The sequence below is a fragment of the Spermophilus citellus genome, assembly GCF_964194105.1.
Source record: "Spermophilus citellus genome assembly, chromosome: 19".
Classification (NCBI taxonomy): domain Eukaryota; kingdom Metazoa; phylum Chordata; class Mammalia; order Rodentia; family Sciuridae; genus Spermophilus; species Spermophilus citellus.
This window is the reverse complement of record NC_138201.1, coordinates 17,659,538-18,214,359: the sequence shown is the minus strand read 5'-3', so window position 1 is coordinate 18,214,359 and position 554,822 is coordinate 17,659,538. Positions and strand designations below refer to the sequence as shown.

The 554,822-nt window shown below is 49.8% G+C and overlaps 13 protein-coding genes across 37 annotated transcripts; 6 read left to right on the top strand and 7 right to left on the bottom strand.

Annotated features, from left to right (window-relative positions):
• Positions 1–8,337: 8,337 nt before the first annotated feature.
• Positions 8,338–72,568, top strand: NR2C2 (nuclear receptor subfamily 2 group C member 2). 7 transcript variants are annotated; one of them, XM_081276048.1, is made up of 15 exons: positions 8,744–8,804; positions 21,616–21,699; positions 44,631–44,741; positions 55,325–55,525; positions 57,673–57,775; positions 59,893–60,072; positions 61,457–61,604; positions 62,101–62,194; positions 64,576–64,709; positions 65,436–65,613; positions 66,480–66,601; positions 67,858–67,997; positions 68,874–69,011; positions 69,921–70,026; positions 71,551–72,568. In XM_081276048.1, the coding sequence occupies exons 2-15, from the start codon at positions 21,640–21,642 to the stop codon at positions 71,798–71,800; spliced, it is 1,965 nt and encodes a 654-aa protein (XP_081132174.1). In that variant the 5' UTR covers positions 8,744–8,804; positions 21,616–21,639; the 3' UTR covers positions 71,801–72,568. The 7 variants fall into 7 exon arrangements, with proteins under 7 accessions (XP_081132177.1, XP_081132174.1, XP_081132172.1 ...); XM_081276046.1 differs by having other exon boundaries at positions 8,745–8,804; positions 68,874–68,973; positions 71,450–72,568; XM_081276052.1 differs by having other exon boundaries at positions 8,750–8,804; positions 68,874–68,973; positions 71,551–71,693.
• MRPS25 (mitochondrial ribosomal protein S25) lies at positions 49,765–107,645 on the bottom strand. Of its 3 annotated transcripts, none has more exons than XM_081276055.1 (5): positions 107,383–107,645; positions 103,677–103,783; positions 77,554–77,641; positions 77,013–77,227; positions 49,765–50,470 (listed from the first exon to the last, which is right to left on the bottom strand). In XM_081276055.1, the coding sequence occupies exons 1-4, from the start codon at positions 107,514–107,516 to the stop codon at positions 77,035–77,037; spliced, it is 522 nt and encodes a 173-aa protein (XP_081132181.1). In that variant the 5' UTR covers positions 107,517–107,645; the 3' UTR covers positions 49,765–50,470; positions 77,013–77,034. The 3 variants fall into 3 exon arrangements, with proteins under 3 accessions (XP_081132181.1, XP_081132182.1, XP_081132180.1); XM_081276056.1 differs by lacking the exon at positions 49,765–50,470 and adding an exon at positions 59,910–60,047; XM_081276054.1 differs by lacking the exon at positions 49,765–50,470 and having other exon boundaries at positions 76,900–77,227; positions 107,383–107,643.
• A 1,361-nt stretch (positions 107,646–109,006) lies between these two features.
• RBSN (rabenosyn, RAB effector) lies at positions 109,007–132,877 on the bottom strand. Of its 3 annotated transcripts, none has more exons than XM_081275987.1 (12): positions 132,744–132,877; positions 129,636–129,952; positions 125,337–125,477; positions 122,532–122,632; positions 121,746–121,791; positions 121,487–121,648; positions 120,391–120,632; positions 118,929–118,999; positions 114,717–114,803; positions 114,167–114,269; positions 113,423–113,527; positions 109,007–112,532 (listed from the first exon to the last, which is right to left on the bottom strand). In XM_081275987.1, exons 2-12 carry the CDS (start codon positions 129,781–129,783, stop codon positions 111,441–111,443), a joined length of 2,298 nt encoding a protein of 765 aa, XP_081132113.1. In that variant the 5' UTR covers positions 129,784–129,952; positions 132,744–132,877; the 3' UTR covers positions 109,007–111,440. The 3 variants fall into 3 exon arrangements, with proteins under 3 accessions (XP_081132113.1, XP_081132114.1, XP_081132115.1); XM_081275988.1 differs by having other exon boundaries at positions 121,487–121,591; XM_081275989.1 differs by lacking the exons at positions 129,636–129,952; positions 132,744–132,877 and having other exon boundaries at positions 122,542–122,632; positions 125,337–125,376.
• Positions 132,878–148,558: 15,681 nt separating this feature from the next.
• TRH (thyrotropin releasing hormone) lies at positions 148,559–191,694 on the bottom strand. Of its 5 annotated transcripts, XR_014019874.1 has the most exons (6): positions 191,635–191,694; positions 189,465–189,564; positions 182,023–182,194; positions 171,249–171,324; positions 168,824–169,166; positions 151,420–151,546 (listed from the first exon to the last, which is right to left on the bottom strand). XR_014019874.1 is itself a non-coding variant. In XM_081276134.1 (4 exons), the coding sequence occupies exons 3-4, from the start codon at positions 150,257–150,259 to the stop codon at positions 148,847–148,849; spliced, it is 720 nt and encodes a 239-aa protein (XP_081132260.1). In that variant the 5' UTR covers positions 150,260–150,267; positions 151,210–151,546; positions 159,875–159,900; the 3' UTR covers positions 148,559–148,846. The 5 variants fall into 5 exon arrangements, 1 of the variants encoding a protein (XP_081132260.1); XR_014019875.1 differs by lacking the exon at positions 182,023–182,194; XR_014019876.1 differs by lacking the exon at positions 182,023–182,194 and having other exon boundaries at positions 190,223–191,687.
• Positions 191,695–191,804: 110 nt separating this feature from the next.
• TMCC1 (transmembrane and coiled-coil domain family 1) lies at positions 191,805–360,190 on the top strand. Of its 8 annotated transcripts, none has more exons than XR_014019851.1 (7): positions 191,805–192,036; positions 233,633–233,688; positions 237,086–237,776; positions 340,803–341,737; positions 354,682–354,817; positions 356,423–357,428; positions 358,049–360,190. XR_014019851.1 is itself a non-coding variant. In XM_081275981.1 (7 exons), exons 4-7 carry the CDS (start codon positions 237,213–237,215, stop codon positions 356,735–356,737), a joined length of 1,950 nt encoding a protein of 649 aa, XP_081132107.1. In that variant the 5' UTR covers positions 191,805–192,036; positions 203,275–203,523; positions 233,633–233,688; positions 237,086–237,212; the 3' UTR covers positions 356,738–360,190. The 8 variants fall into 8 exon arrangements, 7 of the variants coding, with proteins under 7 accessions (XP_081132107.1, XP_081132108.1, XP_081132106.1 ...); XM_081275981.1 differs by adding an exon at positions 203,275–203,523 and having other exon boundaries at positions 356,423–360,190; XM_081275982.1 differs by adding an exon at positions 203,272–203,523 and having other exon boundaries at positions 356,423–360,190.
• Positions 360,191–376,712: 16,522 nt separating this feature from the next.
• On the top strand, positions 376,713–413,448 carry PLXND1 (plexin D1). The gene is made up of 36 exons (XM_081275891.1): positions 376,713–378,212; positions 388,893–389,069; positions 389,690–389,821; positions 389,957–390,057; positions 390,139–390,268; positions 391,536–391,713; positions 391,862–391,970; positions 392,254–392,356; positions 395,291–395,395; positions 397,124–397,213; positions 397,385–397,481; positions 397,961–398,115; positions 398,658–398,809; positions 399,342–399,441; positions 399,871–400,010; positions 400,816–400,983; positions 401,065–401,155; positions 401,334–401,597; positions 401,685–401,834; positions 402,353–402,467; positions 403,231–403,338; positions 403,425–403,537; positions 404,084–404,191; positions 404,316–404,446; positions 404,527–404,725; positions 406,002–406,148; positions 406,922–407,078; positions 407,757–407,860; positions 407,934–407,997; positions 408,327–408,361; positions 408,605–408,709; positions 409,027–409,190; positions 410,246–410,393; positions 411,434–411,574; positions 411,827–411,901; positions 412,353–413,448. The coding sequence occupies exons 1-36, from the start codon at positions 376,860–376,862 to the stop codon at positions 412,467–412,469; spliced, it is 5,826 nt and encodes a 1,941-aa protein (XP_081132017.1). The 5' UTR covers positions 376,713–376,859; the 3' UTR covers positions 412,470–413,448.
• Positions 413,449–415,947: 2,499 nt separating this feature from the next.
• H1-8 (H1.8 linker histone) lies at positions 415,948–422,016 on the bottom strand (the record flags this gene model as incomplete). Its single annotated transcript, XM_081276140.1, has 5 exons — positions 415,948–416,818; positions 417,057–417,139; positions 417,529–417,850; positions 419,814–420,082; positions 421,935–422,016. 5 exons carry the CDS (start codon positions 422,014–422,016, stop codon positions 416,564–416,566), a joined length of 1,011 nt encoding a protein of 336 aa, XP_081132266.1. The 3' UTR covers positions 415,948–416,563.
• Positions 422,017–429,056: 7,040 nt separating this feature from the next.
• RHO (rhodopsin) lies at positions 429,057–433,339 on the bottom strand (the record flags this gene model as incomplete). The annotated part of the gene is made up of 5 exons (XM_081275895.1): positions 432,964–433,339; positions 432,104–432,272; positions 430,684–430,849; positions 430,285–430,524; positions 429,057–429,167 (listed from the first exon to the last, which is right to left on the bottom strand). Exons 1-5 carry the CDS (start codon positions 433,322–433,324, stop codon positions 429,057–429,059), a joined length of 1,047 nt encoding a protein of 348 aa, XP_081132021.1. The 5' UTR covers positions 433,325–433,339.
• Positions 433,340–436,540: 3,201 nt separating this feature from the next.
• IFT122 (intraflagellar transport 122) lies at positions 436,541–490,825 on the bottom strand. Of its 3 annotated transcripts, none has more exons than XM_081275892.1 (29): positions 490,697–490,825; positions 483,360–483,426; positions 481,764–481,848; positions 480,345–480,423; positions 478,710–478,786; positions 476,042–476,108; positions 475,542–475,688; positions 472,093–472,168; positions 468,186–468,377; positions 467,904–468,042; positions 466,478–466,680; positions 465,443–465,580; positions 464,049–464,213; positions 461,876–462,073; positions 457,585–457,725; positions 454,691–454,744; positions 452,431–452,592; positions 449,868–450,034; positions 448,069–448,240; positions 446,571–446,673; positions 444,570–444,710; positions 443,681–443,778; positions 441,751–441,851; positions 440,401–440,566; positions 439,822–439,933; positions 439,253–439,378; positions 437,429–437,508; positions 437,017–437,181; positions 436,541–436,637 (listed from the first exon to the last, which is right to left on the bottom strand). In XM_081275892.1, the coding sequence occupies exons 1-29, from the start codon at positions 490,735–490,737 to the stop codon at positions 436,548–436,550; spliced, it is 3,552 nt and encodes a 1,183-aa protein (XP_081132018.1). In that variant the 5' UTR covers positions 490,738–490,825; the 3' UTR covers positions 436,541–436,547. The 3 variants fall into 3 exon arrangements, with proteins under 3 accessions (XP_081132018.1, XP_081132019.1, XP_081132020.1); XM_081275893.1 differs by having other exon boundaries at positions 443,681–443,775; XM_081275894.1 differs by having other exon boundaries at positions 452,431–452,529.
• A 198-nt stretch (positions 490,826–491,023) lies between these two features.
• MBD4 (methyl-CpG binding domain 4, DNA glycosylase) lies at positions 491,024–499,612 on the top strand. Of its 2 annotated transcripts, none has more exons than XM_081276132.1 (8): positions 491,024–491,319; positions 493,056–493,286; positions 493,928–494,784; positions 497,002–497,079; positions 497,156–497,290; positions 497,864–498,013; positions 498,423–498,526; positions 499,333–499,612. In XM_081276132.1, exons 1-8 carry the CDS (start codon positions 491,231–491,233, stop codon positions 499,408–499,410), a joined length of 1,722 nt encoding a protein of 573 aa, XP_081132258.1. In that variant the 5' UTR covers positions 491,024–491,230; the 3' UTR covers positions 499,411–499,612. The 2 variants fall into 2 exon arrangements, with proteins under 2 accessions (XP_081132258.1, XP_081132259.1); XM_081276133.1 differs by having other exon boundaries at positions 491,024–491,323; positions 493,060–493,286.
• Positions 499,613–503,062: 3,450 nt separating this feature from the next.
• On the top strand, positions 503,063–516,242 carry EFCAB12 (EF-hand calcium binding domain 12). The gene is made up of 9 exons (XM_081276288.1): positions 503,063–503,449; positions 505,241–505,683; positions 506,484–506,669; positions 507,817–507,973; positions 509,705–509,886; positions 510,600–510,783; positions 513,769–513,910; positions 515,145–515,198; positions 515,839–516,242. Exons 1-9 carry the CDS (start codon positions 503,353–503,355, stop codon positions 516,095–516,097), a joined length of 1,704 nt encoding a protein of 567 aa, XP_081132414.1. The 5' UTR covers positions 503,063–503,352; the 3' UTR covers positions 516,098–516,242.
• Positions 516,243–518,542: 2,300 nt separating this feature from the next.
• On the top strand, positions 518,543–522,455 carry RPL32 (ribosomal protein L32). Its single transcript, XM_081275991.1, has 4 exons — positions 518,543–518,653; positions 519,867–519,967; positions 520,565–520,746; positions 522,270–522,455. The coding sequence occupies exons 2-4, from the start codon at positions 519,872–519,874 to the stop codon at positions 522,397–522,399; spliced, it is 408 nt and encodes a 135-aa protein (XP_081132117.1). The 5' UTR covers positions 518,543–518,653; positions 519,867–519,871; the 3' UTR covers positions 522,400–522,455.
• A 982-nt stretch (positions 522,456–523,437) lies between these two features.
• CAND2 (cullin associated and neddylation dissociated 2 (putative)) lies at positions 523,438–546,241 on the bottom strand. The gene is made up of 15 exons (XM_081275990.1): positions 546,086–546,241; positions 541,915–542,058; positions 541,455–541,609; positions 540,975–541,098; positions 540,252–540,517; positions 538,010–538,115; positions 537,742–537,884; positions 537,109–537,401; positions 535,368–535,509; positions 533,631–535,133; positions 531,535–531,630; positions 530,929–531,098; positions 529,132–529,296; positions 527,191–527,298; positions 523,438–524,682 (listed from the first exon to the last, which is right to left on the bottom strand). Exons 1-15 carry the CDS (start codon positions 546,151–546,153, stop codon positions 524,455–524,457), a joined length of 3,711 nt encoding a protein of 1,236 aa, XP_081132116.1. The 5' UTR covers positions 546,154–546,241; the 3' UTR covers positions 523,438–524,454.
• Between the last annotated feature and the right edge of the window lie 8,581 nt (positions 546,242–554,822).

Sequence of the window (554,822 nt, the reverse complement as noted above, 5' to 3'; positions counted from 1 at the left end):
GGAGGCTGGCCTCAGCAACTTAGTGAGGCCCTGTCTGAAAATAAAAAGGGGGCTGGGGGTGTGGCTCAGCGGTTAAGCACCGCTGAGTTCAATCCCTGGTACCAAAAAATGAAAAAGGCTCAGAGTTTTTCTGGTCATGCTGATGAAGTAACTGGGGACACCCTGTGGCCCAGCCTGGCACTGGGTGGGGGTGTAGAGGAAGAGGACCATGCTCCGTGTCCCCTTTGGGAATGTGCCGAGGGCAGGCAGCTGCTGCGGTCACCAGGGTGGTTGCTTTGTCTGCACCTAGTGCAACTTCTTCCTCTGATCCTCAGTGTAAAAGTTGTCCCCAAACAGAAGCCTGACATGGGGACTCTGGCCACCAAGGCCAAGGGAGGTAGGAAGAGGCCCAGATGCTACAGAAACACGGTGGAATCTTCTGTTAATTGATTCAGGCTGCGTTCGGTGGCTTCTGCGATCATGGAACATTCTCTGCCTCCTGCACTCCGTTGGTGGCGAGGCCAGATGTGCCCACACTGAGAAGATGCCTCTTTTTAGCAGCGAGTAAGAGGAAGCTGACAGAATGGAGCAGTGAGGAAGTCGGTTCTGCAGGAGGAGGCCCAAGAGCAGAGGATCTGGTAAACCCCAAATCGGTGGGCTTTTCCGACCTGCTGTCCCAGGGTCAGCTGAATTCCAGGGGCGCTTCCCAAGGCTGCTGGCTGCCACTGAGAGCCAGGGCTCCTGTCCCTGTCCACAGCCCCCAGGGAAGGATGGCCGGGCTTCCTGGGGCTACTTCTTGCTTAGAAGCTGCCTACAGGCCCTCTGCCCTCTGGTCCATGCTAATGTGCCTTCCTGCTCCAGAGCTGGTCATGGAGGGCGGCCACCAGGACTGGTGCAGACAGTCAGTGGTCCTCCAAGGCCCGAGTACTAAAGGCTTGGTCACCAGGGGCGTGCTCTTGTGGCAATGGTGGGACCTTGAAGACGGGAGGCCTGGTGGGAGGACATTAGGTCCTCTAAGAGAACGTGATCTCCTCCTTGCCCTCTTGCCTCCTGCCTTTCGAGGTGAACAGTCTGCTCTGCCATGTGCCCCCCACCATTGCCATCTGGCACCCCCACCAGAGGCCCAAAGCAACAGGTTCCCCCTGGTCTTGGAGTAGAACCTCTGGGACTGTGAGTTCAGTGAACCTTTTCTCTTTTTAAGTTAACTATGTCAGGTATTTTGTTGTAGCGACAGAAAGCTGATTAATATGTCAGCAGCAGGCTGGGAGGGGTGGCCGCTGTGGATTCATGCAGGGCCCACTCTCTGGACCAAATCTTCTAGAAGAAAACTAGGGTTTGGATTAGTGACATGCAAGGGCTTCACCTTGCCATGGATTTTGGGGATGATCTGTGATAGAATACTCAGAGGGCCATTATTTGGGCCATCTGTCATCCATGTTTTGCTAGGTATTCGAGTCAGTGGTATTGGGGAAGGTGATTTGACATTATTGATCTTGTAAGTTCCCAATCAGACAGAATTGTTAATCAGTAGCTAAACAGTACCAACCTCTACGAGCTCCTAAGAAACTCTTTCCATGATTCTTAGCAACAACTAAGCCCTGAGCACTCCGTAACCTTATTATTAAATTGAATTCTCCCCCAGAGGCCTGCCCAGATGAGTTCTGTCGTTATGCCCATTTTGCAGATGAGGAAGCTGGGGACGAGAAGCATTAGGTCATTTTTCTGGGGTCACAATTGGCAAAGCTGGGCCTAGCTAAGAGCAATGCCGACATCGGGGCTGCTCCCCAGGGTGTCTCTTGAGCTGCTCACGTGAGCAGTCGTCGTATTCTAAGCAATTTTCTGACACCTACAATGTGAATTCCTTCCCCGGAGTAAGAGACCTGTGGCTGCCAAGGACCATGCATCAGGACCTTCCCCTCCAAAGTCATGATAAACATGGCCCTAGGCCTAAATTGTGCATTTCATTATCAACCCCAAACCACAGTACACATTTTATTGTGTAATATATAATTAGTGCAATGCTACTTGAATATATTATGAAATATACTATTTTGGGCTGGGGTTGGGGGTCAGTGGTAGAAAACTTGCCTCACATGTGTGAGGCACTGGGTTCGATCCTCAGCACCACATAAAAATAAACAGAATAAAGGTGTTGTGTCCATCTACAACTAAAAATATATTCATAATACTATTTCAATATATTATAAAAAAATAAAGCTCTATTTTTATATATTTATATATGCCAGACCTACCTGCATTGCTCCTGGGCAGCTGGAAATTTAAAACCCGAAGCACATATATTTTCTTTATTTATTTTTAAAGAGATGGGGTCCCGCTGGGTATGGTGGTGCTCGGTGGTGTAATCCCAGCAACTGAGCCCCGTCCCCAGCCCTATCTTGCTGAGTTGCTTAGGGCCTCGCTGTTGCTGAGGCCGGTCTTGAACTCACGATCCTCCTGCCTCAGCCTCCAGAGCCCCAGCGGCTCAGGAGCTTCTGAAGGATGGGCACAGGGGTGGGGGAGTATCTACAGTGCTCTCTGCTTGTCACCAAATGGATCCGGGAGTTGTACTGCCTGTCAGCAGTACCTGAGGACGGTGTGGATGTGTCAAGACAGCCATGGTCCCCGCCACACAGCTGCCACCCTCCTTGTCTGAAAGGCTATTCATGGTCAGGTATTCCAGGAACTGACTCCCCCAGCTGACACAGACACACGGTGACATAAACACTGAGTTTCCTGGTCCCAGGCAGCGCTGATTACCTAAGCCCAAGCTGAAACCTCTGTGTAGGAATCACCTTGATGTGGGAACCCGGATGCTGCCCTCCAGGAGGGTCAGGGGCCTGCCTCCTGGGCTGGGAGTCCCTGGGCAGCTCTGCAGGAAGAGGGTGGCTGGTGGCTGAGTGCCGCGTGCCTACTCTGAGAATTCTAGGGCACCGTGGGACACTGTGTAACCAGGTGCATTCTAACAGTGACGCCAGGCTCCATGTCGTGCCAAGCACCGGCTTGTGATCGGTGGCCTGCAGCAGCTTTCGTGGGAAGCCTGATCTGCACACTGTCACTGCTGGAAGCGCAGGGAAAGAGCACGGGGCAGGGGGACAGTGACTGGGGGGACCTGAGGCAGGTCAGGAGCAGTCCTCAGGGTGACTTCTGAGCTGGGCCTGAACTCACAGCAAAAGGGGACTGCAGTGGTTCAGAATGGCCAGACGCAGACGTCACGACAGTGGTGACACCGGAAAGGCCATCTGGGGCCACTGACCTTATCCTCCAGTTAATAGCAGTCTCCGGGGGCCTTAAGATGCTTTCAAGTTGGGGACAAGATCAGGTCTGAGTGTTAGGAAGCCCCTTGCTCTTCCATTTACAGACTGTCCCCGGGTACAGTCTGTCAACGCTGCCACTCAGATGCCACTTGGATGCCCTCCTGCATGTTCCGTGTGGCACTGTCACTCCTGCTTAGTGTGGCATATACATTCCCTTCCCTTGGGCCCCGCCAGACCTTGGCGATGGCTTCAACAGGTAACAAGCAGAGGAAGTGACTCTATGTAACTTCTGGGGCTAAATCATAAAAATGTCTTTTCTTTTTTCTGGTACCAGGATTGAACTCAGGGACACTCAATCACTGAACCACACCCCCAGCCCTATTTTTGTATTTTATTTAGAGACAGGGTCTCCCTGAGTTGTCAAGTTGCCGAGGCTGGCTCTGAAGTCTCCATCCTCCTGCCTCAGCCTCCTGACCCACTGGGATTACAGGTGTGAGCCACATCCCCAGCCCCCACTTTGTTTTCTTGTGACACTTTTTTTTTTTTTTTTGGTTGACCTTGGGAACTTTAACACTGAGCTAAATCCCCAGTCTTCTTTTATTTTTGTGGTACTAAGGGTTGAACCCAGGGCCTTGAACATGTGAGGCAAGCCCTCTATGATAAAGCTACATCCCCATCCCCTTTTTATTTTTGGAGTCAAAAAGGGCTTCACTAAGTTGTCCAGATGGGCCTCAAACTTGTGATCCTCCCGCCTTGGCCTCCTTACTCTGGCATGCATCTGCTGTGCTGTGAAGCCCAGTCCACGTGGAGAGGCCGTGTATAGGCAAGCAGGTGTTCCCATGAGAACATCAACCCCAGACTTAGAAGGGAGTCTTGCCCATCACTCCAGTTCCAGCCACTGTCACTGCGACCATGAGGGACCTGAGACTTACCTAACTCAGCTCCTGGAACTGCAAGATGGTAATTGGTTTAAAAGTGATTTTCTTTTCTTGCTGGGTGCAGTGACGGACACCTGTAATCCCAGCAACTTGGGAGGCTCAGGCAGGAGGACTGCAAGATGGAGGCCAGCCTCAGCAACTCAGCGAGACCCTAACTCGAAACACAGAAAAGTTCTGGGGAATGTGGCTCAGAGGTTAAGTACCCATCACCCATCACACCAACGAGACGCACAAGGGGCCCTGCTTTTGAAGAGGCTCCAAATGAGGCCCAGATGTCCTGGAAGACCAAGATGGGACTGAAGGCAGAAGGAAAGAGACATGAGACTGAGATCCCCAGCACTTCACCTCCAGATTAGGGACTGCCCACCCTCCACCTTGCAGGGAGTGGGGTTATTCTCTGGAAAGAAAAACTACAAGAGGCTGGGGACTCAGATGCAGGCCTGGCTGAGAGGAGGGGGACAAGACACTTCACAGAAAACAGGACAGCTGGCATCCACGTGCTCACCAGGGGAACGCTTCCCCCCACCTGCCAGCCCTCAAGATTGAGTTCCTAGTTACACATTTCAAAACAAGGAGCATCCTTCAGAACCACCCGTGTTCTAAAAACAGGGCCAAGTGCAGATGCACCTTGCTGAAAATACAATCTAAAGTTGCCATCAGACCCCCAAGATGGAGGCCTCCTCCAACAGACCAGGATGACCCTGCCCAGGGCAACTGCAAGGAACACCTCTTCCAGGTGCAGGAAGCCCCCAGCTTAAAGGGGCCTGAGTCTCAGAGAAGGCAACTCAGACAGGAATAGGGAATGCACTCCTCCCAGGTCCTTGTGCTCCAGAGCCACTGGCCACCACAGAGACATGAGTCTCTCTGAGCCCTCTGCAAGTGGCCTGATGGGACTGACTTCAACGGACGTGGGCAGAACAGGGCTTTCTTCCTCAGAGTCCTTGAGGACAGAAATGACTATTAATAAATGTTCCGCTGTTTGCTGAGCCCGTGACTTCGTGTCAGTCACCCTCCCTGCTCAGGCCTCAGCCTCTTCAGCTGTAAAAACAGGATAATGCCGACTACTTCATGAGATTACAGCAAGATTAAACGGGATCATGGGTAAGTGTCAGGAATGTGCAATCTGGGACCACAGCTTCCGCCTGCCCCCATTCCACAGTCTCAAGAAAAAAAAAATCAAAGGGTTGACAGCAACTGTGTAAGGTTTAAATGTTTATTTCACAAGTGGGAAATAATTATATAAGCAATCCAAAGAGAAGTCTGAGAAAATGGTCACCCTAGATAAGAAAGCATGAAGTATTACAGGAGATGTGATAAAGTCCTTATACGTGGTCATTACAAAGGCAACGATTAAGCCTTCCCCATCCAGGATACAAAAGTCAGCAAATAATTTCTTAAGAAAGGGAAAGCATCATTTATTCTTTTCTTAACATCAGACCTCTGCTCAATAATTTGAAAAATTTTGTGCATCTACAACTATTGTTTAATTAAATTTGATTGTCATCGAGTCAACATATATTATTTAAATTTAAATGCACAATAATGTTGGATGGTAAACAGGCATGTTTACTGTGCTAGGTAAAAAATGAAGCTGTGATAGTTCCTGCTCTCAAGTTCACAGGGAAAAACCAATCAATTATTGACCACGGAACAGACTGAAAGAGACCTGCCCTGGGGACAGCTGGGGCAGATGAGTGTCACCCACAGAGCTCTGTGCAAGGAGCCAGAGCTCACATTCTAGCTCAAGAACCTGTTTTTTGCCGAGTTCCTCTGTAAATATAGGGACAATATAAATATTGTCGGTTTGTCACACACTGCTGCTAGGAAAAGCACTCATGGCCCCTCCTTTCCACTGTGCAGCAGGTCTATGTGAGGGCAGGGACAAAGGGAACAGCACATCCCCATCCAGGGCTCACGGTGTGGGCAGGTGCAGCTAGATGCATGATCACCCCCCACCCCCAGCTCCTGTCCCTGTAAATAAACAATCTCTGGGTGGCAGTTTGTTTTGTCACGCATGTGTGCAATGAAATCATCGGTGCAGGCCTGGAGAGCACAGAATTACCCGTGATGCTCAGCGAAGTGCTGAAGCCAGGCCCTGCTTCAGAACCCCGGGGAACTGGCAATTCAGAGGGGCACCCAGTCAAAAATCCCTTAAAGGCTGGTCAAGCAATGTTAAAAGTACTGGAAATGCAGATGCTTCTAATGAGCTCAGGAAAAGGCAAGTACAGCCAGCACAATACAACGTGCATTTTTTTGTGTGCCTACAAAGCCTATTAAGAATTATAAAGCCAATTAAAGCATTAGCCCAGTGCAGCCCTAAGGGAGAACACAGTCCCTGGGTGCGGGCACACGTGCATCTGTCTGCAAGGAAAGATGGCCAAGTCAATCAAGGGTTATGAGCCCTACCGGAAAGCTACTGCAAATGTGGCAATCAGGTGAGCTGATTTACTGCAAATTTAACACCATAAGGTACACCAGAGCCCTGGCTTTACTGAGGCATCTACAACCCTGGGCAGGTCATGGAATCTCTCTGTACAAGTTCCTGCACCTCAAGAGAATGCATGTTTATACAGAGTGCTTCATTCAGAAAGCTACAGAGTTTTAAGTGAAAAGGTTAGAAAATCATAAATCATTGAAACATTCATTACTGTTTAGATTAAAAAAAAACACCCTAGGTTCCTCTGATAACCTGTTATGGATTTGCACACATCTCTAGACCTACTTAGCATTAAATTTTTATTTTTGGAAAAAGTGAACAAAGCAGTCCATGTCTACAAGGACTTACCATCCAAATGTTGTGTTACCTTAGGTACAACATTTACCCTTTTGGGTTCTCACCCACTTCCCTGATAAAATAGGAAAAATCTCCCTGCCAGAGAGGATTTCACTGGATTCTCTCCAGGCCCCTTCCAGTTCCATGGAGTGTGGGTCACCTCGATATTAGGAATACAGCTCTTGGGCTGGGGATGTGGCTCAAGCGGTGGTGCGCTCGCCTGGCATGCGCGGGGCGCTGGGTTCATCCTCAGCACCACATAAAAGCAAAATAAAGATTTGTGTCCACTGAAAAATAAATATTTAAAAAAGGGATACAGCTCTTTCCTGCACCTTGCAAGGTGACAACAGAGTGGAAAGGAAAACAGGTGTGTTGAAAACACCTCCTACCAAAGAGAAACATTTTAAGATAGAAATATTTTAAATAAAGTATTTTAGGATCATGGACAAAATCAAAGTAGGAATCACCCAGATAAAGTCGGCAGAGGTACTGTTTAAGAACAGTCATCTTAAAATGTGGATGTGTAACCGATGTGATTCTGCAATCTGCATTTGGGGTAAAATTGGGAGTTCATAACCCACTTGAATCTAATGTATGAAATATGATATGTCAAGAGCTTTGTAATGTTGTGAACAACCAATAATAATAAAAAAAAAGAACAGTCATCTTGGAGTATTTATTCCTAATTAAAAAAGGGAAGGAAATCGATCAGGACTTGCAGCCTGCAGAAGCATGGTGATCAAGGCAAGGGGAGACTGGACACTCGGGGACATGGGGGACAAGTGCCCGCGTCTTCCCAAGCCAGTCAAAGCTGTAACCTACAAGAGCAAAGCCCAAACCCAAGCCCCACGACCCGAGAGGCGGCAGATCGCGACATTTTCCCTGGGCAGCGTCGCCGCTGTGGTCAAAGCTGCTGGGCGCACACCATCCCCCTTTCCTGGGTCCCCATCGCGGAGGGAGGGGCGGGGCGCGGACTGCGCAGGCTCGGCCGCGAGGTTCGCTTTAAAAAAACAAGAAAAAAAAAACCCACGCAGGTGCGGGGCGTTGCCCACGAGGCCTGGCTCGGGCATCACGGGCGCGGCCCGGCACCTTTAAATCCCCCACAAAAGACGCCGGCACCGAGCGAGGCCCAGAGCGCCGCGTCCACTCGGGACGCCCCTCCCGCCGCCCGCCTCCGCGGACTCGGCCGCGCCACTCCCGGCCCCGCGGCTCCCACCCGGGCCGCCCGGCGAGCCCCGCGGGGCGCCCGGGGGCGGCGATGGCAGGGAGCGCGGTCCTCGCCCGGCCGCCTAACGGCGCGCGGCGGCCGCGGGCTCCTCCCTTGACCGGCCCGGGACCCCGGGCGGCCGCGCGGTCTGAGCGGCAGGCTCCCCGGCCGCCCGCCGCCGCCGAGCCCAGGAGGAGCCGCCGGGGCCCGCAGCTCGCGGGCCGGATGGACCGGGCGCCGGCCGCGGCGTTCCGGTGCGCGCGCGCGCCTCAGCCAATCGCGTGCTCGCCCGCCCCCCGCCGCCGCGGCGAGGCTGGCGCTGGGAAGAGGAAGAAGAACATTCGCCCTCCTCCTACCAGCGCGCGGGCGGCGGCGGCGGCGGCACCGGGGTCACGAACTCTGACCTTTCACTGACAAAAACAATAACAAACCCCCCCTTCCCCGCGACCCCGGCGGCGCCCTCGGGCCCGCCCCCGCTCCCACCGCGGCGTCTCGTCTCTCCCGCCTGCTGCCCCGCGAGCCCGCGGCCCCCGGGCTCCCGCCATCCGCCGACGCCGGGAGCCGGGCCTCCCCGCGCCCTGCCCTCCGCGCCGGGGGCCGCCCGCCGCAGACACGGGACCTGCTTCGAGGCCGCTTTGGCGCCCCATCCTGAGGTAAGATTGATAGGAGGGTCGGGGCGGGCTCGGGCCGGCGGCGGAGGGGGCGGGCCTGGCGCGCGGACATGGAGGCGCCGTGGCGGCTGCTGAACTCGACCCTTTTACCTTTGCCACGGGGCGGTGGCGGCGGCGGCGCCCGCCGCTTTGCATAGTGGGCCGGGCCGCTCCCCTCCCTTCCCCGCCCGCGGCCGAGCGGAGCGAGCGGGCTCCCCCTGACCGGCCCGGCCGGCGCGAGGGTGGGGGCGGAGGGGGAATGGCCGCGGCCCCGCCTCACAGTTGGCCCTCCGCCAGCGCCGCCATTTTGTTCCCGATGGAGACAGCTCCGGCTGGGCCGGGCTCCCCTCCTCCTCCTCTTCCTCCATCTCTCCTCCTCCTCCCTGCAGTCCCTCCTTCCCTCGCTCCCCGGCTCTTCGCCCCTCCGCTTCCCGCCTGCAGTTGGCGGTCGCCTAGGCCCAACCGCCGTTTTTATGAACGGGAGGGTGGAGGAAAAGGAGGGAGGCGGGTGCGGGCCGCGACCTCCTGAGTGACAGCGGGGTTGACCAATGGGTGCTCCGATAGGAGGGCCGGGGCCTGTGGCGCCGCCCCCCCGAGGCTCTGATGATTGGCTCTGGCGGGAGAGGGCGTTCCCCCGGGGGGCGCGGGCGCCCTGGCGGGGCGGGAGCAGAGGCCGGGGCGCGGCGTGAGGCCCGGGCGGCGGGGGCGGGGCCGGGGGCGGGGCGCCTGGGGGCGCGGCCGGGGCGGGGCCGGGAGCGCGGCGTCCCCGTGCCCGGAACGCGTCGCTCGCGGGTGGCGGGGAACAATAGTAGTAAAGGTGATGAAGCGTTTTGAGTCCACGGCGCGGCCTCGTGGGGACAGCGTTTCCGAACCCGGACACCTGTCGGGGCTCCTGCGCGGGCTTTGGGCCCTGCCCTGGGCGAATCCGCTGTCCCAGGCTCAGTTTGGTGGTCGGTCCAGTGGGGAGAATGGGCGCGCTTGACCGGCCGGACCCCACCGCCCTTCCCAGGTTGGTTTGCGGGGCTCGAGGGCTGCAGAGTGGCCGTGTTGTCCCCAGCCGCCCGGAGTGGGGCGCGTGGGGCTGGGGAGGCGAGTGCGGGGCGCCGGGCTCCGCGGGCTCGGGATAGCGGGCAGCGAAGTTCTGGGCGCCACCCGCAGGACCGCCGGTCGGGCGGGAGGACAGTTAGACGGAAACACCCCAGAGGGGACACGGAGGAGGAGCCGGAGGCCCGGGACACCGGCTCAGCTTGCACCGTGAGGGTGCCGGCTTCCCCGGTGGGTCGCCAGCCACAGGAGCTGGGGGACATCGGAGGCCGGCCAGGCCTGGCTGGAAGGTGCTTGGAGATAGGTCGTTGTCCTGTTCTTCCCCTCTATCCCAGGCCAGAGGCTGCGACTGTCGCCGGGTAATGCAGAACATCTGCAGTTTGACAATAAGAGAGGGAAAGTGCGGTCTTGAGGTTAGTTGCTAGTGAGTCCCTGCCGTGAAGGGACAGCCTCAGGAAGTCACTTTACCTCGGGTTCACATCCTTCGCCAACCCCTTCTGTCTACCTTCAGTTGGGCAGATATTTGCTGAGCCCCACTCATTCCCCAGGCGGGGCCGGGGGGGGGGGGGGGATACAGAGGTAGCTAAGACCATCCTCAAGTTAACATCCCGGGTATGAACTGCCACGTCTCTGACACACTCGCTATGTGTAGGTAGGGAGGCAAAGTCCGTTTTGGGCAAATCTAAGTGTTGGGGCTGACGGCTCAACACTTACTAGCAGTGTGGTTGTGCCTAGAGGTTACTTTTGAGCCTCAGTATCCTCGTCTGAACAATAAGAAGACATTCTGTCTGGAATTGAGGATTAAATGAGTTAATGTAAGTGGAGAGCTTAGAAAAGTGCCTGGAACATAGTTAAAAACTCAGTTAAAAAGTTGGAGGTGGTTGTCACAAAGCTGTGGTTGACTTTATAGACCTTGGACTAGTTAAGGGATATCAGCAATGAAATTTATAGGTGGTGTGGTGTAGGAGCAGACGCACTGGTCAGAACACTGAGATTGAATGCTTTTGTTCAGCTAGGTGTGGCATCAAGTTCAAGTTTATATTGAAAACAAAGTGTGGAGTGTAATAGTGCTAATAAAATTATAGAGTACTTCCCAGGACTCTTCGGAACCTAGCCTGGTTCCCGCCCCACTAGAACCCATGTAACATAGTCCTTCCTCTATTCCTGTGCTCCAGACACCCTGGCCTACCCTCAGCTTCCTGGACAGGGTGGCTGACCTTCTGCCCTACCCTCTGACCTGCAGGGCCTTCACCATGAAATACTCAGAAGCCTGCCCCCCTGGTTCTTTCCTGGACTCCTAGTCTTGCAGATCTCTGCTTAAGCAGAAAAGCCTCCCCTACAGGGAAGTCCTCCCGGATTGCCACTGCCAGTCTAGATCAGATCTTTTCTTTATATTGTGTCCCTTTCTTTGTAGCCTCTATCTCACTTTGTCATTACACACTCCATTATGTGATTGTTTAATGTCTTCTTAGGTTTAATGCCTTCTGACCACACTCTAAGCTTTGAGAGGAGGAGTACCTGAAGGAGTCACCTTTAGCTATCCAGCACTTAGGAGAATCCCTGGCACATTTGTTGAGTGAATGAATTGTCAATTTATGATGTCACCAATAACTAAGCTGCTGCCTGTTAATGGGTACCTTTTACCTTTTTATGTGCTATTTCAATTAGCACTCCCAGCAATAAAATGTCTCTCCGGGTATTTGGATGCATTTAAGAAGTGGTCCTTGACTGATAGGCCTCCACCCAGAGATGTCATTACAGATCAGATGACCCATTCAAATCCTTTTTCCCTATTTGTTGATTTATTTTTATTTTTTAATGTTGGAAACAGTTTATTAATTGAATTATAAGTTTAATTACATGAGAATTAGTAAATTCATATGTGAACAAATAGCCCATATATAATTGTGTCATTTAATTCATTTGAAGAAGCAAAGCACCAAGCTAATATGATTTTCTTGGAGTAAAAAATTTCAGTCGGTTTTTTTCTTTATCACAGCAGGGAACAAACTTTTAGTAGTTTTACAGAGTTGGAGTTGAAAGTCTGTGTAGCTTAATTATAAATATTTATTTTTCCAAAAGTAAATTGATTTCATGCAATAAAATTATTGAAAATCGCCTTTTAATTGGCTACCCAAGGTTAAAAGTTGCAGAATGTATGTTAAGCTTCTACCAGAAAGTCTGGTAAATAGAACATTTGTATTGTATTTTCTTATTTTACATAACATATAAATTTAAAATAATATTTTTTTTAACCAAAAACATCCATAGTTTTGTATGTTTCTTTTACATCCTGTTCAAGGAATTTTGATTGTCATTTGTTCAACACTGGATTCCTTGAACTAATTACTCAGGGTAACCAAAGAACTGATGGTTTAATTAAAAATATTGTTTTATACCATTAAGTTTCATTCTTTCTTTTTGTGGTTTTGGTACTGGAGATGGAACCCAGGGGACTTTACCACTGAGTCCTTTTTATTTTTTGTTTTGGGACAGGGTCTCAGTTGCTGAGTCTGGCCTTGAACTTGCATCCTCCTGCCTCAGCCTCCTGACTCTCTGGGAATACAGGCTTGTGCCACTGCACCCAGCTTAAATTATGTATTTATTGCTTTCAGTAGTTGTGTTCATGATGAAGTTGATGATTTCTTAATCATGTCTTTATAGAAACAAAGAAAACCCCTACCTGCAACGACCTCCTCTGGGAAGTTGTGTGTGTGTGTGTGTACATACATATATATATTTTTTTGTTGTTTTTAGGACAGGGTCTCACTGTGCTACCTGGCTGGCCTTGCCATCTTGGGCTTCAGTGATTCTCCTGCCTCAGTCTCCCAGGTAGCTGGGACTTCAGAGTGGGCCACTGGGCACTAGCTGAAGGGTTTAGAACGTGACAGTGTGGTCCAGGGAGGCCAGGAAGACCTGGGTGGGGAACAGCGCCCACTGAAGAGGAGGGCATGGGCCGAGGGGATGGAAGCCTAGGTCGGGGCCTTGGCATGGGACGTTTGTTAAAAGGAGGTGAAAGCAGATTGAGGCCTGGATCTGGGAGCCTGGGAGTATAGCGGGGTGATATGAAGGCAGCAGGTTGGTTCAGACCTCAGCTGTCCTCCTCCCAGACTCTTGGAAGCCTGTATTGATACAAGCCAGCCTTGGGGGCAGAGCATGCTTTTTTTTTTTTTTTTTTAAAGAGGTAATAACAAGTGCTTCCTGCTAATATGAGGCCTAAAGCCCTTTAACAGGAGGGTAAAACGTTTTATTCCATTGTTACTGACAACAATCCCAAGGATTGTAACTTTAGAAATACTAATGTGTAAAACAGAATTTTGTTCAAAGATTTTCAGGTGTACAAGAGGACACCATTTTCTGGAAAACAGGACAGCTGCTGGAGAGAGGAGGAGCGAGGCTGATGGGATGAGACTCAAACTTGAGGGCTGGGTGGTTTTCACATGAGTGCTGATGGATCTGTGCAGGAGACCTTGAGTTTCCTACTAGCAGCTCACACACGCCCCTTAAGAACACCCAGCAGCTGCCTGTGTGGGGCCCGCAGCTCTCTAAGAGCTGAGACTGGACGGCCCTGGAACTCCAGGGGACTGCTCTTGTTGCCTTTCCCCCGTGGCTCTCCCATTGCTTCTGCAACAACACCTTTTTTTTTTTTTTTTTTTTTTTATTTAAACCAGGTTGATGAGGTGAATACCTTGGAATTATTGAAAAAAGTCACCTTTTAATTGCTTTACCAAGGAGATGTCAAAGTATGTCAGTCTTCATCTCAAAAGGCTGGTAATTAGAATGTTTGTTGATTTACTTAGTACAGGATTTTTAAGAGATTAAAAATTTATGATGTATGTTTCTTTTCTGAAGATGTGCAGGACAGTTTTTAAAAGTAAAAGACTTGGGGTGAAGTTGGTAGAGCACGTGCTTGACACATGGGAGGCCCTGGGTTCAGTCCCCAGCACCCAAACCAAAACAAAGGGTGAAAATGAGAAAAACTGTAAATGCACAGAGGATGGCGGGACATCACAAGGCATGGATGAGAATGTTCACAGGAATGGATGAGAATGTTCACAGAGCTCCATGCTAGGAACAATCAAAATGTCTAACAGTTGTAGATGAAAAGATCGTGGCGTAGTCACACGTACCGGAATACTATATAGTAATGAAAATGGATTAACCACTCATGGTTATCACACAAATCACCTTGAGCAAAAAAAAAAAGGCAGATATATATTATATACAGCTCAAAAACCAAGCAAAATGAACCCATGGAAATTAGAAGTCAGGAGGAGAAAGATGTTAATGCTAGTGGACCTGGGGTATACCCAGGACATCTGGGTGCTGGTAATGTTTTCTGACCTGAGTGTGTTTACACGTGTGTTCAGTTGGTGGACACTGATCAGACTGTTAATAATTTGTGGGCTTCGTATTTGCATGTCGCAGTGATTACCAGACAGGCAAGGTTTTATTCAAGTGCCTGATAAACTGTCAGGGTACAACCGGAGTGGAGCTGGGTCTGAAATTTCTGTCAGCAGTCCTGAAGCCTAAGTCACATATTTAGGAATCAGCAGTTGTGTAAATCAGTTTTTAAATGACGTACCTTTACTTCATTCTCTTAGATAATTAACTGGCTGCCTGTCACTTTTATTTTGCATTTCCTCCTTGATTTTCTCTTTCAGGAAAATTATTTTGAAGAGCACTGTGATCGAGGGGGATTTTTGTGATTCTTAAGAGTCGGAGGTATGAGTTGGACTCCTCCCCTCCTGCTTTGCTAGCTGGATGGCTTTATTTTTTATTTTTTCTTAATGTTTATTTTTTAGTTTTAGGTGCACACAATCTTTATTTTGATGTGGTGCTGAGGATCGAACCCAGTGCCTTGTGCATGCTAGGTGAGCGCCCCACCTCAGCCCCACCCTAGATGACTTTAAATCAATTGGTTCGTGAGGCTTAGTTTCCATCTGGTAGGTGGGACTAATAAAGCCTCCTCCCAAGGCCGGCCACAGGGTAAATCATGCCTGGTTTCCCACAAAGCCACAAGGTCCTCCCTGCTCTCCCTCCCTCCATCCAGCCCTGACTCTCACGGAGAGAAGTGAAGAGTCCGTGTTACGCTTGCTCTTGGCTCTGGGTAGGCTAAGAAGGAATCCTCCAGTGTACAGTGACTTACTGTAGAAGTCTCCACGCAGACAACTGTAAAACTGTCCTGGTAGCAGAGGACTCCTCTAACCTGCCATTCCCTCCTTACCCCACCGCTGCCTCAGCACCCACTGACCAATGTCCCCTGGAGGGGCACAATGGGTAAGAATGCCCGTGACCCAAAGGCCAAGTCATCTTTGAGTCTAAAAGTAACAGTTTTAATGACAGGATGTGGTACTTGAACTTGAACTCAGAGGCATCCCCATGAGCAATTTTTTTTTCTGTTGATGAATATTTGTATTCTGTTAACCTGCCACTTGATTTTTATTTCCTATTTCAAGTTTTGATCTATGATTTCGAGTCTGGGATTATGTATTTCTCATTTTGTTCCTGTCTATCCAAGTTGGTCAATTTTTATTGTCTCACAAAGACTTCTGACAATTACAGTGTAATTAAATTATACTGAATACTTAACACCTATTGAGAGATTCCATATCTAGTATTCTGTGAATAGTTATTGGGTATTGATTTACTTTAAAATATTTGTGAAGCTGGAGATGGGTGGCAGGGATGGCTGTATCACAGTGTGAATATGCTTAATGCCACTGAATTGTAAACACAGCCCAGCCCAGTGGCACACACCTGTAATCCCTGGGGGCTCCGGAGGCTGAGGCAAGAGGATTATAAATTGGAGGCCAGCCTCAGCAACTTAGCAAGGCCCTAAGCAACTTACTGAGACCCTGTCTCTAAATAAAATAGAAAAAGGGTTGGGGACGGAGCTCAGGGATTAAGCACCCCTGAGTTCAATCCCTGGGACCAAAAACAAATATAAAAAATCCGAGATTTTTGTCCTAATTCAGCGTTTTTTATTTTTGCTCAGTTGCACAGCTTAACAGTGAACTACAAATGCCCTTGGTGTTTCCATATAATACACGTATAATTAAATTTCACGTGGATCTTATGCTAAAATGAGGCGCCTGGTCCTAATTATAATACACATTTTACAGTTTGGGCTACTGCCTTTTTTTTTTTTCTTTCCTTTAGAAAGTAAAAGTGGTGCTGTCCGCTGTGCATTGCATGTTTTGGCTTTGTGCCTGAGCCTCCGAGTCCAGGACACTTGTTTAGAGGAGAGAATTCCCAGACAGTGTGCTTTCTGAATGCTGTGTGACCAGGGGCTGAACGCAGTCCATAAATAGGGACATTTCAGTCAGTTGATTGTGAGGTCAAGACGGCTCATGCATTTATCAATGAAGACAAGGGACTTTATTAATTGGGACACTGTGACTCCTGGCCCTGCCCGGGGACAGCACAGCTGGGCTGTCCTGGCCACTGAGTGGACATTCAGGTGTCCCCAGCGGGAGCCCAGGTGTCACTGCATTGAGGTCTGGCGCCCTCCTCTACCAAGCCTGCAGGGTTTCCTGGGCTGTCCTTGTGAGCCTGGAAGGGGTCATTCTGGTCACAGTGTTCCGCCATCATTCTGTGGCCCTTGTTACAGGTTTGGTGTTGGTTTGTGTTGCAGTACTGGGAGTGACTTCTAGGCAGGTGCTCTGCCACTGCGTCACCCTAGCCCTTGACTTTGTTTTGTGTTCTGTGTCCGGGTGTCATTCTTGTGCTACCCAGAGAAACTCATTAGTTCAAGTTAAGCTTAAGAACCTCCTTCATGTTGAGCCTTGGCGGATGCCCTTGCTTCCTAATCAGCCTCCTGTTTTTCTTTGCTGGGTGCAGGCATCTGCATATACAGACACGGGTTCTTTGGCTGAACTACTGATTCTCCATTGTAACAGCATCTGCCTCTCTGCCACTCCCCTCTCAAGTCATTCCTCAGCAGGAGGCCTGCTGCTGCTCAGACCACCATCCTTCCTCACAACTACCTGCCAGGTGTGAATGAGCTGCCCCTCTGCTTTTCCACCCTTCCTTCAGTGCTGGTCTAGCCCTCTCTCCTAGCAGTGTGTCACTGGCTCCCAGGGGCAGAGGGAGATGCTTCTTCCTTGAGACTGTTAGCCTTGCAGAGATGTTCTTGGTACCCTTAAGTTCATCACGGATGAGGACTCCTTGTTCTTTTGCTGTTCTTGCTGCTGCTCAGCAGTCGGTCATTGCTAGTTAATAGCTGTTTCTTAGTAAGGATTGCTGAAGGTAGTTGGACTTAGTTTAAAACTGTTGGAGGAAGATTTTTTTGGATCAATTTTTAACCTAAGATACTAAATCTTTTTTGGAAACTAGTTGGGTTCTTTTCTAGGAACATTATTGTGTGTGGATGTGATCTTTGAAGATTAGGGAGCTGAACAGGTAACTGCTAACCTGTAAGTCTATGATGCCTATCATGCTCTTTTTGGGGGGTTGGGAACCCAGGGGCACTTTACCACTGAGCTAAATCCCCAGTCCTCTTTATTTTTATTTTAAGTCACGGTCTTGCTGAGTTGCTGAGGCTAGCCTCAAATTTATGATCCTCCTAACTTAGCCTCCAAGTTGCTGAAATTACAGGTGTGTACCATGGGGATGTAGCTCAGGGGTAAAGCACCCTTGGGTTCAATTCCCAGTACAAAATTAAATAAATAAATAATGCCATGTATATAGTTACCTCTTAGCAAGTACTATTTGTCATCAAGCTAATTTTGCATAGATCCACAAGCCAAGAGGTTGTCTCTAAAAGCTTTATTTCTGCAATGGTGGCATCAAAATAATAGGGCTTTCCCCCCCAGATGTCAATTATAAAATTATGCTGTTCTAACGTTGTAATATAGACACAACCCACTGTTCCTTGGAAGCATCCCCTTTCCCAAGGTCTCTGTGGCCACTGTTGTAGTGAAGAAGCTCTTGGAGGGAGAGGCTTCTCCCCAAACATTTTTCTGAATGGGCTTGGATTAAACATCCTTCCTCTTTCTAATATCACTTAAGTGTTTCATTTTACTACTTAAGTTGTGATATCGTAGAAAAAGAAACATCTGTAGGTGAGATAGAATTTATGGCATTTTAAAAAGTAATGAAATGGGCCTAGTTCAGTGGTGACTGCTGTGATCCCTAGCAGCTTGGGAGGCTAAGGCAGGAGGATCACAAGTCCAAAGATAGCCTCAGTCATTTATCAAGACCCTGTTTCCAAAATAAAAAGGGCTGGGGATGTGGCTTAGTGGTGAAGTGCCCCCTGGGTTCAATCCCTGGTACCAAAAAAAAAAAAAAAAAAAGTAATGAAAAGGAAAATATTGTATTGAAACCATCTCTTACATCTGCTCTGATTGGATTTAAGTCTTTATGTTGAAGGCCTTAGCTTCTCTTTTAATTTCTCTTTTTGTGTCTGTTTTTCTAATAGGTGCACATTCCTCCTTGTTCATTTTTTAAGCACCTCTAAAGCTTATGTTGATGATGGTCATGGCTGTTTCAGAGGCAGAAACCCAACTCTGAAATCAGAAATTGTCAGAGTTCAAGTGTATAAGAAAAGTTGGCTCCATTCAAGTGTATAAAGAAAGGCATTTGAGATGGCCCAGGAAGTTGGCGGGGGACATTTGTCCTTCCAGAGATAAGATGTATTATAAAGTTGCTGTAATAAGATAATGGTGGTGACAAAGATAAGTGGAACAATAGTAAAATAAAGTTGAGAACCTTGGATTATGTCCACATACGGAGGGACATCTGATTTGTGTCAGATAGGAAAATAATATTGTTCAGTACATGGCGCTGGAGAAATGATTATCTATTAAAAATTAGAGTCTTACTCATTAAACTTGAGGATCAATTTGCAGATGGATCAGGAATTTTAAATGTCAGAGCAAGAATTCTTCAACATTTATATATAAGAAAACATGCAACAGTACAGTAGGACAGAATTTTCTTAACCATAAAAGTATAAGCTATACAAGAAAATGCTGGTAAATTCAGCATTATCATTATCTTTTTTTATTTTTTGTAGATGAACACATTATTTATTTTTATGTGGTGCTGAGGATTGAACCCAGGGCCTCACACATGCTAGGCGAGTGCTCTACTTCTGAGCCTCAGCCCCAGCCCAACATCATTATTATCTTTAGGTTTATCAGAGGACAGCTTAAAGGACTGGGGACTTATCTCAGTGGTAGGGGACTTTCCTAGCATATGTGAGGCCCTGGGTTCCATCCCTAGCTCCTGGACAGGGTTATAGGGAAAGACACCTTAAAGAACATAAGTAGATGAGCCAAGGGGGAAAATATCTGTAAATTTTATAATCAATAAATATCGAGGTGTGGGGGCACATGTAATCCCAGCAACTCGGGAGGCTGAGGCAGGAGGATCACAAGTTTGAAGCCATCCTTAGCAATTTAGAGAGACCCAGGCTCAAAAAAGAACTGGAAATAATAGCTCAGTGGTAAAGCAGCCTGAGTTAGTTCCCAGTACCCAAATACAACTACTACTGATGATCACAATAGTGAGTATTCAGAATACTTAACCCTTTCTAAGTTAAACAGGCTTCCTACTACTTTTCTGTAGCCTAATATCTACAGTCCCTGGCTTTTAGAATTATCTGGGGGCTCCAAACCCTATCTGAAGTTAATTGGTCCTGCAAATTTAAAATGTGCCATAAAGGTTTCTGAGTTACTAAGGCTCCATGATATTGGGCAGTCATCTGTAAAATTGACTTCAACATCAAGCCACTTCTTTTAGGGAAACCTAACGGAAAGATGTGTGTTTCTCTAGAATTGTTGTTTCCATAATCTTGACTATTTCCCTCAGAATGTTGAAATACGCAAGTCCACATACTTCTTACATCAAAGTACAATTAGAAACAATGCTAGCATCTAACAAGTGATAGTCACCAGCTGCAGCTCCGTGTGTGGTGTCCTTGCTGTGTGGCCTCTCTGGCCGGCTGTGGGTTTTCTTATTTTAACACCATTCAGGTTTCTGGTACATGGGAAGGGGTGCTATTTCCCTCCTTCTGTATTAGTTGGAAACAAATTGTAGCAATGAAAAAACATTTAATGTGTTTCCCTGTGTTTTGTTTTTTCCTTCTAAAAACAAACTTTAAAAAAAAATGAGCTCCTTATTAAAAGAGTAAATAGACTGGGGCTATAGCTTGCTGGGAGAATGCAGGAGCCCTGGATGCAGTCCCCAGAAAGAAAGGAAAGATGGAGAGGGCGGGAGGGGAGAAGGGAAGGGTGGAAGGAAACTCCGGAGGAAAAGAATGAACACCAGACCCCACCCACCCCCCAGCTTCCCACCTGACCCCGAAGTAGAGCTGAATCTGCTGGTGGTGGCCTGGTGTCGCAGCTCTTACAGGGTTCTGACGAAACCCTGAAGGCCAGAGCCAGATCTTTTGATACTTGTTGGTCACAGTTTCATGCTCTCATTTCTCTCTCTCCATTTTGGAGATAAAATAATCGGACGGAGAGTTATGATAGAAGTGGCTAAAAGTGAGTAGGACGATACCGAGAGGTGCCAGCGAGCTAAACAGCGTCACAGAGGCCCACACTCTTAGCCCTGCAGGTGGGAGCTGCAGGAAAGTGCTTTTGTAAAGTCACGTGTTCTGGGGGCCCAGTCTGTGACTGTGGAAGAGCATCTGTGTACACTGCACGCGTGGTGATGCCATGTAGTTTTCATGTGCGAATCCTGGGAATAAATCCACAGAGCTTTGTTCTCCTATTAAGCAAGAGACCTGTGCAGTCCCTAGCGAATTCTCCAGGAATGAAGTCTAGTGGGATTCCCTTGGTCCAGGATTTTCTGTGGTAGAGTTGTTGGAAAGTGCTGGGGGAACAGGGGACTGCTCCTGAGCAGAAGGGACCAGGAGTCTACTTCATAAGCAGTGACCCTGACCCAGGCTGACACGGTTTTTGATCATCAAATGATTTTCTTCAGTTTTTACAGATGGTGGTATCAGATCTTTTTTCTTGTTGTATTGGTCCCAGGGGTGTTTGACCACTGAGCCACACCCCAGCCCTTTTTATTTTTTATATTGAGACGGGGTCTCATCAAGTTGCTGAGGCTGGCCTTGAACTTGAGATCCTCCTGCCTCAGTCCCAGTCTCTGGGATTACAGTTGTGTGCCACCACCACGCCCAGCTACATTTTATTCCTCTTAGCAGAGAGCTGAATTATCTGGTTCTCTCTTCATTGAGAACTTTTAAACTGTAAGTTAGTAAGTTTATGGGTGCACGGTTCTCATCAGCCTGTTCTCTGCCGTGGTGTCTGCCTTTGTACCTGTGAGGTGTGTGACACCTGGGCAGGTTTTGCTTCTCTGGTTGCCACCAGTGACAGAAGCACAGTTGATGATAGCGATCTGGTGCTCTGTCCAGGACTGATCTCGCACCTTTCTCATATGGCCGCCTTCTTATCCAGCCTGCGGTGACAGAGCTATCCAAGAAGGCGTGTGTAATTCCCACCTCCCCGAGAGGCGACCCAAGCCCTTACAACCCAGAAGATGTGATAATTAAACTTCAGAGTCATCTTCATCTCCGTTTACCAGGGGAGGCTTTGTTTCCAAATTGAAATGTTTCTACAAATTAATTTCGGTACTTGTAATTGAAGATGCTGGCGCCACATACTCAGATACGTTCTGCCTGTCCGCCGGCTCGGCCTTCTGTAGAGGGCACAGCCCGTGTCAGATGGCACCAACGATGAATTTTGATTAGTACTATTTTTCACGTAGCCCGGTTTCTCCCACCTGATAGAAGTTGCTGCATTTTTCCAAACAGGTTCTCTAATGATCTTGCTTCACCATGGCTACAAATATGCAGGGGCTGGTTCAGCACAGAGTGGGGACCCAGCAGGTGGCTGAGGTGAGTGACGGCGGCTAGCACCATAGCTGGTACCCTTCCTGTTGAAAGGAAAGAAAAAATCAGTGTGCTCTGTTATTTCAAAATGGTCCCAAGGAAATGGTCACGTGATCCAAATCCAGAGCAGGATGCTGTGGAAGAAAGTGTTAAAATGATGTAGCGTAGCATTTGTCTGCTTGAACAGGACGGCTGCATACACATTACAGTGACTTGAAAGTTTACCGCAAGCCCCAAAGAGAGTCTGACTCTTACCAGACTCGTGGGCATAGTTGTAACTCAAAGGCTTGGCCTTCCTGTCTTGTGCCTAATACTTGGTCAATACTACCAAATCATGGAGGCCTGGGCATTCAGCAGTGATTGGCCATCTGCCATTGTCCTAAGTGCTGAGAAACACGGAGGAGAACGAGTCAGAGTTCTTCCTTCAGTGATCACGGGGCCTGGTTATGGAGTGACTGTAAACAGGGATTGAGAAATGTCACTCCACGGGAGGTAGGTGAGCCTGGAGGTGGGTCTTGAATGACAAGCAAGCACTGGACACACAGACCCGAGTGAGTGAGGTGGAGAACTTTGTGCCAGATTCTAGGAAGAAACTTAAGTCAAATATTTATGTAAAGGAGCAGAGGCATCAGCTTGGTATGTGGGGGCAGCTTGTGGTGTAAACGAGGTAATCCGGGCCAGACCTTGAAAAGCCTAGTTAATCTGTCATCATTAATAACACAGTGTGAATATTCACTGTACCAGATATTATTCTCACAATAACCTTTTGAGATTGGTACTATTGTTCTCGTCCTCATAGGTGAGAAAACCAAGGCTCAAACACATGTAGTTGGCCAAGGGCACACTGTCGCCCAGCAGAGATTCTAACCCAGGTCTGTGCGTGTTTTTCAAAGCTCCTTCAGTTAACCATGGGTTATGGTAACCAAGAGCCATGGGAAGGATTCAGGTTTGCATTTGATTAGTTTCTAAGGCAGAGACAGATTTACCAAGGAACAAACAAAGGATTGTTTTTAAACGAAAACTAAGCACATACATGCTAATTTAAACCAATAAAAATAGCAGATTTTTTCAGAATTTTAGATCCACCATTAAGTTTAAGGCAACAGTATGCGTAGTTACACGCCCCCTCCAGCAAATGCAGGTTAGTGTTAACTGAAGATGAAAGAAAATAGAGTTCACAATTTAATATAATATTTTGAAAAGGGCCATTAGCAATATGAAAGTATTGATGTTAAAGTGCTTGTATTTATGTTGCTTTAATTTATGAATGGAATAATCACCTCAAAAATAGTTGGTTTTTCAAATATTTAGGGTTATTTTATATTTTATAGGGTTCCTCATTGAGGCTGATTTGGAGACTAGTATATGGATTGCTGCTCTAAAAGGCTATCAGTTCTTTGAGAGAAGTTAAAATAGGTAAATACGTTCTGAATTATACGTTCAAACAACTTGCTAGCTAAAGTTTTCCGCCAAATGCCTGATTTCCTTCAAACAGTGCAAATTCATGTGTTAACTTGGTGCAATTGTTTGCCATGGTAAAACATGCATTTTTTGGAGTTAAAGTAATAGGGCGGGCACACTGGTTCACACCTGTAATCCCAGCAGTTCTGGAGGTTGAGATGGGAGGATCGGAAGTTCAAGGCCAGCCCTGGCAATTTAGTGAGGCTCTAAGCCACTCAGTGAGACGCTGTCTCAAAATAAAAAATTGAAAAAGGGCTGGAGATGCAACTCGGTGGTTCAAGTATCCCTCCCCTGGGTCCGTTCCCAATTACCAAAAACAAATAAAAAAGTTATCATTAATCTTGCATGCAAGAACAATCTTCCCACTGAAACCATTACCCATCGTTGTTATTTTTAAGGGGTAAGTATGTGTGTTCTTAGAAATTTTGAGCTTAATAAACTTAAGCTGCATATAATCAGATTAGTGAAGTGAGCAGGAGATCCTTGAGTAAAGTGTCCACGTTGAAGAGTTCTGAACAGTCGGTGTGGGATGGCTCATTTGGTCAGTGAACCATGAAGGAGCAGGTGCCTCTCTCCCATAGGTGCGGGGTGGGGGGAGGCCCGAAGTGAGTACTGGTGGATGACAGGACGGCTATTCCCCAGGAATTCCCTGTTGAGGGGCTGTGCATGAGATGGGCCACAGAGGAGTGAGTAGGAAGGGGCGGGATCCTGGTAGAAAGGGTTCCCCCACGTGGAGCTGTGGGCCCTGAGATCAGGCAGACGGGTGGAGTCCATGCCCTGTCACCTGCTGGTGGGTGATGTTGTGCCTTGGTTCCTCAGCTGGAAAGCGAGAGTGATAGTATTACCTACCTGTAATTTGGGATTGGTGAGAGGATTGGTGAGAGGATTCAATAAGGTAATGTGTAAAGAGCTTTTGGAAATGCCAATAATAATGTTTAAAGACTTGTACGTGAGGTAAGAGAGGTTTAGTAAGCGTCAATAGATTTTTTAAAATCATGCACTTGGTTTTTGTTTTTTTGTTGTTTTCTTTAAAGTTATGCTCTTTGTTTTGAGATGGGGTCTCACTGTGTTGTCCTGGCTGGCCTCAAACTCTTGGGCTCAGGCGATCCTCCTGCCCAACAGGTAGCTGCGAGCACAGGCGTGTGTCACCCTGCCCGGCAGTGGCATGCTTTTCCTGCAGCGGTGGGTGGTTATGTAAATGACTTTCTCTAGAGTCCCCGGATTAACTTTCTAGAACAGGAAGTTGGATGGTACAAAACAACAGCTTGATGTCTGATGTCGAAACGATTCAGTTACTCAGAGCTTAGCATAGTGGTCAGCAGTGGGGACTGCAGCCAGGTTGCCTGATCTCAGTGCTGGCCCTGAGCCTTTTCATTTCTGTGGGGTCGGTAGTAATTTCTCTGCTTCTCTTGAGACGGTGGGAGTTGGAGTCTTCTCCCTAGTTTGCTCAGTCTAGCTGGAAGTTTTTCAGTGTTGACTTGTTGATCTTCTCAAAGAACCAAAGCTTTTGGATTTGTTAATTTTTTCCCTATCACTTTTCTATTCTTTATTTGATTAATTTTCACTCAAAGCCACAATAAGTACCATTTAACATTCATTAGATTGGTTAGAATTAATTAGTGTCCTTGAGGATGCGGAGAGATTGGAGACCTTCCTCTGCTGGCTGTAGTGTAACCCCAATGCCCGTCAGCTATGGAACTTCATTAAAAAAAGGGTAGTTGACAGATAAGAATTGGCAACGGATGCAGTGAGACCTTGAGTCGTATCGAATTTTGCTTTTCATTTATGAAAGAAATGATTCTTTTTCTAAAGATGCTGTAGTACTTTTTAAACATTTAAGGTTTCCCTCGGTGACTAGAAATTAACACCTGCACACATGTAAATACACAGGCGCTGTCCCACAGGGTCACCTGCACAGAAGCACTTCTCAGCTCTGAGATATTTTGAATTAGGAGCTTTGGAGTTCACTTGCTGAAGCATTTTGAATGCCTATGAGCAGGAGGACATAAGTCACTCATACAGCGACCCTGTAAGTGGCATGTGTCTCTGCAGTAGTCGCAAGGTGGCTTAACAGATCTGACCAAGCTTTCCCCTGGTCCCCAGGCTGCCTAAGGGGCTCCCAGTGGCCAGACACTCTGAACAGGAAGATCCTGCCTTGGGTGAGAAAGTCAAATCTTACACCTTTATTATTATTTTTACCATGAAGACTCTGACATCTTCACTGCAGAAAACTTAAACTGTCGCTTCCATGTACTGGGGCGTTAGACACACAGCTCGCCCAGTGCAGGGACGGGGCTCAAGGGACAGAGCTGCTGTGGCTCAGGTTCCAGGTTTCCATGTCCTGCAAGACCCAAGTCAGGCTGAGGAGATTTGATGAGTTCTGCCCTCTTACCATCTGGACGGTTTTCATTTTCTTGTTCAAGTAGTGCACATACGTGGATCTTAAAGCTGGCTGGCTGGTGTGGACACCTCCACACTGCTGTGCACGTCCGCTGCCAGCACTTCCTTTGTCTTCCCAAACTGACTCTGTCCCCATTAAACACTGACTACCCATTCTCCTTTTCCCTGCGCCCTGGCTGCCCACCATTCTTTCTATGCATCTGACGACTCTAGGAATCTCACCTATTTTGGGACTGGCTCATATAACTTAGCATAATGTCCAAAAGGTTCGTCTGTGTTGTAGTGTGTGTCAGAATTTCCTTCCTTTTTAAGGCTGATTAATATTCCATTGGGCCACATTTTATTTATCTATCCACCCTTCAATAGATATTGAAGTTGCTTTCACCTCTTGGCTACTGTGAGCAGTGCTGCTGTGAACAGCCCCCCCCCCCCCACAGCCTCGCACAACCACCATCCTGCTTCCTATGAATGTGACTGCTTTCAAGGAGAGTCACACAAAACTTGTTATCTTGTGACTGGTTTATTTCATTTAGCTTAATATTCTCAAGGTTTAGGATCTATTCTATTTAATTGGTCTGTGTATATGTCCTGTTTATGCTAGAACTAGACTGTTTTGTAGTAAGTTTTGTAATCAGTGAGACATGTCGCTTTGTTCTTGCTTTTCAAGATGGTGCCTAGAGATGCCATCAGAATGTTGGTATAGACTTTTGTGTTTCTGAAAAGAAATCATCGGGATTTTGATAGGCGTTGCACTGAATCAGTGTGGCTTTGGGTATTTTCAGCATCTTGACAACACTGTGTCTTCCAACTCCATGAACATGGGATAGCTTTCCACTTAATTTATGGCATCTTTAATCTGTTACAGCAGTGTTTTATAGTTTTCAGTCTTTTTTTTCCCTGGGTTGTTATTTTTTAAGTATATTTACTTTATTTTTATGTGGTGCTGAGTATGGGACCCAGTGCCTCTCATGTGTGAGGCAAGCGCTCTGCTGCTGAGCTATAACCCCAGCCCTGGGGTTGTTACTTTTGATGCTGTTGTGAGTGGAATTATTAATTTCCTCTTCAGATTGTGCAGAGTTAAGAAAGGTGACTGGTTTTTTGTGTGTGGATTTTGTATCCTGCAGCTTTGCCAAACTTAGAATTTCTAACAGAGCTTTTCTTACATATCAGATCACATCGGCTACAAATGCCCCTGTCCCCTTTTTTCCCTGATTGCTTGGGCTAGAACTCTCCGTGGTGTTGAGTAGAAGTGGCCGAGGCGCAGACATTCTTGGCCCCTCCCTGATCTTGGAGGAAAATCCCCCAGTCTGCCGTCCTTGAGAGGCACTGCCATTAGCAGTGGCTCTTCACGCCAGGCCTGCGTTATGTGGAGGTGATCTCCTCTGTTCCTACTTGGCTGAGCGTCTTGATCCTAAAGGGGATTGGGTTTTCTCGGGCTGCTTTTTCTCCATCAACTGAGGATTGTGTGGGTGGTTTTCCCTCATTACACCAATAGGGCGTGTGACTGATGAGTTTAGGTGTTTGGAGCCACTCCTGCGTTCTTTAGCAAACTGCTCCTGGCCGTGCTTGCATACTCCTTTCAGTTTGTTCGGTTTGTTGGTGTGTCCCTGAGGACTGTGTCGTCATTGGTTGGTGATGGTAGGCTGCAGTTCTCCTGTGTCTGGATTTTCACCAGGTGATGCCGGCCTCATAGAATGAGTTAGGAGAGTCCCTCCTCTTCAGTTTTTGGCAGAGTTGGAAGGATGGGTGAAATTCTTCTTTGAGTATTTGATGGGATTCCCCTGTGAAGCCATGTGGTCGAGCGCTTTTCCCTTTTGGAAGGTTTGATTGCTTATTTGATCTCCTCATAGTTCTAGGTCTACTCTGATCCTCTGTTTCTTCATCAGTCTTCGTAGGTTGTGTGTTTTTAGGAATTGGTCCCTAGGTGACGTCTAGGTTGTCCAATTTTGGGGGCACAGTTACTGATAGTACTGTTTGTTATAATCCTGTTTGTTGCTGTAACATCTAATAATAACTCTGCTTTTATTTCTGACTGGGCATTTTCTTTTGACTCGCCATCATGGATGGGAGAACTTCATGGTTTAAAGGACTCGTATGCCCACATCTCTTCTCTCCATCATCCCAATAAGACTGTGTCTGTCCACCGCAGGAGCCATTGTGCTGTTGTATGATGTGCCACCTGCTTCCTGGTGTCTCTGGTGGCATTGAGACTCTGCTGTTTTCCATACAGAGACATCAGAAGAATGTTCCGGTGCTTCTTTCCTGTGGAAGCCTTCCTCCTCAGGCCCTCTGTCCTGCTCCTGCTCATGTTTCTGGCTTGGTCAGCCCTTCTCTCTTGTTTCGATTCTTTGTTTCCTTGAGTCCCTGTCTTTCTCCTGGTTTCTTCATTGCTTTTTTTCTTTCTTTGTTTCTTATGGAGAACATGCTTCCATGGCTTTCTGGGAAAAGGTGCCTGGGAGACGGGTGGTGTTTGATCTTTGAGATCTGAACCTGTCCTTATTTACTCTCCTGTGCTGAGCTGGTGGTTTAGGAATAGAAACCGAAGTTGAAAGTGGTTTTACTTCAGAGTTTCAAAGGCATTTCATTCTTTCAGCTTGGAGTGTTGCTTTGGAAAGGTCAAGGCCGCTCTGCTGTTTCTCTCTAGAAGGCCTCACTGGGCTGAGGCTGCTCTGGGGAGCTCCTGCGCCTCCCCCTGGGCGGTGCTGGAGCTGCAGCCTCCTCCTCGGGCCTCAGCCCTGACCCCCTGCCCACCCCCATTGTTAAGATGGTCTCTTTACCCCTTGGTTCTGAAGTTCACAGTTTGTCCCTTAGTGGATGCGTTTTTCAAATCCATGATGCCCAGGGCTCAGGTGGTTCTTTGGGTTTAGAAATCTGCATCCTCCTGCTTTAGGAAATTGCTTTCTACTAGTTCTCCGAGACTTTCTTCCTCAATTTTGTTCAAGACTCTTTCTAGAACTTCTGACGAGCTGGAGTCTGGACCCTTGAGCTGGCACCTTTGTTTCCTCCCGTTTCATCTTTTACTCCCAGGGCTGGGCGCCACGCGCCTGCCGCCGTCTGCAGGTTGCTTTCCTAGAGTCGGATATTCCAGTTTTTCCAGGCAAGAATTCTCCAGTTTCGTGTCTGAGAGTTGTAGGCCTTGTTGCCGCTCTCCTGTCCTTGTGTGTTTGAAAGCTGTGGCACAGGACATGGGAGGGGGGCCGGGGTGGAGGGTCACCCTTCCTTAGGTCACTGTCGGAGGCACCCTGGGCTGTGTGTGGGGGCCTTGCTGCTGATGGGCCGAGCACCACAGTGCGCCCTCCTCTCGCTCTGCCTGTGACCCATGCGGCCTCTGAGGTGGGCGTGACTAGCCAAGAGGTCAGTCACTCTGCTGACCACAGGACATCCCCATGCAAGACTGCACTTTTCAAAATCCTATCCCTTGCCTTATTTGGGTGCAATATCCTACAGGATATCTTCTCCCCAATAATAGAGGGGTTTCTGGGGTGCTATCTCTCTTGCCTCCCTTTCTTCCCTTGCCTGAGCCGTCCTTGACTCCCGAAAAAGGCATTTCTGTGTTTGTGTGGTCTTTTAGTTGCCACCCTGGCAGCTGGTGACGCATCACCTTTCCATACCTCTTAGAGGAGGGAGGGATCAGGGTTGGCTCCTTCACCGTGCAGATGTGTCGTCTCTGGGTTTGGGCTTGTTGCTCAGCTCGTCTGCACACAGACTTCCTGTTTCCTGCAGTGGACTGAGGCACGGTGTGGTGGTCGGGGTTGCTGGTCCCTGGTTTTCAGCCTGCTTAGCCCAGCTTTCTGTGAGACCGAGAGTCCTAGACGGAGCCTTCTCAGGGCTCTGAGGGGGCGTGGGCCAGCTCCTCGGCGGTGTGCGCCTCTGCAGATGTGTCCATTCTGCTGGGTCAGCTTCCACTCTGCCATCTGCTGTTTCTTGGCATTTGTGACCCCCTTATCTCCTGACTGCTCTTTTTGTCCTTGTGCATTTGGGCCCTTTTTATTATTGTTCATTTACTCATACTGCAATGTGATTTGGTAAAGAAATGGGGGTAGCAAATGTACATGTTTTCTGTATTTAACTGGAAGTCAGGAAGCACTTGTCTTTGTAAAGCAAATTGTCATTGTTCATTCATGGACTTCAAGGGGCTCCAGAAATATCCCATTCATTTATCACGAAATTGTTAAGGAGTGCTTCCTGCATGCTGGATGAAGGCTTTGCAACACGAGTTTCTGTTCTATTAGAAATAGATGGTGACTATCTCACCACAACTAAAATGTCAGGAGGCCAGGGTGCTCCTTTGGGAAAGAGACCCATGGGAGTTGACGTCTGGGTCTGTCCAGGAGGATCTGTCTCAGATGGTGGCGTTTAAATAGAGACCTGAATGGTGTAGGAGTGGTTCTTGTGAGTTTCTGGGGTGAGGCTACAGAGTTGGGGGGCATTCTAGGCAGGGAAGCAGGGGAGGACGCTTGGAATATTCTAGAGACTGTCTTCATATTCTATAGAATGTCTCCCTACAGGACAGCCCCAGTGAGGCCTGTGTGGCAGGAGCTCAGGGCAGAGGGGATAGGTCGGGGGAGAAGCCGGGCCACAGCATCTTGGCCTCACAGGCAGTGGTGACGGACCTGTATGTTATTTCCCATGTGCTGGGAGCCATCGGAGAGTCTTGAGCAGTCTTCCGGGGGTTGGATCAGGAGCCTCCAGGGTGCAGTGGGTGCGGCTGGTTCGTCCTGAGCACTAGGCTCCCTTCCTAGGGTGAGCAGGTGCATATCCTTAATCCTTGCAGTGGAATTTCGCTGGGTGGCTGTGCCTATCCTGTATGATGTCCCTGCTCTCCCTGGTCTGTATTGATTGAGCCAAATTGTATCCCCTGCAGGACTACATTGGTAAGATTTCTTCTGCTCTCTAAGAGTTGGAAAGTGGACGTCTCTGACATTACATAATGCAGACGTTTCTGAAAACCCTGTGTTCTGTACGCTAAAAATAACAGCTTATAGCAAAATAGGGCTTGGCACAGACCAGGAACTACCAGAAATAATAACCCTAATAAAAATAAAAATAGCACAGTTACAAAGATACGTTCATCCTAATAATGAAACTTAAGTATAGGATTTTGTCTTAAAGTGAAAATAGTTTTATGGAAGAAAACATGAGGAAGGATTAAAGATGCTGAATTCCTGCCTGACACTTGAGAGAAATGTATGCAATGTATAAAGACTGGGGGGAGCGCGCAGTGAGACAGAGGACAGAGGACGGGGGACAGTCCTGGTGTGAGCAGGCAACATGCACAACGCCGTCATCGTCCGTCCGTCCCCCCCCCCCCCGCCCATCCTGTGATGTCACCCAATGATACAAAGCTTTGCAGAGTTGGGAGCAGTCACGTGTGAATCGGTTTGATTTCCGCTGGTGCTCTGATATCATTTCTGTGACAGTTTCATGGGTCACACATTTAGAGAGAACTTGACAGCAGAGCATCCATCGTAACGGTGCCAGACACCCTGAGCTGTGTTACTGTGTGATCTCATTCAGTCTTAAAGCCTGTCGCTGTGTGTGCGCGAGGGCTGAGGATGCACCCACCCAGGGCCTTGCACATGCTAAGCAAATCCTCAAAATTAAAGTATGTGTTAGGGTTCAAGCCCAGGGTGCTCAGGTATCCAATATGCTCGTGGATTCTATTAGGGTAGAGAAACACCCCTGGGAACAGTGGTACGAGCTAACCCGTCAGCCTCCTGCAAGTCAGGCAGCTGAGGAATTGTTACTGAGGGGTTTACACTCTCGTGATGCTTCATCAGCCCTTATCTTTGGGGATTGCATTGCCCATCTCTTATTTATGAGGTCTTCCCTACCACATGGCCATAGTTCTTAGATTGTTTTCTGAAAGATTTAAAGTTGAACTTTCTAGATTTAGAACTTTGAGCCTCCTGGAATTGACATTTTAGCCTAAGATGAGAATTTATAAGGGTCAAGGATCCATAACTTTATTATTCATCTTTAAGAGGGTCTTGAATTTTTTCAGTCCTTTCAACTTAATTGTAAATTTTTAAGTTAATTTGTTACAATATATACATACAGAAACAACGCCTGCTGGCTTCCAAAATTGAGATTTGCAAATACTTAATCAATTTGAAGAGAATTATTTTTATGATATTGATGTTTGAGTTTACAATCCATTGTGGCAAATTTTTTTTTCCAAAAAGATCTAGCACTTCTTTGATTATGTTTCCTAATACTTTTATGATGCCGTTTATAAATATCAGATTAAAATTTTAATTTCCAGTTCTTGCTGGCATATAGAAATGCAAGTGGTTTTGTTTTTCATTTTTAAACTTGAGCAGTTTGTTCTTATTAATTCTGGTAATTCTAAACTCATTGGGTTTTGATGGCCTCTGATTTATTGGTAGTTTTACTTTTTTCTTTGTTTTTTCTTTACTATTTTGGTTCGGATAGTCTAGTATGTCAATGTCAAATGGAAGTGGCGATAGTAGGCATCATTGCCTCGCCCTTCGTCATTTTAAAAGAAAGCTTTTAGCAGCTCTGTGAGCTTTTACTTTATTAAAGACTTTTTCTTATTCTTAATTGTAATAAAAATTATTTTCTTGAGCAGATGATGAATTTTATTGCTTTTTTTTTTTTTTTTTTTGCATCCAGTAGGGTAATTATATGATTTCCCGCCTTTGATCAGTTTATGTGGTGAATTGGGTTTGTTAACTCCCCCTTTTTAAAAAAATTTGTTTTAGTTGGATATAATCTTTATTTCTTTGTGGTACTGAGAATCGAACCCAGTGCCTCACATATGCTAGGCAAATGCTCCACCACTTAGCTACAACCCCAGCCCAAGCTAATCTCATCTTGATTTTAATTTTATACACACATTCTTGACTCAATTTGTCTTCTTTCTTTCTTTTTCTTTTTTTTTTTTAATTTAACTCCAGTGTTGAGGATGGAACCCAGGGCCTTGCATATGCTAGACTAGGTAAGCACTCTCCCACTGAGATCCGTGCCCAGCCCTTTTTGTTTTGAGACAGGATTTTCCGTAAGTTGCCCTGGTTGGTGTCGAACTTGCAATCCTCTTGCCTCCACCAGCCTCCAAGTAGCTGAGATCACAGACATGCACTGCTGCGCCCAGCTCTTGGCTAACTAATTATTTAGGAGTTTTGTCTCTGTGTTCGTGAGTGAGGGTAACTTATAGTTTTTCTTGAGTTAGCATCAAGGTGTATGCTAACTTCTAAAATGGGGTGAAAGAAGATTCCTTCATTTTCTGTGCCCTAATAATTTACATGAAGTTGGAATTGGTGTTCCTGGGATGCTTGTAGAACTTGCCAGTAAAATATTAGTGCCTAGAAAAATTTTTATGATTCTACCTAAGAAATTGTCCATTTGGTCTTAAATTTGAGAACTTATTGTCATACAGTTGTTCAGAATATGCTTATTTTATATTTTTAAGATTTGAAGCATCTCTAGTTATAGCCCCTTCATCCTTAATACTGTCATTTTTCCATTATGATTTTTATAAATTGTTTTGTCTTTGATTAATTTCTGTCCTTATTCTATTTTTTCTGCACTTAATTTGTTTTTTTTTTTTTTTTTTTTTTTTTTAATTCTTAGGATGGATTCCTACCTTGTTGACTTGTTTCTTCTTTTCTAATGCAAATACTAGATTATCTGTTGTCTTCCCAGTACCACTGTAGCCACATCCATCCCCAGGCAACCACTGTTCTGTTTTGTTTTTGTTTTTTCCTGTTTTAATGAATTCACAAATTGTTTTCCAAAAAAGTTATACAAGTTCATATTCCCCCCAGCTGTGCTGCAGAGTTCTGGTTTCTCTGTGCTTTGCCAATACTTGGTGTAATCGGTATCTTTTAATCTTAGATGTGCACTAGTTTGTGGTTTTAAATTTGCATTTCTTTTATGACTGATGTTGAGCATCTTTTCTTGTGCTTATTTGCCATATATCCTTTTTGAAATGTCTCTTCAAATCTTTTGCCTATTTATTTAAATTGAGGTCTTTGTTTTCTTATTAAATTCGGGGTTTTTAAAATATATTCTGCATGCATGTTATTTATTCAGATATATTAGGAGAAAATATTTACAATCTATGACATCTTTTAATTCTCTTGATATGTCTCTTGAACAAATTTTATTTTGATGAAGTTTAATGTATTTTTTTCATTTTTATTATTTGGGTTTTTTACTATCCTATCTATCTAAAAATGAACTAATCTTAGTCCACAAAGATTTTCTCCTATGTTTTCTGTAGGTATTTTATAGCTAATTCTAGATTTCACTTCATCTTTAATCAGTTTTTTAACTTAATCACCATGTAACCAGTAGATCTGGCCTGAATGACACCAAGTTTTTGAAATTTGTTTTTAGTTGGGTGTGTTACCTCCAGACTTTTTTCCTGAGTGCCTTCAGACATATTTAACTATAGAAATATATAGTTCTTAGTTGTGGGAATTTTGTCTTTGCTTTCTGCAGTGCTGGGCCTCCAGCCCTGGGCCTCATGCACGCTGGGCAAGCTCCCTACCACTGAGCTCCATACTCAGCCCCAGGGATGCGTAGGTTTTTAAGTTGAAAGTAAATGGAATCACACTGGATGTGAGATTCTGATCAGTATGATCCCTTGATAAAGTTAATATTTTAACTGTGGCTCAAATATAGAGATACATACATAATTCTGTTTCCTATTAATTATATAGCAGTGCCATAGGTCAGGTTTCTATTTGGCCACTCCACTGTAGGTGTGTGTTTGAATTGTCGTACTGCAAGGATCATCTTTGTGCTTCTCTCCTTGGGCTCACATGTGGGAGTGTTTCTACAGACAGGAAGAAGCTGAGTTGAAAGCCCAGTCAAATTGTATCTTCCAAGTTGGGAGTGTGTGTGAACAGTTGTTAACAGTTTTTTCTTATTTTAAACACCGGGCCTCACACTGAGAGCTGGACTACTCATTAAATGAGCCCAGGTGCTGATACATTCATTGAGCATGCAGTGTGGTCCCTCGTTCCAGGGGTTTTCAGTTCCTTCTGACCTAGAGCCCGATTTTTATTAGTATATTTTAAGATGACCTTTTACTGTACCAAAATGATATTTATAGAAAATGTAGCCACTTGTACAGAAATAACTTCAAAAATCAATATATTAGCTACATTTGGGAAATAAAAGGAAAGCAGTTTGTTGTTAAACGGTGGTTCATGTCAGCGCACAGCCCTCGGGGCCACAGAGGATGCTGTGGAGAAGTGATGGTGGAAGGGGGGTAGGGAGATAAAGCTCTTCTGTAGGGGGAACGCACACAGTGGGGCTGGAGTAGAACTACTGTTGGAATAAGGAGGATGAGACTCGTATGCAATGTAAGAGAAAAACAGGAGTTGTCCAAAGGAGGCCATGAGGAAGCCTGCTGTCCCTGCAGAAGAGACGCACCTCACACAGAAGCACAGGTTCAGAGAGTCCCCCGGTGCCGTGACACAGTGAAGCCACGATCTGCGGCAGAAAACAAGCACCTTCTTTCTTGAAATCTGCCGGCATTGAGGTTCACCTTTAGTGGTGCATACTTTAAGAAGTCTTTAAAGTTGTCGTCTTTTATTGGTGTAGGAAATAGTGAATCAGAAAATGAAACCATTTTTTTCTGCTAAAACCAAAAATCAGCTTTAGAGAAACTCCTCTTTCAACCCGTGTAAGAGAGAAAACACTGTGAACCTTTGATTGAGCAAACTTAGTGAATGCAATGTTAGGTTTCTTAGCATTGCAAATAGCTAGCCAGCTGTGGTGGCACACGCCTTGATCCCAGTGGCTTGGGAGGCTGAGGCAGGAAGATCAAGTTCAAGACCAGCCTCAACAATTTAGTGAGGCTCTCAGCAACTTACAAGACCTTGTCTCAAAATAAAAAATAAGGGGCTGGGGTTGTGGCGCAGTGGTAGAGCACTTGCCTTGCATGAGTGAGGCACTGGGTTCGATCCTCGGCAGCACAGAAAAATAAATAAATAAAGGTATTGTGTCCATTGACACACACAAAAAAAATTTTTTTAAATGATAATGAATAAAAAGGGCTGGGGAGGTACCTCAGTGGATATGCGCCTTGGGGGTCAATCCCCAGTAACCCCCCCCCCCGAAAAAAAAAAACACAACTTCAAATAGCTGTGGAGATGGAACGACTCGTAGTTTACCTGCTCAAAAAACCGAGTCATCTCTTTCCCTTTAGTTTTCCCTTTTGGATTGAGATTCCTGGGTGTGTGGTAGAATCTGGAAAGTGGGTGCCATATTTGTTGAACTCCATGGCTTTAAGTTAGTGTGCATACTGGTGTCCAAGTTTAAATTTGTGGTGAATCGCAGCATGAACTTGTTTTTAATACATCCTCTTTCTCCGCCTCCTGCTGCGACCCTGTGGAAGCGTATTCGCAGCCCTCTTTCCTCCGGCTCCTTCCCTGGGCTTCTGTGCACTCTGTTCTGTGATGACGCCATCTTCTCATGCGTCGTTTGCTGCAATATTAACCCAGGTATTGAGTCTCCGTGTCCAACAGGAGACTGCCCAGGCTGGCTTAGTGACAGGTGTTCTTGCCTGAAAGCCTCAGAATCTGGGTGTCACTTGCCACCCCACCTGTGCCCTCACTGTGATTTCAGGAGGTCCCTTTCTTCAGTGACCTTGGGGGCCTGAGACTGAGACTCAAGCCTCTCTTTGGGCCTGCAGTTCTCTTGGTTTCCACCAACTGGATGAAGGAGATTAGCTCAGTTCTGTCACTCTTGTGCGTACTCGTGTGTGTGTGTGTGTGTGTGTGTGTGTGTGTGTACCTTTGTTTTATTTATTTATTTTTATATGGTGCTGAGGATGGAACCCAGAGCCTCACATGTGCTAGGCGAGTGCTCCGCCGCTGAGCCCTAGCCCCAGCCCTTTTCTTGTGTTTCGTTTGTTGCCTTCACTTTGGATGAAAGGGGAACCTTCGGAGACCCTGGATTTGTAAAAACATCAGCCTGCCACGCTGTGAGGTTGCAGGTGTTATGTGCAGATCATCTGGTTCTCCAGATCTTCCCTCCTGACAGTTTTAAACCTGCTTTGACTGGCTGGACCCCACGGTGATGTTCTGTGAGCCCTGAAGGAAGGTGATCTCTAAGGGGAAGGAGGCTGGAGGAGAGAATTTAGCAAAGGCGGCCATCTGGGTGAAGGGAGAAGTTTGTAAAGCAGGGTGCGTCTTTTCCAGAAGCAGTTAATCCTATTGTTAATAAGACAGGGTGCTTGAGCAGCTGGTGACACAGCAGGAGCATGTCGATTTTGCTTCCTTGGTTACAGGGAGTGATAGTGTACTTGACCTTCAGCAGAGCGGGGTCACAGAGAGGGCATCTTTGAACAGCCCCGTCTGGAATCTGCACTGGCGGGTTTGGGAAGCTCAGGCCTGTGAATTCCCTTGTTGGGCCCTGTTTGGCCTGGAGGCTGCTGAGGGAAAATGTAAATAAAGCTGCAGGAGCCGTTGGCATGGTAAGTGTGACAACAGGACTGCAGAACTGCCGGCTATTCCCTTCCTGCTTCTGGGTGAGCCTCTGTGTAACAGGGTACCTTTCAGTAGGCACGTGTTCCTAAAGCAGCTGGTAAAACAGCAGAGGATTCTGACACCATTGTGTATTAGAAGGAATTCAGTGTAGTGTGTGTGGTGTTCAGCTCCTGGCCAGGTGGCGTTAGGGTACACTGGAGACATCAGGTGGGGCGGGAGCTGTCTGCATGTCCTTTCTTTTGACAGGTTAATCTACCTGTGACCAAAGCACTCTGAACTGTGCTGCTGGGAACCGTTGTTGTTATGTAATAGTGGGAAGTAGTTGTTGACTTTGGGTCTTTGTTTTTGTGCCAAGAAATTGACGGGGGTACAGTTTCCCTGTTTTAAAAACCAAATGAACAGCTAGAAAATAACAAAAGCTGGAAAATCGAGTCTGGTACAAATGATGACCATTTAAAATGTTTAGCTTCTTTCCTTCACTGACTCTGTGTAAAGAAGAGCAGGATTTAAGGGCCATCCAGACAAGTAATCCTTGGGCGCAGGCTCACGGGCGACCTCCCAAGCTCTGACGGCTGTGGGGCCGAGGGGAAGCTCTCTGAAGCCCAGCAGCCTCCATCCGTCCCTGTCTGTGGTGCAGCCGGCAACGCTGAGCCGGTGGACTCTTTGCCCGATGACCCCTCCGCACCCTTGCTGTTTGATGGTCCTTTGGAAAAAAAGGAGGATGTGTCCCATGTATCTGGAGGTGACCGCTGTCCCACACGGTTACCCCCTCAGGCATTTACCTTGTTTGGAGGGGAGTGTTAAGGGGAGTTGGAGAGTCCCCACTGCGACTGGAACGTGCGTGTCTGCGCTCAGTCTTCCTGTTGAAAGTGCAGATGTCTTCACCAGGGTCTGGTGTACACCTGGGTGCCGCCAGGCAGGCACTCGCACGTCCACATATACTGAGTGACTCTGTCCTCGGCACCTTGAGCTGTTGGAGGGGCAGAAAGTGGGCTGAGGCCGGCAGAGTGGCAGGGGGAAAAATGATTCTCACCGAGTCGAAGGCTTCCAGTGTCCTGGTGTCCCGCTACCAGGTGCCCCTTTACTACAGTCCGGAGCGACTCTCGGTGGCCTGCTTCTGGGGGAGAAGAGCTCTCCCGCCTGGCTGGCTGGTCGCAGTGCTGACTGAGTTCACACCACTGTGGGGCTTTGTCAGGCCATCACTGTGGGAAGGACCGAGCCTAAAGTGCCACTCGGGAGCCACCTCCTTGTAAAGCCTCAGGAGAGGGGACTGTTGGACATTTTCCTCCCACCCTGGCACTTCCCGAATGAAGCATCCCGACGCGGAATCGCGGGGATATTTCAGGCCATTCTCTTGGTCAGAATTTGTTGCTGAGCTCATTGTCACTGTGACCCCGGCCTCCTCTCGGGCCATCTTTTTGGCTTCTCATATAAAAGGAATGGTAGAATGTGCAAGCACCCCTAGGCAGTAAGGAGGCCAGAATTCAGGGGTTGCCTGGTCCTCCACCAGTGCCCCCGCTGCGCTGCACTGTAGCCCTCCAGCCTTCTCCGTGGAGGCGTGAAGGCAGGGTCACTGCCCGGGGCTCTGTGTATCTAGCACACAGCTCCAGGGTGACAAAGTGCGTGCTTCTCAAGTGAAGCTTGGACTGTGCTCACTGTGGCTTGTTGACTTGGCAAGCTCTTGTGGTCTTGGTGAAATACTTATTGAGTACAGTTTTTTTTTTTTAACCTTAATTTTATTTATTTATTTTTCTGTGGTGCTGAGGCTTGAACCCAGGGCCTCACACGTGCTGGGCAAATGCTTTACCACTCAGCCCCAACTCCAGCCCATGAGTACAGCTGTTATGTTAAGGATCAATTTGCTCGTAGGTTTAAAGTTTACCAATGTGTGACTCGGTGAATTTCCCCAGAAAACATTTCCACGTAGCCACCACCCGGTTAGGAGTAGAATTTCCCAAAAGTCCCCAAGCTCTGAGGCGCCTCCTTAGAGGTGACCACTGTCCCAGTCCCTTGTACTATGGCTTCAACGAGGTTTTTTTGTTCATTGTTTAAAAAAAGTTGACAGCTTTACTCAGATGTCATTCACATCACCTGCAATTAATTCACCTATTTAAAGTGTCCAATTCTGTGGCTTTCACAGATCCACAAGGTCATGCACCTGTCACCACTGTCACTGTCTAATTCCAGAACATTTTCATTTCTCCAAAAAGAAACCCCAGCCCCCTGTTATCCCCGCCCCAGCCGTACACGACCACTAATTGACTTTGTCTTTAGGGGTCTGTCTTCTGGACACTCAGGTGGATGGAACCGCCCGCATGCTGTCTTGTGCCTGGGTATTTTGCTTAGCATGTGCCTCGGGGCTCGTGCGGTCCTAGCGTGTGCCAGCACTTCACTCCTGATAACTACTAAATAGTGTGCCCTGTGGGTGCGTGCCATTTTGCTCGTTAGCTGATGAGTATCGAGTTCTCATTTGGAGCCATTAATTAGGAACAATGCTGTTAGGAACCTTGTGAGCTCATTTTTCTGTGGACATGTTTTTTTTTTCTTTGAAAAATGGCACTGCTGGCTAAGTGATTTACCTCCATGGTAAACTTCCCAGCAACTGCCAGATTGGTTTTCAGAGGGACTTTGACGTTTGTATTCCCACAGCTATGTGTGAGGTTCCCTTTCCTCCTACAGCCTGACTTGCTCTCGCTGGCCTTGCAAGTCACCATGTCCTGGTGGGTGCGGTGTGGGCGTGCTCCTGGTTTTATTGTATTCCCAGTGACATCATCTTTCTGCTTATGGGCCATTTGTAGATCTTCTGTGAAGAAATGCCTGGTTGACCCTTTGATCATGTTTGATGGTGGGGCCCTGAAATGATCGGGTTCTTCACTTATTCTGGATACAAACCCTTTATCAAATACATACTTTGCAAATTATTGTTTCCCATCTGGTAGATTTTCTTTTCACATTCTTGATATTGTCCTTGAAGTGCAGAAGTTGTTAATGTTGGTGATTTTTAATTTATTTTTCTTGTGCTGCTTGTGCTATAAGTGTGATATCACAAGTTATTCGTTCTGCATTCCAACAGTTTGTCAGCATTTCTTTGAGACGGATGTTCTTGCATCCCTCATTCCTCTCTCACTACCAGCAGCGTGTGAGGGTCCCAGGCTCTTCACGTTGCTGGCACTTGTTATCGTCCGTCTGTTTTGTAGCCATTGTAGTGGATGTGAAGTGGCATCTCGCTGTCACTTTGATTTAAATTTTCCTAATAACTAATGATATTGAACATTTTCCTATGCTTATAGGCCATGTATTTATCTTTTTTGAGAAATGTCTCATTTACCCAATTTTTTTTTCTTCCAGTGGCTTTAAGAACAGACCCAAGAAGCCACTGATCTGATCATCCCCAACTCATTGCAGCTGGAGCACCACCCAGCCGCCTCCTGTGTGAGGATTTTATTATTTTTTCACATCTTGGCTTATTAAAAGTTTCTTTTATTTTTATTCTAATTTGTTACATATGACAGCAGAGAGTGCATTACAATTCATAGCACACACACACAGAGCACATTTCTTCATGTCTCTGGTTGTGCACAAAGTACAGTCGCCCATTTGTGTCTTCATATGTGTCCTAGGGGAGCGGTGTCCACCTCATTCCACGTCTTTTTTACACCCCTTGTTCCTCCCTTCTCTTCCCTCCCCTTTGCTGTCTTCTCCTTTACCCATTTTAAATCTGTCTTTTCTTACTAATGTTAATAGTTTTTAATGTATGATGTGTGGAACAAATATATGGTTTGCAAGAATCTACTCCTACTTTGTGGGTTACCTTTTCATTTTTTTGATGGTGTCTTTTGAAACACAAGTTTTTCATTTAGAAGTCTAGTTTATCTGATTTTTTTTGAGAGGGGGGGTACACTTTTGGTGTTATCTCCCCAAACCATCACCTAATCCAAATTCACAGACTCACACCTGTTTTGTTTTGGTTTTTTTTTTTTTTTTTTTTTGAGAGTTTTGTAGTTTGACTTTTACATTTCGATCTTTGATATGTTTTAATATTTTATAGGAGTCCCAAGTTCATCCTCCCACATTTAGATGTCCAGTTGTCTCATCACCAGTGAGACAAAAAGACTATTTTGCCCATTTGTAACCAAACATAGTAGATTACAAAGCCAGGGGATAAACAAGTAGAGAAAGGTTTATCACTTGTAGCAAGTATGGAGGGCACTAGAGAGAACTCTCAAAGTAGCACGTCCCTGAGCAAAGAAAGCCAAGGGGCTGCTTTTGTTTTGGTACCAGGATTGAACCCAGGGGCACTTAACCCAGCCCCCTTTTGTATTTTATTAGAGACAGGGTCTCACTAAGTTGTTGAGGGCCTCACCAAGTTGCCGAGGCTGGCTTTGAACTCTTGATCCTCCTGCATCAGCCTCCTGAGCCACTGCCCCCCGCTAGCAAGGGGCTTTTATTAGGAAGTCTCAGACCTGTTCACTATAGGAAAGTCTCGTCATCGCATGTCACACATAGGGGTGGCATATTGTCCTGAGCATGCTCAGTTCAAGGTCGTGCTTCCTCATACATTACATGTTCTAAGAATGTCTAAAGACCGCCTCCTGGGTGGGAAAGTTAGTATCTTAATGAGCGAAGTTTACTCTGTATCACCTAAAAAGGGTGCGCCAGCAAGCCTGAGTGGTCTTGGCTGGTTCCTGGTTCTGGAGTGTCCCATCTAAAACAGACAAAGTACTTAGAAGGTATATTAATAGTTAGAGGACCCCGACCCCCCCACACCACCACCAAACACACACACACACACACACACAGCCACACACACTCCTGTGGTGGTTGTTAGAAGTACCTGCCTAGTGGCTAACATGATGAATTGTCTTGGCACCTTTATCAAGAACCAGTTGAGCCAGGCGCACACTTATAAATCCCAGCAACTCAAGAGGCAAAGCGCAAGGATGACAGCCTCGGCAACTAGACTCTGTCTGGGAATGACAGAGGACTGGAGATGTGGCCAAGTGCCCTTGGGTTAAATCCCCAGTGCCACTCCCCACTAAATTACTTGAACGTGTAAAAGTTTGTTTCTGAGTTCTGTGTTCTTTTCCATTCGTCTTTGTCTTCATGCAAAGACTACGGTTTTTTGGTTTTTTTTTTTTTTTTTTTTTTAGTTGTAAATTGACAGTTGATAAGTTGATGTGTTGGGGGTACAAGGTGATGGATCTGTGAGTCCAGTGTGGAATCATCAAGATGCTCATCATTTCACGGGCTTAGTTCTTATTGTGAGACTTCCTGAAAAAGGCTGAAGAGTGTCAACGTGGTATTCACGCACCACAGTTTCTTCATCTCTTGAACTGTCGATGGCCATCCTAACTTGTCTCTTATAGATAATGGTACACTGAGCATGCAAGTACAGACGTGCCTTCCACCAACTGGTTTCAAATCTTTGGATTAAATGCCCCAAAACAGAATTTCTGGATCCCACGTGGTTTTGGTCACTGTAGGTTTTGTATTACGTTTTGAAATGAAGTCGGAGTCTTCTAGCTTTGCTCCCCGCCTGCCCACAACTATCTTGGCCATTCTGGGCTCCTTGTATTTGGAAATTGTATAAGTTTTATGATCACATGGGAGGGTGAATCTGGTGGCCCTTACTTGTGATCCCAGCTACTCGGGAGGCTGAGGCAGAGTTCAAGGCCAGCTGGGAAGGTTAGCAAGACCTGTCTCAAAATGAAAAATTAGAAGAGCCAGGGACGTGGCACCGAGGTAGAGCACTTTCCTAGCATCCATGAGCTCTGGGCAGTGCCTGGTACCAAAAAAATAAATAAAAGAGCATCCAGAATTTTGGTAGAGATTTCACTAAATTTGAAAGTCAGTCTGGGGAGTATAGCCACCTTAACGGTGTCTAATGTAATCCATGAGCACAAAGTTCTTTCCATTTATTTCAGTGGTCTCTAATTTCCTTCAGTGATGGATTATAATTTTCAGGGTACAGATCTTACAGTTGGCTTTGTTCAGTGTCTTCCTAAGTGTCTCATTCTTCTCTAGTCAGATTGTTACCTAATGTCATTTTTCAGATCGTTCACCACTAACGGGACAGCTGTAGGTCTGTCTTGTACCCTGCGACCTTGCAGCTCATTTACCAGTTCTGAGTTGTTGTTGGTGGTGGTTGATTCTGTGAGGTTTCCTGTATATAAGGCCATTTAATCTGCAGACAGAGATAGTCTCCATCATCTTCCTTCCAATCTAGATGCCCGTGTGCCCTGCCCTCCCTCTCCCGCTCTCCCTGCTTGACCTCTGGCCCCCCCAGTACAGGGCTGTCTGCAGGTGGGGAAATGGGCCTCCTGTGGTCTTCCTCATCTTAGGGGGAAAGTTTTCTTTTTTCTTTGTTTTTTGGTAGATGCCTGTTATCGGGGCTGGGGATGTGGCTCAAGCGGTAGCGCGCTCGCCTGGCATGCGTGCGGCCCGGGTTCGATCCTCAGCACCACATACCAACGAAGATGTTGTGTCCGCCGAGAACTAAAAAATAAATATTAAAAATTCTCTCTCTCTCTCTCTCTCTCTTTCTCTCCCTCTTTAAAAAAAATCTTTAAAAAAAAAAGATGAGAACTGTCTTTCTATTGCTGGATTTTGTCATAATGCCTTTTCTGTCAGTTGACATGATCATATGTGGCTTTTGTCCTTTATTGTTTTAATATAGTGTATTAAACTGTTTGATTTTCATACGTTGAACTAGCTTCGAGTTCTTTGGAAGAAGCCCATTTATCCTGGTATGTTATCCTTCATCTGCTATTGGATTTGGTTTGCTTTTTATATGTAATTTATTTATATTTTAGTTACAGGTGGACATAATACCTTTATTTTTCTGTGGTGCTGAGGATCAAACCCAGGGCCTCACGCATGCTAGGTGAGCGCTCTAGCCCTGAGCCCAGCCCAGCCCTGATTTGCTTTCTTTTGTTGAGGATTTGTTTTACATTAATATTCATAAGGAATATTGGTCTGTAGTTTTTTGGGTCTTTTTTCTTTCATTCTTGTTATATCTTTGTGGGTTTTGGTATCAGGTAGTATTGGCCTCACAGAATGAATTAGGAAACAAATGTTCTCTGCCATGTTCTGGAATTCTGTTAAGGTAACTTCATGATCTACTTTCAGCCCAGGAAGATGTCTTCCCACTTCAGGTTCCAGGTGACCACTGAGCACCTGGACCCCAGCCTCTGGGCAGGTCCTGACTACATCCCAGACCCCGGTGCTCCTGCTGGGCTTTTCCAACCCCGTTCCACTGATCCCAGGCACTGATCCCTCCAGTTCTGGTACCCTCTGGCCCGTGGTCCCTGGCAGTGTTCTTAGGAGCCTTTCTCCAGAGACGGTCACCTTAACCTTTCCCGGCTGGCTCGCACAGACGCAAACTTCCCAGGTCATATCCAAAAAGTTAGCCTGGTAGCTCTTGGAAGGTCGGGCAGAGCAAAACCCAACACTTCATGTTTCTCCCGCACTCTCAGGTGGTCTTTCCAGGGCACTCCTGTGCGGTGGCTCAGTGCTGCCTTTGCCTCCTGTGCATGTTTGTCACAGCAAAAGCAAGAGGCATGGTCCTTGGCCCCTGGGCGGCTTTCTGACCCCTTCTGATCTTGCCCACAGGTACCGCGTCCACAGACCCATCGGCCGGAATCTCCAGGGATGACCAGCCCCTCCCCGCGCATCCAGATCATCTCCACCGACTCTGCGGTAGCCTCACCTCAGCGCATTCAGGTACCAGGGTCCCTGCTGTCCCTCCCCAGTCCTTCCAAACACAAAACTGCCTCCGGATTTCACAAAGAAGTCGCACCTCTAGGGCGTCAAGTACGCTTCCACCTCATTTCTTTGAAAGACAAGAAGAAAAGTTTGTGTTCATTGAACTGACCATTGTGGTGCTGGGCAGTTGTAAACCCAGGGCCGCCTCTGGCTGGGCAGGTGCTGTCCCGCCGAGCTGCCCTCCAGCCCTGCTTAACTTATTTCTAAGAACTCTAACCCGTTATTTCAACTATTGTGATAAAGAACCATTTTGTTACTCATTTGCTTCCAAATTGATGGGCGACATGTTGGTCACAGGCTGCCCGCTTGTCTGGGTCCCACTTATCGCTGTTGCTGTCTTGGGCAGGTAACTGTCAGACTCACGTTGTCCACTTGCAGCACGTGCATATTATGCCCACCTCATAGGTTAGTGTAAGGAATCAACGGGACGCTGCTTATGAAGTGCTGAGAAGGGCCTGGCCCGGGACAGTGTCCAGTGTGTTCTACCTCTGTGTCATCCCTGTTACTACTGGTGTCATTGACCGCTAGTCACTTATGCAGGGGCGGTGCTGAGCCTGCCTCTGGCCCACTGCACATTTTTTTTCTCTGAAGGTAGGTATGTAGGCCCTAGCTGGGAGGAAGGGGCCACAGACCCTGACAGATAAAGATGCAGTGTTATCACATCAGCCGAAGCAAAAGGCCAAATCCAGACGTGAGAACAGAGATGAACAGCAGGAAGAACATGAGTTGCACAGCATGAACGTGAGAGACGCCAGGTGAGGGGTATTTGGGAATCGGGCACTGCTGTCCCAGGGAGTGAAAGCTCACACAGACAGACAGTGATACAGAGTGACTGGGGACATTCTACAGTCTGCCTGCTCTTAAGACACTTCATGGACTCTTCCTGTTATAAACTACAAACGTTTCTAATAAGTAAGATGAAACGAGTTGTTAAATGCCGTTGTCTGTTCCATGAGGTACTTACACACAGAAGCCTGGCACTTGAACTTGGAAACACAGGTTTGCAAGTTGGAAGGACCCTGACGGGGTGTTACTCTTTGCTCAGGTCAGGGGCTGACAGAGCCGTGACGTTCTCCCTTTACCCTGTTCTTATTTGCTGCTGATGAGTCGCTCCTGTGTGGGAGGTGTTGGGTTCTCGCTGCAGGACTCTCCAGACCCCGACACAGAAGCTTGCTCTGCGCAGCTCACAGTCACATTTTCAAATGGCAACTGTTTTCAGAGGGCGGGAAGCAGATAAGGGTTTCAGAGAAGGACGGGGTGGCCACCCCAGGAGACCGGGTGTGTAGGTGTCTCCAGAACGCAGCTCCCTCTGTATTATCTAAGGAGAACTTCCTGTTTTCCTAAGATGGGACGCTGGCACCACCCTTATCTATAGAGTGAGGCTCTTCCCTGCTGGCGCCCAGCCTCTGGGGCCGCCACCTTCCTGGCTGGATGCAGTCCTGTCCTCTCAACAGAAGTCTTGGGGGAGAGATCTTTGGTGCTGAGCTTGCAGTTTCTAAGGAAGACAGTCCTTTGGTGCGAGTTTTATGTTTATTAAATAACTGACAGAGTCCCATTGGGAGCCGCCAGTGAAATCGGACATGCTGAGCGCCACCACACTGGCTCTGTGAGGTTTTCTAAGTAAAATAAAGGTTATTGGCTGGTTTCTGGATTTTCAAAATTAGTGCTAGGGGTCCCATGCGGTTCTCTATCAGCTCGTGCCTTAGTGATCAACTGGCATTCCCTGAGGCCTGGGAAGAGGAGGGACGAGTTCTCTGATGTTGTCGTGAGTAACAATTCCTAGACTCCAAATGGTGGCTTCTCTCACAAGGTGGGTAGGGAAGGATTTTTTGGTTTTTGTTTTTTAAAAGGACAGCAGGCTAGACAACAGGTCGGAGCCGTGTCTGAGTGTAGAGAGACCAAGGGTCGAGTCGCGTCTATCCCCAGCCATGCGACTCGGGAAAGTGAGTTGACAGAGCTGCGCTGAGAGTGCTTATTCTATAAGTTGGGAAGGGACTAGGTGACACAAGTAGGTGAGGTAAGGCCGTTAGAGCCCCAGGAAGCCAGCGCAGTGTGGATTTTTATGGTTTATTTGTATATAATTTCAAACTTACCAAAAGTAGTCCATACAAATTCACTGTGCCTGTCACTCAGGTTTGTGAGTTATGTGCTGTCACATTCTAAATATGAGTGTATTCATTTTCTTCTGGTTCATTTGAGAACAGACTGGGGACATCAGTCCTGTGCATTGGATCTAAGGACAGTGACATTCTTACATCATGAAAATACAGTTAGCAAAATGAGAAAATACTAACACTGAAATGTGCCATTATCTGATCCAAACTCCAAATTCCCACATTTCATTCACTGTCCCAATAAAGGCCCGTGGAGCTATTTTTCCAAGGATCGATGTTATATTTTTAATAGAGATAAAAGTAATAAAGATGTCATCAGCCCAAGGTCAACACGCTTTGTTATGCAGGACAGAAGAGGGTGGGGTGCGTGTGGCAGAGCCTGTGTCCATTCGTGCCATGTCCCTGTAGCGGCTCAGAAGGCCCTGAGGAACTGGGTGCAGCGTCAGCCCTCAGGGTGGAGGGCAGGTGTGCAGTCGGGGTGCTGTTGTTTCTGGGGACACAGAGGTGTAGGGCAGAAGCCATGGGAGGACATGGAGGACACAGCACCCATCAGGTTCCAGTTTTATTTTTTTATTCATGTTTTGGAAGCCATTAAAGTAAGTTAAAAGGACACTGTGTGATAATAGTGAATTTTACATGCTGGAAATAATGAATGCTCTCCCTTTTGCTGACTTGTTCCGCCTGGGCGGACGCTGTGCAGCCCTTCCTGCCTTCTCTGTGGGCTCGAAGATTTTCCTAAAAATGTAAAAGGACCGAGGATGGAGCTCAGTAGCAGAGGGAGAGCACCCTTGGGTTCGAAGTCTAGCACCACAGAAAAAGAAAGGAAGGACAGTCGTATGCCTAACCCCAGTGACTCAGAGGCTGAAGCAGAACATTCACACGTTTTGAGGCCAGGCTCGGCAACTTAGTGAGAGCCTTTCTCAAAAAGTTACAAAAGGTCTGCGCCCAGCTCAGTGGTGACGCACTCTGGGCTCAGTCCTGGGGAGGGACGGTGGCGTCTGGCATCTTCGCACTCCAGGGTGAGACCTCGTGGCTGTCCCACCAGCCCAGGTGATAGCAGTGTTACTTCACGCTGTGCTCTTGGTCAGCGGCCCCGTGTCCCTCCCTCCTGCTGACCCCAGCCCTGGTGCTGTGTCCTGCATATCCTGCTTGGAGCCGCTTGCTCTGTGCCCTCTCAGTCCACAGCCATGTGCTGGTTCCTCTCTCGAGTGCTCAGAGGAGTTGTTGCTCGTGTGTGTTGGAAGGGTGACAGAGACCCGTGTAACAAAGTCACACTAAACTGGGCACAGAGTGAAAGAGGAGTGTCCCCTGCCTTATTGGGGTTGCACAGCTCTGGGTGGTGGGGGGCAGCTGCTGTTGCCATATTACTTTTCATTCCTTCAGCGTTGGTCTTGTCATGTAAGTCCTCAGGGACACGTGTGAAGGCATACATCATGTTTTGACACAAGTGTCAACACTGTCTGACGGCATTTTGCTCCTCCGTGTTTTTTTAAGTGTGGCTCGTCCTTGGAGATGGTTCCGTATGGTGCAAACCAGACATTCTGTTTCTCTTGAGTGGCTGCTTGATAGCCCATTTTGCCACACCGCCCCCAAAGAGGGTGACCCAGTTTGTACTCTCACCAACCCAGTGTGCACCACGCCGTACTTTTTAATCTTGTCAGTTTGCCAGATGAAATAATGTCATTGCTGTACAGATTTTGCATTTTGCTATTTACTCACATGTATATACATGTGCATGTACGTGTGTGTGTGTGTGTGTGTGTACACATATGTAAAAATAAAGCTTCCCAGGCGTGGTGTTGTATACCTGTAAGCCCAGCAGTTTGGGAGACTGAGGCAGAAGGATCACAAGTTCGAGGCCAGCCCCCACAATTTAGGAAGACCCTATCTCAAAATAAAAAATAATGGAAGGGAGGGCTAAGGATAGACCTCAGTGATGAAGCACCCTGGGTTTGATCCCCACTGTCAAAAAAAGAAAAAAAAACTGTTCAGTTTTTGAGTGACTAGGATGCTACTTAGGTTTCGTGTCCCACCTTTCCCCTGCCCCACCCCGCTGACTGTCCATCCAGTAGACTTTCTGTGTGACTTTGATTGTCACTATTAAGTGCAGTTTATGAGCCAAGGGATAAATGCGTATTTAAAACAAGACGTCTCTCTAGAACCACCCTCTGACATGACCCAGACCAGCCCGCCGGCCAAGCGCCTGCTTTAGGAGAAAGAGAAACCAGGCGGATATCAGAAGACACGCAGGGACCACGTCTAAAAAAGGAAGGGGCTGGGGCTGCCTAGCACTCGTCTCGCATGTGTGAGGCCCTGGGTTCCATCCTCGGCACCGCGTAAAAATAAAATAAAAAGGTACTGTGTGCACCTGCTGCTAAAAAATATATATATACACACACCCACACTTTAAAAAAGGAAATGATCGTGGCCTGGCTCTCACGGTGCTCTTCTTCTGTGTGGCTGTGAAATGTTGGAGTGTCCCTCTGCTCTGGCTTTCTTCCCATGGAGCCCTGGGCTTTACCTGCCATTATCCACCAGTGACTCCAAAAGAAGTGTCTGGCCAGACCTCTGCCGCGTGCTCCGTGTAGTTCCAGATATTTTAAAATTTCTCTTGAGACTTCTTCTTTGATCCGTGTTTTGTTCAGGAGGGTGGTGTTTTAATTTCTAACTGGGTGACCTTCTTGTTTCCTGAGTTGATTTCTGACGCTGACTCCATTGAGGTCTGAGAACATACTCTGTATGGTGTCCTGTCAAACTCTGTCTCGTGTCACAGTGTGGCCTCTGTCGACGGTGCTCCATTGGCGGAGGCCTGAGGAGAGTGGTGCTGTTAGATCCTGTCGAGTTGACGTGCTCTTCAAGGTCCAGTGTTTGTGTCAGGGAGGCAGTGACATTTCCAAGTAAAACTCATTTCTTTAATCCCACCTTGCAGTTCGGTCATTTCCGTCGCCCCTTACTTCTCTGTTTATTGTGCTGGGAATCGAGCCCAGGGCCCTGTGCGGGCAGGGCGAGTACTGGACCGTCAAGCTGGGCCCTGCTCCGAATTCCTTGGTGTGTTGATCCAACCTCCCTGGTTAGGTGCACGCGTGTTGAAGACAGGCCTTTTTGAAGAATCGATCCCTTCCTCATTATAAAACGCCCCTTTTTATGCCTGATATTTTCCTAGTTCTGAAGTCTACCTAGTTTAAAATTGTAGTTACTTCCCCTTCCTTTTAATGAGCGTTCACATGGTACCTCTTTATTCCAGTCTGTGTTTTATATGTAAAATGTAAAATTTAGATATTTTACATATATAGGTGCTGCTGTAGGCAGCACCTAGTTGGGTTCCTTCTCCCTGCTGCCGGTCTGTTTCAATTGGCATGTTGGATCACTCACTCTTAGTGTTATTGATGTATGTGGATCAATGTCATCCGACTCTGTAACTGTTTTTTATTAATTGCCAGAAGCTTCTCACTCTGCCTTCTCTGGTTTTGAATGAGCAATTCACATGACTCCTCTTAGGTCCTTTTTCATTTGACGTGATTTCGGTTGATATCCTGGGTTTATCATATACATTTTTAACAAATCTGTGTTCACCTGCAAATAACAAACGATTTTCAGTAAAACTGACCAAAAGCTGACAGTGTTAAACTGAATCAGAGGCATTCAGTACATCTGCACACACACCCCACACCCCAGTTCCAGAACAGTTCATTGTCCCTGTACCTGTTAAGCAGCCCCGCCCTGTGGCCTGCGGTCTGTCTCTGTGCCTTGCTGGTTCTTGGAATCGCACATACATGGAAGGTGTGTGCCTTGCTTCTGGCCTCTTCCTCTTGTTCACCCGTGTTGTGGGGCTTCTCTTTCCTGCTGTGTCACATCGGGTTGTACCTGAGTACCTTGGCCTGCTCGTCTTTGCGCAGTGTACCAGGCACTTTCACACATCACCATTTCCCTTCTCTAGACGTTCTTTTTTTCCTTCTTTTTAAAATTTATTTATTTATTCTAATTTGTTGTACATGACAGCAGAATGCATTACAATTCACAGTACACAGATGGTTGTAACAAAGTACATTGACACCATTCGTGTCTTCATACATGTACATGGGGGTAATGATGTCCATCTCATTCCATCATCTTTCCTACCCCCTGCCCCCTCCCTCCCTTCCCTCCCCTTTGCCCAGTCAAAGTCCCTCCATTCCTCCCATGCCCCCTCCCTCCATTATGCATCAGCCTCCACTTATCAGAGAACACTCAGCCTTTGGTTTTCTGGGATTGGCTTGCTCCACTCAGCCTTATCTTCTCCAACTCCATCCATTTACCTGCAAATGCCATGATTTTATTCTCTTTGAATGCTGAGTAATATTCCAGTTTCTTGATCCATTCGTCTACTGAAGGACATGTAGGTGGGTTCACACAGTCTAGCTGTTGTGGATTGTGCTGCTGTGAACACTGATGGGGCTGTGTCCCTGTAGCGTGCTGACTTTAAGTCTTGGGGTGTAGACCAAGGAGTGGGATAGCTGGGTCAAAGGGTGGTTCCATCATTCTTTTTTATGAAGATGTAGAAACGGGCTGTGCAGCTCGTGCAGGCCGACACAGTTGGAGTAGTGGGAGAGCAGGAGACCATTCTGCTCTCCAGCTGCAGAGCCCGTCCAAGGCCACACACTCGGGTATTGATGGGCCGGGCAGCAGGAGGAGGTGACCAGGGCAAGGACTGGGCAAGCTGGCCCCATCTAAAGGGGTGCGCACTGCACCCTGCTCCAGCCAGCCCGTGCCAAGGGGCGTGCATGCCCAGGTGGCCAGAGCTTCCAGTTTGTCCAGAGAACAGTGAACCTGGGTTTAAGAAGCCAAAAGTTACGCAGCAGCTAGTGGCCTGTTGGCCATCTCCTGGCAGACACTCCTTAGCTCATTTCTATCATGAAGGACAGAGTGGGAGGTGTGGGGCACAATGACAGGGTGTCCGATCACACCCAGGTCCTTTGGGGTTACAGCTGGGATAGGCCTTGGCTTGGCAGAATGGCCAGCTCTGTGGTAAGGTGGCATGCGTATCCCTAAAACTCCCCCCACACTGCACAAAATTATACAGCGAAAGCCACAAGATGCAGGGACAGGCCCGGGGCTGTGGCACGACCCTCACAGTGTGTGTGGGGGGAGTCTGGTAGGGCTGGAAGCGGGTCAGTGCCCAGCTGTGACGGACGTGGCCCTGGACCCAAGGAAGCCCAGTGGAGCGCTCGTGCAGGGGGCGTGGCAAGAGCGCATCTCATAGGTGACTGAGTGGGGGACACAGGAGGACCTGAAGTCGCATGGACAGTTGCAGCTGGCTGGCTGGGTGTGACACACAGCCCTCCCCTGGGCTGCTGATCCCAAGATCACTGAGGTGTGTGGCCTAGTGCTGCCCGTGGGAGGCACAGTGTGCAGACCAGCACAGGAGCTGTCACTCGGTCGGTCACACTCTAGAATTCGACTTTCCCTGATGTTCTGGTTCTCTGAGTGCTGAGTGGCCCAGAGGTGGCGGGCCATAGAAGTCGCACGGAGAGCAGGAGGTCCCTCAGGCCTCCCCACCTGCCGCGTGCTGCTCCGTGTGAAAAAATGACGGGTGGCCTCCTGTGTCCTTCTCCTGGGGACTGCCATAGCAGGTCACCACAGACATGCGCCTGTGGCCGCACAACTGTGTTCTCCTCAGTTGTGGAGGCCGGCAGCGTGAAGCGAAGGTGTCGCAGGGCCACCCCTCCTGGGCACCCTGCGCTCTGGCGTCTGGTGGCCTTCTTACAGGGACACTGGCTGGTGGATTCAGGGCCTGCTGTGACCCCATCTGTGCTTCCTTACGTCTGCAGAGGCCTTGTCTCCCAATAGGGTCACCGTCACCGGTCCTGGGACTTGGGTGGAGCGAGCCTGGGGAGGGTGCGGTTCTGCTCACAGAGGACGGACGTGGCCGCGCCCTCCTACCTGCCGCTGCCCGAGGCCTGGCCACAGGAGCGCACCTGCCCGTGTTGGGCCTGGTCTTTCTGTGCCTGGTGGTCAGCCTCGGGTTCCGGGGGGTGTGGGGCTTATTTTTTCCGACGGCATCTTTAGTTCTTTTTCATGTAGGTGATCTCTCAAAATGGAGGCTGCAGACATCAGTGAGGGAAGACTGTGAGCAGGATATTTCAAAAGCTGTGGGTCTTGCATTTGCATGAGCCCCAGTCTTGCGAGGCAGTGGGGGAGAAAAGGATTGTATGTGCAGCCACCAAACGCCACTGTGTCTGTGCAGACCAGTCACCCCTGTCTCCCAGCCTCCCCCCCCCCCCCCCGGCTTCTTCCCACCATCCTCTGCCACAAGGCCTGGGAAGGACCCCGAGGAAGAGACCCACTCCCCACATGTGCTAAGGGCAGCGCGTCGCCTCCAGACAGCAGGGCGTGGGCACCACTTGCCTTCTCCGTCTCGAGTCACCTGCCACAGGACATTTGGTCACAGTGGGCCACAGGCACAGTGGGGACCCTTGAGATACCACCTAGCACTGTGGCCCCCTTAATTCCTGTAAATGGTATATGCTGTGATGTCAGCACCGTGACCAAGTCACTGGCATTTCTTAGGAGTGTCCCCATCCAGCGATGCCTGGCTGCAGCTCAGTCTCAGCCTCATGACTTGGTCTCTTAAGGGGGAAAGCAGTGTAGGGAAAGGGGCATGGAGGCAGGAAACAGAAGGCAGACATTGGGCTCTGAGATCCCAGGGTGACGAGGCCCTTCCGAGGCCGTCTTGTTGATGTAAGGAGGGGTGCCTTCCGTGGGTGGCATCTGGCTGCCGTGTGCCAGCCTGTGCCCGTAGCCCCGGCTGAGCCGTGGGGAGGGAAGGATTAAAGGCTTCCCCCCACGAAGCTCTCTTCCGGGGGTCACTTTCACAGAAGGCCTGGCGGTGCCCTGGGTCACTGCAGCCGAGGGTTCCCCTCCTTCTCTGGAGCTCTTCTCCTTAGGCCCTGGAGAGCTTGTGACCCTGTGGCTGGAAGTGATGCTGTCCCGGACTCGCCCTCTGGTGGCGGTACCCGTCCCTGCACCTTCATTCCCGTTGTGCCCACAGCAGACTTTCTGAAGAGGGCGTGTGGGTGACAGGTGTCCCTGTTGGCCGGGCAGGTTGCTTGAGGGGAGCAGGTGGCCGAGGCCTGGCTCCTGCAGGCCGACTTGGAACACCTTGCATAACCCCTCGCTGCAGCCTGCGCTGCTGCCCCGGGGACGGCCTTTCTCTGAGGTCCCCGCCGCCTTCCCAGGGTCGTTTCTTCTGTTCTTAGTTCTCTGTGGCTTTCACCGTGGACTGCTATCCTCAGTGCCCGTGGCCACTCTGTGTTCCCCTCTAGAGAGGCGGCTTTCTGTGGCCCGTGTACCTGTGCTGCATACCCAGGACGGTGCCCGACGGCAGTCGTCCCTCGGTGGACGTCTCTTAGTGGGAGGGTCTTTCCTTGGTTGGGTCATTTCAGTTGCATCCACCAACATCACCGAGTTGTCCGTGCGGACAGGTGGCGCCGCTGTGCTCGGGCTGTGAGTTTGTGCTCTGGACCCTGGAGCGCCATGTCCCTATCTGTCAGAGGTGGTGACGGCAGGGCTCAGCCCACGCCCCTGCCACACCCTGGCAGTAGCAACCCCGAGGCTTCAGTGTGGGACGGGACGACCCTGCTGGTCCCAGGATGGAGAGGAGCCTAGGGCTCCAGGCTGGGGACTCCCAGGCCCGGAGAGCGGCCAGTGTTGCAGAGAAGCCATCTTGTGGGTGCAGTAAGGTGGGGACCCTGGAGGGCGTGGGCATGGAGGCTCTGGCTCCTGAATGGTGGGAGCCTCCAGGAATCGGGGTCGGGATTTCTCGCGTGTCGGCGCCTGCAGCCCTCAGTCCACCCCTGGGTCCTACATTCTGTGCGTGTGTCAGGCCTCCGCTAGCCCTGGTCACACGGCAAGGAGTCAGATGGGTCCCTTGGCCTACAGAGTCCAGGAAGTGATTTATTCCCAAATTTTTAGATTTTTTGAATTAACAACGTTTTTCAAAAGAATCAGAGCTGCCCCCATTTTATTATTCCTGGACCAGAATTTTTAGAATTGTGCGCCTTGATTTTACTTGCGTACTTTATACTGATGTGGTGCTAAGGACGGAGCCCACGTGCTGAGCAGGCAGGCGCTCGGCCACCGAGCCCAGTCCTGGGCCAGGATTGTTTTTAAGGTGAAACAGTCATCCGTTATTTATTGTTGTCTGGACGTCGTAAGCAATAGGCTTTTAATTCCAAAAATGACACTGAAGACCTGACCCCGGTGTACAGCGAGTTCCGTGCCAGTCCACATCTGGGAAGCCACCGCCCTGTCCCGCTGGTCCGCGCCGCTGCATGAGCTGCTGACACATGGCCGGCTGGCATGCCCTCGGGGACTGTGTTTGGCAGTCACCACTTCTGAGTGGCTCCCGCAAGTGCACGGGTCTCACGGTGCTCTTGTGTTGTCTTCCAGATAGTGACAGACCAGCAGACAGGACAGAAGATCCAGATAGTCACCGCAGTGGACGCCTCGGGATCCTCCAAGCAGCAGTTCATCCTGACCAGCCCAGATGGAGCTGGGGCCGGGAAGGTGATCCTGGCTTCCCCCGAGACGTCCAGCGCCAAGCAGCTCATCTTCACCACCTCCGACAACCTCGTCCCCGGCAGGATCCAGGTAGGCCGTCTGCGGACGCCTGTCCCAGGACTCGTGTCACTGAACGGCTTCCTCACTTGTCCTCTGTCTGGGAAGGCAGATCGGTTCCTTGGAAGGTTCCTTTGGGGACACACGCACAAGGCGGTTTGATGCTTTGGCTCAAAAAAAAAAAAAAAACGGCAGATAAGTGGAAGGTCCAGAAGTTGAGCCAGGGTGGCACTGAGGCCATGGAGAGGGTCGCTCTTCACAGGGGACAGCCCTGAGCCCTATGTTAAAGGCCCTCCTTGGGCTGACCACCCCACACAGCGACTTCTTGCTGCTCCTCCTGCCTTAGCAGGTCGTCCGACCTGATCCGAGAGCCTCGCTCTGTTCTGTCTCGCTCCTGTGAGCTGTGGCTCAGGGCCCCAAGTGCCTGCCTCGTCTCTACCCGGTCTGTCCCTGCTCTGGCCAGGCAGGGTGAGTTGGGGCAAGAAGAGCGGGCACTGAAGGGGGACAGGGTCCTTGCTCAGCATGAGTTGGCAGCAGTGAATTCCCAAACCCCACACTCGGAACAGGCACGAGGCCAGTGTCACATGATAGCCTAGCACAGGTGTGATCAGTCAGGGTCACAGTTTTTTTTTTTTTAAAGAGAGTGAGAGAGGGGGGAGAGAGAGAGAATTTTTAATATTCATTTTCTAGTTCTCGGCGGACACAACATCTTTGTTGGTATGTGGTGCTGAGGATCGAACCCGGGCCGCACGCATGCCAGGCGAGCGCGCTACCGCTTGAGCCACATCCCCAGCCCAGGGTCACAGTTTTTAACTTCTAAAATATTTTTGGTTTACTACTTCCACTTCTAGGTGTTCGGTGGCATTAAATTAACTGAGCTCACATTGTTGTGACACCGTCCATCTCTGTCCCTTCCTTTGTTTGAACCCAGGGGTGCTTAACCTCTTAGCCACACCCCAGCCCTTTGTGTTTTATTGTGGGAGAGGGTCTCTGTAGTTGCTGGCCTTGAACTTATGTTCCTCAGCCTCCGGAGTCCCTGGGACTACAGATGTGGGCCACTGGGCCCGGCTGTCACTCTTTACCTTCCCAAACTGAAGCTGTGCCCATTAGGAATTGTACACAGATGCCCAAGATGGAGAAATTTCAAGTCACTGTTCTGTCCACTGGGCAGTCACGTCTCCATGTCCCCTCCAGCCTCTGGCAGCCCCCACTCTAGTTTCCAACTGACTAAGTTGGGGGGACTCTAGATTCCCACCTCCTGGAAGTGCAGTTGTGCATTCTGTCCCTGTGCCTGGCTCTTGTCACTTAGCGAACTCTCTTCCTTATCAAGGCTGAACAGAGTCCCTGTGTGTGCACACTGCCAGGAGCTTGTCTTCCCGTCTGTTGGTGGACACGGGCATCGGTTCCTCCCTTCGGTTATTAAAAGTGACGTGAGGCTTCATGCACTTGTGGGACGGGGGCTTTGTACCGTGGAGAAACTGAGGGAAGGAAGGAGTGGTTTTCTCTGAGCTTCAGAACATCGATGTAGAAAAAAAATCCATTTTGAGACGGCTTGTACAGCGCTTTGTCGATACAGCCAGAATCCCGCCCTGCCTGTTAGAACACCCCTCGTTGGTGACGGGCAGACTCGGATCCTGATTCCCAAGAGGTGACTCTGTAGTGACTCCCGAGTGTGGTCCCCGTCATGCGTAAACCATCCAAGGCGGCTCGTTAGCCCAGCCACGGCTGCTTTGCACGTTCCCAGAGTGAGGATGAGTCCGTGTTCGTCGAGGTGGATAGCACCTAGAGAGTCACCTAGCAAGTCCCCTCTAAGCGAGGGCAGGTTCCAGGGCTCATGTGTTCTGCCTGGGTGAGAGGCCTCGTTATTTCATTAATGACGCTCTTCCCTCTGACTCACACGCCCCTTCACACTCTGGGGTGGCTTCATGGGATCAGAGGAGCAGCTGGAAGAACCTAGAATACCTGAGTCTTGGAGCATTTCCTCATCTGCTACTCTGTCTGCACAGTGTCTCCTGGTCCCCAGTCTCCGTGATGGTAGCCGGAGAGAAGAGTGGTCACGGAGAGCCACTGCAGAGGGTGTGGGTGAGCAGGCAGCAGGGCTGGCATTCTCCAAGTTCCCAGCTCCACGTGACTTGGCCTGGACACTGGGCTCGTGGTCACTATTGGCCGATTCCTCCTAGATCGTCACGGATTCTGCTTCTGTGGAGCGCTTGCTGGGGAAGGCGGACGTCCAGCGGCCCCAGGTGGTGGAGTACTGTGTGGTCTGTGGCGACAAAGCCTCTGGTATGTGACCCAGGTTCTGCTGGTGCGGGTTGTGGGCCAGCAGCAAGGGCCACCGTCATGGGTGGGGCAGTGGTTAACTCAGAAAGTTTGTAGGTCTCAAAAGTGGGCTGCATTGTTCTCATTGGGGTGGTGATCTAAGTGTCTCAGATCGACAGGAAAAGTCAAAACTACTTCTTACAAGGTGCAGTGGCGCACGCCTGTAAGCCCGGTGGCTCAGGAGGCTGAGGCAAGAGGATCGGAGGTTCAAGGCCGGCCTCGGCAACATGGCGATGCCCTGTCTCAATAATAAGGGCTGGGGTGCTGCTCAGTAATGAGGAGCCCCTGGGTTCAATCCTGGGTGCAGGCAGACAGGTGGCCCAGAAGGTCAGCCCTGGCCTGTGTCCTGGGAGCAGAGAGGGTCATGAGGCGGGCAGTAGTAATGGGAGGCTTGAGTTCTTGGGCGGCCTGGTTCCACTTTATTCTGTGGCAGCCAAATTCCTAGGAGCTCTGGACACCTTGTCCTGTTTGTTTAAAGAGGGGGGTGGAGCAGGCCTGTAGGAAGGCGGCCCAGGAGCATCTGCAGGTCCCTCCCGGCTGGTGCCAGTTTCTTGGCCATGGCACCTCAGGAAACCGCCCATACCCCCGCTTCGCAGAAGCCCTCACCTGCCCTGGCAGCAGGGCCACGGTGCTGCCTCTGGTCCTGATGGCCCTTTTGTGCCCACTCTCCACACTGCTGTCGCGTTGTCTTGTAGCTCCCCAGGCCCGTCTTCCCGTGGGAGTGTCTAGCGCTCCGCCCTCCCCGGCTCCCTAGTTCCCATCTTGTTGCGCAGCAAGGACGCGGGCGGGGTGAACCCAGCAGGGACAGGACACAGGAGGGCCCTACGTGTCCGGCCTCCTCTGAGCACAGAGGGCCTCTGCACAGGCCATGAGGGCCCTTGTCTCCAGGTCCTAGAGTCACGGAGACGGGGGGGGGGGGGGGGGTGGCGGGGGGGGGGTGGCTGAAGGACATGGACGGCGGGGAGGAGCCCTGAGCAGCGGTGACCGGCACAGCTGCTCTTCAGGAGCAGAACCACAGGCTGGGACGTGGCATGTGGCACAGCCCTGGCCTCCCTTGTGCAGGGCCCTGGGCTCGTCCTTGGGGCTGGGGTGGAAGCACTGGAGGCTGCGCAGCTGCACGTGGGGGAAGCGGTCCCCGCCTAGCGCTCGGCCAGTGGGATCCTCTGTGGCCACCCTAAATGTGCCCTCCCTGGCCATGTCCCTGAAATTGGGTCACCGAAACCAGGCAGAGCCAAGGCATCCACGGGACAAATGGGAGGTGATGTTGTCATGGGCTAGAGCCGCTGAGAACACAGTGCGGACTAAGAGTGTTCCCCAGGACTGTGAGCCTGGAGGGGACCGAGTACCTGACACAAGTGACCCCGAGGCCACCTTCCGATAGGGTTAGAGGTGCCTGGGAAGCTCGTGTGTGAAGTGCTGCAGGCATCGGGAGGTCGGGCTCTGAGGGCCTTGCCCAGGTAGGACGAGTGCCCTGGGTCCCCTGGGGGAGCCGAGGACAGAGGGGCTGTGGCTGCAGGGGGGTCAGGGGCCTTCTGTCCCTGGAGAGCCGGGCCTCTGCTTCCTGGCGTCCTGTCCTGAGCCGCCGCCTCCCCACGCGCCCCCTGGCCCAGGGCAGTGGTGTCTGCCACTCGGACCACTGAACTGTCAGCCCCCAAAGGGGCTCTCCCTCCTCCTCTAAAGTTGGTGTGGGGCCCTTGGAGACGCTGAAATGGTGGCGCTGACCACACGCCTCCCTTACCTCGGGCTGGGCAGTGGCCACTCTGCTTCCCGGGGCCTTCAAGGCCCTGCAGGTGGACAAGGGCGGCAGTGAGACCCCGGCCCTGAAGCAGCTCATGCCATCCTGTGTCCAGCACAGGACGGAGCCGGGGGGCCGAGCCACCCAGGCCTGCAGGCGGGGCACAGGCGCACAGTGCCCGGTGGAGTTCCGGCAGCGCGCAGGTCCCTGTTGTGCCGCGGCTGCTGGGAAGACCGCGGGGGCTCCTGGGAGGGGCGCGGCCTGGCCTCCTGCTCGGGGGGGGGGGCGCTGGTGGACGCCCTCTGCAGCCCAGGCCGCGGCCATCACCGCTGTCCTGTCCTTGCAGGCCGTCACTATGGGGCCGTCAGCTGCGAGGGCTGCAAAGGTTTCTTCAAGAGGAGCGTGAGGAAGAGCCTGACCTACAGCTGCCGCAGCAGCCAGGACTGCGTCATCAACAAGCACCACCGCAACCGCTGCCAGTTCTGCCGCCTCAAGAAGTGCCTGGAGATGGGCATGAAGATGGAATGTGAGCGGGCGCCGGAGAGGGCGGGGCGGGGCACACAGCACACGTGCTTTAACAAGAAACCCCCCTCGTGGGTCAGCCGGTGACTCAGCCAGCGCCACTGGACCTGGTCAGTCCCCGTGGCACCCCTGAGCCCTGTTCCAGAGGAGTTGGGAGCAGGACGGTGCCCCGGGGCCAGCGCCAGCTGTGGAACAAACTGCCACGTGGCCTCGGGTAGCCCCAGGGTCCCCTCTGAGAGCCAGAAGCCTGCGTCTTGCTGATGCAGCCCCCTGCTGTTCCCATAGCCCTGGGCCAGGCCTCCCGCCCAGCCATGGCGCATTGGAGTAGCTGGGGCAGGGCGCAAGCCCCCCACTCTGCTCCTGGGGACGTGGTGTTGGGCTCTGGGACCTCCCTTCCCATCAGGGGAACGGGGACAGCAGGTGCAGGTGACACTCGACCTGGCCCATGTGCTGCGTGGTCCAGGAGGAAGCAGCAGTTTTTTCAGTGTAGCCGTTTCTGTTTGTACAGGGGAAATGGCAGACGTCACTTGGGGCAAGTAGAAAAGTGTTTTCCAGAAAGTCAGAATCGTCAGCCTGCGTTCCGTAGAGTGGTGTTTTTATTTTGCCCGTGACGGGGTCCTTTCCCACGGCGGACGGCACCACCCCATTGCCAAGTGACCTTCCTTCCTCAGTAGCAGGTGCCATCCCTCAGGACAATGGCAGAAATTATTCCTTTGCCATCTCAGCTGTAACTGTGAATTCAGGATCTAGCTGAAACCAAAACAAATAGATAAATTTAAAAATATCGAGGAAGGAAAAGTAAAAGATCCAGCTGGATTGTCTGGTTAGCGGGACGTCTGGACCCTAGGCTCTGGGTTTCAGGTCTTTTTTTACCTTGGTTTGCTTGTGGCCCGTGTCCCTGTTCTCTTACTAGAGAGCTGAAGTGACAGTGGGGTGGGAAATTGGCACTCCCCAAACAGCAGGCTCGGGCTGTTCAGGCTGGACCTGGAGGCTGGCATGGTTCCAGTGTCTTTGGCTTGGGACCGTCCCCCTGCCCTGGGCTGCTTGAAGATGGGCATTTCTCGTCCTTGGGCAGAGCCAGTTCACTAGCAGCAACACGTGCTGCTCACAGACCCTGAGGCTGCAGGTCCAGGGAGGCGCCCAGGTCACCTGTGTCAGCCCCTGTCCTCTGGAGCCGTGTGCATGCCTCTGATGTGACAGGGCATCGTGGGGCCTCGCTGCCTCCTCTCCTTGGGCCGGGGAGTCCACTGTGGAGACCGAGGAGGCTGCAGCCATTGCTGAGCTCCTCAACCCTGCAGCCAGGGGGGTTCCTGAGGGAGCCCCGGGGCGTGCCGCGTAGTGACGTGGCGTGCCGCGTGGTGACGTGGCGTGCCGTGCTGTGCTTTAAGCTGTGCAGAGTGAGCGGAAGCCCTTCGACGTGCAGCGGGAGAAACCAAGCAATTGTGCCGCCTCCACAGAGAAGATCTACATCCGGAAAGACCTGCGGAGCCCTCTGATAGCCACCCCCACGTTTGTGGCAGATAAAGATGGAACCAGGTCAGTGCCCTGTGCTCCAAGGCTGGCCCAGCTGGGCATGTCTTATTCCATTCCCGCTGCCGCGGCTCGGTCACCCCCAGAGCAGTCCTGGGGATGCCTGGCTCAGGGCTCCGTCTGTCCTGCAGCGTAGGCCTCACTCGGTCAGGAGGACAGGTGTTGGTAACCTGGGATTTGAACTTAAGACTCCCATTTATACTGCCAAAGAGGAGGTGAGGTCCCAGACGGTGCCACAGGTCATTTGTACCTTCTTTTGAATGCACCTTATTGACCTGGTTTTAAGGGTCAGAGAGAAGGAGAATGGGACCCAGGACGTAGCGCAGAGAGAGCGGGAGGGACCCCGGTGATGGCGCACAGCTCGTTGTGCAGTGTGGGCACCTCCGTGTCCACGTTTCCGCCGAAAGGAGGCTGTCACCTGGGCGCTGCGTCTCGGCGTGCAGGAGGGCAGGGAGTCTGCCAACGTGCTGGAAGCTACCATGGGTTTCTTTGTCTTAAATAGACAGACGGGTCTTCTCGATCCAGGGATGCTTGTCAACATCCAGCAGCCGCTGATACGCGAGGACGGCACGGTGCTCCTGGCCACGGATTCCAAGGTGACGTTCTCCCCCCCACCGTCCTCTGTGCTGGCAGTGGGCTATCTCCCCGTGCCCCGCGCCTCGTTGGCCCTCAGAGACCTTGCTGATGGCTTCTAGAACTCCTTCAGGGCTGTGGTAGTGCCACGGTGGAGTTCAGGCTGCAGTCTGTTCTCCACTAAGTCAGACACCCAGTCCAGCACCAGCTTCCTGAGGGGACAGCTGCTGGACCTGCAAAGGTTTCTGCAGGACCCGTTCGTTCTACCAGTCGCTCTGTAGGAGGAGGTCCAGCCGGGAGGTTCACCAGAGCAGGTCAGCCGCGGAAGATCCAGTGGGGACACAGGTGTCGGCCACTCCAGGAGCTGGACAGCTGGCTCTTCCTGTGCCGATGACCAGAGCGTGGGGCTGGGTCCAGGCAGGGGGCCATCAGGTCCTTCCTGGGGTGAGCCCAGTAATAAGAAAGTAACAGCAAGGCACACACTAGAGCAGTGACTTGCTGCCACCCTCGGCTCCTTCACGTGTACATTCACGTGACACCCAGAAACTCGGGGCACATCCTCTTTTGGGAAGAGAAGGCAAACTTGAGAGCTCCTGGCTGGCCCAGGGTACAGCCTGTCCCCTCTGGTCCTCAGGCTGGGCTTTGGGTCCCCTGACCGGGAGCCGTGGCTGTGTGCTTGATGGGAGCTGATGGGCCACCGCTGTCCCCCAGCATGTGTTCTGGAGTGTGGCTGTCACTGCAGAGCAAAGGCCAGGAACACTAGCCGGAACATGGGGCTCTAGGCCACCAGGGATTCCCAGCAGTGTCTGCCCACAGCCTGGCTCCGAGCCCAGCCCACTCCTCAGTGTCCTTCAGGGCCGACTGCCCGGGGCTGGTGGGCACCTGGAGCAAGGGAGCCTCACGGAGCCCTCGGCACACGGCAAGCTGGGGGCAGGGGTGACATGGGACTGTTGTCGATACCTGGAAAGGCTCGCGGTGTTGATGTGGTTGAGACGGAGCTTCAGGGTCCACTCGCGCCCTGCCCTGTTCCCTCCTGGTGACATGGAACAGCAGGCCCCCCCCCCCCAGTTCTTTGTAAGGAGACAGAGCGCCCCGAGCAGCTGCTCTCAGAAGGGTCCATTTTATGCATCTAAGATAGTCCACGTAGCCCGCTGAGGTCCCAGAGAGAGGGGCAGGAGGCTGAGGCCAACCTCAGCCACTTCCAGAGGCCAAAGGACTTGTCTCAAACACAGAAGGGCTGGGACTGCTGGGTTCAAACCCTGGTACCCAAGACAATCTACTTCAAATAACAACGGTCCTCCCGACTGGGACTGATGTGACAACCAGGACACTGAGTCACTTTGTTTCCCCCAGCTCTTGCTGACACCTCACTTTCCTCCAGCACACGCCGCCATCCCCAGGCCCCGCCCCTGCTGGGACTTGTCACCTGCAGTCAGAATGTTGCTGTGGATCCTAGTGTTTCGTTTTGAAGTGGAGACACAGCTGGCTGTGTAGACGCGTCCTGGCTGTGTCTCTCTGGCTTCCCTTTTAACTGGAGGGTGTTCGCGGGCCGTACGGTCAAGGGGACTCGCCACCAGTGACACCGACTTCAGATGATCTCCCAGAAGGGATTGCCAACGTGCCTCCCTCCAAACCTGCCTCCCACTCCCTGGTGTCAGTTCTGTGCCTTCCACATCCAGGGCCTCTACAGTGCCCCCTCCCAGCTGGCTCCTGTCCCTCAGCACAGTGTCCAGCCTCTCCCAGAGATTGAGTCCTCATTGTCGTCGTGGGGGAGGGTCAAAAGCTGGGCGTGGTCGTCCACGTTGTACCCTGCAGCCTTCCACGGGACGTGAGATCTCTTTAGACCGAACTGCCCTGGTCCCCACAGTGCCACCAGCAGTGTCCGTGGGCTTGGATTTCCCACATCTTTGTCAGCACGTCCCCATCTTTTGGGGTCACAGCCCTCTGCATCTTCACACATGCTCATGGGCCATCTGTCTGGAGAGATGCTGTCCCAAATTCCATGTCCAGTTTTGTACTGGGTCGCCTGTAACTGTTGGGCTCCAAGAGGTCCCCGGCTGTCCTGGGGCTACCCTGTGCCTGTGTGTGACCTGCAGACTTCACAAGGTCTTGGTATTTTGTGGGTTCTCTGGTTTTTTCTGCTCTGTCTATGAAGCACCCCAGTGTGGATGAGTGACGGCCAGCGGCTCTGTTTTTCCTCTGTGTCTCACGTGTCACCTGGGGACTTGTGTGACCACTATCATAACCAAGATTCAGAAAGCTAATCTGTCACCAGAAGGATGCCCTGGTACCACCCATTTGTTCACAAGATCAAATTTTGAGTCCCGAGTCGGCGTCCCCTCCACAGTGGCCCGAGTCCTGTGCCTATGTGCTCGTGTTTAATGTCACGTTTTTCGCTCAACAGGCTGAGACGAGCCAGGGAGCTCTGGGCACCCTGGCGAATGTAGTGACCTCCCTGGCCAACCTGAGCGAGTCCCTGAACAATGGCGACACTTCAGAGATCCAGCCGGAGGACCAGTCTGCCAGCGAGATCACTCGGTACGTGGCCACAGGGAAGGACCACACAGTCGCGGTGCTGGGAGAGCGGTGGTGGCCTTTGGCATCCATCCTGCCTTCAGTCGAGGGCTATGGCGTGGTCACAGTGACACTGCATGTCTGTGCTCTCAGGTTTTCAACCGTGAGACTATTGTCCCCTTTATTCTGTGACATGGATCAAAATTGCGTGACCCGGGAGGCAGGAGGGGACGTGGCAGCGGCCTGATGTTCATCCTGCTGAGTGCCCTAAACAGCAGCAGCTCGTTCCTTCCACCTCTGGGGCTGGGGAGCGGGAGCTGACGGGGGTCACCGACTGGCTGCTCAGCACTGGCCTGTGCCCTGGTGTCGGCCAGCCAGGTGACGGAGGCTCGGCCCTCATGTTCCCTTCCAGTCTAAGGACAAAGTGAAGGTCAGGGCCAGGAGGGTGGTGTCCAGTCGGGTAGAATCCTGCATCCACTGCTGGCTGTGGGTGGCCGTGGAAAAGCCACTGGCATTAGATCTGTAACCAGAAGAACATTCCTGCCTTGGGAGGGTGACCGTGGAACACAGAAGTCATACTGGAAATCACAGCCCACTGCTGGACGCTGGCGCTGTTCTGCACCTCCTGTGTCCCTTCTGTCGCTGTGGCCCGCACCTCTTCCTCGAGGCCTTGCTGTTCTGGACACTGACTCAGCAGAGCCATGTCCCTGGGAGCCACAGGTTCACGACCTGCTTGGTTTCCGCTCACAGGGCGTTTGACACCTTAGCTAAAGCACTTAACACGGCGGATGGCGCCTCACCTCCCGGCCTGGCGGACGGCGTGGACACCAGCGGAGGGGGCAGCATCCACGTCATCAGCAGAGACCAGTCGACGCCCATCATCGAGGTCGAAGGCCCCCTCCTTTCAGACACACACGTCACCTTTAAGGTGAGCGTCTGTGGCCCGGCCACAGGCGGGTCTGAAATCATCTGGGAGCTGGTCCCCGTCCCCACCCCTGTGGTGTGGCGGAGTGGCTTGAGCAGATCTTGAGTCCAGAGCAGTCCTCCCTGTCTTGCTCGCAGTGCCACTCGATTGTGCAGGGACCCGGCAACAGGCGTGGCCTGTCTTTGCCAAGACGGGCAGTCCCCAAGGGTGGGGGCTGGCTGCTCTGCCTCTGCTCCCTGCAGAGCCTGGCTGTGGGCACCTCCATGCAGTGGAGCCCTTGGGGTCAGAGTCGGCGGGTGGCAGCCACTGCCCTCAAGATACAGAGGTCGATGGTAGCTGTCCCTGGGGCTGTGAGTGCCCAGGTCAACCCAGGACCCCTGAAGCCCCTGTAGAGACGCCTCAGAACAGGTCTCTGTCGCCTGCTGCCTTCACTAGAGAGATGACTCGGTCCCTGCTGTTGGGTGCCCTGAAGCAGGGCAGCACGTTGGCCCGCCTTTCTGGTGGATGTGTCACCTCCTGGCACCAGGGTCACCTGCACCATGCCTGTCGGTCATGGAGCTGGCCCTGGGGCCCCGGTTCCATTGGACCTGAACCTGTGGCCCAGTGAGTGCAGCAGACAATCACTGTGCTGGGGCAGTGATAGAGCAGTGCACTGTCCCAGGGGCGAGCTGAGACGTCCCCTGGGCCTCCCGACTGTGTCCCCAGGACCCTGCTTCACTGAGTGGAAAAACCTGGGGGCCGGAGCCACCCTGCTGCAGACACACTGGCTCTTCTGACTCAGGGACCCCAGCCGCCACTGCTGGTGGGATAGGACGGGGACCTGCTGCCAGGCCACTGTCCCTTGCTCACCTCTCCGTCCTCTGTTGCAGCTGACCATGCCCAGCCCGATGCCCGAGTACCTCAACGTGCACTACATCTGCGAGTCCGCCTCCCGCCTGCTCTTCCTCTCCATGCACTGGGCCCGCTCCATCCCCGCCTTCCAGGCCCTCGGGTGAGTGGCCCTTTTCAAAACATACGCCCTGATCCGTGGACTGGGAGCGTCACCGGCGGCCACCCTGCAGCAGGCCCCAGACCTCCACGAGCCAAAGGCGTGGCACCAGGAGCTGTGGTCAGGCCCTTGAGACCATGCGACTGCCTGCGTCCCCCACGCAGCACTGGTCTGTGTCCCCACACGGGCATTTGTTCCTGGAGTGGCAGGGACCGGGTTCCCTGTGGGAGATTTTTAAAACATGGGGTTAAAAAGTGACGTCCCTGCTGCCATGGATGTGGACCCTCCTCAGAGGGCTACACAAAATATGTCACCACCTTACAGCGGTGTCCCTTGGGTTTCACATACTCATCAGGCTCCAAGCTCAGGGGGCGACTGTGATGACAGGAGGTTTGTACTGAGCCAAGGGGACGCTCAGCGCAGGGGGCCTTTCTGAGGCAAATGCAGGCACAGCCTTTGTGGGGACGGCAGTTTTCCTCGGATTTTTTTTTTCCTTTTTGGTGGTGCTGGGCACTGAGCCCGGGCCTTGTGCGTGAGAGGCAAACACTTGGCCACCTGAGCTCTGTCCCCCAGCCCACAGCCTCAGAAACCTTGAGGCAGAAGAGGGGGCGACCCAGCCCCACTGGGCTGCAGCCTCAGAGCACCAAGACGGCTGCTGTGTAGGGCTGACGGTGTCCCTCCCATGGGCAGAAGTTTCCCAGAGCAGGGCTGCATGCCCAGCCCTAGCGGGTGCTCTCCCACCTGCAGGTGGGTGGGTGCACTTCTCCCCTTCAGGTGGATGCTCGGCTCCTGTCTTGATCCACAGGGTCACTCGTGACCTTGGCTATGGGTGTCGAGTACACAGATCTTGTCTTCCTAGGACAGAACCAGGCCAGGACAGCTGAGGGTCCAGCAGACTTGGGGAAGGAGGCTGAGGGTTGTTGCATAGCACGGGCCGGGCACCGTCGTGTGTGCCTGTGACCTAAGCCACTTGGGCAGTGGAGTCAGGAGAACCACAAGTTTGAGGCCAGCCTCAGCCACGGAGGCCCTTTCTCAGAATGAAAAACAAAAAGGGCTGGGGACGGAGCCCAGGGGCCGAGCAGCCTTGTCCTCAGTCCAACAGCAGAAGGGCAGCTCCCTGCTGGAGGGGGATGTTAAGTGCTGTGCTCGGTACTGAGCAGCGGCCTGGCTCCCGTGCAGCCTGTGGGCATGTCCCGGCGGAGGCCCCGGGTAGTGCCAGGTGCAGTGCTGCAGCCCGCTGAGTCGCCCTCCGCCCCCAGGCAGGACTGCAACACGAGCCTGGTGCGGGCCTGCTGGAACGAGCTCTTCACCCTGGGCCTGGCCCAGTGCGCCCAGGTCATGAGCCTCTCCACCATCCTGGCCGCCATCGTCAACCACCTGCAGAACAGCATCCAGGAAGGTAGGGCCTCGGGATGCAGGGAGGAGGGTGACCTGGCCTATGGCACAGTCTCTCGTCCCGCCACACCATGGGGGGGGGGGGGGCACTTGATTTCAAAGTAGTGGGACCACACTAGTCAGAGCAACTGGAACGGCCTTTTTGTGTAAAGAGTGATCTCCATTGTGAAGACCACAACCTCTTTGGCATTTAGTGCTCTTTTTCAAGAATAGTTGGAGCTTACAATCCCATCGTCCCTTGGTTGTCGTCCTTCCATGTGACATTCTCCAGGCCTGTCCTCAGGACTGTGACCTGTGTAGAAATTGAGGCCCTGGTGAGGCCACAGCTGGCCTCCAATGAAACAAGTGCAAGAGGGACACATACCCGCCCCTAGTCTCCTGTCATTGCTAGACACGGCCAAGTTCTTCCCAGGCCATGTGCCCAGAGCACGGCGAGGACCAGCATGTGGAAGGGGAGTATCCAGGGCTCCACATGAGCGCTGAGACCCTCTCCGTAAAGCCAGGCTCCTCCTGGGACGCGAGCCACCTGGCAGCAGACCTGAGTTTTCTTTATTTTTCAAATTAAACCAAGTAGAACCACGACACTTGCTGCAGAGTGCTGTAGGGTCACACTGTCCCGACGGCTGTCCATGTCCTGTTGAGGAGTCAGCACATGCTCCTCGGGACCTGGGGAGTTGGGAACCTTAAGGAGCTCCCCAGTGGCACCATAAGTCAGGGAGCTACCTCCCGGGTGGGCCCCAGCCTGGGGCCTTGCTTCTGAGGCCGGGTGACAGCGCAGTGGAGCGTGGGTACCTGTGCTGGGAGCAGCCTGAGGTGCTGAGCGGAGCCCCCTGCTGTCCCCGCGGTGGCCGTCTGCTCAGGGCCTGTGGTCTGCTTGCAGACAAGCTGTCAGGCGAGCGCATCAAGCAGGTCATGGAGCACATCTGGAAGCTGCAGGAGTTCTGCAACGGCATGGCGCGGCTCGAGGTGGACGGCTATGAGTACGCATACCTTAAAGCTATAGTTCTCTTTAGCCCCGGTAAGATATGCGCTGGGGACCCGGGACGCCTTCCCTGTGCCCACTGATATTTCTGACCATGATCGTGTTGTCAGCGCTGTAGCCTGCCCTGCCACTCTGTATGTCACGTGGTGTCCCCCGACAGCCACTTGACTGGCTCCTGCAAATGCAGACATTCTGTTAGTCCTGGGCTTTTACAGCTCCCGAGAAACGTGCCACCGTGTCTGGGGACATTAGGGTACAGATGACAGCTATTCAATACCTAATTAGATCCCTGGCCACATGGACTCCCGGCCAGCCTCAGCAGGTGCTCCTTGCACTCTTTGTGATCACCTGGGCTCAGTGCCAGCCAACCCTGCAAAAGTACCTGGGCAGGCTCCCCGTGGCTCTGTCCGTCCCCAAGACAGCTCGGGAGCCTGTCCCCGAGTACCCAGAGGGCGCTGTCCCTTGGCAGTTCCCGCACCTGGCTCTGTGGTGGCAGCCAGGTGTCCACATCCGACTCAGCTGGGCTTGTGCCCAGGGGGAAGAGGGGTGCCCCTTTGGAGCCCAGTTCCTTCTTGGAAACCTTGGCAGAAACTGGTGGCAAAGCTAGCATTCTAGCGACGTCCCAATGGGATTGAGATTCCAAGTTTGGGACGTCACCTTGGGAAAGCTTCATAGAAATTCGACTCAGCTGGCCGAGGTGGGCACACTGTGACCACTGTTGTCAGGAGACCGCGGGCTCAGGGCCAGCCTGGGCAACTCCGACCCTGTCTGGGAATCTAAAGATCATTTGTTAAAGGGCTGGGGTGGGGCGCAGCTTGGCCGTGGGGCACCTGCCCGGCTGGTTCCCCTTGCCGCCCCCTCCACGCACACACAGTGACCACAGTGGGGTCTGCAGGGGAGGCCTCCCCAGGGCAGAGGGGAACCCGGGGGTCCTTTTGCTTTCAGATCACCCAGGTCTGACGGGCACGAGCCAGATCGAGAAGTTCCAGGAGAAGGCGCAGATGGAGCTGCAGGACTACGTGCAGAAGACCTACGCCGAGGACACCTACCGGTGAGCTCCGCCCACCTGTCCTGTTCAGTGGACGCGGCAGGATCGCGGGGCCAGAGCTGGCTGCTGGGAGGCCTCAGAGTGCTTGTCCCTCTCCTGGGGCGGCAAGGCCCTGTCTGCCCACTGGAAAGCGCTGCCTCTGGTCCTGGGCAGCAGCTGTGTGTGACCCTAGGGGAGAGCAGGGAGTCGCACAGGTCATGCCTCCAGACACGCTGGCTGCGAGGGGTCCGGGCGTTGGGGGCTGGTCCGGCGTTGGCAGCACTAACACGGGCTCCCTGGCTCTGCCCAAGAACGGCCCCCCGCACTGCCCTGACCCCGGGGCTAGGGAATTGCTGCCCCCTTTCACTCCAACCATTTTCTGCTTTTGATCCCGTTCTGACCTCACAAGGAGTAACAGTCCAGACAGACGAAGCCTTTCCTTAGGCTTGTGTCCCCTGCCCAGAACTGCCCGGGTCCTGCAGTTGTACCCACTGCTGTCCTGAGTGCTGCTGTCCTGAGGGCACCCGGCCCTCCTGGCTGACTGCAGTGCCAAAGCCAGGACCGTCCCGCGGCCCAGCTGCAGCTTTTGTAGCACCACTGTTCAGCAGAGTCTCTGAAGCCCTTGTCCTGAGCCCAGAGTCCCTTCAGCGTGTGCAGCAGGTTCTACCACGCGCTCCCCACAGACCCCCGTGGCTTATTTCTCTGGGGCCCGCCCCAGGCTGAGATGGCCCCTGCTGACATCCTGTGCCCGGCAGCCTGTGTTGGTGTCCCTCCCCCCCGTACGCCCTGCAGGATCAGAGCAGGGAGTCCATTGTAGCCGGCTGTAGGTGCTGGTGCTTGAATGCTCTGAATGTAGTTTTTTTTTTTTAGAACATTCTAGAAAGTGCAAAGGGGACAAACTACTTCATTAAGAAGGCATCACCTGGAGCTGTCCTACCTTTAACCTTCTGTGTTCACTTCCAGAAAATTGCTTTATGTTACTGGGAATCAAAGCCCCTAACTTTTTATCTAATACAGAAGGAGCAGCGCAGTCACATGGGACACAGCAGCTACAGTGTCTGTGGCCCTCACACCAGGGTTTCTTCAAAGTGAAGCATCTTTTACCTGGATTTTGAGGCCATACCAAGTTCTAGGAGCTCCTGAGAGGCAGGGACAGCCATGAGTGTCATGGGGACATCCTGCGCCTGCTTTTTAATCGCACAGTGTGTCGTGGGTTTTTCCTCATCGAGACGTAGACATTCTTCCTGTCTTTTAGGAAGTGGCAGGCCAGTGGCTTTCTTTTTGTGAGAGCCCAGTGTTGTCACGAGTGTGACTCACCTGCTGGGTGTCCTCAGGATGAACAGGGACAGCTGCTGTTGAAGTCAGGAAAACCGGTGGTGGGTGGCGGTGGCGGCCTGGTCGCCTGAGCTGGAGGCCCTCCCGTCTCTAACGCGGCTCCCTCTTGCAGATTGGCCCGGATCCTCGTCCGCCTGCCTGCGCTCAGGCTGATGAGCTCCAGCATAACGGAGGAACTCTTTTTCACTGGTCTCATTGGCAATGTTTCAATAGACAGCATAATCCCCTACATCCTCAAGATGGAGACGGCGGAGTACAACGGCCAGATCACCGGAGCCAGCCTATAGTACCCACGCGAGCCCGCCACCGCCCGTGGGACCCGCCAGGACCGCTCGGACCAAGGGGAGCAAAAGTAGTGGTGTTTGGTATGTGCAAAGGGTGGCCGGGTCCCACCCGGTTCCTCCTGTTGACCCCAGCCAGTGGGATCCTCTCCCGCCGTGAGAAGCGTTTTCATGCCTTTTGATGAAGATTTTGGAAAAATCTTTTAACTCCATTTGTATTTAGCAATTCTCAAAGGGCAAAAAACCAGAAAAATGAAGTTTTATAATGTCAGAGACTAGTATTAAAGCAACTAAAAGAACCTAAGAGAACAGTATGTGTGTAAATATATTAAAAATGTCCTTGGAATTAATAGCTACTAATTGCCAGGGTGACAATAGCACTTTCTAAGCACTTGTTATCAAACTTTGTAACGTTAGCGACACCTGCCTGTGGGCGGGGCCACGGGAACGCGGGCACCTTTGGCTGGAGCACTGGGGACTAGCACCGCGGGTTCCGGAGACAATCATTTGTTTAGAGCGTCGTGGTTCCTCGGTCTGTGCACGTGGCTCCTGTGAACGGAAACGTGGCGACAGGGCTGACCATCGGGTCCCCTGACCGCGGTCCTGGTCTGTGGCGGGCTTCTGCGGACTCTCCATCATCTGCGCCTGCTTCTGAGGATTAGGCTGGAGCTGGTCAGACCAAACGGCGACAGGAGACCTGTCACACCTCCAGCAACAGCAGACGTCCTCAGGTCACCTCACGCTCGTGGCAGCTGCAGCCTCTGACCCAGCAGGGCAGGGTGGGCACCCTCAACCCTGGACGCCCCTTCCCGAGTAGGTGGGGAGGGGGGTTGCGTGGACAGGGACTGTGCAGCTTCTGGCGTGTGAGGACCCCTGTCCAGGGGTTTCCACCTGACACCCCGGGAGCAGGTCAGGGCTGGTGGCACGGGAGCCCAGCGGGGTGGCCTCTCACTGTCCCAGCATGTGGTGCCCAAGCAGGCCACCCACCCTGTAGAAAGCAACCCTCACCCCCAAGGGACCGTCTTCCTCAGAAATTAGTGACCAGAGTTGACACCAAAAGCCGAGCTTGGTTACCAGGCATACTGTCACCTCCATGAGCATAGTTTGCATCTGTTGACCAGGTGGCCTGTCCCCATGGCACTGGCTGTGGGCTCCAGCCAGAGGGGCTGTGTCCTCCTGGGGTGGGCAGTGCTCCGGGCTGTGGCAGCAGGATCAGGGGAGACGCATCCGCCTCGGGCTCCGTCACTAGGGCTGTTACTCCTCCTGGGCAGCAGAGGCTGGAGAGTGGCTGTGGTGGCCGATGGACTTGAGTGTTTAGGGAGGTGAGACAGGCTCCCCGAGAGCAAAGCTGGCCTGGTGGGTGTCCCTCGAGCCACTACTTCCATGTTCTTGCATTTCCGAGGGCCGCATGGTGGCCCGGGGGCCCGTGTGCCTGCAGAGGTGCCGGCCTGAGCTGCCCAGGGCCGAGCCCGGAGGATGCTCTCGGGCTCAGAAGTCCCTCGTGTGGCCAGAGCCTCAGGTTACTTAAGGAGACTCACCATTTGGGGTGCGGCCGTCACAGGCTGTCAGCATTGGGGAGCTTGTGGTCTGGGTGTGAAGACGTGAGGCCAGGTCCCCGAGGCACTCTGCATGGAGCCTGGGGGAGGACACTCCCCATGGTCACTTCTTGGTTAAGTGGCCTTCTTCCTAGAAGTAGCTCAAATGACGTTGAGTCAGGTGTTGGGGTCATGTGCGCGTACACCAGACGGGAAAAGACCCAGGCGCTCAGCCCAGTGTCACACTGGTCCCTTTCCTCCTGGAAGGTGACGTGCTGCCCAGCCTCTGCCCTCAGGCTGAGGTTTTGGGGTCCTTAAATGGGTTTTTCTATTGAATCTGGGGTGTGGTTGCCGTGCGCCCTCGTTTTCTATCTTGTGGGCACCCCGGGTGGGCAGGCAGGGCTGCACACACCCCTACCCGTGGCCACTTGGGCAGCTGGCCACGGTGGGAGCCAGACTGAGGCTAGAGCCTCGCCCTGTCCTTTGGGGACGCCTCCCTGCAGAGCACTCCTGGGTGGCAGTTGGCATCCGTGTCTAGAAGCCTCTGGCTAGTGGCATTCAGGTCCCCTAAGCCTGTTAAGTGTCCTGTGAGACCCGATTTTTCTCCAGGTGCCCTTTGGTCCTGGGAACACCTCAGCCAGTGAGCAGATGCCCCCATGTCCCCTGCCCAGCCACCGATCTCTAGGTCAGTCATGCAGCTCTGAAAATTGTCTAAACTGTGTAGATTTTGAAAGCCAAGCCCCCAGTGCGACAGGGTAGCTCTGGGTCTTTTGCACTCTAGGTTCCGGGCCACCCCCTCCTCCTGCGTCCCCGCAGTGTGCACTGGGCGTGTCCAGCCCCAGGGCTCCGCAGCAGCCTGAGTGACATACATGTGTCCATACCCCGAGTACAGAGCTGTATAGTGTGTGACAGACGCCCGCCCCTGCCCTGGACAGTTCTGACAGTTGCTCAAGGTCCCTGGTTGGGGGAGATGCTGGTTTTCCTACCTGCATCTTCCCGTGGGGAAGCCTTTCTCTCCAGACAGGAAAGGAGGGGACAGGAGGACATTTCTGTTCACACGAGGGCTGCAGCGTCCCCAGCTACGTGGCCATTTCTCAACTCGGTCACACGGCAGCTGGCAACCCAGCTGGAAGGAGCTCCCCAGGTCCCGGGCTCCACGGGGCCAGAGCCAGGCCAGGGTGCGGATTGTCCGCGGGGCCTAGAGCGAGGCCAGGACACAGCCGGAGGGTCTTTGGTGCAGTTCCCTGTCCCCTGGGGGCACGGTGGGAAGTCCCCAGGCTAAACTCCTTTCTGAAAAATTCAAATCATAATTTTCAGAAAAGAACTGGTGTTTGTCCTTAAAGCCACAGACACCAAGTTAGTGTCACCAGGTCTAACCTGACGACTCCCCATAACCGGGCTCTGAGCGGAGACCCGGCCCTGCAGCCAAGCCCAGCCTGGCGGTCACTGCTGGATGACCGGGACCCTCCCGGGCCCCAGGCTGCTCTTTTTCTCGGTGCAGCATCAGCATGTTCGAGGACACGGGGACAGTGCTCAGTGCCTTTGAGAGACGCGGGCCCTCAGCGCTCGGTGGCCCTACTTTGATGTAAAACGAAGGTGGCGCTGCTGTGGCCCTCACCTGCTGTGACAATCACGTTTGAAAGTGGCTTTCTAGCTGAAAAACGTGGAAGCCTGCCTGATACTCTGTCACCTGTCTGGCCAGCACAACAGCAGCCAAGTGACCCCAACCACTTGACGGGGCGTTAAAGGGTGAAGGTTGGGGACAGCAGACTCTCCCTTAACAGTGGCTTTTTCTTGGGAGCAGGCTCAGTTGTGAGAGTGGCAGACTTGCTGTCCTCTGTCTCACCTGTCCCCTGGGGGCCAGCGCTGGCCTGGTCCTCTGACTGCGAAGCTGCACGTGTCCCCACACCCCTGCTGTGGGTTCCCGCTAGTTGGGACTCCTGTTAAAATGTAGCCGCGTCCCAGCCCTTAAAAAGGCACCCTCCTAGAGGACAGTGCGGGCGTGAGGTTTCCTGGGACCGTCCCTGTCACCCTGCCCTTCTCTCCTTGACGCCGTGACGTTTGGACTCCGGGTTGAGACCATGTGGAGGCTGCAGCTGTGCACAGCTCCCGTCCCCCGTGAAGCGAGCGTTGTTCTGTGATGGCATTTCAATGGCATGTCCTTTTTAACCTGATTTTGTATCTAACGCTGTCCCGCCCGCAGCCCTGCGCTGTGTCCGTGGCGCTGCCGTGCATGCGCAGCTGTGTGCGTGACCCATGCTGTCTGATGTGGCCTCGCTGTGGCCCACCCTGCTGCCCACAGGAGGGCAGACCATTAAAAGTGAATTAAAGCCTCGTGTGCGCCTGTTCCTCATTTCTCCCCACCGCACTGGTGATATCTGGCCGAGGGCCCTGTGGGGACTGTTGGGGTGGGACAGTCCCCCTCTCTCCACCTGACCTTGGCCCTCAACACCTGGCAGGCAAAACCCAGGCAGCGACCTCTGTGTCCACCGCAGGGCAGCTCCTGGGTGAGGCTGCTTCAGGAGCAGGGCGGCCACCCGACCCCGTCACCAGGCCTTGAGCCACAGCGCAGCAGGCTCCTCCTCTAAGGAGATTCACTAACCAGGGTGGAGCCACCAGTGGGGGACGAGCTCATGGTCACCTGGCCTCTCATTTCACAGGTAAGGACGCTAAGGCCCCAAGTCACAGGCAGGACAACTCATGACAGCCAGATCCCCGAGTGGCACTGCCCGCCATGCCTCCTGACGACCACACAGCTGCTGTCTGCAGACCCGCCCCACGGCTCGGGACACGGCTAAGCGTCGGGCAGCCCTCCCGCTCCGCCAGTCCCTGTGGCTCAGATACATCAAAGACAAGTTGTAAACGATGACGTGCGTGATCCTCGTCCACTGCCCACGTCTCGGGGAGGGTGGCCCCAGGCCAACCACCACTCACTCCACCCACTGGCCCAGAGATGTGGCGGGTGGTCCCTGCAACTGTCCTGAGCCTGAGCCCAGGCCTCTGTCCCTCTGCACAGAGGGGCGATTGTTCTGGATCAGGGTCCCCCTCATCCTGGGAGTTCGTGTCACCAAGCCAGCGGCTGGGTTGGGGACAATACAGTGACCCTCCACACTGGCTGTGGGAGACGAGGGCCACCAAACACCAGCCCGTGAGCCTGTGGCCCTCAGAGCACCCTGTCCACTACGACTAGAGCCACAAGCCATTGCCCAGCACAGGTCCGGTGCAGAGTCACTGCAAACCGGAACCTGGACGTCAACATTTCTGGCAGATCCCTAAACCACAATACAGCTCCCACAGCCACACTGCCCGCTTCACCCAATGGCAGAGGCCACCTGCACCAGCTACCACCCTGGGGGCTGTAGGACGGGCCAGGCTGGGCCAGGAAAGAAAGGTGCCAGCCTGACCCCCACAACCACCTCCTGGCCGAGTTGCCAGGGCTCTGTGGGTGGCCTCGCCAGCAGGGGCCACAGACCTGAGTGACAGGGGCCTGCACCACAGTGGGCTGCTGCAGCTCTGCCCAAGCCAGACCCCACGCCACGCAAGGGCCACATGCTTGTTGGAAAGGCCAGCCCTCCGAGGAGTGGGAAAGCCACCAAGCCACAGGCTCAGCCATGGTGGCTGTCACCTCCCCAAGAGCAGATGACCCACAGCACTGGAGCAGAGTGTCCCAGGACAACACGGTGGCAATGGCCTCTACGCTCCCTGCCCAGAGCCCCTTCCCTGCGGCAGGACCAGAGGCACGCTGCTGCTGGGGCCACCAGGCCTTTTATTGAGCAAGGGACGGGGACATCCATGCAGCACCTCAGCCTCAGTCCAAAGGCGACTTCCGAGCACAGTCCTGGGGTCACCCCCATCTCACCACAGCTTGGTGTGCGGGCGGCTCAGTCCTTGGCGCTGGCCCTCAGGGCGGCTCTGTACTTGCCGGTCATCTCCTTGGGCAGGGCCACCAGGCCCGGGCAGGGCACCTGGCCCTCCACCTGGCACATGCACTCCCGCAGGCAGTACTTCCGGGGCCCGAAGTTGGCCGGGTGCGACAGCTGCTGCCTTTCCTGCTGCTCCCTCTGGAGGGTCTCCCTGCAGGAGCGCCGAGGTGAAGCGCAGCCCGGGTCCCCGAGGAGCCCCATACCCACCAGGTCACTGAGGGCAAGGTCACTGGGACGACAACCCCCTGCTGTCCCCAAGAGCAGCGTGCATCCTGGGGTCAGCCCTTCCCCAGGCGCGACCCCTGGAGCCGGATGTCCCCTGGCTCCAAGCCGGGCTTCACACGGGGCCTTCCAGCTGCGCTCCAGGGGCCTGTCCCCACGCCACCCCGGCAGGGATGATGTTGCCCTCTTGACCCGGACAGGCCAGCTGTGAGCAGCCCCAGCTCGGCTCCTCCCCCGTCAGTGGCGGCCACTCACTCGCTCTTCCCCAAGATCTTCCTGACGTGCTCCACGATCTCCTTGTTGGTCTTGGTCTCCACGTCCACCAGGACCTGCTCCCCGGAGTCTGGAAAGAGAGGCCCGGGACGGAGGCTCAGCTCATGCGCACAGCCCCAGAAGCTGCCACTCCATCTGCTGCAGGGGCAAGGACGCTTGTCACATGGACACACGTGTTTACAGAGCCCAGGAGGCCGCCTGGCGCTCTCCGTGCTCCCGGGATCCGAGCCGCCTTCAGGTGGGTGCCCAGCACCGCGCCTTCCAGCCAAGACTCCCCGCCGCGCAGACGGGCTTGCAGGGGCCGTGGCCCAGGTCTCCCTGGAGTGGGTGGGGCCTACACTCACACACACACTCACACACACACACACACACACTCACACACTCACACACTCACACACCACTCACACACACTCACACACTCACACACTCACACACTCACACACTCACACACTCACACACCACTCACACTCACACACTCACACACACACTCACACACACACACCCTCTGAGGATGGAACCCGGGGCTCTACACACCGAGCTCCGTCCCCAAACCCCCTCTCTAGTACCAGCCTTGAGGCCCGGGGCGCCCACCCCGCCTTTTGGTAAGGAACTATTTTGTTAGGCGACAGGAGACACAGGGCCACTGACCCGCGGCTCCAGTGCCGACCCTGCGCAAACCCAAGCAAGTGTTTCTGCAGAAACGAAAAAGCCGTCCCTGAAACGCACAGGGAAAGGTGAAGGGCTCAGAGCAGCCACCGCCTTGAAACAGAAGACGGGGAAGGAGGGGAAGGGGTCCGCTTTCCCCCGTCAACGGCACCGAGTTGGCATCACTGCGGTGGGACACGCGGGGACCGGCCTAGTCCGGGAACTGCCTGCTCCAGTGCGGCCCGGGCCGAGGTGGGCCCCGCACGACGGCGAACGTGCGCCTCCGAGACCCGAGAGCGGACTCTCAGAGCGCCTGCCCCGCACGCCCAAGGCCGCACAGAGAAGGAACCTTCTAGAAGGGAACACAGGAGCAGATCATAACCCTGCTGAACAAAGGTTTCCATCCACATCAAGAGCTAAACTATGAGCCACGACAGGTGGCTCTAAGACAGGGTGGCACGTGGATGGGACAGCTGGATTCAGCCACTAGAGGGACCCTAGTGACCACCGAAGCGGGCCTCCCTCACCCAGAGCGTGGAGGCCTTGTGTTCTCACGTGTGGAAGCCAGAGAGGAAAGACAAGCAGGGGATGCCAGGCACAGTGGCCCTCACCTGGGACCCCAGGCGGGGCCAGAGGAAGGAATGCGAGTTCAAGGCCGACCTCGCAACCCAGCAGGACCCCGTCTTTAGATAAAGAAGAAAGAAGCTGGGGGATGGCTCGGGTTAAGCACCCCTGGGTTCAAGTCCTGATACCAAAAAAATAAGTATAAAAAAATTAAGTGACAGGGGTGGGAGGGGCGGGGGTGAGGGAGACAGGAGGAAAGTGGTGGGGGTGGCCCTGGCCAAGCTGTGACACTGTGTGTGCGTATGTGACACTTCCGTCATGTGCAAGCACAATACACTAATAAAGACACAAAGAAAAAAATTAAGTGAAATAAACCACTAAAAAGTTGAACTAAAATTGAAAACTTACACACTTCCAAAGACATCATAAGCCACAAACTTGGGGATAAGGAACCTGTGCCCAAAATATGTAGCAACTGTCAACTCAAGCCAAGCTGACTTCAGAACGGAAGTGGCCAATACACCCATGAAAAAATCTTCAATTTACTCACTAGGAAAATACTAAGGAATACAATGAGGTGTCATATCAGAATCACCGAGATTTTTAAAAATGAAAACAAAACCTGCTACTAGCTGGGCCTGGTGGTGCACAACTGTCATCCCAGCAGCTCGCGAGGCCGAGGCACGAGGATCTCAAGTTCACACTCACTCTCAGCAACAGCGAGGCCCTAAGCAACTCAGCGAGACTCTGTCACCAAATAAAATACAAACAGTGCTGGGGACAGGGCTCAGTGGCCCCTGGGTTCAATCCCTGTACCAAAAACAAAGCACAACCCTGCTGCTAACTCCCACACGCAGATGCGGAACACCACTTTAGCCAGTGAAGACCAAATAGAAGGGGGCGGGAGGGGGAGCAGAGTGGATGTCCTTATTTATAGATGACACGGGCACATTGTACACGGTATCTTAAGCTATCTAGAAATAAAAACTAGAAACGGTGAGAGAGCAAGGTCGACTAAGGTGCAGAGACAGGAAGCAGCAGTCAACTGCAGTGTAATTTCAATGTGATCCTCGCCAAGCTGACAGGTCTGTGGTTTACATGGAAAAATCAGAGGGCCTCGCCGAATGAACACTACCCAATTCCTTTCATTTCTTCATTTATCACTTTTATTTTGTTTCCTGGGAGTTAATCTCAGGTCTGCTCTGCCCCTGAGCTACACCCCGGCCCATTTTTATTTCTACACAGGGATGATGTTGCTCAGGTTGGCCTTGAACTTGAGGTCCTCCTGTCTTGGCCTCTGAACTGCTGGGATTACAGTCATGCGCCACGGCGCCTTTTGAAATGCCACTCAAGTTCAATATAACGCTGCACAACCACAGGCTGCTATGAGCTTAAGGACCAGTGTCCACCAGTGAGAGGGAGGAAAAAGGACTTCAGAAATCACTGTCAGGGGACGTTGGGGTAGACACCCCAGAGACACGCAGATCTTAACCCTTTTAAAGACACGGTTCAGGGGAGCTAGTGTACCCGCACATGGGCCTCTGTACCCGGCTCCTTCCTCTAGTAGCAGCCAGAGTGACAGGGTGGGGTGTGTGCCAGCTGCTCCTCTCCATGGCTGAGTGACCAACTGTGGACCCCACACATTGCTGTCCACTTGTGTGAACTGGTTGACAGACGCAGCGTATTCAGCAGGGAAAGGAGGCTGAACACGGGGTCATAGGTCCCGAGACCTCCAAGTCTAAGGCCACACCCTACTGAGCACAGGAGATGACACAAAGTGGACCACAGGACAAAACAGACATTTAAGGTCACAGTTCTTCAAGGAAGTGTGTTAGAGTCTGTAAACAAGTCAGGATGGCGTCTGGCATTTTGCCAGGGGGAGTGGTTTGCGAGGTGGCGCCAGCGAGCCATTAAGTGTGGAGACTTGGTCGACTGCTGTATCTAGTTGATATGAATTAGATGAGCTGTGTGGGATGTATACATACCCCTCCGGTCCTACAATAAACGGCTCCCACTCCTGCTGTGTCAATGTACACAAGTTGCTCCTCGCCCCCGGATTATTTTGCTGCAGCTGGACTGCGGCACAAGTGCAGGAGAAGACCTCTGTGGCCTGGGGTGGGTGGAGATGTCCCAGGAGGGCCCAAGAGCATCAAAGGACAACAGAAAGCAGCAGGTGTCCTGGAACTCGGCAAAGTTGAAAATTTCCAACTCTGCTCATTAAAAAAAAAAAAAAAAAAAAAAAAAAAAGCCCTCCAATCTGCTAACGTTTCCACATTGTGACTAAAATACCAACAGTGACAACTCAGGGGAGGACAAGCTTGCTGTGGCTCATGGTTTCAGAGGTATGGCCGGAGGTGGGCTCAACCCAGGGTTCTGGGCCCAAAGGGACACAGGAGCATGGTGGACAGGAGTGGAGGGCAGCAGGAGCAGCGGGCAGGGGACAGAGAAGGGGCCCCGCCTTCCACAGACCCCAGAGGCCACCGGCTTCCCCAAGTTCCATGGCTGTAGTAACAGGCACCCCGGGAGGACAGCGCATCCAGATTGTAACTACAGCAAAGGACACTTTATATAAAAAGTTAAGAAAAAAATTGCCCCAACTTTTCCCCCTTAAATTAACAAAAGATTCAAGCAGATTCTTTGCCAAGGAGCCATGAGGTTGGGCACGACGGTGCCCACTGGAGGCTGAGGCAGGAGGATCACGTGGAGGAGGCCACCCCCCAGCAAGTTAGTGACGCCCCAAGCAAGTCAGTGAGACCCAAAACACAGAGCTGGCGGTGTGGCTCACCAGCAGAGTGTCCTTGGGTCAACCCCCAGGACCCGAACCCAGGGGAAAAAAAACGACCCAAGGACAGCAGGGCAGGCGGGCGGGCAGCGATGGAGACCGGGATCCGCGGAGCCGGAGCGCCGCTTCCCTGGAGGTGACTCAAAGGGGGCCCTCGCTACGACTCCGCCCTGGACAGAGGCTCAGAGGCGCACAACCCTCCTCAGCACCTAGCACAGGCTGCCAGGGCTCCCGTCAGAGGGCGGCCTGCCCTGGGTGACCCGCGGCGCTGTTGGCACCCATGCACCCAGCACCCCCAGGTCAGGAAAGCTGCTGCCACCTGGCTGGGATGCGAATGAGAGCCCGCGGGGACCCAGGCTGCCCCTGCTGGAGCCCCGGGCGGCCTGTGCGGAGCCCTGCGACACCCCTGCACAGGACAGGCACCAGGCAGGACTGGGGCGGCCAGGTGCCGGGACAGCAGAGCAGACACGGCCACACGGCAGCCGAGCGCTGCCCGGGACCTCGGTGGCACCCAGAACAGAGCCCCAGCAGAGAATGTTCCACCCGGGGGGTTCCAGTGGGGACAGCCCAGGATAGCCCGTCCCCTGCCCCCATCCCAGCCCGGCGGCTTAGAGACCAGCAGGGATGGGGGACAGCGGGTCCCTGGGCAGCAGAGGGCGAAGGGTCCAGAAGACCCCAGACCCGCCTCCCGGCAGGGCAAGGACTCAGGAGCTGATCCTGCTCCCCGCTCAGCCAGGGACAAGCAAGGGACAGGCCGGGGACACGGTGGACGGCCCCCTCCGCCAGCCACACCCACTGGCTGGGGGAGACCCAGTGTCCCCAGAAGTGTGTCTTTCCTCATTTGTACATTTTTAAAGTCACACCCCTGCCTGGTCCGCCAGGCTCCTGGCTTCCTCCCCCTTCCCTGACTTGTGCCTCCGCCCCTCCTCACCCGCCGCCCTGCTCTCCCCTCTCTCCCCACTCCCTGCCCGCGTCCTTCTCTCCTAACTGCCTTGTGCGGTGGGTGTCGCTATCCCACTGCTGGTTCCCTCGTTCACAGGGCTGCTAGGGCTTCTTCCTTCCTCCTTTCCTCCCTCCTTCCAGGGACACCACAGGCCACAGGAGCAGACTCTGCCGCCGAGCCACACTGGACCAGAGGACAGCGCTCCTTGTCCCCCACAGCTTGACACTCGTCCTCAGCTGCACCTCCACACAAGGAGGAGACACACCCCACACTACTGTCCGGGCCCACTGAACCACGAGGGCCCCAGGTCACACTGCGGGCATCCGCTGCCACAGCGGACAGTGAAGTCACACACAGGCTCAGCACACTAGGAGCACCTCAATCCAGGCCACCCCACCAGTCACAACCCAGGAATGTGGGTGAACAGGTGGAGGAGTCCACTGCCCCTGGGCCAAGACCAGGGCCTGAGGACACAGATGCACAATCTCCCCAAACCCACAGCCCCCAACAAGGGGTCCCACTGATGAGGGGGAGACAAAGAAACAGGAAGATCATGAGAAACTGCTTCTCAGAATGTCTAACAAACTAAAAGAAGATCTAAGGAAGGAATTGAGAGAGTGACTAGAGGAGGCGAAAGACCATTTTAATAAAGAAACAGAAATAGGAGGACAGAGCAGAACCCTGAGATGGGAGACAAGATCAATCACACGCAAACTCACTCCCAGACGGTGCAGAAGACGGAGCCTGGGCCCTGAAGACGGGCTACACGACCCCCACACATGGAAGGCAGTAAAGGGGGAAATCATAGCTAAGGGCTTCGGGGACAGCTTTAAAAGACCAAACCCGAGAGTCACTGGGAGGGAAGAACATGGGGATACGGAATGAAGAGGAAAGAACCTTTTCACCTAGAGCTGAGGCAGAACACGACGGCTGTCCACATGCAGGGGGCTTCTAGGACCCCAAACAGACCAGCCAGAGACCAAGTTTGCTGAGACGCACCACCATCAAAACACCTAACATGGAAAACAGGGAAAGAATATTAAAAGCCAGAGAGAAAACCAACAGGTCACATGTAGAGAGAAAGCAGTCAGGCCACTTCTGATTTGTCTGCTCAGAGTCTGAAATCAAGGAGGCCTGGGGCGAGATATTCCAAACCCTAAAAGGACACAGCCCTCAGCCAAGGTCACTAAACCCAGCAGAGCTCAGTTTCAAATTAGAGGGGAAAGTAATAACACTCCACAACAAGAAGAAATAAAGAATTCATGAGCACCAAACCAGCTCTGCAAAGAACAAAGATAAACTTCACACAGAAACAAACAAAAACCCCAAACTCCAAAGAATGGCCCACTAAGTGAGAGTCCAGACAGGACAGGACACAGCAAGACCCCAAACAGCAGGAACCACAAACACTCAGCCATGTGCTGGACATGAATGGCCTCGAGTCCTCAATTAAGATTCAGATCAGCAGAATGGATCAAAACACAAAACCCAGCTATGTGCTGTTTAGGAGAGTCCCGTCTTACAGGCAGACACCCACAGACTGAAGGAAGAAGGAGCCAAAGACAACTCCAGACGTACGACCCAAGAAAACAAGCAGGAGTGGCTATTCCCACATGGGACACTACAGCCTGGTAAGGGACAACCCAACAAGAAGACAGGGCCACAGGAGACACGTGAGCCACAATGTCCACACACAAAATCCCACAGAAAGAACACTCCACGGGCTGGGGCCATAGCGCTCGCCTCACATGGGAGGCCCTGGGTTTCATCCTCAGCACCACATGAAAAATAAATAAACAAAATAAAGATGCTGCATCCATCTACAACTTGAAAAAACATTCCATGACATTAAATTCCACATAGGACCCCAGAGTAATACTGGGGGATTTCAAAACACCCGTATCACCCATAGACAAGTCATCAAGACAGAGAAACAACAACAAAAATCCACAGAGATTTACCCAACACTAGGAATCAAATGGACTTCTACAAATATGGCACCCCAGAAGAGCTGAATTGACCTCTTCTCAGCTCTGCATGGAACTTTCCCAAATAAACCATACTCAAGGCCACGGAGCAAATCTTAGCAAAATACATAAAATAAAGACACTGATATGACCCCGTGTGTCCTATCAGATCTCAATGGAATTAAACGAGAAATATCAGCAAGAAAAATGAGAGAAACCATGTAAACTCATGGAAATTGAAAAATATTCTCTTAAATGAAGAATGGATCAAGGTAGTAGTAAGAAATGAAAACAAATTAAGAAATTCCTAGAAATGAAAAAATTCTTAAGAAGGAGAACAAGGGGCTGGGTTGTGGCTCAGTGGTAGAGCGCTCACTTGGTACCCATGAGGCCCTGGGTTTCATCCTTAGCACCACATTAAACAAATAAGTAAATAAAAATAAAGATATTGTGTCCATCTACAAGGAAAAAAAAAATTTTAATGAGAACAAAGACACAATGTATCAAAATGTCACAGCATAAAAGCACTTCTAGGAGGCCCCAACAGTGATACTGGGGGATTTCAAAACACCCTTGTAGCACCGAGTGCCTACATTAAAAAATGAGTGAGATCCCAAATCAATAAGCTTCTGTTCTATCTTAAAGGCCTTAGAAAAGGAGCATACCCCCAAACCAGTAGGAGACAGGAAATAATTGAGATCAGAGCCGAGATAATGCAATTGAGAAGAAAAAAACAGAGAATTGATGTAATGAAGAGTTGGTTCTTTGAAAGGAAATAAAATTGAGAACCCTTACTCAAACTAACCAACAGAAAGAATGAAGCAGGCACGATGGTGCACGCCTGTCATCCCAGCAGCTCAGGAGGCTGAGGCAGGAGGATCACGAGTTCTAAGCCAGCCTCAGCAACAGTGAGGTGCTAACCAACTCAGGGAGACCCTGTCTCTAAATAAAATACAAAATAGGGCTGGGGATGGGGCTCAGTGGTGGAATGTCCCTGACTTCAATCCCCGGTCCCTGGCTCCCCAAAAAAAGAGTGAGAAGAAAGAAATCAATAAGATGGATTGGAGATGAAAAAGAAGATATCACCACAGACCTCTCTGAAGTCCAGAGTACTATCGGCTCCATTTTGAAAACAGACTCTAATAAACTTAAAAATATGGAATACATGGACAAATTTTTAGACATGTATGACCTGCCAAAATTGAACTAGGAAGATACAGAAATCCTAAACAGACCAGTATCTGTTGAAACAGCAATTAAAATCTTTCCAAAAAAGAAAAGCCCTGGGCCTCAAGGATTCTCAGCTGAGCACTACCGGACCTGTACAGAGGAACTCACACCAGTTCTTCTCATAAGGAGAGGGAACACTTGCCAATACTTTTTATGAAGCTAGTATAACCCTGATCCCAAGATGCATCAAGAAAACTACAGACAATAGCCCTCATGACACAGATGCAAAAATCCTAAAGAAAACATAAACAAACCCCCACATGAAAACCACATCAAGAGGGGCTGGGCTGGGGCTGCCCTAGCACATGTGGGGCGCTGGGATGGAGCCTCAGCACCACATAACCGTAAAATAAAGGTATTGTGTCCACCTACAACTACAACATGATATTTAAAAAAATAAAAATAGAAGAAACACATCAAGAAGACAATACCCCATTCAAGTGGGTTTCATTCCAGGGACGAAAGGTCGGTTCAACATATGCAAACCAATAAATGTGACTCATCACTTAAAATTAAGAAAAAGACCACACGATCCGGTCAATAGACACAGCAAAGGCCTTTGATAAAACCCAACAGCCATTCAGGTCAGAAAGAAGCTGGGGACAGAAGGAAGACACCTCACCTCGATGCTGTAAAGGCCATTTGTAACAGACCCAGGGCCAGTGGAAAAGGGGCCAAAGGGGGATAGAAACAGGAAAAGCAGCGCAGCCACGCGTTTGCCGGGGCGCAGTCTTCCATCTACAGGACCCAGAGCCTCCCCCAAAGACTCTAGCGCCTAGAGTGAGTCTAGCAAGGTAGAGGGACACGAGTTCATCACCCACGGACCAGCGGCTGTCCCAGACGACGGCAGCGGTGCACTCGAGGAAGACACGGGCGTCACCCACGGCGACTGCCAGCTGCCAGCGGGCACAGCCAGGGCGGCCACCTCCCGGCGGTGCGGGTCCTCGCCAAGACCCACCGTCTCCCTGCGGGCTCCACCGCGAACCAAGGCCAGCAGACAGCTCCTCAGCAAAGGGGCGACCGGGCAGGCATCAGGGGACTGGAGTGGAATTTCAGGGGCACACACCAGGCTCGTCCCTCTGTCCGGGATCAAGCTACAGCGACAAAGGAAGCCTGGGGCGGGGTCGGTGAGGAGCCTGTGGAGGTCAGCTGGGCTGCGCCGCAGTGTGTGGGGCCAGCGCGAAGGCAGCAGAGTGCACCACCCGGCAGCTGCACCTGGGGCCGGTTACTGGGCACACCCACGCCGGGAGTCAGAGAGTGCGACAAGTGACCAGCGTGGAGGAGTTTACCCAGGGAAACACTGGAGGGGGACCCACCTGGTGCTCCCCCCCTTCCAGCCCTGAGACGGGTGATTGGAAAGGGCGGGAGTGGGAGGGACCGGTCTCTGAATCGGAGACCAGGAATCTTGGTGTGCCCAGGAGCCACAGTGGGCTAAGAAGGAGCGCCTGCGCCACAGGAGTGGAACCTGAAGGAGAGCCCCGCGATGGCCGCCCCGCCCCAGCACGGACTTCAGATCTGCAGACCAGCTGGCCAGGGAGGAGCCTGGAGCACCCCGAGCCTGCGCCCCGCCTCCGGAGCTCCACCTCCAGGACCAACCCTCTCACGGCCACCCCGGCCACCCTGAGGGTGGAGCAAGCACCACACCCCAAGACAACCCCGCTGCCGAGAAGGGAAGCTGAGAAACTTCTGAACCCCAACAGAAGCAGTCAGTCAACTGCTCATCAAGATTTTTTTTCCTTTTTCTTCTTTTCTCTCAAATTTCTGCCATTTTTGAAACCAAGTATTTTTCAAGAATCCGTTGTGTATTGTTTCATTTTTACTTTTTTCTATTTATTTAAAAATCTTTCATTATACATGAATTTCTTCTCTCACTTACCTGCTTCCCTGGAATCTCTCTTTTCTCCTACCAACAGCCAACCTTTATCAATCCCCCCTTCACTCTTCCTGTGATGTTTTACTCTCTCTCCTCCTTCCTCATAAGCATCACATCCTACACCACTCTCTTCTCCCTCCGTTCACCATTTGAAACTGTAAACCCTTTGCAAACCTACTGTTCACCTTGTGGACAATAATTGAACACATCATTTCTGTTTACTGTGACACTATCACAGACGTCTTAGAGGAGCTGGTTGGTTTAAGCAGTTTGGTATATTGTTTATAATGGCTGCTGTCATGGTCTCTCTCTCAAAGACAAGATACTGGAACCTTCAGGAACACCGTACGTCTACAAGTAGGAACTGTGCTGCCTCAAGTCCACACTAAATGGGTAGACACTACCCGAGAACACAAGGGGACAAACTGCCCCAAGAAACCAAGATGCTCCCATAACAGAATCCACTGACACCCACAGTAGACTAAATGACAGAAGGAGTTTAGCATGTACGTAGGTGAACTGACCCAGGACGTAAAGGATGATGTAAGCAGTGAAATCAGAGATGGAATTCAGTAGGTGAAAGATCAGTTCAATAAAAAGAGATTCTAAAAATAAATCAACCAGAAGTCCTGGAAATGAAGGAATCAACAAACCAAATTAAAAATTCACTTGAAAGCATCACCTACAGACTAGACCACTTGGAAAACAGAACCTCAAGCAAGAAAGACAAAATATATAATCTTGAAAACAAAGTTGACCATTCAAAGATGTTAAGAAACCATGAACAGAACACCCAAGAATTATAGGATAACATGAAAAGACTAAATTTAAAATTTATCAAGATAGATGAAGGCACAGAACTACAAATGAAAGGAATGCACAATCTTTTCAACGAAATAACACAAGAAAATTTCCCAAACCTGAAGAATGAATTGGAAAATCAAATACTAGAGGCTCATAGAACCCTAAATGTACAAAACTGCAGTAGACCCACATCAAGGCACATCATAATAAAAATGCCTAACATACAGACCACAGAGAGAATTTTAAGAGCTGCAAGAAAAAAATACCAGATGATGTTTAGGGGGAAACCAATCTGGATCTCGGCTGATTTCTCAACCCAGACCCTCAAGGCTATGAGGTCTTGGAATAATATGTCCAAGCTCTGAAAGAAAATGGATGCCAACCAAGAATCCTACGTTCAGCAAAATTAAGCCTAAGGTCTGAAGATAACCATGATAAACAAAGGTTAAAAGAACTCACAACTAGAGCCTGCACTGGTGAAGGCGATCCCCCACTCACTGTCTTGACAGGGTCACAGTGAGAAAAAGTGTTGGCAAAGCCGCTCTCCCACTGTCTTGACAGGGTCACAGTGAGGATGAATGCTGGCAAAGCCACACTGGTTGGTGGGTAACCGAAACCATGAGACCCTTTTTTATGTAATTGGGACTTTGCATTTTCATGCTTATGTTTCTCACAGGAGGCATGAGTATGTTAAATGCCAAACAATTAAATTTCAGATGGCTAGAACAGAACAGGTAGTTCATGCCTTGGAAGCTGTTCTGCTACCCACCCCTCAGCATATCAAGGACAAAATAAAAGGCTATTCTTCTATCTTAGTACATTGTGGACAAACCTAATAACAGACAACAATCATCCTCTGAAAAACAAACTCTGAGAACTAGCGTACCTTCACTGAGAAACAAATTCTTTGAGAACTAGTGTACCTTGACTGAGAAACAAAAGAAACTCTCTGAGAAAGCAGCTCAACCAGTTTTATGAAAATAAATTTAGGAATTAAAATAGCTTTATAAGACACAATTTTAGAATAATGTTAAAAATATTATTTAGATTCTTAAGTTTAGAAATTATTAAGTCTTTAGTTATATAGGTTTCTGATATGCTTTAAGGATGATTCATAAACTTTAGGACATTTTAAATATAAGATTTAAAGGGACTTTTTTAGATGGGAATTTTAGATTAAAAATAAAGTGCAGGTGTACTTTAGGTTAATGATTAATTAGGAGACTTAGAGTCTGGTTACGTAGTTTGACATTAGTTAATAAGAAAATAACATCTTGGGAAAAATAGTAAATCTTGGGAAAATCTGAAGGATGTAAATTGGTGACATGTTTTATTGATGAATCTGTACTTTGATGATTGTATGGCTGGGAGTCATATCCTGGAAGAATGTAGATCGGTGTGCTCTCAATCATGGTTAAGGAAATGTCATGTCTTGGCAAAGTTTTAAGTTATATAATCAATGACGTATTGTGAATCTATAATGATGAGAAAAATTGTAATAAAAAGGGGACCCAGAGAAAAGCTGCTTTAGCTCTCTCTCTGAAGATTGCTCAAAGGGAACGACTCCTGTCTCATCATTTCGCCGACGCCACTCCTCCTTCGGGACTCCCTGGACCCCGCTGGGGCTGGCCCCCGGCACTGCACTACAGAACATCCTCGATAAAATATTTAATGAAAGTGAAATGAAAAAAAAAGTGAAAACCAGCAAAGGGAGAAACCACGCTAAAGGAATAGTCAATGAAAGGAGAACCTAATTCAAATTAAAAAACAAAAATAAACCAAAATGAGTAGGAATATAAATCAGATCAATAATAACCTTGAATGTAAATGGCCTAAATTCATCAATCAAAAGACACGGACTCTCTCATTGGATTAAAAAACAAGGCTCAACAATATGCTGTCTCCAAGAGACTCACCTCATGGGCAGAGACACTCCCAGACTGAAGGGGGAAGGATGGGAAAGACACATCACTTACACGATCCCATAAACAAGCAGCGTTTGTATCCTCATATCACGTAAAGTGGAGTTCAAGCCAAAGTTAATCAGAAGGGACAAAGAAGGACATTGAACACTGCTGAAGGGAATTATACATCAACAAGACCTAACAATTGTAAATATTTATGCCCCCAAACAATGCAGCCATCTACATACATCCAACAAACCCTTCTCAATTTCAAGAATCAGACTACAACACAGTAAGACTGGGTGACTTTAACACACCTCTCTCACAAATGGACAGATCCTCCAAACAAGAACTAACAAAGAAACCACAGAAGTGAATAATCAATCAATAATTTAGACTCAACAGACATATAGAGAATATTTCATCCATCAATAAGCAAATACACTTTCTTCTCAGCAGCACATGGATCCTTCTCTAAGATAGGCCATACCTATGGCACGAAGGAACTTAGCAAATACAAAAAAAAAAAAAATACAGATAATATCCTGCATTTTATCAGATCATAATGGAATAAAATTAGAAATCAATGATAAAAATAGAAGCTAACACCTGGAGACTAAATAATACACAACTGAATGACCAATGCCTAGCAGAAGAAATCAGGGATCAAATAAAAAATACTTAGAGGTAAATGAGATATCAAAATCTCTGGGACACTATGAAGGCAACTCACTGAAGAGTTGGGCTCATTCATTATAAGAATAGAAAGTCCACAAATAAATAACCCAACATTACATCTCAAAGCCCTGGGGGGGGGGGAATCAATACCAGAAGTAGAAGACAGAAAATAATTAAAATCAGAGCTGAAATTAATAAAATTGAAACAAAAGAAACAATCCAAAAAACTGACAACAAAAAGTTGGTTCTTTGAAAAATAAAATTGATAAACTCTTAGTCACACTAATGATAAGAGAAAACTCAAATTACTAAAATTCATGATGAAAAAGGAAATATCACAACAGATGCTGCTTGTTGGGAGTCACCCTGGCTCCAAAGACTAACCTCCCCACCTGAGAAGAGCCATCCAATGGTGAGCCCTGCTGGCTCACCTGATCCTTACCCACCCATCAGACTAGCCCTGCTGGCTCACCTGATCCTTACCCACCCATCAGAAAGCACCCCAGCCAACTGTCAAACCCTTCAATCATTAAACTGTCATAACCGTCAAACCACCCCCAGATCTATAAATAAGCAGAGCTGTTCCTCAATAAACTCGCATTTTCTCCAATGACGAGCCTTATTCGTTCTTTCATTGGTGCCGAAACCCGGGAGGGGGAATCCCTCTCCCAAGGCTTGCCGTCCTCGTCCTCTCTTTCGAGCGCTGCTGCTCACACAACACCGGCGCTTCAGTAGGCAAGTTCCCCTATCGGGTTTCCCACTTCAGATGGGCTAGGCAGGGGCTTTGACCGTGATCGTCGAGAATGCACCCCACCACCACCTTCACGGTCACAGTGGACTCTCTGGAGCCCGGTTCATGAGCAGGAGGTCCTGAGGGGTGGAAGAACAGGCACTCCTCCCTCCTTCCCTCTCTCAACCACCCTTGTCCCTCTCCTGACCTGCGGGGGCCTCTTCTTCCCTCCCTGCAGACTCCCCCTTATTAAATTCTGCACACAAGATTGGCCTTACCATCAATTAGACAATCAAAGTCAATGGCCCCCAGGAGGATCCCTAGACCCCGCAGTTCTCAGAGATCTGCTTAACCCCTGCGAGTGCTCGAAAAAGTGGACGGAGCTCCCCTGTGTTGAAGCTTTTTCTCTTCTTCATGCTCACCCCGACCTATCCAGCAGATGAACCCCCTCCCTACCGACCGCCCCCATCGGCTCCGTCCAGCCCCTCAGGTGCTCTCCCTGACTCAGCCGACACCTTTGTCCCCCCCCAAACTACGTCCCTAGTGTTTCAATGGATCCTCCAGGCTTATAGCCTCACTCATCATGATATTGGCTAATACTCGCCTTCTTGAGGAAGGTGCCAGAGTCTGGGAACTTGCCGATGAAACTCACCAAGTTAATCCCAATCACCCTCCAGGGCCACTTGCTGCCCCAGATCAAACTCCCAAAACCCCAGATGGCCCTCATGTCCTTATGACATATTTCCTCTCGCAGAGCTACCCCAACATCCGGGCAAAACTAAAAAAGCTCAAACATGGTCCTGCCAACCCCCCCAGACTGAGAAATGTCAGATGCTCGCCCAAGCCCTGCAGGGTGCTTCCTCAGGTTGCTGCCCATCACCGAAAACCCCCCCAGGCGCCTGCTTCAAATGTGGCAAGGAGGGACATTGGGCCAGGGCATGCCCCGCACCACGCACTCCACGTACCTAATGCCCTAAATGTCAACAACAGGTCACTGGGGCTCTGACTGTCCTAGATCCCGTAGGAGGTCTATGGCCAGGGACCTTCTGGGCATGGCAATCAACTGACGGTGCCTTGGGCCCTTGTCCCCGGCCATAACAATCAATAGACAGGAACCCAGGGTGCGGATTCAGGTGGATGGACTCAAGGTTGACTTTCTCCTTGACACCAGGGCTACCTTCTCAGTCCTGACAGAATTCTGGGGGCAAACAGTGCCGTCCACCTCTCCTATTGTCAGGGTAGGAGAAAAGACCATCTATCCAAGAAAGACTCCCCTATTACTCTGTTCCATAGACAACTCCCCATTCTATCAGACGTTCCTGGGCCTACAACCTATTATTCAGGACCTTCTTAGCAAGGGGTCCCTCCGTCCTGCTCATTCCCCTTACAATACTCCCATACTAGCGGTAAAAAAGCCCAACGGGTCCTATCACTTAGCTCAGGACCTACGACTCATCAACACCTCCCTTAGGCCCATACATCCTTTGGTTCCCAACCCATACACCCTGCTGTCTCAGATCCCCCACACTGCCACCCACTTCTCAGTCATAGATTTAAAGGATGCTTTCTTCTCCATTCCCCTTGCCCCCGAATCACAAGATATTTTTGCCTTTACCTGGTCAGATCCCACCACCAGACATTCTCAATAACTAACTTGGACTGTCCTTCCTCAGGGATTTCGAGATAGTCCACCCCTCTTTGGACAAACTTTGGCCTCCGACCTCCAATCTTTTCACCCCCAGTGCCCCGAATCCTCCCTCTTGCAATATGTTGATTATCGTCCAGCAAATCTCTTTGCCCACCTGTGGGGAGGAAAGCACCACAGCCTTTAAGGCTACAGTGGCCCTCAGGGACTCCTTCCTTGGGCAGATTCGAAAGTCCTAGTCCTCTCACCTTTAAGACTCGGCCACTAGAGAGATACTTACCCTCCCCTTCCTCTCTCTTGCCTTGCCTCTCCCCTCTTTCCGGCCCTGGGAGTATCTGGCCTCTCCATAAGGGGTCCCGAAAAGCCTTGGCCAAGGTCTCCCACTGCTCCGGCTCCGTCCAGGACGAGAGCTTCGACTGTCAGGATTTGGTGACGACCAATCTCTGCAGTTCGAACCTGCCACTTAGGCACTCCCGATTTTTTGGCTCTAGCGGGGACGCCCCTTTTGCCAATAAATCAGTTTCCTCCTCCTCTGCGTCCTCTTCCCTCCTCCTTACACGGGTAATGTGTCTTCTCTGATGGTCGACTCTCCCCTACAATGCCTCTTGGATCACATATAGCACCCAGGCCTGGCCCACTTATCCCTTAGACAACCAAAACAGATGGCCCCTTTTTGGATCCCTGGATCCCTCCATTCTAAGGAATCTCTACAGTCACTGTGAGCGTAAAAATGGGTAAAGATGGCTTATGTGCAGGCTTTCTTCTTGCTCCGACCCAATCCTGCTCTCTGCACCTCTTGCAAACCTCTACAAATTCTTCTAGCCCGTCCAAAGGGCACTCAACAGATGACACAGTTCTCCCACTTAATTTCTTGGCCTTAAAGGGATATCGGGCCTCTCCAAAAAAGGCCCAAATAGCATGTAAAGAGGTCACATATCTAGGGTTCTCTCTCTCTCAAGGGAAAAAGGCCATTACAGTAGACAGGAAACAGCTTATTGCGTCTGTATCTACACCAAAGATATAATCTGGCCAAGGGCCCCCAAGATGAACCCCTACCCTCAGCGGCAGGGAAGTCCTTTACAGGTCCTCCTCCAGGCACCCACCCTGCATCACCCCGACCTCTCCCGACCCTTCACCCTCTATGTACACGAGAAACAGGGACAAAGTCTGGGCGTTCTGGGTCAGGAATATGGCCCCACGTTTGTACCAGTGGCCCACCTATCCAACCCCACCGTCAGGGGCTGGCCCCCATGCCTCGGAGCCCTAGCAGTGGCCCATGACCTCTAGAAAGAGGATCACAAGCTTACCTTTGGCTCCGCGCTAACCATCTCATCTCCTCACCATCTGAAGGATTTCCTTACAAGGGGCTACAGTCACTTCCTCCTTCCAGGGTTCTATCCCTCCTTGTCTCATTCCTTGAAAATCCCTCCATCTCTTTTCAGTCCTGCTCTCCATTAAACCCTGCCTCCCTCCTCCCATCTTCTCCCTCACAAGCTCCCGTCCACAAATGCCTGGAGGTATGATTTTACCCTGCCCTACCACCATTTCTGAGGGACCCCTGCCCTCTTTGGACCTCATCTGGTCCTCAGATGGTAGCTCCTTTATACACAAAGGGGTGAGAGTGGCGGGGTATGCTGTCATTTCCCTCTCATCCATCATAGAGGCCAAACCTCTCCCACCCAATACCACCAACCACCAAGCTGAACTCATAGCTGCCACAAGGGCATGTGAGCTAGCAGAGGAAAAACCCTCTCCCTATATATAGATTCCAAATACGTCTTCCATATCCTGACCTCCCACGCAGCCATTTGGAAAGAAAGGGGCTACTGACCACCAGAGGGACGGCAGTCATTAATTCCACACTTATTTCTGGCCTACTACGAGCCTCCAGGCTGGCTTCCCAACTGGGAATAATCCATTGAAAGGCCCCAAACTGACTCCTCCCTGACTACTGTGGGGAATTCCAAGGCCGATCAAGCAGCTCGATCAGCCCCCTACAGAGCTTTACTTCCTCTCCACTACTCTTCGTTACCACCGGGGAGCGGCCCAAAGATCCCCAACAGTTCACTCTTCCAGCTTCTTCACTCTCTATTCCATGTTAGTCCACAGAGCCTCACTAACTTTCCTTCACTCCTTTTTCACCTTTCCCCACGTGGTAAGACCCTCCTACAACAGATCACTTCCGCTTGTCGGATCTGTCAGAGAACCAATACCAATACTGCATTAGAACCTAAACCTTTCCCTTCTCATCAGGCCCGCAGTCATACTTTTCTGGGATGGGTTGGAGCCTTTCCCCACTTCTAACAAACGGGCCTCTACAGTAGTTGATCTGTTGCTTACTCACATAATCCCCCGTTTCGGGATGCCCACTTCTATTCAATCAGACAATGGTCCAGAATTCACCTCGCAGATAACTCAGGGACTGGCCTAGTGCTATCACTCCCTTGGCATCTGCATTGCCCTTACCGCCCCCAGGCTTCTGGAGAGGTTGAAAGGACCAATGGGTCCTTTAAAGAGACCCTCAAGCTCACCATGGAATTAAGCCTGCATGGGTCAAGGTGCTCCCCTTGGTTTTACTGCACATTAGAGCCCTGCCAAAGAAGCCTTCTAACCTCTCACCTTTCGAAGTCATGTATGGCCGTCCCTTCGTTCCTCCCGGACTGTCTACAGAACCCCGACCCATCTCCGAAACCTATGCCCTGCCCCTCTTCTTCCATCTACGCTCTGAACTCTGGTGCTATCAAGACGGGCTCCTTCCTGACCCCAGTCTCTCAAAACCCCGCCTCCTTAACACCTGGTCAACTTGTTTACTATTGCCCACCGGGGGAAAGCCCCCTCTAAAACCAAAATGGGAGGGTCCTGCTCAGGTGACTATGTGCACTCCCTTGGCAGCCAACTCAAGCTGTCTAATAACCAACCAACTTACCCCGTGGAGTCTCATTTCCAGACTTAAGCCCAGTGCTCCTACACATTCATCAGAAGAGCCAACGATCGTCACCTGTCATTAAGTACTCTTGTCATCCCTGCCCACAAGATCCCCTCAAGCTCCGCCTCTCCCGTGTCCCCCTTCTTAGCTCAATACCTAATGCTCCCCCTCATTTCTGGCCCCTCTTGGGTCCTCTCTTTGCCCTATGTCTGGCCAAGTGACCCTAAGGACCCCTCCAGCCAGACTCCCTTCTCCTCCTTAGAGACCCCCTACTTGCTTGGATCTGGCTGGTTGTGGGACCATTGTGTGTTGTCCTTCTGACAAACCACTCAGGTGTCCGGAGCATGGTGACCCCTGAATAAGTGTGAACTACCTTTATCATAAGGGAGCACTTTACCAGTTGCCTTCTGGGCCTAAGGAGGAGCGTGTGTGTTTTGTTCACCCTCCCAGTTTCGTAAGAATTTCAAGTCTCAGTATTTAAGGTTGAGGTGTTTCACATAAGACCTGGAGAGATCTGACTGCTCTCAAAGGGAAACATGGTAACAATGGGCACGGTCCTCCCTTGGCCGCCTTTGTTCAGGGCGTGAGAGAAGCTGCCTTCTTTATTACAAAGCCCGTGCTTTCTTGGTGTGAAGAGAGACAAGACCAGGGAAAGCTGGGCACAGTCATATTTCGGGACCCAAGGGCCAGAGAAAGGTCAAGAGAGAAGCCAGCTGCTTTCAGAGACACCCAGGTAGGAGGGAGTTTGAAGAGCAGCCTTAATAGAGAGGGGAGGGAGCTACATTGGACTAGGAATGAAGAGTGGAGTTGAGGGTGTTAGGTGCAGGACAGGCTGGTCTGCAGGGCATGCCAAACAAAGTTAGCTGCAGGATGACCTGGCCTCTCAAACTCTCCGTCTGGTTCTTTATCACCTGTTTGCTTCAAGCCCAAACGCCCAAGCCTCCACTCAAGGCTGAACACTTAACCCCCCTTGTGCAGCTTGCAGACCCACAGACCCCATTAGATTTGGGCTATAAAAACTCCCTGTACCTGTTCCTTCCCTTTATCATAAAGTTCATTCAGACTCAGGTGGGTAAAAAATTTCTAATCAAGCTTTTAACCAGCTTCTCCTCAGGAACTACCAACTCCTGGCTACTGATAATACTCCAGTCGAGACCTATACCAAACAGACTGACATTATCATGGATCTGTGGTGGCAAGGAACCTTCACTGATCTGGTTCCTGAAGTTATACTGGTCTTCTCTGCCCTCCTGTGGGGGCTCCTTACTTCCCTCCTCTCCGATACTCCCACACCACCCCCATCTCAGCAGGAAGCAGCTAGAATGAGTCGACACCCAATCTCATTTAGTAACAAAGAGGGGGGAATGTTGGGAGTCACCCCAGCTCCAAAGACTAACTTCCCCATCCCCCAAGAAGAGCCGTCCAATGGTGAGCCCTGCTGGCTCACATGATCCTTACCCACCAATCAGACTAGCCCTGCTGGCTCACATGATCCTTACCCACCAATCAAAAAACACCCCATGCCAACTGTCAAACCCTTCAACCATTAAACTGTCATAACTGTCAAACCACCCCTGGCTCTATAAATATGCAGAGCTGTTCCTCAATAAAGGGGCATTTTCCCCCGACAGCAAGCCTTGATCATTCTTTCATTAAATAATACACTACTGAATGACCAATGGCTAGCAGAAGAAATCAGGGATCAAATAAAAAAATACTTAGAGGTAAATGAGATATCAAAATCTCTGGGACACTATGAAGGCAACTCACGGAAGAGTTCACTTCATTGGGCTCATTCATTACAAGAATAGAAAGTCCACAAAAAAATAACCTAACATTATATCTCAAAGCCCTAGAAAAAGAACAAATCAATACCAAAAGTAGAAGACAGAAAATAATTAAAATCAGACCTGAAATTAATGAAATTGAAACAAAAGAAACAATCCAAAAAACTGACACAAAAGTCGGTTCTTTGAAAAATAAAATCAATAAACTATTAGTCACAAATGAACAGAAAAACTCAAATTACTAGAATTCATGATGAAAAAGGAAATATCACAACAGACAGTACTGAAATACAGAAGATAATCAGAAGAAACTATTTTGAAACATATTCCAATGAAATAGAAAATCTCAAAGACATTGACAAATTTCTAGAAACATACAACCCACCAAAACTGAATCAGGAGGATATACACAATTTAAACATCAATTTCAAGCAATGAAATAGAAAATATCATCAAAAGCCTACCAACTGAGAAAAGCCCAGGACCAGATGGATTCTCAGGAGAGTTCTACAAGGCCTTCAATTAAGAACTAACACCAATACTCCTCAAATTATTCCATGAAATAAAAAAGGAGGGAACCCTTCCAAATTCATTCTTTTGAAGCTAGCATCTGATACCAAAACCAGAAAAAGACACACCAAGAAAACAAAACTTCAGACCAATAATCCTGATGAACATAGAGGCAAAAATTACCAATAAAATTCTGGCAAATTGCATACAAAAATACAGTAAAAAGATAGTGCACCACGATCCAGTGGGGTTCATCCCAGGGACACAAGGTTGATTCAACATACGGAAATCAATATATGTGATTCATCAAATGAACAGACTTAGAGACAAGAATCATATGATCATCTCAATAGATGCAGAAAAGACATTTGACAAAGTACAGCACACTTCCTGTTCAGAACACTAGAGAAACTAGGCACACTAGGAACATACCTAAACACTGTAAAAGCTGTCTATGCTAAACCCAAGGCCAGCATCATTCTAATGGAGAAAAATTGAAAGGATTCCCCCTAAAAACCGGAACAAGGATGCCCTCTTTCACCACTTTCACTCAACACTGTGCTTGAGACTCGAGCCAGAGCAATTAGACAGAAGAAAGAAATTAAAGGAATACAAATAGGAAAAGAAGAACTCAAATTATCATTATTTACTGATGACATGATTCTATATTTAGATTCTATATTCTATATTTAAAAATTCCAGCAAAAAACTCCTAGAATAAGTGAATTCAGCAAAGTAGGAAATAAAATTAACACCCATAAATCAAATGCATTCCTATTCATCAGTGATGAATCCACTGAAAGAAATTAAGAAAACTACCCCATTCACAATAGCCTCAAAAAAATAAAATAATTGGGAATCGATCTGAAAACTACAAAACACCAAAGAATGGAATTGAAGAAGACCTTAGAAGATAAAATCATCTCCCACACTACTGGATAGGCAGAATAACACTGTCAAAACGGCCATAATACCAAAAGCATTAAACAGATTTAATGCAATTCCTATTAAAACTCAATGACATTCTTCATAGAAATGGACAAAAACAATCATGAAATTCATTTAGAAAAATAAGAGACCCAGAATAGCCAAAGCAATCCTTAGCAAAAGGCATCACTATACCAGACTTTAGGGAGCTATAACAACAAAAACGGTGTGGTTGGTACTGGCACCAAAACAGACAAAATGGTACAGAAGAGAAGACAGAGAGACAAAGAATTGGAGAAAAGCTAGCCTCTTTAACAAATGGTGCTGGGAAAACTGGAAATCCATTACGTAGTAATGAAATTAAACCCCCCTCTCTCACCATGCACAAAACTTAACTCAAAGCAGATCAAGGATTTAGGCACCAGAACAGAGGCCCTGCGCCTAGCAGAAGAAACAGTAGGCCCAATTCTTCACCAGGTCAGCTCAGGAACTGCCTTCCTTATTAATAAGACTCCTAAAGCACAACAAGTAAAATCAAAAATCAATAAATGGGATACATTTAAACTAAAAAGCTTCTTCTCAGCAAAGGAAACAATAATGTGAAGAGAGCACCCACAGAAGGAGAGAAAATCTTTACCACATGTACCTCAGAGCACCAACTTATAAAGGACTTAAAAGAACTCAAAAAACTTAACACCAAAAAAATAATAATAATAATCCAATCAGCAAATGGGCTAAGGAACTGAACAGACACTTCACAGAATAAATACAATTAGAGAAATGCAAATCAAAACTACACTGAGATTTCATCTCACTCCAGTCAGAATGGCAATGACCAAGAATCCTCAAAAAACTAGGGATAGGCCGGGAGCAGTGGCACAAGCCTATAATCCTAGCACCTCAGGAGCCTACACAATAGAGGAGGGAGAACGGAGAGAAGGGGGCTGGGAGGGAAGGGTCACCAAATGAAGTCAGTTTCCGTGCACATCTGAGCTGTTGGGTATCAGTGACTATGCAGAACCCTAAGGAGCTAAGACAGACAACAGAACCCAGAAACCTGCAATGAGACACACACCACTGGATGCCTTTTTTTTTTTTTTTTTTTTTTTACTGACAGGGACTGAACCCAGGACCCTGGGCATGCTAAGCACACTGCACTGCATCCAACCTCTGGAATGGCTGAAATTTAAATCTTAAAGAATAATGATCCCCCTCCCAACAGAATAACATTTTATTATTATTTAGACATATTATATGATATATACCATATTACATAGTGCTTTTTTGTAAAGATGCCCATGCCCCAATCCCTTGGAACAACCTAGGGACACGCCATCTGTCACAGCACGTGGGACTCTGCAGGTGTGCAGTGGTTTCTGCTGTTGTTTTGCGGTACTGGGGGGTTGAACTTAGGGGCTCTTTACATTTTTGATGGGTCTCGCCAAGTTGCTGAGGCTGGCCTCTAACTTGTGATCCTCTTGCCTCAGCCTCCTGGTCCCAGGATTACAGGTGTGCACCACCACACCTAGCAGATGTGCCATGGTTTTAATGTGTTCCCCCAAAGGTCATGTGTTGGAAACTCAATTCCCAAATTGATATGTTGGTGGTACTTGGAGGGGGGCCTCTGGGAGGATTAAGGTTAGGTGAGGTCAGGAGGGTGGGGCTTCCACACAGGCATCAGTGGCTCTATCAGATGGAGAGACCCCAGCCTCACACTTGCTCTCACCCTGTGACGTCCTCTGCTGGTCTAGACGCAGGAAGGGCCCTCACCAGAATTGGCCCTGCACTCTGGCATTCCCAGACTCTGGAACTGTAAGAAACAAGCTCAGCATAGGGGAGCATGTCTAATCCCAGGAGGCCAAGGCAGGAGGATTATGAGTTCAAAGCCAGCCTCAGCAACTTAGGGAAGCCCTAAGCAACTCAGCGAGACCCTGTGTTTAATAAAAAGGGCTGGGCATGTGGCTCAGTGAACCCCGGGTTCAATCCCTGTACAATTAAGGAAAACAACAACAACAAAAACCCACACAACTGTAAGAAGTAAACTCCTTTCTTTTCAGCCCACTCAGCTTGTGGGGCTGTGCTGCAGCGAGACCTGCTCAGCTTTCCCCTCAGAAGAGCTCCCTCAAGTACCAGCCAGCTGGCAGCCCCGTCACTGTGCCTCTGGGGTCTGCTGCACCCCAGGTTAAGCCCGCACTCTCAGGGACATTCTGCCCAGCAGAGATGGGACAGGCCTGGGGCTGACTCTCTCAGCTGTGTTGTCATCTGCAGCTCCCCCTCCCCAGACCTCCTGTCCCAGAGAGAGATCCGGCCATTCCCCTGCCCCGCCTCCTGCAGCCCTTTATCTTTCAAGGTCTTCTCTCCAATAAGTCTCACCCCAATATCTCAGCACCTAGCAAAAGCCCCAGCACCCTCAGCAGGGGAATGGGTAAACCACTGTGGTGTGTCCCTACAGTGGAGTATCACTCAGCAATGAAAATAAACAGAAGCCAGGAACAAAGGCTGTACCTGTGGTCCCAGCTACTCAGGAGGCCAAGGCAGGAGGATCGTTGGAGCCCAGGAATTGGAGGCCAACCTGGGCATCATAGTGAGACCCTGTCTCTAAACAAAAGCCCATGAACTAGCTGAGCGGGCTCAGTACACTCAAGGCCCGGGGTTCTACCCAACGCTCCAAATGATCAATTGCCCATTCACAATAAGGACGACAAATATCAAGAAGGCGAGGGAGAAAGAAGCCTCACGAAACACCGGACCCCCAGCCCTCCTGGTGGGCTGCAGCTCCCAGGGACCAGAGCACAGTGCTGTGCAGGGGACTCCTCTCCCACAGGGGGCACGTGGCTAGCACAATGATCCCGGCCCAAGGGAGTGGTCTTGCTGGATGACCCACCCACCTACCTTGTGCCCTGACAGTCACCCATCTCCCAGGCAGGGACAGTCTTCTGTCCACCCTCCACCATCCAAAAAGACAGACCAGGAGACCACACTTATCTGAAGCCGAGACAAAACATCTCTGGGTGAGAGAAGCCCCAGCAGGCTCGCCTCTGGGAGAGGGAGGAACAACACCAGGACTGAAACTGTGCTTCTCCACTGAGGGCTGGAGGACACAGACCAGGACAGCCGCTCCTCCATCCCGTCAGTGCCTCTGCCCCTGTGCTTCTGAGCAGCGGCTCCATAATTAACTTTATAAAACACAAGGCCTGCGCTGCAGCTGCAGGCGGGGCCCTGGCCCAGCAAGCTCCAAACCCCTGGGCTGGGCTCCAGCGCAGCCCCCAGACATTCGCGCACACACACGGGTGCCACCATCACCCTCTCTGCGCCCTGGGCCCCAGCTCCAGGTTCGTGCTGGTCAGAGCAATGATGTTCCAGCATGTTCTCTCACTAGGTTTCTCCTGCTTGGAGTGCCTCCCCAGGGCAGAGAGCCGGAGTTGGACGGGCCTCTCCCAGGGGGCCCGGGCACCCCGCAGAGGCAGGAGGGAAGGGCAGGTCCGTTCGCCCACCTGCGGGTCCCTGGAGCCACCAGCCCGGTAAGCCCTGTTCTGCCTTCACTGCGGAAGAAACGGGAGAGCCGCCGCGCAGGGTCCCGAAGACGAGGGGCCACCGAGGCCAGCCCTCTGGTCCCTGATCTGCCTTCGCTGGCCGAACTTTTCAGGAGCCATCCGTGAGCTGTGGAGAACTGAGCGCCGCTGAAGCCGCGAGGGGTAGGGACCTCCCAGCAGCAACCCCCTGCTTTTTGGCCAGCACAACCCCGGACATGGGCGTGGCTCTCCAAAATGCCAATCAACCGTTAACCTCAACACCCCTGCCACAAGGACCCCGTGTGCCCAGACCCCTCCCACAGGACCCCAGTACTGGGGACGCAGCCCAGGGCCTCACCACAGCGACATCTCCAGCCCCTTGAAAGTCTTATTTGGTTAAACAAGAAAACGCGGCGGGTAGAAAGGGGTCCGGACACAGGGCGAGGCCTTTCTGCACCACGCAACAAGAGATTGTGCAAAAACCAGCCCGTGAGCAGGAGATCACTGGAGGTGAGGCAGGAGAGGTGGGGGGAGGTGTCCAGATCGGAGGCCACCGAGGGCCCTGGCAGGGGACACGAGGGAGGTGCTTTCTCAGACCCCAACTGCTGCGGTGGAAAGAAGCGTCTTTCAGATGCCGCCCAGACGGCCCCCAGGGCCCAGCCAGGACCCGGCACTCACCCAGGTAGAAGCGCAGGAAGGGCGTCGGGGTCATGTTCTTGAACATCATGATCTGCACCCAGGGGTTCTTGTACTGGATCTGAGGAATGTTGAAAAACACGAATTTCCTGCAAATAGAAGAAACGACCCAATGTCACAGGGGTTTGACCATAAAATGTGGAGCACACATGGACCGCTCTCGAGAGTGTCCAGAGCTTGCCTTGGATTCTCAGAGGACACTAACCCGCAAAAGGCAGAACTGTAGCTGGAAAGGATCCCCCACCATGTGCCCCCCACAGTGCAGGGACTCCCGGTTATTCACTCAGGGGAAAGAAATCAAAAGCCCACCTGTGGCACACTCCCCAAAAACTGACCAAAGATTTAAAAGGAAAAATAGAATCCCAACAGGTCCACACCTCGGTCTGATGCCCGCACAGCAGGCAGTTGGGTGAAGCCCATCCAGCGGGACCCCTGGGTGTGCAGTGTGTCCAGGTCAGGCCCCAACTTTGAAATAAAGGAATGGTCTACAGTGCAGGTGTGGAGGAAGACCTTGAGCCAGAATGTTCCCAAGACGGATCCCCACAACCGCATCAGAATGTCTGCACAGCAGAGTTGACCAACAGTCAGCATTTGCCAGATCAGAAGAAATATGTTCCCAAAACATAAACCAAAGGTCCATTCCCTTGAGACAGAATCGTACACATGGTTAATAAAACTGACAGGCAAGGGCCACTGCTACGCAGCGCAGAGGAAGAGAAAGGGAAATGGCCCATTATCCTATGTTCTAGAACCTTCCCATTCAACTCATGTAAATTAAAATGATTCTTTTTCATCTTCGATGATTAACTTTTTTAAAAAAAGTTACAGAAGAAAGGAAACATTTCATGAAGAATATAAACTGGAATGGGTGTGGTGACGCACACCTGTGATCCCAGTGGCTTGGGAGGCTGAGGCAGAAGGATCACAAGTTGAAGGCCAGCCTCAACAACTTAGTGAGGCCCTAAGCAACTTAGCAAGGCATTATCTCAAAATAAAAAAAGGGCTGGGGATGTGGCTCAGTGGTGAAGCACCCCTGGATTCACTGGCCTGTACCAGAACAAAAACAACAAAAGAATATATATTGGGGCTAGGTATGGTGCAACATGCACGTTTAAGGCTGGACAATTAGAAGACCCTGTCTCAAAGAGGATTGGGGTTGTAGCTCAGGGGTAGAGCACCCCCTGGGGTTCATTCCTCAATACTGAGAGAAATATGTAGAGACATAAATGTAAATTGCCTTCACTTTTTTTGAAAGCACAGATCTATTTCTTTTTTTTTAAAGAGAGAATTTTTTAATATTTATTTTTTTAGTTCTCGGCAGACACAACATCTTTGTTTGTATGTGGTGCTGAGGATCGAACCGGGGCGGCCTGCATGCCAGGCAAGTGCGCTACCACTTGAGCCACATCCCCAGCTCGAAAACACAGATCTTAAGTCAACAATTCCACCTCTGCTTTCACACTTTCATACCCTGAGATCTACTGTGGGCTCATCTGTGACAGCCCAGGGACAGAACAAGGGGAGAGGACTGAGGAAATCAACTCTGGCAGGTCCCATCCCCAGCAGCACAAGAAAAACAAGCAGCGTACAGCCGTGTCCAGACCTTCCTGCCCCAGAGCTGACCTCACCACCTCTGCCACGCTGCTGGCCACTAGGTGAGTTCCGCTGATGGAAAGTGCTGGTGACAGAGCAGCACTTTCTTTCCCCTGGTTCAGCAGCAGGTCCCTGTCAGCAGCCCTCTGGGTCCGCCTCCTCTGCCCTGTAACCTACCGCTCAAAACCCAAGAGGGGCCTCTCTGGGTTTGTTATTACTTACATGGAGGTGAACTTGAAATTAAGAGTTGAGAGTGGCTAACTCCAGGGGTGGATCAGAGGCCCTGCAGACTCCCCACTCCACCTCTGGGCTCACCCGGTCCCTGCTGGTCACACTCCACAGCAGAGTGATTCCCAACACCACAGAACCTCGTGCAGATGAACCAGGACAAGGCCTGAAACTGCTGAGATGAAAATGTCACAAGGCTCCCAAAAGGTTTTGGTGCACCTCCCACCCCCCAGGGCGGTTCTTGCTGAAGTAAGGACAGAATTAAGGGCAGATGATGGAAATTCCAGTTGGTACCTGCTGCACTGTCCTGAAATTTGGTTGGGCCTCTTACTCCTCCACACTCAGGACAACCCTGGGAGGTGGGCTTTGGCAACTAAGAAAACTGAGGTGCTAAGTGCCCGGGGTCACACAGCTGGGACACTCAAGGCTGTGGCTGTGACTGCTCTGGGCCTCCATTGTCAGAGGTGAGCACTGACTGAGCCCTCCTACACTCAGGCCACTCCCACTACCCAGTGGACACCCTTGGCTTTGGCTCGCCTGAGGCTACAGTACTGGCCACTGGCACCTGGAATGGAGTAAGGTCTTGGGGCAAAAGAAATCCTGAGAGCCACCAGGCACAAGGGCACACTCCTGTAATCTCAGCGGCTTGGGAGGCTGAGGCAGAAGGGTCACGAGTTCAAAGCCAGCCTCGGCAACTTAGCAAGTCCCAAAGCAACGCAGGGTGACCCTGTCTCTAAATAAAAAAATTAAAAGGACTGGGGATATGGCTCAGTGCTTAAGCGCCCCTAGGTTCAATTCCTGGGACCAAAAAGAAAAGGGAAGAAAAAAAAAAAATGCGGAGGGCCCTTGAATGAGCAAAGGCTGGCAGGCGACATGGGGCCAGTCAGTGGGTTATGAAGGACTGTGTGGGCGCCCATTCTCCCCAAGCCCAAGTCCTCTGGAAGCCCTCACCCCGCTGATCCCATATAAGCAGGCCCGAGCTCTGGGCCTCACCTGCTTAGAGCAATGGCTACGAGGAGGCTTCTGGCTCTTTCCATCAACCCTGCCCTCCAAGCCCTTCCCGTGGGACACTCGCTCCACAAGGAGCTTCCTCCCACTGTGCTCCCTCCCAGACTCCCGCTCTGTCCGGGTATTTGCTCCGACCCTGCTGAAGTCCCCACATTCCAGGGTCACTCTGACACCTGAAGAGCGCAGAGACGCGCAGGGGTCAGTTCAAGCCTTTTCACTCGCCAAGTGCCACGCCCCAGTTCCCACTCCAGGCTGACCACCCCGCGTTTCCCTTAAGCGGGGACAGCTGCGTAACTCGCCCCACTGTGTGGTGACGGGCCCGCCCGTGGCAGCGCCGCCACGCCCCCAGCCCCACTCGCCACGCCCCCAGCCCCACTCGCCACGCCCCACGCCCCGTGGGCAGCGGCGGCACCTCGGGCCAGCCCCCAGAGGGGCCTCCCCATCCCTCGGGTGCCCTTAAAAATCGGCGACGTGATGCCTGAGTGGCATTAACAAGGGTTGGCTAGATGTCAACAGCCGTCTCTCTCTGACGCCTCCCCCTGGACGGAGCGACCGTCCCCGTCGGGGACACCTAGCTGGAGCAGCTCGCCCAATGCCACAGGTGGAAGAGCTGGGACCCGAGCCACGTCAGGCGTCCTTGGGCTGCCCCTCCCCAGCTCTCCAGCCACATGGGGGCCAAGGGTCCGGTGGCCTCCTCAGGGTGGTCTTGTCACACCACGCGGGAGGAAGGAGACAAGGGCGGGCCTTGCCCCGCGCCTCTGGTCACGACTGCGGGCGGCCCCGCGGCGCTCAGTCTGTTCGGTGGGTGACGCGGGCAGCGTGAGGCACGGGAACGGGTCGCGGTCCGCCGGACACTGACCTGGCGCCCTCGCCCAGCTCCCCGTGCGTGTTGTAGTTCACCGTCATGACCTTCACCGAGTCCTTGAACACCACGGTGCCCTGGGCCAGGTACTGCAGGGTGCGGCGGATGGGGAAGCGGCCCTTCATGGGCATGGCGGCGGAGGCAGGGCGGCCCGCGAGGAGACGCGAGCCGGCAGCCGTCGGGCCCGGAGTAGCTCGCGCCGCTTTCCTCCTCGCGGGTCTCCACGCCCGCACGGAATCACGGGAGGCGCCTCCCGGCAGGCCGCACGCCGCCGCGGGGCAGCCTGGGATTTGTAGTCCTGCTCCGCGGGCTGGGCGCGGGCAAGCGGGCGTGCGCGGCTCTGATAGCCACCGCCACCTGGGAGCTTTTGTATTTTCACGTTCTGTCAATTAGTCAATTCCCCACCCGCCCACGGGAAAATAATTAAATAGGCTCGAACTCTACCTTAGGAAATAAATCAATACACCTGGTACCGCTGCCAAGTCAACTGAGAGCTTGCTATTCAGCCCCCAAATCAACCCATTTTTCTCTCTCAAAATCTTCAGTTTTGAAATGAAGAGTTGGAGCCCGGAGCAGTGGTAATCCCAGCGACTAGAGAGAGGCTGAGGCAGGAGGATCGCAAGTTAAGAGGCCAGCCTGGGCAATTTAGGAGGACGTGTCTCAAAATAAAAAGGGCTGGGGATGTGGCTCAGTGGTAGAGCGCCCCTCGGTTCAACACCCAGGAGGAAAAAAAGTTCAAAGTACACCATTTTCAAATCAAAAACAAGCTGGTTTGCCAAAGGAAAAAAATGAATGGTTTGGGACCTGTACCTCTGGACCTCACTAGCGAATCTTGTGAAGGATACTTTTGCCAGCTAGTGGAGAGGCTGAGGCAAGAGGATCATAAGTTCGAGGCCATCTGGGCAACTTATTGAGATCCCCCTGCTTCAAAAGAATTTTAAAAAGGGCTGCAGGTGTAGCTAAAATGGTAGAGCACTTGTTTAGCACGTGTGAGGCCCTGGGTTCAGCAGAGCAGTGTTAAGCAAGTTTTAAAAACACGCCCACCCCCGAATTCATTTCTTCACCTATTAACTGGGTGCTTGGGAAGATTGAGGTAATCCATGCTGTATACTTGGGATTCACCGTGGCCCACAGTGAGCACTAATCATCCTCTCATTTAGCAATCCACATAGGTCCTGGGGAGGTCTGAGTTTCGAGGCCCAAGAGCACCCAACCTCTTTCCCCATTGCCCGTTTCTGCCATTTTTCTCTGAAAAGGAGGCGGTTCTCTGCACCTAGAGAATGTTGATGCTGCTTTCTATCATAGTTACTTTTCTTATGGGAATCAGTCTTTTACTTCACTGGTGACCTCAATGAAAACTGATTCACTAAATCTCCTTTCCTGAAATCAACACCAGGAATGGCAAGATAGCTGAGCACCCCCCATATCCCCCATCTGTAAAGCAGAAATGGAACTGATATCTATCCCCTGCTCAGGGCCCAGTGACCTTGATTTTTATCCAGAGGCCTTCACCAGACAGGTAACAGGGGAGTTGAGACAGTGACCATCAAGAATGGTGGATGTTTTGTGGCGAGTCTCACCGGAGGCACCGTGGACATACATACACACTCAACACCCCCAACCATGAATAGCTGTTATTTTATTGTTTAAAAAAGGTTTCAAGGCCCCAGAGTAGCACATGCACATAAACCACCTCCGACTACCTCATCAGATGACCAGCACAGTCTGCTACTCCAGTCTGTGACCTGATGAAGAGGCCAACTTCCCACTTCAGTCCCATCAACTACCTAGGCCGATGTCCAACCTTCCGCATGGCTTGCGAGGACTCAGAGGTACATTTTAGTGTCTGGACGGCAAAGCTACATTGAGTCGCAAATGAAATGAGCAAGTGTCCTTTGTGTATTAGACAGGGAAACAGGGACAGGGCGTGTGAGGGGAAGCCAGCTTCACTAGATGCCTCAGTCCCGGAAGTCTCTTTCACTATGACCGTGATCTAAGCTAGGAGATCTGCCAGTGCCGCAGGTTCATGGACCAGAGGGAGCTGCGTGCTCTGAAGGGCAGCAAGACAGTCACATGAGGTAAGAACTTGACACTGGAGTTAGAGTTCAGGGGCCAGCCTTCCTGACGTCAGCCCTGCTCTGAAATCCATCCTTCTGCCAGTGGATTCTGGGAAGTGATTCTGTCCAGGGGGCAGAGAGCTCTGGCTCCTGTCCTGTCTGGTTTCCAGGAGACCCTGGCCATGGAAGAACTCACTGGAAGATGAGCGTGGAAGAATCTCGCGAGACTGGAGGACTCTGATTTTAGTTGGGTTTAGTATATTCAGTGAGTTGGTTTTATTCTAAAGTTTTTTAAAACGCGTTTCTCAGTACGCTTGCTTACTTATGGTTACCTGGGGTTGATCTCAGGGAAGGAGATTTGGGGAATCAGTTTTCATTGAAATTACCAGCTAAGAGACATTCTCCTAAAAAAAAAAAGCAACTTGAGAGGAAGCAGCAGTTTGCTTCCCTCAGTGCAGAACCTCCTCCTCTTCAGTCAGAAATGACAGGCAGGCGCCTGCTGACCATCTCCAGAGCCCCAGAGTGACAGCATCAAGGGCTTGGAGAAGAAAAGGGGCCTGCAGTGGGCGACATCTTAGATGCCAGCCGCACACTTCCCAGAAGAGCCCGTGGCAAGGGGCTGGTGTTAGGAGCCCACCTACAGCCCTCGGGAGCAGAAGCCCAAGACACAGCGGCCTCACACTCCATTGCCCCTCATTCCTACAACCCTCTACGGGACTTTTTCTTAGGACCCCAAATCCCAGCAGGTGCTAGAGAGAGAGGAGCAGAGGGGACACAGGGGTTCACGCCTCTCGGGAGTCTGTACCCGCATTGTCTAGAGGGGTCTTCACCTGCGTGCAACAAATGGATTTCAGCTGTTACACAGGAGCCCACGGGCACTTGACCCAGAGTTAGTTAAAGGGTATAAAGTGACTAGTGGTCAGTTACTGTTCATGAACTAACAAGTGGAATTGCAGAGGCCCTGCCCAGCACTGGGCTATCATGATACCAGTCGGTCAGTGTCCTCTTCTGGCCTCCATGAGGACTGAGGCCACTTGTGGAATGATCCTGGGCTGTGCCTCTTCAAACATTGCAGTGTCTTAATACTAAAATGGTAAAACGACGTCTACCAGTGCCCAGGAAGGGTGAGCTAGAGGAGGGGGGCTGAGGAGCAGCCTTGAAAGTCAGTTTGTCCTTGACCTAGGGCAGCTTCTCTCCTGATGATGCTCCACAGAAGCTTCCTGACCTCTGATTCCTGAGACATACGCTGAGCCCCGATCAGAGTCACCGGCCAAAGCTCAGGAGGGAGGTCCCTGGGCACAGACCACGGTGCCATCACAGCAACATCTGGAGAAGCTCTTCTCCCCAACAATGCTAACATCAGAAAGCCAGCTGCTCCTGGTTCCTACAGCGCTCACAGTCAAGTTCACAGACACCCTAGCCCTGGGAGGAGCTTTGCTTTCTTAACGCATGTGCATCATCGTCTTATATGCAGAACACCCATAAAAACGGCTCCAGTTTTTATAAGTGTCCTGGACATAGGACAGTGGGAGACAACGGGTTAAACCCTTGTCATAAAAAGAGGTGCTGGCCTCTCTGGGTCCCCCTCGACTGTTACACAGGTAGGAGGCTCTGAGCAGCACGCAGGAAGCCACAGGTGAAACGGAACCCAGAGCCTAACCAGGCGACTTCTGCCAGAGCCAAGTACAACGCTGCGGAACTCATTAAAGGGGCGCCCTGCACAAGGCCACCCCATAATACTGCACAATGACTGGGACTGGGCAGCTGGGAACGGACCCCAGAGGTATACGGCGGCCATTTCTGCCCTGGCCCCGGACAGCAGCAGTGACTTAAAACTCGGTAGTAAAAATGTGAAGTCCCTTTCCAAAGGGGGAATCCCCCAATTAAAAAAAAAAAAACAAAATGTAGGGAAGCCAGCGAGTGACCTTGGCTTTGCTAGTGTGGCCCCTTCCCTTTACTAGTGGTGCACAGCACAGCAGGCCCTGCCCCGCGCCCCCGTCAGTCAGGGCCCCCCTTCTGCTTGGCCAGGGTGCACTTGAGCTCGCGCAGGTTCTCGGTCAGCACCTCCACCTCGTCCAGGCGGCCGCACTGCTTGGCGTCGAAGATGTAGGCCTTGATGTTGTCGATCTGCTGCAGCAGCAGCTCCTCCTCGATGGGCGCCTCTGCCTCGGGGCCACTGTCGCTGTCCTCGAAGGGGTTGCCAGGGGCAGGGGGGCTTGCAGACCTCGGGTGGGGACGGTCCTCTTCCTCCTCGAAGGGGTTGGGCGCCACGCCGTCGGGGCCAGTGAAGGGATTCCCGGGATCGGCCTCTTGCTCGTCGTCGTCCTCAAAAGGGTTGTACTCTTTGGGGACAGGGGCCGAAGGGCGGGGTGCGGCCTCTGCAGCAATGGGGCTGACTGCGCCCTCTTCGGTGGGGCTGGAGAGGTCTTCCTCGTCGAAGGGGTTCAGGGAAGGCACGTCATTTTGCTGTGACACAGTGGTCTGGGGGAGGATGTCCTGGCCCAGGGCCGGGGACCCGGAGGCCGCGTGGACGGGAGCTCGAACTAAGCTGGGGGAAGGGGTGTCGGGGATGGTGGCGCTCTGAACGGGGAAGGAGCCCAGGTCCAGGGCGTGGGCAAGGTGGGTGCGCGGCCCCCGGGAGGCCTCCAGGTGGAAGGGCGTCCGCGTGTGCAGCGCGGCGGCCTGGACCTGCTCCCGCTCCCGCTCCCACTCCCGCTCCCTGAGCATCTGCAGCTGCTCGCGCTGCAGGTCCTCCTCCTCGGCCTGCTTCCGCGACAGCTCCACGGCCTTCTCCGTCTGCTGCTGGTCGTAGGCGTCCTGCAGCTGCCGCAGGTTCTCCTGCAGCGTGCGCACCTCGTCGGCGCGGCCCGCGGCCTTGGCCTGCCTGATGAACGACGTGATGTTGTGGATCTGCTGCAGCAGCGGGTCAGGGTCCTCGTTCTGTCCCTGGCCCTCGGACAGCGGGAGCCAGCCCTCCGCCTTCCTCAAGGGGGCGGGGCCTCTGCGGAGGGATGCCACCTCCCCGTTGGCCGCGCGGGATGCCAGGCCACTCTGCCTCCCCTCCAGCCGTCGCTGCGACTCCAGGGCAGCCTGCGGAGACACCAGGCACAGGGTCACCACCCACGGTCGCCAGGCCAGTGGCCACCTGCACAGCTGTGGTCCCTGGAACACTCCAGTTCCCTCTCAGAATTAAGATACCCAACTGCTCGAGTCAGGTGTTTAGTTTTCAAAAATAAAGTAACGACTGATGATAAGTGAAGGGGCAGGAGTCTCTCCATCTTAGCTTCCCCAGCCATACACCCTGACCCTGACCACCAAGGGCTGTGAACCTCAACTACATGTTGGAATCTCACCAAGTGCTCAATGCACTTGAGGTAGACAAGTGCTCTAAGCCACACCCCAGCCCTTTTTGAAAATTTCATTTTGTACCGGGCATGCTGGCCAACACCTATAATCCCAGTGGCTTGGGAGGCTGAGGCAGGAGGATCATGAATCATGAGTTCAAGGCCAGCCTCAGCAATTTAGCAAGGTTCTGAGCAACTCAACAAGACCCTGTCTCAAAATAAAATATGAAAAAGGGCTGGGGATGTGGCTCAGTGGTTAAGTGCCCCTGGGTTCAATCCTCAGTACTAAAAAAATTTTTTAAAAATGTTTCATTTTGGGACAGGCTCTTGATAAGTTGCCCAGGTGCACTGCACCCAGCTACGTGCAGATTCCAAGTTTGGGAACCTCCTGATGTCTTGATCCCCTGCAGCCCTACCAGAGGGCGAGATATAAGCATGAGAGAGTCACCAAACTACTCAGAGGAAACTAGGACCTGGCAAAAAAAACAGTTATTCTGGTTTCCACAGATCAGCGTGAGGCTGGAACAGGGCAGAAAACAAGAGCAATAAGAGGTTCCAACACAATGTGACCCGCAGGACCTCCCGGGGCCCACCAGGCTGCAGCAGGAAGTGTGGCCTGGGCCCGGCCCTGCACACCTGTCTCTCCATGGCCCTCTTCCTCTCCAATTCCTGCTTCCTCTTCTTCTTCAGTTCCTCAAACTGCTCTTTGGTTGGCAGTGACATCAAGCCCAGCAGCTTCTCCTGCAGGGGACACAGACAATTTTACACTTAAACCCTTTTGGGAAAAAAGCGATCCCCAGGTGAGCCCATGGCCCTTCCATAGATCGTGTATTTTTAGCTCTTTATTATTGGTTCCCCCTTCTAGAATATCAGCTTTATGACAGCAAGAATGGGTGTCCCTCTTTTTACTACAGGACCCCAGTGCCTAGAATACTGCCTGGTACCGAGTAGGTACTCCATTAATGGTTGCTGAATAGAGTCACTCAGTAATCAAAGGAGAAAGACTAAACTCTGAGCAGTATAATGAGAAAACACACCCCACACTCCTCTTTCCATGACAGCTGTTGGAGCTTTATGTAAAAAAAGTGCTCAGGATATAAACATTTAGTGATGAAAACCAGAAGCCACCAATTTGCAAATATGCACTAACTACTGTTTGCAGAAAATGCAAAGAAGAAAAAAACAAATCTACCAGAATGATGAGTGATGACATTGGGGACATAGGATTAAAAGTATTTTACTTTCCTGTGAAATGTGGTATGATGCATTCATAATTGTAAAAAATAATAAACATGTAAACAGAAAAGAAACCAGCCATGGCACAGACGTGCCTTCTGGGGGAGTGTACACGACACCCCTGCTGCCCCGGGAGGACTTTACCTGCACAAACAGTGTGGCTGAGCACCTGATCATCCTCTGCAGGCGCAAAGTGTTCGGGTGTGGGGGAGGGTCCTGGTTCAAGCCTAAGGTCAAGATCTTCTTACTGGAACGGAACAAGAACAGCAATGTAACAGTGCAGGCAGTCTCAGAAACAGGTGTGGAAAGTGTTTGGCGCTGCCTGGCTTTCTTATCGGGAAGATGTGTAGACAGGTAAGTGACTCCACTACCATTTCCTACCCTTTGTACCCAAGACCCCAGACGCAGCTCAGGGACTGACCTCCTAAGTAGACCCAGCCTCACAGGTGAGCAACCTGAGCAACTGCACAGGGCTTGACATTTAAAGGGACCAGGTTTAATGCCCTCCTGTTGCTGTCTGAAAATTCTTAATGATGTTTAAATGGGACAGCATTGATAATTTGTAAAAGGACCTGCCATTTGTGTAGCAGATCGTGCATGCTGGAAGGACAGTGATTCCTCCTCCCAGTAATCCCCCTGGGTCTCTCTAATCCCTACACCTCAGGGAGCTGGTTTACCTTAAGCTGGTCCTTACCTTAAGGCATCTATTAGCTCATATACTTTTTGCACTTCAATTCGAAGGTCACTAGCATGTTCCAGGCTGTAGGTGGTCTCCCCGGCGCTGGGGGGGGGGGGGGGAATCAGAGAAAGTTTGATGTTTTACTATCTGGACAACGTAGAATAGAAGGATTTTCAAGTCTGGAGGTCTCACAAGGACAGGGTTCATGCTCTCGAAGGGTGTGCTGGGAGTACTGTAGCATTCTTGGGACGCACTAACAGACCAGAACTGCTTTTCAATGTACCAGTGCCAAAGGCACCAAGACTTTGGAGCCCAGCTTGGCCTCCAGAGAACTGGACAAGAGCTTTGTCTGGACATCTTTGAGTCAGGGAACATCACAAGGCTGGCCCAAGCCTGAAGCCGCTTCCTAAGGTGTCAGTGCTATTGTGGCTCCATCACTGTTCCCTTGGTGACAGTGTACGCTCTCAGGGAAAGGAAGCTGGGGAGAGCAGGTGCCGTCTCCCCTGTTCACCGCTACACTCCCAGCACAGCGCTGGGCTCAGGAAACACCTCCTGGGCGAGCGAGCGAAGGGACTTCAAGCCCTTAAGAACAGACCTCTGAGACTGCTCAGCTACGGGCGCAGGCCAGGGAGGCTCCTGAGCCCGCAATTGCGACGGGGCAGTGTGGGATACCTTCCAGCAGGTCCAGGGGGAAAGGAGCAGGAGACAGATGCTCTGGGCTGAGGCCCTCTGTGTAGGGCTCATCAGACGTGGCTACCAACATCAGTCAATGGCAGCTGAGAGGGCCCAAGAAATAGGGTTTCCTCCCCTTCCAGCTAGCTGCTAGGAGAGGGGAGGAGCGGCACCCACTGCTGCGGGCTGCCACGGGCTGCATGTGGGCCACTACGCATCACACCCGAGTGAGGAGCACCATCTGGGGTCTGGGAACTTCCCGGGGACATCTCCTCTGTGTCAGACTGCCCTGGCACACTGTGACCTCCTATTCCGCTCTGCCATGTCCCACACAGCACCAGAGATGAGTGTGACCCGCCAAGATGCCCATCAACCTGTTGAGTGTAAGACATCACCAGGCAAGACTCGGTCCTTGAAACCGTATCCCTGCCTTTAATGGACCCCCTTAAATAAAGCAGCGGAGCCATCTTCTTTTATCTAGCTCCAGCTCCCGTGTGGGCTAAACTTAGCAGGAGCTCCATTTTTGAAAATATATTTCTGACTCTTTATCTTCTGCTCTTCACTAATTATTCTAGACTTTAATTTCTCAGGTGGCTTCCACCCTCCTCGGCAGGAAGAACCACCCCCCAATGAGACACTGGCCATCACCCCTTAGCACACCTGTAACCCCAGTGACACAGGAAACTAAGGCAGGAGGATCTCAAGTTCAAGGCCAGCCTCAGCAACTTAGTGAGATGCTGTCTAAAATCTAAAAATAAAAATAAAAAAAGAGGATGGGGATGTTTCTCAGTGGTAAAGTGCCCCTGAATCCAATCCCCAGCACCAAAAAAAAAAAAAAAGAGAGAAGCAGACCTCTAATGATTAGGATTGGGGTACCCCGGGTGAGTGTGGTTCAGTGGCAGAACACTTGCTTAGCAAACTCAAGTCCCTGGGCTGGATCCCCAGAACCAAAAAATAAAAAAATAAAATCACAAAGGCCTGGAGACCCTACAATGATTTTCCTACCTCTTTTTATTGTCTCCCCACTTTTTTTTTTATCCACTGGCAGTCAGTGCTGGGGACTCTACCCCAGGGGCCTCATGCCCGTTGGGCAAGCCCTCCACCACCGAGCGTCCCCCAGCCTCCTCTCCTTGCCCACCTCTTCTGCCCTGTAGCTGGAGACAGGAAGGAAGAGCAGGGAACGGCAGGAGACCCCTACAGCAGCAGCAGTCAATAAGAGATGAGAAACACAAGGGAAGAGATGTTTCTTGCACAAACCAGCCGGGCTAGCCTCTCCTATTTCCTAAGTAGGACATTTGCAGACTCCAATGTCAGGAAACTCCTAAGGACCACAGTGGAAAAGTTCATTTTTCCTTTTTTTCTTTTTTTTGCTTTTGATTTCTGAGGTAGGGTCCCGCTGCATTGCCCAGGCTGCTTCAAACTCCTGGGCTCAAGTGATCCTCCTCCCTCTGCCAAGTAGCTGGGACCACAGGCACACATCACGTCCCTGGCTTCAAGTTCACTTTCTTTATAGGTGGGACCCACACGACAGGCCTCTTGGAACATGGCCACCAACATCAGGAGGGAAAGCCACACTTGCACTCTTTGTATTTGGGGAACAGTGTCAAATATTGTACAGTAAACATCCAAATGAAAACATGATTTTGTTCTAAACCAGGTGCATCTGTACTGCATGCAGGAGCCCAATGGGACAGGCGGGCAAATTCTGCGTATCATGACCTCAACTGCTCTTGCAGGCTGAGAAGCTTCTGGAACCTGATTCCAGGGGCAGCACCTCAGAGGCCAGCCCCCACACAAGCCCTGAGGAGGAGCACCTTAAGCAAGGAGGGGCCAGAGTATACACACTTTGTTTGCAGGTCACCCAGTGCGTCGCTGCACACTGTCATCAAACAAATGGGCAAGGCTGAGGCTCAATAAAACTTTATTTATAAAAACAGGGAGCAACAACAAGGTGGGCAAGACTGTGGAGAAACTGACAGCCTCATCTGTGACCATGGGAATGTAAGCTGGTACAGTCACTTTGGAAAACAGCCTGACAACTCCTCAAAATGGTAAACACAGAGTTACCATAAACCCAGTAAGTGCCAGGCAGGGCAGACGCCTGTAGTCCCAGCTACCTGGGAGGCAGGACAGGAGGAGTGTTTGAGTTCAGGGGCCCAAGGTCAACCTGGGCAGCACAGTGAGACCCTGCTCAAAAACAATTTTTAAATAGGAGCTGGGGCTGGGTGTGCTGCAGCACGGCTGTAGCCCAGCAGCTCAGAAGGCCAAGGCAGGAGGATCACAAGTTGTTTTTTGTTTTTTTTCCCAGTTATTGATAGACCTTTATTTTATTTATACATGGTGCTAAGAATTGAACCCAGTGCCACACACATGCCAGGCAAGTGCACTACCACTGAGCTAAAGCCTCAGCCCCTGATCACAAGTTTGATAATAAGTCTGATCACAAATTTGATCAACAACTTGGCAAGGCCCTGTTTTAAAATTAAAAATTAAAAAGGCTGGGGATACAGTCCAGTGGTAAAGCACTCTGGGTTCCAGTTAAAAACAAACCAAAAAACCTGGGATACAGCTTAGTGGAAGAGAAATGATTAGTGTGTGCCAAGTCCTGGGTTTGTTCCCAAGCATCAAAAGAAAAAGAACCTGTACGTGCATTATTCATGACAGTTGAGAGTGGAAAAGAATGATCAATGGGATAAATAAATGTGTTCTACCCACACTGCCTTCACACAAAAGAAGTGGACTACTGATCCACACCACCCCATGGGTGAATCGTGAAAGCACTGCACCCTGTAAAAGCCAGACACAGAAGACTATACGTCTGTGATCCTACCTATATGAAATGTCAAAAATAGACAAGTCAGGCTGGGGACATGGCTCTGTTGGTAGAGTGCTTACCTTGCATGCACAAGGCCCTGGGTTCCATCCCCAAAACCAAAAAAAAAAAAAAAAAAAGATAAATCCACAGAGCCAGAAAGTAGATGGGTGGTTGCTGGGGAGCGGGGGTGACTGTAGGGGTTCAGGGCTTCTTGTTACAGCAAGGAAACCAGTTAGGACAGTGGCGGTGGCTGCATAGCTTAGTGAAAGTGCTAAACATTAAAGTAGTGAAGTTCACGGGGTGAACATCTTAATTTAGAAAAAAGAAACAGGTGGTGGGCTAGATGTGGCCGGGGGGCTGGTCGGCCAATACCCGCTCCAGGCCCTGCCCTCAGAGGTGCTGCCTGTCCTCCAAGGCCACTCCTAAACCTGCTGCACCGGAAGGGCTGGGTCACCTACAGAAGCCTGCCTGATACAGAGCTCCCGTGATGGAAATGTGTGCCTACTGAAACGCAGCAGGAGGATCTCTCACAGCTGGCCACAGAAGAGCAAGGCTACAGTCAAGATTTCCATTTGGGGGCAGAGTACTGCCCATGCTTAGCGCTCACCCAACCCTGGGCTCCATCCCCGGCACCAAAGAGCCAAAAACAAGAGAAAGCTTGCCGTTTTCCATTGCTTTAGAACTGACTAGAAGGGCAGAAGATGGGTGCCACTGAGGGGCGGGGAGTGGGGGAGACTTACTTTAGTGAAGCCGCCATCCTGATGTACTCGGGGGCCTTCTGGTCGACCTTCTCCATGCAGAGCCGTAATTTCTAAGGACAAAAGAGAAGAGGTGAGCGCTGCTCTCAGGATCTGCCACCCCCACCTCGGAAGCCAGGCTGCCATCAACAGAGGTGGATGCAAAATGCTCACTTTTCTTTTTTTTTTTTTTTATAAAGAGTGAGAATTTTTAATATTTATTTTTTAGTTCTCGGCGGACACAACATCTTTGTTGGTATGTGGTGCTGAGGATCGAACCCGGGCCGCACGCATGCCAGGCGAACGCGCTACCGCTTGAGCCACATCCCCAGCCCCAAAATGCTCACTTTTCAAAATGAGGACTTTGACTTAGCATGTGCCAAGGCCTGGGTTTGTTCCCAAGCGTCAAAAAAAAAAAAAAAAAAAAAAAAAAAAGAACAAACAAAAAACCTTATGGTCACCAATTTCCTCACAGACCTACTTTCCAAGCAGAAAAAAATCTCACAGGAAGGAAAGAGGGTGCTGCTTTTGACCAGCTGTTTTTGGAGCAAAGCCAGGCTTCCAGGATACAAGCCAGGTGCCTAGCAAGACGGCACAGAAGGAACAGCTGTGTGTGGGCTCTGCTAGGCAACACCCGGCAGCGGCCAAACCCCAGCACAGGGTGCTGCCACGGCGCAACAGGAGCAAAAAGGACAGTGGCTGTTTGAAAAAAGAGAAAAGATTATGGAGTCCGCACACGGCTCAGCGCTGGGTTCGGGTAATACCACTTCCAGTAGCTTGAGGACTTACAGGATGACTCCAGGAAACAGCCCTGTGTCCTTCAGAACTGCTAACAGGGACACTTCCACCATCATTAGACAAAAATAAGCTGTGCCCCTGCTAGACTTTTGCACATGCTGCTTCCTCTGCCGGCCTGAGCTCCTGTCCCCTTCCCTCCCCCCTGCACCCCCACTGGCTGGTCCTCCTCAGCGCGCGGGTCTCAGCTGGCCACAGGAGGCTGGCCGGTCTCCCTCTCAGATGTTCCCACCCAAGCTATCTCCCCTTCAAGTGGGCCTCTGCTAAGGACGTTCTAGGATCTGGTGGTGGCCAGAGCTGGGGCATTTGAAAGGACTTGGAAGGGGACACTTTTAATCACTGGGCAGTAAACAAAGCAACCCTAAAACCTGCAAACTCAATCGAGACAGGTCTAAAGTCCCCGGCTGAGGCCCCCGCTGTTTCTAGAGCTCCAGCTTCTGCCTCCCCCACAGAATCTGGCCACCACTGCCCGGCCTGCCCTCGGACCACCACCCTCCTGCTTTCCCATGGGCAGCGACAGGTGGCGGACGGGTTGGTTGAAACATTCCCCGGGTGACTGACTCGCCCAGGGCCCTAGCAGGAAGTCAAGATGAGTCAGGGCACAACTTCCAGAGCATTCCCTAGAACCCCGAGCCTGTGCGTGGCCGAGCACTGCGCTGCCCGCGGTCACCTCGTAGAGCTTCACGACAGTGGGCGTATGCTCCTTCTCGTCCATCTGCTGCTCCCTCTTGAGCAGCGTGTCCTTGCAGTGCCCGCAGCAGCGGATGCGCTCGTCGTCCTTTTCGTCCATCACCGAGCTCACGCTGCTCAGGCTGCTCAGGCTGCCCCGGCGCGAGCCGTGGACGCTGTTGGGGGACTGGCTGGGGCTGGTGTGGGTGCTCAGGGAGTCCTTGCTGGCGCTGGTGAGCTTGTCTGTGAACCACAGAGGACAGGCGTGGTGACCCCCACCCAGGACCCCTTCCCCGCCGTGGAGGACCTTCCTCCAGATGTAACAGCTATCCCTGTTCCATGCACCTGCCCTGGCGATCTGTGACCCTTTGCGGGTAGACACTGTGTCTTTCACCTGCGCCCTGACCCAGCAGCAGGGCCACCCGCTGCAGCTGCCAGGAAGGGCTGGTTAATGTGCCCAAGAAGAAAGAGCAAGTGTCCTGAGGCAGCCCAGGTGGGAGAAGGGGCTAGTGCCACAGGGAGAGGGAAAGGTCAAGGCCAAGTGGGTCTTGTGGGGATGACAGCTGGAGGGAGGAGGCCTCGGCTTCTGCCCTGTGGACACCATGGCCAACAGTGTGCACAGGCAGCGGAGCCTCCAGGGGTGCCAATCACCCCACATGGCACAGCATCAGCAAGATGACTTCAGGAACTTTGTGTGTTTGTGTGACACCAGGGACAGAACCCAGGGCCTTGTGTACACCAGGCAAGTTCTCTGCCACTAAGGAATGTCCTTTTTATTTTTGGAGACAGGGTCTAAGAAAATTGCCTAAGCTGGCCTCCAACTTGAGATCCTCCTGCCTCAGCCTCCCAGGTAGCTGTGATTACAGGCCTGTGCCACTGTGCCCAGTTCCTACCTGATCCTTTATAAAAATGTTGCTCTGTTACAGACTACTGGACCCCTGGCCAGCAACATAGAGGGCATTGGGGACTCAGTAAGTGGACACACGAAGAGCTCATGGGCCACTGAACAAACAGGCCCCATGGCCCTGGTGGTGACTAGTGAATAAGCTGGTCCCAGCAGCACACGAGCGCCCGGGGCCTTCCCCCACGGCACGTACTTGCAAAGGGAAGGCTGATGAGCTCCATGCACTTCTTGCACATAATCGACCCGCAGAGGCGGCAGTGGTGACGGCGGTTCCGGATGCTGAACTTGCTCCCACAGTCTGGACAGAAAGGGACATCCTGGTCATTGACCCAAGGCACCACAGACTTTTCTATTGCTTTGGGGAGAACAAAGAAAAAGAAAAGCACAGCATTTCAAACACAGATTTGGTCAGGGAGAACAAAGGAACACAAAGAATGCATAAACTCCCTTACCTCGAATCTTGGCCGACTCCGTGTTCATCCTGTCGAATGCGGTGAGCTGAGCAGAGAAAACAGGGCCAGGCGGAATCAACCAGGTGACGCACACACTCCCCACCCGCCCCACCAGCACATCAGGCTCAAGTCACGTTTGCAATGCTCAAGTCTCGTGGGTTATCATCCCCAGCCCCAAAGTCACGACAGCCATTTAGCACATGATGCAGCTCTCAATTCACATCTAGAAGGCACGGCCCTGCCCACGACCCTCTTCCAGTCTTTTCTTTGTCCCATCTGAGCAATAACCAGGGTGGGCACGGATGGGGCTAGGCGGCTACTGAGAGCAACAGGGGCTCCCGATTCTCCATTCCTCATGGAAAATCCAAGTGGCCACATAGCTCTGACCTACAACGTCCACATGAAGAATTGCGCCTGTGGTGGCCACCAGGCCCACCACACAGTCACAGCCCTGGCCGCTGCCTTTCTGTTCCTCACCAGATGACACCCATCATGCTGCACTGAGTGAATGTGCCCGGGACCCCAGGAAGGGAGCCTGGCAGCCGAGTGGGCTTCAAAGGTGGGAACAGGAAGCGGGTGCATGAGAGTCTGTCAGCCTGGGCCGCTCCCTGCAGGAAAGCCAGCCCCGGCTAGAACTGTCCTCCATGTCCTCTGCACCTCTTGGGACAGCCACTTCTCTGCCTGTATCAGATGTATGCCACGTACGACAGGGTACAGAAACATGGGCCTTGTCCCCAGAAAATTTGTACTTGCAGAAAAAAAGTGTTTCAAAACAACAAAATTTACCTTCTCTAACCTGATTATTAATTTATTGACTTCAACAACGTAGTGGTCGATTCTGGCAGCTCGATGTTTTTTAAAGTCAGAAAGATGGCTCCTCACAGCACCTGGGGGGAAAGGGAGAGAAACGACCTGTGCTTTCTCCAAGGGAGCCTCTCTGCCTCCCTGCGCAGCCTCAGTGAACAGCAAAAGCAAGTCAAATTCGAGTATTTGAACTTGAACTCTCGGATTTTTAATTTTGAAAAGAATTAAAGTAAATGGGAAGAAATTTGCTAAGATGTTAGCTGTAGCCCTTGGACGCTGTAAAGTTCCTATAGCATGAGGCCTGAGACAAGAGCAAATGAGAGCTGGGACCCCGGGGCTCGAGCTGCAACTCTGCTCCATGCTGCATGAGCCTGGACGAGTCCCGCAACCTCCCTAAAACTCAGAGGATTCATCTGTAAAGCTGGCGTAACAACAGGATCTACTTCACGGGGTTGCTACAGAAATTAAGTTCAAATGTATAAAATCCTTAGAATATGGACTGCCATATGAATGTTTGTTAAATAAAAAGGGCAGTACCATTACAGGTGATTCTGTTGTTTTTTATGGTGGTACAGGAGATAGAACTCAGGGCACTCTACCACTGAGCTGTATCTCCAGGGTCTCACTACAGTGCTGAGGCTGGGCTCCAACTTGCAATCCTCCTGCCTCAGCCTCCCAAGTCACAGGGAAGACAGGCATGCACTACTGCTTCCGGCAAGAGAATACATTTTTATTAATCTTAGTTCCCATGTGGACTACAGACAGATCTCTTGAACGTATTGTTCGTGTGTGACCTGTTGTGTCCTTTGACCTACAGCGCCACATGCTATACTCTAACAAGACCTGTCTTTTCTTCCCTTCCCTTATACTTTAGCATCTAAATGCATTTTAGATTAGAATTCTTGGCAGTAGCTATAAATATTAACTTCTAAAATTTGACATGCCTTTGACTTTCCACTATTTGTGACTTCCTGTAGTTGCTGAAACAAGTTAATCAGAAAACCATCAGGGTAATCAGACACTGGCATGAAACAAGGTATCACAAAGCCAATAAGAATTCATGCGTCTAGAAGTTCTCCTGCATGATTCTAACTGACTTTCATATATAACTCATCATTACACATGTACACTTTTTTTGTTTCGGGTTTTTGTTTTCTGTATTGAGGATCAAATCCAGGGCCTTGCACACTAGGCAAGTGTTCTATAACTGAACTACATTCCCAGTCCATTTTTCTCTTATTTATTTTTGTTGCCGAAGATTGAATCCAGGGGCGCTTAACCACTGAGCCACATCCCCAGCCCTTTCTATATTTTATTTAGAGACAGAGTCTTGCTGAGTTGCTTAGGCCCTCACTAAGCTGCTGAGGCTGGCTTTGAACGTGCGATCCTCCTGCCTCAGCCTCCTGAGCTGCTGGGATCACAGGTGTGCACCACTGAGCCTGGCCCTAGCCCTTTTTAAAATTTTATTTTGAGACAAGGTCTTGCTGAGTTGCCCAGGCTGGCTTTGAACTTGCCATCCTCCTGCTTCAGCCTCCTGAGTAGCTGGGATTACAGGCATGGACCACTACTGCACCCAGCTCTGTATACTATTTTTAAAGCAATTTTCTCTTGCAATGAAAACGTTTCCACTCTCCAATATGGTAGCCTCTAACCACATACAAAAACTTGAAATGTGGTCCGTGTGCGGTTGAAGAAGCAACTTTTGATTTTATTTCAGTTTAATTTATTTAAATTTAAAAAGCCAGCTGTGGCTAGTAGTTATCAAGTTGGACAGATCTGTAGAGGCACTATGGGGAACAGTACCTGACCCTGGGGAGATATCCCTTCCTCTCTTAGAGCCTCAGTTTCCTTATCTGTAAATGGGAATGAGCATCTTCACCCCCTCCACCTCCCTGGGCTTTTGTGAAAGGTGACCAGGATCATGAAAATGAAAATAAAACAAAGCACTATGAAGGAATCAATAGCCTGTTCTGGGTCAGAAAATATTTTATTGTTTTACTGATCACCGTCATTCAACAGTTAAAGAACATGAGAAATCAGATAGTTCAGCTCAGTGTTTGCTGCATGATCCTTTTGGTACCTGCTGTACTGAGATATAATTTACATACATAAAATTCACTGTGTCAGAGGCTGGGGCTGGGGCTGGGGCTCAGTGGTAGAGCACTCGCCTAGCACATGCAAGGCCCTGGGTTCAATTCTCAGCACCACATATAAATAAATAAAATAAAGGTATTGTGTCCAGCTACAACTAAAAAATAAATATATTTTTTTAAAAATTCACGGTGTTGGGTATTCCATGTTTTTTAGTATATACCCAGAGCTATGTGACCATCACAAGAAACTGAAGAATGTCTTCATCCCATGCCCCCCCAAAATGATTACTTTGCAAAGGATGTCACAATTAACACATTTCAGTGCCTCCCACTTGGCAGGGAGTGTCCTGTTTGAGTGACGATGGACCCGCTGGTAGAGTCTACCTGGGCTGAATGGCGTCAGAAGGACCTGGATCCGTCATACCCTCTTCACACACCAGCCGTATGACCACAGGCAGGTTCCCATGGGTGCAGTGAGGACCCAGGGGGACCACACATAACAGCATTTAATGCAGGCCTGGCACACAGAGATGCTCAGCTCTTCCCCTCCCGTTCTGTCCCCCTATTAGGGCACAAGGTCTAAAAGACTAATCCTTCTGGTTTGCTGATGCTTCCATGACCTCAAACCTTATGGAGAACACAGCAGGTGCTACGAGTGGATGAGTGAAGGACGGACAGATGGATGGGTTCTTACCAAGCTCCTGGGGCTCCCACATGTAGGGATCGACCCCTCCATAGCTGAACGACTCATATCCTTGGGTTCCTGAGTCTGCTCGCTCGTCCCCTTCTCGTTTCAACAACTTGTTCTTTGCTTTCTTGGCCTTCTGCACGAAACCTTGAGAATGGAACAGACAAGACAAGTGAAGCCACAAAGCGCATCCAGAAAAATGCCAAGGGCGATCTCAAGGCCAAAGCTAACAGAGTAGTCATCCTTGTTGAAAATGCACAAGAGATATCTGGACCCCAGAGGAAATGCAGCCAGCACCCAAACACGATGCTGGCCCACGAGTCCCACGTGAGGGGTCACCTAGAGTTCACCACCTTAGACACCTGAGGCCCGACAGCAGGAGGGGTGAAATCTCACGTGATGAGGAACCAGGCTGTTGGAAGTGGTGTTTTCCTGTCTTCACTGGGTAGTAATTATAGACATTTTTCAAAACATTGACTTATACACGTAAAAACGTGTAAAACTGCCTCAATTACAGTTTTTATTTGCTCACAATGCTGTGGATGGAACCTGGGGCCTGGTGCAGGCCAAGTTCAGCAGCCTGTCACTGAGCCATCCTCCTAGTCCCGAAGTTTCTTCAAAGTCCCATTCTTCAGTACTCATTGGTCCCCCCCAGGGATCCCTGAGGGACAATTCTCCAGGATGGGACACCACCCAACAACAACCCTGTCGGGTAACTGGGCAGAGCGTCCTTCCTTCTCACTTCTGCCCTCCCGAGTAGTGAATGCATATGTGAGAATATTTCCAAAAAGCTTCAAGAAATAGACATAACACCTAGAGCAGAGCACAAGAGAAGCAGCTCGGTAAGAAGAGAAAACGAGCCCTTTCTGAACTGGGCCCTTGGATGCACCAGGTGTGACTACTCTGTGGCAGTGCGTGTCCATGGCATGCGGGGCAGGTGACAGCCCTGCTTACAGAAGAGCAGAGGACATGGCGTGGGGGAGGACCTGCTGCACTCAGGGTCACAGAGCTCACAGGCAGCAGAGCTGGGAGGCGACAGGTCACCTTTCTGAAACCAGAGGCCGACCCTCCCCAGCCAGCAAGGACACCAACTCTACCTCTCAGAACAGGGTCTCTGTGGCCTGTGTGAGGCGAGAGGCCCACTTGTTAGAACTGAACAATTCACTAGCAGGAGGAAAAAAGAATTCTTCACGTCTAAGTTGTTCTTTCACTAATATTCTTAAATCTTCGGTGACTGCTGGCCCTTTCTGCCACTAGAATCTAATAAAAAATACCAGAGAGCAGGGGATGTAGTTCCGTGGTAGAGGGCTTGCCTAGCACGAGTGAGGCCCTGGGTTCAGTTCTTGGTGCCATCAAAAAAAAAAAAAAAAAAAAAAAAAAAATCAGATAATACAAATGACACCATTACTTGAACACTTAATAGATCAATGCTGCATGCAGTTCTCATGACTCTGAAGTGTTCTGTCACTTGAATAATGCTAAAAACACCCCCAAAGCTTTCCAAAAGTCTTGGTAAACAGACACGGACGAGTTAGTAGTGAAGACAGGTGTCTTCGTTAGGAGGTGGAGCCCATAAGCAAATTCCTTGATGATCAGATCCCATGAGATTGCTTTTTCCAACTGGAAAAATACAAGAACTCAAGACACCCTTGAACATGCAGTCAAGTCATCCTCTAACAGGGGAGAGGAAACTGCCCGATGTGGACAAATGGCCCAGCGGACAGGAAACTGGAGTCAGCAAACAACACTTCACTTCTGCAAACCAGGCTGAACTGCGTGAGTTCAACAGGCCCTGAACCATCTGGAAACACAGGAAAACTGCCTGGCAATCCTCCCGGAGCGGCATGACCCTTCCAAAGGGGCCGGCTAAGAACAAACCCATCCATGTTTTAAAACCCAAAGAAGAAGCTCCGGGTGATTTTCAACTGCCTTTTCTTCTATCTACTAAATGCACTGAAGGTGAACCAGGTTTGGGGCTCGAACCCAGAGACATGTTTTGGGAATGTCTAGTTTATCTTAAAATAATAATAATAATACCGGCCTCTAAAACCTTACACCCATGTTTGTTCTTCTGGCTTTTTCTACTTGACTTAAAATATAAACTCCATAAAACGTCAGAGGATCAATAGGCAAAATAGAGAAACAGCCTGCTTTTGAAAGGGCTTTTCAAAAAGTCTTGGGTGCCAATCTTTAAAACTTTCCTCTCCTGAATCCAAAACAAATACGTTGGTGACATAAGAATTACTTTTTGACTTAAGGGATGATCATTAGTGCCACGGGAATGCTCAACTCAACCTCTGAGTACTCTGGAAGTAGAAATGGAGGAGGGAAAAAACCAAGAGGATCTTTTTTCTTTTTTTTTTCTCTTATGGGGCTGGGAATGGAACCCAGGGCCCCACTTATGCTAAGTACGCACTTTACCACTGATCTACAGCCCCAGGTCCCCAAGAGGATCTTATCTTTAAGTTTCCATTCACAAGGAACAAACATTCCAATCTATGTAGCATTCCCCAGATTCCATATCTGTTACTCCTTAAATAATCTTAAAACATTTTTTCTCTAAAAGTGGGTCACCATAGGAATCTGAGGACATTCTCTAACCTCTCTACAAACTGACGTAACCAGTCTTGGAAATATCAAGGTATGTGAATCAGTATGGGGCACACTAACACTAGAAGCTTACTGAAAACCATGGAAGCCCTTCAGCTGCCCAAAGAAAACTTACATAATTAGGTCTTGGGAGTTTTGTTCCTGTTTTCTTTTGCTGGAAGTTGCAATACATACTGTCATTAGAATACAGGGTATTTCATTATCAGTGATGCCCTGAGGAAAGAGCAGCAGTAGACTTAAGACAGAAGGTCTGGGTTCCAGACCTAGCTATGCCAATTCCTGTGTGTCCTTCATTAAGTTACTGAACATCTCTGTGCCTCACTTATTATCTGTAAAATGAGAACCACCACCTTCCTGCTGGGTGTTGGGAGAGTCAAATAAAGTAATAATTTATGTGACAGACACTCTGAAAACTATAAAGCAGAGTGTGGTCTGTTTTTGTTTTTATTCCTCCTTATAGTTATGGCTCTGCTCAAGCCTGTACAGCCAGGAGTCACCTTGATAAATCAAAGCCCTTAGGATTTTGGAAATCACTTTGTCATATTTTTGGACAGAAGTTTATTGTTTGTTTGTTTGTTTGTCTAGGTACCAGGGATTGAACCAAGGGGCACTTAACCACTGGGCCACATCCCCAGCCTTTTTGTTTTTTATTTTGAGACAGGGTATCAGTAAGTTGAGGAGGCTGGTCTCAAACTTTGGATCCTCCTGCCTCAGCCTCCTGAGCTACTAGGATTGTACTCAACCACCAAGCCACATCCCCAACTCAGAAATTGTAACTATTAATGTTTTCAGCAATTTTTTTTTTCCTTAACTGAAAAGTAAGATCTGGAGTGGAACTCCAGGGACAAAACTTTGATTAGAAGTGGTATATGATTCACATATCCCACCTAGGATCACTCCTTTCTCTCTACCCAAGAAAGATTATGAATACTGCATCCAGACTTTTAAAATCTCACGGCCTCAGGTGTGAGAAGCAAGTTAGCCGATTAGGAAGTCCCTAGGAGGCTGAGTTCCAAAGGAGCAGCAACTTATTTGGGGTTAGAACCTGAAATCCAGGAAATATAATAAATATGTGGATAGCCAAAATTATCTTTGAAAAATTCTTTCACTAACTCTCTATGACCTGAGCCAATGGAAGCTCAAAACCAAAGTTTAATTTTGGGGAGTTGTTTCTCTTTGCTTTTCAACTATGACCTTCTTTTTCCTGGGCTGCAGAGGGCAAGGTCCAGTTGAGGAAGGAAGGATGGCGGGAAGGCTCAAATTTGTGACAGACATATGGTACATAACAAGTCTCCACTTTCACAGCAAAGGAAAAACATTTCTGTCTAAATCCCCTTAGGCTGGGGGTTGGGTAACAAAAATAATCTAGCAAAAGACAAATCACAGTGATTATACTTATTAGACTCCAAGCTAGGCTCTGCTTCACTGTGTGACTTTAGGCAAAGTTCCTAACCTCTCTGTGTCTGGTATTCTCTTCAACAAAATGGGGCTCATAAGCACACAGATACTGGGAGGATTAATAAAATAAATACACAGGAGACTCTGAACAATGCCTGGCACATGACAAGCACGAGATACCCGTTTGCTACTCTCATTATCGTCATACCCTGGTGGCAACATGGAAGCCCCTGAACACTTCCCATGAGCGAAATCACTCATTGACAAAATGCAACAAGCAAGGTCCTCGCCTCTTACTTTTAATTTGCCCTCTGACATCTCGGTCCTCCCCCGAGTGCTCTTCTTCATAATGTGACTGAAGCTGATAGAAAGACTGCAGGTCCTTCAGACACAGAGGGCAGAGGAAGCCCTCCCTCACTTCCCCTGGGTCGTCCAGAGAAGCCATGGCAGTACCCCTCTCAACCCCGGGAAGGCAGAAGTCTCATGCCATCAGGTGGCGTGATTCCTTCCAAGGGACCAGGGCTCCTGCAGCATTAGCTTAACCAAGCAGCACGTGGATGTCGGGGATGCATCCTGGCCCTGGATGAGGCTTCCTCTCTGGAGCAGGAGGTGCCCTAAGAGAGGAAAGAAGAGGGGAAAAGCCAAGTCAGGCAAATTAGCAGCAATCAAGAGGGTTTTTTGTTGTTGTTCTTCTTCTCTTCACAGTTCAACAAGGGTACTTCATGTTTGTTCTGTGCAAATTTACAAAAAGAAACTGTTTCTCAAATCCTAAAACCAAGTCACAAAACCCAAGATGTGAGATCACAGGACGCTAGGAACTCAATAAAGGGGGAAGTGGATTTCCAATGATAAACAGAGCTGACACCAAGGCCCTTCTCTTAAAACTCATTCCAAATGGTCCCACCTCATCAATTCTAGGCCACTGTAGCCACTGAGGAAATGTCTTAAGTACTTATCAACAAGCTTCCATTTAACCCTTTTTCCTTGATAATTTATTTAACCACACATATTGAGCTCCATACTCCAAGGCACACATGTTCAAAATGCCAAGATGAAAAAGATACAGTATCTGCCACAAAGAAACAAAACAAGCAGGTGCAGTGGCAGAGCCTGTAATCAGGGTGACTCAGGACACTGAAGCAGGAAGATTACAAATTCAAGGTCAGCTGCAACAACTTATCGAGATCCTGTCTCCAAATTTTAAAAGTAGCCTGTCGTCCTAGCAGATTGGGAGGCTGAGGCAGGAGGACTGCAAGTTCAAAGCCAGCCTCAGCAACTTGGCAAGGGCCTAAGCAACTCAGCGAGACTCTGTCTATAAATAAAATATAAAAAGGGCTCAGGATGTGGCTCAGTGGTAAAGCGTCCTGGGTTCGCTCTCCCACACCAAAACCAAAACCAAAACCCACAAAAATCTCAGCCTTAGCTTGAGGAAGAACATTAGAAGTCTAGTGATGAAAAAGAAAGACCAGCCAAGCACAGCATGTGTGCCTGTAGTTCCAGCCAGTTAGGGGACTGAGGAAGGAGGACTGCAAACAAAGGAATTCAGGGCAGCCTGGGAAACACAGGAATACCCTGTCCCTTAAGGGGGAAAAAAGGAGGAAGAGGAAGAGCAGAATGGGGAGGGGAAGCAGAAAACTTATTTTTTGATTTTTATTTGCAGAACACTCTCTCCAATGAGCATCCTACATTTAATACCAGCAAGTAGCATCTGGGCAGCAAGGTTAATGTTCTCACTGTTTCAAAAATAAGAGGATGTGGTGCTCCAACAGATCCGGGCTTAATAAGTTACATTTTTTAAAAAATGTATTGGGTCATAGCAAAGTCACTTTCAATGATCACCTCAGAAAGACTCCCAGCCACAAAGAGAATTCAAACAGAACCATTTCATAAAGCTGAAAACTCTCTGGTCCAAGAACCTGGAGCCCTAAACCACAATATGCAGGAAGGAATATGTGTGATCCTCCTATAGATGACTGTAGAGGGCTGTGGAGGAGGGGACTGCATGGATCCTCAAAGCTGAAGGGTGGCAGGAGCTCAGAATAGGACAGACAGACACACACACACACACACACACACACACACACACACAAACACACCAGGTCCCTATTCTTTCCTTCTGGTTAAAAACCCTAGTGACTACATACAGGGTTTTTAAGAGCAGTCCAGGTCTAACCTGTTCCCTCCCCAGGTGGTGAAACACCTGATGCCCGGGCTCTGACAGCTCCTTCCTACCCACGCCATGAGCAATCATCTCTAACAACCACAAAGCCAAGGCCAAGGGCACTCCACCCAGGCCACATCCACACCTTTCACAGCTCAGCCCAAACCTCTCTTCCTCAAAGCAATGCGCCTCTAACTCAAGGAACGGACCCATCAGGGGGGTGCACCTCTCCTTCCCAGCAATTACCTCGATTTTATGATCAGATGTAAACTGACTGAATAACACAGGCTAGGTTTTCCCCCAGGGGCACAGCGCAGGGTCTGGCCCCTGCACGACAAAGCAGAATGCATCGCCACAAGGGGATGCATAAATCAACCCTAAAATCATGCAACTGCCTATGCACCCCAGAGAAATTGCCCAAAGCCACCAAAGAACACAGAGGCAAGTCCCTTATATCCTAAATTACATAAAATGTAAATGCAAGGCAACCAGGAGCCAGCCTGGTAATCGCAAGGACCCGGGAGACTGAGGCAAGAGGATGCACAAGTTCAAGGTCAGCCTGGGCAAAGGGGCAACGGGGCGAGAGACACTGTCTCCAGATAAAATAATAGTAATAATAATAATAATAAAATGAATAAAAAGAGCTGGGGAATGCAGCTCCGTGGTAGAGCGCCCCTGGGTTCGATCCCTGCTAAAGCATCAAAATAAAATAATAATAATAATAATAATAATAATAATAATAATGTAAAAATAAAACTTTCCTCTCCTGCAACTTCATGTCCTGCGCCAACGTCCCCCTGTCCCCACAGCCCCAGCCCCGGGCTCCAGGACTCTCGGGCGCACACCACCTGAAGCCCCGAGCTCCACACGACCGCGCATCCACACGTCGCCTCCACACACTCGTCGCGGAACACTCACGGTCGTGGGGCAGACGCGACAACGCCACGCACCGCCGAGGTGCCACACCAACGCCTCGGCCGCATCCCGCCACCGGAGAACCTCGCCGAGCACTCGGGGGACGGCCACCCCACCCCGGCACCCCTGCACACGCCCGGGAACCCGCACCACCGCCCCGAGCCCCGCCATCCCCGCGGCGGGACTCACGGCCCGAAAACCATAGCGCCCGCCGCGGACGTCACACCCACCGCCACCGCAGACCCCGCACACCCGCGCCGCCCGGCCCGTCTCCGTTCCCCAACCGAGCCCACCCCACGCCCGCAAGCCGAGCCCAGCCCTTTCAGTACCCCGCCGGGCTCTCGCAGGCACCCTAGGCCCGTCTTGTTCCCAGGCCCGGGCTCTGGGCCTCGGAGGTCGGCTCTCACAGAATACCGGCCGCCATCTCCATCGGCTGCTCGGCGCTCGGCAAGCGCGACTGCGGCGGCGCCCCAACCGGAAGTGAGGCTGGGAGACGCCGGTCGAGCGCCGAGCGCTCGAAGGGGGCGGAGACACAGAGGATCGGCTGCGCGGGAGTCGCTGGCTTCTGCGCAGGCGCCGACCCAATGGGGATGTGGGGAGGAGTTAGGCTCGCAGATCGGACGTCCCTGGTTCACACCGGCGACGCCTTAAAGCCAGCCGGTGCCCTCCCCTCGGTTGTCCAGATGGGGAAACGGAGACCTGTGGTACTTTGGGTCTTCACCGATGAGTGGAAAGAATTGGGTCGCCAAGGAGTCCCAACTTCACCCCAACTACGGTTCTAAATTCAGTGGAGAGAAAGTCCCTGAGAGCTAGGGACAGTAGGATGTCGCCAGACCTGGTGTAGAGCCACGTGCGAATGGAGACCTGGAATGAGGAGAATGGGGGGAAGGGGTGCCCAGTGAACGTGTCCAAATCTAAGGGACATCTGCAGCATTTATAAATGACAAGGCGACTTGAACCCCCCCCACCACCACCGCGCGCGGTGCTGCGGAGGAACAGGATTGGCCGGATCCGACGTGGTCGCCCTTTTGTGTTTTGGAATCAGATGCAAATATCCCTGGGTCCCCATAACCAGGACTTTGGGACTGAGAAGACCCTGTTGGATATCTGGGACCACACAGATCTCAGTCACATAGATTGCAGAAGTAGTACAGCCAGGACCATGTTTGGGCCCCAGGAAATGAACATTTAATTAAACCACCATGATTTTTACCTGTCATTTTATCGTTTACCAAAACCAATTTATTTGCTTAAAAAAAAAAAAGTCACCATTTCATTTACTCCAAAAAGCAGCAGTCATGTAGCCTACAGTTTGTGAATCAATTCAGAATATCATGATAGATGGATGGGTCACTGCTGTTCTTTGGATAGTTTAAAGAATTATAGTGGCCCCCAGCAGCTCCGGAGGCTGAGGCAGGAGGATCACGAGTTTAAAGCCACCCTCAGCAAAAAAACAAGGTGCTAAGTGAGACCCTGTCTCTAAATAAAATACAAAATAGGGCTGGGGATATGGCTCAGTGGTCAAGTGCCCCCAAGTCCTACAAAGAAAAAGAAATATAGTGGCAAAGTCCTGCCTGTATGCTCTACCATTTATCAAAAGCACTGTCATTATTTAATCCTTTGGGCAGCTTGATTAATATTTCCATTTTAATGATGATGACAATTAATATTTACTAAGTGACTTGCACGTGCCGGATACTGTTCTACGTATACCTTGGCCACAAAGGTATAGTTATGGGAAAGAGTGTGAGTCCTTTGATAAACCTGAAAAAGTTCATTCACAACCAGGTGTGGTGCCACACACCTCTTATCCCAGTGACTCAGGAGGCCGAGGTGGGAGGATTGCACGTTTGAAGGCAGCCTCAGCAATTTAGTGAGGGCTTGCGCAACTTAGTAAGACCCTTCTCAAAATAAAAAATTTAAAAAGGAGATTGGGCGTGGTGGCGCACGCCTGTAATCCCAGCAGCTCTGGAGGCTGAGGCGGGAGGATTATGAGTTCAAAGCCAGCCTCAGCAATTTAGCGAGACCCTAAGCAATTCAGCAAGACCCTGTCTCTAAATAAAATATAAAAAGGGCTGGGGATGAGGCTCAGTGGTTAACCACCCCAGGTTCAATCTCCAGTAGCAGAAGAAAAAAGGAAAGAGAAGATTAGAAAAAGAGCAGAAAGCAAAACTGGGCCAAGGTCCCCAAGCCACCTCTTCTTCCAAAATTTCATATACCTGTTTGCTCTTCTGAGATAAACGGTCATCATCCCACCCCTGGAAGACTCAGCGAGTCAGGGGTGGGGAGGCACCTGGAGGGCCCCAAAAATTCCTGCCTGGGGATTTATGTGCCCCAGTCCGGAGTCTGAGACAAGTTTACCCTTCATCAGAGTTGGGGGTCCCCTGGCTCCAGTTCTGACGGTGTCTCAAGATAAGCAGAGGGCGTAATGACCCAAGTCAGCCACCAGGTGGCGTTATCAGACCACCTAAACCACGCAAACAGCCCAAGTTTGGAAAGTCACCACTCAGAGCCGCCACATTGTCACTTTTGCATCTTTCTAGCCAAGTCACAAGACCAGCCTAGATTCAAACATGTTAACGTAATCACCTCTTTTAAAAAAGACCCTGTCTCCAAATATGGTCACCTTCTGAGGTTCCTGAGGGTCAGATTCCAACCTGAGAATTTGGAGGAGAACCCAACTCAGCCCCTAGCAGAGACCAGAAGTGGGCCATTTCTGTGCTCTGTCACAGACAGATGTGAGTAATAACCATTTTGCACGGAAGGAAGCTGAGACTCAGAGGGTAGGTGGCTTTGAACCCAGGACAGAAGCCTTGATCTCTCTTCTGCCATTCTCTCTGCGATGGAGTTGGGTTCTCAGCCAGACATGGGTGACATAGAAAAGGAGGTGCTCCTCTATTTGGGGGTGAACCCAGGGGCACTCAACCACTGAGCCATATCTGCAGCCCTATTTTGTATTTTATTTAGAGACAGGGTCTCACTGAGTTGCGTGTTGCCTCGCTTTTGCTGAGGCTGGCTTTGAACTCGCGATCCTCCTGCCTCAGCCTCCTGTGCCCAGCTAGGATTTCAGGCATGTGCCACTGCGCCCAGCTCCAAAGCTGCTTTTTTGTTTAAGGTAGAAGTTGTACCACTTCCTGCCTCCCCACCTTTGCAAGAGCCCTTCCTCTGCCTGGAGTTTCCTCCCCTCTTCTCCAACTCCCTATTTCAAGGGACCACACTCCCCGACCCTTCACTGCACAGAAGAGGTACTCCATCCTTTGTGAGTCCCCGATGGCTAATATGTATTTCCCAAATCCGTCACCTTACTAGACTGAACTTGTCCAAGGAGGGTGCTGGGTTGTGCCAGCCACAGTGAGAACTTGAGCAAGTTATTGAACTTCTCCGTGCTTCCATTTTCTCACCTGTAAAATGGGACAATAAGGATCCTCCTGGGGATTGTGCACGGATTAAATGAGATAATACATGCAAAGCACATAGAATAGTGCCCGGCACATAGTAAACACTCAATAAACGTGAGCTAAGCTCATTTTTGTTATTGCCCCCACCCCGTGCATTTTTTTTTTAATATTCGTGCCCTGCCTAGCACCTGCTATATGTATGAACTGATGAGTTATGAATGACCTTCACCTTCATTAGGAGAAGACCAAACATGGGACCCATAAGACTTCAGCTAGGGAAAAAAATAAATATCACCATGTACATTAAGCATTTTAATTAAAGCCTCCTCCACATCCCCACCGCCCCCGCGCTGTCTGGCCACTGCCAGCCGCTCCTATTTTTCGCTTGGGCCTGGGTGGCAGGTTTGAGGATCAGAATTTGGGACATCATCGTCTGTCTGTGTCCTGCGCCCATGTGCCAGACCTAGAGGCCTCCCACGTCTGCTTTAAATAGCATCCTCTGGTTAACTGTTAATAAGAAGCTTGGAGCAACGCTTGCTTATTATATAAGCTGCCCAAACTCCTGCGCTTTAGGGGAGAAGCCAGTCCAGGAGCAAAGCTCACCCAGGGGCAGCTACTCCTTCGGCCAGCAGGGGGCGCATGCCCCGCCCTGGGGCAACTGGAAAAGATGCTGCTGGTCCCATCTTGTCCCACCAATCTGGAACGCAGCAGGGACATGGGGACTTTTAGGGACCCTCTCTCTCCCCCAGGTGATTCTGCTTTGCAGCCACGATTGAGAACTGCGGACCCAGACAGAGAGAGGCTCGGCCTTCCTTACCTTGATGCCTGCTGGGAATGGAGCTCAGTGGGTAAAGTGGTTTCCCAGCTGGTGCCAAGGCTGTGGGTTCGAATCCCAGTATAGTTGGAATTTTTTTAAAAAAGCTAGATATGGGCTCAGCCATTTAGTGAGGCTCTGAGCACCTCTGCAAGACCCTTGTCTCAAAATATAAAAAGGGCTGGGGATGTGGCCCAGTGGCTATGCACCCTTGGGTTCAATCCTTGGTACCAAATGAATGAATAAATAAGTAAATAAAATTAAAACTACAGCTGAGGGCTGGAGATGTAGCTCAGCGGTAGAGAGCTTGCACAATGCCCTGGGTTTGAGGCTCAGCAAAACACACACATACACACACACACACACACACACACACACACACCAACTTAGATTTTGTTTGTTGTTACTGGAAATTGAACCCAGAGGCACTTCACCACTGAGCCACATCCCCAGCCCTATTTATTTATTTTTGAGACAAGTTCTCACTAAGTTGTTTAGGACATCTGTACATTGCTGAGGCTGGCCTCGAACTGGAGATCCTCCTGCCTCAGCCTCCCCAGTGGTTGTGGTAACAGGCATGTGCCACCGTGCCCAGCAACAGCCTAGTTTTTTTGTGACAGGTAATGGCAGTCATACAGTACAGATTGGAAAGGCAGGCAAGGTGATTTAGAGAAAAGAGAGTGCCCCTTTTATATGTCTTCTCCATGGCAACCACCAATCCTGCGTGTCCTCCCAGAAATAGTCTGTACATGTGAAGATAAATGCAAGAAACGTTTTGTGCACCTACTAAGTGTAGGGGAGAGGGAATTTCCGCAGGATGGAGAGCCATCTAGGGTGGCTTTGCTTGTCAGCTGGTGATATTTGGCTGTGTCTCTGTACTAAATGCAAACGTTTACTTCCTGGGGACCAGGCATGGTTCCGTGATTTCTCTCTGTGTTCCCTTATCCGCCTCCCACCACGAGTTAGTTGGGGGCCTCGGAGAAGCAGACACCAATTTAAGATTAGATGTGCAAGTGATTTATTGAAGAAAATACCCGTGAATGAAAACGGAAGGAGTTGAGTAAGGTCAACAGATTCAGCAGAGAAAAAAAATACGAGATGCAGAGTTAAGTTCGAACGTCAGACAACATTTTTTTTTTTTTTTTAGTACAACTATGTCCCGTGCAATGTGTCCCATGAGTACTTCTAGAGTCATGCAATGGGCAACAATGATATGCCACATATACCAGGGAGATCCCATAAGTGTATAATGGTGCCTGGCAGGCCCAGTGACTCTAGAGGCTGAGGCAGGAGGATCGCAAGTTGGAGGCCAGCCTCAGCAACTTAGCAAGTTCTTCAGCAACTTAGTGAAACTCTGTCTCAAAATAAAAATAAATAAATAAAATGGGCTGGGGATGTGGCTCAGTGGTTAAGCACCTCTAGAGCAATGAGGGTGAAGGGCAGATGGCCATGTGGTTAACAGTGCTTGTCCCCCCACCTGGGCTCCCTTCCTTGTCCTTGAGGCCATTGATCTGGCTCCCCAGGTACCAAGCTGTGCAGAAGAACTCTGGTCCCTGCCCAGAAGCAACAGCAGAATGGCGGCCCTAATGGGGACAAGCTCGGCCTGCAGCCGCGTGGAGGCAGCGCCCAGGTGAGCCAAGGACACTGACCTGTCATCCTGCGGTGGCCAGGCCTGGGCACAGTACTGACACCCCCTGGAGAAACCCTTGGCGCCCAACACGGCAGCCCCAGCCCACACCCCACCTCCCGCTTCGCTTCCTAACCTTCTTGGAGAACGTGAAAGTCGGCTTGAGAATTGACCAATAGCGTTGTAGGTTCCAAGCTCTAATTAGCATAAGTTTAGACCAATAGCGTTAGCCCGTTTGCAAACCCTAATTTGCATAAGTTTGGACCAATAGCAATGAGCCGAGCGGTATATAAACCCCTAACGAAGCACCCTCCAAGGTGGCACTTTCCTCCTGCAGGGCTTTGTGTAGGTTTTTCTTCAATAGTTCCTAGTGGTATTTGCTTGTGTAGTTTTGGGTTTTATTTTTTGAAAGTCTGTGAGATAATGAATCCAGAAAGAGAGAAGGGGATGGTGAGCTGTTGGGGGTCTGCTTCAACACTTAGGCAGCCGCCTGCTAGCAGGAGCAAGGAACATGTTTCATCTCAAAATTTTGGTTTTATCTTGTTCCTCGCAAACGGAGCACCCCCAGCCAGGGTTAGTGGTGTGCACCTGTAATCTGTGGAGGATCCCAAATTAGTAGAACAGCCTGGGCAAGCTAGCCAAGACCTTGCTTTAATAATAATAATAATAATAATAATAATGGCAGCTGGTGATGTAGTTCAGGGCTTAAAGCACCCCTGGATTGAATCCCCAGTCAAAAAGGTGTCATGAGGGACACCCACACATTAATTCTTGAGCTTTGGGCCCCTTTCAGAGAGAAATTAGGCTAAATTACCAGTTTCAAACCGGCAACTGTGGGTGCCTCTTCTAAGGGAGGCTGAACTTCAGGTAGCTATACATAAAATAATTTTGTGGGGGTGGCAGTACTGAGGATTGAACCCCCGGGGTAGCTAGCCACTGAGCTGCATCCCCAGCCCTTTTTATATTTTATTTTGAAACAGGGTCTCCAGCCTCAGCCTTCCAAGCTGCTAGTATTACAGTCTTGAGCCACAGTACCCAGCTCCTGTTTATTTTTTTTATTCTGACAGGATCTGCCTACATTGCCCAGGCTGACCTCAAAACTTGCAATCCTCCCACCTCAGCCTCCTGAGGCACTGGGATTATAGGTGTGCCTATATTGAGTGCCTACTGGACCCTGTGCTAGTTCCTACAGCTGTGAAGCAGAGAAAATATGTGTTTGCTGAATGTTGGAGCCAGAGGGAATTAAATTAGACACCTAGAAAAACTTCTAAGTACGACAAGTTAGTATTTCAGAAGTGGAGTGTGGGCCAGGCACAATGGCAAACACCTATAATCCCAGGAGTCAGGAGGCCGAGGCAGGAGGATCTCAAGTTCAAAGCCAGCCTCGGCAAAAGCCAGGCACTAAGCAATTCAGTGAGACCCTGTCTCTAAATAAAATGTAAAATAGGGCTGGGGAGGGGGGATCGGTGGTTGAGTGCGCCTGAGTTCAATCTCAAGGTGAAGGAGAAGGGAGGATAGGGGGTGGGGATTGAGGAAAACTGGCTCAGAAAGCATTTGAATGACAAGAGAACTGCACTACATTCTGAGCCACACTGGCTGGGGTCTTGAGCAAGAGAGGGAGGCAAAAAGATGTATTTTTTCCAGACAACATTTGGTGTGTCTAAGAAGAACCCCATGAAATTTTACAGCGTTTTTCTGAAGAGGCAGATGACCGGTGGTTACATTCTGGGGCTCAGCAGGCCCCCAGCTTGGCAGGACGGGGATAGAAAATCTGATAAGAAATAAATAAGACGGTGCCAATGTTTCTCCTTTGCCAATAAAAGTTATGCTGCAATTTGAAATTGGCTGTGTGTCTGTGGAAGGTTCGAGAAGGGGCTGGGATGAGGAAAATTCTCTTCTGTAACAAGTCCTGTAGGCTGAGTCCCTGGGCAGGAGGGATGGCCAGGGAACCCACAGCTCAGCTGTGACCTCTCATCTGCAGGGGGTGCTGGAATTGGGACCCCTTAGCAGTTGATCTCATGGGGTACCTCAAATGCAGGACTCCAGGATAGTTTGAAAGGTGGCAATTTTCAAATTTAGGGTATCAGAATTCCCTGGAGGACTTTTTTTCGGGGGATACTGGGGATTGAACCCAGGGGTGCTCAACTACGGAGCCACATCCCCCAGCCCTCTTAATATTTTATTTAGAGACAGGGTCTCAAAGAGTTGCTTAGGGCCTTGCTAAATTGCTGAGGCTGGCCTCTATAATCTGAGATCCTCCTGCCTCAGCCTCCCAAGTTGCCAGGCTCACAGGCATGTACCACTGCTCCCAACAGATATATTGCTCCTGATGAGCCTTTAAGGATCAAAAAGACTGGGGTCTACCCTGCAGCTCAGAGAGGAGCATCTGATGCCATGTGGGAGGAGGTTGGAGGGCTTCCTGGAGGTGGAGGCACCTGTATTGCATTGGAAACTACAAGTAGAGTTTAGATCAGGACTGCAAGCAGTGGCGGCACACCTGTAATCCCAGGCACTTGGGAGGCTGAGGCAGGAGGATCGCAAATTGGAGGCCAGCCTGGGCAATTGAGCCAGACCCTGTCTCAAAATTTAAAAAATAAAAATGAGCTGGAGATGCAGCTCAGAGGCAAAAACGCCTCCCTGGGTACAATCACCAGTACCAAAAAAAGTTGGATTTTGTTCTTGTTTGTGAGCAGGGAAATCCAGATCCCAGTCCTTGCTACCTGCCTCGCTCTTCTGATCCATAAAACAGGAATCCACCCTCTTGTGTCCACTAGGAGGAGCAAACAGTAAGGAGCCGGTTTAAGGCATTTTAGGAAAAGAGGCTGAAGAATGAGGGAAAGGGCGGGGTGGCCCAGTGCCAGTCCTGGGAGGCCCGGGCTCTGTCGCAGAGTCGCTGCTTTGTGCTGACAACCATGTGTTCCCAAGTGCGATGTTCCCTGAGTCATCAGGCCCAGACAAAGGGGCACCGTGGGCCCCTGCCCCCCCACCCCCACGTCGGGTCCTTTAGCTCTAATGAGAGCCGGTCTCTGCCCAGGCTGACGGCAGCCCCGTCCTATCTCTGTCCCCAGCAGGCGCTAATGAGGTGTTTGGACAGCTCCGGAGGTCACAGAACCCAGGGCCCTGGGGGAGGGATAATGAACCCGAGACTCATCACCAGCGAGATCAGACAGCGGGCACCGTGACCCCGTAGAGGAGCGCTTACCAGGACTCTCTGGAGGGTTTTTGCAAAACCCACGAACATCTATTGTAGTGGGCAGAGTACCCTGTGGCTCCATCTACCGCCAAAACCACTAGTCACTGACTTTCTGGCTCACAGGCCCCTTTGAGAATTTAATCAAAGCTCAGAACCCTCCCCCCCCCAAAAAAAAAATTAAATGCAAATTAATATCTCAATAATCCCCAAAATTGATGTTATGAATAATTGATCACATGCCAAGTACCAAGTTTAATAGTTTATGTGCCTCATTTTTTTTGTACCAGGGATTGAACTCAGGGGTGCTTAACCACTGAACCCCATCCCCAGCCCTTTTATATTTTATTTAGACAGGGTCTTGCTGAGTTGCTTAGGGCCTCCCTCAGTTGCTGAGTCTGGCCTCAAATTTGCGATCCTCCTGCCTCAGCCTCCTGAGCCGTTGAGATTACAGGTGCCACCGCGGTGGGCTCATCTCACTGAATCTTCACATAGGTTTGACCATATCTGCTTTGTAGGGGGTGGGGGGACGCTGAGACAGAGAGGTGGTTGTTCGAGGCCACACGGCTCATCAGTGAACTGGTTAGACCTGGTTAGCTGGATTTAGAGCTGATTGACTTCAAAACTCACACTTTCAACCAGCTAACTCTACGAGCACATACACATGACCATAACTTTGGAGGTAATTTCAGGTTGTGATAACCCTGAGGATCCAAGAAGCATCCTGCTGAGTGGGAGGGCCATAAATCCATTGCCACTCAAGACACCACAGGTCAATGGGAGGCGGACATGCTCCCTGGTGGTCAGAACTGCAAAGAGAGGGCTGGAAACCCAGTTGATCAGGACATCCTAGACAGTCATGTTGAGCCACCTCTTGGGTGTTTTTAAGGATGAATGGACCCTGAAGGGCATTTCCACCAGACAGAATGATCAGGGGCAAAGGCATCAGTTAAAAACAAAAACTGCAAGTTTGAAAATGGTGAACCACTAAAGGAAGTGACCACCAAGGATAGAGAACAAACCAGGAAGTTGCAGAGGCTGAAAATATCAGGTTCATAATAGTTAGGATGGATTTGGGCTGCAAGTAACAGATACCCAAGTCCATTCCATTATCTCACATAGCAAGATGAGGTGGCCCAATTCCCTACGGCTTCATGACATTGACAAGGATTTTTATCTGTTTCTGCTTTTCCAGCCGTTTTTGATCTCTGGTGTGTGCCCTTATGGTTACAAAAGGGCTGCCAAAGCAGCAATCATCAATTTGAAACATGATGTCCTAAATTTTCCTCTTTCAGCAACACCTTTCGGAAATAAGGAAAGTTATTCCCAATAACCCTACTGACCACTCAACATATCAAAACCAAGGTCTTGAGACCCAAGTTCATTCCCTACTTCTGCTACCATGTAAAATCTGTATTAGGTACAGATCTCTGGACAAGAAAGCACTGCCCATCTTTGCCACAGGCTATGCCCGCCAGCATTTGCAGCAAGTTCTAGTAACTCATCCTTCAGCGCCTTTCATCCAACTTCTTTTTGCTTCAGAATTCAATGTTTTAAGAAATAAAAGGATGGGGCTGGGGATGTGGCTCAAGCGGTAGCGCGCTCGCCTGGCATGCGTGCGGCCTGGGTTCGATCCTCAGCACCACATACCAACAAAGATGTTGTGTCCGCCGAGAACTAAGAAATAAAAATATTTTTAAAAAATTCTCTCTCTCTCTCTCAAAAAAAAAAATAAAGAAAAGAAATAAAAGGATGAAGTCCACAGCCTTATTGAAGAGCAAAGGAAAATCCTCATACATCACCCCACAGCAGTGCTTCACTAACTGAGCGCATCCAGGGGTTTATATAGCACCGGGTCCACGGCTATTGGTCCAAATTTATGCTAATTAGGGCTTGTACTAACGCTATTGGTTAGCCCTGCATCCCGTTGTGGTTTGCCTTACTATGATTGGTGGCTTGAAGTCATCAGGTTGCGCATGCTCAGTGGGATGTCTGGCTCTGCTGAGCGCTCTCCTGCAATGGGCATCTCCCCTGTGTGCAGGGCGGGGTGACAAATCAGATTGGCTTGTCCAGGTTCACCTTGGTGGTGGCCCAGGGCGCCTCAGGCCTGCATGGTAGGCTCCACGCAGCCATGAGGCTTCTTCCCATGATCAGTAGGCCGGCTGCATGGCCTGCAGACAGGGAGCCATGTCAGTGTGACAAAGAATGACACAGACACCCCTAAAACAGATCCCTGGCAAGAGAATTTAATTCTAATGACCGGCTTCCACCCATCAAGTGTCACCCCTTTGGAGACGCATTGATGCTTGATAACAAATCTAGGAAGAAATGATAGGGGAGTAGCTTTCCAGGAGGCAGCTAACAGTATCTGCTACAAGTTCTAAGCATGGAAAAAAAAAAATCCTTCATTATGAAAGAAATAAAGGGCCATTAGGGTTTTTGTTGTTGTTACTATTTCAGTACCTGGAATTCAAGTTAGAGGTACTTTACCAGCTATTTTTATTATTATTATTATTTTTTTAATTTTGAAACAGAGTATCCCTAAATTGCTGAGGCTGGCCTCCAACTTGCGATCCTCCTGCCTCAGCCTCCCCAGTGGCTGGAATTGCAGGCATGCACCACCATGCCTGCGTTATTAGGGCTTTAAGTTAGGAAATAAATGGAGTCTGGGTTTTGAAAAGATCACCCTCACCTCCCAAAGAAAGGATAGTCAAAAGACAGAGCAAGCTGTGACGAAATAGCAAGAATAGACCAGGCAAGAGGTGCTCAGTGGTACAGCTCTTATCTAGCATGAATGAGACCCTGGGTTCAATTCTAGCACCACAAAAAAGGAAAGAAAAAAATAGACTAGTGTTGGGGTGGTGAGGGTGAAAGAGGAAAGATGAGCTATGTATTTCTAGCATCATAGTGTTAATTTCCAGGAGGTTTTTAGTTTAGTTTTTTTTTTCTTATTCTCTGTTCCATTTCTATATCATTTTGTGCTGGTTTTACGGATGCTGTAATTTATCTTCTGTCTCTGAAGATACCCACTAATGCGTGTTTTCTCTTTCTATTTTAACATCTATTTCTGTTTTCAGAATTATCTTATTTTCCTCTGGGCTCAGTGTTTTTTTCTGTTTCTTCATCTTCATGTCTTTGATTTTTAAGTTGCAAATTTTCTTGAAATGTTTAGATTGTCCTTGTTTAGACTGGTCCATTTAGGAAGAAGGGGAGCCAGTTAGGTATGATCAATCCAGTCTGTTCAACCAGAAATCTCCAGAGATGTTTAATAGAATAATAAAAAGTTCCTGTAACAGCCGGATGTGGGGTGCATGCCTGTAATCCCAGCGGCTCGGGAGGCTGAGGCAGGAGGATTGTGAGTTCAAGGCCAGCCTCAACAATTTAGCAAGGTCCTAAGCAACTCAGCAAGACTCTCTCTCAAACTAAAATATAAAAAGGACCCAGATAAATGGCTCAGTCGTCACACACCCCTAGGTTCAATCCCCAGGGCAAAAAAAAAAAATTATTGAGGACCCTAAAGAACTTTTCATTATATGGATTATAGCTATTGATATTTCCCAGAGTAAAAATTAAAAATGAGAGTTTCTAAAATATGTATTAATTTATGATAGCCATAATAAATCTATGCTCTGTTAATATAAACATGCTTGTGAAAATCAACTGTATTTTTCAAAAGAGAAAACAATTCAATGGGAAGAGGCGCATAGGTCTCTGGGCGATTTTGAGAACTGCTGGTATTCATTCAGCACAAGATCTAGCATTCTGTAGCTGTTGAACCTGAAAACACACTTCCTGGATTTAAATCTCAAGTGTGTGGGCCACTCACCTAACCTCCCTGTGCCTCAGTTTCCTCCTAGAGAGGATCGAATGAATTGTTTCCCTGTGGAGTGAGCCATAGCCGTGCTTGGCACATAATAAGTGCTCAATAAACACTTAACTGTTATCATTCAAGTCCTGCGTCACTTAGCATGGTGGATACGTACGAGAAATGCCTCATTCGATGGTTTTTGTCACTGTGCAAACATCACAGAATGTGCTTACCCAAACTAAGATGGCTATAATGTCACTAATCTTAGGGGACCCCAGCTGTACACGCAGCCCCTGAATTTACAGAAGTATCAATCTATGGTGTGGCTGTTATTAGCTCAGTGTATGATACTCAGTAGGGGTTGTCTCTTTTCTTCCTAGGCTGGGCACCTCATCAGAAAGGATCTTGAACCTTCCAAGAATGGCCCAGGGCTTCTCGCCCCCTTGGGCTGCTGCACCTGAGCCCCTCCCCAGGGAGATTCAAGCCACAGGCCCACAGCAGACATGTCTGTTTGAATGCCAGGCACGTGGGACAGGGTGTACCTGCAACATCTCTGGACGCCTTCCTCTCTAGCAGCTGGTGATTAGGAAGTCACACTCCGTAATGGACAGGGTCTAATCAACCTTCCAATAATTACCAGCCCCAGAACGTGGCCGCAATTCAGGAAAGATGATCCCGGAAGATAAAAGCCACTTAAATCCTGGCATGGACCACGGGTCCCCTTGGTAACCTGTAACTCTCAGCCCCGTTTAGCCAAGGAGCTAATTGAGGCAGTCGGCTCGTCGGCCGGTGATTGAAATGGCTTCTAATTGTTGACATCCTTCAGGTAAAAAGTCCCACATGTTCTCAGCCCACCCAAGAGGCCCTGGAGCAGGAACTCAGTCTCTCAGAAAACCAGTCCTCTGATTGCACTTAATTAATCCAAATAAGGTTGGCAGAAAGAATTAATTAAAGAACATATCAGAGGAAGTAGTGACATTGAGATGTTTCACAAGCAAGGCAGGCTGGATGTGAGAGGTGAGTCCGTGAAGAAGTCACCCTGCTTTAGCAAAAACTGCCCCAGCAAGAGAGAGAGTAGATCAAGATAAAAGATCCCCAGGATCTGGGATTTTACAGAACCAGGGTACACCTTGAGCTGATCACATCATCTTTCTGAGCTTGGCTTATTTCTCACTTGTAGACTCTACTAGTCAGCTTTCGGTTGCTGGAAGAAAACACCTGAGATAATGAACTTATAAGAAAAAAAGGTTTATTTGAGCTTGCTGTTTTGCAGATTTCAGTCCACAATGAAAGTAGTAAGTAGTAAGTAAGTAGTAAGTAAGACAACAGAGGGCCATTTGGTGTCCTCTAGGGTATTTTTAAAAGGTAGGATACTTGGGCAGATGTTACAGTAGGTTTCAACATAAGCTCTAAGCTCCATGGCCATCCTTGGGACCAGTTTTTGACAAACCTGCAGGAACCTTCCACCCTAGAGCTTGATGTAAGCATTTGGATTTGCCCCGCCACCTCCCTGGGGGGCTCAGAATCAGACAGATGTGGTCTCAAATCCTACTTTTCATGCATTCAGTTGTTTACTGAGCAGTTAATTTGTGCGAGACCCTGCCCTAGGTCCTGTCATGCAGGAGAGTATGGAGCCTGTTCTTTAGTCCCCTGAGGATCCCCAACAAGATGGAGCCCGCAATGCCCACAGAAATAACCTGCTCACTCATGGATTCCGCTTTCCTTGTGGAAAGCAGAATTCCAGTACTTTCCAGCTCTATTGCTAAGAAACCCCAAAGTACAAGGCACCCCAGGAAATCCGGCGGGGAAACGAAAACCCAACTGATCTCAAGCTTGCAATAGCCCTTCAACAAATATTTATTGAGCATCTACTTTGTTCCAGGCTCTGATCCATGAAGGCAGACGCATGTGAGCAGGAAAAGATTTTAGGAAGGAGCTCCGTGTGGAGAAGAAAAGGGAGGAGGTATCTGTGTTTGGCAAATCTGGTCACAGGCCCCGAAATCTCAGTGACTTCACAAAATGCAAATTTATTTCTTGCATCTAAGAAGTCTGATGGTAGCCAGGCCTGTGATCCTATTGACTTGGGAGGCTGAGGCAGGAGGATCACGAGTTCAAGGCCAGTCTCAGCAGTTGATGGAGGCCCTAAGCAACTCTGTGAGACCCTGTCTCAAAATTAAAAATAAAAAAGGCTGGGGGTGTGGCTCAGTGGTTAAAACACCCTGGGGTTCAATCTTGGGCCCCAAAATAAATAGATAAATGAATAAACAAAAATAAAAATCACAGGTGTCCAGGAACTTCTAAACCCTAAGATGGGGAAAATTTTTTTTTTTTGAACTGGGAATTTAACCCAGAGGCACTTTACCCCTGAACTCCATCCCCAGTCCTTTTTATTTTTATTTTTTTTAATTTTGAGACAGGTTCTTGCTAAATTGCCAAGGCTGACCTTGAACTTGTGATCCTCCAGCCTCAGCCTCCCGGGTTACTGGGATTACAAGTGTGCACTACTGTGTCCCTCTAGGCTGGAGGGACTGTGGAGGTTAGCTTAAGTGAAAGGTTAAACTGACAAGTTACTTAACTTTGCTGATCCTTCCTTCCCCATTAGTAAGATAGACACAGTAATAGTTATACCTAGGAGGATTATTGTGAGGATTTTAAAAAGTTATATACACAAAATATTGAGGACACTGGTGTTGTGTTTGGGTCTTTACTATTGTTATTACTGTTTGATTCACACATGGTTTCTTAAAGGTTTTGGATTAAGTTTATTTTGAGACAGGGTCTCCCTAAGTGGCCAAGGGTCTAAGTGGCTGAGGCTGGCCTCCACCTCGAGATCCTCCTGTCTCAGCCTCCACAGCTGCTGGGATTACCAGGTGTGCCCCCACGGAGTCCAGCCCATGAGAATGATAGACCTGAGCCAGACCACTGGGCTCCTCTCTCTTTTCCCATCAGGAACCTCAAGTCAGGACCCTGAACTGGCCTCTCAATCCCAGAGATCCACCTCAGCCAGCTGTGTCTGGGGCCAGCCTTGGGTCCTTTCTCCCTACCCACCTCCCACATGTGTCCAGCGATGAGGACAGAAGAGAGAACTTTTGACTTTCCGGGGTCCCCCAGGCCATAGCAGAACAGGGGAACGCTAGTCCTGCCCCCTGATTTCCAGTGCCCCTCTGGATGCCCAAGAGAAACCCCGTGTCAGCTGGAACAGAGTGACCACCACGGAGCTGTGAGTTCAGGTCGCATGTTTTATTACCACTTGGGTGACTATCGTGGACAAGGAGAAGGTACCTAAGTGTGTGTGTGTGGGGGGGGTTATATACAAGCCACAACTTCCAGGTCTGTGATGGAACATTCCCACGCAGGGCCATTGTCCCCACAGGGAGTTCCATTAAGTCTCTTTCCAACTACAAAAGGATGCTTAGGAAGGGAAAGGAGATCCTGGGTCCCCTGGGGGACAGGGACAGGGAATTGGGAGCGTGTTATACAGGAGGCTCAGGTTGGTGGCTGGGAACCTAAGGAGGAGGGAAAGAGGGGACTGGGATGCAGTGGACTCTCAAGATATCCTTAGATCCCCAAATTGGATTTTCCAGGAAATCAGGGCTCACTCCTCCAGGGGCTCCCTGGCCCAGGATGCCTGACGCTCAGGGTGGGGCGGCTTCTCCTGGATCCCCTGGGCCCTGCTCAGGTCACTCAGGAGCCCCAGAAGGAGGCCTGATGGGGCACAGGCTCCCTGGGGCGCACACGGGCCTCCCAGCGCCCTCTTGCCGGGATGCTGGCGCCTCTCAAGCATCGGGGTCCCCTCTCCTGCATCTTCTTCTTGCTCCTCTTCCCAGCTCCCCTGGGCCTGGGGGTCCACCAGCCTTCTGCCTGGGTGCTGCCTCTTGGTGACAGCGGACCCCAGCCACGGGGAGCGCCGGCCAGGGTGCTGCCTCTTGTGCTGCTGGGTCCTATCTAGAGACCACGCAGCCTCATCCTCGCGTCGCCCCGGGTGCTGGCGTTTGTGGGGCCCCACAGCTCCGCCTTCCTCCTCCTCTTCCACTCCCTCCTCTGCCTCCTCTTCCCTTTTGCCCGGATGTTGACGCTTGGAGAGCGAATCAGGTTGAAGGGACTCTGGGAAAGGAAAGAGGCCATCAGGGTCCCCCCCCCCTTACCATCACAAGAGGCACACCTTCCTGGATGCCCACCCCCAGCCTTCCTCTTGGAGGCCAAGGCAGACTTCTTGCAGCACCTACTCCGAGATTTTGCACCTGCCTCTCAGGCCCCAGAGACACACCCTCACAGAGAAGGTCAAAGTCATGACCTCTGAATTCCAGTCCCAGCTCTGCCACTAACTGGCCTAAGTGACCAGAAGTGACTCAATCTCTCTCAGCCTCGGTTTTCTTCTGTTATAAAATGGGAATAACAGCTGGGTGTGGTGGCTGCATGCCTGGCATCCCAGCAACTAGGGAGGCTGAGGGAGGAGGATCGGGAGTTGGAGGCCAGCCTCAGCATCTTAGGGAGGCCCTTAATAACTTTAGGAGACCCTGTCTCAAAATAAAAACTTAGAAGGGCTGGTGATATAGCTCAGTGGGAAGGAGCCCCTGGGTTCAATCTCAGGTATAATTTAATAATGATGATGATAATAATAATAATAATAATAATAATAATGTCGTCTCCAGTCTCTACCAAAGGAGTGGCATTAGGATTTCTAAAGTGCAGGAGGCTGAGGCTCAAGTCATCCTCCCCCACCCCTCGTCCCAGTCCCCCAGTCCTTCGGGCAGCTCAGTTCACCTCCAGCAGCCACCAACAGCCGCGCCCACTCACCTGAGGGCTCGCCCAGGTCCCCTCGCAGCCGCTGGATGTCATCCTGGAGAAGAAGGAAGCGTTCTGCCTGGCGCAGCAGGTCCTCCAGGCCGGGATGCTCCGCAGCCATCTCGGCCTCTTGCTGGGCGGTTTGGGGCTGAGCGCGGCCTCCCGGGGAGCCGGCCAGGGTCAAGGTCAGAGCCAGGGTGAGCAGCAGCCAAGGGCCCGGCATGGCGGCGGCTAGAGGGTCAGTGGACAGAGAGGAGCGTGAAGGCGCCTGCTCCATCTCTCCCTCTCCTTCCCCAGAACAAATCGTTCACGGTTCAGCCCCCTTCCCAGTGAGTGGCAAGACCCCAGGGTCACCAGGTAGGCGGAATCTGCCACCTGTAACCACTCTAGTCCATAGGGATGCCTGGCCACGACGCCTTCTGCCTGTGTGAGCCAGGAGACCGTGGGGACCCTATTGTCACTGCCACCCCTCGACATCATGGGAAAGCTGGGGAAGCCAGAGCTGGGGTGGACCAAGCCGGCGATGTCCCCGCCCAGGCTGCAGCACTGGCCCGACGGCCAGCGGGATGCTAAGGATCGGGTCGCTGCAAACATTGTCCCCAAGGTCCCATCGCCACACTCTAATGCTAATACTCCATCGCCAACTTTCTTGATCTAGTACGAGGCTTCCTTGTGATTTTATTTTATTTTATTTTATTTGCTGGGAATGGACCCAGGGAGTTGCGCAAAAGCTAGGCGAGCGCCCTGTCGCCGGCCACCAGCCCCGGGCCTGGGGATTCCATTTCGAGCGCTAAAATTCCGATTCCAAGGCTCCGCTTCTCCCTGCAACGCTGAGCTGCGTCTGGACCAGGAATCCAACATCCTAATTCATTCCAAAGCGAGCGGTTCGGTTTCCAACGTGAGGTTCGGATCCGAACTCCCCGGCTCTCCCGCGGACCCGCCCAGCCCCTGGTTCCCCTGGAGCCAACCTACAGCTTCGATCCCGGCGGGGACAGCATGCATGCTGGGCTCCGATCGCCCCGGGTGCCGGGGACCTGGCGCGCACCGCAGCGGTAGGATGCGCCCGTGCGCCCCGGGCTGGGGCTCCCGTCGGGTCCCGGGGCGGGCGATCGTGCGCTCCTTTCCCAGGGCTCCGGAAAGGACGCCACTTGGCAAGGGATCGGAGGGGCTCACCTGCCTGGTTAGGGCTCCGCGGAGTGGGTCCGGGATCCTGGGCCGCGGGGTCCGCTGTCCGCAGGTCGCCAAGTCTGCAAGCGCCGCTAGGACCCGGGGCACCGGCGGCGCGCTCCTCGGTGGGGACGCTGCTTATATGCGCGCGAGGCTGCGGCACCGATGAGGTCAGCGGGGAGGGGTCGCAGTCGCCCGGGAGGGGTGCTGACGGCAGCGAGCCCCGCGGGACCCCGCCTGTCCCCTCCTCCGGAAATCTGGGGCGGGGGTGGGAGGGGCCGTGAGGAGTCACAGGATGAGGGGGCTGTCGTGGGGTCGTGTCTGCAACCCAGCTCTGCAGGAGCTGAAGGCAAAGAAAGAGGCAGAGACTCAGAGGCATCCAGGAAAGAGCAGGAGGTGGCCACAAGGCTCCAGAAACAGGAGGCGACACACACACACACACACACACACACACACACACACACAGACACCCATTAAAGAGCCAGAGAGACAGAGTCAAGGGGGGTGGCAGGAGAGAGGGGGTGATGGACAAGAAGAATCTAGTCTCTGATCTTGACCCAGACACCTCTAGCCAAGGCCTCTCTGGGCCTCAGTTTTCTCAATCTGCAAAATGGGAGAGGGAAGGGTAAGTTTTCAGAACTTGGAAAACAGATGGCTTCAGGCGATTCCCAGTTCATGGGACAGTTTTGTTTGACACCTACAGTGTTCTGGAAATATCTGAATAAGCGAGATTTTTAAAACCAGGAGAGTTTAGGGAGAAATTTTGGATTTATGGGTTTTCTTAAAAACCTCTTGAGCAGAGCCTGGTGGCACATGCCTATAATCCCAGCAGCTGGGGAGGCTGAGACAGGAGGATTGCGAGTTCAAAGCCAGCCTCAGCAATGGCGAAGTGCTCAGTAACTCAGTAAGACCCACTCTCTAAATAAAATTCAAAATAGGGCTGGGGATGTGGCTCAGTGGTTGAGGGCCCCAAATTCAATCCCTGCTACATCTCCCCCCACCCCCCAAAAAAATCCCAGCACTCTGGAGGCTGAGGCAGGAGGATCATGAGTTCAAAGTTAGCCTCAGCAAAAGCAAGTTGCTAAGCAACTCAGTGAGACCCCCGTCTCTAAATACAATACAAAATAAGGCTAGAGGTGTGGCTCAGGGCCCCTGAGTTCAATCCCTGGTACCCTACCCCCAACACCACCCCCAAAAAATCTCTTGAAAAAAGAGCAAGCCCACAGTTGCTTCTAGCAGCAGCCAGAGAGAGTGAAAGTTGGCTGGCCCTGGTCATCACCACACTCCCCACCACTCCCTGATGTCTCTCAGTGTGATATGTGATCCCTGAAGAAAGACTTTAGAGTCTGCAACTCCGGGTCCAGAAGTAGGTTGGAGGCCAACCCAACCAGGCAAAGAAGACAAGGGGATGCTGGGAGGAGAAAGATCTAGATGCGAAGGCGCTTGTCCCCAGTCAGTCCCCAAAGTCCAAGCCTTCCCATGGCACTTTAAGAGAGAACACTGTCATCTAGCCCTGGGCACCGCCTCTGGGTGCTGGGCTTCTGTGAATCCCAGAGACATTGAGTAAATCAGGCCCAGAAGTCCAGGGGCTCAGAATCATTGAAGAAGGGAGGTTGGGAAGAGCTGAGTTGCTGTGTAGACTGAGGCTGACTATGGAGGCCCATTATTGATACGAGGGGCTGAGAAAGAAAATTCAGAACCAAAGAACCATTGAGTCTGCTGAGAGACTTCTAGAAGGTTCTCAGAGGGGCAACGAGATCTGCCACTTGAGGGATGAAGGACAGTTAGACAGGACCACTTAGAGGGAACCACATTTTAGGATTTTTTGTTTCTTTGTTTTTTGTACAAGGGCTTGGACTCAGGGACTCTCAACCCCTGAGCCCCCTCCCCAGCCCTATTTTGTATTTTATTTAGAGACAGGGTCTCCCTGAGTTGCTTAGGGCCTCGCTTTGGCTGAGGCTGGCTTGGAACTCACGATCCTCCTGCCTCAGCCTCCCAAACCCCTGGGATGACAGGCATGCACCATGGTGCCCAACCCACTTCTCATTTTTACCTTGAGGACACTAAGTTCTGCAGACCTCAGCTTGCCAACTGTCAGCACACAGTAGGTCTCCAGGTCAGATACCTGGCTCTGGGAAGATGGCCAACCTGGAGCCTCAGCCTAATCTCCCTGCTGGACTCCAGGATTTGAAGAATTGCCCCCTTAGCTAAGAATTAAACCAGACCGACCTGTCATCTTTCACTCGCAAAGGTGAAGGTAGATATTGATACCACCCCCTGTGGACAGCAATCTGAAAATGCACCCTAGGGGTATCTTCCACAAGATGATCCAGCTTTCAGAAATGTTTGTGCATAGACTGTCCCCTGTGCATGAGGGTGATTCAAGTGCAGCCTGGGTTTCTAGAAGCCAGAATTGCAAACAGCCTAAATATCTGTCCATCAAAGACAGACAGAGAGTTGCTAAGTCAACTGGGGCTCACCCCAAACTATGGGGCTTTAGGGTGCTTTTCAAAGAATGAGTCAAATCCATATGAAGTATTATGGAATAAGAGCAGAGTGGAGGACAATGTGCACCTCGTGCTACTATTTGTGGGATGCACCGTGAATAGACCATTATGAGAAGGATCTGGGGAGCAGGCGGTGGGTGGGATTGGGGGGGGTGACATGGGAGACTGCTTTTGCCTTTGGCTTTCGGTTCCCAGTGTGTGTTTGATTTATCTTTTCCCTCTGTTGCAGAATGCACAAACAGCTCCAGAAACCAAGACAACAATCACAACAACCAAAGTCGCCTCTCAATCTCCAAGGGAGGGATGAGGGTGTTTGGAGAGCAACGCAGCCCAGCGGAGGGCCAGATGGGGGGAACATCGCCCCCTGGTGGCCCCTGCCTGTCTTTTCTTCTGTCGGGGATTTGAGTGGCTCACTAGAGGGACAGTATGTGGGTGGCTGGGGAGAAGTCACCGGGGGTCCCCTGCAGCCCAAGGAACCAGAGTGACGTTGCCCTTAGCCTTGACACCCTAGGACCTTGCAGATTTAGGACAGACAACCCCTCCCAAGGTCAGGCCAGTTCCTAGAAAGTAAGCCACCTCAGGGGAATGCCCTTTGCCTATGCAAATGAGCCCGCCCAGAGCTCAAATCCAGAGATCACTATTTTTTTCTGCACCCAGGATGGAACCCAGGGGTGCTTAACCACTGAGCCCCACCCCCAGCCCTTTTCACATTTTATTGAGATACAAGGTCTCATTGAGTTGCTGAGGACCTGGCTAAATTGCTGAGGCTGGCTTTGAACTTGCAATCCTCCTGCAGGAGCTAAGCCAGAGCTCTCCTGCTGAGCTGCTCCCCCCCACACCCCGCCCCTGCCAAAGCTGAGAATCTAATCATCATGTTGCATTTATCTTTCCAGTTTGCTCCTTTGTTCTCGGCTAATGAAAATGTGCTTGATTCCGAAGACTGCAGTTACTGATCAGATTAATGCTGTGTTTTTTTTGAAAATGAATAATGGGATAATTTAATGGGGGATATACATGCTATTACTGACTCCCAGCACCCCACCCCAACACACACACACACACACACACACACACACACACACACACAACCTCTGGCAGAGATGTGTTGAGTGGGTGGAGGGGTCTTCTGATTTTCCTCTAATTCCTCTTTTTTTTTTTTTTTTAACTATCTCCAAGTCTCTTTGTTTCTGATTCATAGATATTTTAGACTCTTTATCAACTGTGAGCTGCAGAAAGGCGTGAAGCAAGCAGCCCATCCAATTTACCTTTTGATTTTTGTTCATGGTAGTTTTGTTGGGTTGTTTTGTTTTTGGTACTGGACATTGAACCTGGGGTGCTGAACCACTGAGCCCCATCCCCAGTCCTTTTTTAAAAATATTTTATTTAAAGACAGGGTCTCGCTGAATTGCTTAGGGCCTTGCTAAGTTGCTGAGGCTGGCCTCCATCCTGTGATCCTCCTGTCTCAGCCTCCGGAGTTGCTGGGATGGCAGGCGGGCACCACCATATCCAGCCTAACAGGGAATCTTGAAGATACTTTGTATTCAACCCTTAGAGCTTAGCATCTATTGGGTGCTGAGAAGATGGTAAACATTATCCAGGATCAACAGATAAGGATTTGAGGATGGAACCAACACCTAAGTTCCCTGAACACTCAGGAATTGCTGTGCCTGTTTAAGGAACACAAGGCTCAGAGAGGGGAAGGCACTTGTTCAAAGTCACACAGCCAGGAAATAGAGGAACTTGGATTTGAACTTGGATCTGTGTTATTTCAAGCTTTCCCCTGTTCAATTCCACTACAAGGGAAAACAGCTAAGGTGTGAAGAGCCTTTACTGTTCCTTTTACAAAAATCTCTTCAGTGTTTGGGTGATGTCCTCTCACAAAAGAAACTTTTGAATAGAAATTCTTGCCTGGGTTCGGTCCCCAAAATTCCCAAGAATCCAGAAATTCTTGCCTGTCATCCCAGCAGCTGGGGAGGCTGAGGCAGGAGGATCGCGAGTTCAAAGCCAGCCTCAGCAAAAGCGAGGCCCTGAGCAACTCAGTGAGACCCTGTCTCTAAATAAAACACAGAATAAGGCTGGGGAGGGGGCTCAGGGGTTGAGTGCTCCTGAGTTCAATCCCTGGCACCCCCTTACCCCCTAAAAAAGGAAAGAAAGAAAGAAATTCTTGGGAAGGAATGGATAACTAAAGTAAGTCAGAATCTGAGGTTCTGAAGGTCCGTCATGGGGGAGTGAGCTGGTCTTTGGATCTTCTTGAGAGGACAAATGCTCATTCTGAATAAGGCACCAATTCTTGGGCTGGGTGGGGCGGGGGTGGGTGCGTTGGTGGCAGCAGGTAGACATGTGGCTGCCAGGAAGCTGGTGATCGCAGGCAGATCAGACACCTCGTCATCCGGAAGGTCTGCCAAAGATAAGGAACCCCCACCCTGGCCGCCACTTGTCTTATTATGGAAGAAAAATGAGCCCAACTTCCGATTGGCTCAGCCACTTACGTATATTTATCTTGCTGTCAGCCACGGAGGCTGTAGCCCCAGGTTCTGGGCTAATTAAAACTTGTCCTGGAAATATGTGGAGGCCACACCCTGAGTATTGATGAAGCAGGTGTGACTAGAATATGTTAGTCACACTGGGTCAGGTGTCAGGGTGGCAGCATCCAGAGGAGAGGAGCCCAGTGGTGTGGGGACTTGCGGGGGGACATTTGTGTGGCAGTCACAACAGCATAAGGAACAGATGTTTGAAAGTCCCTGTTGTGTGGCTGGACGCCTGTAGGACCCTTCATTTGGTCTTAGGACTGTCCCTTGGTTTCTCCTCCTGAGTAACAAATCCCTCTCCTCAGCTAAGTTAGCTCAAGTTGAGTTCTGTTCTTTGCAATCCTCAGGGATGCAGGAGGCCGGGCGGCTTCCCCTGTGCTGGGGCCATGAGAGAGTCGTGGGTTCGAATCCTGGCTGCGATTTCAAGGGGAAAAACAAGAGATCAAGGTCGTGAAGGGGTTGGAAGAGGCATGTTGGGGACTGAGAAGGGTGAGAGAGAGAATTCGGTGAAATGAATACCGAGGTCAATAAGAGGAAAAGGAGAGTCAAAGATGTACCAGAAATATTCTCTACATCATCACAAATATGTCTCATAAGGAACTTGGGGGAAAAAATCATTTCCATTTGTATAGGGGGCTATTCTTTATGTCTGGACTGTTTCCATTCCCCTTTCTTCTTAGGATGGGTCCCCAAACATTTGCTCAAAGTGTTTTCTGTGATTCTAAATAATAATTCTAATACTTATTATTATTCGGTTAGTAATACTAATAATTAATAATTATTAAATAATTCTAAAAAGTAAATGGCGTAAGTATTTGTTTGTGACTCAGTGTTCTGTCACTGTGACAAAAATACCTGAGACAACCGACTTATGAAGAGGAAAGGTTTGTTGGGTGTTGGTGGCGCACGTCTGAAATCCCAGCAGCTCAGGAGGCTGAGGCAGGAGGATCGTGAGTTCAAAGCCAACCTCAGCAACTTAGCAAGGCCCTAAGCAACTTAGGGAGACCCTGTCTCTAAATAAATAAAAAAAAATTAAAAGGGCTGAGGGTGTGGTAAAGCACCTCTGGGTTTAATCCCCAGGACCAAAATAAATAAATAAAAATAAAAAAGAGGAAAGGTTTATTTTGGCTCATGGTTCACAGCTCTCGGTCCAAGGTAGTTTGGCCTTATTGCTTTAGGCCTGTGTCAGGTTGGTACATCAGGGTGCAAGTATATGGAGGAGGCCTGTCCATCTCATGGTAACTAAGACACAAAGAGAGAGAGTCAGGAAGAGGCCAGCGTCCCCTGTCAGGGTCACCACAGGTGCCACCAAACCTTGAACTCATGGCTTTTGAGAGAACTTTCAGATCCAAACCGTATTATTCCCATTTTATAGATGAGAAACCTGAGACCCAGAAGATGAGTCAACTTGCCAAGGATCAGGTGAAAGACCTAGGAATTGAACTCAGGGGCCCTCAACCACGGAGCCCTATCCCCAGCCCGATTTTTGCGTTTTATTTAGAGACAGGGTCTCCCTGAGTTGCTCAGGGCCTCGCTTTTGCTAGAGGCTGGCTTGGAACTCACGATCCTCCTGCCTCGGCCTCCCGGGGCTTGAGAGTCAGCCTAGGAACTGTGAACAAAATCTGACCTGAGTGACTTTAATTGGAAACTGTCGTCTGATACATCTATATAAAGGGAGAGGACATTTAAAAAAAAAAAAAATCTGACCTGGACTTTCACAAGACCGGCTACTGCCGTGGTCTCTTCGACAAGGTGTTAAGAGGGAAACACAAAATCATGTAAGGAAATGAATACTTCAGGCGACTGAATGAATGAATGGGTACGTGAATCAAGGACTGAGTGAGCGAGACACAAAGGAACCAGTGTCCTGTCCCCCCACCAGAGCTCACAGGGCGGGGGGTGGGGTAGATGGAAGAGAAGATAAAAATAGCCGAACAACTAGAGAACCATTATGTGCCAAGACACATAGCCCTCATGACGTGGGGAGATGTCTCCATGGACAGGTGATGTCCAGTCAAGCTTTAAGTAAGAGTGAGGCCAATCAGGGCCCAAAGGATGGTGACTATTGGAAAATCTGGAAATGAGGGCGTAGGGCATGCAGGAGGGGGTTACTGTGTGCAGGTGGAGGGGTGAAGCTGGCCCAGGACAGAACACTCCCTCCGTCCCTGTAGACCCCTCCGAGCCTCATTATTGCCTCTTCCTCTGTCAGCACCTGGGCAAGAGTTACCTGTGGACATAAATCTAGGGCAGGAGCACCACAGGGGGACATCACCAGGAACGACTGCTCTGAACTCTGGCCCACAGCGGGGACAGAGCCACCCACCCCAAGCATCCGGGGTCTGGCGGTATCTAAGGCTGCCATTAGGCACCTCACCAGCGCTCGCTAGCTACCCTGGTGCCCAGTGAGCGACAGCAAATGGGTTTTCCTTTATTGGTTTTGAAGCCAGAGAGCCATTAAGGACAGTCATGAAGGATGATCAGACAGGCAAGGGCTTCTGAGGAGGGGAGGAGGGCTGCGGAAAAGACTGGAATGTGGCAGACCTCATGTCCACTCCCAGGCCCACCCCCCGGGCTAGCTCACTCTGTTGGACAGGCCAGGGGTGGCCCAGCACTCCTGCAATCCCAGCCACTCTGGAGCCTAAGGCAGGAGGATTGCAGGTTCAGGGTCAGCAACAGAAAGAGACCCTGACTCAAAAGAAAATAAAAAGGGCTGGGAGGGAGATCAGTGGTAGAGCGACCCGGGGTTCAATCCCTAGTACCACATGCACACCCCAAAATGGAAAACGGCGGGCACTTCTCAGAGCCTCGGGTTCCTCGTGGGGTACAACAATAATAGTAAAACGTAGCTCCCAGGTGTTTCTTCACAGTGACAGACAGGCTGGGATGACAGGCTGGGGAGGCTGAGGCAGGAGGATCACGAGTTGGAGGCCAGCCTCAGCCAAAGTGAGGCCCTAAGCAGCTCAGTGAGACCCTGTCTCTAAATAAAATGCAAAATAGGGCTGGGGAGGGGTCTCAGAGGTGGAGTGACCCTGAGTTCAATCCCTAGTAATAATAATAATAATAAAATAATAATGATAAAGTTTGGGCAGAGGGTACAGGAAGTGCCAAGGCAGGAAGATAAGAGGGGAGATGTTGGGGGGCTTAGAAGGGCAAGAGGCAGCCGCAATGACCGGAACCCAGAGAAAAAGGGGCTCTTTGGGCAAGAGTTGTAACCTTCAGCTGAGGGACCCCCACAGAGAGAGGGAAATGGGATCAGTGCTTCTCTCTCTCTCTTGTCCCGCCCTCTGGTCTCCTTCTCAGATTCCCATTGGCCAATCCAACAGGAAGTGAGGGGCCAAGGGAGCCATTATTAAAGGCTGACTTCCTGTTGGAGGGTCAGATGAAGAGAGGTCAGGCCTAAGGGGGTTTTTGTGCCCCATTGATCACAAACTGGAACCTGTCCTCTGAAGAACCGGCCCTTAGGCCCTCCATTCCCGCAGCACAGGCCCTGTCCAGGGCAATGGCAGCCATTGAATTTCATAAGGCCCACTCAGGAGGGCCCTCCTGACAAAGATCTGGTTGAGGCCTTAGCAGGGACTCAGCCTGAGGGTGGGGACGGGAGCGGCCGGATGTGCGACAGCATGCAGATGAACTCACACGGCAGGCGCCCCCATGATGGATGAGCCACTTGAGCCCAAGAGCTGGGGAAATGAAAAGAAATTAAAAAAAAAAAAGTTTAATAAACTCTGATGAGAGTCACGTTGTAGACAGATCCACCCTCCCCACCCTGTCACCGAGAGTCATTTTAAAATTCATATTCAGAGAAGTCACAGGTAGAGTCACAGAGCTGTCGGGTGGCAGGAGGCTGGGCGTCAAGGGCCCTTGGCTGAGGCACAGTTTTTCTTTCTGGGCTTGGGGGGGGAGGGTCAGAGCTGGGCTGGACTGAGCAGGTCCCAGGCCCCTGGCTGGTCCACGGTGGGGACAGAAGCCAGGGGTCACCATCTCTTGGAATGCCGACTTGAAGCACCCAAGGAACTCACGGGGCCACTGAAGAACTCTCTTCTCCCTCCCTTTGCCCATTCTCTCATCAGGCTGGACAGAGGGGGAGGGCAGGGATCCAGATGAGAAACCCAGGGCCCGGCGTATAGTAAATGCTCATTAAAGACACCAGCCGTTCCTAGGATGGGTAGGAATGACCATGAGCTCCAAGCAGTGGGCAGGAGGTGATTTCTAGACTCAGGGGAGGTGAGCAGAAGGATGTATTCCCCAGCGGCTCAGGAGGCTGAGGCAGGAGGATGGTAAGTTGGAGGCCAGCCTCGGCAACTTAGGGAGGCCTTGAGCAACTCAGGGAGACCCTGTGTCTAAATAAAACATAAAAAGAGCTGGGGATGTGGCTCCGTGGTTAAATGTCCCTGGATTCAATCCCCAGTACCAAAACAAACAAACAAAACAAAACAAAACAAAAACAATAATAATAAACTAATAAAAGAGGATGCTGAGCCGACCTGACCTGTCACCCCCAACGCGTCCCAAGGCCTTCTGCTTGGGTTCCAGTTACAGCAGAGGCCTTTGAAGACATTTCTTTTCTTCCTTGGTCTTTACAATTTTTTTTTTTTTTTGTCTCTGGGTCTATTATTCTCAGATTTAATTAATGTTCCACTTGACTAATAAAACATAATGAAAACAACTTGGATGGTCTGGAGGTGGGAGCTGGGGTAAACGCACGCCTTAGAAAGGAGGGGAGAGGCTTGGGGGGCTGCCAGGCTCGGGGAGGCGGCTGGCGTGAACTGGGTTAGGCACCAGCTGGGGCTCAGTTTCCCCCCCGGGAGAGACGCAGCAGGGTGAGTGTCCTCCTGTCTCTGAGCCTCTGCTTCCCTGACTCTTGAAAAAACTCCACCTTCTTCATGGTCTCCCAACACTCAGGGTCACTTAGGCATGGAGCTTACCAGGAGGCAGAGAGCACCCAGGCAAAAATAAGGCCTTGTGTATGGAAATACGAACTGTAGCCGGGCGCCGTGGCGCATGCCTGTAATCCTAGCGGGTCGGGAGGCTGGGGCAGGAGGATCGAAAGGTGGAGGCCAGCCTCAGCAACTTAGTAAGGCCCTCAGCGACTCAGTGAGACCTTGTCTCTAAATATATATATATATAACAAAGGGCTGGGGATGTGGCTCAGTGGTTAAGCGCCCTGGGTTCGATCCCTGGTCCCAAAAAATTAAATTAAATTTTTTAAAAAGAAAGAAAAAACAGACTTGGCTCCACATCTGGGTGGAAGCCCAGGGATCTGAATTTTGCCATATGGTTGCTCTAAGTGCTTTTGGCTCAGGCTGGACTCAGAGTTTGGAAAATCAGGATTAAGACATAAACTCCATTCCCATCTGTAAAAGGAGAATAATCCTAATGTCACCCCAGGGGGTTCCCTATAGAACCATTGTAAGGACTTGGGGAGCAGCCAGGTGGGCCCGGCCAGGGTCAGCTCTCAATGAACATCAACTGCTGGGTCACGGTCATTGTACGGCCATTGTAGATTCTGCAGGGACCCTATCTGTCAGGTGCCCTGCTGCCCTCGGTGCCCAGTGCAGCGTTTGGCTTCAAGTGAGTGGTCAGTAGGATTTGGAGAGTGGGGTGTTGGTTTGGGGTGTTCTGAGATGGAGTCTCACTATGTTGCCCAAGCTGTCCTCCCTTCTGAGCCTCCAGGGTGGCTCAGAGTAGCAACCAGGCCAGAGTGGTTGTCTTGGGACCATTTTAGGATGTCGAATGGGTAGAAGAGCTGAAAGGTATTACAGTCCTTCAGTGTCCTACGCTGTCTGAATGCTTAACAAGTACACGAATTACTTATGTGTGTGAGTGTGTATTGCAGGTGGGGGTCCTGGGGATCGGACCCAGGACCTTGCACATGCTAGGCAAGCCCTCGACCACTGAGCAACAGCCTCAGCCCCAGCCCTTTTCATTTTATTTTGAGACAGGGTCTCACAAAGTTAGTGCGGCTGGCCTCGAACTTGCGATCCTCCTGCCTCAGCCTCCCAAGTAGCTGGGATCGCAGGCGTGAGCCACCATGCCCGATTTACTTTAATAATTTTTAAAAAATATTTATTTTATTTCTTAGTATCTTTATTTTACATTTACGTGATTCTGAGGATCGAACCCAGTGCCTCATGCATGCTAGGTGAGCACTCTACCACGGAGCTCCAACCCCAGCCCCTACTTTAATAATTTTTAAAACGTCTCTAATTCTATAGCAAACTGTTTTGTAGCAATCTGTTAAATGACTAAAATAACTTTCTTGAAACTTTGGATATTATAGTGTTCTCTCCCTAAGACTTTTCAAAATTAATTTCTAACTGGTGCATTTTAATTATGCATAAAAGTGGGATTCGTTGTGACATCTTGGTACATGCATCTTCCAGAGACATTTTAATTAAGAGCGAGTAGGGCAGAGTCTGATTTCATATAACCTGGGAGGCTGTGCCTCGGCTCCCCCGGCATGCTTATTAAATGCAGATCCCAGCAGGGTACAGTGGCACATGCCTGTAATCCCAGTGGTCAGGAGGCTGAGGCTAGAGGATCGCAAGTTGGAGGCCAGCCTCAGCCACTTAGCGAGGTCCTGAGCAACTTATCACAAGACAGAAAAAATAAAAAGGCCTGGGGATGTGGCTCAGTGGTTAAACGCCCCTGGGTGTAATCTCTGGTACAAAATGAATGAATGAATTGATTGATTCCTTAAATATATGGCCCCACCCCAGGCCTCTTGAAGGCACACTCCAGTCATTGGGTTGCAGGTGGTCTGTGCCCCACCTGGAAGAAAGGATCTGAAGGAAAATTCTGCCTGAGGGCTGGAGCAGGTGTCTGACACTCCTGGGCAAAGATCACCATGTCCCCTTCCTTTCTGATCTTGCCCCATTCTCAGTTCCAGTCTCTGCACGTGGGAACTTGGAAAGACCCAGGGATGAGTTAAAAGTGCACGGAGGTCCTGAGATGGGTAGTGAACTCCCTAAAGAAGCCACTCAGCAAGAGTTGTCGAGTGCCTGTATTCCACAGGTGGAGGGCCGGCCAAACGTGGGCTGACCTTGGGTTCTGTCCCCAGCACCCCAAGGAAACAAAGAAAATAATAGCATCCAGCCTTCAAATCAGCCTTGACAAGCACAGATTTTTTTCGTTGTTGTTCTAGGGGTTGAACCCAGGGGCACTCTACCAGAGTTGTATCCCCAGACCTTTTTATTATTCTTTTATTATTATTTTGAAACAGGCTCTTGCTAATTTGCTGAGGCTGGCCTCGAACTTGCAATCCTCCTGCCTCAGCCTCCCGAGTCTCTGGGATTACAGGCATGGCGCCACCGTGCCTGGCTGACGAACCCAGATTTTGCAAAAAAGAAGCAAAATCTTCCTTGATCATCTGTGTGACCTTGGTCAAGGACCTTTGCCCCCCACACCACAGCCTAGCGGGTCCATTTATAAAATGGAGATATTCAACCCTGCACCAGAGAGTTGAAGTAAAATAATGTATGTTTGTAGAGGGACCTAGCACCACCAATACCTGGCTCAGGTAATTCTGAGATCCTGAAAGCTGCTATTTTTAGCAACCTCACCCTTTTCCACATCATCAACCCTGACTCAAGGGCTCACCTGGAATCCCAGCAACTCAGGAGGCTGAGGCAGGAGGATCTCAAGTTGAAGGTCAGGCTGGGCAATTTAACAAAAGCCTGTCTCAAAAATAAAAAATAAAAAATAAAAATAAAAAAAGGGCTGTGGGTGAATATCCTTATCACTGAAAGGTGACACAGGGCAGGGGCCAAGGTCACACCGCTGAGGTCCAAGTCCACTTCTGTCTGACTCCAGGAGTAAGCGCTGGGCTGAGCCTCGGTTTCCCCAACTGGGAAAGGATCCCTGAAGACTGGTCAGTGGATGGGACTGAACTTGACCTAGTTACAGGACTTCTCTGGGCTTTGATGGCCCCACTTGGAGAGTGGGGGTCAAGTAAAGTGACCCCGGCGCTGATTTCCCAGGGTGTCCTCAGTGGTTATGTGGAAAGCTGTTGGGACCCCCTGCAAGCCCTACATGACGGCTGGCTGTCACTGTCAACAGCCTGGCCGCTGCGCTCCTGTCCCCAGTCCCTCTGGAAGCCCAGATAAAAGCTGTCTCCCTAATGAATGTACCTCTCTGCCAAGCACGGCTGTCACCACCGGGCTGTGACGCCCGAGGACCTGGCGACAGCACCGGCTCTATACAATTAAGCAACTCGGTGGGGCTGGAAGCGGACGTGTCAGTGCCTGGGTATTGATTTCCTGGTGGGACCTCAGCCCAGACCCCACAGGGGCCTCTGCTGACATGGGAGGCCGCACAGTGGAGGCCGGCTCTAGGAGAGAGGCCCGGGTGTCCGAGGAGCCTGAGCTGAAACGTGTCCCCTCCCTCCCCAGCGGCCACCTACGCGTCCATCTTTCAGGATAATATTGGTCAAGACACAAAAAACTAACCATGTTCATTTTGAGAGCATCCTTTAAGGTCTAACTGGAGCTACCATGGTGACCCATTTTACAGACAGGGAAACTGACTCCCAGAGAGGCAGCGCTCTTGGCCCAAGGTCACACAGCTGAGGTTCAAGTCTGGTTCTGTCTGACCCCGGGAGTCAGCGCTGGGCCGGGCCTCAGTTTCCCCAATTGGGAAACGGTCACTGAAGACTGGGTTCGTTCTTTCTTCTGGGTTTATTTGAAGTGGGTCAGGAAGGATGCCCAGAGGCCAGTCCAGAAGGTCTTTCATTCCCAGGATGGCACAAAAGGTAATTAATAATAGCTAACGTTTCCCACTGCCCATGTGTAGCGTTCGAAAAATACGAAATACATTAATTATGTTGCTATTAATAATAATATTAATAAATTATATTAATTCATACCTGTTCCTAATGCTGGCACTTCCCAAATCCCCAAATGGGGAAACTGAGGCGTAAGGAATTGAAAGAACTTGCCTGTCTGCCTGCTTGCCTGTCCCCCCAGGTCCCCTCTGATGGACTGTCATTCCCCCAGCTGCTGTGAGTGCTGCTGCTAAAGACCACAGATGCCCCCCTTCTGCTGAGAATTGTCCCTGGTCCCTCGGGGCCACCTCACCCCAACTGTCCTTTCAACAGGGGACAACCCTCAAACAATGGTCATCTGAAATATGGATACAAAAGGCTGGCCCAGCCAGGCACACGGTGCACGCCTGTAATCCCAGCAGCTTGGGAGGCTGAGACAGGAGGATCGTGAGTTGGAGGCCAGCCTCAGCAGTTTAGCGAGGCCCTGAGCAACTTAGTGAGGACCTGTCTCAGAATAAAAAAAAAAAAATTAAGAGACATAGAGATGGAGGTGGAGATGGCCACATGCTGTTGGGCTCAGAGGTTCCCGGGGTTCATCTCTAAGCCCAGGAGAGCCAAGAACTGCTGCCCACTCTCCTGGGAAATCCAGAGGGGAGAATCCCCCTCCCCACCCTAGTATGGCTGCCCTAGCAACTGATAGCGTCCTGGTGATAGGGACTCTTGACATGGGGCCATGTCACCATATGTGGGACAACTCCGGGGAGCTGGGATCCTCCAAGCCTTTCCTTTCCCCCAGAAATGGACTCTGAGTAGAAGAAGCCCCAGCCTGAGTTCTCCCGCCTCCTGGTTCTGGGGTGGGTTCAGGGCCCAGGTCTGACCAATCAGAATGCTCCACTTTAGCCACCCATACGCTGATTGGCTCAGGGATAGGCACATGACCCAAGTCCATCCAATGAGCCTCAAGGTCAGCTCTATTGGAAATCTGGGGAACTGATTTTCCATTCATCCTCAGTATCACCACCAGAGATGCGTCCTTTGACCCCCTGAACAGAAATACCAGTGCCCGCCCCCCCATCCCTTGTTTGGTTTTATTTTTCTGCACCGCACCTATCACTATGGACACTGTTTCTTCCTCTGGGCAAGATTGTTATTATTAGACTGAATAGAAGCAGCAATGGTCATTTTACTGTTATCTCCCGAGTGGATTTGGTTGAGTGGGTTTGGCAAGGTGGTTCTTGTTCAGGGTCACTTCTCTTGTTGCAACCCAAAAGCTTTAGTTCAAAGGCTTCTTTATCACCTGAGACCACAGGTGAAGGTGTTGACTGGAAAACCCATCCGTGATCTATCCATATGGCCTAATAATGTATTAGTTAGCTCTCTGCTACTGTAATAAAATACCTGAGATAATCAACTTAAAAAGAAGAAAGGTTTGGTTTTGTTCACAGCTTCAGAGGTTTCCATCCAGGATTGATTGGTCCCATCTCTTTGGACGTATGGTGATAATAATGCCAAGAGCTCACTGGAGAAATGTCTGCTCACCTCATGGTGGCCGAGAAGTAAAAGAGACAGGAAGGGACAAGGAACCCAACATCTCTTTCAAGGACATGTCCCCAAGGACCTCGCTTCTTTCCATTAGTCCCACTTTCCAAAGGATTTACCATCTCCCTCTAGCAGCACAGGATGGTGGCCAAACCTTAGGTCTTTTTGAGAGACACTTGAGCTTCCTCACAGCATGGAGGCTGAGCTCCAAGAGCTAGTGTCCCTAGAGAAATAGGTGGAGGCTGTGCATGTTGGGTGATTGAGGCTCACAAGTCACATAGCACTCCGTCACATGGCCATCCTGATTCTAGGGAAGGAAGCAGAGACCCCACCTCTCCAGGGAGAGCAATCAGTGTCACCTCACATGAAGAGAACGTGGAGGGGGAGATGTCTCTGTGGACACCTTGGAAATTGCAGGGCCACAAAATGTCTCTTGGGGCTAAGCAGTAAACGGGATTGTGGGTGTTATGGTCTGGATGGGAGGTGTCCCCCAAAAGCTCACGTTGAGAAGATCAAGAGGGTTTGCAGGAGAAATGATGGGGTGATGAGAGCCTCAACCCAATCAGTGAATGAACCCCCGATGGGATTAACTGAGTGGGGACTGGGGCGGTGGCTTTGGGGTCTATATTTGGTGTCTGCTGAGAGGATTCTCTCTCTGCTTCCCGATCATCATGTGAGCTGCTTCCCTCTGCCCCCCTCTTCCACCATGATGCTCAGCCTCACTTGGGCCCAAGGAATAGAGCAAGCAGCCTCCTGTGGACTGAGACCTCCGAAACCCCGAGCCCCCAAATGAGCTCTTCTTCCTGGGCCACTGTTCTGGTGAAACATTTTAGGCAGAGCTGTTGAGAGCCACAGCCAAAGGGGCCCCAGCAAACTTCCAGCTGCCAGCAAACTTCCAGCTGCCAGCTGATGATTGGCTCACAGCGCCCCAGCAACATCTAGCTGATTGGCTCCTCTGCGGTGATGTTCATTGGGCTGTTTCCCCGCCCTTCAGACTGCCAGCTGATGATTGGCTCACAGCGGCCCCAGCAACTTCTAGCTGATTGGCTCCTCTGCGGTGATGTTCATTGGGCTGTTTCCCTGACCTTTCAGACCACGGAGCTGCTCATTGGGGGACTTCTTTGGCTCCGCCCACACGACCCAGCCAATCAGCCTCAAGAGCAGGAGGATTGTGGGAGGTGGGGAGGTTTGTGTGGGGGTGAGAGGCTTGTGGGAAGCCGGTGGTGGCAGTTGGGCTCTGAGGGTTTTTTCCTGAGGAGCTGTTTTGTTTGGCGTGTGTAGTTCTAAAAATAAAGTTCGTTTCTTTGGACAAGTGGCTCCTGAATTGTGCCCAGCCAGACTGTGGCACAGAGCAGAAAAAAAATTAATAAAAAAAATTGACTATAACTACAGGAATCTGTATGAAGGGTAGTAAGGTCTCTGCCCGCCCTGAAATCATGCACCTCCTTCTAAAAAACATTCCAATTCAGAATCAGAAAAAGTACAATGTCCCCAAAGAAAATCAGTCCACCCCCGGCCTTAGCTGAAGGGCCAGGAATGGCTATTTCTGCGCAGTTAAGTTCACTGCGGAGAAAGAGAGGTTCTCACCCCCTGAGAAGTTGCCCCTAGCAGGGGCCAGGCCCTTCCCACGTCTCGGAGTCTGTACTGCCCCATTTCACAGCTCAGAAAACTGAGGCATGAATGAGTGATAGGACTGGCCCCAAGTCACAGGGTCAGGAAGAGAGAAAACCAGGATTCAGCTTTCAGCCCTCTGAAGGGACTACCTTCCTGGGCTGTGAAGTGGGTCGAAGTGGGTCAAAGTGGTTAAAGAGGGTTGAAATGGGTCGGGGACAGTGCCAACTGTCAAGTGCTGTGCACACCTGCACTGAGTTGCCTTGACTGATTTAGGGAGAAGGCTTGAGGGGGCCAGGAAGTTGTTTAGAAGATGGGAAGACAAGAAGTCGGAAGGGGTGGGAGCCCCTCCCTGTCACCCTAGGAGAAGCTTCCGGAAATTATCACAAAAGGGACGGGGACTCTGATGGGCAAGGGGTTTGGAGCTACAGGATGTGAGCCAGAGGGGGGCGCCCCCCCCAGGAAATGAAGGATCCCGGTGATGGGGTTGCCAGCAGGAAATGAAGGGTGGGGGGTGACCAGCGAAGATGCCCCAGGCAGGGAGAGGTGGCCGAAGCCCTAGGCCAGGGCACCTGCCTGTTTCCCTGCAGGAGGACGGTGCTGCCATCCTGCCCCTCAAGTGCCTGTCGCGCAGAGCAGGAAGAGCTCCTCCAAGTCAACCCCACGCTTCTCACCTTAAGGCCTCCATGGCCCCTTGGTGGCCTCTCTGTCTCCTCTGTGCCTCCACAGTGGCCAAAGTGGCCTTATAAAGGGTAAAGCTGATCCTGTCCCTCTAGGCTGCAGACTGGTTCCTGGTGGTGGCTCAAATTAAGATGCACGTGGCCATTGTCCTGCAGCTAGCCTTCTGCAGTTGCTGAGGCTGGCCTCCAACTCACGATCCTCCTGCCTCGGCCTCCTGAGCTGCTGGGATTTCAGGCATGCACCACCACATCCAGGCGCTAATTTCTTTTTGAATGAATGTGTTCAGGCTGCAGGTATTTAGGCAAGGCATATTGCAGGTCTGGGTCAGAATGGTCACTTTATTAAAAAAACAAAACAACAACAACAACAACAACAAAAAAAAAACCTCAGTTACATTTAATAAGCAAAACAAAAAGAGACCATCACCATCAAGCAGATGTGTTAGCAAGCACTTGTATCCCAGCTATTGGAGGGGCTGGGGCCTGGCTCCAGAATTTCCTTCTCTATAAACCTTCGCTGCCCCTCCTCTAGTTGTGTCTCTCGGGGTCAGGCACTGTTCCCAGCCCCTCCTGGGCCCTTCTGCTTCCTGACCCTTCCTCAGCCAAGTTCCTGGGAGAGGAACTTTCCTGGCCCTTTAGACCCAGGTCAACTTTGCAGCTCTGCTTCCCTCTGGTGGTAAAAATCAGTATTGCACAAACCTGGTGATTGAACCTAGGGGCACTCGACCCCGGAGCCCCATCCCCAGCCCTATTTTGTATTTTATTTAGAGACAGGGGCTCACTTTTCCCCCCCGGGAAGTGTTCCCAGTCTGGGGCCAGATTTGGAAGGAAAATAAGAGCCACTTTGGAGTTTCGGAGCTAAGTCCCCCATTTTACAAAGAATATAAGAAGACAGGGGGAGGAGCTACTCTGTCTCCAGAAGGTGACTTTTCTTTCTTTTCTTTTCTTTTTTTCCTTTGGTAATGGGGATGGAGCCCAGGGGTGCTCATCCACTGAGCCACATCCATAGCCCTTATTTTAATTTTGAGACCGCATCTTGCTCCGTTACTGAGGGTTTTGATAAATTGTGGAGGCTGGCCTCAAAACTGTGATCCTCCTGTCTCAGCCTCCAGTCACTGGGATTATGCACCACAGCATCCTGCTCCTATGTTGTGTCTTAAGTGACCAAGGCAGTGAGGAGAGCTGGTGAGGCAGCGAGAGAGAGGAAAGAGATGGTGAGGGGAAGGTCCTCTGGAAAATGGTGGGGGCCTGGAGTCATGGGAACAGAGCAAACAGGGGGGCACGGTAGAATAGGGATTGATTTAGGAGATGAAACGTGACAGGGAGGGAGGAGGCCAGAGGTGCCCATCTCTAAGAGGTTCTCATCAGGAGGGAGGAAGATGGATGGAGGTGGAACTGCTGATTGTGAAGGTCCCCAAGGTCATCCTTGTGGAGGTGCCAGGAGATGGCTGGGTGGGTGGGTGGGTCTGAAGCAGGTTTGGGGAGGTGGATTTGCATGTCCCGTGCTCACCAGGTGTCCCACACAAGTGGCTTCTGGACCAAACTCACCACATGGACAGATATCGTTTGGTCTGTGCAATGTTGTTAGAACCTAATCTCAGTAGTGCATGATGGTGCACACCTGTCATCCTATCGACTGAGGAGGCTGAGGCAGGAGGATCGAAAGTCTGAGGCCAGCCTCTACCACCTGTTGAGAACTTATCTCAAAATAAATAGTAGAAAGGGAGGGGTAGAGCACCCCTGGGTTCCATCCCCAGTTTCCAAGGAGGAGGAGGAGGAAGAGAAAGAAAAGAGAAATTTAAAAATAGGCACAGGAAAAAGAAAGGTTTCTAGTTTGTTTTTGTTTTTGTTTTTGTATCAGGGATTGAACTCAGGGGCACTCGATCACTGAGCCACAACCCAGCCCTATTTTGCATTTTATTTAGAGACAGGGTCTTACTGAGTTGCTTAGCACCTTGCTGTTGCTGAGGCTGGCTTTGAACTCTTGATCCTCCTGCCTCAGCCTCCTGAGGTACTGGGATGACAGGCGTGCGCCATTGCGTCCGCTTAGGTTTCCTCTTTTACCACCGAGTTGCTTTTCCCAGAACCCCCGATGGTCACCGTTTCACCTTTTCAATTTCCCCTCCTCTATGTCCATCCTAGTTTGAGACTTAAAAGATAGGGAGGGTTTTCTTAAAGATGTAGATCTAAGTATGGCCACCAGGTGTCGCTGGAGAGCCACAAATCGCCGGAACCCTGTGCCTAGATTGTGGCCTCAGAACCTCAAATTGGACCATTTGAAGGGTAGAGAAGCAGTTCTAGAATCTTCATTTGGAAGCCCCGTGAATACCACCTCCAGGCCTTGCAAGGGGAGGGAGACCCCGGTATCTCCTTTCCTGTCAGTTAATGCTAGTGGTTAAGTTATTCGTTGAGCACCTACTTGGTCTGCACGTTAGGTGACATGCATTGAACTGCGACCAGAATAGGTTTCATGCTGTATCAGAGGAGTCTGGAAGCTGTAAACATCAACAAACAAAAGGATAAGGTAAATCCCAGGTTGTGTTACAGGTCGATGTACCTTGGCTGGCCCCAGCAATGGTCCCCGTGCCTGTGTGGCTCTGGGGCCAGGTGACACTCTGCGGCTCCGAAGCTGCTTTGTGGCAGGGACCAGCAGGCTGGCTGTGACAGCGGACCTAACCAGGAAACCCCTCCCTGACAGGAGGTAGAGTCCAAGCCAAGGTCACCACAGCTGTCCAGAGTCACTGTCTACCTACAGGTGTCCTCTTTCCGGGCCAAACACCCCTGATCCTTGCATTATCTCTGCAAGCCAGAGGCATTGTGCTCTCAAGATAATCATGAGCTTGGGGAGAGAGTTGAACAGGACAGATCCCTTATTATATGAACAAACAGGGACACTGGTCCTATGGCTGCCATAAGGACATCACAGGGGACTGCTGAGCACTCAGGTGGGGAACCCCAGCCCACCCCAGAGCCTGGCCACAGCCTCAAATGCCTATTCAGTCACCTGAGCTTTATTGGTCACCACTGTGATGAGATCTAGTGGTGGCCAAGACAGATGCTGCTGTCCCCTGCCTTTGTATACTCCTGGTCCCACAGAAGGGATGAGATGAAGTGTCCCAGCATCTGCTGACCAGAAAGGGACTGGACCCTGTGTCTTGCATCATTGCTGTAACAGAATACCAGAGACTGGGAAACTTATAAAGCATGGAGATTTATTTCTGACAGTTCTGGAGGCCAGGAACTCCAAGGTTGGGGGGCGGGGCCTGTATCTGGTGGGGGCTATATCTGGTCTATGGGCTCCTTGCAGGATGGAGGTCACTGGACTCTGTCTCTCTCATCTCAGCAAACCCAAGAGAGAGGAGGCTCAGAGAGCGGGAAGTTCCATCCCCAAGGTCAGCAGAGCCGCACATGCGCACATAAGAGGATTTCCTATAGCTCAGACGTGGCCCTCGCAGGGCCTGGCCTGGTCATGCTCCAGAGGAGCACCCGAAGGGCCAGGAACAGAGAGAAAAATCAGCTGAGCAGAGTGTCACCAGCAAGCAGTAAATGTGTGGCTCACAGAGTATCGAAGAGGGGGGAAGAAAAGACCAGAGCCAGAGTTGGGGTGGGGGATTTGTCTCCAGAGTCGCCTCTCCCCAGTTTTATACACAAGTCATACTGAAGCCAGCTGCGGTGGCACAAGCCTGTTATCCCAGCGACTCAGGAGGCTGAGGCAGGAGGATTGCAAATTCAAAGGCCAGCCTCAGCAACTTATTGAGGCCCTAAGCAACTTGGTGAGACCCTGTCTCAAAAACATATATATACATAAAATGGCTAGGGATGTGGCTTGTGGTTCAGTACCCTGGGTTCAATCCCCAGTACCTAAAAATAAAAAAAATAAAAATCTCTTCTCAAGTCCAACCCATTTTATTGTCTCACACCACCCGCTGTCCTATTTATAGCAGGGAACCCAGACCCCCATGCCTGCTAGGCACATGTTCTACTCCTGAGCCACATCTCCAGCCCCAGCTTATCTTCATGTCACCTGAGGTACCCTTCCAGGCCTAGCTTATTTTTTTTTAATTGGGAAAACATTTTCTAGGGTGCTCTCTTACCTGGGATTAAGCAGAAGCTCCCTTCTAGAAGGAATAAACAGCTTTTCATTCAATGTCAGCCCATTTCTGGGAGCATGTCCTATGTATGATGTCCCAGGTGGACAGAAGGAACCAGCAGGCCCTGCCCCCAGGGAAGGGACATGGCCGGTGCAGAGATATCTGCTGACCGCATTTCACTTTTTCTTTTTTTCTCTCGGGTGTTCAGAAAAATCGTGAAAGAACTCCGACCTGGACTCGGGTTACTTGGAAGAAGGAAAAGAGACACAGCTTGAGATGTTCCCCACAGCCATTGGCCAGGGGAGGGTGAGGAAGCCTGTGGCCAAGCAATTTGTCACAGACACAGGACACTTCTGAGAAGGGGAGGAGGCGCTATTAATAATTGCTTGGGGACAACAGCTCTCACAGCAAGTGGGTGATCTTAGTAGTTGTGAGAAGCTGGGGACCAGGTAACTCGGGGGACTATTTCAGAAGGGAAGTACCCAGTGTCCTGTAGCCTGGAGGGACTGTCAGACCCGGTAGAGAAATGGCCAGGTGTGGAAGGTCAAAGAGAGTTCTCTGCAGCTGCCCTGGGCTGTTTCTGGTCGCAGGCAGGTAAATCTGTCTCTCTCTGAACCCCAGGATGCTCATCTGTACCAGTGAAGGTATGTAGGGTACCAGGGATGTGGCTCAGTGGTACAGCGCTTGCCTAGCATGAGGCCCTGGTGACATGGCTCTGTGGCTGCCAAGCTGCGTGAACCCGCCATACAGGGGTGGCTGGCCTGAGTAGTGAGCCAACCACTCGCCCTGAGAAGCCAGGTTAGGGTCCAGGCAAGGCTGCAGCCCTAGATGAGGACTCAACCTCTTCCTTCCTGATCTGCATGAGGGTGGAGCCTAGAGAGTTGACCAATAGGGCTACTACACTTCCAAGCCCTAATTAGCATAAAATTGGACCAATAGCGCGTCTCCAAACCGTAATTAGCATAAAATGAAACAATCCCATTGGTCATTTTTCAAACCCTAATTAACATAGTTTGAGACCAATATTAGTCCTTTTTTGGAGAACCACACTCCATGCAGTGCTCTAGATCCGCAGCACCCCGACACCCCCGAGATGTGCAATTTAGACTTAAATCCCTCGCGTCCCCTAAACAGGGAGAAAAGAGAAGTAAGGTAAATCTGAATGGGATTCAGGGCTAACAAGAGCATTACTACTTTTCCAAACCTTCATTAGCATAAGTTTAGACCAGCAGCCCCATGCTAGAACATTCTATGGGAGAAAACCTGCTGTCACCCTCTTGCACAGGACACCTCGATTCCTGTTTCTTTTTCCAAAACTTGTACTCACTCATCCTGAAGTGTGGATTTCGTTCTTCAAATTCACACAAGAATTAGGAAAGAAGAAATGGATGGTGAGCGGCTGGGGGCTGCCCCACAGGAGGACATGGTGTACCCTTGACAGAGGCGACAGTTTCAAGCCTCACGCAGACCCCACCCACCAGCAGAATTGGAGAACGTGGCCCTGTGTGTCAGTCGCATCTAAAAACTTCATTCTCAAGGTCTCTTTCACGCACTTACTGTTGAATCTTTTTTTTTTGGGGGGGGGTGGGTAACTGAGAATTGAATCCACGGTTTTACTGAGTCCAGGACTTAGGAAATGACACTGGATTTCGACTTCTGCTGGCAGGTCAGGGGGCTGTGTGGTCACAGGCATCTGCAGAGCATAAGTGTTGCTGATGACCTCAGAAGCTAAATATCAATTTATTTTCTTCCCAAGGTTCTTCTCTCCAGAATTCAAACAGTGAAATCCTCAAACCAAGATAATGATATTCACTAGGGGGGGAAAACCTAAACAAAACAAAACAAAGAAACAAACAAAAACAATGATAACACAGTTTCTCTGTCTCCCCTGCCTCCTGTGGGGTTTATATAGCCCTTGGGGTCAGAGGTATAGTTCCCATCTTATGCTAATGAGGGTTTGGAAAAAGTACCAATGCTATTGGTCCAAATTTATGCTAAGTTTTGGAAACTAACGCTATTGGTCAACTCTCAAGTCCCAATTTGGTTCCTGTCTGCCCCACTTCCATCTTCTTGCTCCAGGTCAGGGACTTGAGGTCTTGGTTTGGTGTGTAGCGCTGCGTGGACCAGGCTTCTGTAGCAGGTGCCCATGCAGTGCTCATATCTGGTGGCCACAGAATGAAAGGTGGGCCAGCCTTGGTTGGTAGTGTTTCACATCGGTGGCGCCCTGTGGTGGCTCCAGGCAGCCAGGCGCTCCCAACCACTCGGGGCCACTGTTCCACGACTTTGCTGCCACTTCTCAGCAGCGACCCATGGGTCCGCTGCCAGTGCATAGCCACAGACCCTCGTCACTACCACTGAGTCACATCCCCACATCTTCCTTTTCTTTTGATATTGGAAATTGACCGCAGAGGTGCTTCACCACTGAGCCACATCCCTGTCTATTTTAATGTTTTATTTGGAGACAAGGTCTCCCTAAGTGGTTGAGGCTGACCTCCAACTTGCAATCCTCCTGCCTCAGCCTCCTGAGTCGCTGGGGTTACAGAAATAGCCCACCGTATCTTGTGGGCTAATGCATTTTACTTATTTATTTATTACTTGTAGTTGGATACAATACTTCTGTTTCGTTTATTTATTTTTATGTGGTGCTGAGGATCAAACCCAGGGCTCTGTACGAAGCGGCAGCAGAGCCTTGGCCCTGGGTTGGCAGCAGCGACCTGCAAGCACATACTGTCTCAGGACAGCAATCTCCTGCTTCCTGACCTGCAGGGAGGAAATAGAAGTGGGGTATCTCTGAATGGAAGTCTCCAGTTGAGAACTGACCAATAGCATTAGTAGGATTCCAAACCCTAATTAGCATAAGTTTGGACCAATAGGAATGACCCAAGTGTTATATAAACCTTTAGCTGGGGATGTGGGTTCAAGAATATTGCTGTGGGTTTCTCACCTGTGGGTGGAGAGTTTTGGTCTTGGTTTGTGAATTTCATATTTCAAACGCTCTGGTTAAGAATCTTGAGAGAAGGTGGTGAGTTGCTGGAACATTTGAGGGTTTAGGGTTAAGGTTAGTTCTTAAGAGCTGCCATGTTTTTTGAATATCTGTCTTAAACACTATTGACTTCACTGAGCTTGATTCTTAGCACCTCTTGTTTAAAAAAGAGTATAGGTGCTTGAGGGTTAAATGGGTTGGAAAGTTGTCTTAGATAAATAAAAACCTAAGCAGAGGTATGAATGGACAGAGGAGGCAGGTTACAGAGGCTGTTAGAAGTTTGGTGGTGAAGGCTGGGTTGAGGCTAGCTCAGCGAGTTAGTGCTTTTCTGGCATCTGTGAAACCCCATGTTCCATGCCCAGCACTGTCCAAAAATAAAATAAAATAAAAAAGCTAAGGCCAGGTGCAATGGCACATGCCTGTAATCCCAGTGACTCAGGAGGCTGAGGCAGGAGGATTGTAAATGGGAGGCCAGTCTCAGCAATTTGGATAGACCCTGTCTCAAAGTGAAAAGGGCTGGGTATGTAGCTCAATAGTGATGGATAGGCACCCCTGGGTTCAATACCTGGTAGCAAAGAATACTAGTATAATAGCCAAATTAGGCTGGGGGCCCATTTGAGGTTCTAGGTGGTGGTGGTGGAGGTGATAATCCAGATGCATGAATTTGTGAAGGTAGATAAGAAATCTCCAGCCCCAAATGAGGTATTGTCATTCCTTGGTATCCTGTATCCAGTAGGGATTGGGTCCAGGACCCTCCTAGGATATCAAGATCCCTGATCTCACGTCCCTTATATAAAAGGGCACAGTGTTTGTATAGAACCCATCCAGCTGTGTGTGTGTATGTGTGTGTGTGTGTGTGTGTGTGTGTGTGTGTGTGTGTGTTGGTACCAGGGACTGAACCCAGGGCTTCTTTACCACTGAGCCACATCCCCAGTCCTTTTAATATTTTGAGTCGGGCTGGGGATGTGGCTCAAGCGGTAGCGCGCTCGCCTGGCATGTGTGCGGCCCGGGTTCGATCCTCAGCACCACATACCAACAAAGATGTTGTGTCCGCCGAAAACTAAAAAATAATAAATATTAAAAATTCTCTCTCTCTCTCTCTCTCTCCCCCCCCTCTCACTCTTTTAAAAAAAAAATATTTTGAGTCAGGGTTGCCCTAAATTCCTGAGGGCCTCACGAAATTGCTGAGGCTGGCCTCGAACTTGCAATCCTCCTGCCTCAGCCTCTCATGTCCCTGGGATTACAGGCCCACGCCACGGTGCCTGGCCTCCTATATACTTTAAATCCTCCCTAGTTGACCTATAACACCTAATGCAATATCAATGTTCTGTTGGCAGCTGTTGTACTACATTTTTTAGGGCAAGAATGGCCTTAAAAAAAAAAGAAAAGAAAGAGAATCTGTACATGTTCAATACAGACACTTTTTATTTTTTTCTGGAATATTCTCTGTCCTTGGTGACATCCCCCAAAGTGGAACCCTCAGAAGGACAGCCCCGTTTGCAGGAGAGGGCCCTCCCCAGGCTCCTCAGCTCCCCCTCCTGGATCCTGCCTTTGCTCCTCTCCACGGAGAGAAAACAGGAATCAAAACTGGGTTTTTTTCTCAAAGTCTTTCTTTCCCAACTGACCTCCGCTTGGGTTGCGTTTCTGTCTAATCTGCCTCCAGCCCAGGGGCAGGGTGAGCACAGAGGCCTAAAAATACCCTGAGCTGCCAGGTTGGCTCACATCAACCCCTCACCAGCAGGACACCTGTCCCTCAGGCTTCCCTCCCTCCCTCCTGGGAACTTTCATTCCCCTCAATCAGAGGCCGGGGGTGGGATGCGGAGGGACAGTCTGAGATCCAAGGTACAGAGATGGGCACTTTCTGTGGTCATCTTTCATGGCCTCCCGTGTGTACAGCTGGGGACACCCCCATCCCAAGAAGACAGGTTTTCTTATTATCCTGCCTGCCTTTCCCCTCTCCCCCAACAGCCTTCAAAACCCTGATCTCGCCCTGCGTGGTGGAGCACGCCTGTAATCCCAGCAGCTTGGGAGGCTGAGACAGGAGGATCACAGGTTGGAGGCCAGCCTCAGCAGCAGCGAGGCACTAAGCAACTCAGTGAAACCCTGATTCTAAATAAAATACAAAATAGGGCTGGGGAGGGGGCTCAGTGGTTGAGCACCCCTGGGTTCAACCCCCAGTACCAAAAAAAGAAAAAAAAAAGCCCTTATTTCTCTCTCACACAAACAAAACCAAACTTCCAAAGAAAATAAAGCCAGAAGACTCCTAGTTGGGCATCCCAAGTCCTGGTTCTTGTCACCAGGGGTGGTGGTGGCTGTTCGCTTCCCTGTGGCCTGTTTCTTCCTTTGTGAAACTAAGGGATGGGAGATGGGGTTGGATCTTTTCAAAGGGTGTTCTTTGGGGTTCTACATGGATGTGAGGGGGTGGCAGGAAAGCTGGAGGTGGGGAAGTGTCTGAAGCGCATCTCCCTGTCACCTAAAGCTTCTCTGCTTTTGCCTGCGTTCTAGGAATCATTGTAAGATTTTATCTGACGCTGAACATGGTGGTGCATTCCTGTAATCCAAGTGACTAGGGAGGCTGGGGCAGGAGGCCAGCCTCAGCAATTTAGAGAGGCCCTAAGCAACTTAATGAGACCCTATCTCAAAATTAAAAATAAAGAAGGACAAAGGAGGACCTGTCTGTCTATTGAGAAGGCTTGAAAACCACACTTTCAGGGGGTAAAGTGTCCCTTGGGCCCCCATGATTTATGATAAACTAAGTCTGCTATCACATCCCAGTTTAATTTCTTTCTTTCTTTTTTAAATTTGTTTTTTGGTACCAGGAATTGAATCCAGGGGCACTTAACCACTGAGCCACATCCTCAGCCCTTTTTTATATTTTATTTTGAGACAAGCTCTAGCTCACTTGCTCAGGGACTCAAATTGTGAGATTGGTTCAAGATCCTCCTGCCTCAGCCTCCTGAGGAGCTGGGATTACAGGTGTGCGCCACCATGCCCAGCCCCTGGTTGCTTTTGATTACACATACCCTGAACGATTTGCTGTTCTCCACTGTTCTACCTCATCCCCGGTTATTTGCCTATGACTCTTGCTCTCTCCTGCTCCCTTCTGGTCACTTGCTCATTCTTTAAGCCACTGGTTAGGTACCTCATGCACAAAGGTCTTTCTCTCTCTTTTTTTTAATTTAATTTAATTTTTTTTTAAGAGAGACAGAGAATTTTAATATTTATTTTTTAGTTCTCGGTGGACACAACATCTTTGTTGGTAAGTGGTGCTGAGGATCGAACCCAGGCCGCACGCATGCCAGGCGAGCGCGCTACTGCTTGAGCCACATTCCCAGCCCGATAACTCACTTTAAAAATGCACTAGCCCACAGGGTGCAGGGGCTTGCATCTGTAACCCCAGCGGCCCAGGAGGCTGAGGCAGGAGGACTGCAAGTTGGAGGTCAGCCTCAGTAACTTAGGGAGTCATTGTCTCAAAATAGAACATTAAAATGGCTGGGGATGTGGCTCAGTGGTGAAATGAGCCCGAGTTCGGTCTCCAGTACCAAAAATAAAGAAAAGAAAAATATGTGGAGGTAGCTCAGTGGTAGTGCCACGGCTGGAGGCGAGAAGCTATGGTAGGTAGTGGAGTGGGGGCCATGGCCATGTGGGTGGGAGAGCCTGGCTGCGTGGATCCTGCCACACAGGCACCTCAGGCCTGAGGCACGGTGAACCAGCACCCAGACAAGCCAAAGAGCGCCAACCTGTCATCCTTGGGCCCCAGCCCTGTACACTGGTTAGATGCCTGCTGCAGAAGCCGGCTCCATGCAGCGCTACAGACCAAACCAAGATCTCAAGCTCCTGCTTCCTGACCTGGGGCCACACAGAGGGAGTGGGGCAGACAAGAAGCGAGGTCATGACTTGAGAATTGACCAATAGCTGAGCACGATTCCAAAAATTTGGACCAATAGTGTTAGCAGGTTTCCAAACCCTAATTAGCATAAGTTTGGGCCAATAGCAGTGAGCCAGGGCCTATATAAACCCCTACACGTAGTTGCTTGGGTGGGTAGGGCAGGTTTTAGTCTTGAACTTTGGGAGTTTGAGCTTTGCCATGGAAGAACTTGGCCTTGTTTCTTGGTTTTGGTCTCCTTTTGAAACATGATCTCCAAGCAAGAGCACAAGTCCTGGTAGAATTCAGTCTTGGAACCTTAACCCACCATCAGAAGTGGAGAATTTTGCTTCACTTGAATCATCCCATGTTCTAAAGGGAGTTGCAAGACCGGTAGCTGTAGCTGGCCAAATACCTGCATATTTAGACAGCATTGCCTGCGGGACACAGTGACACAGTTGTGACATTGCTGGTATGCAGAAGTGATCTGGTTTGTACAGATTGTCACCTGCCTGAAAAATGCAAAATCTACTATGGTGACTGTTCGTCCAAACTCACTGTAATTAGGGTTTGCAAAAAGCACCAGTATGATTGGTTCCGACTTGTGCTAATTAGAGTTTGGAAACCTACTAACGCTATTGGTCTAGATTTTTGGAATCTTACTCATCTAGCATTCCTATGTGTGGCTCCAGGTCAGAAAGCAGGAGCTTGAGGTCTTGCCTTGGTCTGTAGCACTGCATGGAGCAGGCTTCTGTAGCAGGCGTCCGTAGAGTGCCCAGGTGACAGGTTGGCGCTCCTTGGCTTGCCTGGGTGCTGGTTCGCCATGCCTCAGGCCTGCAATGGCTGTGTGGCGGGCTCCAGGCATGCAGATGCTCCAACGCACTCTGGCCACTGCTGCCCAGCTCCATAGCTCTGCTGCTACTTCTCAGCAGGGACAAGTAATCAGTTGTGTGACTTGGCAGTGGGAGAGCCCTCCCTGTTACTGCCTTCAAAATTTTGTCTTTGCCAGAAGGTCATATACTTGCAATCATGAACATGGCCTTTTCAAATTGGCTTCCTTCATAATATCCATTCAAGTCTCCTCCTTGTCTTTTCTTGGAGCTGATTTCTTTTTTGGTGCTGAATAATAAAAATTCCATTGTCTGAATGCACCACCCTTTATTCTCTAAGCTCTCTGGGTCAAGTTCTGCCAATTCATGGGGTTGTTCTAAGTATCTGTGCAGGTTTTTCTGTGGAAGCCAGTTCTCAACTCCTTTGGGTATGTGCTGAGGAGTGCATTTGATGATCAGATGATCAGAGAAGGTTTCTTTTTGAAAGAAGTTGCCCAGCGGCCTTCCCAAGTGGCTGGGTCATTTTGCATTCCCACCAGCAATGAACGACAGTTCCTGCAGCTCTCTATCCATGTTGCTATTTGGTGTTGCCCGTGTTGGGTTTTGGTCATTGTGATAGTTACATAGGAGATATCTTGTTATAATTTGCAATTCCATAACAACATGATGCAGAACATCTTTTTATCAGCTTATTTTCTATCTGACCTTCCTTGGGGAGGTCACTCTTCTTTGGTGACATATTTGCATGGCTCAGTCTGCTGCAGAAATCCCTGTCTGAAGACCCCACCCGCCTTCCTCATCAGCTAGGAGAAAATGGAAGTGGGGCAGACCTAAGCTGGGACTCATCAACCAATAGCATTTGTACATTGCCAAATCCGAATTAGCATAATTTTGGAGCAACCGTGGAGTCCTTTCAAGTGCTCTCTGTGCAGCAATGCAGCTCCACAGCCTCCACCAAATATATGCAATTCAATTATTTCAATCTCTCATTTCCCCAAGCAGGGAGAAAATGGAAGGCAAATCTGGACAGGGCTAACAGGATTATTAGTTTTCCAAACCCAAATCGGAGTTGGAACCAACAGCTATGATAAAAGTGGTACATAAAGCCCCAGAGTAGCTCTCTCAGTGGGAGAAAAATCAGCTCTGCAGCTCCCCACTCGCACTTGAGGTTCAAATGTTCCTTATTTATTTCTTTATTTGGTACCAGGGATTGAACTCAGGGCACTCGGCCACTGAGCCCCATCCCCAGCCCTATTTTGTGTTTTATTTAGAGACAGAGTCTCACTGAGTTGATTAGCGTCTCGCTGTTGCTGAGGCTGGCTTAGAACTGATGATCCTCCAGCCTCAGCCTCCCGAGCTGCTGGGATGACAGGCATTCACCACCACGCCCAGCTTGTTCTTTTAATAAAATCTATTACACTCACTCATTTTTACCCAAGAATTTCATTCTTCAAATTCAGAACCAGGAATGAATGAATGAAGAGCTGCCCAAGTTCTCAGCCTCAGAGTCTTGGAACCTTATGCACATCCCACTGATCAGAATTCAGGGACTCCTCGGCTGCCAACAGTCTCTCCAAACTTTGGTTTCAAGGTCACCTTTGACATTTTGTTCATTCAGCATTGAGGCTTATGGGTGGGGGTGGGGCTACTAAAACTTGATTTCCTGGCTTGCAGTGACACGTGGGGTCTGTGTGAAGTTGCAGGCCTCTTCCTGCTCAAGTGTTGCAGCTGTTAACATCTGGCCACACCCTCCAGCACTGCAGGTCTCATGGGCCACACCACCCCCTGTTGCAGCTCTAGGCGATGGTCCACATTCTTCAGCCTTGCACCAGCAAATGGCAGGCCACGCCCCCAATGTTGTAGCTCACCCAACAATTTTCTCCTGAAACTGGAGTTTTGGAATAAAGCTAAATTCTCCCCTGCAACAGGCAAGTACGAGCCTGCATAAAGCTATAGGGGGTCTCATATCTGAAAACTAACTACTACAGCTCTCAGGAGTAGCTCCCTCCAACAACCTAATGCTGAGTTCTTCTTTCAGGGTTCTTCCTGATTTGAAAGAATAAAACCTACACAAAGAATGAAGAATTAAGTCCAGCATGGTGGCTCATGCTTGTAATCCCAGCAGCTTGGGAGGCTGAGGCAGGAGGATTGCAAGTTCAAAGCCAACCTCAGCAACAGCGAGGCATTAAGCAACTCAGTGAGACCCTGTCTCTAATAAAATACAAAATAGGGCTGGGGATGGGGCTCTGTGGTTGTAGGGGTTTATGTAGACCAGAAACAGAGAGAATGTCCTAGGAGCACAGGTGGCTGAGACCCTGCCGTTCCTATGGTTACCTTTTCTACATACATCAATCTCCTTCCAATAAGTCACTTTTTTTTCCTGGAAGCCTGTCACTTTGCATTTCTACCACTTGAAAATAAAATAGGCCAACATAGCTGAGATTATGATCCCCAGCACTACCACCTTGAGCCCCAGCAAGGCCACTGTTGGGGTTCTGTTCCCCTCCTGCTGACTGGCAGGGTCCTCATTTCATTGGCTCTGATTTCCATGGAGGACACTGGTCTTTAGGTTATGAATAAGGCCATCTGTGTTCCTGTCCCCATCTACCCTGCTGGGCCTCCTGGGACATGTACATGGCCTCCTTGTCTCAGGTGAAGGTCAGGTCAGTGGCAGGAAGCTGTGGTTTATGGGTATCAGCAGGAACAAGGGGAGGGGCTTGAACCACATTAGGTTCCCCTCTGAGGTGCTGGGGGGAGGCTGAGAGTCTTCTCTATGCCAACAGAAAGAGAGTGCTCTTGATCCATTTATTTTCTCAAAAAAAATTGTTTAATATCTTTTTAGTTGTAGATGGACACAATCTCTTTATTTATTTTTTTGTGGTGCTGAGGATGAGACCCAGTACCTCACACATGCAAGGCAAGGACTCTACCACTGAGCTATAGCCCCAGCATCATGTCGAAAATTTTGAATGAGCCGGGCGTGATGGTGCACACCTGTCATCCCAGTGACTCAAGAGACTGAGACAGGAAGATCTCGAGTTCAAAGCCAGCCTAGGGAATTTAGCAAAGGCCTAAGCAGCTCAGTGAGACCCTGTCTCTAAATAAAATACAAAATAGGGCTGGGGATGGGGGCTCCGTGGTCGAGTGCCCTTGGGTACCAAAAAAAAAAAAAGATGATACTGGGATTGAACACAAGGGCAGTGGACCTCTGAGCCCCATCCCCAGCCCCTTTTTATATTTATTTAGAGACAGGGTCTCACTGAGTTGCTTAGCTCCTTGCCATTGCTGAGGCTGGCTTTAAACTCGTGATCCTCCTGCCTCAGCCTCCTGAGCTACAGGGATGACAGGTGTTTGCCACTGCACACAGCTACCAAAAAAAATTTTTTTAATGAGATATAAATTGCATATAGTACCGCTGTGGGTATAGCTCAGTGGTAGAGTGCTTGCCCAGCACCTCTGAGGCCTTTGGCTGGATTCCCAGCATGCCACCCTCCACCCCTCAAAAAAAGATTTGTGTACTTTATATAATTTTTTTTCCAGTGCTAGAAATGGAAACCAGGGCCTAGTAAGTGCTCTACTACCAAGCCGCATCCCCTGTCCAAAGTGCACAAATTTTATTTTTAAAATTAATCATCTATTTTGCAGTACAGGGGATGGAATTCAGGGGTGCTCTACCACTGAGCTACAAACCCTGGCCTTTTTGATGTTTTTTATTTTTATTTTCAAATTTTGAGACAGGGTCTCAATAAGATGCCTTATCCTCCTGCCTCAGCCTCCTGAGTACCTGGGTTTCCGGGTGTAGGTGTGTATCAGCACACCAGCATGCACACGTATTTAAGATGCATTTATATGTACACATTGGGCTGTATAACCACGATGCACATCAACACACAGAACGTTTTCAGCACCCAAGACTTCTTTGGACTCTTTCCAGTTACCCCTTACTAATCTGATCTACCTCCATCTTCCTGGTAGTTTGGTGGTGTTGTGGTGGTACTGGGGACTGAGACCAGGGGTGCTTAATCACTGAGACACATCTCTAGCCCTTTTTATGTTTTATTTTGAGACAGGTCCTGGCTAAGTTGCTGAGACTGGCCTCGAATTGCGATCCTCCTGCCTCAACCTCCTGAGCTGCTGGGATTACAGGTCTGTGCCATCAAACCCGGTTCTCATTTGTGAGTTCTCCCTATCCTTGAACTTCATGGAATCACACTTTGTGTCTAGTTTCTCCCACTCAAAGAAATATTGAGGGTTCCCCCCCCTTTTTTTTTTCAATACTGGGGAATGGATCCAGGGCCTCCTGAGGGCTAGGTAAGTGCTCTATCACTGAGCTACATCACCACCCTTATTTTATTTTATTTAGACAGAGTCTTGCTGAGTTGCCCAGGCTGGTCTGGAAATTGTGATCTTCCTGCCTCAGTCTCCTGAGTAGCTGGCATTACAAGTGTGTGCTGCCAAATCTAATATTGTCCCCAATACTCTTGATCTGCATGATACTCTTGCAACAATAGGTATCCAAGTCCTTTACGTGTATATATTCACTTACTGCTTGGAGTTTACCTCTGAGGTAAGTACAAATAAAAGAACCCGAGTAGAAAGCATTGAAGTAACTTACTTAAGACCTAGATGTGGAGTGGCAGAGTTATTGGAAGACAAATCATCCATTCCAATTCATACCTGTGCCTGAGAGGCAGGAGGTCTCATCTGCTTGGTGCTGTGACACAGGCCTGTAATTTCTGTGAATCAGGAGGTTGAGGCAGGAGGATCACAAGTTCGAGGCCAGCCTCAGCAAAATAGCGAGACCTTGTCTTAAAAAATAAGAGGGGCTGGGTATGTGGCTCCGTGGTACAGCATGCATGGGTTCAATCAGGTTATATTTCATTTAATAAGAATAAAATTATCATTTGTGCATTTATTAATTTCAAGAATATTTATGGAGCCCCTAAAGGTATATGAAGGGTCAGTGGATTCAGAATGGCAGAGATAAAGTCCCTGCACTCAAGGAGTTCACTGTCCAGAGAAGGAAGAAATTTAAGGGGAAGTTTCATGCTTATGGGGATAAGAAAACAGAAGTTCAGGATGTTTTGAAAGTGCATCATGGGAGAAGTTGACCTTTGCTGTGGGGTGACGGAAGACTTCCCCAATGAAATGACATTTAAGCTGAGAACCAAAAGGTCACCTCTGTTGGAGAGAAAGTTGTACACACCCAGCAAACAGCTGAAGCAAAGGCCCTGGGGTGAGAGAGATAAACTAGTAAAATAATTAGAAATTAGAAGTCACTTAGCATATGATGATTTGTTATCTAACAGTTATTTGTCTTGCTGACATGGAAATAAATTCTTTGGGTCTGGATACTGGAGATTGAACCCAGGGGTTCTTTACCACTGAGCCACATCCCCAGACCTTTTTAATTTTTTATTTTGAGACAGGGTCTTACTAAGTTGCTTAGGGTTTCACTAAGCTGCTGAGGCTGGCCTCGAACTTTTGATCTTCCTGCCTCAGCCTCCTGAGTCACTGGGTTCTCTGTATCATGGTCAGTAGATATAACAGTCTTTTTTGGTCACTCTACATATTAATTAGTTTCTACTGCATTTTAATTTTGTGAAGCTACATTTCTCCCTCCTTCCTTTCTTTCTGCCTACCTATCTTTTTTCTTGCAGTGCTGGGGTTGGAACCCCAGAGCCTCACACACACCATGAAAGCACTCAGCTACCAAGTTATGTCCCGGAAGACTTTGAAGCCCCTCTGGAAGGGGACTGAGAGTCTGCCCCATTTCTAGATGATGCTAATGTTGCTGGTCCCGGAACCACATTGTGGTTTTTTTTTTTTTTTCGTTTGTTTGTTTTGAGACAAGGTCTTGCTGAGTTGCTTAGGGCCTTGCTGAGTTGCTGAGGCTGGCCTCAAACTTGCAATCCTCCTGCTTCAACCTCCTGAATAGCTGGAATCACAGTTGTGCGCCTCCATACCCGGCTTAGAGCTCATGCTGGGAATAGTGAAGTTTTACATTAGAAGACAGAAAGAAAAAGGCCTTAGTTTCTTTCATTATTGTAAACTATTTTGTGGGATTGGGGTGGGGCTGCTGGGGATTGAATCCAGGACCTTTTGCATGTCAAGAATGTGCTCTACCACTGAGCTACATTGCCAGCTCCTGTAATTTATTTTAAAAATGATAATGTAGGAGCCAGGGATATATCTCAGTAGTAAAGGACTTGCCCAGCATTGAATTCCTAGCACCAAACACACATAAAAAAATTACATTGCAGTTTTTAATGTAGATAAAGAAGAAATTGATTTGAAAATTTAGTTTTTTTCATAGGTGGGATAATAGAGTTGCAACTGAAATATTTTTCTAGTGTTTTCTATGGTAGGGAGAGTGAAATGAAAGTCAAGACATTTTACAAGTTATTTTAAAATCAGTAATCTATTTAAAAATATTTTTAGTTGAAGATGGACACAATACCTTTATTTCATTTATTTATTTTTATGTGGTGCTGAGGATGGAACCCAGTGCTGCTCATGTGGTAGGCAAGTGCTCTAACCACTGAGCCACAACCCCAGCCCCAGTAATCTATTTTTTGTAAGCATCATTACTTAGTTTTTCTTCAAAGAATTTTCTTTTTTGGCCATATTGGAGATTGAACCTAGGAGTGCTCTATCACTGAGTCCCCAGTCCTCTTTAGTTTTTATATTGACACAGGGTCCCTCTACGTTGCTGAGGCTGGCCTCAAACTTACAATCCTCCTAACTAACTCAGCCTCCTGAGGAGCTAGGATTACAGGGGCACATCACCAAGCCCAATAATTTTTTTTCCCCCGAGAATGTCTTACTCTGAGATTTTTGAGATCATTATGCATGTTTAATTTTTTTTTTTTTTTTTTGGTACACGGAATTCTTTTTGTGCATCATTTGACTTAATCATCAGATTTACTTAAAGTGTCATATCCAGCCAGTACAAAGCTAACCAACTGAGAGATTTGAAAGTCGAATTTTGGCTGGTTATGTCCCAAAATTACAATTTGTATCCTTTATTAATATTGTCATAACAAAGAGGACTGCATACTTTTTGTAATTGAATTTTTGCTGGCATGATAGTTCCAATTCAATTTTCTCATCTCATGCTTAACAATAGTTTTTATTTCCTTTCTATTCTTTTTTTTTGTACCAGGGGCACTAACCACTGAGAAACATCCCCAACCCTTTTTACTTTTATTTTGAGACAGGGTCTCACTAAGTTGCATAAGGCTTTGCTAAGTTGCTGAGGCTAGCCTCGAGTTGCTCTTCCTGGCCCCAGAGAAGAGAGATTATACATTCATTTTTCTTTACAATAGATGTTTTGTGCTTTCTATAATTTTGTATGATTAGAATCCTTAAAATGTTTGCTTTTTTTTCTGGTATTCTTCATGCTCTGTAATTATTTTGAGATTAATCAACAAAGTTTATGTAAGTACATCATTCTCTTTATTATGTTTCCTTTTTCTTGTTAAGAATTCAGACTGTAGTGTCCAAGTCACAGGGTAGGTGAACGTTTAATTTGTTTGTTCGTTGGCTTTTTGGTATTGGAGATTGAATCCAGGGGTGCTTTACCTGCTGAGAGTCTTGTTAAGTTGCTAAGGCTGACCTCCAACTTGTGAACCTCCTGTCTCAGCCTACGGAGTCACTGAGATTACAGGTGTGTGCCCTCATGCCTGGCCAAATGTTTAATTTTTAGAGAAACTGCTAAACTGTGATTAAAACAGTTGTTCCTTTTTGGTTTTCCACTAGCAGGGTATGTGAGTTTCCAATTCTACACCCCTGCCAGTACGTAGTCTGGTCCATCTTTAATTTTAGCCTTTTAAATTAAAAAAAAAGATTTTTTTGTCTTAATAGTAGATGGACACAATGCCTTTATTTTGTTGATTTATTTTTATGCGGTGCTGAGGGTTGAACCTATTGCCTCACATGTGCTAGGCAAGCACTATCACTGAGCCACAACCCCAGGCCAGCCCTTTAAATTTTACTGCTATCTTTCTAAGGTTTCAATTACATTTCCCTTGGGATTCTTGATGTTGAACATTAAATAAAATAATTTTTTATTATTTTTAATATTTTTTTAGTTGTAGGTGGACATAATATCTTTATTTCATTTTTATGTGGTGCTGAGGATCAAACCCAGTGCCTCACATGCACTCTACCACTGAGCCATAACCCCAGCCCCCTTATTAATTTTTTTTGTTTTAATTAGTTATACATGACAGTAGAATGCATTTATACACTTTGTATGCTAATACATAGATAAGATATAATTTCTCATTTTTCTGAATGTACATGTTGTAGAATCACATTGGTCATGCAGTCACATATATATGTAAAGTAATAATGTCTGTTTCGGCCTGGAGATGTGGCTCAAGCGGTAGCGCGCTCACCTGGCATGCGTGCGGCCCAGGTTCGATCCTCAGCACCACATACCAACAAAGATGTTGTGTCCACCGAGAACTAAAAAATAAATATTAAAAAAAAAAAATTCTCTCTCTCTCTCTCCTCTCTCACTCTCTCTTTAAAAAAAAAATAAATAATGTCTGTTTCATTCTTCTATCTTTCCTATCCCCATATCCCCTCCCCTCCCCTCACTTCCCCCTACCTAATCTAAGGTAAGGCTATTCTTCTCTAGTGCCTCCTGATTTATTTAAACAAAACAATTTTATTGTTGCATTATAGTTATACATAATAGTGGGACATGTTGTCACATATTTAAAATGCACATAACATCATTTGGATAATTTCATAGAGCATTTTTTCACGTTTTTTTTTAACCAGTAAATCTTTGTTGAATATCTTTTCCTATTTTTTAAATTTTTAAATTATTTTTAGTTGTAGTTGGACACAATACCTTTATTTTTATGTGGTGCTGAGGATCGAACCCAGGGCCCAGTGCATGCTAGGTGAGCGCTCTACCGCTGAGCCACAATCCCAGCCCCAAATGTCTTTTCCTATTAAAAAAAAAAAGAGTTTAGCAATCTTTATCACTAACCATAATTATTATATGAGGCTAAGTGGCTCACATCAAGCATTAGATACCTTCATCTAAAATAAAGAGCAATTTTACCATTTCTTACTTTAGTCCAAAGTATTTGACAAAATCTGTTAACATTTTAATTACTATAATGGGTTTTGTATATCAACCCGAGTAACAAAATGTACTCGTTTTTTGGTGATGTTTGTTTTCTGCATAAATATTCTAATTTGATGATACCAAATTTTGCCAAATAATGTTCCAGTTTTCATATGCTTAAAATTAATTACTAAATGTCTGAAGGCTAAATATTGCCTCACCCAAATCAGAACAATTTAGATAATGTTTTCAAAACAGCACGGGCATACTCCCCGCCCTGCCCCCCCTCATGTATTTTTGGTGCTGGGATGGTAAGGAGGTGTGGTACCAATGACCTAGACTCCCAACCCAAATTTCCCATGTTTTAAATCTACGTGCTCTTCCTGGTCCTCCCCTCTTCTACATCCCCCCCCCCCTTGGCCTTTTTTTTTTTTTTTTCAGTACTGAGGATTGGTCCCAGGGGCGTTTTAATATTGAGCTACATCCCCAGCCCTTTCCTTAACTGGTTTATTTGAGACAAGGTGTTGCTAACTTGCCCAGGCTGGCCTCAAATTTGCAGTCCTCTTGCTTCTAGCCTCTCAGGTAGCTGGGATGACATAGGTGTGGGTCACCGGGCCAGGCTCTGGATTCATTTTCTTTATAGTGTTCTTCCAGGAGCAAAACTTCATTTTGAAAAAGCTCAATCTGTCAATCATTTCATTTACGGTTCATGTTTTTTGTTTGCTAGAAAAAAAAATTGCCCATCTGGAAGTCACAGATCTTTTTTCCTGTGTTTTCTTCTAAAAATTAAGTTTTAGCTTTTACATTTAGATTGGTCAATCATTTCGGGTCACTTTTCTCAGGGGTGTCCTTCGATGCTTCTGGAATCCATAAATGAATCTCCTATGACCTTCAACTTGGAGTCAATCTTGCTACCTACCTTCACTCCTTCACCATTCATCCATAAGACTGTCCATTTTACTTGCTAAATAGAGTTCTTCCCTACTGTCGCCCTCCTCTCTTGCCTTGATGACACACCCTGTGGCTGGCTAACTGGCCTCCCTGCCCCAACTCTGAGACCATTTAACACCCCCACACTGCTGAGCAATCATTTAAAAAGAGATGTAATCAAGTTACACTCCCTGTGACCATGCTGGAAAAATCCTCAAAGGGTTCCTCAAACTCTCAAAATCCCAAATCACTTACTTCTTCCTACACTGAGTCTGCTCCACATTGGGGGGGGGGGTCCGTCTTTCAACGCCCCTTCTGCCAATGTTGATACTGTCCACCCTCCCACCAAGTTAGCCCTTCCCGTTAGGCTTTTGGATTGTAGTCCATCTTTCTCAATTAGTCTCCCCCATAAAGGTTCTTCCAGCACCACGGATCTCTCAGAGGAGTGATTACTAATTTCAAATTTAATTTTATCTGATTCCCCCATGCACGTTTTCCTTCTCCATCGGCTCTCAAGGTTTCAAGAGGCCAAGGACTCCCTGACACCCGCACAGTTCCCAGTTCCTCTAACATGGAAGAAACCTCAATACCTAAGTGATGACCTAAAAAAAAATGAATTGGGGAAATTGGGAATATTAAAAGGAGGGGCTGGGCTGGGGTTGTGACTCAGGGGTAGAGCACCTGTCTAGCACACAGAGGCACTGGGTTCGATCCTGGGCAACACCTACAGATAAATCAAATAAAAAAATCAAAGGACGGGCTGGTGCTGTCTGCTTGCGACTTCTTCAGCAGTTAAGTTCTTATATCTGATGTAAAATAACAGCCTTTGCCCTTTTCCCAGCAGCCCGCTAGGCGGAAGGAAGGCCTTCGCGACAAAGGTAGGGAGCAGAAGCGCGGGAGCTGGAGCGTCACCCAGAAATCCGCGCAAAACTGCGCTGCTCAAGAGGCGTCGTTCTCCAGAAATGGGGTTCTCCCTCAGGAGCTCGGTTCCCGCAGCTTTAGGTCGGGAGACGCTCACCTGGAACCGCTCCGCGACACACCTGCCGCCGCCGGGCGGAGTCGGCCAGGCACCGCGTGCGTGGGCGGACCAGGGTGGGTGGGGCGTCGGCTTATATAGCCCTCGGCTCCGCCCCCTCGCGGCGTGCGCGCGCCTCCGCGCAGGCGCCGTCGGCCGGGGGCGGAGGTTGTGGGCGGCGGCGGTGGTGGCGGTGGCGCGCGCGCTCTCGCTCCCTCGCGCCGGTTCGCGCTCCCGCGCCGGGGTGAAGGCAGCAGCGGCGGCGGCAGCGGCGCGGGGGGAGGGCCGGGAGGGGGGTGGTTGGGGGGGATGGACCCGGCGCGGCGGCTGCAGCGGCAGGAGCCGGCGCTTGAGCTGGAGAGACGGCGCTGGCGGAGACGCCGGCTGCTCCTCCCCTCCCCGCCGGTGAGTGAGCGCCCCCGTCGCGGCCGCGGTCCCCTCACGGGCGGCCCCTCGGCCGTGTGGGGGGGAAGAGTGCGGTGCGGGAGCGGGGCCCGGTGCCGCCGCCGCCGCTGCGGGCCCGGCCTCCCGCTCGCGGCCTGGCGCGACTCAGACCCTCGGTCGCCCCGGTTCGCGCCGAAGCCCCGGGCCTAGGGCTCGACCCCTGGGCCTGGTTTCTGTCCCCGGCTCGGTGTCCTGTCAGGTCGACCCCGGGGCTCCCTCGCCCACCCCTCACCGCACCCCCTTCCTGAGCCCCGGGGCTGAGGTGAGGCAGGGGCCGAGAGGACTGGGGCCGAAGCCCGAGAACGGAGCGGTCGGGAGCCGGCTCCCGTGGGGGCGGCGGTCTGAGGTCCTCGGAGCCGTGGGTCGCCTTGGTCCCCAGAAGTTGGCCACCTGAAACCAGTTCTGTGCCTTTTGTTTTGATTTGGAACTTGTTTTGTCGGGGAGGAGGGAGCCCGTCGTCCTGGGGAGCACGGGGTGGTGCGAGGTGGGGTATGGGTCCCGGCTGGTTGGGTTTGGCCCCAGGGTGCCCTTTGTGAACCCCTTTTTTAGAAAGAGGGAAGGGGGCGAAGAAGTGAGTCACACCTCCACCCCTAAAGGCCAGAGATCCCTCTGTGGCTTGCAAATCCCTGCTTCTGCAGCCTAAGGGAAGGTGTGTGTGCTGGTGGTCCAGGGGCTGCTTGGATTCATCCCTTAACAGTATGGGTGGTGAGGATCCCCCATGTGATTCTGTGGCCAAGTTCCTCTAGAGGCATTTGGCCAATTCTCTTTTGCTTTGGTGACACATTCTACCTGAGGCTTGGTAGATCCTAGCTTGTGCTTGCAGGCTGCCTCCATCCTGACTTGTTAGAGAAGTGATTCTAGAAGTCTGACTTACTCTTCAGAGGTACCTGTGCCCTAAGCATCTTTATGATTTTTTTTTTTTTTTTAGCTTACTGTTAAAAAAAAAAAAAAAAAAAGCTAAACCATTCCAGGTCTTGAAAAAACAGTAGGCTACTTAAAAAAAAAAAAAAAAGTTGGATTTGTACATACTTTAATATGTACATTCTCTTAAATTTTTGGAAGTGATTGCTCAAGCCAAACCCTTATCTTTTTGAAGGACCTGTGAATAGTAATTATCCCAAAGCCTGAAGGAAAGGATCTTGTGAAAAATGTTAATGACATAAAATTCCTCCAGGAGGTGGGTACATTTTTTTTCCCTCTATTTGTATAGATCAGAAGGTTGAGACTCAAATTGTGAGTAGGTGGTAGTTTTACTAGTGTCACATAACAAACAATGCTTATAGGTGGGATTTGAACTCAACAGTACCTAGTCCTGCACCAACAGAGTTGGCTTGTATTTTTTTTTTTTGAAATCACACACCCACTCTCTGGCTAGTATAGAAAGATTAAAAAGCTGCTTCTGGTCTGTGGGCGGTAACCTTTTAATTTTCTAAAGAGTTTTCAACTGCTTACAGAATAGATGCTGATCAGCAGCATAGGAAAAATTTAGATATCAGAAATTCATTAGCAAGTGTGATCTGGATCTGCTATAATTATGAGCATTTATTAAGATGTGGCATGGTGTTGATGCTCTGTACTATGTTTAGGAGATGTGATTTCTTAAGTATTTGCATCTGACAATGGTTTGGCACCTTGCACTAATTGAGAGGACCTTTCATGAGCAACTTTGTAGTCTACAATTTCCTGAAGAATCCCAGTGTCCTGGACTAGCTAGTGACCAACATTATTACTTTATTTCTCTCTCTACTAGAATATTTCCCATTTTATTTAAGAGTTTGTTCACAGCCTAAAACCTATGATGATTGAAGACTTCATATAATATGTGGTGATATATTATACCTTAGGCTTGGTAGAAGTTTAAACTTCTCAGGTCCATAAGCCATTTATTAATTTTTTTCATCAAATATTTATTGAATCCTTACTTTGTTCCAGAATTTTTTTCTAAGAATTGAGCTTCAGGATGGGAACAAAACAGACAAGGGTCTCTGCCCTCACTGTGCTTTATTCTATGTCTCTGAGAGAATGAGGAATAGAAAAGCAAATAGAGAAGACCACCTCAGATAATAATATACCCAGCAACCAGTACTTTTTTTTTTTTTTTTAAAGAGAGAGAAGAGAGAGTGAGAGATAATTTTTAATATTTATTTTTTAGTTCTCGGCGGACACAACGTCTTTGTTGGTATGTGGTGCTGAGGATCGAACCCGGGCCGCACGCATGCCAGGCGAGCGCGCTACCGCTTGAGCCACATCCCCAGCCGCAACCAGTACTTTTGTAAAGTCAAAAAAGTAAATATTTTAGGCTTGGTGGACCATACAACTTCTGTTGCAGCTGTTCAACTTTGAGTGCAGAGGCAGCCTAGACAGTAGAAAAATTAGCATGCCTATTTTCCAATTAAATTTGGACAACAAAATTTGAATTTCATGTAATTTTCACATCATGAAATATTCATTTAAACAATCTCCCCCAACCTCTTAAATATGTAAAACTATTCTTAGCTTACAGGCCATTCAAACACATGAAACAAGCTGATTTGGCCTGCATGTAAGTCTGGCCTTTTATAGAAAAAGTTTACTGACCCCTGATAGAAACTATGAAGGAAATTAAAAAAGCCAGTGTGACTAGTGAGTGTCTGGGGGGTGGGGGTGGGGAAGGGTTGCTAAGTGAGGGAGGCCTCATAGGCAGAGGGGTGTGAGTGGTCCTCTGAAAGATGGAAGAGCTTCTCTACCTGTAGAAATGAGTTCCTGTGTTCCCCAGTATTGAGCTCCCCCCACATAACAGTCATTCTTGCCTTTTATTTTGTTGCTTTCCTCTTATTGGATTTTAAATTCTACCCTTTTCTAGAATTCAGGACTTGAAAGAGATCTTCTCACCCAGTTCTTTTTTTTTTTTTTTTTTTTTAAGAGAGAGAATTTTTTAATATTTATTTTTTAGTCATCGGCGGACACAACATCTTTGTATGTGGTGCTGAGGATCGAACCTGGGCCGCACGCATGCCAGGCGAGCGTGCTACCGCTTGAGCCACATCCCCAGCCCTCACCCAGTTCTTCTTTCCTAAAATGTTCTTTGTGATTTTTCAGTCTCTGAACACCTTTTATGACAGAAAATTCATTTTAGACTTAATTGTTAGAATATTTTTCTTGTAGGATTTGACTTTCCTGTCTCAAGTAAGCCTGCAGTGGAGTGGTGCTTCATTCCAGGATTAGGTCCTCAAATTAGTGCATGGGGCAAGGCAAAAATCACTTAAGGTGAAAACTACTTGAAAATTTCTTAAATTGCTCAAATAGTGTGCTGTTTTTGTGTTTATAACTGTATAAAGCGTTTACTTTGTTTTGTTTGTTTTTTGTGGTTTTGTTTGGTACTAGAGATTGAACCCACTGAACTATATCCCCCATTCTTGTTATTTTAACTAAGAGTCTTGTTAAGTTGCATAGAGTCTCACTGAGTTTCTGAGGCTCCCCTTGAAGCTGTGATCCTCCTGTCTCAGCCTCCCAAGTTGCTGGGATTACAGCCCTGCACCACTGCACCCAGCTTCTGTACAGTTTTTATACACACTAAAGCCTGAGAGAGAGACACTGCACTCTACCAAAGGAAGGAACAAGGGGAATTAGTTACGTAGATATCTAGGCCTATAAACTATTTGCTCTTCAGAGAGTGGGGATAGAGAAGAATTCTCATATGTTCCTGCTTCCATGCAGCATCGAATTCTCTTTTTACATTAAACCTTTACTACATTAATGCTTATAGATGTACTGTGAATCTTAAACAAGCTAATATATAGGAAAGGATGTGGCACATACAGTGTGCTAGACCTGTTTGCAGGATTTGAATCTAGATTTTTGCTTTATTGGGTTCACATATGCACCATCCTTTGAAAAGTTGTGGAGAAGAACTTGGCCACCTGCTTCCTATCTTTCCATATTGGCATTTCCTGTTGTGGCTGTAATGAACAGCTGTCACTTTCTTTGTCCTTGAATGTGGGCACATTTCACCAGAGGTCAGCTTGTAAGTTAAATGGGTATATGATGTAACCATTTTTTAGCCATGTGACCCTTAAAGTATTTGAACACTGCTATTATGTCCCTCATTTAAGGCTTTATTTTTTCCGGGCTAAATTTTTAAATTAAACCTCTTTTAACTTTTTCTTGTCTCCCTTCTGGTTGTCCTTATGAGTGTACCTGTTTATCTTTTTTTTTTTTTTTTTTTTTTTTTTTAACTTTGGTACCCTGCAGTACATTTTAAGGTACAAACTCAAGTTTTCTTTCTTCCTTGAAGCCTTCCTTCACAACTCTTTTCCTCCTCTGTGTTTCTAATATGCTTTTAACTATACTTCTCATTTACTATTTTCTTATTTCTGTATCTTTCATGAGTATCTGTCTACTCACAGTGAGACTGCAAGGCAGAGATCATATTTTAGCATCATTTGTGTCCTAGGAGCACTAAGTGAAATTATAAGTATATAGTCCATCATGAGTATTTCATTTTAAAAAATAAACATTAAGAACAAATGTTTTTAGAACAGTGTTAGATTTACAGAAATGTTATGAAGATCACCAGTGAGAATTCTTGTCTACCTTGCACCCAGTTTCCCCCTTTTTAAAAACATATCAATGTGGTTCATTTATCACAATGAACCAATATTGATGCATTATTACTAAGTCCATGCTTTATTCATATTTCTAGTTTTTTCCTAATGTTCTTTTTCCATTCTAGGATCCCATCCCATCCAGATTACGTTTTTGCAGTCATATTTCTTTAATTCCTCTTGGTTGTGAAAGTTTCCCAGACTTCCCTTGGCACTGTGGGTCCCTCTTTCCTTACCCCCAGTACTAGAGATTGAACTCAGATTGCTCTGCCACTGAACTACATCCTCTGTTATTTTTATTTTGTATTTTGAGACAGGGTCTTGGTAAGTTGCTGAGGCTGGCCTTGAATTTAAGATCCTCCTGCCTCAGCCTCCTAGATGTGCACCACCATCCCTAGCTTCTACAAAAATTTTGTTGTTCAGATTGTTCTATCTTTGGCCACTTGTCCCTTCTTTGTGACATACCCAGTCATTGTGTGTGTTTTGGGTTACTGTCTTGTCAGTGTAAGATGCTTCCGGGTTCATCTTGCATATTCTCTGCTCCAGTCCTATAATCAGTCATTTCTCCAAGGAGTCCTGATTGATTTTTTTGGAGAGTGGTATTAGAAGGCAGGCTCTGGGTGTTGGGTGTGCTTGTTGCTACCAGAGTGTAATTGCTTCTAGGCTCTCTAAAGGTGACAGATGAAGGAGTGTGTGTGCGTATTCACCTTTTATTTTCATATATCTATAGATATTTGTGTATGTTACTATCTACATTGTTAAGAAGCTAAGCATGAGTTCATGATGTCTCCAACTCTAATTGCCACATGGATAATTCACCTCTGGATTCACAGTGAGAAACCTGGCTCGAACTGTCCATCCACTGACTTAATTCTTCAATTCCGTTGTGCACCTACAGTGGAGTCTGTACACCTGTGGGAAACAACTTTCTCAGCTAGAATGATACAGTGCTCGTGGATCGTTCCTTTTGTCTTTGGTCTCACAGACACTGCTCATTTTCAGCCTTTCTTTCTTTTTTAAGTTGTTGATGGACCTTTACTTTATTAGTTTTTACGCAGTGCTGAGAATTGAACCCAGTGCCTCACACATACCAGGCAAGTGTGCTACTGCTGAGCCCCAGCGCCTCCAGCCTTCTTAGGTCAGCACTTGTTCTTCTTGCTCCTTCCCGAGTCTGTGTCAAGTAGTTGTGAAAGATTTTGATTGTGTGTGTATGTGTGGTGGTGGTGGTGGTGGTACTGAGAATTAAATCCAGGGGCACCCAACCTCTGAACTACATCCTCAGCCCTTTTTATTTTGAGATTGAGTCTGGTTAAGTTGCTCATGCTGGCCTTGGAACTTGCAATCCTGCTGTCCCAGGCCCAGAGTTGCTGAATGGCCTGCATCATCATGCCTGACTGACTGAGATGCTTCTGTCTGGTTCTGTACTCCATGCTGAGATGCCCATACTTTCTAATTCCTTAAGGATTTGCATTCATTTAGGTTTACTCTTTGTGCTATCAAGTTCTGTAACTTTTGGTAGACTTTCAGTAGCTCACATTCACCATTACAGAGTAGTTTCACAGTACTGAAAAGATTTGTGTCACACCTGTTTGCTTCTCCCACAACAGCTGTTGGCAGCCACTCGCTGATCTGTTTATTATCTCTATAGTTTTGCCTTTTCTAGAATAACTATGTTAAAAATTTTAAGTGTTTTCCTTCCTTCTTTCTTTTTTAAACTAGCAAAGCATTTTTTCAAGTAGTGGGAAATACAAATACTAACATTTGGAGCTAAGTATGGTGGCCATTCCTGTCATCCCAGGACTCAGGAGGCTGAGGCAGGAGGATCACAGGTTGAAGGCCCTATTCCTATCTCAAAATAAAGGACTAGGAATGTGATTCAGTGGTAAACTGCCCCTGGGTTCAATTCCCAGTACCTTTAAAAAAAAAAAAAAAACCTGCCCTGAACATTGTTGTGTACTTTTTTGTTTGAACATATGCTGTCAATTCTCCTGCACATGTAACCTGTGTATTTCTTAGGATAAATTTGTTGTCTTATAAAGTGGAATGTTACCCAGTGTTTTGACTTGGGGTAAAATGCTGGAAGATTGCTACTTCTCCCTGACATGGTATTCAGTGAATACTGAATTCACGTAGTTTTCTTGTTGTCTTGACTCCCGTTTTATAGAATGGAGAATTTTGGTTCAGATGAGGTAACAGTAGGTAGACTTCCTCTGGAATTCTGTCACAGAAACATCCTGAATTATGTATCACTCAGTTTTCTCTCTGAAAATAGCAAGTGATCTCTCACAAGAAGTTGTAAATAAGATCTACTGGTGAAGCTGGGTGTGGTGGCACATGCCTGTGAGCCCAGCTACTCAGGCTACCGCAGGAGGATCATAAGTTTGAGTTGCCAACTAGGGCAGGCTTTTTTTTTTTAATTATTTTTTTTAGTTGTCAACGGACTTTATTTATTTATATGTGATGCTGAGAATCGAACCCAGTGCCTCACACATGCTAGGTAAGTGCTCTACCACTGAGCCCCAGCCCCAGCCCAACCAGCACATACAGAAACCCTGTCTCAAAATCTAAGAGGCTTGGGATGTAGTTCAGTGGTAAAGTTCCTGAGTTCAGTCTCCAGTACCAGGACAAAAAAGAAAAGAAAAAAAAAAAAAAGGTTGTTAATGGTCTTAAGGAATCTCACTGTAGGAATTGTATTTCCCATTATGTATTCAGAGGGATAGTAGGCAGGATTCCCATCCTGTAATCTATTTGGCATCAGGGATATTGTATTACAGTGATTTTATTCTCACTAACCACATTTCCCCTGGGGTTTGAACTATAATAGAGTAGTGTCAAATATTGTTGTTTTTTCTTTTCCTGTTTCAGCCTCTGACCCTGAAGCTTCATTTTGAAGCTTTTGCTTTGACAAATTCATTTTCTTCAGGAAATCTTGGCAAAAGTTTTCTCCTCTTGCCAGTTTGGGGCATCCTGACCAATTCATTGAAACTTAATGTTGTTTTTCAGACTTCAAAACAGGGAACATTCTTTGCTATCCTTGTAACTCATTTCTAAGTGACTTCTGGGTTCCCTGGAGACACTGAAAACTAGGTAAATTATATATTCACCACCACCACACTTGCTCTAAAGGAATTTCTCTATAGGCAACCCCTTCAGTTTTTTTCTTTTCTTTTTCTTTCTTTTTTTTAATCTTTTTTTAGATGAGGGTCTCACTTTATTTCCCAGGCAGGCCTCCAACCCAAGATCCTCCTGCCTCAGTTTCCCCAGTAGCTGGGATCATAGGCCTGTGTCATCATGCCCAGTTCTGTAGGCAGTCCCTTCAGAGGCATGTCAGACCATTGCCTGTATAATAGAATGTGGGGATGGCTAAAGAAGATTTTAGTTTTAATTTTATTTCTTCAAAAGACGGACTCTATTCAGACAAGTAGCTAGCTTGTACCTTAGAGCTTTTTTTTTTTTTTTAAGGTGCTGCAGCAATTGAGCCCAGGCCCTTGAGCATGCTGGGCAAGTGCTAGAGCACTGAGCGACATCCCCAGCTCATAGAGCTCCTCCTTCTAAAAAAGGAATGATATTGATTCTAATTTATAGCAAAGTGTGATGGTAAATGAGTTCCATTAATCACAATATTTTGAATTTTGGAAGATGGGCATATTGGCAGATAGTTTATTGTAATTTTTTTTCTTTTTGCAGTACTTGGAATTGAACTACCACTGACCCAGATCTGTAGCCCTTTTTATTTTATTTTGAAACAGGGCCTTGCTAAATTGCCCAGGCTTGTGATCCTCCTGCCTTAGCCTCCTGAGTTGCTGGGATTACAAGTGTGCTTCACCGCAGTTGGTTTGTGAAAATTCTTCATAGTGCTATTTTTTGTAATAATGTCTCATTATAATAAAAATCCCTGTCAGTGTGTGTGTGTGTGTGTGTGTGTGTGTGTGTGTGTATTTGTTTATCATTTCCAGGACTCTTCATTCTTTTGTGTAGTTTCAGGTTTCTGTGTGATATTACTTTTTTTTTTAGTCGTAGATGGACACAATACCTTTATGTTATTTATTTATTTTTATGTGGTGCTCAAGATTGAACCCAGTGCCTCACATGTTCTAGGCGAGCACTCTACCACTGAGCCACAACCCCAGCCCAGAGGACTTCTTGTAATGCAGGTTTGCTGGTGATGAATCCTTTTAGCTTGCATTTCTGAAGGCGTGTTTAATTTGCCTTCATTTGTAGGCACTATGTTCATTGGGTATAGAATTCTAGGTTGATAGATTTATTCTTTTAGTACTTTAACTATGTTGATCTGCATCTGCTCTTCATGGTTTCTGAGAAGTCTGCCGTCACTGGGTTTACTGTTTCTTCCTGTGTTCATGATGTGTGATTGTTTTCCTTGGGCTACTTTTATTTTCCTTTCAAAGATTTTTTTTTTTTTGTAGTTAAATGCACATGATGTAAAATCTGTTATATTAACCATTTTCAAGCATACAGTTCATTGGCATGAAGTACACTCTTAATGTTGTAGCCATTCTTATATGCACTCCCAGAACTCTTTCATCTTGCAGAGTTAAAACTTGGTACCTAATAAACTGTAATAGCCCAATTCCCATCTCTCAGCTCCTGGCACCTACCTGTGAATGTGACTACTCTAGGTACTTCATATAAGAGGAATCAGACAGTGTTTGTGACAAAATAATGTACATAATGTACTCAGGGTTCATTCATGTTGTGGCATGTATAAAAATTTTTTTCCTTTTTAAGACTGAATAATATTCCATTATATATATATTTCACATATACATATATGTATATTCCACATATATATATGTATATTCCACATATACATTTGCTTATCCATTCATATCCATTCATTCAGGATGAATGCTTGGGTTGCTTCCTTATTTTAGCTGTTAGGAGTAATGCTTCTATGAACACGAGTATGCAAGTATCTCTTAAAGACCCTGCTTTCAGTCTTTGGATATGTAACCAGAGTGGAATTGTTGGATCATGTAATAATTCTGTTTGTGTGTGTGTGCAAGCATGTGCATACATGTATATTTTCTTATTCTGTTTTGATGCTGGGGATTGAATTACATTCAATTTTTTTTTTGAGAAACTGCAGTATAGTTTCCCACAGAGATTTTATCATTGTACCTTCCCACCAATAGTTCACAAGGGTTCCGGTTTCTTCACATCCTCACCAATACACACTTATTTATATTTTTTATAGTAACCATCCTAATTGATATGAGGTGGTTTTGATTTGCATTATAATTCTGATTTGCATTTCTCTGTTGGAGATTTTGAGCATCTTTTTATGTATTTATTGTCCATTCTTGTATCTTCTGTGTTAGAAATGTCAGTTCAGGTCCTGTGTGTCTGTGTGTGTGTGTGTGTGTGTGTGTGTGTGTGTATGTATTTTTTTTTCAGTGATGGCAGTTGAACCCCAGGCCTCACACGTGCTAGATTCTTACTCTCCCGCTGATTAACATCCAGCCTGTTTTTCTATTTTTGAGTCAAATTGTTTGCTTTTTGTTGTCATTGTTGAGTTTTAAGGGTTCTTTGGATATAAATCACTTTTTACATATACGATTTTCAAATAATTTCTCCCATTCCATTTTCTTTTGGCTCCTTTTAAGATTTTTCCTTGTCTCTGATTTTAAGTAATTTGATTTTCATGTGCTTTGGTGAAGTTTTAGCTCTCTATGCACATGTTTTATTTTGACATTGGTGTGTATTGAGCTTTTTGAATCTGTGATCTTACAGTTTTCATCAAATTTGGGAAATCTTTGGTTATTATTTCTCTCATTCCAGTTATACATCTCCTGCTGGAGATCATCCCATAGCTCAAGGGTGCTCTGCTTTTTTTCTCCTATCCTGTGGTTTTCTCAGTTTCATTTTGCTTAGTTTCTCTTGCTGTGTCTTTACATTCACTTCTCCTCTTCTGCGTTAACCCCATGCACTGTATTTAACTTCAGCCTACTAGGCATATTCTGCAATCTGGAGTTTTCTAGAAGTGCAGTGATGTGGTAGATATCAAGAAATTAAAGGAATTTGTTGCCAAAATAGAACAGATTTCTAGTTCTATACGATTTCCAATAAAGGTGCCCCAAACCACTCTGTGTGTTAAATTATCTTTGATGTCCCTCAGTTTCCACGTTGTTTCTCTGCCAGACCTACATATGTATTTATTGGCATGATTAGGCTACATTTTCTGCTGACATAGTCATTCCCATTAGTATTTGTTCACTGTTTATTTTTAAAGTACCAGAATGCTTGGTCTGCTTGGCAGACTACCTACGTGTACCTATGCTTGTTTGTTTGTGGGATACAACTATCATCTTGCTATAAAAAACATGAAACAGATTTTCATATTTTATTTACCATCGTGCTTATTTGTTAGTAACCAGAGAGTTGGATTACCTTCTGAAATATTCCTTTGGTTGTTGCTGTCATTGATAACCCCAGTGCCAGCTGACTTGGCTCTTTGTATTGCCGCTGTGATCTTTTAATGTTGGCTAATATTAAGTTGAAAAATTTTGCAGCCTGGAAATTGGTAATTGTTTATCAGCCAGTCATTTTGCATTCAGTAGAATTTCTTTCTCCTTCTCTTGCCCCTCTGTCCCAGCAGGTGTTCCCCTCTGGAGAAGACACACCCACAGTTAGTACTTCCTTCAGATGTTGACACTTGGTGAACAGCTGCTCTTGGTCACAAGATTTAGAAGACAGAGTCCATCCTCCCAGATTGGATCTCTTTTTGTATGGATCTTCTATTTCTATGTCTTTTTTAAAAAGAACTTTTTTGGGAAACATTTTTGATTACAACTGTTCATCCTCATCTATGCAAAGAAAGGAAAGATATTGCTGGGATTTTGAGGAGGTATGTCTTTTTTTCTTCTGCAAAAATCACATCAGTGAGGCACTGACAGAAGTACAAAATAATGACCCAGCCATGACACCTTCCTCTCTTTCAGTCACTGTGACAATTTCCTTTCTCCCATTTTCATTTTTTTTTCTATAGCTAAACAAGAACTTTTTGACCATACACGCTATATTAGCTCATTTCTTAACATTCTTGCTGAATGTTATTCAACACTGGATTAGACTTAGAAGTAACAGGAAGCAGTTTGAATCTTAATTCCTTAAGTTGAGATTCTGACTTTGATGAACTTTATTCTCATTCTGCATAAACCTCAATGGTTTGGGCAAAAGTAGTATCTACAGCATAATAGAAGGATATATGATTTTATGGTTTGGTTCAGTTTCATTTGCATAATTTGCATGAGGAAGTGTGATAATGTTGATTGTGAACTAAAAATTGAGAGTCTTCAGACTTCAGTTTTGACATTATTACTGCCATGCTTTGAGAATTCAATTATATATTTGTTTTCTAACCTCTAAAATGGGCAAATTGTTACTTGTTTTATGTGTCTCATAGGGTTGTTAAGAATCAAGTGAGGGGCTGGGATTGTGGCTCAGCAGTAGAGTGCTCGCCTAGCATGGGCGAGGCCCTGGGTTCGATCCTCAGCACCACATAAAAAATAAGTGAATTAATTAAAGTTATTGTATATATTTAAAAAAAAAAAAAGAATCAAGTGAGAAAATGTCATCAATAGGAAGGATCGTTGCTGCATTGTGGAGCTGTAGGCCTGTCTGTTCTTTTCACACAGAGCCTCAGCTTTCTTCCTGTCGGCTTTCTGATGGTAAAAGCCTGCTGCAGTCATGAAGCAGGCTGCTAAATCTCCATTCTTAATCATGGGTGCACAGAAGTTTTTCTAGTGCTTAAGTTTTTACCGAATAGGTGCTCAAGTGTAATGTAGTTTGAACAGTGGATTTGTTGAATGTGATGTTAAGAAAAGGCACCTTCTTATTCTTAGTAAGGAACCATTTATGAAGGTCTAGCAGACACTGCTTTGAAGAGGAAACTCATTTGTTTATTATTTTGTGTATTTGACAACTGTTGAATGGTCATTGTGTTCTGGGTACTGACAAAATTCTTTGCTTCTGTAGAGCTTATATTCTATGTTATATGGGGACATAGAGTAAACAAGATAAAAATTAAATGTAAAAATGCAGCTTGTAAACTTATTTAAAAATTGTCTTTATTTATTTGTTTTTACGTGATGCTGAGGATCTAACCCAGGCGAGGCAGGCGCTCTATCACTGAGCCCCAGCCCCAACCCGAAACATTTTTTTTTTTGAGTCCTGCTAAGTTGCTCATGCTGGCCTTGAACTTGTGATCTTTCTGTCTCAGCCTCCTGAGTCATTGGGATTAAAAACTGCCACCATCCCTGGCAGTTTTAAAATTTATGATGACAGGGTCTAGTGAGAAAAGTAAGAGCAGGAAAAGGTTCTGTTGAGGGAATCAAGTGATCATAGGTGGCACAGGCCTCACAGATGACATTTGAGTGAAGGCTTACAGAGGTGAGGGAGTGAGTCACACAGATATAAAGAGCCCTCTGGACATAGTGAATGGCAAGTACCAAGGTCCTGGGGCTGAAATGTGGCTGAAGGATGACTAGGGTGGGTGAGGGTGGCTGCTTTCTTTTGTGGTGCCATATTGAAGGGCTTTTAAAACATCAGCATGCGGGTGAATTACCTTGGAGATCCTCGTTTAATTCAGATTCTGATTTCCTAGGCCTGAGGTGAAGGGGAACGCATTTCCAATAAGCTCCCAGGTGCTGCTGAGGCTGCTGTTGCTCTGTTTGGCTTAAGCTTTTACCCTGAGTAAATGGGAAGTCTTTGGAGGTTTGGGGTAATTGGGCAACATGTTCTGATTTCCATTTTGACATCATCCCTCCTATGACTGCTGTGTTGGTGGTCATCTAACTGGTGGTTAGATGCAAAGGCAAAAGCAGGAGGACCACTTAGGAGTTTGTTATTATAATTGAAAGAAAAAAATGACAGTTTGCACCAGGGAGTGCGCAGTGGCACACGCCTGTCATCCCAGCAGCTCAGGAGGCTGAGGAAGGAGGATTGCGAGTTCAAAGCCATCCTCAGCAACAGCGAAGCGCTAACCAACTCAGGGAGACTCTGTCTCTAGATAAAATACAAAATAGGGCTGGGGATGGGGCTCAGTAGTTAAAGTGCCCCTTGTTTAATCCTTAGTCTTCCCCCGCCCCCCCCCCCAAAAAAAAAAAAAAAAGACTGCAGGTTGCACTAGAAGGTATCAGCGACTGTGGTAACGACACAATCTGAGTTGATAGTTTTCAAGTGTAGTCAACAGGTTTCACGGGTAGATTGAATAGGTACTGTGAAAGAAAGTGGAGTTGGGGCAGATCTTGGAGGATGTAGTTGCCACTTGTTGAGATGGGAAAGACTGAAAGAAAAACAGGTTTGGAGGGAAGAGTTCTTTCTGGAAATGAATGGTAACAATGGCCGATGGCTGCACAACATTATGAGTGGACTTGACAAGACTGCACTTTAAACTTAGCAATGGTTAAGATAATAGATTTTACATCATGCACGTTTAACCACAAAAGAAATTTTGAAAGGAAGTAAAAGTAGCCTGAGGACAATCACCACAGGTCATGTGCAGAGTTAGAGACCATCTTTCAAGACTAGTCTCTTAAAGATGTACAGGGGACAAGTTCTCTTCAAAGAATGTTAGAGTTTATAATTTTACACTATATAATACAGAGTATCATGTAGAAGGTGGAAAGCCAGGTTTGTGGTGCACACCTGTAATCCCAGCTACTGGGGAGGCAGAGGCAGGAAATTCAAGGGAGTCTGGGCAACTTGGGGAGAACTATTTCAAAATTAAAAATGAAAAGGGCTGGGGTTGTAGCTTAATGATACACCGGGTTCAATTCCCAGAACTGTTTAAAAAAGAAAAATAGTGGAAGGTGGCAGGGATTTGTGTATTAGAACTAGGTTTAGGGGCTGGGGATAGAGCTCAGTTGGTAGAGCACTTGCCTCGCACGCACAAAGTTCTGGGTTCAATCCCCAGCACCACAAAAAAAGAAAAACAACTAGGTTTAGTTTCCAGTTACTGGTGTTTGCTGTGTGCAGTGGGAAATTTATGAGATTTAATTTTCCCTTCTGCTCTTGGGGACAATATCTATGTCCCAGGGTTTTGTACACTCTGTATAATTTATGCTAACTTAATGCCTGGCACGTAGACGACATAAAATTAATGCCAATTCTTTTTGGTAGCAAGTATTTGGACAGCATTGCTTACATTTTTCTCTTTTTCTGTTTATACATTGCAGCAAGGTAAGCTGGGAGGTTGGTTATATCAGCAAATCTGCTGTGTCTTTGAGCTTTATAAACATAAACTAGAAGTTGCTGCTTGTGTGTTTCTTCTGCACCTTGACCAGGTTCTTCAGCTGTCCAGCACCCTGCCAGGTGTCCAGCAATTCCATTTAGTTCTGACACTGTCTGCCTGTAGTTGGTCTCAGATCTCACAAGTTAAAGGGCTGAGTCCCACAAACTTTATATGCCAGTAACTAGTCCCTGGCCACCCACACTTCTGTCCACCTTGGTTGCAGATTCAGGGGTTCCCATACTTTCCCTGAGGTTCATAATCGACTAGAAGGACTCCTAGAACTCTGGGAAACACTTTGCTTACGTTTACTGATTTACTATCAAGGGTATAACTCAGGAAAAGAGAGCCCGGGCAGGGCGTGGGGTGGGATGCAGCACTTCTATGTGCCCCCTCACCCTTGTGTTCACCAGCCCAGAAGCTCTCCAGACCCCATCATTAGTCGTCTCCAGCTCCTCTCCCTTCTCCAGAGGTTAAAGGTTTCAGGACAACTGTCCAGTCTCAGGTTAGCTCTCCTGGCACCCACCCCCTGTTCTGAAGCTATCTGGAGGTCCACCCTAGAGTCACTTCATTAGTGTGAACTCAGTGTGGTCAAAAGGAACCTGAATAACAAGGTGGTTCTATCACTGATAAAATACCAAGGGTTTTTAGGAGCTGTGTGCCAGGAACCCAAGGGGGAAAACCAAATTTTTCTTAAACCACACTACTATTACTTAAAACTAGATCTTGTTTTTAGGCCAGAGGGCTGGGGGGAAGAACCTCAGTGTTGAATTTCTGTAGGCCATTGATAGGTCCTTTATTTGGTTATGGCGCTACTGCTTGGATTCTTGGTAATGTAAATAACATTTGTCTCTGAGATCCTTAGAAGAAAGGTGTCAGTGAAACAGCTAAATGCCGTGTTCTTGAGGAGTCTTTATCAAATTCCAGTATCCAGTATTGTTTCTTTTTGCTTAGACTTTGGTCCTCACATGGCTGTAGTCTAATCCTGTGACGGAGCTGATTCTGCAGTGTGATGTGACAAAAACAGATCACTTTTCTGACAGGAACGAGGCTCATTTTTCTTAAACTATTGGGTCATGAAATTTGGATTGAAATCCCTTTTGATGGTCTTAATCTTTTCTTTTCTGTGATACTAGGGATTGAACCTAGGGCCTTCAGCTGGGATTACAGGCGTGAACCACCATGCCTGGCTCTTAATCTCTTTCATGGTAAACAGTATGTGAATTTCCATAGTCAAAAGAGGAGAAAGATGAATTCTTTGGAATTTCTAAAGTCTTTCCTGCTGGTACAGGTCCCTCTTCCTCCATCTGCCTGTTTTAATATGCTAAGTGAGAGAGATGTACATTGTCTTGTTCAAATACAGGAGTTTCCTTAGAGTATAAGCCTTAAATTAATATTTTAATCTGTGAATGTGTGTGTTTTACTGGGAATCAATCCCAGGGCCTTGTGTATGCTAGGGAGGTGCTGTATCACTAGGCTGTATCTACCCCCCCCCACCCACCCCCACTTTTTAATATTTTTTTTAGTTGTCAATGGACCTTTATTTTATTTATTTATATATGGTGCTGAGGATGGAACCCAGTGCCTCACACATGTTAGGCAAACGCTTTACCAACGAGCTCCAACCCCAGCACCCCCAGCCCTTTTAATATTTGAGACAGGGTCTTGTTGTGATGCCCAGGCTGTCCTGGAACTTGTGATGATCCTCCTGAGTAATAGGATTAGAGGCATGTGCTACACTCCCTGGCTTTAAATGTTTTAAAATATCCAGTGTACAAGAGCAAGCTCTAGTCTCACCCAGTACCTAGCAGAGTTCTTGGCATTTATTAGTCATTCAATAAATATTTTGCTCTGCTAAGAGTTTCAAGTGTCTCCTCTAGTCTTTGTATGGTCTACCTGTGTGACCCAATGGAAATCCATTTCTTATTTCGAAAATCACTAGAATCCTGTTTTACTCTTGATTCAGTGACTCAGATCATTCTTATTCTTATTTTTAAAAATGTGCCTTTCCTGTGGCCTTTAAGTCACTCTGTTGAAAACAAGCAAGTGCAGAGTCATCATCAGATAGGTTGACTTGGGAAGTGTTGTGAAATTACTTACCCTGTGTGGCCTGTTATTAGCTTAGCTCTTTGTTCTTTATTTGCTCTTGAAGAATAGCTTTACATTTTCTATCTGTACCAGTTTCAGGCCAGATATTTAGAAAACAAGTAGATTTCTTAGCACCTGCCCAGACAGGATAGAGTGGAAGCTTCAGAGGCTGAATTTTTTCCCCTAATCATTTATACCCTTAAACAGTACCCTGTGCAGATGGTTCATGGCCATGAGAAAGACTATTATTTGAAAAAAGCTTTTCTTAAGACAGGTTTAGAAAAATATGGCCAGTTGAGCAAAACTTTTCACATTTTTCATGTATTTTCCTATGTTTTTACATTTTATATTTGACAGTGATTGTAAGTATTCTGAAGAAGTATAGCATTATGATTGTCCAATGTTGAATCTGGTTTTATTTCACACTTGCTTGATTTTTTTCTCTATTACTTAGAGAATTAGCGTGCTCTCTCAAATATTCTGAAATACAGTTGTTTTGTTTCCACCTTGCAGAAATAACTTTTCCTCCATGTTTTGGTAGTTAGGATTTTCTTGGCTGCACCCTAAAAAGAGACAACCATTAAAAAGAGGAGGAGAGGACCCCTTCCCCAGATTATTTAATGCCTTTAGACTGAAAATTGATGTCACTGTTGACAGTCTCATTGTTAACATTCTTCTAGGTCTAATATCCGCTAGTTCAATGAAAGCTGCATACTATACTTTTTTTTTCTGGTATCGTGGAGAGTAGTTAAAGTTCCTCCTCCTGAAGGCTCAGTTGAGTCTGCTGAAACAAATGGACAGTAGGCAGATTAACCAGTGAACAGCGTGCACGTGCAGTGTGCAGAGGAGCCACCAAATAAAGGGATAGATAGCTGACGGAGGAGGCTGATGGGTACCCTCATCTTCATAGAGGAGAGGTAGCTGTGCTATTTTAGAGAGTAGATCATGGTTTTTGGATACAGAATGAACCTGCAGGACAGACTGTGACTTGGGATCAAGTTCCTCTGGGCTGTAGGTGTGTTGTTTGAATTTTAGTCTCCTCTTCTGTGGTCTGACTTTAACCTTCCTTGCTCAGTGACATTTCAGTAAGAAGACTGGAGGCAATTGTGTTCTTTGGTGGATCCAGTTTTTAAGTAGACCTCCAGAGAAAGCCTACCCTTGCTTTTTGTTTTTCTGCTGGTGGTCTCAGCATGAAGTCTGAAGCAGTGTGTGTGCAGCATGCATACACATTCATATTCTCTCTCTCTCTCTCTCTCTCTCTCTCTCAGTACTAGGGATTGAACCCAGGGGCTCTTAACCCCTGAGCCACTTCCTTAGCCCTTTCATTTTTTAAAATTTTGAGACTGGGTCTTGCCAAGTTGCTCAGGCTGGCTTTGACCTTGCCTCTGGGATTACAGGCTTGTGCCACCACACTCAGTTGAAAACTGCATATTTTGAGGTATTGTGTCCTGAGCCCAACTGTGGTGTGGAGGCAAAGGAGGGTTAGGAAGCCTCATCAAGGATGAAGCTTTAGACCTGCCATTGAGGTAGTATTTACTGATGCCAACCCTGCTCAGTATTGTTAGGAAGTTGGGATTTGACATGTCACTAGTCTTCAAGAACCTTACATTCCAGCAAGGAAAGAGGAAACCATCAAGAATAACTACTAGAGGCCACATGGTTTGTATGATGGAAATGCAAAAAAAGGAGACCAGGTGAATACTGAGGTGGGTAGAGAGGTGTTGATCTGTGGCCTGTATTTACATTTGTTCAAACATATGTTGGAGAAAAGGGATGACATCATTCATATGAAAAACAGCATGAACGACAGCACGGAGACAGACTAATCTTACACTGTGTGTTTCTGCATCTACAAAATGAGCCTAACTCATCCTTGACCTTTTGAAGATACTGAGTAAGGTCAGTTTAAGATCTGAACTGAGAAGGAGAGTTGAAACAAAGGACACGAGGAGGGCTGGCTTTCTTTCTTTCTTATAGAATGAATTTTCTCATTCTTTGATTTTTTTTTTTTTTTTAATTCATAGGTGGGCTTATGCAGGTGAGGACGGTGGAAGTGTCAAGATGTTCTAATCCTGAAATTGTGTGAAAGAAATATATTAAAAAATTGTGTCATATGCTCAGAACATACATTTGTAAAAATGCTGTGAAGAAAAATTGCTGTCTCAGTTAGGTGTGGAGGTGCACACCTGCAGTCCCAGCTAGGTGAGGGTTCCTATAGTCCAGGAGTTCAAGCCCAGCCTCAGCAATATGGCCAGAGCCCACTTCAAAACAGAAGCAGAAAACCCCAGAAAAGGAAATGATTGCTCTCTTAAGACATCTGTTTTTTCAAAAGTCTTTCAAGTTTCAAACTGGAACTTTAAAAAAAAATCAGCATGTGACAAACTACTTTATGATAATTTGCCAGTTCATAGTCAATAAAACCAGTATGTGCACTTTATGTCTTTATGGCAGATAATGCTAATGTATTGAATTTCTGTCTTTACTGTATGAGGGAGCCAAGAATTCTGTCTGTAGCAAATAGTGAAACTACAGAATACAGCTGGGGCCTCGGTATACCATTAGGAAGCAGATGAAAGGCTGAAGACTCTGAAGCATAGAGTGTATTTATTTCATAATCTAAATTTAGAAATCGGTGGGGTAAAGGTCAGGCTAGGATGTGAAGTCATCCAGAATAGTGAGTGCATTCCAATTTGATCTGCATCTCCTATTCTGCTGTTGATTAAGAGCAGTGAGTGTCCTTAAAATGTGGTGTGTGGTAGCTGTGATCTCTTATATAAGCTTTGTATGGCTGACTCCCAAATCTGCTGCTGGATAGCTCTCTCCCCTCTCCCTCTCTTCCTTTCTCTCTCTCCCTCCCTTTCTCTTTCTGTTTTATCTCCCATCTCTGCATTCCCATGTACTTCTGCCTCCTCAGGTTTTGCTTATCTTCTTCAATGCCTCCTCATTCACTTAAACAGTACACAAAATTTGGAATCATCTTTGATTTCTTCCTCTTTTTTTAACTTCTCAAACATTTTTTACTGGGACTTTAGAATGTTTCTTTGTTCACACATTTACTTTGCTTTATTCTGACTTATCTGTTGAGCCCCTTTTATGTATGAGGCACTGTACAGGATACTAGGGATGTAGTGAAAAATAAGACATTATTTCCTTGTAGAGTTTATAGTCTGAGTTTTCTTCCTTTATTTCCACCCCTGTTGGGTACTGGGGTAGCCATCCTTATTGCACTTAGTTTTAAACATAATATATGCTTATTTTAAGAAGTGCAAGAATAACAGAAATGTATAGCATTGCAGGATGCTTTAGCAAAACTATAGAAGGAAGCCCAAGGTGGCACTGTAATCGTTTTTAGAGGGAACATGAACCTGAGAACTTCTTTTGCATTCACAGTTAGTTCTGGGTGAAAATAAACTCGTCTTTTATAAACAAGAACACAGCATTTTAGCTAATATCTAATTTCAGTATATTTTCATCAATCCTAAAAGAAACCCTGTATGCATTGAATAGGCATTTCCCATTTTCTCTCACCCTAGTCTTGGATAAACACTAATCTCTTTTTTCTTTTTCTGGGATTTGCCTGCTCTGGATACATCATATAATCGGAATCATGCATTGTGAAGTTTTCTGTAATTGGCTTTTTTCAATTTGTATATTTTTAAGATTTATCCATTTTGTAGCATGCATCAGAATTTTTTGTTGTTGTTGTTGCCAAATAATATTCCATTCTGTGCATATGCCACATTTTGTCTATACATTTATCAGTTCATCTACATTTAGTTTGATTCCACTTTTTGGTTGTTAGGAATAATGCTGCTGTGAACACTTATGTCCAAGTTTCCAGGCACACACATGTCCCCAGCAGTGGAATTGCTGAGTCTTAGGGTGTCTCTTGTTGAGCATTGTGAGCATCTGCCAGACTGCCAAAGTGCTTGGGCCACTGTACCTTTACCTTTGTTATATTTTGATTTAACTATTCTAGTGGATGTGAAATGGGTGTGGTTTTCATTTGCATTTCCCTAAAGACTAGCAGAGTGAGCAGTTTTTAAAGGATTATATTGGCCATTTGCATATTTTTGGAGAAATGTTTATTCAGATTCTTTTTATTAAATTGGGTCTTCCTAATTATCTTTTTCTTTTAATTTTTTTTTTGTAGTTGGACACAGTACCTTTATTTTATTTCTTTATTTTTATGTGGTGCTAAGGATTGAATCCAGCACCTTGCTTACATGACTACATACATATAGGTGGTTGGAAAAGCTGTTTGAATTCTAGATAGTCTACACATTCCTAGTTCAATAGATTAAAGTTTTTTAAAAAATGATTTATTTTCTTTTTGATATAAAAGTAGTAACATGTTATTGCTGGCCTACTTGGGAGAAGGATCACAAGTTCAAGTTCAGCCTGGGCAACTTAGACCCTATCTCAAAATAAAAAACATAAAGGGCTGGAGATGTAGCTCAGTTGTAGGGTGCCCCTGGGTTCAATCCCCAGTACTGTGCTAAAAAACCAAAATTAATAAGTAAAGTAATAATATATTTGTTATAGAAAATTTAGGAAAGCCTGGTTGTGGTGGCACACGCCTGTAATCCTAGCAGCTCGGGAGGCTGAGGCAGGAGGATTTCGAGTTCAAAGCCAACTTCAGCAAAGGGGAGGTGCTAAGCAACCCAGTGAGACCCTGTCTCTAATTAAATACACAATAGGGGTTGGGGATGGGGCTCAGTGGTCGTGTGCCCCTGAGTTCAGTCTCCAGTATCCCTCACCCCAGGCCCCCCCAAAAAAGAAAGAAAAATATTGGAAAAGGCTCAGATAAATATTAATCAGTCTCAGGTGCAGACTACTGCCTTTATACATGTATTTGATGTAGATGGTAGTGTGCATACTGCTTTTTTTTGAACCTGTTCCTCCTTAATGAAGAGTTGTTGATCACTGAAGGTAAATGGGTGGGAAATGTTCAGCTGTTTAGCATAGGTATTTTTAAGATTATTAGGTAGTCATCAATTAAATCAAGTATAGGTGATTATTTCCTGCTTTGTTTTATGTCAACAAGTGTTTTTTATTAATACCTCAGACATTGTTTTTTTCAGTTGTCATTGGTGATTGATAAATTAAAAATCACGCAGTTTTACTGGCACAGGGAGGTAAACTGCCCTGTATCCTCAAATCATGGGTGCTAGACTATGGTGTGCTTGTGATTAATGGAAAGTTCCTTTTTCAGGCAAGCAATGGGAGGAAGACAGTGTCAAATTACTTTTGAGCAAAACAGTTAAAAGGTATTGCATCTATGTATTGTTTTTCAAAACATTGCTACAGTGACCAGGAACTGTGACTTTGACACATCACCTTTTTCTCCTTATCAGAGGTTTAAATGTATTAGAGTAGAATATTGAAAATATTGCATGCAGGTTTTATGGCAAAATGAGGGAAATGAAACTATGGAGAAATCAGGACCTTAATAGAAATTAGCCGTGGACTACAAGATTGTTCTGTTCTTAGATTACTTCTGTATTTATTTGCCTCAGGTTATTTTTCTGTCAGTTTACCATCTACCATGTTTGTGTAAGTCATATTATTGCTTTGACAGTTGGGAAGAAATAAAAAGTTTTTGCAGATATGCGTATCTTTAAGCTTGTTTAAGATTGTTTCTAAGATCATCAGTTACTTATATAAAATGCCATTAAAACTAGTAGAAGAACTCATGAATTTGACCTACACCTATGAATAAGAAAGTCTATCCTTCCCATCAGGTAAAGCATGGTAGTGCATCGTTTTTGTGTTTTAATCCTTTTTTTTTTTTTTTTTGGTCTCTTCATCTCCATACGTGCTTGTGTTAAAATCTGAGGACACTGAAATAATGTTTTTGATCCTCAGAACATTTCCTTTTTATATGAAGAAAAATAAATGTAAAATGAGAGATTGCATCAGAAATGATCTGTAAGTCCTGTAATTCTCTGATTCTCATTTTCCAGTGTCTTAAAGCTGTTTAACAGTTTGCCGAGATGTCTAGGAGGATGGTGTTCCAAAACTTGAAGTGTTAGCCGTGTGCAGCTTGTCCCTGTGGAGAGAGGTGGCTTTGGTAGTGGAGAGGGTGAAGTTCTGGCTTTTTCACTTGCTGGCTGTGTGGCCTTTAGATGTCACTTAGGCCTCATTTCCCCATCTGTAAGATGTGAAATAACAGCAGAGACCTCAGGGTTGTTGTGAGGATCAGTTGAGATAATGTGTTAAGAGGCACTACAAGGTGCTGTTGAATGCAGGTGGGGCTGTGAAGAGAGGTCCCATCAAGGAAAACTAGTTTCCTATTCACGTGCAGTTTGGTTTCATGTAAAGCTGGGGTGCCAGCATCACCCAGAACACCTCCATCACTCAGAGGAGCTTCCTTGTAAATATCCCTGTATTGTAACATCTGCCCTCTGGCAACCAATAATCTATTCTCTATCTCTGTAGTTTTGTTATTTTGAGGATATTTAGGTACGTGGAATCAGAAAGTGTAAATATTTTGAGATTGGCACTTTTTTGTTGTTGTTGTTATTGTCTCCAACATCAAACTAATGGCCTCATAGAGGCCAGGCAAAGTACTCAGCCCCTAAGCTGCGTCTCCACTCCTGAAACTGGCTGTCACTAAGCATCATGCCCTCAGGATCTATTTAAGTTGTTACATGCATCAGTATCAGTAATTCCTCCCTTTTTTTGCTGAGTAGTGTTCCATGGTGTGGATGTGCCAGTTTTTTTAAACACTTACCTACTGTGGAACATTGGAATCATTTACAGTGGTGGATATTACCGGTAATGCCACTATGAACATCTTGCACGGGTTTTTATGTGAACATACATTTTCATTTCTGTGGGAGTAATGCCTGAGAACGTAATTGCTGCGATGTATGGCAACTGAATATCTAATTTTATAAGAAACTGCCACACTTCTCCAGATCAGCTGTATCCTTTTACACCCCTGCTATCAATATGAGACCACCAATATTCTCTTACTCCTTGTTCATTCTTTTTCTATGTATAAGTGGTGTTAATGACAGAAAACTTAAGAAAAATTTATGTAGGAAAAAAATCATTAAATGAAAGCTCTGTGCGTTGACATTATTTTCATATGTGGTTATTCTCAGAAGAATAAAATTAGTTGTTCTAGCTTGTTTGCTGTGGCAGTGTTTCATCGACCTTGTTTGAAGAGACAACTTTGATGATTGAGTTAAGCGGGAAGATGAAGAGACGGTTTCTTGCTCTTTAGTTGTCATTTCTCTAGAGATTTATTTTTTTCCTAAATTGTTAGTAATGGTGACAGTACAGCTTCTGTTTATAATAGGATTTTAAGGTTTTTATTCCTTTTTACATTGTCATGAATTCCAGCAGCCATCATTTTTATGTGTTAGAATTGTTCAGATACCATTGAAAAAACTTTGTTTACCATCAAAATAGGCAATTCCCCTGAGCAACTATATCCATACTGGGCTTTAGAATAGCGCTGTGAAATAGCGAGGGGTTTTTTTAGGCCACGGAAGCTATCCAAGAATTTTGTGAATAAGGCTCGAATTGACCTTGCCAGAACTCATGGGGAAGATGTCCGTCTTGTTTTGTGTGGTGGAACAGGGTTTTTATCCAAACATTGCCCTGGTTTCTTCTCCTTTTCCCACTGAGCTCCCCCCACACCCTTTTAACTTACTTTTTAAGTGTCTAAACATTTTAATTTCTTTAAATGTTATTTTTTGGTCGACTCACATTACAGGATAAGTTGAAGAGTTTCAGATTTCAAGACAAATGGGGGTTTTGTCTTTACGTGGGGACTTGACAAGGAGATAATTAAAAAATACTAGTTATTATGTTATGAAGACTGCAGTCAAACAGATTGAGATTGCTTTATTTTTAGATTATTCAGTGAAGTTTGAGTTTTTGATAATTTCTTCATGTAAGTAGGACACAATCAAATGAAGGCCTTTTGTAAATAAATTTCATATGGCAGCTAAAGGGATCTTGTTCAAGGAATCCATACATGATCCTCACTACGATCACGACGAGGGAGCATGGCCTGGTGTTGAACGTTTCGTGTTTGCTGGCAGTCACCTTCTGGAATGCCGTGAACTGAGCTCAGGGACACTCGCTCCACCACAGAGCTCCAGCTCCAGCCCCTAGCAGCTGAACTTTAGTGTAGGCTATCTGGCCCATGTTGGAGGATTCTTGGGCATAGTACATTTTTATTTAGCCACCCGGGTAAAACACAGAGCCAAAACCGATGTGATACCTTGTCCTATAGGATCTGGTAGAGCAGACAGAAATGAGCTGTATTCTCTTGTTAGATGGTTTATAATTTTCTTAACTTTTTTTTCCATTTTTAAAAATGGTGGTAGCATTGCATAGTAAAAAATCTGCCATCTTTACCACTTTCAGTGTGCTGTTCAGTGGTGTTAAATACACTCATAACATTGTCCAGCCGTCACCACCGTCCCCACGTGTTGCTCTCTTGGTCTTGGAAAACTGAAACCCTAAATCCATTAAACAGTGACTCCCATCCTCCCTTCCTCTAGTCCTGGATAACTGGCATTCTGCTTTCTTGTCTATGATTTTAACTGTTCTCAGCATCTCGTGTTAGTGGAGTTTTAGACAACGTTTGTGTGAGTGGCTTAGTTCACTTAGCAAAATGTCTTCAAGGCTCATTTATGTTGAAGCGTGTTGCAGAATTCTCTTTCCTTGGGCTTGGGTTGTGGCTCAGTAGTAGAGCATTCGCCTAGCATGCGCAGGGCCCTGGGTTCGATCCTCAGCACCACATAAAAATAAATGAATGGAATAAAGGTATTGTGTCCAACTACAACTAAGAAATAAATATTTAAAAAAAAGAATTCTCTTTCCTTTATCAATGGACTGCATTCCATTGTCTTTTTATACCACATTCTGTTCGCCCTTTCATCCATTGATGGACATTTGAGTTGCTAATATTTTAGCTATCGTGAATAATTTTGGTAGGGACATGCAGACTCTGCTTTCAGTTCTTTGGGGGTATATTCCTGGAAGTAGAATTTCTGGATCATATGCTAATTCTATTTTTAATCTCTTGAGAAACTGTCATACTATTTTTAACAGTGGCTCTACCAGTTTATATTCTGATCAACAGGTTAAAAAGGTCCTAATTTCTCCACATACTTGACAAATTATTTTCTGTTTATTTATTTATTTTTTATGGTATTTGTAATTATGTAAGGTGGTAGCTGGTTTATACTTGGATTAAAGCATATCTGAATATTTTCTTATTCTTTTGATTCTTAAAAATATGAAAATACAGGGCTGGGGGTTAGCTTAGTGATAGAAGGGTGTGTTCCTAGCATGAGCTGGGGATTTTCTGATCCCTCGCACCAGAAAAAGAGAGCGGTTATACTTGTTCCTATCTGTCTGTAAGGCCTTGATTCCAGGATCCCCCCCCCCCCCCCCCCCCGTGTCAAAATCTACATATGGGGGCTGGGATTGTGGCTCAGCGGTAGAGCGCTGGCCTAGCACGCGCAGGACCCGGGTTCGATCCTCAGCACCACATAAAAATAAAGGCATTGTCTTGTGTCCATCTACGCCTAATAAATAAATAAATAAATAAATATTTTAAAAAGTCTGCATATGATCAAGTACCTTATATAAAATGGCATAGTATTTGCTTAAAACGTACATATACCTTTATTGATTTAATTCATCTCTGGATTGTATACAATACCTAATAAAGTGTAAATACTATGTAAATAGTAGTTGTACTGTATTGTGAAAGGAATAGTGACAAGAAAAATGTCTGTAGGGATTCCTGCAGACTGTGAACTTTGGACTGTTCTCCTTTGGACGCTTTGCTCTGAGGCTGGTTGGGTCTGCAGATGTGGACCTGCAGGTGTGAAGGGCCAGCTATCCATGGAGTTTTTGTTGTTCTGTCTCTCATAATTAAGTTGCTTGCGTGCTTGCTGAGCGTAGGGTTGTTTAATGGGGTTTATATAAGTCTTCTTACTTTTGTGGAAGTTTGAGGCCACTCAAATGACAGCTTTATTTTTCTTTCCTCAAAAGCTAAAACCACGCTTACAGGAAGGAAGGGAACATACGCTGGAGCCAAAGGCTGGTGCCACATAGGCCTGTGGGGCGTGCGTGCTCGGAAGCTTTGCAATTGGTTGGCCTGGATCTGTCAGAACATATTTGGATGGCTCTCGCTCTGTGTGCACTGATTTATTTATATGCTTCTGAGTAGTGATCCTGGGAGTGAATGCACTATGAGTATTGTTTGAAAAACTAGTCTCGGTTGCTCAAGGGGGAACAGAAACACCAGTGTCAAACAGATCTGAAGTCCACTGGTTTCATCTTCTGTGAATGTTGTCCAGTAATTAAGCCTTTGGAACAAATGCCAATGTTGTGGAGGCAAGTTATTTCACAGAAAGGACTCTGATAGGAAGACAGAATGTGAAATTTAAATATTAGGTCTTAGGTCTGGGCTTAAAAATACATACTATTATTTTTAAAGCTAGGGTCTCCCATCTGCTAAAACATGTGCTTTACCACTGAGGTACACCCCCAGCCATAAATGTACAAGAAACTCTCCTCTTTCCAGTTTCAGTAAAGCCTAGCAGGGAAAGGTAGCATTCTTTTATAATTTCTGTTGACTTAGTTAAACTAGTGTAATGTGTTATCTCTAAAACAGTCGGATATTTGTAGAATTAGGAGAAAGGACAGACAAAAGAATAGGGCATTTCATATTTGAGCAGAGTATGTAGAACGTGAGTTGATGAGGTGGTAATCCTTCCACATTTTTTAGACTTGGTTCAAGATTTTGTGACTATCTTCAAGAAAGGCAGGCGTGTGAATAAAAGTATGTTAATAGAATTTACAGTCTTGCCTTAAATGTAATTCTTTATAATGGAGGTGCACACACACATATACTTGGAGTACACAAAAATGCATAATATTTATCTATACATCTATATAAACATATATGGGGAGAGAGAGAGAGAGAGAGAGAGAGAGAGAGAGAGAGAGAGAGAGATGGGTAGGGGCAGGGGCATTGTCTAGGAGTAGAGTTTTGCAGTTGTTTGAAGGAAGAAGGCCAAGAAGTAGAGCATGTATGCAATGCAGTGTTTTTAATGACCGACCATAGACACTAAGCAGGGACTTCTTTTAGGAAAGGATTGAACAGAATAGAAATGAAGTTGTCTTTCTGTGAATAGCCACTCTGTTCAACAAATGGTGCATAGAGATTCGTGTACACAACAAAACCTGAACCCTTTCCTAACAGTGTATATAGAGACTAACCTCAAATGAATGAACATAGACCTAGAGCTAACCCCAGAAACTTGTAGTAGAAAATACAGAAGAAAATCTTAGTGACCTTGGATAGGCAAAGAATTCTGAAGACCCAGAATGCATGGAGAGAGAGAGAGAGAGAGAGAGAGAGAGAGAGAGAGAGAGAATATGAGAATGAAAATGAATGAATATGAATGTGTTGTGTGTGTGTGTCACTGAATTGTGTTTGGTCAAAATTAAAAACTTCTGGTCTTTGAAAGGCACCATTAACAAAATGAAAAGTATCCTTCGACTTGTGCAAGTACCTGGCAGAGGATGTGTGTCCAGAATATATAACTTGTGCAATTCAAGAATAAGAAGACAAATTACCCCATTAAAGGGAGGTCAAAAAAACTTTAATAGAAAGCTCATCAGAGAATATAAGTGGATGTCAAATAAGCACCCGAGAAGACTTCAACATCGTAAGTCATTAAGGATATTAAATTTAAATCATAATAAGATACTTCTGTGTACTCACTAGAATGGCTGTAATTAAAAGAATTGGTTGACATTTGACAAGAATGAGGATCATCTTCGGGAATTCTCATACATAGCTGGTGGGAAGGTTAAATGGAAGACAGCTGGACAGTTTCATTAAAATTTCAGTGTAGCTGGTGTGGTGGTGCATGTCCGTAATCCCAGGCTGAGGCAGGAGGATTGGAAGTTCAAGGCCAGCTTCAGCAATTTAGTGAGGTCCCAAGCAACTTAGACCTTGTCTCAAAATAAAATATAAAAAGACCTAGGAACGTAGCTCAGTAGTAAATTACCCTTGGGTTAATACCAGTCCCCACCTCCCAAACTTAAATGTAAACCTGCCTTATGACCCATCCAGTCCATTTCTAAGTATTTATCCAAGAGAAGAACCCAAAGCATATGTCCAAAGACTTGTACACAAATGTTCATAGTAGCTTTGTTATAGCCCCAAATAGCCTACATGCCCATCAATAAGTGTATGGATAAATTTTGATGTATCTATACAGTGAAATACTACTTAGCTATAAAAAGAAAAGAATAGTACTCTCAGTATCATGTTTGGATTTCGACATTTAAGCTTAAAGAAGGAAGTCAGACTTAAGAAAAGTATACATTATGATGTCACTTAAAATCTAGAAAATGCAAACTAATCTGTAATGTTAGTAAATAGATGATTAATCATTTCGGGGGATGATGGTAGAATTGGTCTGGGTTACTGAGGGGCTTGAGGAAACTTTTGGGAGTCTTGGAAATGTTCATTTTATGATCATGTATGTAAATTCACCAAATTACATATGTTAAACAGGTACAAAATTGTAAAAGAACCAGCTGGGTGGTAGAATCATGCTTTCAAATATAATGCTTATTATCATGTAATAAATTTATCTTCGGAGTTCTTATTTATTAGTGTGTGTTTTTTCTGTTACAGTTTTTAGTTTCTTGCAGATGTTATGTTTTTAATTCCAGCAAAGTTGCATAGAGCTTGGTGCCTTTGGATAATGTTGCTACAAACCAAGTTAATAGGGTAAAAATGCTTACTTGGATAAATACTTAGGTTTTGGAGCTAAAATTCTGACATTTTATATTTTAAATGAGAGTTGTGTTTTGCAGTAATAATGTTTTGAACATTTAGAATGTCCCACCACATTTGCCAATGACAACTTTGTTCCTGTTTGCCTGAACATTCTTGGGGACTGACCTCCACAGTTCACTGAAGGTGTAAATATTATGTTAAATTAAAAAGCGAATTAATTGCCTGAATTTAAATTTATCTGGTGAAGGTCTTAGAAGTTAAAATATCATCAAAATTATGGAAATAGAATGGTTATGCTGTATGTTAGAAACTTGATTGGCTTTTAGTTTCCTGGTCATCCTGCCCAGGTATTTCTTTTTTTTTAATATTTATTTTTTAGAAGTAGTTGGACACAATACCTTTATTTTATTTATTTTTATGTGGTGCTGAGGATCGAACCCAGGGCCTCACACATGCTAGACGAGCGCTCTACCACTGAGCCCCAGCCCCAGCCCTGTCTAGGTATTTCTAATATACTCACTTTTTTCTATGATTGGGAGAGGGTGAGGGTCATTGTTACAAGTAAAAGAGACAGCTTTGTGCTTCCATATTTTCCCCCTTTTTTCTTTCCTCCTCCTTATTGCTACTGTTACTTCCAGGAACCATGGGAATATGTTCTGTGCGTTCTCTGATTTAATTTTCACAACTTGAGAAAGTGCATCTTGTTGCCATTTTACCAACAAAGAAACTGAGGCTCGGCATCTAAGACCTTGCCAGAGATACACAGCTCATAAACAATTTTAGTAATTGTCTTACTTGGAAGCTTAAGCTCTTAGCCACTTTGAGTTTCTTGTTTGTTAATAAATCAGCCATTTCCAGGACTTAATAAAAAAGTTCCCTCAACTGTTCATTGGTCCCGGAGAAGATAAAGGCGCAGAAATACCCTAACCTCTTATTGGAGAATTGCTGGGCACTGTTCAGTGAAACACACACACATTTTTGAAGTGTTTTTCTTGGTTAGGAGAACCATTACTAGACAACACAATAGATTTCTAAGCCCATCGTGAGCATATGACTTAAACAAAAATAATAATAATCAGGATTAAGTAGAAGATTTAAATAAATTACAGCCTATGAAATGAATCTCTGAATTATCAAATACTGGCTAGTGTATTTGACCCTCTTGGGCACCTTAATGCCACACTGACTTACTTTATATTCTCGTGTTTGCTGGTTTGTTCATTCCTAAGACACTTGTTCAGCATCTTTTTGAGCCTAGGTGCTGTGCCTGTGTGCTCTCTGTAGTCACTGCTTTTGTGACGTGCTCTCTGGTCACGTCGAGAGTACAGTCAACACAAAGAAGTTTAATAAAATGATACTCATGACTGAAGAGAGAACATTCTTCCAAGCAGTGAATGTCTACTGGGCTCGATTACATCTTCTTCATTTCTGTCTCAGTTCTTGGGTTTCTTATCTGGGCACTTCATCAGTGGCGTTTTGTAAAACAGAGGTCAAGAGAAAGAGTGGAGAGTGAAAGGCTGGGGTGGGAAAAGCTGTGGCTAAATCAGGAATCCCTTAGGCGGCTGGAAAAATGTCGCCCTTTATAAAGCAGAAGCATTAGAAAAAATAATGACTTCGAGAATAGAACTGTTGAATAAATTTTCAGTGTAGCAAAGCATAAAGTATGTGTTACCCTTGAAACCATCTCATATGACCTATACAGTGAAGGAGAAAACATAAATTGGAGACTTTTTTAAAATATGAAAAACATGACTGTTTTAGTTCTGTAACTTCACATTCGTTCATTTACTGTACACATAAATTTAAGGTTAGCTCTGGTACTGTTTGTACAGAATTTCACATACTGAAGGTACGTTGAAGTGTAACGTGTTTATTATGAGTATTCTTTTTCCTGTTTCAAATGACAAATGGTGAGTGCTTGATGATATAAGAAATTTGAAATTAGGAATTTTTTTTGGCTGGCGGGGGTGGGTACCAGGGATTGAACTCGGGATGCTTTAATCACTGAGCCATATCCCCAGCCCTTTTTATTTTTTACTTTGAGAAAGGAGTCTCACTAGGTTTCTGAGGCTGGCCTTGAACTTTTGATGATCCTCCTGCCTCAGTCTCCTAAGTAGCTGGGATTACAGGCATGCACCATGATGCCCAATTGGTTAGCGTTATATATATTTTTTAATGTCTCCTGGCTCATATGTGGAAGACAAACTACTTGACTGAAATTAAGATTTTTAAGAGACAAACTCTTCAAGGTTTAAAATGTAAATTCTACAGGAAAATATGCAGAATCTATTTTGGCCTTTCCTGTATTTTCATTGATTTTTAATAGGAATTGTCTTTAGTTGGCTCAGTTATTTATTCTATTCCTTAATTCCTGTGTTAATCAAGGTTAACAGGAATTTCAATTTATAGTCCTTTTGATGGAAGGCTCTTGTAAAACAGTATGATAACATTTTCATTGTCTCAAAGCATTGGTTGATATGTGTAACGATAAAAGTAGCTTTAGGTATATATACATATATGTGTGTGTGTGTGTGTGTGTGTATCAAGTTTCTTTTACATATGCTTGGGGGAGTAAGGACTGCTGCAGGGGAAATCTTACAGGTTTTAATTCTTAGTTTGAAATGAAAACACCACCCCCCAAGTCCTTTTGTTTGTACTTACAAATATTTGGAAGACACGCCTCTCTCTTTTTTTCCTGGCCCCTTACACAGATTTTACCAGATTGTACCAGAGAAAGAGTTACTTTGAGGGTTAAGAGCTTCTCTTTTTCACTAGTTCAGGACTTAAATCAGAAAGCTTAAATAAAGAATTCAGTTCGGTCAGCTGCCTAGAGACAATTTTGGGTTACAGATCAAAAGATGGAGGTCCTTACAGCAAAATGGGCAGGAAGCCTGAGGCTCAGGAAGAAGGACCTGAGAGGTTGTGGAAACCCTCAGGAATGGTGGGAGGAGGGAGGAGGCAGGGAGGACCAGGCGAACCTTCTAATGCAAACCGTGGATTTAATTTGTGGATTTCTGAAAATGAAGGTTAAAAGTAAAAAGTGTTTAAAAACGTATGTTGCTGGAATTTTTTCCATATACATAGGATTTGTAGGCTTCAAACATTTTAATTGTTTCCCCTCCACCTTCTTCATGTTTATTCTTGAATCTTCATTTACTCCTAAAATCATGGCAGTGTTGTTTCTGTTTAGAGTATTATTTTTCTAGATTTTGTAGATTTCTCATAAATGCCTTTTAAGGGAATTCCTGTCTGTTCTTAATATGTTGAGACTATCGTAGTTCAATGTTGGGTTTAGTTGAGGGAATTATTTTATCATAAATTCATGTTGGATTTAGTTGATGCTTTTTTTGTGTTGTTGTGATCCTTCGATTTTTTTGTTTAGCCTGTTAATGTGGTGAGTTACAATGATTGATTTTGGAATGTTGAACCAGTCCTGCGTCTCTGAGGTAAACCCTTCTTGGTCTTGATTTACTGTCTCATTTTTTTAATATAGTGGCAGTGTTTGGTTTGCTAATAATTCATTAAGTTTTTTGCATATAAGTTCATTAAGTTATTGGTGTGTAGTTTTCTTCTTAATTTTTTTAACTCTTGTGTTGATGTAACAGTAATATTGGCTGCACAAAATGAGTTGGGAAATGTTCCCACCTCTTTCCTGAAAGAGACTGTGTAGAATTGCTGTTTCTTCTTTAAATGATTGATAGAATTAATCAGTAAAAGCATCTGGGGGTCTGGAGTTTTCCTCTTTGGAAGACTTGGAACAATAAATTCACTTTGTTTTATTTAGATATGTATTTTCCCATGGTGTTTGTAGTTTGTGTCATCTTTTAAAGAATTGGTGTATTTCACTATTTAGGGTCAGAGAGGTGTTTACGGTATATCTGAATGTGTGTGTGTGTGTGTGTGTGTGTGTGTCTCTCTCTCTCTCTCTCTCTCTCTCTCTCTCTCTCTCTCTCTTTGGTACCAGAGACTGAAACCAGGGGTGTTCATCCACCGATCCACATCTCTAGCCTGTTTTATTTTTTGAGATAGGGCCTTGTTACATTACTGAGTCTGGCTTTGGATTCATGGTCCTCCTGCCTCAGCCTCCTCAGTGGCTGGTATTACAGGTGTGTGCCACTGCACCTGGCTTATTGTCTTTTTGATTTTTGTTGTATCTTTGCTACTGTTTCCTCTCTTTGATTCTTGATATCGATAATCTATATCTATGTATTGTCTATTTCTTGGTTGGCCTGACTAGAAGTTTATTATTTTTCAAAAATTAACTTTTGCTTTCATCAAATTGTCTCCATTTTGTTTCTGTTGTCAGTTTTATTCATTATGCTTAAATTTTTATTATTTCCTTCCTTCTGTTTGATATAGGTTTAATTTATTCTCCCCAGTTTCCTAAGGTAGAAACTTTGGTTATTGATTTCAGATCTCCTTTCCTAATATATGTGTTTAAAACTATAAATTCTCCTTTAATCCTTGTTTTGGATGCATTGCATAAATTTGGTATGTTCTGTTTTCATTTTCTTGCAACTATTTAAAAACTTTTCTTTAGACTTCCTCTTTTTTTTTTTCTTTTTTTTTAGTTGTAGTTGGACACAATACCTTTATTTCATTTATTTTTATGTGGTGCTGAGGATCAAACCCAGGGCCTCATATGTGTGAGGCAAGCGCTCTACCACTGAGCCCCAGCCCCAGCCTCAGCCTTAGACTTCCTTTTGTAACTATGAGTTATAGTTATATAGAAGTATATTGTTCAATATTCAAATATTTGTGTGTGGGGGGAGGGCTTCTCCAGTAACTTTTGCTGTTGGTTTTGGTTCAATTCCATTATGGTCTAAGAATATACTCTGTATCACATCTATTTTTTGAATTTTAAGGGTCATTTTTATTGATCTAAATCTGGCATGTCTTTGGAATATTCCATGTGCACTTGAAGAGAATGTATATTCAACTGTTGTTCCATGGCGTGCCCTACAAATGTCACCTAGGTTAAATTGGGTCATAGTGCTCAACTGTTGAGGCCACCTGTATCCTTTCTGATTTTTTTTCAGTCTCATTTTCCCACCACTCATGTCTGTCTGTCCCCATCACTACATGTATAAAATATTGTCATCCATTCGTGTCACAAATCCTTTGTATTTGTTGACTGTTACCAACTAGAAGCCCATTTAAAAAAAAATGTTGATCAGGCAAGACTAAGTTTATGAGGTTCACTGTCTTAAGGAAAACACCATCTTCACTGAGTCTCAGCTGTATTTCAAGGTGTGAAATAAAGGGTTGGGGATGTAGCCTAGTGGGGAATGTTTGCCTAACAAGGGCTAGCTCCTTCCTGATTTTCTGTGCATTTGTTTTATCAATTACTAAGAGACAAGCCTTGGAAGTCTGCCCCAGGAATTGTGGACTTGTCTTACCAGATCTTTCTGGGTTTTTTGTTTGTTTGTTTGTTTGTTTGTTTTTAATATTTTTTAGTTGTCAGTGGACCTTTATTTTACTTATTTTTATGAGGTGCTGAGAATCGAACCCAGTGCCTCACACATGCTATGCAGGTGCTCTGCCACTGAGCCACAACCCAGCCTAAGATCCTTCCAGTTTTTGCCTCATGTAGTTTGAATCTTTGGTTTCAGTTTCATAAGTGTTTAGAACTTGGGTTACTCAGCTTCACAGTACCATAACAAATACCTGAGGTAAATCAGCTTATAAAGAGAAAAGTCTTATTTTGGAAATCAGTCCTTGATCAGTTGGCCTCGTTGCTTTGAAGCTTTAGCAACATAGCACACCATGGTCAGCCACCTCGGGCAGAGCACTCAGCTTCAGGTCCTGCTGTGAAAAAGAAAAAGAGGAAGAGACTGGGGTCCAAAGGTCCCCTTTGAGGGCATGCCCCTAGGAACCTGGAACTTCCCTATAGGCCTCATCTCCTAAAGTTTCCACACACACGTGTCTCCCCACCCCTCAATATCATAAGCTGAGAACCAAGCCTTTAACACATGACTTTTGGGGGACACTCAAGATCCAGGACTGTTCCATCTGTTTGGAGAAGTGACTCCTTCATCATTACGTCATGCCCCTCTTTGCATTTCTTCTTCTGAAATCTTCTTTGCAATTAATTTGGCTATACCAGCTTTCTTTTGATCAGTGTTTGTGTGCTATATTTTTCTCCTTTTATTTTTCCTACCTAAATCTTTATATTTAGTGGGCTTCTTGAACTTAGCTTGGCCTTTCTTTTCCATCCACCCGGACAGTCTGGTTTTTCACTGGTTTGTTTAGTCTGCTCACACTTAACACTGATTATTAACATAGGTAGATGGAAACCTACCTCCTGCTCGTCTTCTTGTTGTTGGTGTTGCACTCGTTTCTTTTTTCTTTCACATTTTCTGGTGCAAACTGAACTTTTAAAAAATTCTATCGCCTCTTCCCTTATTATTGACATTCCTTTTAAAAAAGTTTTTTAGTGGTTGATGGTCTTAGGGTTTACAGGATATATTCTTAAAAAAACTTTGAGTTTACCTTCCAGCAGTGTTTTACCCTCTCACATGTGGAGTGTGGCTGTAGTGCTCCCATATCTTGCCTCTTCCCTTGCCTCCTGGTTGATGGACATCCCTTTCTTGCTTTATAGGCACCGGTACATTGCTCCTGCTTTCAGCAGCTGTCATTTAGAGCACTTCAAAATCTGAAAAATAACAGATGATGCTTTCCCTCCATTGATTCTTCTTTGGTGGAGCCCAGCTCTAGCCTCCCCGCTCCTGCCTGAGGAGCTTGCCCTAGTCCTCCTGCAGGGGAGGATTTGCTGACAGTAGGTTCTTGGTTCTCGTTTTTTTGGGGAAGCGTTTGTATTTCTGCTTCCTCCTGAGGGGTATTTCCACCGGGTGTGGAATATGGGGTGGGCAGTTGTTTTCTTTCTGCACTTGAAATTCCTCAGTCCATGGCTCACTTGTGAAGTTTCTAAGGGGATTTTGTGGGCTTTGTCACCGTTCCTGTGTATGTAAGACATTTTCCCTTCTCTAGCTGCCTTTAGGATTTTTCTCTTTGCCTTTGACAACTTCAACATGATGTCTGGTCTTGTTTTTTGGGTATTTATCCTGTTCAATGTTTTCAGAGTTTCTAAATTTGGAGTTTACTAATTTTGTGAAGCTCTTGGCCATTTGGATATTTCTTTCGTTCCTTTCTCTCCTGAACTTCTAAGTATGTGTATGTAGCAGTGTTTATTTTCCCATAGCTTTTGGATGTCCTCCAAGTAGGAAAATTTGTCTTCCCCTTGAGTCCTCAGCTTGGATTATTTTTACTAGACTGTTTTGAAGTTCACTGGATCTTTTTCCAGTTGTTTCAAGTCTGCTCTTTCCCTATCTATATAATTATCTATGGAAGGCATGTGTGATCTGTTACTGTGTTCTTATTTCTAGCATTTCCACCCCACTCTTTCTTATGATTTCCGTTTCTCTTTGAAATTACCCGTCTGGTCTCACGTGCTGTCTGCCTTTTCCATTAGAGTCTTTGATTATCCATCATGCTTTAAATTCCTGATGGCGTCAGAACTTGTCATGTGTGACTCTGGCTCTGCTGATTACCTTGTCTCTTCAGGGTGTTTTTACTACTGTCTTTAGAAGGCTTCATGATGTTTTTGTCGAAAGGTGTATGTTTTGTATGCAATAGGAGAAACTGAGGTTGGCATTTAAAATTGATACATTTGACTGTGTTGCCTTCCCCTAGTCCTTTAGGGTGGAGATTTGTGTTGATCTATTCAGGGATTCTGCTGTGTTTGATGTTTATTATCACTATGGTTACTAGAGTTGACATTTGTTGTTGCCATGGGGACCAGAGGCTTCAGATTTCCCTAGTAATACCTTGTTCCTTGTCTCTGAGTTTTCCTGGTAGGCTGTTTCTCAGAGGGGGTCGGTCTCTTGCACTCTCCCACCGTCTCCCATTGTTCAAGATTGTTCCTGGTAGTGAAGGTGACAGGAGCTCTGTGACTTCTGATCAAGCATCAGATTTGTGGGAGCACTGGGTCTTGGGGTGTGGCCTTCTCAAGACCCCGTGCCCTTCACCTGCTTTCTTTTCCCCTAATGGCAGTTCACTAGGTGTCCTCAGCCTGTCTCTGCAGCCTTCCCCGCACACTGAGGTGGGTGTAACTTCAGGGAGAGAGTGGACGTGGGTGAAGATAAGGTGTGGGCCTCCTTCCCCTTCCTCGTGCTCTAGTGGAATTCTCCCAGCGCAAGTGCTGGCCATGGTTAATCTCTCCCTGCAGATTAACCGTTTTGTTCCACGGGGAGATGGGGGAGATGGGGGAGATGGGGCAAGTGCGTCTGGAATGGTCTGACATTGGCTGCTCTTCCTTCCCCAGGCTCCACAGGGCTGGAGAGAGGCTTTCTCCCTCCTGTCCCCTGCTCCAGAGAGCCTTTTCAGGTTTCTGGAGGGAAAAGTCCACAAAGAATGGACACTCCTCCCGATTGCAGCCCCAGGGCTGACTCAGATGCCAGCCCACATTTAGTCTGCAGCAGTTTGTCAGGGTCTCTGGTTCTTCTTCCTAACTGCATGGGATGGATGCCTGGATACTCCTAGGACTGTTTCCTTTGGTCAGAGAGGAAGCTCTTAGGTGTCTTTTCAGCCTTAGCTGTTATCCCTTCCCTCCTGAAAAGGCTAAGACAGAAGAAAACAGGAAAAAAAGAAAACAGGGAGAAAAATGTGCCTCCTGCCCCGGCTGAGCCTTAAAGATCCACCTTGTGGCCAGAGAGCACACTCCATCCTTTCAGCCTCTCAGATCTGTGAGACTCGCCCCAGGGTTCAGCAAATGGTCAATTTTTGTAAATGATCTCATTGTGCTTCAAAGCGCATTTATTCTACAGTTGTTGGGTGCTGTGTTTTATGTTAATGTCTATTTAGGTCCAGTTTATTGATCATGATCTATTAATTACTGAGAATTGTTAAAAAACTTTCCCATGACTATGGAGTTTTCAAATTTGTCTTTGTAAATCTCTAAGTGTTGCTTTGTATGATTGGAGTGATTTTATTACATACATAACTAATTTGAAACGATATTTTCCTGATGAATTATACTTTGAATCCTGTGAATTATCTCTCTTGCGGCTTTGAGTATTATAGCTAGAACAGCTTTCTTTTAGTTCGTATGATTTTTTTCCTATACTTTTTACTTTTTGCTATTTTCTCTGGTTATATTTTAAGCATTAACCTTGTTCTTTTCATTTAGTATAATTTTTGTCTTTTGGACCAGTTGCATTTAATTAGTGTATTTGAATTTGTCTAACATAGTGTTATGTTTTATGCATTTTACTTGTTCTGTGATCTTGCTTTTTCTCCTAATATTTATTTGGATGTGAGAAAAAAATAGAGTATTTAAATTCTGTTTTTCCTTTCTATTAGTGTAGTAGTTCTCCCTCTGGGATAATATAATAATCGGTCAGCTTCAGGATGAAATACTCTGAGCACGTATATTCAGTATGTACTAACTTTTAAAAACTATGGTAATATATACTAATTTCATTATTTACATCTCGGATGATGTCAGAAGCAGTATCTTTCTCTCTGGGTTGGGACAAGTTAAGCTGGATAATTTTTTAGTGTAAACTATCCATGTGCTGACAGATGAAAGCCTCTGTCACTTAAAAATTAAAAAAAAAAACAAAACCTACAAGAAGGTATAAAAGGATTGGACTGATTTATAAACCATCTCTGAAAAGAAAAAAATTTTGACAGCATGAAAATACACCATGAATAAGAAACACTGGTCATAAGAGGATGTTTACTAAGGACTTTAGGAAAAGGGATTTCAAAGGAATCTAAGGGAAGATAGATAAGCTTTCTTAGGTAATTAAAATTTTTCCATTTTATCCTGGCTTGTGAGAGGTGAGAGAACAGAAAAATGAAATTTTATAGTTGTGAACTCTTGGGCCAGGAGGGGGAAATGGTGGAGAAATATTAAAACAAGCAACACACTGGCATGATCGTTGAGCTCCTGTAAGTCTCAGGAACTAGGTCCGTCTGTAAGACTGGGTGGGGGGGAAGAAGCCCTCACCAGGCGTAGGGAGCCCAGGAGGTTTGCTGAAGAGAACAGTTGAGGGGGTTTTGAGCTAGTGAAGTCTGCCTGCCTGGTGTTTTTACTGTTGAAGTCAGACGCAGGAGGCCCAACTGGATGGTTGCTTTGCTAAGTAAATCTCTATCTGATAAGTACGAATATCGTTGTGTATAACATGATCAGTTTTATCTAATCTTTTAAAAACTTGGATCAGGGTGATGCGGGAGCTCCCATTGGCTCCTCTGTACCTTTTTCGCGTTGACTCCTTTCCATTTGCCTTCTAATCACCCACTCCCAGCCATATCTCTGGGTTCAGCTCATCCTCATCACCTTTTTCTAAGTTGTTATTAATTCCCTTACCTAATTTCTCTGTTGATGGCCTTTCCCCCTTCTTGCATCTCTCCCATGCCATCGGATTATTAGTTCTAAAACACCCTTATAGCCTCAAAATCTTATAGCAGCTCTTGATTGTCCATGATATTAAGAAAAGTTTTTCATCACTAGACCTCTTTTGGCCTTAAGAGTCTCCACTGTGAATTGGGGGTAGTGACCTTACCCTCCTCTGGCAGGGTGTGTGAGGGCTGGAGGTAAGGTGCTGGTCACCTTGGTGCATTTTGTTGCCTGACATATGCAGGCTGTCAGATAATTATTCCGACATTTAAACCCCTCCTTTAACTTTCCAGCCTTACCCATTGAATTTTATTTCCTCTACTATAAACTGGGCACCCCCAGTAGGTCCTGTGGCCTCTCCACTGGCCCCAGACATACTGTGTGTTTCACTTTCTGGCTGGACGTCTTGGCCCACATCCTGCTGCTGCTTCATCTGTCCCCTCAGCCTTCAGAGCTCAGTTACAGCCTCCTCTTTCATCAGGCTGTCCCCGACACATCCAGTCCTAACTGATCTTCCGACTTCTGATGATTATCGCTGTCCTCCCCACACTTCAGCACGAACTGTGCTGTTAGAAACTAGTTTGCCAAGAAAGTTCAATTTTGGTGCCTTTTGATTCTTACTTGTATATGTAAGGTTTTTGTTTGTTTGTTTTTAATATTCTTTTTCTTAAATGTAGATTTTTAAAATTGCCTTAAAATAAAAATCACAGATACAGTGTTAGAAGCTGCTTGAAAAAAATCTGAGTTGTGTTTTTGTATACTTGTTTTGTATTGCATGTTACTTTAAGGCCAGAACTAGTAGAATGTCCATTTCTTGTGCAGTTAAGATAGTGTAAAAATATTCAGTGCAAACTACAACATTGGTCACTTTTTCTGTTTTATGTGCTCACAGATTAATAATCTTTTTTTTTTCCAAAATCTTTTTTTTGGGGGATAAGGGGGATACCAGTGGCACTTTATTACTGAGCCACATCCCCAGCCCTTTTTATTTTTTGTTTGGAGACAGAGTCTTGCCAGGTTGCTAAGGGCCTCAAATTGAGTTGCTGTGTCTGGCCTCAAATTTATGAGCCTCCTGCCTCGGCCTCCTGAGTCATTGGGATTATAGGCATGCAGTACTGTGCCCCCTGAAAAATCTTTTTTTCTTGATTATATTTTTGAAAAATTAGAAAATACCGAGTAGCACTAGCAAAAAATTACCCTACTTCTTTTTACCAGTGCAAGATAAGGACCATTAACATTTTTGTTGTATGTTCTTTAATTTTTTTTTCTGTAATAGGTAAGTTTCCTCCTGAGTTTCTCACTTTGTAATTCTTCCTGCTTTATTGTGTGCATGTATGAATATGTAAAAACAAACCCCAACACCACCATTATGTACAACTATAATACCCCAATAAAAAAATACGGAAAGAAAATAATTCTTAATGCTTGTTTTTCAGCTTTTCCTGACAGGATTCCTGTACACCCTGGAAGTGCTTGAGGAAGAGTGATGAAGGCAAGTATTGAGTCTGTTCTAGTCAGTGCAGTTCACTTGGAAAGGAAAAGTAGAATAAAAAGACAAAGGTCGTTGGTGTGTAATGGGGGGTGGTTGGTCCAAAACATTTGTAACGACCTTTTCACTTATATTGGTTCAGAGTAACTTGTTTCCTGTTAACTAACAGCTTGGTATGTTTTTAGTAAAACTGTGGCGGAAAGATTAATTGTTGGATATTCTGAGAGTTTAACAAAATTATCTGAAGAGCCTGGTCAACAGTAGCTGCTATTGCCGCGTCTGTTCCCAACTTTCACTCCTTCCTCTTCACCCCTTTCTCTCACGTTGCTTTGTTTCCTTTCCCCCTTTTCCACTTCCTGGGGTTTACTTAAAAGAACTTCATTTTTTAGAGAGTCTCAGTGAATAAAGGAGGAGCCATCATTTCCTGTTTCCCTCTTTTTAAAACTACAGTTGGCTTTGCACAGTTGAACTTGAGCCGGGATCTAATACAGATAATTGGGGAGTTTTATAAACTCAGAAGAAAATAGGGAAGCACTAAAAAACTTTGAGGTTATTGAATTTCTTTCATGCTTGCATTCTTACAATATCAGCAGTTCTATAGCCATAATTATTACACTATTATCATTGCATGTGGTTCTGCTAATAACGTTTGACTTCCCTTAATATTTGGCATACATTGAAAGGGTCCCTAAAGGCTTTTTGTATAGAAAATTTAAGGAACCTTCAAAACGGTGGCCATGTTTCTTGTTGGTGCTGATAGCACAGCAGTAATGCAGATTATAGCTACAAGTGTAAGTACCAGATGACATTTTATAATCAGAGTTATAGGTTGTTTTTCCAAATTTTTATCTGGTAATTTAATGCTTAGAGCTCACTAAGGTGCGTTAGTAACATTAAGATAAGTCATGCCTTCGGAAATCCTGAAATCCATCATACTCTGCGACCTAATCCTTGCAACTGGGAAGAGAGCCTTGGTTTAGAGGCCTTAGCTCTGCAAGACTCAGCTTAGAAATTGACGCCACTTCAGGTTTTCCCAGAGAATGCTAATATTTCCTTGTCATCAGTCATCATTGCAGATTATTTGAAAATAAATAATAGACACATGCTAGTGGTGAAATCTCAGACAAAATTAGTGACATTTAAAATGTACCATATTGTCCGTGTTTTAAATAGGACAGAAACAGATGGTCACTTGATTAGTTTATAACACTGCCCAAAGAAAGAGATTTGTTGGATAATAATTTCCTAATACCTATGTATATGAGACAAGTAGATCATTTAGTTTTTCAGCTAACCTTGACATTCTTTTATTCATGTTTTCCTTTAATCTCAGGGGATAAATTTACTTTATACAATTTACTTACGACAGTAACAACAAAAAAGTGAGTTGTCATATTAGTTAATGCAGCGCAAATAAGGGAGGACCAGGCCACCTCTTCACTGTCTTCCTGCAGCTCTGATGTCCTGCCATCTTTTTAGAGTCTAGGTGGCCACTGTGCAGAGAGATTAGTTAGTGTGTCCACTGTTACTGGATTATCTTGGCTCCATAGCCTTTAACTCAGGAGATTACAAATAATTCAATAACTACTAGTCTGCCAGACAAACTCCCAAGGAAGGGGAAGATAATTAAATCCATACATTATGGGCAAAACTTTTGCCCAAAAGGAGCCCACCCAAAAAACTGCACCAGAGCCCAGGACATCCATTAATCTAATTAAGAGTTAAGTGTTTTTTTCTGGGCTGTCCCAAAGGGACAGAGAAAAGGCAAATAGGCAATCAGGGAAAGGATCAGAGGCCACAGGAGGATGGCAAGATTTCAGTGGCACCTCAAAGAATTTGAGCGAAAGGTAGTGAAATTTCCTATTATTGCTGTTCTGCGTTTGCTTTTTTTTTTTTTAAGATGCAAAGAATTTTATGGTATTTCGAAAGCAGGAAGGTACAGGTGACAGACCAGTGTCTTTAACGCTGTCGCCCTGTTTGTGCTCATGAGAGGTAAAAAGTCAGGATGAGGAAATGGGCATGAATGAACAGGGACAGTGGAGTCCCCGTGACAGTGTCCACGCAATAGGCCAAGAAGGTCTTCTGAGTAGTCACTAGGAAGAAACCTCTAGAGAGTTTGAATTCATTCGCAGCAAACTCTGACATCCAGCTAATTTACAGCTCCTAGAGAGCCACTTGGGGAAAAGGTGTCTGCATGTCCCCAAAATGTGATCCGCACACTGCTTCATTGGTATGACTTAGTACCTGGGAATGTAGACAGCTTAAAAGACTTCTAAACCAAAGGTTGAGAGAAAATCTGGGTATAAAGAACTTCCTGTATCATGTTTTGGCCTCACCAGCAGCTTCTGTGAGTTTATGCAATTGTATATTTTTACAAACTCAATAAAAAAAAAATAAACACTTTCTACTAAGGAGAAATCTCATCCCTCCCCCCAATCCCCTTCAGCATGTGACCTCAGTAACCATGGCAATGATGCTGACTTGACCTCTCTTGGTTTGTGCTTCCTTTTAACTTCCTGCATCTAACACTGGTGTATGGTTGCTGTTTGACCTCTCCTTTTCTGTCCTTCCATCATGCCCAGTTACTGTGCCCAGTTACTTTGCCTTTGAATTTGTGTAGATACACAGGACGCCTCTGTCAGGCATGGTACTGTTGAGAAGGGGATTGTCTTTGAGTCTCCTTTCTTGAAAGCTGCTACTGGGCAAAGCTCTAGTCTCTCTGAAGACTGTTTCTGTCTGGCCTGTTTGTCCACACGGTGCCAGAAAGGTCGTTTGTGCTTCAGCAGAGACTTCAGCCTATAAGATATTTTATTTTTAATCCTCTCAAAAGAGCAAGCCTGTCACCTCTGATTACCAGTGAGCTTGATGAATGAATGGTAACAACAGATTCCTGTATTCCATTGCAATCCACAGATCTTAGACTTGGATATTCACTTCTCACTATTATTCTTTGAATTTACTGAGTTTCAGCATGTGGATAATTAACTGTAGTTTTGAATGACAGGAATTAAATTGTTGCATCCAGAATAAGCTTTGGACAGCTTTTGTCTTAATCTCCTAAACAGCCACTGTTCTGTCAGCTACTACTGTGTCTATTCCAAGATGGCGAATCTGCTGTGGGATTCTTCACATATTGAAACATTTTTTTAAAATGTTGCTGTTTTCATTTCCTGTGTATTTGTTCTGGGCTTCCCCCCCCCCCTTTCTAGAAAATAGTCATTATTCACTATCTAGAAAACTATCTTTTAATCTTTTGATTAAAGATTGCTTGATGATAGTGCCTATTTGTTTGGTTAATGGCATGTTTTTCTTTGTTTTAACACTGGAGTTTCTGCATGAACTTATGATATAAGGTTCTTTTCTTTTTCTTTCTTTCTTTTTCTTTTTTTCTTAACATTAGATAGGCATGAAGCCTCCGTCTCACAGCTGCATGCATAGTCGCTGTTGAAGCAAATGCCTACCTAATCTGACAGTCTTGGTGTGTTTAAAATTTTTTGAGTTTGCAAATAAGCTTATTAAGTCTCCTGATGGAGCCTTCGGGCAGTGAACAGTTATATGAGGACCCTGATCCTGGAGGCAAATCCCAAGATGCTGAGGCCAGAAAGCAGACAGAATCTGAACAAAAGTTATCTAAAATGACCCACAATGCTTTGGAGAACATTAATGTGATTGGCCAAGGCTTGAAGCATCTCTTCCAGCACCAGCGCAGGAGGTCATCAGTGTCTCCACATGATGTGCAGCAGATTCAGACTGATCCAGAACCCGAGGTGGATCTGGAGAGCCAGAACGCATGTGCTGAGATTGACGGTGTCCCCACCCACCCCACAGCTCTGAATCGGGTTCTGCAGCAGATCCGAGTGCCACCCAAGATGAAGAGAGGAACGAGCTTGCACAGTAGGCGGGGCAAGCCAGAGGCCCCGAAAGGAAGTCCGCAGATCAACAGGAAGTCTGGCCAGGAGATGACCGCTGTTCTACAGGCAGGCCGACCCAGGTCTTCCTCCACTACCGATGCTCCCACCAGCTCCGCCATGATGGAGATTGCTTGTGCGGCTGCGGCGTGTCTCCCGGGAGATGAGGCATCCTTGGAGCGGGTGAGTCCTCCAGGTTTCCTTTTTCTTGTAGCCTTGGGTGTGTGTGCACAGCCTTAAGACAGGTGTTGGGTTGATTTTCTGGCGTATCCATTGTGTGGAAAGCCTCCTCCTGGTGCCTGAGTGTACTTGACTTTGGGTTAGTGGAAAATAGACGTAGGGCAGCAAGATGGGATGTCTAATTGGAAACTTCGCATGGATGGGTTTTTGAAATGGGGTAAGCTTTCATCAGTCATTCACTAGTACTTATTAATACCTGCTGTGTACAAGGTGATGGTCCAGGTAGTTAGGGGACATCAGGAGACACAACAAAGGTTTCTGCCCTGCGGCTTGCTTTGTATTGGGGGAGACAGCGCGCCCCAGGGAGAGGAGGTGGATTCTGTGATCAGCACTGTGGGGAAGAAATAGAACAGGAGGAGAGATGAGGAGTGTGGGCCTCACTGTGAAGAGGACACTTGAGGGAAGACCTGCAGAGATGTGGCCACAGGCACTCCTGCTCCAAGCAGGTGAAGCAGCCCGAGGACGGGACTGCTTGAGTTGTCAAGGAATAGTGAGGAGGCTGGTGTGGGAGAGCCGTGTGTGCAGTCGTAAGAGACCAAGCCGGGGGGTCACAGGTAGGGCTTTGTAGGGTTTATAAGGCCTTTGTATGCCCAGTGAGATGGGGAGCCATTGAGGACTCTGAGCATGAGAGGGTGTGGTCTGACTCATATTTCTAAAGGCATCTCTCTGGTTACGGTGTGGACAGACTTGCAGCAGGTCAGGGTGGGAGCCAGGAGAGCAGTAAGGAGTCTGTGATAGTCTCGGCAAGAGATGGCGATGACTGAAACCAGAGTTTTAGAGCAGTTGGGACTGTGGATGTAGCACAGTGATCGAGTGCTTTCCAGCATGTGCAAGGTCCTGGGTTTAGTCCCCGGCGTTCCCCCACCCTCCAAAAAGGCAGGTAGAGAGATCACAGAAGAAATCATAGGGTGACAGATTTTTGAAGTTCCTGAATAGGATTTCCCTAAAGTCAGTTGATGAGCAGTGTACGACTAAGAGTGGAAGCCAGGTTGATCATGCTGAAACCTGCGTGGTGATTCTGAATTTTACATGCTCTTTTGTTAATTTTTTTTTTTTAATAAAACATAGCGGGATCAAAAGTTTATCCCCAGTGTCATTTGTTCATATATTCAATCCATAAGTACTTATTGTTTGGCCTACAATTGTTTGAGGTCAGAGATCTGCAGACCTTCCTTTAAACAGTAAATGTTTTCAACTCTGTGCAGTAGCCCAGCTGTGTGCTGTCGGGTGTGTGAATGAGCCTGCCTGGCTTAGCCGGTGGATGTTACCTGGGCTTACGGGCCATGCTTGCTGGCTCCTGTGTTAGGTACTCAACATGTGAATGAGTAAAACAGATAAAAATCTTTGCCTTTTATGGAGTTTACTGTGTAGAAGGGGAAGATTTTAATAAAACATGTAAGTAAAATACAGAGTGCAAGAGTTGTAAAGAAAGATGAGAACTGTAAAGTAGAATGGTCAGGTTGAATGTCACTGAGAGTGCCATCCATGACCAAGACCCGAAGGATGTGAGGGAGCAAACCAAGCCACTCAGGTGTCTGGGGAAAGAGCATGCCAGGCAGAAGGAAGGGCACATGAGCATCTCCCAGAGACCTGCACTATAAAGAAATGGTATTGAAATTGTTTTTTTCTCAGCACTAAAATCAGAGGATGGTACTGCACTTCAAGATCATAAGTCAGGCCACATGCCCTGGCACATGCCTGTAATCTCAGCAGCTCAGGAGGCTGAGGCAGGAGAATTGCAAGTTCGAGGCCCAACCTCAGCAATTTAGCGAGGCCCTAAGCAATTTAGCAAGACCCTGTCTCAAAATAAAAAATGCACAGTACTGAAAACAGATGAACACAGACCCAAAAGTCATGTGTGTGCCAGATGAGTAAGGAGCACCACTTGGGACAGTTCTTACTAATAAGAATTTGATCTGTAAATAGTATTTAAACCTCTCTTGTGGTTTGAGCATTAAGACTTTTCACTTCATGTGCTTATCTATCTCTAGCTGTCATCATGTTAAGTTGTCACCCTTCCTCTCAGGGTAATTTGTTCCTTTTTTCAGTCTCTACAAGTACATGCATCATAACACACAAATATTTCTACTGTTCACACAGATTTCTGCCCTGTCAGTTTCATTAAATTTCTTTATAACAAAGACTTTATTCTACCAATAACTGTCTCTTCAGTATTTGTAGTTTGGAGATTAGCAATTTGGGGATGAGAGATTTCTGTCATGTTGTTATTCTCAGAGACCTTACCATCTTGTTAAGCAGGCAGGAATTACATAAAGTGCCAGTTTGAGAAGCAGCGTGATATAATGTAACGAAGCTCAGAAGTCAGGAGCTTGTGGTTTTAGATTCCAGTTACTTCTGTAATTAAGTATCCGTGTGACCTTAAGGAAATTAAACTCTCTAGGTTTCATTTCCTTCAGTTTCAAGATGAGGTCATTTCAGTAAATAACATTTAATGTTGTTTCTCATCTGAAAATACTATAAATTAAACTTGTTGTATTTCCCATTTTTTTTCATGGCATGCACAGAAAGTTAAAATCCAGACAGCAAGCAGGGTGAACTGATTGTCTAGGGCTGAGGCAGTTGATTGTGGCCTGAGGCTGTGCGAGCCCACCTGGAGAACTGAGTTAACCACTGCCTGCAACATACTTTTAGTCCATTCTCAGCAACTAAAAAGCTTCAGTAGAGAACAATATGTATCAGATGTTATTGAAATTAAGATGGTAGACGGTCCAAGAAGAGCTCAGTCTAGGGTTGTGTAGAAAAGGTGCACTGGACAGCATGTCAGATGACAGATCTTCAGTACAGATCTTTCCAGTCAGTACAGATCTTTCCCATTATATAATGACACAATATAACCAAATAATTAGGCTTCAAAAATAGTTGAGATGCAAACAACAACACAACACCCCAGTTGTGAGTCTCTGGAGAGCTAGGACCATACATGGCAATTAGTTGTGTGTCTCTCCCACATAGAGAACCCTGGGATCTGCCAGTTGACAAGGGTTAGCCAGACACTTAGGGGAAGCAATAAGAGATAAGTTAGGAAAATATATAATTATAATTATATATAGCTTATTTTTCAAATTTCAGTTTAGGGAAGAGGTTTTTTATTTAGGAGTATGAATGTGAAACTAAATTTTGATGATTTGACTGAAAATAGGAAATACTGAGATTTTTTTTAAGGCAGAGGGATTACATGTTAAAAAATATATTAGCTGGGCACAGAGGCGCACTTCTGTAATCCTGGTGACTTGGGAGACTGAGGCATGAGGATCTCAAGTTCAAGACCAGCTTCAGCCACTTAAAGAGACCTTGTCTCAAATATAAAATAGGCTGGGGCTGGGGATGTGGCTCAAGCGGTAGCACGCTCGCCTGGTATGCATACGGCCCGGGTTCGAACCTCAGCACCACATACCAACAAAGATGTTGTATCCGCCAAAAACTAAAAAATAAATATTAAAAATCTCTCTCTCTCTCTCTCTCTCTCTCAAAAAAAAAAAAAAAAAAAGGCTGGGGATGTAGCTCAGAGGTAGAATTGCCCCTGGGTTCGTTCTCTCTCTCTTTCTCTCTCTCTCTCTCTCTCTCCCCACACACACACACACACACATCAAATTTTTAAAAAATAACTGCTTAAGATGGAAATTTACTATGTTGAAGACAGAATAAAATGGGAAAAACCCATCTAAGGTACCAGACAACTTTACTGAGAAGTCATTGTCATGTAGCATAGAATCTGTCAACTTATAAAACATATACTCAGTTGTTCATTTCTGTGGGAGAAGTCGTTCTGAATTTCAGTGTTAGAAATGGTTTGTATATTTCCGGTTTAGTCCAAAAGGTGCATTCCTCCAAAACCTAGTTGAAATATTGTAACTATGCCACTATTGCAATAGTAACTACATAGTAAACAGTATAAATTGATGCTATTTAAATGGCTCCTTTTTGTGGGGAGGGGTACTGGCGATGATGAGTCCAAGGGCACTGTACCACTTAGCTACATTCCCAAATGCCTTCCCCCACACCTCCCCCTTTTAAGACAGGGCCTTACTAAATAGCTGAGGCTGGCCTTGAACTTTTGATCCTCTTGCCTCAGCCTCCCAAGGTACTTGGATTACAGGAAGGCACTATTAAAAAATACCTCTTGTTTTATAAAATAGTAAGAATGAATGCAATATTTTTGTCATAAATTTTGAGATAGAAAAGGTTTAGAGGGAAAAATGAGACAGTAGATCCAAACTTGATCTTCTAAAGGGAAGGTTAGAAGTGACTTTTTTAAAAAAGACATCACTTTAGAGCTCACTACATTATTTTCCTCTTCATAGGCAAATTTATCTTTAATTAGGGACTTGTTTTGGATAACTTAAAATATGGACAAAGAAAAAGAATTTTTTGTAGTGTGTGGCTAGTAACTGGAGTATAAAGAGGACAGGACTGTGTGTGTTCAAATAAAGAAATTTCTGTGATTGAATTAGTTGAGCTATGAGCAAAACCAGAAAGCGAGCTGTACTTACTTCCAAGAGGATAAGGTGTCAAGAAAAAAGATAATTCCTGTTGCTGACCACCAGATGGTGCCCTAGGGCAAGCACTGGTAGGTGGAAGTGAGGGGTGACCATCCTGACTGGACATTAATTGTGGATGATATTTTGAGAAGTAACCTATACAGGAGGTCATTAGGATAAAGGCTAAGTGACTAAGATAAGGTAGCAGGTGTTTTTGTAAATATCGAATTGGTACTGTGGAAATAGAATAGATAATAGAAAAGCACATAGGAAATCAAAGGTTAAAAACAAACAGAAAATTTTAATCCCAAGATTTGCTTGGGAGAACTGGTAAAAAAAATAGTGTTGGTTTTCCACAAAATAGTCAAAAAATTGTGTTGATGAAACCCAATAGAGAGCTCTCTTTTTTACTTATTTAGTGTCAGTGGAGTTACCAACACTGTTGAGGGAATCTCTTACAGGCAGTTGATAATAACATGGGACTGGAAAAGTGGCCTTGAGTTAGAAATGAAAATATTTTGGCTTTTTAATTGTTCTTTCCAAAGCTTGATTGTCACAGCAGGTGACTTATATAGGTTTATTGACCCTTGGAGCCAGAAGTGTATGGCTACATCCCGCCCGCCCCCACCATTTTTTGATTATCCTTAATGATCAAGGTTAAATATGGTGGTTTAATGAGTGGAAGTGAAGATACAGATGTGGTATTCTTGACCTTGATAAATTTGTTATATAAAGTTTTTAACAGGGATGTTTCTTTAAATGTTTTGTTTTCAAATTTGAGTTGCATTCCTTCTGTTTAGAAGCAGCAGAGTTTATGTTGAAGACTTAACATAATAAAAAGTAGAGTTCACTTTTTTAAATGAAATCTAACCTACTTTCCTTTGTCCTACAGAACAGGCACAGGCTTTAGGGTAATCAGACCCATAAAGGAAAATAGCAGGCGACCCACTTTCTGCCTCCCCATCTGTACCCCAGAGAGTTGGGTACTTTATTAGTATCTTTGAATCTTAAGAGTCAGGAGGAGAATTTCAGCACCCAATGTCCAAAACACAGATGCAAGGTCCTCCTCCATAGACTCAGACAAAGGGACAGATCAAGGTCATATCATGTTATATAAGGTATTGCTGGAACAGATTGGTTTTTCTTCTGAAATGACAGTATAGCATTTTATCTCAAGAAAGATAGGCAACTTTGGCAAGTTAACACAAAGTTGAACTTAGTTAAGTATTTGTTTAGAGTTGACTAATGACTTGTTTTGATATTACATCATCATGACCTGATCCTCTTGGTCATATAAGCAGAGTAGATTTTACTTTTGAACTTTGATATTTCAGGGTCACAACTAATACACATTATTCATTAATTTGAGTCTCTCATTTTGTAAATAAACTTTGAAAACATTTAAGTAGAATCCTAGGTAGAATCATTTTATTGATATATATTTTTTTGGTACTGAGGATAGAACCCAGGGGTACTTTACCACTGAACTACATTCCCTGTTCTTTTTTATTTTTTATTTTATGACAGGGTCTTGCTAAATTGCTGAGACTGTTCTTGAACTTCCCATTCTCCTGCCTCAGCCTTCTGAATTGCTGGGATTATAGGTGTGCTCCACTCTGCTCAACAGAATCATTTTACAATAAATAGATGTTTAATTTTAAAAATCTGATGGAAGATCTTTTTGTAATAAAAATTAGCAAAGGGGACTGGGGTTGTGGCTTAGTGGTAGAGCTCTTGCTTAGCATGTGTGAGGCACTGGGTTCGATCCTCAGCACCACAAAAAAGTAAATAAATCAAAAAAAAACTTAAAAAAAAGCAAGGGCTTATTGGTGTAGATGTAGTACAAAAATATTCACATCTCCAACTAAAGATGAAGTCAAATATTTAAGAACTGACCGAATACATCTTATTGTATCATAGTAACATCTTACTGGTAATCCTATTGATTTGGAAGGCTAAGGCAGGGTGGCAGGTTGGAGGCTAGCTTTAGTAATTTAGCAAGATCTGTCTCAAAATAAAAAGAACTGGGGATCTAGTTCAGTGGTAAAATGCTGCTGGGTTCAGTCCCCAGCACTGCCCCGCCCCCACCCTTCTCCCCAAAATTCTTACTGGGATTAGAAGCCATAGCTCAGATTTCAAAATTGTAATAATGTGGAAACCCAGAATTTAACAACCTTGGGTTGCAAAATGAGTCCCTTGCAACACTTCTAACTTTTAGTCAATAGGTCACTGGTTGTTGCCAAGTGATGAGCTAAGAGCCACGTACTGTTGTGTCTTCGAACCCTAATTGGACTCCTCACTTTATGGAGTGTGAAAACCTGCCAGAGGTCACATAGCTATTATGAGTAATTCCAGGACCATGTCCCTGGGTTCCTCCACATCCCTGTTCAGCATTCTTGCTTCTTTACCCTAATGGATATGTCAGAAATTGGAAAGTATCAATTCTGTCAAATAGGGGACAAGAAAAGGGAAAAATAAAGTTTTTCCTTTTTTTCAAAAATTAGTTACTAGATCAACTTGTTTGAACAAAGGCAGAAATCTAAGGGCACTGGCAGAGTGATTTTTATCACTACCCCTTTTTTGGTTTCTAATGTTATTATTTTTGAACACTCATCTTTTTCAGATGGGTAGCAATAAAAATAAAATAGTGTAATGATTTCCTGGTTATATTTAATAGTTTATTAAAATATGGGCAATAAGATTCTGTACTTTAGTATGTTTAAATGAAATAATAATGAACAAGTAATTTACAGTGTCTAATAAAGCAACGTTTTTATTTAGTGAGGTGGTCAGTTCAATAACCAGTCTTCATGGAGCTCTTTCTGCATTTTGAGATTGAGCTGGGGTGGAAAAGAAAGCCCATTGTTTTTATTTGTTCTAGTTAGTTACACATGACAGCAGAATGCATTTCTGTTCATTGTTACACAAGTGGAGCACAACTCTGTACGTGATGCAGAGTTGTCCTGTGTGTGCAGTAATACACGTATCTAGCCCACACCCCTTCCCCTTTGCCCTGTCTAAAGTGCCTCCATTCCTCCCATGCTCCCTGCCCCCCAATTGCCATTATGAGTCTGCATCTTCATATCAAAGAAACCATTTGACCTTTGGTTTTTTGGGATTGGCTTACTTTGCTTAGCATGATATTCTCCAATTCCATCCATTTACCTGCAAATGCCATAATTTTATTTATCGAGAAAGCCCATTATTAAGGTCTCACATGAACCATAGTATAATGTTGGAGAATTAAGAAAGGTAAATGAAGGTAAGAACCATCCCTCTGTTATCTTCTTGCCTTAAGTCACCAGGAAACCAGCCTTAACTGAATTTTGATGAATCATGCAGTAATTGAGACTCTTTTTCCATATCATTGGTAGTTTTTTTTTTTTTTAACAAATGATTAAGTCTTATGGAAAATGTTCAGCTTGCCGGAGACCATGGCTGATTCTAGTCCTTTGCTGGTTCTCATGCACTTCAGTGTGGGAAGTATAAGCTGAAGTCAGAAAGCATTGGTGGTTACAAAAGGATCTAGTTTGCCAAAGAATTGGTAGCCTGCCAACTAATTTTCCTAAATCAAAAGAAAAAAGTTGGTCTTCATGAATTGAAGCAGGTTTGAGGCCTGATAATGAACTCTTACAGTAGAAATTTAGATAAAAAGGTAAATTTCCCATTGCTTTCCCCGGATGATCATGATGCAATTGCTGGAAGTGTCACCACTGTCTTACTTCCAAACAGTGCTTATAAGTAGCAAGTGAGTGGTGGTTGGTTGGTTTGCCTTGGCTCACACTGTTACTAGTGGGTAATGTGGTTGTTCTTAGCAGTGAATATGTTTTATTCTGTCCCCCCATCCCACCCCCGCCGTGTTGCTGACCATTTGGAAGTTAGATAAGAGGGAGGGAGCACCATCCTAAGGAAATTCCACTTTTCCTTTCATTACCACAAAATCTTAGGTGGGGAGGAATTGCTCCATCTACTCAAGTTGTGTGATGTTCTCCTCAAGGGGCTGTGTGGTCTTTTAGGTCTCCCAGACAGCCCATTCTGCTCACGACTCTGTTAGACACATCTAGCATCTTAAGCTGGGTCTTTTTTTTTTTTTTTTTTTTTTTGGTACTGGGGATCGGACCCAGGGTTGCTTTACCAATGAGCCCCATCCCTAGCCACCACCAATCCCTTTTTTTGAGACAGAGTCTTGCCGAGTTGCTGCTGTAGGTATGAATTCTCTTTGCAGTGCATCTCTCCTGGATAGTCTGTTTGGCAGGCTAATAATTCCTAGTGCTTGTGATATATTGTCTTCAACTTAACAAGTATCTGTTGATCCAGGCATTTCTAAGTGGTGGGGACATAAGAGTGAATCCTCACTGGCAGACAGATATACTGTGAAGTATTACCATAAGAAACTGAAATGAGGTTGGAATGAGGGGACATGTTCTGTTCACACAGTTGGTCAGAAGTTTGTACTGGATTCTGTGGGTCTTACCAAGAATAATCCAGCAGCCAGCTGCAAGGCCTGCTGTAGACAGCTCAAGGGGAAGGCTGACTTAAAAACAGCTTAAAACATCTCTTAGGGTAAGAGACACTGCGGTTCTTGGAGCCTGAAGTATTTGGATCTTCCCTGGCTTCTAACAGAAAACTCCACATCAAGTAGATTCTTGTAGTCACATTACAGTTCGTGGTTTCAGCAGTTCACTAAGAACCCCTGAGTCCATGAAAAGTACAGAGTGCTTCACCAGTGTTTATCTTACCTTTGTGAAGGGGTCATGCTAATATTCTCTGAATGGCCAGTTTAGGGAATGTGCTGCTTCAGTTAATGCTGGAAAATTTTTTCACATCACAGTTTTGAGTGCTTAGTTATATTGATCTGTCAACTCACCCAGCCCTTCATTATTCTTAAACTGTGGTATCTGACAGAAAATGAATTGGCCAGATCTGGGTGCAAGGGTAACAGCAGCTGAGCTGAGCCTTGACTCTAAAGAACTGTGTGCCTCTTTTTAAGAAGCCAATACAGGTGCTTTTACTTTTTAATTACTGCTCCTTTTTTTACCATCAAAAATTTGTCTTTATTAATTTATGATCTCTGAAAACCAAGGAAGGTTCTTTTTTCTCCTTGTTCTCTCCTTCACCTCTTTCCTCCCCCCTCTTTTTTTTTTCTTCTCTCTCTCTTCCCTTTCCTCTCCCTCCCATCATCCTTTGCTCTTCCCCAACTCAATAGAAACTGCAGCCTCTCACAAGTCACAGTGTGGATGACAGTCTCTAGGAGCCTCAAAGGAAGAATTATTCTTAGCATTTATTTCTTTTAGGATAATAATAGTAAATATTGCTTCCCCATTATACTTTGAGAGCTGATGGTTTCCTGATCTTTAAAAAGTTCATACAGATTTTTCAAAAAAAAAGAGCGTTCTAAAGAACTGGCGCTTTCTTCTTAGAAAGAATTTGATCCTACAACGTAGAGTCGAAAGTTTTGACATTTGAATATTGGGGTTTTTTTTAATGGATGAATTATGGGCATGAATTTTTTTATATGGAAATTCCCGTATTTAATTTTTGAGCTAGAGCCTTGATCAGTTGTTGGTTCCCTGGAACTTGGGAAAGCTGTTTTTAAGAAACTTCAGTAATCATGAATGCTGCAGGCCCTCTGCTGGTACATTCTGGTGCTGCTGAGAGTGTTCTGTGATGAACTTTGCCAGTAGTTCTGCAGTGTTACTTTAAAAGCAATTTCTTAAAAAAAATGAAACAAAACAGTTTTATTGGTTAATCTTAATATGATCACAAAAAATCTTGTTTTTAATTACTAACCAGAGTATGAGACCAATTCTTAACAAATGTTGGTCTAAATCCAGAACTTCGAAGTTAGTAAATAACTTGAAAGCTTTCAGTAAGTTGTTTGGGTTCTAAGTAGTAGAAAGTTGACAGTTTGCCTTGGAAACCTGATTTAAGTGTGTTTACTTTTTAAAGATTCTAGATATGGCAGCTTTCCAAAGCTTTTTATTCTTCAATTTTTTTTTTGTCCTGAGGATCAACCCTAGAAGTGCTTTACCATTAAGCTGCATCCTCAGCATATTCTATTTTTTATTTTGAGACAGGGTCTCACTGAGTTGCTTAGGGACTCGCAAGTTGTTGAGATTATAGGCATGTGCCACCACACTGGCTCATTCTTCCATTCTTTGCTTTCTTTTTAGAATATGACTTATGACAACATAAGTATTTTCTTTAAAAACTCTAAGCATTTCCTGTATCCTTGTTAAAGCATTTGGATAGAATGAATATATATATATATATATATATATATACATATATATAAATATAATATATATTATATATATATATATATTCGATTGACCTTTATTTATTTATTTATATGTGGTGCTGAGGATCAAACCCAGAGCCTCAAACATGCCAGGCAAGCATTCTGCCACTGAGCTTCAACCCCAGCCCCTAGGACAGAATTTTTGATATGACCTAAATGTTAATATCTTGAAAAGCTAATTCTAGGTAAGAATATTATATTTTAAATATTAATTGAAATGGACTATATCTTCTTTTCATTTCTACTGCATAATATTCTGAGGAATCCAGCTTAGACCTTTAAATGTAGATAAATCCAATCAAAGCAGGTTTAATTCTTGGTTTAGAGGGATAATGAAAGATCTCTTCACAAGTCTCTGTCCTCTGGGTGGGGATGTGTGTGCACATGATTATAGATTATTAAAAGCCTCATCGTGCAGTGTAAGCTTAAAGGAGAGCAGAATAATCTGTTACTCTTAAGTTGCTGTGAACTTTTACCAAGAAAATCGTTTTATTATTTTGACATTTTGGCAGATTATATGAGTGCTATTTATTTCTCATGCTAAATGTTTACTTGTGCATGGTGGATGGTACACTGATGATGAATATTTAATGTTTACTGAGGATCCTTAGTCATACATGTGACCCCTGTGACCTGATATTCCAAAACATAAAGGAAATGGCTTCTAAATTATATTGTTCATCTGCTTCTTTGAGCATGTGTCTGTTTAGTTATAAATTATACATGTATAATCGTTCCTCCATACTATGTACATCACATAACACAGAGATAGAAATAAAAAATATAAATGGAAATTGTAATGTTTTCTTCCCGTAACCCATTGATTGCCTTGCAATATACTCTTGGGTGTGTATTTAGACCAAGATAAAAGGAGTAGCTTCTCCCTGAGGAATTTTTGGATAATATAAAAATCACCTATGTTTGACTTAGGATATGACAGTAACACAAGAACAGATTTTACATCAGAACTGTTTAAGTTGAGGTGATCTGTACTGGAGAGGTCACCAGCTCAAAGATGAGTAAGCAGAGGCCAAGGAGCCACACAGCCACAACTCAGAGTTGGACTAAGCCAGATTCCTTTGAGTTTCTGTGACTGTGGGATTCACAGGATGAGTATAACACTGTTGGAGAGTAAGGCTGTGGGTGAAGATCTGCCTCAGGAGTGTGCTGGGAAATTGACTTCTTCATTCAGACCTGCTCAGAACTCTTATTGTCTTGTTTAGAAATTTGATGGCCTCAGATCTTCAAGCCATGTCTGCATAGGAAAAAGTTTTAATGCTTCTTACAAACATACAGCCTGACCACGTAGGATGATAAATACATAAGTATAGTTCAGCATTAGGCTTTGTCACTTAACCTGCTTCATGATGCATGGCGGGAGGGAGACTCAGGAACAGATTTAGAATGGATGATTGCAGTGTATAGCATCCCAGATGATATATAAATAAGTTCTAACACACGCAGGTACTGTTAATTAAGAATAATCTGCAGTTCATCTTTTTAAGCTCAAATTGTTATCACCTTAAAAACAAAAATTTGAGCACACTCCTCCCCACCTTCTTTTTTCTTTTTCTAGCCCCTTCCCCGACACCCATGGGCAATTGTTTTGTGAAACCCGGCAGGCCAGGTGAACCAGTTATAAATGTATAGGTTTCCAGGGTAAGTTCTGGAAGTGGGGCTCTTAAAAGGAAACTCCAGGCACCAGCAGAGGACCGCCGCGAGCCGTGGGTGCGCCTCCCATGCTGCGGAGGACTGGCTGGAGTTTCTCCGTTGGTTGGTTTCCTCTTTGCTGTTTAGGTAATGCCCTGTTCTTTCTTGTTTTTAACATAGAAGCATGAAGCTCTTCTGCATCAGCGAATCTGAGTATCAGATCCTTAAGAATCAACAAAACTTGAGATTTTCTTTTTTTAATGGATAGGTCGTCCTTCCTTTAGAAGGTTTGTTAAGAAGATCGCCGTCTCTGCAGCACTGCAGTAAGCATAGAATAGGGCTGGGCTGGGGCTCATTGGCAGAGCATGTGCCCAGCATGCATGAGGCCCTGGGCTCAACCCTCAGCACCACATGAAAATAAGTAAATAAAATAAAGATATTGTATCTGTCTATGACTAAAAATACATTTTTTAAAAAGAATGAATAAAGTAGAAGCAGTTAGTAGGATAGAGCAAGTGGATTATAGGAGGGAATGGAATGACATGGATCAAACGTGGCATGATGATCACCACTGTTAAGTACAATTATAATATGCCAGTTACAAAGTGTGTGTACTGTTCAAAATGAACCGCCTAAAAGTGGGGAAAAAAAGAGTCCTGATTCTAATCTGCTTCTGAGCATTTCTATAAGAAGCATCATAGTGGAGTAGTGCATCAGAGTTGCTGAAGGCGACCTCCTGTGACGCTCTGAGCAAGGTGTTGGCTAGACCGCCAGTGAAAGGGAAGCTTGTTTTTGTCTTAAAACTTTCCAGCAGTTGGGCTGGGACTGGAACTCAGTGTAGAGCGCTTGCCTTTCGCGTGTGAGGCACTGGGTTTGATCCTCAGCACCACAGAAAGATAAATAAATGAAATAAAGGTATTGTGTCCATCTACAACTAAAAATATTAAAACAAAACTTTCCAACAGTATGTTTTTAACAATTGTAGATTGTCTAGGCCAAAGAGCAACACCCAAGGTTTTGTATTCCTTGGAACCTGTTGTCCTTTATAATGATGCAAACAGAAACAAACCCCCAAAACAGAAAAAGACTACCCAGCTTTGTTATGTCAATGTGATTCTTTATGACAAACCATTTCTTTTCTTTCTTTTTTTTTTTTTTGACAAGTCATATCTTTAATGAACTTGCATTTTCCATATTCCCTGTGTGTTGTGGGCTGTCTTACATCATTTGTTATGCCAGGCAGAATTAACTCTTGTGAAATGGAGAGGGTTGGCCTGGAGGGCATAAGGCCCAGGGGAAACTGAAGTTCCTCTAAGTGAAGGGGGAATGGAGGCTGTTTCTTCTGTCAGCTTGGTGAGAATGGGAAGTGACGTTTTATGATCAGATTATAGCTCAGCTAGGTTCGTAGGCCAGAATATAAATTACCTACTGTGGATCGATATACTAGTTATGATGTGTGCCCCTTATTTTTGGCTTATGATTCTATATGCCTTTTTGTTGTATTAAGGTCCAGGGATCTGTGTATTGGTACAGATATCTAAGACAACTTGGACTTTTCAATTTTTCATAACTATGAGTATTTGTATTTCTAGTGTTTTCCTAAATAAATCAATAAAATCAAAATTCTCATTTTTATTTTATTGATTTATTTAGTATATTTAGGGTTATTTAAGTATAACCCTTTTTCACATCTGTCTTTAATGCATAGCATTAATTTTTTTTTTTTTTACTATTTTGGTGGGATTAATTTAAAAATAAGGTTAAAAAAATAAAGAATTAAATATCCTTGAACCTGGCCTGAGGTTTTATAATGATGCACCTGTAAAAGGCTTTGATGTTCATTGTAGAACATGTCAAAAGCCATTCTTTTTTTGTATAATTTTGAATATTTTAAGCATGTATTTTTTATTAAGTACTGTCTTTTTCTCCTTCCTTTAAGATTTATTCCCTGGTGATTTTTTTTCCTTTCTGTCAGTTTGTGTCTGTGTCATTCACTGTCTCTGGCTTCACAATTCTGTATTGTCCTAGCACCATTTTAAAACCACAGCTGGAAGCTCTGAAAAGCCTTCTGACAAAGGAAGACTGAATTGTGACCTTAGACTATTAACAAGGCTTAGACTATAGGAACAAATGACAGTAAGAAATGAATGTCTCAGATCCGCAGCCTCGTCCTCAGTCTCTGAGTGAATTGTTGAAACCAAGAATTCAAAAATCGTATTTCCTTTTCAATAGTAGGAAACATTAATAGTGTGAAACATTCTATGTGCCTGTGAATCATCCCTGCTTCTGGAATTGCTGTTGAAAAATCTGCTGCTTTTCTCATCCTTGATCCTTTTAGCATCGCCTCTTTTACTCCCTGGAATTTAAAAAGTCTTCCTCTATTGTCCTGAGGTTTTATAATGATGTACCTCCTTGTGGGTCTTCGGGGCATTTGTGAGGCTAGGAACTTGCAGGTTTCTTGATCTGGAAGCATTTGTTTTAGAAAACTTACTTGTTAGTCTTTGTGATTCCATATTTTAAATGTTTTATCATGGAATATTTTGTTCACATAAAAATGAATGTGTGTAGGCTGTGACCCAGTAATGAACTACCTGTTACCTGCCACACAACCTAAGAATGGGAACATTGCTGACGGCACCACTCTGCTGCATTTGTGATTTTCCTCCTGTTGTAAACTTTGTGTTTCATGGCCCTGACTTTGGGGAAGAAAAAGAAGAATTAATTACATATGTGTTGGGCACTAAACAAACTATTGTTCAGTTATACCTGTTTGGGGGTTTTGTAAAATGGTCTTATAGTTAATGTAGTATTTTAGGGTTTGCTTTTTATGCAAAGAAATGTTCCTAAGATTGATCCATGTCATTGCACATAGCTATAGTTTGTTTATATTGTTTATTTAATTCCTTCCTACACCTATATTTCTTTTCTCTTTTTGACAGTCAGAGGTTATGCCCCTGACTTACCCTTTAGTGTTTTTTTTTTTTTAAGAAAATTTTGTTTTCTGTTCTAATTTCTGAGACTTCTCATAAAACTTATTTTCCAGTACTCTTACTAAATATTTCTGCAATAATTTTAAATTTCCTGAGTGATTTTTCTTTTTGTTGTTATCTACTTATTTTTTGCAGCATCTTCTTGTTATTTTATGGATTTGTTTTCTTTTGTCTGAGGTTGTTTTCTTTTACTTCTTTCTTTTTTTGCCCCCTCTGGAGGTGTTAGTCTCTTTTTTACGTTACAGACTTTTCTGAGATATCTGGTTAACCCTGGCTTTCTCCTCACATTCGAGCAACATTAACATGGTGGGGAATTCTCTTTGTGAAGACTTATGGGTTGATAGATTTTACTGAAGAGCATTAAAAAGTAAAGAGCAGTTTATTGAGGGCCTCCCAATTATTAGTATTTGTAGGTTTTTTTCTCTAGTCGATTTTTCTAGAGAAATTGTTGAGACCCTTGCCTTTGGGTGGATAGCGTTGAGTGATAAGCCTGGCTGGCTGTTCTAGAGACCAGGGGGAGAGGACTGCAATTTCTATCTATTGGTTTAATCCTACAGCTCCTCAGGATGATCCCTCACCCCAGCCTGGTCTCAAGTCCTTCTGGTTTATTGTTTGAGTCCCACTAGATTAAAAAAAAAAAAAAAGTGGAAGCTCACCGTCATGTGTTAGGAGAATGATGGTCTAACTGTTCATTATAAATACTTTTAACCAGTCCTCCTGTTTCCAGGCCCACCTCAGGGCCCTGCTTTTAGAGTAGCCCTGGTACCTCTAAGTCCCGACCTCAGGACTGTAGTGTGGGTCTGAATTGGCTGCTGCTTGCTCATTTCCCCACCACGCCTTCTACCTGCAGAGCCCTTTCCTTTGTCTTTCCGACTATGGTGATGCTCATGCTCAGTGTGCTCTCACCATGCTCTGGGGGTTGCAAACGATTGCGAAGGGAACCCCCTGAGAGAAGAATCCCAGACAGAGTCATCTCACTTAATGTTGTAGGTTTTTAAAAAATGAAATTCTTAATCCTTTTTAAAATGCCAAGTATGAGAAATGGAATTTAGATGAAGACTAAGAAGTTGATTGTTTTTAAAGTATCATTTTTAACATTATGTGACTAAAAGGAATAAGATATTGCAAAGAACAAATCAGAAAGGAATAGGTTTTAGTTCGTTTATGAGAGTTCTTGACAATAAGTCTTTTTTTTTTTTCCTGAATCTATAAAGCTCTGCATTGCTGTGGCAAAACTCTGCACATCTTTGTAGAGAAAACGCCCAGTTACTACTTAGAGAAGATTATTTTTCTGGGAAAAGGTCTATTGTTGTTGCAGGATGGGGGATTGAATCCAGATCCTTCTACTTGCTGGGCAAGCATTCTACAACTGAACTATATCCCCAGCCTTTTTATTTGACTTTGAGAGAGAGTCTTGCTAAGTTTACCCAGGCTGGCTTTGACTTTGAGATCTTCCTGTCTCAGCTTCCCAAGTGTGTGCCACCACACCCTGCTGAAAAAGATCTGTTGTTGACTCGGGCATGGTGGTGCACACCTGTAATCCCAGCAGCTTGGGAGGCTGAGGTAGGAGGACTGCAAGTTCAAAGCCAGCCTCTGCAATTTAGTGAGGCCCTGTCTCAAAAAATAAAATGGAACTAGGGATTTGGCTCAATGGTTAAGCGTCCTTGAGTTCAATCCTGGTACAAAACAAACAGAATCCCAACTTGCTGAACTCCATGTCCAAGTGCAAGAATAAGAGAGAGATTAGGGAAACAAAATTTAAAGTACAAGTCATGGAGCGTACCTGAAAATGGACAGAAATGCATTGAATATCCCTTTTTTACTCTCATAAAAAACATTTAACATAAAACTTAACCATCATAAACTTTAAGTGTCCAGTGTTGTAATGTTAAGTGTATTCACATGTAAAACAGATCTCCAGAACTTTTTCACCTTCAAATCTGAAACTCTAAAGTGATCATAAAACTCCCCTTTACCCTCTCCTCCAGCCCATGCTAACTACCATTCACCTTTCTCTGACTGCCTACTTTAGATACCTCAAATGCTAGGAACCACATGGTCTTGTTGTGGTTGGTTTGTTTTACTTGACGCCTCAGGTGAGCTAGGATGTGGGAGGCTCGTCCATACTTCTATTCACATGTCAAGGAAGTGGCCCTGGTACAGTGAAGCAGGGGAGGGAAAATGTCTTTTTCTTTACCCACCTGAGGTCAGTAATAAGAGGAAAAAGTGGAATAATAAGAGCAAAGCATACAGATTTATTTAATGTAAGTTTTATCTGACATGGGGACCCTCACGAGGAAATGAAAACCCATAGAAAATGATTCAGCTTGTGTATTTTTTACTTGGTTTTTATTAAGACATTGCTAGTTGTAGAGAAATAGGATTGACAGAGTATGATGTAAGAGTGATAAACTAGAGGAAGCTCAGCAAGGCCTGTTTCTTGAGATTCATTCTGGGACCCTTCATCTTCAGAGAGAAGGCTGTTTCTTATATAACCTATGGGGACTCACGTTGGGTTTTAGGACGTGCTTCAGTGGAAGGTCAGAAGAGTCCTTAGGTTTTAAGACCAGCTTCAGTGGAGAAGGGTGGAAGGAGGTTGGAGAGATCTTCCTGCTTGGTGGTTTGGTGGTTTTCTTTCTGAAATGCCACTGTGGCGTGTTGGGATAGTGTGTTCTGATCCCATTGGGCGGCGGTTCAGTGCTGTGTTGTGTTGAGGGGAGGTATGAACAGCCACACCAAATGCTGTGCATTTCCCTGCTCTTTTGGCTTGGATACCATCTTGGTTTCACAGTGTCCTAGCTGATTCTGTCGTCTGTATTTTGTTTTGAGCTCCTGTCCCTGGAGGAAGGAGGGCCTGTATCTATAGCTTCCTAGTCACCATGTCTCACTCTACCTTGCAGAACTTTTTAAAGCACAAAATTTTGCCAGATAACTTATTTCTTTCTTTCTTTTTTTTTTTTTTTAGGAGGGGGGTGAGTACCAGAGATTGAACTTAGGCACACAACCACTGAGCACATCCCCAGCCCTATTTTGTCTTTTATTCAGAGACGGGGTCTCACTGAGTTGCTTAGGGCCTCACTGTTGCTGAGGCTGGCTTTGAACTCAAGATCCTCCTCCCTCAGCCTCCTGAATGGCTGGGATTACAGGCATGTGCCACCATATCTGGAAAGATAATTTATTTCTTTGTATAATACTTGTAAGTAAAAGAGAATCAATACTTTGAACTTGAGTATGGCATTTGATTTTGTACTTTATATACAAACGAAACTAAGTCTAAAGCATTGATATATCCCAACAGTTGTTGATGGGATCTTTTCCATTGGGATAAAGAAATAAGGAAATAGTAACATTAATCCTATAAGACAAGACTGTATTTTCTTTTAAGGATTGCCCAGCATTCTACACATGTTTATTGAACGTCTAGTATGTGTAAGTCACTGTGCAATTGAGATAAGAAAAAAAAAAAAGGCAGTCCTTCAAAGGGCCGTGCGTGCGCACCCATGGGTGCAGCTGGGGATTGAACCCAGGGCCTCCTGCATGCTAGACAAGTGCTCCACCACTGAGCTACACCACCAGTTCTTTTTAATTTTTGTTTCTTTTGAGTGGGGTCTTGCTAAGTTGCCCTGGCATAACTTGTGGTCCAGCTTCCTGAATAGTTGGGGTTATGTAGCAAATGCGGTAGCACAAGAACTCACTGCACATGGATCTGATTTCCAGAGACTGTGTTGCGAGTTAAGTAACAGAAATGACAAGGAGCTGAAGAGGTTGGGCTTGTTGCTAGAGAAAATGAATGTGGACTGGACCTTGAGTGTGGATCCTATCTTAGTATCTACCCTGGAGAAAGACTCACCGTGCAAAGCAAGCATGCTCAGGCAGTGCTGTTTGTATTAGCAGAAATGTGGAAATAATCTAAAGCTCAATACTTTGCAGCATTTTAAAAATATGTGTGTAAAGCAAATAGTGTAGACTACGTATGTGTTGAAAGAAAAATTTTAAATAATTGAAATTTTATGGTTTAAGCATGTTATAATTTAATTGACAGCATTGTACATATTTATCTTGTACATCATGATGCAAAATAGACATTATGGAATAGCTAAAGTGAATCCTCAAATAGTTATCATTTTTGTAAGAACATTTAAAATTTACTCTTTGTATTTTTAGTAATGCAACGATACATTGTTTATTAATTTTTAGTTACCATGTTGTATAACAGATCCCTTGAACTTAATTCCTCTTATCTAACTGAAATTTTGTGTCCTGTGACCAATATTTCTGAAAATTCCACCCCTCTTACAAATGAGGTTGCAGATAGTATATTGACTTTAGTTGGTTTATAAAACAAATCAAACTCACCTACAAATAATACCCTATAATCTTATGCATATACAATTATACAAATTCATAGTAAACAAAGGATATTTTGATAACAGTGGTTATAGTAACTAACTTTTATAATTTATTTATATGATTAAAACTAAACCAAAAAGCCCAAATAGAAATTTATGAAAATTCTAGTGGTGGTTATTTCTACATGATTATTATGAATAAATTTAATCTTATTTATATTCAGTGTATTCTCTTAATTCTTATAAGGAACATATCTTACTGGAAAGTGTTAAATGATAAAGAATTATTTACAAATGGGAAATAAATGACAAAAAGCTAATAAAATTAATCCTTGCAATGGAAAGGAAGAGCAAGTGGAACAAATTTTGCAAATAAGGGGAGGTGGATGAGGGAGAGAGAAAGAAATTCAGGGTGTCAGAAATTATTTAAGTTGTATAGAACCATTGAACGCTTCCTTGTATTATTAAGCCATTCATTTAAGTACACCAGTTTGGACTGAGGATTTAGCTCAGTTGGTAGAGGACTTGCCTTGCATGCATAAGGCTCTGGGTTCAATCCCCAGCACCAAAAATAAATAAATAAAATAAAATATGCAGGTTTGATTCTGCTGGGTTTCTGTCCCAAAGGAACCTACAATTCTGATGATCAGATGTAGGCAATTACAACAGAGTGCAGTAAGAAAGAATCGATGGGTCAAGTCAGGAAAGGTGTTGGTGAGGCTGATAGAGAAGGAACAGACACCTGAGCTGAGGTTTTGGAGTTTAGGTCAGAGTAGTGGGAAGTGTATATTGCAAGAAGAGACCAGCTCTTGAACTCCCTGTAGATATTTTTAGGGCCTGGATTTGATAGTTGTTAAATATTTCATATATATAATCCTGCTATTCTTTGCTACATAGTAAACAATAATCATTTCAGTCATCTGGCACTCAGTAGGCACATAGCAAACACTAAAGGAATGAATGGTTAGTCACGCTGAAAGGTGAAATAGCAATGTACTAAATTTGCGTGGAGAACAATGCTAATAGTCAAGGAGACATAAATACATGGAAGAATATATAGAGGAAATGAGAAGAGGAACAGAACTGACTTTACAAGATCTGAGAAACAGCTTTGTCTGAAAGTACAAAGGAAAGTTCTAAGAAACTTCTTAAAAAGATAACCGAAGAGCCAGGCTTAGTGGTGTTCGCCTGTAATCCAGCAGCTCCAGAGGCTGAGGGGGAGGATTGCAAGTTTGAGGTCAGCCTGGGCAAAGATAAGATGTGTAAAAGGAGTCAGACACAGAGGTTCTTTGTGAATTTTAAGTATGTGGTTACCTTTAGGGGACAGGAGAGAGCAGTAAGAAGTTTAGGAACTCTCTGGAACTGGAGATATTCTGTATTTTCATATGGAAATAAATGTTCTACATCTTCACGTTTGTTTATGTATAGTAGTAGTACGTGTGTACCTAGCAGTGAATTTGTATGCTCGTGTGGGTTCGTTTCATTTACTGAATGAAATATTCATCCATGGTGATATTACATAGCAGTAACAACTTATTTACAATATGTGGATTGCAAAGATGATGAGCAAAAGAAGCGTTTATTTGTACATATACACACACACACACACACACACACACACAGACACACACGTGAACAGATTCATTGATGAACTCTTAAGATGTGCATTTATGTAATTTCAAGAAATGGTCTTCATAGAGAATCTAATAAGAGAAAATGGGTTTAAAGTAAGGGTGTATTTAGAAAATTAGTGTCTTGACCATAAAACCTTCATGAGAGATGATCCAGGGGTATGTGGCTATTCTAGCTCTGAAAAGCACCTTTATAGGCTGGCTAGGCAGGGACCTTGTTCAGTGAGTGAGTCACCTGGATGCAAAGGAACTGGAAGAAAGAGCCTTATGAATCTCCCTCGCCCACCATTGCTTCCTTCCGTGCATTTGCTGAAGGTAATGTGTACCTTGAGTGTGAGGGAGAAAGAAATGGAGAGCCCACCTCATTACTTTTATGAAAGGAAACAGACAATTTAGTGTACTTGGAAGAGCCACGTCCAGATCACCACGGTGAAGACTTTGGCGAGTTTGGCTGCTCTTTAAATCAACCATTGAAATTGTTTATGGAATTAGGTCCTCAAACCTTTTGATCATCAACCTCTTTTAACTTCTTACTACTTAATATTAAGGACATTGCTTTCAGGGCTGTTTGTATTGAAAGTTGCTTGGGCTTTGGTAAATAATTACCTAAATCAATTAAATTCCAAGTAGATAAAATGTTATATGTATGTTACCTATTGTGGATTGCCAAAAGAAATCAGTTTTTGTAAAATAAAAATCTACCATTTAAGGGGGCCTGAATCACCACAGGGAACCCTAAAGTTGACAGAATTATTGAGTCTTCTTTTTGGAAATAGTTGTTCTTCCTTGCTTTAAGGGTGGACTCTAATGAAAACATAATTTCTGAATGAGGGAGCCTGTCCCATTAATAATTGTTAATGGTGACCTATTTCCATCTGGGCAGTTTGTAGAAAGGTAGTTTACAAATGTGTGCAGTTTTGAAAGGAAAAATAACTGAATGTTGTTAGTGTTTACATTCCCATCCTGTAACCATGACATGCTGCCTTGTTAGTGTGGAAGGACTTTCTACTGACCGGTCCTTTCACACCTCTGTGGTTTGACTTGTGTTTCTCCACTGCCCATAATGGTCTTGCCCTTTCCTACCTTGCAGAATTCCTACCTAAATTTAAAGACTCTAACTTTAAGATTTCTGCTGTTCCAAACAATGTTCATCTTTCCTTCCTTGAGCGACAAATGTCCCCACTAAGTTTTGGGGAGGGAGGTATGGAGGAATCAGCCCAGGGGTGCTTTACCACTGAGCCACATCCCCAGTCCTTTTCATTTTTTATTTTGAGTTAGGGCCTTGCTAGGTTGCTGAACCTGGCCTACAACTTTTAACCCCCTTGCCTCAGCTTCCCCAGTCACTGGGATTACCAGTGTGCCCTACCACACCTGGCCTTCCCTACCAATTATCACTAATAATATACCATTTATATGTTGTGTGACAGCTTAAGTTTTCTGTTTCCTTTCTAGGCTGTGACCTCTGTCATGAAAGGGGGTGCTTTATTCCATACCTACCCTTGTCTGGTATCTTAAACGCTTGTTCTGAAGTGACAGTGTATTGCATAATCAAAAGGCTCTGAAGTTCTTATAATTTTAATGATTAATTGGAGTTGCTGCTGCGCAGTTACATCTTCTAGATTATCACAGGAAGCTGGTCAAAACCTACATTGATGTTTGATCAATAAAATTTATTTAAGATAACTTTGTTTCAAGACTGGGCACCAAAAAGATAAGAGAGGGACCTTCAATCGTATTACTTCAGGTGGCAAGAAACTAACTTGTCTCAAAGTGTAATAAACTCACTCATAACTGAATGTGTAAAAGTTTAATCTTTAAAAATGGAATGATTAGGGTTGGGGCTGTAGCTCAGTGGCAAAGTGCTTGCCTAGCATGCGTGAGGCACTGGGTTGGATCCTCAGCACCACATAAAAATTATCAAATAAAATAAAGGCATTTGGTCCAACTACAAAAAAAAAATTTTTTTTAAAGAGAGAGTGAGAGGAGAGAGAGAGAGAATTTTTTAATATTTATTATTTTTTAGTTCTCGGAGGACACAACATCTTTGTTGGTATGTGGTGCTGAGGATCGAACCTGGGCCGCACGCATGCCAGGCGAGCGCGCTACCGCTTGAGCCACATCCCCAGCCCAACAAAAAATTTTTTAAAAATGGAATGATTATTCAGTTTACCCCAAAAAATCCCATGATTGTCTTAAATAGCATTCTTAGTGCATTTAAAATTATTAAAAATAGGAGGAAGTCTGAGGTAATGGAAATGCATTGTAGTGAGAGTTGGGCATTTTGAGTACTAGACCCAGCTCTAATAGTGATTTGGAGCAAGCTTGAAACCTCTTTGAACTTGAGTTTCCTTCTCTGTAAAATTTTAGTTTATATTATTTGACCTTCAAAAGTATAAAACTTTAATATTAATTTATTTTTAAAACGTGTTTGTATAGGATTTTGAGAATTGATTTATTTCAAGGGGAGGTACAAGTAATTTGAATTAAAAAAAAAAGCAGCTAAATTAGGGTGATTATTTGAATTTCCTAAATATTCATCCAAAATATTCATGATATGTGCCTTCATATTCACGTTTTATATATATGTACAGGTAATATATACAAAACATACATTACCTATACATATATAGTTAAAAAACACTTATGTTTTGATAAAAAATAAATCACAGAACAGAATAATCTATGTATTTTTAAAAAGCATACATTTAGAGGGCCGGGATGGTGGCTCAGTGGTAGAGTGCTGGCCTGGGATGCATGGGCACTGGGTTCGCTCCCCAGCACCACATAAAAAAAAAAAATTAAATCAAACAAATAAAATAAAGGTATTGAGTCCATCTTCAATTAAAAAATACATTTATACATGTATACCCAAACACCCAGGAAATATTAATTTCAATTAATTAATATTATTAATTAAAATTTATTGTTTTAATTAATAAAATAATAAATATTATTTTCAGTGTGGGGTTCAACATGCTAGTTCAAGAATAAATTTTTTCTTCCTAGAATGATAATGAAGAAAAACCTAAAAGACTTCCGACAAACCAACAGTAATGCACAGACCATATGCCACTTTGGAAGCAGGTTATTTGACAAGTAGGGGAAATACGCTGGGATCCGGGGCCAAAATATCAGACAAGCATTTTTCTGTTTTCCAGTTTTACTAAGAAGTGTTACTGATGTTGAAAAGTGAGGACAAGACTGCACAGCGGCTGCCGTTCACCTCCTCTTTAGTCATGGCTAGAGCAGGGTTCTAAGATGGGATCTGTGGGCCACTTGGAATTGTATCTAAAATACTGTGTCCATCCGTGCCCTTCATGCTTGTCATCCAGGAACTGAGTCCATAGCCTCTAACTAATTCACACAGAATGTATGATTCAGAAAAGATTAAGAACCCGTGGATGGTTCTGGTCTGTTCCCACACAAATTATAAAGCCTTGTGGATTTTTGGTCACAGGCTGTTAAAAATGACATTGTTTGGGTCCTGGAGAATGATTGCAAGACTGTTGACTTTTCTCCAGGTTATATATTTCTATGCTTCCTGCTATTATTTTTGAACCTTTTTATTTTTTATTTTTCATTTTAATTAGTTATTTTTGGTACTAGATACTGAATCCAGTGGTGCCTAACCACTGAGCCACATCCCCACCCCTTTTTATTTTGAGACAGGGCCTCAATAAGTTGTTGAACTTGTCATCCTCCTGCCTCAGCCTCCTGAGCTACTGGGATTAGGCTTGTGCCACCCACCTTAACCTTTGTTCTTAGTCTTATTTTTTCACGCAAAAAACCGCCACACTCCTCCAAACAGACCAGATTTTAAAATTGTGATTTTTTTTCCCCTAACAGCTTAGTTTATTGAAGATCTTTTCTGTTTTCCATTTTTTTTTTAAACAAGGGCTGGATAATAGTCATACACAAATGAGTTTTAACAGGATTCATTGCATCTAGGCATTGAGACTTTTATCTTAATGGCAAAAAAGAAGTAAGTTCCCACTAGAATACAGATGCCATATTTTTAATCCGGAAGTCCTGGAACTTTGAGGATTTATACCCTTTTCAGTTCATGATTGATGTGTTCCTGGGTCTATAGTCTTTTGACATTTTTCCTGCTTCCTTTTCTAATTCTCATTAGTTTGATAGTATCTTATAGCAGTGATAGTTACCTAGGAACACCTCATTCCTAAGACAGCGTATTTTTTAATCAGGAATTTCATTATTACTACGTCAGCATCTCATTAATCCTGCCTGCTTTCCCAGGAGATTTCAGAGTACTTTGTTTCATTTTCTGCAGGACAAAAATGACACTGGTACTCTTATCATCTAGAAACAAAAATGAACTCAAGAACCTCTGTCAATCTCCTTTCCATTTAGAATTAAATTTCTCTCAGTTTAAATATTAGGTTACATTGCATACTGTGCACCCTAGACATGAAGGAAACTTTACTTTTGGCAGTAGTTGATCTGAAAGTTTTTTTAAGCTTTGGAAGTTTACAAAAGGTAAACTTGTTTTACCAAAAGTTACCTTGTTTAAGGTTTTTAAGAGTGAAAGTTTGACATACATTTCTAGAGTATTTTTCTGAGCCTTGGCATCCTGGTGGTTGGAAATGGGTGCATCTTTACTCTTCCTAAGATGGTATGAAATATACTGTCGTTTTTTAGGTGAATTTAGAAAACTGTGCATCATATTTATTTATTTGCTCACTATCACTGGAGGCCAGTGGCATGTGACAGGGGTGTAATTGAGAATAGTCATTGCACAGAGGACCATTGTGTTTCACTTTTCTTGCCTGAAGAAGAAATTAATAGTACTGTCTGGAGTTCTCAAGGTATCTGGGTTTTGGAGATTCCTGTTTTGCTTATTGGAAGAGTTAGGATATTGATACAAATTTCTCAGGGTTATTTTAAGAAACCAGTGGGAGTGGCTGGGGTTTGGCCTACTGGGAGAGCTCTAGTACATGTGGGGCCCGGGTCTAGTCCTCAGCACCACGTATAAAAAGAAATAAAATAAAGGTATTGTGTCCACCTACAACTAAAAACATTTTTTTCTTTTTAAAGAAATCGGTGCGATTATAGGCGTGAAAGTCCTCATAGCGATGCACGTAGTAGGTTCATGCCAACAAAGGCTGGAAGCCCGTAGTGGGGTCCTGCTCCCTGGAAGCTGAGAGGCCCCGGAGCAGGTGACGATGGGCCACCAGGTTTTCCTAGTTGGTTACTAAATTCCTTCACCAACACTGAACGATTTGGAGAGGAGCACCCGGAGTGGGAAGTTTCCTGAAAATGCAACTTTATCCCCCGAGTGGTTGGCTGGGAGCCGGCTCCGAGGAGGGAGGAGCCTGAGCAGTGATGGCAGGTACCTGTCGCCGGCACTGCGTCTCCCCGCGACGGTCCTTTCCCACCGCCTCGCCCGCGTGCATCCGGGCACTCCGAGTTGTTCCTTTTGTGGGTGATTAAAAAAAATTACTTTGTTCCAAGGAGAGAGGGCAATCGCTTCTAGAGGCCACCTCAGCATGTTTCCCTTGGGCCCTAGTTGCAGTCACCGTCCCTGTCACCGTCGGGGTATGCTGGAGAGGCACCTGACATTCCTGGCCGGGCAGCACCTTCCCTGTGAATAAGATGAAAGGCTCGCGGGTGCCAGACGCCCGCCCGCCCGCCCCGCGCCTGGGAGGGGTTTCCTAGAGCAGGGCCGGCTCCTCTTCCCCACTGCCCACCCCGCGGTCACCTGGGCTGCAGGGCCAGGAAGGGGCAGCGGAGCGGGCGGTGGTCGCCTCCTCCTGGAGGCCAGGCTGTGTCCCCCAGCGCCACTCCCCGTCCACACCCGCCGATCGAGGGCCGATCGAGGGCCGTCCCGCCCCCAGCGAGTCTCAGGTGGCACCCGGCCGGCGCATCCTCGCCTTGTGGTCTGGTGAGAAGGGAAGGGGTGGTCCTTGCGGCTGGACCCCTCGCGGCTGACTCACAGGAAGTGCTGGGAGAGCCCAGCAGCCGGCGCTGCTCCAGGACCGCCCCGCCCGAGCCGGTTCCCACGTCGGCGGTGCCCGATCTGCCGACAGAACAATGAAGTGCCTCCAAGTTCGCCCGGACTCCTAGGGACATGCCTGGGACTCCGGGGACCGCCGTCACCATGCTCTGCCGGCGACTCTCCCCAGAAGCTGGGTTTTAAGAAGCCCTTCCTCGGTGGATCGCTTTGTCTGAAGATCCTGGGGTGACCATGGTTCAGCGCTTCAGCCTCCGGAGGCAGCTCTCCAAGGTGGGTCGCGGTTGGGCGAGTCCGAGCCGGGAGCTCTCACCGGCCGCCAGGGCTCCTTTCTCCCCGTCCGTCCGTCCGTCTGTCAAGCCTACCTTCCTCTAGCGCTAAGGAGGGGCCGGGAGGAAGCGCTGCCTTTTGTTCTTTCATCTGACAGACACAAAGCTCCAAGGCTGACTGCACTGGCGACCCAGGATGGGGTTTTAGGAACACTGTAGCTGTCATTTGTGGATTGGGATGAAGTGGTACTCTGCTCCCCAGATAGAATTTCCAGAAGAGTGTAGCTGAGGGAGAGAATTGTAGATCCAAAGCACGTATTTAATTAGCAATAAATCTAGCAGCTTATGGACCAAGAGGAGAGGACCTTCTTGGTGGGCAGAATCAGGGCTGTCATACAGATCTCACCACAAACCAGGGAAATGATCACAAAAGAGTTCCATGAGCAAGACCCTCAGGAAAATGTTAAAATGAGGGCCGTGTGGAGTGTTGCATACTTAATGAAGAAGTGTGTAAAAAGCAATTACCAGGACGCTCACCAGGCAGTTTTTACAGAGTTCTAATTGAAAAGCAGGTTTTGCGTGTGCTGCTTTGGTGTAAAAGTTCTTTTAATCTGATAAAAATCAAACTTCAAATAAAAAAATAAAAATGGCAGTCACTTATTGGAAGAGGGGATGGTGATTTTATGAATGGGCCGTGGTGGTGGCCACTCTCCTCTATCCAGGATTGAGTCCTTGCCTTAGTTCCAACAGGGGCCTATGTGGAAAGAGATGTGGAAGGAGCTGAGCTTTATTTCATAACCCCTGGTGTTCTTTAAAGCTCTGTTTTAAATATGTAGCACTTGGTGGCTAAATTCTGTCATAGTTCAGTCTCTGCAGACAAGAAGCCTGAATAGTAAATCAGTATTCATTCTTTACTTACTTGACTCTTGGTCAGAATTAAGTCCTGAAATGTGCTGGATTTGAAGGGCAAGCCTTAAGCTCTTTGCAGGTGACCCCAGTGGAGAGTGTGTGCACTGAAGCAAAAAGGAGCAAAGTGCTTGTCACCATCCCCATCTCAAATTGCTGAACTTCTCCTGGACCTCAAAGCCTAACAGCAACTTTTTGAGAATATTAAAATATGTTTTTCTTCCCTGCTATGCCAGGTCCAGGGGAGTGGCCTGGGAAGCCCCCAGACTTCTAAACAATGCAGAGGATCATTTTTGTGGCCCCATGTTCTCTAACACATGTATTTTCAAATGTTCAGTACATTTAAAAAGCAGAAGCTGTTAGAGATTCTTAGGGCAGGGACATTCCTGCCCAAGAATGTCTGATCGTTGAGAGCCAGGATAATAGTGACTAGAAGTTACTGTATTCTAGGTGTTTTCCTAACAATACTCCTCTCCCAAATATTCTTTTAACTGTGCTGTTTTTCGTTAGTGACTGTACGTGTGACAGTGATTTACAGGAAGAAGGCTTGTGTGTAGAATGAGAGCAGGAGCACATTCTCCCTATAATACAAAGAAATGAAAGGTACATTATATAAAAAACACTCAAGAAAGTAACTCATTTAATTTCTTTCTCTAAAACCCTCTCCCCTATTTTAACATGATTTATGGGTCCTATAATAGATGGTTGGGACCAAATGTAAGGAATTTTGTTTTCTGTCAAGTGCCCTTGACATATGATATGTTCAGTAGTGAACTGAAAGATACTTTGAATTGCTTCAACCTGTAAGGTACTTGAATATGAAGGAGAAACTGAATAGTTATGTCAGTAAGTTGTTGATATGCTGAGATTTAAAAAATAAAAACCGTACTTTTATTCCATCTTTTCAACTAAACCCATAGGTTACCCGAGAGCAGAGAACCTGTTATACCCCATTATGTGATATTCTTGACATACATTGAGGACAAAATGCAACTGTTTTTTCACAGATCAAAAGAGTTGCATAGTGACAGTTTCATATGGTTCCAACTTTAGTAACAAGTATTTTTGCTGATAAGAAATAATCTGCCACAAGGGCTAGGGATATAGCTAAGTTGGTGGAGTGTTTCCCCTCTCATGCACAAGGCCCTGGGTTCAATTCCCAGCATCATCATCATCATCATCATAATAATAATAATATGCCACAAGAAAAAGATTTTCTTAAGATGATCCCAGAATTTGTTTTGTAGTGCTAGGGATCAAGCACAGGGCCTTTGCACATGTTGGGCAAGTGTTCTGCCACTGAGCCACATCCCTAGCCCAATCTCAGAGTTTTGATATCAATTTCCTATTTTAATAAAAAGAAGTGTTGATGTGATCATCTTTAGATTCTGTTAGAAATTTTCTGAAAGAACTTATTTGTAAAGTCTGCAGTGACTTTTACCCACTATCTACCTTATATGCTTTTTAACTTAACTTTGATGTAGCCATCCTTAACTTACCCTGGACATTCCCCCTGTAGTACTGAAATGATTGCTGCAGGCTGGTGGTCATTGACATCTGAACTAAGAAAGAGGAAGTACATTAAGACACAGGTGAAGTCAAAATCTTCAGTTTTTAACAGAGATGGTCACCTGTTCTCTGTGATGGACTCTAGTACCTCTCAAAACAGCTCTTCAGTTTCATTGCCTGTTCAGATTATGTTCTTCTTTGGTACCTCTCTTCTGGTACTTCAGAAAGATTCACTAAGGAAAGCTTTTTCTTCCTGCCCTCCATCTCTTGTGTGAGCCAGCCAAAAGAGTCTAGAACCTGCGAGTAGGGACATTTCGTTTAATTCTCCAGCAAACCTTGAGGTGGGTGGTGTCCACTTTGATTTGTTACTCAAGAAATTGAGTTTCAGAGAAGTCAAGTCATCTGCCTACCATCAGCATGAGTTCAGACAGATCTCACTGCAGACCCATGTTCAGTTTCCCCATGAATGGCCGCCTGAAATCTCCACCTTGCCGGTCATTCTCACCGCCATGGTCTCTGGTATTTCTCCGCATGTTGAGCCAGGTTTACAGAAAACAGTATAATAAGTGATTTGAGCAACACCCTAGAGCAGCCCTTTCCCACGCAGCTGAACTATATACACAATAGAGTTTGAACTTACCAAACTTCATAAAGTGTTTCCCTCAAATAAAGTTGTTTTCATTGGCCAGAGAAATATCAATTTGAATTAATTTAATAAAGCCATAGTAAATGTGAAGTAATTAAATATAAGTTGAAGTTTAACTGCGTGTATTTATATGAACCTTTAAACAGTGCTGCGTTTAAAATTTTTTTCATAGGAAGGAGAAAAATTTTACTCGTGAGTTTCTGTAGTAATGTTAAGAGATGAAATGCAGAGGGTTAGACATTCAGAAAGTCTTTTTTACTTCTTTTGCTTTCTGATCAAAGGAGAATTTTCTCTAAAATTTTTTATGGGTAAAAGGAATCAGTTGAATTCCCTCTTTCCCAGGAATTTCAAAAAAGTTAATGATAAAAGTCTTTGTGAAAAAAAACTTTTTAAGATGAATGATTTCAGTAAAATGCTGTTTTACTTCACTTTTGAATGGTAATTATTTCCACGGTTCAAAAAGTAAAGATCTAACTGGGCAGGGTGGCACACACTTGTAATGCCACCATGTACATGTTGAGATGACAACATGTAATGTTGTAATCCCAGCAACTCAGGAGACAGGAATCAGGTCAGAAGTTCAAGGCCAGCCTCAGTAACTCAGACCTTCTGCAACTTAACAGAGAGTGTCTCCCAATAAAAAAGGACTGGGAATGTAGCTCAGTGGTAAAGAGCCCCAGGGTTCAATCTTCAGTGCCCCCTCCCCAAAATAAAAATTGAATAACTGTGAAATCTTCTAGCCATTTCTTTTCATGCATTCCACACCCCTGCTTCCATGGGTAAGCAGCTGTTTCTGTCTGTCCTTCCACTGTTGTTTATGGATCCATGAACAAATGTAACATCCATTTCCTTCACTTTCTAGCATCATAGAAAAATGCTGTACTTTTATTTTAAGATAGTACCCTAAACTTCATTTTCTACAGATCTGAATAGTTAACTCAGTTTGGGTTTCACATTTATTTCTGGAATAGTCAATGACAGCCATGATTCTTTTTCAGTCATTCAACATTTTTCTCATTCCATTTAAGAGTTCTTTTTGTTATATTCAAATTTTTCATTTGGTGAGAAAACAGAGAAAAATCACACCACTGTTTCATGGGTTGGCCTGTAAAGAGAGTAATGGCTGAAAAGTAAGAGTTGGGAGATCAGCTCCTCCCATTGGCCGTTGATCTGTTGAAATCCTCTAATCTAGACTTGTCAAGCTTACCTTTGCCCTTTCCACGTTGCTCAGTGTACTGTTATTTGGTGTCAGTCTGATATCAGCCAAAGAAACTTGAGAATTAGAGAAATGTTGATAATAATTTATATTTTTGATCAAACACTGTTTTTCAGAAGTAGTTTTTTTAGAATACCCACCTGATTTCCTTTGGATTTATGACCTGTGATGATTTATATGACTGACTTAATCTTTCTGTGACTGTGTCTTCATCAAAAGAAAGTAGGGATTTCTTTCTTTCTTTTTTTTTGGGGGGGGAATATTTCTTATTTCCGTTTGAAGTAGATTAAATAGGGTCATTTAACAGTATTTGGTGACTAAATGGCAAATTTTATGCTAAGTACGTTTTACTACAACTTACGAAAATGTGTTGAGCCCCTTCAGTGATGGACACTATGAACATACAGTGAAATAGTGTGTTCTACGTCATTCATAACCCCAACTGGGTGGGTGGCGAACACTTGGAATCTCAGCACTTGGTTAGCTAATGCAGGAGGATCACAAATGCAAGACCAGCCTATGCAACTCGGTGAGAGCCTGTCTCAAAATAAAAACGGCAAAGGCTAAGGATGTAGCTCAGTGGCAGAGTACCCCTGGGTTCGATCCCTAATATTGCATATAAACAAAGGAAAGTAAAACAAAACCCAAATACACATAGATAGGGAGTCACTAATGGATGGATGCATTTAAATAACGGAAGAACATACATCATTTCTTTTTGTGCTTTTTATAAATTAATTTTCAGTGTCTCTATATGTTAGCTGGCTTCATACTTGGAAATGTAATGTTCTGCAATTTTATTTTACATAACAATGTCTCCCTGTTAATCAACTTAGCTTTGAGAAACTAGAATCATGTTCTAATTGTCTTGACTAGTCAAGGACCATCAGCATGATAGGACCATTCCATATGTCACAAAACCAAAATAGGAAGACTGACGAGTTTCTTCTCTTACATCAAATGAGGCTCCTGTAGGATCGATTCCATATGTTCTGCCTATGGTGGTAACAGAGAATGGCCTTCCTCTGTAGATGCATTGGGAATTAATATACTAAAATAAAGAGACTTAAATTTAGGAATGTGTATGCTATCATTCTGAAATGCTTTTGTGATAGCGACACTGGATTAAAATTTTTAAATACTGCTAATAATAGTAAGTGATTGACCATGTAGAAGAACATGTTCCCCTTGAGAAGATAGTTGAATCACCTTGAAAGTGTGCCCCATTTTTGTTTTGTTTTTGTTGTTTAAGTACACAGCTAGTTGAGTTGATTTGAGTATTGTTTTTTCAAGAGCTATTGATATGTTAAATGAGTCTTATGTTAGTTTTGAAAATCAATGAGCAGATACACTTGGAAGTGCTTTGAAAACTATAAGGACTATTATTTTGAGAACTTAAAGTGATGATATTTTTATTATTCTGTCTTTCTACTGGTATTATTTAAAAGATGTGACTGTTTTTAAAAACTGCTTGAGAATACACACATAATTTTTCATTCAGTCTTACGTGGAGTTTTTTGTATGCACATAAACTGTCTCTGGGAAGGTATAGTGATTGCCTTTGAGAAGAGCATCTGAGAAACTTGGGAGTGAGGGAGACTTGCAGAAGTAAAATTTCAGACTAATAATTCTGTGGGGTGGGAGGCTGGGGTTTGAACCCAGGGCCTTGTGCATTCGAGGCAAGCACTCTACCAACTGAAGTAGATCCCCAGCCCCAGACTTATAATTCTTAAGTGAAAACCATTGCCAATAGTTTACTTAGAGGTCAGTGTTGAAAGATGATATTCTCTGGGTTTAGAACTTTGCCACAACCATGCACGTTAATCAGATTGAAGATGACCTTTGTGTGTTACACATATATTTGTGATCTAGAATCACTAACTCTTTAACAGATTTTTGAATGAATTTATTTTGTTTAAATTACTATTCTGAAAGCACATTTTTTTGAATTGTAGATAAATGTAGGAACACATTTTATTTGTTTTATCTTTCTTCCAAAGCTGCATGTAAAAGTTAATAGTATGAAATAGCTTTTTTTTTTTTTTTTTTAATCATTTTGGCTTACATGAAAATGGGAAAAAAAGAATTTGCTCTCTTGGACACCCTGGGCTGAGTTGGACTCAGTGTCTGCTGTATATGAGGAATTCTAACATAAGTCTACTGTCAACTATGCAGAATAAGAAGAAAGCAACACAAATAGAACTTGCCTTTGGCAGCACCAGGAATCTTTAAGTTTCAGTTTGTTTCATCATTTGCTTCGTAAGAAACATTCACTTCACCTTTCTTCATTGGAAATGGAGTGTTTGAGAAGATTCCATCTTAAAGCCAGCTGTGTCTGAAATCCAAAGGTAGCCCGCAGAGTAGAAAACACCCTGTAGCTTCTCTTCTCACCACTAATAAATTTTTTCCCCAAAGGTTTTGTCACTGAAATTAAGTAAACCATGGCTGGCTATGTGACTTGGGACAAGTCATCTGACCTGTGAAGGTTTCTCTTCATCTGAAAAGCATGATCTAGGACACCTTAGTGATGTCTAACTTGGTGATGCTCTGTTTCGTGCTATCTCCCCATCCCACACACACACGCCCTACACACTCAATGACTCTCCATAGCAAACACCCAAGAAAACATCCAGCTTTCTGTCGGAGGGACCTAATCTATATGGCGGTCGTTGGTGAAAGTAAATAAATAAATTCATGATTTTAGTGGATGGGTTTAGTGGTTAGTTTCTAGCCGGCTCTGGATAATTGATACTGAGATTAGAAGGCAAACTCAGACATATGCTTACTAGACATATTTCTTCTCTCTCAATTCTCTCAAAAGAAGATTTGAAGTTCCCCTTTTTTCATGCTGGGGATTGAACCAGGGTTGCTTTCCTACTGAGGCACACATCCTCAGCCCTTTTTATTTCTTATTTTGAGGCAGGGCCTGGCTAAGTTGCTGAGGCTGGACTTGAACTTACAATCCTCCTGCCCCAGCCTGCCAAGTTGCAAGATGAGGTTTCTTTATGAAAATAGCCATTCTTTCAAGTGGAAATTCACCTCATATAAAACAAAATTTTCTTCCTCATAAGTATGTTGGCACATAAGTATGTTGGAACTTATGTGCCTTTTCTGAGAGCTGGCTGCTCCAAATCTTAAGGAAAAGTTCATAATATCTGAGAATATAAAACAGATAAAAAGTTTAAAGCAAGCTTTTTATTTCTGTGAAATTAATAGCAAATGACATGAATTTGGAAGGGAGAGTGCATTGGGAGGAGGTTCTTTTGAACCTGGAGGGAGCTTACAAAACCCTGTAGAGGAATTCCCAACAGGGTTCCCAACTTTCCCCTATAACCCCCAGCATTTCTCAAGAATGTGACTTGGAATACAGCAGTCATCCTTTGGAAGGCGTTTGGGAAAGCCTCCCATTCTGGTGTCTAATCCCAAAGGGATCCTTCGCTTTGCAAATCACTGAGAGGTGAAGGGCAGGCAGGAAATGGTCCAGGAAGGTGGCAAGATCACCAGGTAGGATTTGGTTGAGAGGAGCATGCCATGTTTCATGTCTGTTGTTTGAAGATGTTCTAATGGGAATAGCCTTCCAAAACCTAATCTGAGAGTGAGTTTCTAATTCTGTAGGGTATTAAGGTAATAGGTAGGGTATTAAGGTAATAGGTAGGGTATTAAGGTAATAGGTTCTCAAGCTGAACGTCCTCAGTGGAGGGAATGGAGTTCTGCATAACATACAGGTTGCCTCTCATTGCTTCTTAGTGTGTGGAGCTTTAACTGGAAGGCCCGATATACTTGTCTAATGTTCTTTTGTTGTTTTCTAATTATTTGAAGATGAGACATCAAAAGTTATACAAAGTGTAACTTCCTCTTTTCAATGTAGTATGTTGTACTGTGAGCATTGAAACTTAGGAAACTAGATATAAATATAGGCCTCCTTTAACAAATTCTCTATGGACACTACTGGAAACCTGACCCAGTGGATTCAGTAGTGGTGACTGGTTATTTGTGCTTGATTCTTATGAGATCATGTTGTTGAACCCCGTATTCAGATAACACCCAACCCCTGGGACTTTGAGAAAAATTCAAAGTATATAATATTAATTCTGTGCTTACTCTTCAAGTTGGAGAGAACTTAGAACATGCAAGTGGGGGGTAGAAAGTTACATTAAAATGGGCTGGGGATAGAGCTCAGTAGGTAGAGTGCTTGCCTTGCACGCACAGGCCCTGGGTTCAGTCCCCAGCAACACACACAAAGATGAACTTTTGCTATGCTTCCAACTGCTCTCCTTTACTCCTGCCACGGTGGCTACATCCAGTCCTTGCCGTTATTAAATGTACCACGTTTGCCGCTAGTCCTTGGGCCTTGTCCTCCCCTCTGCCTGGAAAGCGTTCCCCCCAGATACCTGCATGGGTCACTCTGCCCCTTCTTTCAGGTCTCAGCCTAGATGTCTCCTCTTCAGGAGGTGCTGACTGGCTGTTTTCTTTAAAACAACAAAACCAGTCCCCTCACACGTCTTTCTCCTCTTTCTCCGTCATCTTATCTCTTAGCCCAGTTTCTTTCCTTTCCCCCTCCAGTGTGTTTTTCATTCTGTGACATAGTATATATTTTTCTTTTATTTTTGTCTGCACTCCCCTCCCCTAGTGTATTTATACTTTATGATAAGGAATTCTGTCTATTTTAGTTACTTCTGTATCCAGGAACATAGAACAGTATCTGGTACCAAGTAAGTGCTAAAAAATATTTGTTTCATAAATGAATTTGACAAACAATAATTACGGAATTGGCTAGTCTTCCATTTCCTCCGCCCCATCTCCTCCCATATGACTGCCCCCCCCACTTCTAATCCAGCTTTTATTTGCTGCAGTGAGTGGTATCATGTTTGATAAGGCCCAGGCACATGGTAGACACCAAATAAATATCTGTTAAATCTTTCTAAAAGATAAATATCATGGTCTCTGCTAATGTTATCTTCTTTCCCAGATGTCAGACAAGTCTGAATATCAGAAATGGCAAAAATTAGTTATAGGTGTTTGCATTTCTAAATTCGTCTGTTTGGTGTGATGAGAAGAACCCAAAGTAGAAGTCCCGAGTTGTTCTGGGATTTTAGACAAGTCAGTTTATCTTTGCCCCAGCCCTTCTTCTTAAAATGACATAGTGCTGCTTGCCTTTACTGTCCCATAGGAGCAAGTGAGACAATGGCTGTGAATATACTTGGCATGGCATTTAAAATTCTTAAATATAGGGTAATGGTTTGACCACATTTTGTAACTGTCAAGTATTTTTAAACAGGTCACCAAAGCAAACATGGTCAAAATTAATTCATATTGCTTTGTCCAGGCTCAGTCCAGTTTACTACTTTCTTGGTGATGTCATCTAGTCTTAAATGCCACATGTATGTTGACAGTCCTCAAATGTGTATTTCCAGTCTTGCTCTTCCCTTGAACTCTAGAGTGTGCTTTCATTTACCTACTTATCTCTTTTAGGATGTCTGATAGACATTGAGAACATAATATGTCCAAGACTTACTTAAGCTTCTGATATCCTCTCCTTCTTTTGGGTTTTCAGTAATGGCACCTCCCTTGTCCAAAATTTTTTGAGTCAAAATACCTCTTTCTAGATCCTCTTGCACCACTTCTTAAACGTCTCCAAGATGTGGCTCTTTCTCACCACCTTCATTGAGTCTCCTTGTCTCCCAGCAACCATTCTTGCCCCACTAGGATTTATCCTTAACATTGGAGCCAGAGTGACATGCATAGAACTTAAGACAGTGATATTACTCCTGTGACCGAAGCCCTCCAGCGCCTTCTTCTCCCGCTCAGTCTTGCGTGGCCTCTAAGGCCCTGCACGTTTGTTTGTCCAGATGACACTCTGCCATTCTCTCCATGATCTTCCTGTGAGTTCTACTCTAGCCCGACCCTGACTGGTCGTCACCAGCTTTCTTCAGCAGTTGAGGTTCTAGCTAGAAGACAGCATGAAAGAAGAGAAACTCTTAAGTTCTGTTGAGCTGTGTACTGTCTCCGTGGGCTGCATACAGGTCCCCGGGAGCTTGGAGAGGGAAAAGTACACTAGGGGAACTTGCGGTTGGCAGAGGGCCAGCCACAGGAGAGGGAACAGTGAGAAGCCCCCGTCTGTTTTATTCTCTGCTGTCCCCCTGGGACCTGTGTTGTGCACATTGTTTGTTTATGTGCTGTCCTACGTGATCAGAGAAAGCAGCCTGACCATAGTATATGTTGGCAAAGAAAAATGTGTGAAGGTGTTTGAGGGAGCCAAGCCTGGATGCTTGAATAAAGATTAGTGGTAGTTTAGATAAGTGTTAGAAAACCAGCCATGTTCTTGAATAGAAGAAAATTCATGGTCCAAATGGTGTACTCAGAGGTTTTTTGTAAGACTGCAGAGCCTTCCAGTAGAACTTTCATTCTTAATTTTTTAAATACTTTTATTTTGTTTATTTATTTTAATGTGGTGTTGAGGCTCCAACCCAGAGCCGAACATGTGCTTGGCGAGCGCTCTACCACTGAGCCCCAGCCCCAGCCCCAGCCCTGCCAGTAGAACTTTCTAGGTGACTAAGAATGTATCTGTTTTGTGCTGGCTAGTGCTGAGGAACTGAGTTTTTAATTTTATTCAATTTTAATTAACTTTAATTTAAATAGCCCCCTGTATTTATTGGCTACCATAATGGACTGTGTAAGAGAATCCTGGATGTGTGGGGAGTGAACCGAGTAGGGTTGAGAGGACAAGTAGTAGGATTTTAGAATAATGAAGTTTTAAAAAGGAATGTAACAGTTATTTAGAAGGAAGACCAACAGAATTTAATGAAAATGAGGTATCAGACCAAAAGAAGGAAGACTGTAGATATGCATTTGAAGCCAAAACTCTTGAGTAATAAGGAATCAATTGTTAAGGAAATAGATTTGGGGTGAGCTGAAGGGTAATTTGTTGGCAATATAGTATGCCCCAGAGTTCGAGTTTGATTATATTCTGTCTTTGGTGAAGGTAGAATGGCTAAATAGAGAGATTTTTGTGTATGGAAATAGAGAATTTGGGATTTGGTAATGGTGACATTAGCTTACGGACAATAGTTGAACTCTCTTTTTTTTTAAAATTTATTTATTTATTCTAGTTTGTTATACCTGACAGCAGAATGCATTACAATTCATATTACACACATACAGAGCACAATTTTTTGTGTCTCTGGTTGCACACAAAGTCGAGTCACACCATTTGTGTCTGCACACATGCACTTAGAGTAGGGATGTCCATCTCCATTCACTGTCTTCCTTACCCCTTGCCCTCTCCCTTCCCCTCTTCCCCCTTTAGTAATCAAACTCTTGATGGAAGGGTTTTGAGTAAATACAGTGAAGGTGGCGATTAATGTCACATGGCAAAGAGGAAGTAGAAACAAAAACTGGTTGAATGTAGTTGCCACAGGTTCAGTAAAGGAAGAGACCCCAAAGATCGTCTTCCAAGCCATTCATTTTACCACCGAGGAAAGTGACACTCAGAGGTGTGGAATGAGATGCTCATGTTCCCACATGTTATAAACATCAAATTGAGATCTGGAACCTAAATTCTGTGCTGACCTTTTTGATTTACCATTTTTCCTACTATGTTGGCAAAGCATTAAGTCTTGGAAGTAAGATTTCAGTAGAGCAGGATGGATACTAGGTAATGTCCTAGTGATGAGAAGGGGGAGTGTGGGTGGGGACGTGGAGTAGCTAGTGTGGGCACCTCTTTGAGTAGTCTGGAAGCGAAAAAGACGGCTGGAACAGCACGAGGGAGCGAAAGCTAATCAGAATTGTTTCAGTACCAGAAATAACATTGAATAAACTTTCCCAGCGTGACAGCAAGGAATAAAAGTGACACAATGGTATCGTCTCTTCTAATACTGCCAGGAAGATGAAGTGCTTAATTCAAGATCCTAGTGAAGCCAGAAGTGGGAAAGGGTCATGCTCTACTGCACTTTGTTCCAGGTGTCTTCAAGATGCCGGTTGTTGGTGTGCTTGGCATTTTACTTGGAAAGGTACATCTTCATGTTTCCTGTTTTTGATTTGGCCATCAAGGTCACTTGATTTGCTCAGGCCTAAAAAGATGTCAAGAGGCAAATCTTTAGCACAAATATTTTGAGTGTATTCTTTGATTAACTTTTAATTACTAAATTACCACTTTGAGAATATTTACCATGATACTAAAGGACCAACTGTTGTGTAAATGAAACGTCCAATAAATGGGACTCATTTCCATCTTTAAAATAGGATGTCAAATGGGAAAGAGTCTTTTTTTTTTTTTTTTTGGAAAGAGAGTCTTGATGACGCAGTGAATGCAGGTGACAAGGGTACAACCTGGAAAAAGAGAATTTCAGATTGCTAAGGACTCGGAAGACTTTTATATTATAATTTATTAGAAAAAATATCTTCAGATTAAATTCCTTGGCTTTAACCCTGTGGGAAGATGAAATGTTTAAATATAAGAGATGGTTTAGTTTTGCAACAGTGTCTGGGTGTCTTAGGAGGGAAATGTAACCAGGGGGTTTGGAAATCACACGTTGGTGTTGGTTTTCTGAACCTCCTCATTGCTGAGAGCACTTGCGCACTCTTCGTTGATTTGCTGCTGCCAGGGAGCCTCTGTATGTGATGCTGGAGGACACGGTGCTTCTGCTCGCAGTCACTGAATTCTGAATGAACCGGCAAATCAAGGTAGAGTTGTTTGAGGCCAGAGTCTCAGATGATCCACCATCACCACCACACCACACACACACACACACACACACACACACACGCACGCACGCGAACAACAACAACAAAAAACAAAACAAAACCCAGTTTGGATGGACCTAGCCTCTATTAATTGTTTCTTTCAAGAGAGTATTTTACCTTGGGAGAATAGCATACTTCCAGCAATTATGCTGCCCTACAGGAATTATGAAATCCAATCTATACTTACAGCAGGAAAGGAAAAAGCATCATGAGCCTTTTTTTTTTTTTCTAAAGTATGAGGAAACAACAGCACAAACAACAATTGATTAGTAATCCTGCCTCTTGCTGGGCATCTCCTCCAAGATTCTAGTTTTAGCAAATGCACCCAAGCATTTAAGTGACTTAAAAAGTAGGTCACGAAAGCCAGGATCATGGCGCACACCTGTGATCCCAGTGACTCCGAGGTGAGGCAGGAGGATTGAAAGTTCAAGACCAACCTCAGCAACTTAGAGACCTTGTCCCAAAATAAAAAATAAAAAGTGCTGGGGATGTGGCTTTGTGGTAAAGCACCCCTGTGTTCAATCCCAAGTACCCCCACCCCCCAAAAAAAAACCAGAATCCTGTCTCTTGCCTTCCCATTTCATATTCTTTTGGCCTTAATGTTAAAAGGAAAATTTTGCTCTGGGTTTAAATTTTTTTTCTTAATGTATACCCTGGTCTATTAATATACTGTGGGAAATGGACTGCTATCTGGGAATTTTCAGCACTCTAAATGCTGTAGTTTGCTTTGTAGAACTTTTCAGCTTAGAAGAATGTGTCTTGTTTACTTTTTGCTTGCTAAGCATGTATGACTGGCATGAGGCCTCTAGCCCTGCCGCCCACATTGTCTGTACAGAAGAACCAGCAGTTTGTTAGAGAGGAACAAAGAGAAGCAAGGAAAATAATTTTCCTTTGGCCGGAAGATACCACTGGAGCCTCGATGGCCAGAGTTCAGGCCCAAACCAAAGCAGAGGGCAATCAATAGGGAGCAGTGTGTGCTGTGGGAGGGCGCGCAGGGGCTGGGCTGGATCGCCAGGCATGCGGGCTAAGGTTCCCATTGGCCAGCGGGGCTTCACCCTTGTGTTCCCAGTTAGGTCTGAACAGGACACATTCTGGCATTCTCCTCTAGCCCAGGGTTGCTGAGGAATCTTGTTTTCAGCTCAGTTTGTTTTTGTTGTTGACTTCAAAACGCCAAGCCTCTTGGTTCCCATCAAGGGACAGCCAGAGGATATGATGTAACAAAGGAAGAGCTCCAGAAAACTGAGAGCCCATTGGTCTGTGGTGCTGTATTCTTTTCTTCTAACCTGTCTAGTTTTAGGACAGTCAAGAGGTCTTGTTCTGGAATAAGAAAAGCCCAAGGATGTTGTGTTTTGAGGGGAAAGTACGGACGTCCTCCCCCAGCCATACCCAGGAGTTTCCTGGAAACTAAATTGCCTGCACCGAAGTGAGTCTGGCAACTTACTTATTTTTGAAAATGGAGGGTCACTATGTTGCGGAGGCTGGCCTCCATCTTGAGGCCTAGCCTCCTGAGTAGCTGGAATCACAGGTGTGCGCCACTAGCCTGGGTTTGGTGACCTTCCCCCCTCCCTTTTTTAATACCTTCGATTTATTTGTTTATTTATCTATCTATTCGTCTATTTATTTATGTGGTGCTGAGGATCGAACTCAGGGCCCTGCGCATGCTAGGTGAGCTGTCTACCGCTGAGCCACAAGCCCAGCCCCTGGTGACCTACTTTTAAGTCACTTAAATGTTTTCGTCCATTTGCTAAAACTGGAACCTTGCTTCATGAAGAACCGTCGCTGGGCTTGTTTTCGTGTTCTTGGAATAGCTTTGGATCTTCAACTCACATTATTGCCCTAGGAAGATCACTGTAAATTCCTGTACCATGCTGGTGTGTTGTGCTATTTTTTTCCTCAGGGAAGGGAAGATCACCTTTTCAGTGGTAGCCGTAATTTATTGGGCACCTGTTGTATTACAGATGGTGTACTCAGCACTTGGTGCACAAGATCTCATTCAATCCTCCTAGCAGTTATGAAAATTAAGGTTCACGTTGAGACTTAGAGAAGTTACACTTAGAGAAGATTCTACCATTTAAAAATTGTTTTTAAATTCTTTTTAGTTAAGATTATACCATTATCTAAATAGTCTTTCCCTTTTTTATGGTTTTATATCATATTCCAGCTGCTGGCATAGTTCCCGGCACATGGCGATCACTATTGATTGAATGTGTGTCTGACTTCATGGCGACATGCTTTTCCCTAATGCCGAGCAGCCTTGAGTACTCCTGTAGCATCCAGTACTTTGCAACTTCTGCCTGGTTAGCTGTTTTCTCTGGCCCTTCTTTTTTTGCCCCCCTCCCCCTTGTTGTGTTCATCCTTGAGGTGTTCATAGTCCTTGGGGCTCTTGTTGTAGACCCTCGACGGAGCTCTCTGCATTTCCCCCAGGCAGTATCTAAGAGGTGTCATTTGCCATTCACGTGTGCAAGATGCCCGCATCGAGATCACTAGCCATGGTCTGTCTCACAAGCTGAGCTTTATTAGTTCTACATATCTTACCATTTATTTAAGTCGTCAGCAAACATTTATTGAAGATCAACTCTACTCATTATACAAAGTGTCGCAGTGAAGAAGATACCCAGGGTTTCTGTGCTGAAGAGGCTGGTGGGGAACAAACAAGACAGTGGATTGGGTTAATGTGACAGAGAGCAGTCAGGAAAAGACTCTCTGATGAGGTGATGTTTGAGTTAAAATCTGAAGGTAAAAAAGCAGGAAGGTGAGGTGTGTTCAGAGAGTCGACAGGTGCGGCAGGTCCCTCATGCCAAGACCCACGGAGCGGAGGGTCCACGATCGGTGGAAGCAGCTGATGACAGATACTACTCCTGTGGGGTTGGGGCTCCGAGAGGTAGTTCAATTCATCTTAAAATTCAATAAGAAGACCTTCCAGGGCTTCAGTAGGGAGTAGCATGATCTGATTGACCCATATTTTGAAAAGATGACTCTTCGTATGAGGACTGGAGGGAGACGATGACGCTTTGCAGTGGGGGGGTGACAGTAGAGAGGAAGAGAAGCAGACGTGTTTGTGTGGGGAGCTTGACAGGGTTTGCAACCAATTAAATGTGGAAATGAGGGGACACAGACACTTGGCTGTGTGGCATGTCTTCTAGGGTGCCTCTGACTACATCCATCCTCCCTCCCTTTGTTCCCCCAAACACACTTTACCATTTTTCTTTCTTAATATTTTTTAGATGTGGTTGGACACATACCTTTATTTTATGTATTATGTGGTGCTGAGGATGGAACCCAGGACCTCGCACGTGCTAGGCAAGCGCTCTGCCACTTAACAGCAGCCCTCCATTTTTGTTGTTGAGTAGGATCAGGAATGTCCCCTAAAGCCAGGTGTCAAGGCCTGGTCCCCAGCTTGGTGCTGTTGGGAGGGGGGCCTAGCAGGAGGGCATCAGGTTGCTGGGCATCTCCTCACAGGGGCTTGTGAGGTCCTGGTCTCTTGTCCTTCCCCGTCTTGCCCCTGACCCTGGGGTGAGTGGCTCTGCTGTGCCGTGTGCTCCCATCCTGAAGAGCCGCCTCACCTAGTGTCCCATCCTGATCACTGTGGCCGACTTCTACCTGGTCCTCTTGTCTCCCACACCCTCTCCCTGGCTGATCCACCATAGATTCTGCAGGTGGCTTTAATAATGGCATTTTATCTGCTGAAGATTCTCCACTGACTCCCCGAGGATAGTCCTGAAACCCCCTAATGTGATCTGTCGCCCTTCCTAAGACCTGGTTGTGCCCCCTCCCCACACACGCCCCCACCTTGCCCTCAGTGAGTGATGGGAGCTGTTTCTGCATTCAGTCTTCTTCCTGCTCCCTCTCTCACCGCCCACTCTCCACCCTCCACTCCAATCACAAGCAAGCAGGCAAAGTTTTCTAGTGTCCTCTGGGTCCCGGTCCCGGTCCCGGTCCAGGTCCAGGTCCAGGTGCTGTTCTGACCCGGGAGCTCTGGTTGTGTCCTTTGTGTTCCCCTGGCGCTGTTCCTTACCCCATGGCACTAGGGCACTATTTGGAATGGCCTGCATTTTCCACTAGACTAAAACTTCTTGAAGCCAGAGATGGTCTAGTCCATGTTCATCAGTACACCTCTGACGTCCAGGGGCCTCATTTATATTTCATGAAGGTGAGCTGTTAAGAAAGGGAGTGTGATCCTGGAACACTCAGGACATGTTTGGGCATTCGAGCACTGACATGTGTATAGGAAGAATTTCAGTATACATAGGCCATAATCCGATACCTCTGACAAGTGACCAACTGGTCAGTGCCCTGAACAGTGTTATTCTTGGAAATGACCCACGAGTCTTTTTGACAGCACCCCAGCAGTGTTTATGTAACTGTAGAAACCGCCATGTTAATGCTTATATTTTTCCTTCTCCAGGCCTAGAGTCGGGATGTTCCTCCAAGAAGCCTCGGTTCCCTTCAGTGGGAGGTGGATGTAGGGAGCATTTGGAGCACTGAGCGTGCCCGTGGCCACTGTGTTGTGCTGATATGACAACTGAGAGCAGTGCTTCTCTGTTAATCTGCCAACTTGATGTTGATTGGGCTTTTTTTTCAACTTACTTTTCACATTTGGGGTTTTTTTAATTTCAAATTAAATTTGGTTTTATGATTTCATAGAACATTTACAAGATTCCAAAATTAATTCTACAAAACAAAGTATTTTCAGAGAAGTTTAGCTTGTTCCCTTGTCCTGTCTACTTAATTGCTTGTTCCAGCAAATCTCCTTTTGGACATTTGATTTGTCCACAGGCCGTTGCTTTCGCAAATACAGCTGGGGTAGTTGGCTTATGCCAGAGTCTTTGGGTTCAGTTGTAAGTAGTTTTGCTAGACTCTACGATATTTCTATCTCAGGGGGTAGTAGTAGTATTTTACTTTCCCACCAACAATTTCTGGGAGTGCCTCTTATGTAGAGGACGTTATAACTTGGTGTCTTAATATAATTTTAATTTGTATGTTTTATTGTGAGTGGTGAGATCTTCTCATGTTTAGAGGCCACTTGTATTCACTTCTTTTCATGTCTGCACGTTCTTGTCTGTTCCTATTGCCACCAGCCTAGTTCAGACAATTATAGTGGGTTTTCAACTGCTCCCACTAGGTCCAGGTTTGCTTTCCACACACCTGCTCTGCCCACGCACCACCCAGATCTTTCTAAACTCTGTCTCCCTGGTCGGTCTCCTGCCACGCAGAACACAGCTCTCTTTATTCAGACTGCATTCAAGCCCAGCTTGGTGTCGGGCCCTTGATAACTTGGCCCAGCCACGCCTAGTTGCTCCTTGCTCCTTAGTGCTCCAGAGGTGTTTGCTTTGTTTTTCACTCCAGGTTTTCTTCCAGCCTGGACCATTTTATTCTTCTTTTCCCTTCCCAATCCTGCTCTCCTGCAGTTTCCTTATCCAAATTCTACTCATTCTTAACCCAGTATCAAATGCTGCCACCTTGTAATGCCTCACATATTCTCTTTTAAATGATCAGCTTAATCTCCCCCAGGCAATGCCCGTATAATTTTTTCCCCATCTCTTCAGTTTTTATTAGAGAGGCAGTTATGACTGTTGAGGGGACCAGACGTTTAACTTGAGCTTCAGCCTAACCGTGCTCAGCCTTTTCTTCACGTGTGCAGATCGCACTGGCGAAGGCTGTGCGTGTCCCTGAACCCCAATTCACATTGTGCCTCCTGAGTGAGGTGTGAGGAAATTCTCACTCTCCAGGCACTCTGGGTAGATGAAGTTGTAGAGTTAAAATCCACAGCATGTTTTAAATATTGTATCAGACCTCTTTTCTGAATGCCCCAATAAATACATCTTCAGTTTGAATTTTTGCTCTTTGGTTTTAATTGGACCCAAGATAATTACAGAATCCCTGAGAGCCCCAAATAGTTATCAATCTCAGAGAAAATTGTTTGCTTGCCAAGGACAACATGTTCCCCTTTAATAATAATAAAGGGAAATAAAAGTTCCATTTTGTACCAAAAATGCAGGGCAAAGCTGGCCACTTGAATTTATGACATGTGACAAAATGAAAAATTGAGAGTATCTCGGCTGAAATAATCCTTTGGTTATTATAACTTTGTACGGATATGTTAAATTACTAAAGGAAAAAGGTAAAGAAAATATTTCTGTTGATTTTGATCCTGAGCAGGTTCATGATGAGTAACCAAGAGCATTTAAAAAATATTTTTGTCCCTTGCTCTGTCTCTTGCAGTCCACGCAGCCTAGTCCCGTGAGAAAGAAGTGAGCTTTAATTATTCTTGGTTAACTTTTATCCCCAACTAAAAGGAAAAATGTAGAACATACAAGATTTACACCATTTCCAATGTCATTGTAGGAACCTAGTGGAGGAGATGTAACTTGAGATACTTTATTTTTTCAACATTTTTTATTGGTGCATCACAGTTGTACATAGTGGTGGGATTTGTGGCTCCATATTGTACCTGCACACAACACAGCAGGATCATTGGGCCAATGTCACCGTCACCCCCTCCCCTGTCCCCCTGGTCGTTTTCCTCCACTCTGCTGATCTCCCTTGCATTTTCATGAGGTCTCCACCCCCACCCCACACCCCTTTTTCCTTTCTCTCTCTACTTCCACACCACACAGGAGAGAAAACATCGCCACCCTTGGCTTACTGGGTCTGGCTCATTTTGCTTAACATAATGCTTTCAAGCTCCATCCATTTTCCCACAAATGATATAATTTAATTTTTTTATGACTGGATACAACCCCATTGTGTATATATTTCCTTTTGTCTGTTGACAGCCCCCAGGCTGCTGGCTCCACAGCTTGGCTGTTGTGAATCGTGCTCCTGTAAACAGGGCTGTGCAGACACCAGAATAAGCTGGGTGCAGCCCTGAGGAAGATTATGTAATCCACCCCTTGATTTTATAGATGAGCAAGTCCTGCCTCCATGGAATGTGAGAAGAAAAATACTTTGAACTAAATAAATACCAGTGTCATATTTTATCCTCATTTTCTCTTGAAGGCTGTATTGATTTCACGTGGGACTCTGGTGTACAGCTTAGATCTTTGTTTTTCTTTACAATTGAGTCTTCAAACTGTATTTTTGAGTTACACAAAGAATGAATAGTTTTACTTTCTCAGGGCAGAGGACAATAGGAGAGGGAAACAAACACATCTGATCAGTGGGATTTACAGTAAGTGAAAACAAAGTCCCTAGATCTAGTTGCTGAGGTTGTTTCTACTAGGTACTCCTCACTCAGGGACACCTTAAGGTGCTTATGTCTAGGTAGGTGGACATTGGTAAAAACAACTTTCAGAAGTTGTTTGGATTTGGGGTCTTGTTTTGTTTTGCAATGAAACATCATACAGGATTAGAAGGGAGACCTGTGACCTCCTATCTATTGTAACACACCTCAAGTAAACTGAAATATATATTTATTTGAGCCAAGGAATGATTATTTGCTTTACAAAAGATTTTTTCGCTTTGAATAGCGCATTCAGGCGCGAGCTCATGCGTGCTGTGTCACAGGTGAACCTTAAAATCAGAAAGCAGATGAAAGGGTCACACATTAGGTGATTCTCTTTTATGTGCAACACCCAGCACGGGCCAGTCCACAGGGACAGAAAGTCCACACTGGGTGTGTGGGCCAGGGAGGCATGGGGAGGAGGGGGGTGGCTAAGGGATAAAAATGTACCAAAGTTGACAGTGATGAGGGTTGCCCAGTTGTGACTCTGCACAAAACCACTGGGGCTGTTTACCAAAGCACTTGTGAGATCTGTTTAAATAGTGAACATTGTTACATGCCCTAAACCACTTGAGTTTTCGTAACCCTGGTTGGCATGTGTCAATCACGTGTTACATGTCAGGCTTCCTGCTGAATACTCTGCGTTTCCTTGCACCAGGGTTCAGTTTCTGCGTAGCTTTTTCAGCAACAGGATCATGTTGTGCATCCTCTGTTCGTGCTGGCACAGAGCTTCACAAACAGCACATTCAAAATATTGGAATGACTGTGTGTGGATGAAAGGACGAGTGTCGTGCTCAGAAGCAGGTCCTGGCCTGGCCCCTGGCACATCAGGATGCTCCCTGGTCTGTTCTTAGGCCCGCTGGGCTGGTGCACTGCCTCTTCTCCTTTGCTCCTTATTTCAGTCGTTGGCACAGCCCACCTTCACTTTCAGCCTTTAGGTTTACTCCTGGTTGGGGGGGGGGCAGTTTAACCCTTCTGCAAATTTTCTAAGATCACTAGTCCACGTTGGGCCTTGACTGGGCTTGAACCTGAGTCCAACAAAATTCCTCGGAATCTCCTGCAGCAGTGGACCAACTAGTCTCCTTGCTTGCTTCCTTGCATCTCTCTCTCCTTCTCTCTTTCCTCCCTCCCTCCCAACAAAAGCCTGGTTTCTTCCTATTTTTAGACAATTGAATTAAGGTAATTAGTTGGATGATGACCAAAGTCACAAAGAATATAATTCAGCTTCACAAGCTGAACCCCCTGGAATCCTGAGGGCCATCTGACCTGGGGTGGAGGTTGCTGTGTCATAGAGACCATCTATTTCTCTTCAAGTTCTCAGCCAACTGGAAGACAGCTGTCTTTCAATCTGTGCTGCTAATTACCAGATTATGACAATTAGATTTTATTCACCACTCATAGTTATTCTAAACTCAACTTTTAGATATCATTTATATAAAGGGCTTAGAGTCAGGGGCTGGGGTAGTGGCTCAGTGGTAGAGCACTTGCCTAGCAAGTGTGAGGCACTGAGTTTCATCCTCAGCACCACATAAAAATGAATAAATAAAATAAAGGTAATGACCATTTTCTACCCTGAAAATGAGCCACTCCAGATTCCACGAATTGATTCCGCTACTGAATAAAGCCTGCTGATCTAAAAGTAAACAAACAAAGGTAATGTTTCCATCTATAACTAAAAAAATACACTTAAAAAAAGAATGAGGGGGCTGGGGTTGTGGATCAGCAGTAGAGTGCTCGCCTAGCATGTGTGGGGACCTGGGATCAATCCTCAGCACCACCTAAAAATAAATAAATAAATAAAGGTATTGTGTCCAACTACAACTAAAAAATAAAAATAAAACAAATTGAGTGAAATAAAATTTTCTTCTAAAATCTTAGAAAATATTACTATATTGATTGCAATCTACTTGATTGTATCACACTTCTTCGCCTATCTAGTATAATAATAATATTAGTAGTAGTAGTAGTAGTAGTAGTATTTAGGAAGTGAGAAGTTATATCATTGTTTTCATAATGAAAATGAAAGGAGGTGCTTAAATATATGGTAGCAGTGGGGAAACCGCCATGGCCCATGGAAAGCTTTGGTTCCATTTAAGACTATGACAGTCTTGTTTAAAAAGTCTGAAGAGAGCATGTGTTGTCATTTTTATTTTGAGACTTAGCAAATCATGAAGTTGTCTTGCTTTTCAGTGACCAGCAGTAGAAGCTCAGTAGTGATGCTTTCCAGATGTGGAAACACAATGGAGATATAAACATATAATAGAAGGAAAAAAGCAATCCAATTTTAAAAGAATTTGTTAGCCTGGTATGGTTGCACATGCCTATAATCCCAGCGGCTAGGAGGCTGAGGCAGGAGGATCACAAGTTAGAGGCCAGCCTAAGCAACTTAGTGAGGCCCTAAGCAACTCAGCAAGACCCTGTCTCTAAACAAAATATATAAAGGGCTGGGGATGGGGCTCAGGGGTTAAGTGCTCCTAGGTTCAATCCCCAGTTAAAAAAACAAATGAAAAAGCGGGGGGGGGGGGGGATTAATTAGTTTTTATGTGAGAAACAGTGCAAATAGAGCATTAGATTTTTGTTTTGTCTACCAGGAAGAATTTGACTTGAACTTCAGATCAAATTTTAGCAAGTCCTGTAATACCGTAGTCTGTTTATAAAGTATTTGTCCACTTCATTTTACATAGTTCATGTCTTCTTATCCTCATTTTAATGTCTTACTATAAAACATCCTTTTTTAATTTTTTATTCTCAGAACTCTAAGGTTCAGTCTCACAGCCTCAAAGCAGACAAGGAAAGCTTAATTACTAAGGCAGAAATTTTATTAAGATCTTCATAAGGTATAAGTTGATTCCTAGAAAACAAATTCTTGTATAATTGTCAGTGTAAATAGCTGTGGCTAGTTGGATTTGTTAAACCTACCAATGGTCCAGAATTCCAGAATTTCAGTGGGTTAGTAATATTTCTCTTTGTTGCTGCTTCAGGAAATGGCCTGCTCTGACTCACACACACCTACCTACCTACCTGCCTACCTAGCCCCACTTTTAGTACTGCTGAGAGTAATTGAAGCACCTCCTGCACACTGAGCATGCGTCCCTACTTCTGACCTCTACTTCCATCCCTCTTACCTTGTCTTAACTTATATTTCTCCTCTATAATTCTGCAGTATTTTGTGTTTATCTGTATCAGACTATTTCACTTAGCATAATGGCCTCATTATGATATCGTAGACATGCATTTGCTACCTGTTGCTGTGTATTATAATATCTTTCTCTTCCATTAAAGTATAAGCTCTTAGAGGCCAAGGATGTTACTGTATTCTGAGCATGTAGTTCCTGTCGTATCACAGTTCTCAGTAACTGTGAAGGTTTTGGTAGGCATGGTGGGGGCGGGCCTGTTAATCCAGCTCCTCAGAAGGCTGAGACAGGAGGATCACAAGTTTGAGACCATCCTAGGCAGCTGAATGAGCCCCTGTCTGAAAATAAAAAGGGCTGGAGGAACTATATAGCTCAGTGGCAAATACCCCTGGGTTAAATCCCCACCACACACACATACACAGACTAATCTCATTCTACCAGTAACTGACTCTTTCATCTGTTAATGGAGTCACTTCTTTACCTAAGAATCCAGTGGTGAAATTACTTTGGAGTATAGGTTAGTGGTAGAGGGGGTGCTTCGCATACCCAAGGCCCTGAATTTAGTCCCCAACACTAAAATGAGAAAGGAGACAGACAGACACAGGAATATTATTTCTGAAATCTTCAAGTCAAATTGTTGAGAAAGCATACAATGTAAGAACAAAAATCTCAAAAATGGCATTAAATTTTCACAAGTGTAAGAGTTGAGACAGTGATTTTAGGGGTTGATATGTGTCAAGTCGATTGGAGCTTAGAGCTGGTTATGGAAGAATAATGTGACGAGCAGTGGGGTACCTAGTATTTTCAAGAAGTAAATTTGTTTTAACTTTATTTTTTTTGGGTAACCACTTAAACCACACAATCCAGCATTGCTCACAGTAATCAAGATGGCTGCAGCCCAGGTGTCCGTTGCTATTACGCACGTAGATAAAATGGACTATGACTTTATCGTTTTGTTTTGGACTGAGGATTGAACCCAGAAGTACTTTATGCTGGCCCTTGCCTGCCTTACTTTTTGTTTTGAAAGTTTTGCCCAGTTGCATAGGACATTGCCGAGGTCAACCTCAAACTTTTGATCCTCCTGCCTCAGACTGCCCAAATGTGGGGCTTTCAGGTGTGCTCCACCACACCTGGCTTATTACCTCGTCTTAACAGGAAGTAAGTCCTGGCACATGCTGCGAATGCATGGACCAGGAGGGCACCAGGCTAAGTGGACCAGCAGTCGGTACACTAAACACGTCTACGTTCACCTCAGTTTCTCTGGGTCCAGCTGTACAACTATTAAGCTAAGCATCTCTTTAGACATTCATTTGCCATCTCCAGCTCTGATCTGGCATCACAAAGTTCATTCTTGCATGTGCCTTTGGCTTATCTCTGTGTGGAGAAGGGACTGTGCCCTGCTCTGAGTTGCTGCGCGTTTGGTAGGACAACAGTTTCCCAGCTGTGCCTGGCCTTGAGTTCTTCCATTTGAGGAGTAGCTTTGAGCGACTGCATCTTGAGTGCAAGTGCTCAGGCAGGATGAGGTGGTAGCCCAGTAACCACCAACATGTTAGGCATAGAGTTTATCAGAATATAATCTCCAGCTACGCAGCACAATCATAAGGCACAAAGTGATAAATACATTCATCGTGCTAATAAAAAATGACCACCTGTGAGCTTACCAAATTAAATCAGAGGCACACGGATGCACGGGCGTATCAGCCCCATATCAGAGAAATCAGGCTTTTTAATTGACCAAGCTCACCAGTGCTAGGAGCCACAAGCATATATACGATGTATGGCACCTTTGGTTGTAAAGTGACGCCAGCTAGCCACTGAGATGATTATGTTAAAATTTACATTCATATGCAAACTGGACTCCCGCTGTTCACCTTGGCCTGCTACCGGACTCAAGTTACGGGACTTTACGGGACTGCTGGAGAGTTCCCATTGGTTGGGGAAGGATAGTAGGAGGGAATTCCGGAGGAGGTGGGAGGAGACGGGGGGGTTCCGGTCGGCGCGGGGTTCCGGTCGGACACCCTCGTGGGAGGACCGGTTTTTGACTTGCTGGCGCTGAGAGTGTTAGCGGCTTTTTCAAAATAAAGTTTTGTTCCTGCTTGATTGGCTCGTGATTCTGTGCCCAGCCAAGACTGCGGCACACCAGACCAAAAAAATGGTGCAAACCCCTCACCAGAAGCACACGAGCAGAAGGGCACCTGAGACAGGTACAGCAGCGGGCCATAGACTTGTCAGCAGACCACCTGGTGTCCCCACGATTTAGCCCTCTCCCTACTGACAGGGTCCACTTGGAAATTGCCACCATCCGGACCCTTGCCCTGAGCAATTCCAGACCTTGGACAGGTGCTGACGGGTTCCTACCCGATCATGGCCCTGCTTGCTCCTCTTAGTGTCAGATAGGGGCATGTTTCCCTCGTTATTCAAAGTAATGCTATTCCAGATCTCATCCGGTGGGAAAATGGTTTTAATTTTTCTTCTAGTTCTCCTCCCAGGTATTTTCAAGGCCTCTCCCTGGTTGCATTGAGTCTGCAGGGTTCCCCAAAGTCATTACAGGAGAGAAGCAGGTCCGGTCTCTGCAGGAGCGGCATGGGATGCAGTGGGTGGACACGGGCTCGTACTGGATGCCTCAGACCCAGGTTGGGGGCGGGAGGAGTGGGTTTGTGTAGCTGGACAGCCTGGGAAGGGGTCAGCCTGAGGGGGTGAGCAGAGCATGCGCCCCAGGAGGAGACCGCTGCAGCGGTGGAAGACTGGTCACACAGGGAGACAGGGGGTTGACAAGCTTCGTGTATTAGTGTGTTGGGGACAAGGGGAGCCAAGTTTCTCTCTGTGATAAGAGAAGGGGATTTCTAATATGGAAAGGAAGAAAGCTATACTGAACCTGTGGTATTGGTGGGAATATTGTCGTTTCAAAAATTTTTTTAATATTTTAAGTTATTTAAATAATTTAAAAATCATTTTTCAATACTAGAATAAAATAGAGCTTAACGTAGCTTAAAAGAAAGGAATATAAGTTTATAAATGGAACCAAATATTATGTACATACCCTTAAAAGGGTTGCCAAAGTTTGCTGAGCTTTGAAAAGAACCATATGGTTTACAAGCCAATCCTAGAAGCTTCAGGAAAAACTGATTTCTAAATTTTCAGCTTTATAAGTTGAATGTTATAAAATCTAAAATTAAGCCTTCTGGATTGGCCTCCCATAGACATAAATTCTTTTAAGCACACAATAGAACCTTTAAAAATAAAAAACGGACAGGAAGAACATAGATCTCTAGACCATGAGGAATTCATGGATGAATGTGGATTCGTTTCAGCCCTGAGCTTCCTGGTGTCCAGAGCTAAAGGTAACACACGGGATATTAACTTTGGGCTCATAGATTTCCTAGAATTACATAAAAAAATTTATGTGTGTGTACTTTTTTTTTTTCCCCTGGAGCAGGAATATTTTTATATTAACTTCACAAATGAATAGGTGTTTTAAAAAGGAGTCGGTAAGAAAGTCTGAGTTCATTTTTAGAAATCCCTCTGCAGCCACGTTAACAGAGCACGAATTGCAGAATTAAATGTAGAGTTTAGATGAGTATTCAGATATGTCAGGAATCAGCATTTTATTGAATGCCTTTTACATGCCTGCAAGAGAAAAGAGTGCACTCACGCAGTGGTCTATTTCAGTATCTCATCAGTGACGCAAGTCACTCTTCCTTTTGTTCTGGTGAAGAAACAAACTGAAATTGAAGACCCCACCCAACATTACCAAGCTAACAGGAGGCCATGTGTGGCGCCAGGGTGCCTTCTGCTCCTCTAGACTGTTCTCTCCAGGCTAGTACCTGCTGCATTTGGGGCATTGTGCCAGTTGCTGGTGACATAAAATCGATCACAGCAGAACCTTGCCCCGCAGCCCTCAAAAAGATTAGGAGAAGGAATGTAGAGGATTACAAAACTAGGATGACTTGCTCTAATTTTAAAATTAGTGATCATGTACTTAATTTTGGTTCACCTTCTTTTTTTAATATATATATATTTTTTTAGTTGTCAATGGATACAGTGCCTTTATTTGATTTTTATGTGGTGCTGAGGATGGAACCCGGTGCCTTCCACATGTAAGGCGAGTGCTTGACACTGAGCCACAAGCCCAGCCCCTCACCTCTTTAAAAAGTGCCAGCAGTGCTGGAACTAGGGTGCAGCCCAGGACGGGGGCTCTTGCAGTTCCGTCGCCCGCAGTGTTTTATGGGATTCCCTTACTTAAGCCTCCCCAGGCCGTATGGAAAAACATTACACACATGCACAGTGAGGCGGAGGATACGGGTGATCGGGCCTTGTCAGTCCACTAGCCGGATCGAAGCTTTAGAACCAGGTTTGGTGACACTTGATATACCGCACAGTATTCGTTGAGTGTGCCTGTTTCCAAAAAATGTGAATAGTTTTTGAAGGGAGGGAGGGAGGAAGAAGAGTCCAGCCATGTCTAGTTAGTCTTCTGCCGCTCTCCTTTTGGTAGCAAGGACACGCTTTGTGTCACTAAAACAGGGCGGGTGGGAGCTGGGGAGACCAAAACCCTTAGGATCCAGAATACCTGGCAACGTTGCCCTAGGGGCCACGCTTCATGGCTGTAGACGCACAGTGTTTCCCATCAGGGCTTTTGCTCTGAAGGCAAGGATTCTTGTGAGAACAACTAGGCTTAGAGAAGTCCAGAGCTCAGCCCAGTCCTGTGGCTGAGAAAGCCGTCGGTATTTGACTATGCATCCTCAGGAGAAGGAGCAGGGTGGCTAAGGACATGACAACAAAATGTTTTGTAATCTCCTCATACAAGCCACAGAGACAAAGAGTGAGTTTCAAAAAATGTGAATGCATGTTTAAAACTATAAGGAAATTTTTATGTTTTTAATGTTGGTGGTGGTGATGAGGGTGGTGGTTTATTTGGGGGTTTTGTGCACTTGAATAAAAGAATCTTCCTACTGGATTGCAATACCTGCAGCAATAGTAGCTGGTACCTTGAAATCTAGTTGAATTTTGTTGGGCATACGCTCATGCATTGCACATTTCATAAGAAATTTTACTCTTTATTTTTTAAAAATATTTAATTTTTAGTAATACCTTTGTTTTATTTATGTATTTTTATGTGGTGCTGAGGATCAAACCCAGGGCCTTGCATGTGCCAGGCGAGCGCTCTACCACTGAGCCATAACCCCAGCCCTACTCTCTTTATTATTGTGGAATACTGGAGGAGTCTTTTGGACTTTCTGAAATGTGAGTTTTCTCCTTTTGTGCAGTAATGAAGATTCTTTCTACAGTCTAAATGACTAACCAAAGTTATCATAATTAAAAGCTCAGGTAGGCTTTAGAAGCTGGAAAACCTAGTTTCTAATTCTTTATGACCTATCAGTTATGTTAACTTGTGCAAGTTTCTTGTCCTCCCAGATTAATCTTTGAGTTGAGGAAAGTAGTAATACATCAGGGACTGTTAGAATCATATCAACTATACATATATTCTTTTTATATGGTAATATATACTAAGATCATGTATTAAATATGTGTGATTGGCAACCTTGATGATGATAAGGAAGAATAGTACATACTTGTATATTTATTTTCTTTAGAAACTGTTGAAGATAAAATTTTTAAATACTGATTTTTGCTGGGTATATTGGTACACACGTGTAATCCCAGCTACTCAGAAGTCTGTAAAGCAGGAGGATCCCAAGTTCAAGGTCAACCTCAGCAACTTATTCTCTGGCTCAAGTGTTTAAAAAAAAATTAGAAGAGGTGGGGGTGTAGCTCAGTGGTAGAGCACTTGCCTAGTATGAGCAAGCCCCTGGGTTCAGTTCACAATACAGAAGGACAGGGGACCAAAAAAAAAAAAAAAACCTGGATTTCCTAAAAACTCATGTTCAGCCTCTGAGCCCCTTTCCTACATTTTCCCCTGAAATTGCTAGCAAAACTCTTTGATCTCTAAACACCCATGTGGTGCCAGCATTAAAGTTATAATGTGAAATTGTAAGGTTCATGTCTTATCAGCAGTGTAAGCATTCATTTTGCATCTGATTTTGGTCCATGGAACATAGTATTGGTCAATATCTGAAAACTTGGATGAGTTCAGAGATTCTTTTAGTACTTTTTGGAATTTTTGGATTCTGTAAGACGCTTTTTACTGTGGACATCTTCATTAGATATTACTCCTAATATAGTTGTTTTTAAAAAATAAGTGCAACTTGGGAAATCTACCAAAGATGCAAGAAAAGCTTTGATTTACATTTTGTGAAACAGTGGAGATATTTTTTAAAACTCAAATTGGGAATAAATTAATAAATGGCAGGCAGATTGTTTTTCTTGGAGTTCATAAACTGAACCCAAGAAGGCCTTTCATCCTCAGTTAACTTTAGTTTTTTAAAGTACCAGTCAAGTGTTGTTCCTTCTCTGATCCTTCCACCCCCCCCTCCCCCAGCTCTTTTTCCCCTTTTCAGGCCTGAGGATCCAACCCAGGACCTCACATGTGCTAAGCAATCTGTTTCCCTTTACCACCAAGCTACATCTGCAGCCCAAGATTTTTTTCTTTGGCAGAAAAGAGCTTTTTGCAGGCTTGTTAGCCTGTTGGGCAGTTTTTATACACAGGCTGTAACATGCATAGGACTAACCCCTTGGCCCTCAGCTGTGCAGTGAAGAAATAATCCTGAGTAACTCTGAGCCCACTGGGACGCCTGGCTCAGAGTGGGTGGTTCACTGTTACTCAAGAAACGCGATGGGAGTTGGAAAGAGGAAGAGAATTTCCACAAAGGGTGCCCCGAGAGAGCTCCACGAGGGCAAACAGCTGGGCTTTCAAGGCCAGAGGGTGTGGGTGGACAGCAGGATGGAGAAGGGTGAGGTGGAGTGGTGACAGACGCTTGGGAGGTGACAGACACCATGTGAGTGTCATACAGTGGTGACAAGCCTCTGGTATTGATGAGCGGCTGTCACAGTGTGGTTCAAAAGAGTGGAACAAAAATGAAACTGGCAAGGTCGTCCGCTTTCTTTGGGACATACAGGTTAAGATCTAGAATCAAGCATGTCTCTGGCATTTGACTTGTCCTCTGAGGCAGTCCCCTATGGGGACCCAAGAAGCCAGCTGGAAGCACATTGGAAGGTGAGCAGATGACTTGCCTTCCCTCGGCCTCCATCTTCTTTAAAAATGAACACAACAGTAAGTAAGTTGCAGAGTATTTGAAGTTTGAAGGAAGTAATGTGTATGAAGCGCCTGGCACACAAATGACCTCTGCTCTTCTAGTGGGGATTGGTAGGGGTTTTAATAAAATCATGTTCAGACTGAGGAAGCCTTTCTTTATCCCATGGTACATAGTAGTAAAATAGTGTTATAAATATTTCTAATTCTTATTCCACTCACACATAGTCTGCCTCGCTATTTGTGTTATGCGACGACAGCTGTCTTCTTGCTTCACGATTTAAGATTTTGCACATAGAGGAGCATCTGCTTATCTCCCAGATTTAGCAAAGCACCATGGAGTACGGTGGCGCTTTCCTGAAGAAGTCTCTTGTGAGAACATTGAATTCTTTCCTCATCCCAATCCCCTAGAATTCCCAACACATTGCGAAGTTCAAAGTTGTACAGATTACACTATCTCCTAAGACTTGATTTAGCCAAGGAAGGAGCTCAAACATGAGGGAACCAGGGCTTGGTGGGACTTGGCTGTATAGGTAGTTGGTGTCCAAACTAGTATTGGATCTATTTTCTTGTCTTCAAGGCCAGGACTCTTTTTAAAAAATATGTTCCATTCTCCTCGAATCAAGTAGCTACAGCTCTGCATTAAAGCTTGTTGGTCTTAAGAGTTGGTGGCTGGGAAAAGAGCAAGTCCTACTAGGAAATGCTTCGTAAAGGATTTTTTTTTTTCTTAAGTAGTGTTTTGAAATATAATGCACCTGTCATCATCCATTGAAAATATACATCCGTGGCTTTTAGTGCGCCTACAGAGTTGTACAATCATTAACAGTGAATTTTAGAACATTTCTGTGACCCCAAAAATAAACCCCATATTCTTTACCCACCACTGGCCTCTCTGACCCCCTTAGCTGTAGACAACTGCTAACCTGGTTTCTATACAGATTTGCCTGGTCTGGACGTTTAGGTAAATGGAATCATGGATGGATCACACCTTATTCATCCATTTATCAGTTGATGGACATTTATTTTTACTCTTCGGCTGTCACAGTTAATGCTGCTGTGAATGTGTGGATGTAGGTTTTGTGCAGCCCCGGGTTTTCGCTTCCCTTGGGTCTGCACTTGCAACTCTGGATCCCATGGTGACTCTTCCTTCCCAGTGGAATCATTTGAGGACCCGTCTGTCTGTGTCTTTTGTTCCAGCCATCCTAGTGTCACGTGGTAGCATCACCTCCTGGGGTGGGGATGGGGATGGGGGTGGAACCCATTCCTCACCTGCCAGGCTAGTGCTCTACCCCTGAGCTGTACCCTCAGCCCTCACACTTTGACTTTGATTTACTTTCTTCGGTGGCTAATGACAAGGTTGATCATATTTTTAAGTGTTTCTTGGCCATTTCTGTATCTTATTTAGAGAAATGTCTATTCAGGCCCTTTTCTCATTTTTTAATTGGATTGTCTTTTGAATACTGAGTTGTAACAGGTCTGTATATATTTTGTCTCTAAGTCCCTTATCAGACATAAAATTCACAAGATTTAGTCCCCATTCTGTGGGCATCTGTTCATTTTCCAAAGTATTGTTTTTGAGTAATCAAAATTTTAATTTCATCTTCTGTGCTTTTTCTTTTGTCGTTTATGTTTTTAGTATCATATCCAAGAAGCCATTGCCTAATGCAAGGTCGCAAAGACATTCATGTTTTAACGTTGGTTCTAATGTTAAGTCTGGTCAGTTTGGGTCTGTAGTGTAAGATGGGGTCCAGCCTTGTTCTTCTGCATGTTGGTAGCAAGTTGTTCCAGCATCATATTTTGAAAAGACTGTTATTCTTTTCCCCATAAGTTGTCTTGACAAGAGAGGTGACTCTTAAGCATTATTTTTTAGGGAGAGATGTTAATGAGAACATTCTAGTAGACTTCTGAGTAAGTGATGTGAAGAGAGTGAGGTCAGGATGAGATCTTTAGGCCAAAAGAGGCATTTGCCAATGGCTGATGGTGGAAGCCACAAGTCATAGATGAGGCGTCTTCCAAAGAGGAGCGGAATGTGGAATGAGAGAGTGAAGTTGTAGTGGAAGAGGTGAGTGGAGTGTCAAGAGTCCGTGGTTCCAATCCCAACCCACAGTAGGCACATGGCCCTGAGTAAGCCCCGGGCCTCGAGAGCAGCAGCTGACATCTCCCTAGGCCCTGCCAGACGAGGATCATGCACAAGCCTCAGCCCCTCTTTTTGGTAAAATGAAGACGATATGGAATTAATTACTTCAGAAGCCTTTTGTAGAGTCATACACATAGGAGGGATTACTGTGCCTGAAACTTGGAAATGACAGCCCGCCCCGCTGCATCCACGCCTCTGGATCCAACCAACTGTGGATTAAAAATACTCAGGGAAAAACCATTCTATCAGTACTGAACAGTACAGACATTTCTTTTTTCTTCCTGTTATTATTTCCTAAACAATACAGTGTGGCAGTTAATCACATAGCACTTCTGTTTTGTCAGGTGTTACAGGTGATCTAGAGATGATTTAAAACGTGGATGGAAGGATGTGCATAGGTTCTGTGCAGATGCTGTGCTGTTTAATAAAAGGGACTTGAGCAGCCACGGATTTTGGCATCCAAGGAGGGTAATAGAACCAGTTCCCCTGGGATGCCAGCGGGGACTGTATTCGGTGACTGGTGGTGGCAGTGGCCAGCAGATACACGTGTCTACTCCCTTTGATAATAAAGGAGTGTTCCATGGTTATGAAAGTTGTACCATTACCAGTCAATAGAGCAATGATTCTAATCCAGTTCTGCCTGATTTCTTTTTTTTTAAAGAGAGAGAGAGAGAGAGAGAGAGAGAGAAATTTTTTTTAATATTTATTTTTAGTTTTCGGTGGACACAACATCTTTTTATTTTATTTTTATGTGGTGCTGAGGATCGAACCCAGCGCCATGTGCATTCCAGGCGAGCGCGCTACCACTTGAGCCACATCCCCAGCCCTCTGCCTGATTTCTTTATATCACCATGACTTTGACTTGAAAGACAGTTTGTCCTAGTGGGTAGAGAGCTAGGAGGGAATGGGATATTAGCAAAGAGATTAAAATTATTAGACAGATAAGATCTATGGCATGGCAGGGGATGTCACTCAGTGGTACAGCACCTGCCTGGTATGCCCAGGCCCTGAGTTTGATCTCCAGCTCCACCCAGAAAAAAAAAGTTGTAATTCTAGAAGGGTGATGTGTCCTGAGAGTGGTGACCTCAGAGGTCAGGTGGAACAGTGTCACGTGGTCATGAGGTCAAAGGTATGTCCCATCCCATTGATTAGCCTGGAAATCCCAGAAGAGCGGGGTGTTCTGGAGCCCAGTCATACAGTGGTTTATCCGTGCGCGCTGGAGTCATTGAGACTTCTGTCTCGGAGTCTTCAACTGAGAGGGAAGTGGAAGACCCATAAGGTAATGAGCGCACAGTGAAGCCCAGGTGAGTACTGGGGACTGAGGACAACCTGGGTCTGTCCTCTGCCCTTGCATTTTTGACAACTAGTGCAAAGTTCATTCTTTATTTCTTTATTTGTCACTCTGCTCCCCTCTGGAGAAGGGAGGCTCTGAGCTAAGAGGAGGTCGTGTTTGGGGATCGTATGGTCCTACTCTTTGAAGACCCTTCTCACCCTGCCATTAAAGGCCTGTGGTGGATTTGCAGGAATCGTGGATCTAAACAGTTCAGCCTCGTGCTGAAGCTCTGGTCTTGGGGCCCTTGTGCATTTCTTTTTCCACATGTAGTTTTTAAATCGATTCAGCCTGGGAGTAATTTTTTATTGATACTCTTCATTTTCCTTTTTAGTTAACTTAGATACTTAACATGTACACAGTGTATGTGGGTCTCTGCATACTTCTCCCTGAGGTTGGGAATTCTCTTGAGCTGAGAACCAGTATTTGGGAATGTAAGCCTCGTGGTCATATAGGAAAAGAGTGTGTGCAAGAAAAGAGCACGGAGTCGGGACAGTGGCGCACACCTGTCATCCCAGGGGCTTGGGGGGCTGAGGTGGGAGGATCGTGAGTTCAAAGCCAGCCTCAGCAAAAGTGACGCCCTAAGCAACTCAGGGAGACCCTGTCTCTGAGTAACATACAAAGTAGGGGTGGGGATGGGGCTCAGTGGTTGAGGGCCCCTGGGTTCAATCCTCATTAGCCCCTACCACCCACCTTAAAAAAAAAAAAAAAAAAAGGCACACATCAGTATTTCTTCCTTGGTCTGTCCTGCGCCCTTGCGTTTTTGACAACCAGTACAAAGTTCATTCTTTCTTTCTTTGTTACTCTGCTGCTGCTGAGTTATCAAGCATTTGGATATGCTTCTTTTTGATGTCTAGCTATTGGAGATGTCGTCACCTGGCACAGAGGACACAGAGAACTTTGAACTCTAATTTTCATCAGCAAACTTTGAATATCTGCATAGAAATCCTTGTTGATTGGTGTCTAGAAGAACACATCTGAGATACAAGCATGGAATAGGGAAGTCAGCTCGTATCCATTGAACCCTGCTCAGTTTGAGGCCATCCTAAGCACTTGAGGATGAGATAAAAAAGTCTCAGATCACAGAGACCTGAGCTGTTTTCATTTACACTGCTCTACTTCTCAGAAAAGGTAGGGCTGAGAGGAAGAAAGGACAGTTGAGTTGAGAAATATTATTTGAGAGGAAGCAGATACCACGTGCTAATTTTGCATGTGCACGCATGCGTTTACCTGTGTGTCTAATGTGATTAGTGCAGTGTGATTCTTACACTAGGTTACCTCTCTCCTGTGGATTTTAAGATCAGGAGATCTCAAATTAGTCTGCATAGGTTTCCAAAATCCTTCCTTTGTTCGTTTCCTTATGCAACAGGACACTGAACCTGTTTGGAGTGAAGGGAAATTAAAATGGTGTGTGTTTATGGGGTGTGTTCTTAGTCTCTTCCTACATGGAGGTTATGCGCTGATTGGCAAACTACTCACTAATGAGCACACACTTGTGCTGTGTGCAAACCAAATTCAGTTAAAACATGGGTGCAGTCCCTGTCATTGGACAACATTATGCAGAGGGACATATTGTCTGTCTGTTTCTCAAACTTTCTCTCAGTATCAAGTCAGATTGCCAGAAAGCTACCCACCTAACCTCTCTTCCTTTAGGTAACATAGAAACTCATTCAGTGAACTGTGATTGTATTATAAGCCCTTTTTTTTTTTGTTTTGTTTTGTTTTTAATACAGTTGTATATAAGGCTCATCTATGAAGGATATTTTTCTAGCTTTTATAAAATCATTGTTAACAAATGTAATAGTTTTTTAACATACAAGTTTGTGTACAAGTTTCTTCGTTCAAATATGCTGATTAATTCTTAAGCGGTTTTTTAAGAACTAATGAAAAAAAATACAACAAAACCATCATATCTCCATTTTTGCTTTGGTCGTCAGAAAAATCGAGTGTCCAATTACAGTAACTAATGTTATTTGAAATTTCTAGTTCAGTTATCTGTCTCCCTATCTTCCAATACTTGTATCTTTATTCTTTAATTGTAATTTTTATTACGTTTTCAAAACTCATATAATTGTACTAGTCATTTTAAATCATTTTTGGAGGTAGGTTATGAATTAATAACTGGTAGTGCAACAGAATTGTGCAGTGCTATATGAAGAGTCGCTGCAGGCCTTAGATGTTAATGCAGCACCTGAGCAGAGATGGATCTTTTGAAACATACAGTGTTAGGACTAAGGAACCACATGTGAAAGCTGAAACCTTTATTTTAAGAAACTATAGTTCTGGAGTTTATTATATAGTTTTTCCTGCCCTGAAATATATGAATTGCACACCAAAACATTCCCAGTTTATGGGCTTAGGCCCTTGGTGACAGCAAAATGCTGTGAGTGATCGAGTCCACACGTCCCATATGTACCTTCAGTCAGTGATTGTTGAACCTGTAATCTCTGACATCTGGCAGTTGTATATCTTTAACTTTTTCATATCACTGGATGATATATGATATTAGAAAATTACACTAGTTGTGATAATGAATGATATTGTAGTTATTTAAGAAAATGACCTTCAAGTTTGGAAATACATGCTGGAATATTTTGGTGTGTCTCAGGCGGTGGGGCTGCTATAATAAAATACTGTCGCAGAAATTTTTTTCTCAGGTCTCCATGTTCTGGATCCTGGGAAGTCCAAGGTGACAGTACCAGAAGGTTCACTGTCTGGTGAAGGCCTGTCCCTCATAGATGATGCCTCATTGCTTTTTGTGTTCATGTGGCAGAAAGAGAAGAGAGTTCATTGAACTTTTTTAAGTGCAGTTATCCTGTGACTTAATCACTTCCCCAAGCCCCCCTCCACTTAATAATAAAACATTGGTTGTAAGTTCCAGTGTGTAACTTGGGGAGGGAGTCATCAACATGTAGAGCGCAGCAGTGTGTCGTGTCAGGTGTGACTCACTTCTGCTGGTTGAGCTGTGCATGTCTGTGCGTATAGCTAAACCACTGCCAGAATTTTATTCTTTCATTTAGAATATTATTCTTCCAGCATTTGAGTGTTAGCAACTTATGTACTTATAATCTTTTTTCAAGGAAAACAAAAAGAGAATAACATACAGACACTCAAGGACTGATACCAAGCCCTTTCAAACTTAGCGTTTTTGCTTTAGATAGGGTTTATGTTTGTATATTATTCCTCAACCTGCTTCCTGTCTCTAGAGACAACTACTGTCCTGAATTTAGTGGTTTCATTAACATATATGTGTTTATATAGTTATTACATATACGCATCATGTGTCACTTAGCAACAGGGATACAGTCTAAAAACTGCAACTTTGTCATTGTGTGAGCATTGCAACGTGTACTCACACAAACTAGCCTGTGGTGCACCCAGCTCATGTGCTGTACAGTTTGTGGGTCCTCGGCCACAGTCCTGAGCAGAGTGTTACTGTATTGAAGACTATAAACTTGCTGTGAGTATTTTTATATCTAAACATAGAAAACATAGAATGCAAATACACCGTCAAAAAATCAAAATGGCACACCCGTGTGGGCGCACATGGGCCTGGAGGTTGCTCTGGGTGAGTCAGTGGGTGGTGAGTGAGCCAGAAGGCTGGGGACATTCTGTACACAACCGCAGACTTTGTCATCACTGCATACTTAGGTGGCCCTACACTTCTTAACATTTTTTCTTCAGTATCACATTGACCTTAGCATATTATGACTTGACTCTATAAATATTTTAATATTTTAGATTTCTGATTGTTTTATATACTTAGTTCAAAACACAAACTCATGGTCTGGGGGTACAGCTCAGTGGTACAGGGCTTGCCTGGCAGGCGTGGGGGCCCTGGGTTTGACTCCCAACACCACAAAGAAAAAAAAATCCCATGTTTTACAGCTGGACAAAAATATTTTTGTTTCTGGACATTCTTTTTATATATATATGTGTGTGTGTGTGTGTGTGTGTGTGTGTGTGTGTGTCTTTCCTATTGTTAAGATATTTGAAACTTTTTTGTTAAAAACTAAGGCACAGGGCTAGGTTGTGGCTCGGTGTTAGAGCACTTGCCTGGCACGTGAGGCTCTGAGTTCAATCCTCAGCACCACATAGAAAAATAAATATAAAGTCATCTACAACTAAAAGTATTAAAAACAAAACAAAACTAAGGCACAAACATTAGCCCAGGCCTGGATAGGGTTGGGATCATCAATGTCCCTATTTTCCACATTTTGTCTCACTGGAAGATCTAGGGGCAGTAACGCTCACAGAGCAAGATGGTTTTCTGGAATACCTCCTGAAGGTCTCCCTGAGGCTATGTTATAGTTAACTTAAAAAAAAAAAAAAGGTAGAAGTATGCCCTGACAATTAAAAAAAAAATAGCATAGAGACTACATAGTCATTTATTCTCAGGTAGCATGTGCTGCACCTAATTATATGTGCTCTACTTTTATACATGTGGTAGTGCAGTATTTTTGTTAGTACCCGCATCACCATGAACCCATCTGAAGTGTGTTGCGCCATAGCACCTCAGTCAGATCAGTGTCACTAGGCAATGGCAAGTGACCTCACCTCCATTATAATCTTAGGGGTGACTGATGTGTATGCAGTCCTTTGTTAACTGAAATGTCTTTTTATGCAAACATGGCCATCCATGTATCTATAATAATATATAGTGTGTGGTTACAGTACATAATATATACGTGGTTGTACTACAAAAATAATATATAGTACATGGTGTTCAATTGTTTATACAGTATTCTTTTACCATTTTATATAAATCTCTTAATGTATACAGAACATTCAACTTTGTTTTTCACGCATCATGGTCTTGAAATTTAATTACATTGATATGTACAGCTCTGCTTTATTTATTGTAACTATTATGCATTGTTCTCTTTTATGAATAAGCCACAGTTCTGGACTGAGAATCATGTTAGGGGTACACAGGCTGTTTTCAGCAGTATGGTCTCCTGATGGCGACACGTGAGAGCTAGTTTTGTATTTGTACCTGGGGATGGAATCGCAGGGTTGCGTGCATAGTCATCTTCAGTCAACCACACACTGCCAGGCTGCCATCCATCGTGACTACCAGTTTAAACTCTCATCACTAGTGTCTGGACAGTTCCTGCTGACTCATCTTCACAAACACTTCCAATATTTTCCTCCCTGAAGGTGTGAAATGGTATCCACACAGTTAGCTGCTTCTTAGTGATTTGCTTCTGTTGGGCAAAGCTTATAAAAGCTAGAGGAGCTGATTGACATCTCTCGATTTTTCCCTTAGGAAAAATGAGTGTTTAATTACACAAACAGATTCGCAGACTATTCCGAATGAAATGCTGCTTGCTGGTGAAATGCTGTATTTTCAAGGGCATAATAACCCTTCTTTTGGGAATTCTATACAAGAATAACTTGGAGGGAAATTTTTCCCATAGGATATTTTCACTTTCCAGTTTTATCCTGTCCTTGCATTTGTCTCCCTGATTCTCTTAGCTCTTCTGACTGATGGTCGGGCAGTCAGGGCATGAGAGAATGAGATGTCAGAACTCTTCCCAGCACATTATACCTGACGGCAGAGTGACCCTCCATCGACTGAGTGAGTGTCCTCTACGGTTTTCACTGCTGTTGTTTCGATTACTCCAATAATTGAATGGAATCTGTTTTTGGGGGGGGCAAGATAAGAAAGCAGAGACTAGTCTGCCATGGAACTGGTCACAGCTATCTTAGAGTTAGATCTGGTGACCTTCCTGCAGAACAGATATAGAAAATGGGTTATTTCACGTGCACTGCATGATGGCTTCTTGAGTCAGGTCGTTGCCTGTTGCTGTGTAACAACAAGACGTAAAACGGAGTGTGTAAGGTTCTAGTCCTGGAGCGAACAGCTCACCCAGTGTCTTCCACTGAATTCAGCTAGAGCACCTGGCAGACAGCAGCTGTTTGAGGACTCTGAAAGGTAGACTGGGGAAGAAGATTTTGAAGTCCTTCTGAACCAGGGTTGAATTCTTCATTTTCTCCTCTTTCTCATTCCCAAACTTTCTCATTCCTAAACTCAACACAGCATAAAGCCCAGAAGTGGGCATTAATATAGATACAGAGAACTCTAGGAGAAATCCTAAGTTCTGTCTGAAGGAATGGAAAGAATTATTATAATACTCAGAGAAAGTACAGGAATTATTGTTTGTTTATTTTTTCTGTTTGCTTTCTTGCACCGTGAAACTCAAGCAATCCTATCATGGCAGCGGGTTGAATCTAGTAGGATCCTAAAATTCCCAGGGCAGGAAACTATTGTGTGTGATCAGTGCAGCTGTGATCCTAAGAGGTGGAATGATCCCCAGTTGCTTCCTCCCCACATCCCCTCCCCTTCACCTGCTTGCCTCCAAACAGGGGCGATCATGGATTCTGTGGCAACACCAGCATAAATAAAATCCCAGCTTTCTGCCCAGGTATTGAGGAAGGGCAGCCCCATTTACCTAGAAAGTACTGGGGAAGCTTTGTGAGAGGGACAGACTTGGAAGTAAAGTCCTTAAATTTCATTATGAACTCCTGGGCTTACCTGTGCGTTGTGATGCAGAAGTGTGACCCTGAAATCACAAAACTGGACTTTGACAAATGAGATATGCCCTAAACCACTGCCAGGCCCCATGCTGGCCACAGGGTGTGGTGCACGTGTGGGGCACAGATCCCAACGGCACTGCAGAGACTTTGAAATCTTAACTGACAGTGGAACTGCAGTCCACAGAAGATTGGTCACAAGTTCTAGCCAGAGGACAAGTAGGTTGATTAATGCACATTGAGGTAGAAATACCAACTTTCTCTATGGGAGTTTAAGATGATCTAGAAATCTCCTAACAATCATCAAAATGTTCAGGATACAATTTAAAAAATACTTATTGGCCTATGTGGGGTGGGGGGTAGGAAAATTGACTCACATGGAAAAACCCAGAAGATATCAATGCCAAGAGAACACGGATGTTGGCTTATCGGACAGAGGCTAGCACCACTGTTATAAAATGTTCCAACAAGTAAGGGCAAAATTCCTGAAATTAACAGAAAGAATGGAAACTCTCATGAAAGACATAAAGAACTAAATAGGAATTTTTCAACTGAAAAATATAACTGAAAAACATTAACTGGGGGAGATCAGCAATAGAGTGAAGATGGTAGAAGAGAGTGGGTGAGCATGAAGACAGACGAGGAGAGACTCTCCAGTCTGGGAGAAAACTTGAGGGTGAAGGGATATACTTGGACTTGTGAGACAGTGACAGAAGGTATAGCATCCCAGCCCTCATAGCTGAGAGAGGAGAAATAGTAGTATAGGAAATTGACTTGAAGAAATAATGCCTGGAAGCTTCCAACTGGAGATTCAAGAAATCCTAAACAGGATAAAGACCAAGAAACCCCACACAGACACACAAAACTAAAATTATAGCAACACGGAAACTAAAGGTGAATATTTGAAAGCAGAGAAGGGCAACAACCCTCCAGATGACTGCAGATTTCTCATCAGAAGTTGTTAGGGCCAGGAAATTAAAATGTGATGTGCTGTGGGGAGAGGGTGGAAGTGTCAACTCACAATTTTATATCCAGCAAAAATACCCTTCAACGGGGTTGAAGCCAAGACATTCTCAGATGAAGCAAAACTAAAAGGAAGTTGTTGGAACTGAAAGAAAATTTGGAGCATCTGCATTGAAGAGACAACAACAGAAATGATTGATATTTGCCTGAATATAATACACAGTCCTCTTGTTCTTCCCTCAAAATAATTATAACATTAGAGGATGGGAGTTTCAGTGTAATTAGAAATAACACAGAGAGAGGAATGTGAAAGAACCTGTGATGGTGGTCAAGTTGAGGTAGTGAAATATCGACTCTAAGTAGCTGTAAAATGCGATACATAAATATCTCGATACCTAGGTCAGCTACTTAGTAAAACTGAACAAAAAGTCAGAAACAAATATTCAATGAAATACTAAAAATGTTCAAATAACCCAGAAGAAGTCAGGAAAGGAGGGAGAAATAATGAAAAGAAAAACAGAAAACAATTAAATGGAAGCCCTTAATATATCAAGTCCAAACATATCAGTCGTGTCCACTAACTACAGATGGTGTGAGCTAAGCGTGGAGCTACATGCCTGAGTCGCAGCCACCTGAAGGCCGCAGGGGGAGTTCAGGGCCAGCCTGGGCAACGTAGGGGGACCCTGTCTTTAAAAAAAATGGTTATAAGCACACCAAGTAAATGATAGAGGTTATCAGAATGAATTTGGGGAAAAAAATCTGATTCTATGTTTGTTTTAAAAGACCCACTTCAGATAAATAATACACATAAGATTACAAAGATAAAAAAGTTAAACCATGGAAACACTAATCAAAAGAAGACTGGAGTATCTTCTGCTAATATCTAAGTAGACTTCAGAGTAAAGAAAATTAGCAGGCGTAAAGGCACGACATTAGGATAAAAGGACCAGTCGTACCAAGACACATAACAGTGACAGCTTTCTACTCTGAAAACTTGTCCACAACCTAGAATAGAAGGAAACTCTTGAACTTGTTAAATGCACCTAACAACAACAACAATATAAAAAAGATTATCTCTAACTTCATCCTTAATGTTTGCATTCTTTTGGGGAATAGGGTAGGACTGTCTTGTCTGACCATTGTCCTGTTCGACATTATCAGTTATTGTCAGTACAGTAAGGCAGGGGAAAGAAGTAAAAGGCATACAGATGGGAAAGGAAGAAGTGAAGCTGGCCCGATTTCCAGGTTACCTAATTGTGTAGAAAACCAAGGAGTCCATCAGAAGCTCCTAGAAGGACTAGATGAGTTTAGTAGGTTTGCAAGATTAAGTGCCGATGCACACAAACAAGTTTCTATATTCTTATAATTAATAATTGGACCCCCCCCAAGTACCATTTATAAAAGCAACAAGTGAAAAATATTTAGGTATAAATTGAAAAATCATGTGTGGATCTGTGTGTAGAAATTGTAAAACACTGATGAAGGGAGTTAAAGAAGACCTAAATAAATAGGGAGATAGGGAATGAATGAATGAATGAATAGATAGATAGATAGATAGATAGATAGTTAGGTTATATTCAGGAACTGGAAGAATCGGCCTAGTTAAGATATCATTTTTACCCAGTTGATCCACATGTTTAACAAAATTCCAATGAGAAATCTCAGCAGGACTTTGTAGCTACAGACAAGGGTATTTTCAAATGTACATGGAAAGGCAGAACAACTAGAATAGCCAAACCATGTTGGAAAAGGAGAATAAAGTCAAGGGAATAATTATTCTGCCTAGATTTTCAGACTCACTGTAAAACCTTCTCACAAACTGCTAGCAGTTTGTCCCCTTCCTCCCCTCCCCATCCCCTTTCTGTCTGTTGTTGAGACAGGGTCTCAGTATATTGCTCAGGCTGGCCTTGGACTCCTGGACTGAACCAGGCCTCCAGCCTCGGCCTCCCCAGTGGCTGGAACTGTAGGTGCGCACCAACGCACCCAGCTAATGCTAGCGGTTTCTTTTCTTTGCTGACTCAGAACTGAGCTGTGGCTTTTGGCCAGAGACCTTGTTTCACCTGCTGTTATCACTCTATACGTGGCTACTTGGGATTTCTGGAAGCAGGGCGGCTGGGTTCTTTGGAGTGTTCAAGAACAGCCCACAGTTTCCAGGTGTTCCCCCAGTCTCTGTGGGCATCATCTTGATAATGCCCTATTTGCTCTGGCTAGTCACATGACCAAGAGAAGAGTCCCTGTGGGAAGGGGACTGCGCCAGGCTTCTCCACTGGAGTTTGAACTCCCTGGGGACCTGTAGATTAGTGCCTCACGGATGATGAGTGCTTTTGTTTTTTATTTTGTTGTAACATAGCTTTCCTTCAGATGCTGCGAAACTGTATTGCTTCCGCAAAAATTGCAGTTTCGAAGAGGGAGAAATTAAAGACTGCCTGCTGTTGCAAAAAGAGAGAAACCATGATCGTTTTAAACCTAGTGAAAATATATTTTTCTGAAAGCTTTGATGATCATAAACACCTTTATAAGGATTTTTAATTACACTTAAAAAGTGAAACCTCCCTGACTTCGTTCTTTGTGTGCCTGATCTGTTTCCCCCAAAATTCTTCCCACCATTTATTGATTCTCACTCTAAGGATAAGGTTTCCAAAACGAACTCTCAGAGCATTGACACAGTCTGAGAATTAATTCTGGGGTTGGAAAGAAACCTTACTGGTCACGCAGTCAGATACCATCCAAAGAGGCCATTTGTCCCAAAACAGCCACCAGGATTTACATAGTGAAGGCGCAAGGCAGGAATACCAAACCAGAAACCTGTCTGCAAACCAAGTACATGGTATAGATGGAGGAATTTGGGGGTTTGGGTCAGTTCTTCTTTCCTTTGTCTTTAAGCAGTGGTGACCTAAGAGACCAGATTGGTGTGACATGGATGGAATCTTGTCAGAACAAGATTTCTAGGAGGGGACCACAGAGCAAAGTGGGAAAGACTCAGGTGGGGCTGGAGAAGGCGGAGTCTGGACGGCCAGCACCACAGCTGTGTCCTCCACTTCCTCTCAGAGCTCTGGGCTTCCAGTGGCAGTGAGGTGTCCAATTGAACAGTGGTTCTTAGCATTCCCAGGAGGCTCTGGATATTAGAATTTCTGATGAAGATGTGTAACTTGAAGAAAGCAGAGTCAACGTAATTCTCACTTTCAGAATGCAAACTACAAAAAAGCAAAGTACAACGAAATATTCCAGGCTGCAGGAACATGCAGAGGGTGAGGCAGGGCTGTCGAGATGTGAGGTTTTAAAAAATGTCAAGAAACGGTGGTGTAACAAACAGATGATCTCGGCGACAGTCACCAGAGAGCAAACACCTGCTCATCTTATGTGGAGCTCTAAATGCCCCCCAAAGCAGTGTCTGGCCCATAGGTTAGCCCCATTGAATAAATTAATCCAGAACCACTCTCTCCAGAAAGCTTCATGTTGGACTTTGAGGAGGGTTAGAGGGAGTGACGCAGTGTCGTTGTTTCAGTAGTCCCACCTCTCCACAGGTGAAGTGTGACTGCTGAGCTCCAGGACACCTGTTCACTTTGGTCTGAAGTCTGCAGCTGTGGAGTCCTGGGTCTTATCTGCCTGCACAGATTTCGGTGATTGTCAAATGTCCCCTTCTGTTTCTGTCCTCGTTCACAGGAGAAAGCAAAATGCTGGTTCATATCTTCTGCCTTTGGCAGTGGATTAAAACCCATCACCAGGAAAACGTTGTCTTGCCTTCACAGACTTCTGTGGCCCTTGTGGTAAAATATTACTGAGAAAGAAGCTCAGGCCGGATGCAGTGGTGCGCACATGTAATTCCAGCTTCTCCCGCGTCTGAGGCAGGAGGGTTGCAAGTTCAAGGTTAGCCTAGGCAATTTAGCAAGACCTTGTCTCAAAATAAAAAGGGTGGGTGTTTCGCTGTGTGGTAAAGTGCTTGCCTAGTGTGTGTGTGAGGTCCTGGGTTCACTTCCCCAGACCACAGAAAGCAAGCTCAGAACTCAAAAAAAGTATGCGATTGTTCCTTTTCCGTGGGTAATAACCATCTCTTTGGGCACTGTTCCCAGTGCATTCTGACCGAGGAATCAAAATTTCCTTTGATAGTCTGGTTATAACACAAAAGTCCATTGTGAACTAGATGACTCTTTCAGAAAACTCTATAAAGTGACCTAAAGCAAAATTTAAGAATGTGAGAAGCTGATAACCTGGTATTTTAAAGCTACCTTATCTGAAACTACTCAGTAACCATTTTTTTCTGTTTGGGGATGTTTTGGGTTTCTTAGACTTAAAAAAAGTTCAGTGCTGCAGCAGGTGGTGTATCTCAGAGGTGGATTGTGTGCTTAGCACATGTGAGGTCCTGTGCGTGCATGCACACACACACACACACACACACACACACACACACACAAATTAGATGCCATGTTATGTCTTTAATGAAGGCAGGTTCTGCCTTCTGTAGCTGGAATTGTTTGTTCTCGGCTGTGTCTCCAGAGCCTAGAGCAGTGGCCTCGCATGTGGGAATGAACAGCTCAGCTCAAGTTCTACCTCTTTCTTTTCTGCTCTTCGCCAGTCCACAGTGGTATATGTCCTCTCTCTGATTGGTTGAGACAGTGCCTTGCTGTGCTGCCCAGGCTGGCCTTGGACTCCCAATCTGAAGGGGTCCTGCTGCCGTGGCTCCTGAGTAGCTGGGAGGGACTGCGGGTGTGCGCCACCACACCTGGCACTTTCCTCATTTTCTGATCTTTGGTGGCTCTGTCTCCACTGATTCCTATAAAGACCCAACTGTGTGATAGATAAGGGTGTGAATACATAAGAGTTGGTGTTGCTGTGTCTTCAAATCTCAGCCTCACTACTTAGCCAGGTGACTCTGGGCAAGCCACCACCTCTCTGTTTTCCCATTGTTGTGCCTGTCACATGGTAATGGTGGCTGAGCATCTGGAATACAGTGTTCATGGAGGGAGATGAAACGGGGAAGGTAGACCAGGACCGATCATCAGGATCCTTTTGTGACACACCTCAGTGTTTGGATCTAAGTAATGAGAGTTTCCAAAAGAAAATTTTTTTTCAAACAGCATCATGACATAAGTCTCAGTTTATTAAACAACAATTTCCCTCAGCGCGAGCTCTTACTGAACCATGGGCCGTTCTTAGATTTGCCTTCCCATTGGTGCGGTTTTTGTTTTATCTCATTGTCCTACATTTTCTTCTATTTCTAGCTAACTGTTATTTGCTAAAACTCTACAGGTCACTTTTGTCTAGAATAGACCTTTCCTGATATCAGGGAGACCATAAAACGTAAAAGAGTGTCTGTATTGTCCCATTTTCTCTTGGTAGAAATTCCGTCCCTTCCTGCTCTGGATCTGCTAGTGTTCCTCTCCTTTGCCGGAAGTGTTTCTAAGGCGCTTGGATCCATTCTTGATGAACTAGAAACAGGTGCTGGGTGTGAGGTCTGCCTTTGGGGTGTGTGGGAATGCGCTTTCAGCACACCTTCAGTCCTGGAGTAATACGTCCATTACCAGAAATATACTTTCAGAATATTCTCCCTTCTTCACAGGAAAGTCACAGAGAAGATTTGGGGCTCCTCAACTAGGTCACAGTGTGCAGGAGCAGAAGGCCACACCTCCCTCCTCCCCGATCAGAATCAGCGTATTGTTTGTGGTACAAATCCAATTAACCAACGGCCTTCACATCTCCCACTCCCTGTTCATTTCCCCCAGGCACAAATTGGTTCAAGGAGAAAAGTTTGTGTGTTTTTTTTTTTCTTTTAATATTTTGAGCTGCTTAGGTTTGGGATTCAAAGTGGTTTTGTTGCTCATTGCTTAACTGGGCTGAAGATTATCTCATGTGACGGCAGAGATCTCTTGTTTTGGAATTGCCAATACTTTCTAGAACGGCCATTCTGTACAGCTGCCAACATGCCCTGGGTCCTCCTGCTTCATATTACAGTGATACTGCTTTGTCAGGGTGGAATCCAGCCTCACCGGGCTGCAGTCAGTCTCTGCTGACCTCATGCCACAGCACAGCATGTTCAAATCTGGGAGAAACCTGAGGGTTATTCGGCATAATCCTCTTCCTTCTCCCTCACAAGCATGGAACCCTCACTCTCCTCGGAAACCGTATGTTGTATATGTGTGTGTATCTGTCTTTTTCTTTTTAAAACCCTCTTCCTATCCTTCTACAGCTTTTAGCGGGGGCTGGTTGACAGACTGACAGGGAATGACCCAGGCTGCTGGAACTCGGCGTTTTCAGCAGCAGATCTCAGCCAGGTGCATGAGCTATTTTAGGATAGTAAGGTCAAGTCGATGGAGCATAGTGTGGTCTGATTCCTCGTTGTTCGTTTTTCTCACTGCTGTTGGAGCAGAATGCAAAGGGCGCTCTGACCGTATGGGCATGCTCAGACCATGCTGGAGTGTCCTGATCCCCCCGGGACACGGGCTGCACAGTGCAGAATAAATGCCACCCTCACTTTCTCAGGCGAGGAGCTCCCAGAAAATAAGTGTTTCCTTCAGTGAATAGAAGAGTGTCCTCTGCCTTTGGCAGTTTGGGAGAGGCTAGGGTTAAACTGGACGGTGCCAGGCATGCGTAACAAATAAGAATTTGGGTTAAAGCCCCTTGAAAATATTTCTCCTTTTTTTTCTTTTCTAAAAAGGTTCTTATCACTCAGCCTCTTGTTTTCAAAGTATTTCCCCCAAGGACTTGATGGTTTTGTGAATTTTAAAGCAGCATGCACAAATCTCAGTGCTAAATTTGTGTCTTCAGATCAGCCGAGCAGGCCTGAGACACAGCTGGGTGGGAAGATGATCTGGCTTTACCCAACAACCCAGGGCTCACGTTTCACCCACGCCCAGCAGAGGCATTGCCAGGGGCTTGATCTTACCTTGATTTTTCAGTTGGTTCCATAAATGATACATAGGTACTAAGAGATTATCTGCTAAATAAACAGATTCTTTATAGTTTTTCAAAGTTAGTGAGCATTAATACTGTTTGTCACTGAGCAGTCAGATTTGAGATCTAGATTTGTCACTGTGATGTTTAATATTGAATTACTCTCTTAGGCCTTCTGCTTGATCATTTAAATGCCAGCTCTGTTAACAGATTTGTGCCTCTGCTCTGTATCCTGTTTTTTCTGATTGTTCTGAATCTTGGATTCAAGAACCCTGGCACATCTCTGTTGGCTCTGAAGTTAGAAAGGTCAGTTTACTTCTCTTGTTTTATTAAGAGTGCTTCCTCGGGGTGGATGCGATGGTCAGAAGGACAAATTGAGAGGCAATCCCGTGAACACTAAGAGAAGTCATCCTTTTTCTTTTTCTTCATTAGTGACACTGGGGAACGGGAACCATAATGCATAACTCAATCCCTTTAAAAAATCTTTTTGTGGTTCTGGGCATTGAACCCAGGGACACTATCACTGAGTGCCATCTCCAGCCTGCCCTTCCCTCCCTCCTTCCTTCCTTCCTTTGTATTTATTTATTGGTTCTAGGGACTTAACCCAGGGGTGCTTTACCACCAAGCTACATCCCCAGACAATTTTGTTTTTTTTTTATTTTGAGGTAGGGTCTCAGTAAGTTACTTAGCTTACCTTGCTAAGTAGCTGAGGTCAGCTTTGAACTTGAATCTTCCTGCCTCAGGTTTTATTGTATCCAGTGGTTGAATTAATTTACCAGAGTAGAGAGTTTTCTAAAGCTGAGTGAACAATTTTAGGTTAAACTGGTTCCTTGCTTCAAACAATCAACTCAGTTAAATTATTCTCATTGAAATGATGATAACAGTGTTCTGAAATGAGGTACTTGCCTCCTGCATCTGACGTTCTTCTTGTGGCTCTAGATGGGGATGATGTCCCACCTTCTTGCATGAGGGTGCAACAAGCTTTGTGAACATTGGTTTCTAAAGAACAGAGTAACATTTTGAAGGTAGACTTGAGGGGGAAATGTAGCCAGCTCAAGGAAGTAAAAGGAGTGTTTTAAACAGGATTCTGTAGAGCTCACTGTATTTGTTGAACTCATCTATGTTTTAATATAAAAGATTATAATATTCCCTGAGGTCCAATTCTAAAAATGAATAATTTTCGTTTTCCATTCTCAGTAATCCTGCAGGACCACACACCTTTACGTTTATGTTAAAGCCATTTGTATAATACCGACACTCCAGAGCATTCCTTGAGTATTATCAGAGCTTTCTATACAAATGCTTAAAGTGTATGGTGGCAATTTAGGACATACATGTGTAATTACTTGGTCGCATATTGATGCTATGCTTTCAAAATAAATTAATCTGGGCCGGGATTGTGGCTCAGTGGTAGAGCGCTTGCCTAGCACATTTGAGGCACTGGATTCGATTCTCAGCACTGCATATAAATAAATGAAATAAAGGTCCATCAACATCTAAAAATTATTTTTAAAAAAAGTTAATCTACATTGGACTGTTACTGTATTAATGTGAACTTTTGGAAGACACAAAAGAAAAAACCTTCCTTCACATGTAAACCTTCAAACTACAGCTTGACCTCAATCCCGTCATTCCATGGGTCTCCTAATGCCACTTAAAGGTCAGATCCCATAAGAACAATGCAATTGTTCCACATTATTTTGTAGAAATTTTTAAAATTTTTTTAGCTGTAGTTGGACACAATATCTCTATTATTTTTATGTGGCGTTAAGGTTCGAACCCAGTGCCTAGGCGAGCACACTACCGCTCAGCCCCAGCCCCTGTTTTGTAGAAGTTTTAACTGTATATGGTTCAAAAGAAATAGCCGGAGCAGTGATTTGGGTGGTGGTGACTAGTACACAGCACTGGGGGAGGAAAGGACCGTTTTCGGTTGGTGTTCCCTGTTCAAGGTGCCTCTCATCATCTCTTGAAAATCAGTGAGCACCTCCTATAATCTCAGCAACTTAATAAGACACTAAGAAACTTATACCCTGCCTCAAAATTTTAAAATTATAATTTTTTTAAAGGGCTAGGGTGCAGCTCAATAGTTAAACATCCCTGGGTTCAATCACTGGCACAAAAATAAAAATAAAATCAGTGAGCTAATGAGAGTGTATATGTCCCTTAAGAATGCTAGAGAGAACAAAGGTCAAGAACTGAGACTTAGGGGCTGGGGCTGGGGCTCAGTGGTTAAGCAGTTGTCTCGCATGTGTGAGCCACTGGGTTGGATCCTTAGCACCACATAAAAATAAGTGAATAAAATAGAGATATTGTGTGCATCTACAACTTAAAAAAAATTAAAAGAACTGTGACTTAAAGCTTAAAAACACTTGTCACCGATTATTTTAATTCATACCAGAAATTATTAAATGTCAGCTGCAGTATATCCTGTCTGAACTTGAAGGTTGCAAGCCAGTAATTTGTTCATTCAACAAATAATTACTGAGGATTTGCTGTATCTGGGGTTTAGGGGTTTAGATGGACTTGGAATTTATCTTAACAAAACAGTCATCCTAGTTAGGAGGAAATAAGTAAGTGACAAGGCACCTGCCTTGCATGCGTATGATCCCCAGCACCTCAAAGTAAAAAGGAAGAAAGAAAATTAGTCACATTCTGGTTGGGAGAGATGACAACAAGTCATGAACCTAGTAAGTGGGCCACGTAGTGTGTTAGAGGAGGTCAGGCAAGCAGCTGAGGGACTAGGCGGGCTGGGGACAGACACCCTTTTAAATGGGGAAAGTTTGAGCCTCGTCAAAGGCTTGAAAAGTGAGCAGGTGAGTCATTCAAGGAGGAGCAACCTCCGGGCAGAAGTTCAGCCAGAGCCAAGACAGGAGTGTTCCCAGTGGTTGCTGTGACCAGAGAACCAAGGGAAGGGATTATAGGGAGCAGGGTGGCTCAGTAGCTACTGCCGGGGAACAAACCACCCCAAGGTCCAGTCACTTAAGACGACTTTTATCTGCTTTCAACTCTGCGAGTCCTACAGTTGGACCAAGCTCAGCCAGGTGACTCTCCTGCTGGTCCTGCCCTGGGTCGCTCCGCTGTGGGGGCTGTGGTGGGACTACTGGTGTCTAACGTGGCCTCCCTTCCCCAAAGCTAGCTGTTGGCACTGATGTCACTGGGCCTCTTCCTCTGTGAGCAGCTGAGGGACACATTGTCCTGAGCTGAAGTGGAAGTGGGCCGAAGGGCTTGGCCAGCAAGAGTGGCCACCCCAACATAGCAAGCACTGCCCAGGCCTCTGCTGCGTCACAGGGGCTCACATTTCATTTGGCCAAAGCAATCCATGGTCAAGCCAGTCTCCCATCCCAGGAGGGACAGATAGATTCTACCTCTTCATGAAAGGAATGGGAGAGTGAGAATTATAAGGAATTACTAGGTTTGATGAATCTGGCTCTCACCCTGCACACCTACGGCCAGGTGTGGCATGTCCTTGAAGGCCATCTTTAAGGGCGCACTTTGTCTTTGACTGTAAAAAATTCATTGAAGAATTTTAAGCAGAGGTGTGACATGATTTGACTTGGGTTTTTAAAAGATCGTGCTAGCTGGAACACCAAGAACAGATTGTATAGGAGCAGGCCGGAGCACGGGCGCCATGTTGGTGACCAAAGAGAAGCCTGGCTGAGCTCCAAGAGAGGGGAGCACTTGGAAGGGGCTGGGGTCTGCATGAGCTTTGACGGCAATGCCAACAGAATATCCTGGTGAATTGGATATAAGATGTAAACGAGAGAAATCAGTGAACCACAAGGGACTGAACCTCAACAGCTGGACGGATAGTCTGTCACTAACTGCAGCAGAAGTCTGCTTGGGGGCAGGTGTGAGAAATTCCCTTTGAGAGCACCCAAGTGGGAATGTCAAATGGACAGTGGCAGTGAATCCAGAGGCTGCTGGGAGATGCTCAGGAGACTGAGAGAGGCCTGGGTGGAAAGCATGGCTTAAGGAGGTGTCTCCTTATGTGAGGCGTCGGGGGCAGGGGGATGAATGAGTGCAGACAGAGCCCCGGGTGCTCCAGTTGGAGCAGAGGAGGAGGAAGAGGGAAGAGTGTGGTGGGCTAGACACGCAGAGTGGGGGCTCTTCCCAGGAGCTACAGGGCGGCATCAGCTGTGTCAAATAAGAACACAACCAAGAACTCGTCTTTGGAGTTGTCGGGGGAGAAGAGGTGTCTCCAAGGCATGGACTGAGGAGCGCCCAGAGAAGAGGGGGACTTGGACTCAGGACCAGCCAGATTCTTGGCATTGAAGGAAAGAATTTCATTGAGCACCTGCCAGTCAGAGGCCTAGACAGAGGTGTATTTGAGAAGGTAGATAGAAGTTTAAGGGAGATTGGAAGACAGTCTCCAGAGGGACGCCTTTGTGGGTAGAGCAAGCAACACGCACTCAGGGGACCAGGTGGGCCAGCTCCAGAGGAGGAGGCAGCAGCCCCGTGGTGTGTGAGACGGACAGTGCTGGGATCAGACGTGGAGCAGGTAGAGCTGCAGGCTTCCCGCCAGTTCCCCCTGCACCCCTCATGTTTCAGGGGCACAGGGCAGGGGGGCGGGCCAGAAGCGTGTGGCCGGGGAGTTGCAGTTGTTCTTGGGGGTTTCCCACATTTCAGTGGCTCAGGGATGCGTCCTTTGAGAACTGAATCTCTCTCTATTCCCAAATTCCTATCTGGCAGCCAGTAATATGGTGACGACTGGCCACCTCAACATGGACTAATTAGAGAAAAGCCACTTGACCATGTTTGAGATTAGGAAGAAAGGAATTTAGAAACGATGAGTTCAGACAATTTTTATGGGCTTTCCTGAAATCAAGAGAGGGAAAATGGGGCACTGCCTAGCGTAGGAAATGGAACCAAGATGGCAGACCTGACCCTCCCAGGCTGAGGAGGTAATGCATCAGAAAGGAAAGCTGATCCATTTCTTTCTTCAGAAAAGAGAGAAGGGGTTGGGGATGTGGCTCAGTGGTCGGTCGGGTACTTGCCTAGCACATGTGAGGCCCTGCGGGGGTGGGGGACTTTCAACAAATAAATGTTTAAAAAAAGAGAGAAAGAGAGAGGCTCGGAAATAATTCCTTTGTTCGCATAACTGTCCTAGGCGTGCTTTGCAGTCCTAGCCCCCGTATGTAAGGGCGAGAGGGAGAAGGGAGGGTGGCAGAAGTGGGTGGGCGGGAGCTGCATGTGCATCTCAGCACCCACAGTGCAGCGTCCCCACCAGTCAGATGTACCTAGAGCCTGTTTTCGAATGTAAAATCCATTTGCCAAACCATCGAGGACTAGTTTTCAGATACTTAAAATAGGAAATTTTGACATGTGTAATCCCAGGAAATATGGTTAGAATGTGTGCTTTAGTCTCATTTGCTTTTCTTCCTTCCTTTCTTCCTTCCTTCCTTTCTTTCTTTCTTTTTTCTTTTTTTGGTAGTTGTAGATGGACAGCATGCCTTTATTTTATTTGTTTATTTTTACATGGTGCTGAGGATGGAACCCAGGGCCTCACACATGCTAGGCCAGCGCTCTGCTGCTGAGCTACAGCCCAGCCCCTCCTTTGCTTTTAGTAAAAAGCGTAGTGCTTGCTTGCAACCAGAGAATAAGTAGAAAATGCAAATTGTTTGGGCTGATTCTTGGAGGGAAGATGGTATTTATGTTCTTAGTGGAAATTTGTAAGGAAAAGTCTTCAGAGGCTGGGCACGGTGGCACACACCTGCAATCCCAGTGAGGATTGCGGGTTCCAGACCAGCCTCAGCAGCTAAAGGAGACCCTGTCTCAGAATTTTAAAAGGCTGGCAATGAGGCTCACTGGTTCAGCATCCTGGGTTCAATTTCCAGAGACATGACAATTAAAGTTTATAGGGAGTTATTTCTGGGAGTGGAGCGGTCTCATTTTGTTGCTGTTTTGGTTTTTTGTTTCAATTCCACCAACACCTCATGCAGATCATCTGTTGTCTGACCACCTTTTATTTGCACCCTGATTGCAACTTCATAAAAGATTTCCTTTTTAGGGGTCCAGAGGTGCTGACAGAAGAGGAAATATTTATGATCAAATTACACATCAAAAGGTGGTTACAATTACCCATAATTTGCTGGGTGTGTTTAGACACTTCCCTCCAATCCCAGTGAGGCAGAAGATCATAAGTTTGAGGCCAGCCTGGGCAAGTTAGCGAGACCCTGTCTCAAAATACAAAAGAAAAGGGGCTGGGGCTGGGGCTCAGTACTGGAGTACTTGCCTAGCACATGTGAGGCACTGGGTACGATCAATCCTCAGCACCACATCAAAAGAAATGAATAAAGGCATTGTGTCCATTTACAACTTTTTTAAAAAAATGTTGTTTTTGTTTGTTTTTTTTAAAGAAAAGACTAGTATGTGGCTCGGTCCCCAGACCCCTCTCCAAAAAGTTTACCCACAATTTAAGGAATGCAAATGATAAGTAAAAATAAGGTCTCACTTTAATTATCAGATTCATGAAAATACAAAAGTTTGACACATGGTAAAGCTGGCAGTATTCTGGCACTGTTGGTAGTGGTGCAAATTGCCATAATCTTTTGGAAAAGCAAGTTGGTCGTTTCCATCTCTGAAACACGGCTAGAAATTTACAGTCAGTATACCCACAGAAGTTCCCCAAGAGATATAGAAGTATGGGAGTGGATTGTAGCTTCGTGGTAAAGTGCTTGTCTAGCATGTGGGGGGTGGGGCCCGGGGTACAGTCCCCAGCACCACCCACCTAACACACACACACACACACACACACACACACACAGAAAATTTTCAGTATTGTCTATAATTTTAAAATGGGCCAGATGCAGTGTCACAAGCCTATAATCCCAGCAATTCAGGAGGCTGGCAAGAGGATCAGAAGGTCAGCTTGGGCAATTTAGTAAGGCCTAAGCAACTTAGTGAGACCCTATCCCAAAATAAAAATTAAAAGGGCCAGAGGGGTGGCTCAGAGGTAAAGCACTCTGATGTTCATTCCCCAATACCAAAAAAAAAAAAAAAAAGAATTAAAAATAAAATGGGAAGAATTTGTTTCGATGCCCCAGGGAAGTTCAGTAACAGCTCTCTATGACATTGCCCTAACCCTTCTCTCAAAACTGGTGCTGTCTTCCTCCCCTAATGAGGAACTGTGTTCCATGTTGTCCTGTTTTACAGTTATCAATGAGTTCACAGGAAGTCTCCCCCGCCACCCCCAGAAATAAAGGCTTTTTATTTATTCTGTTAATAGCTGCCATTGGGGACGAGGTGTTCCGAATGGAAGATCCAATGCTCTGAGATGATCCTCATGCAAGAACTGTTAGGAACAGAGTGGGCCATAGTAGGAAGCTATTAAGGTTTTTGTTTGTTTTAATTTTTAAAAAATTAAGAAGCCTAAGCCAGTTTGGTGTTGCAAGTCATCGACTCAGGAGGCTGATGCAGGAGGATCTTAACTTCAGGGCCAGTCTGGGCAATTTAGTGAGACCATGTCTCAAAATAAAAAGGGCTGGGGATGTAGCACAGGGGCGCATTCAGTCCCCAGTGTCACACACAAATAAAAAAGGTAAAGTCTACAAGGATTAAAGGGTCAGTGTGTGAGAATGAAATGGGAAGTAGGTGGTCATGATGTTACTTCAGATGATTCTTTAATTTCTAGAAGCTCACTTTTCTTTTGGAAGAACAGAACCAGGTCAAAAAGTTGAGAAAGCACCAAAGGAAGGCAGAACTTTATTATGCATTTCCTAAACTAACGCTGCCTTTACATTTTACGTGGTCACACTGACATTTATCCTGCACACATTTTATCAAATACATTTTGCCAAGTTTTATGAGTCTTTAATGAAACAATCCCATTTTTGCCTGTTTATCTTACGTTTGCCCAAAGCATGCTGCGGCAAATTGCTTAGTCACTTGGTTCATTGCTGTTCTCCACTGAATGAATTATATGCCAAATTACCTCTGAAGTTTGGAACCAAGTAGGGGTGGGGGGTTGAATCAAGCCTACTGCAGGACTTGTACTTGGCATCTGTTGACACCTCCAAAAAGTCAGCAGATCTAAAGAACTCTTCTCAGTTGCTTTCAGGTATGAAACAAGATTAGAGTAAGGCAGACCTTGTTGGTTCTCACTGATCAAGTGGTTGTGGCTCTGACCAATCAGAGTGAGCATATTCCCCCTGGAGGCAAGGACTGAAGATTGCGTTTTCTCTAGGGCCTCGTTTACTCTCCAGTGAGGTGTGATATTAGTGAGAGATGCAGCTGGAGGAACCTGGCTTCTCTAGTTCCAACCCTGCCACAGCTAGATAGTAACTTGGCGAAATCAGTTAACATGCCTGAGCTTCTATTTTCTCATATGCAAAATAAGGTCCTGTTTACTAGATAACCTCTCATGAGCTCTAGATTTTAGGGTGTTCAAATGAACATCATGTCTATGAATATACATTAACACAAAAGCAAAGATTTTTTAAAAAATGAAGTCATACATGTTTTTAAGATTTTTTTTAAAGATGGACACAATATCTTTATTTATTTTACTTATTTAATTTTTCTGTGGTGCTGAGGATCGAACCCAGTATCTCACAAGTGCAAAACCAGCGCTCTACCGCTGAGCTGTAACCCCAGCTCCGAAGTGATACATTTTTGGATGGTTCTTAGATACTTGAGTCATAAACTGCACGCATTCTCTGGTCTTGATGTCCTCTACAAAGAGTTTCCTCATTTGATTCAGTTATCTTCTTCATCAGTCCTGACCTGCTTGTGTGCATAGTTGGTGCCTCTTTAAGGATGAGCAGGGTTACTGTGATGAACTGGATGAGAAGTACTCTGAAGACAGGGTATTTGTATTTGCACAGTGCATTGAACAATTTTTTATGGTATCTTCAGGGAAAATAATTTACGATTATTTATAACTGAATGAGTGAAAGAATGAATGAAAAGATTACTGATTTGGAGGAAGTGTCAACTTGGAACAAGGTCTCTGATGATTTGCTTCAAGATAGTGGCTGTCCTGGTCAACCTCTTCATTGATTCCTTTCCTAAAGATATTGTCATGCTTAATTGAAGTTGAAGATGTCAAGCATCTGAAAAGAATAATTGAAACAAGGCAGTATTGTACACTAAAAGTAATTTAAGGAGAAAGAAAAAGAACTTCCTCCTATAGCTACCAAAGAATAAATCATTAAGGTAACATTAAAATGTTCTGAACAGTAACCACAGTCAGATTCCCTCATTAGGTTATTCGCTCCTGTTTAGTCGGTTCTCTTGGTGAACAGTCTGCCTTCATGGAACACCTGCTCCTCGACTAACAAGCATCATGGAAACCCTGACCCAGTGCAAACTAAAAATTGTCTAAGCAACATCAGCTCAGAAGCAAGTGCCCAAGATTCTGTTCTGTGGATAGCAGTGGCTGAGTGCACAGCTCTTTCCATGACTCTCAGACTGTTTGTTTTTTTTTTTTTTTTCCCCTATGCAGTCTGGGTTTATAGTTCAGACCCTTGAACCTCAGAACACAAAGGGAGAGTTATAGGGGACACAGATTGGCCGGCAGAGCCTTCAGGAGACTGAAACAAAAACTATAGCTGATAATATAGATGGGATTGATTTATTACAAAAACTGATAACATCAGGATGGGATAGAGTAAAGTTCTCTATTATTTTGTAAGAATTTAAAATCTTTTACTCTTGGGTAAAAGCAGCAAAGTTATTGATAAAACTCCAGGTCCATCCAATAACATCATATGTGTGTGCATAATTCCTGTATATTAACATATTTTGTGCAAAATTATACAAGGGAAAAATGAATCTGATTAAGAAATGTGGACCACACCAAGAAAACCTAATTGTTTTGAGCATATATTATTTCTAGCAATTCTCTTTAGTAGTGTAAACTTTTTTGTGAACTTCCAAGGATACATTGGGAAATGCCAAAAGCATTAGGTATAAAAGTTACCCTGAGAGGCTGAGGTGTGGCTCAGTGGTGGAGCATTTGCCCAGCACATGGGAGGCACTGGGTTCAATCCTCAGCACCACATAAAAATAAACAAAGTTAAAAAAAAAAGTGGAGCTGGGGTTGTGGCTCAGTGACAGAGCGGTTGCCTGGCATATGTGAGGCACTGGGTTCGATTCTCAGCACCGTGTACAAATAAATGGACAAAATAAAGACCCATTTAAAAATAAATAAAGAAATCTCTAAAAAAAAAAAAAGTTACCCTAGAAGGTTTTCCCCTCTATAATTGGGATTCAGTCCTGGAGAGTACACGGTTGAAATAATTAACAAAGGAGATTCAGGCTCTTGCTTAGGTGAGAAACTATTGGGTTATTTCATCAAAATGACAATAAAGCATCATATATCGTGCCTGGCAGAAACAAAGTGTCTGTCATTCTACAGAGATGTCAGACTGTAAAAAAAAAAATTCTCAATCAGTACTGTCATCAAGGAGCATAATCAAAAAGAAAAACAAGATCCGCAAGAGAAAAAAATCTAGAGAACCAGAGAGTCAGCCAAGTTGAACAGGCGTTTACCTTGGGGTCAAGGAGACGGTGGCAGTGAGAGCAGCCTGTCGTGGGGACTTCTCTGGCAACTCCGTTTACTTGGTTCTCTCCAACAAATCCATTGATGTCTCGGTATAACTCCTAAACCTGCTGAAGGGTGACCTTTTAAATGATAAAATCATGACATTCATATAAATAGACAGTGAACATTTGTCATGCAAAGATTCCTCTTTCAGCCCAGGCACCTCTCCAGAGCAGCTGTCCTCCATATGGTGGCTCATCCCACCAGAGCACCCTGGTCTGTGCTACCTGTGTCAACACATGCCTCAGTGGTCTTAGTGGCAAGGAAAGAAAGGACAAAAGCGCCTCACATTAGCAATTGCAATGCTTTGTGTCCATGGCATACTTACTTTTCTTTCATAATCCATTGGTCAGAACTAGTCACATGACCTGCCTAACTGCAGGGGCTCTGGGAAATGTAGTCCTGCACGTCTAGTAAGGGACAGAGCACTGAGACACCTATGAGCAGTAGCAGTTTTACTTAGAGTTATAACAAACACTAACCTTTAAAAAGATTAAATGTTGTACTTACCCCAGGAGAAGATAAAATCCCCCAACATTCAGCTATGCAATTAGGAAGAAAGTAGTAATGTACTGGGTTTTATTAGTAGTAGTTCAGGGCCCATTTGAAAGCTCCTATCAAAAGATCCCCCACCCACCCCTGTGCTGAGATTGAACCCAGGGGCTTGCCTGCTAAGCAAAGACTGTATCACTGAAGTACATGCCTGTCCCCACCCCACCTTTTTTGAGACAGGGTCTCACCAAGTTGCCCAGGCCTGGCTCAAACTTGTCACCCTCCTGCCACAGCCTCCCAAGTAGCTGGGATTACAGGTGTACACCACTGCACCTGGCCCGCAAAGTAATTTGGGGGGAATGGGGGGTAACCAGGGATTCAACTCAAGGCTGCTCGAGCACTGAACCCCATCCCCAGCCCTATTTTGTATTTTTAGAGACAGAGTCTCACTGAGTTGCTTAGGGCCTCACTGTTGCTGAGGATGGCTTTGAACTCGTGATCCTCCTGCCTCAGTCTTAAGAGCCGCTGGGGCTACTGGCGTGCACTACCATGCCTGGCTTTACAATATGATTTTTGAGAGAAGTAGAAAAAAAATAGGGATTCTCTTACAGGAGCCTTCAAATTGAAATCACAAGAACTATTGATTTTTTAACAACAGAAAATACTTTGGGGCATTTTACCACTGAGCCACATTTCCAGTCCTTTTATTTTTTATTTTGTAACAGGGTCTCTTCAAGTTGCTGAGGGTCTCGAATACTTGCTGAGGCTGGCCTCAAATATTTGATCCTCCTGCCTCAGCCTCCCGAGTCACTGGGATTACAGTCGTATGCCACCTCATCCAGCTATAGTGGCTAGTTTTGATGATGGTAGTACTAGATTGGGGTTTTTGTTGAAATAAATATTTACTCAGTAAGAGTTTACAATCTAAGTTTTAGGTAAAGACAAAACTTTCATTAAGCCATAAATTATTCATTAATTTGTTCTGGAAAGTCAAGATCAGAGTTCTGTGCCTTTAGAGATAGAAGAATAATTTGGGGAACCATTGCTTTTGATAACAAGTATTTTTCCCTTTGTAGTGAGTTAGATTCTCATACTGGGTTTTCTGTTTCTTGCCCAATTTTCTTACTCTTACTTAATTTTCATTTAAATGATTTTCTGAAACCTGAAATGAAAAGTGAGAGAAGACACCTTTGGAAAACCTGGAAATCTGTCCTGGAAATATCCTGATCCTTGGTCAGAACATGGGTGGATGGCTTTTTCTTTGTAGTTTTTGAACCAAGCTACCTAAATGGTTTTATGTTATATAGAACATTTTAAATACTTGATGCATTTGGAACCCATCCTTATCTAATGCAAACCAGAAGACAAATATGGGTGTGGAATACGTGTCCTGCAGCTTTAAATCCAACCATTGGAAGCTTTTGTCTTTTATAAACGATGCTCCCAGCTGGAGGAGAGAGGCAGACACTGTCTGTGATCTCTGTTCCCAGAGTCAAGCTGTTCATTTGCATGAGCAGCTCCCACAAACTCTGCCTGGGTGCGCGCACTCACTCTCACACACACACACACACACACTCACACACAGATGCCTGTTGGCAGAGGCTCTCTGTTCACTCAACAGAGCCCTCCCCAGCGCCCAGATGTAGAGAGCTCCAGGAGCTGATGGAGAGGCAGAAGCCGAGCTTGTACAAAGGCCAGGCCCAGGTGGGCGCTGCGGAGGGCTGTCCCCGCCTGCTGTGACCCCGCCTGGTCTGTGAAAGGCGCTTCTGAGAGACTGAGAAGGTGAGAGGCCAGGGATCCACTGGAAGCTTCACTGTCGCAGTCTTGTTTGGTGAGGGGGGGGTGCGTTCCCAGTCGTAGCTGCCCTCATTTACAGCGTCATTCTCGGAGCCTGTGCAGCAGTGACAGACTATGCCACAGCTCCTCTGCAGTCTGGAGGCTGGAACAAATGGAAGGAGCTTCTAGCCAGGAGCCGCTGGGATTTGTTGTCACCCCCCGAGCTTGCTGGTAGCGCACCATGCAGGGCGAGCTCGGTGGCGAGCAGAGTCCGCAGACTGCCTGACGGGCTTGGGTAAGATCCCTGTGTGCTGATGTCTTGCTTCCTTGCTTTTTAACTTCTATATAGCAGCTTCATAGAATTTGCATCTTAATAATAACCAAGACAGTGTGCAGAATTGGGTTTGATGGGAAAAGACGGCCGAGAGAGCCGGAAAGGAAGACGTTATTCTGCACGTTCAAGTTGTGACCTTCAGAGAATCATCAAGTTCTCTCGATGTCAAGGACAGACAGAAGCTAGGAGTTTCCGAGGCAAAGAATGCTGGCGAGCAGGCGCCTTTTCTCCTCTGTAGAGTCTTAATTACCCCTTTCGAAGCTTTGCCTCTGGCCTGAGGTGGAGAAGGAAAAGCAGCTCCCGCCTCCTGCTCACATTGGCATTGCCCCTGCAGCAGCGTAGGCTGGAGCCCGGGCATGGGGAGGCGGCAGGATGGGAGGCTCCCATTTGGGGAGTGCTGCTTGCTGGTGTGCAGGGGGCGCATTGCCATGGCTCTAGGGTGTCGGGTGGTTGTCATGGGTCTGTCTTTTCCCTCTGCTGTAATTGAACCCTCTTGTGTTCTCCATTGTATCTTTTTCTTTGCCAGACCCAGTTCTGTCACTGGGAGACCTGTTTCTGTTGCTGTTGGTACATAACAGCCTTCAGGAGGGGAAACATGGTTGTAGAAAATAGCCCTGAAATATTTATAGACTCCAGGGAAGATGGGGAGGCTTTCTTTTTAACAATCTGCGTTTTGCTCTCAGCAGAACTGGGAGTCTGAATTTTGGAAACTGTGCCAAGTGCTTTATTGCAAGTTACAAAAATGCCTTTCTGCAGACGAGTGAAATCCTTCCAGAATCACCTGTTCTGGTCTGCTTTCAGTGGGGTCCTGTTTCTTGGGTCTTGGTGACCAGATGGTTGGCTTTTCCTGATCCTGATGTACCAAGCGTTTCTGAAAGGTGCGTGACCATGACCCTGCCATTAGCCCACCTCCCATCTGGAGAGCTGCATTGACACCTGACTCTGCTGACTCACTGGTTACGTAAGCCTGGTCCCCCGCCCTGGGTGTACTCCAGCGCCTGCCAGGTTAGGAGGCCCGAGGCCCCCTCCTGCGCACTCCCAGATCCCCCTCTGCTTCCATAAGCCTTTTTGGTAACATGGTCTTAACCTTTCACCAAGTAAATTCTAAGAAGCAGCCAATAAATGACTCCTTTCTCCTTGTCTTTCTGAATGGCCGCATTCTTTCTTTTCATCTTCACTGTCATAGAATCCCAGATTCCTCCTCTGGGCACATGAAGCCCACAGTAATAAAGCTTTTCCTCATTTGCAGCTGCTTGAAGGAACCGCTTCCTCTTGTGTCTCTGAGGGCTCCGCTCAGAGCCGCCCCTCCCCCTCTGTGCTCTTTCCTCATCCCACACTTCTTACTGGGGCATTATAGCTGTACATAATGGTGGGACTCGATGTCGCATGTGCCTGCAGTGAAGGTGCCATTGAAAGAAGCCCTCTGTGACCTCCCGACCTGCAGTAGACCCCCCCTCCCTTACATCGCTCCTTTCTTACAGGGCTCTCTCCATTATAGTCATTTCCACAGCTTATTTGGTCATTGCTTTTTCTGCCACTTTGTGTCACTCAGCCATGAGCCTCATGGAGGCAGAGGCTTGGTTTGTCCGTCAGCTCACACCCAGCACCTAGCAAATGGCTGGCAGAGCGGGGAAGAAAGGACAAGTAGGCACTGATGTGGGCAGAGGGATGAGCACTGGCACCTGACTGTGGCCAGTGCGGCTCAGGAGGGGAAGTAACTGGATCATAAAGTCGAAGCTCCATCCCCAGGACCACCAAAAAAAAAAAAAAAGAAGCAGCAGCAGCAGCAGCAGCCGCCCAAGAGAGAGAGATCCAGGGCCCAAACGTGGGGTTTCCTAGACCTTGTTCAGATCCTTGTTCTTTATTTTAAACCTTGTAGGAAGCCACTTCCTAAAAGAGTTCAAGCACCAGGTGACTTAGGACCCTTATTCCCCCTCCAGCTTCAGAGGGAACCTAAGTGAATGCAGGTAGACCAGTCCACCTGAGTGGCCAGAAGAGAGAGCATGAGGATGCCACCACTTTAGAGAGGTGGCAGTAGAGATTGATAGGAATTTGGAGAGCAAAAGGGATAATTTGCTGTTGGATTGGTCATGGATAGAATGCAGAAGATGTCAAGAATATGTTTTGGGCATTGGTTTGGTTTTGACTTGTATAACTTGATAAATAGGGATTACTTTTCCTAACATAAGATGAGAGTTAGAAGGAGGATCACGTTGACTGGTTTTGGACGTGCAGATTTTGACATAATCAGGCAGCCTATTGGATCTGTAAGTTTAGATTCCAGTGGAGCCTTACTGTTAGCGTGGGGAAACCTTCAGTGATGTCCCTGGAATAAAGTCCAGTATGCAGTTCAGATCCAGGGTGGCAACACGTCGCCCACCCAAAGGGGATGGATGGGGCTGGGCATGGTGTCACACACCTGTCATCCCAGCGACTCTAGAGGCTGAGGAGGAAGAGGGTCTCAAGTTCAAGGCCAGCCTCAGCAATTTAGTAAGACCCTGGCTCAAAATGAAAAACAAGAATGACTGGGTTGTAGCTCAGCAGCCGAACACCCCTGGATCCACTCTCAAGTACAACAGAAGCAAGGGGCTCTAGGGACGTAGCTCAGTGGCAGAAGAAGTATGAGAAGAAAAAATAAGAAATGAAAAAAAAAAAAAAAACCTCTGTTGTATAGGTTTTTATTTTGTTTTGTTCTATAGAGATTTGCTGTTGACCTAAGTCTCAGAATATGTCTCAGTATTTGAGGCAATTTTGTTTTGGCAGTTTTGCCTCAAACTTTGGCCTCATATAAAAATAGTTCTTCAGAGAAATATTGATGGAATACCCTTATTTCAAGTTCTCTACAACCTAATGGTAGCAGGTACTTTTGGGGCTTTAGATTTCAAGCCTCCACTAAAGACCACGTGTGTCATTTAATCCTCCAAGAAAGGTACAGTTATCTTCACATTAAAAAGAGAAAATGGATTCAGAGATGTAAAAGTCCAGGTAAGGAAGTTTTAGAATTGGATTCAAACCCCAGCAGTCCTTGACTCTGAATTCAGGCCCTTTCCACCTACTGTCATGTTCTCCAAGATCACTACTTCTGATTTTATCATTTGCCTTCTTTGCCATTTCCTTAAAATCACCTTGTTTTGCCTTTTTTTTTTTTTAAGTTGTTGATATACCTTTATTTTTTATTTATTCCTATCTGGTGCTGAGGATGAACCCAGTGCCCCAGACATGCTAGGCAAGCGCTCTGCCGCTGAGCCCCAGCCCCAGCCCCTCTTGGTTTGCTTTTTAAGGGAAATAATTGAATGTGAATGTAAGAGACACTGGAAGGTTATTGATAGTCTCATAAAAGCCAAGGTAACACTGGGAAAATGCAATTTACACCTGTATGGAGGAAATTACTGAGAATCTGTTCATTCAGCAGATGTTTACTTATCAGCTATGTACTAGGTACTGGGGACACTAAGTTAGAAAAAAAAAAATGAGAAATCTACCCTTGGAACGTTCACAGACTGGAAAAGGAGGCAGTTGAGGTAGTCCTGTGACTGTGGTGGAAGAGACCTGGAATGGGTGGCAGGAGAAGAACTGACAGGCAGCGTTTATACAAGTACAACCAGCAGACCTGAAATCTGCTTGATAAGGGAAAAGGACGGGAACATGATTTTACCTACAGTTATTTGAAGGGAAAAAGGTTATAACAGGTTTATAGGAAGTGGTGCTCCCTTATGATCCCAGTGACGGGGAGGCTGAGGCAGGAGGGACTGCAAATTCAAGGCCAGCCTCAGCAACTTAGCAAGACTCTGTCTCAAAGAGTTGGGAACGTGGCTTAGTGGTAGAGGGCTCCTAGGCTCCAAATCCAACACCAGGAAGGAAAAAATAAAAAAGACTAGCCCATTTTGGAGGGCTGGGGGTGGGGGAAGGAAATGCTCAGAGACACACAGATTGGGTTTGTCAGAGGAGGAGCAGGAAGAGATGCATGTGGGCAGCCATTAGAGCTTTGGGAATTTAAGCCGGGAAACCGTATCAGGGAGTCTCCAACTGATATTTGAGCAACTACTAAGTGCCACACACAGTTTTAGTTTAAATTAAACAAAAGTGAACAAAACACATAGATATCTCCCTCTGTGGACCTTACATTCTAGATTCTCATGATACATTGGAATATCAAATGTTCAAAAAAAATCAGATTGCACTTGGCCTTTTTCAGATTTTGTCATTACTTTAGAGTTTTGTTTTATCAAAATTACTTGAAGTAAATAATATCAAGGTAACACTGAGAAATCTTTTGGTTAAGGACTTTTGAGTTGTAAAGGTACTATGCTTGTAGCAAGAAGTAACTAACTCACTGATGTCAGTGACACATAGGTGACACTCATGGGGTGTCAGTTTTGCAGTTAGATTGGTGTGTGCTGTGAAAGCCTGTTTGTTTCGTCTTCTCCTGTTAGTTAGCACATAGTGCTCTGTGTTGGTGGTGGTGGTTGGGATGGTTTGGGGTTTGGTGCTAGGGATTGAACCCAGGGCCTTGTTTGTCCTAGGCAAGTGCTCTCCCACTGACACGTCTCCAACCCTTTTTTACATTTTTCTTTTGAGACAGGATCTTACTAAGTTGCCCAGGCTGACCTCAAATTTAAAATCCTCTTTTCTCAGCCTCTTGAGTAGCTGGGATTACAAAATGTGCCACTGCACCTGACTTTAGAAAATAATTTTTAGTTTTAACCTCTGTTAACAGACTCGTGTGCTTCAGAATAATCATACACTTCAATCTGAATGTGAAAATGATTTTATAACAATATAGCCAGGGTGTCTCTATTCTTTTGAAACAAAAGTTAAAAATTCTATGGTTTGAAGGAAACTTGGATCATCCATTCCAGCTCTCCATTAGTGTCCTGTGGCATTCTTAACATGCATGCAAGAAGTCTTCTTGGATACTTCTAGTGGCACAGGCCAGCTGATGAACCCCACCGCACCCAGCCCGTGTGGTTAAACACTGCTCCTGTGCGCGTCTTCAGTATGCATCTGCTTTTTCTATTAGTTGTCGTGGAGAGACTTAAGTCTGTTAGTCATCTGTAAGATACATTTTTAAGCTGGAAGATCTAGTAGGTTTCTTCCTAGCTCAGAGTCTGTACTTTAAAATAGCACCTGGCAAACTAACGTGGTATTGTCTGCCTACATCCTTACTAGTACTAGCAGAAGTACTAGAATATCATTTTATATATTTTCTATCTCCATGCCTAGCGTACACCCTGTACACAGGGGGATTTTTTTTTTTTTTTTTTAATGAGAAAGTTCATGTGCTCAGGCTTATATGGATCCATTAAGTCCAGACAGCAGCCTGAAGTCTACCCGGCAGTACTGGCCCTTGGTGAATCCTGTTTTACGCACACCCAGAAGCCTGCCCTCGTGTGACAAGGCAGTTCCCAGCGCTGGCCCTGGCTCTAATGGGTACTTTGCATTTGGTTTGGAAGAATCGGACTGGATAAGATTTTAATAATTTAAACTGGTATTCAACCCAATCAGTAATTTTTCCTTGGCAGCCTTGGAAGAACCATTTATTGGAAGGTGTTTTTTTTTTTTCTTTTTTTTTCCTGCAAAAACTAGATACCACTTGCACAATGCAGGCTGAGTGCTGCATGAGCTGTGAGGTCTAGCAAGGCCAGGTTGAGCAGGAGGGGCCGACAAGTGTTTATACCAATCAGACACTCACTGGAGGTCTTCTGTATACCAGGCGTGGTGCTAGCTTCACGGTGGCGAAGATGAATGTGACATAATCCCTGTCCTCAGAAACCCAAGTCAAAATAGAGGCAAGACACCCAAGCAACCGTTTCAATATAATGTGGTCAAAACAGTGATGGAGATGTGTGTCTAGGCATGTGGGAAGATAAAGGGAAAGCTCTCCAGTCACCTGGCAGAGGGACATTGTCAGGGAAGGTTTTCCTGGAAGAAGTTACACTTCACTGAGCCTTGAGGGCTGACCAAGGAATTAGTCAGAAGAGGAAAGGAGATCATGCCCTCGCCTGACCAAGGCACTGCGTGGACAGGGCTGGGGGAACGCGACAGCAGCACCTCAGAAGAACCAGACCACAAACCACACACACACACCTACACCTACACACACACACACACACACACACACACACAGCTGCTTTGTCACTTGGCTAAGGCATGTGATAAGATCGTTAGCTATGAGCGTGCACACCTGCACAGTGACTCAGGAGGCTGACGTTGGAGGATCATGAGTTCGAGGCCAGTCAGGGTGACTTATCGAGAGCCTGTCTCAAAATAAAACAAAAAAGCGTAGGGGACCTACTATGTGTGAGGTTCTGGGTTCAATCCCTAAAAATTCTTTCTTGAATTTTTTTAAAAACTAACTCACAGATCTAGCTGGAGTCTGGGGAGAGGAACGTGCCCTCTGCTCTTCACCAATATGTAGTGTCACCATGACAGGATCCTAAACTTTGTTCTTTTTGGAAGATGGACCTGAAAAGTGCTGTTAGTAGGAAAGAGAAAGGGGCTGGGGAGGCTCTCAGTAGTGGTGTCACGTTCAGAAGTGACCAAGGTCGTTGTCACCAGGACTGTTTGTGTATCACTGACTTTTGAAACTTTTAGGAATTAAGTCATAAACATAATTAAGTCATTTTCATAAAATGAAACTTTGTTTCATTTTCTCCTTTTCTAAGCGAAATTCTATCCAGAACACTCACATAAACTAGATGGAGGGGAGTCAAGCAGGAGCCCTGCTGGCTTACATGGTCCACTTTTCTCTGTTGACCCAGATACTTCTCCATGCAGCAAGGTTCCCTGTGACCAGAGTTCTATATAAAAATGTGAAAAAGTGATTTCTGGATCTTTTAGAAAACATTACAGGGGCTGGGGTTGTGGCTCAGCAGTAGAGCGCTCACCCAGCACGTGTGAGGCGCTGGGTTTGATCTCAGCACCACATTAAAAATAAGTAAATAAAACAAAGATATTGTGTCCAACTATGACTTTAAAATTTTTTTTAAAAAGAAACATCACAGTCTACGCAACACTTATTTATCAAGTGAATGAAAGTTTTTGTGACAATTGAATAAATCTCTGGTTTTGGACATTAAGCAGAATCTTGATTTTTGCTTCAAGTGGAAAAGTCTGGAATGTTTAGGGAAAAGCTTTCTGTCTGGAGGCTAATAGAACTTAGTCCGCTTTTATTTTCTACTAATCCCCTACTTTTGAGATCACCGCCTGTTCACAGTGCAGTACCAGCTCAGCAAACTACAAGTCACAATTGCACACAAGAGAATGTTCTCAGCAAATTGCTCTCATCAATGACAGGGACAGATACGCCACCCTACAGTGCAACAGTGGAGACGGGTGAACACAGTGACCAAGAGGAAGACAGATATTCTGCCTGGTGTGGTGGCGCACGCCTGTGATCCTGTCACCAGAGGAGATCCAAGATCTCCCAGAGAGGGGGACCTCAACTCAGGACAAGTGGGGTCCTTGAAAAACATTATAGAAATGACTCAAGGACGTGTCAGTCAGTGGCGTGGACATGTGTATTAGGAAAGCAGAGGTGCCTTCAAGGGAGAATGTGGAATGCTGTCTCGAGGGACACACACTTTGGGGGTCTCAGGCTCTTCTTGTAAAGGAAGCTTGGTGAAGGGTGGTCATCGAAAGGTATGTGGAGATGACATTGGTCTCAGAAATTATTTAGTGTGTGGAACATGAGATTTCTGAAAAGAGCTGATATCCTGTAGATAGCACAGGTTTCCATTGAGGACAGTGATGTGAAGTCGGGATTTCTTCATCTTTCATAGTTATGAGTCTGTACTTGGGTTTTGGGTCATGAACCTACCAGCCAGGTTAAGAGATAGAAGAAGGTCAGCTTTTTTTTTTCGTGTGTGTGTTGGGGGGGAAGGGTGGTCAAAGGACAAAAACATTACAACAGCTTAGTTTGGTGATCATATTTTTCCTGCCCCTGGGTCCTGCAGATTCAACCAGTGCATGCTAGGCAAGCGCTTGACCACTGAGATTACACCCCAAGTCCTCTTTATTGTGAGGCCAGGTCTCACTAAGTGGCCCAGGCTGGCCTCAAACTTGGGCTCCTTCTGCCTCAGCCTCCTTAGTTGCTAGTCTCACAGTCCTGTGCCCCACACCAGTGGTTTAATGATCTTAACCGGCTTTATTTTCAGGTCTATAATCAAACAGCAATTCATTCCCTAAACTAGAATAAGTGCTTCAGTGAGTTAAGCAGAAGAGGTTTTTACAGACAGAAGAAAGTTGAAGAAATAGAAAACAAAAAGTGAGGACTGGGACTGGGGCCCAGAGGAAGAGCACTCACCCAGCCTGCATGAGACACTGGGCTTGATCCTCAGCACATAAAAAAATAAAGTAAAGGTGTTGTATCCACCCACAAGTAAAAAGTAAATGTTTCCAAAAAAAGCGAGTTGGTCAATTCAAAGTTACTTCATTGTAAAACAGGGACAGGAAGACAGAGCAATAGAAAAACAACTGATTTGTTAACATCAGCTTAGTTTAGGTTACCTTTTTTGTACAAGGATTAAAGCAGAGGAAACTTTTTTTTAATATATATATTTTTAGTTGTAGATGGACACAATACCTTTATTTATTTATTTATTTATTTATTTATTTATATGTGGTGCTGAGGATCAAACCCAGGGCCTTGCACGCATGCCAGGCGAGCGCTCTGCCGCTGAGTCCCAGCCCTGGCCCTGGAAATTTCCTTCTTCTTTTTTTTTTTTTTTTTTTAAGAGAGAGAGAGAGAGAATTTTTAATATTTATTTTTTAGTTCTCGGCGGACACAACATCTTTGTTGGTATGTGGTGTTGAGGATCAAACCCGGGCCACACGCATGCCAGGCGAGCGCGCTACCGCTTGAGCCACATCCCCAGCCCCGAAATTTCCTTCTTAAGCCAATTGAAAATGACCTGTTTGGGAAATTGGGTTGTCACCTCCAATCATGATGAAAAGTCAGACAGCAGTTTAGTCTCAGCCTGGTGACACGGAACTTTAGCATGAGTGACTCCATTTTGATTTCTAGCCTGGTCTGTTGGGCCTCTTGCAGGGACCTGATCCTGGACAGTCCCCTCCTGTGACTGCACTGAGAGTGTCGGGCGTGATCCATTTTTGTTGTTGTCGTCATTGTTGCTGCTGGTGTTGTTTTGGCGGTGGCTGAGGTCCAACCCAGGACCTGCTACTTCCAGGCAGTCACTTCCCTACAGAGCCACATCCCCAGCCCCTGATTGGACATGTTTAATGTCTCATGAAAAGATCGTGGACCTGTCATACACATGGGAGACGGGCTCCAAGAGAACAAGCAGGGGACCAGAGAGACACATGGTCTGGTAAGGCCCAGTGTGAGCCCAGACCCTTGGCTGTGGCCAGCGCTGCTTCCACCGCCTTTCCTTGACCATGACTGTCCACCTGGGCCCTGTGGTGCACTGACCCTTCTGTCCACCTAGAGGAAGCCGGCTGCAGTGAGAGGCGCTCTGTGTGCAGCTGCAATGGTTCTGCTCTGCCCTGGATGTGCTGCTTAAAATTTCTCTTGGGTCTTTTTAAATTCTGTAACCAATTCATTCATACTGGTTAATAGGTCATTAAAGTCTGGCAAATGAGTTCTTGACATTAAGAGTCAAAAATGCAGAGGATGGGCTGGGGATGTGGCTCAAGCGGTAGCGCGCTCGCCTGGCATGCGTGCGGCCCGGGTTCGATCCTGAGCACCACATATAAACGAAGATGTTGTGTCCGCCAAAAACTGAAAAATAAATATTGAAATTCTCTCTCTCTCTCTCTCCCCTCTCTCTCTCTCTCTCTCTCTCTCTCTCTCTCTCTCTCTCTCTCTCTCTCTCTCCTCTCTCACTCTCTCTTTAAAAAAAAAAAAAACAGTTTTTAAAAAAAATGCAGAGGAAGCGACACTGTGTGCTGGTTACGGCCGCAGAGCCGAATGGTGGCTGCCCGAGTCCCGTGGCCGCTCTTAGGACACAGGATAATCAGAGATGCACTCCCTCGGGAGACCATCAGAAAAGACTTGAGTAGGGGGCACTGTCACTGTCCTCCCCTTCCCTGCAATCACTGGAGGTGGGAGGCACTTGGCAGTCAGGTTGTTTGTAAATTAGAGGCAACAGTGTGGCTTGTAGGCTGGGGAGGGTTCGGCCAGCCAGCCAGGTGCGAGCCACAGCGCTGTGTGGACAGGGGACTGTCCTGCTCCCAGGGTAGGGCTGAGTGACGGGGCTCCTGGTAGAACCTGTATCTGCCTTGTTCTGCCTGAAGTGAGAGAGAGCTTGGAAGGGAGTACGTTCCCATGGAAGGGAGTCTATATGTGAATCTTTAAAAAGAATACTCACACGTTACAAAAATAGCAATGTAATGTGCTCTGCGCACGGACAGTTCTGACACTTTGCTGTTTATCGACTCATCTCCTCTTCACACGTCTTCTGAAGCCAGCATTATCTCCACTTAACACCTGGAATGGGTTCAGAGGTCAAGTGACTTACCCAGTTGTGCAGCTAGTGGTGATGTCAGGATTTGAACCTGAGCGCTTCATGCCAAAGTTCACGCGTGCTTCACTGCCACGCCTCAGGGAGCCCGCTCAGTCACCTCCTTTTCAGATTTGTGACTTTTCATATATTTTTTAAGAAAATCCTGGGACTGAATCTCAGAAGTAGAGCCCTTGCCTAATGAGTAAGGCCCTGGGTTCCACTTCTACCAACCAATACACACACACACACACACACACACACACACACACACACACAATCAATCCTCCCCTTCTTTTTAGTACAGGCTTTGAAATGTTTTTAATTTTGCTTTTCACATTTACAACTTCATTGTCAGGTTGGAGTGCTTTAGCGATCGAATTTTGCTTGTTATACGTGGACAACCCAGTGTGCCTACAGGCGCCATTAAAAAAAAAATGACTTTTCATTTGATGACTTTAACTCAAAACTAAGTCAGAACCAGTGTTCCCGTCTGGAGCGTGTGGCAGGTTCTAGTTTTGAAGAGGAGGAGAAGTGGTGTAGGAGTGGTAGGAAAGGGAGGGTGAGAGGGAGACAGGGAAGAGTGGGCACAGAGCAGGAGGGAAGCCCCAGCCCAGGCACAAGAGGCAGGCACTTCCCTTTCTGAACCAGGTCCTTAAGGAGGAAGTCCACGCTCCAGACGGGATCACTGCTACTTTAATAATCACACAGCATGTGAATTAACATTTGCTGCAATGTCAGAAAACCTTAAGAGAAAAATAGAGCGTACAAGGTATCACAGTAACTTTTAATAAACTAATTGCTTATTAAAAGTGATCCCATTTTACATGAAATAATTAAATTGCAGATGTAGAATCTCCACAAAGTAACTAAGGAAACCAACTGGGCTGTCTTTAGTGCGACTCTGTCCTACTTGGGCTGCTGGAAGCCGCAGGTGACCTCCCTCGCACAGCCTGCAGCACACAAGGTGCTCGCTGCCAAGGAAAACTAACCCGCCATGAGGAACCTGGAGCCAGGAGCCACGGGTTACTCAGTGTCCCCTCCCAACTGTGGCAGGTTCAGCAACTCAGTGAGACCCTGTCTCAATAAAATACAGAAAAGGGCTGGAGATGGGGCTTCGTGGTAAGCATCTCTGAGTCCAGCCCCTGGTACCACAAAAAAAAAAAAAAAAAAAAAGAGGATGCCTCTGTAGGCTTAATTGATTGTTGACATTTTGTGAGTGTTTTAGTTTTTGTGTATTATTATCATGAAAGTATAGCAGGGTAACCTCTGTGTAGTTATTTCTAGCAGATTGCTGCAAAGGCAGATTTTTAATGGGAACCAGAGAAAAAGGATATGATCTTAGTCTGTCTCCATGATGGTGAATTTGTAATTTGATGTGTTCTGTTAATGTTTATCACCTTGAGATGGTTGTTTCATTATTCACTCTGTCAGTGCTCAGCAGAGAGCAGATTCTAAGGCCTTTTCCTTTGTGCCCTGCTCTAATTCACCACCACAAGCCACGCGCTGGGACACTTTTTTTTTTTTTTTTTTTTTTTTTTTTTTGACTAGGGATTGAATCCAGGAGCACTTTACCACTGAGCACTAGCCCTGCTCCTTTTTTTATTTTGAGACAGGGTCTCACTGAATTGAGGCTGGCCTCATACTTGTAATCTTCGGCCTCAGCATCCCTGACCCTCCCGAGTCTCTGGGAGGGTAGGTAGGTGTGTAACGCCACTTGAAGGATTTTTTGTTTTTTCCTAAATTTGAGAGACCTGACCCCTCCCCAACTTTGGCTAAGTGCTTTTTTTAAGTTTTTTAATCTGAGCAGTTTGGGGTAATTTTTTTTTTCCTTGAGTTCCTTTGAATGGTTCTTACCTATACGAAAGGAAAGAGTGTGAGCTTTGGAGCACCTGCCTAACAAAAACTTTTACTAGCTAAAGCTTTAATGTGAGTTTCAGAAGACCTGACCTTAGTCCTTGATCTGTTGATTCCTTACTTCTTTCTGCCCCAGTCCCTGGGCATTCCTGTTATTGTGACCAAGTTCATCCCCAGCACTTGTGATTTGGTAACAGTCACCTTTGCCACTTTCAGCAGAGCCTTCCTCTTCACCTCTGCTCATCTCTAGCTACCAATTCAATGTCCTCATTGGAGTAGAAAATGATCTCCTTACCCTCAACACGACGTAGATAAAAAGACACCAGGGCTGGGGATGTGGCTCAAGCGGTAGCGCGCTCGCCTGGCATACGTGCGGCCCGGGTTCGATCCTCAGCACCACATACAAAGATGTGTCCACCGAGAACTAAAAAATAAATATTAAAAATTCTCTCTCTCTCTCTCTCTCTCTCTCTCTCTCTCTCTCTCTCTCTCTCTCTCTCCTCTCTCACTCTCTCCTTTCTCACTCTCTTTAAAAAAAAAAAAAAAAGACACCAAGACACCGGGAAGCTGGCAGCCCACGCCTATAATCCCAGCCCCCAGGAGGCTGAAGCAGGAGGATTGCAAATCAAGACCACCTCAGCAATTTAGCAAGACCCTGTCTCAAAATAAAAATATAAAGGGGGGCTAAGAATGTAGCTCAGTGGTAGAACAGCCCTGGGTTAAACCCCCTGTACCACGAAATAAAGTTTAAAAGTACAAAATAAAAAGGAGTGGGAATGTAGCTCAGTGACAGAGTGTTCGCCTAGTATGTGCAAGGCTCTGGGTTCACTTCCCCCACTGCTGGGAGGAAATAAGAAAAAGAAGAAGACATTATAATTAAAGTTTAATATTTATATATATACACCATGCTACCCCACTCCAGGCCGTGCTGGGGATGGAACCCAGGGCTCTGCCCACTGGGCCAGTTCTCTTCTGCTGACCTGCCTTCCCAGTCCTAACACACCCGTTGTTTCCAGCATTTTCAGGTAGCCCTAGTGTGTAAGCGTGGGTCAGAGTGACAGTGATGTCTAAACGCTGCAATGGTTTTCCTACCATTAAGTTGAAAAGCAGATGTACCCTGTCATACACTAATGTGCTTCTGAACAAAACTCTGCATACAGAATGTGAGTTAATTCATGCCTTAACCCACTTAGGGAGCTTTGCTATTTAAAGAGACTGTGATGCATTCTCTAGCAAAAAAAATACTCCCAGTTTACAGCCTGTGCAGGTCTTTTTTTCCTAGACTGTGTCTGTGTGGTTGAGCGGAGTGTGGCAGTACCCAGGAGCAGGGCAGGCTGCTGAGGGCATGGGTTGGCTCTCTGTGCTGGGAGCTGAGAGCCGGTGAAGCTTCAGCACGCTTTGGGCCATTCATCCTGGCCCGGTGGTCCTCTTGGGCTCCTTCTAACGTGCACCTCTTGCTTTTGTGTGCAGATCGAGCGGTTGGAAGTAAGCAGCCTCGCCCAGACGTCCAGTGCGGTGGCCTCCAGCGCCGATGGCAGCATCCACACAGAGTCTGTGGATGGCATTCCAGACCCTCAGCGCACGAAGGCTGCCATCGCTCACCTGCAGCAGAAGATCCTGAAGCTCACGGAGCAGATCAAGATCGCGCAGACGGCCCGGGACGACAACGTGGCCGAGTACCTGAAGTTGGCCAACAGCGCCGACAAGCAGCAGGCGGCCCGCATCAAGCAGGTCTTCGAGAAGAAGAACCAGAAGTCGGCCCAGACCATCCTGCAGCTGCAAAAGAAGCTCGAGCACTACCACCGGAAACTCCGGGAAGTGGAGCAGAATGGGATCCCCCGGCAGCCCAAGGATGTCTTCAGGGACATGCACCAGGGTCTGAAGGACGTGGGAGCAAAGGTGACGGGCTTCAGCGAAGGAGTGGTGGACAGCGTCAAAGGGGGATTGTCCAGCTTCTCCCAGGCCACCCATTCGGCAGCAGGAGCCGTGGTCTCGAAACCCAGGGAGATCGCATCGCTGATTCGGAACAAATTTGGCAGTGCCGACAACATCCCCAACCTGAAGGACTCTTTAGAGGAAGGGCAGGTGGACGAGGCGGGGAAGGCTCTGGGGGTGATTTCGAACTTCCAGTCAAGCCCAAAATATGGTAGCGAGGAAGATTGTTCTAGTGCCACTTCAGGCTCAGTGGGAGCCAACAGCACCACGGGGGGCCTCGCTGTAGGAGCTTCCAGCTCCAAAACCAATACCTTGGACATGCAGAGCTCAGGATTTGATGCACTACTCCACGAGATCCAGGAGATCCGGGATACCCAGGCCAGACTGGAGGAATCCTTTGAGACCCTCAAGGAACATTATCAGAGGGACTATTCCCTAATAATGCAGACCTTGCAGGAGGAACGGTATAGGTGAGTCGTGGGACATTAAAATCCTAAATTGTTTTGGGGTGGCCCCTGCCCTTGCTTTATTTTCCTCTAGAGTGCCCAGAGCAGTTAGGTGTGTCATATGACATCTGAATTAGGTTCGGGTTTCACAGCCAGCTACACGCTGATGAAGCACTCAGCCAGGTGACAGAGTCACAGTCTTCCATTCCTGTTTAAGACTTCAGAGTGGAGCCCACGCTCCCCGAGACAGTCCATCTGTTTACTTGCTATCCCAGAACCACACTCGGTCCTCAAAGGTCCATTGAATTCAGAAGCTCTTAGTTGTCAGAACTCCAGGACCAAACTACAAGCCAGCCAGAGAACCCTGTGGGTGTTTGGCCTTACACATTAGCTGGGCAATTGGTTAGAAAGATCACACTGAAAACAGACCAGATAAGTTTCTGTAGCTTCTCTTATGAATTGGCAGATGTTTGAAGGGGAGGAGACTTAGACATGCAGTGGCTCTACAGTGGGGCGTCCCAGAGGACTGAACGCCTTGAGGCATCATGGGTGCCAAAGGTAGAAGCCTGTTTCTTACCCATGGCCCCACCCACCACCAGGCTGGGGACTGATCCCAGGGTCTCATGGTAGCCACACATGCTGCCACTGAGCTGTGCCTCAAGCGAGGCATCTTTGGGAGTTTTATATTATACTAGGTATTTATATTAGGTGACTCTCAGCTTCTGCAAGTGTCTGTCCTTTTCCCTTCTTTTCTTCACATGCAGAAAGAAAGAATGTCCCCCCCAGAGTCCTCATTCAGATCCTCCCAGGCCACCTCATGATGCAGGTTGAGGACCAGCCTTGGGGGAGCCACAGACCTTCAGCTCAGCCAAGGACCCGGGTTTTGGTCTGTTACAGGGACTAACTCAAGGAACCCTCAGTACTTCTGCTATAAAACCAGAGGTTAAACAAACCATCTCTTAGGGTCCCTTTCACCTCTTAAAAATAAAAGTGATGTTTTTTAAAGTTTACTTTTATGAAACAATCTTTGGGCCTGAAATAAATTGTTGGCTTGTATCAGTGGCTCTGAGAGTGAAAGCCACAAGCTCTTTCAGATGGTAACAGTGCGTCAACCCTGCCTCTGCTGTACTCTTCTTCAATTCCAACTTAAGACTTCAAGGGAGAAGAAAAGTGTGTAGAGGAAAGAAAGTTCTAAACATGAACACAGGTTGCTATTTTCATTTCAGTGCTTTATACACATGTGCTTTATACACTGAGGACTTACGTGTAAAGTAGTGAGCAATCTCAGTGCTCGGGGGGACTCTGGAACACTCGGACCAAGTCCCAGGTTCAGGTCCAGTCTGGTTGCTTACTAACTCTGAAAACCAGCAAGTTTCCTAATATCTCTAAGTCTTGGTTTCCTCATCTCTAACATAGAAATAATAACAACGATCCTGCGCAAGATTATTGTGACATTTAAATGAAATTCTGTGAGATACGTTGCTCAACACATGACCCACGGCGTTCATGATGTCAGCCAGGAACTGCTGCCACCCAGCCCCTGCCTGGCATTGCTCGGCCATTGGCTTAACAAACACTGCCTGCTTTGACTCCTGTTCTGAATGGAGAGCAAAACATTGCAGTGTTCAGACTCCTCCGATTCATCTAGAGCTTGTTGTCTTCAAATCCCATGTGGGTCAGAAAATCAGAGAAAATACCCCACGTTTCCCAGGGCCTACCTTGTATCCATTTAAAATAAATCAGACAAGAACCACTTGAGTTCCTCGTTGTCACTTCACGTAGGTGTGAGCAGTGCTTTTACTGCATTGCACTTTGGGTTCTCTGTAGAAGGTAAATGACTAGTTTTATTTTGTTTTTAATTTTCTTTAGTTGTAGTTGGACACAATACCTTTATTTAATTTATTTATTTTTATGTATTTATGTGGTGCTGAGGATCGAACCCAGTGCCTTTCACGTGCTAGGTGAGGCTCTACCACTGAGCTACAAACCCAGCCCCACATGTGTCTTTTTTTATTATTACTAGATTTATTTGTTTGTTTGTTTGTTCAGTGTCTCTGACAGTGAATATATTTGCTAACTTTGTTGGTCTTTGAGTAGTTTCACATAAGTGAGATCCTCTCCCCCCCACACACACACACTGAAGCCTATTTTAAGCACCAAAACTTTCCACATTTAGTCTCTCTGCCTCCTTTTGACAAAATACACTGAACCTAACTTAATGAAAATAGCTTAGAACGGCAGCTTCCTGCCCAGAGGGACTCACTCGGAGCTAGTGGGCTTTGTTTGCAGAAGATTAGACATGGTCCTAGGCTTCTGAGTTCATCTGTCTACTTTGACAGTTTGTGTCTTCCCCTTCCCATTTCTCCTCACTCTTGGCTGTCTGCAGCAACTCCTCCTCCCTCCTCGGGCCCTGTGGGGGGGGGGGGTGCATGTGTGTGTGTGTCTCTCTCTCTCTCTCCCTCTCTCTCTCTCTCTCTCCCTCCCTCCCTCCCTCTTTTATTTTTTCCTCTTCCCTGGGTGCTGGGGATCAAAGCTAGGGCTTTGCTCCAGCCTACTGGCCCTGTGACTGCTCTGTCGCATGTTCTCCTTTTGTCTAGCAAGGAGGTAGACTAAGGGTAAACTTGGTGGGCTCTTGTGTGACCAAGACCATTGGATACACATTTGGCCATCTAGATACTTCAGATTTCTTTGCCTTTTTTTTTTTTTTTTTTTTTTGCAGTGCTGGGCCTGGAATTTGGGTCTCTGACAGGCTACATCCTCTCCCACTAAGTTACATCCGTAGCCCATAGAGCCATTTAAAAACTTTTTTCTATGCTGTACGTTTTTTGTTTTGTTTTTTGGTTGGTTGGTTGGGGTTTTTTTGTTTGTTTGTTTGTTTTGTACATAACTAATATCTGGGGCTGGGGCTGTAGCTCAGCGGCAAACTGCTTGCCTAGCATGTGTGAGGTACTGGGGTCCATCCTCAGCACCACATAAAAATAAATAAAATAAAGGCATGCTGTCCATCTATAACTACAAAAAATTTTTTTTTAAAAACTAGTACCTGAGTTGACAAGGGGGAGGCCATGCACAGTGTTGCTGCTCGTTGTTTGGTGAGAGCAGTGGTGACAGTGTCACTAATAACATTACCAAACCCCCGGGTCTGCAGGATGCCAGATACTGGTTTTTTTGGTTTGGTTTTAAACCCCTGGGTGCTCTGAGGTGCACTGAACTAAATCTTCAGCCCTTGTTATGTTTTCTCTTGAGACACAGTCTTGTTAGGTTGCTGAGGGCCTGATTCAGTTGCCCAGGCTGGCCTCGAACTTGGGATCCTCCTGCCTCAGGCTCCCAAGTCCCCAGGACTACAGGCATGGCCACCTCTCTGGCCTGGAGGCTTTAGACGCAAAGATCCATCCTCACAACAGTCCTGGTGTGCATTGTACTGTCTCCAGTTAAGACTAGAAACTTCAAGCCAATATCAGCCATGGGTCACCTGGTAGTGAGTAGTGAGGCCACACTTTAAGCGCAGTTTTTCCTGACTCTGACTGCAGTGTTCTTTTTAATGCAGGACAGGTGTTGTTTCAGGCTCAACCCTGAACTCTGTGTAGTTGAAAGACTCACCTCATTCTCAGAAGCACCCATTGCATGGGCCGTGGGTATTGGTCTCTCCCAGGTCAAATGTGTGTTGACTAAAAGTTGAGTCGCTGTTTTAAACATATTCCTTAAAATTCTGTGAAGTGTGCAGGCTCCCAGAAGGTTTTCAAGCAGCGTAGCAGTGCAGGGGATCGAAAACCACCACCACCACCCAGGGCTGGGACATAGCTCAGGAAGAGCAGCTGCCTGATGCGCAGAGGGCCCTGAGCTCCATCCCCCAGCTACAAAAGAAGAAGAAGAAAGAAATGCCTACTCCAGTCACCAGTCCCCTTTTCCGCATCCTTCCTCAGGAATGCCCCTCTCTCAGGGTGCCTCCATTACTCTGTACGTCACTGTAGCACCAGGCAAGATGACTGCCAAAACCATCTGCTTAACTCTCGAGTACTCAGAAGCATCGAGGCCTGTGGAGGTCCACGTGTTGTGTGTGCATGTGTGTGGTCTCCCCACATGATTTGTGCCAGGACTTTCGCAGTGTTTCTTAGACACCACGTGCACTTAGGCCAGGAAGCCATCATAGCAGAGTTGGACCTGAGACCACATCAGCCCTTCTGGCCAGGGCCAGGCTCCTAGTCTGCGAGCTTTGCTCTGGCTCTCACAAACACGAGAGAGCACACACTGGACAGAGGTGGGAGACGAGGTTTGGGGTGATGAGGTCCGTGCTGACTTCAGGTTGTTCCCGTCCAGCCAGTCCCTTCGTCCCCGTGAAGCGCTGTCTCATGCTGATGAGTGGCATCTGGGTTTGTAGTCCCCCGGAGGTGAAAGGGACCTCAAATATCTATTTTAATCTAATTTAAGACGAGTACACTGAAACCCAGAAACAGAAAGTGACTCTCTGGGTCACACTGTAACATTGCTTCACGTGTACTTAATTTGCTGCTAAAATCTGAGGACCAGGTGTGTTCCTGCAGGGGTGTGGCGTAACTAATAGAGTCCCCGAAGGAAAGGGCCCAGGCTCAGCCGTGGAAAATGCACTAAAAATAAGATCTGGGGGACACCGGGACTTTCCTGAGGGGACCCGTGGTTCCTGCCATCCAGGGCAGTGCCGTGGACAGTCGAGCTGGAAACCCTCCCAGTGCTCACGAGCAGCAGCGTCATTTTGAAAGCTTGTATTTTAAGAGAATTGTTGTTCCATGGAAATCAGCTTCTGAGAGTGTTTGTATTAAGCCCAGGGATATTTTAAACTGCTCTGAGTCACAAAAGCAAAAATTTGCAAGAAAGCAGTCACCACGAGCAGTCATCACACACAGTAGAACAGGTGGGAACCGTGCTAGCCTAGCCAAGCACAGGCCAGAGGAGTTGGATGCAAGAGAGGGGTGGTGGTCAAACGTGATCTTACGTGACTTTGGCATCATGGGACGCAAACCAGAGATATGTAGTTATATGGCTATTTTAGCCCCTCTTATTTAAAGTGTTAGTGCCTGTCAACTGAAAATGGATCTGAGAGTCAGTAAAGAATATGTTGTAGGCTAGATTTAGGCAATAATTTTGAAATAGAAACAGAATATGAAATATTAAAAAAAATCCCTAAGAGATGCACTTGTCGTGTGTGGGGACACACACCTGTAATCCCAGCCACTCAGGAGGTCAAGGCAGCAGGAGGATCACAAATTCAAGGCCAGCCTGGGTATCTCAAGGAGACTGTGTCTCTAAAACTAAATAAGGGAGACATTCTTTTGCAGGGTAGGACCTCCTGTAAAGAGACTTGTAGGGCTGGGATTGTGGCTCAGCGGTAGAGCGCTCGCCTAGCGTGGGAGGGACCCGGATTCGATACTCAGCACCACATAAAAATAAAGGCATTGTGTTAAAAAAAAGAGAGAGAGAGAGATGAATAGTGATCTTGCAAAAGTGTACTATAGTACGGGTTAGCTCTTCCCAATTTAGCCACTAAAGAGCTAATAGAGGAGGGAGGAGGGAGAAGATAAATTTGTAACCCCCACTAATTCATTGGGCTGGACAGGCTTGAACTGACTTGCTGGTTCTGACACCACCTGAGCCCGTGTGGCCTTGAGTGGGTCCTATAATTCATCTGAGCCTCGGTGAACAAACAAGGTGATGATATTGTTGAACAGGGTTGTGGAGCTTGTTAAATGAGATCATATGTATGGAAGCGTCTCGTAGGTACTGGCTTTGAGCAGGAACGCGGGGGCTGGAGCTAGTCTGATGGAATCCTGTGTGGTGTGTAAGAAGCCCTGGATCCAATCCCCAGCACCGGAAAACGGGTGGAAAAATAGAGTAGGAGCTCAGCAAATGCCTCCTCCCGTGCCTCGTTTTCTGGGGAACTACAAAATCTGGGGCTGGGGACACAGCTCCGAGGCAGGGTGCTTACTAGAGACGAAGGTTCCATGTAGGAAACGGCAGTCTGCTCCCGAGGTACCCGGGGGTGTCAGCCCGGGACCTGGTTCTTCCTGTTTGTCTCGGTACCTGCTCCACAAGTTGCTTCTGCTGTCTGCCCCAGTGACCTGTTGCCCAACTAGGGAAGCACCAGAGGCTCTCAGGGTGGCACCAGACCCCAAGCCACACCCAGACAGGCCTGCGTGAGAGGCTGGCTTGTTCCCAGCGGTGCCCTCACCCACTTTCTCATTCATCAGGAATTCAACCCAGAAGTGCCCTAGCCTATCTTTGATCAAGGAAGGTTGCTGCTGGGTTGACCTATCCAGTGACCAAAACACTTTTGCAAGATCACTGTTCATCTATGGATTGTTGTCCTCCAACCAAATCTGGATGGTGTCGTCCTTAGTGGATCAGGTTTTGCTTTTAGTATGGGTCTCATCTGCCCAAATACGCTATGACCTACTTTCTTTAAAAAGTGAAATGTTAATAAGTCTTTTTTTCTTTGCTAATAGTTAAGCTCAGGCCATATTTAGGTATCCTTCATTTGGGTCGTGATGAATTAGGATCCCTGACTAAAAATCCTAAAAATGAGGTTAGTAATCTCGTGCTAGTTTTATTCCTGACAGAGCTGCGTGACCAGCATGTGCCTGCCAAGATCGCAGGGAGGTCACAGCCCACCCCATCACACCTTGCAGCAGGTCCAGAGAACAGGGGTCCCATCCTGAAGGGGGAGTTCTTGGTTTTGAAAACTAACTTCTGGATGGCTGCACACAATTATTTCCCTTCTCTTTCCCCCCCTACGTTTTTGGTTTGTTGTTAATATTTAATAGAAGATGGAGATGTTCTTCCTCTGAACTCCCGAGGTAACTGGTGTCTCCATTTTAGAATCAGACAGATGGTAACCACCCGCGGGCCAGTGACCAAGGGACAGGGTCAGAGTCAGCAGCGGAGGTGCTGGGAGGGGGCAGGAGCGCAGGGTGGTGCTTTCTTTGCTGTTAGGTTTTGCATTTGATCAATAGGATTGATAGGAAAGCAAATCCAGACCCAGGCCTGAGCCCACGGTTCAGATCTTGACTTGGCCTCACTCGCTCACCCGGAGTCGCTGGTCTTTCTGGGCCTCCTGTTTCTTTCTTATAAAAGTAAAGTGCCTCCCACGGAGGAGGGCGGAGGGCAAGGACTGGAGTAGAAGCAGCTTCATGAAGGTGCGTTCCTCGGAGGCAGACACTGCACATGAAAAGACCTGGGCAGAGGGAGGGTGGTTATCACGGTGGTTACTGGGGCTGCTGTTTTGATGTCTTGGTGCTTATGATGATTGAGTGGATTGGGCTGGACCCCAATTCCTCCCCCACACGCACTCCTCCACCCAAAACTCCACCTGTTTATATTGGGCCCTCTGCTAGCCTCCTTGCAGGCCAGAGCTTCCCAGGTGGGTGACATAACCACACGGGGGCTGGTTCAGGCCGCGCGTGACCAGGCTGGTGGTGGAAAGAGCTGGGGAACCGTCTTCCCAGGCCGGTGGACAGCCAGGGAAAGTGTTTCTAAGGACAGGCAGTGAGGTCCTCAGGGGCTGAGCCAGCCCAGGTCTGCATTCCAAGACACAGGGCATGTCGCCAAGCTCTCTGTTCATCATCTTTTACAAAAGCCTCCAGCCGGGTGGCCCCCTCTGCTTCCTCCCTGGTGTTTCCTGCCGATTGGGGGTGCTCAGGAGGGGAGGCCAGCTCAGCCGTCTGGGGGCTGTAATGGGTGTCGGCTGTACTGTAACAGCTGAAGGCCGCATTCCCGGGCTGGGGCTGGCAGAGCGCTCGCCTAGCATGCGGGCGGCACTGGGTTCCGTCCTCAGCACCACATAAGAAAAATAGAGGTACTGTGTCAGCCTGCAGCTAAAACATGAAGGTAAAAAAAGAAAGAGCCCACAATCCCCAGGTAATCCTTTCAACCTGAAGAAGGAACTGGCTGCTGGTGGTTGTCAGTTGGTGCACTAAGGAGGACGGGTCCTCTGTGACCACGACCATCGTGGGTCCTGCTTCCCCATGGGTCCCACAGCTCTCTTACCACCTTGGCGAGTCTCGTAACCTGTTTGTTTCATTTGCTGGGAAATTGAGCTCACCCCACTTACCCAAGCCCTGCTCTGCTATTTAACTACTGGCTAATAATAGACACCACTCCCCACTTGGGAAGGCGCTCGGCTTCAGGAGATCCTGCCATTAATTTACGGAGCATTTGTGAGTAAATGGCTCCATCTCTGAAGGACTGTATTTTCTAGAAGGGCATGGGGAGGAGTAACAGTGGCCACTCAGCTCTTTCCCAGTCTTAAAGATCAGGGTAGAATTGACTGGAGACCCCTTGTGTCTGTCTTACACACGCACACACACACACCCCCCATGAGGGGAGCACAGGTAAGACAGTTTCATCCAGGTGAAGGGAACCTTGACATGGGCCAGGGAGGGCGACTTGTTGAATTGTATGGCCAGCCCAAGCCAGGGGACCACAGGGACCGGGTGTCAGCCTGTGCTTTGCCTTCCTGACAGAGCAAGCTATGAGAAGGGCTTGTTGCACTTGAAAGGACAGCGATGTGTTCACCAGACCCAATTGTGTGATGTCACAAAAAAAAAAAAAAGGCAAAAATACGTTGAAAACCGTGAAAATTCCAAAACACATAAAATTGAGATCATGGAGATAGAAGAAGAAATGGAGGCTGAGAGAAGGAAGTCAGAAGTGGAAAGAGCGGAGCCAGAGAGCATCAGAGACCAACAGGCAGCCTCCTTAAAGGACCTCACTGGGGAAAATGGGGAGAGAGCTGGGAGGATGGCCCTCAGCCCAGGCCGGCAGGGGCCCCGGGGAGCAGACCAGGGCAAAACGGAGGGCCCCTCCCTCCCGGGAGCAGGGAGTGGGCAGGGCAGGTCACCGCCCAAGACACGGGAGCTTCTGGGGATGGCTCGTCCGAGGGCATTCCTTCACAAGCAGGTCACTCTGCGTGGATCCCCACTAGAGACCAGGGAAGTGACCAGTTTCCCCTGTCCCGTTTCTGCCTTTCACATTAGTTAGTCACCTCCTAATCTCACCACTGGGAAGGAGAAGTCCTTCTAGGTACCGACTGGTGTTTCTCCAACAATTCCAAAAGAGATAAATGAGACCGGACGTGTGCCCGTGGTAACACTGCTGACCCACACAGCCATCTCTGCCCAGCCCCGCGACTTCCGTTCCCCATTGTCACAGCTGCCCTATGGACTAGGGATTTCCTCTTTGCAGAGGAACAGGTCCCCTGCTGGTGAGATGCAGAGCTGGAGCTTGAATCCAGAACGTGGACTGAGCAGATTCTCCACCTGGTGCTAATAGAAACAGGAGTGGACAGAGTCAAGACCAGGAGGCTTTGGATACGACATGGGCAAAGCAAACCCACTCTGAGAATGGCTTCCAGAGCCTTTGACTCATTATTGACCTCTCTGTGTGAGGTTCAAGAGTCTTGGAAACAAGTGCTGAGAACTTTTTTTTAAGTACTTTCTAATCCATATATATTCATTACCAGTCCATACCACCATGCTACCAAATAAATCCTGATATTTCACATTCTGCAGATGATACATTATCACTATTTCATGTCTCTCCCTACCTCCTTCAGAGTTGTTGAAATTAATGTTGTGGAGAGAAATATAGTGCCAGCACTTAATGTTCAAAAGAGTAAAAACAAGTTCCTTAACTAGAAAGACTCTTCAGAGTTTAGGGGCAGAAAAGATCTGAATAATCCTAGCTGCTCAGGAGGCTGAGGCAGGAGGATCCTGAGTTCCAGGTCAGCCTGGACGGGAGAGGATAGGGAAGGAAGTCGGTAGCAGAGTCTTGTCTAGATGCCGGAGACCTGGGATCATTCCCCAGGACCACAAAAAAAGGACCCAGGAATCGAGTTAGATCTCCTTCAATAAACAGTGTTTCCACAATACCCCTGACAGGCAGTCTCCCCTGGAATTCCTCCAGCAGCAAGGTCTCATTTTCTTTAAGATAGTTTTTTTTTAATTGTCTTAGTCACAGGTATTAGTTGTTCTTTCTAAAACTGAACTAAAACCTACTTTTAATTCTGACCCTCAGTCCCTAGGAGCCACTACTTCACCTACGTGACTTTTGACATCTGAATTCATCAAGGTGTAGTAACTTCCTGTCCTCACAGAATGAACATCTAGTAGGGTGATGCCTTTTGGTGTTTTAGTTGTGGGACCTTTATATCATTCATTGATTTATATGTGCTGCCGAGAATCGAACCCAGGGCCTCCCACATGGGAGACAAACTCTCTACCACTCAGCCCCAGCCCTAGCTGCAGCTCCTGTATGTCTTGATTAAACACACTCATGTGTGGTTCCAGACCCTCCTGCCTCAGCCTCCCGAGTCATGTCAAGGTCATCTTGAAGCTGGACACGGTGGCACACACCTGAAATCCCAGTGACTCGGGAGGCTGAAGCAGGAAGATCACAAATTCAAGGCCAGCCTCAGCAACCAGGTGACTCCCTGTCTCAAAAAAACAGAAGCGCTGGGGGTAGAGCACTGTACGCTGTCCTGAACCCACGCTGCTGACTGCTTTGATCTCCTGCTCTTTGGGGACAAGCTGCCTTCTGTTGTGTTGTCTTTATCTGGGGTGTGGACACAGGGGCCAGGTGGCTAACGCCAAGGCCAAGGCCGCGCTCAGCAGCTGCTACCAGAGAACACTCCTGGTCTGGATGCTGGGAGCTGCCCTTGCTGGGTGACAGAGGTTTCGCTGCACCGTGAGCATAGAGACCTGCACATTTTGGGGGGTGGAGGGGGCTTTTGTTTTGTTTTGTTTCGGTGCCCAGGGCCTCACACCTGTCCACTGCTAAGCAACAGCCCCAGCAAGACCCGCATGCGGAACCCCACCTCCAGAAAGTCTGCAGCCCCCCTCTGGTGGGAAAGGACACTGAAGAAATTTGTCAAATGCTGAAAACGCACACAACGTTGGGCTAAGATGGACGCTCACCAGAGGACAGCATGTGGTGGCGGGGAGTTCGCGGGGCGTCTGTATGCAAGCAGGCCTCGGGGACAGCAGGTCCAGGAGGACATTACCCTAGGTGCCAGGAAGGTGACAGGACACAGGATAGCAAGACAGAGGCTCTCTTATCAAGGGTAGAGGACATCTAAGTTCAGTAACACAGCGAACAGGGTTGGATTGTGACCTTCAGTGGTTTTACTCCTAGTTTCTTAGAGAAGGACTGAGTTCAGGACGTAGCCATTATTATCTAATTATTAAAGGGCAAACAGTTGGTGATGCTGCAGCATGAAATCATAAAACAGCCGTCCTTTGTATTCCTCGAAGGCTGCGTACTGCAGGTGTCATCAAACACAAGAGGACAGGAGCCAGGGTTGGGGCTCAGTGGTAGAGCGCTTGCCTCGCCTGTGTGAGGCACTGGGTTCAAGTCTCAGCACCACATATAAAGAAAGGAAGAAAATCAAGCCCATCAACATTTAGAAGACTTTTTTTAAAGGGGGCGATTCTGGGGCGCCTGTGCTTGTTTAGTTGGAAATCCCCAGGTTCATAGGCAGAGCCCTGGGCTGCCTTGGTGTGGTAGATGCTGCCCTGTGGGGTGAGCCCCCACTGCCCCCTGACCAACACGGTGGATTCCATCCTAGTCACCAGAAACTGGGGACACATTTCTTCTTCCCTTTCTCTCACCATTTTCCAGTGTCTTTAAGTGGTTTTCAGCCCTTCCACCCACTGAGCCCCTTGGCTCCTGGGCCTCCGCACACAGCCCACCCCACTGTGTACTCCTTACCCTGCTGGATAACTGGTTTTCTTCTGTGAGCATCATGTGACCCCCCGCTCTATAATCTGCATTATGACCCATTCACTGTCTATTCTACAATCTGCCCAGCCCCAGCCCTTTTTATTATGTTTTATTGTGAGAAGGGCCTCGCTGAGTTGCCTAGGGCTTCGCTGAGTTGCTGAGACTGGCCTCCAACTTGCAATCCTCCTGCCTCAGCCTCCCAAGTGACTGGAATGACAGGTATACGCCACCACGCCTGGCTCTGCCCACCTTGTTGGATGTGACACCATCACTGTTCCAGTGACTCTGTGCATTGCTGCCTGTAGCCCTTGACCATGTTCTTTTCCCACCTGGAATCTCTGATCCCGTCCTGTAAACCTGTCCTAATCCTGTGGGTCCTTAGACTCCCGACCCAGATCGTCCTCGTGTGGAGGGACCCTTCCTGTGTGTGCTCCTAAGTGCTGGGGAAGAGCGTGGGCAAAATCACCCCGACTCCCAGGGACCTGCCCGTCTCCATCCTTCCTGGGCCTCGCTAAGCGCCTCCACTCTGGCCTGTTGCCTGTCCCTCACGCGTGCTAAGGCGCTTCCGTCCTGGGAACTTCTGCACGGTGCCCTCCCCTCCATACCTCCAACCCCCTTCACCCGCAGGCTTCGCAGTCACTCAGCGTCTCCCTCGTTGCTGAACAGGAAGGAAGCCTCCCGACCGTCCAGCCCCACGGGCCTCCAGCCAGTCTGCCCTGTCACCCGCTGGTCTTGCTTTTCCTCCTGGGCAAGCGCTGTCCTGCTTCCCACACATCATGCCATGTCCCAGCGCTGGTGAGGGGCAGGCCTCGGGCCTTGAGTGGCGGACCCGCAGGTGGTGAGTGGCTGTGCTGGGACAGGCGCTGGTGGCTGCTGGCAGGTCCTCTTCCACTCAGGTGCTGCCCGTCTTCTGGTGAGGGTTCTTACGGGCTCCAGTCATGCTCCTCCCATGTGCTGCTCCGCCTCAGGTCCCCAGCTGTGCCCACCGTGGCTACTGATGGCCGCAATGCTGTGCGCCGAGAAAACCCTAGAAAGCAGTGCTGCTGTGTGACTTGGCCTATGACAAGCTGAGGCCAAGAGCTGCACCCGGCATGCCCTGATGCCCCGGGCCACTTGGTTTCTTAGGGGTTTATTTTCTTCCCTTGCAGAATGCATCAGGACATTGCATGTAAATTATTCCCTGCAGGATGCATAAAACACTCCCTCTCTGCCCTTGTCAGGTGTGAACGGTTGGAAGAACAGCTAAATGACCTGACAGAACTGCACCAGAACGAAATTTTGAACTTGAAGCAGGAATTGGCCAGTATGGAAGAGAAGATTGCGTACCAGTCCTACGAGCGGGCGCGGGACATCCAGGTGAGCGCCAGGAGGAACAGGGCGGGGGGCGGGGGGAGGGCGGCAGCTGGAGTGTGCAGAGCATCTCCTGCCGCTGCAGTACACCCGCCCTTCCGGGCCAGGCGTCCCTCGGGTCTGGGCCATTTGGGGTGCAGACTGCTCGGGGTCGTGGAAGTGTGCCTGGGCTCCCAGGAGTCTCTGCATGGGAGACCAGAGCCTTCCGTCCCGACGGTTCCTGCTCTGTCACATGTGAGGGCCACCCAGCCTGGCTTCTGCACCCTGAGAAGGAGGGCCCTGTCCTAGCTCCCAGACATGTGCCACGCAGCTGGGCAGAAGCCCCTAAGGCAGGTGTTGGAGGTGAAGAGCTGCCGTATTCCATGGAGAAACAGAAGATTGGATTTTTCCTTATTTGTGTAGAGAGTATTTCCCAGGGAACGAGATGCCACATGATGAAAGCCTCTTCAAAGAAGCTTGTCTAGAGAAGGGAGGTGGTCTGGGAAACTGGGGTACAGCTGCCTCAGGGCCCAAGAATGTCCCCACAGCTTGCCTAGGCGCGTTTTTCTCCAGGACCCGGAATTCTACTTGCGTTTTAGGGTTTTTTTTCCCCTCAAGGTGGTCTGGACTGGGCAGATCTGTTGTACCTCTAGCTGGCTTCAGCCTAAAGCTGCCCGAGCCTCACAGGCAAATCAAGAGCCATCAAAGCAAGGCCAGAGCAGGCTGTGTGTCACACACCTGTAATCCCAGGGACTCGGGAGGCTGGGACAGGAGGTCACAAGTTTGAAGCCAGCTTCAGCAACTTAATGAGGCCCCATCTTATAATAAAAAGGACCCGAAATGTAGCTCAGTGGTAAAGTATCTCTAGGTTCAATCCCTAGTGCCAAAAAAAGAAGAAAAGAAACCAAGATCAGAAAAGCCCAAGGCTACAGCTTTGTAAGATGTGTCTCCACGGCTAGGGAAATCGATCCTGTCCCCTGGATGCTTGGCAGACCATAAACATTCAGGGTAAAGGTCTTGGTGTTGAGGAGAACAGATCACTTTAACGTTTGTCTAGCGTGTGACACAGAGATCAACCCAGAAGGGCTGTGTAAAGCCATCAGGGCAGGTCACAGTTCCTCTGGGCTGAAATCAGACACTGACTTGATTCAGAAACCAGGTAGCCTTGGGTGGCCTTGGGAGGCTGAGGCAAGAGGATCACAAGTTCAAGGCCAGCCTCTCCCACTTAGCAAGATCCTGTCTCAGAAGAGAAGAGAGAGGGCTGGGGGCGCCTCGGGTGGAGGCCCTCTAGTTCAGTCCCCAGTACCAGAAAAGAAGGGGCGGGGTCTTGCCAAGTTCCTAAGGCCTGCCTCCAACTTGAGATCCTCCTGCCTCTGCCTCCCGAGTCCGAGTCACTGAGTTTACAGCTGAGTTAATAATGCTTCAAAGAGAGCCTGTATTTGAGGTCTTGCCATTAAAATACTGCAGACCATATTAAGGCAAGCATGGCCACTGTCCAGGGGGGCCGTGGAGGGAGGGATGGCCACTGGGTGGGGAGCTGGGCCCATGGCCTTTTCTCCCAGGATGCATGGGCTGGCCCAGGGGCGTCGACTCCTGCGAGGAGCAGCACTAACGTCCCTGTTTGGCCCTCAGGAGGCGCTGGAGGCCTGCCAGACCCGCATCTCCAAGATGGAGCTGCAGCAGCAGCAGCAGCAGGTGGTGCAGCTGGAGGGGCTGGAGAGCGCCACGGCGCGGAACCTGCTGGGCAAGCTCATCAACATCCTGCTGGCCGTCATGGCCGTGCTCCTGGTCTTCGTGTCCACGGTGGCCAACTGCGTGGTCCCCCTCATGAAGACGCGCAACAGGACGTTCAGCACTTTATTCCTCGTGGTCCTGGTGGCTTTCCTCTGGAAGCACTGGGACGCCCTCCTGGGCTACATGGAGCGCTTCTTCTCGTCCCCCAGGTGATGCTGGGCTGCGCCCTCGCGAGCGCACACTGCGGGCGAGCGGGCGGGACAGCTCACCTGCTCGAGTCGCCCCCACAGCAAGAGTCGAGTGAATCTGTTTACATTTAGAATAATGTTTTTTTCTTCAAGAGACGCAATTGCAATAGTATTTTTTAGATTTTATCCAAGAAGTTTTTTGGGCGAAAATCTTGGATCATTTTTATGTAGCATGATTTTCCTTGGGATGCAGATCCTCCCCGTCCTTTAACAGCCACCACCGGAGCGCCCAAGGGCATCTCAGCTGCGGCCTGAAGGACTCACTAACCCACTAAAAAGATGCGACACCCAGCGACACCCAGTTGGTAGAAAGACCGACAGCCCCTCGCCTGCCCCGGGGCGCCACCTCCCGCCCGCCCGGGGACTCAACTGTGAAACCTGCCACATTCCATGTGTGAGTTTTTGGATTCAGGGTGGCGTTTCCTCATCCGTGGAAGAGCACGTGGACCTCCATGGCATTGTCACCCAGTTGGCCATTCACGCTCACCCTGGAGCCCCGTCACTCCTGGACCTGGTCCCCTCACGTTGCTGGGAGACAGAAGTGAGAGCCTCGTGCCACAGGGTCACCGCACAGTCCTCCTGCAGTGTCATGAAGCAGCCCTGGAGATCCTCGAAACCCGTCATTTCCAGCAAAATCCCTTGGCCTCACTTTTAAGGTTGTTTTTTGTTTTGTTTTGTTTTGTTTAATGTGTGTGTGTACGCGTGTGTGCGCGTGTGTGTGTGCGCATAGTTACCACCTTAAAAATAAAACACCCGAACAGCATACTTGAAGAATGTAATACTCCAACTCTCAGTGCTTCCTTATGGTTTCTAATAGGATTTTTTATTGTTATTATTATTATTGGGTTTTTTTGGAAGGGGGTTGGGAGGGTCTTATTTTTCCTTTGAAATAAAGAAGTGATGTTTTTAAATGGAGACGTGTGGCTATTTAAATGTGCTGCTCCCTCTTGTCCTGACACAGTGTGAGGAGGGGACTCGCTGGGGACAAGGCCCTGTCTTGACACGTATCCTCAGCGCCCCGCTGTGGCGGCTGCTTCGTGGGGTCCTGCCAACCCTTCCCCACCCGTCCCCGGCTCAGCGAGGTGGGGAGTCCAGGTGCACAGGGGCAGGGAGGCCGTGTACCCAGAGCGCGTGCTACAGCGGGGACTGTTTGGCCCCAAGAAATATTCACCCAGTGACCTTGAGCTGGGGCTGTCAGTTAGGAAAAATGGAGAGTCACAGCGATTCCTTGTGTTTCCTTAATTTATTGTCACACCCCCGATGGCCGAAACCAAAGTGATGTGCGTCCTCTGTCTGCTCCTCGCCCGGCTCCCTGGATTTCAAAGCTTTATTCTGCCTGCCTCAGAGGACCTGCTGAAGGGGATTCCACGCAGCAGCCAGGGACCGTCAGGTTAGGAGGACCCACGTCTCGGGTGTCACCGTCGCCGGCTTCCTGTTCATCGAGACTGACGTCTTCACAAACTGTGCTCAGTGGACTTTTGGAGACAGTCGTCACCCTGGTGGGACCTGGACTCGGAGCTCGCCTGGAGAGCCTGGTTCGTCTTCACGCAGTGTGGGTCCCCAACGTCATTCCCTCTCGTCCTCCGTCTGTGCGCCCAGGTGCTGCTCGGGGCCTGGGCCACACCCTGGAGAGAGAGCAGAGCCCACTTTGCCTGTCCCCACGCCAGGAGCTGCTTCTGGAACCACATCAGCGTTGCCCTGTCTGCGGGAAAGGATGGCGTGGGGGACCGCTCTGGCCTTCTTTTGCTGTGGCCAGGCGGCCTGCCCGGTCAGCTGGCTGTCTCCAGGACCCATTGATATTATAACTCAGGTACCAGTCGCACCCCAACCCCAGATGATTGTAGTGCGCCTCCCTCACCATGAGCCCCCAGCGCAGGGACCACAGGGGTGATTTTTCTTTTTTAAGAAATAGAAACCATCAGAACCAATTCACATTCATGCCAAAAACCAATCGTCCCCAAGCCTAGACCCTTAACATGTCACCTTTGCCTGAAACACTGCAGCGACTTGAGCAGGAGTGCCAAAGGACACCATGACCTTGACAGACTGCTGTAGCTTCATCGCTCAGAGAAGAGAAGAGAGCCTTACAGAGTTAATCAAAAAGAAAAATTCAGAAATGCCCTCGCGGAAACCCAGGAGTTTTTCTGACAAACTTGGAGTCTCCGGCTGCTTAGTGGCTCCAGAGATCTGCACTGTGACGCGCGGGTTGACGTTGTTCCCATTTGCCTTTGGGACGGTTGCTATCGAGGGAAGGTATTCACCTCTGGAAGGCCCAGAGCTGCCCCGGACAGGCCCACTCCCCTTCCACCACAGTTCAGGGCAGGCACGGTTGTGCCTTCCTGTCCCCTGTGTCCTGACCGCTCACGAAGCCCTCCCGCCACCCTGTGCATCCCGCGCGCCCGGCAGCCACCCATGTGTTGGTGCCCGCCTGTGCTCCACGCTGACCACCCCTGTTGCCTTCAGTTTCCTCTCCGGGTGGCCGTTCCTAGGTCCCCTTGTCTGTCCCCAGCCCTTCTAGAACCTCACCCTTAACTGTTCTCTATAGGACTCGCTCTCACTTCAGTGACTCTGCGTGCGTTTTCTTTGAAATGGAGCATTCCTGAGTTCTGTGTCTCTGCTGGGCCTGGCCTGGGTGGGTGAGGCTGGCTGCTTTCGCCTGGGTGACTCGGTTCAGGTTGTGGGAGGACCACGATTCCCCCCCGTGTGTCACCATCCAAGGGCTGAGGGCTCCAGTCTCCATCACCCGTTACCCTCTGCGCATCCTGGCGAGGAAGGCTTTCCAGAAACCCCCTGGCTCCTTAAGATGCAAAAAGAGGCTGAATTTTATCGGGGCCACTGACTAGGGTCCTCCCACTCACTCCCTTGTCCCCCTTGGGGTCCAAATCTGGTGCCAAGCAGAACCAGGGGTGCAGCCCTCCTCGCCAGCCATGTCCTCCAGTGAGCTCATTTCCACGTGGTCCCCACTGCATTTGGTTGTGTTTTCAATTTCACGTCCCTTCGAGGTACAGTAGGAAGCGGGCGAATGCCGAATTCTATGCATCCAAAACCAAACCAAACCCTCGGGTCCCCAAGGCCAAGCCCCGGCTCCCACGCCCACAGGAAACCTGGGGATTTGAGTGTGGCTCTAAGAGTGGACATTTGCGCTGTGTGTCATGTATGCCAGGTGACACCCTCAGTAGGGATGGACTACTAGACTGACTGTAAGTGTGTTTTCTCCAAGTGTGTAAGAATAAAAACTCACTTGCACGAACTGAAAAGTTACAGAAATGACACTTGTGAACGCGTGAACTTTAACACTGTAGTTGATAGATCTTAAGCTGCTAATGTGTTGAGAGAGATTTATGTTGTGTGTGGCCGCTGCTGATGGGCAGCAGGACTTTTACTGTACATACAAATGGAAATAAAGACCTCAGCTATTAACCTGGTGGTTGGACTTGGGTCTGTTTCAGCCTTTCAGGTGTCCGGCAGCAGGTGCGCCAATCTGAAGACTTTCCACTAGTGTATACATTGGAGAGAGAGAGAGAGAGAGAGTGTGTGTGTGTGTGAGATTCTATGTGTGTTGCCAGGCTGCCATGCACAGATCGGCAGGTTGTGCATTGTGCAATTGCAAGAGGCTTCATACATAGGCCACACGGTCAACATCTAACCTAGAGTTGTGCCATGAATAATGGGCACACAGAGAAACCCCAAAAGTGGAGAGTGTATAATTTCAAAGTCTGCTTTTCACCCGCTAAAAACTTTAAAGAGCCTGGCCCCATGGTGCACCCCCATAAGCCTAGCTACAAGGAGGCTGAGGCAGGAGGATCACAAGGTAGAGGCCAGCCTCAGGCATGTAGCAAGACCCCATCTCTAAATAAATAAGGTTTGGGGATGAAGCTCAGAGGTTGAGCACCCCCGGGGTTCAATCCCCAGTACTAAAAAAAAAAAAAAAAACACACAAGACTAGTACAGGTACAGTAAACCATGATGAAAACATGAATCAAAATAACCACTCCACCTCAAGAGAAGGTTGTGAGGGTTAAATGAAACCACCGTGTACAGCCCAGCACCTGGCCAGAGGGAAATGCTTCTCAGTGATCCCAGTTATTAATGTCTATAGACTAAGGATTCCCTGAGAACAGGCACCGTGTCACTCAGCTGACGTCAGGACATACCACATCTGCCATCCTGCCCCAGCACAGGCCCAGGAGTCAGAATTTGGGCTGGCCCTGGCCTTGGAGTTGGTTTGGGGAACTAGAAAATAAGCAAATCAGCGTGTTAGAGAATGCCCTGCAGGTACGCAGCCGCAGAACACCCAGGCCCTGAGGGACAGAGTGGACACTAATGGATTAGATAATATGTTCATTAATATGCTGATTTTTACTCCCAATTCCCTTTTTTTTTTTAATACCAAGAATTGGACCCAGGGGCACTTAACCGCTGAGCCACATCCCCAGCTCTGTTTTTCTTTTTTACTTAGAGACAATCTTGCTGAGTTGCTTAGGGCCTCCCTAAATTGCTGAGTCTGACCTCAAACTTGCAATCCTCCTGCCTGGGCCTCCGGAGACCCTGGGATTACAGGCATGTGCCACCACACCTGGCTGAGGTGGTATAATTTCATTTTGCAGGTGGAAAAGAGAAGCTAGACACAATATTTCATTAGTAAATGGCAAAGTCGGGATTTGAACTTGGCTGAATTTGACTCTCCAACTCATGCTATTTCTGCTGTTCCATTTTGCTGAACAGGAAGTGAGTTTCGGGGACTTAAGGTCCAGCTTATTGGTCGACCACTTGCAGAGTGGGTACCAGGCCCTTTTTTGACCTTGAGAAGGTCAATCACCTTTTTCTGGACTCTCCATGTCCTGGCTGTAAAATCACCATAGTTCTCCTCCAACAATAAAGTATTGGTCCCCTCGGTGAATAGCCATGCACACTTGAAGGGCTCCCCATCAGACGGGACAGGGGGCCATCTGTAGTTGAGATCTAGGCAGACCCCACCAGGATCCGGGAGCCAGAAGGGAGCTGGGGGAGGGATTTGAAGCAAAGGTGTGAATGTCCACACGACACTGAGTACATTGGTGTTCTCACTGCATAGAACATTCCATGATCTAAACAAACAACCATAGTGTGGACCTATGCCTCATGAACCAGAACCTTAAGACAGTAATTGGGCAAACTCCCCTCTCTATTCTTCATGAAATTTATGAGTTGTGTTCGACTGGTCAAAACTCAGAACCCATCAAGATGTCTCTGGGCACGGGGGAGCATGCCCACAATCCCAGTGTAATCCCAGTGACTCAGGAGGCTGAGGTAAAGGAGAAGGATTGTAAATTGGAGGCCAGCCAGCAGTTTAGCAAGATTTGGTCAATATTCTTTCGACCCCTTTAAACCAGGCGCGGTGGTGTATGCCTGTAATCCCAAAAGCTTGGGAGGCTGAGGCAGGAGGATCATGAGTTTGAGGCCAACCTCAGCAACTTAGGGAGGCCCTAAGCAACTCAGTGAGACCTTGTCTCTAAATAAAATACCAAACAGCCCCTAGATGATTAATTTTCATAGAGTGTGTCGTTTGTGAAAGCTGAAGCTTGGGGCTGGGGGTGTAGCTCAGGGGTAGAGCACCTGCCTGGCACATGTGAGGTCCTGGGTCCCATCCCCAGCACCACAAAAAAGGAAAGAAAGGACAGGAGGAAAGGAAAAAGAATGGGTACCTGATCCAAGTCAGCCCATCCGATTCCTGCTACCTGTCTTGGGAGCTAGGAGAGATCATCTTCCTGCCTGAAGGCACAGGGGTGGGGGGGGGGGGACGCCAGGCCAGGCCAGGGGAGTCAGGTTCCCCATAAACCAGTCCAGCTCCTGGCAGCAGCCCTGGATCAAGCACTGGGGATTGAACTCAGGGGCACTTCACCACGGAGCCACCTCCCCCCTCCCCAGCCCTTTTTATTTTTTATTTTGAGACAGGATCTTGCTAAGTTGTTCAGGGCCTCGCTAAGTTGCCAAGGCTGGTCTCCAACTTGCAATCCTCCTTCCTCAGCCTCCCAAGTTGCAGGAATTACAGGCCTGCGCCACTGTGCCAGTTATCTCCATTGCCAAAGCTAATTTGAGTCGGGCTTTGTCACTCGCCTCCAGGCGACCTGTCTGATGGAGGAGTATAAGGGACCACTCTTCCCTCCGAGGACCATGCCTCCCCTAACTTGAGCCATGCTGTCTGCCTGGGAGCCTCTGCGTTCTCAGTCTAGTGCTATAGAACCTGGGACCAGAGAGAGGTCATGGGCCAGTGCTGGCCCCTGCAAAAGGTCCCCAGGCAAGTAAGAGAGGGTGAGCAGAAGCACACACCACAGCACGGGGCTATGGCAGCTGCCCCTGTGGCCACCACACACATGCCCCACCATGTGAGGGGGAAAAAACAGCCCACTTCTAAATAATCCCCTTTTCAGCCTAACCTAGTTCAGGCCAGGAACGTGTGTCTACAAATTTGTTCTTGCTGGGCATGGTGGCACGTGCCTGTAATCCTGGCAATTTGGGAGGCTGAGACAGGAGGACTGCAAGTTGGAGGCCAGACTCGGCAATTTAGCAAGGCCCTAAGCAACTTAGCAAGACCCTGTCTCAAAATAAAAAATAAAAAGGGCTGGGGACGTGGCTCAGTGGTTAAGTGTCCCTGGGTTCAATCCCCAGTTCCCAAAAAAAAAAAAAAACAAAAACAAAAAAACCCTCAGGGGACAGTTGGTGACATGTGAGTAAGGAGTAAGTATTGCAGCATGATCAGATCTCCTGATTTTGAGAATTCTGCAGTGACTGAGCCACAGAATGTCCTTATTCTTGGGAAATCCTGTGAAAGGTTTAGGGTTCAAGGGGCGTGGCCTCTGCATCTCCCTCCAGGACTTGGAGGGAGGCATGAACACGCAGGCGGATGTGGGGAGCAGAGTGTTAAAACCTGGTGCATCTGAATAGAGGAGGGGACCCAGGGGCTCTAGGTTCTGTTCTCACAAGTGTCCTGTCCTTGTTGAAATGATGGCCAAGGGAAAGAAAACCTGGTCTCTGTCGCCCTCTGGTGGCCATTTCGGGGAGCGCACCCTGCGCGTCCCCGACCTCAAACCCTGCGCCCGATTGGACTGGGCTCCGGGCGCCTCTCAGCAGCCATCGGAGCCTCCTGCCCTGGGCGTCCCTCCGGGTGCGGGTTCGAGTCCCCCTCGTGCTGAGGTCAGGCTGCCCGTGTGAACCGCTGCGAGCCCACGTCTCATGCAAACCGGGCGAAGTCGCCTTCACAGGAGCCACAATGTGCCAGTGTCAACCCTGACGCTTTGTGCAACCGGAGAAACTGAGGCCCCAAAGCCTCCCTGACTCCCTTTATTCTCTGAAAACAGCCGGCCCATCCCCCTCCCCCTGATCCTCCTTGGATGCGATTCAAATCCCGCAACTCCCCTAAAGTCTGGGCTCCCTAATGTCACCTCCGATCTCACCTCCCGAACCCCGCGCCCCGCCCCCCACCAAGTACATCCTCGCTCCAAGGCTTCCTCTGGGTCCTGGGTTCCCGCTGGGTGTCACCTCCCCGGGAGCCATCAGCCCCCTCCCCCGCTCCGGTCCCCCCTTTTATGCAAACGAAGAGTCACTAGCCGCCAGGGACTCCCAGTTCTCTAGTTTCCCCGCGTGTCCCCAATGACAGCTGACAGCGCGCGTGCTTGCGCAAGGGCGGGAATGTTTGTCCCTAAATCCTTTAGTCCCCCGCTTTGCTCCCAGGGGACCATCCGCGAGGGAGCGTGGTCCCCGAGGCGCTCAGGAGTCCAAGGGTGTCAAATGAGGGTGGGGAAGGCTAAAGGTGGCCCTGCCCTCTGGGGACAGCGTGCCTACGTCATGCACGGCTAGAAAAGGAGCGCGGGGGACCCGGCCACCACCCCGCGGAGCGGAGCGCGGGCTCCGGGAGCTCAGGGAGCTGGAGCGTCCCCAGAACGGGGACCCCGAGGCTGAGGACCCGCAGCCCGTGCTCCGCCCGCCGCTGTTGTCCCGCTTCCAAGCAGGGAGGGGGACGCGCTGGCGGGGGACCTCGGTGACAGCGTGTGGCGTCCCACCCGCCACAACCCTCGGAGCCGCCCCGGGACGCGGGATTCGACCCCACTCGGACCCTGCAGAGGCTCCCAGGGGGCAGTGGGCGGGGCGTCGGGGCAGTGGGCGGGGTGGGGCTTAGAGACGACGGGCGGGGCGGGGCTCTAGACAATGGGCGGGGAGGGGCGGGGCGTAGAGACGACGGGCGGGGCGGGGCTCTAGACAATGGGCGGGGCGGGGCGTAGAGACGACGGGAGGGGCGGGGCTCTAGACAATGGGCGGGGCGGGGCGGGGCGTAGAGACGACGGGAGGGGCGGGGCTCTAGACAATGGGCGGGGCGGGGCGTCGAGGCACTGGGCGGGGCAGGGGCGGGGCAGGGGCGGGGCAGGGGCGGGGCCGGCGGGCGCGCGAACAATCGTCTGGCTGGTGACCTCCGCCCAGCGGTCCCCACCCGGCTTCCGGCCTCCCTCGGCCTGGGTGGGCGGCCAGAGGGTCTGGGAGCCTGGACCCCGGCTCGGGTGCCCTCCCTGGCCACGCAGCGTCCCCCACACCCGCTGTCCTGGCGACACGGGCGCCTGGTGCAGGAACTGGTGCGGCACAGGCTGGCCAGCGCGGCGACGGGCGGGGGCGTCTCCAAAACTTCTGTGTTTGGGGGCCGAAGTGCCATTGACATGGAGGGACACGGACAGGCCTAAAAATTTGAAGTCTGATGAAGTTTTGCACCTGATGCCCTGGACGCCCTTCCCGAGGTCCCCAGAAGATGCCCTGGTGTCCCTTGGCCAGTCCATCCCTGTCCCCAGCCCCAGCCGCTAGCAACCAGATCAGTCACTTGTCAACCAGATCAGTCACTTGTCCTTAGGATGGTAAAGGGTGTGGGATATCCTGCGGAGGCTCTGACTCTGTGCGACATGGCCCACCCAGCTGGGCTCATCCACACCTGGGTCTTGTCGTGGGTGGTAGGGGACACCTCCATTGCAAGGGTCATGTCGTCTCCAGCTTATGAGTACCCCGAAACCCACCTTTTGGTACAGGTTGTTTATGAATCTGTGCGTTCATTTTCACACCTCGTTATAGGATTGTTGGGTTGTATAAGTCTATGTTGGATCTGTTTTTTTTTTCTTATTTTTCTATTTTTTTTATACAGAAATTGAACCCAGAGGTGCTTTACCACTGAGTGACATGCCCAGCCTTTTTTTTTTAAAAAAAGAAATTATTATTTTAATTTTTTAAGATTTATTTCTTTGAAACAGGATCTTGCTAAGTTGCTGAGGCTGGCCTCCAATGGACAATCAATCCTCCTGCCTTAGTCTCCCAGATCGCTGGGATTACAGGCCTGCATCACTAGGAACCCAGAGACCCCCCACATGCTAGACAAGCTGCTCCACTCCTGAGCTTCGCCCCCAGTCGTATGTTTGACTTTAGAAAAAGAAAAGAAACTGATCACTGGTTTTGCAGAGTGACAATATCATTCATCCCACCTGCCCTGCAGCAGCCCTGTATAGGAGTCCGGTCCTCCCACGTCCTGCCCAGTACCTGGTGTTGGTCTTACTAATTTCAGGGGCTGGGGAGTTGCCTTAGGAGACTGCCAACAAATCGAAAGGCAAGTGCCTTCCCCGCCAGCAGGGGACAGTGGTGCCCGCCTGTAATCCCAGCAACTCAGGAGGCCAGGGCTGGAGGATCACAAGTTCAAGGCCAGCTTCTGCCATTTAGAGAGACAGTGTCTCAAAACAAAAAAAGAAAAACTAAAAAAGACTGGCGATGCAGCTGAGTGTTGGAGAGACTGTAGGCTCCACCCCTCGCACCCCAAAATATATCTGTTAATTTAAAAACTTAAAAGGCAAGCGTCCAGAGAACCACCCCCCAGCCCCATGACTGAGCAGGCGCCAATCTTCCTGTGGTCCCAGGAGCGAGGCCCCTGCGCTGCGTCCCCAAGTCAACAGTGAGGGCGCTGAGTCTTGAGCTGCATCCTGCTGCCTGACACCCAGCCTCCGTCCCCAACAAGGAGCCTCTAGAAGGATCCCGGGAAGTCAGGTGCAGAGGCCTGCAGGGGCCCCACAGGGTCCCCGAGATTCTGATGCAGGAAGGGCCCGGTGTCTGCCCTCAGCAGATCTTTCTGGGGCACCTACTATGTGCCAGGCCCTGTCTCCTGACGGCCAGGAGCCCAGGGGAGCAGGAGCGGGTGGTGACCTCCATAGGCCCCCCCAGGACTGTGGGAAGGACAGGCCACAGGGGCAGGCTGGCACTGGGGAGACCATGGACTTGGCTCGGGGTAGCAAGGGAGCAGGGAGCCAGCCGCAGGGTTCTAGAAGGATCCATCAGAGGAGAGAGGAGGCTGGGAGAAGGTTCTAGAAGGATCCATCAGAGGAGAGAGGAGGCTGGGGGACAGAGACTACTCCTGAGCTCCTGTCTGAGGAGGTGACAGCTGCTCTTTAGCCATCATTCCTTCTTCAGTAGGCACCTACTGTATGCCTTGGGCCTCCTGGTGGGGGGTAGGCGAGGTGCAGAGCGGGGCCCTGGGCTGCTGACTCGGGCCTTCTGCTCCCCCCCCCCACCGCCCTTCCTCCTTTTTCCGGAGGGACAGGCCTGACCCCCACTTGGACAAACAGCTTAGGCTATTTCCGCCTCGCCTGCGCGGAGCCCGGCCTCGGCCTGAACAAACACTTCAGACCTGCGCTTCCGGCCTGGGCTCTGGGAAAAGCCCAACCAGGGTCTGCTGAGGTCACCCTGCAGGGAAGTGGGAAAAAGAGGACACCCAGCGCACTGGCACGGGGGTGGGCAGGCCTGTCCTGGTCCACACCGGGGCCTGCCACCAAGAGCAGGGATTCTGTGGGGGGGGGTGAGGGAAAAAATTTTGGGGGGTCCAGTAGAGGCCCTTTGGGGACCTCTAGGTTAGGAGGGTCCAGACTCTACCTGCCCTTTATAACCACTGAGCCCTATCCCCAGCCCTTTTTTTTTTTTACATTTTAGAGACAGGGTCTCACTAAATTAGCTCAGGGTCTTGGTAAGTGGCTGAGGCTGGCCTCCACAAATTGCAATCCTCCTGCCTCAGCCTCCCCACTCACTGGGATTCCCAGAGCATGTGCAACGCCCCATTCTTAGTTGCACCTGGGTATTCTAATCATCGCCCTTGCCACAGCCTAGGCCTGGGCCCTAATGGCCTGTGGCAGGTCCCTCCAAGTCTCTTTCCCGGTCCAAAGCTGGGACCACCACAGCATGGATGAGGGTCGGGAACTGCACCCAGGACGGAGCCCTGCACCAAGGCAGGACGGGGAGCTGGAAGGTTCCATATGGTGCAGAGCCGGCCGGACGCCCTCCCAGCTGGAGTGTGATGTTGTTTTTGTTTTTGGGGCGAAGCCGGCAGGCGAGACAATGGGATGGATGTTTTTCCCTCCTTGTAAGCAGTTTCTCATCTGGACGGAGGGGCTGCTTCCCACCTCGGCTTCCTTCCGGCCTCTGGAGGAGCCACAGAGGGGGAGGACGTGGGCGGGTAGGGAAGGAGCCCGGGCACCGCGACCTGGGAAAAATGATGGGTGGGGCCTCCAGGGCTGGAAAAATCCTGGCTGTGTGACCTTAGGCAGTTGAGTGTGCCTCTCTGATCCTGTTTTCTTCTTTGCAAAATGAGACTGATCACAGCACTCGGTAGAATGAACAGGAGCAGCCACAGCACAAGCCGAGGGCTGGCCTGGCTCAGCAGAGGCAGGAGCTGGGGTGGGTGCCCAGGCAGTGGCCTGTCCTGGTTGGAAACCTCCAGGACCCCAGGAGGCTGGGAGCAGAGACCCTGCCCATAAATCCTCTCCCACCAGCTCCACCGCGGGTGCTAAAAATAGCTCACCCCCCACTTCTCCCAGCCGATTCCCAATCGGGTAGGGCAGATGGCTCTGCAAAAGGAAGAGAATTATGGGCAGAGGGGACTCGAAGCAGCTGTAAATCCTGCTCTGGCTGAAGCATTTAAGAGGCTCCGAGGAGCCACCTCACTTCACCTCTCCGGCCCTCCCCGGCCACACCAGGTCCAGCCTTAGGTGGGAACCAGAGGTCCAAAGGGTCAAGCTCAGGCCTGGGCTTCCCAGATCCAAATCGGTGCACGCCTGTCATCCCAGCTGCTCAGGAGGCTGAGGCAGGAGGATCGAGAGTGGAGGCCAGCCTCAGCAACTTAGACCCTGTCTCAAAATATATTTTTCCAAAGGGCTTCTCTGAGCCTGCCCGTCCCCCCACCTGCCAGATGGGGCTGAGAGTCTGTTCCTCTAGGGCTTTAGGGAGGCCACCAGTGAGGGGCTGGGCCAAGGCAGACTGAGTGTCTCTTCATAAAACCTCTAGGACTCCCTGAACCCCCATCGGCCAAGCTCTCAGCTGCACCTGGCCTCCGATCCCTTTTGGAAGTCCACATCTCCAGCCTGTGGCTTAATGTATTAATTTATTTATCTGTTTTTGGTAGCAGGGGTTGAACCCAGAGGCGCTCAACCACTGAGCCCCATCTCCAGCCCTTTTTATATTTTATCTTGAGACAGAGTCGAGCTAAATTGCAGAGGCTGGCCTCGAATGTGCGGTCCTCCTGCCTCAGCCTCCCGAGTTGCTGGGAGTATCGGCAGGTGCCAAACTCGAACCTCTCCATTCAGAGGCCACCCCCCTGTGATGAGCCTGGGGGGTTCAACCTTCCTGGTTCTGCCTTCCCTTGACCCAGTGTCCAGGGGGGCGTCCCTCGGGGGCCAGGCCTCTTGGTGTGGCCCGTCCAATTCCAGGTGCTTCTTGGAGGAGGGCAGCGGCTCTGGAAGGGGCGGAAGTGAGACTGGAGGATCAGGGGTGGGGTGACACAAGTCCAGGGAGGAAGTGAGAGCACCCGGCCACCTTCTGCCTCTGACACATGTGTCTGCGGCTGCCCTGACCCTTACCTCAGAGGGGTGCTCCCAAGCCCAGCTGTACCATCCTGGGGGACCCAGGAGCCCCAGGGGGTGGCACAGGGAGAAACGGGGTCCCTTAGCACCTAGAAGGACCTTTCCAGCCTCAGAGACCCAGGGGCTTTTTGGTTTTTGGTACCAGAGGTTGAACTTGGGGGCACTTAACCCCTGAGCCCCATCCCCAGCCCTTTTTTAGATTTTATTTAGAGGCAGGGTCTCACTGAGTTGCTGAGGCTGGCCTCCAACTTTCAATCCTCCTGCCTCAGCCTCCCGAACTGCTGGGATGACAGACGTGCACCCTGGAGCCCCAGAGCCCACCATGGACCTTAGTGTCACCCTGCAGATAAGAGCTGGAACTCGAACCAGAAGCCTGGGCCCTGGACACCAGCCCACACCCTGGCGGTCACCTCCAGGCCTCTCTTTGGTGCTGTATAAAATGAGACTCTGCTCACTTGAGGAGCCGATGTGATAAGCGCAGCCGCAGCCCATGGAAGGGCCCGGATTGGTGTCCCCACCTCCTGACAGACCCCAGGTGCAGAGGACAATGGCCAGGCGGCCCATCTGCGCTGACCTCAGCGGCTTCCGTGCCCCCCCCCCGTTGCCGGTGGCCCAGGAGGGTTCCCCCCATCCCCTTCCTCTCTTTCCTGCTGCCCTGGGTGGTGGCCGGGCCCTTCCTGTTTCCGGGACCTGGAAATAGCTCTCCTGGATGGACGGCTGGACAGACAGCCGGCCTCCACCCCTACGGTGGCCTCCCCAGGGTGGGGGTGGCTGGTGTTGGCTGCTGGGATAGAGAGGGCCCTAGGTGACTCTCTTGCCCACAGCTCCTCCCCTCAACTGGGTCCCCTCATGCCCCATCCCCAGGGAGGGGCTGTGGGTCACTCAGAGTTGTCACCCACAGCCCACGACAGAGCCCGGCCTGTGCCATTGAGTCCTGGGACCTGGACAACCAACTGCCCGAGCCTCAGCTCTCCCGTCTGTAAGGTGGGGATCCTAGAAAGGGCCGCCTGGTCGGCTGCTGGGGTCCACCTGGACCCTCGGCAGGCTCTCCACAGGGCCCGGCCCCTGGAAGCTCCTAAGCATCAGCTGCTCTTATGCCACCAGGTCGTTCCACCTGTGGGTGACGGCCTTCTGCCGTGTGCCCAGGGGAGCCCCGGGGTGACAAGGCTCCCGTCAACCCCAGAGGAGCAGCTTCTGCCCATTATGCAGATGGACACATGGATGCTCCCGGGAGAAGGCTGCGCCCAAGTCCCCACAGGGAGGAGAGGGCAGCGCTGGATTCGAACCCAGATCCCTCTGGCCCCGCAGCCTCCCGTGCTCTGCACTGTGACGTGGGGGACGTGGGCGTACCCCTAAAGGGCCCAGACCCCCCTGCCGGCTGGCGCGGGAGCCTGGAGGGTGGGGGTCAGGCGGCCCTGGGAGGGCACAGGGAGAAGGTGGGAGGGGAGCCCAGGGTTGTGCTGGCCCTGACCACAGGCCCGGGGACTTCTGGGCCTTTGCCACTCAGTCCTCAGAAAGGACAGGCAAGTCTCCGGGGAACTCCAGGCCGAGGGGTGGCTCATCCCGAGACACTGCTCTTGAGTAAGGAGGATGGTGTCACTCAAAAGTCCCTGAGGAACACCCTTAGCCAGGGAAATCCAGGCCACGCTGCCCAGGGGCCAGAGCCGGACCAGCCAAGGTTACATGCTGGACCATCCAGGAGCAGAGGAGAACACCTGAGGCCAGAGGCTGGACCATCTAAGGTCCGAGGCTAGACCATCCAGGGTTAGAGGCTAGATCATCCAGTGTTAGAGGCTAGACCATCCAGGGTTCCAGGCTAGACCATCCAGGGTCCGAGGCTAGACCATCCAGGGTTCCAGGCTAGACCATCCAGGGTCCGAGGCTAGACCATCCAGGGTTCCAGGCTAGACCATCCAAGGCCAGTGAAGCCCAAGACCGGAAGATCCGCATCTGGAGCCTCCACCTTTCTCCACCTGCCCAAGTTCTCCACATTCTGCAGATCTCAGCTCAAGAGTCGCTGAGGACCATGGGTTCAAAGTCCAGCAGTGAGAAACTTCTAGAACGACCCCGTTCCACCCCTCATGGTCCTTTGCGGTGATGTAATGATCGGAGTCATTTAAGACTGTGTCCTCTGAGGCGGGCTGAGGCCAGGGCCCGAGCCTCTGTGGGACCACTCTGCTATCCCCAGTCCCTGGCACACAGTAGGTGCTCAGCTAAGGCTGCACAAGGGGGCGGGGGAGGGAGGGAGGAAGACCTGTGCTTGGCACTCGGCCCTCCACCGTGGCTTAGCTTGGGTGCGGAGGCTGGGGGAGAAGCAGGACCCTCTGGACTGGGTTCCGAGGGATGCATAGGAGTTCACCAAGGAAACCAGGGAGGACGGAAGAACGACTAGGGGGGTCCCCTTTTTTTTGGTACTGGGACTAAACCTAAGGGTGCCCCACCTCTAAGCTGCATCCCCAGCCATTTTTATTTCTTATTTTGAGACAGGGTCTCCCTAAGCTGCTTAGGGGGAACTCTTGCCGAGTGGCCGAGGCTGGCCTCCAACTTGCGATCCTCCTGCCTCAGCCTCCCAAGCCACTAGGATTACGGACATGCGCCACCAGGCCGGGCTGTCATTGTTTGTCATCTGCAGGGAGCACAGGGCTGCGGAGGTCCCTGGAGGTCCCCGGGTCTCGGGGAGCCATCAATGACAGACCCAGCCCCGACTCATGGTGCACCACTCCCAGGAGGCAACCCATTTGACAGAAAAGGAAACTGAGGCCCAGAGGGGCGTGTCCCTAGGTGTCCACTCAGCATGGGCTGGAACAGACCCGGCCAGACAGGCAGGTTTAAGCCAGGCCTGGCCTCAGTTTACCCATCCATCCAGTGGGGTTCTCAGGACAGATCTTGGAGCGCCACCCACAGGACACGGGTGCCTTCAGCTCTGGACCCTCCTGCCTCCCTGTGGTTCCCCGGGGACACAGGCAGGGCCTCCTGTCCACCCAGGGAGCGCGGCCTCCCGGCCTGGGAATGTGGGTGGGGGCCCCCAGGGCGGCGGCGGCGGGCACAGAGGCCCCAGTGTGGAGCGCGGGGTCCCCTGACAGGCGCAGACCCATGAGTGGCCGTCTGAGAATGGCCTCCATTATCCGCCTCACAGAGCACAAAGGGGCCACGCGGGGGCTCGGCAGGCCAGGCGCCCGCGGTCCCCGCCCCTGACCACAGAGGGCACCGCTCACAGCAGGAATGAGGCCCCGCCACCTCAACCCCAGGGACACAGGGGCTCAGGGGGCTGGGCTCCTCGCCCTCCCTCCCAGCCAGCCTGGAAAGCCCCGTCCCAGCGGGTGACATCCGGAGCAGACAGGGAAGGGGACACTCCAGAATCCAGGGGCGGAGCCAAGGACACCCAAAGGGGACAACAGCAGCCAAGATTGTGTATGATCCCATCAGTGTGACAGGCACTGTGGCTGCAGGGTCACCCCAGCCCTCACGGCTCACCCTGGGGAGTGACGTTGGCAGTGACCACAGACCCAATGTGGAGGAGCAAGGGGAGGCAGGCAAGTAGTTAGAGGTCACTTATTTGCTGTGTGACTTCAGGCAGGCCTGTAGGCCTCTCTGAGCCTTTAGGAGAAGAAGGGAGGAAGTCAAGGCGCAGGCCTCACGTGGGTTGATGTGTGTCAAAGCCCTTGGTGACGCCCGGCACAGATGGCCACATCCTTAGCAGCAACCGATCCAATCCTACATTTCATGATGCGCTGGGTGCATTGACATGTGTCCACCATCGTCACCCGGTGGGGTGACATGAACGGCAGTCCCGTCTCCCAGATATGGAAACTGAGGCTCACGGAGAGGCAGCGCCACCCAGCTCAGACCCAGAACAGGGCCTGGAATTCAAGGGTCTCCACTCCAAGGCAAGGGACAGGAGGGGACAAAGTGGTGAAGAGCTGTGCCGCAGCAGGCAAGTGGTGGTGTGTCTCTGATCCTCTTTCTCCATCTGTAAAATGGGTCTGATAAAAACCCGTCTCTCAGGGTTGCTGCTAGGAGGGAAAGAGATGAGTAAGGCCCCTCCAAAGAAGCCACAGTGACGGCTCCTAGCTCCGCCCAGGCCCCCTGGCTGGGGGCACCCAGCCGCCCTGGAGCATTCTGTTTCTAGAACCTTCCTGTGGACAAGTGTAAGGGGCATTTCCTGCCGAGAAAACAATCTCAGAGGCCGAGCCCAGGGGAGGCCAGGGCAGGAGGCCAGGGCAAGAGCCTCTCCTCGGCCCAGCGCTGGCCTCCGCTGTTATTCTTTCCAATTCAAGAAGAAAAACACTGCCTCCCTGTCCGCCCCCTGCTGTGCCCTGAGCAGCCAGAGGCCAGGACGACAGACAGCAGGTTGGAGGGGACGGTGCTCAGAGGCCCGGCCACCAGCCTTGGACGCTGCAGGCCGGGACATGCCCTTCTGTGGGCCACCGCGTCCCCGTGTGCCAAAGCACTGGATGTTTCTGCACATTTCTAAATTAGGGACCCTTCCGACCCCCTGGGAGTCTGTCTTTAAATGAACTCACTTTCCAAAGACGTCTACACTCGCGGGCTGCAAATCCCAGCCTCAGAAAGCTGATGGCCCTCGCCCTGAGCTGCAGACCTTCTTTCCATTAAAAAGGAACAATGACCAATGTGAGCGAGTCATTAGAGGCTGCGTTAGCTCCAGACGGAGACCTTCCCTTGATCTGATCGGGAGTTAGAGTCTCAGAGGGACCGGCCTCAGCTCATCGTGTGCCAGGGCGGGTGAACCCGGGTTGGCTAATTCTGGGCTTGTTAGCGCTGGGTCTCCCAAAAGCCCTGGCTCGAGTCCCATCTGTCTCCCTGTGGTCTCTCCTGGGAGGACACCCCCGTGGCTGGGAGATGTGGCTGTGATCCTTCCTTCTACTCTACTCTGTCCAGCCAGGGAGGCTGGGAGGCTGCCACCCTGATCCATCCTGACCTGAAGGAGGTCCCAGCTAAAGGGCGGAGCACAGAATCTTCACCTGGGTAATTCCTCATCTGCTCAATGAATGAGTTCGGTGACACCCGTATTGTCACTTGGCTGTGAGGATGCATGAGATAGTGTGGGGGTTAGTCCTCAGGGGCTCGGGTTCAAGACAGAAGTTGGGACCGTGGACTTCAACTGCAATCCTCTGGCCTCTCTCTGCTCTTGAGCTCTAACACGGGTCCTAGGGGCCATTACTCAAGACTGGCACTTGTCCCAAACCTGTGCTTCCGGTTCATACTTCAAGACTCGCAGCTTTCCCAGGGTGCGTTATGATGACTGTCTTTGTTTTACAGTTGAGGAAACGGGAGGCTCAGAGATGGCAAGTTCTTTGCCAAAGGCCACACAGCACTTCCTACCTTCAGTTCATACAATACTCAAGCCCCAGATATTCCCAACCTGGAGCGAGCGGCTCCTGAGTCCCAGCCTCCAACTTAGCGGGGAGTTTGGTGTCCAAAGCGCCTGGAGCCATCCACGGTGTGCCAGGCTGAGCTGAGACGCCAGGGAGCATTATTCTGCAAGCTCGGTGGGGGGAGCTGCAGGATGCGGCATGAGGAGCAGGAAGCAGGGAGGGGCCAGAGAGGGAGAGAGGCGTGGGGGATACGGAGGGACAGAGATGGGGACAGAGAGAGAGAGAGAGAGAGAGAGAGAGAACGGGAAGGAGAGGGAAAGAGATGAGAGGGGAGGAGGGGGGACAGAGACCGAGAAGAGAGACAGGGACAGAGGTAGAGGGATGGACGGTGCAGGTGGGGGGTGCAGGGAGGGCAGAGAAGGCTGGGGGGAGGCCACCAGGGCAGACCCCCCCAGGCTTCTCAGTGGCTCCCACAAGTGGCAGGAAGTGACCCTTCCCACAGGGACCTGGTGGCTATAGACCCAGCCTTTACTGCTGACCCCAGGGACACATAGGAAACCCCCCCACCTTTCTTCCTACCTGACTGCCAGGGCCACCCCCCAGAGCCAGGGCCACCAGGCACCCTGTGGCAGCTGGGGGTCTGACGGGAGATTCGAGAGGTCAGGGCTGGTGGCCTTGGGCCTTTGGACACATAGGTCTGTCCCTGATGAGCTTGCATCTGGGGCTGGCCCTTCGCTCCTGGGGACTCTGTTTCCTAACTACAGGTGGGAAATGCCAGTCCCAATGTCACAGGGTGCTCACGCAGTGAAGCACGGGCCACACGGTGCCTGGCAAGGGACAGCCCCTGGGTGAGACGTGAGCTTGCCTCTGACCCCAAGGCCACCTGGAGGTCAAAGGAGAGGGTTCCAGGGCCAGCTGGTGTGTGGCTGGTGGCCCTGGAAGGACTCAGATCCTTCTAGAGTCCGGGACATCAGAAAGGGCCTAGGAGACCCTCCCAGGGTCCCTGTGTCCCAGGACCAGCGCCTGCTCAGCCCCCTCCTGCCCCAGCAGAAATGCTCCCTCTCTGGGTCTGTTTGACCCACTGTCCCTCTGTCCCTGTGGCTGGCAAGTCCCTTCTGCGGGGCTGGGGTTGGGGCGGGGAACCCCAGGACCCAGGGGTTGCTGTCCCCGCTCCAGCTGTGGCCTTCAGGGTGCTGGGCCCGGACAGTGCCCGGGGGACCAGGGGGGACCGCGGTCCCGAGGGCGTGAGATGGGGGTAGGTTAAGCGGGGCTGTGACCTGGGAGACCGGAGGGGTGGGGTGGCGGGGACCGGGGAGCGGGGCGGGAAGTGAGAGGAGGCGACACTCGGCCCGGCCCGCGGGGAGTCCGGGGTGGGGGACGGAGACGCGCGCTCGGAGCGAGAAGTGGGGACAGAGACCCAGACCGGGAGGGCAAGAAGCGCCGGCGACACGGGCCGGGAGGGAGGAGCGCGAGGAGCCGGCGACCGGGGCGAGGCGCGTCGCCGAGGTCCCAGAGGTCGCGGGCAGCGCGACCCTCCGACAGCCGGGGGCAGGGCGGGGCGGGGCGGGGCGTGGCGGCCGCGCCGACGGGGGGCGTGGCGAGCGCTGGGGCGGGGCGTGGGCGGGGCGAGCGCGGGGCGGGGCGTGGGCGGGGCCGGCGCGGGCCCGCCCCCGGGCTGTGCCGCGCTGCTGAGCCGGGCCGGGGCGCCGGGGCCGGGGGCGGCTGGCGCGGGCAGGAAGCGCCTCGCGGCCCGGGCCCGCCCCCCGCCTCCTGCCGCCTCCGGGCTCCCGGCTCCCGGCCGCGCCGCGCCCCATGCACTCGCCGCGCCGCGCAGCCCGCGCACGCCTGGATGGCTCGTCGCGCCGCGGGCGGCGCACCCCTTAGCGCCCGGGCCGCCGCGGCCAGCCCCCTGCCGCCGCGCCCGCCACTCGGCGCCCCTCCGCGCCCGGTCCCCCAGAGGTGCCCGCTGTCCCGGCCGCCGCCGCTGCCGCTGCTGCTGCTGCTCCTGGGGGCGGCGCGGGTCGGCGCCCTGGAGATCCAGCGCCGGTTCCTGTCGCCCACGCCCACCAACAACTTCGCCCTGGACGGCGCGGCGGGCACCGTGTACCTGGCGGCCGTGAACCGCCTGTACCAGCTGTCGGGGGCCAACCTGAGCCTGGAGGCCGAGGCGGCCGTGGGCCCGGTGGCCGACAGCCCGCTGTGTCACGCCCCGCAGCTGCCGCAGGCCTCGTGCGAGCACCCGAGGCGCCTGACCGACAACTACAACAAGATCCTGCAGCTGGACCCCGGCCAGGGCCTGGTGGTCGTGTGCGGCTCCATCTACCAGGGCTTCTGCCAGCTGCGGCGCCGGGGCAACATCTCGGCGGTGGCCGTGCCCTTCCCGCCCGCCGCGCCGCCCGCCGAGCCGGTCACCGTGTTCCCCAGCATGCTCAACGTGGCGGCCAACCACCCGAACGCGTCCACCGTGGGGCTGGTGCTGCCGCCGGCCGCGGGCGCGGGGGGCAGCCGCCTGCTGGTGGGCGCCACGTACACGGGCTACGGCAGCGCCTACTTCCCGCGCAACCGCAGCCTGGAGGACCACCGCTTCGAGAACACGCCCGAGATCGCCATCCGCTCCCTGGACGCGCGCGGCGACCTGGCCAAGCTCTTCACCTTCGACCTCAACCCGTCCGACGACAACATCCTCAAGATCAAGCAGGGCGCCAAGGAGCAGCACAAGCTGGGCTTCGTGCGCGCCTTCCTGCACCCGGCCGAGCCGCCGCGGGCCGCGCCGTCCTACGCGTACCTGGCGCTCAACAGCGAGGCGCGCGCGGGCGACAAGGAGAGCCAGGCGCGGAGCCTGCTGGCGCGCATCTGCCTGCCCCGCGGCGCCGGGGGCGACGCCAAGAAGCTCACCGAGTCCTACATCCAGTTGGGCTTGCAGTGCGCGGGCGGCGCGGGTCGCGGCGACCTCTACAGTCGCCTGGTGTCCGTGTTCCCCGCGCGCGACTTGCTCTTTGCGGTCTTTGAGCGGCCCCAGGGGACCCCCGCGGCCCGAGCGGCTCCGGCGGCGCTCTGCGCCTTCCGCTTCGACGACGTGCAAGCCGCCATCCGCGCCGCTCGCACCGCGTGCTTCGTGGAGCCCGCGCCCGACGTGGTGGCCGTCCTGGACAGCGTGGTGCAGGGCACCGGGCCCGCCTGCGAGCGCAAACGCAACATCCAGGTACGCCCGGGGGGCGCGGGGAGCCGGCCGGGGAGCCTCTCTGCAGGGGAAGCCTGCGAACGGGGGGCGCGAAGCGGGGCGCAGATGGGACCTTGCCGAGGCCCAGATGTGCGTGTGCGGGGATCCAGGTGTGCACTCTGGGCCACAGTTGAATGGGCCAGGAGCCGGGGCTCCACGGGGAGATCCAGGTGTGCACCGAGGGGCGACTGCGGACGACCTTAACGGCCCCAATGGGCACCCCGCAGGGACTGCATTGAGTGCTGGGTCCCAGGTGTGGGACCTCCCTGTACCTGCACTGGGAGGGGCCCAGGTTGCCATGGATACGCAGGCGCGCTCGCTGCAAAGAGCCAAAGCTGCCCGCACAGCCCCGTGGTGCCGGGTTGGCGGGCAGGGTCCCCGGTGCACGCCTGAGCAGAGGTGCGTGCTGAGATGCCCCTGAGGGCCTTTACCATTGAGCCTTGGCAGACGTGGCCACCAGATGTGTGCCACCCACAAGGGGCCCGCAGGACTCAGGGCAAGACGGGCTGTGGGACCTGTGTGGCAGAGGACACTGGTATTTGGGGAACCCATCGGTTCTCTGGGGAAGCTGCATGTTTGGCCAACAGGTCTGCTCCTGAGACTACTTTTTAATTCACTCATTCAAGAAATGTTTAATGAACACCTAGTATGGACCAGGTATCACAGAGCAGAACACCTAGCGTGGACCAGGCATGGCAGACCAGGGTAAACAGTGCCACTCTGGGAGGAGCTCCTAAACCTATCACGTGTCATGCTCTCTTTGTTTTCACAACAATCCTCTAGTCTCATTCCCATTTTACAGATGAAAAAAAAAAAAACCCAGGCACAGGGAGGTTCAGTAACTTGCTCAAGAACACACAGCTGGGAACTGGCAGAGGTGGGATTTGAACACAGGATCTCTGATCTCTTAGTGTGGACGTTTCGTGGCTGGGATGGGCAGATTCAGGGGACAGGACAATGGAGCAGGTGGACAGGGATTTGAAGGTCTTAGGGCTCTGAATGAGGACCGAGGGACGGGATCCAAATGTCTGAGGCTGGGCCGGGCGGTGGCAAGGAGGCCAGGTTAGGGACCTAGCGTGTGTGTTGACATTGTGGGGAAGACAGAGGGGTCTAGGGGGGCGAGTCTGGGGATCCCCGTTTTAAAAGACACCCTGAAGTGCCCCAGCACTGAAGTTCCTCCTCCTGGCAATTCGGGAGTTCCCCCCCCACCTTGGGGCCCTGCCCCTTCCCTTCTCTGTGGTCCCCGGGCTGTGTGACAAGGACGTCCCAAGATTAATTCTTCCCTGCGCGGCTCTGAGTAAACAGATTCCTTCTCTGCTCCCAGGGGCTGCCACCTCCCTGCTGGGCCCCCCTGAAGCTAAGGGGGTGAGTGGGGACAGCCCTAGGGGCTGCTCCCTGGCCCAGCTGGGTCAGGGCTGGCCCTGAAGGACTGGGACCTGGAAGGCCCCCACTCTCCGCCCCCAGGCGGCCATCTCTGGGTCGCAGGAGGCAGGAAGGCCTGTGGGCCGGGCTGAGCTGGGGACACCCCCCCAGGCCTCCGTGGGCAGGGTCCAGCCCTGTGTGGGGCCCCTGGTGGGTCCCTCTGGCCTTGGCAGACTCCCCTCCCCCACAGGCAAGACGTGTCCTGGTTCTCACGGTCCCCTGTCCCCTCCCTGGCCTGGTGCAGTGACTCACTCTACTGAGAGAGGCTGGACCTCCTACTCCCTAGGGGGCAGGGCCTCTCCAGGGAACAGGGCCCCAGGGGCAGCTGACCAAGGTCCCCTCCCTACTTCCAGGCTTTCTGGGCCACCCCCTCTGTGTCTCCAGGCCTGGCTCTGGCCATAGGCCAGTAGCGCTTGACATATCCCCTAAAAGTGCCTGAGCCCCCAGACTTGGGTCTCCAGCAAGGGCAGGTAGAGGTGGCCCATGACACGTTTTCCAGGGCCCCCCCCAGTTACAGGTTAAGAATTTAAACTTTGCTCCCGACTCAAATTCCACTCTGTCCTTTCCCAGCTGGGTGACCTTGGGCAAGCCATGTAATCTTCCTGAATTTCAGTTTCAATAAAAAACAACCCTTAGAAAAACAAACTTTCTCACCAGGGGTTGTCTTAGGTCATCCCAGCAGCTGGGGAGGCCGAGGCAGGAGGATCGCAAGTTGGAGGCCGGCCTCAGTGGGTGGCCGGGCCTCTGCAGGCACCTGCTGCTGACATTACTGCTGCTGTCACCTCATGGGGTGTGATGAGCAGAGGCTGGACTCGCTCCTGGTCAGCACACATTGACCTCCCGTGGTTTGTTCTGCAGCCCCCCCAGATGGATACGGGCATAAAACATTCATTAAGCCCCTGCTGTATGCTGTCCCTGTGTGCTCTCGGGGACCCCTGGGGGACTGTGTTTCGGCCCTCACTGACATTGCAGGGAGGTGTAGGGGGCTGTGTGCCGTGAAGGGGGGACATGGGCGGGGGGGCTACCTAGGGGGAGATGGAGTCAAGGCCAAGGTGGAGAGATGGCCAGGAGGAACTTGGGCCACACATGCAGGAACTGGGGAGGGGGACGAGAAGTGAGAGCCTCCTACAAGACTGCCTGGGGACGGGATGGGGCCAGGAGGCTGGAGGAACCAAGGGCCTCCGAGCAGGTGGACAGAGAAAGAGCCAAGGGCTGCTAGGAGCCCCGAGGCCAGATTGAGAGGCTGGGATTAATCCAGGCCATAGGGAGCCATGGAGTGTTTTAGGCAGAGGAGGGATATGGCCCTCTGGGTTTCTTCCTCCTTAGAATCGCGGATTGCTGTGCGGAATTAAATGAGGTAATACATGTAGAGATTTGAGTGCCCGGCACCCGAGTTTGCAGCTGGCCTCTAAGTTGCAATCCTCCTTCCTCAGCCTCCCGAGCTACTAGGATGACAGGCATGCACCACCACGTGCTCGAATGATCTTTCATATTCTAGAAAGTCCCCAGGTGGCTGGTGAGAAGGCAGGGTGGCTGCAGGGAGGGCAGAGGACTAGGGGTCACGCCTTCCAGGCAAGACATCCCTTGATCCTCCTGTAAGTATTTCTTGAGCACTTACTATGTGCCAGGCCCCGGGTAGACCCTGGGCTGCAGCTGGGGACACAGTGGGCCAGCCCAGCCTGAGGTGGCACCAAGGAACAGGGGTTCCAGACAGATTCGGGTGCTGGGGTGTGGTCCCAGAGGTGGGTTCAGAGAATGGGCGGGGGAGAGGTGGCCTGGCGTGGCTCAGCCACAGGACAGAGGCCGGTGTCCCTGCAGGACAGGATGGCAGGCTTGGCTCTGGGGCTTCCAGGGTCCACAATCCCGTTCCTCCCAGGCCCGTGTGGCCTGGCTTTCCTGGCTGGGGCTGGTCACCCGAGTGACCATCCTATTTGTCTATTTAAATCCAAAAGCCAGAGCCCGTGGGCAGCTCTATTTCCAAGGTGGCTTCCGTCTCCAGACTGACTCCAAACTGGCATGCGGTGGGTGGGCATGTGCGTGGCATCAGGAAAGGTATTTTTTGCACCAATTTAGGGTCCAGAAATGCCAGGTGGGGGTGGCCGGGGAGAGGACTGTTCAAAATGGGCTTTATTTTGGAGCTAGGCTGGGGGCTGGGAGTGAGCTCCCCATGGTCAAGAGCAAGCAAGCAGAGACCCTTGGTGGGATTGAGGAGAAGCATTGGGGAGATGACCTTGTAGCCTGAAGAGACGGATCGGGAGTGGTCATGTCCCTTAACTCTCCAGGTGAGGTGGCCACATGCCTGTCATCCCAGCAGCTCAGGAGGCTGAGGCAGGAGGATCGCAAATGGGAGGCCAGCCTCCATAAGTTAGCAAAACCCTGTCTCAAAATAAAATAAAAAGGGTGGGGATGCTACAGCTCTGGTCCCAGGCTCTCGGAGACACACTGTGCCAACACTCACGGTCTCCGACAGCAGACTGTGCTGCTGTCCCCAGTTTTCAGGGGAGGAAGCTGAGGCCCAGAGAGGGAAGGAATTTGCCCGGAGTCACACAGCTGCTTAGTGGATCGTACACTGGCTTATGGTCCCTCAAGGTCCCGCTGCCCGCCCACAGGTGTTGCTGGGTAGGTAGCTGGGAGCCGTGGGCAGGGCCGTGGAGACCAGGTGACCCTCTGTGATCGGGCCTCCAGGTGGGCCTCAGGTAGACCAAGTAGGTGAGGCCAACTGGGGACATCTGCAGAGGCCAAGGCCCTTCCCCCAGAGTCCAATCCACCTCCGCAGCTCCTGACTGGGGCTTGGAGCGGGTCGCTTACCCTCTCTGGGCCTCTGTTTGTCCATCTGTGAAATGGACTTGGCACAGGGAAGAATGGGGGTGGCCCGGGGACATTCAGCACAAACTGTGGCCGCCAGCCCCTGCACCATCACCCTCGGCCAAGTCTGCTTTGCGGGGCCTGGTGAGTGCTGGTTTCCAGGAGGATCTGAGTTAGACTGTGGGGTGGACCCGGAGCGCCCTCTGCACAGACTTGACAACCCCAGAAACCGAATGGGGCGAGAGTGAGCTCCAATCTAGAGAAGGGGAAGTAAAGACGCCCAGAGAGGTTCAGTGACTTGTCTGGGGTCACACAGCGAGCAAAAGGGGGCGGCAGAGGGATGTCTGTGTGTAGAGCCTGTAGTTGTCACCTCCAGAAGGGGTGTGGCCCCGATGGGGGGACCTGGGAAGAGCCCTGGGGAGGAGCCGGGGCTGCTCCTGAGACCTGCAGGCAGCAGTTCTGGGGCTGGGGACAGGCCCACCCCGGGAGGCCTGTCCAGCCTCCTAGCGGGGATTCTTCTGAGTGCGGAGTATGGAGAGCTTGGCTTTCCTCCATGACAGTCCCCAAAAAGGGACTGATCACACTTTGACCCAGCTCTCCAAGGTCCCCAGGACGGCCAGGGGACCAGCTTCACCCAGGGCCACCAGGAGGGCTTCCTGGAGGAGGGGACCTTGGAGGGAGCCGGGACCCAGACCCTGTCCTGCGGTCCGCAGGGGCCTGGGGAGGCTCGTGGGGACAGGGGGACACAGTGGGGACAGGCTCGGGGTGCCAGCCTCGTGGAACTGGAGCCCGGTGACCCCGGGGTGTGTGGCCTCCATTTTCATCTCTCCGAGACCCGGGTTTGGGCCTCGATGGAACCAAACTCAGCCTCTGCCTGGGTCTGGGGCACCGGCCCCCGCCCTGAGCCGCGCTCCATGTGGCCGTCCCACCCTGTCCACTGTCCTTTACCCTGAAACACCATAAATCACGCACTGGTGGAGGCTGGCGGAGGCTGGCGGCCGCGGACTCCATTACCAGGCCCGGGAGGCCCCAGGGGGCCGTGACCACAGCACTTTCTGCTCTGATCGGTAAATAATGGGGTGGCGGGGAGGTGGGGGGAGAGGGCGGCCTTGAAGAGGAGGCCGAGCTGCTGGCAGGGACGGCTGATAGCCTTGGCACCCGGGGCCTCTCCCTGGCCTCTGCCCAGCCTCTGTGTTTGGAGGTCTCCAGAAGCTGCTGCCTCCTGATGGGCCTCCATTTCTGTATCTTCCAATCCAGGGCCTTTCCAGCTCTTAAGGAGCTGAGTGTGGGGCGGGTGGTCAGTTGAGGACCAGGGCTCTGGAGCCAGCCTGTCTGCATGGGAGGTTTGGACGAGGCTGTGTGTCTCTGAACAAATCACTGCACGTCTCTGTGCAAATGAGCGCTACGTTGCTGTTGAAGGGCCAAGTGTTGGTGGATCCTTTTAAGGGCCTCCAAGATGGATCCTCAGCTGTCCCCCACCTGCCTGCCTGCCCTGAGCTGCTGGGAGGGCCTAGCTCCTCGGGGACCAGGGGAGGGGACACTGGAGACCGGGCCTCGCAGCTAATTGGGAACATTTATTGAGAGCCTCCAGGGCTCAGGGTGAAAGGCCACCGTGGTCAGGATCCTGTCCAGCGTCCAGTGTGGCAGCTGCTCTGACAGGGACTGAACTCAGGGGCACTCGACCACAGAGCCACACCCCCAGCCCTTTTTATTTTTTTTTTTTTTTGAGACAAGGTCTCGCAAAGCTGCTGAGGCTGGCCTTGAACTCATGATCCTCCTGCCTCGGCCTCCCAAGCCGCTGGGATGATAGGCATGCGCCACCATGTCCGGCTTTCTTTCTTTTTTTTTTAAATAACTTTTTTCTTATGAAATAATCTTAGATTTACAGGAAAGTTCCAACGACCGACCGTCCAGAGAGTCCCTGTGTACCCTTCCCCGAGAGTCCTCTGTGGCTAACACCTCACTTTCCCATGAAACATTTGTGCAAACTCAGAAACCAGCATCCGAACAACACCCTCAGCCACACTCCAAGTTTATTCCACAAACATCCTTCCCCTTTTCCAGGACCTCATGTCACTTTTAGTGATCTGCAGTTCTTAAAGCTCCTTTTCGGGCCAGGTGCGGTGGTGCAGGCCTAGAATCCCGGCTACCGGGGAGGCTGAGGCAGGAGGATGGCAAGTTGGAGGCCAGCCTCAACCACAAAGTGAGACCCTGTCTCAAAATAGAAGATTAAAAAAAAGGGGGCTGGGAGTGTCGCTGCGTGCTAGAGCGTCCCCCGGCTTCCATCCCTTGTACAAATAAAATAAAATAAAATGGTCCCTCCTTTGGGACTGGGGCTGGGGCTCAGTGGTGGATGGTGGCCCTAGTGACAGACAAGGCCCTGGGTTCGAGCTGCAGCTCTGCAGAAAGCAAAAAAGAAAAATCTCCTTTGGGGCCACTGTGGAGGGGAAATGCAAAGGGCCCAGCTTCGGGAGGCATTGGGGGTGCAGAGCACCAAGCCCCCCACTGGGCCTGGCACCCCCCCCAGCCGACCCCCTAACGCCCCAGCAAGGGGAAGGGACCGCTGGGCACAGGGCCCACAGCTGCCACAGCACCCACCACCTGGCCTCATCCTCTCTGAGTGCCCAGGAGTGGGGGGCTGAGGTTTGCTGGGGTCTGTGGGCAGGATGTGAGGCCCGCGGAGTCCGGGCCTGGGAGCCTCTTCCTGGGGAGAGAAAATCAACACGATTATAGCTGCTCAGGAAATCGATAATGTCAGCGTTTTAATGGGAGAGAGGGCAGAGCTGAGCGGAGGCCCCAGGAGGCCGCCTGCTCGAGAGGGAGGCCCATCCTGCTCGCAGGAAAGAGCTGAGGCCCGTGGCCACGGGCTTGACCCCATTTTAGAGAAGAAACTAAGGTTCTTAGGGGAACCCAGACAAGCTTGCTGGGGCTCCTCACGGGCCCCTCCTGATGTTGCTCGGCACACAGTAGGCATGTTGTTTTTTTCCTTGGATCCTCTTGCACCTAGCGGCGTGGCTCTCCATCCCTCTGCCTCTGAAAGCAAACGGCTGGATGTAGTCATTCACACTTTAGTCAAAATTAGGGTCTTTTTTTCCCTCCCTTGATAAGTAGGCACCCCAGGGAGCACAGTGTCCACCCCGGATGGCTTGGACGTTTGGGAAGGACACTGGCTGCCCGAGGGAACAGCTTGGCAAAGTTTGAGGAACTGCGGAGATTGGCGTGGTTGGAGTCCAGGGCAGGGATGAGGGAGGAACTGAGACTGAGACTGAGTCCTTGGCCAGAGAGGAATCACGAAGGTCCCCGGGGTGCCAGGCTGGAGGGTGGGGGCCTGATCCTCGGGACAGTGCCCAGCTGGGTTTGTGGGCGGCAGAGGAAGGCTGGGCCTTTCAGATTGGATCTTTCTAGAACTTTGGGGGCTGTGGGGGGACAGTCCAGGCTGGCTCCTGCTCTCAGGGAGGGGGACGTGAAGGCAGGGCCATGCTGGGGCGGGAATCTCAGGCAGCGTGATGGGCTCAGCAGGGGGACTTGGGGGCCTGTGGGCTCAGTTTCCCCAGGGGCCACGTTCAGCGGAGGCCACACTCAGGGAGGCCACTGGAGGAGGCCACACTCAGGGAGGCCGCTGCTTCCCTTCCTGGAGGCCTTTCCTGCCTGTCTGGGGGTGGGGTGGGTGGCTGGGGGGTCCCTTATCCCAACTTCCTCTTCTGATCCCTTTGCAGGCTGCAGATCTCCCGGGGCAGAGAGGCCACCCGCTTCCTCTCCCAGCACAGATCACTGGGAGCCTCCTCATGGCTGACTTCTCCTTTAAAAAAAAAAAAGAAAGAAAGAAAAAAAAATTTTTTTTTAAGATTTTATTTTTAGGATAAAGAAAAAAAAAAGTTGGGGGAAGGCTTTTTAGAAAATTCTTTCGGTGCAGAATTAATGGCTTGTGAACGTCAAGGCAGGCGAGAGCCAGTTCCCAGCCTGCACCTGCCCCTCCCCCTCCTCTGCTGTGGCCCCCAGGTCACCCCGAGCTGGGAGCAGGGCCTGGCTCGGCCCACTTCACCTCTTCCCTGCAGGATAAGGGGGTTGGGAGTGGGTCCCAGCCTGGGGAGAGGTGAGCACCCACTTTCCAGGGCTTGTCCCCAACTTGGACACACACAGGATGAAGTCAGGCCCGGGGTGGAGGCTGAAGTGAGAGGTTGAGAAAGAGCCTTGTGTGTGGTTTTTATTTTCAACCGTTTCAGTTACCCCATGGTCCAATGAGGTCCCCAAAATAGAAAATGGAGAATTCCAGAAATGAGCAGTTCATCCATTTTTAAATCACCAGCCGTTCTGAGGACCTGGATGAAACCTTGGGCCTGGGATGTGTGAATCACTGCTTTGTCCAGCGTGTCCACGCTGTATACACTACCCTCCTGGAAGGCACTCAGAGTGTCCACGCTGTATACACTACCCTCCTGGAAGGCACTCAGAGTGTCCACGCTGTATACACTACCCTCCCAGTAGGCACACAGCATGTCCATGCTGTATACACTACCCTCCTGCAAGGCACACAGCGTGTCCACGCTGTATACACTACCCTCCCGGTAGGCACTCAGTGCCAGGCTCAGTTATCAGATGCGATGAATGTCGCGGTGTCTTGGGGCTGCTGTTCCCGTGACCGTTATCTCGGTTAATAATATTTTTAGTTAATAAGAGTCAGGGAGGTGCAGACCCTTCAGCGGTGCCCGAAAGGCTGGGACGGGCTCCTTTGAAGTGGAAATGGTAGTTTCTTAATAAGGAAAGGAAAAGGTGTCATGTGCCGTCAGGTTGCTAAGATCCACCGCACAATGGGGTTTTTGTGAGTGAGCGCCGCGCTCCTGTCACTTTTATCAGACTATTTTGCTGTCGTTCATCCATTCTTAGTCACCGTGGGTCTCTTCCTGGGTTTGTGAATGACACTGTATCACAGGACACAGTCCACCCAGGGCTCCGCGCAGGTTCGCAGCTTCAGACATGCTCTGGGGGACATGGAATGAGTCCCCCCACAAATGAGAGGGACAGGCTGGAGCATGGCTCTCAGGGAGCAGCCAGGACAAAGACCCCGAGGAGGCAGGACCCGGGTTCTAAGGTGCAAGGGGCAGAGATGACGGATGATGTGGTGTTACTGTTGGTGGGGGGACGACGGGGCATTGGACCCTGGGGATCATGACCACTGAGCCACACTCCCCCCAGCCCTTTTTATTTATTTATTTTTTAAATTTTGAGACACGGTCTCACGGAGTTTCTTAGGGCCTCACTAAGTGGCTGAGGCTGGCCTCCCACTTTGGGATCCTCCTGCCTCAGCCTCCCAAGTCACTGGGATGACAGACATGCACCACCGTGCCTGGCTTGTTTTTGCTTAAGCGTATCTGGGGACGGAAGTCGGGGCCTTATGCTGGGTGGGCAAGCCCTCTATCACTGAGCCACACCCCCGGCCCCCAATTATATTTAATAAAAATAATATTAGCAACAATTACGTCTAAAACACAAAAGGGTCACTAACGGTTTCCAGGAGGTTACCATGGGAGCACTGTACAAGGAACCATCTCGTTCCAGCTGCGACCAGGTGGGGTCCTAGTAGATGGGCCCATTTTATAGTCGAATAAATGGAGGCTCAGAAAAGCAAAGTGACTTACTCAGGTCGCCCACAGCCATCCTCTGGATCATTAGTCCTGGGTTTTGTCCCAGGTCACCCCAGCCCCACCCTATCTCTGGGCTCCCAAGGGACACCCTGGGAGCAGCCCCAGGCATGAACACTGTGGGTTTGCCCCAGGACAGAAGGAGTCACTACTGATTGTTTTCTTTTGGAAAATCAGCTGAGGTTTTGTGCAAAAAAAGAAACAAAAACAAAAACATCTGGGCATACCATTCGTGACTTAGGCCTGTAAAAAAAATCACACAAGAAAAGTTCCAAAAATCTCTTTTAGCCCGGCCCAGTGGCGCAGGTTGTTAATCCCATTGGCTCCGGAGGCTGAGGCAGGAGGATCACGGGTTCGAAGCCAGCCTCAGCAATTTAGCGGGACCCTGACACAGTTCCCAGCAAAGGTGGCCTGCCATTATCTTGTCATGGTGACACATGTATTATTTGAACCCAGGGGCTCTTAACCACTGAGCCACACTCCTGGCCCTTTTTAATTTGAGACAGGGTCTCACTAAGCTGCTGAGGCTGGCCTCCAACTTGAGATCCTCCTGCCTCAGCCTCCCCAGTGGCTGGACCCTCTGCAGCCTCTTAAAAGTCAGGAGGACTTTCTTCCCTTGCCAACCCTCCTGGCCTCCCCTGCACGGGGGCCCCCTGCGTCTTGTGTACCTGAAACATCTGTCCCTGGATCAGCTCAAGGTCAAGTCAAGGCCAGGCCTGGAGCTAGGAGCATCCATCAGGAGCCAGACACTGAGCTGGGTCCCGAGCTGAGGTCTGACCTGCCGTCTCTCTTCCAGCTCCAGCCAGAGCAGCTGGACTGTGGCGCAGCCCATCTGCAGCACCCCCTGTCCATCCTGCAGCCCCTCAAGTCCTCGCCCGTGTTCCGGGCTCCGGGGCTCACGTCTGTGGCCGTGGCCAGCGCCAACAATTACACCGTGGTCTTCCTGGGCACGGTCAATGGCCGGCTCCTCAAGGTAGGGGAGGCGGGAGGCTTCCCCCGAGGGCTGGGCTGGGGAGGCCCATTGTGTGCACCTGGCCTCCATGGGTCCAGCCTCAACCTCCTTGTTCCCCCGTGGACCTCACGCTTTATAAACTACAAGGAATTCATGTGTTTGGGGGGCGCCAGGGGTGCCGAACCTCGGGACCCCGCCTTCAGCCCTTTTGACTTTTTATTTTGAGACAGGATCCTGCTAAATTGCTTAGGGCTCACTTAATGGCGGAGGCTGGCCTCCAACTTGGGATCCTCCTGCCTCAGCCTCCCAGGGGGACACACAGAGAGTCCTAGAGCCTTGGATCCTGTCCCCCACCCTCTATGACAGGCCAGTTGCTCGGGGTGGACATCGGTACCTTCCAAAGCCCTTGTTCTTGGCCGAGGCCCCAACATCCTCCCAGAGAATGTTCTAGAAACCTTAGGTGGGGGGAGGGGAAGCCTGGCTGGGTTCCTGGTGGGGGTCCTGCTGACCCACCCCCCCTCCCCCGGGCGACGGTGACCTGAGACAGGAGCGGGTGCCGAGTCCCCAGCCCTGCCTGGGCCAGGTCCCCAGGGATGGAGGTCCCCCTGACACAGCCTCGCCTGACAGCCGCGTCCCCGCAGGTCAACCTGAACGAGAGCATGCAGGTGGTGAGCAGGAGGGTGGTGACGGTGGCTTACGGGGAGCCCGTGCACCCCGTCATGCAGTTTGACCCCGCTGACCCCGGGTACCTGTATCTGATGACGTCCCACCAGGTAAGCCCCGGGCCATGGGACGTCACCTGTGGAGGGCGGCCTGGCCTCCCTGGGTCCCCCCACCCCAGCCTCAGTTCGCCCAGCCTCCCCACAGGGAGAGGCCGGCAGCCTCCCTGAGCTGGCCTCTGCCTCCAGATGGCCCGAGTCAAGGTGGCGGCCTGCGACGTCCATGTCACCTGTGCAGCCTGCCTGGGTGCGGCCGACGCCTACTGTGGCTGGTGCGCCCTGGAGACCAGGTGAGCGGGCCGGGAGGGCACCCCCGGGGAAGGCCACCTCCCTGGTGGCATTGGGGACCTGACCCTGCAGTGCCACCGCAGGTGCACGCTGCAACAGGACTGTGCCAACGCCACCCAGCCGCACTTCTGGACCAGCGCCAGCGAGGGGCCCGGCCGCTGCCCAGCCATGACCGTCCTGCCCGCCGAGATCGACGTGCGCCGCGAGTACCCCGTGAGTCCCCATGTCACCCTCCAGCCTGGGGACACACATGGCTGGGGAGCGGCCCTGGGCCCCGCAGCCACGGCTGGAGACGGGAAGCCCTGCCCAGGGTGCCCCAGGGACCTGGAGGCACATCACGGGGAAGTGACAGGAACCAGGCTGTCCCCAGCACTTGGGCCAGCAGAGGTCAAATGACTCGCTCAAGGTCACCAAGTGCAGGGGACCCGGGGCTTGAAGGTCGGGGGCAGGTTCTGGAGCCCCAGGTGGAGCCAGGGGAGGACTAGGAGGGAGGCCCACCTGCCTGCCTCTCTCTCCGCCAGGTCCCCACCCGACGGGGACATTTCTCCTTCCCAGAGAGATGCCAGTGTGCAGCATGGTGGGGACCTGGGCCCGGGAGGGGACTGCGGCCCAGGCTCAGGGACCTCTGTGAGGGCTTCACCACTGTGCCCTGTCCCCGGCCCTTTTTATTTTTAAATTTGAGACAGGGCCTCACTAAGTTGCTGAGGCTGGCCTCAACCTTGTGATCCTCCTGCCCCAGCCTCCAATGGCTGCTGGGATTAGAGGCTTATATGCCCAGGCTGGGTTGAGAGATTCTGATGGCCCAGCCTGGGGCTGCCCAGCATTTGGGGCTCCTTGGTTCCCCCCATGATTGAACATCAGACTTCTCTTCTCGTCTTCTCTCCCCACCCATCCTGGGTTCATGCATTCATGTATTATTGAGCACCTACTATGTGCCACCCCCATTCTGGACACCAATGAACAGGACCAAGTTCTGGCCCTGGGAGAAACGACCGTGCCCTCCTGGGAGAGAGGATGAGCAAGATAAAATGGCCACGTGGTGTTGAATACTTTGCCCAAAGAAACAGGAGGCAGAGGATTGACATTTTAGAGCAGGTTAGGGGGACAGGGTGGCTCGATAGAAAGGGGCCTTTTGAATAACGGAGGTAAAGCAAGGTAGTGTCTGGGGAGCTGTCAGAGCAAAGGCCCTGGGGTAGGTTGAGATCGGAGACTCTGGGAGGGTGTGAAGGTCGGGAGGTCACAGAGGTCAGATGACGCCGAGCCTCCTCGACTACCGTGTTTCAGAGGGGGACACGGGACCAGAGGGTCACAGGTCGGGTGGCCCTCTGACCTCGAGTCCCCTCCAGGGAAGGCCTTCTGTCCCTCGCTCCAGGGCCACCCGGGAAGGACCAGACTCAGGCCCGAGGCTCGGCCCTTGGGAGGGAGCCGGGCGGTCAGGGGGCAGCCGAGGCCCCCCACAAACTGCGGCCCCTTCCCCCAGGGCATGATCCTGCAGATCTCGGGCAGCCTGCCCAGCCTCAGTGGCATGCAGATGGCCTGTGACTACGGAAAGGACATCCGCACAGTGGCCCGGGTCCCCGGCCCCGCCTACGGCCACCAGATCGCCTACTGCAACCTGCTGCCCAGGAGACAGTTCCCGCCCTTCCCCGCCCACCAGGGTGAGCCCCCGGGGGTCCTCACAGCGGTTTGGGGGGGCACAATGGTAGGCCCTCACCTGGAGGTGACAGGGACCCTGAAGTCACAGCCTCTGGTGTGAGCCGAGACCCCTCCCCCATGTCTCTCCCTGGCGCCCCTGGTCCCCTGCAGACCACGTGACCCTGGAGATGGCCCTGAGGGTCAACGGGCGCGACATCGTCTCGGCCAACTTCACCATCTACGACTGCAGCCGCATGGCCCAGGTGTACCCCCAGGCAGCGTGAGTCCCCAGGGAAAGGGCTAGGAAACGGGGGTCCCTGCAAACAGCCGGGGGGCTCCGGTCTCATCTACCCCAGGGCCTTTGCACTCACAGCTCCCTAGACACCTCACCGTGGTTCCCCTCCATTATTCAAAAGTCACCTCCTCACACGGTGTCCCCACCCCCTCCAAGACAAAGTCCTTTCCCTGGACTGGAACTGGCTTTCTGGGTCCAGTTCCTGGGGTCAGGGACAAGGAGAAGAGGTAGGGAGCCCCAAGTCTGAGGGGTGCCCCTTGCCTTCCAGCTGCACCCGCTGTCTGTCGGCACCATGGCCCTGCTTCTGGTGCACCCAGCAACACGCCTGTGTCTCCAACCAGTCCCACTGCGAGGCCTCGCCAAACCCCACGGTAAGCCAGGCTTGGGGGACGCCCTGGTCCCCCCTATTTCATTACCTTTTTTTAAAAAATGTTAATTTGTTGAGGACATTTCCGCATCGTCACATCCTGGGCATTGAATTTAACAGCTGTGTGGGGCTCACATTGGGCCAATCCCCTATCGCTGGACATACCCGTTGCTTCCCCAATCCCCTACGACTGGACACACCCATTGCTTCCTGTTTCTTTCTTTTTTGCTTTTGATTATGGCCACCGACGACGCACATCCTTGATTCTTCTCAGAGGTGAAGTGTCTTTGTTTTCTACCATGGATTGAACCCAGGGGTGCTTAACCACGAAGCCACACCCATTTTGACTTTTCATTTTTAAACAGGGTCTTGCTAAGTTGCCGAGGCTGGCCTCCACCTTAGGAGCCTCCTGCCTCAGCCTCCCAAATTGCTGGGATTACAGGCGTGCGCCGTCCGGCCTGGCTCCTAGACATGAGGCTTCTGGTGTGACAGCGTGGCCATAGTTTAGCCCCACGGCCCTCTGGGAAACCCGAGCCCACCTGCAGTCTGAATGCCCCTTCCTGTCCGGGTCCCAGGACTGGGTCGCTGTCCATCTTAACCTTCTGTGTTTTTAGCCTCCCTAGCAGCTAAAGGCATTTTTGTCCCTGAGGGAGGACACCACCCAGCCAGACTCCTACCCTCTTCCCCAAATCCAGAACTGAGTGGGGAGCCCTGCCTCGGTTTCCCCAGGGGCAGTAGGGACCCAGTGGCTGGTGGTCAGGAACCAGGCTCCGGAGTGAGCACCCCGTCCGTAAGGGGGCACATAGTAGGTGCTCAGTAAAAGGCTGCTGTGTTCCTTGGGAGCTTGATGGCCCCTCTGCTTGGCTGGGACTGGGGACACTGCTCTCGAGAGGGGACTTTTGGGTGGGGCCTGGACGGGTGCATAGGAGCTCACCGGGTGGTCCAGCAGCCCGCTGACCCCCAGCTCTGCCTTTCTTTGGGGGGGTGGGGATTGGGGTGTGGGGAGGCCTGTCTTGCAGGATTACTGTGATCTGGCAGGAGGCGGCCTCCACCCCAGGCCTGCTCGAGGCTCTCATTGAGGCTCAATTTGGCCTTTAATTAAGTGCCAATTAGCCACAGAGGCGCCAGGCTCCTCCGGGCAGCCGGCAGGCAGTGGGCTCTGCTCTCCCCCTGGACCCTGGGGAGCTGGCGGGGGGAGAGGTGCCTCCCGGAGAGAGGGGGTCCCCAGAGCCTCACCTCCTGCTACACCCCCAGGGTCCCCCCGGGAAGGAAGTGGGGTGCAGCCCGTATAAGGGCAGAGAGCGCCGGCTTTGGGGGTACGGGGCCTGGGGCCACCCCAGCTCTGCCCCCTGGGAGCTGTGACTGGAGCAGGCTGGGCCACATCTGGGCCCACATCTGGCTCCAGGCCCCTCTCCCCTCCTCTGCCTCCTCAGCTCTGCCCTGGAGGTAGTCAGCCGTGGCTTCCTAAGGCCTGGCTCTGTCCCATGCTGCAGCAGAGGGACACCCGATGGCTTGTGCAGGGACAGGAGGGCCAGCTCTCTGGGTTGTGTGCAGGCAAGAAACCAACCCAACTGGCTTCCGGCCCGCAGAGTTCATTGGATCCTCTGAGGGAGGGAGCCACCTTCAGGCACAGCTGGATCCAGGAGCTCCAACAGTCCCGGGGGCCTCCCTGTCTCTCTGGAGGGGGCGCCCTGCTCAGGAAGGCTCTTTCTCCTTGGTGACAAGGCAGTGTCCTTATCCCCCCTCCTGCCTAGCCTCAGAAAACTGGAAGATCATCCTTCTCATGGAGTCTGGAGAGAGGGGGGAGGCCGGGGCTCCCCTGTCCCTGGGGTGGAGAAGCAGGGCCAGTCTCCAACACCACAGGCTGGGGAGGGGGTCCCCCAAAGGTCAGGCCAGTCTTGGGGACACAGGGACTGGGGTGGCACAGGCACTAGAAGAACCTGACCCGGGGCTCAGCGTGGAGGGTGACGCGCAGCTCAGGGGAGCAGGGGGGCCCTAGGGGGGTCCCATACCATTCAGCATGGGGGCCCTCTTGGGAGGCCTCCCGCCCGGCCCCCTGCACCCCCCTGTCGGCCACCTCACCACGAGGGGGGTGGAGCCCAGGACAGTCGCCGGGCCCCCGGCCAGCTGCGAAGCAGACCTGGCAGCCACTGTGAGGCGGATTGGAAACATGTGGCCTCCGTTCTCTGAAATTCCACGGGGTTTGCACATGAGCCTGCGCCGGGGCAGCAGCCGGGCCTACCGTTCCCCTGGGGCCGGTCTGTCCTGTGGCTTTGCCTCAAAAGGCCCCATGATGAGAATAAAAACGAGGCCCAGAGAGGGACAGCAGCTAGTGTGAGCACACACAGCAAACTCCATCCTCCCTCCCTCCACCTGAGGCCTGTGGTCAGCCGAGGGGCCTCCCTCCTCAAGGTCTGGCCGTGTCACTGCTGGTCCCAGAAGGTCAGGGTCTTGGAGTATGAGGAGGCTGGACCCCAGACTTCCAACTTAGAGAGACCCACCTCCTGGGCTCAGGCAGGGACCACCCTGTCCCTGGTCCCTGCCCGACGCCTAGACCCATTCCCTCTGCACAGTGGGCACAGCCTGTCCCCGGGGCCTGCATGCAGCTGTCCCCAAACCACGTGCTAAAGGCCTGGCTGAGGGGCCGGGGCGGCTGACCGCCCTCCAGAGTCAGCACAGCTCCATTTTGCAGCTGGGAAAAGTGAGGCCCAGGAAGCTGCCTCCATTTCTTCATCTGGAAAGAGGATCCCATGAACCCCGCCTCCGGGTGGCCCTGAGCCCTCCATGGGGCGGCTGTTCAGATGTTATGACCTAGGGGGACTTTCCTCAGGACTCCCTGGTCCTCCAGGCCAGCGGGACTCCAGGAGGCCCGGAGGCAGCCAGGCACCTCTTTTCCAAAATGTCCCTATGTGACCCTCTCCCTGTGCTTCATCCACAGGACCCTCAGGACTGCCCCCAGATCCTGCCCTTGTCCCTGGCGCCTGTCCCCACGGGGGGCCCCCAGGATATCCTGGTGCCCCTGGCTAACGCGGCCTCCTTCCACGTAAGTAGAGGCCGGCACAGGGTAGAGGCTGGGGCAGGGTAGAGGCCGGGACAGGGTAGAGGCTGGGGGCCGTTCCCCTGGCACCCGCGGGGCTCTGGGTTTGCTCTCTAGGACCTTCTGGGTTCTGTTTGAGAAAGTCCCTGGTCGCACAGGACTGGGGGAACAGGAGGTGGCACTGAGGCCAGGCGATGGGGACAGCAGGCGGCCATCGGCTGCAGCAGGACGCTGTGGCCAGGTCCCCAAGCTGCTCCCGCGCCCCAACAGGAGCAAGGACCCAGCCCGGGCGCCTGTTGCTGCAGCCGTGGTGGATGCGACCCATATGCGCCCCACCTGTCCCCGCCCTGTCCCCAGGCTGAACTGTGACCCTGGGCACACCCTGGAAAATAGCCACCGAGCCCTGTGCCACCCCGCCCCACTGTCCAGAGGGAACTGAGGCCCAGGACAGGGTCACTCGGCTCCTGCTTGTCCAGTGACCAGGCTGTCCCCCAAAATCAGGGCAGGGAGGGGACGCGGCCCTCCCTGGGCTGTCCCCCCCAGCGTCCTGGGTGGGAAGTGATGACAGGTCTGGCCCCATGCCAGCCTCCCCCTCCCGGCTCCCGGGACGCGCCATCTGTCTCCTCCAGGGAGGAGCTGTCACACGTGGGGGCCACGTGCCAGGCATCTGGCTGTGTCAGGAGGCCTGGTGGCCGGGGCTGGAGCTGGCACCACCCACTCCCCCCCCCCCGCCAGGCTGGGGACAGGGGGCGCAGGGGGCGCCTGGAGGGTGCAAGGGCAGCTCTGGTGGCCTCCCGAGTGCCCCAGGCCAGCTTCTAGAATCCCGGGGAGGGGCCTGGGCCCTGGAGAGCCCTAGGGACCCTGGCTCTGCTGTCACCAGGTCACCCTGGGCTCAGGGCAGGAGTCAAAATGAGCCTTTGGCCGCCAGCAGCCACTTCCCTACCTCCGCTTCCGGACTGTGACCCCAGAAAGGGACCGGCTGACCTTGTCCTCTGCAGGGTGTCACATCTGCCAGGGACAGAGACATAAACAGGAAGACCCGCCTGAGGCTGGCCAGGGGCTGGGCCAGCGCACACAGAACCCGCTTAGCTAGTTATTGATGCCGCTGTATTTATTGAGCACTTCCTGTATACCCATCACAATTGGCACATATTAGGCACCTAGAGCATGCAGACCCCTAAGAGTCACCATCTCCCATTTCCCCACCAATGGGAGGGAAGTCCACGCCCAATGTACAGCTAGGGAAAAATAAAGCTCAGAGAGGTAGGACAACCTGTAGGAGATCACACAGCTTGGGACATAGCAGAGGTGGCATTTGAAGTCTTGCTTGGTGGCCCAAAGGGAGACAGGCTACCCAGGCCAAAGAACAGAGAGGGCTGGGTCAGGAGAAGAGCCACGTGGAGGCGTGGCCTTATGGGGCAGAGGTGGGGGATGCTAAGTCCAAAGACTGCTGTCACCCCAGAGGCTTGGGAGGCTGAGGCAGGAGGATGGAGAGTTCAAAGCCAGCCTCAGCCACTCAGTGACACCCAGGGCAGGAACCCTAGGTGTGCATGGGCTCCTGGTCCCCCCCGACATTGGACATGAAGGGGCCTCTGGGAGGTGGTGCAGCCACACCCAGACCTGAGATGGGACCAAGGCCAGCATTCAGGGGACAGTCCGGGGCGTCGTGACAGGGTTAGAGGGGAGGGACGCTGGCTGGCTGTCCTCAGCCCCCTCCGTCCCCGTCTCCCGCAGGGGGCAGCCCTGGAGTGCAGCTTGGGGCCAGAGGACACCTTCGAGGCCACTTGGCTCAACACCTCAGTGGTACGCTGCAACCAAGTGGCGGTAAGTGGCATGGCCTCCCCCAGGGGACCGGGGAGACCTTCTCCCCACCCTACCCTCTCCTGGGTTCCGGTCCCTGTTCCCCAACAGCCCTGCCCCCTCGGCCCCCACGACACCCCCTCCCCCAGAAAAGACGCAGCCGCCCACCCGCCCTCTCCCCTTTCCCCCCCACAGCTGCACACGACCCTGAAGACCCAGGAGTTTCACCTCAGCCTCCAGCTGAAGGGGCGGCCCTCGCAGTTCCTGGACAACCCCGAGCCCCCCATAACAGGTGGGCTCCCTGCCGGGTCTCCACACCCATGGAGGCTCTTTCCTGAACCCCACAGTCCCCCTCTACAGAAGGCTCAGCGAGGGTGCAAAGCCGTGAGAATAGTTTTGGGGTGTAGCTGCCCCCCATGTTGATGGTGCCATTATTATTATTATTATTATTATTATTATACTGGGAGTTTAGGCCTTGGCCTCCCAGAGCCCATGTGGCTCAGCCCTTCCTGGCCTCCGGGAGGCCCACTGGTGGGCCTGGCTGTGAACCCCAGCTCCCCCAGGGTCAGGCTGTGTGACTTTGGGGAAGTGACTCCCCCTCTCTGAGCTCTTATCTGTGAATCGTGTTAACCAGTGGCTCTACCTAATGGGGTCACGCTCAGGAGCGATGGGTTCAGCCAGGCTCAGGGGTGCCAAGAACCTCACAGGGTCCAGATCTGGGACGCAGCCCCTGCCTCTGGGTGACCCGTTCTACCCCACTGTCCCCTGCAGTTGTGGTCTATAACTGTGCCATGGGCAGCCCCGACTGTTCCCAGTGCCTAGGCCGCGAGGACCAGGGTCACCTGTGCGTGTGGAGTGACGGCTGCCGCCTGCGGGGACCCCTGCAGCCCCTGCCCGGCTCCTGCCCCGCACCTGAGATCCGTGCGGTAAGCACACCCAGGGGGCGCTCGCACGCCAGAACCGCCCTGCGCCCAGCCTGGCTCTGCATCTCCGGGCTGGGGGGACACCCTAGGCACATGCATGCAAGTGACCCGTGAGCAATAGCAAGGTCAGGGAAAGCTGAGGGGTCCGGCGATCAAGGCCCCTCACATAACTCTTGTACCCGGTGCAAGAAAAGAAAAATCTCAGGGAAGGATTCTGATTGGCTTAGCCAAGGCCAGGTCCCGCCCCTGGTCCAATCAGCGTCTGGCTGCGATGTGGGCTCCTGGGCTCGGACACAGTCCTGGGAACTGGCCTCAGGGTGCCCCAGGAGGCTCCCCTAAGTGGCATCCCTGAGCTGAGTGGCCTCAGCCATGCTCAAGGCCAGGTGACCCGCAGTCCCAGCCCTCGCTGAGCCCCTGTATCCTCTAAGCAATGGTGCTGGGTGGCCCTGCCTCCCGGTGGCGGCTGCATAGGACAGTGGGAGGGGCCATTTGTCAGCGTCCCAGCCTCAAAGCCCCTGTCACTTCGGTGTCTGGTCTCCTGGCAGATCGAGCCCCTGAGTGGCCCCTTGGATGGCGGGACCCTGCTGACCATCCGCGGCAGGAACCTGGGCCGGCGGCTCAGTGACGTGGCCCACGGCGTGTGGATCGGCAGCGTGGCCTGTGAGCCGCTGGCGGACAGATACACGGTGTCGGAGGAGTGAGTGGCAGGGTCCCCAGCCCCCACCCCCCCACCCGCCGTCCCACTGTGTGTCCAGCGGTCCCTCTGTGCCTCCTGCCTGGCTCTTCTTGGGACACTCCTCTCTCCCTCTGTTCCTGCTCTGCGCCGCCTCCTCCAGGAAGCCCTCGGGGCTCCCCAGGCCAGGCCAGCCCCTCTGCACACAAGCAGTTAAATTGGGGGGGCTCCTGGTGGAAGAGTCCCTCTAGAGAATGTTCTAGAACCGAGGAATGAGCTAGAGTTCCTCTTGGGGAGGCCTTGCAGATAAGCCATCAGGTGACCAGATGTTCTGATCACAGCCCTCCTGGCCCCCCTTGTCCTCTCAGAGGTGCAGAACTCTGGGAACGCCTGGGGTGGGGGTGATCCCCGGACAGTGGTCACTCCAGGTGGCCCTCCAGAGGCTAAGAGGACTGTTCATTATTTCAATGTGGACGGTGCAGAAGGCCAGGTCCAACTGAGAGTGGGAGGACACCGAGCACTGTCACACCCTCTGAGCGCGCCTGTCCCCCTCCAGGATCGTGTGTGCCACGGGGCCAGCCCCAGGGGCCTTCTCAGACGTGGTGACGGTCAACGCTTCCAAGGAGGGCAGGTCTCGGGAGCGCTTCTCCTACGTGGTAAGGAGGCCACGCCCACTAACCGCCCCCTCCCCGCGCTCCGCCCCCTCCCCGCGCTCCGCCCCCTCCCCGCGCTCCGCCCCCTCCCCGCGCTCCGCCCCCTCCCCGCGCTCCGCCCCCTCCCCGCGCTCCGCCCCCTCCCCGCGCTCCGCCCCCTCCCCGCGCTCCGCCCCCTCCCCGCGCTCCGCCCCCTCCCCGCGCTCCGCCCCCTCCCCGCGCTCCGCCCCCTCCCCGCGCTCCGCCCCCTCCCCGCGCTCCGCCCCCTCCCCGCGCTCCGCCCCCTCCCCGCGCTCCGCCCCCTCCCCGCGCTCCGCCCCCTCCCCGCGCTCCGCCCCCTCCCCGCGCTCCGCCCCCTCCCCGCGCTCCGCCCCCTCCCCGCGCTCCGCCCCCTTGGGTGCACAGAACCTGACTCCTGCCCTCCGCCTCCAGCTGCCTCTGGTCCACAACCTGGACCCTAGAATGGGCCCCAAGGCAGGGGGCACCAGGATCACCATCCATGGGAGTGACCTCCACGTGGGCTCCGAGCTCCAGGTCCTGGTGAACGACACAGACCCCTGCACGGAGCTTGTGTAAGCCTGAGAGCAGCCCTTCCCCTCCCACCAGAGAAACCCATGGGGTTGGGGGATGGGTGGGTGGGGGATGTCATTGTCCCAAACAATGGTTGTTTGTTAGCCATGACCCCTTAGGGAAGCCTCTCCACTTCTCTGACCTTCAGTGTCTTCTTGTAAGAACATTTTTTTTTTGATACCAGGGATTGAACCCAGGGGCACTTAATCACGGAGCCCTGTCCCCAGCCCTTTTTCTATTTTATTTAGAGTCAGGGTCTCCCTGAGTTGCTTAGGGCCTTGCTAAGTGGCTGAGGCTGGCCTCCAACTTGTGATCCTCCTGCCTCAGCCTCCTGAGCTGCTGGGATGACAGGCGTGCACCATCCTGCCTTGTGTAAGAATGGCCTTTAAGTTCAGGGAGTGCACTGTGCCCAGCATACAGTAGGTGCTCCATAAATGGCAGCTGCTGGCCCAGGAGTGTGACCAGTGGTAGGGGGCGTGGCCTGGAGCCTTTCGGTGGTGGAGCTGGGGGAACCTCTGTCTTTATTATGCACTTACTGTGTACCATGCCTCATTGATAGGTTTTTCTGGGGATACCAAGATAAGCCCTGCCAGGGCCTCAGGGAATCAGGAAGCTCCCGTGGAGACAGGATCAGAGAAAAGTCAGGACTTTGGGGTTCTGAGTGAGATCTGGGGGGCTTCCTGGAGGAGGTGGGTCGGACACCCACCTAAGGGCGCAGAAGACAAGGCGGGCCCCAGGCCAAGTGCATAGGGCTGAGACATTGGCAACCCAGGCGGGTCCCCCTGCTGATGTGGCCGTCCCCCGCAGGCGCACGGAAACCAGCATCACCTGCACAGTGCCCGGGGGCATCCAGGCGGCCCCGGTGCCCGTGTGCGTGCGCCTGGAGCGCAGGGGCTGCGTGCGCGGCAACCTCACCTTCTGGTACATGCCGAACCCCGTGATCACGGCCATCAGCCCCCGCCGCAGCCCGGTCAGGTGAGCCCCAGCCCCTGGCCCAGCCCAGCCTCCTTCCTTGGGGCCACAGGTGTGCTGAGGGGGTCTGGCTGTCCCCCACAGCGGCGGCAGGACCATCACGGTGGCTGGCGAGCGTTTCCACATGGTCCAGAACGTGTCCATGTCCGTGCACCACATTGGCCGGGAGCCCACGGTGAGGGGACCCCCAGGGGGCTGTGATGGGGGGGTGGGCTGGCTACAGCTGGTGGCCGTGGCTGACCAGGCCTCTTCCTGCGGCATCTCTGTCTCTTTCTGTCCCCTTTCGCCCCAACCCCTGTTTGTCCGGTGTCCGTCTGTCCATCCTGTATTCCTCACCTTGACCCCTGTGCCAGCTCTGCAAGGTCCTCAATGCCACCCTCATCACCTGCCCGTCCCCGGGGGCCCTGAGCAATGCCTCGGCGCCCGTGGACTTCTTCATCAACGGGCGGGCCTACGCCGAGGAGGTGGCGGTGGCCGAGGAGCTGGGGGACCCCGAGGAGGTGCCGCGGGACAGCAGGTTCCGCTTGGACTACCTCCCCAACCCGCAGTTCTCCACGGCCAAGCGCGAGAAGTGGATCAAGCACCACCCCGGGGAGCCCCTCACCCTGGTCATTCACGTGAGCCCCTGGGGACCCCCGGGTGGCCGGAGGGGGCAGGCCAGGCTCAGCCAAGAGTGTTGGCCAGCATCCCTCCTGTACCCACAGAAGGAGCAGGACAGCCTGGGACTCGAGAGCCACGAGTACCGCGTCAAGATAGGCCAGGTGGCCTGCGACATCCAGATCATTTCGGAGAGAGTCATCCACTGTTCGGTCAATGAGTCCCTGGGCGCCGCTGAGGGGCAGCTGCCCATCACGGTGAGTGGCAGAGGCGGAGGTGACTCTGGCCCCGCCCCAACCATTCCCTGAGCATCCACCAGTTTTCATGCTCAATAGCTTAGGCCAGCAACGCAAGGCAGAGCTTCAGATCCTCCCTGGGCAGATGAGGACACGGAGGTCCAAGACCTTAGGGACCTGCTCAGTGTCAGTCATTCGCTTCAGCTGGGCCCTGAGGTGGCTGGGCTTTCAGAATCCTGGTGTCCTGCCTGGTCAAGTCTTGTCACCTGCTGTCCTGGTCCCAGATAATCAAGGACAGGAGCCAGGCCCTGTGAACTGCCCATCTTTCCCTGCTCCCCCCAGGCTCTAATAATTGTCACGGCCTCCTGTACTGACAAGCATCATCTCCATTAGCTGTCAGTCTCCTCAGGAGGTAGAGGTGGTTATCTTTGTATTATCACGGAGGCTCAGAGAGGTTAGGTGACTTGCCCAAGACCACACAGCATTAGCCAAAATGTAATTCCAGGAAAACTACAATCCCCTTCCCTACTTCTGTGCAGATCCAAGTAGGGAACTTCAACCAGACCATCGCCACGTTGCAGCTGGGGGGCAGCGAGACCGCCATCATAGTGTCCATCGTTATCTGCAGCGTCCTGCTCTTGCTCTCTGTGGTTGGTAAGGAGTCCCAGGCTTGGGACACGGGGCGGGCAGACCTGCCCCCCAAGCCCTGGCCTGTCTGAACATGGGCATCCAGGAAGAGCGTCATAAAATAATGTAGGGGCTGGGGCTCAGGGGTAGAGCGCTGGCCTCGCACGTGTGAGGCCCTGGGTTCGATCCTCAGCACCACATAAAAATAAACCAACAAAATTAAGGCATTTGTCCATCTATAGCTTAAAAAATTTTTTTTAAGTAAAATAATGTAGTCTAGAAATCGGAGCCTCATACGCTACTGGGGGGACTGTAAAGTGGTCCAACTGCTTTGGAAAACCCTCTGTAGATGGTCAACATGTTCACTGTCACCAGGTGTGGGGACGCACACCTGCAATCCCAACCTTTGGGAGGCTGCGGCAGGAGGATTGCAAGTTGGAGGCCAGCCTCAGCAACTTAGCAAGACCCTGGCTCAAAATAAAAATAAAAATAAAAAGATCTGGGGGTGCAGCTCCGTGGTAGACAGCCTCTGGGTTCAATCCCCAGTACCTTAAAAAAAATAAATCTTAATTCAGCAGTAATTCTTGGTCATTGAACAAAGAATGGAAAATACCAAAATCCACAAAGAAAACAGAAATCACATCATTTTATCACCGGAGAGCTACCGTGATTTTAAACGCACACATTTCTTTTTCTGAGTGCTGTCCCCTAAGGATCCTGGGGAGAAGCTCTCCCCACAGGCCTGGGATCTGCATACAGCAGGTGCCAATAAATGCTTTGCTGCCCGCAGCCCTGTTTGTCTTTTGTACCAAGAGCCGCCGCGCCGAGCGTTACTGGCAGAAGACGCTCCTGCAGATGGAGGAGATGGAATCGCAGATCCGCGAGGAGATCCGCAAAGGTCAGTGGGTGGCACCGGGCAAAGGCTGTCCCATGGTGGGGGCGACAGGTGCACAGTCCGCTGAAAGCTCCCTGCCTGTCCACCAGGCTTCGCAGAGCTTCAGACGGACATGACGGATCTGACCAAAGAGCTGAACCGCAGCCAGGGCATCCCCTTCCTGGAATATAAGCACTTTGTGACCCGCACCTTCTTCCCCAAGGTCAGCCAGAGCCCCCCCCTTGAACCTGGACAGGGCAGCTTGACCCAGGGCACATGCATGCAGTACAGGGCCTCTTGTGCAGTGTGAAACCTGCACTCCCATCCATGGCAGTCCTGCCAAGGGAGGGGATCTGTCCATAGGGGAACCAGCTGCCAGCCCCCATCTCCTCCTTGGTGTCCTCCCCTCACTAAGTTACTAAGGGTGACTTGGACTCCCAGGATTCCCTGCCAGCATTCCCTTGGTCTCCCTGTTGTCTCCTGTCCTCTGGGTTCTGCTTAACTATCCCGTGCCTCGCCCATGCCTGTCATCCCAGCGGCTCAGGAGGCTGAGGCAGGAGGATCAGAGGTTGGAGGCCAGCCTCAACAACTTAGCAAAGCCCTGTGCATAAATTTTTAAAAAAGGGCCCCTGGGTCCTTTGGGTGCTGTGATTTCCGGGCCAGTGTCCCCCGGCAGAGGCCCAGGCTGGCGCCCCTTTCTGCCCTGCGAGCCTGGCCTGGCCGTCGGGGGGCGTCCAGCCGCTGAGGACCCTGGGATCTGCCTCTGCAGTGCTCCTCCCTTTCCGAAGAGCGCTATGTGTCGCCCTCGCAGACCCTCAGTCCCCAGGGGAGTGGCTCCCCGCCGCAGGAGACCCACCCGCTGCTGGGAGAGTGGACCGTGAGTACCCCAGGTCCCCACCCGGCGGCCCCTCCCCGGGTCCCACTGTCCCCCTCCTGCAACCCGGGGACGCCCGTCGTTGGCACTGGGAGACGAGCAGCCTCCGCCTCCGCTGCCTCCGCAGATCCCCGAGAGCTGCCGGCCGCACATGGAGGAGGGCATCAGCCTCTTCTCGTCCCTGCTCAACAACAAGCACTTCCTCATCGTCTTCGTGCACGCCCTGGAGCAGCAGAAGGACTTTGTCGTGCGGGACAGGTCAGTCCCCGGGGCATGGGGGGCCGCCGGGCTGGACTCCCCAGGTCCGATCCCCGGCTGATGCCCCGTGGGCCCCGCAGGTGCAGCCTGGCCTCGCTGCTGACCATCGCTCTGCACGGCAAATTGGAGTACTATACAGGTATCATGAAGGAGCTGCTGGTGGACCTCATCGACGCCTCCGCCGCCAAGAACCCCAAGCTCATGCTGCGGCGCACCGAGTCGGTGGTGGAGAAGATGCTCACCAACTGGATGTCCATCTGCATGTACAGCTGCCTGCGGGTGAGGCCGCTTGCGCTTGCGCAGGGGAGGCCGGAAGTCACGCCCCCCGGGTCAGGAGGGACTCTCCTAGCCCTTGTGCAGATATGGAAAGGATGCTCAGAAGGGGCCCGGGAGCCAGGCGCGGTGGCACACACCTGTCCTCCTAGCACACACCTGTCATCCTAGCAGCTTGGGAGGCTGAGGCAGGAGGATTGCAAATTGAAATGCAAAAGGATCCCCATTAGAACTCTTCTGCAGAATGGGAGTCCCTGGTCCTGTCTTGCCATCCGGCTGCCTTTATAAGGGCAGAAGCCACAGGGTCAGCTGGGGTTCATGGGAGAAAGGCAAAGGCTTGGACAGAGCCCAGAACCAGGCCCTTAATTGTGTTGGGTCTCCATCTGGTCTTTCCCAGAACCCAGCTGTGTGACCCTGGGTAAGTCACTGCCCTCTCTGGGCCTTGGTTGCCTTTGGTTAAGCAGATCCTCTGTCCCTGGTCTCTGGAGTCCTGCGAATCCTCTCAGGGGAAGCAAGAAGCATGGGATGGGACAGACCTGGACCCTGGGGGCTGCGGGGGCTCTGGACCTAGCTCTCCTGGCCACTTTATGTGGCCTCCGACAGGCCTTTTCTCTCCTCTACAAAATGGGACATCGGTGGCTCCCACCCCTAGATCCAGAGAATTGGCTCTGGACTAAGAGCTGGCCCGCTGCCTTCAATCGTTGCCAAATCTGCTTAAAATGTACTTAACGTTTTTTCAAACACACTTACCGTTCATACTTCAATGTCCAGGTAAATGGAACAGCTGGGTCGCTGGAAAATCAGCTGGAGACTGTGGGTAGCAGCGAGTCCCTTTTTGGCCGGGTAGTTGCAATAAAATGGGGGTTCACAGCAGGGGGGCTGCAGATAGCACGGCTTCAGGCTGTGATGGGGGCTGTTTGTGAACTCCTCTGGGTCCTGTTTCCACCTCGCCTCACCCTGGGAGGTCCCCGCTGGGTAGGTAGGGCCAGCCACGTGCTCAGGACTCTGTGGATGCACGACCTAGCTGGGCCATGCTGGGCAGATGGCTTGCCCTCTCTGAACCTCAGTAGTGTCAATGGAGCTGTGCAGGGGGCTTGTTGGTCCCTGCAAAAGAACTTCCGGTCCATAGAGATACTGGACAGGGGGTGTCAGCCTGGGCACTGGGGTCCCAAAGGAGGTGTTGGGGACAAGTGGGCCCCCAGATGGGACGGGGTGAGGCCAAAATGTAGAGGCTGGGACATGGAAGGCGGCCTTGACCCCTGACAGCCCTGTGCCCACCCAGGAGACGGTCGGGGAACCATTCTTCCTGCTCCTGTGCGCCATCAAGCAGCAGATCAACAAGGGCTCCATCGACGCCATCACGGGCAAGGCCCGCTACACGCTCAACGAGGAGTGGCTGCTGCGGGAGAACATAGAGGCCAAGCCAAGGGTGAGCCTGGTGGGCGGGGCAAACAGTGGGCGGGGCCTGTGGGCGGGGCCAAATGGTGGGTGGGGCCACGTGGTGCTGGGCGTGCTTTAGGCTGGGTTAGGCAGGGGGCGATAGTGGGCGTGGCTTGAGGTGGGCGGGGCTTTGCCAGCCCTGGGCGGGGCCAAGCAGTGGGGGGTCACGTGGGTGGGCCCAAATGGTGGGAGGGGCCACGTGGTGCTAAGCCTGCTTTAGGCGGGGTTAGGCAGGGAGCGCTAGTGGGCGGGGCTTGATGTGGGCGGGGCTTGTCAGCCCCAGACGGGCCAAGCAGTGGGCGGGGCCAAATTGTGGGTGGGGCCACGTGGTGCTAAGCCTGCTTTAGGCGGGGTTAGGCAGGGAGCGCTAGTGGGCGGGTCGTGTGGGCGGGGCTTGATGTGGGCGGGGATATGTGGGCGGGGCTTGTCAGTCCAGACGGGCCAAGCAGTGGGCGGGGCCAAATTGTGGGTGGGGCCACGGTGCTGAGCTTGCTTTAGGCGGGGTTAGGCAGGGAGCGCTAGTGGGCGAGTCTTGTGGGCGGGGCTTGAGGTGAGTGTGGCCATATGGGCGGGGCTTGCCAGTCCTGAGCGGGGCTGGTCCAGGCCTCCAGTCTTTCTTTTTTATTATTATTTCTTTTTTGGCCTCCAGCCTCCACCTAGCCTTGCAGCCTCCCAGGACAGAGCCTTTCCTGCCTGGGCTCCTGTGTAGCAAGGGTGACAATCTATTGACCCCTGTGCCTTCTGCTTTGTCTGTTTCTGCAGAACCTGAACGTTTCCTTCCAAGGCTGCGGCATGGACTCGCTGAGCGTGCGAGCCATGGACACCGACACGCTGACACAAGTGAAGGAGAAGATTCTGGAAGCCTTCTGCAAGAATGTACCCTATTCGCAGTGGCCGCGGGCCGAGGACGTGGACCTTGGTGGGCAGGAGCAGGGGTAGGGGTGGGCACAGGGGCCTGGGTGCCTGGAGGCTTTGGCTTTGGCCAGAAAGTCCCCTTCAAATGAGCACATGTGCATGATCAGTGTCTCTGGGGACACCCGCAATAGCAGACTAGGCTCCCAAGAGCAAGTGGCTCTGGTTTGGTGGGATGCGGGCCCTGCAATGTGACCAAGCTTTGGACAGTAGACAAAACCCTGTGGGAGGAGCTTCCCACAGAAGGGCACCTCAGAGTGGGTTTTGAAGGGTGCATAGGAGTTTTAGTTCTGCCACAAAGAGAGGTTCCTAAAACTACAGGGCGTCCCTGGTCACTCACACTGTGCCCAGTCCTGGACAGAGCTGGGCCCTCCCTTTATCCCCAGGGCAGTGGGAGCCATGGGGGTTGTGTGGCCTCTGGTGCAGGTGACACCTTTTATTTCAGGAGTTGTAACATTAAGGACCCTGGGGAGTGGGGACGCTTCCTGAGCGTCTGCTTGGTGACAGCTCCCGGGGACCTTTGTTGTATACCATCTCCCCATTTTCCAGATGAGGACACAGAGGCTCAGAGAGGGGCCTGGCTTGCCTCGGGTGGCCCAGCCAGGGTGAGAGAGGCCTCTTCTTGGGTGGCCTCCCGGTCCTGGCTCCCCGCCCTGACCCTGACGATCGGCTCCTCTGCCCCCAGAATGGTTCGCCTCGAGCACGCAGAGCTACATCCTGCGGGACCTGGACGACACCTCGGTGGTGGAGGACGGCCGCAAGAAGCTCAACACGCTGGCCCACTACAAGGTGCGGCCCCGCCCTCCCCTGCCTCCCTCCCTGGACTCCCGGCCTCTGACTTCAGCCTCTCCCCTCCCATCAGATCCCTGAAGGGGCCTCCCTGGCCATGAGCCTGTCGGACAAGAAGGACAATACCCTGGGCCGAGGTAGGGCTGGAGGGCAGGGCCTCCTCTGACCCACTCCTCCTGTGGCCGGGCCTTGGCAGGCCGATGGCCTGTGGGCAGCTGGAGGCCAGCACAGGATGTGGGCTGGGCAGGGGCCAGGTGGAGGGGAGCTGGCAGGCCTCTCTGGGTCTGGGGCTGTGTTCGTGCCACCAGCCCCTGTGGTGGCCTGGGCCTCGCTGCCCAGCTGCCAATTCTGGGAATCGGGACTCCTCTGAGTCCTGGGGTCCACTCTGAGGTTGAGCAGAGGGTCCTGGGACCTCGGCCTTGCTGTCCCCTCTTGTTTATTTATCATGTGCTTCCTCCTCTCACAGTGAAAGACTTGGACACGGAGAAGTATTTCCACTTGGTGAGTGTCCAGCCTGGACCCCGGGGAGCCTGGCCCTGGCTGGGAGTGGCCTTGGCTCTGGGCCACCCTGGGCCTCTGAGAAATGGCTCCCAGGCCCTGGGAAGGGCTGGGCTGGGCTGAGAGAGCTGGGGATGCGTCCAGGATCCGTGGACGTCAGAGGCCCATGTGCAGAGAGCCAGGGCCAGGGCCTCCCCCCGGTGGCCAGTGTGCATCACTGGGCACTGACCACTGCCCACCTGCCAGGTGCTGCCCACCGATGAGCTGGCGGAACCCAAGAAGTCCCACCGACAGAGCCACCGGAAGAAGGTGCTCCCAGAGATCTACCTGACCCGCCTGCTGTCCACCAAGGTGGGCCCCGCCTCAATGTCCCCTCCCCAGCTCCTGGGGGTCCGCTGTGCATGCTCCCCTGTCCCCCTGTGGGGCAGTGGAGAAGGAAATGGGGGCCACAGGGGCCACATGGCTTGAGTGCCAAGGTTGGGGCTCAAATCCTGGCCCCTCCCGTTCCCAGCTGGGGACCCAGGATCTGTCACCACCCCCGGGAGGTTCCACTAGGGGACCCGACTGAGGTCACGTGACTTCCCCAGGCACCATGCACAGGCTGCCCTGGTGGCCCACGGCTCTGAGAGTGCCCCCTGGCTGACCGTGGCCCCCCCACCCCCCTACAGGGCACGCTGCAGAAGTTTCTGGATGACTTGTTCAAGGCCATTCTGAGCATCCGGGAAGACAAGCCCCCGCTGGCCGTCAAGTACTTCTTCGACTTCCTGGAAGAGCAGGCCGAGAAGAGGGGAATCTCGGACCCAGACACTCTGCACATTTGGAAGACCAACAGGTAGGCGGGGGCAGGGGGAGGGCTGTGTAGACGTCATCGTATCACTGGGGCAGAGCTGTGCCTCTGGGTCTCAGAGCCTGCCCTCTGAGGCCACCTGCCTGGGTTCAATGCCCACTGTGCCATTTTTTGAGCTGTGTGATCGTGGGTGAGTGACTTAACCTGTCTGTGCTCCAGTTCGCCCAGCTATAAAAACTAGGGCAACAATAGTAACCCACCTTCACTGTAAGAATTCACTCGCAAAGCTCCCAGGGAGCAGTGTGTGTGTTCGGTGCCCTCATCCTCACCCTCGCTCCACCTGGGTTAGCAAACAGAATCAACTTCATTTGACAGAAGAGGATACCGACGCTCCCAGAGGCTCCCCGCCCCCCATCATACAGCCCTTGGGATGGCAGAACCAGGCTCCACCCGGCATGTTCTGGTTCCCAGACCCAGTTTGTAGCCTTCTTGGAAGCTAGAGGTCTCCCCCTAACCAGCAATTTATTGAAATCCTTATCCAAATGCTAACGACCCAGCAGGGTTTGTGCAGTGCCAGAAGTTTCTCAGAACTCCCAGGACCCCCATGCCCCAGGCTGCTGGGTCACTGGGTGGCCCGGAGTTGGAGAGTGTCGCAGCTCTCTGGCCTTCCAGGAGGAGGCTCAGGGTGGAGGCCCTGCCCTCCCTGGCTGCTCTGCACTTCCTGCTAGGCTGGGGGCGGGGCCTGGAGCTGGGGCTGGGTCTGGGCCTGGGGGTGGGGCTGGGGCGGGGCCTGGGGCGGGGTCTGGGGCGGGGCCTGGGCAGGGCTGGGGGAGGGGAGGCCTCTAATGAAAACCAGGCTCTGGCTGAGGCTCCGCGGAGGGGGGACTCTGCAGGGGGCAGAGGCGGCCACAGGGTGGACCAGCCACCCCAGCTGGCCAGGGAGAGCCAAACCTCAGTTCCCAAAGGTGACATCCATCCTGGGGACTGCAGCATCCTGGAGGGGCCCAGCCAAGTCGCATCCCCCGGGGCTGCCCTCCAGCCACCACTTCCCGCCCTGCCCCGCCCTTTGGTGGGCTCACGGCCACCCCTGCCCCTCCCAGCCTCCCCCTGCGGTTCTGGGTGAACATTCTGAAGAACCCCCAGTTCGTCTTCGACATCGAGAAGACGGACCACATCGACGCCTGCCTCTCCGTCATCGCCCAGGCCTTCATCGACGCCTGCTCCATCTCCGACCTGCAGCTGGGCAAGGTGGGTCTTTTTTTGTGGGGGGATGGGGGGTACCTGGGGCTGAACCCAGGGGGGCTCAGTCCCCAGCCATTTTTGGGGGTTTCACTGAGCCACAGGGGCTGGTTGAGTTGCTTAGGGCCTCCCTAAATGTTGAGGCTGGCTTTGAAGTTGCGATCCTCCTGCCTCAGCCTCCAGAGCTGCTGGGCTGACAGGCGTGGGCCACCGCAGCCGGCTGGGGGGGGGTCTCTTGGTGGGTGGACACTGGGGGAGATGGACCCTCAGGAAGAACTTTCTGGAAGGCCAACCTCCAGGTCTGGAGGATGTAGGGGGAATGGTGTCACTCAGACAGGGGAAGACGCCCAGGAAGGGACACTCCAGGCTGAGAGCCGGGCTCTGGGCAGCCGCCCTTGAAGACCAGGAGCTATTGGAGCCACGGGGTGAGGGGCAGAGAAGCCAACCGGTGCATGGCCCGTGGGTCACCAAGCAACTGCTTGAAGGGACAGGCTCCAGCTGGCTTTAGAGGGTAGAGACCAGACAGAATGGCCTTGCAGGCAGTGACCAGGAGACAGGCAAGCGCTCTGGGCCCTGAGCGTCCATGACTCGGCACACTCAGACCTCCCACGGCAGCCTCGGGCCAGGGGTGGTGGCCCTGCGTCTAGGCCACCGCAGGAGAGAGAAATTGACCTCCCTGCCCAAGTATGTGCCCCTCCGAGGGCAGGATGTGTGTGACACAGAGCTGGGGACATTGGAATCACGCAGCGGGAAACATCAGATCAGATGCAAGAGACAGACCCAGGTCCCCAAGATGGGTGTCACCAAAGCAGGCTGCAGGGTCAGGGAGAGATCAGGGCAGGGGCTTCATGTCCAAAGCAGCCCAGGGAGGGGACCAAGGATCCCCTGGTCTGAAGCCAGCACATTGGGGACATTGGGTGCCAACCAAGACTCCTCAAGTCCCCGAGAGCCCCCTAAGGCCACTTCTGGGGCCATCGGGACAGGGGCTGCTTAGAATCTGAGACCCAGCTGTGCATGTGGCCCTGGCTGAGATGTCCCCCTGTCCCCAGGACTCTCCCACCAACAAGCTGCTGTACGCCAAGGAGATCCCCGAGTACCGCAAGGTCGTGCAGCGCTACTACAAGCAGATCCAGGACATGACGCCGCTCAGCGAGCAGGAGATGAACGCGCACCTGGCGGAGGAGTCGCGGGTGCGCAGGCGCAGGGGGGGGGGCGTGCAGAAGCCTGGACCCTCGGATCGCTGCTGGGTGGGGGGCTCAGGGCATTTGGGGGGCCCCCTGGGTGTCCCCTTCTTATCTACAATTGCTCAGCACCTTAGTCCCAGGGGAGGGGGCCGCAGAGAATTTTCTAGAAGGGAACTGGGAAGTCTAGGTCCAGGGGCTCTTGGAAGGTGGGGGTGAGGAGCTGCGAGGTCAGCCTCCCTCTCCGGCCTCCCCCTGCAGAAATACCAGAACGAGTTCAATACCAACGTGGCCATGGCAGAGATCTATAAATACGCCAAGAGGTATCGGCCCCAGGTGAGTGACCCCGTGCACCTGCCCAGGTAGTACCTGCCCACGTCCATTCTGCCCACCTGACATAGAAGACGCAGGAGAACTTCTCACCTTAGCACTCACATTCGGGAACTTTGCACTTTAGGGTGGGTCTTTTTTTGGATGGGGGGTACCTGGGGCTGAACTCAGGCGCGGTCAACCACTGAGCCCTGTCCCCAGCCATTTTTTGTATTTCACTGAGACACAGGGGCTGGTTGAGTTGCTTAGGGCCTCGCCAACTGTTGAGGCTGGCCTCCAACTTGCCATCCTCCTGCCTCAGCCTCCCGAGCTGCTGGGATGAGAGGCGTGGGCCACTGCAGCCGGCTAGGGTGGGTCTCTTGGTGGGTGGGCAGAGGCGCTGTGCTCTCTGCCACCATCTAAGGCGGGGACCCCTGAGCTGGGCCACCCGGCTGACCCCCTGCTGCCTCCTGCTCAGATCATGGCCGCACTGGAGGCCAACCCCACGGCCCGCAGGACGCAGCTGCAGCACAAGTTCGAGCAGGTGGTGGCCCTGATGGAGAACAACATCTACGAGTGCTACAGCGAGGCCTGACCCCGGCCGAGTCGGGCTTCGACACTGAGGAGCGGAGGAGGCTCAGGGGAAGGGCGGACCAGGAAGGCCAGGCCTGGAGCCCCCAAGCCCGGCCCCAGGGACCCCTCTGTGTCCCCTTCGACTGGCTCCGACTCTGGGATGGGGGCCTTGACGGCAGCATCCAGTCTCTGGGAAGCTGTCCCTGTCCACCCAGCACAGTGACCTGCCCTGCACCAGCCAGCTGCTACGACAGCCCGCCCCCAACCCGGGGAGAGGAGGCTGCAGCCCCCCAAAACACTACCTCATGCAAACTGGAGAGGGGGGAGCCCTTGATGGCTTTCTGCTTCCACCACCAAAAAGCTGTCACCATGTCCCTTGGCCCCAGAGGACCCTGGCCACACTCAGGGTCAGAGTTTTCTGGTTTTCGGTGGCTGCAGCGGCTGTTGGCAGCCAGGGCCCAGGGCCGTGCCCACCGCCTCCAGGGAGGCCCCCAGGGTTTCCCCCGAGGGACAGAGGAGGAGGGGACAGGAGCTGGGAGCGGGAGGGGCGAGGGTGCACCGAGTCTGTAGCTGGGCTACTCGATCTTTCTGGAAGTGTTTCTAAAGATAGCACCACTTTGGGGTTTTTTTTTGGGGGGGGTTTGTTTTTTTTTCAAAGCTTTTATATATATATATAAAAAAATTATCACGCGCCAACTGTGAATGGCTGCCACTTGTGCAGAGGACCCGGGGAGGGTCCCCAGGGGCGCCCAACGCAACACTGGAAATGACTGTTCCAGAGACCCGGCAGGCCTGGCCCGAGACCTCCGCAGGACCCTGGGAACGTCACCCCGTCTGTCCCTGTCTGATGTGACCCTGGGTGGCTGATCCAGCCCGAGGGTCCCCCTGGGAGCAGACCCAGCTGATGCCCAGGACTGGCCAGGAACCCAGGGGGCGGGGGGGAGGGGAGGGGAGGGCTGGAACTCTCTGGAACCTTCTTTATAATAAAAGTCTGCCGGAAACCCACGGGGACTTCTGCCTTTGTCCTAAGATGGCCAAGTGGGGAGAGGGGGCCGTTTGTCACTTAGTTTATGACACAAAGGATGCAGAGCCAGGCGGGCCTTGTTCCTAGGAAGACAGCCTGAGCCAGGCCTGATGGGGCTTGGACCCTGGACCCGAGGTGTCATACCTGCTGGATGCTGCTGTGCCCTGCCCCAGGGCTGGGGAACTTGTCCCCAAGGCTGGATTCTGTTCCCCTAGGCACATGTTGTCCCTTAATTGGGAACACAAGGTGGGGGGACAATTAATTCACAGGCTGAGCCTGGTCCCAGGCCACTTGGCTCCCTCTGGGCCTAAGCAGAGGTGCCGTTCAGCCTGCACCCCCAGGACAGGACACCCCAGGGCCACCTCCAAGTCAGAGAGCCATGCATGCCACACAAGCTCTTCCCTGGAGGAAGGAAAAGTCATTTCCCACGATTCTTATCGAGAAAAAGAAATAGAACCAAAGATTCATAATCTAGAAACGAAAACCAGTTCCAGGGTCAATAAGAACAAAACCAGAGGAAGTGACCACTAGCTTTGAAATCCCTCTCCAGTAGGCCGACGATTCCATTGGCTTGGGAGGCTGAGGCAGGAGGGCTGGAAGTTGGAGGCCAGCCTCAGCAATTTAGGGAGACCTTGTCTAAAAAAAATAAAAAGGGCTGGGGATGTAGCTCAGGGGTAAAGTTCCCCTAGGTCCAATCCCGAGTGCCAAAAAATTAGACATAAAAATCTAGGCCTGGGGTCGTGGCTCAGTGGCAGAGCGCTGGCCTAGCACGTGGGAGGCCCTGGGTTCCATCCTCAGCACCACAGAAAAATAAATGAATAAATAAATAAATAAAGGTATTCTGTCCACCTACAACTAAAAAATAATAATTAAAAAAAAAAAAAAAAGAAAGAAGGAAAAATACAGCCGGGCACGGTGGCACACACCTGTTATCCCAGCAGCTCGGGAGGCTGAGGCAGGAGGATCACCAGTTCAAAGCCAGCCTCAGCCAAAGGGAGGCCCCGTCTCAATAAAAAATTTAAAAAGGGCTGCAGTGTTGCTCGGGGGCTAAGCCTCCCTGAGACACAATCTCCAGCACCAATAAATAAATGAAAACTAATAAAAATAAAGACGTCTCCCCCCCCCCGAAGTCACTGTGGGAAGGAGCTAGTTTTCCTCTTTCCCATTTTCTATTCTGAGCATTGATTTCTCCTTATTAAGCAACAGATTTTCTAATTTGAGTTATTGGCATATTTGATAGGTTTTTTTTTCTCTCTCCCCCCTTTTGGGGGGAGGATGTGATTCTAGAATAAATATCACACATTAAAAAAAAGAAGAAAAAATAATAATAATCATAAAGCCAAGCTGTCCTCATCCTGCGCCTCGCCTCCCAGGCTCACCTCGCAGGGTGGCCTCAGCTCTGTTCCTAGGGGGCTGGGGACCAGGGGTTAGAATCAGGGTCGGGGCAAACACACCAACTGCAACCCGACCCCCCCCCCCCATGTGCCCATATCTGGTGACATCTTTGTGTTCATTGAATATGCCGCAGCCTGTCTGAATGTCTGATTAGCATGTGGCTCCCTGGGAACGTGGAGAGAGGCTGTCAGGAAGTGGAGGTGGCTCTCTCTGGTTTCGGGGGTCATTTCTGAGCACAGAAGGTGGCCAGCTTCAGTGAGCCCTCTGCAGACTTGCCCAGCCATGAGAGCTACCCAAGAGGGTCCCTGCCCTGTAGCTGAGGCTCACAGGAGGGTGGGGACCCCTGACGTGGCAGGTTCAAGGTAACTTTCCAAAAGGGAAGGATCTTTGCAGAGGAGGGAGGTGACCTGCCCGAGGTCTCACGGAGGCTGGACCTCAGGGTGGGGGCTCTGGGCTGTCCCCAGCTCTGAGGCAGGGTGCCCAGAGGGGGCCTCTGCAGACAGGTACGTCCCCCAGTCTCAGACCAACCCACAAAGGAGCAGAGAGGCCCCTGGGGACCCTGCGGCAGCCAGGGTACCAGTGGGCAGGCCACCTTCCTGAGCCATGACATAAAAGCCAAATCTCTTAAATGTCTTTAAGTGCCCTCCACAACATACCCACCTTTTTTTTTTATTTTATGGTACCAGCGATGGAACTCAACCACAGAGCCCCATCCCCAACCCTCTTTTGTATTTTATTTAGAGACAGGGTCTCCCCGAGTTGCTCAGGGCCTCACTAAGTGGCTGAGGCTGGCCTCCAACTTGCAATCCTCCTGCCTCAGCCTCCTGAGTCGCTGGGATGACAGGTGTGAGCCACCACGCTGGGCCGCTGTACCCATCTGTGGCCCTTTGAATACCCACAGCTTAAAAATAGCAGTCACTACTTACTTGGGTCCTGAATCCGCTTCTGGGACAGGACTCGGCCACGGAGGCATGTCCCTATCCCACCAGGTGCCAGTGGGGTTAGGTCAGCCAGGGCTAGAAGGTTCCGTTCCAAGATGGCACACCCACAGGGCAGGGAATCTGGCCTGGCTGGTCAGGGATCTGGCCCTGAAGACCGGGTGCTTGTCTTCCTGTCCACGAGCTGCTTGGGCTTCCTCACAGAATGGCGGCCGGCTTCCAAGATGGAGAAGCAGAAGAAAATTTTAAAAAAGCACAAAACGTAAAAGCTACCGATGTCTTCAGGTGGGGGTTCAGATACGGTCATGTCCTACTTGTCCAGAGGCTGGATTTGAGGGGCAGGGACACGGACCACCCCTCCACCAGAGAAGAACCACACGTGGGAAGCGGTCCCAGATCCCAAGAAGGGGTTCAACACCCCCCTGGGCCCCAGGACTAGGCCCAGCCCCTTCCAGACTGTGGTCTGTCACCCACCCCAGCAGAGGTCCTGTCCTGTCCTCTTCCCAGCACTGGCCAGATAAAGGGCAGGCGCTCCGTGGTTGTTTAAAAGGGACCGAGTGGCCCAATCCCTCAACCTCAGCACCCATCGTCACCAAGATATAGGGAAAAGAAAATGAAGCCTTTATTGATAAATAGGTTACATTAAAATTGAATAATGGTTGATCAGAGAATAAAGATTCAGAGAAAAATCACCGTCTCTGCCCACCGTAGCCTCTACCTCTCGGCCTCCTCTACCTCCTGGCCTCTACCTCTCAGCCTCTACTTCTCGGCCTCCACCTTCTTGCTGCGTGCTTTGGAGGATGGGGACTTGGTGAGCAGCCTGGGCTTTCTCAGGCCCTCAGGGGCCTCTGTCTTCCTGGCCACAGCTGTGGGGACAGCCGTGGACCCATCACCCTTCCGAGGGACAGCAGCAGCTTTGGGTCTTGATCTCTGCCCAGGCCCCTGGCCGACCTTCTCTTCAGGGGTCTTGGCTGCCATCCTCCTTCTGGTTGGGGAGGAGACTCTATTCTTGACCTACAAGAAGCAAAGTCAGGGACAGGGAGACAGAGCTGGGTGTGCAGCTCGGAGGCCACGTGGGTAGGATGGGAGGCCAGGATGGGAGGCCCAGCTCAGAGGCTCTGGACAAGTGACCTCGTCTCCCCTCCCCTCAGCCCCTTGGCCATGAAACAGGGAAGACCATCCCCCGAGAGAGGAGGAGAGAAAACTGCAGGTTGGGGGGAGACCATACCCAGGGGGTCACCCAGGTGCCCACCTGCCCGTCAGCGGGCTTTGAACTCGCGTTCTTCACCTCTGAGCTTGCATTCTTCACCTTGGGTTTCCCACAAGCCTCTGCATCTAGAGCAGGTTGGGGGGACCATCATGGGGCAGGGGAAGAGTCAGGGCCTCTGGACCCCCCCACCCCCCGGCAATGGCCAAAGCCTGGGACCCCAGATGCCCTCCCCGCACGGTGGACAGACTGAGCTCGCTGCAGACCCCGCGCAGCGCCCACTCCTCTGTCTCTGGGCCTCTGCACGTGATTTCCTGGGGGCACCTCCTCCAGGAAGCCCTCCTGGATTCCTCTTCAGGGACCACGGGAGCTCTGGCTTCCCTGGGCTCCCTCCTTCCTAACACCTGAGCTGCCTCCGTCACCCCATGGGCCACCCCGAGCTGTCTGTCAGGGTTCACAGGGGAGCCCCTGCCCCATCCCCCGCAGTCCCTGTCCCCTGTCCCCGTCCCTCACCCACCTGGCTGTCGCCTCTTGCCCTGGGCTCTCCGCTTCTCACTGGTCCCGTTGGTACTGGAAGGGGCCCGAGTGGCCTTGGCTGGCTTGGGGGGAGGCTTGGTGGCCTCGGCGTCCTTGGCCTCCCGGCGGCCTCTCTTGGGGACCCCCTGGTTGGCTGGCCCTGGCCTGGGGACGGTCCTCGCGGCCTGGCCAGAGCTGGACGCTTCCTTCTGCTCCATGCCTGGTTTCTTGGAGCCCTTCCCAGCAGCCTCCCTGGGCCTCCTGGGGACCTTGGGGACCGACATCTTCCTGGCCTGGACTTTCTTCTTGTACTTGGGGACCAGCTGGAGGGAGGGAGAGAGGGTGGGGTGGGATCAGAGCCAGCTCGGGTGCCCCTGCCCCGCGCCCAGGAGTCCTGAGAGGGTGTGTGCGCGTCAGTGGGTGCGAGGACTCCTGACCCGGCCTCCCGGCCCAGCTCTGAAGCTATTGCCACCTACAAATCCTCTCAGCACCGTGTCACCCCCCAAAACTGGAACCAGGCTCCCAATCATGCCTGACGCTGGGCACAGTGGCTCACGCCTCTCTTTCCCACTCCTCGGGAGGCTGAGGCAGGAGGATCTCAAGTTGGAGGCCAGCCTCAGCCACTTAGTGAGGCCCTAAGCCACTCAGGGAGACCCAGACTCAAAATAAAAAATAAAAAGAGCTGGGGATGGGGCTCCTCCAAGCTCAAATCATTTATAGGGTCAGCGTCCTTTTTCGGGCTTGTGCTTGTTTTTCATTTTGAGACGGGGCCTGGGCTGGCTTGAATCTGTGACATTCCTGCCTCAGCCTCCGGGGTCCCTGGAGCTACAGGCCTGTGCCTCTTTGTGCAGCTATTTTAAATCTTTTATCTTTTCCTCCATTATTGGGGGGTTGAACCCCGGGACAATTAACCACGGAGCCACATTCCCAGTCCTCCCCACTTTTCCATTTTTGAAACAGGGTTTGGCAAATTGTTGAGGCTGGCCTCCAACTCTCAATCCTCCGGCCTCAGCCTCCCGAGTTGCTGAGATGGCAGGCGTGTGCGCATTCTGCTGGGCTTCGGCTGACTTTTCCAGTAGGAAGAAAAAAGAGGTTTGAGGCCAATAAAGGGGTCAGCCACTTACTGGGTCTTGAAAGCTCAGAAGGAAAAAATAACCAAGAAACTTGAGAGACACAAAAATAAATCAAGCCAAGAGGCGAGGGAGAAAAGCCTCTTCCGCGCGGCTGCCCGACTCTAAAAGCCCTTCGGCCTCCTGCCTCTGCACAAGATGGAGGAGCTTGGGGCTCCCCAGGGCCTTCCATTTAGGGGAAGATGGAGGAAATAACTCGGGTTCGCCCCGCACCCCTCAAGCCTCATGGGAGACAGTGAAAGCCTGTGTTCCCAACCTTGTCTGGCCCCTGCCACTCTGGGGACTTTGGGGACCACACTTCTGCTCCTAGTCGGCCTTCTGAATCTCACCGAGTTGCTCAGGGCCTCACTGAGTTGCTGAGGCCAGCCGCCAACTTGCGATCCTCCTGCCTCAGCCTCCCGGGTCGCTGGGATGACAGGCGTGCGCCACCCCACGCCCCCCGCTAGTTTTCCCCTTCAAAATTCTAGTTTCCTTTTCCACCAAATCAGGGTCGGTGTCCCGTCCCATCTGTCCTGTAGGTGACGGCTCCTCCCCTCAAAACACTGTTCAGGTGGTTCTGTTAGAAGCTGGACCTCTGTAAACGGGTCCAAGGGAAGAGATGAGAACATGAGGCTGCAACTCATCCCCAAGGACCAGAGGAGTCGCTCTCTGTCCCCACGCGATCAGCAAAGACTCCAAAAGAGGCAGGTGTGTGACGCTTTATCTCAAAATAAAAAAGGCTAGAGATGTAGGTCAGGGGTAAAGTGCCCCTGGGTTCCATCCCCAATTCCAAAAAATAGAAATAAACATGTAGCCGGGCGTGGGGACGCACACCTATCATCTCAGCGACTCAGGAGGCTGAGGCAGGAGGACCGCAAGTCGGAGGCCAGCCTCAGCCACTGACTGAAGGAGCAGGGATCCCATCCTCCGCTACAGTGAAGGTGCCCAGGACTTAGAGCCAACATCGTAGACATGGTCCCTGACCTCTGAAGACGTCCCCAAAAAGCAATGAAGACACATACTGCCCACAGGGTGACCAGGAGCCCAGGGGAGGTCCCTGAGAACAGCCTTCCCGGAGGCTGGACGTGCAGGAGGAGCAAGCAGAGCGGATGAGAGCCGCGTGGTCTAGGGCGGCAGCATGTGCAAAGGCCCTGGGGCCTCCCAACTCCCCACTCACTTTGAAGCTGCCGGTGGCGCCCCTGGCCCTGGAGTTGACCGGCCTGGTGAGCAGTCCTCTCCGCATGCCCGTGTCCAGGGCCTGCTTCAGCAGGTACTTGAAGCGCCCCGCGTCCGCCGCCGTCGGGTACTTGCTCTGGATGTAGACTTTGATGGCCACCACCGACATGCCCCGCGACATTCCCCGCGGCTGCTCTCTGGCCTTCAGCGCCTCCAGCACCATGCGGAGCATCGTGGGGTTCCGGTGGAAGACCCAGTTGTAGCTTGGGCCTGCGAGGGACGGCAGGCCCTCAGCCGGTGCACCCTGCAGTCTAACCCTCTATGCACCAGCTGCTGCAGAGTCCCATGGGTGGAGGGTCAGGGCTTTTTTAAAAAAATAAATAAATAAACGAGGCCACTTGTCCAGATGTAATCACCGATGCAGAGGATGCCCCGGGGGGCTCTGGGGGGACAGCCACAGGGGCGGTGTCTGCAGAACTCAGGCTGCAGGGCTCGCAGCCTGGTTTCTTTTACCCATAAACCATGGGGCAGGGAAGACGCATCCCACCAAAATCTGCTCGTGGGGATCTGGGGGTGTGGCCCAGTGGCAGAGCTCATGCGAAGGGGAGCCACACCCTGAGCTTCATCCCGGGGCCCAAAATAATGTGCATATGTTTATATACAATATCCCAGCAGCTCCGGAGGCTGAGGCAGGAGGATCGAGAGTTCAAAGCCAGCCTCAGCCAAAGAGAGGCCCTAAGCAACTCAGGGAGACCCTGCCTCTAAATAAAATGCAAAATAGGGCTGGGGACGGGGCTCAGTGACCAAGGGCCCTGGGCTCAATCCCCAGTATTCAAAAAAAAAAGTCAGATTATGGGCTGTTAAGGGCTGGGGTTTAGAGGTGGCGATGGGGACAGACTGGTAATTGGCACAGATTTTCTTTTTGTGGAAATGAAAATATTCTAAAAACTGAACGGATATGTGCTGGATGTACTCAGGGCCGTTCACTTTAAATGGGTGAATCGTGTCGTCTGTGAATGATCCCCAAGTTATTTTTTAAAATTTTAATTATTATTTATTTATTTATGTACCTGGGACTGAACTCAGGGACACTCAACCCCTGAGCCCCGTCCCCAGCCCTTTTTATATTTTATTGAGACACAGGGTCTCGCTGAGTGGCTTAGAGCCTCAGTAAGTCACTGAGGCTGGCCTCCAACTTGCCAACCTCCTGCCTCAGCCTCCTCCCTCACTGGGATTCTTGGCGTGAGCCACGGCACTTGAATCATTTGCAAGATTTAGGACTCCCAACGGGAATCCCCTGGCTGCAAAAGATTTTTTAAAATTTGTTTTGTAAAGTAGGAGAGAGAAACGGGAAACTCACCCAAAGCTCTAGACCTAGAAGCAAATTGTGGAGAGGCCTAACCCAAGGCCCCCTCTGCAGGCCTCTGGGGGGAAGGAGCCCAGGGCCCGGGATTGCTCTGGGTGGGACGCAGCCTGGGGGGTGGGACGCAGCCTGGGAGCCGGGACGCCCGGGCCCAGCCCCCTCTGGGCCTCAGTCTTCCCACCTGCCCAATGGGAATAGGCACCTGCCCAGGCCTCTAGATAAAGAGTCCCCCAGCCCACCCTGTGCAGCACCTCCAACCCCAGAGAGCCACCCCCAAGGATGTTCCCTGGGCCTGTGTCCTCCCCCAGCCCTCATTCAGCACTTATTCTATGCCTGCTGTATACCCAGGTGCCCAAAGCAAAAGCCATGCCCCCCCAAACCTGGGCTCCATCTCTCCCAGGAACCCCAGTCCCTCCCTGTAGCTACCTCGATGTCCAGTGGCCAGGGGCCTGGAAATCAGGGAGCCTGGCCCGGCATCCGAGGCCCCTGCTCCGGCCCCTCCACCTCGATGGCTGGCAGCTGTGGCCAGGCCTCCACCCCTCACCCAGGCTGACTATGGGCTGCAGCTGGGGGGACGCCATTGGCCTCTGAGGCCTCCCTGGGCCGGCCTCAGCCCCAGGCCCAGGCCTCCCTGCCTCTGCTGGGGCATGAGGTCTTTGGCCAAGTGGTCGGCTGTGGGGACGGTGCCAGGGCCAGAGTGGGACAAGGGGGGACTGGGGGGAGGGGAAGGGCTCCCAGGAGGGCCCCCCCCCTGCTTACCTGACTTCTTGGAACCAGAAGGCCCAGATGACCTGGCAGGGGCGCTAGAGGCGGCAACACTAGTAATTCCGCTGGGAGCCATCAGACAGGGGACGCAGGCCCAGACGTGAGGACGCGGGGCCGCCTCCGCCTCCTTTTATACCTTCAGCAGCCCGGCCCCTCCAATTAGCCCTGATGAGGCGTGGCCCACCCAGCAGCTGATCAGCCGGGAGGGTGCGAGGGCCCCCAGCAGCTCCCTCGGCTCCAGAGTCCTGGCTCTGCCACCCACTCCTGGGTCGCTTGGCTTCCCTGGAGCTCAGCCTCGACAGGGAGATGAGGACCTGGAGCCTGAGGCCACCCCCCACAACCTCTGCCCACCAGGGGCTGGAGACAGAGATGGGGAATTGGTAGCACCTGAGTTTCTGGGTGACCACGGAGGCCCTTCAGTGCCAGAGTGGAAGATGAGCTGCTCCAGCCTGGGCCACTGTTCCCAGGCCACCCCCGGCCTCCGTTTCTCAGAAAGGCGTGTGGCCACAGGGACTTGCCTAGACCAGATGTCCCCTCAGGACGCCTTGAAGCCAAGGCCCTTCTACTCTTATTTTATCCTAGGGACTGAACCCAGGGGCGCTTTACCACCAAGCCACACCCCCAGCCCTTTTTTATATTTTTATTTTGAGACAGGGTCTTGCCGAGTTGTTGAGGCTGGCCTCCAACAAGCGATCCTCCTGCCTCAGCCTCCAGAGTCGCTGGGATGACAGGAAAACAGTCCGCTGCCCAGTGCCAATACCTTCCTTTTGTCTTGTCTTTTGGGAATAAAAAAAATCAGGAAGGGGGTCAAGGAGTGGAGCAGCAAAAAAATCTTAATCAATAAGGATTATGTCCATTGAGAGAATGGATAAGAAACAGGAGGAGACCATTCACCCGAAAAGACGACAGGGGACTCTGGGCTCATCCCCTCGTTGGCATTCGGAGAAAGTCAAACGGAGACGGTTCTCAGATACTATTTTCCCCTGTCAAACTGACAAAAGTTGAGACGTTGGCTGAGACGTGGGCCTGGCAGCCCCTGCCAGGGTGTAAACTGGAGCAGGGCCGCCTGGGGAGGTGATCCCCGGGGGCCCAGCAACTCCACGGCTCCCTCCTCCGGGCTCTGCTGTCTTATTTGGAAAAAGGAAAAATATATCTATATTTATATATTAGAAGTAACTTCCACGGGGCTCGCAGGGTCCTGGTTCGATTATTTCGGGCCTGGAGACTATTTTTGCAACCATTTAAGATGAGGAGGTGGATTCCAACGAGGGTGAGGTTGTGTTTCACACGGAGCAGATGACAAATATTGAAGAGTCTGTCAAAACTGACACCCAGAGATGTGTCAAAACACGCGGCAGCTAGGAGGGGGGACTGGCAGGCAGCTCAGGCAGCCGTTCCAGAATGTCTGATATACCAAAAGATGGACATGTCCCACCACCTGCCCATTCCACTTTTAGGGAGACAGCATTCACTGAGGGACGATTATTGTGACACACAAGAACGTTTGCTGCGATCTTGGCAGAAATCCCAAACCATCTAGATGCCCGCAAAGATGAGGGAGCACTAGGCACCCTGTGGAATAGTATACAGCTGTGAAAATGGATGAGCAAGAATGCAGACCGGGCTCCTGCTTGAACACAAAACGTTTGTGTGTGTGTGTGTGTGTGTGTGTGTGTGTGTGAGTGAAGGCACAGAAGGTCTGAAAAGATTCACACCATCATCACAGCCATGGTCACCCCTGAAGAAGCTATAGGATTTGGAAGGTGTGGGTTTGAAAGAGACTTACATTTTTTTTCTTTTTTGCATGTGGTCTCCCCATTGCTGGAACTTTCCCAGAGGACTTTGCATCACCAGAGGTTTGCATTGAGGCAAGCTGTGCCCCCTCAAAATGTTCTAAAGTGAAAGCAGACCTCCCTCTTCTGTCTAGCACCTCCCATGGCTCCCTACTGCCCTTGGGTAAAAGTCGAGGGCTTCAGTCTGGCTTCCGGCACCTTCTTTTCCCTTAAACTCCACAATTCAAGCCCACTGTAGGGTCTGGAGGTGTAGCTCAGAGGCAGAGTGTGTAGCATCTACCAGGCTCTGGGTTCAAGGAAGGAAGAGAGGGAGGAAGGACCACGATACGGCTCTTGGAATGGGCTGTGCCCTGATACTTGGGCATTACCCTCTGTGTGTGTCAAATTCATGCAAAAACATCCCCATTTTCACCACCACCCATATCCATTCTTATCTGTGATGTAACTTTCCTTAGATCTGAGCTGGTTTTGCAACTTGCTTTGACCAACAGAATATGGTGGGAGTGACGTCATGCACGTCCCACTGCCCTATAAATAAGTCCTAGGTAGCCTGCTGGAGGCTGAGAGACCCATTGCCCAGTCTCCCCTACTGTCCAGCCAATTGCTGGCTAACCAACTAGTCCCCAGTCAACCTTCCAGTTGACCAGATGCTTGAATGTCCCAACAGAGCTTCCCCAAGCTTGATCCACATCAGCAGAACCACCCAGGTAATCCACAGAGTTGTGAGCAATGATATGTGCTTTGTTGTTTTAAGCCATGATTTCTGGGACTGTTTGTCATGCCGCACTAGCTAACTGATACACATGGCCTAGAAAACGACCTTCACCCCCATCTAGCTTTTCTGGAATATTTCCCATGCACCTCCCCTGATCCCTAGGGTTAGGATGCAGCCACCCCTGGTCTAACCGCTCAGGCACTGCCAGCATTCCAAGTTACAATTCTGCTTTCCCTGTCCTTCACCCTTGAGCTCTGAGGCCTGGGCCTGTCGTGTTCCTTGGTGGTACCCCCCGTGCCACCCGTGCCACCTGGCATGTAGGAGAGGCCCCATACGCCTTGCTATCCTGCTGCGGAAATTCCAGTATCACAGCCCAGCCGGGCAGAGGGGAAGGACATCCAGACCCCATCTGCTGGATCCAGTGCCAACCAAGGGCAGCCATTTCAATCCCTTTGATGGGGCTTTTCAAGAATTGAGAAATACAAAAAAAAAAAAAAAAAGTGACATAAACATTCTCATGAGCTTTTGCAGAAGCCCCGCTCCAGGGCTGTGCCAGGAGAGATTTTTGCACCGAGGGGGAAGAAGTTCTAAAATGTGCTGCATGATCTAAAAATTCCTCGGAGGGATTTGCCATTTTACAGGGAAATGGTAATCAGGAGCCTCAGACTTCAGGAGAGAGCACGGGCCATTTGATAGACTTTTTTTTTTTTTCTTCCCCTGAGGCCTGTCTGAGGTTGAACTTCAGCTGAAAACTTTGCTGCTGTCTTTGGGACGGCAGGCTCCTACCTGTGGACTTTCCTTATGGACTTTCGAAGCGGTTTTAAAGCATCACTCCAGTCTCTGTAGGATCAGGACATTTTATTTCCTGATTTTAGGTCAATAAATGTAACCTTAATGTCATGCTGTCGCAGGTGCAAGAGAACCTTGCCTGGGGCTGCATGCCTGGCTATAACTTAGGAGGATATTATTCATAGAAGGGGAGTGATGGGGATGAATATTGGGGGCAGTGAGCCCCTGATCCCCTTTTTTCTGGGATCCCCCACCATCATATTAACCTCTCCTCCTGTCTCTCTCCCACCACACCCTGGGGCTGTCTCTTTGGAACTTAGTTTTCATCCCTGGGGATTGAACTCACATTTAACTGAACACCTACTATGCACAAGATCCTTTACAGCAACCATCTCTTTAGTCCCTTCAGAAAGTCCTACCAAGTGGCAAGATTCTCCTCTGTTTGCCTAAGGGAGCTTAGGTGTGTGGCAGTCCAGGGGCTTGCCCTGAGGCCACGCAGCTGGGAAGACCGTGCACTATCTTTTTGGGGGGACAACTTGGGCTGTCAGGGAGGTGTCCCTCTCTACTGGAGTGAGAGAGCTCGGTGAGTCCTGCTCCCATCTGACCCCTCTCTGAGTTCCCCAGCACATTCTGACCTGGGGCGGTTTGCTCGGATTTGGTTGAATGGATTGTACACAACAGGTGATCTAGAGGTGTCCTGGCTGCCTGGAGCCTGGGGTGCAGGTGGGGACAACCTTCCTGCAACTGACACACCCTTCAGGTCTGGCAGTCACCCTGTAAGAGGCAGGCGGTCAGGTCCATCTAGATCCAGGGAGAAGACAGAGAATGTTCTGGTTGCTCAGGAAGCTGTTTCCCGGGACCCGAGTCCAGGACACATGTACCACTCCTCAAAATAAGCAGACGGGGGTAGGGGACCTCTGGGATAGGACAAAAGGGGCAGTTAAAACGCCACGGCCCTGTTCACTGCCACCCCTGGCCCAACAGAGCAAGGGGCCAGCCATAGGAGTGTGCCTCGTGCCCCAGGGTGGGAGGGCAACGTGGCGGATCCACGCTCTGGGACCTGACGCGCTTAGAGCCCGTCCTTCTGGGCTGATCGCGCTGCAGTTTCCTCGGCCTCCCAAGAACCCCCTTTGGGTAACAGCTCCCCTGCGTTTCTTTGGGCGAATCCCTCCTCTCCCGCCCTCACACTGCTGGGCTTATGTCAGGTGGACGCCGTCTTGTACGCTAGGGGAGATCAGGTGACCTGGGTCTGGCCAATCAGAGGATAACCCCCCACCCCAGCCGCAGTGATTGGCTTAGGGGTTACCAGGTGACCCAGGTCTGGCCAATCACAGGATGAATCTCAGCCCAGCCTCAGTGATTGGCTTAGGGTTTATCATGTGATTTGGACCTGGCCAATCAGAGGATGAATCCTCAGCCCAGCCACAATGATTCACTTAGGGGTGATCACGTGGCCTGATCTTAGCCAATAAGCATCCTGCCGTGGACCTTAGTTGTCCTAAGGAGAAAGACACGCCCACTTTCTGCAGGGCTCGCTGAGCTTGGAGTTCCTTGAGGTATTTCTGCTCGCTCTTGGGAACTATCAGCCTCTAAATGAAACAGAGGAAAGAAAGAAGGAGAAACGGAGCTGATCACATGGTTGGAGCCCCTGAATCCAGCTGTGCCTGCAGCCCTGGGCTTTTAATTTAAATGAACTAATAACATCTCCCTTTTGCTTCTGCCCAGTTGAGTTGCAACCCAAGGCACCCTGGCTGACATCTGGAGGGAGATAGCAAAGAGTGGCCATGATTGAAGCCCCAGCTGTCCCCTGCCCCACCCCTAGGGCACTGAGGTTCTTTGATCTGGGGCTCCTGCATGCTTTCCTGCCTTGGTGCCTGGATTTCTCATTGCAGCTGTTTTTCCATCCTGATGCCTTTGGGGGTGAGGTCTCCAGGAAGGCCACCTCTGAGCCTTATCCACCTCTGAGCCTTATAGTGCCAAAGTGGGTGACCATCTACAGCACCCAAGGGAGTATTTAAGCATCTAAGAAAACTTAGACAATATAACTTGCTCCTGGTTTCACAGGTCACCTGGGTCTCTATGGATTCCCAAGTTAGGTTTCCTTCATTCTGAGGCTGCGCCCACCCCTCACCCCCAAAGGGACTCTGGGCTGTTTGTCTCTGCCCATTGGGCAATCCAGCACCCTGGGGGCCAGGGATCAGGTGGAAGCTGCAAAATTTCAATCCGTTCTGCAGGGGAAAAGCTTCAGAGAAAAGAAGAAGAAAAAAAAAAAAAAACCACCAAGGCTCATGCAAAGTCTAAGAGCTGAGCTTTTAAGGCCTCTGTTTGTCCTGGTCTCCAAGCGGAGATGGAGAGAGCTGGAACTTCCAGCTTTGGTTATGTGGAAATGGAGAAGGTCATTTTTGATGTCCCAGGGTTCGGGCATAGACAGAGAATGGGCCAGCAGCTGCCTGAGACGGCTCACCCATCAAGGGAGCTGGAAACCAGGACCCATGAACCTCCCCCAGGGAAGGGCACCGGGCTCTTTCCTACCCTTTGTTTCTAAGTTCTTCAAGCTTAGAAAATGACCCTGGGGCCTTAGCTGTCCATTAAGTTTGGCCAGGTTAGCATGGCTTCTAGAAGTTTCCTACTGGCCCTGGGCAGAAAAGCAAAGCTTCCAAAAACCAAAAATGTCTCTATATTCTGCACTGGAAAGGGGAGGCTCTGGGCCAAGGGTGCCACACTGGAGGGGAGACCCCAGGCCTCCTTGGCTCCAGCCCCCAATGTTTGACACTATTTTGCTTTCCTGTTATTGTCTCTTCCTTGAGGCTCCCGGCCTATCCCCAGTCCACATCTGGACCCAATGCCTGGCTAATGTTAAAAAACCGGCAAAGGGTGCGCGAAACCCCATTGTGTTGATGCCCAGTCCCCAAATGGTCACTATCAAGCAGAAATGATTAACTTAACTGTATTGATTGATGTTACCAATGACGTTCACAGCCATGTGGACAGCCACTCAGTCTATTTACAGAAAGATTGAACACACTCACGCACACTCATGCGCACTCACACTTGGTGTTTGCAGCAGCTGCGTGTTGGGGTCAGAGAATTGGGATTTCATTCTCGGGGGGACAAAGTGAGACCCAGTCGAGGGAGCAATGAGTCCTGGGCCACCTGTCCCACTTCTGCGGAGGGGCAGGGGTCCTTCACCCATCCACTACTTCACCCACTCCTTCCTTCATCCGTCTAGCATTTATTAAGCACCTACTATGTGCTCCGTTCGGTGCTACCTCACCGAGCCCTAAGCTGGGACACCTCCCCAGAGAGGAAAAGTTCTCATGTTCCTGAGAGATGAGTTGGGGGGAAGTGAGGACAGATCCTGCTGGCCCCTAGGAACTGGGGGACCTGAGTTTGGGGGTGGTCTTGGTTGTCAGGCTGTCCCCTGAAATTGGGGAGCCTCGTTTTTTTCTTCTCATTTTTTTTTTGGAGGGGGGAGAGGGTACTGGGGGATTGAACCCAGGGGCACTTAACCACTGAGCCACCTCCCCAGGCCCTTTTTTTAAAATTATATTTTATTTAGAGACAGGGTCTCCTGGAGTTGTTCAGGACCTTACTAAATTATGGAGGCTGGCCTCCAACTTGCGATCCTCCTGCCTCAGCCTCCTGAGCCACTGGGATGACAGGCATGGGCCACTGGGCCCGGCTCTCGTTAATGCTTTAAAAGCAAACAAACCCAGGGAGTCTGTGTGACCTCCTTCGACAGGTGCTGCTCCTGGGCAGGTGGCTGTGGCTGGGAGGGGACGTGGGGGATGGGAGACTCCACAGGGTCCTTGGCAGGGCTTAGGCTGGGGCCACCTGGCTGGTCTCCGTCCTGGATAAGGTGGTCGAGGTCTCGTCGTCACCCAGGGGGTTCTTGCCACAGCAGATGGTGGTGAGCATGCAGTTCCGGAACTGGAAGGTCAGGGGGTGGACTGGTCAGTGAGACTCTCCTCGGCCCCCTGCCCTGTTCCTGCCCCTCACAGCCTCCACTCCCCTCTCCAACCCAGCTCTCTGAAGGAAACCTGTTGAATATAAGTTCCCCTTGGCCGTGGAGACACCCGGGATGCCACACAAAGTAACTTTGTCACCCATCTCATCCCATGGCATCCTCCGTGTGCCAAGGGCATTCTGTAAAACTATCTCATTTAATTCAAGAGCGATCCTCCTGCCTCAGCCTCCCTAGCCGCTGGGATGACAGGCAGGTGCCACCGTGCCCGGCTCTCATTGATTCTTTAAAAGCAAACAAACCCTTTGGAATTCTGCCCTTTCAAGGGAGGAGGAAACTGAATGAAGCCCAGAGAGGGAACTTGAGCAGCCTGAGGTCACACAGCCACATCACAGCAGAGCTGGCATTGGAACCCAATGTGCCTCGCTGCAGAGAACAGCTCCCCACCGTGGATTCCACAGAGAAACCCACGATTTTTGTTACTAGATCCCTGTATCCTTTAGTCATCAGAATACGATCGGTTTTATGGAGACTGGGACTGTCCCAATCCCTGGCTTGGAATTATTTGACATTAGTTTGTTCATTTTGGTACCAGGGACTGAACTCTGGGGTGCTTCACCACTGAGCCCCGTCCCCAGCCTTTTTTATATTTTATTTAGAGACAGGGTCTCCCTGAGTTGCTTAGGGCCTCGCTAAGTGGCTGAGGCTGGCCTCCAACTGGCGATCCTCCTGCCTCAGCCTCCCCAGCCATGTGCCTAAGGAGGCTGTACCGTTTGACTTTTAAACCAGGCTTCCAGAACCCCCTGGAGCATCAGGTGACAGTCCCACCCTGGAGCATCAGGGGCCCCCAGAGGGCTTGTGAGAAATGCAGGCTCTGGGTGGGGGGTCACTACCAGAGTGAGCTCTGGAGCCACCCGCTCTGGGTGGGACCCCGGAATCTGCATGGATCCCGAGCTTTTCCCCGGTGGGACTGTCAACCCCAGGCCCCTCCATCCCAGCCCGCCACCAGGACGGCCCTGGGCCCCAGTCTGTAGCTCGTGCCCCTGGGGCAGCAGCCCTGGCCCGGGGACCGTCCCCTGCCACCTGCTTGTTCATCACGATGTAGATGACAGGGTTGTAGAGGGCGGAGCTCTTGGCGAAGAAGGCGGGGACGGTCATGAGGACGGGGCCGAAGTCGGAGCCCTGGTGGGTGAAGATGTGCGCGGCCACGCTGGCGTAGGGCACCCAGCAGATGAGGAACGCGATGACCATGATGATGACCATGCGGGTCACCTCCTTTTCTGCCTTCTGGGTGGTGGCCGACTCCTGCTGCTGGGCGGCTGCCTGCAGGGACACGGGAGAGGGACCAGGGACCGGATGGCACCGGATGACAGCGCCCCGCGGCGCCCCGCTCCAGCTCCCCGGCTGGGCTCAGGGTGGGAGCTGGGGCTGCGCATGCGCGTTAGTGGGTGGGCGGGGCTCCGCGGCCTCCCGGGCCTCTACCTCCTTGACGGTGAAGACCAGCTGGCCGTAGCAGAAGAAGATGATGACCAGGGGGATGGCGAAGTGCACCACGAACATGTAGATGACGAAGGACTCGTTGTGGAGCTCGGGCTTGGGCGTGTAGTAGTCGATCCCACAGGAGCACTGCATGCCTTCGGGGAGGTACCTGGAGGGGACAGGGCATGGGGACACGAGTAAGGGACACCCCAGCCCTGAGCTGTCGACACACCTGCAGTCATGGCTGCACCCTCACAGAACCCCCCCACCCCACCCTGTCCCCATTCACCAGGCCTCTGCCCTCTGGAGGCCCCAGGTGATGCAAGGCAGAGGGGACATGGATTGCAAGTGCTCTGTGACTGCACAAATTGGGGTCTTCGGGCCAAAGATGGACGTAGATGCATTTAAGGGGTCTTTGTGCAACAACGGAAATCAAGAGTCCTGATGCTTGTGGTTGTGGCACACTCCTGTCACCCCAGCAGCTCCGGAGGCTGAGGCAGGAGGATCGCAAGTTGGAGGCCAGCCTCCGTCATTTAGTAAGGCGCTGAACAACTTAGCGAGCCCCTGTCTCTAAATAAATCCAGAGTGGCCACTGGCTGGGACAGAGGGTGTGGGGGCCAAATTGGAGAAGATGGGCAGGAGCCGGGGTGGACTTGAACCCAACCAGCCTGAGAGGTGGACCCCAGGGGGACCAGAGGGAGGAGAGAAGTGAGGAGAGAGGACAGGAATCTCCCGGAACAGAGGGACCTGAGGCCTCTGGGCACCTGAGTCACCTCTCTGGGTGTCCAAACCACGGTCCCCACTTTCTTCTCATCTGGAGACGGTGGCTTGGAGGTCAGATGGGACTCAGTTGCCAGGGGACCCAGGGTGGCCCTCTGTCCGAGGCAGACTTGGCTTTTCAAGGTGCTGAGGCCCAGGGTCAGGGGATTGGAATTTGTTCTTGGCTTAGTTGAGGATTATGGGGGCTCAGCCAAGATGGTGTAGGTTTGGCACCATTTGACCCAGCTCTGCCACTCCTCGGTGTGGACCCAGAGGACTTAAAATCAGCCTACAACAGTGACGCAGCCACATCGGTGTCGACTGCAGCTCATTTCACAATGGCTGAGCTCTGGAACCAACCTGGGTGGCCTTCAACAGGGGAAGGGATAAAGAAACTGTGGTGTGCATACACAGTGGAATATTACTCGGCCATGAAGAAGAATGAAATGATGGCATTTGCCGGTAAATGGATAAGGAACCGGAGACTCTCATGCTAAGAACCTGAGACCAGTCCCCCCCAAAACACAAAGGGGATGATGGGAAGGGAGGGGGATGGGAACAGGGAAGACAGTGGAATGAAGGGGACCTCACTTTCCTGTGACACTTCACATCATGTCCAGCCATTAGGGTTCTGACTGGGAGACCTGCTGCTCGGTGTCGTTACCTGGACCAGCCGAAGAGGGGCGGGACGGCACAGGCCGACGCCATGATCCAGGTGAAGATGATCCCCATGATCGCGTGGTTCTCCCCAAAGCGGAAGTTGCTCATGGGTTTGCACACCACCATGTACCTCTCGATGGCCAGGACCACCAAGGACCACAGGGCCACTTCGCCTGCAAGACAGTCAGCCGTCAGTCACCTGCCAGCCCACGGCCTGTCCAGAGACGGGGAGGCGGTGACCGGAAAGGCCACCCCAAGGACTCAGAGACGGCTCAGGCATGGAGAGAAAGAGCAGGGGACAGGGCAGGGAACCAAGGTGCCAAGGAGTGGAGTTTGATTAGATCCCAGGGGGCCACAGCAGGGTTCCCTGCAGGGAGGAGGTTGCAAAAACCCCAGATGGGCAGGTGGAACAATTTTTCAAGGTCCCAGGACCCTGGATCATGCTTTGTCCCAAAGAAGACGGAAGGTCAGTGGGCTCCGGATGTCAGCTCTGCCCATCACCCCCAAAACGGATCAACCCAGAGAGTGAGTGGCCTTATAACTAATCAAACAAACAAGGGTATGAAGAGAAGGCCATGAATAATGATTCCTGCTGGGGCCCCGGTGGCGCCGGCCTGTGATATCTCAGCAATCTGGGAGGCTGGGGGAGGAGGATCGCAAGTTGGAGGCCAGCCTCCGCCATTTATGGAGGCCCTAAGCAACTGAGTGAGAATCTGAGGATTAAAAAAAATAAGTAAATAAATGAAAAGGGCTGGGGATGTGCTAAAGCAACTCTGGGTTCCATCCCAAGTAGCCACACACACACACACAAAAATGTCATTATCTCCAAGGTCCCTTGTCACCCCCACCACCCCGGCCACCTACCGCCCAGGGTGGCAAAGAAGCCCTCCACGAAGCAGCCGGTGCGCCCGAAGACGAAGTAGCCGTTGAGCGCGGTGTAGACGGTGGTGGTGAAGCCGAAGAGCACCATGAAGAGGTCCGCGGTGGCCAGGTTGAGCAGGATGTAGTTGAGGGGGGACCGCAGCTTCTTGTGCTGCACGGTGACATAGAGCGTGAGGGAGTTGATGGGGAAGCCCAGGAGGATGAGCAGGAACATGTAGGCGGCCAGGAGGGAGAACTGCCAGGGCTCGGCCAGGTAGTACTGCGGGTGCTCGAAGGGGCTGAGCACCACCCCGGTGGCATTGGAGAAGGGGACATAGAAATCGGGGCCCTCGGTGCCATTCATGGCTGTGGATCCCACCCGAGAGGGGCTGCTAGGCGCGGCCACCCGGGGCTCCCGCTGGACTGTGGGCTCTGATCCCCGCCCCCAGGTCCTTATAACGTGACCTTCGGTCCCTAAGCCCCGGGCTGAGTCAGCGCCCTGGAGATTGGGGTGCTCCTAATCACCTTAATCCCCCGCCACGACCAGCCACCGGGGCCACAGGGACCCGCTAGAGGGGCCAAGGTGACACACTAGCCGGGAAGCCTGGGGTCAGGGTGCTGTCCCTGGCTGCTGTGTCTCAAGCTCGTGGCCCTGGCCTGGGTCTGGGACTTGGGACGCCAGGATCGTCTCCCCAGCTCAGCAGAAGTGACCCCCAGTCTTTGGTGTGGGAATGTCCCCAGGGTGATCCAGAGGTTCCTGATCGCTCCGTCCCTCCCCCAGACGCCTCCTGGCTCTGCTGTCACCTGCCCCTGACACAGAGGCTGCTTGGGGTTGGGACCCACTGCTCCAGGAGCAGCCACTGGGGATCTGAAGATCCAGAAGGGAGTGGCCCTGGCCAGGGCAGCTGGTGGGCTGAGGAGGGTCAGGGAGGGACCAGAATCCAGCTTCAGGAGGGGGTGGACGTGAGGCTGTGGAGACCCTTCGGGGACAGGGAGGCCGGCCAGGGAGCCCCGGGGGAGGACATGGGCTGAGGACTGGGGAGCAGGGCTGAGACGGCCCCGGGCAGAGGCTTGGGAAGATCTGCAACCCAGAAAGGTGACGCAGGGGACAGACACCAAGACCCCCAGCCCACCAAGCTCATTTTGGGGGGAAGGGACTCAACCCAACATGCTGAATTCCTGAGCCACACCCCCAACCCTTTTTATTCTGTTTTGAGACAGGGCCTCACTAAGTTGCTGAGGCTGGCCTCCAACTTGCAATCCTCCTGCCTCAGCCTCCTGAGCCACTGGGATCACAGGCACGTGCCCCCACGGGCCTGGCTCAGACTCTCTTTTTACAGGATACTTGATCCCTGGCCTCAGTGAGCTCATTCATCTTCTTGCTCACCCACAGCCCCTGTCTCTCTGGAAGGCAGGCTCATTGCTGCCTGGGAGCTGGTAGCCCACGCTAGTAGGTGCTCAATAAATACTGGGTGAACTGAAGACAGCAACAGCCATCCAGGGACTGGGAGTCCTGGTACGGGACTATGACTCTGGGGGAGGATTTGCACAGGGACAGCCTTTAAGCCTCCACTGGAAAGTCTGGGTCAGCACCCCCCTCCCCATGGCTTAGCCTCAACTGGATGCGTCACCAGTGAACGTTAGGCTGAGCCGAGAATGTCAAGGGAATGAGAGAAGGTGACAGCCGTCCCTCCTTCCCTCCTTCCCTCCTCTCTTCCTCCTCCTCTCACTTTTGCCAAACACCCTCCAGGGTCGGGTGCCGGCTGGGCACTGAGGACCCTGAGCTGCATCCCGCGGTCTCCACCCTCCTGGTCTCGGGGGACAGCAGATGGGACAATGGCTAAATGGAGAGACGGCCATTTGCTCCCAGTCCCAGCGTCTTTGAGGCCAGAGGAGCCCGAGGTGGGCCGGGAGGGTGATGGGGTGGGGGGCTCCCCAGAGGGGCTGCCGGCCTCAGCCGGGCATCTGTGGGTGTTGTCCCCCTTCCTGTCATCATCATCGGGATCCTAGGGGTCCTCAGGAGCACCCCTGAGCCCCATCGGCTGGTGCACACCGAGGCTGGCCTCCCGTGCTCCAGGGGGAGGACCTTGGGGACAGAGGGAGACCAGGGCGGAGCCGGGCTCAGGTGGGTGCGCATGCGCAGAGCCGGCCTTGGTTCAGTGGGAGGAAGAGTCTCCGGGCCTCGGTTTCCTCATCTGTGTCCTAGGCAGCCTTGGGGGTCCTGGGGATGCCACCAGCGGAGACTGGCCTCCCAGGGCTGCAGGACTGGGTCTAGTTACTGGGCCCAGAGGAGGGGGGGGCTGCAGCCCCAGGCGCCCCCCCCACCGGCTCCCGCCAAGACCATCTGATCTGTCACTGTGATTGACGCCTGTTGGGAGCTTGTTTCTCCCAGCCATATGCAAATGACTTCAGTTGGAGGAACCGCTAATGGGAATCCTAACACATTAATAAATGTTTAGCGCGAGAGAGAGCACGCACGCTCCCAGTCATTAGCCGCTGACGGGGGAGTCTGTTGGCACAACTGTCTGGCTGCCATTCTTTGTCCCCCCCCATCACTTCCAAAGAGCGTGGGAGGGAGGTGGGGCGGGGAGCCTGGGGGCGGGGCTCCAGCTCTCCTGCCTGGGCCCCTGCCCCGCCCCCTTCAAGAGGGCCCCTAAGGTGTCATCGAGGTGGAGTCCTGGGGGGTGGCCTTCTGCCTGACCCACAGACAACTCCTTGTCTGTCCTCCTGAGGAGCCCTGGGCCTCGGCACCTCCCGTCCCCACTGGCTGCAAAATGGGGCCGATGTCCCCCGCCTTGCTCAGGATGCCCCGCCATGCTCACTCAGTGGCCTGGCTTGGACCTTAGCAGTTGGCAGTCTCCAAGGGAACCCACTGGCTTGGGGACCTGGCGGGGAAAGGCCGGCTCAGGGGGTCCGGAGACATTTCCCTGGGGGCTGGGAAGCTGGGGTGGTGTGGAGGGAAGGTTCTAGAAGCTCTGGGCGGGCGCCTTTATTTCAACCTCTGCCATCTTGTTGGGAGCCAGGTATCTCATTTTCTTGTCAAGACAGATCCCCATTAAACCAGAATAAATAAACCAAAAAACCTTCCCGGCTCCCCTGCCCCTTCCCATATTGCCATTCCGATTAGATTAGATTTTAAGAGCGCGGCGAAGGCGATGTTCCTTTCGGATCAAATTAGAAACAGGTGCACTTTTGCATAAGGAAATTAAGTTGCAGACAATACGAAGATTTGCTAAAACGCAGACACTGATGAAAATAAGTAGCCCTTTTATTTGCCATTATTGAGGCAGTCTGTTGGCGCTGCGCGCTGCGCGCCTCCTGGGCGGCCTGCGGACTCGGCGGGCTGCTCCTCCACTACCCGGGCTGCTCTCGAGCTCTCAGGTCTTTTCTTTTTCCTTAGAAAATATAGGTGCGTCCTCTCCCCACCCCCTTGTGCTATTTACAAGGCACAAAGTGCCAGAAGTAGGAATCCTGCGGTTCCAACAGGCCCCTCCCTGGAGCACCAACTGCATCTGGGCGGCTGGGACCCTCCTCCTTCCTCTCCGCAGGCCGCGGGCCTGCAGGGCGGTCAGGGGACCCGGGTGCCGTCAGGGGCCGGGGTCGTCGATGCGCCTGCGACAGTAGGGGCAGCAGGTGTGCTGCAGCACCAGCAGCTCGTAGTCCTCAGAGTGGAACATCTGGGGAGAGACGGCGAGGGCGGGGTCCCAACCCGCGCCAAGTGGGAGTCAAGGCTAGAAAGAGCCGGGTGGGCAGGCTGGGCTGGGTGGGCTGGGTGAGCGGGATGGGGCTGAGGGGCCCTTTTCCTGAGGGAAGTTCAAGGTGCGCCCGGCCCCGCCCACCGCGCCTTCAATCCAGGGAGGCGCAGAGCGTGCAGGCCAGGTGACCCCCTGCGGACAGCAGGTGGACTGCCAGTGTCCTCCCAGCTCAGGGCAGTGGCTGGTACCCCACCCGGAGGGTGCCCTCCTCCCAGATGCTCCGCCTCCCCAGGGGACACTTGGGAAGTGGGAGGACAGCACAGGGAGCCCCTGGGAGCCGTGCGGGCTGGGGGCGCAGTACCTGGAAGCAGGAGGGGCACATGGTGATGGAGGCGTCGGGCAGCAGCGAGCGGAAGTACTGCCACTGCAGGGGCGGCGGCCAGCGCTTGATGAGGACGTCGCGGCGGCTCATGGAGCGCAGCACGGTCCGGTTCACGACCACGGGCACGAACTCGGAACCACCTTGCTGCAGGGTGGGGCGCGGGGCAGGGCCCTCACTCAGCCTTGGGGACACGATTGTGTGCACCGTGGTCCTGACTCCAGGGTGGCCAGGAAGGGCCCGGGAGCTTCCCACCCAGGTGGCCCTGACAGCCTCAAGTGCCTCCTCCGGGCCAGAGCTGCAGCCCAGCCCGTGGGGAAGTGGTCCCGTCCCTCCCTCCAGCTGCCACCTCCTCCTTGGCATGTCCCCTTGGCAGCCTCTTGGAGGCCCCCACCTCGAAGCTCAGCTTGGCGGTGAACGGGTCTTCGCCTCCCATGGGGTCCATGGCCTCGTCCAGCCGCAGCGACTGGGAATCTGGAGGTTTCTGGTCAAGGTCCAACTGAGGCCGGGCAGGGGATAGACACCACCCTCCTCCCAGCGTGTTCTGATTCAGGGGCGCTCAGTCAGGCCCGAGAGAAAACACAAGGTCCCAGGAGGAGGGATGGAGGGGCAGGGACCAGGAGGGAGACAGCCCTGACTGCAAACAGGGTGGCCGGGCCCTGGGCACAGGCCAGGGAGGACAGCGGTCCTGCCAGGCCATCTGCTGCCTCCCCACCTGCTCCCAGGCTTCCAGGGGATACACAGGGCCACCTGCTGGGGGAGGCCATGGGTGGGGAGGTTGGCAGGTGCTGTGACGGCTCTCAGGTCACAAGGCGTGGGGAGCGGGGGTGGGGGAGCTCCACAGACCCCTGGGCTGGCTCAGGCCAGCCTGAAGGTGTCCAGGTCCTCCCCTCTGCAAGGACGGTGGCAGAGGCTCAGGGGCTCTCGTGGGGACGACCCCTGGAGGCTGCTGGTGCTGAGCAGGGAACGGGGCAGGGAGCACGGGGCTGAGGCCTGATGGCAGCTGACTCTGGGGTCCTCCTCTGGCCTCTGCTCCTCACAGCATGGCCGTGCTCGGCAGAGTCGCCTGGGAGCTTGCTAGAGGCAGACTCTCAGAGCCCCCTGACCTGGTGACATGGCCGCCCATGATGGCAAGACCAGGTGCTGTGTGGGCCTGTTCCTGTGAGAGGCCCCTCCTGGGTCTACCCTAGGGACACAGGACCCAGCTGGGCAGGTAGCATCCTCCTTGCCCAAGGACACCTGTGGCCCCAGATTGCTCCAAGGGACTGTGCCCTGGGGTTCTGTGGTCAGGAGGAGAATCGATTCTGAGGGTGCTGGGCTGGCACCGTAAGCGGCCACCTCCGTCACTATGCCATGGGATAGGCAGAGCTGCCTAGAGACAAAACTACCAGGGGACAGTACAGGCGGCAGGAGCCGCGCAGCCTCCAGCCATGTGGAGGGGCACCCTCTGCTCTTGGCTTCCTATTCCCTCTGTTTGCTCAGCTGTCTCTGAGTTGAGGTTCCTGTCACTGGCATGTAGGAGTGACCGGACTGCCAGGCACATGGCACACACTGTAACCACCCATGCAGGAAGGTCGCAGGTTTGAGGCCAGCCTGGGTGACACAGTGAGACCGTGTCTCAAAGTAAAAATAAGGCGGGTGCGGTGGCCCACGCCTGTCATCCCAGCAGCTCAGAAGGCTGAGGCAGGAGGATCGCAAGTTCAAAGCCAGCCTCAGCGGAAGCAAGGCCCTAAGCAAATCAGGGAGACCCTGACTCTAAATAAAATGCAAAACAGGGCTGGGATGGGGCTCTGTGACCGAGTGCCCCTGAGTTCAACCCCCAGTACTGAAAATAAAGAGTAAAACCATAAAAGGGCTGGGGGTGAGTGCTGTCCAGCACCCCTGGGCTCAGGCCCCAGGGCTGCGAAATGGAAATACCTGACCATAACGCTGGGCTGCCGGCCACGGGGCCAGCCACTCGTCCACTAGGCCAGCCACTCGTCCACTAGGCCAGCCACTCATCCACTAGGCATGGCTGCGGCACCTTGAGGAGCCAGGGTGGGGACAGGCCCCCAGGAAGACCAGGTGCCCCTCCCCCCGTCTGGCTGTGGACCCTGGCAGCCCACTGTCCTTCCTCACTGCTGTGGGGGACTCTCCGACCTTCCGCGGCACTGAGGCTGGGGTCAGCAGGCTGCCACCGGCCAGCCCTCCTGCCCTGGCCCTGACTGTCACAGGATACTGGGGCTGGTCACCTCTTGCCATTTGCTCTCTCGCTTGTGTCTGGGGGCCTCCAGGTCGATGAGGGCGACGGCCTCTTCGTCGGTGATGCCCTCCTCCAGGTAGAACTCCACCAGGTGCAGCACCTCTGGGGCACGGGGGGCGGGGGGTTGGTGACACGCTCCTGGGGGCCAGGGCCAGCACTCTCTCCAGGCCACACGTGGGCAGCCAGAGTGACCCAGCAGGCTTCTCTGGGGGCCAGAGCTGGGCCTGAGCAGCGCCTCCTCCCGTAGCTGAGGGGCTCCTCCGAGGGAGGGGCCTTCTGGGGGTGTCCACAGGGAAGAGGGGACCCCAGAGCGCGTTGGCTCCCGGGCTGAAGGCCTGGCCCGGCCCTGCTCTGGGCACTTTGTCACGGCGGCCTGCACCGGGAGCCGGCTGGGCTGTGGGGGACCCGACAGTGGCTCTGTCAGGTGGGGTGGGGGCACACAGGGCCCAGGTCACCAGTGATGATCCTCAGAGGCCTTCGGGAGCTCGCCCCGTGTCACGAGGCCGGGCAGCAGAGGAGGGGCCATCTGTGTGGCCAGGACTCACCGTAGGACGAGGCGGAGAAGACGAAGGGCTGGCGGCAGTTGACGCACACGTTGCCCAGGTTGTTGAGCAGGGGGTTGTTGGTGGAGCAGCGGTAGCACAGGGGGACCAGCTCCTGCCAACGCAGCACTCGGTGGCCCGGGCCCGAGCAGAGGTGGCACCCCGCACCTGCCCTGCCCCTGGCCTTGGCCCTCCAGGACCCGATGTTAAGAGGTATGGGCAGGAGGGGGCCCCGGGGCCAGAAGCCACGTGCTGGGGACACAGGTGACACCCTACAAGAGTAACTGGGGCCTGCCACCGGGGGCCACTGCCCAGGCCACCTCCCAGGCAGGGCTCAGCAAGGTGCTGTCCTGGTGGGAAGGACATTAAGGGCAGCCACTCCCTGCCTACGCCACCAGACACCTGTGCTGGCCCGTCTGTCCCCACCACCACCAGTGGGGAAGGAGTCACTTGTCCCCAGCTGATAGCAGGATGGAGTGTGGAGCCCAGACCACAGCGGCCATCTTCCCACAGGACCCAGGCCCAAAGCCACAGGCGCCTGGAGGGAAGGAGCAGCGCCGCCCGGGGAAGGGGCGTCCTCACCTCGCTGTCGTGGAAGGGCTTGGAGCGGATGGTCAGGCTGCCCAGCTCGATGGACTTCTGGAACCGGGCGGGGCTCTGCAGGCCCTGCAGCCGGTCGTAGGCGTGTCGCGCCAGCTTGTAGGCGCCCAGGGCCTTGCTCTGCTTGGCCAATGTGAAGAGCGTGTTCCTGGCAGGGGTCACGTTAAGGAGGGCGGGGGCCGAGCTGGCACCACCCAGGACGCGGCCAGAACTGCGGGTACTTCCCCCGGCCCAGTGGGCGGCCTCTGAGCCACAGCCTCCCCACACTCCTGTCGCCAGGTGGCCCCTCAGCTCCAGCAGCTGGGGGCTGGTGACTCCTCTAAGGCAGGGACTGTGCTGGGAGCCATGTCCAGGTCCCAGGACGCAGCATAGGACAAGGCTCGGGGCAAGCTCTGCTGACCTCGAGAACTTTCTGGAAAGGCCGGGTGCAGGGGCTGAGGCCAGCAGATGCGGCTGTCTTGCCCACCGCTCAGCAGGGCCTCGGTGGGTAGGGCACCCCTGGATTTGGGGACTTTCCCCTCAGGGGTGAATGATGGGCCTGGAGTCATGAGAGAGGCCAGCTGTCCCCAGGCCCTCTGCCAGGGGGTTCCTCATAGACAGGCGGCAGGGATGGGTTGAGGCTAGAGTAGACTGAGGAAGGGACAGGGGACAACTGTGGCTTTCATGATGCTCAGGACCTTAAAGTCGTGGTCCTTCCTGGCCATACAGGCCCCGGGGCCCTCACTGGCCACAGGTTGAGAAGCCAACCTGCGGCGAGACGCTCCACTGGGCCCCCGGGATCCTCCCACAGCCACCTCCCCTGGCGTCCCTGCCTTTCCTCAGTGTGTCCTGGGAACATCCACTCTGCTACCTGCCCTGGCCACCTGAGCGTGCAAAGACAGACATCGCCTCCCCAGCAGCCTCCCCGGCAGCCCAGCCCTGGCTGTGTCCACTTTTGGGCAGGACACACACGCTCTGAACCTTGCTGCCTGTCACCTCCAGAATAGCTGGCAGCCTTGTCACCTGGTACCTGGGGCCCTGTAGGCCTGGCTGACAAAGGCCACCCCACGGGCCCCAAGAGAATGTGGAGGGCCTGGGCTGACGGCCTGCTGCCTCCTCCAGTCTGTCACGCCCACTGCGGTTCTGGGGGGGCTGGGGACAGTGTGTTGGCCAGGGACCTGGGACGGGCTGGGCCCAGAGCTCAGAAAACTAATCCTCTCCTGGCAGCGGCCGCCCCGGCTGAGCCTCTCCCCAGCAAAACAGCAGCAGGAGGCGGGCAGAGAAGCTCCTGCCAGGAAGGCCTCCCAAGGCCATTAGAGAGGGCGGGCGGGCGGCGAGGGGACGGGAGGATACACTTTAGAGATGCCCAGGGGGGTGTCCTTGGTCAGGCTGTGCAGCAGGAACCTGGAGATGTTGAAGAGGGTTTCGGGAAGATGGAAGCTGAACGGCTCCTCCTGCGGGGAGAGCAGACGAACGTGAACCTCACCCCAAGTGCGCTGGTGAACTTGACCCCCCAAGTGCGCTGCGGGTCAGGCTAGAGGCAGGCGTAGGATTCTGAAGCCCTTCAGTGCGTGAGCCTCCTACTGTGTGCTGGGAGCCTCCTGCCACGGTCTGACACGGTCTCTTACGTGGGGGATGTCGTGGGGTGATGCCCAGGGAGGGGACCTGCCCGAGCAGAGCCGGGGTTCAAAGGCAGGGCTGAGTCCCGAGCCCAGGCCTCTCTGCCCAGCTGCGCTGCCTGAGGGGTCCTGATTCCATTTCTCTGAGCTCAACTTGTCTCCAATTAGCTCTAAAAGAGAAGGTCTTTGATGCACTTGGGGACAGGGCCACTGACACAGGCAGGTCCTTGTAGCAGAGGCATTTAACCCTTTCTGCGCCTCCTCCTGGCCCTCTGACAGCCGCCTGAGCCATGGGGCCACCAAGCATGTACCCAGGCGCCTCTCACTGCCAATCCCGAGCCCCCTGCACAGCCCTGATAGGTGACATTCAGCACCCATTAGTGCAATGAATGGGTCCCCTGCACCCAGACGCTGCCAGAAAGGCCCAGCAGGCCGCGGGGAATTCTCTACCAAGAGGCCTGTAAAAGGTTAAGAATGCCCTGTTCTAGAAGATTCTGGCACATTGTGTACAGACGGAGGCTGCAATTGCTAATCAAGCTGTGGCCATGGGGATTCGGGCTGGCCAGCTCCCCGCCTCCCCCTCCCGAGCACTTAAATGGTAATAAGCCGTCACCTCCCTGAGGAGGGCCTGGGCCCTGCTCACCACAGGGCCCCCAGGATTCGCCCCTAATTGGTCTCAGCCCGAGGGCTCGCTTTCTCTGCCTCTGGAGCGGAGCCCAGCCCCTTCCCTTCCCTTCCTGCCATCTCTGTGGGCTCCCAGAACCCCAGAAACCCTCAGCCACTCCCTCTGCGCTGGGAGCCAGGGAGACGGCTCCTCTGGTTCTGCGGTGCTGAGTGAGGAAGCGTGGAGAGTCCCAGAGAACGTGGGGGGCAAGATTAGCACCTCTCCTCGGGAAAGAAGCCATGCGCCTCGAGGATGCAACGCTCCCCTTTCCCGCTGTCCCATCTGTGGCCCTGGTGACAGACCGTGGCCTCCAGCCTGGCCCAGGCTGCACGAGGACCCCTGAGAGGGTCTCGTCTTGGGAAAACCAAAGATGATAAGGGAACGAGGTCCCCGCTGGGGGAGAGGAACGCGGGATCGTTGCAGAGCTAGCTGCGGGGGCTGTCATCCTCCCCCGTGACTTTCCCAGGAGGGTGCCCAGGGGAGGCAGGGCCTCAGGTGGCCCCTGAGCAGCAGCCTGTCCCCCTCTGCCACGAGACTGCTTTAAAATGGCTTCGTTGAAATAATCAGGGAAAGGCTACAGAGCACTTGGTTGGTCTCTGCAGGTGAAGCCAACCCTGGTCTTACAGAGAAGGAGACTGAGGGCCAGAGAGGGAGAGCAAAACACCTGAGGACACACAGCAAGTCGGGCGCAGAGCGGTGGGTACGTGGGCCTTCGTCCTTCTAGAGAAGGCCCCGGGGGCTCTGCCCTCCTGCACTTTGGAGAGGTGGCCACTGCCTGGCTCACCTACTCTGCCTGGGTCATCAGAGGCTGAGCTGATCCACAGGAAGGCCCGCCCGGCTCTGCGCCGTCATCAGACGCCGCCCATCATGGCCACACATCAAGCAGCACTCGAGGACACCCAGCTCTTCCTCCCAGGGACATCAGGAGCAGGTCCTGTGCCCCAGTGGGTGGGGGTCCCACCCAGAGCCTGCTGCTCCTAGGAGGCTCGGGATGCCTTACCGTGTAGCGGTGGATGGCGTGGTAGCCGTGGTACAGCTCGGCCAGGTGCTGGTAGTGGTGGAACTTGGCCAACATGGCGTCCTTCTGGACAGGATCTGCTGCGGGCAGGAGCGGGTGCAGAGGGGGACGGGGCAGATGCGTCAGGGGCTGTCTGGAGCCGCTGACCAGCACCAGCTCTTTTGAAACACTGGGCCTACCCCAGGGAGAGGGACAGCACTATGCTTGAGGACCACACCTAGACGGTGGCCTCTCAGCTGGAAGCATCTGAGGTCAACAGAAATGCCACCTGCCACCTGGGCTTGATGGCCCTCATTCCAGCAGCCTCCTGGAGGGAGTGGGACGGGGTCCCCCTGGGGTATGTGGGCACAGAGCTCAGGGAGGAACGGTGACTTGCTGCAGGTCCCTCCGTAGCCTCCGTTCCCAGAGCTTCCCCTCCTGTGTGTGGCCTTGGTCTAGAAGAGATGCACCTCTACCGCCCTGTCCCCCCTTTCTGGACTCTCCCAGTGCATCATGGGAAGTCCTGGGAAGGACGGCATCATGGACACGGTCCCCTGGTGGGGCGAGGGGCCTGCGGTGCGTTATGGTAACGTGATCTCTGCTTCATCTTTTCATTTAATTAAATTTTTTGAAGCCGAGGCCAGCTGCAGGCTCCCAGGCAGCAGCAGACAGCTGTGCTGAGTTGGGGAGGGAGGGTGGGACCTGCCAGGCGTCACCCCTGCGTGGCCCTAGGACCAGCCTGCTTCTGGCCACACGAGGAGGAGATGACACAGGAGATTGTCCACTGCGAGGCAGGCTTGGGGACAATGCGCCCCGTAAACAAGCCCAGGGCTTTAATTAAAATGTCCCCGCTGGTCTGATGGTATCTGGGTGCCAGGACGGAGGGACCCACCCTGGGCTATGTGGAGACACTGCATGGACAGCATCCAGTAGTAATAGGCGGCGTCGTTGAACCTGCTCTCCACCACGGCGTTGTGCGTCAGCTGCTCCAGCACCTGGACCGCTTCCCGCTGCCTCCCAGCCTTGTGGAACGCTGCAGGGGACACAGAGCACTGTCACCAGGGGAGGTGGGCGAGGGGGCCGGTGGAACTGCTCAGAAAGTGGGACGCCCCACGCGCGCGCACGGAGGGAGCATCTGTGGGCCTGGTTGCTGGGATGCCGCCTCTCTGGCCGGAGGCTATAAATACCCGAGGCGACATCCTGAAAAAGCACAGTGCGACGCGCTCCGTTTTGGCTGGCAAGTGGTGACAACCTACTTCAGAGAGGCATGGCAGGGAGAGGAACTCCGGGAGCCAAGTCCCAGGGCAATGTCGGAGCGGGAGACCGGCTCGTCCCTAGTGACAAGATGCTCCACTCCAGGGAGGGGATCTGTGACTCTGAGGTGACACCCACAGGTCCCGACACTCGACGGAGCTCGGTGATTTACTAAGCGCTTTTCACCGTGCCTTAGGTCACTGGGTCACCACAGCAGACTGAGAAGGGACGGTCAGCCTCCGTTTTATCAGGCAACAAAATGCGCTTTGCCGGGTAGAAGTATAAGGGTCACGTCCAAGGTCAGAACACCGGGCCCGGTCCATCTTCGACAGAGCACTTTTTTTTTTTTTTTTTGGTACTGGGGGTTGAACTAGGGGGCACTTGGCCACTGAGCTCCATCCCAGCCCTATTCTGTCTTTTATTTAGAGACTGGGTCTCACTGAGTTGCTCAGCACCTCGCTGTTGCTGAGGCTGGCTTTGAACTCGTGATCCTCCTGTCTCAGCCTCCTGAGCCGCTGGGATGACAGGTGTGCGCCACGGCACCTGGCCAACAGTGCTTTTTGATGTCAACCTTCAAAGGTCTGTCTCCATCCTCAAAGCCAGACATTTGGGATGAGAAGCAAAATCTTCCTTAATCATGCCTACATCTGTGTACCTGGAATTTCCTGGGCACCTACTATATGGCTGACGGCTCGGGATATTGAGCGCTGCTGGTCAGGCGCTTATGGCTGGGACACTTGACCACAGGTGGACACTCAAAAGGACCCAATCCTCCGCCTTTAGAGAAGGAAAGGTCTGGCCTTTGTTCCGTCTCATCTCCAGGCTCCTGTCTGCGTACCAAGTTACTATGACGATGGATTCTTGGAAGGGCGACACAGACAGATGGGTAGGTTGATGTGTTTTGCCCAAACATGCAGCTCCGTCAGCAACTGGGTGCTCTGGAGATGCTGAGGTGCTGGGGAACAGGCTGTCCTTCAGCGCGGGCTCTTCTCCCCATAAGGAGCCACGGACTCTGCACTGTGTCTAGAGGGGCGACTGTCACCATATAGAGGTGCAGGCACATCCCTATGGATTGCCACACACCTGGCCACAGTCGGGTGCCGTCTTGCCCAGGCAGCAGAACAGCCAGGTTCCCTGCGGGACAGATCCTGGTCCAGCTGTGCCTCTGCCACTTGCTAGCCTGGTGACAGTGCAGGGCACGTTTAGCCCCTGCGTCTCTGCAGGGCTGTGGGCAGGATTCAAGGTTGGGCAGGTCAGGTACCCAGCCAGCGCCCATGCTATCTGCGTCGCAGGGCATTGTGAGGGTGACAGGGAAGACACGCTGCAGTGCCCGGTGCTCTGCTCAGTCACACAGAGGCGTGGAGGGGGGACTGGACCTGCCCAAGCTCCTGCAGCAGGTTGGTGACAGGCCCAGACTCCAGGCCCCTGTCCTGACTCCCGCTCCAAAGTGTCTCAGCGCCTGGGTTGTGGCTCTGTTTGCCTCAAATGCAAAAAAAAAAGCATTTCACCCCAAACAGCCCATCCCAGGTGACACCACCTGCCTTGGGACCCGCAGCACAGGCCTGCTAGCTTCGCTGAACCGTGTCTTGGCAGCGCCTCCTCCCCGCCCTGGGGCACCAGGCCAGCCCACGTGGCCTACCTTTCTGGGCTTCTTCGAAGCGATCGTTCTCTGCCAGCCACTGCGCGTAGGGCACGTAGATGTCGTCCTTGAACTCGGGGTGCTTCTCGCCCAGAGCGAAGGCCTTGGGGGCAGGGCATACACAGTCTTAATGAAGCAGTTCCCGCAACCCTGGGGAGACGTGGCACTTGGCTGGATCAGGGATGTCATACTTTGGCAGCCTGACATCAGGGATGTCATATTTTGCCAGCTCAGAGGGGGAGAGTGCCTCCCTCCCAGCCACCCCCAGCAACACAAAAACATCTCGGCTCTTTGGAAACAAAAGGCAATTAACAGCAATATGCACGCGCCGCTCCCAGTGACAACACAGGCTGTTTCTGGACCCCAGAAGCCGCTCGGAATCGGAAACATTTTATTTTGAGGGTTTGCGTGGGCTCCTGTCGCCTGCAAACAGATTTCTTTTAATTGCAGGCGACACCTAGGGAAGCAGGACTGACATTCTCCTCGTCACTGCTCGGTGGCTCAGAGGGGACTGGGTCTGTGCTGACGCCTGGGCCCAGACCTCCGGGCGGGCCAGGGGAGCCGAAAATGGGTACAGGGAGGAAGGGCAGGACACCAGCGAGGGCCACGTGGCTCGTGCTGCTAGTGAGTTCCCCTTGAGAAGCCATCGCTGCCACTGTCCCTGGGACCAGTTTTTCTCATCAGTGTCCTCTGTCCCCTCCTCAAGTGGAGTCACCCAGAGGGCAGGCAAGAGGCAGACTGCTCACTCAGAATGGGCCCTGCTGGCACCCTGGGAAGCAGGCTGCCACCTCAGCTGGGGCCACCCCTCCTGCAGGGGTGGAGTGTCCCCAGGACACAGCCAGCCTGCGAGCTGGAGGGACAGAACTGGGCCTCAGGGCGGGCAGTGAGCCTCAGGTGGGCACTCTTGTGGGTCTGGCCAGTGTGCCCTTTGCCCAGGGGCAGAGGCTGGGGGTGGCAGGTGGGAAGGAGAAGCGCTATCCTGAGGCGGCTCTGGCACCCTGTGCCTGGAACATAGGGTTGGCGTTTCCTGCCAAGATGCCACCCGGCAGGTTTTAAATATCACACAGGTGCACCTCCACGTCAGGCAGCAGCAGGCACAGGGCTGTCCTGCCTGTACTCGCAGCCCAGAGCTGCCATCAAGAAAGAGCTTCCAAGCCAGGCGCAGCGGTGCCCGCCTGTCATCCAGGCGGCTCAGGAGACTGAGGCAGGAGGATCGCGAGTTCAAAGCCAGCCTCAGCCAAAGTGAGGCCCTGAGCAACTCAGGGAGACCCTGTCTCTCAATAAAACACAGAATAGGGCTGGGGAGGGGCTCAGGGGTCGAGGGCTCCCCCCAAAAAGAGCCTCAGAATGAATAAAATCTACACAGAAAGGCCCCCCAGGTTCTCTGGCTCAGGGGGCTCAAGGATACTGCTCCTGACAGCCAGGCTAGGCTCCCCCATCATGAGAGCACCTCTGTCTGAGGCCCAGGCCCCCACACCCAGGCGCCCTGTCCCCTCACCTCTTCCCAGCGCTGGGTGTCCACGTGTAGCTGCACCAGGGACTTGAGGTCGCCGATCTTGAGGTAGGTCTCGGCGGCGTAGCCCGGGATGTCCAGCTTCTTGAAGTAGTGCGCGCACAGCAGCAGGGGCTCGCGCTCCGCCTTGTCCAGCTTGCGGGCGATGTCGATCAGCCTGGGGACAGCGGGGAAGGGGCACCCTGTGGGCCGTGTGGGGACGCAGACTCTGTCCCTTCATCTTGCTGACCCGGCGCCATGGGCGCTCCCTGTCTGATGTGCCCAGGTGGTGACTGAGCGAGTGAGCGCCCCAGAAACCCTGCCAGCCACCGTCCAAAGCACCAGGAAGGTGCTGCTAGTCCCAGTCACAGTTGGGGAGACCTGAGGTCAGGGTCACCAGGGAGCAGGAAAGCGGTCTCTCCCCCAGGGTTTCTGGAAGCCTCTCGGCCACATGGAGGCTGGGGTGAGAGATCCCCAGGGCCTGGCCTCTAGAGGAGGAGGCCAGTAGGGCCAGGTGCTGCTCACTGTATCTGCCACTGTGACCAGCTCGCCCCCTGCCCTTGGGGACCTGGGATGGTGGAATGGGCCTCTTGGTTCTGGCCAGGCCGGGGTTGGGAGTGGACCCAGTTCTCTGAGGGCAGGACCCCTATGGCCCGTCTCCGTGGGAAGGAAGGCCCGGGATCCGGCCTCAGCCACGCTCAGGAGGGTGTCAGTCTGCGCTCAGAATAATAATGGCATCCAAAAATAACACTGCTCCGCAGAGAAGGGACACAGTTTTTACGGAAGTGACACAGGCAGCCGAGAACCTTCGAGCTCCCTGCCCAGCAGCCGTGTCCCTGGAGGAGAGGCACCTGTTACGCCACTCCAGGAAAAGGGCCACACAGCATGGAAGTGGCTCCTTCTGGAACTCAGTAAGTGACCCAGGGTCACATGGATCCGCAGCACTTGCCAATGAAAGTGACATAAGGGAAAACCGAGGGGAGAGGCGGGCCCCGAGAGCTACCTGGCTTGGTCTGCACCCCCTTTTGTGGACAGAATGATTTGGGGACCCAGCCTGTGTCTCTGACTTGGAGACGCTTTCTTCTCAGACAACAGGACGGGTGGTGGCTGCCCACCAGGGTCCCTTTGTGATGAGCCCCCACACCAACCTCCTGGTGGGCTCAGGGGGCCATGTGGCCAGCCCTCTCCCCTCCCCAGGTCCTGGCTGACCACTGGTACCTGGGGACCAGAGTGCGGCTTCCAGAACACCCTGCGGCCCTCAGAGCTGAGGCTCCATCACTTCATGTGCCCAGGCCAGTGTCCTCCGCCAGCTCTGGTGTGAGTGTACTTACGCCCACTGTCCCTGACTGGAGGACCCTGGAGGCCTGCTGTGCACTGGTGTCCCACGGTGTGTCTGGGTGGGAACAGTCACATACCCCTCAGACACAGAGAGACCACCCACATCAGAGCCCGAGGCTCGGCCCCACGACTCTCCAGCGGTCGGGCCCTTGGGGACCCCGTGGGTCCCTCCTTTGCTAGCAGGCCGCAGAAGCGCCAACTCAGGAGGCTGGGACAGAAGCAGGTGCTTGTGGTGACTGTAGCCCTGGGTGGTAGCGAGGGCTCAGGGAACAGGTGCTCTGACACTGAGCGTCTGCCTGGCCTCTGTCCCTGTCACCCTTTCCCCATCGAAGGCGGCGACTGCCTTGTCCCATCTCTGTGTCTCCCAAAGAACCGAGTCACTTCCATGTTTGGTGTAGACATTTCCGGAAACACCGTCAGTCAAACCCCACAGGTGACCAACACGACGGGTGTGCAGGGCCACCTACGTGTCGATCCAGCCGCGGTCCCCGCTGATCTCGATGGCCTTGATGTGCTCCCCGGCCGAGATGTACATCTCCACGGCAGCCTTGGGCTCGTTGATGTTCCTGGCCCAGTCGGCCTGCTTGGTGATCAGCATCTTGGTCTCCTTGGGGTCCCCAGAGCCGAGGAAATCCTGAGGAAGCAGGACAAACACACACTCCGGATGAGGGCTTCCTGTGCAGCGTGACGTCAGGCCGCCAGCCAGGGCTCTGCTTGGCCACACGGCCATCAGGATGCAGAGGGAGCCCGGGCCTGGGGCTGAGTGTCTGGGAGAGGCCCACTGCCTGCCGGCTGGTGACAAGGGCGCAGACCCTTCATGTCCCCTCCCTTCACACTCATGGCCGTTTACTATCCCTCTAATTGCAGCTCAGGGAGATGGTGCAGGTTCTCTCGGCTTGACATGTGGCCATTCCCACAGGGTGACCGGACCAGCTGGTCGCACAATGTCAACTATGCAGCCCAGCAGGCTGACTGATAGGATAGGTGTGACACCTCAGGCTGGGGCTGAGCACAGGCCCCCCAGGGTCAACCAAACACATACACAGCTCCTGGCCAGGCCCCTGGTTCCTCCCCCGGCCACCATCACACTGGAAGTGCAAGTCGCCTGTTTTCTGATGTTTATCTCCCCTGGCTTTGCCCCCCGGAGCTCTGCCTGGGACAGATAAGAAGCCAAACAGCCTTTGGTGAATTGTTCTCAGCTGAATGGCAGCTGGCCCTGTGTGGAGATGAGGTCTGCAGGCTGGGGGACTGATCCAAAGTGGACAGCTGAAGGCCACAGTATGGGGAAGGGGTCCCGAAGAGGAGCCTGTGGTCCTGAAGGCCCAGAGGTCAGCCTGTATCCCGTCAGGGGGCCGCTGCAGGGCTGAGCCCAGCTTCCCTGAGTGAGCTCATGAGAATGTGACAGAAATGGCCTCAGGAAGCCACTTCTCTTCAGGAAAGGGTCCCTGCTGTCATTTTAAAAGGTGGGGCTTTTCAAAAAGAGGGATGGAGAGAGGTTTGTGTTAGAATCACGCACCCTGCAGAGAGGGCTCCCTCCCTCCCTCCTCCCGCCCTCCGTGACCAGCACCCCGTGTCAGGGAGGCAGTCAGGTATGCTGGGAACCCACTCCAACAATTAGCTTTTTTTTCCTTTTTTTCCATTTGCTTTCAGAGTAATTATGTAGCCTCTAAAATGACATATTAGGTCTTGGCCTAAGACAGGCCCATGTCTCAGGGAGTGGGGGAGGGCACGTCCCCCTCTCACAGGGCCACTCAGACCGGCCTGTTCCCTCTGGGCACCCAGGCGGGCAGGGAAGCAGCCCTCGCTGGGCCACTCAGTCACACTCTGCTCTTGGTGGCTGCTCCCACATCTACTCCTCCTGCCACAGAGGTTGAAGGGGGTGACCGGGGGATGGGGCAGAGGTGGTGACCAGCATGTAGAAGAATGGAGACGCCCTTCCAGGGGACATCAGAAAGCACGCTGTGATCTCAGGGTGGCTGAGGGAAGAAGGTTAGAGGCTAACGGGGAGCCGTAAATTTGGGGTGTCTCCAGAAAACATTCAGCAGGCAGCTCCCTGGCTCAGGCAGCCTCCTGCCAGGCCCGGGGTCTAGCTCCCAGGGCTGGGCCTTAATTGAAGCTGAGTCTTAATGGCTCCTTCGAGGCTCAGCAACCTGGGTTTTGAAAGGCTCTTTGGGTCCCTGAGGCTAATTTACACGTCATCCAGGGCCACGGCCAAGGCTCTGTCCTGGAGTGGACAGAAAGAGGCTGCGCGGGTGATGAATGAGACCGGGCCGTGTTCTCCTCTTGGTGACTTTGATAAGGACATACTACATAAGAGTTAAGAGCATTATAATTCCCTTTATCACCATATAAACATGTCACTTATCCGGAAAGCATACAATTTATTTGGACGTGGGAATGTAATTTAAAAATTTTCCAAAAACCAGATTGAATCTTGGGAAGCAATTTTCGAGTAAACAAAAACATGCCATGTTAATAAGTACCGTGTCCTCCGCGCACTGGCCACGTCCACATTTTCTCAGATTCAGACTATTGGGCCGTGGGGGATGGGGGTGACCTACTTAGAATTGTGACCAAAACAGCCCCAGAGTACTCACCGTCACAGAGACGCACAGACGGAGCCTGTGAATGGGCCCTGCTCCTGGGTGGGAGACTGTGGGCACAGGGACCCCGGGGAGCGGTGGGCTGGCGGGGAGAGGCCCCAAGTGGACCTACTGTGTGCTCGCACCTGGCCCCTCACTGTGCACAGTTCTCAGGGCTGAGCTGGGTGCACTTCTGCTGCCCTCTGGGGAGGACATAGAGGCCTGCCATACCAGCAGGCACGACTGGCACCCACCCAGGGCTGGCTCACAGTCTCACTGTCACATTGGGTCCCTCTGAGGTCAGCCTTCAAGGTCGGCTTTAGGCCCATCTCAACCTGTGGCTGAAGGTGGCCCCTTTGGAGACAGTGGCTCTTTTGTGTTTGCGTCACCTCCTGGGCACACACTGGGACACCACAGGCAGGCCCGGGCCCGGGTGGCAGGGCCTTACCTTGGCGTAGTCGAACATGCAGAGGTCGGTGTACATGTCCAGCGCCAGGTTCTCGTGCCCGCAGCGCCTGTACAGCTTGGCCGCCTCGTGGAACTTGCCCTGGTAGGAAAACACGTCGGCCAGGAACACGTCCTGGTTGGTCTCGCCGCGCTTCTTCCTCTCCTGCAAAACCACAGGCGCAGGGAGTGGCCTCCGCAGCCCTGGACAGGAGGCGGCCTCAACCACGGGTGAGCAAGGTGAGCCCCGGCCTCCCACTGAACCCCAGGCCTGGCGCTCGGGCTGCTGTGCCGCTCCCCTGAGTCTGCTGGGAAGGCCTGCGACTAAGGCCACCCTCCAGACCGTGGGGTCAGGGAGGGGGACCTTTGCTGTTCAGTGGGAAATCCCTCGGGGCTGCCTTCCAGAACATTCTTCCAAGGCAACACTGGACGGCTGGGACCGTGCGCACTGCTCCCTCATGGATGGCACCTAAGCTGCCAAGATCTCCCAAGTCCCTAGGCCTGGCTAGAGTGGTGACCCGGGACGACGACAGATGGGGGAACTGTCCCCACCCAGCACCTTCCCTCTGCTTGATTTCCAGCAAGCACGTCCCCCTGGAGGACGAGGAGAGGGGACAGACTCCTGGGTGAGCTGGTGAGGTCTGAACAGCGGGAAGCAGCCGCTCCCCAGTGACAGGATCATTTTGGGGGAAACCTTCAGGCCACTCAGGCTTGTCACCAAATAATCTAGCTCCTAGTAGCTGGGAATGAAGGAGACTGCGCCTGAGACTGGAAAGCAGTCACCAGCTGAGCTCAGGCCTCGGCTGTCCTAAGACACAGCCCCAGCCCCAGCCCCAGCCCCAGCCAGCGGGGCTCCCTGCAGCCCCTGCCACCTGCGCAGTGACACCTCATCTCTCCACAAGGAACCTCCGGAGGAAGCTGGGCCCCAGGAGCAGCACTGAAGCCCCAAAGCCGCAGTGCAGGCCTCAGACAGTGTCACCAGCCCTCCAGCTGCCTGGCTCACCAGGCGCCAGCAGCAGCGGCCATCTTGAAGGGGCACAGGACACCAGAGCTGGTCCTCACAGGGGCCAGCTACTTTGTGTACAAAAGTTACGTTCTGTGACTCCCGAGTGAGACCCAGGCCAGTTGGTTCCCAAGGGCCAGCGCCGAGAGCAGGAGCACTGCACAGCACAGGGATGGCTTTAGGCGACCCTTTGTCCCACAGGGACATGACCAGGTCCTGTGCCGTGCGGGGGTGGGGTGGGGACCCGGGGTAGAGATGGACAATTCTGGAAAAAAAAGGCAAAATGGGTTTGGAATCTAGCTACGCTGTTGGCTGTGGATCCCGAGAGAGGTGACAGCCTCTCTGAGCTGTCCCTGTCCCTTGCACAGGGGTGGCAACGCCTGTCCTGCTGAGTTGTGAGGACTCCCTGGATCAGGCATGGGGACGGGCGAGCTCAACTAATGGCAGCTGTCACTGGCTCCTGGGATTGAGAGCCCCTCAGCTCTCTGCCCACTGGGCTCGCCGGTGACAGGACTTGATTATGCTGAACTGAATTAGAGGGACAAGACATTTGCCGGTTCCCTCCTGCTTCCATCTGGGAATTCAAATGTATCTCACATTCTCTTAGCCTCACAATAAATCTGTTCAGGAGAAAAAATATGTATGCCTTTTCACAGACAGTCAGACAGCACTGTGATACACAGAAATTAAGAAGAGTGTCTACCGCCACCCAGCAAATGGTGCTCTGAGAGCCGGCTTCCGGGCCGCGCCAGGCAAGCTGAGTGAGAGGAGGAGGAGGCTGACGGAAGAGGAGGCCGAGGGAGGAGGCCAAGGGAGGAGGCCGGAGGAGGAGGAGGCCGGGGGAGGAGGCCAAGGGAGGAGGAGGCCAGCTCTCAGCAGTGGGTAGGCACAGAGCCCCGGGGTGCTCAGGTCTAGGTGCAGCCTTTCCTTGACCGTTTCTGGGGTGGGGCACAGATGCTGTTCCTTTGGGAACCACCTCCTGTACTGGCAAGTCACCAGAGGTGGTGACCAGCCAGCCACCACCACAGAGGTGCCAACCAGGAGTGGAGGAACCACGCATCTTCTCAGCCATCCCGGGGGGTCAGGCCGATCCCATGTCACAGAAGGAAACCAAAGCTCAGAGAGCTTAGGAACCTGTCCTCCTCATCCAGCTACCAAGAGACTGCGCCCCCCTGCTCCAGGTACTTGGTCCCTGGTGGCCACTCTGTCCCCAGAGCAAGGCGGGGCCCCAAGGCCATGGTCGGCTCGGCCCCTCCTTTACCTCAATGCTGCTGATGAGCTCCAGGTACCGCAGGTCTTGCACCCTGGCAAAGGCCTGGGGAAGAAACAGGGTGCAGTCAGCCACTGGCTTGGTTTCCAAAGTGGGGGGCTGGCCGGGGTGGGGCAGTGGAGATGTGGCAAGGGACAGTGAGCGTGGGTTCCTCATAGGGTAGGCCACCCAGAAGGGCTCAGCCTGACCCCCAGGATTAGTCCTCACAACGAACAGCAAAGAAGTGCTGGGTGCACCCGTCATTTGGGGATCGGGTCTGCGGAGGGTCCAGGGGCCCCCCTCCGCAGGGAGGAAGGAGCAGGTGGACTTGGGGCTGGGGACAGGGGGTGAGGCGCGGCCACCAGAGACCGCAGGCACATCTCGGTGGCTTGGATGGGAAGCAGGAGACGGCTCTGCTGACCCAGGGGTGCCACCCACACAGCACCCAGGGCCCACAGCAGGGTGCAGAGGGGGGTAGGGGAGGGACCAGCAGAGAAGGAAGGAGGGTGGTTTCTGGGAGGAGGGCACGGGGTGAATCACTCGTGCGTCTTATGTAAACCCCGAAAGCACAGCCCTTGCTTGGACCCACAATAAAGCTAGACTTGAACCCCTGGCTGCCCGAGGCGTCTGGGCCCAGGAGGACTGGTGCCGGCTGCACGTCTTTTGGTGCTTCTAGATTCTTCCAGGGGCTTCGAGGAAGGCCACCCAGAGTCAGGCTGGTCTTCCCACGGCTCTGCCATCAGCTTGCTTCTTCGCACTGTCCTGTGGGAAGTGGGCTGGCGCGTGCCCAGGGCAGGCAGCGACTGAGCAGAATGGCCTTGGCCACTTGACTCGGCTCAGACGCACGATGTCCTCCTCCTCAGAAGACTTAGGGCAGTGAGCAAGTCACCAGCCTCTGGCTGCCACGCAGATGACCACATGTGACTTCATGTCTTCATCCGGCAGGGCTGACACCCTCTTAGTGACTGGGGACCAGGTGACTACAACGAGGCCTCTATCTACCTCCCCAATTCAGGGGCCCAGATTGAAAAGGGGGAGGCAGGAAGAGCCAACAGGTCACTACACGTCCCTGAGAGGAAGGCTGGACAAGTGCGCACACCTGCAGAGAAGCCGGTCCCTGAGCACGGGCGGTGGCAGAAGGCAGGATGGGACCCTGGCTGGTGGACTTGCTCTCTGTCTGTCTTGTCTGGAGTCAGGGCCTCACTCTGAGTCCCAGGCTGGTTTGGAGCTCTGGGCCCCCAGTGATCCTCACAGCTCAGCCTCCCCAGCTGCTGGGACAGGAGCACACGCTGCCACGCCCAGCAAGTGGCTTTTCTTGCAGAAGAATCTGCAGAACGGTATGGCAGCCATTGCACCAGCCAAGGGATCCCAGGACTCCCTCTCCAAGGGTCTTCCTGGTTCTGCTGCGTGCAGTGCCCTGGGAGACTCATCTGTGTGTGAGCTCCTTCAGCCATGACGCATGCTGCAGAGTCAGGGTGGCTGGTCGGGTGGTCAGAGTCACAAGGCCTGAGTACCCTCCGCGGAGGGAGTGGGCAGCCTGGGCCAGCCACAGCAGCAGGCCAGGCGCCGGGCAGCTCTCCCCTGCCATCTAGTGGCCACGCTGGGCTACGGCAGGAACCCGCCTGCACAAGCCTGAGCCCCACACAGCACAGAGGGTCAGGGCTCTGGGTGAACCCCCAAGTCCAAGTCCAGGGGCAAAGTCTCACAGCGTTTCTAGATGTCACTCTGCCTGTGCCTGCACGACTGTGGGCACAATTCTGTCATGGAGAACACCTAGACACACACTGTCCTAAGGACAACCCTGGGCTTTAGACAGGGACTCTGTTCCCAGGGAGCGCTCCCAGGGCACAGGGTGGGACATTAAGTAAACAGAGGGCCACCCTCCAGAGCCTGCCAGTCGTCCCAACACAGTCAACGTCGCGAGGGCCTGGCTCATGCTAGGGGGCTCAGGGATACTAAGGTGAGGCGGCGTTCAGTTCTAGGTGTGACGAGGTGATAATCTGGGGGCAGGTCTGGATGCCGCCCCAGCTGCAACGAACCAGCCCCTCTCAGGAAGCCTGCGCTCGCTCCACCCTTCCTGGCATTGATGGTGGAACAGAAGGAGCCCTCCAGGGAGACGGCTTCACTCCTCGGGATTCCTAAAGTCCCTCTGTGTCACCACATTCCTGACACTTACCAGATCTAAAAATACATACAGAGAACGACCCTGTCCCTCGACTGTGGGAGAGGAGGGGAGGGAGCAGGAGGACGGAGGGGTTGGGAGCCAGCCCTCTGCCACCTCTTGTCGTCGATGGAAATCCAAGTAGGAAACACACTTGTGCTCAAAATCCACAAAGGGGATGAAAGGCTTGAGCCACTTCTGCAGCTCTAACTGACTAAACCAGGAAATGGCGCGATGAATCAAGTCCGTGAATCATGCCGAGTAGGCATGTGGGAAGTGGCTGTCCTGCTGTCGGAATCCAAGTGTGACCATCCCCATCCACTGGACTTGGCCAAGAACTCAGAGAAACAGCATTGTGTCAGCAATGGCCTAATGCTGATGCTCATCAAAAAGGAACCATTTATTGAGTGTCTATTATGTGCCAGGCTCTTAGTCAGATGCTTTACAGGAGTGACAGCCAGTAAGGGTGACAGCCAGAACCTGCCAGAGGCTTCTGCGTGTGGCTTTAAGGCCTGTCCATTTGGATTGTACAACTTTGCAAGGGTGGGGCTTAGCACCACCAGAACCTTCCAGAAAGGCAATCTTGGAAAGGTCGTTTCCTGCTCAGGCTCACTGCGAGGAAATGGCTGAGCTGAGACGCAACCCAAGTCATGCTTTTGCCCCTCGGTGTCACCTGGATCCCCCTCTGCCTCCTTAGGGGACCCTCCAGGGACCCCATGCCAGCTCGGACCCACTAGAGGCTTACCTTCTTCGCAGTTTCAAACTCTAAGCCTTCCAGGGCTTCCATGGCCAGCTCCCGCCAGTCGGCGTCCGTGACGCCCAGGCACGCGATCTGGTAGGCTTCCTTGAACAGCTTCTTGTCCAGGTACTGGTACATGGGAGCCGACTGCGGGGTGTCACCAAAAGGAGAAGACGAGTTTCAGGGCAACGGAAAGGGCAGATTCCAATGCAGCCTGCTTCCAAATGTGCACAGCTTACTTACGACCTCCTACAGAGCAGCCCCCCAGCCACCTTGCACGCTCTGCTTTCCACTCTGCACCCCAACCTCAGCAGAGCCGCGTGCTCTGGGCACAGGCTCCTTGCCCATCCAGCCCAGGCCGGCCTTCCCATAAGATGTCACCCAGCCTGGAAAGGCCTACTGGGCTGCCAAGGCCCTATCCAAATGGAATCTTACCTGGAATCTTACCTGACCCCTCCACCTCCCACCCCAAGGGAGATCTGCCCTAGGTCCAGACTCGGGTCAGGCACTAGTGACGCGCTGGTCTTCTTGACAGAGCCCTGCACTACCTGGGTAGGGGTCCCAGAGGATTTTGGTGTTGGGGTTACAAAGTACTTCTGGTTCTGTCCTAACAGCCCTGGGTGGGCCCGTGTGGCCACTTCCTGAGACAGCCCAGGAGGCCCAGGCACGGCCAAGGACACCTAACCCAATGCTGGAGCAGGAGGCCGCCTGCGTAGGGCCCCAGGACCCCCTTGCTTTGAGCACGCACACAGACACGCATGCGCACACCAGAACCAGCCCCAGCCAGGCCTGACGTCGTCGATGAAGGCCCCTGTCCCTGTCCCAGGCCAGCCCCAGTGCCTCGGGGAACTGCATCTGCCCTTCTGGGCTCCCGGGCAAGGGAGATCAATCAGCCAGGACCTCTGTGCTAATGGTTCCCAAATGTGCAGCTTGACCACTGTTTCCTCCATTTGGGGGCCTTTATCTTTGAAATTTCCGGTCTTGATTTCTTAGCTTCAGTGTTGAAGGAAAACTTTTTTCTTTCAAGCCAGTCTGCCCTCCCGACAGACAGCACGACATGGCTGACCCTTCCCACGGTGCCAGGCCACCCACCTCTCCTCCCTGGAGGGAGCCGCTGGGCACAGGCAGGGGGCCACATCCTATCTGGCCGCCTTTGGGGTAAATCTGCCACCTTGGGTTTGGATGCCTGACCCAGCTGAGGCTGTCAGGGGCAAACGAGAGGGATTCTGAGAGTGACCAAGGACGGGGCAAGGAGGGAGCAACCCACCTCCCTGTCTTGCCCAGCCCAGCCCCTCAGCCTTCTGGAACTTTCTGGACTCCTGGAGAGACGTCCCCCTCCTGCGGGCCCCCCCAGCCCTCTGTGGGCTCAGGTTTCACCCCCTCCTGGGAGCTCAGCCGACTCCCCACGCACCATGAGCTGCCTCCCTAACCCTCTTACTGAGCACCTCGGATCCATCCGAGTTCTGCTTTGTGGTTGGGGCTGATTCGTGGAAGTCTGTCATAAGGAGAAATGATCACGGGAGCGGAGCCAGGCAAAGCCTGAAGATGGGCATAATTAACCCCGATCCAGGCCAGGCTCGGCCTTGCAGCCCAGGGTCCTTGCCACTCTCAAGGCTAAGGCCGGGGCTCGCTCCAGTCCACAGACCTCAAGGCCAGCCTGAGCCACAGGGCAAGGATCCATTCCAAAAACTGACAACAGACATTAACCCCATGGCACAGGAAAGAAAATGAGGCCCCAAACAGTGACAAGACAGTCAGCTGAGGTGGCGGGGCCAGGGCGCAGAGTCTGGGTGTTTCTTCCTCTAACGACAGGAGGGTTTTTTTTCTTTTGGTACCAGGGGTTGAACCCAGGGCACTTGACCACTCAGCCCCCTCCCCAGCCCTTTTCTATATTTTATTTAGAGACAGGGCCTCGCTGAGTTGCTTAGGGCTTTGCTAAGTTGCTGAGGCTGGCCTCCAACTTGCGATCCTCCTGCCTCAGCCTCCCAAGCTGCTGGGATGACAGGCGTGTGCCACTGTGCCTGGTAAGAGAGCAGGCCTTCTTGCCTTGCTGACTGCCTGGTGACACTAGGACAGGCACAGGGACAGGATCACCACGACAGACCAACAGTGAACATGCACTGGCACCATCTGAGTGGGAGTTTTAAAAACCCACTAACTGGGGCTGGGGATGTGGCTCAAGCGGTAGCGCGCTCGCCTGGCATGCGTGTGGCCCGGGTTCGATCCTCAGCACCACATACCAACAAAGATGTTGTGTCCGCCGAGAACTAAAAAATAAATATTAAAAAAAAAACCCACTAACTGAACGGGCACCCAGAGAGGGACACTTTACCTCGCTGTTGTTTTCCAGCATGAGGTCACCCCGCCCCAGGAGCCTGCGCAGGCTCGCTACCCTACTTGGCAGCTCTGACCAACCAGCTCTTGCACAAGATGATGTAAACTTTGAGAGGAAACCAAAAATCCCAAGAGCGGTTCTGGGGCTTTTTCCCCATCTGGAAGCCTAGACCGCAGGGGGCGGAGGCAGAGGCCACAGATAGACAGCCTTTGTCTCAGAGCCTCTCCCCAGCCCACTGTGACCTGCTGCCTCAGCAGGACGCTGGCCCAGGACTCTTAAGGTCCCAGCAGAGGCAGCCCCGGGTGGCCCCCTTGGCTCCTTCTGGCCGGCCAAAGTCCAGGGGCAGCAGACTGCAGCTATCTTGGAGGTCACAGTGGCAATCTGGGACCAAGACCTGTCACCAAGCACAGCCTGTCGGGCACACTGAAGAAGAGCGGGCTCCTGGTGGGTGGGGTACAGGGGTTTGGGACAGCTGATGGAGAGCAGATGGGGACATCACCCGGGCCAGGGGGCAGCTATTGCCCCTCCCCCACCATCGCTCCCACGGGCCCCCTCCCTTCTCTCTCTCCACTTCCTCAGAGTTCACCATCACTTCTTGAGTAAGTGCCCGGCTAATAATAGACGCTGGCCCAGTCACTCTGCAGGAGCAAGTCACAAGAGCCTCACTGGCTCAGAGGGAGAAGGGGGTCCAGCCTGAGAGGCGGGGAGACCCACCGAATCCAGCGGAAGGCCATCTGAGCTATGTCCAAACAGCTCCAAAGGCACAGCCCTTGGTCTCCAGCAGCCTCACCTCTAGGAACTCAGACCCAGGGGCTGAGTTGGGAGAGAGAGACCCAGCTAGAGAGGCGCCCACTGCTTATAAGAGAAAAGAAGTGACAGTGTCCATGACCAATGGCAGGAGCCGGTCAGGTGAGCTGAGAGCACCCACGTGACAGGATCAACCACCACGCTGGGAGCCGGGCGCGGTGGCTGGCCCCTGTGGTCCCAGCAACTTGGGAGGCTGAGGCAGGAGGATCGCAAGTTGGACTGAGGTCAACTTGGCCATTTAGCAAGACTTTGTCTCCAAAAAAATAAATAAAAGGACTGAGGTGGCAGCTCAGTGGAGGAGCATTCCTGGATCCCTACAACTGTCAAAAAAATCCTGAAACAAACAATTTAAAAAACCAAACCGAGCCAGGTGCGGAGGTGGATGTGTGTAATCCCAGAGGCCTGGGAGGCTGAGGCAGGAGGATCGTGAGATCCAAGCCAGCCTCAGCAACTTAGCAAGGCATTTAGCAACTCAGCAAGATCCTGTCTCTAAGTAAAATATAAACAAGGGTGAGGATGTGGCTCAGCGGTTGAGCACCCCTGGGTTCAATCCTCAGGACCAACCAAAGAAAAGATAAAGAAAATTGAAGTTGGAAATGGGCAGGGACCAGCAGATGTGGTCATGGAGGGACAGCACAGGGACCCTGGGATTATAGGCGTGTGCCACTGTGCCCACCTAGAAGTTCCGATCTCTGGCTCACAGGCCACATTCAGTAAACGCAAGAAGTCTCAGGTTCATCTTTAGGTGGCAATGCTTCTGAGGATAAGAGTCACAAACAATCCTTACCATTGTGTTCACAGGAAATCCTCCACTCGTAATTGTACGTGGTACGTGTATTATATGCGCACACACAAAGGTCTGGATGTACACATTCCAAAATGGTAAGAAGTGACCCTCTCTCAAGGACAGATGCTGGGGTTCTAGGGTCTCTCCTTGTCTCATGACAGCTTACAGTGAGCCCCACTCACTGGGGGCAGGTGTGACGATGCGGCCACCATATGGGCCGCGGAGATGTGATGCGCTCTCCTGTCCCCCTCTGCCCTCCACCACTGTGCCCCACACTCCAGCTCTGCCTTTCTGGTCCAGCTATTCCGAGTTCGGGGTCCCATGCTTTCTCCCCCACCCCCCAGGGGCCAGGCCAGGGCCAGGCTTACCTGCGGCACCTCCACGGCCGTCATGGCGAACAGGTGGAGACAGAAGATCTTGGAGCCGTTGTAGCCGACCACGAAGCCCTGCAGCCTCTGCTGGTGCACGGGGAAGGTGCTGGCCTTGATGTTGAGGTAGCCTCCGCCCGAGAAGCACAGCATGTCCTCGCACTGCGTGTTCCAGGCCACGCTGTTGGCGTTGGGTTCCTGCAGGACAGATGGGACCGAGCCTGTGACCCTCACCCTGTGGCTCCAATCAGAGGAGTCCTGAAGACCGAATCATACTGAAAGGCACCAGGGGATGGGCGGCAGGTGGGAGGGACCAGACAGAAAAGTGTGGCGGCTCCTCTAGGCCCTGCTGACCCCAGGGGCGCTCAACCACGGAGCCATGTCCTCTAGAGACAGGGCTCTGCTAAGTTGCTGAGGCTGGCCTCGAACTCGTGATCCTCCTGCCTCAGCCTCCCAAGCTGCTGGGATGACAGGCGTGCACCACCGAGCATGCTGGTAGCATTGGAATTTTCAAAAAAGCACTACTTTTGAGAAAAAAATATTATTCTCCCCACGTGGTGATCACTCCAGGATTCTACCTCTTTTAAAGAACAGATGATTCGCATCTCTCTACGTGAAGAGGACTGAGGGGAAGATTCCAGAGGACCAGCTGTGAATGCTTCTGGGTGGGTGTTCATCCTCTCTGTTTTTTGTTTGCCTGAATTTTTTCCCCTCCGTGACTACCTATTGTTTTTTGTAATAAGAAAAGAACAGGGAGTTCTTTTTAAAATTAGAAAATGATATATTGTCTCTGCATTTTCCAACTCACACTCTGTAAAAACTGTCACCCTGGGAGGTGCCTCGCCCCATTAGACTGCTCCTCCACCTGGAGCCCTAAGGACCTGTAGAGACTCAGACCCTGCTGCTTGGTGACTTTTTTGTGTGTGGGGGGGTGTCTGGGGTGATATTGGAGCCCGAGCTCCCACTGAGCTACACCCCCAGCCCTTTTTATTTCTTTTGAGACAGGGTCTTGCCAAGTTGCTGAGGCTGGCCTTCAACTTCTGATCCTCCAGCCTCAGCCTCCTGAGTCATTGAGATTACAGGTGTGCACCTCTGTACCTGACTCTGCCGAGAATGTGTTATGCCTACGTCTCTGCAATGAGCAGGGATCGCTTTTATAATGAGGGAAAATATACAGCTGGTTTTTTTTGGAAAAGAGAAAGAACCAGCAGGCCAGAAACACTGGGGCTGGGTAGGCCTCCTCGAAAGGCCCGGGAACCTCCTTTTCCGGCCTCCTACCTCACGGGGGCCTGTTAACCCCCCGGGAGGAGCCGTGGCTGAGCTGGGCACCGTGGCATGCTGTTTGTTCCTGCAGCAATTCTGAATTTCCAGTTTCATTTCAGAGACAAGGAGAAACCGAGGCTCAGAGAGAGTCACCAACTTGCTCAGGATCACACAGTAATGGATGTGGGCAAGAGGAAGGCAGGCCCTTTCTCTCCCCTAAACACCCTCTGCGTCTGGGATGTGAGCTGACATTAACTGGGGGTCACCTCTGTGCTAGTGGCAGCCAGGTAACCCTGGCTCTCCCCATGACACTGGAAACCCCAGCACTGGAAGAGGGCCCGGTCAGGAGAGGGAATTCACTCCCTGACCACTTGCAAAGCCCCAAGGAGGCCACGAGGCCTGGGTCCAGCAGGAAGCCAGCCAGGCGCCAGGCGCCAGCCCCGGGCCTTATTCTGCAGTGACACACTCCTCTCCCAGCCACAGGATCCATGATGTGTCAGCAGTGCCCAGCCCCCAAAGGCCCAAGCAGTCGTTTCCTTGGCTCATTGGTCCCTTGTGCAACAAGGACAAGGGTGGGCTTCCACCCCGCCCTCGCTCCCCTTCCCATGACAGAACCCATCCTGTAGCTCGACTGTGCCTGAGGTCACCCACAGACACAGGCAGCCGCCAGAGGTGGCCACAGCCCGCTGGAAGCCCATCAGAAGCCCCATCTGGACATGAGCCCAGCCAGTCGGGTTTTTTAGGATCACTTCATTTTCCCTGGTTTCTCAGAAAACCCAGGTGGGACTCGGCTGTGCGGCTGGTGGGGGAACCAAAGGTGGGAGAGGCTGGTCCAGGCCCTGCTGTCCCCAGGCCTGCAGTGGCTGGGGGGTCCGCAGCCAGCGCTCATCCAGCAACGTCCCCACGTCACCTGGAAGAGCAGCTCCTTGGTGTGGACGTCGTACACCAGGCACATGTCGTTCTCGTCTACTACGGCCAGCTTGTTCCGGGACGCGCTCATGTCCAAGCAGCGCACGGCGGTGGCCTGCTTCAGGAGTACGATGGCGAAGAGATTGTCCACAAAGATCTTCAGGATCTGGCAGAGTTTCAGAGGAAAAGGGAGAGTCGCCATGGCAACCAGGGCCTGGCACCCGGCCAGCCGCGGAGTGTTCTCAGAACAACTCCCCCAATGCCACCAGGAGGCCCGCAGACAGGGGACTCGCTCAGGGAAAGAAGGGGAAGAGGGTGGGGGCTTATCCTCAGGAGACCAGAGGGGGGGTTCACCCAGGTGGCCAAATGCTCTCCAGTGTCCGCTCGGACGGGGGACGTGTCACGGCCTTACTCAAAGTGCAGGGTGCGGGGACACCAGTGAGTCACCAACTAACACAGAAAGAGGTGACCACAGATCCCGATCAGACACCTGGTGTGAAATCACAGTGGTGAGGCCGATGGTGACAGCCACCATTGATTGACACTCCCACCAAAAAGGTAGTATCATCCTCATTTGTAAAACTGGAGCATCAGAGAGGGAAAGAGACCGGGCCAGGGTCACCAGTGAGCAGCTAAGGAACAACACAATCCCAGGGTGACCTGCCCCCAAGTCCACCTCGAGGGAGACTCGAACAAGTTCTCCCCCCACACTGCTGTGGTCTCGCTGCTCCACGGCTCCCACCGATGGATCTCGTGTTCTGGGACTTCTGTCCCCAGCAAAGGACCTGACAAGCCTCAGCCACAGCCATCTGCTACACAGCCTGGCTCTCGGGCTAATGCAGTTATATTTTCACTTTGAAATTGCTATGTAGCCCACGTAGAAGTGTCCTTATTTTGAGCACAGAACACACACTCGCACACTCGCACACACACACACACACGCACCAGAAATCTGTTTGATTTAGTGTGACCTTCATTTCCTGCATCTATCTGCCCAGAGGGTCCCCTTTGCTTATAGCATGTGGTCATGTGCTGAGGACCCGGCACTGCCAGGTCCCCAGCCAGGACACCCTGCGTAATCCATTCCCGCCCTAATAGGGATCTGACCCAGGACCGGTCCCCATCTCCCTCCCCCACCATCCACTAAAGCTGCATCTCCAACAGATAATCGCCCACCTTCTGGGTGACCCCAAGCCACTAATCCGTCCTACGTGCAGTTCAGGGCTGGGTCGCCAACCCTGCCAGAGAGCCAGTGAGCCACATGCCTGAGGGCAGTCTCATAAAGAGGTCCCTTGCAATGCGCCAGGCAGGCCCTCTGCTGTCCTGGGAGACCATCTTGGTGGCCCAGAGGAACGGCCTGTGTCTGCCTGCGGAGGGACGTGAGGAAGGGCTCACCTGTCCGTTCTTCAGGCCCACCAACAGGCCCTCCCTGGCAGAAGGGCCACCGATCACCTTGATGTAGCGAATGAGAGACTCCAACTGCCACTCGCGCTCCTTGACCCCGGTGAAGGTCAGGCACTGCAAGCGCTTCTCCTGGAAAGCAAACCCAGCTCCAGAGAAGTGTCCCTGCCCTCCCAGGGGGTCTCCTGCACCTGGGGATGGAAGGTGGCCCTGCGCTCTGTGCCTCACCAACCCCACCTCGTCCTCGGGATTGGCAATGGTTAATGCCCATGTGGGGTCTCCTCCTCGGAGCCTGCCTTCACCCCTTCTTCAAAGCTGACCTCCCGGCCACAGGCAGCACCCCAAAGTACACCTACCTGCCATACCCTATCTTTTTGATTTTATTTTTTTGTGGTGTTGGGATTGAACCCAGGGCCTTGTGCATGCTGGGAAAGCGCTCTACCACCTGAGCCATATCCCCAGCCCCACACTCTGTCTTATAATTCTCAAATAGACAGAGTTTAAACTCCAGAAATTTCCAAAGGATTTCTTCCTTTTTTTTTTTTTTTAAATGAATTCCAACATGTGAAGGTGGAAACCTAATCCACCTCAACTCGCCTTCTCTGGAAGGCTTTTCCAGATTTCTCTTGGTATTGACCTCGACACTTTTTAGATATGTTCAGAACATTTTTTCGATGAAACAACCAATCGCTCTGCAGGTAAAACTTCCTTGACTGCTGAGTTGATACGGATTTTTTATGTGTGGGTGCTGATCAAAAAATCATCTTCATTTTGTGGGAGGAACCAAGTTCTGTTTAAAGTCATGAGATCTAACCCCAGTCACCCAAAGTGGCCTACAACTGGGGAAACAGGTCTTCTCTACTTCATGGCTCAGGTCTCCCCAGGAGAGGCTGATTGGTCTACATGCCAGTAAAGAGAATAACGACAGTCACAGAGTGGGACGGAGAGGGAGCATCCAAAGCCTGAGTTGGGGCTGGAGGGGGCTCTGGGGGGAGCAGGGAGAGCCACCACCCCCCGGCTGCGGCCCACCTGGCAGAGGATGATGTGGTCCGTGCACACCACCAGCAGGTTGCAGTCGTACTTCCGGAGAATCTTCTCCTTCACCTGGTAATGCATGTCCGAAGAGTCATCGGAATACAACTCGTAGATGAGGATCTTCTCTGGCAGCTGAATCGCTAATCGATTTTTGTAGATGGCAATCTTCTTGACAAGCTCTTTGCATTTAATACGAACTGTCAGAGACAAAAAAAAAAAAAAAAAAAAGTCAGGCTCTAGCGAAAGGCTGCTAAGTAAGGTGGAAGAAAGAGAAATTAAAAGCTATCACTTACTTAATGCTATTGACAATTACAGTGAGATGCTCTCATTAAGAATCTTTATGGAGGGGCTGGGGTGGTGGCTCAGCAGTGGAGCGCTTGCCTAGCATGGGCAAGGCCCTGGGTTCGATCCTCAGCACCACATAAAAATAAATAAAAAATAAAGGTCCATCTACAAGTGAAAAAATATTAAAAAAAAATCTTTATGGAGTGTCTGATATATATATGTCGGCTCCGCTGAGCACTGGGATCCAAAGTGGTACACAATATGATCTTGGTGACCCAAGCTTACAACCCAGGACAGGAAATAACATGTTTTGGGGTTGCTAATTGCTGAGTGTGAATCTCGACTCTTCTGCACAACATGGATGGGCCCTGATGATTGGGAGCCCACCAAAGTGACCAAACTCGCCTCTGGCCACTCCCACCCACCTCCTTGACAGCAGGGGACAGTATATAGTTTCTGGGACACACTATGCCGTGCCTCAGGACAGGCCAAGTAGAAAAAATGCCCAGTTGCCCGAGTGACTTTGCTTCACCCATCACAGAACCTTCAAATATAGGTGCTCCCAGATGGGGACCACAGGAAGTCAGCTTGTATCTGCAAGAAGACGCCCAACCTGGATCCCTACATGAGGGCACCCACGAGTGTGAGATAGTGTGGGTGTGAGTGCTGCGGCGGCAAGGGCTCATGTGGCCTATTGACCCAGCAGGGCCACCCGCGTGGACTTGGACTGGGACGCAGTGCGTGAGGCCCAGGCTGTGCTCATCGGCCACCCTGTCTCTAGCAGGACTCACCCAGAGGCAAGGGGAGGCTGAACTAATAGAGTGGCCTTGACCCGAGAGGGTAGACACCCACACTGACCCATGTGGCCAACCACCTGGCTCTGGCAGGCTACAAGTCACCCTCTTTTTCTCAAAAAAACCTGCAAACGTTTTGTGAGTCAGAGCATATTTCTAGAGAGAGGTCACTGCTTTCCTTATAGCCTCAGGGACACCCGTGTCCCCCGGCCCCTGGCCCCAAAAGCAAGAATCAGTGTTTGCAGATGTCTTCAAGTGGCCAAGGAGAGACATTTCCTTGTCACTTCAGGGTCCTGTCACCAGCTCCCTTGACCTGCCCCTGCCCCCAGGGCCTGCCCTACCTTTCTGCTCCGTGATCAGGTGCTGGATCACCACGTCGGTCATGCCATCCCTGTAGGCATAGCGGTCTTTGTAAAGCCCGTGAACCGTGCTAAAAATGAGCTGGTAGAAGGCGATGGTGCCATCCTGGCAGCCGACCACCTGCAGGGAAGGACAGCTGTCAGCTCCGCAGGGGGACAGTCCACCCTCCCAGGTCAGGAAGACACTAGGATCTGACGGCCAAGATGGCTGCTGGTCAGGGCCTCCTCAGGTAGAGGCCTGAAGAAGGGCCTTCCTCCTCTTACCACATAGTTGGAATCGGGCTTCACTTTACAGGTCCACACCCAGGAGTTCTGCTCCGCGATAGTGCCCAGCTGCACTCCGTCCTTGGTATAAAGGGACACTTGCTTGTCTGACCCCCCCAGCAAAATGTACTCCCCTTTAGTGAAGTAGCTGAGGCAGCAGGGGTCAAAGTTCAGCGACTGGTCCTTCCCGATCTGAGGAAAGAAAAGCCACACCAGGGGAAGGAGCAGGTGAGGGTCCATTGTCACCACACCACCGTCAGCGGCTTGGCCCCCCGACTTGAGTAGGGGCAGCTGGGAGGACGGGGGAGGGCTGGTGGCCTCCATTATGTACACAGCCTCCCTGCCTCCAGGCCTCTCTCCTCCTCCCCTTCCACCCAGCCAAATCCTTGACTCCTGGTGGCAACAACATCTCCCTCAGGTGACTCAATTGTCCTGAAGTGTGTCTTAGCCTCCCAGCCAACCTGGGGGCGGGAGGTGGTCTCTCTCCCATAGGCCCCCTCCGTGCGTGGCTCTTGCCACATGCAACATGGGTTTCCTCTGCCCCTGGACTTAGTTTTCTATCAGTTTTGCCCCCCAGGATTTCACAAAGCTAGGAGCACAACCCGTGGCTTCCAATAGTGAGACAGCTATGCCGCCATGACCTCTGTCACACACCAGGACATTCCTGTCACCCCCAAAAGAAATCCCAGATCTGTCGGAACTCCAACTGCTCAATTCTGTCCTTGCTTCATCCCCAAACCTCTGACCTGCTCCCGTGTGCAGTGTGACCTCCTGTGGGCATCTTCTGTAAATGGAATCCCACGATGTGTGACCCGGGTGGCGCCCATCACGAATGGCTGGGTCACGTGGAAACTTGATGTCTAACCTTTCAGGAAATGCCACCCTTCCTTCAAAGTGACTGTGCTTGGAGGTTTCCTTTATCCTGTCCTAAGGATTCCCATTTCTCCATCCTAGTGGCATAAAGTGCCATCTGGCTGTGGCTTTGATCTTGATGTCTCTGATGGCTCGTGATGCTGGTCATCACTTCTAGGGCCTGCTGACCACAGGCCCTTTACCCATGCTTTGGCTGGTTATGGTCTTTGATGACTGAGTCGCCACAGTTCTCTATGTAGTCTACACCCAAGCCCCTACTCAGATATACGATTCAGAAAAAAGAAATCTCTCCCTTTCTATGTGTGTGTGTGTGTGTGTGTGTGTGTGTGTGTGTGTGTGTAACCTCCTTTGAGGTGCCTGCCTCAGCTTTTAGGATGAAGGTCAAAGTCCTGAGCTCAGCCGTGGAGATCCTTTGCTCATTCAACATGAACTTGCGACTCTCCACCTGGATGGCACTTTCAGGCCACCGTGTCCACACAGGTGTTATTCTTTTCATCTCCCCAGAACCAGCCAGCTGTCACCCTCCCCAGGAAACATCCCAACCTCCCTAGATTTAGACCCCCACACCCACGGCCCTGGCCCCGGCCCCCGCCCAGCACCTCCCACTCTGTTCTGGGTCACAGATCTGAGCTCCTGTCTCTCCCTGCAGCCCAAGCCCTTCTTGCCACCAGAGTTCCTCTTGCTGCCCCTCTGTGGGGGTCCTTTGTGGGGGAAGACGACTTATTAACATTATTGAACTAATAATGAATTTATCAAAGAAAATTCTAGAAACCAGTTTCTGCCTTAAACTCAATGTACAATATCTCCCTATTTCTAGTAAAAGGGAACAGCCAGTTGACTTTGTTTGATGAATGCCATTTTGAACAGATTATAATGTCCCTCAAATAGCCACATTTGCAACTTAGTTAATTCCCGTAAACTAATTTAAACTGCAATTATAAGTTTAAGAGGCGCAATTTTCATGTCTTTTTTAGGAATTTTCAACGCCTAACAACCAAAAGTTTGCTTCATACCTACACAATGTTTGTGAATCTAATAAGAAAACTGAAAAAAATCTCAACGATCATGATATGAGAGGCTGGCACCTTTCGGTAAAGGCTCGGTGCTCCTGGGGGACCGACCTTCCTCTAACTTAATCCTGAACTCTGAACCCCAAATACAACACACCTGAAGACACTGGCGGGCAACCAACAGCAGGTGGAAACTAGAGATGTGTACACACACAGAAGTCAGGAATGACACTCGGGGGAGCTTCTCCTCCACTCTCCTCCCTGGGGCGCGCCACCCCTGAGCTACGTCCCCACTGCATTTTATATTGACACAGGGTCTCACTAAGTTGCCCAGGCTGGCCTCCAACTTCTGATCCTCCTGCCTCAGCCTCCTGAGTTACTGGATTCCAGGTGTGAGCCACTGTGCCTGGCTGAGGTTCCTATTAAAAATGAGGCAGGACGTTCCACAACAGAGAGGCAGAGGGACAGCCCAGGTTCTGCACAAAAACTCAGCTGAGTGTCTGGAAAGGCCTGAGCTATGGCTGAAGCTACACAGACTCCAGCCACTGTTGACCACTATTTCGTCAGATACACTTTCTCTGTTCTCTCCTTTACTGGGTGGGATCCCAGTTACGATCAAGCAACCTTCACTGATTCTTTGGTGCTCTCTAACATTTCTGTTAAGCTCATCCAGTGAATTTTTTATTTTAGTTATTGCATTTTCTAGTTCTAGAACTGCCATCTGATTATCTTTCCACGTCTGTGCCTTCATTGTAAGCATATTTTCCTTTATTTCCATTATTAGTAAGCCAGGTCCCCTTATGCACTTAAAATGCCAAAAATGCACAAATTTTACATAAGCCTAAGAGACTGTGAGCCACACAGTGCTGAATGAGGATGCTCATGCATTACGTGGATGAGCTTCCAGGGCCTGGCAAACCAGCCGCCAGGTCATTAAGATAAGGGTTTGGGGAAATCAGCCATTGCACACACACACAAAATATATCTGCTATCTTAATCATTTCCTTACTCAGCTACAAAACAAGTGAGCACTTGTAAGACAGGCATAGAGGAAATGGCCCAGAGCTGGGCGGGCCCATCTGGAACCTTCCTTGTACCAGACACACGTGGAGGAGTTAGGATGCTCTGAAACCAAGGCCCCACCCACTGGGCGTATTTCCTTCCGGGCTGAGTGTGCAACCCACACCCGCCACCTTCACACTAGCCCTGGACACTTTTTTCCACTGACACGTCATCCTGTTATCAAAGTCCCTATATTTTAATGTGGAACTGAAGACGTGTTCTGAAGCAGGACCCTGACCAGGCCCCTCGCTGCCTGCCATCTAGGGCTCCTCAACACTATGGGATGTCACGCCCAGTGCGTGCCCCTGTCCTTCACAGCTGTGTCCCATCTGCCAGCTCATCTTCAATCCACAAGCTCTGGGGTCCGGCCACCCTTGGCAGCTCGCTGTTCTCGCCCTGCCTTGGCCTGAAACCATTCCCAGGATCCTTGGGAATTCCTGCTCGTCCTGCTCCCAGGGCTGCAGGATCTCCCACCTACTCCTACGGACGTTCTGTACTTGGGGTCCCTGAGGCTGTCTGTGCAGCTGTCTGGAGGGGATGTCATGTACCCACCACACTGGGACTGTCTGCCATCGGGTGTGTCCCCACCAGGCTGTGAGCTCTTCTAGGGCACAGACGAACGCTTACACTCCTCCATGTGGGGGCCAACCCAGAGGGGGCCATAAACACTGGGGGGTGACTGGGAGCTGGCCTCTCATGATGGTGGTAACACGCATTTCAGACAAGTGCTCACCTCTGAGTCCCAAAAGACAGACTTTAAATTCAAAGCAATCAAGACTTCAGGGTCAGGCTCCACTATGTCCCAGCTGTGTGGGATCCTGGGCATAATATTTCATTGATCTGGTCTTGGCCTGCTTATTTCTAAAAAGGAGACCTTGACGCAGCCACATCCATGTTTATAGCAGCTCAAGTCACAATGGCCAAGCCAGGAAACAACCGTACGTCCGTACGGCCCTACATACCTGCTTTCCACTCAGTTGGTAGAAGGAGAGTTTCTGTCCCCAGTCAGCTACAGCCAGGATGTCATTATGCTCCTCTCTAATCAACAGAAGACAAAAGAGGTTAAGGGGGTCACAGACTGCTGAGGAGCGCAGCCCCGACGGCCCAGTGAGCAACAGGAAGCAGCAAGCCCGGCCAGGCTGGCAGGGTGCCCCGCTTGTGAGGCCAAGGGTATAGTCTGGCTCAGTCCAGTGACCAGTCCACTGGGCTGAGCACAGGGCAAGGTCGGGCCTCCTGGGGTCTGGGGCTCCCCTACTGATGGGCTGGGACACTGCCAAGTGGCTGTGAGAGCAACATTAAGAAAGAGCAAGTCACAGTCCAAGAGCACCTTTTCTTATGTACTAAAAACTAAGGGAACTGTGTTTGCAGAGAGAGGCCACAGACTCTCTGGTGTTTAATAAACAGAGGCAAAACTCACTTGAGCCTCTTGAAGAGGGAAAGTTAACCCCTAGAGCCAAGTTCTCTTGCACCTTACACGGGTGCAATGGCTTCTTACTGGATTTTTTTCCCCTTCTTATTTTTTGAGACAGGGTCTCACTATGTTGCTCAGTCTGGCCTTCAATTTGTAATCCTCCTGTCTTGGCCTCCTAAGTCACTAGGATTATGGTGTATAGCACCATGTGTGGCTTTGGATCTAATTATAAAAAGGGTCTTAGACTTTCAGAAGACCAAGAACTGTTCTGCAACTGTGATCTTTGGGGATCAGGGCCTTGGGGCTCGGGCTGAGGCTTCAGCTGAGTGGGGGAGAGGGCTACCTGGGAATCTAGTTCAAGAGAGAGGCATCTCCAGTCTTTAAGGCCGGGTCTCCATGCACCTAAAGTGACCCCCTTTACTAATTCCAGCTTTTTGGAGCTCAGGGCCTGATGGTCACCTGGCAGTGTCACGAGATATGTTTGAAAAACCCAGCCCAAAGTAGCAGAGTGGAAAACATCATAGGTACTAGTTCAGAATAAAAGGGGGGAAAACAGAAAAGTCGAGAGACAGTGGCGTGGGCAGGAAGGGATCTGCAGGTGAGCTCTGGGCAGGCAGCGCTGAAACTCAACCCAGCCCAGGACCAACCTGAGGCCGCCCTTCTGGGGATGTCCCATGTGGCTGTGGGCTGGGCTGTGTCCCTGTGAGCTGGATTGGCACCTTTCAAACTTTCCTGCCCCTCCCCAGGGCCGTGGGACTCTTCACCACGACCAAAACCTCATGGGCACCTGAAGCCCTCCTAGTTCCTCTCTCCTTCCATGACTCTGGGTCCTTCCAAAGAACCTCGCGGTGTGGCAAGTCCCAAGCTAGGTCAGTACTGGCCAACAGGACATCTGGTGGCCACTCTCCCACTCTGCCCCCTCTGGAGCTGTCCCCACAGGAAATCTTGGGGGACAAGAGAGACCACTGGGCTGCCAGGCTTGGTGGCCAAGGACTGTGGGAAGTTGAGCACGTCCTCTGTTGGGTGTCCTCGTCCATGCAAGGAGAGGTACGGTGTGGGGACAGGCCAAGAAAGGTGTCCAGGAATGGAAGAAGTGGTAACTGAATCATGGACACCCACACGGGGATACTATGCAGATATTTTTAAAAAATCAGTTTTCAAAGGATTTTTTTCCCTTAGTACCAGGGATTAAACCCAGGGGAGCTTAACCACAGAACCCCATCCCCAGCCCTTTTCTATATTTTATTCAAACACAGGGTCTCACTGAGTTCCTTAGGGTCTCGCGGAGTTGCTCAGGGCCTCGCTGAGTTGCTGAGGCTGGCCTTCAACTCATGATCCTCCTGCCTCAGCCTCCTGAGCGGGGGTGGAGGATGAGGGGGGATTACAGGCCTGTGCCACCATGCTGGACTCAGAGGATTCTTAAGGTTACTGGAAAATGTTCCTTAACTGAAAATCAAGAAGCAGGAAAATCTCTGCTCTTTTAAAAGATTCCCTCATTTCTTACAGGATCACATGATGGCTCACGTACAAGTGCTTGGTGGGCGCTCCCTTGGTGGGGACGCTGGCCTCTGCCCTGCTCCCTGGCCCTTACAGGAGGGCCCTGGCTCCTTGGGACACTCACGAGCTGTCGTCTTCTTCCTTGGGCTCCTCCTCCTCTGCCTCACTACCCTGACTACTGTACACTGTTGGCTTCAGAATGGAAGGGATTTCCTGAAAATATCTGGTGACAATGATTTCCTCAGCGTCCTCGTCCTCTCTGTTCGTCCAAAAATTCTCCCATCGGCTGTGGACAGTAAGTGGTTGTTCACAATCACAGGGCCCAGGGCAGCACATGGGCTGTCACTCCTAAGCCTGTCAAACAGCCCCTGGACCCTACCCGGAAAAGCAGGCCACCAGGTACGCTGGGCATCCTGCTTCTCATGAATTAAAAATGGGAGCCTGAAGCCACAGAGTCATCTGTGGCCACAAAATCAAACAGCAGGAACTGTGGGGTAGGCTAATGGCTGCTGATGGCATGAGATACAGGCCAGGCCGAGCCGGATGGTCCAGGAAGCAGCACAGTAAGCCAGTGTGGGAGAGGCAGCGGAGTGGAGTGGAATCAAGCAAGGGTCCACCTATGAGGTGACACTGAGCTGCTAACAGTCAAGTCCTGTGATTTACCTCTGAGGACTCTGGGGTGGGGTTGAGGGTTTAAGGACATCATGGGATTACACAGAGAGCCTCTGAGGCTATATTAGTCCCCCTCACGTCACCTGGGCACGGGAAGGAAGTGGGGGTGAGGTCTGATCAGGTAGATGTCAGTGGTCCGCAGACCTCTAGGTTGTAGGGACACGTTTGGACGTAATTTTAACTTTTTTGGCAAGGGCAAAAACAGTAAAAAATTAAAAAATAAGGCTCGTGATTAAAAAGGCTGTGGACCAACAGGTGGGCATGTGGTCTGTCCAAGCTTGGACAGTTCAGCCAAAGGGAAGAGAGAAACAGCCACAGGAAAGAGCTTGGCAAGTAGTGCATAGGGAGATGGCCGTCCTGAGTCGCTCACCCCAGGCACACTCAGACACGCGTGTGCACACACTCACATGCACGCACGCACGCACGCGCAGGCACCCCATGGGCTGGCCTGCAGAGCTCAATCTGCTTGGCTTCATCTCCGGGATTCATTCCAAAACTCAAGACAGACCCTTTGAAAATGAGATTTCAGTGGGGCTGGGGATGTGGCTCAAGTGGTAGCGCGCTCGCCTGGCATGCGTGCAGCCCAGGTTCGATCCTCAGCACCACAAACAAAGATGTTGTGTCCACCAAAAACTAAAAATAAAAATAAAATTCTCTCTCTCTCTCTCTCTCTTTAAAAAAAAAAATGAGATCTAAATGGCACAGAACAGATTCCACACCAACCCGTCTAGTGGGTCAAGAAGACTTTTGAAATACAGTGAAGTTGGGAAGACAGAGCGAACTCCGCCTGCTCAGGTGTCTGTCCCCAAAGGAGGACAGTTGGGAGGGTACCTTGATGGGTTCCAGCAAATGGACCATATTGGGGACAGGGAGCCCCCGGGCCTCTGGATCTTGACTTTCTCCTCGCCGTTCTTGTTCCGGATGCTGATGACCCCGTTGAACATCCCCAGGGCCAGGTACTGACCATCATTTGTCCAGCTGCACACATGATCGACAGAGAAGGGGACAGGAACACGTGAGGAGGAGGCCTTGATTTTAAAGAAGTGTGGGGGGCGGTGCAGGCTGGGCTACCGTCCTGCTCATTCCTGACATAAAATCGGAGGTCCAGCTGAAACTCCCACCTGTTTTGGGGACAAGTGTCTTTTCCCGAGTGCCCACAGTTCTGAACAGGCCCCCATGACAGCCCTCAGCTCCTGCCTGCACTCCTGCCCCGGCCCCACCTCCTACTCTCCAATCCCCTCCCACACCCAGAGCACCCTACCAATGGACCCTGAGTCTTAGTTTGAAAGATGAAAGAACATAAAGCCTATTTTCAAGTGGCCCTTACCTACCTGCAGCAGGTGACCCTGTTGCTTGATTTGTGCTTGGAGACAGACTTCTGTTCAGGAGACCACAGGCCTGGGATGTGCGGGAATACAAAGGACCAAGTGGTCAGAATACTATGCAGCAATCAAAAAGCAATAAACTGTTGACCTGTATAACAATTTAGAAGGTCTCCCAGGGTTTTCTGTTGAGTGAAAAAAGTCCACCTCAGAAGGTCATACACCAGATACCAGATTCCATTTTTTTTTTAAGTTTTTCTTCTTAGTTGTAGGTAGACACTATACCTTTACTTTATTTATTTATTTTTATGTGGTGCTGAGGATTGAACCCAGTGCCTCACACATGCTAGGTGAGCACTCTACCATTGAGCCAGTGCCACATGATTCCATTTATATAATATTCTTGAATGCAAAACTGTAGGACAGAGAGCAGATTCATGGCTACCAGGGGTTGAGGATAGCAGGAGGAAAGGAGGTGCGTTGGTGATAAGTGGTATCTGTGTGGTGGTAGATTTGTTCTGTATCACAGTGGTAATAATCAAAATGTGATAAAAATGACAAAAGCTAGCTGGGCGAGGTGGCACATGCCTGTAATCCCAGCGACTCGGGAGGCTGAAGCAAGAGGATCACAAGTTCAGGTCCAGCCTCAGCAACTTAGTGAGACTCTTCAGCAACTTGGCGAGACCTTGTCTCCAAATAAAAAAATTAAAAGGACCAGGGATACAGCTCAGTGGTAAAGTGACCTGGGTTCAATTTGCAGTAGCCCCCACCAAACATAAATAAATAAATAAAAGACAGAACTCTACACACACCCTGTGCCTGGCCCAGTTTCCTGGTTTGGGTGCAAACGTTACGTAAGACGTGCCCATGGGGGAATCAGATGAAGCGTGCATGAGACTACCCTGGACTATCTTTGCAGCTTACTGAGAATCTATAATTATTTCAAAAGAAAAAAAAAGAAGATAGATTAGTGAGGCTCTAGCCAAAACTTGTCTGCAATTTAAGTCTCAAAGAAATAAACTAGGAAACCGTAACCATACGGATGGACGCTGGGTGAGTGTCTCACGCCTGTAATTCCAGCTGCTCGGGGGCCCAAAGCAGGAGGGTCCCAAGTCTGAGGCCAGCCTGGGCAACTTATCAAGACCCTGTCTCAAAATAGAAAAGAGATGGAGCTCAGCAGCAGAGTGTCCTGGTTCAATCCCAGGGCTGCGAAATCTAATGAATAAATAAAATAATGATTGGTGCTGAGGATCCGTCTCCTCTCCCAGGACTCCACCACAGCACACAGCCTCGTTCTTGGGACGCTTGGTACCTAGGCTTGCTCCCTGTGGCCCCCAGATGCCCTGGCTCAGTGCCCCACAGCAGGGACAGCTTCAGACAACATTGGAAAATTCTACCCTTGGCCTGAGCTGTGAAGCGTAATGACAGGGAAACGCAGCGCACAGCTGTATTTATGCAGCCAGGTGCGACACTCAACAGGTTATCGTCCCCCCTCTCCCCCCGGGTGTCCTCCCCCCACGTGGCCCTACAGCATCTCCACCTAAGCACGGTACAGCTGCTGCCCCGAGCCTGCCCAGGCCTCCAGCTGAAGGGATCCTGCCCTCAGAAGGCTCCCCAGAGAAGGTTCTAGAAGCAACCAGCCTCCTGGCTCCACACCCTGGTTCCTCCACTCACCGCTGAGTAGCCTCCAGTGACCAGGGAACCACGCTAGGCCCCAGTTCTTTGAGCAGGGTGCAATGAGACTAGAACCTGACCTTGGGGTTACCTGGAAGTCATCCTTAACCCTCAGGACGGTGCCTGGCACGTAAGCAAGCACTCAGCAAATATTGTTTTTACTTAAAAGTTTCTTTTTCTTTTACAAAATCTGCCTTCCTCCAAGAGCTCAGGCTTGAGGACAGGGAGCCTGGCTTATCTTTCTAATCCTCTCAGTAAGCACAGAGGAGATGATCCACTTTCACACCCGTGAGAGCCCCCTATTTATTTACACAGTGCTCTCCGTCACTATCTCTCTTGTGAACCTCAGAACCATATCAGTGGGACAGACGGGGTGGGTCACTCCTTCCTTTGGGATAAGGACCCTGAAATGCTGAGCGGGATCAGGTCTCTGGCTCCCCCACTCTGGCTCCCCTGACCCACTGTCTCTTGGCAGAGACACACAGGGGACAGAAACCCAGGGTCCACCTTCCATGGAGATTCCCACAGGCCCCTCCCTCCACGCACATCTCACTGAGCACCTCATTCGGGCCAGTGCCACCCCAGTCCCTGCATGATGTCCAGAGGGACTCAAGGCCTTCAGCCCCTCAGGAAGCAGAGTCACCCAGACAGTCGTGACAATACCACCCTTGACATGGTGAAGAACGTCACACCCACAAGGGCCTGGATGAGCACAGGTGGGTCAGCTGGAGTGTCCCTGCTGGGTGGCCACAGGAAATCATGCCTGGGCCCTGACCAAGTCCCTGCCTGAGGCCTTTGGTGTCTTACCAGACTCAAGGTCATCGTCACCCACGGCCTTGGTTTCTGCACAGTTTAAAGAATAAATTCCAGCCTCCCAGGATGGAGGAGCGCTGCTGGCTCTCGGGGTGGTTCTCGGGGTGAACCATGGGGATCATGGGTGGATTTTAGCATGTGGGGCTGAGAGCTCCGGCTATTCCCAGACAGCGGGGAGGTGGGGACCTACCGAAGTCGTTGGAGGAGCAGGACGCCAGCTGGTGTGTGATGGGGTTGTAGGAGACGCACTGCACCGAGTCGCTGTGCCTGCAGAAGAAATGGCTACAGGTCGACACTCAGCCCCCGCAGACACCTGAGTGGGTCAACCAAGGCTGGGACCAGGAGCCACGGCTTTGGACTCCGCGTGACAGGCCCCCTGCAAGTGACCCACAAGCAGCACAGGGGCTGATGGCCCTAACCACGAACATGCAGGGCGTCAGGTACCGCGCACGGCATCTGGCCCCAGGTTCATTCCTTCTGCATAATGTTGGCCTTGCGACCCCAACTCAGGTTCTCATTCAGACATTGTTGATTTGGGTACCTGTGTCCAGGGCAGCAATGCTACCAGGAGCCAAGAGCTGGATGCAATCCGAGTGTCCATCAGCAGGTGGACACAACAAAGAACATGTGGCGCATGCACACGAGCGCGCACACAACAGAATGTTATTCATCCTTAGAAGGCAAGGAAACCCTGACCCGTGCTACAGCACAGACCCATCTCAAGGACGTGATGCTAAGTGAAGTAACTCAACTATGACAGGACGAATCCTGTGGGATCCACTCACACGGGCACCTGGAACAGCGAAATTCAGACACAAAAAGTAGAAAGCTGTCTTCTGAGGGCTGAGAGAAGGGGCAAAGGGACATTGAAGAAATGAAACTATCGAGAGACGACTTGTGCATCCGCTGTCCCACAGCTGACTGAGGAGACGCAGAAAATAGGTAACTGTCAGCCGGGCACGGTGGCACATGCCTGTTATCCCAGCAGCTTGGGAGGCCGAGGCAGGAGGATCATGAAATTTGAGGCCAGCCTCAGCAACTCAGCAAGGCCCTAAACAACCCAGCCAGATCCTGTCTCTAAATAATAACACAACATAGGGCTGGGGATGGGGCTCGATGGTTAAGCACCTCAGGTTCAATCCCTGGTACCAAAAAAAAAAAAAAAAAAAAAAAAGATGGTACATTTTAAGATGGTACCAGGATTAAAAGAAAGAAAGTTGTTTGCTGAGTACTTCTTGTGGACCAGGCACTGTACTGGGCACCAGAAGACAAGAGTGAGCAACAACAGAGTGTGTGGCCTCCCAGAGCTTACGGGCTGGTGGGTGAGAGTGTTCCACCAACAGAACATAAAGCTACACGGGTAAGAAATGCCCCCAGGGGACCTGCCTGAGTCTAGGAGAGCGGGAAGAGTCTGCAGGGACAGTGACTTCGGAGCCGGGAACCCGCAGGGACGTGGGGGCTAGCGAGTGAGGGAATTGGGGGACAGTGGGGAAGGCCTGAAGCACACTGGGCCCAAGTTCCTGGCTTGTGACACTGGGGCATGGGGGACCATTCCCTGAGGCAGGGCGTTGGAAGAGGCCAGGTGGGGGCTGAGGGGCACCTGTGGTGGCCTAGGAACTGAACGTGTTATATGTCACCACCGGCCCAGCTGGCCACCTAGTGAGGACCGTTCACAACCATTCCCACGTGTAGTGACTTAGTTTCAAGTTCATATCAAATTAAAAAAAAAAAAAAATTCACCTTTACATCTTTCCTAAGAGGCTTTTCCTACAACCATGAGCGAGTCAGACTCGTCACTCTGCCACTCAAGTGGCGGGTCACTTACGTGTACTTGAGAATGCCTTCCAGTTTTGACGTCCAGATAATAACACTTTTATCAGCTGATCCTGAGGCAAAGCGCTTGCCTAAGAGTGTTTTTAAGAAAAAAAAAATTGTCACATTCACATTAAACCAGCATTTCCCAGACAGCATGTCTTAGAAAACTAGTTTTTTTTTTTTTTTAACTATTACCCTCTGCTCTACTTTTTTTTTTTTTTGGTGCTAGGGATCAAACCAGGGCCCTATGCACGCCAGACACACACTGCCCCACCAGGAGTCCTGCCCCTCGTGCTTCTCACCAGGACTGGGAGACGACGCTATGGATCCCCAACCTCTCTCACCAGCGTGCCTCACACAGACGATTGAGGGCCTCCAACAGGCAGGGGCAGTGGCATGTGCCTCTAATGCCATCAACTCGGGAGGCTGAGGCAGGAGGATCACAAGTTGGAGGCCAGCCTCAGCAACTTAGCAAGGCCCTAGGCAACTTAGCGAGACCCTGTCTCTAAATAAAATATAAAAAGGGCTGCGGTTGGGGCTCAGTGGTTAAGCACCCCGGGTTCCATCCCCAGGACCAAAAACAAAACAAAACAAAAAAGTCTTGGAGTCGTCCTGGCCTCCTCTTTCTTTTCACCCCACATCCAGTTTGTCAGGCAATCGTATTAGCTTTACCCTCAAAATATATTCAGAATCTGGTGACTCTCCCATTGGGCTGGGGTGTGGCTCAGTGGCAGAGCCCCTGCCTGTCATGCGTGAGGCCCTAGGTCTGATCCCAGCACAAGGAAAACAAATGACCTGATTACTTCTCTCGGCTTCCCTGGCCTCCACCCTGCCTGGGAGATGCTTTCCCACCCTCCTGCCCCGGCCTCCTCTCTGCAGGCTGCTCCCAACACTGCAGCAGGAGGGGGCCTTCAGGGTGCAAATTGCATCGGGTGCCTCCTCTGCTCAGCTCACTCAGGGCCTCTCCATTTTCACTAAGCATCAAGGCCAAGTTTGGCCCTTGCGGCTGCCCACGTGGTCTGGTGACCTCTCAATCCCCGCCCCTGTTCCTGGTACACACAGCTGCACCTGGGAGACTCTGTAGTGGCCCTTCCCTGGCACGGTCTCTCTCCTCCAGATGCGCAGTGTGCTGGGCCTTCAAGCCTTTGCTCACCTGTCCCCATCCGTCGTATCCTGTCCCCAGCCCCCCAGAATAGAAGCCCCCCGGCCGTTTGTCCTGTTCTCTGAAGTATCTCAAGCACCTTGGACAGTGCCCAGAGCACAGATGGCCGCAAGATATGCTGCTGGATCGCCTGAGAGGACAGAAGTGCAGGCGATTGCCCTGTCCTCGCATCTGCGAGCTCTATTTTCAAAATAAATAAAGACTGGCTAAGGGGAATGAGCAGCTGTGACGGCATCACAGAGACTGGGCCCCAGAGCAGCCTCTCACCATCCTTAGCATAGGCCACACAGTACACAGTGTCCTTGTGTCCCTTGAGGGGCTGAACCAAGGTGCCATCCGAGGTTTCATAAACCTGGGAAAAGACACAGAAGTACACATTACCCAGGGGACACCTAGTGTTCAGAATTCTTGCAGGGCTGCTCCTGAGACTTTGGCTTTTATAGTGAAAAAAAAAAAAATCTGTCAACGTGCTGCATGTGCATCAGATAAATCCACACCAGGAAGCCACGAAGAACGTGGCCTAGCCATGGGTGACCAGAAGTGCAGGTCCTGGGGCTGTGCTGTATGTGACCAGGGACACACGTGGACCATGGAAATTCTCCACAAAGTTCTCCCCTTCTTTTGTGAATCTGGATACATTAAGGCAGGCCCCCCTAAACAGAGCCAACACATAAAACCAGCCCGCTTACGACAAAGTCAAATTTTAGTGCTAGCCCTGGCCCCTAATATTAGCATCAGAGAGAGATGTTTCCTGTTGGTTTCTGAGAGTTTAAAAGTCATAGACCTGAGATGGGTGTGGTGGTGCACACCTGTCATCTCAGTGGCTCAGGAGGCTGAGGCAGGAGGATGGAAAGTTGGAGGCCAGCCTCAGCAAAATTGAGGCCCTAAGCAACTCGGTGTCTCTAAATAAAATACAAAACAGGGCTGGGGAGAGGGCTCAGTGGTCGAGTGCCCCTGAGTTCAATCCCTGGTACCCCCCCAAAAAAGAAAAAAAAATAGAACTGAATCATGGCTTTTCAAGTCAGAGGGGGTGTTACAAAGCCCATCTGGAATATGGATTCAGGATACTTTACAGCCTGTGGGATGCAGAGATGTAAAAAACACACCGTCTGGAAATCAGAGCAACACGGTCCAAAATGGTCAGAGGATTGGGAAGATAATCTATGAGAAGGCTCTGGGTTGTTTACCCTGGAGAAGGGCCGTCTGTGGAACAATTCACCCAGGGCTTAAAGATCCTGCAGTTACTAAGCAGAGAAGGGACATCAATCAGTCTGCAGATCTGGAGACAACAGAGGACAGGAAGTGGGCTTACGTAGCAGGAAGGGAGATCACAAAGGTTTTTAGGTCAAACAGAATGACTTCTCTGAAGATTCCATTTATACACTGGGACAGGTTCCAGGGGGAGCTAATGTCCTTTGAAAATATGAAAAAATAGGAAAGAGCCATATGGAATTGTTTAGGTGGGCCAATGTCGAAAAGTTGGGGTCAGGCTCTGTGGTCCCCTGGAGAGAGAGGACCTTCAGAATTGTTGCTTGAATTTTTTCAAGGGGACAAATATGAACTGACACCCGCCCAGTTTCAAAAGCATTTTGATTCATGTCCTCGCTGCTTTTCAAAGCAAAGAGGGAAGATGAATGGTCCCCAGGAGGCCCTGTTCACAGGTTCCTATCTGATGCACAGTTTACTTACCTGTTTTAAATAGCCCATTTCCTTCCCTATGAAAAAATAATGGCTGGTTTCTCTGCCCTGGCCTTTTTTTATCTCAAAAAAAAAAAAAAAAAAATAGGGGGAAGGGTCCAATTCCAGAGTGCTTCTAAGAGGGTGGGGAGAGCACTTAAAAAGGAAACAAAGACCAAATCCTACCAGTAATCTGTTTCCTGCAGCCAGAATCAGTTGCGTTCCATCGGGCTTAAATGCAAGGTCATAGACACTAAATCAGAGACAAGACAAAAAGACAATTAGCAACCCAAATAATGAGGTGGGCTAATGGCCAGGAAAGCCGACTTGATTTCCATTATGAAAACACCGAGTGTGGAGCAGGGAGAAAAATAATGGCTAAGGATGGCATTTGGTTGCGAATTCCATTCAACCACCACGCCCTGGCAGGCCACTCCATCACAGCCCCCCCCCCCCACGTCTGGGACAGACGTGATTCAGAGTCAACTGCAAAGGGCATCGACTCTTCCAACATTGTAGCCATGTCAAGGCTGCACACCTGAGAGAAGGTGTAGAGGCTAGTGAGTGAGTCCACACTGGTATTTACTGGGTGCCTCTGTTGCTAGGCACCAGCAGATAAGAGATGAGAGGATCAGAGTCCCTCCCTGTCCCCAAGAAAACTACCAACCAGTGGGAAGGTGTCAATCAGACACCTCACCAAGAACTATTCATCCATTCTAATATATATTTACACACACACATACACACACATTTTAATACACCAGGGATTGAACCCAGGGGGCTCAACCACTAAGTCACATCACCCAGCCCTTCCTATTTTTTGAGACAGGGTCTTGCTAAATTGCTAAGGGGCTCGCTTAGTTGCTGGGCTGGCCTCAAACTTGCGATCCTCCTGCCTCAGCCTCCCAAACTGCTGGGATTACAAGCGTGCGCCCTTGTAGCTGACTCAGGCATACATTTTTCTCATATTTTAGCAACCCTTGAGTTTGGAATATGTCTGATAATTGATGATACATCAGTTCAATTGACAGCGTTTTTTTTTGTTTTTTTTTTTTTTGCTTTCTTATTGATACACAAAATAATGGTGTTTTAAAATCAAGGACCTCTTGGTCAGTTGTGGTAGTGCACACCTGTAATCCCAGGAACTCGGGAGGCTGAGGCAGGAGGATCACAATTTAAAAGCCAGCCTCAGTAACATAGTGAGGCCCTGTCTCTGAATAAAAAATAAAAAGGGCTGGGGTGGGGCTCAGTGGTTAAGTGTCCTTGAGGTCAATCCCTGATATAGAAAAAAATAAATAAATAAAGATCCAAAGGAGAAAGACGGAGTGTTCTGATTTGGGGACAGGATTGAAGGGGCTTCATGAAGAACGCAGTCTTTGAATGAGGCAGGACTTGGTGACATGCACACAAGGCACAGCTCTCGGGCAAAGAAGACAGACCAAGCAGAGAACTGCATGTGGGGACACAAGAATATAAATAATTGAGTTTGAGAGAACCATTGGCTACCTACCAGGCCAGGAGAGAGAGGAGGCTAAAACCAGGCCAGAGCCCTGTTCAAAGGTTCTGGAATGGCCCAGGCAGAGGGCCTCCTTGTTCAGATGACAAGAAACGGCACAGTCGGAACTTACTGCAAAAGCTTTGTGTGGTCAACTGCCTGGCGCTTGTCAGAAATCTAAAAATCCACACCCTCCGTGACAGGGGCCCTGACTACAGACAGCTCCAGGCTGGGCTCTTCTCAAACCCACAATGTCATTTTATCTTCCCAAGAATTCTGTGATGTAAGGATCATCGCCCTCGGGGCTCTGGGTAGTGGGTTCTGTATCCACAGATTCTATCAACCAGGGGTTGAAAGGATTCAAAAAATAAAACTTCAGTGAACACAGATTTTTTTTTTTCTTGTGACTATTCCCTAAATAGACTAGGACAACTGTTTCCATAACATTTATGTTATATTAGGTACTCAGTCATCCAGAGACAATCTAAAGCATAATGTGGGTTCTATGCAAATCCAATACCATTTTATATAAGGGACTAGAGCAGTCATAGATTTCGGTATCTGACAGGTGTCCTGGAACAAATCGCCCATAGATAGGGAGGGACGACTGGATTCGGTTTTGTGGATGATGACACCACAGTTCAGAGTGGTCAAGTGCCTCACCCCATGTCACACAGCCAGCAAGTGAAAGGCCCAGAATACAGCTTGGGTCTGCCTCTAGAACCTGTGCTTTTAACCACTGTGCTATAATGCATCGACTCTCTTCAACTGTCACCAGTATTGCAAATCTGTCACCCGGATGCTGTAATAACAAGAGCGGCTAACATTTGTTAAGCACATGTACTGCTACGAGCACCAGGTATAGATTGCTTAACTTCACAACAACCCTCTGCCTATTTTGCAGATGAGAAAACTGAGGCATAAAGAATGAACTTAAATAACCTGCCTGAAAATAAAATGCTACCAAGTGGAGGCGGAGCCAGGAATCAAACTCAGGCAGTTAGCCCATGCCATAGTCGACAAAATAATTAGCAATGGTTTTCATGCCTTACCAAAATTAAAAAAGAAAAGTATCATCACCTACTCAAGGCAGTATTTGTAGAATTGGGGAAGTTAAAGTTTTATCTGTCTCTTTATTTATTGGTACCCAGGGGCTCTATCACTGAGCTACATCCCCAGCCTTTAGATTTTTATCTTGAGACAGGGTCTTGCTAAGTTGCTGAGGCTGGCTTTGAACCTGAGATCCTCCTGTCTCAGCCTCCCCAGTCACTAGGACTGCAAGCATGCGCCATGGCACCTGGCATTCACCTGCATGATGCTTTGATCTAGGTATACGTTATAGAAAGCTGATTGACATATCCATTCCCTCAAGGAACAACTTATCACTTTTTGCAATAAGAATATTAAAAATCTATTCTTCCAGCCATTTTGAAATATACCATACATTAGTGTTGGTGTACAGCGGAATAAGCCACTGAAACTTACTCTTCTGGTCTAACTGACACCTGGTGACCTTTATCAACATCTCCCCTTCCCTGTCCCTCGCTGACCCCTCCTCTGGTTACCATGAGTCCACCTATTCGGATTCTACCATAAATGAGACCATACAGCATAGGCTCCACTGAGCCAGAAGCTTCCTTGACAGGAGGTGATAAGGGAGGTGAGCTCACATTATGTCACTTGATTCTTTTAACATAATGGAGTAAACAGGACAGGAGCTGGTTTATTTTTGTAGATGAGGAAATGAAACTACAGAGAGACAACTTATCGTGTGCTGTCACAGCTGAGGGAGAAGCTGTAGCAAAGTAACTGTCAGCTGGGCGTGGTGGCACACACCTATAATCCCAGTGGTTCAGGAGGCTGAGGCAGGAGGATCACAAGTTGGAGGCCAGCCTCAGCAATTTAGCAAGGCCCTGAGCAACTCAGACAGACCCTGTCTCTAAGTAAAATGTAAAAAAAATGTCTGGGGATGTGCTCGGTGGTTAAGCACCCCAGGTTCAATCCCCAGTACCAAAGAGGAACTGTCACACCCTTTCAGCTGAGGATCCTCTGGATAGGAGCAAACTCGGGCCCTGGGTCCCGTAGCTTGCTCCTTCTCTGGTGTGTGGCTAACAGACCTGGGCCTCCTTTGTTTGTCACACTTTCTCTGAGTCCAGGAGAAATGTTCCTGGCGCACTTCACATTCTGAGCTGCAGGACAGTAGATTAAAAAGCAGAGCAGAGGTGGGGTCAGAAAAGGGGACCTCCCACGTGGGTTCATCCTCCACACTCATGGGGCTGGGAGGGGGGTCTGCACCTGGACCTTGTTTTGCTCTTTCTTCTCTGCCTCAGACACATGTCACCTGAGCTCATCAGAATGATCCCTGTGTGGCCTCTTCCTCGTAAGCCATTTGGGGTTGAATCACCAAATCATCTTCCAGGGTCTCCCTTGGGCTGACCTTGAACTATCTTCCTCATAGTGTGAAAACAATTCACATTGCTGAAATCTCTTGAAATCTGCCTTCCTAAAGCATAATACAGAAGATGGATTGGCCCCAGCCTAAACTCTTACTGTACATATAATCTGTCCAATTCAGCCTGGCTCCGAGTTACAGAGTCTTCTTTATCTTCAGGGTTTCAGATATGATCCTGTCTAATTATATGCCATCTGAGGGTAACGATCATGTTTTAGAGTGTTCATTTGTGGATCCAAAGTATGTGGCATTGTCCTAGAAACATCAGGAACGTTTCTGACCAACTGACAACATTTTATCTTGAATCCCTTAATTACATCATGAGATCACAGAAACCCGGAATTGGAAAGGATTTTGTGGTGGTGTCTAACGCCCCCTCCAGGGCAAGAATTCCCTCCAAGTGGCCGTTCTGCCTCAAATGTGGTCGGGCGGGGACCTTGCTCACCCACTGGCTGACTGCTCGACTGTGGGATGGCTCTCTCCCCGTGTCCCCTTTTATGAACAAGGGAGATCTCATCAGATTCCACGATTGTCTCTCTGCCAGCCCTGCCCCAGCCCTCTGCAAAATTGAAGTCCCAAGAGGCCTCTCCAAACAATATGCAATCTAGCCCAGCCCCCTCTTATTTGCTTAGAAATCTGGGGCAAAGGATGTGGCTTTATTAAATCTCATTTGCAAATGGGATAACGATTCACAGGTGGCTGTTCAGATGAACCAAGATGATGTATGTGAACACGGCTGGCCGACCAGAGCTCAGTAAACACGGCCAGGGGACACCAGATTGGGGTGCGCTGGCCTAATACAGCACCATAGTTGAGCTGAACCCAGAGCAGCTCATTGAAGGGAGAGAACAAGCAAGTTCATCGGGCATTTGGGAAGGAGCTTTGGGGAGGAAAACAGAGTCTGGCTGGCCTCCCAAGCTGACATTTAAATGTTCAGCAAGATTGGGGAGAAGAGGGTGAGAAGGACCACCTAGCTAACAGGAGTCACACTGGGTTTATGAGATGAAGAATAACAGACAGAGAGTTCTAACAACTATGTGAAGGGTGGGGTAGGAGCAAAAGGAAATCAGGAGACACTGTCTGGTTCAGCTACGGAGGGCTGATCTTTGACATCTGAGATTTTTTAATTTGATCATCTATTACTTTTTTCCAGTTGCTCCCTGACCCACCCACTTGGGCTACCTATCTGGCTGCCAACATTGGTTGACAATCACCAGACCTACCATTGATTTATTTTTTCATTCATTCATTTATATATTTGGTTCAGGAGATTTATTTATTTTTTTTTTAAGAGAGAGTGAGAGAGGAGAGAGAGAGAGAGAGAATTTTTAATATTTATTTTTTAGTTCTCAGTGGACACAACATCTTTGTTGGTATGTGGTGCTGAGGATCGAACCAGGGCCGCACGCATGCCAGGCGAGCGCACTACGGCTTGAGCCACATCCCCAGCCCTGGTTCAGGAGATTTAACCAAGGGGCACTTTACGACTGAGCTCCGGCCCTTTTTATTTTTTACTTTTTAATTTTGAGACAGGGTCTCTGTGAGTTGCTGAGGCTGGCCTTGAACTTGGGATCCTCCTGCCTCCCCTGTTGCAGATCTGCTGTTCTAATAAATTGTTTCCAACCAGTGATGGGCCGAGAAGCAACCAGCCAATCTTCATTCACTCCCTGGTTCCTTCAATCACGAAATATCGATCCACCAAACTGCCACCACCAATGACCTGTCGAGGCTCTGAAATCACGTGGAAATGAATGAAGACATAGCCCTTGCTTTTAAAGGGTTTATGGGCTTCTGGGATAAATAGATTAAAAAAAATTTACTCTTGTGCTGACAGACTCTAAGTACCACAGAGATGAAGGGAGACAATTCTGTGCCAGGGGATGAAAATAGAGCAGATCAGGCTGCATTTGGCCAGCAAATGTTTAGTTTGGCCCACATGGTGTTTTACTTTGTATTTTTCTTAGATGCCAACATTGAAAAATTAGGGCATTGCACATTAAAAAACCCAGATTCCTAGCTTCTGGTAAAAATAGGAAGATCTGAGCACCCAAGGCCAAGTTACTACATGGTGATGATTGGCAGGAGCAAAGCCGCAGCTGCCCCTTTCCAGTAGAGCTTGAGCAATTCAGGTGGCCACAGTCTGTATCACCATGGATTATTCTGTGACACGGAAGCCAAATGTTCAGTTGCCAGTTATCACCAGCTTGTGCAATGGGTACTTCTATGATAGAGGGAGAAAGAAAAAAGAATTTGACTTTTTACTCAATTTCCATTAAAAGTTAAAAAAAAAAAAAAAACGTTAATGCTGAGGATGTACCTCGGTACGCATGCTTATCAGGTATGCACGAAGCCCTGAGTTCAGTCCCCAGCACTGCAAAAAAAATATAAAGCTTAAGCCAGGCTTGGAAGTACATGTCTGTAATCTCAAGCTATTTGGGAGGTTGAGGTAGGATGATTGTAAGTTCAAGACTAGTCCAGGCAATTTAGTGAGACCCTATCTCTCTCACACACACACACACACACACACACACACACACACAAATAATTAAAAAGGACTTGGGAGCTGGGCATGGCAGGTGCATGTCTATAATCCCAGTGACTAGGGAAGCTGGGGCAGGGGAGGAGGATCTCAAGTTCAAGGCCAGCCTGGGCAACTTAGCAAGACCCTGTCTCAAAAAAAGAAAAATGACTAGGGGTAGCCCTTTTGGTCCAGGCAAAGTATCCCTGGATTTGATCCCCAAGACTGAAATAAATAAATAAATAAATATAATCAGATAAACACGAGAAAGATTCTGAGCTGCTGGGAACTATCCAGTCAGTCAGTGCTTGCCAAAATGTACCCTCTGGAAGATGGATTTAGGTGAGAAAAAAAAATGGAACAAGGGCATTCAATAACACTGAATCACAAGGAGAAACTCTTTCAATTCTTTTCCGGACTTAATTCTAATTAGGAGAAAATCTTGGTTCTGTGCCCATCTGAAGTATCTCTCTCTCCCCATACTTGTGAATCGAGGTTTTAGGTGTAAAGGTTCCCTAGCAACAATATCTAGCTACACTTACAAAGACGGTGGTTTCTCCCTGCTTGAAGTTGAACATTTGTCTTAAAGTAAATAATATTGATTTTTTTATACACGAAGCAATTAAGTCTCTGGGGAAAATATAAAATCATATTTAGGCAAGGAGGGGGGGGGGTTGACACGGTGTTGCACGACTGAAATCCCAGAGACTCGGGAGGCTGAGGCAGGAGGATGGCAAGTGGGAGGCCAGCCTCAACTGTAGGAGGTGCGACCTGAGCCCTGGACGGATTCTGAGCCAAGGAGAGACCAGACCCCGATCGTGTTACGTATAAAGTCGCCTCCACAGGCCACAACCCCCTGCCCCATCCCCAAGCCTCAGTCTCTGCACCCACCAAGGGGGTTAGAAAACCTTGCAAGCCCCTAAGGACCTGGGTTCAGCGCCCTCAGCCCAGGCCGCAGGCCCGTTGCCCCTGGCAACCGCGAGGGCTCACTGGAGTGGCTCCCGCCATCCCCTCCCGGGCTCGGCCTCCCGCTCCTCCCCAACTGCCCCACTTCTCACCACTGATCGACTTTATTTTTCCACGTCAGCACGGACCTCATCGCAGCTTTCCTCCCGCCTCGGGGCCCCTCCTACCCCCGCCTCAGCAACAGGCGCGGGCCACTTCGGCTACCTGCGCTACCCCTGGCAACGCACATGCGCACAACAACACCTACGCGCGTGCGCCCGCAGAGCTCCGAGTGCGCATGTCTACCAGGGAGCGCGCGCACAGGAGCGAAAGCGCCGATGGAACCGGAACTTAGAAGGCGGGAGTGTAGCTACGGCGTACGCGATTGGTCGGCTCGGGTGAGGAGGCGGAGCATCTTCCTCGACGAGGGATTTGATTGGCGGAACCATAGAAATGGCGGCTGCGGTCCAAGGGGCGGTCGGAAAGCGGCTGTGGAGTGTGACGGACGTACCCTACCTGAACGCTTTGGTGGCATCCCGGTGCCTTGAATCGAAGGAAGTTTCACCTCTTACTCTGCTTCGCCCCCAGGCCGTTGCAGGTCTCGGCCTGTCGCTGCAGCTGGGCCCCGCTTGACTGGCTCAGCCTTCATGGAGACGCCGAGCCTGGGGGACGGCGGACCCGCCTCCTCGATGGCCTCCAGTGACCTCCCAGTCCCAGAGCAGCAGTGTGACCTCCGGCAAGTTCTTTCCCCTTCCGAACCGCAGTTCCACCACCTGAAAAATGGGAACGGCGGGTGGACGGTCTGTGGGCCCCTCTGGTCTTTGGCAGAGGGTCGACCAAGACCTGGAGGCCCATGGGCTTAAGTTAACTCCGGGAGAAGGTCGCTCCTTCTGTAGGATGAGCCCTGGGGTTGTCCCAGACTTTCTTTACTCCGGTGACTAGAAAGCTAGGAGGAGCAGGGAACTTTTGTGGTACAGGTAGAGAGCGCGGTGGCACACGGAGGCTGAGGGAGGAGGATCGCAAGTTGGAGGCCAGCCTCCACAATCTACAGACTCTGTCTCAAAATAAAATCAGGGCTTGGGAACGTTGCTCAGTGGTAAAGCATCTCTGGGTTCAATCCCTAAAGGAAAAAAAAAACAGAGGTGTACTTCGGTTGGAAACTCCTACAAATATCATGGAGGAGATGTGTTCAGTAAGCAGGGCAGCCCAAAAGTGGGTTTTAAGAGAAGTAACAGAGGAAACTACAGTTCTTGTTGCATACTTGGATGTGTGAGAGATGAGTGTAGGATGACTTGCCTACATTTTTTTAAATTTTTTTTAAATATTTATTTTTTAGGTGTAGATGGACACAACACAATCCCTTTATTTTTATGTGGTGCTGAGGATGGAACCCAGGTCCTGCCCGTGGTAGGCGAGTGCTCTACCACTGAGCCACAATCCCAGCCCCCCCAAATTTTTAATCTTGTAAATGATATTACAAATGAAGAAACAAATCTTTGGGAGCTTAAGTGATCTGCTCTTGGACTCACAGATTTGAGTCTTTTCCACCAAGTTTCAGTTTCCTTAACTCTTAAGTAAGCTACCGTAAGATTCCTACAGCTCCCCAAAAGTATTTAACCCTAAATTACATCAGAAGACTGTGATTCTAATACTTATTAGACACTAGTTCTTTCTTAGTTTCCCTGTTTGTAGAAAAGATGTTGGATTAGATGGTCTCTTTTAAAATGTATCATTTAGTGGTTAAGATACACTTTGCTGAACTTTTTCAATAATAGTACAGGAGAGAAGTGTTAGACCAAACAGTAGGTCTGGGTTCTGGTATCAGTTCTGCCAGTATTTTAACCTTCTATCACTCAGTTTTATCAATACAATGAGAGTAAAATCTTGTCCTATGTACTTCACAAGGTTATTGTGAAGATGAAGAATCAAGGAGATTTGAAAATTCTTGGCAGAAACCTTTTAAAGGGTTGCAACCTCTGATGGAAATGATAGAGGCTCTTACTCAGAAAAATACACATCTATGTAAAATTTTCCCCTGTTTGCAGAAGAGGAGGGTTGACTCACTCCTTTAAGCAGTCCTTATGATCACTGGTTAACAGGTCAGCTATTAGTCCCTGTTCTCCAGCTTAGGTCAGGTGTCATCAGAAATCTTTATAATAGCTGAGTGCAGTGGCTCGTGCCTGTAATCCCAGCAGCTGAGGAGGCTGAGGCAGGAGGATCCCGAGTTCAAAGCCAGCCTCAGCAATGTAGTGAGGCCCTAAGCAACTTAGCAAGGCCCTGTCTCTAAATAAAACATTAAAAAAAAAAAAAGCTGGAGATGTGGCTCAGTGGTTAAATGCCCCTGGGATTAATCTCTGGTACCAAAAAGAAAACTTTAAAATAGGTCTATGCAATGATTAACCCAGAAGTTTCTAGCAAGTAGCTTGAGCTTCTCATTGTACAGAGCTGATCACTCGTGCTTTGTTTTTCCAGTGAGGAAGATGTGGCTGTGGGATCGGAAAGAGCGGGAGAAGATGAAAGACCAATAGCGATAAAAAGAATCAGTGAGTGTGAGCCCCTGCTACAAGAAGCCATCGCCTCTTCTCAGTTGGGTGACCCCGCAGTGACCGAGTGCCATAAGCCTGTCCCATGTGGATGGGAAAGAGTCGTGAAACAAAGATTATCAGGGAAGACAGCAGGAAGATTTGATGTCTACTTTATCAGGTGAGCATGCAAGGTGGTAAATAAAGGTGGTGCAGCCAGATAATTCTGTCTAGACAGGTAGAGGGGAGACATAGAGGAATCTTGGCTTCTTGCTAATTTTGCCATCCTACCAATGGATTCTGTTTGTTCACTGTGACTGGTTAATTATATCAAGTAATTTGAGCTCAGTTGCATGCATTTTGTCCCTCCAACGGGGAATGACTTTGATGGTGCAGTTGCATTTGAGTTATGTTTATTGAATTTATTTGTGCTGTTACAGAGGAAACCATTTGAAAATTCCCTTTATGACTCTTTTTTTCTTTTCAAATGACAAATGCTTATGACAACATTAGGAAATTATCAATTAGAAATCTGAAATGTGGTTCAGTTCTTTTTTAAAAGTCACTCATACTGATATAGGGTATGGTAGTACACACCTGTAATCCCAGCTTCTCAGGAGGCTGAGGCAGTTTGAGACCAGCTGGACAGCTTAGCAAGACCCTGTCCCTTCATAAAAGTTTTAAAAAGGGCTGGGGTTGAAGCTCAGTGATAGAGTGCTTATGCCTGAGGCCCTGGGTTCAGTCCTCAGTATCCCAAAAAAGAATAAAAAAATAGGCACTTTTATTTGCTAGCATTAAGTTTCCTTTAATATCATTTTCTAGCCCACAAGGACTGAAGTTCAGATCCAGAAGTTCACTTGCTAATTATCTTTACAAACATGGAGAGACTTCTGTTAAGCCAGAAGATTTTGATTTTACTGTACTTTCCAAAAGGGGCATCAGGTCAAGATCTAAAGACAGCAGTGTCGCAGCTCTGACAGCCCAACTGCAGAATGAAAGTCACATTTCAACCCGGAACCTCAGGACACGAAGCAGGTGGAAGAAAGTGTTTCCTCTGCCCAGTAGTAATTCAGAGCTGCAAGACAGCAGGGGACTGTCCAGCCCTGAGTCCATTCAGGTGCTTTTGGAAGAAGATGAGGGTAGTAATGATGGTAACTCCAGGAAGGTTAGCAAGTCCAAAAGGAAGGTGACAATTTTGAAAAGAATTCCAATTAAGAAAACCAAAAGATGGTGCAGAAAGAGTCTTTCAGGTTCTGTTGAAAGTAATGACAAAGGAGAATCTCTGTGCGACCAGACAGATGCTGAAAGAGAACCTGTCGCCCAAGACAGTGAGCTGGGCAGAACTTTGTGCATCTCTGACGCCAGAGTGAGCGACAAGACCCTCAGTGTGACCGATAAAGTCAAGATCACCGTGAAAGAAAACTCACCCAATTCAGGATCAGACGTTCACTCTGAACAAATAACTTCTGGCACCCCAAACAAATTATGTTCAACCAAAGAAGCAGAACGCAACAAGAAGTGTGGGGAGACCGATTTAGACTCAGAGGAAAACAGATCGAAAGGAGACGAGGGGCAGAGGAAGGAGCATTTGCATATGGACCTTTTAAAATGTGGCTCTGAAACAGGTAGCAAACGCTCAGAAGGCAAGAGAGATTTTACTTCTGAGAAAATATTTCATGGTATTCAGTGCATTTAATGCTATTAGCCATGGGCTGAGGAGGCTCCGCTTCCAGATCTTACATTTCATGTCTGTCCATGGTTAAGACACAGTCTAGACAAAGAAATAGGACTATATCTTAGATCTATTCTTCAGATCATCCTAAGACCCTGTTAACTGACCTTCTTCCCATCCTCTTTCCAGCCAGTCATCTTAAACCTAGAAGGAAAACTAAAAGACTTGTGAAAAATTCTCAGAAGATTCCTCTTATACACAAACAGAATATCCAGTGTCTTCGCACATCTCCCGTTACTTACTACTGAAGTGCGACTTCCAATTTAATTTCGTACATACCACGGTCACTTTTGTCTTCTATTATAATGTAGTGCTTCTCTAAAAGGCCTGAGGGTTCTAAATAATTCAGAAGTATAATCACATAGTTCATCTATTATTCGTAATATGCTCTTAATAGAGAGTTCAGAGCTGAGCTGTTTGGCTTTTAAAATACCTCAGTGAATAATTGATAAAAAGGACATCTTCTGAGCAGCCCTGTATTAGTTATTCATTATGCCATTATGGTATAATGAATACCTCCCTTAAAGGAGAATAGTAATAGTACTTAATAATCCTGTGGGGGCCAAATTGGTGGAGTGGGGGCTTGGACTTGATTTCTGATCTCAAGCCCACCATAATTTGATGTCTCCTGTGTGCCTGGAATTTCTCTACCTGTGACAGAAGATGGCCGTGTATACCTGGGAATCTCAGAGGGTCCAAGTCTGTCCTTAAGACTGAGCATCTTAAAAGAAAGCATTGGGGTTTAACGTAGATTTATTGCTAATATAATGGATAAATTAAATATTAAAAAGGATGACTAAGATGAAAGTATTCTATTCCGTAAGTTTGGTTCTCAATAAGATGAAATACCCTTAGCTTACTAGGTGTCCAGTGGAATAGTGAAGATTTTCTTATTGGTTGAGCTACAAATTGCTAAGTGAACTAGTTATAAAGGAGGCTAGTTAGTAATTATTTATAGAAACCCACAGAAAACGTTAGCAAGTAACTAACTGGTAAGAGCAGTTCCTTTTTTTTTTTTTTTTTAATTTTTTTTTTCTTTCTACTGGGTTTGATCTACTCAAAATAGAAGAGCAGAAAACTCTAGACCAATCTGGAGACCTGGACCCTTTCCTAGTGTCCTCAGTCCCAGTATCATTTGGGGTTAGCTGCTTCATTTCTGAGCCTCCATTTCTTCATCTGAACAATAGAAATAATAGCCCTCCCTAATCCCATTTTTCACATCAAGAATATTGTAAGTTAAATCGAGACTGGAAAAGATGGTTTCGTGCTATTCATATGCAAGGTATTATTAACTGCAATTCAAATTTTGAGGGTATGAGTGGAGGAAGTAAGTAAATATGACTGTTAAAAATAAGAAAACTGGCACTCACCAATAGCCATTATGCCATTTTGGTTTGTGTCTTTTATTTTTGTATTTTTATTTTTTCATTTTTGAGACAGTTCCGAGGCTAGCCTGAACTCGCTGTCCTCCTGCCTCAGCCTCCCAAGTAGCTGGATTAAAGGCTTGCCCCACCATGCTCAACTGGTTTATGTCATTTTTAACCCATGATGTCCTGGCATCCTATTTACAGGGACATCATGGGTCGGTGTCTCGCTATGTATGCGCAAACATACATATATGTTTTTATGAAATTGGGATCATATGTAGAATCTTGCTTTTTTCATTTATAAGTTAATAGAAAATAATCATGTATTTGTTAATATATATAATTTTTATATTAAAAATATTTATATTGAAAAATATATAAAATATATGATTTTATATTTTGATGACCACATTGAATAAATGGGTCATAATTTAAAATATTCCATACTGTTTCCAATTTTTCAATACTCCGAGCTCTAAACAGAAATCCTAGGAAATGAGTGTGACTGTTGGCCAAGGGCCTGGACTTGGGAGTCAGAGTGCCTGCCTCTGAATTGGAGTTCTGATGCTAGCTGTGTGTCACTGGACAATTGACTTAGCTTCTCTGTGCCTCAATTTCCATATCTGTAAAGTAGAGCTAAAATAGTGCCTGGCTCAGAGGTCATTAGTAGGATTCAGTTAGTTAAAATTTATGTAAGTACTCAGAATAATGCCTGAATTATTATTATCATTTGATCCTTGACTGTCTCTTTAAGCTAAACCATAATTCCGTGTTCTCTGTCCACTGTGCCTTTCCAGAAAACACCACCATCCCACGAACACAGGTAGAAAAAAGGAAGACAAGCTTATATTTTTCCAGCAAGTATAGCAGAGAAGGTATCGGTTTCCCAATGAAAACATCAGATTCTAAGTCACTGTCGGGTGCTCGACTCTCATGCAGTGTGTCTTTTAGCTCTCAGCCCCCCACGACGCAAAGCCTTTAAGAAATGGACCCCTCCTCGGTCACCTTTTAACCTTGTCCAAGAAACACTTTTCCACGATCCCTGGAAGCTTCTCATCGCGACGATATTTCTCAATCGGACATCAGGTTTGTGGATCCTTCTCATTGGTGTCTTAGAAACAATGTGATCAGGAGAAAGAGCAATGAATCGAGGCTCAGGGAGGCCTGGGTTCAAGGGCCATTTCAAGTCTGTGACCTCAGTTAAGGTCTTCCCTTTCTGCCCTCAAACTCTTCCCCCATGAGGAAGACTAGATGACATCCAGTGGCCTTTTTAGCATCAAGGGGCAGGTCATATATTTCCTACTTCCACGCTAGGTTTGGGCATCAGGGCAAATCAGCCAGTGAGCGTTTTTCCACCCTGTATCCTGTATAAAAGCATTTTCTTGTCATTGAATGCACCTTGTGTCCTGTGTGATTCTCCACTAGCTACCTAGTGATCTGATTATTTAAAAACTAATATCACACAAGGCCAGTTTCAGCGGAATTTGGACTATTTATTGGCCAAATAGCAGTGTTGCTATTTGACTCTAAAAAATGGTCTCTTGTCAGTGGTTAAACAAACAAAACCTTTGTGTGAGATTTCTAAATGAGAAACGCCCTGAACCTAAAAGAAGCCCTTCCAGCATCTTGCTCATAATCACTGGTGTGTCTTTTTCCTAGGAAAAATGGCAATTCCTGTGCTTTGGGAATTTCTGGAGAAATACCCTTCGGCTGAGGTAGCAAGAACAGCAGACTGGAGAGATGTGTCGGAACTTCTGAAGCCTCTTGGTCTCTACGATCTTCGAGCCAAAACCATTATCAAGTTCTCAGGTGTGTTCCTTATGCCCAAAGGAAAAAAATAGAGCCACCTTAAACATTGATGTCTTCAGATGCTACCCTAATAAGGCCCAAGCATTGATGGCATTTATGAACAGCCTGCTTGCCCCAAACTGTCGTCTTCCACCCCAACCCAGGTAATAAACCTTTGTCCAGCAGCATCAGGCCACGTGGGCAGAACTAGGGAAGAAGTCAATGGATCAGAAAGCCCTGTCCTTAAGGATGTCACCCCTGTAGAGTTAGCACAGCACAAAATAGTGGCTAGGAAGTCATAAAGGTGCTGCAGGAGTTTGAAGGTTATCTGTCCCTTTCTGCCACACTCTCCATCTCGCCCTGTCACCACACATTTATGGAAGGTGGCTTCCTAAAAGTTGTGCTCATGTGAGGGATGTTGTATTCTCAGATGAGTACCTGACAAAGCAGTGGAAATATCCGATCGAGCTTCATGGGATTGGCAAATATGGCAACGACTCTTACAGGATTTTTTGCATCAACGAGTGGAAGCAGGTGAGGCCCGCCCCCAGCCCTAGCCCAACCCACACATTTGTCCCAGAAACAAAAACATCCACGGTTATGGCTCAAACTACTCATTGCATGCAAGTGCTATAGCAGTCCTGACCAGTTTTGTACCCAGCTCGAGGGGAGCTGGTGGCATGGGGTCATCTGCAGCAGAGAGGGGGTCGTTAAACACTCCCGAAGTCCCCAAAGACCCTTGGGCATGGCTCTGACCCTGTTTCTGCCTTTCCCTGTTTATGTACTGTCAAGAGGAGGCCAGTTGGTTCCAGAATGTTTGCTTGTTGGGTTTCTCTGGTAGTCTCAGACCGTTTTGGGTGGTAACTGGGTCCTCCTTCAGCTGCCCCTTCTGTTGGGTATACCCAGCCCTAATGCATCCTGATGGCAGCTGGTGGGTGGCCTGGTACACTGTCCTGACAACTGGTGACTTGACCTCAAGCACTCACCCTGCAGGGTTGGGTCAAGATAGGCTGTCTTATCCCTGCCCACCAGAGCAGTCCACTGTGACTTGAGCAATCCATTCAGCCTCTAGAATCTCCTAGAAAATGTGCTGATACTTGACTCATGTCCTCGCCACCTCGACCCTCCAGGTCTGAATCAGGACTGAACTAGAAAGCACTTTGCCAACTGAACAGGGTCACCTTAATGATTTTACCTGTGAGTCCTATTATCTGTATTACAGGTGTATTATTATAATGCACTAATCCTCACCAAACCTTCCTAAGCCAATCTTACGAAAACATATTGATGACTAGCTTACCTTAGGGCCCCTGTCTCCTAATGTGTCGTATTTTTTCCAGGTGCACCCCCAGGATCACAAGTTAAATAAATACCATGACTGGCTTTGGGAAAATCATGAAAAATTAAGTCTGTCTTAAAGCCCTTCGAAGTTTCCAAACTTGTCTTTTGTGCACTGTTTTGCAAACAGTGGGTGTGTTTTGGGTTTGTTTGTTTTGTTTTGTTTTGTTTTGTTTTTGCGGGGGGGACTTTTATTTTTTGCAGTGCTAAGGCTGGAACTTGGGGACTTGCACATGCCAGCACCCCCGTCCCCCCCTTCCCTACCCACCCCCAGCCAGCCCCCACTTCAGTTTTTACGAAGTCCATTAAAGGCAATCGAGCTACCTTTCCGGGAATATGATTTTAATTAGCCCAACTGGGAACACAATGTGTATTTTCTCAGTGTGTGGGGTACCATTGGCCCTTTATTACTGAATGTTCTAGAACATATTTTGAGATTTTTTTAAAAAAGAATAAATTATTTGATAACAATCCTAAAAATGTATATGACTTTGCCAATAATGGAATGGAATGTGAAAGCAAAAAATGCTTTTCTGGGTCATCAATAATACAAAGCACATTTCCATCAACCCAGCTAGGGGAAGATTTGATTTTCTCTTTCTGTAGAAAATGATGTTACTGAACAATTATCTTAGGAAAAATCAAAGAGTTTGCCATTTTTATTACAATAATAATTTATTATTACTATTTTTGGCATTGGGAATTGAACCCAGAGGTCCTTTACCACTGACCATCATCCCCAACCCTTTAACCCTTTTTATTTTTTATTTTGAGACAGGGTCTCTAAGTTGCTGAGGCTGGCCTTAAACTTTTGAACCTCCCAAGTCACTGTTATTGTAGATATTCTAATGTTATAGTTCAGATACTGAACCGTTTATCTCAGAAAGAAATTACCAGACAAAAATCCTTAATTATTAAGTCTTTTTTTTTTTTTTTCTTTTAATTGGTACTGGGTATTGTACCCAGGGACATTTCACCACTGAGCCACATCCCCAGCCCTTTTTATATTTTATTTAGCGACAGGGTCTCACTGAGTTGCTTAGGGCCTTGCTGAGTTGCTGAGGCTGGCCTCAAACTCATGATCCTCCTGCCTCAGCCTCACAAGCCCTTAGGATTATAGGTGATTAAGATCTCTTTTTTCCCCTTTTTTTTATTGATGTTATTAAGTCTTAATTACCATTTTAAAATATAATTTGAAAATTAAATTGTAACTAATTTATAAGTATAAATATCCACTTCACAATGTCCCATCACATTTTCATTTAACAAAAATTCTTGTAGCACACCCACCAGCAAAGATCCACTGCTGGCCCACATGTTACACACCGGGGCTGGGGATATAGTTCAGTGGTAGGGAGCTCATATGTGTGAGGCCCTGGGTTCAATCCCAGCACCACAAACGGAAAAGCTGGGCTGGGGCTGTAATTCAGTATAGAGCACTTGGTTAGCATGTGTGAGGCATTGGGTTTGATTCTTAGCACCACATATAAATAAATAAAATAAAGGTATATTGACAACTAAAAGAAAATATTACAAGAAGGGCTGGGGTTGTAGCTCAGTGGTAGAGCACTTGTCTAGCATGTGTGAGGCACTGAGTTCGATTCTCGGCACTGCATGTAAATAAATTAAAGATCCAACAACAACTTAAAAAAAGTATTTAAAAAAAATTAAAAGAAGAAAATACACAAATACACACTGGGTTCTCATCTGGACTAACGCCATAAGTCTGGAAAGGTGACTGGTTGTGTTTAATGGAGGTCTTAAGAACTGAAGTACAAAACAGAAAAACATTTTAGAGTGTATTAGGTAATTAATATAAATATTTTTATTAAAAAATGAAGTTAAACTCCAAAGAAACTGGGGATTGAAGCCAGGGGCACTTAACCACCAAGCCACATCCCCAGCATGTTTTTGTATTTTAACTTAAGAGAAAGGGCCTCACTAAGTTTCTTTCTTTCTTTTTTTTAATGTGTTCAGATGGGAGAGAGTGAGAGAGAGAGAATTTTAATATTTATTTTTTAGTTCTCAGCGGACACAACTTCTTTGTTTGTATGTGGTGCTGAGGATTGAACCCAGGCCACATGCATGCCAGGCTAGCGCGCTACCACTTGAGCCACATCCCCAGCCCCTCTCACTGTTTCTGAGGCTGGCCTTGAACTTTTGAGCCTCCTGCCTCCTGAGCCTCTGGCATTATAGGTGTGTGCCGTCCTTCACGTGTTCTTGATAGCTCCACACTGGCTCTTAGGAGTGCTAGCTCTGCCCCCGTCCCCACCCCCACGTCCATTTTATTAATGTGAAAGTCAGCTCATCCTTTACCTTGATCCCTTTGTAAACACCCATCTCATCTTCCAGTGTGGAGGGTCGGACCTCCAATGTTTTATGCCATTTTTATTATAAATATTATACAATTGAAATACTGAAGTGTTTTCCTTAGAACTTACCAACTCCCCCAAAAAAAAATACAAATCCTAAATTATGAAGTCTTAATTACCAATTGCCATTTTAAGGTTTAATTTGAAAATTAAATTAACTGAATAAAGGAAAAATGAATGAATTGTTTGGGAAAGTGCCTTGTAGGGTGGTGTGTAAGCAGATCAGATGCAGTGTGTCCGTCTCCCCAACAACTGGTGGTTTTTAGAGAAGGCTGGGTTTTGACCAGAGAACAAGAAAACCGGCCATACCTTCCCCTCCCCAGGACATCCTAAGTCCACTCCATACTAACCCTTCACATCTGAACAGCATTCACAAATGCAAACCCTCTGTGGGGCAAGGAGACAAAGAAGAAAAGACTGGAGATCCTCGAGGAAGAGAGAATGGCAGACAGTAATGGAGGGGAGCAGAGCAGTCTGTCCCTATCAATGGCAGCTAAAGATGTACTAGGGTCTCAGAAGCCTTGGGCCACAGTCAGGGTCAGAGGGTGTGATATGCTCACCAAACTTCAGCATCGGATGTGACTGCATGCGGGCTTGATGACACACCCCAACCTGTCCCCATGTCTCCACTAATAGCTTGAGCCATGGAGCTGAGCTCTGAAGGACCACAGCCGGGCTGCTGGGGCTCCGGGCTCTAGGCCAGGCTTCCCCTTTCTTACAGGTGGAGTTGCCTGACTTAGGGACTTGTTTCCTCATCTCTGAAATGGGATAGCACTGCCTCCCCTACGTGGTTATTGTGATCAGTAAGTTCACACACACAAGTGCTTAGAGGGTGCCTCCTGTCAAGAATGCTCTTCAGGTGGCTCCAGGGAACACCACCGTGACTGCCTCTGGCATTGAGGGTCCCAGAGATAATGCAACCCAGTAAAGATGGTGCCCAGCACAGAAACTGCACTGAAGTGGCTTTGTTTTCACCTTTTTGGGGTAAAATGTATAAAATCCATCACCTAGCCACTTCAGGGAGGTAGTCCAGTAGCAGAGCGCTTGCCCAGCCTGCGCAAGGCCCTGGGTTTCATCCCCAGCACAGGAAAAGAAAGAAAAAAATAGTTTTCAGTACACTTACAACGTTATCCAATTGTCAATAATTCCAGAACTTTCCATGACTCTGAAAAGAAGCCCCAACCTGTTGCCAGTTATTCCTAGCGCGCCCCCCATATCCTGGCAGTGATGAGTGGGCACTCTGCTGGGTCCCCCTGTCCTGGGTTTCCGCATAAATGGAATCTCCCGGCCTCCAGCACGCTGTGTTGAGGGGTGCTTCAGACACCCCGGAGCTCGCAGGGCCTCTTCTTAGGGTGAGAAGACCCGAGAACTGAAGGCGTGGACTTCTGCCCAGACCTAGTTTGCAGGGAAGCCCGCGATTGGTTTCCTGCAAATTCAGGATTGGACCAGGACGGGCCAAAAGGAACTGAGAGGGAAGGCGGGCGGCCACGCCCCTCGCTCCTCCCACCTGGGCGCTCTGGGCCAATCAGCTCCCGGCGTCGGTTGTCATGGCAACGGGTTGTTGCTACTCTTTGCAAAGCAGCACGCCTTTCTTGAAACCCAAGAGAGATTTTCCTTGAGCCCCAGCTCCTGCCACGAGCCAACGCCCCGATGAACGCAGACGTTGTGTCACCCACCCCGGATCCCAGACGCGAGACCCTGGACTATTACTTCAGGATCTACCAGAGTCTGTTTCTGCAGCCGCCGCGTAAGTCCGAGGCTGACTTCCTCCAGGATGTCGTCTGTAGGAAGCCTCAGTCCCCCACCCTGACGTGTAGAAGTGGGGGTGAGGGTGAGGACAGACCAAGATCTCTTTGTGCCGTGTCCCTGCTGGGTGAGGGGTTTCCAGAGAGTCAGGGCCCCTCGTCATGTGCATTTCTGAGATATCCATGCTGCAGCCTGCTTGGTGGAGTCTTTGGAAGACACCTCCAAACTTCAAGGTTCTGAGGACAGTCACCGCAGGCTAAATTCTTGGCAAACCTCTGCAGCTTCAAGAGGACAGAGATAAATGGATAATTACAGAATGAGAAGAGGTGAATGTGGGGTTCAGGGGTGTCCCCCAGAAGTAAGAGATCTGCTGAATGTAGGGGACATTGGAGGAACAGTTCCAAGCTGCTAGAAAAATCTACACCAGGCCTTAAAGGTAAAAAAGGAGTTCCCCAAGTCAGAAGGAGAAGAAGAGCCACACACTAGCCCAGAGGACCTGGCTAGTTGGACCCAGGGACATGGAGACAAATTCATTTTTAGTTGGTTGTCACCTAACTCCTGAGCTTGAGATCCTTGGAAGCCACCCAGATGAAATGTCTTAGAAGCATCTGGATGTATAGAACAGGGGCTGGTTTCAGATCATAAATATTGGTATGGGTGTCCTTGGCACGAAGGTCATCAAAACACGAGAGCAGAGGAGATTCTCTGAAAAAAAGAAGAGAACACCAATATTTAAGGGCTGAGCAGGGAGACAGACAGGGTCTCAAGAATGGTGGCCAGAGAGGTGACATGAGACTTAGCCAGAGATTTGAATCAGAAGCCAAGAGAGGAAAATTTCATGAACACATTCATGTCCAGACAGACTTTCCCAGAAAAATGGGAGCAAGTGTGTTTTCTGGATCATCCATCAGGAGGAGTAGGATCAAGTGGTAGGAGTTTCTGGGAAACCAATTCTGGATCAATCTAAGGATGTCCTTTCTAGAAGCCACAATTAGACACAATGTCATGCAGAGACATTTGTACCCCAGGGGGGTACAAAAAGAAGCAAAGTCTGCCAGTGACATTTTAGAGTCTCAGACCTGGGCAGGGAATGGACCTCTGAGGGCTTTCCTCCTCAATCCAGAGGCAACATGTTCACAGTCTGCACCTGTGACTATGTGACAGCAGCCTCTGTCACATAGCAGCCTGTCTTGCTTTCCTATTGATGGACAACAGGACCCCAAGGAACTTTAGGATGCAGTTTTATGAGGAAGGTGTGGTGGGTAGGCACCAGGGTGACATTTGGACTATAAAACATGTAATAAAAAGTACTCAGCCAGGGGGAGACTTTAGGGACTCCTCTGCCCTTCAGAGGACATAGCAAATCTCAGAACGGGAAACTCGGGTCACATACAAAGCAACTTTCATCAACTGTGCGATTCTAAAAACCACCACCACCCAGTAGGGTTGTACTTTAATTATCCCCATTTTACAGATGTAGAAAGTGAGGCCCAGAGAGGTCAAGTGACTTGCCCAAGATCATGCAGCCAGGAAGGGGCAGGGCCAGGACTCAGATCCAGGCACTCAGGCTCCCAAAGGTGCTGTGGTACCTGCGATGAGTGGATCAGATCAGACTTTCATTCTTCCAAGTTCATTCTGATATCCAATGGGAGTATCAATGGGGGGCTGGAGGTGAAAAGGAGTTCGTTAGAGAAAGTGGGTAAAATCCTTAGCTTGGTGCCTGCCATCGTGAGTGCCAATCACATCAAAAAAAAATCCATAAAAAGGAACTTTTCTTTGACTTTCTCCCAAGGGATCTACCAGGATAAGCTGTTAGATTTTGAGGGAAATGTCAGCAACCTGTTTGATTCCGATCCCATCATTGAGCACTGCTTCCGGCAGTTCAAGCAGAAGGACTTCCAACTGCCCGAGAGTCGCCGGAGGATCATCATCCTGCCTCAGAGGCAGGAGCCAGTGCCCAGGGATCCCACCCTCCCGCCCACGCCACCCCCACCACCCGTCCCCAGCTACAAAGCCCTAGAAAATGGTGATATCCAAGGGCAGCCCGAGGACAGGAAGACCTGGCTGAACCGCAGGCTGAGGCTCCGGAAGGAGCTGGAGTCGTTTGGTGACGTGAAGCGGTGGCTGGAGAACAAACCCAGTATCACGCCTTCAGAGGCCAAGGTGCTGCACATGATCCACAGAGAGCTTGACACCCGGAGGGACCTCGCCTTGCGTACTTTCAAGGCCGCCATGGTGAGCTGTCCCCTGTGTCAGATGACAACGGTGAAGTTTTTAGGGATGTGTTGTCATTTTTCATCCCTTGGGTTGGTCGGGAGGGGGATGCTTCCACCCATTTCACAGGGGAACAAACAGAGGTCCAGAAAGAGAGGTGTGTCTGTCACCCCATAACAAGTTGCCCCAAAGTGACTTAAAGCAAGAAATATTTAGCATTCAATCAGTGGTTGACATTTTTCTTATTATTGCAGTCTCCCTGGGTTGGTTGAACTAGAAACTTCAGGGTCAATCCTTGCTATTATCATAGCCAAAGCCCAAATGTCATGGGTCTAACCCACACTTTTCTCCCAGCAACACAGTATCTATGAATAAACACTGGACTTGGGTTAGAAATGCAGCTTTGTAGCTGCTGTGTGACCTTGGGCACATCGCTTTACCTCTCTGTGCCTGATTCCTCATCTGTAAGTAGAGAAATATCTAATTCACAGCATCCTTTATTTCTTCCCCCAAAAAAGTATTGCCTACCTGCCTGGGGCCTGGGGCTGTGTTCATGACGGGAGAGATGTGCATATGAGGGAAATCTTAGCGCTCCTTGTCCAAGCCTCTTGTTCCAGATGAGGAAACCGAGGCTCACACAAGCAGTCTCCATGTGTTCTGCAGCAAAACACAGATGCCCTGCATCCTCCCTTGCTCTCCATCTTCTGTCTGTTGAGAGCTGCTCAGCCTCTGTCTCCCATGGGACTTCCTGGAGATTGCGTCCCATGGGTCCGTCTCCTTTAAATTCTCCCCTCTGCCTCTCTCTCTCTGGCCTTTTCCAGGTAAAACCCGTTAAAGCCTCTCCAAAATCGGTGCCCCGTCTCCGGCTGCCCAAGCCCCCCGCACTGTCAGACATGTACTCCTTCCTGCGCAGCCACAAGGTCAAGGTCCTGGAGCTGTTTCACAAGGCAGATGGGGATTGGAAGCAGAGGATCTCCAGGGAGGAGTTCATCATGGCTTTGAAGGCAGTGAGCAGCCCCCAATTCTGGCTGGGCCTCAGTGGATGGGAGGAGGCTGTACCTCCCCTCGGGCCCTCTCCCCAGGTTCTGGGTCAGCTCAGAAGTAGACACAGGGAGGGCAGGGGCTGGGGCTCCGCGGTAGAGCTGGCCTAGCATGTGTGAGGCCCTGGTTCGATCCTCAGCACCACAAAAAAAAAAAACCAACCCTGCACTAGTGTGACCTTAAAAGACCCTACACAGGACCCGAAACTAAGCCCATCAGACCCCAGAACTGAACCCAGAGAGAGCTGGGCCTTCAATCCTGCTTCCTGAACCTTCTAGAACCTTCTCCACCTGTCCTGGGTAGGAATCACATCCGGGTCTTGCTTCTCACTCAGACCCTCTGTGATGGCCCAAGGTGTGGCCTTCTTGAGGACGTCTCAGTGACGCACCCGGCCCACAGACCACCTTCTCCCTGTTTCCACTCTGACTGGCTCTGATATAAATGGATGATAAATAAGTGAAATTAAACATCCAATTCCTCAGTCGTGCCAGTCACATGTCATGGGGTCAGGAGTCGCGTGTCGGGGCTGGGATGTGGCTCAGTGAGACTCTTTAATCCCCATAAACAAAAAGGCAAAATACTAAATCCTTTAGCACCCAGAGAGTCCTGATCTCCGTTTAAGGTGACTTCAGTGGACAATGACAATTATCTAAAGACACTGAGGAGCACAATTATATTTCCTTTAAAACTTCTAGAACCTTCCGTATTGCTGGCAAGCATTATATCCCTCCAAAGTTGCTCGTTGTCCTTAAAAGAATCAGGTGTACACTGTCTCTGGTCCTATTTTACTTCAGTTAAGGGGGCCTTGGGTGCTCTTTGTCAACAAGGATGACAGAAGGTGAAACCATGCTTCCTACCTACCTGGTAAATGCTGTCATGGAGATTGGTACAAGGAAGGGTGGGGTCCCAGGGCCTGGCTCTGTCGAGATGGCGGCATGTGGCCTGGGCTTGCGAGGAGGAGACAAGTTTGCGGGCAGAGAGCAGGGAACTGTAAAGGGCTCTACCCAAAAGTGAGGAGCTGGAGGGTGGACCAGATTGGCAAGGCCTTGGTTGGCAGGGCAGGGTGTTTGGACGGGAGCCTGCCAGACTGGGTGTCTCCTCTTCTCTCCTGAGGCCGGAGTCCCTCTGAGTGGCCAGGAGGTGGAGGACATCGTGATCTATCTCAGCTCTCTGGGGAGGCACAATAGCATCACCATGGACAACCTGGCCAACAGCTACAAGCAGTGGTCTCTGAGTGGGCAGAAGAGCACCCTGCGCACTAGAAGAGACGGCGCATACCCCACCCGTCCTGGGAGCGAGCATGGCGCAGGAGGCCCCAGAGTCTCCTCCATGTTTGCGGGGAGTCTCCTCACCCTCCCTGAGATCCAACCTGCAGGAGCCCTACCAAGGGCAGCAGAAGGGTCGCCTCCTATAGGTGAAGAGTTGGGACAGGACTAACTCCCCGTCACACCAAGTGGGCTGCCCAGTATCCTTGCTGGTATGGGGGGAGCCCCCTCCAAACATCCATCCCCAGTTCCCCAGTCCCAAGCTGCCCTGCAGAGCGGCTGTCCCCTCCTGAGCAGGGCCTCCATCCCGTCAGAGCCCAGGGAACCTGAGCATCCTCACAGTAGTCATGAGCCATCTTTGATCCCAGTGATTGGGGAGGCTGAGGCAGGAGGATGGCAAGGTAGAGGCCAGGCTTGGCAATGTAGTGAGACTGGCTCAAAATTGAATAAATAAATAGATAGATAGATAGGGCCAGGAATGTGGCTCAGGGGCTCAGTTTCCAGTACCACCACCAAAAAAAAAAAATTTAAAAAGTAGTAGTGTCAGTGGGCAAGTAGGTAGAGTTGGGTGTCCCTTGCTTTGTCTGAAGAGGCAAGAGTTTGGGCACCTGGGACCCGAGGATGAAGTGCTCGCATTTCTAGATGCCCACCTGTCCACAGTCTCAACAGAAGGAAGTAAGGCCCAGATTTCGTGTCAGTATAAGGTAGTGAGGGCAGAATCAGGGTAGGAGCAAAGGATTTTCCCGTTTATTCTCATATTGCTGAGCACCTACTATGTGCCACGCACGGTTCTAGAAACTGGGAACACAGCCGTGAACAAGCCAAAGCCCTTACCTTCAAGAGCCTACGAGTCAAGGGTTACACAAGGTGACCATGGCTTGAAGACAGTAGGACAGAGTCCGAGGGTGGTGGCCGGGGAAGACCTGTCCCAGAAGCAGGCACTGGAGCTGACCAGGGATTGAGGAGCCAGCGTCAGGTCAGTCTGAGGGGAAGGCGTCCTAGGCAGATGGAACTATCAAGGCAAAGGCCCTGGGGCAGGAGAGGCTTGGAGGACAGAGGGCAGTCAGGGCGGCCATGGGAAGTGGGTGAGGGGTGAACAGCCGGGAATGGGTCAGCCAAAGCCAAGGCCATATTCTAACAGGGCCTTGTGGCCCAGTGAGAAAGGCTCTGGGCTCCAGTGCAGTGAGAAGCCAGGGGAATGAGGTGATATGGTTTGATTTTTTTGTTTTGGTTGGTTTTTTGGTTTCTGTTTTGGTCCCAGGGATTGAACCCAAGGCCCTTAACCCCTGAGCCCCACCCCCAGCCCTTTTTATTTATTTATTTTTTATTTACAGACAGGGTCTTGCTAAGTTGCTCAGGGCCTCACTAACTTGCTGAGGCTGGCCTCCAACTTGCGATCCTCCTGCCTCAGCCTCCCAAGCTATGGCATGACAGGTGTGGGCCACTGCACATGGCATGGTTTCTATTTTTTTAAAGGTCCTATTAGCCACCTGTAGAACAGGGCAACAGAGGATGAGAATGTCACCAGGAAGGCTGGGGAGGTGGAGTAGGGAGATGAGGGGCCCATCAGGGAGGAAAGGAGGGACATTCGACGGGGCGTGTCTGAGATGGACGCTGACCAAATACGTGGCGCGGGAGCCGAGGGCTGACTTGGCTCTGCTCAGTGTCACTGGATGCCTGCTTCCCTGGCCAGCGGCCTCTCAGTCCCTCCCTCCTTGTCTCTTTTCTCCGACTAGACGTGGATAAGGAGAAGAGTTGCCTCAGGAGCTCCATCCGTAAACAAAAGGACTCAACCATTCCCAAGATGGATCTTCTGATGGTGCCGGAGGTGGACGTGGAGACAGAGGCACGGCCCATGACCCTGGAGGAGATGGAGGAGGTGGACAGGCGGTACTACGAGAAGAAGCAGCAGTACAAGGTACCCCCCAGGCTCGGAAGGGCATGGGGACTGGGGACGGGCCAGGCTGGGTTCAAACACCCTGCACCCTGCTGGATGGAAGAACCCTTGGAAGGGGTGTTTTCACCTCCCTGAGCTCCCCACCGCCCCTTACCTGTATAATAAGAACCATACCTGCCTTGCAAACTGTGAAGAAGAAGGTGGGCATGCTGGTGCACACCTGTAATCCCAGAGGCTTGGGAGGCTGAGGCAGGAGGATCGCAAGTTGGAGGCCAGCCTTGACAACTTAGCGAGACCCTAACCCAGAGGTGCTTTACCATTAAGCTACATCCTTTACGCTTTTTAAAAATTTTGAGGCAAGGTCTCGCTAAGTTGCCTAGCGCCTCCCTAAGTTGCTGAGGCTGGCCTTGAACTTGGTGATCCTCCTGCCTCAGCCTCCTGAGCCATTTTTCAATAGAACTCCTCCAGAGCGTCTGTACCATGCCCTTCCGTGCGTGTTACACAACCGTGGGCTCAACTCAAGGGCTCTTCAGGGGTAACCTTGACCATGCGGGGTTCTTCTTCAAGGTCACTGTCCTTGGAACCTGAAATACAGCTGCTTTTCCATTCCCCCTCTTGGGGACCTCTGGGGGGAGGTGAAGAAGACCCTCCTCCTGCCTTCAGGCCAGGAGGAAGGTCCCGGGCACACAGACAGGGGAGCCTCCCTCTGTGCCCCCTTCCTCCCCTCCGTCCAGTACTCTCACCCGGTGCACCATGGGAAGGAGCAGGTTGAAGCTCACTGCCTCCCGTCCACCATCCCTGGGGACACGCAGGGGCTCATCAACAAGGCCCGCAAGGACGTCTTTCTGGTCTATCTGCAGTGCTGCAGTCTCTGTGAGTCCTACGGCCTCCCGCTGACGGAGGACATCCTCATGAGAGGTGAGGCTCAGCGGCTGGCCCTCAGGAAGCTGCCAAGTTCCCTAGGCAGGGTGAGGGTGGTGATCACCCAGGGCTTGTCCTTCTCCAGATAGAAGTCACCCCGCCAAGCCACTGTGGCCTGCGGGGCAGGCGCTGGGCAGGAGGAGGGAGGAGAGCTGGGGCGCCCGTTCCCTGATGACTTATGAAATGAGCAGGCAGGACCCTGTCTCTGCACTTTAAAAACATGAAGGAACTGGGTGCAGTGGCGCACACCTGCAATCCCAGCAATTCAGGAGGCTGAGGCAGGAGGATTGCAAGTCGGAGGCTAGCCTCGAAAATTTCAGCAAGTCCCTAAGCGACTTAGTGAAACCCTGTCTCAAAAAATAACAAGGGCTGGGGATGTGGCTCAGTGGTAAGGCACCTCTGGATTCCAGCCCCTGTACTAACCAAAAAGGGGTGCAGCGAGGGAGAGAGAGAGAAAAGAAATCGGGGTGCCTTTTGAAAATGTTAATATTGTACATCTTCCCTTCCCTTTCTTCGAAACCTTCTTACAGTTCAGTCTCCTCATCTTCCCCAAGTAACCAGTATAGAGTGGAACGTCTGTTGCTTTTTCTAGAACATAAAGTGTTCACATGTGTTGCCATCTTAGGGCAAGCTCAGCTCAACACTGGCAGGAAGGGGGAGACCCTGGGCCGGTATTTTTTTTTTTTTTAAGAGAGAATGAGAGAGAGGGAGGGAGGGAGAGAGAGAGAGAGAGAGAGAGAGAGAGAGAATTTTTAATATTTATTTTTTTTTAGTTTCCAGTGGACACAACACCTTTGTTGGTATGTGGTGCTGAGGATCGAACCAGGGCCACACGCATGCCAGGCGAGCGCGCTACCGCTTGAGCCACATCCCCAGCCCCAGTATTTTTTAAAAATATCTTTATTTCATTTATTTACTTTTATGTGGTGATGAGGATCGAACCCAGTGCCTCACACTTGCCAGGCAAACACTCTGCCACTGAGCCTGAGCCAGTATTTTTTACGTTCTGCCTTTATCAGAGAAACTCTCCCAAGGATATCTGTGAGACAGAGTCAAGCCCTAAGAATAGATGTAATTAACCTCATGAGTCTTGGCGGAGTCCTCCTGCTTCTCCTGCGACTGTCCCCTGTGCTGTCCCAGTGCAGCCAGGCTCGGCCTTTGCTGACCCTTATATAGCAATCCCCTTCCCTATCCATTGAGCCACACTGCCCACACAGGGCCCTTTCCTGATCGTGTATTACAGCCAGATGCCCCATGAGCACTGAAGGGAGTTGGAGAGGGCTCAACCCTCTCTGCACTTTTTTTTAAATATATATTTTTAGTTGCAGATGGACACAATACCCTTATTTTACTTATTTATTTTTATGTGGTGCTGAGGATCGAACCCTGCACCTCACACATGCTAGGCGAGTGCTCTACCACTGAGCCATAGCCCCAGCCTTGTTCACTGTTTTTTTTTGCAATTTGGGGGTGAACTGACTATCATTTAAAAATAGAAAGTGAAATAATGTGTATAGGACAGAGATCTGATGTTGTATTACGTAGTGGGGTGACTATGGCTAGCAATGTGTTGTTATATTGGGGTCTGCAGGTGTAGAGCAGATGCCTGGCAGACATGAGGTCCTGGGTTCAATGCCACACACACACACACACACACACAGGATTGGCCAGGCACAGTGGCACATTCCTGTGATCCCAATGACCTGGGAAACTGAGGCAGTAGGATCCCCAGTCAGAGGCCAGACTGGGACTGGGGGTGTAGCTCAGTGGTAGAGCACTCGCCCAGCAGAGAGTATGCAGTTCAGTCCCCAGCACCAAAGGTTAAAAAAAAAAAAAAAAAGTTGTTTGCATTAGTAAAAACAAAATTAAAAAAGACAGCTTGCATCTAAAAAAAAAAAAGAATCGCACCACAACAGCCCAGGAAACTAGAAACAGTAGCATAATAAGCAAAGCCAGGCACAGAGCTGGAGTGGGATTCCACAGCTCCTCAGCGCCCCAAGTTACAGAAACCTGGCCACCCACACACTCTCCCACCATCAATATTTTTGGATATGTACTCAACTGTCAGAGGCAATCAGAATAATTTAGCTAAGAATATCCTGTGTCTCCTGACGTGAGAGAAAACAAACGAACAAACAGAAAAAAAGAACAACTGGTCCCCTGCGACTTGCTCTGAGCAGCTTCCCTGCTGGGGGATTGGAGGGCAGTGGACTTACCTGCCCCCCAGGGGAGGAGCCACGAGGGACAGGTCACTGTGAACATGCTCCAAAGCAGAGGGTGAGGTCCAACATGCAGCTAAGCCTGAAAGAGGATTCTTATTTCCTCTCCTTTTCCTTCATGTTGTCCTCCCCCTCCCCCCTGGGGCCCATCCTCCCCCTCCGCTCCCTCCTCCCCTCTCCCTCCTCCCCCTCCCCCTCCTCTTCCCCCTCTTCCTCCCCCTCCTTCTTTCTCTTCTTCCCAGAGATTGAACCCAGGGGCACTCAACCACTGAGCCACATCCCAGCCCTTTTTTATATTTTAAGATATAAAATATTTTATCCCCTGTCTCACTGAGTTGCTTAAGGCCTCTCTAAGTTATTGAGGCTGGCCTCCAACTCGCGATCCTCCTGCCTCAGCCTCCTAAGCCACTGGGATGACAGGCATGCGCCACCACGTCCAGCTCTTTTTAAATAATTTCTTGAGGTATAACTGATATATCAAAAACCAAAACCAAAGCTTCACACACTTAGTGTATACAATTCAATGAGTTTGGACTCGTGCATATACCCATATGACCACTAACTCCAGCAAGGTAATAGACATCTGTTACCTCTAAAAACGTAAAATAAAATAGATAATAAAAAGAAAAAAAGAAAGAAAACATCTTTTAAGTAAAAATGTCAACAAATATATATATTTTTTAAGCCTCATCTGACCCCAAAGTCTTAGCTACGGGGACCATCTTGGCCTGATGGCCCTGTCTGTCTGTCTTGCCGCTCGCAGCTCTGCTGTACCCTGGAGACAAGATTATTTTCCACAAGGGCCAGGTGCGCCCCATCCGGCAGCCCGGAGGCTTCTACTCTGACTGGAAGATCACCCCGAAAATGGCTCCCTTTAAGCGCTTCAAGAAGTCTGGGGCCGAGAGGTCTGGCACGCTTCCTTCCAGATCTGTTTCTTCTTGCCCTTGCCACGGGCCCCGCTGCCAGCCCTTCAGCCACAGGGCCTGGGTACTGGGTACTGGGTGACTGGGTACTGGTACTGGGTGCCCGTGTCTATACCCCACCTAATGGGCTCGCTTAGACTGGCCAGTCCCCAGTATCACCGTGTCTTTGAGTCCCGGCCTCCTCACCTCCCTTCCCTCGTCCCCTCCTGAGCACAGCCTCGCCCACTCACAAGGTCGCAGAGAAAGACCCCCAGGGGGGTCACCTTCTCCCAGTCACAGGACACTGGGGCCTTCCCTTCTCGCCCTGCTGCTCGGGGGTGGAATCCTCATCTTTCTACCTTTGCTGCTGGCGCCTCAGCATCTCCATCTGTAAAGTGGGCACCCGAGCTCCTGCCACACCCCGAGGGTTCGAGGACAGACCCCCGTCCTTACCCAGGTCGCACTCAGTCACAGGTGCTGGGTGGCTTCACGCTGCCCCGAGAGGCGTCTCCAGAGCTGTAGGGAGGCCTGGGGGGGAAGAGCGCAGCGTGAGCCGGGCAGTGGTGGCCTCCAGGACCCCGACTGCCTTCCAGTCCCCAGGTGGCTGGCCCCAGTTCCTACCCAGGGGTTCAGGAAGGAAAGGGAGTTTTGTCCATTGATGGGCCCCGGGTGTCAGGGATAAGGCACAGTCCCCCAGGTCAAGGAGGGACACTGGCTGTCCTTTGCTCCTTAGTTTATAAAGGATTCTGTGGGCAGGGGCAGGGGGTGGCTCAGAGGTAAGGTGTGTGCTCAGCAAGCCGCAGGCCCTGGGCTCCATCCCCAGCACCTAGAAAACAAACGACAGAAAAACATCTGGCCCCGGATGGAGACTTGGTGGGACACAGCACAGTGACCAGTTAGTGATGTCTGCTGGCCCAGGCTGGGAAGGCTCAGGCTTTAGCCACTTGTCCACAAAGCTGGCCTGGGCTCTGGCAGGGGAGTCGGGGTGGCCACAAGGATTGAGATTCAGCAGCTGCTAACCACCAAGGGTCCTCCATTCTGAGAGAGAGGATGGGACTTCCCTGTCACCCAGCAGGCCAGGGGCAAGGCCAGGTCTGGGGAGCTGAGCCCCAGCGTGTTCCCCTGGTTTGAGCCTCAGGAGTGCACCCCCCACGGCCCCACGCCTGCTCCCCGTTAGCCCGGATGTCCCTCTCCTCACAGAATGCCTCCCTCTCTCTCCCTCTCTCTCCTCCATTAGGAAAATGTTCAAAACGAAGAAAATGTGCTTCACGGACTTTGAGAAATTTGCCAGGTTGGTCCCTTGCTCTGTTACCTGGTGGGAGGGCAGCTGGCGTCCCCCAGGACAGGGGCCTGGGGCTGGGCCCCTCTGCACGAGGCCCAGGGCTCCTGGCACAGCATGGGATCTCGGTGCCCAGGACCATAGGGACAGTAGCACTTAGAGGGCCCCAGGCAGGCATTGCTTCTGGAAGTGTCCACAGTTCAATCATCTGAGTCCTTTCCACAAGCCCACGAAGCCGCTGCTCTCAGCACATGCACATCACAGACGAGCAGACCAATGTCCACAAAGGTGGACGCTCTTGCTCAAAGTCCTAGTAAAGGGTAGAGCGGGGACTTGAACCCCTGCCCCAGAGGCTGGACCCCAAACTCCACCCTGAAATGACCCTGCATGGGGCTGGGGGTGCGGCTCAGTGGTCGGGCCTGGGCAGCAGGAGGCCTGGGTCCTGTGCCCGACACCTCAGCACATAAATAAATCACAGAACAATCTAGAGTGTCCGTGGCTGGGGTCAAGCCACCTGCTTAAGGTGTGACCTTCAGGAAAGGACAGTCTCTGTGGGCCTCTGGGTGCTCGTTGCTGACCCGACCTGGGGGCACTCCACGTCCACCCAGCCTGTCCCCCTTGACGGCCCTCCCTGTGTCCTCTTGTCCCCCAGGAGGCTGAAGAAGAAGAGCCCCAGTGGTTCCCCCACAACTCACCCGAATTCCTTCTGGCCGGGTCATCTGCTGGATAAGCTGCGGCTCTACCTGCCCACCGTGGCCCAGGAGAGCAGCCTGGCCCTCTTCAGTCATGTCCGACACAAGCCCCAAGTCTACCCAGCCATCCACCACCCTAACCAATGGTGGCCCCTAAGGGACACCAGTGACATGACCCGTGTCCACTATGATTGCACCAAGGTGTACTTCATCAGCTAGTCCCCGCCACAGCCACCCGGAGCCAGCAACCTGGACAGCCAGGGGCCTGCGCCACAGACCCAGAGTGTCAAAGAGCCAGAAAAAATAAATAATTTCAGGGAGATGGCCTGGGCCAGTGTCCCAGTGGGCAAAAGTGTGACATCCGCAGTCGAGGAGAGAGAGAAAGAATGTCCACAAGCTTCTGCCCTTTTCAGTGCATATTCACTCAAGTCACTTAACACGATTCCACTCTATAGGTCCGTGTGTGTGTGTGTTGCTGGGGATGGGACCCAGGGCCTACCAACTGAGCTCTGTCCCCAGCCCCAAAGAATGACAGTCCTTAATGCTGGGCACTGCCACAGGCATGATCCATTCACAGCCAACAATTCTAGGTCGACACACTTAACCACGACCGACCTGTTACACGCCTTCCCTCCGCGTGCCAAGTGTGAGTGCTAACCCTAGCACTAGTCTGGAGTCTGGGGCCTGAAGTCCAGCCGAGGCGCACTCAGACCTCAGTGACCACAACAGGGACCGATAGAGGCTTGTCCTGGGAGCAGTCACTGTCCTCACCAGGGTCAAGAGGTTGCTGTAGAGGTTGAGGACGATGCAGAGGATCAGGCAGAGGGTGAGGAGAGCTGGCATGTCCGTCCAGGTCGTCCTCAGGGTTCCCTGCCTGTGGGCATCAGTGTCGCCGGCTCTAATGTCCGTTCATTGGCTCCCATGTTTATATTAAAAATTGGGAGCATCTGCCCACCCTTTCAGTCCCTATCAGCTGTTACTGGGTTTCTTGGTGACGTCTTTCATTCTAGGGTCAGGACATCTGACCTGATCTCTCATCTCTGACTCTTATCAGGGTGGAGACAAATGACAGGGACTTCACTCTGAGTCTTACCAGGGCTGCGGAAGGTGACTTGCTTTCATCAGGCTGCGCCTGGGTGACATACTGGGGGCTCGGTGGCGTGCCTGGTGAGACTACAGGTTTGGTTTAAAATGGAGTTGCTTAGGCTAAGGCCGGAGGCCATCCTGACAGCCAGCTCTCCCTGGGTCACAGGGTGCCCAGTGTTCAGAGGGGAGATATGTCCCCGGAGAGTCACACAGTTGGCCAGAGGGGTGTTCAGGAAGATGGAGGCTGGGGACACTGACAGCAATGACGACATGGCACCTCCCGCCTCTCCTCATGGGATGTCAGTGCACGCCAGAAGCCACAGGCAGGATGAGACTCATGTCCCGCCGCTGTTAAATGAGATGATAGCATGATCCTCATCCCTGAAGACTGAGCCATTGGGCTCCTGCTTCCAAATATCCTGGGTCTTTGGAAACTAGAGACATGTTCATGAGCCCTCCCTGTCATGACAGGCCTCCCACAGGCAGCCATCTGCAATGTGTCCCCACGCCCCCCAATCCCACTGAACATCACACAGCTGCAGGGTGACATCATTCACGATGTGGGGTAGCCAGAGACATAACAGCCCTGACCCTACTGCCTGCCGGCTGTGTGATCCCAGACAAGACACTGCCAGTCTCTGGGTCTCCTCAAACTCCTCTTCACAGCCAAAAATCTCCTGGTGACATTGTCAACACACACCGCTTTCTCCTCCCCTCATCTCTCAGTCATTAACACAATCTGGTTTAGCGTCTGTCCCAGTCTCTCTCCTGGAACAACTACTAGCAAGATCACCAAGGACATCTGCATTGTGTTTGAGTGGCAGAACCAAGGTTTTTTGTTTGTTTTCCTCCTGAATTTGATTCTCATGAAGATCTTAAAAAGAAAAGCTACGTAAAACAAATCAAGAACAATTTTAAAACTGGGCAGGAGAGACACATGGTTAGAAGGGTGCACTTGAGAGTGAGTCAAATCTCCAAACTTTGCTTTCCCCATGTTGAATGAAGAAAATAATAGAATCACCTTCTAGAATTGTGATAAGGATATGAAATCCCATGGAATGTGAGCGGCTACAGCCTCATTACTGTTTATTCCCCTTGTCATTTCCTAAACAATACAATTATATAGAACTCACATTGCATTAGAAGTTATCTAGAGATGATTTAAAATATACAGCTAGAGGTTCTGTGCAATACTAGGCCATTTTATGGGGTGGGGTGACATCCTGGAACCAACCCCTGCAGCTAGGGAGGACCATTTTCTGGATTTAATTATTAGGAAGTGACTGTTTTGTTCCCTCCTGACCACTAAGAGGCGCACTTCCGGGAGAAGAAACGCGGACGGAAATAGTCTAAAAGCTGGTTTTGGCTTCTATTTCTGGCGGAAGTAGATCCCCGTCCTAGGTCTTGGTTCTGAAAGCATTCCCAAATTTTCCATGTAGTCCGGAGGGAAGGGAAAATACATTTCCACTTTTACTCCTACATATTAGTGTCCAGTAAAACACAGGTGCACTGGGCATTTTTGTAGCGTTATTTCTCGGACACGTCCTTATTTTCTTCGAAGGACCCGGAGCCGGAAGTGCCCACCTTTTCCCTTCCAGGACCCTCAGGTTACGTCCCATCAGCCCTTGCGCGCCGTCTTCCTCTCTCTTCCTCGGCGCTGCCTTCGGAGGTGGCCGCCATTCGTATTCGGTGAGTCTTAATCGTTCGCCATCCGCATTTGGGGGGTGACCACCGGGCCCCTTCACCCCTTGGTGAGAAGGCCGCCTCCTTTGCTTGGTCGGTTTTGTGGGTATTGTCTCTGCCGGCCTCCTGGGACGTGCATGGGAACAGCCAAGCGGCCTGGTGCGGTGATGGCGCTTTGCCTCCCAGGGCCGCTTGCTCTCTTACGGAGGCCGCCTTGGGCCAGTCGGACCTGCGGACGGCTTGATTGATCCTTGACAACTCCTGGTGCATGTTGAGGTCAGACTACGCGGACTCTGGGGGCCGTGGAGCGACCCGAGTCCCGGGTGACAGCTCGTGGCTGGGATCTGCGGGTCACCGCGCGCGCTGGCCAGAGTGCCCTTGTGCACTTATTTAATTGTCGCGCCCTAGGCCCCTTCGATTCCATTCTGTGGCCCTGAGTGACTGTCAACAAAAAGACGACCCTTCAGTGCATTCGATCGGTCATTAACAAACTCCCGTAGTGGGTCGGGATTCCTGGAAAATGGCACTGGTCCCTTACCTTCGAGGAGAGCATGGTGCTAGGGGGCACCTAGTGCGGTGGGGGACAAAGTGAATTGATGGCTATGAAAGTGACGGAAAGGATTGTGGTAGAGACGGATGGGGTGGCCAGGAAGACCACCTTGGGGACGGTAACTGACAGTCCTGGGTAGAATCTGGTTCTCAGGTTGGCTGGTTTTGGGGGTGCAGAGTGGTTTTATGCATGCTTTTGAGGGTATCGGGGCTGCAGCACCCTTCAGGAATTGTTTTGTTGAACATTTTTATTTTGTGCCAGGCACTGGGCAGGCATGCAGTGTGCCAATGTCTTGTGCATTTTGCAAATAAGAAGAGGGCTCACGGCTTAAAAGACCATCTGGGAGTGGGGAGACTTCGGGGTGTGGGGGTTTGCTATCCTTTGCAAGTGAGAAGGTCTTGGGTTCAGTTTTGATTTCAGTCAGCTGTTCTGGGGGGCTGAGGTGACCCCTGACCTCCTGAGATCGCATCTGGAGAGTGCCTAGTATTCTGCCAGCTTCGGAAACAGGAGGGAGAGCAAGCCGAGCAGAGGCACCCATTCCATTCCCAGCTTGCTCAGTAACTGGTGATTGGAAGACACTCTGCGACACCACTCAGGTCCCAGCCAAGCCCTGGGCAGGAGCCCCTCAGGAGGATTCTGCTTTAGCGGGGATCTCCATTTTCCTTTTAGGCACCATGGCTGCCCTCAGACCCCTCGTGAAGCCCAAAATCGTCAAAAAGAGGACCAAGAAGTTCATCCGGCACCAGTCAGACCGATATGTCAAAATTAAGGTACGTATGTGGTTCTGGGGTGGGTGTGAGTGTTGGGGTGCAGGAGGGAGTGTGGCCTCAGCTGGTCTGAGCAGCTTTTGACAGGTGAGCTGGTTTGTGGTTGGCCTGAGAGCTCTGCATAGGAACTGGGGTCTCCCCAGGTCTCACTGGGGCTCCTGCTGAGTAAACTAAATTTAAATAACAGACCCTGGGCTGCCCTGGGGCCTTTCGAGAACTTTTTAGATTTATGCCACATATTTGAGGTGGACTTAGGACTGCTGAGACCCAGACAGAGATTGTCCCTGGTTTTTTGGTTGTGAAAACTCATGTCCTCAGAACAGTGAGGACACCCGTGCCCTTCATCTCCCCAAAGACACAGCCCCCCCACATCTCAGCCTGCTCTATTTGACCTTCCTGTTGCTTAGGAGTGAGAGTGTGGGTCTCCACTTCCGGTGGGTAAATCTAGGAATTTTTTTCTCTCCCCCCATCAAAGGAGGAGGAAGTCCTGTTACCCAAGGGCACCTAGTGTCTCGCATCTTCTCTTTCATTTGTTCTCCTTAAAAAGAAAGGCTGGCAGTTTGCCCAGAGACCAACCCACCTTTACCTTCCTTGTTTCAGCGCAACTGGCGGAAACCCAGAGGGATCGACAACCGGGTGCGGAGGAGGTTCAAGGGCCAGATCTTGATGCCCAACATTGGTTACGGGAGCAACAAGAAAACCAAGCACATGCTGCCCAGTGGCTTCCGCAAGTTCCTGGTGCACAACGTCAAGGAGCTGGAGGTGCTGCTCATGTGTAACAAGTGAGTCGGATCCCTCCTGCTGCAGGGCTCACGAGTCTGCGTGTCTGGGCAGCAATTATGGGGTCCGTGCGGAGGGGTTGCTCATTCCACTGCAGCACTCACAACCTCAGGCCTAGGGGACACCTCCATCTGTGCTGTGGCAAGAGTCATCTGGCCACTGAGGTGGAAGAGCGGCCGCCTGCCTGGGTCAGGGCTTTAGAGCCAGGTGCCATCTGGAGTTGGGAAAAAGGCCTGTGGGTGGAGAGAAGGGCTTGCACAAAGTGGAGGGACACAGGTGCTAGGTTCTACGTTTTGATGCAAGTTAGGCATTTGGGCAAGCTCTGTGGGAGACTTGGGCTGCTGCAGTCAGGACTACAGCAGGGAAATGAGAGCAGTTTGTCATGGGAGGGGCCCTTGACACTTGAGGAAATTGGGGAAGAGTGGCTAACTGGTGCAATCTGTGCGCGTTCCCAGAGCTCTCCTTAGTGGCAGGCGATGACCATCCGGCCAGTTGGTCAGCTACAACTCAGTACCCAAACACAGGGTTTTCTTTAGGCAGGGTGGGGATACTGACCGGAAACCGAGGCCAGGAGCACTTGATCACTAGGCCACGTGTGCACCATCTTGTTTGAAACCATCTTGTTTCCAAGAGCAGCCGCAGTATTTAACCTCCTGAAGTCAGCATATTTTTTTTAATCTCCATTTTTGGGCATTTGTGTTTAAAACCAAAGCAGGGAAGCTTATATAGCTGGTTGATGAGGCAGTATACAGTTGGGACACATGTGGAAAGGCGGCAGAGTGCTGGGACCAGGCGTCAAGACAGCCATTCACTGACGGCTGTGTGGCCGTGAGGGAAACGTGCTGCACCTTAAAACAGTAGGTGCATCCACTGTGGCTATTGTGTATGCAGCTATTGTGTATGCAGGTGGCAAAGACCTAAAGCATTTGAGGAAAATGAAGACAGATGAAAAGTGCAGTACAATAGACATGTCCTGAAAATGAAGCATTTAAGCGTGACTATCAGGCCCTGCTCTCTGACACAGGAGCTCTCTGCCTTCACTGCTTGCTGTTGGAGTGGTTGCGTCCTCATTCAAAGTGTGGCTCTGAGAGCTCTGAGGAATGGCGGGTTGGGCTCTGTCCTCGGTAATCCAACTGGGGACTCTTGGCTCTATTCAGACTGTTGGATTTTGCTCTTGGTCACTTTGCAAGTCCCAGGACTATGGACAAAGCCAAGCACCCTGAGGTTCTGGAGTTGGTGGGTCAGCTGGGGTGTGCGGGGCAGCCTTTGAACCTGGAGTCTGGCTGCTTCCTCCCAGACGTGTCAGTCTCTTGCTGTGTGAGCTGGGAATTCGCGTCCACCACTGTGGACCCTGGTTTCCTCATCTAAAACCGAGGTGGCTCACGAAGCCATAGTGAGGACTGAGGAAAGCGACTCCCACCAGGATTTGGGGGTCTGTGGGCCTCGTTCAGCACCCCTGAGTGCATTTCCCAGGTGTCTGCCGGGCTGGGCCTGCTCTTCACCCCTGTGCTTGGTTCTCTTCCAGATCTTACTGTGCGGAGATTGCCCACAACGTTTCCTCCAAGAACCGCAAAGCCATCGTGGAAAGAGCGGCCCAGCTGGCCATCAGAGTCACTAATCCCAACGCCAGGCTGCGCAGTGAAGAAAATGAATAGACAGTTCAAATGCACATTTTTTGTGTGCTTAAATAAAGCCACAAGCTGCCACCTGGCTTTTCCTGCCTTGGTTTTAGTTTTCGCTTTCTTGACTTCACTGGACAGCTTGTCACAGAGGTGGTTCTTTGGCCTGTCACCTGTGGGATCCTCCATGAATGGAAGATTCTGGATCGGGTTTGCCAGGGGCACTAGGCCCTTGCACGGGGAGCAGGACCTCAGGTGCCCAGGATTGCCTGGGTCAGCTGTAGTGGGGGCTGGGGAACAGGAGGAAAGTCTTGGCCTTGGACCAAGTGATCATGTTAGCCCCGCCCTCATGAGAATTAAGAAAATGCAATTTTTCATGCGTTTGCGGGAGGTGACCAGGGATTGAACTCTGGGGCACTTGACCACCGAGCCACATCCCAGCTCTAATTTGTATTTTATTTAGAGACAGGGTCGGAGTTGCTTAGTACCTGCTTGCACAGGCTGGCCTCATAACGTGATCCTCCTGCCTCAGCTGAGATTACAGGTGTGCGCCACTTCACCCCGCCTGTCAGGCATAATTCTTACAAGATGTCCCCAAATGCACCCCAGGGTGTCACTCAGAATGCTCTTGTGTGGGGTCAGCCTTGGGTACTGGAAGATGGCTTTCACTCTGCCCGTCCCAGCTGCTTCCCAAAGTGTGGGATCTGACTGGTGACAGGCCTCTGGTATTGTACTAAGACCAGGGTGGTGAAGCTTCCTTTTTGATGTAGCTCAAAGTCTTGAATTTAGTGTCCTTTACAAGGTATTTTCATGTGGCCGTGCTTGCCTGGTACCTCATGAACAAGACTGAGAAATGGTTCTAGGCCTTTTGCCCCCCTCTATCCCAGCTGATGGCACGCTGGTCACAAGAGGCCATTGCCGGGCGTGCCAGCCACCAGGTCCAGTAGGTAAATGTGTTATAGGTTGGTGTTGATGCACAAAGTGGTCATTTTTCAGGGTTTCTTTAGATTGACTTGGGAAGGATACTGAAGATGGGTTCAGCTTGGGGATAGGAATTGTGAGGAGAAATTGGTAGCAATTTAGGATCTATTCTTTATTAGCTTTGTATATCACAGAAAAAAAAGCTTTGGCCTGTTTTTATTTGTATCCAATACTAAAGTCTAGTATTGAGTTTCAAATCTTCAGGACACAAACTGGTTATGCCTCAGTGATGAAGGAAAAGTGATTCGTACTTTCCTGTTTCCCGATTGGTTACATCGTTTGAAGGTAGATATGAAACATTAGGGTCAACCCTTCAGGTCCCTGTCCTGTGTATCCTCCCTGCACAAAAAGCCCTCATACTTCTGAGTTTGGGGTTCACTGCTTCTAACTCATTTTTTGAAATTTAGAATGAATAACTCAAGTACTAAACTGGTTTCTTTGGGGGCAAGGGTTGCGCTAGGGATGGAACACACAGCCTCACGTGCTGGAGGAATGTCCTACGAGTGACACCCCCACCCTGATATTTTTCCATATTGGGGATTGAACCCAGGGTGCTCAGCCACTGAGCTACATCCCCAGCCTTTTTGATTTTTGAGACGGGGCCTTGCTAACTTCTCAGAGGACAGGCCTCAAACCTGGAATCCTCCAGCCTCAGCCTCCCCAGTTACTGGGATTACAGCCATGACCCACCTGCCACCCCATTCTTAAGACTCTTGGCCAGAGCACTACCTTAATGGCAGCAGAGACCCCAGATCACTTCAAGAGGAAGAGGACTGGTGGGGGTGAGGAGCCAGGGGACACAGCAACTGAATGCTATGCATTTCTGAGTACAGGTGAGTGAGGCAGGGACTCCCCAGTTTGAAGGAGCCAGAATAACTGGAGGGGTGACAGATCACTGGAAAACACTGTCCCCCAACAACATCCTGAGTTAAAGGGCCCACTGTTGGCGGCCTCCCGGTTGGGGCTGGGGGCCTGCGAGCTTGGGTCCCTGGAGAAGGCACTGTAGCCCCAACCCGGGGCCCGAGAACCCCCGGTGAGATGAAGGACAGAAGTCAGGCCCCGGTCTTGGGGCGGTAGTGGGGTTGGGGCTCGCTGGACTCCTCCTGACAACTAGCTGAGCTCCATCGAGTCCGTGCTGGGGGCTGAGGCGGAATCCTTCTGGATGCTCTCGAAGAGGATGGTGAGCTCGGGGTTGGTTCGGATCTGGGCTGAGAAGTCAGCCATGCTGGGGCTCTTCCCCGCCTCGGGGATGGTCAGCAGGGCGGCCACGGCCCTCATGGCGGAGCGCTTCAGCTCGTCTTGCTTCTCAAACTCCTGCTTCACTGAGCCGGCTTTCACCTACAGTGGGGGAAAATGGGTGGAGCTGTCCTTCAATCCTGGCCTCACCACCCGGGAGGCAGCCTCCCTTTTGGTCCTCCCCACCTTCAAGCCAGTCCCTGCAGTGGCTTCAGGGTCGCCTGAGGCTCCAGCCTGGCATCTTGGCCTCATTCTTCTAATCGGTCTCCTATATCCCAGCACTCTCCTTTTTTTTTTTTTTTTAAATCTTGAGACTGAGTCTCCCAAGTTGTTGAGGCTGACCTTGACCTTGCAATCCTCCTCCCTCGGCCTCTCTTTCAGGCCTGCACCACCACACCCAGCCACCTTGACATTACTAATTAATTCCTCGTGCTGGCCGCCTCCCCTAAACAATGTAGGTCCACAGGCCTGGGTTCAATGGCTCTGCCCTCTTACAGGGGTGACCTTAGGTAACCCCTTCTTTGGGCCTCCGTCCCCCATCTGTAAGTCAGTCTTCCCTTGACGGAGCTGCTGTGAGGACTGACGGACTTCTCAGGTCTGTGTCTGATCAGGATTATTTTGGTTTTTTTCTAGAAAGATAAGGCCGCAGACATGAGGTCTGACAGAACACCCGATAATCAAATATATTAATATCTCTCCAATTTAATATATGAGTATTATGAATAGTCCAGTCAGAGGGAATTAAAGATTGAACACATCTCAAGCCAGTTCAGGTTTTGTTGTTTGATTCTGGCGTGGCCTGGGGCCCCACAACATGACAGGCAATTGCAGCACCCCCAATGCTTTTTTAAAAGAAATGTCATTTGGGACTGGGGATGTGGCTCAAGCGGTAGCGCGCTCGCCTGGCATGCGTGCGGCCCGGGTTCGATCCTCAGCACCACATACCAACAAAGATGTTGTGTCCGCCGAGAACTAAAATAAATAAATAAATAAATAGAAATGTCATTTGGAGACAGGGTCTCATTAAATTGCCCAGACCATGAACTTGGGATCCTCCTGCCTCAGCCTCCCGAACCACTGGGTGTGCATCACCACGTCCGGCTCTGGAACAGGTTTGCTACTCGAAAAACACTGTCTTAACAATCTGTGAGGTGAATAGAGAGCCAACATCCTGGGAGCAAATTTTCCCCACTCACACATCAGATAGAGCACTAATCTCTAGGATATATAAAGAACTCAAAAAGCTAAGCACCAAAGAAACAAATAACCCAGTCAATAAATGGGCCAAGGACCTGAACAGACACTTCTCAGAAGAGGACATAGAATCAATCAACAAATATAAGAAAAAATGCTCATCATCTCTAGCAATCAGAGAAATGCAAATCAAAACTCTAAGATTTCATCTCACTCCAGTCAGAATGGCAACTATTATGAAGACAAACAACAATAAGTGTTGGCGAAGATGTGGGGGAAAAGGTACACTCATACACTGCTGGTGGGACTGCAAATTGGTGCAGCCAATATGGAAAGCAGTATGGAGATTCCTTGTAAAATTGGGAATAGAATCCCCATTTGACCCAGTTATCCCTCTCCTTGGTCTATACCCAAAGGACTTAAAATCAGCACACCACAGGGACACAGCCACATCAATGTTTATATCAGCACAATTCACAATAGCCAAACTGTGGAGCCAAACTAGATGCCCTTCAGTAGATGAATGGATTAAAAAATGTGGCATATATTCACAATGGAATATTACTCAGCAATAAAAGAGAACAAGAACATGGCATTTGCAGGTAAATGGATGGAGTTGGAGAAGAAAATGCTAAGTGAAGTTAGTCAATCCCAAAAAATCAAATGCCGAATGTTTTCTCTGATATAAGGAGGCTGACTCATAGTGGGGTAGGGAGGGACGGGGAGCATGGGAGGAATAGATGAATTCTAGATAGGGCAAAGGGGAGGGAGGGGAAGGGAGGGGAAGGGGGTTATTAATGATGGTGGAACATGAGGATCATTATTATCCAAAGTACATGTATAAAGACATGAATTAGTGTGAATATATACAACCAGACATATGAAAAATTGTCCTCTATATATGTAATAAGAATCATAATGCATTCTGCTGTCATACATAAATAAAATTTACATGAAGAAAAGAAAAAACACATCATCTCCAACCTTATGGATGCATGTCTGTTTGTCCTCTTTAAGCTTCAATATAAAAACAGACCTTCTTTTGGTTGATTTCTACATTTTCAAAATTCACATTAGTTCTTTCATTCCAGTTTTTTAGTTTTTTTGGTGCCTGAGATTGGACCCAGGGTTACTTCACCACTGAGCCTCATCCCCCGCCCCTTTTAATATTCCTTTTTGAGACAGGGTCTCACTAAGGGGCCTAGGAGTCTGGCTCTGGGATTTCTTAGTTGTGTCGTCTTGACTCACAACTTGGCCTCTGAGCCTCTGCCCCTCTGCATGTGAGATGGTCAGCACAGGAAGCTCCTGGCTGGGCGATGGAGAGGGGTGAACGATGGCCCTTTCAGTAACTGGAAACTGAATGGTTTGCAGGTGACCCACCAGGTGATCCAGGCTCGGGCTGGGAAAGGGGCTTACCTTGGCGGTACAGGTGGCCCTCAGTGGCTCAATGAGCCGGTCCACCCTCTGCAGGACAGGCACAGGACACAGGGTGGCCAGCCGTGCTAGCATGATGAAGGTCAGCATCTGCCCAAAAGGAAGAGTTCTTAGTGAAATTGCCCAAGAACAGAAACAGCGGGCCCAGAGGATGAGGAGACACTCTGTACCCCAAACCTGGGGCCCAGGGTGAAACCAAGTCCCCACAGGACCCTGCCTGAGTGGCTCTCTGTCTGGGTCTCAGTTTCCTCATCTACAACATGTGACAAGTGACACTAAACTTTTATCCAGTACACTTCGCTGGCCTTGAGGAGGGGTGGATGAAAAGAGGTGCCAGGGGACAGGTGGGCTCTCAAGTTCAGATGCTCCTGGGGTCCCCAGAGCCTGTCGGTAAGTAAAGAAGCCAGAGAGGGCCTGAAGAGGAGCAGGAGCAGAAGTCCCAACCACAGCAGGGACCCAGCTCCGGCTCCTGGTATCTAGGGTGGCTGCCGGCACTTGGAGAAGGTTGGAGTGTGTCCTTCAAAGAATCATGGACTGAAAGCTCGAACCTGGATGTGGCAGTGTTGAGAGGTAGTGTGCCTTTAAGAGGTGGGGCCTAATGGGAGGTATTTAGGTCATTGGGAGCAGTTTCCTTACAAGGGCTTCATGTAGTTAGCAGAGGACCCTGGTTAGTTCCACAGGGAGGGAGTGATAAAAAGCAAGTCAGGCCAGGCATGGGGACAGACTCCTGTAATCCTGGCTGCTCACAAGGCTGAGGCTGGAAGATTCCAAGTTCAAGGCCAGCCTCAGCATCTTAAAGGAAGCCTGTCTCAAAAAAATAAAAAGGACTGGGGTTCAATCCCTGGAGTTCAATCCCCAGTACCATAAAACAAAACAAAAACCAAGCTCGGGTCTCACGAAGTTGCTGAGGCTGGCCTCAAACTTGGCGATCCTCCTGCCTCAGCCTCCCCAGTTGCTGGAATTACAGGCATGTGCCACTGCTCCTGCCAAGACTCTGCTTTTAAGGGCTGCCAATAGGTTACGTAATCCGCTATGTGGGCATGGCTCTCTTTCAGGAGGCCATGATCAGCTCTCCTTTCCTGCTTTACCATTTGAACTCTTATGCATCTATCTCTGGCACTGTGAAGCCCCCAGCTATGAAGTTTCACCAGAGCCAAGGAGATGCCAACACCATCCTCTGCACCTCCAGAATGGTCAGCTAAATATTACTGATGGATGGATGGATGGATTACAGTGCTGGATTTTGAATCAGGCCCCCCTTCATGCTAGGCAAGCTTTCTACTGCTCAGCCACATGCCTCCTGAGTAGCTGGAATCACCACACACTATCATGGTCCCCACCTCTTTTTTTAAAAAGTTCAGGTATTTTGTATCCAGGCTCAGGCTCAGGTATTTTGTTATAGCAGCAGAAAACAGCCTGATACAGTGGGAATGTAGGGATATGGTCCAACATTACTGTATTTCTTTTCTTTTTTTAGTACTGGGAATTGAACCCAGGGTCCTCTACCACTGAGCCGCATCCCCAGCCCTTTATTTTTCATTCTTCATTTTGAGACAGGGTCTTGGTAAGTTGCATAGACCCTTGCTAAATTAAGGAGGCTGGCCTCAAACTTGCAATCCTCCTGCCTCAGCCTCCTGGAATAATAGGCTCTTTCTTTTTTCTTTGTCTTTCTTTTGATTTATTTATTTTTTTTTTAAATTTGTTTGGTACCAGGAGTCGAACCCAGGAGTGTTTTACCACTGAGCTGCATCTCCAGTCCTTGTGCTTGGGGATAGGGCCTCACTAAGTTGCTGAGATTGGCCTTGAATTTGTGATCCTCCTGCCTTGGCCTCCTGAGTGGGGGGGGGAGGGAAGCCGACATGGCCCAGGGGCACCAGGCTGTCCCTTCCTTCCGTGTGGACAGGGGAGAGGGCTCACACCTACCCGGATGTCATAGTGGTCCTTCAGCCCGTCCTCCACGTGGTTCAGGAACTCACAGATGTCCAGCTGGCCCAGGCAGCTTTCGAGCAGAGAGTACATGCACTCAAAGGCCGCCTTCCGCACGTCCAGCCCGTCGTCCACCGTGTGCATAAAGGGCCCCATCTCCACCTGCGGGAGGGAAGGACAACATAAGTTGGGGGGATGTGGCCCCCACATGGAAGACCACCAGCCCCCCACCCCGAGTTCCTGCCCCACCCCCACCCTCAGATGCTGACTCCAAATCCCAAGTCTCAGCCTGCAGCGCCCTTTCCCCAGATAATGATCACAGTAAAAAGAACCATTGATTTCATCCACCACGCAGACACTGGGAGTTCTTGGTAAATGACGCTTGGGGGTGGGGGGTGCTGGGGACTGAACCCAGGGTCTCACACACACACTCTACAACTGAGCCACATCCCCAGCCACACAGTTGACGTCTTCCTCAAGCACTGCAAATGTTTGAGGAAGAAGACGCTATCATTTACCCCATTTAAGGCTCAGAGAGGTTAATTAATTTGCTCAAGGAGACACAGTTAGCCTAAGGTTAAAAATCCAGGTCATGGGGGGGTGCTGGGGTTGTGGCTCAGTGGTAAAGCGCTTGCCCAGCATGTGTGAGGCATTGGGTTCGATTCTCAGCACCACATAAAAATAAATAAATAAAATATTTTTCTTTCCTTTGCCTTTTTTTTTGGGGGGGGGAGTGGGGGTACCAGGAATTCAACTCAGGGGCACTCGGCCACTGAGCCCCTTCCCCAGCCCTATTTGGTATTTTATTTAGAGACAGGGTCTCACTGAGTTGCTTAGCACCTCGCTTTTGCTGAGGCTGGCTTTGAACTCGTGATCCTCCTGCCTCAGCCTCCAGATGTCATAGTGGTCCTTCAGCCACTGGGATTGCAGACATATACTACTACATCCAGCTAGCTTTTTTTTAAAATTTTAACTGGAAATTGAACCCAGTGCAATTTACCATCGAAATTCACCCCCAGAACTGTGTGTGTGTGTGAGAAACAGGGTCTCACTAAGTTGCTGAGGCTGGCCTCAAACTTGGCGATCCTCCTGCCTCGGCCTCCACAGTTGCTGGAATTACAGGCATGAGCCACTGCTCCTGCCAGGACTCGGCTTTTAAGGCCTGACAATAGGTTACATAACCAGCAGCGAGGGCATGGCTCTCTTTTAGGAGGCCATGATCAGCTCCTTGGAGGCAGAAACCATGTTGGGACCACCTGTGGATCCTGTCACTCAGACTCCACTCCTGAATGTTGAGCGGCAGCCTAGAGTCACCAGCATCTACCGGCAGAGCATCTTTTATCCAAAATGCTGACAACCAGCGGTGTTTGGGATTCTGGGATACTTGCACATCCATGAGGAGCTACCTTGGGGGTGGATCCCAAGTCTAATCACGAAATTCATTGCTGTTCCACAGACACCTTACACACATAGCCTAAAGGTGATTTTATACACTATTTGTGGCGTCCTTGTGTTTGGACACCAGGTCAGGGGTGGAACTTTCCATTGGCGGCATCCTGTTGTTAGCACTCAAAGAGTTTTACAATTTGAAGCCTTTCAAAATTTGAATTTTTGGCCAGGCACAGTGGCCCACGCCTATCATCTCAGCAGCTGTGGAGGCTGAGGCAGGAGGACCGTAAGTTGGAGGCCAGCCTCAGCAACTTAGCGAGGCCCTGCGGAGGCCGGAGAGGCGGCCTCCATCCCGGCCCCCCGGGGGGGACAGAACTAACAAGGCGGACCAGCTCTGCTCGGCACCTCTCGGATCAGGTCCCGGCGGATCTTGGTCTCCTGGTAGAGCAGGGGCAGGATGTCCTGCAGCAGGTCCCGCACCAGTGAGGGCTTGTTGTGCACGGCCGAGTTGAAGAAGGCCAGGGTGGCCCTGCGGACGTTCAGATCCGGGTCCCGCAGGCTCTCCATGAACTCTCCTGCAAAGGGACAGCGAGGGGGGGCCTGAGGGACACAGAGCCAGAGACAAAACCCCCTGCCCCCTGGTGACCGTGAGCTGCGCAGACCTGGCTGGATGCGATGGACGCAGTGAGCAACTACTTTGTGCCAGGTCTAAGCACCCTCAAAGCTCAGAAGGCAGGGCTTCCATTCCAGAATGTTCCACCGAGCCACGGGAGCCTCAGAGAGTCTGAGGGGCTTCTCTGAGCAATGACAGAACAGCTCCCAACTCTGCTCCCCAAAAATGGGAGTGGGGTAGGGTGCTGGGGATGGAACCCAGGGCCCTGATGTCCATCACGGGGATGAAGTGGCCTGTGGGACTCTGGCTGCCCTTGGCTAGAGAAGGAACATCAATCAGTCCAAGGTCAAGGGCTGTGTGGGGGACCGGGCGGGATGAAGGGTGCGGACAGCGCTCACCAATGTAGCTCTTCAGGAGGGGGTCGATGGGATGGGGCTGGTCCGAGATGAGGAACTTGACCGCGGTGATGACCATGCTTCGGGTGTGTGGCTGACCTGGGTGACAGGGACACGCAGCTCAGTGAAGGTCAGGCACTAAACCCCATCCCCACTCCAGAGACCAGCATGGCTGGGGAAGTCATGTTAGGGTTCCCCAAAGAAAGACCCTTCCCTGTGGCCTTGAGATGACATTATGCTTTTCAGACATACTATCTCAATTCATCCTGAGGACGGTCCTATTAACAAATAAAAAATAAGATCTTGATGAAAATGGTAACTAAAGAGGATGATTGATTTGTTTTTTTTTTTTTCAACACAACAAAAAAGAAAGACTCAGAGAGGTTAAGTTCATATCTAAGGCCACACAGCAGATCCAGAATTCCTGGCCAGGCTCTCCTCCACTGAGTCTGCCTTCTCCAAGGTGCGGCTGTGTTCTCCAAGGCTAGGCAGCCCAGAGGCCAAGGGGATTCCAACGGAATTGAGACCAACCCCAAGCCTGGGAAGGAAGACCTGCCTTCATTTGGTTTTGTCCCTTGCTTTCCGTGTGGGAAGGCTGAAGAAAGAGGAGCAAGTAGGTTTTCCTTAATGAATGAATGAAAGAATGACATCAGGAGAGACTCTGGCATGTCTCTGAATGGCTTGCTTGGGATTCCAAACATTGAAAATAAGAAAAACAAAGCCAGCCAGGCGCGGTGGCCCATGCCTATCATCCCAGCCGCTCAGGAGGCTGAGGCAGGAGGATGGCGAGTTCAAAGCCAGCCTCAGCAAAAACGAGGCTGTAAGCAATTTAGTGAGACCTTTTCTCGAAATAAAAATTAAAAAGTGCTGTGTACCTTAGGCGTCGAGCACCTTGGCTTCAATCCCTGGTACTGTCCCTGACACACACATGCACACAAATAATAATAATGGATTATGAGCCTAGGGAAGATGTAGGTAGGTTATGTGCAAATATCACACCTTGTTTAAAAAAACTTTTTTTGTGTGGTTGTAGATGGACAGCGTGCCTTTATTTGTTGATTTTTATGTGGTGCTGAGGATCTGGTGATCCTCCTGCCTTTGCCTTCCAAATCAGTAGGCTCACAGATGCATGGCTGGGATGAAAGCCAGGGCCACCCGGCCTGGCCCTCCCCTGAATTTTCAATCCTCTGTAGATTCCTCAGGATCCCTGACAGATATCCAATATAAGTCCAGAAATTTTCCGGACTGTATTGTTCAGGAAATAAAGACAGGGGGAGACGTCTGTACATGTTCAGTACAGATGCAATTTTTTTACCCCCAAATATTTTCCATCCAAGGTTGGTTTAAAATACAGAGATGGAGGGCTGGGGATGTGGCTCAAGCGGTAGCGCGCTCGCCTGGCATGCATGCGGCCTGGGTTCGATCCTCAGCACCACATACCAACAAAGATGTTGTGTCCCCCGAGAACTAAAAAATAAATATTAAAAATTCTCTCTCTCTCTCTTAAAAAAAAAAAAATACAGAGACGGTTTGGGCTGGGATTGTAGCTCAGGGGTGGAGCTCTTGCTTAGCATGTATGTGAGGTCCTGGGTTCGAATCTCAGCACCACATAAAAATAAAATAAAGGTGTTGTGCCCATCTACAACTAAAAAAAATATTTTAAAAAATTAAAATAAGGGGCTGGGGTTGTGGCTCAGCGGTAGAGTGCTCGCCTAGCACATGGGAGGCTCTGGGTTCCATCCTCAGCTCCACATAAAGATAAATAAAGATATGGTGTCCAATGAGAGTCATTAAAACTATCTCAAAGTGTTTAAAAAATAATAATAATAAATAAATAAATAAATGCAGGGGTGGAGCCTGCAGATGGGGAGGGCTGACTGCGCATGCGTCAGGAGGGGTCTGTGGAGGTCTGTGCTCTGTGTCCCTTTCTCTCTTGCAAGAAGAGACCTCCAAGTCCCAGCAAAGTCCCTCTGTGGCTCCTCGGAGTTGATCACAGAGACACTGGGACCTGGAGAAAGGGTCACCCTGTGCATCGGCTGCTTGGACACCCGGGAACCAAGGAAGGGCCACCTCCGGGCAGGGTGGCCTGTGTCCCTTACCTGCAGCGAGCTGCTTGCGGAAGCGGGGCAGCAGGAACGGGGGGTTGACGAGGACCAGCCGGGCCACGCACTCGGCCAGCAGCCCGCGGGTGCCCTCGTCGGCGTCGGGGCAGCGCTGGAAGAGCAGCGCCCACACGTCCTCGGCGTAGGGCTTCAGGCCGTCGGGCTGCGCAGCGCCCAGGGCCTCCCGCAGCGAGTGCAGCAGCAGGTACTGTCGCCGGGGCTCGGCCTCGATCTGCGCCAGCAGGAAGGGCAGGAAGTCGGGCAGGTTGCCCGCGCCCACTCGGCCCAGCGCGTACGACGCGGCCGCCCTCACGTCCTCGCTGGGGGACCCCAGCGCGTCCAGCAGCACCGCCTTCAGCTCCCGCTGGGGACCCGGCCCGGCCACCTGGCCCACTTCTGCCAGCGACAGGAAGGCCAGCACCTTGACCCCGGTGCTCGAGTGCGGCGATCGGGCGTCGCACACCAGGCGATGGGCGGTGGCCGCCGCCTCTTGGGGACAGGAGCTGGACAGGGCGGCCACGCAGCGCGCCAGGGAGTGGAAGGCCTGCTTGGCCAGCGCTGGCTCGCCAACACCCTCTGGGTCATAAACGGGCGCGATGAGCAGGTCGATGAGCTCTGCGTAGTCCACGCAGGGTGGCCGCGTCCCCACCAGCGCCTGCAGGAAGCCCTCGGCGGCCACCAGCACCCCCGCGGGCAGCAGAGGCGATCGCAGGAGCCGCAGCAGCTCCGCCAGCACCGGGCCACTGACCTCGGCCACAGAGGTCGGCTGGGCCTGGGTCACCGTGGCCAGGAAGTCCACGGCCAGCTGGGCCACGTGCATGTCACTCTCGCTGACCAGCGCGGGCAGCTCGGCCAGCACCGCGCAGACGGCACAGGGCGGGAGGTGGAGTCCTTGACTCTGCGCCAGAGCGTCCAGGGCGGCCAGGGTGGCCAGCCGCAGTGCCCGCTGGTTCTTGCGCAGGAAGGAGGCCAGAATGGGCAGCACCTCGGCCAGGATGGGTTGCATGTCCAGGCGCAATGGGGACCTGGCCACCAGGGTCAGAGCCTTGACAGCGGGCAGCCGGGTGATCTCGTTCTGCAGGCGGTCCAGGAGGAGCAATAGGGTGGGCTCCAGGTCATCCCCAAGACGGTCACCTAGGTGGCCCACCAGGTGGCCCGTGCAAGAGATGGCCCGTTCCTTGACCTCCTGGTCCAGGTCGGTGGCACGGAGTCGTGCCAGGGTGGCTGCGGACATCTCTCCCACGTAGGGCTCAGGGTCCAGCATCCGAGGCTTGTCCAGGGGCCACAGGGTGCGCACCAGCTCCTGGAGCACCAGCAGGGCCTCCGCTGCCATCTTGTAGAAAGGGTCAGCCACACAGGCCATCACAGGGGGCAGGAGGGTGGGCAGGTGCGGGTGGAAGGCCTCGGCCGGCTCTGTACCCAGCAGCCCCTGCAGGAAGGCCAGGGCGTCCATCCGGATGGTGGAGGAGCTGGAGCGGTCAGCAATCGAGAAGACAATGCCTGCAGGTTGGGCACAGAGATCACGGGGTCATGTACGTGACCCTCCATGGGATGGAGTAGCCACAGAGGCCCCCTACGCAGAAGTTCCCAAGTGGTCATGGATTGGCCAGTAGCCAGGGCTCAGGGACCCAAGGCCAGGGAACTTTCTAGAAAGCAGCAAGTCAGGCCTGGAACGCCACCAACTCAGGGCCTTGGAAGAGGCCTGAGGAAGACACCGGGGCCCGCCCAGCCTACCTGATATCAGTACCGGCATGTACCCCGCCAGGCTGCCAGGGAGGACGCCGGCCAGCTCGGTCAGAAGGCTGAAGCAGCCCTGCCGGGCCCTGATGCTGCGGTCCTTCAGCTGTCGCTGCAGGGCCTTGATGACCAGGGGCACCTGTGGGCAGGTGGGGGGGGTCAGGGGCCACCCAGGAAACTATCCCAGCCCACCCACTCCCACGGGGCTTGGCCCAGGTGCATCCCGAGGGATGATGCCCAGCGAGGACAGGATGCCTCCCTAGCGCTGAGTGCTGGACTGATGGACACACAGACCGGCAGAGGTAGGGACGATTCTGGTGTCCATTAATGTAACCAGCTCAAGGTCACCCAGGAAGTCGGCCTGTGGCTGCTACAGGTCATGAGGGGGAAGCAGGAGCCTGGCTGACCCCACAAGGGGGACCAGAGCAATTGTTCAAGTCACTGGTTGTACACAAAGTATTTTCACTGTTTGGACTTTCTATCTCCAAACCACTGAGCTAAATATACTTTTTTGGGGGGGGCTGGGGGTTGGTACCAGGGATTGAACTCAGGGTCACTCAAACACTGAGCCCCCTCCCCAGCTCTATTTTGTATTTTATTGAGAGACAGAGTCTTGCTGAGTTGCTTAGCACCTTGCTGTTGCTGAGGCTGGCTTTGAACTTGCAGTCCTCCTGCCTCAGCCTCCTGAGCTGCTGGGATGACAGGCGTGTGCCACCGCACCTGGCTAAATTAACTTTTTAAAACTTAAGTACTGGGGATTACTCTACCACTGAGCTACATCCCCAGCCCTTTTTATTTTGACACAGGGTCTTGCTACAATGCCCAGGCTGGCCTTGGACTTGGGATCCTCCTGTCTCAGCCTCCAGAGTAGCTGGGATAACACCATCATACCTGAACTTCTTTTCTTTAGTAGATACCCAGCCTTCAGTATTTTGTTATAGGAACGGAAACCAGACTATTAGAGCCAGCCAATGAAGACTTTGAACATAAACATGTAGAAGTTTAAATATAACCCTCCTCTCCCAATTCTCCCCCTTCCCAGGGAAAAGCACTTTTGCTTTAGCCAGAAACCTGAAAGTCACATGACACCTGCCTGTCCAATCAATCAGCGAGACCCAGTAATTCAACCCCAAACCTACTTCTCTAGGCTCTCTGCCCTACGGCTGGCACTAAGTCCATTACTGTCTCTTGCCACCTGGACAGTTGCAACGACTTCCGGTTGGTTTCCAGCCTTGACTTTGGTCTTATTACAATCCATTCCCCACGCAGCAGCCAGACTGAGGTTTTTCAAATGCAAACTGTACCTTATTCCTCTCCCTTAGCTTCTGCCTCCTGGTAGAATAAAGCACACTCCGGAGCCAGGTGCTATGGGGCACGCCTATCATCCCAGAGACTTGGGAGGCTGAGACAGGAGGATCGAGAGTTCAAAGCCAGCCTCAGCAAAAGTGAGGCCCTAAGCAACTCAGGGAGACCCTGTCTCTCAATAAAATGCAAAATAGGGCTGGGGATAGGGCTCAGTGGCCGAGTGTCCCCTAATTAAATCCCTGGTACCCACTACCCCCCCACACACAAGACTGTGTGGCCCAGTGGTTAGGGACTTGATCTGCATGGTTCCCGCTGGGTCTCAGCACCTCGCACACAGATCCATGCACAGAACAGCAGCCAGGTGGACAGTGGGGTGGGCGGGAGGATGGGAAGGCAGATGGTGAGCAGGTGAGTGGGCAGAGGCGTGACCCACCTGTCCTCGCAGCATGTGCAGGTTGCTCCCCGTCTGGGTGGGTTCCTCGACAGCCTCCAACCACCCCTTGGGGGGCCGTGTTTGCCGCAGCATCACGATATAGGCCCCGAAGACATCGGCTTTGACGTTCTCTTCCCGCTCCTTGAAGCGGCGGATGAGAGCGGGCGCCAGGGTGCAGAGGAAATCGGGCAGCAGGTCGGGCCTGGAACCAATCAAGGCTGCTATGCACTTGGCCGCCGCCCGGCGCACTTTCCAACTCATGTCATCGTCGTCACTGTACTCGTCCTCGCTCTCTGGGGTGGGAACAAGACACACAGCCCTATTTTGTGTTTTATTCAGGGACAGGGTCTCACTGAGTTGCTTACGGCCTCGCTTTTGCTGAGGCTGGCTTTGAACTCGAGATCCTCCTGCCTCAGCCTCCTGACATCCTCCTGCCTCAGCCTCCCGAGCCGCTGGGATGACAGGCACCTGCCACCGCATCTGGCTAATTTTTCAAGTACTTTTTACTCACAGTTGGTTGAATGTGTAGATGCAGCCTGTGAAGAGCTGAGCCTGATCCCCCCCTGTCTATGGCAGGGGTATCCTGGGAAGGTCATGCCCACGTCCAACCCCCAGGACAGGGCATCCGCCCACCTTGTTCACTCAACTCGCTGTCCTCGGTCTCCATCTGCTCCTCGTCTTCGTCGCTGTTGTCGTTATAGTTGGGATCGTGCTTGAGGTACTGGAGGCAGAGGCTGGTCACGTTGGCCACATGAGGGTCCATCTCCTTGGGACACCTGAGGGTGGGGCCCAGGGGTGGGTCTTGGAATCTTACCACTGCAAAGCCAGTGTCTCAGCCCCGTTCCCCACCAACGCCCCCCTCACCCCACTCCCTGTTTCCAGCCCTCCCTGCGGCACCTACTTCCTCAAGAAGGCCTCAAAGGCTTGGAGGCAGGACTCCCGGAGTTCATCGTCATCCAGGTTGCAAAACTCCTCCACCAGGGGCACCAGGCGGTCCAGGTGGGCCCCTGCAGGGCCAGGCAGGTCAGCTAGGCCAGACCCTTCTCTGGGTCTCCCCAGCCCACAGCCCGCAGCTCAGCCCCACGCCTGCCGCCCTGACCACTGCGAATTCAATCAGAGGGTTCACAGGCGAGCAGGTGCGTGTGGGAACCCTGATTCTGCCACCTGTGTGCCTTGAGCAGGTCACAAGACTTCTCTGAGGCAGCCTGTACTGACTACTTTACAGTCAGGGTAACAACGCCCACTGGGCAGAGATTTGGCGAAGATAAATGTATCCTGCAGATCAAGAGCTTAGCCCAGGTCCTGACAACCATTATTTATGGTCTTGCTTTATTTCCTGCACGAGGTTGTAAGTCCCCGGATGGGAAAAGGGGAGAGGCAGGTACTGCCCTCACAAGACCAGGCAATTGGGGACAGTGATGGTCCCCAGGCTTTAGAGGATCCTGCTCATGGCCTCTTCATTTATCCCCTTCCTCACAGTGCAAGAAATGATGACCTGGAGACCCCCCAACATGCTTTTTAGCTTCTACTTTGGGAACCTGGGACCCCAAAGTTTCCTACTCAACCAACCCTGAGCCCTTTTCCAAGTCTGTGCAGGATTCTGAGGGTCACTAAGGAGTGGCTGCTGTTTGGGATGATAAGACAGATGTGGACATGTGGGTTGGGGTGTCCCCATTGGAACTTGCAAAGCCCCTTGCCCTGAGAGCACCACTGGCTGGGTGGTGGGTGGAGAGCACAGGTCCACTCCGTCTTGTTCTAGCTTGGAACGCCTATTCAATGGGTCTGAGGACAAATTCAAAGCTGCCTGCTATATTCAAAGGCTGCCTGAGGTGAGGCAGAAGGAGAGATGGCGTCCAGAGAGGTACAAGGCAATTTGGGGGTGGGGAGAGGTGATGGAAATGTCCTGCATCTGGACCTTTGCATACGCGGTAGCTTCATGCATGTCTCCAAAGGTCAAAAAGCACTAAAATGCTCTAAAACGCACTTCAGATGGTGTGGTTCATCGGATGCACTTTATCCCCCAATAGCATTTTATTAAAAATCCAAACCTAGCTCACAGATTGTTATTAAGGTAACTTGAACACAGTAGGAGGCTAATGGTCTGGTAGCCTGACTTAGAAGGACCTGTGAACCTCTGAGCCAAGAACTGAGGGAGCTAAGCCTCTTCCTTAAGGGGCTTGCACTTTCCTGGACCCTGAGGTCAAGTTTGTGCAAGTCTTCCGCTCAGGAACCCCCTCGAGCCCCGCCCCTCGAGCCCCGCCCCTCGAGCCCCGCCCCTCGAGCCCCGCCCCTCGAGCCCCGCCCCTCGAGCCCCGCCCCTCGAGCCCCGCCCCTCGAGCCCCGCCCCTCGAGCCCCGCCCCTCGAGCCCCGCCCCTCGAGCCCCGCCCCTCGAGCCCCGCCCCTCGAGCCCCGCCCCTCGAGCCCCGCCCCTCGAGCCCCGCCCCTCGAGCCCCGCCCCTCGAGCCCCGCCCCTCGAGCCCCGCCCCTCGAGCCCCGCCCCTCGAGCCCCGCCCCTCGAGCCCCGCCCCTCGAGCCCCGCCCCTCGAGCCCCGCCCCTCGAGCCCCGCCCCTCGAGCCCCGCCCCTCGAGCCCCGCCCCTCGAGCCCCGCCCCTCGAGCCCCGCCCCTCGAGCCCCGCCCCTCGAGCCCCGCCCCTCGAGCCCCGCCCCTCGAGCCCCGCCCCTCGAGCCCCGCCCCTCGAGCCCCGCCCCTCGAGCCCCGCCCCTCGAGCCCCGCCCCTCGAGCCCCGCCCCTCGAGCCCCGCCCCTCGAGCCCCGCCCCTCGAGCCCCGCCCCTCGAGCCCCGCCCCTCGAGCCCCGCCCCTCGAGCCCCGCCCCTCGAGCCCCGCCCCTCGAGCCCCGCCCCTCGAGCCCCGCCCCTCGAGCCCCGCCCCTCGAGCCCCGCCCCTCGAGCCCCGCCCCTCGAGCCCCGCCCCTCGAGCCCCGCCCCTCGAGCCCCGCCCCTCGAGCCCCGCCCGAGATGCTTCAACCACGCCCCTTTAGCTAGCACGCGGTTCCTAGGCCCCGCCCCTCGAGCCCCCGCCCCAAACGCTTCAACCACGCCCCCTTAGCTAGCACGCGGGTCCCAGGCCCCGCCTACATCTGCCCAGGCCCCGCCCCTCTCCTAGCGCCCCGCCCCCTCACCGAGGCGGTGGCCGGCCTGGCGACCGACGCTGCCCAAACACTGGATCAGAGTGCGGATGGCGGCTGGGCTGGCGGGGGCGCGCGGGCCGGGCAGCCGGTCCAGCAGGTGATCGGCGAGCTCCACGAAGAGGTCGGTGCTGCAGGCCGCCGCCAGGTGGCCGAGAGCCACGACGGCCCGTTTGCGCACGGCCAGGCGCGGGCTGCTCAGCTGGGGCAGCAGACAGTGCAGCAGGCTGGCGTGGAAGGTGCCCAGCGGCGCGCCCAGCCTGCGACGGCCAGAGCGGAGTGTCAGGCTGAGGGCCCCAGACACACGGTCCCGGTCCCCATCCTCTCCTGGCCTCCTGCCCCAGAATAATGGCAACCAGATAGATGGCCCTTGGAAATAGAAAGGCGCTCTCCGAGGGTGAGGGCTGACTAGTCCAGTTATTTATTATTTTTACAGGACAGAAAGCAAAGAGAGATCCCCTTAGGAGCAGCCCACTCTCTCTGCCCGACATCATCTGTGCCATTGTACTGGGCACAGAAAAAGGTGCTCAAGTCACGGGAGATTTTACTGACAGTGTGACCTCGGGCCGGCCACGTGGCCTCTCAGAGCCTGTTTGATGGGGACAACCAAGCTTTCCTTTGCAGGGCTGCTGGACGGTTAAGGGCCTGGTGTTCAGCCATGCTAGCCTGCAGCTGTGAGTGTCCCCCGCCCTCAATGCCCAGGGCAGCCTCCCTCACCTGCTCAGCATGTCAGACAGGATGTCCAGGGCCTCCAGCTGCACAGCCACATCTTCCTGCTGGGCGATGGCGCTGGTGAGCTGGCCCGTGATCTTCCGGCACACATTGGTGGCCAGCCCAGAACCTGTGCGGGATGCATGGTGGGCAAGGTGGGCATATTTCCTTTTGGGGAAATATGTGCTTTTCTTATAAAGGGGAGGAGATGTGGGCAGAGACCTGAGCCCTGTCAATACTGAGCTGCTAAGTAAATCGCTATGAAAATGAGGTAGCTGGTCCCTCCAGAGACACCACGTTACTTCTTTAAGCTGCACAGTTTAGATTTGATTACTTGCCGCTCAAAGCACTCCTAAAGGACACAAGAGTCATGGATTTAGATGGATCCAGTCTAAATTCTCTACCATAGTGACCACAGGTAAGTTTATTTCCTTCCTCTTTTAAACTTGGGCAAAGAATAGTGCCTAGTCCTGGGGTCCCGGGTACCTGTGGCCGCAGGGGGCAGCTCTGAGAGGACCGTCTTGAGGCCGATGCCAGCGATGTCTCGGAGCTGTTCCTTGTCTGACCGCAGGTTGGCACACAGGGCATCCACAATGGTCTCCACCTGGTACTCCTTCACTTTGCCCACCAGGGGACCCAGGCTGAGCAGGGAGGGAGATGGGTCCCAAAGCCCCAGATTTAGCCTAAGTCAGGCTGTCCCCCCACCCTTAATTCCCCTCCGGCTTCTTCTGGGGCCTCATGTACTGAGGAAAATGGCCGCGTTCAACAGGGGACCCTCTGTGTGGCTAGAAAGAAAGATGCCCTCTGGCAATCCCAGCTACCCAGGAGGCTGAGGCAGGAAGATCTCTCAAAGTTTGAGGCCGGCCTCAACAACTTACTGGGCTCTGAGTTGACTTTTAGGAGAACCCCAGACTGAGTCACTGTCCCCAAGGAGGGTGACACTCACCACTTGACCGCCAGGTTCTGCACCTCCCCATTCTTGTCACCCAGGAGCCGGAGGAGCATCTTGACCACCTTGCGCTCGCTGTCCTCATCCAGCTGGATGGAGTCCTTCTGCAGCTCAGACATCAGGTCGCTGGTGGCCATGAACCTGGGGAGGAGGGACGGGGCACAGGAGGAGGATGGCTGAGCAGCTGGGAATTGGCACAGTATCTCCGAGTTGCCCCAGAACAGGGTGGCAGACTAGGAGTGGGTAGCCCAGGGTCGGTGGCTCCTGAGTCTCTCATTTATGCAAATAAAATATGAACTTGGACAAGTCCCTTCACCTCTCTGAGCCTTCATTTACCTGTCTGGAAAATGGGGACAAGAATAACACCTGCCTGGCGGGGCTGGGTCACACGGAGAGCCCTCCGTAAATGTCACTGCTACTATAAGATGGCACATCCCATACCTTGTGTCTCATAGCCACCACGGGGAAGGCGGGGGGGGGGGGACAGTAGAATGTGAAACGGGGGCTACAGGACCAAGTCAGATGTCAGCAAGGGCCACCTCCACCAGAGGAGGGAGGCTGGCCCTGTCCACCCCACTTTGAGGGAATCAATGGACGTCCTTCCCTTAGACCAAAGGACCTCGGACTGAAGCCACCATCTGAGGCCCCTGCAGGGGACTGTCAATCACGCCAGACCCCAGCTCTACTTTCTGAATCAGGAGGTCCAGGTTGCAGCCTGAGAATCTGCATTTCTAACAAGTTCCTGCATGAATTTCAAGGTCAAGGCCTTCCCCATGGGAGACCACTGTCCTAGGCCAGGCTGATGGGCCCTGGGCATGTTCTGGAGGCCAGCATGTTTCGAAGGCCAGCACAGATGGCCGAACAATAGGGCCACAGACACAGCTCACTGGCTGGGCTGGGCACTACAGTCAAGCGCTTCATGCACCCACAGGTGGGTGGCCCAGTGCCTATGACCTGAGGCCCTGTCCCTGGCATTTGAGATGGCAGTGGGAGTCTCAGCTGTTAGGACAGGGAGACTTGGAGCTTCAGAAGAGGACTTGAGCTCTCGGTAGTGACCAGCTTGCAAATGTCTTTTCAAATGTTTGAGAGACCCTGTCTTCAAATAAGAAGGTAGAGTCCCCCTCCTTGGTTCAATCCAAAGTTTAAAAAAAAAATTGAACATTTGAATTATTGCTGGGTGCAGTGGCGCATGCCTGTCATCCCAGTGGCTCAGGAGGCTGAGGCAGGAGGATCGCGAGTTGGAGGCCAGCCTCGGCAACTTAGTAAGGCCCTAAGTAACTCAGGGAGACCCTGTCTCTAAATAAAAAAAAATTAAGGGCTGGGGAGGTGGGCTCTGGGCTGGAGGAAAGGACACGGCCGGGCTGACAGTGTTTACCTGTGGGCCAAGGTAAGGTTGAAGGAGGAAGGTTTGGCTTTGAGCCAGGTCAAAAACTGAGGTGGCCACATGCATCTACAGCTCTGCTCAGCTGAGGGGACATTCTAAGAAGGAAGACAAGGTCTACAAGCTGCGTGTTTCCGCTGCAGGACACGGAAGCCCTGCTCAGCGGCGTAACAACCCTGGGAATGTGCTCCCAGGAAAATCCTTCCTTCTCTACCTGTTGAACTCCTATTCAACCGTCAAGAGCCCAGTTTAAAATGCCCCAGCCTCATAGGTGATACCTCCCTGCTTCCCCCCCCCCCAACACACTTAAGCACAACTGGACAGGATCTTTTCAGAGCACCTTGAATCCCTCTGTTACAGTCCCCGCTGGGCTGCAAAGAAAATTTGGTCACCAGAGCCGTTCTCCCTTTTGATTTTGAACTTGGTAGAGAGCAGGGTCCCTGAGGTTCATCGCTGGGACACCAGGCTCAGCAAAGAACAGGTGTGCAGAGGGCCTGGGAGCCAGGGTGAGGGCAGGAGAGGAGGCAGAGCCAAACAGCTGGGTGTGGAAACCCGAACGCGGAATTCAACTCAGTGTTTCAGATATGGCTGAGTTCCCACAGATGCCCAGCTCGGAAACCAGGCTCAGAGAGGGTGCAGGAAATGCCCAAGGTCACACAGCAAAGCAGGTGGAGAATCGGCTCACCGGACAGGTCTCCTGGTTCCTCAGTGGATACTGTGTTTTCCAGGAATTATTTGGAAGTTTCTGCAAGGTTTCTCCAAGTTGAGCCATAATAAAGCGGGGACCCAGGAAAATGAGCCTGGCACCCAATGCTGGGGGCGATGCAAGTTGGGAGTGGGACCCTCATTTGCAGTCACTGGTCCCCTCCAGGAACCAGAGGAACACAGTGTGCTTCACTGTAGGGAATCCCTAGCAGCGCTCTGTTGAAACACTTGGCCACACGGGCATCTGGACAGCTGGTCAGAGGGACCCAGCCCCCTGGTATTCGGACTTTAAAAATAGACACCGTTCTCAAATGCTCGGGGTGGTTTTAAGTGTTCTTGAGGCCACTGGCAAGGGACAGACTGTTGGCTGGCACGGCCAACTCTCTGCAGACTGCACTGGAGACCCAAGAAACTGTGGTCCAAATCCCCAGCGCTGACCATGTGACCTTGGGCAAGTCACCGCACCCCTCCAAGGCTCTGGAACACAGGACAGAGCAATCACTACTCAACCAAGTGGCTGCGTGGACTGGAGGAGATTACCGTGGGGAGCGTAGCGCAGAGCCTGGGACACAGCAAGCATTTGTTGAGCACCTACTGTATACCCCCCCCCCCGCATAGACTCTGGGTCACCAATAAGTACAAAGTCCTGGCGGTTCAGGAGCTTAGGGGAGGTGTGCAGCCCTGTCTTCAGTCAAGAGGCATCCCCAAGTGGTGACAATTGAGTGGGAGCTGACAGATGAAGCAGGAGGTCAAGGAGGTGCCAAGGATTGGAGAAGGGATAGCGCATGGCTGGTTTGTGAGGTGCACAGAATCACAATGGTGGCCGTCGATCAAAATCATACCTGGAGCTGACTGTCTCACAGCTACTGCCTCATTTGATCCTCACACCAGCCCTGAGGTGGCTCTGTTACTATCCCCATTTTGAAGAAACAGAAACTAAGGCTCAGAGCAGTTCAGTAACTTGCCCAAGGTCACACAGCCAGGAAACGGTGGGAAATGGAATCTGAAGCCAAGACTGTGGTGGCTCCAAGGCCCTATTGGGGGAGGTGGGGGGCGCTTGAGGGGTACTGAGGAATGAATTGCCAGAGAGAGCAGGGATCAGACCCCAAGAGCAGGTCTCAGTCCCCTCACGGGTCAGGAACTGGATTCCATGGGCCTGGTCAAGATCTTGGCCTACGGATTAGACTAACCTGGATGTGGACCCCAAGTTCTTCACTCCTTAGCTACATGATTGCACTAAGGCCCTTCACAAGCCTCTGAACCTTAGTTTCCCTGCCTGTAAAAAGCGGTTAAAGTGACAGCGTGTTTAATAAGTGGGTGTGACCGCTGGTCTCTAAGTGCCCCATGAGCTTGGAGGGTGCAGAAAATTGGCCCATGGGACCAGGAGTCTTTCTCTTTGCTGGGCCTCAGTTTCCCCGGAGACGGAGGCCTTGCCTAGAGGGTTGACTTTCTTTCTAGCTCTGCTCCCAGTGGTTCTGGGAGAGGGGGGCAGGGAGTGGCTCTCCCAGAATCTAGAAGTCCAAACCCCAACCAAGACCCCGTGCCTGCCAAGCCCCTCATTGTGGCTGTGGGTGAGCCGTGGGGAGGAGAGGGGATGAGGGGACCCAGGGGACCTGAGTGATCTGGAGAGAGAGAGAGATATGGGGGGGGTCAGATGACTTGGAGAAGAGGCCAGAAGAGGGGATCCAGAAGAGGGGGAGGGGAGGGGGTGTGGTCCCGGGTTTCAATGGTGGGGGGTGGGGGGGCAGAAGAGGCTGGCGCTGGGAGGCCCAGGAGAGAGGCTGAAAGGGAGGCCTGGGGGCCCCCCAAGGCTGGGAGTGAAAGAAGAAAGAAGAGGCCCAGGAGGGGGGTGCGAGGGGCGGAGCTGGGGCTCGGATGAGGGGTGCACGGCGGGAAACGACTCAGGGACACAGGGACGCAGGGACGCGGGTCCCCGAGGGTCCGATGGCCTCCAAGCTGGGGAAGCGGGGGAGGGGAGCGGGGCTTGGTGGCGGGCTGCACGGTCCCCGGGAGGGTCCCCGGCCTGGGGCTGGGGGAAAGGGAGGCCCCGGGTGGCCGTGGAGGCGCGATCCGGGGGCGCACCTGAAGTCCTTGTCGCTGGACGTCATCTTCTCCAGGAGGCTGGAGATGTGGAAGGCGGCGGTGCTCATGTTGGTGCGCGCCGCGGGGCCGCCGGCGGGAGCGAATATGGCGGCGCGGGCGCCCCCTCCCCCGCCCCGGCGCCGGCTGCGCTCACGGGACAGAAATAGCAGCCCCCGCCCCGCCCGCCCGCGCCACCCGCCCGGCCCCTGGACACCGCCACCGCGGCCGCCCGCACCTCCCCAGGGATCGGGAGCTCACCCCCCCCACCGCCACCGCGGGGCGACACCTCCCGGGGCGTCCCTGGGACCCCTTGACCCCGATCGCTGCCACGGACATGGCATCGGAGCCCGTTACTCATCCCAGGTTTGCAAGACATCTCGTGCTGTGCAGACTTGGCCAAGTTACTTTCCCTCTCTGAGCCCCCACTTTTCATTTCTTGTAGACATTCAACCAAGAGAAACGGTCCACTCGGCTGGTTCGGCCCTCACCTGACCCCTTCCTTCGCCTGCGCCTGCCTGCCCCAGAACCACAGAGACAGGACGTGGTCCAATCACACCAAGTTCAACCCACAGTCCAAACAAAGCCCTGGGGGACTGAACCCAGGGGCACTTGACCACCGAGCCACACCCCTAGCCCTTTTTTTATTTTTTTTTTGATTTTCACACAAGGTCTCACTAAGTTGTTTAGGGCCTCAATAAGTTACTGAGGCTCACTTTGGATTTGTGATCCTCCTGCCTCAGCCTCTCAAGCTGCTGGGAATAGAGGTGTATGCCTCTGTGCCCTGCTGTCTTATATATTTTTTAAAAATGTCTTTGGGTATCCTGCACTGAACCCAGGGTCTCCTACATACTAAGGGCACCCTCTCCAATGGAGCTACACGCCCAGCCCAGTAAATGGAGACTTTAAGGTCACCTGTACCTTTGTTTTCGACCCCTATAAATCATCTCTTCCAGCCAAGGAAGTAGACCCCCTAACCCAGAGGCACAGAGAGTGGGCAGGACACTTTCCCACGCTCCCTTACTCCTGCATAGATTCCAAACACCCAATATGATCACCTAAGGATAAGACCATTATGGGCACACTGTATCTGTCAGGGGAAAACAGTCTGTTTCAAAGAATTGTGAATATTCTTGGTGAGAATCAAAGTAAAAACTCAGCATAGAACCTGGAGTCTTCCATTAGCTACTTAATAACAGCAGAACCAAATATAGATTGTTTTTATAAAACTAGGCAGATGTAGATAGACTTTTTCCACCCCTTGAGGCAAACCTAGGGATGCTATTGAGAGCAAAAGTCTTGCAACAAATTCACTCCACTGATTCTACCCATCACCGAAGTCTGCACAAGCTGCAAGCCTCAACAACTAAGCATTACAGGTATTTGGGGGTTTTTGTTTTAGTGCCAGAAATTGAATCGGGGTAATTAAACACTTAGTTACACCCCCAGTTCTTTTTTGTATTTTATGTAGAAACAGGGTCTCACTGAGCTCCTTAGTGCCTCACTAAGCTGCTGAGACTGGCTTTGAACTCGCAATCCTCCTGCCTCAGTCTCCCCAGCCACTGTGATTACAGATGTGCACCACCACAAAGGGATAGCCTTCCACTGCCTAAGTACTAGAATACAATTTACTCAAATAGGAACAACTATCCTTGCACAACAAAACTAAAAACCCTCCGGTGAGTGTCAGTGAAGCGCCTTATATAGCACTTGAGTCCCTGCGATTGGTCGAAACTTATGCAAATTAGGGTTTGAAAATGTACTAATTCTATTGGTCCAAACTTATGCTAATTAGGGTTTGGAATCGTTAACACTATTGGTCAATTCTTAAGTCCTGCCTTTCATTCAAGTAGGTTGCCGCTGCTGTGCTCCATGCAGTGGGCTATGCCCAGACCAGGCTCCTGAAGGTCAGCTCACCTTGCACTGGCCCCCTGTGCCTGCATGGCGGGCTCTGGGTGACCAGGCCAGCCCAGCGTTTGCCACCTGCGCTTCTACCTACCTGGGATGCCACTTCTTGGCCAGTAGACTGGCCAGAGTGTTGGTGCAGGACTTTACCATACATCTATTCTATCAAGTTTCTTAGCTGGTTATTAGTATTCCTAATAAATGTTCACATCTTAGTAAGATTGCTTGTAATATGGCAAGATTGTTTTCTCACATTCTGCATTCTGTCCTGGAATCTCCTGACCTGCTCGAAGATTTTATGAAATTTTGAATTTATTAAGATTTACCATTTGTGCTATAAACTTATGTGAGTTTTTGCAAATGTGTAGTGTCATGTATTTTACCATTACAATGTCACATGGTTACTGATTTCACCATCCCTAAGACATTCCCGGTGCTCCACCTATTCACCTCTCTGACTTCTTGTGCCTCTGGCAACCCATCTTCTCTCTTTCTCTCTCTTTCTGGCACTGGGAATTTAACTCAGGGGTGCTATAACAATGAGCTATATTCCAATCCCTTTAATTGCTTAGGGCCTCACTAAGTTGTTGAGGGTGGCCTTCAACCTGTGATCCTCCTGCCTCAGCCTCCCAAATTGCTTGGATTACAGGTGTGCACCACCGTGCCCCACATGCATTTATATTTGTTATGGTTTGGATGTGAGGTATTCCCCAAAAGCTCACGGTGTGAGTCAATGCAAGAAGGTTCAGAGAAGAAATAATTGGGATTATGAGTCTTAACCCAGTCAGTGAATTAATCCCCTGATAGGATTAACAGAGCGACCATTGAAGTGGCTGGGAGTGACTGGAGGTGGGAATTGGGGCATAGCTTTGGGGTATATATTTGTACTTGGCAAGTGGAGACCCCTCCCTCTGCTTCCTGGTCATCAGTGAGCTGCTTCCCTCCACCACACTCTTCTGCCATGATATTCAGCCTCACCTGGAGCCCCGAGGAATGGAGCCCGCCTTCTATGGAATAAGACCTCTGAAACTGTGAGCCCTCAAATAAACTTTTCCTCCTCTACAATTGTTCTGGTCAGATCTTTTTGGTCATAGCCGTGAAAAAGCTCACCAAAACAGTATTTTTACTATCATCATAATTATGCCTTTGCCAGAACGTCATTTGGTTGAAATCACACAGAATATGGTCTTTTCAGAAACATGGATTCCTTTCACTTAGTAATATGCATTTAAGTTTCCTCCATGTCTTTTCGTGGGAACTGCAAAAGAGTTGGTTTATAACAACAGCTTGTGGTGGCTGGGCAGCGTCCCCTAAATGTTGACCTGTTAAAGGCTTGGGCTTTACCTGTGGCGCTACTGGAGGTAGTGGGACCTTTAAGGGGAGGGGCTATGGGCAGGAAGTGAGGTCATGGGGCGTGGCTTCAAAAGGGATTTAATGAGCACCGCCCCTCCCAGTCTCCTTCATTGCCTCCCAGACGCCTGGAGATGGAGGCTTCTGTGTGCTCTTGCCAAGGCCATGATCCTGGGCTCCGTCGCCACAGGCCAAGCAACTGAGCCCAGGGAACATGGGCCGAAGCTTCTGGAACCGTGCATCAAATGAAATTTCCCTCCTTTAAAGTTGCTTATCTTAGGGGCTGGGGATGTGGCTCAAGCGGTAGCGCGCTCGCCTGGCATGCGTGCGGCCCGGGTTCGATCCTCAGCACCACATACAAACAAAGATGTTGTGTCCGCTGAAAACTAAAGAATAAATTTAATAAAAAGTTGTTTATCTCAGCTATTTTGTCACAGCAATGGAAAGCTAAGTCGCCTGTTAAGAGTCTTGACTTCCTAACTCCAGCATGACTTCCAGAATCAGAAAGACGTGACCCTAGAATGACCCCGGCACCCTATGTATTTATTCTTTTATTTGCGGTGCTGGGGATGGACCCCAGGGTGTCCCCAGGCAAGCACTCTACCACTGAGCCACATCCCAAGCTCCCCAGCACCCCCATTTCAAAGCATGCCTGAAAGAGCGCAGCTGCCCTGAGGATTTGTGGTCTGTTCTAACCGCCTGAGTTTCTGACCTTCCATCCTTAGAGCATTTACGGAAGGGCTGGTGCGCTGGGCTTGGCGGCATCCACAGACACGCAAGTACGCCTGGAGGCTGAAGCAGGAGGATCACAAGTTGGAGGCCAGCCTCAGGACAGCCCTGTCTCAAAATAATAAAAAGGACTGAGGATGTAGCCTGGTAGAGGAGCATTCCTGGGTTCAATCCACGGTATTGCAAAAAGGCTTTTAAAAAATTAAAAAATTTAGGGGCTGGGGATGTGGCTCAAGCGGTAGGGCGCTCGCCTCGCATGCGTTCAGCCCGGGTTCGATCCTCAGCACCACATACAAACAAAGATGTTGTGTCCGCCGAAAACTAAAAAATAAATATTAAAAAAAATTAAAAATAAAAAACTTACCATTGTTAATATGTATCTTTATCACAACCCTGAAGTGTCTCTGTGAAGGAATTGCCATCCATTCCTTTGAAATGCAGTAGAAAAGCGCTTGGGGATGTAGCTCAGTGGTAAAGTACTTGCCTAATGTGTAAGGCCTGGGTTCAATCCCAAGTGCCAAGGCAGAACACATGAAAGAGAGAGAGAGAGAGAGAGAGAGAGAGAAAGGGTCTCACTGAGTTGCTTAGGGCTTTGCTTTTGCTGAGGTTGGCTTTGAACTCGCGATCCTCCTGCCTCAGCCTCCTGAATATCTGGGATCACACAGGGGCACCACCCGGGTTTCTCTATTCTTTTGAAATAAACCACACACCAAAGTGTTGGGGTTGCACATTGAAATCCCAGTGACTTGAGAAACTGAAGCATGAGGATCTCAAGTTCAAGGCTGACCTTAGCAGATTGGGGGCTGGGGATGTCGTGGTAGAGTGCCCCCTGATTCAATGCTTAGTACTGGGGAAAAAAAAAACGAAAGAAAGAAAAGGAAGGAAGGAAGGAAGGGAGGGAGGGAGGGAGGGAGGGAAAGAGAGAGAGAGAGAGAAAGAAAGAAAGAAAAAGAAAAGAGAGAGAGAAGGAGGGAGGAAGAAAGAAAGAAAGAGAGAGAAATATACCAAAATCTTGATTACTATGGTTTTATAGAAAATCTTAAAGATGGGTAGCATGAGTTCCCTGACTTTGTTCTCACCTTGTTGATAAATAAAAAAGCCACTTGCTGGGGTTTTTATCGGGATTGCATTGAACTAGTAGATCAACTGGGGTAGAAATGGCATCTTAACAATATTGAGTCTTCCAGCCCATGATCATAGGCTTTCTCTTCATTTATTTACCGCTTTGATTTCTTTCATCAGAATGTATACTTTCCCACCTGCAGATCCTATCTATGTTTCGTTATATTTATTGCTTGATATCTCTTTTTTTTTTAGGTAATGCTATTGCTTATCTCAGTTGTTAAGGGAGAGTAGCCCTTTGCATGAGGTATGTTTTGCAGTTGTTGACACTGGGAAGTGTCAAGGTATCAGATTTGGTGTCTGCCAAGAGCCTGCTTCTTAGTTAATAGACAGATGTCTTCTCCCTGTGACTTCAGGGCAGAAAGCACAAGGGAGTTCTGTGGGGTCTCCTTCATTTGTTTAAGGCAATTATGACACGAACACCCTTCATGCAGAGCCTCCCAAACGCCCACCTCCAAATAGCACCCTACTGGGGATTCAGTTTGAGGCCTAGGAATTTCAAGGGTACAAACATTCAGTCTATTACCTCATGGTAAATATCACTGCTGTGACTCTTGCCATCACATCCAACATCTCAGAGATTTGGATGGAGAAAAAGAGAAAGAATCTTGGTGCAATGGTGCATGCCTTTATGCCCTTTATCGTTTGTATTCTCCAACCTGTCTTTGTTTCTCACTTTCGCTCTAGTTCGGGTTCAGCAAACTGCAGTCCCATAGCTCAAACTCAGCCGGCCCCCTGTATCTGGAACAGAGCCATGATCATGCATGGAGTCTTTTCCAACTGCTTTCACACTGCACAGGTGAATTGTGGGCCACCTGACCTGCAGAGCTCAAAATATTTACCTTGCATGAAAGAAAAGGGATGCAGGTGCACTCCAAGGATAGAGGTATGAGCAGATTTATGATCAGGCCCCTGACAGGGTGCTCCTTGCAGAGATTGAGAGAGAGAGAGAGAGAGAGAGAGAGAGAGAGAGAGAGAGAGCAAGAGAGCAGCTGTATTACCATCTACAGGCCAGAATCATGGCTGCCCATCAGGGGTGGGTTTAGGCCTAGCTACTGGCAGAGCCTGGCCTGATTTTGCAGAAAGCAAGTTACTGTTTCTTGAGAACACAGAAGAGCAACTTTTTATCTCTCAAGGACAGAGCCGAGACCAGCAAGCCTCTATCTCCTGAGAATAAGAACAGCATTGATAAAGTGGGGGTGGGGAAAGAAAGATGGCCGCAGTGTTGCCAACAGAAAAAGGCTTTTTTTTTTTTTTTTACAGAAAGCATTTGTCCACTGCTGGGTCTACCTGGGCTCCACCACGCTGGAGGCTGAGGCAGGAGGACTGCAAGTTCGAGGCCAGCCTCCTCTGCAACTTAGCCAGGCCCTACATAATTTTAGGGAGGCTCCATCTCAAAAATAAAATAAATAAATAAATAAATAAAATAAAAAGGTTTGGGCGTGTGGCTCGGTGGTAAATGAGTTAAATCCCTGTTACCAAAAACAACAAGAAAAGTCAACTTTTTTTCTTTTTCTCTTCTTCCCCACAACCCCTCCAGGGACTGGGGACTGGACCCAGGGTGCTCTACCACTAAGCTATATTCCTGGCCCCCTTTTATTTATTTTTTATTTTTTATTTTTATTGGTCCTTGCTCTTTTAATCTTGTATTTCCAGACAGGATCTCACTAAGTTGCTGAGACTGGCCTTGAAATTGGGATCCCCAATTTTGCTACCACGTATGGCAAAGATCCGAATTTTCAAATTATTACATGGTGATTTCGATGTGGAGATTTAATAAGCAACATCCTGTCTCTCTTTCAGGATAGGAGGCAGTCAGATGGAGGTTACGGTGACTGGAGAAGGTGGCTTTGGATGCCTGATTTTTTTTTTTTTTTTTTGGTACCTACAGGGGATTGAACTCAGGGGCACTCAACCCCTGAGCCCCATCCCCAGCCCTATTTTGTGTTTTATTTAGAGACAGGGGCTCACTGAGTTGCTTAGCGCCTCGCTGTTGCTGAGGCTGGCTTAGAACTGGCGATCCTCCTGCCTCAGCCTCCCCAGCTGCTGGGATGATACGCATGTGCCACCGCACTGGGTGAGAGGTATTAGGTTGTCACTGGGGTTATTACACTCACAAGGAAATGTGGAATTCCGGTTTTCTCTCTCTTGCAAGGGGGACCAGTCAGGGACTGAACCCTCCTTAACCATGAGCCAAAATAAACCTTTCCTTTTTTTTAATATTTATTTTTTCGTTCTACTTGGACACAATACCTCTATTTTATTTATTTTTATGTGGTGCTGAGGATCGAACCCAGGGCCTCCCCTGTGTTAGGCAAGCGCTTTACCACTGAGCCACAACCCAGCCCATAAACCTTTCTTTTTCTTAAAGGTGATTATCTCAGGCATTTTACTACAGTAACAAAAAGCTGACTCGCACACCAGTTTTGTTCTGCTACATTAGCAGATTTCTTTGGTCTATTAGATGGCTCAGGACAAAGAGTGGCTCCTCTCAGACCTGGTCATCTTAAGCGTATGTGTGCTTTCTTGTAGGCCACAAGAAGGATCAACCCCAAGTGGCCCCAGGGAATCCTACTCCTGAGCCACATAAAGAAGCCTCTATAGCCCAATCTCACATTTGTAACAAATGAAGTATTTGAACATAGAAAAAAAAAAGATAAAGGGGAGGGATACACACACCCCTGAGTCAACAGTAGTTATTTCTGATGGTTAGAATTCCAAGAAATGTTTATTTTTCTTGTGTACCTGTATTTTATTCAAGTTTCTATAAGGAATTGGTGCTGTCCAGGAGTTGGAGAAGTTATTAAAAAATGGAATTAACCAATTTACAAAGCTCTTTCTGTATTTCTCATCTCTCTCTTTTCCCACACCTCCTGGCCACTCCCAATCTCCCTGCCTGCTCTGTCTCTGTGTCCATGACAGACTGAGAAGTTCTTTTTTCTTTTTCTCTGTGTGTGTGTTGCTCTCCATGAAACCCAGGGCCTCACACATGCTAGATAGAGGCTGGCTCTGAACTCGCAATCCTCCTGCCTCAGCCTCCCCAGCTGAGCTCCGCCACTGAGCTCTATCCCCAGCCCAAGAAATCCTCTTGGTGACAGGGAAAAAGTCATGAATAGAAAGAAACTGGGTGTTTGGAGCCAGAGTCCTGCGTTCAAGAGCTGATGTCGCCCCGTGGCCCTCAAAGTTAGGTGTAATAACACCACTTCCCCTTGCCAGGCCCTGTGGGTGGCACACTGGGGACATCAGGGATGAGCCAAAGCAAGAGAGGGGGTGAAGAGCCAGGAAAACAAGAAAGAGAAGGTTGTGGGCGTGTTTTGTAGACTTTGGAAGGAGAATTTCCCATCATCCTCCACCCCCCAGAATAAGGCACAGGATTGATGGATTCCTGCTCCCTCTGGACCCCACTCTGCCGGAATCCGCAGAGTGTCATCTCCTGGTCCCCCATGTTGGGGGTCTGAACTCTTATCTTGTCACACATTTTGGGAGTCCCAAAGTTTACTGGGAGAAGGAGGTCCATCCCCAGCCTTTGGGGAGGTCAAAGGTCAGCATATTCCACTTGCTGGACGTGTGGGACAGGAGACAGGCAAGCTGGGGTCAGAGATGGGGATGAAGAACTGCTTCATGAGGAGATAGA

Bases quoted from the DNA above. Each gene is read 5' to 3' on its own strand.
- NR2C2 (XM_081276046.1), top strand. From the start codon at position 21,640: ATGGCTACAAATATGCAGGGGCTGGTTCAGCACAGAGTGGGGACCCAG. The intron at 61,605-62,100 runs GTCAGTGCCCTG...TGTCTTAAATAG, and splicing joins GCAGATAAAGATGGAACCAG to ACAGACGGGTCTTCTCGATC. The intron at 66,602-67,857 runs GTGAGTGGCCCT...CTCCGCCCCCAG, and splicing joins CCCGCCTTCCAGGCCCTCGG to GCAGGACTGCAACACGAGCC.
- MRPS25 (XM_081276055.1), bottom strand. From the start codon at position 107,516: ATGCCCATGAAGGGCCGCTTCCCCATCCGCCGCACCCTGCAGTACCTG. The intron at 103,784-107,382 runs GTCAGTGTCCGG...TTCTATTTGCAG, and splicing joins GAGCTGGGCGAGGGCGCCAG to GAAATTCGTGTTTTTCAACA. The intron at 77,228-77,553 runs GTGAGTGGCCGC...GCGCTCCTGCAG, and splicing joins AAGATCTTGGGGAAGAGCGA to GGAGACCCTCCAGAGGGAGC.
- RBSN (XM_081275987.1), bottom strand. From the start codon at position 129,783: ATGGCTTCTCTGGACGACCCAGGGGAAGTGAGGGAGGGCTTCCTCTGC. The intron at 114,270-114,716 runs GTAAGGACCAGC...GTTCCGTTCCAG, and splicing joins GAGCTAATAGATGCCTTAAG to TAAGAAGATCTTGACCTTAG. The intron at 113,528-114,166 runs GTAAAGTCCTCC...TGTCCCCTGCAG, and splicing joins CAGCCACACTGTTTGTGCAG to GAGAAGCTGCTGGGCTTGAT.
- TRH (XM_081276134.1), bottom strand. From the start codon at position 150,259: ATGCCGGGCCCTTGGCTGCTGCTCACCCTGGCTCTGACCTTGACCCTG. The intron at 149,356-150,048 runs GTGAGTGGGCGC...TTCCTTTCCCAG, and splicing joins GGACCTGGGCGAGCCCTCAG to AGTCCCTTCAACCTGATTCG.
- TMCC1 (XM_081275980.1), top strand. From the start codon at position 237,213: ATGGAGCCTTCGGGCAGTGAACAGTTATATGAGGACCCTGATCCTGGA. The intron at 341,738-354,681 runs GTGAGTCGTGGG...TGCCCTTGTCAG, and splicing joins TTGCAGGAGGAACGGTATAG to GTGTGAACGGTTGGAAGAAC. The intron at 354,818-356,422 runs GTGAGCGCCAGG...TTTGGCCCTCAG, and splicing joins AGCGGGCGCGGGACATCCAG to GAGGCGCTGGAGGCCTGCCA.
- PLXND1 (XM_081275891.1), top strand. From the start codon at position 376,860: ATGGCTCGTCGCGCCGCGGGCGGCGCACCCCTTAGCGCCCGGGCCGCC. The intron at 390,058-390,138 runs GTGAGCGGGCCG...GTGCCACCGCAG, and splicing joins TGGTGCGCCCTGGAGACCAG to GTGCACGCTGCAACAGGACT. The intron at 402,468-403,230 runs GTAAGGAGTCCC...TGCTGCCCGCAG, and splicing joins GCTCTTGCTCTCTGTGGTTG to CCCTGTTTGTCTTTTGTACC.
- IFT122 (XM_081275892.1), bottom strand. From the start codon at position 490,737: ATGAGGTCCGTGCTGACGTGGAAAAATAAAGTCGATCAGTG. The intron at 466,681-467,903 runs GTAGGGCAGGCC...TGTCTCTGACAG, and splicing joins CCTGATCACGGAGCAGAAAG to TTCGTATTAAATGCAAAGAG. The intron at 439,379-439,821 runs GTGAGTCCTGGC...CCCGTGCCCCAG, and splicing joins CTTCTCCGCCTCGTCCTACG to AGGTGCTGCACCTGGTGGAG.
- MBD4 (XM_081276132.1), top strand. From the start codon at position 491,231: ATGGAGACGCCGAGCCTGGGGGACGGCGGACCCGCCTCCTCGATGGCC. The intron at 494,785-497,001 runs GTATTCAGTGCA...GTGCCTTTCCAG, and splicing joins TTCTGAGAAAATATTTCATG to AAAACACCACCATCCCACGA. The intron at 498,014-498,422 runs GTGTGTTCCTTA...TTGTATTCTCAG, and splicing joins AACCATTATCAAGTTCTCAG to ATGAGTACCTGACAAAGCAG.
- EFCAB12 (XM_081276288.1), top strand. From the start codon at position 503,353: ATGAACGCAGACGTTGTGTCACCCACCCCGGATCCCAGACGCGAGACC. The intron at 507,974-509,704 runs GCGCATACCCCA...TTCTCCGACTAG, and splicing joins CCTGCGCACTAGAAGAGACG to ACGTGGATAAGGAGAAGAGT. The intron at 515,199-515,838 runs GTTGGTCCCTTG...CTTGTCCCCCAG, and splicing joins GACTTTGAGAAATTTGCCAG to GAGGCTGAAGAAGAAGAGCC.
- RPL32 (XM_081275991.1), top strand. From the start codon at position 519,872: ATGGCTGCCCTCAGACCCCTCGTGAAGCCCAAAATCGTCAAAAAGAGG. The intron at 519,968-520,564 runs GTACGTATGTGG...TCCTTGTTTCAG, and splicing joins ACCGATATGTCAAAATTAAG to CGCAACTGGCGGAAACCCAG. The intron at 520,747-522,269 runs GTGAGTCGGATC...GTTCTCTTCCAG, and splicing joins GTGCTGCTCATGTGTAACAA to ATCTTACTGTGCGGAGATTG.
- CAND2 (XM_081275990.1), bottom strand. From the start codon at position 546,153: ATGAGCACCGCCGCCTTCCACATCTCCAGCCTCCTGGAGAAGATGACG. The intron at 537,402-537,741 runs GTGGGCGGATGC...TTCCCACCCCAG, and splicing joins CAGCGAGTTGAGTGAACAAG to AGAGCGAGGACGAGTACAGT. The intron at 531,099-531,534 runs GTGAGCGCTGTC...GTCCCTTTGCAG, and splicing joins CCTCCTGAAGAGCTACATTG to GAGAGTTCATGGAGAGCCTG.